We start from the raw sequence: 576,716 nt of genomic DNA on the forward strand, positions 1-576,716 counted from the left end.
CCCTAAACAAGCGTTACATATATTTGAATTGCAAAAACTTTAAAGCTCGAGCGAAGAAGGTTATTCAAGAATCACATGCTGTGCTCCCTCGTGATCGTAAACTGTATTTACACTTTTTTTATTTGATGCGATGATGTTTTTTTTCTCAAATAAATACAAAGAATTTTATAATTTTCACCGATATTATTATGCTTTCATCTCGATTTGATTTAAACTGTTTATTATGATGATAGTTATCAACAATTATTTGTATCACTATTAGCATTGTTGTTGTTGTTGTTGTTGTTGTTGTTGTTGGCCCCCACTCACCCACCCCCGGTTTCTAGGGGAATAGAAAAAGGGTCACAAAAGTATATCGCTCTTCTTCCGATAGACAGTAAAACCCTTGCAGGGCGTCCGTTTTGTTATGCTGGATGTAAAAATTCGCGATCACGTCCGGTCAGAATGGGGATGTTTAATCCGATGTCTGATGAGTGCCACGCTCTCTGCAAGTTAAGAACCCTTGCAACAACTATTGATAGGTCTGTAGGTGGCCTGTTCCAATGCTACATTTCTGTTCTTATCCAATTTACCCTCATTTTTCAGTCGCAGTCCAAATTTCCCGCCCTTTATCCCGGTCGACTTCTCTTACAAGACCTACCTTTTGTGTGTATTGTTCATTTCTTCTGGTCCTGAACATCCATGAAATATATTAGCCACATGCCATTAAACAACGAGCAATCAACAATCAATCAATATTGCGAATTAATATATATACTGAATGAAAAGAGCCAAACAAATTATATAGATATAAGAAGATGTGGTATGAGTGCCAATGAGACAACTCTCCATCCAAGTCAAAATTTATAAAAGTAAACCATTATAGGTCAAAGTACGGTCTTCAACACGGAGCCTTGGCTCTTTGAAATGTCCAACAGCTTAAAAAATGAATATTTATTTTGCTATCATGTTAGCCACAATCGGGACCCATCCCTGAATAACACTATTCTGCTTCTCCATGTTAGGCCAAAGTTATATTTTTCTTTGTTTTACTTCTGCTTGCTGAGACGATTTTTCGTCGTCCAGGGTAAACTAAAAGATTAAGAAAATCTTAAATTTTAACATCAAGATATTATTTTTTTAGAAGAAATTTCAACTGAAGTCACATGTTTGTCCTTGATTATCATGTTTTGAGGGGACGCGGTGGCCGAATGGTCTAAGTAGTCGAATTACTGTATCACTAGCCAGTCAACTCTGAGGCTGTGAGTTCGAATCCTGCACGTGGTATAGGTGCACTCAACTCGATTCTTAACTGACTAGGATTATTAGTTTTCCTACCGAAGGTCGGTGCTTCTCTCCGGGCACTCCGGCTTCCTCCACCAATAAAAACCGACCGCCACGAAACAGCACAATAGTGTTGAAAGTGGCGTTAAACACCAATCAATCAATCATCTTTAATTTGGTTTAAAGTAAAACATTCTTTAATAAGTGTAATGTGTTATTTGAATAGATATTGAACAAAACTGGTTTTGATGTTACAAAATGTCCTTCAAACTGTATGACCGTGTTACTTCTTTTCTGTTTGAATTCTAATTGTTGTTTGTGTTGTTTTTTGTTTTTGTTTTTGTTTTTCTTCCTGGTTAGCTTTAAAATGTGACAATACGCAGAACAGATACAAATATGTGACCTATTATTGCTTACCTCCTCTTCATTTGAACTCTGGTGGACATATATAGTTGTCTCATTTGCAATAATATCACATCTCCTTATTTTTAAAGACCTTCAATGACTTTACAGTTCTTAAGATCTTTACATCAAATTATAATTATATATTAAACCGATACTTATTTAAGTTGTATATCACCATGGCTAGAAATCAAGGTTCTGAGATAAAGATTGTGCCCTGTAATTAAGTCATGCTAGATCCTAATTAAGAATCAAATGTATTCTTTTTTAAAAACAAGTACGTGGAATGTATCAATAATCTTTCAGGGCAATCACTAGACAATTAGTATTATTGTTACAGGCATTTCCTTACGTAGAACATGGTGGATTAAACCTGGTTGTAAAGCTAGCTAAACCACATTCTTTTAAAGACATTAATCATCAAAAGAGGAATTGAAAGAAGTTTCTATGTTCATGATGTTCAACCGTCGTCAAGTAACGTCTGAGAGTAATAATTTCATGTATGAAACAGACTTCCTCCCAACTTTAGTGTCCTCAATAACCATCTCAGATAGATTGGAAAATAAATTTAAAAAAATGAAAAACAAAACTACAGAACTCCATGGAAAATTCAAAACGAAATTCCCTTAACAAATGGTAAAATCAAAAGCTCAGACACATTAAACGAATGGAAAACAACTGTCAAAATATATTACTGACTTGGTATAGGCATTTCCTTAATATGTAGAACATGGTGGATTAAACCTGGTTGTATAGCTAGCTAAACCACATTCTTTTAAAGACATTAATCATCAAAAGAGGAATTGAAATTAAAGCCCGATAAATGACTGATCTAACTTCTATTGCTTCTTTACCTTTAACCGTTCAATCCGATATGTCTAATAATACTACAATTTAGTAATAGATATATGAAATCAAAGACTTATGATATGCAAGTTTAAATCAGTATGGCATTTAATTTTCATTAAATCAATTGAGAATAACAAGGTGCTAAAATATAAAGAATAGAGAATAGTCGAGTGCTAAAATATGGAAAAAAAATAGAGAATAAAGAATGAGAATAGGCTACAAAAATAAAGAAATAGAAAAGGAAGACCGCAAACCACCACTCAGATCCACGTGTATACAAAAGAAAATGTCAGAAGGATATCTGTTGTGAAATGGATTCTGTAATTAGAAGGATATGAAAGATACTTATGCACATGTTTATATCAGGCTGGTGACTGACCAAAACAAAACTACTCATATATGTAACAAGCGAAAAAATAATATAAATCTTAAATTTTACACAAAATTTAATGTCTCGAAACAATATGTTAGACCATTCTAATTTTAGAATCTAGAACCACAATTCACGAAATCAGAGGCAGATACAATAGTACATATTTAAGTCAAATACTTTGTAAATACAATACTAGTTCCGATAATAAAATTGAATATGATCAATTTCTATTTATTTATATTGTTACTATATATATATATAAAAATATTAATTTTCGCGAACCATTTAGGTCACGGAAATTCCTTTTTTTTGCCATCAGTAAGGAGAGTTGTACAAATAATGTGAATACACAGAACCCCGATCCAATTCATCTTTTGCTAAAAATATTTATCATTTTCTGTTTTATATCTCCTAACATCATTCCATTTTTCTGTAATTTCGATTAAAATATACCAAAACCTGCAGTAAAAATACCCTTACCGAAAAATAAGCCCTGCGGCAAACATTTGCCGCAATTTTGCAGCAAACATTGCCGCAAGCTTGCAGCAAACATTTGCTGCAAACTTGCCGCAACCATTTTACCATGCAAATGAAGGTTGCGGCAAGCTTGCTGCAAACATAATTATGCAAATTAGATTTGCCGCAAGCTTGCGGCAATTGTTTGCTGCAAGTTTGCGGCAATTGTTTGTTGCAAACTTGCAGCAAACTTGCAGGAACTACACATATACTAATGGCATGTGTGTAGGCACATTCAATTTATCTCTTCAAATTACACAGCAAAATTTTTAAAAAGAATTCCTGCCTGTATACAAACAGTCATTGAAAGAATTCTTGCAAACTTAAAGATTTAAGGAAATACATGTACATGCATTTAAGTTTTGAAAAAGGGGGCAGGGGTCATTCTCAAATGACATTGTATACCTGTATTAAGAAATGAAAAAGGATAAATCTCCAATGTGTATTGGGTATAAAGCTAGGTAATAATTGCATAACAGAATTGAACTTAATTTTAATAAGCATGGTACAGTACATCATGCAGTTACAAAATTCAAACTTATAATAGCTAACGTTTTTTCAAACACACATATATATTATATATATAGTATCTTACTTAATTATGTATGATGGTGACATTAATTATTTTATTTAACATGCAGTTCTATGAATTATTTGTACTTACAAAATAACATATTAAATATCCTATATTATTGAACCAAAATGCCTCTTTGATCTCTTATATTTGAAATGGATTTTCCAAACACAATCAACATGACCTAGCCACAATTTCAAATTGTTAGCTTCCAGGAAGTACCAACTAGGCATGCCCAGTCAATATTGTGTAATTCTTGCAATGTTCTGGCAAACATATAGAACGATCAAAGTTTTTTGCAATCTTGCGGCAAACATTCTTTATTATCTTAACTTTCTGGCAATCTTACGGCAAACATTGATGTTTCTGCAAATTTGCCGCAAGCTTGCAGCAAAAAGCTGCAATGTTTGCCGGAAGTTTGCAGCTAGCGGCCAACATCTGCAAACACTATTTTCTGTGTTCCTGCAAACTTTTTGTTTGCCGCAAGCTTGCAGCAAGTCTGCTGCAAGTTTGCGGCAAACAATTCAGTTCCATAAGGGTAGATGTATATGCCCCAAATAAACATTCCCTGATTGGTTGAACTACTATGGCGTCAATGTAAAGCAACGCAAGCCTCGATGTAAAGCAACGCAAGCCTCGAAGTAAAGCACACGCTTCCCAAGAGTAAGGAGAGTTGTACAAATAATGTGAATTCACAGACCCCCGATCCAATTTGCTTTTCGAGACGCGACGGCCATACTTCCATGACGGCCATGGGATGTGTCGGCCATACCGTCACATCGTCCATGGGACATATCGGCCACACATTGTGAGACGTATCGTCCACACTTTAAAAAAAATATTTTATTGAGGTTATAACATAAAATATAACAATAAAATAAGTATTTATTCATAATAATAACATTAATATGATTTTGTAGTATTTTTTTCTGTACAAGATATCTTATTTATTCTTGTAAAAATTATATTTGCTTGATCATCATCACTCGTGTTTACAACTTGTTGGGGCCATTTTATGTAAGTATATTGATTATTTCTTCATTATCAGTTATAAACAATTTCTGAAGAATCATTTTTGTTGTAATGTGATATAAAGGAATCTTATTTTATATGAAGTTTAAACTGTAGGAATGTTGACTGTCGCTGTCGATGACGATATATAAATACAAGCACATGTTACAGATCTTTTTATTATATCTGTAAAAAAAATATATTATTCTAAACAATAAAAATCTTCTCAATCTCAGTCTTGGTGAAATTTAAAACAGGACTCAGTGTTAAGGTTAACTCTAAGGAAGGCAGTTCATCAAGTTCGAGTTATATTTGTCTAGTCCAAATAATTATGACGTCTTGAAAGGCTATTATATTTTTTTTCTTTGACGCGATACATCGCGTCAAAGAAAAAAAATATAATAGCCTTTCAAGACGTCATAATTATTTGGACTAATATTTGTCATGATCATCAGATACATAGTTTAATAATTCTGTTTTTTTTTCTTTCTTATAGTTTAAAGTCATTCCATTTGCTGAACATATTTCCAAGACGGAGTCTACTGTAGAATTTTCCAATAACATAACAAATTACCCGTAATATCTGACAGAAATGTGCACCCTAATAACATGATAAAAGATGGCCAGTTTCATTTTTATCATACTGAATGTTCTTTTTGCTTAAGTTTGTTCATTGTGTTGAATACTATTTGTTGACAATTTAAATGTTCCCATTTTTGTGCATTTGTTGATGGAGAATTGTATTATGGACAATCATACCAATATACTCTAGTATAAGAAACAAAAAGATGATATTTTTGTTTAATATATTTTATTTATTCATTCAGTCATACAGTTAAAAAAAATATACAACAAACATATAAACCATACATCATACATACACAAGACACTCATATATATTATTCTTTTCGTTCAGGCATGTAGAAAATCAAACACATCGAAATGTAAGAACATACATATATACATATGCCATTGAACATTCATCTTATATACATTTTTTAAATTAACAATCTCATTTTTTTCTCTCATATGCTCATGTCACTCATTCATTTATTCCACTGCATACACATGTTTCATTGACAATCATACCATGTCTTCTTATTTCTATAAACCAAAAAAAATTACATATATATATATATATATATATATATATATACAATAATTTGTGACATGTGTAATAACAGTTTAACAAAATACAAATATATAACTTAAAAATAAACCGACCCATTTGGTCTATAAGTCACTTTCAAAAGCATAAAATCATATATAATACATTTCTTTATATGATATATCTATTATAATTATACCTTAACTGTATACGAAAACCCGTCATGATCGATCACCGCTGACTAGCTTCTTGGCTCTTTTCATCGTACCGTTCTCCACTACCTCGAAGGTTACTGGTCTGTCCTCTACAAATGAGTCTGAAAGCTCTGGATCTTCAATATCACTGAAAATAATGAAAATTACATTTGTAACTTTAACAAAACTTAGTTACAAGTTAGAGATATTATCTTGATGGCTTTAACAGATTCAATATTTTATTATAGTCTCACCACATACAAACATAAAAAGAGATTCACCTAAATAAATTTAAAACATTAAAAAAATTACATTGTATGCACCAATCTTAAAAAGATTTATGAGAGACTTTTAAGATATGACATATACATATAAACATATTTTTACACCTTTATATTTAAAATTTACAATATACACCAGTTTGACTTAAAATTATTAAATACTTCTTTTGCCTGAAAATAACATTATTAACTTTAAAATAATTTATTAATAATTATTACATTAAATTAATTTGAAATAGTAATAAAAAATTAAGAGACTATAATAAAAAATATGATTAATTAAACCAAATACCTCTCAACAAGCTGGTGATGGTGGTGCTTCTAATACTGCTGGAGCCTAAACGAAAAACATATGTATAAAAGTCGTGAAACAAAATATAATTGTGTATTTTTGCACAAAAAAAGTATAAAAAAAACGTCAAATATAATATAATATTATATGTCAAAATATAATTCAAAATATATAAATTCACATTAATATTTGTAACATTGTTTGATAATTGGCAATCACGTAAACTAATTAAAGGATTAACACCTCCGAAATGTGTATACTTTGTATTTAACAGAGACACGCGCCCAATGATTGGATTAATATGATTTATGATGGGTACGACATGATGAACAGCAATTTTCCAAATGAGTGCCACCGATATTTCTGGTGATTTTTATAAAGCAAGGTCAGTACATCAAAAAGACTGCTCAAACAGCTTGTATTTTTACAAGAATTTCACTACCAAATGTATGTTTGCACTCCGCTTGAACTCAGCTTGGGTGTTGTGTTTTTATAGTGATCTTGAATTGTATTTCCATTACAGTTTCTTGACAAAAGCATTATTAATACTTGTGTTCATCAAAGAAGTAATAATAAGCAATCAACAATCTTCTTAAATTTCAAACTTAATCATTACTTGATTACCTTGTTTTATATTTCAAAACTGAACTTATTGTTTTAATTTTGACAGAAATTAGTCTCCCATTCGGATATAGTCATTCATATTTGTTCATTTTGTTCTGTTTGTTATACGCAAGATATCAAAAAATCATTTAGAAAACAATATGATATTTTAATATTTTATTAGATTAAACACATTCATTTATGATATATATAATGAGTAAACAAATGATATAACACAATTAAACATGATAAATAATATAAAAACAGTAAAGTTTATTTAAAAGTTATAATAACCATCTATAAGTATCAAAATAATTCATATATAACATCTATATAAAAAAAAACCATGGAGGATACGTCTTCACAAAGTATGGCCGTTTTTGACATATGGCCGTTTCATCTTTTCGGGGTATGGCCGTTTCATCCTATGGACGTCATGGCAGTATGGCCGTCACGTCCTGCATCGTCCAATTTATCTTTTGCTAAAAGTGTTCATCATTTTCTGTTTTGTATTTACCAACAACATTCCATTTTTCTATAATCCCGATTTGAACATGTCAAAACCTGCAGTAAAATAGATGTATGTCCTAGGTAAACATTCCCCGATTGGTTGAAAAGCTGTAGCCTCGATGTAAAGCAACGCAAGCACACGCAAAAATTTCCGTTGATATGTTGAACTTCGACCCCGGGCCGATTCACAAGGAGACTTTCTTGCGCTCAAATGTAATTCTAAGTGAAGTATACTGGGAAAGTAAAATTATATTCTTTTACAGAAATATTTACACATTTTATCATTAATGTATTAATTGTAATGCTTCTGCATATTTACGCTGAGCTTTAGTAAAATATAATTCTATACAAATTTTGTTACGTCAAGCATTAAGAGTAAGAATATATTTCGCGCCAGAACAAGAAAATAATCTGTGTCACCAAATAAGTTTATCAGCATCTTTCTGAGATTTTCCAACAGAAAATAGCGTTAATTATAGAGAAATTTTGGTGAGTATTACTTATTAATGTTAAGGTTCTCCAGAGGTGGTTCTCTACACCTTCTTGGCGGTCAACTTAATCCCATTTATCAATTATCCCGGATGGCAATGACACCCAGTCAATTTGTGTCATGAGTGAAAATCTTATCTAAATATCTATTTGATGAAATAACTTCTTCATTAACTGTACATGCAATATTTTTGTAGTTTTTGATAACCGTGCACATTCCCATTGCATGTCTGCAAGATAAATGGGTTATGCATTTGTGAATTGTGCAAGTACAGTAATATTGTGTAATAAGAATAAAGGCGGAGGATAAAAATTTGTGACGGTCAGTGCGTGATCACGTGACATTATTATTTGTAAACAAACGGGCTCCCCATGTAACACGTGTTGGAACTATCCATACAAGGTGCAATCAATCTTATATTTCACTATTTGATGATGTTTCTGGAAATTCTGTGTCTGTTTGTAGGTTTTGAAGATCAGATGTCATAGTGTAGTTTCATAGACAAAAAAGTACCATGATTGTTCCTGTTCAGTAGTTGTGATTTTTTTTATAGAATTAGAAGGTAAGTCTACATTAGTCATTATTTAAATTAAGTCTGAAAAAAATGACTCAACGCTCTGTGTAATTTTTCCCCAATTTTTGAAACATGCATAATTAAAAGAGTATTTGCTTCCCTTGAACCCTCCCCCCTACAAATTGCCTAAAACTCATACTCATAGTCCGAGATTACTCTGATGTCCAACATCTGTTTTTGCTATTCCTGCATTTTAATTCTTTATTTTCAAATTGAACACACTTGGCCATTCAGCTTATTTGCATCATAAATGAACGAGGTGTTAGATTATGTTTTCCTATTGAATAAGAGTCATTTTCATAAATCAGCTCTCATAATGTATTGTAAATTATTTTTTCTGTTGGTCATGTCACAATCTTTTAAAGTTAAAGTAAAAATACAAGTATTGATGTGTCAATGTGAAAACTGTCCAAATGTGAGAAAATAGCGGGTGGCAGGTCGATTTAACTTACTTAAATGAAGAGAAAAATGAACTAATTGAGGCTAGATTTATATAGATTGTTTTCCTATTGAATAAGGGTCATTTGCATAAATCAGTTCTCATAATGTTGGTCATGTGACATTCTTATAAAGTGAAAGTTAAAATGAGGGTTGTAATGGGGGTACGTACCTTCATGACGAATAATGGTAAAAAATCTTGCCAAATGACAACGGTAATTTTTGGTGCATGACGATAAAATGAAGACTTTCTTCAAGACGATAAAAAAATCGACAGATTTTGACGAATCACATTAATTTTTTGCCAAAAATAACGGTAACGATAATTATTTGAGACCTCTGATGAATCACAAGGATATGTTGACGAATCACGGTAAAATGTTAACATATTTGACGCTTACGGTAGCCGAAAATGACCGTTAGACGCCTGACGGTAAAGGGCATTCATACCCTCTAAAATGTCAGTATTGATGGCAGAGGCGGATTAAGGGGGGGGGCCGGGCCCCCCCTTTTGTGGGATAAATTTGGTTGATTATATAGGGAATCACTGAAGCATGACTGGAGCGGGCCCCCTCTTAGGCAGTCAGTGGGCCCCCTCTAATGAAAATTTCTGGGTCCGCCACTGGATGGGTCAATGTGAAAACTGTCCAAATATGAGAAGATAACGGGTGGCAGGTTGATCAAACTTAGTTAAATGAAGAGAAAAATGAATAAATTGAGGCTTGATTTATATGGATCCAGTCGACTCCAGAAGCAACGAAGCAGCACATCCACTTTGGACGGGCAAATATCATCTATCTGATATGGGACCAGCTGAAGTCCCACTGCCCTAGCTGGTGTCGCAAAACAGTCGGAGGTTAGAGTAATCTCCGACTACAAAACTCAATTCCAATGACAAAAATGCCCTAATCTTAAATTAAAAGCATTGGAAAAGTAAACTGTAAATTATAATTTTGACAATGACCACAATTTGTTTTAGTTCAATGTACATGTAATAATATGTGGGATAATACATGAACTTAATACTGCTTCAAGGTTATACAGGTTTGTCAATGTAAAAATAAAATAATTTGTTTGCTAACTTAGGGAGCTACCATTTGATTTTTAGGGGGGGGGTCTAGGATGAAATTTGAAAAAAAGGCAGGATGAGACTATGAAAAAAAAGGCAGGATGACAATTATGTAAAAACAAGTGGGGATAAACTAATAGAAAAAAGGCAGGACAGATTACATCTCGAACTAAAAAAAAAATGCAGGACAAAATTTTTCATCCTAGCCCCCCCCCCCTTTTTCCCCCATAAAAATGGAAAGGAAGCTCCCTTATAGTGTTTCCTTCAGAGGGGGTTGGCCTGGAATGGTACCCTGCAGTTTTCATACGCCTGTTCATGAGAAATATTATGGTATGCCTTTGTCCGTCTGTCTGCCCTGATCTGTCTGTTTCTAGCATGTTGTTCACTAACTCACCAATTTGCATGAAACTCTGGTGAATTGATTATATCTACTGACGTGAGCTCCCTTTTAGATTTTTAGGAATTTTATAATATACATTTTCAAAATGTGAGGTTTTATTCATTAAAAAAGGGGGATTTTCATGTTAACGCCCATTAACTCTAAAAATGCTTTGTTCACAAACTCTTCAACGCTTTCACCAATTTGCATGAAACTGTTGTGAATTGATTATTTTATAAATTTTAGGTTTCCCGTTCCAGAGTTATATGGGATTATATTCATGTATTGATGTGAGCTCCCTTTAGATTGTTTAGGAATTTTAGAATTTACATTATCCAGTTTTAATGTAAGGAGTTTTATTCATTCAAAAAGGGGGATTTCCATGTTTTTGGACATTAACTCGAAAATTCTTTAAGCAGTTGTCATTTGTCATGAAACTTTGGTTAATTGTTTATATCTATCTATTGATGCAAGCTCCCTTTCAATTTAATAAATTGTGGAATTTTATTCATAAAAAAAGATGGCTTTCCCAGTTTGCAGATCAAATTCAAAAGTTTGTACATGCACTTCTCTGGCATGTTTCAGTAAATGTGTAAATTATAACTGACATAACTAACTTTGACAATTACTACATATTTTTAAGTTCAATGTACATGAAATATACAAGGTAATGCATGTAGACTCAATACTGCGGCAAGGTTATACAGGGTTGTCAATGAAAAAAAAAAATTTGTTTGCCAACTTTGTGTTTCCTTCAGAAGGTTTTGGTGTGGTATGACACCCTGTCATTTTTATACGCCCGTTTACGGGACGTACTATGGTATACCGTTGTCCGTCTGTCTGTCCGTCGTCAACATGTCGGACATTAACTCAAAACCGCTTTAACTAATTTGCATAAAACTTTGGTGAATTGTTTATATCTATTGACATAGCTCCCTTTCGTTTTTTATAAATTTTAGATTTTATGTTTCTGAGTTATGGGGTTTTATTCATTAAAAAAAGGGGGATTTTCCAGTTTTCGGACAATAAAAGCTTTCACCAACTTGCAAGAAATTGTGGTGAATTGTTTATATCTATTGACATGAGTTCCCTTTTGATTTTTATATATTTTACATTTTACATTTCGGAGTTGCAGGGTTTTATTCATGAAAAAAGGGGGGATTTTCCAGTTTCGGACAAAAATCAAAAATGCTTTCAGCAGTTTGTATGAAACTTTGGTGAATTGTTTATATCTATATTGATGTAAGCTCCGTTTAGAATTTTATAAATTTTACATTTTACATTTCTGAGTGATGGGGTTTTATTCATTAAGAAAGGGGTGATTTTCCAGTTTTCGGACAATAGCTCAAAAATGCTGTCAGCAATTCTCATGCAACTCCCTTTACATTTTCATAAATTTCTAATATGACTGGGAATTAATTGAACTTTATTTGTTTATAGTCTGACGACAGATTTACTAAGTATTGCGCAACAGCACAGTGTATTGCACAACAGCAAGAAATCTTTAATTTCATCACGTTCTAATGAAGTAACAAGCTTATTTTGCCGAAAGTTAGAATGATTTGATCTACGCTTGAGTAACAAGTACCAGAAGTGATAAAAAAGTTTTCTTTATGAAAATAACATGCAACCAACCTTAAAATCAATGCTTTAACCTCCTAAAGAAAATAAATCGTTTATGTCTTTGAATTTCTTTACTTTCAAATGAAAAATTTCTGTTTCATCGACTTGGTAAATGTTGAATATTGCCGATGACGAGAGCGACTGAATTTGAGTATCGTAAACAACAGGGAGACTACATTTCGCTTTTGAAGGTCGGTCAAAGCGAAGTGGCGACCGGGAAAGCGACTTTGTCGCCCCAGTAGCATGGTAACGTGAGCCCTGCACAATGCTCATTACTTTAAAACACAGTCCTGTAATATTTTTTATTCTACTTTGAATATTGCCTGCTTATTTCAGCAACTATTCTAGATCTTACAAAACAATCCTCTATTTATCCTAGGTGTTGCACTCAGTATTGTTGATTATATTTATATGTATATGTAGTAAAGTGAATGCAACCCCCTTTTTGAAGGTAAGTAACAGTTAACAAACTTTATCACTTATCAGTAGTTTAGAATGGTTTAAAAAAAGATCTAATAGATGTTACATGCATTATGCCTTCCTCTCAAAAAGTTTGCATGTGTTTTAATTTAGCAATGTAATTTTTTCCCTCAGTATTAACATTAATTTGGAAGTAAGTTAAAGGATTTCAGTTAACCAAAATTATTTCACGCCTAATTTATATAAACAAATCCCACGTCGATATATAACATGTACAACCATCAAACATCAACCCATGCCAAACTGGATGTAATTGAAAGACATCTAGAGGTCAATATACAGTCTCGAACAAAAGACAAAATACATTGTGTAAGGAAAAATATAGCGAATTTTTGAGAAGAATTATTATTACATGTATATTTGCAATAATTAAAATGCATAGTTTAAAATCTTTTGAGTTTTAGGTTCCACCTACCATTTTAGAAAACTGAGATTTCATTGCGGCTAGTCTATTAGATAACATTTTATAGTTTTGAATGTTTCTTCATCAGTTAACTAAAATTAGGTGGAGGTATGTTCTTATTTCTGACAGAGGGGTACTCAACCTATATCAATTTGTGCATGAAGCGATTGATAGTTGCTAGATACTGAATAATTTTACCACAAATTTGTGAAAGTTTTAAGCGGTGTATATACTTAAAATATGTTAATAAAGTTCATGTCTTTTTCAGGACTTCTGATCCAACCATGTAGTATGGCATGTTTGTGAGATATGGTTTTGGCCAGTAGGATGTTCATGAAGGACCTGTAGTACAAAGTATATCACTGGATTGAGCTCATTGTCTAAGTGTATTATTAAAGTGCTTTGCTTTGAGCTCAGTTCATTGTTATGCAATTCATTCTTTGTGAAATAAAGATTTGACAGACAACTCTCATGTACAAGGAATTGTCAAAGTAGTATCCTTTCTATGTACAATGTAAGTAATAGGGAGATAAAAGCATTTTATTTAGATTTGAACCAAACATTTTTTGTCCATTAGCCAAATTAAAAAAAAAAGCACAAATTCACCAAACAATGCTACTGGCGCTACTAGCAATATGATGCTAAGTTCTTTTGTTACACTTTATTTTTATGCCCCCGCCATAGCGGAGGGGGCATTAAGTTTTACCCTTGTCCGACTGTACGAACGTACGTACGTACGTCCCAAAATTGGTTTCCGTTCTCTAACTTTAGTTTGCCTCAACCAAATGTTATGAAACTTATATGCAATGCTTATTACCACAAAACACAGATCAAGTTTGAATTTTGGTAGCGTCACTTTTACCGTTCTAGAGTTATGCCCCTTTAAAAATGGAAAAATTGTTGAATTTTTCGTTTCCGTTCTCTAATTTTAGTATGCCTCAACCAAATGTTATGAAACTTATACCCAATGCTTATTACCACAAAACACAGATCAAGTTTGAATTTTGGTGAACCGTTCTTGAGTTGTGCCCCTTTATAAATGGAAAAATTGCTAAGTTTTTATTTTCTTCTAAATATCAAGTAATTTTAAAATTGGAGTTATCTTCCTTTGTCCATGATTATAGTTGAATCAACTACAATCAATGCTTTATACAATGCAATGTTTAATTTTGACTTCCACTGATAAAATACAGATCAAGTTGAATTTGGGTAGGGTCACTTTAACCATTATTGAGTTATGCCCCTTTATAAATCGAAAGATTGCAAAATTTTTAGTTTCCATTCTGTAACTTAAGTTTGCCCCAACCAAACATTATGAAACCTATACACAATATTCATTACCACAAAACTAAGATCAAGTACAAATTTTTTGTTTCCGTTTTCTTACTTTAGTTTGCCACTACAAAATGTTATGAAACTTATACACAATGCTTATTACTACATAATACAGATTAAGTACGAAATTTGGTGGCGACACTTTTACCATTCTTGAGTTGTGTCCCTTTATAAACATAAAAATTGCTGAATTTTTCCGTTCTCTAACATTAGTTTGTTTCAGCCAAATGTTATAAAACTTATACACAACCGTTCTAGAGTTACAAATAGAAAAATTGCTGAATTTTGAGTTTCTGTTCTCTACTTAAGTTAGCCTCAACCTAATGTTATGAGACTTACACAGTCACAATGCTTATTACCACAAAACTAAGATCAAGTTCAAATTTGGGTAGCGTCACTTTTACCGTTCTTCAGTTATGTCCCTTTATAACTATATGATATGCAAGCGGGGGCATCATCTGTGTCCACATGTGGACACTATCCACATTTTTTTACATCTGTACTGCCTACTGGCGACTCAGTCCTGAGTGTAAATGGTCATTCAGTATGTTAAGAAAAAGACCAAAATTTATAAGGCCTATCTGGCCTAATTGATTTCTGAAATATATTTCATTGTACATGTTCAACATTTATCATTCATTTGTTTATTTCTTAATTTGTGTGAATTAACAGTAAATGTTAATTACTACACTTTCATACCATAACAAAACTGCCTTACTGTATTGGTATCACTTATATTTGTATCCATATAACAAAAAAAAAATGAAAAGAGAATACTTTTGCAATAGCTTTTTCATATTGAATACTAAAACTTTTTAGATATTTAGACATATTAAGTAGATGTTCATAATATCCACTTGACATTTTATCATATGACTTCTGTAGTTAGTTATGAGTCTTTGAAGCATGCTCACAAAGGTTCTTTTGTTGATATCATTTTCATACTGGTCAAAACTTTTTTTTGCTTTGACCAGCTTTGGAGGAGATATTTTCAAAGAATTAATAAAAAATAACACAGAAATTCACGTTCTAGCTCATCTAGCCCCAATCATCATGTCAGGCATTGTCATTACTAAAAAACATTAAATGTCTTCTAAACTGAGAAACAATTTCCACATTTAACCGAAATCTTTTACTTATGATACTGACAATCCCCAACAAAGTAATATAAATAGAACCATACAAATAGTAAGCAAATACATGTTCTCAGATACCATCTCCCATATAAAAAAATCACATTAAGAAAAAAATGAACCTATTATGTGTTCCTCTCATAGCTTCAAAATGTATCCAAAATCAAAGATGTGGAACATATATATTCTATCATAATCATTTGGTAATTAATGCAATTAGTATCTCTGCCATGCCCGTGTTGAACATAAAAAACTAAATATTACATAAACAACACCCCTAATGTTGGTTGTCATTGTGCAACACAGTTAATACATAGAAAACATAAAACATAGAACTCCTTTTGTCATATAAAACACTGTCAAACATCCAATCATACTATCCACACTGATCTGTGTCCACACTTGTAGTCTTATAAATTGTTATGGTGCTGGTTGTTAACGTTATATTTGTGTAATATTTATGGTTTTAATCAATTTAAATATTTAATGAATTTTACTGAAACTGAAGCCGGACAGATTAAAAATTTTATTTCATACCATAACTGGCCTGAAATTCATTAGTGGGAATAATTAATAGACGTCACTAATTGGTGTGTCTTTCTATTTGTTATGTCTCGATTTGTTATTTTTGAATGTTTATGTGTTTTACAGCTGGGAATAGTATATTAACAATCATTATGTCCCTGGTATTTCAGCGATGATCTTTTTGTATTTGATTTAATTTTGGACAAGTTAAAGTTAGAATACGGTAGGTTATCGCAAGGATTTGTATATATAGAACAGAGATATATAATTATATATGTATCATATGATCGACCATATCAAGGATTTATATAGAAATCATTGATCTTATATATCAGTAAACATGTATATATGTCTCTGGTAAAAATAACTAGAGTCTTACTAGCTTATAGCATACCAATTATTTATACAAATCCTTGCTTTTACATATCCTTGGTTATCGTTACTGACTGATGTTTTGATTTTGGTAAACATGGTTATTTTTTTGTTAAAATTTAACGTTTTAAATAACTTAACTGTACTGGTACAAGTACTCTTATATCAGCACTTTGCATACTTGAGGGTATGGATGGGGTCCTTCATTTCTGTATTCTTTATTTTTTCGCTCATTGTTCTTTATCTTTAGAAATAAGGGCTATTCTGTAATTACTTGATAACTGTTATCTGAACATTGTTCTTTTCTGTAATCAGTATATCTTTTTACCCAATTCTTTAATTTTTGCAGTTATTCTTTATATTTTGGCAACCAATTATTCTCTATTCTCTATTCTTTTTTTCCCATTTTCATCTATTCTTTATTATTATTTTTTTGTCCATTTTTTTCTATTCTCTAAACCCCACCCACATCCTCATATATTTGACTATTCTTTACATTTATATTTAGTACGTTGTAGTGGATTTGGTGCTTTGCTGGCAGTAGTTTTATTATTGGTCTTTGTCATATTTTTTTACCACCAAATTGATGACGTCTACACATCAACACAAGCACATGTTCAGAAAATAAAATGGGACGAAAAAAGAAAATGGTAAAGTCTTCAATCGCAATATTCTGTGCGATGAATAATGATTGTAAAAGATAAATTTGCAACGGAGAATCATATTTATCCGTAACAACACATTTTTGAAAATACCTATTAGTATTACTCAGGACTCATCGCTTTTAATCTCAGAAATAATTTACCGTACTACGAAAATGATAAAATTTACCTCTTTGACCAGCTCATCTGTACTTTAGGGGTTTTTTTTCACTTCCACGAGAAATCTCATAGTATTCCTGGCGCTTGTGGCATGAATCCCATTTTTCTTTTCTTTTATGATATATATAATATTTAAGTAAATATTCTTGGTATAGGGTCTGTTCGCTCCCACAACACATTCGCACCCCACACGTTTGTCCCTGGGTTCGATCACACCCATTTTTAAAGCACAGGTTGAAATATTAAATGTTTTTTAAATGTATATATCAAAATAATATTATTTTCAATGAATAGAAATTCGAGAATTTTTTTAATGAAATAAATTGAGATTAGAGGATTTATTATTAAGAATATTAATTATATGATTAATGTTAATTGGTTTTGCAGAGCTAATTTGGTTTTATTGTTATGTGTTTGAAAATCCTGATTGTTGTTATAACTAGCCTTGGTGTAATTTAACCCAAATTCATATATGTCAACAGTGTTCCCGCCTGCCCTAAATAGAAGGGCGGCCCGCCCTTGGTGCCCTTACCCCCGCCCTTCTGCCCTCCAAAGTAAAAGAATGCACCCCTCTGCCTTTTCAAAAAAATAAAATTTCCAAATTTCATGCCTACCGGCGTTTCCGGTAAAATTGTTACCTGATTGTGTAACACTAATTAACTGACAATGGGATTAAGTTAAATACCAGTGCTTTGGCAGTTTTATCACCTTTGTTAATGATTGTTTACTGCTAATTAGTGGATTTAAGATAATTGAACAAATACTAGATATTTAATACAGAATGAAATGTCCACATGTTATCCATTTGTAATGTTTATGTACAGCATGTACACCTGAAAAAATTTATTTCAGTAGGCATAACATAAAAAATAAAATCTTAAACAATTTTAAAGGCATACATAGTTTTGACTTAATTGGTAAAAATGTTTTGTTTCATAACCATGAGTATGAAATTTGAAGAGGAATCAAAGAAATTTGTACTTTGAACATAACAAGATTTACTTCCTGTTTTTAATACTTCTTGTATTTTATAATCCTCCTGATAGGAGCACTCAACAAATTTATTTTTAACAATGATGGAGAAAAAAGTAACTGTTTATACCTTCTGCAATATATTATTGAATCAATATAAAATATGATCATCTCCTGTCTCACCTGTTATATTTATAAAACTCCTTACTGAGGAGCACTTTGGTGTGCACTTAAAAATACTTTTTTGTAACAATTCAAATGATAATAAATAACTCTCAATAACATATATACTATATGTTTGAACAAGTAATTTAAATGTAGATAATTTAATTACATTCAACATTCAATTTTGCATGTATAACTCCATCTTTCAAAACTTCTTGTTTATTTTGGTATAAGTTATAAAACATTGAAATTTCTGATGATTATTTTCCATACCAAATGTACAAGTTTGTTTAGATTAACATCAAAATGATATGCTTTGCTGCATGTTATGATAATTTGATAAAAAAAATTCTTACTGGAACCAACATCAAGAACACATTAATTTCTAAATATGGTTTAAATACAACTAATGTTCTCCAGCTGAGCCTAGCAATATTTAAGGTAATTTATACACTGTCCAACATTGCCCTTAAAATCTGGGTTACCGTAGAAAGGCTTGTATAGTTCGCAGTGGTACATAGTCCGCACCCCCTTCTCCCCACGAAATTTTAGGAAAAAAAACTTTTTGTAACTGTTAGAAAAGGTCTAATGAAACTCCGGTAATTTCAAATCCTGTGCGGTCGTTTGCGGTATTTTCTTGGAAAAACCTGTTTTCCATCATCAAACAGAAGCTGAAACTGCTTGTTAATGATTCTAGAACGCTTCATGATTGTTAAAATAAGTTTAATTCACTTAAAAAACAATTTAGAAACTTGTGTATGTTTAAACAGGAAGTTTAAAAAGCACGTGTAAAAGAAGAAATTAACCGGTGAGAGTCGAAATCCGTACATAACAGATATCACTATAATACGACTTTGAAAGCAAAACAGTTCCATCCTTTTGTAAAACAGTCTTTAATATATCTATCACATTAATGTTTGAAGGGTCTTAAGCTAATACAAACCATATTAGTCAGTATGAAACACCAAAACGGAACGAACAATAACCGATTTCGTTTTGTAGTTTACAAATTCTAAGCTGGTTTACGGTTGTCTTTTTCACTATGTTTGTATCGTTTCAATCGAGCAGATACCAGTTTATTTCAACCAATGCATTGAAAAGAAACGAGAAATTTGTAATGAAAGGTTTAGTTTTTATATTTATCAGTATTAATTTGATATTGAATAGAAATAACTTATTAATATGGATGAGTTAAAATTATTAGTTTGAAAAATGATAAGAGCGCCCTCTACAATAGAAATAACAAAGATGGTGGAACATAAACAAACCACCTCGACCGCGAAATTGAAATTTTTCTCTTATTTCTTGCTTATTGTACTCTATAGTCCGCACCCCGTCTGGAAGGTCCAATTTTGGAGAATAAAACCGCGGACTATACAAGCCTTTCTACGGTATAGCGCTAAAGTGCCCTTTCAGACAACTAGCACCCTTCTGCCCTGAGATTCAAGCTGGAACACTGGTCAATATTTAAATTAGTCTTTAATCAAGTATTTGTCTTTGTCCTAAAAACTTTAGTGTTCTTTTTTATTTGGAATAGTGCATGATTTGAATGATTGTGTAAGCTTTCGTCAAAGATAATTCACAAAACCTGGGACTATTCCTTAGTATAATAGTCCCAGACAAAACACTAAAGGAAACCTGTTTACGTTTTGATAGATATAAGAAGATGTGGTATGAGTGCCAATGAGACAACTCTCCATCCAAGTCAAAATTTATAAAAGTAAACCATTATAGGTCACAGTACGGTCTTCAACACGGAGCCTTGGCTCACACCGAACAGTAAGCTATAAAGGGCCCCAAAAATTACTAGTGTAAAACCATTCAAACTTTATTTTTAAACAATAAGAAAAACTTATTATCTTTATATTATAGCAATACACTATGTTTTTATTCAACACAAAACCTTGAAAAAGGGGTGCAAATGTGAATGGGAGCGAACATGATTTTGGGTGAAGGGACGTGGATTCCCTATTCTTTAATATTTCAACCTCGTTTGTTTTAAAGTTCTCTTGTTCTTATCCATATCCATATTAAATTATTTGGAATTGACATATATTCATTGATATTTGTAAACCTGCATGGGTTATTACAAAACTTGAACAAAAGCTAATCTTTAAGATAAAAAAAAATAGCATCTGACAATGTCTTAAGAAAAAGTTTGATTTAACCGGTCTCACTTATTAGCGACAATTCAAGTAGAAAAAAAATTAGCGACAAGAAGTAAAAATTAGAGACAAGAAGACAAATTTAGCGGCAAGAGGTATATACCAGGGCTTCCAAAATTATTTTTACCAAGCCGGACATTTTATATATTATCCCAATTTTAATCCCTTAAGACTAAATAAACAAAAGGCAATTATGGTAATCAGTTGCCGAGTTGGCCATCCCAATGATTGACATTAAAAAAAAAACGATATTAAACTTTCTTTGATTCAAATTCGAAGTTCTGACGTAAACTGATAAATTGGCAGTGCATCATTCGAAGTGTGCAACATCAGCGTACTTATATCTGCCTTAGACTCTTTATTTGTGCAAAATAACGTTGTCAAAAACTTTACTTTCGTTTTTAAATCTAATACCGGATGTTATCTTGACAATGGTAAAACATGGACCAGAGACAGATACATAAATTCCGTGTACGTTTGCAAAGCATGAATGAGTGTAAGTAGCTCTTTCTACGTTATTTCTTCAAGAAAATATTCGAAATAAACGTGAAATAAAGGTATCAATGACAATTTAAGCATTTTTTTAAGAAATTAGGATGCATAATTAAATTTCACACATGCGCACACATGTACTAGTTCAAACAGAGACATGTCTCTTGTTCAAACAACGTTGTTATGACGATTTCTCATTTTCACCTTTTTAATTTTTTCATCAAATCATATTTGTAAACGTGTTTCTGATAATTTAAATCTTTTTGACTAAATTAATTAGATGCAAACCGCTGAAATGTCAAATGAATGTAAGAAAATAACTTTGAATAGACCGATCAATGTCCGGTTCAAAATAGTTTACCTGTCACCTGACCAGGTAAATTTCAGCTGTTTGACAACTAATTAGCCTTGATTAAAATGAGAAGGTATTAAATTAGGGGTTATTTTGATAGTACTTAATGATCATGTCACTTTTATGACCGGAAATGTGTGGCTGTTAAAGGCAAAAGGTTGGGTCAAAAAGATCGCGAATTATGTTAAAATGACCGTCTCTTAAGAAAGTCTTGAAAACTAAAAAGTAGATGACCGTTACATGCTTTGCCCAACCGGACTTTTACCCGACATTATACAAATGTCTGGAATATATGACCGTTTTGGAAGCCTTGGTATATGGGCAATAATTTGGTATTGGGACCGTTTCCGATAACGATAGAAAAGTGATAAAATATTGTATTTTGTTGAGAGAAGTTGTTGCTCCACCATCAAATGCTATTATTTCTATTAAAATATAGGTGCTTTCTAATCTCCCATAGAGAGAACTTGAAATAAACAAATATTTAAGATTATTCGGCCACTTTTGTATGTCGTTTCTTAGCGTTATTTTCGCTTCCGAAGTGCGTAACGCTGCCTGATTTAAAGATAATCGTCGCCTGCAAAATCGTAACTTTTGCTTTCAAATAATAAAGAACATCGATCAAAAAGAATAGTCAGAAGAAATTGCTGAGAACTATAACTATTTTTGTAGCAGGTGTAAGAAAAGTAGCGTTACTTTGGTTTCCGATTTCGTAACGCAAATTTTTGATGGTGTAGTCTGCTTTATTGTAAATGAATTCTTCATAACAATATGCAAATATGAACTCTCGCGAGATTTTCAAACAGGTAAATCAGTGATTATTTACATTCTAGTTTTGTTCTTCGTAATAATTAAGTTAGAAAAAGACGTTATCGTTATGCGTTACATTTCACACGAAACAGAAGTCCAGTTATTTACTTTTTATACGACCGCAAAAAAATTTTTGTGGTCGTATATTGGTATGACGTTGGCGTCGTCGTCGTCCGGCGTCGTCGTCGTCCTGCGTCGTCGTCCGAATACACATTGGTTTTCGCACTCTAACTTTAGTTTAAGTGAATTGATCTTTTTGAAATTTTACCATAAGGTTAAATACCACAAAAGGAAGGTTGGGATTGATTTTGGGGGTTATGGTACCAACAGTTAAGGAATTAGGGGCCAAAAAGGGGCCAAAAATAAGCATTTTCTAGTTTCCAGACAATAACTGTGGAACAGTGTATGGATCTCTCTGAAATTATACTACAAGTTTCCATACCACAAAGGGATGGTTAGGATTTGCTTTGGGGGGTTATGGCTCAAACCGTTTAGGAATTAGGGGCAAAAAAGGGGGAAAATCAAGGTTGTCCTGGTTAATGGACAAATACTTTAGTACAAAACATAATTTAAAGCAGTGTAAGGGAGATAAATCAAATACATCATTGAAATTATCTCCCTTACACTGCTTTTAAATTATGTATAAAGTAATGGTTAATGAACAATAAAGATAATTTAAAACAGTGTAAGGGAGGTAATCCAAATACAACGTTTTGGTTACTTCCCTTACACTGCTTTTAAATTATGTTTAAAGAAATGCATATTTATAAAGGAAGACCAGTAAAAATATCTGCAAATGTTGCATCATTTTATTTTACAAAAAAATCTATATGAAAGATTTGACACTATATTTTTAATTCTTTTATAAAATAGATTAAGTTAGCACTATGGTAAAATTAAATGGGTAATTATGGTTGCCAACTCCATTGGAAATTTGAATTGAGATTATGACCATATCTTGAGGGAAAGAATTTTTTGGGGGAAAAAAGGGGGGGGGGGGGGGGATAAAAAGAAATTGTGGGGGGTAAATTTTTTCTCATTTCAGATTTCAGAAATTAAAAAGAATTATTCTTCAAATATTATTTTTTTTTCAAATTTCAAATATTGAAAAATTTCAAGAAGTAATCTTTAATTGCACAGTATGGCACATTAGATTTGTAAAATCTTTGATCACATTTATTTATTTGTTATGCCGAATCTAACAGTGTATTTTGATTTTTAATTTTGGGTCGAGTTTTCAAAATAGTCTACATTAAGGTCCAAAGGGTCCAAAATTAAACTTTGTTTGATTTCATCAAAAATTGAATTATTGGGGTTCTTTGATATGCCAAATCTAACCGTGTTTTTAGATGTTTAATTTGGGTCCCGTTTTTTAAATTGGTCTTCATTGAGGTCCAAAGGGTCCAAAATTAAACTTAGTTTGATTTTAACAAAAATTGAATTCTTGGGGTTCTTTGATATGCTGAATCTAAACATGTGTTTAGATTTTTGATTATGGGCCCAGTTTTCAAGTTGGTCCAAGTTGGGGTCCAAAATTAAACTTTTTTTGATTTCAACAAAAATTGAATATATGGGGTTCTTTGATATGCTGAATCTAACCATGAATTTAGATTTTTTATTTGTGGGCCCCGCTATCAAATTGGTTCATATTGAGGTCAAAAGGGTCCAAAATTAAACTTTGTTTGATTTCATCAAAAATTGAATAATTGGGGTTCTTTGATATTCCAAATCTAACCGTGTATTTAGATTTTTAATTTTAAGTCCTGTTTTTTAAATTGGTCTACATTAAGGTCCAAAGGGTCCAAAATTAAACTTAGTTTGATTTTAGCAAAAATTGATTTCTTGGGGTTCTTTGATATGCTGAATCTAAACATATGTTTAGATTTTTGATTATGGGCCCAGTTTTCAAGTTTGTCCAAGTTGGGGTCCAAAATTAAACTTTGTTTGATTTTAACAAAAATTGAATATATGGGGTTCTTCGATATGCTGAATCTAACCATGTATTTTGATTTTGGACATTGGACCATAATAGGTAAATTAAAAAAATTCAAGTTCTTAGACCACATTCTTTCTGTGTCAGAAACCTATGCTGTGTCAAATATTTAATAACAATCCAAATTCAGAGCTGTATCAAGCTTGAATGTTGTGTCCATACTTGCCCCAACTGTTCAGGGTTCGACCTCTGCGGTCGTATCAAGCTGCGCCCCAGCGAAGCATTTTATTATTTATTAAAATTGTTTTTGTCGTTCAGTCCAAATCATTTACGGTCATACGTGAAACATATGGCGAACATGTGATTAAGCGCTTACGGCCGGGTATATGAAATATTAGGTCTATACATCGTTTTTGTTTCCAACGGGATAGTAGCCAGTACATTCTGTAGACTGTTTTCATATTGTTTAAAAAAGGAAAATACAATTTTCAAAGAGATCGCGACGGGGGTCTATTATTTTTCCTACGTGCATAATGTTACATACTATCTTGAGTGAAAATAAATGCCCGATGGCTTGACAAAATCGATTTCTTATTCGAGGGACGTTACAACACACTTTGTTTCCGGATAACTATGAAAAGATTTCTTGGAGAATTCATTCAACATTACGTCTCTTATCATTCTGCCGATGCTCGTTGAATTGATTTTGCTTTAGCAGTAAATTGTACTTGATATTTCAGGTAAATGAAGATAATTTAAAAAAAAAAACATGTTGATATACCGTTACACTTGGAATGTACAGAGTTGGTATCTTTGTCACAATTTTTTTTTTTTTTAATTTTAATAATAATCAGCAAACACTTTTCAAAAATGCAATAATATTGTCAAAGGAGAAGTAAACTTTTACCATGCATGACTTAAAAGGAAGTACTTTATCGATTTTAGCCCACTAAAGAAGGTTAACATGTGGAAACCATGTAGATGGTGTACAGGTCACAACTATCACATGATGCCTATTATAAGATTTTAGTTCCAAGTTAAAAGTTTTTTTACTTTACTGGATTAATAGGAATTTGACATTGGAATTAATGGTATAAAACTGGAATTTCAAAACCAATAATAACATTTTTTTGGCTAAAACATCAAGATACAACGATTATGGTATCCTGTATCAATTAAGAAAACGTGGAAATTTCTGAATAAATTGCACTATTTTTTTTCAAAACAAACACATATTTAGGAGTTTTATAGTAATACTATTACATTTAAGACAGATTTTAACCAGAGATGCAAATCTAAATGCATAAGTATGCCAGTAGTAAATCAGTACATGGAAACCGCCAATGTTGTATCCAGTTCAGTTGTATGTGTCACAATTTCATAGCTTTTCAAAAGTGTTATTTCCCTTCAGGTAAGTAGTGCCGGTTCACTGCCTGCATGGCCAATATATCAAAACACTTTTCTTTTCATTTTAAAAGTAACATTTTGCTTTGAAAATATGTTCACCTATATCAAATTTGCCATGATAAAACATTGCATGAAATAACATGTCACTTTAATGTTGACATGTAAAATAAGCTTTTTACAGTTGCCCTTGCTGAAAGAAACTAGGGTTCTGTTTAATCTAAGGACTTGTGACTTTGAAGATCGGTCATAACTTGTATTGAATGATAAGAAGTTACAATCAAACTTGTGACCTTTAGAGAAACGAGCCCAATAACAACTTACCAGAATTTTTTTTAATCAGATTTATATATTTGTGGTCACAAATTTTGGAAAGAAATTGAGTGAAATAAACCGGGCTATTCTTTTTGGTATATCAGATTTTTGGTTATATTTCTGTAATCCATGGTACTTAATTGTAATTTTCCAGCAGTTGTAATGAATGGGTGCGAACAATTATAGGATTTCATTGAATTTCTATACACCCGCAAAATAATGTTTTGTATATGGAATCTTGTCTATATAAAAAAGAAGATGTGGTATGATTGCCAATTAGACAACTCTCCACAAGAGACCAAATGACACAGAAATTTACAGCTGAGCTATATGTCACCGTACGGCCTTCAACAATGAGCAAAGCCCATACCACACAGTCAGCTATAAAAGGTCCTGAAATCACAAATGTAAAACAATTCAAACTTTTATTGGATATAAGAAGATGTGGTATGAGTGCCAATGAGACAACTCTCTATCCAAGTCAAAATTTATTAAAGTAAACCAATATAGGTCAAAGTACAGTCTTCAACACAGAGCCTTGGCTCACACCGAACAGCAAGCTATAAAGGGCCCCAAAAATTACTAGTGTTAAACCATTCAAACGGGAAAACAACAGTCTAATCTATATAAAAACATGCAATTTTACAAAAAGCAAGGGACAGGGTGGACGTTACAAGATACTACTTATACTGTGGATAAAATGGACATCAAAATCATTAAGGATGGCATATTTTGGTATTAATATTGATTCAATCATAGGGTCTTTGCATCGGAAATAAACACATTTATTCTAAAACCAGTTGTTGGCATGATACAGGTTATGTTCTTCTCATATATTTTATGATGGTATGATACTAAACCCCTAACGGGAGGGATTGTACTTGATTTTCATATGATGAAGACCTAATCTTTCAGTCAGTTTAATTGAGGTTTGGAGCTGGCATGTCAGTAACTGCTAGTAGTCCTTTGTTCATTTATGTATCATTGTCATTTTGCTTAGTTTCTTTTGTTACCTATTCTGACATCGGACTCGGACTTCTTTTAAACTGAGTTTTACTGTGCGTATTGCTATGTGTTTCTTTTTTTCTACATTGACTTGAGGTATAAGGGGAGGGTTGAGATCTCACAAAACATGTTAAACCCCGCTGCATTTTTGCGCCTGTCCCAAGTCAGGAGCCTCTGGCTTTTGTTAGTCTTGTATGTTTTTTAATTTTAGTTCATTTATATGTTTTGGAGTTTAGTGTGACATCCATTTTCACTGAACTAGCACACAATTTTATTTAGGGGCCAGCTGAGGACCACCTCTGGGTGCGGGATTTTCTCGCTGTATTGAAGACGCATTGGTGGACTTCGGCCGTTGTCTGCTCTTTGGTCGAGTTGTTGTCTCTGACATTTTCCCCATTTCCATTCTCAATTTTATTTTTATCACTAACATATTGGATGTTCCAAACATTAATATGTTTGTTGGAGCACGCTTTTTGTTTTGTGTTCAATAAAATTAAGAAATTAAAAATGTCCTGCATCTTTCCAATTGAATCAAAAGTGAGAGCTGAGAAAGTGCCTCCCAACACCCCCATACATTCAGTTCTGGAACAGCCCTTTATAGAAAAGTACATTATATAAGATAAGTAGCACTAGCTAGATCTCCCAGTTTATACAGTGCTTGAATTTTCTGGTTTGTGACGCATAAGCACAAAGTGTAAACCATGAAATTGTGTTACAGAGCTAGCTAGCACACTGCATTGGGTTTCTAAGGGTTAGTAGGCACATGTGCTACATATAAAAGTGTATAAGAATTATAACAAAAACCAAGAGAAAATACATTGGTAGTCAAAATCAGTTGGCGCCCAAAAAATAATTTATTTTAGTGACACCCTTGTTTCTATATTCTCATAGTTTTTATTGTCTATTGGAAAAAATTTATCAAAAACAGTCCTAAATTTAAAAACCAAAGTTATAAGTAACATTATCAAGAAAACGTTTACTGTTCAGATTATTTTACAATAAAATAAAACTAATAAAAATGCTTTAGGTTTCTTATGGTTTCCTGTCGCATTTAAAAGAAACCTTAATTTAACATTGAAAATAGATTTTAAATATTAACATGAAGCAAGTAATACTAGTAATTGTGTTCATTTATGTCTTTGAAATAAATTGTGGAAAATAAAGAAAATAAAGTTTTGTTTCCTGTTTGGTTTCCTGTCACGAAAACGGTGAATCACAATGGATTAATTTTTCCTCGAAAAACCCACTTGTTCCATTAATACTATTCTCACACCAACACATCCCACAGAATAAAAGTTAAAGTTTTAGAACTTAAAAAAAAAGATACAAAAAGAAACCAAAGGCCGAATACCAAATTATTGCCCATATACATTATCAAAACAATGAATTAATTGAAAAAGTCAATTAACTACAGTTAATTATTTGTTGCTAAATAAAGTTTTAAATTTTGTTTTATTTAGTAGCCCTACAGTTTTGTAATGAATTTTTAGTAAAAAAAAATATTACATTATTTTAAAGTATGTATCGAACAATTTGCAACAATCCCAGAATCATTATAATGACACAACAGGGATGTAATTGGGAACCAAATAATGTAAATAAAAGCACATGGCAATAACTCTAAATATATGACCATAAAGGATGAGCTAATCCATCAATTAACAGATTATACTAAGTGTCCATAAAGAATTGAAAAAAAAATGGCTTAACAAAATTAAAGAATAAAGAAAAAATACCTTTTAATGCATGTATCTATATTTATTTAATTAAAATAATTGATAATAAGGTATCTTAGGGCTAAATTAGTCTTCTTGTCGCTAAATATTATTCTTCTTGACGCTTCTTGTCGCAAATATGAGACTCGATTTAACAAACAGAAAAATCTGTTTTTAACTGATGAGTGGACTTATTTTTTACAGTCAACATTGCATTTGATGATCACAAGATTCTGCGGAATCCTTTAAAAATTAGAGTAAGGTTCATAAGAATAAACAAGAAAAAAACCACACCCACAGAAAATAACACAAGGTCTTGCATCTTAATAAAGAAGAGGCCTAAAATAAAATATTGTTTGTTTCCCCAATCCCGACCGACCCGGAAAAATCGCCGCGACCGGAATAATTTTATTGCTGATTTTGTGTAGAAATTTTTTTTATCGAAATTCATGTGGTGGTACGGTGCTCCTATGAAATGGAGGAGTCAAAGACATAAGAAGGAGACGCTGTTCTTCAAAGCGCCTTTGTAATCGGCATAGTTGAAAACGCCTTGATGACGCGACTTGGCTTTCTTCTTCCACGTGGTCTCGGGTCTTTACGATATTCTCTAGATTGTTCATACATTTAAATGTCAGAACATGGACGCCGTTCAGTCGGTTTCTGTTGCCGTGTTTTAGGCTGGAAACTTTAAGAAAGACTTGGTAACAAATGTGTTGCGCAGATTTTCGAAGAATGAAATATTTGAAGACATATGTGAGGACGTGATAGCTGATTTAGAATTGACCGAAGAGGAGGAGGATGCTCTTGACAAAAAACACATCCGTGTATCCATTTCTGAAAAAAGTGGTTCTACAGAAATATTTAGTCCACACTACGGTGATGACATGAAACTGGCACTAGACTTTAATAAAGACTTTAAGTTTTTGAAATTTTGCATTGACATTGATGGGACCTCTACAAAAAAAAGAAGCCTCCTCCTCAAATATTGTCAATACCTTTGACAAAATGATGGGAGCCAGTCAAGCTGTCAACAAACTTCCTAAGCGAAAAGAAGAAGCTATTATTAACAAGTTTACAGGTATGCATAATAAATGACTGTCCCAACATCTATTTCTTGCAAGCAAAGGTAGACTTTTTTAGGATAAGGAGAGTCTCCCCAACTTTGTTTGCATTCTTTTTCTTGTTTTCTTGCAAATTTTCAAACCCTTAACCTAAATTCCCTAATGATTTCCTTATGTCCTTACTAATTTGCCCCGAGGCCTGAAAGCAATTGATTTAAATTAATCATTTGGTCCCTAATAAAAGCAGACCACTCCACACTAGTCTCGTAAAAGCAGACCACCCATACTTCTTTGAAAAAAGAAGGCTGCCACAATGGTAGCGTGCTCGCCTCGAGTTCGGTGGCTTCGATCCCCGACGGAGTCGCTGAACCAAAGGCTTTAAAATTGGTATTTGCTGCTTTTCCACAAAGCATGCAGTACTAGAGTTAGAGCAAAGACTGGTTTGCCCGGAATCAGAATAATGTGTCAGAGTAGGGCGACACTTCTTCCTGCAGACTGCTATCTTCAATGTGTGCTTGCACGTTAAAGATCCAGCTCCGCGTGTCTGACTAGTAAAAAGCAGGCTTCTTTCCATGGTCATTTCACACATACACTTCATGTCCATCGGCTGAATATATCCATTGAATTTATGCTGCCCGGGCATAAAACAGCAACATTGAATCACTGTATCAATATGAAGGAGGGGGGTCTAATTGGTCAGCCTGATGTTTATAGTCTTGTATATTTGTATGTTCTGCTAAGGGGGTAGCAATATGATTCACCGGTGTGGCTCAGTCCATCCGTGCATACTCCATCTAAATTTTTCTTAGCACTTTTCTAAGTATCTTTAAAGCACATTAATTTGATATTTGGTAATTGTTTTAATTTTTAAACCAAGTACGACTACTGTTGTGGATCTGTTATCACACCTGAAGGTTTGCTTTTATAGTATTCCCAAAAGATTTTCTTATCACTTTTAATATATTATAACATGGTCTTGCATAGCATGATTTTGTGAACCAACATTGAATGAAAGTTCCACATTTAACATACAATAAAATGTTCATACACTCTCAGTTGATTGTATTTTATATGCATGTTCCATTGAGTTATTCAGTGTTTGATATGGTTTCAATGTTTAAATCCTTCTTTCAGTGGAAAATTGCATACTTCATTCTAGGTTGCAATTCTGTAAATATAGACAATGCAATTTCCCATAGGAACTCCCTTTGCGGCTAAAACTGTGACACTTTTACTATGAAGTTTTGTGAAAAATAATATCCTAGAACGGAAAGTTTATATGCACTACTATTTTATTCAAAGGTCAAAATATAGGGCTGTGCGGCATATTTTCAACATTTATATGCCCTGAACTTCTAAGAGTTTAAACTTATACTAAAATTCTATACTACCCTTACCTCCATTTTTGGACCTCCTAAGAATTAAAATTTAGGCGCTACCATGTTTTTCTATACTGGTTACATTCCCAAGTGATGTCTCTATGAGATGAAACACAGAGATCATAAATGGGAACCAGTACGTTAACAAATTAACATATCTATGAATATTATATATCTCCCCAAAAGAGGCGTGGTTTGAGAAACAGCTGTATTTACAAAGTGCAACCTATACAAACATTTATTCAAATAGAAAACTCTCTAAAATCACTTTTTCTCACAACAATACTTATTTATCAGAATTATAGCCTTAAAGAAATCACTGCATATACTCTAAGTTTCCTTTTACAGTACATTTTATACACCTACCCCTGTTTCAATTTTTGAAAGAATTTGAAAACAAGACTTTAATTATTGCCAGCTTACCCTATGTGCATGTTTTCTGACATGAACTGTCTAAAACCTGTTTGAAACTATTTTGATAACAAATTGAAAGCATTTTTAAATACTATAAATGTAATGCTTAGTAGTTAATCATTCCAACATTCAAGATTATACAAAGTATCCAATCCTGCCTGTGTCTCCAGTCCACATCTTACTGTATGCCTATTTGTCAATGAAAGTTCTCAATTTCTGCCTCAAATGGTCAGTTTAGAATTCATGTTACAACAGTATCATCCCTAACCATATATCTAACATAAGTTAGTTAATATATGAACTAGAAGTGTTTAAACAAAGCCATATTTGTAAAAGTTGTATTTATGAAGATATCAGTCTGGTGCATAAATTCACTAAAAGTTTGATAGAAATGACTGCTTACATCTGATTTTTGCATAACTTCCTAGCACAGTTATTGTTTTCTTTACAAAAGACCTTTAAAATAATAAAATCATAGCATTTAGAAGTTAAATTATCTGTTTTATGACCCAGGGGGAGGCATTTTTCTCTGTTTTTTGCCCCTGGGGCCTCACATTTCCTAAATTTTTTCCATGCTTCTAGCAATGTGGAATATTTAGTACATATTTTGGATAGAACACACTCTTGTAAGTTTTATTGAGGTCTTTTGGTAATTCTAGCTTGTACTTTTTATGCCGCGGTCACAAAAAAGCACATTTAGGTGTTACGGCTTACTTTTGGGTTATCGACAGGACAAAAACACCCCACCAAAAATATGTAAGAAGGATCAATGATTTGCAATGACTGCGAAGTGTAAATCTAAGCACTTCTAAACAATTTAAATTTCAAATAGGCATATTTTATGAATTTATTTTTAACTCATGGCTTTAAGTAAACAATGCATACTGTAAACTGTGAATTTATGCTGACTCATCATAGTTAAGGCCCAGGATTTTCTCAATCTTCATGAAATATTTATAAAACTTCATATTTGAGTTAAATTCTCCACAATCTCTGAGATAAACAAGATTTTATGAAATTCTGTATGTTCTAATTTTTAACCCTATATAGGTTGCAATTCTGTAAATATAGACAATGCAATTTCCCATAGGAACTCCCTTTGCGGCTAAAACTGTGACACTTTTACTATGAAGTTTTGTGAAAAATAATATCCTAGAACGGAAAGTTTATATGCACTACTATTTTATTCAAAGGTCAAAATATAGGGCTGTGCGGCATATTTTCAACATTTATATGCCCTGAACTTCTAAGAGTTAAAACTTATACTAAAATTCTATACTACCCTTACCTCCATTTTTGGACCTCCTAAGAATTAAAATTTAGGCGCTACCATGTTTTTCTATACTGGTTACATTCCCAAGTGATGTCTCTATGAGATGAAACACAGAGATCATAAATGGGAACCAGTACGTTAACAAATTAACATATCTATGAATATTATATATCTCCCCAAAAGAGGCGTGGTTTGAGAAACAGCTGTATTTACAAAGTGCAACCTCTAGTAGTACACTCTCTGACATTGAACTTGGACAGATTTCTGACAGATTATACTGCTTAATATAATAAACAGAAGGCTCAGTATTTTAGACATTTTATTCATTGAAAATTCCCAATATATATATACAAAGTACTCTAGGATATTATTTTTTTATTTATTAAAGATCTCTGTTGTTCTTTATTTCAGGTGGTGCTCTTGAAGGCGTGGTGAATGTGCGCCTACAGATAGACTGTAATACACAAGTGGAATTTCCGTATTATGCCTCTACCCTGGCACAGCCCGATATCTGTGCCTTCTGTGCAGCTGTGGGGGCAACAAAGGACCAAGATGCCATTAAAACACATCGTATTGTTCTACCAGTTTGCAGAGACTGTGTCATTATTAGAAAATTACCACCCAAGAGAAACCCGATTAAATAAATTATTTCAAGTTATACATAGAGTTTTATTTAATATATCTGACATGAGGAAACTGATAGCTTGATACACCCTAGAATTTAAAATACTGCCCTATAATGATGGTTTGTAATTTCCTATTTACAAGTACCAAAAAAAACAAATTTACCAAAAAAAAATAAAATAATTTACCTACCTACCTACCCACACCTGACTTGATAGGGTCGGGTTTGGGGAAACACACAATTATTTATTTTTGGCCAGACAAATGGCAGATCATCCAATAGATATAAGAAGATGTGGTATGAGTGCCAATGAGACAACTCTCCATCCAAGTCAAAATTTATAAAAGTAAACCATTATAGGTCAAAGTACGGTCGTCAACAAGGAGCCTTGGCTCACACCGAACAGCAAGCTATAAAGGGCCCCAAAAATTACTAGTGTAAAACCATTCAAACGGGAAAACCAACGGTCTAATCTAAATAAAAAACAAAATACAAGAAACACTTATGAACCACATCAACAAACGACAACTACTGAACATAAGATTCCTGACTTAGGACAGGTGCAAACAATTGCAGCCGGTTTAAATGTTTTAATGGTACCAAACCTTCACCCTTATCTGAAACAATAGTGTAACATCACAACATAGAAAGACACTATAAAATATCAATTGAAATGGCTTTACTCAATCAAAAGACATATTAACACCAGTGAACATACACTGAACAAATAAATTTGATATATGATACAATGTAAATACAAAATAAATAAACTAAGGGAAGAATAATTGAAGTAACATGTTATACCGCTCAGAAATGTTAAACAATTTAAGAAAAACAATATGCTTGAACAAAAATATCAGCCATTTGCAATTACTTTAACATGTTTAACATGTTTAAACACAGGTAAATGGAATGAAAATAATTTTGTTGTTAGGTATACGTGTACAGTTCAAATGGAGAAAGGAAATATTTTTACAAAATAAATAATTTTGATGTACATAGTACGAAGAAGTGAAAATTTACAGTAATACCATGAATACCAAACACTTATCAAAGCTGTTATATAGACCAGATATAAACCTGAATAAGTAAACATTAGATAACAAAAAAGCATTACAATTAGTATCAAGAGGTCAAATAAACAAGAAAGTACGATTTGAGAGTACTCACAGTTACTGACAGCTAGTTAAAAGCCAAAAACATTTAATAATAAAAAATCATGCATCAGAGACTAAAATCAACTAAAACACATCCCAGGGATTTAGTATTTTAACGTCATGGACAAACATACAAATAGAACACCAAACAATTGGGGCGAACTCAATTGTTCTGGATGAGAAAGCAAATTCTGCTTCTTAAGAAATTTGATAAACATGTCCTATGCACATCTATCTGCAATCAATAAGTTTCTTAAAAGGACAAAGCTATACATGCAAACGCGCTGGAGCCATAATGCCAAAAATATGGTCTGATTCCGGCACAACCTTAAATTTCAGGTGTTTTTTTTTCTGATACAGGAATTTGTCCCAACACATCTAACTTAAAATGAAGATGACTGGCTTTACTCTACAAACAAAACTTTACACTAATACATTCATGACTTATAAATGAATTTTTATTGCAATTTTAAGTATTTTATTATGTTTATATATATTTGTATTATTTATTTATTCCTTAACAGGGACGGTCTGCAAAGAAGGCTAGGGCAAGTCAAACAGGGAGTGTAGAAGAAGAATTTAAGAAAGCACCCCATTCCTTTGTTTTCCATCGTGGACATGTGGGAAAGAATATCAAACAGTTAATTACAGATATGAGACATGTCATGGAACCTTATACAGCTTCAAAGTTAAAGGTACTATCACTTGTTATACATTGTAATAGCTTTTGTGCACTCCTCAGAAATTGGTTGAACATATCTTAATTAACAACAAGCAAAGTCATGAAAGTGGCTTAATACTTGAAGTACTGAATTAACAGAAGTGGATAGTTAGGGCTGTCTTTAGCAGTCAGGGGACTTATTGAAATAAGTGATTTTTAAATCACTTATTTAAGTAGTAAATTCGAAGTTTTGTCAAAAATTGTGATTTTGTAGTTTTACCAAAATTTTAAACACATAGGTTTAGATAATATCTTTTGAGTAGTAAAATTGAAAAAAAAAGAACTTTTTGCTTCTTTTAAGCAGCAAGGTTTATGCCTTTGATGCAATCATTTAGCTGCAAATTCTATTTTAGTTGAAAAAATGCTATAAAAATGGCTTTACATAATGAACTGATACTTTCTTAACAGATTTTTCCCAGCAGTGGGAGTATTTTTCCTGTAAAATTCAAGGTTTCATCTTATAGATTATGTAATAAAATTCTACTGTTCGCGATCAAAATTTCACTGTTCGGGAGTGTTGAAATTAGTGGGGGTTATTAAAATAATGATACTTAAAGAAGTGATTTTTTTGGAAGGAAATTGAGGTATGATACTTAAACAAGTGATTTTTATGTCATTATCCTAGATTTAGTGCAAGGTCATCACCTGACATGACCCGGTCATCATATCAACACAAATGCTGGTTCTGATAAATTTAGCAACATAATTAGTCCCTGGATCATTAGTATTCTATATTTAAAGCTACAATAAAATTAAATCACTTAGTCTAGTGATTAATTTGTACTACTTAAATAGGTGATTATTAAAGAAAGACAACTCTTACTTCCAACCTTTATGGACATAATGTTACTTGAATCAGTGATTTAGAAAATCACTCATTTAAGTAAGTCCCCTGACTGTTTAGTGAAACTGTTATATTTTTGGATGCAATTCTCACTACTAAGGATATATTGTTATTTGTGGGAAACTTATCAGTCCTTTCATTAAGAGGCTGCACTCAGTACTTTAACCCTTCTAAACAATTGATCAGTATCGTCTACATTAAGGAATTTTCATATAAGGTATTAAAAAACTAGAATTTAACCTTAGTACCAGTTCACTTAAAAGATAAAGACACCCCATGAATTATACATGTGAATTTTCTGGGTACATATTGTGAAAACCACAAATTCATGTGTCTGTGAAAAGACATTTTATATTCCTTAATCCTTGAAAATTGGTACCCACTAAATATTTTATCTTAGTATAAATAACTATTTTTTATTATACTTCATGTCAAAATGCCAGATTTTTATTGGTTAATACGAGCAGTCAGGGGTACTACTTGTACAAGTAATTTTTATTTACTTGAGGAAGTAATTATAATATACTTATATAAGTAAATTTGTAGGATACTTATACAAGTGTATTTTATTTACTTGTATAAGTAAATTATTTTTTGGCCTAGTTATGTCCCTTAGACATTCAGATTTTTTTACTTATACAAGTAAAAAAGTCATCCTATCTTCTTTTCTTGAATTCTTAGAACTTCTTTGCTCTAACAGAATTTTAAATTGTTTGTCCTTTGCAGATGTCTTTACTATTCATTTAAGTGTAATTTCATGGACAATGAAAATCTCATTTGTCTGTTATCTTTAGAACACTGCTAATTTACAAGTCCCCAAGGAGAAATTTTTGAAGGCCTTGCGCAAATACTTAAGTTCTTTGCTCAATCAGTTTTTTTGTTGAATTAATGAGATGAAACATTGAACTCTTATCAAAAATTATGAGCTAACCTGAGAAAAATTGTTAAAGGCATGATTTTACATCTCAAAACTTGAGAATTTTTGTGGGATTGTAAAAAAAATTTACTTATATAAGTAAATTTTTTCGAAAATTAAGGGGAGATTATTCAAACAATATAATTAACTTGTATAAGTATATTTTATTTACTTCTTCAAGTAAATAAAGATTACTTGTACAAGTAGTACCCCTGACTGACGAGGGAGACAATTTACTCTATCCTATGGCAAATACTCTATTACCCTTCACAGAGAGGCTTGATCAAGTGTGCGCTTTATTAAATACAGATGGTTATTATGTAGACATCATAGTTTATTACTTTGAATTTGAAATTTAATAGACAGTAATAAAAGAACATTCAGTATAATAAATTAGATAACACATATCTGAGAGGGTGATAGAGCAGATTGTTACCCCTTAAAAAGACATTGTCAACCTTGGCTTCGCCTCAGTTGACAATGTTTTCTTGGGGTAACAATCTGCTCTATCACCCTCTCAGCTATGTGTTATTTATATACACTGCTATATTCATTTATTGATAACTTGATTTATAATACATGTATTTGAACTGATTTGATATATTTCCTTCATACAAGTCATATGCCTCTGTAGCCATTTTGTCAATAATCATGCATTTGATTGAATTACAGGTCAGAAGAAAAAATGTACTGAAGGATTATGTGGGTGTGGCTGGACCTCTTAATGTATCACATTTTCTCATGTTCACAAAAACTGAAGTGGCAACAAACTTTAGAGTTATTCGAATACCACGAGGACCTACATTGACTTTCAAGATACAGAACTATTGTTTAGCTAGAGATGTCATTACATCTCTCAAAAGGCCAAACTTGGAACAGAAACAGTTCCAGCACCACCCCCTGCTTGTCATGAATAATTTCAGTAGTGACGATGTGCACCTGAAACTGATGGCCACCATGTTCCAGAATATGTTCCCTTCTATTAATGTCAACAAGGTTTGTATTTTCAGTCTGATCAATTTATTTCAGTTGTTATTATTATAAATAATTAGTTGAATTAAGGAGAAGTGCCTGCAATATTGAATATATTCAAGCTTAACATGCTTAAAATCATTGCAGAAACTGGACAATTTATTTTTCAAATATCTAATATCAAAAGTTAAACATGATCTGTCTTCTTGCACCAATACTAGAATATGTTTATTTTGTGAAGTTGTTTGTTAAGCAGTATGGCTGTAGCATTAACCCAAAAATCCAAATGTTGCTAAGGATGGTTCTGTATTTGTAAAGTTCCTTCCTTGGTTATATACTTGACATGTATGTCTGCATTTATTGAACAATCTTGATCTTACAGCCAATCTATATAAAGTTTCAATTTAAAACTCCCCATCTTGCTTTGTAAGAATACATGAGATATATATAATAGAAATTAAAGTTTCATTAAAATTAAGTGAAAAAGAGGTGAAAGATACATTTTGTACCAAAGAGATGATCAAACTCAAATATCAAAAATGAACTGACAATGCCAAGGCAATAAAGAAAAACCACCAACAAACAATAGTATACAAAACACAAAATAGAAAACTAAAGAATGAGCAACATGAACCCCACTAAAAACCGAGGGTTAAATATATGAGCAGATGTCTCACAATTCTACAAACAATGGTCAAGCTCGATTCTCAACTTTTCATTTATACTTTGAATAAAAACTTTCCATACAGCCATGTACATACTATATACACAAAGATAATCCATTTGAAGTCACTATTGAAGGTGATTTAGCACAGCGAAGGCTTACGTTATTCAGTCTACATTTCTCTGTATATTCTGTAGGTAATATATGACAGGGTCATAAATCAGAGAACATATCACCTACAACCAGCTTTTTTGTCAAAGTGAATGGCTCAACACTTGCAAAAGGTTTTGATTTATTTCACATGTAGACATTGCATGTACATTGACCTAATATTTTTTGAGGGGCGTAAAGGGGGGGTATCTGCACGGAAGAACGCTAAATAAAATTGCCATTTCACGATGAACAAACAATTAAAAATTTCTTGCACGTTGATCTTTTTACCGATTAATAAAAAAATTGAATAACAAACCTTTTTCACGGCTGCACGTGGAATAAAAATGGCAAAACACATTGCATGAAAATAACCCTTTTCCACCTTCTTTTTCAGGTAAAATTAAACCAGATCAGAAGGTGTGTTATGGTGAATTATAATCCAGAAACAAAGACCATAGATTTCAGACATTAGTAAGTTTCCAATTAGATTAACATTTTGTTATATAATCACATACGTAAGATGACTGATATTTGATAGTTTCTGTTACATTCATTCACATTTTTATGCCCCACATAGGGGCATTATGTTTTTTCGGTTTGTGCGTCCCTTTGTCCGTCTGTCTGTCCTGCTTCAGGTTAAAGTTTTTGGTCAAGGTAGTTTTTGATGAAGTTAAAGTCCAATCAACTTGAAACTTAGTACACATGTTCCCTATTATATGATCTTTCTAATTTTAATGCCAAATTAAGAGTTTTGACCCCAATTTCACAGTCCACTGAACATAGAAAATGAAAGTGCGAGTGGGTCATCCGTGTACTATGGACATATTCTTGTTTAGTTGTAATATGAATATAGGATTATTAACTAAAACTTCTTTTTTTCACATTTTTGATTAGTATTAGTATATTTTGTTTAATTTCATTTTTCTTGGGAATAGAAGACAAATTTACAAGTTCCATATTTTTTAAACAAAGCCAACATGAGACTGAAAGGAAAGAATGTATAATTATGAAATGCTTGTTTAAGAGTGATTTTCACCAACAAAATAAAAAATTGCAATACAACTCCAGTTAACTTATAATTGAACCTAAAATTCAAACTTTTAAGTGTCTTCAAAGATGTCAATATATCACATTTTATTCTAGAAACAATTTAAATATGCACAAAACAGGTGTATCATGGGCTCTTGGCACAGCTGCTTATATATAATTTGCATATTGGGAACTTGATTCAGGGGAAATAGTCCACTACAAGCAATAAAATAAAAGGTGTCTAAAGTTAATAATAATATACTAATTGCTTGAAGTCTTTTGATTTTCTTTGTCATATAAAAGTCAATGGAGTGAATGAATTGACTGTGAAAGCAATTGGTTAGGCATGTTAGGGGTTCAATTCATAACTCTAAACAGCAATATTGGTCAAGGGTTTTTCTATTTCTATTTATGTGAATAATGATGTAAAGGTACAATGAATGCCTATTGTGGTTACGTATTACAAACTGTCCCTCCCTATGTATAAGTTGAATTGTGAAATAAATACATACTATAGAGACCTAATGGGGAATTTTTTTATAACAAATTCTGTGTTCATATGATGATTATAAAATATATAGGATATAAATTCTGCTATCACTTAATTATGTCTAAAAAATGAACATGCTTTATAACCATGATTATTGTAATGATTTTATGGTTCTTTTCCTGCCTGGAATAAAATGTACATGATTTATGTAAGACGAAGAAATATATATGTAGATTGGAAACTATATGAACTTTTAATATTTCATTTCAATGTAAAATCATTTTAAAAAATCATAGTGTAATGTTTTGTGTGTATAATAGACATGCTGCCCATCAAGGGCCATTATTTGGAACAATAAATGTTTTGTATTCTGTATGAATCGTATTATTAATTTTTTGTGTTTGAAGATTAATATAACTTAAACGGATTATAGGAGTATATGTATGTCTGTTTGCTTTATTGTTTACTGTAGTTTTACTAATAAATAATGTGCTGATACCTTCCAATCAGAAATGATTACTATATTTGATATTTTTTAGCAATATAAGAGTGGTACCAGTTGGTATGAGTAAAAGTGTGAAGAAACTGATCAAGGCAACAGTACCTGATATGAGTAAATATAGTGATGTCAGTGAATATATTACAAAGTAAGTTCAAAGGTTACCAGTCAGTTCTGTACTGTTAAGTAAATAAAGCAGGGGTTATACAAGTTAACCTCTGTTTATTTGTCTGTGAGACCATCTTTTCCTTGGACATATCTGTTGCATTTTTTCCAGCAACAATAAGTCATATCTTCTTCATATATGGCACCAAGAGTCACCTGGATAAGCCCTTGGAATAATCCTACTGTCAGATGCAACTTTACAAGGAGTTAGTTCTATTTATTTTTTTATTTCCAAGCTATTTTATTTGAATTGGAACATTGTGTTAGTGTGAATATTATAGAAGTTTATTGAAAATCAAAGGAATTCAATCAAAATTAGTCTTTTTGAATGTTCTTTTGTTGTTTTATGTTATTTTGGTAACATATTTTATCATGTTAATCTAAATAAGTCAAGTGAACCAACAGCTTTTGTTGGTACAATCTGGTATAGTAATCAGGAAGGATACCAAAGTATGCTGAAGTGAAAATCTCATAAATCCAAACTGTTAAAAGACAACAACATCCTGGTTACGGCAAGAACATTATTTTATTGTGTTCAACATGTTTCACCACTTAGTGTGGCATCTGTGGGACTTTTTTTTGATAAATCATACTATATTATACATATTTATTTGCAATCCAATCATCACCGTAAGAAAAATTGAAAATAATAGTATCATTTTAGTGTTCTTTTAAGTTTTCTTATTTTTCAGCCCTTTGTATAGAATGATTTTACACTGCAACTGTGCTGTTTGTTTAGTCAAAATGCATTGACCCTATAAATGTTGGCTTTACATAGTCCCTGACCATAAATACCCTTGTTTGTGACATTAATAATGTGTTTCTGAAGAGTCTCGGCTTAAAACAAGATAAAAATGCCTTGATGGTGCAGCCTCACCTTATTCATGTTTGTAAGCCTTGTAAAAATAAATTTTCTACTTTGAGACAAAATAAAAATAAGGAGATGTGGTATGATTGCCAATGATACAACTATCCACCAAAGTTCAAATGAAATGGATGTAAGCAATTATAGGCAACCAAACAGCCTTCAACATTGAGAAAAACCCATACTGTAAAGTCAGCTATAAAAGATCCCAACATGAAAAATATGAAACAATTCAATTGAGAAAACTAATCAGTTGATTTATAACAAAACAAATATGACAGATATGAACCAACAACAAACACTGAACTACAGGTTCCTGGCTTGGGGACAGGTACATAAAGAATGTGGCATGGTTAAACATGTTTGTGAACGCTCAACCCTCCCCCTAACCTAGGACAGTGGTGTTACAGCACAATATAAGAACAAACTATAAAAATCAGTATCAGATCAATACACAGCAGAAAAACAATTAACAAAAACACAGACCAGATGTGGCAGGGTATTTATACATCCCTAACAACAAATACAACACAAGTACAGATCTGAGATCGCCTTTGACATATTTGACTTCTTTTTAATTTATTCATGTTTTCAGAGCTGGTTATTTATCAGATAGTGAGGCAGAGTTAGATGGGGAACACAATGAAGTTGTTTTACCACAACATGTGGGAAGCAGAGGAAATATTCAAGCCACTAAAAGTGCAATTAGGTCAGTAAATCTCCCCTGACCCCCTTTTTTTACCACACCAATTATGTAATAAATATCATTAAGTTAATTGTATCTGAGAAAAGATATTAAACTAGTATAGTTATTTATTTTTTAGTAAATGAAATTTTTCCGAAGTTATGTCGCCATTTAAACCTTGCATGATCAGGTTAAATAAAGCTGAAATATTATCTGGTCTTACCAGAGCAGTGATTGATTAAAGTTTATATTAATGGTAAAAGAATTTTTGTCCCCCACGTAACGCGTTGCGGGGGACATGGAAATACCGGGCATCAGTGTGTCCGTCCGTCAGTCCGGTCTTGTTAGCTCTCTCACAGGTACAATTCTTGCCAGACATTTTTAGTTTCCGTTCTCTAACTTAAGTTTGCCTCAACCAAATGTTATGAAACTTATACACAATGCTTATTACCACTAAATACAGATCAAGTTTGAATTTTGGTAGCATCACTCTAACAATTCTAGAGTTATGCCCTTTATAAATTGAAAAATTGCAAAATATTTAATTCCGTTCTCTAACTTAAGTTTGCCTCAACCAAATATTATGAAACTTATACACAATGCGTATTACCACAAAACACAGATCAAGTTTGAATTTTGGTGGTGTCACTTAAATGGTTCTAGAGTTATGCCCCTTTATAATGGAAAAATTGCAAAATTTTTAGTTTCCATTCTCTAACTTAAGTTTGCCTCAACCAAATATTATGAGACTTACACGCAATGCTTATTGCCATAAAACTCGGATCAAGTTCTAATTTGGGTAGCGTCACTTTTACCGTTCTTAGTTAAGGTAGCACTACAGTCTAACAATGATTTTTTGAAGATATTTTTTTTATCACATAATTTTCAAGTAAGTATTACTCTGCACAGTTTGTAAAAATCCCAAAGTCATTATCATATCACAACAGGGAGTAAATTGATAATGAACTTATGTAAATAAAAGCACATGTAATTAATCTAAATATATAGGCATTTGGGAGGGGCTAATATGTCAATCATCTGTTGATGATGTACCAGTGTCCAGCTGTTAATCCCTGACCACAAGATAAATATCTCATTGCATTGCAACAAAACTAATTTATAAAACATGGAAGTTTAGAACAGAGAAAAAGAAAAAGATATGAATAGGAAAAAATTTAAAGGAAAAAAATCTATGGAAAAGAGTGTGAAAGTATCTTTGAAAGCCTCTGACTGCCTGTATAAATTTCTCGTCTTTGTTCTTCTACATTAAAAAAAATTTTAGGCATTTTAACTAATTTTAAGTGTATGTGAAATTTTTTAATTCCATGAAACTCATAAATCATGTTGGACAGTCTATTTTCAAGAAGGGGATTGTCTTGATCTTTTTATGGACATGTCTTTTAATGCACAATTTTAATATTTAAGCTAATTTCAGTCATCATGGTCATATTATATTTCTTTTTAAAATTCAAATGAAAATTATTCTTTATAGTGAGAATAATGATGTTAAGTATTAATTATGATGCAGCTGGCCAATCCTGTTATTCTCTTATCTTAGACTGTCTGGACAGAGGCGGAGCTTTGTCTTTATTTAATTACTACATTTTGTACATCACAGATGTTGGTCAAATCTGTGACGTCAAACTCCCGCCAAATGCCAAGTTAGTGTTATACAGTGCTTACAAAATGCAAATTTTACAGCATTAGAGCATCAAAGACACAATGTGTGTGGTTCTATTGATAAAGTATTGGTGTTAGAACACTCCTGGGGTGTTCCCAGTGGAATTTTTGTATTTATGTGGCATTTATAGGGGTTCTTAAGAGGAAATTCAGTTTTAAGGTCATTTCTCAGAACAATTTTTCATGAAAATTGTAAGGAAAAAATGAAAATAGAAACTTTACGGGTACCCTATTGGCTTGACTTTGATATATGTGATTGAAGGGAGTATTTTCTACAATACTGTGTCCCAGTTTTTGGATAATTTGTTTCTAAATGAATTTATAGGTCTCTAAAGATGAAAGGTGAAATGAGGTTTGGCATCCAGCAGTAAAAATAATATATCTTATTACTGGAGGCATATATCAAAAATCTGAGACACGGTTTTGTAGATTGTAAATGGTTGATTAAAGGGATGAAAACAAATTTATACTACCATTTGACCTGAATGTGCCATTTTCATCCAAGTTGGAAGACCACTTTTTTGGCAATTAATGAGCTATATTTTGAGATTAATCATACCAAAAATAAATTTATCTATAGATTAAGAAAGAATTATATTTCAGCTTTAAAATGAGTTAAAGATTTTAAAAATCCATTGAGTAGTTTTGGAGAAATTAATCTTTAAAGACTGTTGGTTGGAGTCAGAAAATTCTGACTGTAGTGCTACCTTAAGTCCCTTTATAACTATATAATATGCAAGCAGGGGCATCATCTGTTTCCACGTGTGGACACAATCCACATTTATTTTTATTTTTTTCCTGAAATATGAGGAAATGTAAGTGGCTTGTATTTTGCATGTTTTGCTGTGTAGGAATATAATTTAACTGATTTATTTTCTACAGATTGACAGAACTAGGGCCAAGACTTACCCTACAGTTAGTAAAGATAGAAGAAGGTATCTGTGATGGAGAAGTGATGTTTCATGAATTTATTGAGAAGACTGGGGATGAAGTTAAACAATTGAAAGCTCTGAGAGAAAAGAAAAGGTTTGTTCTTACCCATAAGCCTGTCTAATTCAGAATCATTTTAGACTGAAAATATCACCTGGGTTAGACAGTTGTTTGTTTACACAAGTTAGTGTAAACGTGGAAATTTTTGTGCTGGGATTACTTTCTCTAAATCTCGTAATCATGTAAAATGCATAGAAAATATCACCCATGTGAAAAGTATTTGTATAAAATTCATTTGAAGAATGTCTGTATCAATAATTTTTTGGTAAATTTAGTCTCAACTCAAAAGTAAATGCATTGAAAATATCCATGTTTACTGTATCCATGGTAACTTAACCAAAAAATAAGTATTCTATGTTGTGATAAAAGAGTTCAGTGTAGGAAGATTTTATGTTTATGCAGTCAAAGGCAGGTTTTGGTTCAGACAGAATCGGAAAAACCTTCCATCTACCTCATTAAAGGGTTTCTAGAAAGACATCAGATTGTATAAATATCAGGGGTAGGAAACTTACTATGGTACATGTACTTTTTCTAATATGTCCAAACGAAATGAAGGAATGCCAATAGTGTCATTTGTCTTTAGATTTTGATATGAAAGCTAATGAGATTGATATTGAGAAATGGAATAATTTTGTTGAAATTAATGAACCCATTTTGTTGTTATATCACTGGTGTTACTCATCATGTCAATGATATAGGAAAAATAATGCAAAAATCAAAAGCAACATATTTTGATCTCTGGCAATAACTGTTTGACCATAGGGCTTTTCTAGTAAAATTGAATAGGAGGATTGGATACCGCATGATATCTTTTCCTGTGGGTAATAGGGGTGGAATTTTACACAATTTTGTTGCAATTGAAACTAAGAATTATGGGTGATCACTGGTGGGATATAAAAAAAGTTTTGACTAACACCCCGTCCCCTTCCTACATTTATTCCTCGAATGGCCCTTACTCAAAACTTCATGGACCCATTGAAATTTTACTTGGCAAATATGTATTATTTTCATTCCTTCAGGACAATTTTATATTAAATAACATAACAATGCATCATGTATCTTTCAGAAAGTTGAAAGAAATTAGGAAAAAGAAACAAGAAGAAAATGTGAAAAAGAAACAAGATGAAAAAGAGGCTAATAAGTTAAAATCATTGGAAGGGATGAAGAAAAGTGAGGATGAGGAGGAAAGTACAGATGAGGAGAAGGAGAAGGTTGAAAATGGTATGTATTCTGTATTCTGTATTATGGTATGTATTACATATTATGACTCGGGTGTTTTGTTTCTGACATCTGTGCTGTCAACAATTGTCGGAAATTTGTGATTCCGTCACACAGAAAAGACATTTTACAAAGTTAACTGTAATGTGAAGTAGAAGTACTGGTGAATAGTCATTTTTCAACAAAATGCAAATTCATATTTTTGTATGATTGCCAACAAGACAAACTAAACACCAGAGACCTAAGAAAAAAAAAAAAATAACTAAAGAGCACTGTACAGCTTTCAACAATGAGCAAAACCCATGCTGTATAGTAAGTTGTACGAGAACACTTGCATGACACAATTCAACAGAGAAAATCGACAGCCCTATTTAGTGATGTTAAGTTATTTTATGTACAGGTAATGTTCAACACAATACAAAAAAGATGCTTTGTGTTAAACAACAAAACAAATCTTTAATAGTTGCTTTTTATTATTCAACAAAGTACAAATTTCTTTATGCTAAACATCATGAACATTATTCAACAAAGTACAAATTTATTTATGCTAAACATCATGAACATTATTCAACAAAGTACAAATTTCTTTATGTTAAACATCATGAACATTATTCAACAAAGTACAAATTTCTTTTGCTAAACATCATGAACATTCAACAAAGTACAAATTTCTTTTGCTAAACATCATGAACATTATTCAACAAAGTACAAATTTCTTTTGCTAAACATCATGAACATTCAACAAAGTACAAATTTCTTTTGCTAAACATCATGAACATTATTCAACAAAGTACAAATTTCTTTTGCTAAACATCATGAAGAACATTATTCAACAAAGTACAAATTTCTTTTGCTAAACATCATGAAGAACATTATTCAACAAAGTACAAATTTCTTTTGCTAAACATCATGATCATTATTCAACAAAGTACAAATTTATTTATGCTAAACATCATGAACATTATTCAACAAAGTACAAATTTATTTATGCTAAACATCATGAACATTATTCAACAAAGTACAAATTTATTTATGCTAAACATCATGAACATTATTCAACAAAGTCCAAATTTATTTATGCTAAACATCATGACCATTATTCAACAAAGTACAAATTTCTTTATGCTAAACATCATGAACATTATTCAACAAAGTCCAAATTTATTTATGCTAAACATCATGACCATTATTCAACAAAGTACAGATTTCTTTATGCTAAACATCATGAACATTATTCAACAAAGTACAATTTTCTTTTGCTAAACATCATGAACATTATTCAACAAACATGACAAAGTACAAATTGTTTTTGCTAAACATCATGAAACAAAATACAAACTTCCTTTTTTGTTGCTTTGTATTGTTCAACAAATAGGCATGATAATTTTGTTTGATTTAGCAAAATACAGGATCCAAGTTGCTTCAAAACTACATAACATCCCTTAAACAAACCTTTTTCATTATTGAATTTTAAATTTCATAATAAATGTATGACTGGATAGAAATGGTTTTGGACCATTCTGAATTTTAAGAAGTCGGGGGCATTACTTAAACAAATAACTTTAAAAACTACCTATACAAGTTATTTTGAAAACTAGGCTATATTAAATATTACTTATATAAGTAACTTTTGTAAATATTGTTTTTATAGGTTCCCATTCATACAGATTTTACTACCTTTAACAAATTTTCACAGACATCTGGTTACCTTTCCCATATAATATAAAAACAAATCCTCCTGAAACACTTATTATCTTTCATACGAACTTACATTTCATATCGACGCTTCTGGGTCAACGATTGGTCTCTTGGGACATTGAGTTATCATTTTCCTTGAAAATCTTAAAGGCAGACAGATATAAATAGATGGATACTTGTGATTTAATTAAGACTTGAAGTTATTTATAATTTTTAAATAATTGAAATTACTAATTCTTTTAAAGATGTATTAAATGACTTGTACAAGAGATATTTTTGTTAATATTTTTAAAGTAACTATTTATCTCTATACTCCTCTCAAATTGATGAAACTACATTTAGTCCATGCTTCTATTGAAATTTAAAATAACTCTATTGAGTAATTTGATATTTTTAAAAAAACAAATATTGCCTATATGAGTAACTAAAACTAGAGGCTCTAAAGAGCCTGTGTCGCTCACCTTGATCTATGTGCATATCAAACAAAGGACACTCTCTAACATTGTAGACAAGAATAGACTTCATGACAAAAATCTCTATTTGTTGATCTTGTATTACTGATCTTTTAGTCTGTTTAGTTTCTCTCTATCTTCTTTACTTTTTGCTCAAAAAACAAAAGAGTTCTAACTATATCGGCGAAATTTGACTTTTTAATAGATCTTGCCTTGCTGATCATTTTTGTGATTTAAAGTGTTTAATCATCTATTATAATTTAAATCATATAAGGCATAACGGAAAAAGAATGTTTCTCTCTAAATATCATAGTTTTCATGATAATAAGCAAAAATGAAAAAAATGGTAAAATTTGTCATTTATGGGCAATAACTCCTATAAGAATTTGTCTAACATTTTTGACGTATATGGACAATTGGTAGAGTTCATTATTCTGAACATTTTTGCTCCTTTCAGATTTTCTCTATTTATAACGGTTTAAAAAATAATAGACAAATCTTGCATTTTACCCCTATGTTCTATATTTAAGCCATGTCGGCCATGTTGGTTCGTAGGCGGGGTCATTGGACACATTTTTTTTAAACTACATACCCTAATGATGATTGTGGCCATGTTTGGTTAAATTTGTCTCAGTAGTTTTAGAGGAGAAGATTTTTGTAAAAGATTACAAAAATTTACAAAAAAAATTGTTAAAAATTGACTATAAAGGGCAATAACTCCTTAAGGGGTCAATTGACCATTTTGGTCATATTGATTTATTTGTAGATCTTACTTTGCTGAACATTATTGCTGTTTACAGTTTATCTCTATCTATAATAATATTGACAATAATAACCAAAACCTGCCAAATTTTCTTAAAATTACCAATTCATGGGCAGCAACCCAACAATGGGTTGTCTGATTTGTCTGAAAATTTCAGGGCAGATAGATCTTGACCTGATGAACAATTTTACCTCTTTAAGATTTGCTCTTAATGCTTTGGTTTCAGAGATATAAGCCAAAATCTACATTTTAACCCTATGTTCTATTTTTAGCCATGGCGCCCATCTTGGTTGTCGGGCCGGGTCATCAGACACATTTTTTTAAAATGATACCCCAATAATGATTGTGGCCAAGTTTGGTTAAATTTGGTCCAGTAGTTTCAGAGGAGAAGATTTTTGTAAAAGTTAACGACGACTGAAAAGTGAGCTTTTCTCATCACTTGGCCTTTTAGGCCAGGTGAGCTAAAAATAACTTATTTATTTAACGCCCCTGAGTTTGAAGTAAGAAAGACTTGAACCCATGTAAAAATCTTGCTTTTTTCAACCAACTCTATTCCTACCAGCAATTTGAAAGCCATGGTGTAACATTTAGTTGCACTAGTGTACTGTTTATATATGAATTGTTATATAAGCAGTCTTTGATTTAAAGAGTTGAGTTACATAAACAAATGTGAGAAAATAAATTACTATGAATATCACATATTGAAGGAAAACATGTACATATTAATACAATGCAAATTTAGAAAAAGTTTGTTTAGTAACACTTCTCTTGAATTATTTCTAAAGTAACCATCAGCATTCTTTTGTCCGACATAATCTAATGTTAGGGATCATAGATTTATTCTTACGAGGAAGCTCCGAGCATGCTCGGAGGATGCTCGGAGCTTTTTCAGTAGGCTCTTCTCTGCAGTTTATGTGAAAATAATTATCATGATCCATTAAGATGTCAATCAAATCTACACCACTTCTATAATAAGGAAAGTTGAGCATTATAGAGGAAGCTCAATTAACACCTGTGTAAACAACTGATCTATTCAAATACATTTTGCATGACATTTTACAAATTATAGAAAAGATAAGAAATTCTTCAACAGTACTGTGTAATGCTTGGAAAGAAATCTCAAGTCTCCACAAAAAAGTGAAAGTCATTTAACAAAAAATATACAATTATTATATTTATTAATCATTTCTTTTTTTTAAATAAAAAAAATTCTCAAATCTTATAATTAGATGATATGATTTAAATATAGTTTATATTATATAATATGCTACATAAAAGTTATCAAGACACAAACAACAGTCAGGGGGGCGATACTAAACCAGTTATTTTTTTTAGTTACTTATTATATATTAATAGGTATTTTTTGTTTTTTTAAATTATTTGATATAAACTCAATAGTTATTTTAAATGTCAAAAGTGGACTAAATGTAGTTTTTAAGAATTTTTTTATCATTTCATTAAGTAAAATTAAGTATTTATCCAACTTGAGATGAGTATAGAGAGATTACTTTAAAAATAATGACAAAAATATTACTTTTATAAATTATTTTATACATCTTCGAAAAACTAAGCATACTTACAATTACATGTATTTAAGGAACATATGTAATTGTTTTTGATAAAGATTTCAAATTATAAATAACTTCAAGTCTTAATTAAATCACAAAGTTCCATCCATTTATATTTGTTCATCTATAAGATTTTAAAGGAAAATGTTATTTTAATAGCTCCAAGAGACCAATCTATGACCAAGAAGTGTGGCATCAGAAAGGCAATTAGTGTTTCAGGAGGATTTAAATAGTTTTATACTGCATGGGGAAAATAACCAGATGTGAAAATTTGTTAAAGCTTGTAAAACCTGTATGAATGGACACCTATAGAAATAATATTAACAGAAGTTACTTATTCATGATATATAAGTAATATTTAAAACAACCTTGTTTTCAATATAACTTGTATAGGTTATTTTGAAAATTACTAGTTTAAGTAATGCCCCTGACTATTAAAACAATGATAATTTTTTTTTTTTTTTAAAATAGCAAAGTTAGTTTTTTATAAAAAAAATTATGGCTACTCTAAGAAAGGTTGAGGAGATAATACCACCATTGTTTTCCCTCTAGTACGTCTCACTTTAATTGTCATTTTTTTTTATAATTGTGCAGATTTGGTTTTATTTTAAATAAAGAAGTGAAGTTTTATCCTGACCTGTACTTGAATGAAAACATAATATAAAATTGTTTCCCCCTATCAGTCTTTGTTTAATTGGTATTTTTCCAAAAATATGTGCAGAATTTATCTATGTTTTAAATAAAGAAATACTTGACATGAGTAAAGTTTTTTCTTGTCCTGTACTATAGTAATAAAACAACATAATTTTTCAGTGCATATAAGAAAGAAGACATCACCAGAAATAACCAACCAAATTCTATCCCCCTTTTTTTTCTCTGTTTACAAGCTTTAGTAGCCATGTCCCCTAAAATTGCAAAATATTTTATATAAAAAACTAACTTTGCAATTTTATAAAAAAAAATACCATTGTTTAGTTAAGGGCATTACTTAAACTAGTAATTTTCAAAATAACCTATACAAGTTATATTGAAAACAAGGTTGTTTCAAATATTACTTATATATCATGAATAAGTAACTTCTGTTAATATCATTTCTATAGGTGTCCATTCATACAGGTTTTACAAGCTTTAACAAATTTTCACATCTGGTTATTTTCCCCATGCAGTATAAAACTATTTAAATCCTCCTGAAACACTAATTGCCTTTCTGATGCCACACTTCTTGGTCATAGATTGGTCTCTTGGGGCTATTAAAATAACATTTTCCTTCAAAATCTTAGAGATGAACAAATATAAATGGATGGAACCTTGTGATTTAATTAAGACTTGAAGTTATTTATAATTTGAAATATTTATCAAAAACAATTACATATGTTCCTTAAATAATTGTGCTTAGTTTTTCGCTTAGTTTTTTGAAGATGTATAAAATAATTTATAAAAGTAATATTTTTGTCATTATTTTTAAAGTAATCTCTCTATACTCATCTCAAGTTGGATAAATACTTAATTTTACTTAATGAAATGATATAAAAATTCTTAAAAACTACATTTAGTCCACTTTTGACATTTAAAATAACAATTGAGATTATATCAAATAATTTAAAAAAACAAAAAATACCTATTAATATAAGTAACTAAAAAAAATAACTTGTTTAGTATCGCCACCTGACTGTTGTTTGTGTCTTGATAACTTTTATGTAGCATATTATATAATATAAACTATATTTAAATCATATCATCTAATTATAAAATTTGAGAATTTTTTTTATTATAAAAAAAGAAATGATTATTTTAAAAATATAATAATTGTATATTTTTTGTTAAAGACTTTTACTTTTTGTGGAGACATGAGATTTCTTTCCAAGCATTACACAGTACTGTTGAAGAATTTCTAATCTATTCTATACTTTTGTAAAATTTCAGGCAAAATGTATTTGAATAGATTAGATGTTTACACAGGTGTTAATTGAGCTTCCTCTATAATGCTCTACTTTCCTTATTATAGAAGTGGTGTAGATTTGATTGACATTTTAATGGATCATGATAATTATTTTCACATAAACTGCAGAGAAGAGCCTACTGAAAAAGCTCCGAGCATCCTCCGAGCATGCTCGGAGCTTCCTCATAAGAATAAATCTATGATCCCTTATATTCATCTCAGTATCAACATTTAGATTCCTCCGCCAATAAAAACTGGCCATCATTTAATACCTAAGACCTTTGAAAGTAAACAGCTATAAACCAACATTGTTGACATTCTCATGAGTTTCTTTGTGCAACAACAAACTCTATTGAAGATGTAAACTGCTGAAATTGGAATAGCAGCATTTTCATAGATGACATCTTTTTTAATTATGTACAATACATCTTAAGTATGGAAAAATTAAGATTTTAAGGCTTAAGTGAAATCAAGTTTTAAAACATTGAAATTTTAGAGTGAAAATGTATCTCTGGATCTTTCTTAATAGAATTATGAGAAGAAAAGAATATTAATCTGTGTTGATATAACACAAACTTATAAATATTTGTTCAAAAGTGTATGTTTAGAAAAATAGAAAAATACATAGCCTAGGAAAAAGCCAGAGGAGTTTAGAAAGAAAAATCCATAGCCAATCAGAGCTCAGATATAAATAGTTCTAATTTTACTTTCCACTTGTAGAGATCAAAATTTGCATATTTCATAGGTTCTCTTCCTTATTTTAAAAACAAAAACGACTTCAACAAGTCAATTAATGTTAAGCAAAACATATTTGACCTGCATCAAAATGCTGTGATGAATGACTTCCTCAAGTCAAAAAGTTACCAAGATTGGTTAACTCAAGACCCATGTATAAATATAAAAAGGTCAAGCATCGACATGAAATTGAGACAACATTGTTAGGTAATGCTGAGTCTTCTCAAGAAAAATATGAGTTCGATTCTAAAAAAAAAGTGACAATGTTCATTCACTTTCTGATGCAACCATTTATAACCACTAAAAGTGGGGAAAAAACTTTGATATAAAGAAAAACTGTTCAATCAGATCATTTATACTTGTAGATACCGCATGTCCTTGCAAATTCTCAGAAAAGATTTTATTGTCATAGGTGATGAACTTTGACCACAAAATAATGTGTTTTCATCCTGTTTTATGAAGCATAAATTGAATTAAAGAAGTCTGTCATTTTCTGACTTCGACAAGTCCAAAATTGTAAACACACATTTTTATCAAAATACATGAGTTGACAAATATAAGTCAGAAACCAAAAAAGAGTCTGTCATTTTCTGACTTCGACAAGTCCAAAATTGTAAACACACATTTTTATCAAAATACATGAGTTGACTTATATAAGTCAGAAACAAAAAAAAGACTTGTTTATGTCTGAGCGCTGACTGATAGCAGAGGTAAAAGAGAGTGATTTTAAGTATAAGTAGAAAACATGTTTTGTTTTTAATAAAGTGTTATCAAACTAATCTAGCCACTGGACGTTAAGCAACCAACAATCAATCAATCAATCAAACTAATCTGTAAACCAATTTAATCAGAGAGTTATATATTTTCAGTAATAAGACATAATTTTTTTTTATATTTATAGAACATGAGGATGATAGAGAGTATTACAAACAGGAAGTAGGCGTGGAACCTGATGCAGGTATGATAATTAACAACATGTATATATGTATGATTACGATTCACATTTTGTTTATCAGGTATTTTGCATCATTTTTGGGGGCTTTTTTATCCTTAGGAGAGCACAAATTCCACTATAATGAAACCCAATAGCATAGGTTATCAAAAAGTAAATCAAATTAACCATTTTCCTTTGCAGTTTCAATCTTTTGATAAAAATGTGCAATTTGTAAACATCGAAATCAGAAAATCTGACAGCTTTGAAAATTGCTGGAATTGTTCTGTATCCATGGATAATCTTATCTGTCTTCAAAAATCTTAGAATGATTGGTCTACGTCCAAAGATGATCTGTATGCTTGAATTTTTATTAAATTTGTAGAAAGTACATAAAGGGATTGTGTTTCTATTGGCACTAAGCATATAAGTAAGGAATCCTTGTAATTTTTATAAATATAATGCCTGGACTAGACAGAAGGTATGAATCACTTACTCTATCAGCTCATCTGAGTTTATCTCTGTTTTGAAGGTTTTATTGTTGTACAACATTTAGTTAAGTGATTAATGTTTTTTTGGTGTGTTGTTTGCCTTTTCATCTTTAATTTTGGTTATTCCTTCTTTAAAATAAAATGTATTGCTGTTTTGTATCATCTTATGCTATTAGACTATTCCTAATAATAGGTGAAATTAGTTAAGATATTCTAATTACATTGTATTTATAACCATATTTTCAGAGTTATTTCCAAAAGCAAGAGCCCAGAAGAGAAATAGATCTCATTCTAGACCTAACGAGAAGGCTAAAAGATTCAAGAAAAATACAGAAAAAGATTTTACCAATCGTAAAGAAAGAGATTTTACCAATCGTAAAGAAAAAGATTTTACCAATCGTAAAGACATAAAATCAAATTTCAAAGCAAACAAGTTTTCTAAAGGAAATTCAAAGGACAAATTGAAATCTGGGAAAGTTTATCTGAAGGACAAAATGCAGGGAAAGGACAAGCAATTTAAAAATAAAGGTTCATTTTCAGGGCGGGGCAAAGAGAAAAAGACAGGTTTTCGGAAGAAGAAATAAAGTTTTGTTGATTAATTATTGACTTTTTACTTGTGAAAAATTCTGCATTCAGTCATTGACTAATGCTTCTCATCCAGCTGTAAACATGGCAAGCCAAATTGTATAAAGAACATTCATAGATAAAATTTGTTCTCTCTGTTAGATAACACTGGGCATTGTCACATAATCGTGATGTGACAATAGTGAAATTGATGTAACCAATAAAATTTGATGTCATACATGAATAAAGAACATATAGCAAGGGAAACCATATACATTTTATCAAAACATATAAACCAGTCAGGTTTACTTTAAATCAGCAAAATATTACAGTAGGTAAGTTTCTATTATTTATATGTTTGTATTTATTTCATAAAACTACCCTATGTACACATATGTGTTAGTATTTTGAATTTTGAAAATGAAAAACAGAAATTGATAGGAATCTAAGGAACAATAATGACTTATTAAGAATTTCATATTGAGTTATTTGCTAAGCATAACTTTGGTTTTATGGATTAAAAAAAGTGATAAAAACAAAATGAAAACTAGACAAAGTGATGCCCCTGCACTCCACTCTGAAATAACTGTATTATAACAAAGTCAGTGTAGGACTTTTTTTGAGATATTATTATGTCTAGGAGACACAAATGAGGACCCTGCAGATGCAAAGTGTTACTTTAAAATACACAAATTTGAGCATGGGAGCACATATGTCTTTGGTTCACTGCAAAGTGAAAACTTCCTAGCATTCAAACAGTGGGAGGAATTATCTGACTTGCTTTGCACCTCTTATGCAAGGTTCAACCCTAGACCTGTTGTGTATGACCAATCCATCATTTGTCAATAGAGTCGAAACATTACCACAAATTGGAGCAAGTGATCAGGACATTGTTTCAGTTAAATAAACTAAGCCCTGCTGCATAACAAACAACAGGCTCATAAAGTACTCAACTACAAAAAGGCAAATTGGGACGTTGACCAAATAGAAAAAGACCTCACTGAAACCTACATCCTGTTGGATGTGTACTGATTGATAATTTAGTCTTAGATGCATGATTTTTTATACGACCGCAAAAAAATTTTGTGGTCGTATATTGGTATGACGTTGGCGTCGTCGTCGTCGTCGTCGTCCGGCGTCGTCGTCCGAATACACAATGGTTTTCGCACTCTAACTTTAGTTTAAGTGAATGGATCTCTATGAAATTTTACCATAAGGTTCAATACCACAATAGGAAGGTGGGGATTGATTTTGGGGGTTATGGTACCAACAGTTAAATAATTAGGGGCCAAAAAGGGGCCGAAAATAAGCATTTTTGTAACTTCCAGACATAACTTGTGTGTTATTGTATGGATCTCTTTGACATTGTACTACAAGATTCCATATCACAAAGGGTCGATGATGGGATTGATTTTGGGGTTAATTTCCTCGAAATTTTAGGAATAAGGGGCCAAAAGGGGGCAAAAAACAAGCATTTTTCTAGTTTCATGACAATAACTTGTGTGTAAGTGTATGGATCTTTCTGAAATTTTACTACAAGGTTCCATTTCGCAAAGGGAAAGCTGGAATTGAGTTTTGTGGTAATTGCCCAAAACGTTTAGTAATAAGGGGCCTAAAAAGGGGTGAAAAATAAGCATTTTTTAGTTTCTAGACAATAACTTGTGTTCAAGTGTATGGATCTCTCTAAAATTGTATTACAAGGTACCATACCACAAAGGCAAGGCTGTTATTGAGCTTGGTTTGGGGGGGAAGGAGGGGTGATGAATCATAGGGGGGGGGGGGGTCAAAAAAGGGGAAATTATTTTTTTTCGTTTAAGGAATAAGGGGAAAAAAGGTTAAAAAACTAGGGTTTCCATTTTAATAGACAAATAATTGAGTAAAGAACATTATTTAAAAGCAGTGTAAGGTTGGTAATTCAAACTCATTTAAATATCTCACCTGCACTATGTTTGAATTATGTAAATTGGAAATTTGCCAATTATTTTAGTATAATAAACTTCATTGGAAATTTGCCAATATAAAATTTTGCTGATGAAGGTTTTTTGTTTACCTTTAGTCTGACTATGATGTCATTTTCTATTTTAATAGCCTTATGATGTAGTTAAATTTTTTTTAATACTTTTATGATGTATTTTAATGCGCTTTTATGGTTGCAAATTTATTGTTTTAATATAATAAACTCCATTGGAAATTTACCAATAGTTTGTTTATTTTTAGCTATGACTATGATGTCATTTTCTATTTAATTTTAAGGTTACAAATTAATTTCAGTTTTAAATATTATTGTAAAATGTTTGCCCAAAACATTTATTAATAAGTGGCCAAAAAAGGGGGCAAAAATAAGCATTTTTTTTAGTTTCCAGACATTAACTTGTGTTCAAGTGTATGGATTTCTCTGAAATTGTACTTAAAGGTACCATACCACAAAGGGAAGTGGGTCAAAAAATTTTGGAGGGGGGGGGGATTTTTTTTCCTTTTTTTTTTCTTTAAAATTTTCCATTTTAAGTTGGTTAATTCTGATCACAAAGAGAAAGTTGGAATTGAGTTTGGGGGATAATTGCTCAAATGTTTAGGAATAAGGGGCTAAAAAAGGGGTTAAAAATAAGCATTTTTTTTAGTTTCCAACAATTAAATGTGTTTAAGTAATTGGATCTCTGTGAAATTGTACTGCAAGGTACCATACCACAAACTGAAGGCTGGGATTGAGTTTGGGGGGGCGTGATGTGTGAAAATTTTCCACTTAAAGTTGGTTAATTATTTCTGATTTAGATATAAAAGCAAATAATAATGATGTGGTTTGATTTTATCAAAAACTTAAATTGAAGTTATGTATATTGTAAATTTAGGTTACATTGGAATTTAAGAATTGGCTTTGGGGTAGGGTTATGGCTCAAACCTTTAAATAATAAGGGAAAAAAAGGTGAAAAAACAAGGGTTTCCAGGTTAATAGACAAATAAGTACAAAACATTATTTAAAAGCAGTGTAAGGTTGGTAATTCAAACTCATTTAAATATCTCACTTACACTGCTTTTAAATTATGTAAATTGGAAATTTGCCAATAACTTTATTGTTAATAAATGCATTGGAAATTTGCCAACAATTTTAGTATAATAAACTTCATTGGAAATTTGCCAATATAAAATTTTGCTGATGAAGGTTTTTTGTTTACCTTTAGCCTTGACTATGAAGTCATTTTCTATTTTTATAGCCTTATGATGTAGTTGAATTATTTAATACTTTTATGATGTGTTTAAATGGGGTTTTATGGTTGCAAATTTATTGTTTTAGTTTAATAAACTCCATTTAAAATTTGGTAATAAAAAAAAATTTTGTTTATTTTTAGCTATGATTATGATGTCATTTTCTATTTTACTTTTATGGTTGCAAAGAAATTTTTATTTTTAGATATTACTGTTAAATGATGCTGATTAAGGTTTTTGCTATGTTTAGCCATGACTATGATGTCATTTTCTATTTTAATATCTGTCATGATGTATTTAAATGGGCTTTTATGGTTACAAAGGAATTTTATTTTTAGATATTACTGTAAAATGTTGCTGATTAAGGATTTTGTTTATTTTTAGCCATGACTATGATGTCATTTTCTATTTTGATACCTTTATTATGTAATTTCCATTTTTAGATATTACTGTTAAATGATGCTGATTGAGGGTTTGAATGCTGGGATTGATTTTGGGGGTAATTGCCTCCAAATTTTAGGAATTAGGGGGCAAAAAACAAGCATTTTTCTAGTTTCATGACAATAACTTGTGTGTAAGTGTATGGATATTTATGAAATTGTACTACAAGGTTCCATATCACAAAGGGAAAGCTGGAATTGAGTTTGGGGGTACTTGCCCAAAACGTTTAGGAATAAGGGGCCAAAAATAAGCATTTTTCTAGTTTCCAGACAATAACTTGTGTTCAAGTGTATGGATCTCTCTGAAATTGTACTGCAAGGTACCATACCACAAAGGGAAGGCTGGGATTGTTTTTGGGGGTAATTGTCTCAAAATGTTAGGAATTAGGGGCCATAAAGGAGCAAAAAAACAAGCATTTTTCTAGTTTCATGACAATAACTTGTGTGTAAGTGTATGGATCTTTATGAAATTGTACTGCAAGGTTCCATATCACAAAGGGAAAGCTTGGTTTGAGTTTGGGGGTAATTGCCCTAAACTTTTAGGAATTTGGGGCCAAAAAGGTGCAAAAAACCCAAGCATTTTTCTAGTTTCCAGACAATAATTTGTGTTCAAGTGTATGGATCTCTCTGAAATTGTACTGCAAGGTACCATACCACAAAGGGAAGGCTGGGATTGAGTTTGGGGGTGATGAATCATAAGGGGGTTTCAAAAAATTTGGGGGGGGGATTTTTTTTTCCTTTTTTTTCTTTAAAATTTTCCATTTTAAATTGGTTATTTCTGATTTATATATAAAAGCAAATAATAATGATATGGTTTGAATAGGTGAATTAAAAATTTTTAAGTTCTTAGACTACTTTCATTCTGTGTGAGAAACCTATGCTGTGTCAAATATTTAATTACAATCCAAATTCAGTGCTGTATCAAGCTTGAATGTTGTGTCCATACTTGCCCCAACTGTTCAGGGTTCGACCTCTGCGGTCGTATCAAGCTGCGCCCCAGCGGAGCATTTTATTTTATTAGTTGTTATTGGCTTTGAACTAGCTGTTAGTAACTGCGAGTACTCTCAGATCTGTACTTAGTGTCTTTTTGTTGTTGGGATGTACAAGTACCCATTCATGTCCACTCTGTATTTTTGTTATATGTATTTCTATTTGTATCCATCTGATGAGTTAAGCCTTTTTCAACTGATTTTTATAGTTCTTTTTCTTATGTTGTACTGTTACACCACTGTCCCAGGTGAGGGGGAGGGTTGGGATCCCGCTAACATGTTGAACCCCGCCACATTCTGTATGTATGTGCCTGTCCCAAGTCAGGAGCCTGTAATTTGTCGGTTGTTGCTGTGTTACTTATTTGTTTTTCGTTCATTTTTTTATACATTAATTAGGCCGTTAGTTTTCTCGTTTGAATTGTTTTACACTTGTGATTTCGGGGCATTTATAGCTGACTATGTGATATGGGCTTTTCTCATTGTTGAAGGCCGTATGGTGACATATATCTGTTAATTTCTGTGCCATTCAGTCACTTGTGGAGAGTTGTCTCATTGGCAATCATACCACATCTTTTTTTATATAAACAGCTTAAACAAGATCAAAATAAATTGACTCGATGAACTTTGGAACACCTTCAAAACCAACATCCAAAAATCTATTACTAAGCATATTCCAACAAAAAGCATTGGTAACAAATCAAAACTACCTTAGGTAAATAACCAACTAAAAAAGCTCATCAACAAGAAAAACAAACTATATAAATAGAAAAAGGAAAATCCTAAGTACGAAAAACAATACCAAGAAATTAAAACCAAGCTCCAGAAAGAAATTAGAAATTCGTACTGGCAATATATAGAAAATATGATTTGTGATATTGAAATAAAGGAGCCAGATCAACCATGCTTCAAAAATACACCTAAAAAACTTATTCTTTCATTAAAAGCCAGAAAATTGAAATCACCGGCATAGCTCCTCTGCGAAGTGAAGGTACACTGCATTAAGTCCATCTGAGAAAGCAAATATACTTAACAATTTCAGTTTGCTTTTACATCTGAAGCAAACACTAACATTCCAGATAAAGTTCCTAGTAAACACCCCAAAATTGAACCCATTGCAATATCTAGGGATGGTGTTTACAAACTAATCAAAAACATAAACCCTAATAAAGCTACTGGTCCTGACACCATCGCAGGCAAAGTACTAAAACAAAACATTGAAATATGTACAAACATCCTCACTTTAATATTCACTAGATCATTACAAACAGGCAAAATACCATCTGACTGGAACCATGCAAAAGTCGCACCTGTATTCAAAAAAGGGGATAAACACAACCCAGGCAACTACAGACCTATATCCTTAACATGCATAGCTTGCAAATTACTCTAACATATCTTTGCAAGCAGCATGATGAAACATTTAGAAACCAATAACACACTATATGAATGACAACATGGATTTAGGACAAAACGATCATGTGAGTCCCAAGTTATCTCACTGATACATGAATTATCACAAAACAATGACAAGAACATACAAACAGATCTTATAATCATGGATTTTGCTAAAGCGTTTGACAAGGTACCACACAAAAGATTACTATACAAAATGAAATACTTTGGCATATCAGATCAAATCATGAACTGGTTTGAATCCTTTCTCTCAAACAGTACTTTTAGAAAACATGTCATCTTCAAAAATACCAGTCACATCAGGTGTCCCACAAGGTACAGTGATAGGACCTATACTTTCCTAATTTACATAAATGACCTCCCAGAATACATCCAACATAGCAAAATCAGACTCTTCGCAGATGACAGAATAATCTACCGACAAATAAAATCTTAAAACGACTGCATCAAGCTTCAAGAAGATCTAGAAGCAGACAGACAGGTGTAACATCATGAACATAACAACAAAGAGAAACCCATTCCACTTTTATTACAACATGTATGGACACATTTTAGAATCAGTAAAACATACAAAATACTTAGGTATCACCATCTCTGCAGACCTAAAATGGAACACCCACATCCAACAAACAGCCGCTTAAGCAAATAAATCCTTATGCTTCATCAGAAGAAATCTTAAAGTACAATCACAAACAATTAAAGAAAGAGCATACCAAACACTTATAAGACCAAAGTAAGAATACTGTTGTACTGTATGGGACCCATTTACAAACGAAAATACAAGATCACTTGAAAAAGTACAGAGACGGGCGCCAATGTATGTGTGCAACAGACATCACAACACCAGCAGTGTGTCTGAGATGTTAGACACCATGAATTGGCAAACATTTCAAGAACGCCGACTAAGATCAAGGCTTATAATGTTTCACAAAATTGTAAATGAAAATATTGCCATTCCATCGCAAAATGTATTACAGCAGAGTCAGTCTACTACAAGATTCATCCATACAGAATCCTACAGACAAATTCAATGTAATAAAGACGGCTACAAATTTTCTTTCTTCTGTCAAGCCATTAAAGACTGGAACAAATTATCCTCTGATATTACTAAAAACACCACTACAGAAACCTGCAAGAGTGCACTCACCCGCGATGTGCTCCTTCATACTTACCCACATATGAAATAAACAGACCATCTTCTTTTTATCTTAAACCAAAAAAATAAAAATAAAAAATGTAATATTAAAAAACTAGATAAAAAATGTATAAACTAAAAGCAAAGAAAATTTTTAAAATTGAAAATACGAAAAAACAAAAAGTAATAAAAACAACATTTGAAATGTTTTACATTTGTCATTACAGGGCCTTTTATATCTGACTCTGTCTATGCGGTATGGGCTTTGCCCAATCCAATGTTGATGGCCGTACCGTGACTTATAGTTGTTAATTTCTGTGTCATTTGGTCTATTGTGGAGAGTTGTTTCATTGGCAATCATACCACATCTTCTTTTTATATTGTCAGCATATAAATAAACCTAAAAATCACTTGCTGTGTGAATGTCATTTTCGGCGAGATTTGTGCTCTTTATTATTTCTAAGCAGGTGTGTATCAAACGTTCGCTGTGTTTACAGGGAAGTTCATATTTTTACTGAATTTATTTTCTTGTGTAAGCTTTAATTTATTATACATAAGAAACATTTAAAACTAAAACAACAATGTCTTTTTGACGGAATCATATAATTGTATTCTTCAACTGTTTCTGCTCTTTGGCGAATCACAAGTCCTTCGTGGCTTCAATGAACATTACATTGAACAGCAAATCTGAGGACTTACCTTGTTTGTATTGGGTACCCAAGCTTCACAATATTCCATACAAACAACGGTACAATGCCGGCTCGTCTGCATCTTCTACAAATGAATTGTCCATTATATTGACAAAAATTCTGTTCGCAGTGAAAGAGGGTCTTCAGAAATACTATGAAACTGTTTACCCGCGTAGTGGGATTAACCATATATGGATTCTAAAAAAACTCTAAAGAACTTGAGGATAATTTTAAACCTAAATCTTTCTCAGAAATTATTTCTAAATCGTCTGGAAGAAATAATCCACAATACTTTTCAATATAAATAAAGGCAACAGTAGTATACCGCCGTTCAATAGTCATAATTCGATTAAGCAAAACAATCCAGGTAACAAATTAAAATTGAGGGAAACAACGGAACAACAGAAGCACTGAACTATAACAAAAGAAAACGCCAACAATCATAAAAACGGACCGTAGATAACGACTGCACTATCCATGACTTAGTACAGGACATTTTAAGAAACAATGGTGGGCTGCACCTGGTTTTAAAAATGGTGAGCATACGCTATGAATTAATTACTTTGGGATACCATACGGCATATTTTGTAGATAGTGAACAAAAAGGTAAAACAGGCTTCAGAGGAACAAGTGATCAGTATCCTGGAGTTCCTCATTGACACCAAATTTGTTGAATTTGGAGGTAGACGTTTTCAAAACCTTATCGGAATTCCTATGGGAACGAACTGTGTACCTCTTCTTATTTTCAAAATCAGTCGGAGTTCCTTCAGATACTTGTCAAAAACAAGATCAAAGAAGCTAGATCATTTAATTTCACTTCAAGATATATTGATTTTATATACATAAAAAGGAAAGAGGGGCATGTGTAAGACATGTAATATGTTAATCACGACGACTCCAGATTTCACTAGTATCTTAACAGGAAAAACTTTTTTACAAAATCTTTTGAAACTCCGGACTGTTCCACGGTCAATGTCGTTACGGAATTGAATGTACTTTGTGTGTACTACTTTATGTTGATGAAACTCGACATACTGCGTGAAAGGATGAATCAACACCGGTCTGATAATATAAAGTTCCGCAGTTAAGGGTTCTTTATAACCATTTTAATCAACCGGACCACGACCATTCTTTAGAAAGTGTCTGGATAAAGGAACTAGGTACTACAATGCCATATGTTTGCAATTATAACCTCAAAAGATAAGGAAATTTGTCAAGTCCAGCCTGCAGTGATGTAAATGTAATGAGCTTATTTAATACTACTTTAAGACACCAGCGTAGTCATGGGCAAAAACATTAACATCGGCCCAATATAAAAAAGTCTTCCGAATCTAGATCGACGTCTGGGAGCTTTGGTGACCTTCTTTCAAATCTTCATCATCCACTAGGGTTTTACTACATAAGATAGAAATAAGACGAACTATCCTTTTTCCACTGCCTGTTGATTTTCTAAAATGTTTGAGACATTATGCATTTGACAAGGGATGCATACATTTTCTCCAATATACAGACGGGTCAGTGTAATTTATGATGTAGCTCTTTTCTGTCTTTTTAAACCAGTAAGTTCGGAACCTTAACATGATAAAAAGAGGAAATTCCTTCCTATTCAGTTTTTAAACTAAGGAATTGATGTAATCAACATCAGCAACATTCTACATCACATGGAGGTAACATCTAAAATTCAACATTTTTTTTCAAAAGCAGCTAGTCTGTTCCTATTGTATCCTACAGTTACACCAAAACCATTGCAACTAAAGTATTTAACTAAAAGCGAGCATTAATTGACCTTGATTTAGGAGAATACCTTTAAAAAACTCTGTCATGAACCTGTTCCCGCTCGCCTTATATTTACAGCCCCTCTGACCATGTTATAACTGGGGATCTAAGCATAATTCAACGTGAATATCTCCAAAAGGTAATATTTCATGGTCCTAATTTCAAAGAACCCCCAACACATCAATTCGAACCATAACTTGAGTGACAGTCACTGTGCAGATGCATTATCATATCTTCTACATATTAATTAGTGCCACTGAGGCCCTATTGGTATCCATTGTGGATTAGACTCTAATCTATTTGTGACAAATTGAATATCTAACTGTGCATTTGCCATACTGACTTGCGAATGATGGATTTCCAAATTACAAATTAGCGACACAAAATGTAACCATAAATCTCACAGCTCAGTTTAATACTTGTAAATGAAAACAAACACAGAGTACTTTTTCTGAAGTAAATGCAAGTAAATAAAGAGCGCATTGTCCCACTAAAAGCTGCTGACTTATAAATAAAGAAAAAAAATCATTCTATTTGATATTTATTCTTAATTTCATTTAAGGCATAGGTTGAATATAAATTTATCAAATTTTGGCATAGGTTGAAGACACCCATTGAACAGCAAATCTGAGGGCTTACCTAGTTTGTATTGGACACCTAAGCTTCACAAAATACCGTACAAACAAAGGTACATTGCTGGCTCATCTGCATGTTCTACAAAGGAATTGACAATTAGATTGACAAAAATTATGTCCGCAGTAAAAGAGGGTCTTCAGAAATACTGTGAAACTGTTTACTCGCGTAGTGGCATTAACCATACATGAATTCTAAAAAACTCTAAAGAACTTTATGTAATTTTAAATCTAGATCTTTGTGATTTTTTTATTTTTCAACTCTGCATACCACTATGCCCCATATGAAATTGAAAAATCGTCTAAAAGAAATAATCAACAATGCTTTTCAATATAAAAATGGTTGCATACACTATAAATGTATTACTTTGGGATAGCATACGGCATATTTAGTAAATAGTGAACAAAACAGTAAAACAGGTCACACAGAGGAACAAGTGATCAGTATGCTGGAGTTTCTTATTGACAACATATGTTGAATTTGTTGATTTTATCAACAAATTGTCGGCAATTAAATGGGAACGAACTGTGTGCCTCTCCTTGCTGACCTCTTCTTATTTTCATATGAGTCGGAGTTCCTTCAGATACTTGTAAAAAACGAGAAGATCAAAGAAGCCAGATCATTTAATTTCATATTGATGATGTTCTTTTCATTAAAGGGGCACTAGCTACAAGATATAGACAAAAAAATAAAATATGATTTGTTTTTTGTTCAATCGTTAATGAAAGTGAAATGGTGAAATAAAAAATTCGCTTTTAGCAGGCAGTTTGGTTCAGTTTTGTCAAAATAAGCTAAGAAACATCGCTAATGAATTATTCACTTGCAAGTGAATAATTCGACCTCATTAAATCCGTATTAATGTGAACTTCAATTGAACCTCTTAGCTAGAGATGGGTTACGCATGAACTAGGCGTGTTCAGCTAGTAATAGGAAAAGAAGGTCAATATTGAAAGTGAAACAAGGGTAAACCATTTGGTTGACTGATTCTATCTACAAAAACTCATTCTTATACAGGTAAAAACGATTATTAACATATTGTTTTAACCTATCATATGAAATCAAACAGACCTAGAAAAATCTAATTGCACGAGTTCGCTATCTATTTATATCTATGTTTATGTTTATATCGGGTTATATAACCGTCGTCAGTCTTCGGAAGGTCACTTCAATGGTTATTTAGATGGCGTACGTCTAGACTAAAATACACACGAAATGCTGATACATAATTTCTAGTTTATGCATCGTAAATTGTTTATTTTAGACTTTTTTTCATTTAGATATGCATTATAGTATGTTATACGTCGAATATGAAAGTTTGAGTCAAATCGGTGAATATGAATTTGACAGCTAGTGCCCCTTTAACAATCCAAACTTCTCTGATTGGGTTTCATTAATATATCCACAAGAACTAAAAATTAAAGAAACAACAGACACGACTGCCTCCGCCTTACTTTTTAGACTTATAACTCGAATTTGACATAAGTGGTCATCTCAGGACCAGAATCTATGACAAAAAAGACGATTATAATTTTAAAATTATCAATTTCTCCCACATTAGTACCTGCTACTCAGGCTTTATAAAACGTCACTAGTGTCTTGAGTAGAAAGTTGATGAACCAGTGTTATGTCAAAGTTCGTTTCGTCCTTTTTCTTTAAAAAGTTCTTCAGAAGATACCAAGACCTTATATTTAATTATTGATAGATATTCCGTATCAACTTCACAAATAATACATGATGGTCTTGAAGTATAGATTCTAGTTACTGGCGTTGTTTATCGTCTGAATTACGTGTTATAGTGTTCTCTTATTTGTCTTTGTAAATTATAAACCTTTACCTTTTTTGGTAATATCCTTTTGACGTGGCTCGGTACTTATGCATCCCGCCAATAGGTTGTTGTGCTGTGGTGATTTTTTGTATTCTTGTCTTTCATTTTTGGTTATGTGCTCTGTCTATATGTCTTTTTGTTTTTCTTTGTTGACATATTTGTTTGTTTCTATGGTGATTAAGATTATAACACAATGTTGACTGCTGTATCCCTATTTTTGACATCTTTACCTATTATGTCTGTTTGTTCTGTTCACACATTGTTGTCAATATAATGGAATTATATGCGACTGTCGTACAAGTGAGAGGTTTAGCTAGCAATAAAACCCGGTTTAAATCCACCATTTTCTGTATAAAGAAAATGCATGTACCAAGTCAGGAATATGACAGTTGTTTTCTATTAGTTTGATGTGTTTTATCTTTTGATTTTGCCATTTGATAATGGACTTTAAGATTTGAATTTTCCTTGGATTTCGGTATTTTTATCATTTTACTTTTTCCGTTCATCCTTGGTTTCCAAATATTCCACTTTGTGCGTTCCTGATGAAGGTGGAACAAGATATTTCGAACAGCTATTCGGGTGCATGAAATTTATAAAGTGTTGTTTTCATTATTCATATATAATTCTTCAAATTTAAGCAAATACAAACAATCTTAGGGCCTTCTTTGTCCCAAATAATACAGTCTGACATTGGAATAAATGTTAAATAACTAATAAGTAAACCTAAATCCGTAAAGTAAATCAGAAAAAAATAGTTTGGATAAGAATCTCATTTTCAGGATTATGAGTAAAGAAGGGCTTTTATTTATAAACATAAACACAGATAAAGTTTCAGATAACTGTTTCCTCATGAAAACATCATTAAAAAAATAAACTTCCTTTCACATAGAAATAACAAAAAAAACGTTATGGTTTCAATTTAATTGTCAACACATCAAGCATAACAACATGCACAATTTCCGCCTTGATAAGCCTAATGTAAAATACAGTTGAAACTTTATAGTTGGTAGTTAAATGGTATATATTTTGAAATAGATCAGATATGAATGAATTTACTTTTGGTTGCTCAAAACGCAATATCACGTTTTGAAAATCTGCTGGGTGTGCCGAAGATTATTATCTTTCAGAAGGCGAATATTTGTTAACAAAAAATCTTGCAGGAGCAGTAATTTTCTTGCCGACGATCAATAGTAATTTGCGGAGTCGGGAATATTTATGCCGCCCATTATTTTGTTTTCCATGTATTCTTAATTAGAAAAATAATACTAATCGGCGGGTTCACTGCTGCTTTCCATATTATATACCACACGCAAAAATAAAATTCCATTTGACATGCGTACGCTATAAACCCCAAACTTGAAGCAATGATTCCAAATTCATGAATCAATATCCTTTAACATGGGAATATTACCAGCTTTTCTACTCATTCGACTATGTAATATAAACGTATTAAATATATTTCAGTATGCATGATATGTTTTCTGGAAAATTCTACATCAATTCAGTATGTCGAAGACTTCATTTTATAGTTTTCATTTAAGTTCAAAAACAATGACATAAGGGCATGCAGTTTATTTCACATTACCTGATTAATTATTGTAACATTGTAGGTATATCAGGCAGGTATTATTATCATTATTATTTTGTCTATCAGAGAGGAACTAGATAAAGATATACTTTAAATCATGATTACCGTTTCCAGTTGGTGATCCGGGATTTCTGAAAGATGGGGCTTAATCCAAATAAATGCCGTTGAGCGTAGCGAGTCAGGAATGTTTTACGATTTTAGGTTGATAAATCATTAACAAGAAATTTTTTTTTTTTGGCACTAAAAGGGGTGGCGTACGCATTTTACGTCCTATTCTGGATCCGACACTGTTTTCAGCATCACACGAGCCAAAATACAACTGCAGTAAATCACTTAATTGCAGTATTATATTTCCTTTTTCTTTTTACCTCTGTATATCAATTGAAGGGGAAGTATTCATCAGTGATAAAATATCACAGGAATGAAACTGATATTTTATCACTGATTTACGAAATTCTTAGTAAATCAGTTGATAAATACAAGGTATTTCATACATGTTATTAGTAAATTCATATTAATCGAAATGAAAGGACAACGTGTTATTTCTTTTGCCTTTAGCACGATAATGAACTGTCTGTAAAAGCGCTTCCATATTTCATTACAATCATTCAAGTTGAAAAAATAAAAATGGATAAATAAAGATAAAACATTCCGTGTGACGAGGTTCCTTTCGTCAATATTAATATTTACTCAGATTTATAAAGACCATACAATGAAATAAAACATTCAAACTTGAAAAATATTACAAAAGGAAACCAGAATTGCCTTACTTTTTGTATGTTCGCATACAAAGCGTTATTGTATAGACTGTTTTTGTATAGGAATTGTGCAACGAAAAATGTATCTGAAAACCAGAAACCTAGATGAACTAGGCTTAAAAACAAGCACATAAATCGAACAGATGTTTTCCCATTGACAGATACAATTCTATATTTTTTCATTTGCAAAATGTATACAGTTTGAAAGTAGTATGCAATTATGCGTATTACACCTTTAATGGTCAAAATAATTCGATAACTCGTAATCACTGCGAAAATATTAGCCATTAAATGCATCGCGTAATACCCAAGAGTTGCGAGAAAACTTAATATCAACAAAATATCTCCTACAGAACAAGAATCATCCGAACTTCTGGGCTGACACTGATTTGACATGACATGAAAGCATCTAACTACAACAATGAATAAAAGAGCGTGTTCTGCAATGTTCACGCAAATTGATAAAAGCACGAAATCTAACTTAACGAGACCAATTGTTTCCAGAAATTCTAACACCATTCGAGGAGATATAAACAATGCTCCTAAAACAATTGTACTGTACTTTGTCCTGACACTGAGAACTATATTCCTGGATGCCGCTACCCTTTGATCTTGTTCTCCACGTTGTAATATAGGTGTTAACTCAGTATTAACATAAAGCTCATCATTATCATCGTCATGATTCCTCAATACATTTGATCGCATTTGCGGCCACATTTCCGAAATGAAAATTAACGATAAAAGAGAGTATTCTAAACGCATTGGATCTAAAAACGGATTTGCTAAATCTGGGTAATCTTCAAGTGATGTCACTGTCTTGCTGTGATGGCACCGAGAACTATTGGAATGGTTATGAGAGCTAGAGTTGTTCGATAAAAAGTCGTACCCATGCGCGGAATGATATATCCAATTAGAGAAGTTAGCTACTACAAGCATGATAAGCCCATAAAATGTGAAGAGTGAACGCCTGAATTCTTGCTTCGAAAAAAGATATATAAAAAATAATTGTACTATATAAAATATGACTGATGCGATATCAAATAAAACTGCCTGTCCGACGCTATCATTTGGACGTAAGTATACTTTACATTTGACATGTACTGCTAATTTTATAATTCGATAAACTGCACATCCGAAGCAAAATAAACATAAAAACTTTAGTCGAAGTGATTTTGTAGCATTTTCTAAACTGCTGTTGATATTTTGTCGACATCTTTGTTTCTCTCTACACCCTACTGCAATGCATGAAACAATGCCACAAGAATTCAAAACGATAAGACATGGGCGTGCTACATCTAAAGCCTTTTCGTTATTTTCTTGAATACCGATTGCTGTTAGCATAATCTCCGCTACAATTATAACAGAACTTGATAAAATGGTTAAACCGGAAATCCTGCCGTCATGCATGAGCTTTCCATTTGATCTCCCTGCTATAACGTTTCCTGCCGTAAAAGGTAGCACAAAGGCAGCTCTAAATATGGATTTGATGGTATCCATTTTTCATTTGCTCTCCTTAAAAGAAAATAACAAAATAATTTAACTGATGATTTGTGATATACAGTATGATTTGCATATACCTGTATACTTCAATTAACTAACCTTGTCACGGTGTTACAGGTTAAAAGAGGGCCATTAGTGGGTCTGGACCTGCGTCGCTGCATGCAATTGATAGAATTTACATGTTTATGAAGTATAAATAATCATTCCCTTTCATTGAAGCCAAAACAACTTTGAAGAAAATTTTCCTTATACAATGAGTGAATGAGTAGAACTTCAAAATTTCGGCAAAACAGAAAGTGGCTGCACATAAGATGTTAAATTGCTTACTGTTCAACATTATGAGGCTGCAAACCAAATATAAAATCATTCTCTATAGCAGCAAAAAAACATTTGACGATAATTTTCTACCCAAGGTCTTTCATACAGACGGACAGGCGTAGTCAAGCGTTTACTAGATTTGCTTTCGCTTTTGGTGACGCAGGTAATTATACAAATCCCACCATATCGAAAAAAAACTTTTCTCTAATTGAAGCTAGTATTCAATAATTTCTGTTAAATTTCTGTACTAGATCAAGCGGCTTGCCTGTAGGATTGATATAAAAGTTGCTATGTAGTATTTCGTCAAGCATATATTAAGAAGATATCGAGCTAAACCAAACTCGTCATAGATACCAAACGATTTCATACGCTAGACGCGTGTTTCGTCTACAAAAGACTTATCAGTAATGTCAATGAAAGACAAACCTGATAACTCGAAATTCATAAAAATTTTCACAAATAAGAATACATTGGAAAAAATGTGTAAATCTGGTAAATGCTGAAAAATTTCATAAAAAATATCAGTATATTGATGTTATTTAATTAATTTAATGTGCGATAATTTATGTCGATGATGTAAAATGATCTAAAATAAAAGTTTGAACAAAAAATATAACAATTATAAAAAAAACTTACAATCACTGTTATCTATAGTCAAGTCCAGCGGGTAAGCCAGACCTATATTTATTGCACCTTTTAAAAGAACTAAACACTTTAAATACCATAGTCGTTTATTGTTTCGGTTATATCTTCCTTGTAAAAACCAGAGACATTTATTCACGGATTTGATGTATTAGCTTACACACCCAAAATATAATCGAGTTCATACGAGGAAACAATATAAAACAATATACATGAAAATCTATATAAGGTTTACTTTTCCTTTTCCCTTTTTTCAATAATATTGACTACATAATATCATGAAAAGAAACTGAAAAAAACCATTATGATTCCTTTTAAATGAAAACAAAACTAAATAAATTACGTGGATCCAAATTGCTTTTCTGGATTTGCCTTCATCAGGAACGCCCAAATCTTAAAAAAAGAAGATAAAACCAGCGAGGACAAATACTTAAACACGTCATGAATTATTATATTCTCAAACAAGTTCGACAAAAGAATAGTCGAATCCATCTTCACTGCTGAATGGAGTTCGCATCCTAGTCATAAAAAACATCTATCAATAGAGAATGAAATAATCTAAGAACCCTAGAATGTATCAAACTTAATTGCATGTGAATGAAATTTTGTACGAGTCTATATTTGCAAACCATATAGACATGAATAGAAAGAAAAAAACTAACAAAAGCCGGACTTTTGTTGTCACAACCCCCTCTATGTACATACGAATATCCTATTTTCTGGTGGCATAATTATATCAGTTGTGTTTTTTATAACATATTGTATAGATGATTTCTATGTATCGTCAACCAAAAATGAATAAAAATGAACTCAAATTTTTGAAGATTGTAATTGTATTGTGACATCTAAAAATCTCATCAAAGGTACCAGTCTTATAATTTTGTACGCCAGACTTGCGTTTCGTCTACAATAGTCTTATCAGTGACGCTCGAATTGAAAAGTAAAGGCCAAATAAATTACAAAGTTGAAGAGCATTGAGGACCCAAGATTCCGAAAGATTTTGCCGAATACATCTTTAGATAATCTATTCCTGTGATAGAAAATCCTTAGTATTTCCAAAAATCTAAAATTTTGTAAACAGTAAATTTATAAATATGTAGAAAAAAGAAGATGTGGTATGAGTGCCAATGAGACAACTATCCATCCAAGTCACAATGTGTAAAAAGTAAACAGTTATAGGTTAAAGTACGGCCATACCAATGCTAACTTATGTCAACATAGAAGGAATGACTACTAGGCTGGTGATATCCCCGGGGAATAAACCTCCAACGGCGGTGGCATCGATCCATTAGTTGTTAAAAAAAACATCTAAGATACCAGGCTTATAATTTTGTACACTAGACGCGTGTTTGGTCTACAACAGACTCATCAGTGATGCTCGAATAAAAACTTTAAAAGCCAAATAAAGTACAAAGTTGGGTTTTGCTCATTGTTTACGGCCTTACGGTGACCTATAGTTGCTAACGTCTATGCCATTTGGTCTCTGGTGGGGAGTTGTCTTTGGCAATTATACCACATCTTCTCAATTTTACATTGAAGTGCATTGAGAACCAAAAATTAAAAATGGTTTTGCAAAATAGAGCTACGGTAATCTATTTCTGGGATACAAAATCCTTGTAAATCGATTAATTAAAAGTTTTGTATGAATTTGATTAAACAATGATAATTCATGTCAACACAGAATTGCTGACTGTTGATTTTTTTTTGGAACATATTCGTGGTCATATGAGACACAGATATTCCATAACGGTTAGCAAAACTTTCGATGGGATGACTTCAAACTTTTCCGCTAGGAAACCTTAGTCCAAAAGCTTCCCTGAAAGTAGCAACGCTCTATCAAAGAAATCATCATATGAAAAACAAGCTCTGGAATGTTGTTTTAACTTGGAGATAAACACTCCATATGCAGGCGCTAGTGGGATGCTGATACATAGAAATGAAACACTTGTTCTCAATGCAACTGGCCCTCAGTGTCAATTTCTAATGTAAGTCAAAAAGACACATTCAACTGTATATGTGGTATCCTTTATTTCAAGTTCCATGGGATAGATAATGGGGATCGATGTTTTCAACATAAGTTACCAAACTTTGAATAATGTAGTGACAGGACATCATCTTTATAGCAGAACAAATAGTAATATGATTATGCTAGTTTCTTTTCATTCTTCCCGAGAGACTCTTGAAAGGACTCTTCCTCAAAAGAATAAAGGTACCAGTCGTCAAGTCCTCCAAACTTAACAAATATTTATCAATAAAAACAAACCTTGAAATTTTGACTATGAATCCGAGTGGTGTTTACACATTCTCATATTACATTTTATCACTTTCAAGACAACATCATTAAACCTAACCAGAGTCACTGGAAACAATGAACTTGGTTCAATTATGTAATTTGATGCTGGCTGATTGGCATTTTTTTTTTATATTTTCTTTTAAACTACTAGGGACAACACTTTAAGAAAACTACTAGCTTAGATATAGAATAGAAATTAAAGTGTCTTAAACTTTAAACCTTTGTTATCGCCTAGTTCATAGGATTTTTGTTTCAAGAACTTTCATTCGCCATCCTTTCTATTCAAATTCAAACTTGTGAAAACATTCAAATCTCTTGTTTTTTGGAGGTACACGCCAAAAAAAAAGTACTTATTTTGATGAAAATGAATTCCATAACCTTACCGCTGATAAATTCTGCAAATTTTACAAAAACTAGGATTGAAAAAAGTCAGGCAAAGATGATCTTAGTGTGTCTTTGTAATTTTCGCAAGGTCCAAAGCCTTTCTGGTTATACATTGTACAGCATAATTTCTTCCTACATTGAATGCAGTAAAAACTGTGTTTAGCTTTGATATCCAACTAATCCATGACTGGTGCAAATATGTGCCCCATCGTTTCACCAGAGGGTCTTGTGAGACTGGTTTTATTATTTATTACAAATGATAGAATTTTGGGAGAGAACCTTTACTATAATGACATAAACAAAAGAACAAAAAATCTTTAAAATTCTATTATTACCTCTTTTCAATTATTGGTCATATTGTTCGGAATTATTTGGGTTTTCAAATAAGTCCTGACATTTGTCATTTCAGGGCCTTTTATAGATTGCTGGGTGTATTGGTTTTGCTCATTGTTGAAGGCCTTACAGTGACCTAACCTTCTACATTGATTGGTCTCTGGTGCAGAATTGATTCTCATTGGCAATCATACCACATATTCTTATTTTCATATTGACACACTTTTTGTTGTTCCAGTAATGAATATACAAACAACTAAAACAATCTGTAGGTCTATTTTAATAAGTCAAATGTAAAATAATTTTCAACTCTCATTTATAAATCAAGTATCAATTGAAAAGAACAATCAGTTTTAAAATGAATTAATGTACCCTTCTTCAAATGCAATATTACAAATTCGTCATTCAAAGTATTTACAAAGATTTTAAGTATCAAAAATGTAACGAATGTATTGAATTAATTTAAAAGGTAAACATTCCTCAAGTTAAATCAAAAGTTTAACAAGATCAACCCACAATCTAAATAATGAACCAAACAGTAATTAATTTTCTTAGCAATCACATATTTTGCTGTAATGAAAATTGTCCACCTGCATAAGAAGCTAACTTAGACCTTTAATATAAAGATTCATTTTAACAATTGATATATTTTGTAAATTATTAACACATTTTGTTATCAAACTATTGCTAGTAAAAGTGAGGTGAAACTTTATATAAGATGTTATTCTTCTTTTTCAATTTGATTCATCATAGACCTACATCGATCAGATACAACACAACATGAAATGAGAGTGTAAGTAAAATAAAGTTAAAAAAAATAATGCTACTATTTATATCACAAAAAAGTATCACAGTTAAACATATCCCATTAACGTATCTAAATAAAGAACCTATAATATGAGAAACAGGAAGTACAATATTCCATAGAGGTATAATAAAAAGGTGAGAATTATATGTGTTAAAGGGATATAAATCAATTAAATGCAAAAAAATCATAGTACACATGGACGGAATGTACAATCATATGTATAAATACAGAAAGTATACTGTGTATCCGTAGATTTATTGTCTCTTTTTTTTTATTATAGATGCATATAGGGAATGTTTAAAGATAACAACATGGACGGAATATCAAATAAAAAAGCAAATATAACAGAGAAATAATCTTTTCCATTTTATTGCACAGATATCATTGTACAATGTGACTGAACTAATTTTGTATGCTAGATTTTATTCAATAAGACACTGACATATGAATCTATGCGTATCTGCAATATAAATGAAAGTATCCTAAGTCTACTATACAAAAAAAAATGAATATGCTGTATTTATGCCAAGCAAAACTTGTTAGAACTTAGACTCTAGTAGGCTGGTTTTAAAAATTCACTGCCTTAAAAATATATAGATTTAAAAAAATTATTTACCAGGAAATCAAATTCAATAAAAAAAAAATGTTATATGCAAAAGAGAAGATATATTGTTGGATAATTGCCAAGAAAACAATAAAGAACACAACATAATATGTCTATCAAACTACTAATATTTAGTGTTAATCTTTGCCAACAATAGCCTGCAGTAATTTTTTGTAGTCACCAGAGCAGTCATCCTTCAACCATTCCCATAAAGTCTGCTTGTTATTTTCCAAGAAATGCTTTTTGATCTGAACCATATCAATCTGAAAAGATATTATTTATATAAATGATATTAATAGGATTCAATATTCCTTATTTACATGATAAATTACTTTTCAAATAAACTTACTCTGTACAAAAATTCGTAAGGGTTCAGCGGAACCCAGTGTCTCGCCTACTTTTGCTGTTAATCGCAGGCTCAACAAAAATGAGGAAAAAAATTAATAAAAAAATTCCTCTCTATACTATCTTTTGATTGTAAGTAGCTTCTGTCCAAGTTTGGTAAAAATCCAGGATAGTTTATGAATCTAATAAATGTTTTAAAAACTTAAACTGCAGACTGTATGTAATGTTAACTGGAAGAAAAACTAAGTCCATTTATAAGTAAAATACTGAAAAAATGGTACAAAATTTTAACAAAATTTCCTTCTAGATACTAGCTTTTAATCATAAACAAGCTTCTGTCCAAGTTTGGTACAAATCCAAGATAGCTTAAGAAAGTTGTTAACATGTTAAAAACTTTAACCACAGAGTGAATGTAATGTCAACTGGCAGAAAAACTAAGTCCATTTATAAGTAAAATACGGAAAAAATGGATTTTTTTTTTTACAAAATTTACTTCTGGATACTATCTTCTGATCATAAACAAGCTTCTTTCCAAGTTTGGTAGAAATCTAGGATAGTTTAAGAAAGTTGTTAAAATTTTAAAAACTTTAACCACAGAGTGAATGTAATGTTAACTGGCAGAAAAACTAAGTCCATTTATAAGTAAAATACAGAAAAATGGAATTTTTTTTTTACAAAACTTAATTCTGGATACTATCTAATGATCATAAACAAGCTTCTTTCCAAGTTTGGTAGAAATCCAGGATAGTTTAAGAAAGTTATTAAGATTTCAAAAACTTTAACCACAGAGTGAATGTAATGTTAACTGGCAGAAAAACTAAGTCCATTTATAAGTAAAATACGGAAAAAATGGAATTTTTTTTTTTACAAAATTTACTTTTGAATATTATCTTATGATCATAAACAAGCTTCTGTCCAAGTTTGGTAGAAATCCAGGACAGTTTAAGAAAGTTATTAAAATTTCAAAAACTTTAACCACAGAGTGAATATTTGTGGACGCCGCCGCCGCCGCCGACGACGCCAACGGAATGTAGGATCCCTATGTCTCGCTTTTTCAACAAAAGTCGAAGGCTCGACAAAAATCATAAGAATAAACTACCTCAGTAAAAGTGACATTGTAATCTATTGTATATTGCAAACTTATTTATATTAACAGATCTCAGAAACGCTTGGCACTAGAAAAATGTAACCAAAAGTGTAGACTGCATTGCTAGCAATGCATTTATGTAGCATCATCTTTTTCCAAATTTTACTATTTATCATAATGTTGATCATGTTTGTTGAAGGTAAGGATCCTATTCCTGAGAATATAGAAATAAATGGAGAATTTGTCCATGGGACACAGGTGATGCCCCTTCATGCATGTAACGTTATAAAGGGATATAACTCAAGAATGGTAAAAGTGATGCCACCCAAATTCAAACTTGACCTGAGTTTTGTGGTAATAAGCATTGTGTATAACACTTGGTTGAGGCAAACTTAAGTTAGAGAACAGAAACAAAAAATTCAGCAATTTTTCCATTTGTAAAAGGGCATAACTCTAGAACAGTAAATGTGGGGAGGGGGGCATACAAAAAAAACACTTTCTTTGAAAGTTATGTTATCTCCATATGATCATATAAACTCTGAAGCCACCAAGAAGTAGTAGTTGTTTATTGTTATACTGTGGATTCATTTATTTTTGTGGGAACCAATTTTCATGGATAGAGCAAAAATTCAATTTTCATGGATACTTGATTGTGTGGTTCTGCCTGGCCTATAACTCATTTGTACTTCATTGAAGATTTAAATTCACAGTTTATATATCCACAAACTCAATGGAAATTGGTAACCAACAAAAAAAATATACATCTACAGTATGTCTTTCTCCTTTTGTATTAAATTGACAATTTTATGGTTTGATCAGAGAAAATGTGATAGTATTTTGAAATAAGACACCTTTAGAGTGACTGTGGTCTAATATTTTACTTCATTTCAGAAGATTTTTTTAATGTATTGTCCAAAAAACAGTCCTGTATAAGCATGTTTGATGGTGTCAGCCATTTTGAATTGATGTCTAAATTTGCAAAGGAAATTATCATTTCAGTGTTTTATTTATATATATATTTCATTCTTCTGATCAATGACCATAATGGCTGAAATGTGGTAAATCTTTCGCTGCAATTTTGAAACTTGATGCCCCAAAATCATTGTATCTAAGATTAGTACCTATTGGTTTCATAGAAAAAATCTAAACAATTTTTACAAAAGAACTTACCTCACTTCTGGATACAATAATTCTGATCAGACGATTGTCCTTGGTTCCTAGACCTTTCATTGAAGATGTTAATTCATCTGCAAAGAACCTTGGACGACACTTAATGTTTTTCACTGAAATTAGACAATAAAAGATGAACAATATATTCAACAGGAACAATTAAATCAGTCTAAATTTTACTTGATGCATTTATTGAAAACCTGTCTAAATTTCTCATGCATCAGGCCATGCTTTATTGATCAATTGGTTGATAGATGTTTCCTCCAAAAGGGTACCTATCACCAACCCTGTAGAAAACAATCATATGTTGACAAAAAATATCAAATGACACAGTCATTTTCTGTATATTAACTTTTATAAATGATAAGATCATTGAGAACACTTAGATCATTCTACCCAAGGCATAGAATTCCTTAGCCAGAAATGGCATAACTTTTAATTTCCTGGTTTTTAATGCTATTTCAGCTTTGTTATTGATTTGGCCTTTTAACTGTTCAAACACACTAGCCATTGCTATTTCGAGTGGATGAAATACCCATCTGTTGTGGAAAATAAGCCTGGTGTTTTATAACTTTAAACAATGAATATTCTTTATAACTGAATAAGTCCAAAAATCAGTTGTTCCAAAGGGGTCAATTTAGACTTTTTCGATTGTTTAAAGACAAAGAAAAATAACTTTTTGAAACAAACAACAACATACAAGCAACCTTTAATTTTGAAAAATAGTATATGCAAGCTTAAAACCCATTTTGTGTCATCTAAATATTCAGTTTCTCCATTGTGCAGATCCATTATCTGAACATAATTTATTTTTTGACATCATTCATTTATATTGATAAAATTGAGGAGAATGGTGTATGAATGCTGACAAAGACAACTGTCCATCAAGGACCAAAAGACATGAAGATGAAAGTATTCATTTCAATCAACCATATGGTTGACACCAATGTTATATTGACATAATGTAATTATATTCATCAAGGTCATGCTTTTCTCAAACTGCTTATGATGTGTTAACATTAAATACTTGAGCATGTTGAGTGTGCTGATTTAATTAATCGAGGAAAACATGGTCAATTTTTTAGCTTAAATTGGTCTTTGAACCTGCTTTCAGTAACTGCAGGTACTCTTAGATCTGTACTTTGTATGTTTTGTTATTTTGTTTATGTCAGTCATTGTTTATTATTGCAGGTCTGTAGTCCTAATAGTTGTGGTTGGTTGATGTCTACCATTACTGTTTTTTGTTCCATGGTATTTACTGAAATCAAGCATTTAGTCATGCCTTTTGAATTAATTAGTTTTTTGCTAGTCAGGAGTCATTTAAAGCTTACAATTAGTTAATAGTTTTCTAAGATGACCTGTAGTTTTTATTGTGAATTCAAACATAAATTGACAATGATTTCATGTGTCCTTATTTTTATATATATGATACAAATTCTTTTATTAATCATATATATATATATATATATATATATATATATATATATATATATATATATATATATAAACACCTAAAAAGTGTACACAACAACACCAATAACAAAAAAAAAGGAACTATAAATGTAATTATTTATAAATATTTCGGATAACAGATATCCTTCATCAGTAAATATGATTGTGATGTTGAATGAATCATATATCAGTCTACTTAGATTAAACTATAACAATCTTGAAATTTATACAATAAAAAAGTCCAACCGAACATCAGGTAAGACACTTGCACAATTCTAAATATGTGTTAAACACGACATAGGTTATATGACTAGTTACAACAGAGAGTTCAAATATATGCTTTAAATAAAAATAATAATGTGCGATATGAACTAGCACAATTCTAAAGCTTTAACGGTGACGACAGTTATATATATATAAAATTAAATAGATCATACCAATAGACAGAAGTCCTCTTTCAAAGTCCCCTGATGTTTCACGGCTAACAGAATTTTCAATATCTCTTTGCGTGATCTGAAATATAATGGTATTGATATGAAAGTAAATTTAACTAAACTGACCAGTTTGCAAGAAAATATGGATTAAATACATGCAGTTTAACATTAAATACTGCAGATTCATTCATTTGTAAGGGCTCCAATTTCTGCTGTCAGTGAAATAGTGCAATGTTGACTGCCAATACAAAAGTCCATTTTTTAGTAAAGTAAGGAAAATAGAAAATAAATTATTTCAAAATTTTGCTCTGTTTTGATTGTGAAGAAGCTTCAGTTCAAGTTTTGTAACTTTCCATGACGGATAAATCTGTTGATGTTTAAAATAGATTAAACCAATATTTCAAAGTCCCCTGATGTTTATATATATAAAGTTATATATGTAAACTTTAACTTAAAAAAAAGTAAGTCCATTTATCAATGAAATGTAGAAAATGAAAATATTATTCTCAAAATTTTGTTCTGGATACTATCTTTTGACCATGAAGAAGATTCTGTCCAAGTTCTTTTTTAAATTTCCAAACGTTTGACAAAGTTATTGATGTTTAAATAGTTTATACTGTAGACTGCATCTAAATGTAGGGAATGCTGACACCAATGATAATGGTACTACAACTAAATATTTAAGGTAAAACACAAAAAACAATAGAAGCTAAGACAGAAAATGACAGCTGAATATTTCAACTTAAAAGGTTTTGTCAAAGGTACTTAAAAAATATATAGAAACCTCCAGGTCATAAATAAATGGCAAAGTGACCATTCTAACATTGTAATACAATATAAATGAAAACTTAGAGATGTGGTATGATTGTCATTGTCAATAAGACTATATAATGCCCTAATAGTCAGCAAAACCTTTACCGTATAGGTCAGTCAGTAAATAATAGAACAGAAGAGTGTGGAGTACTCACTCTCAATACTTATTCCAATACTGGACACCCTGAATTGTTATAATCAAATTCATAATAAAGTTCTTTCTGTAAAATATTGCTTTACAAATGTGTGCTTTATTTACTTTTTTTTTTATTTTCCATTGGCAAGTCCTATGTGGAGAAATTCTACTCCTAACTTGAAGTTTGAAAAGTAACCAACTATTAATTATTTTTTTTCAGTTTGAGTCAATCAGAACTTATTATTTTCCAAACAAAAAGAAGACATCTACCTGAAAATATGAGCTGGAGTTGGAAACTGGCACATTTTAGATAGACAGAAGACAAAATAAAACTCTTAAGGTTTCTGCCCCAACACATGAAGTCCATATGTATGTATGACATAAATACCTTCACATATTCATTGTATGTAGCCCTAAGCTGGTAATAATCTCTACAGGCAAAGATTCGAACAAAAGTTTCTTCATCAGTTCCCCATTTGTCTTCTCCTGCTTTGAAGAGATTTTTAGCATCAGCCTTGGCTCTATTGATATCACACAACTTATCAAAGTTGACCTCAAACATTCCTGTTGGATTGCCATCTGACATCAGTTCTTCTACTGCATTCTTTAGTTTCTCTTCTGAAATGTGAGATCTGTTACCCTACAATGGCATTAACAAATAAATTAGATATTTTTTATAGTAGGATACGCCTAAATAAATACTGCTTTTTTCACCTGCCTTTGGATAAGTAAACATCTTATTTTTATCATAAATTTTCTAGATGAGAAAAAGCATTTTCAGTTTTCTTTGCCAATTAGATTCTTTGTCAGGTAGTGTTGTCAATTGGTGCTCATCCAGGCATTTACTGAACTATATGACTGATTGGAAGAGTCTTACAATAAACAAATTATTTAATGCAAAATTATAAGTACTGCTACCAAAGCTTGCAAAATAATACCCCTCACTACCACATAACACATCTGTCTTTTATAGCTTTCACTATAATAGTAATTAACTTAAAAAAATGGTAAAAATCATTATTAAAGGTAGAGAACTTCAATAAGGAGTCATAGACTGAAGATTTCTGCCATGTTGACCTATTGTAGATCATGTCTTGCTGATATTTTTTTGTTATTAAAGTGTCTATCTAGCTTTTATAGTTTTCAAGATAATAGGAAAAAACACTAAAATTGGTAAAAATAGTCATTAAAGAGCTATAACTCTAATAAGGATTCAATTGACGATTTCAGCCATTAGACTGATTTGTAGTTCTCGTCTTGCTGATAATTTTTGCTATAAAAATTATTAAAGTTTTGCTATTAAAGACAACCAGTGACTAGGTTTCTGTTCTGGGACAGGTACATGAACACATGTTTGGATCGATTAGTATGGTAAGCTGACGAAATTGTAAATGAAAATGTACAGTTGATAATTTAGGACAGTAATTCTGAGGCAATAGAGGAGTTTTTATGATGGCATTATCATATATATCTCACATAAGCAGAAGAGGCAAGAAAAATGTTTCCTTACCTGAACAAAAGACACCAGAAGTCTTATGTTCTTAATACCTGAGTATCAGACAAAAGAAGTTTTCCTTACCGTAGAAAGGCTTGTATAGTCCGCGGTTTTATTCTCCAAAATTGGACCTTCCAGACGGGGTGCGGACTATAACGTACAATAAGCAAGAAATAAGAGAAAAATTTCAATTTCGCGGGCGAGGTGGTTTGTTTACGTTCCGCCATCTTTGTTATTTATATTGTAGAGGGCGCTCATCATTTTTCAAACTAATAATTTTAACTCATCCATATTAATAAGTTATTTCTATTCAATATCAAATTAATACTGATAAATATAAAAACTAAACCTTTCATTACAAATTTCTCGTTTCTTTTCAATGCATTGGTTGAAATAAACTGGTATCTGCTTGATTGAAACTATACAAACATAGTCAAAAAGACAACCGTAAACCAGCTTAGAATTTGTAAACTACAAAACGTAATCGGTTATTGTTCGTTCCGTTTTGGTGTTTCATACTGACAAATATGGTTTGTATTAGCTTAAGACCCTTCAAACATTAATGTGATAGATATATTAAAGACTGTTTTACAAAAGGATGGAACTGTTTTACTTTCAAAGTCGTATTATAGTGATATCTGTTATGTACGGATTTCGACTCTCACCGGTTAATTTCTTCTTTTACACGTGCTTTTTAAACTTCCTGTTTAAACATACGCAAGTTTCGAAATTGTTTTTTAAGTGAATTAAACTTATTTTAACAATCATGAAGCGTTCTAGAATCATTTACAAGCAGTTTCAGCTTCTGTTTGATGATGGAAAACAGGTTTTTCCAAGAAAAAAACCGCAAACGACCGCACAGGATTTGAAATTACCGGAGTTTCATTAGACCTTTTCTAACAGTTACAAAAAGTTTTTTTACCTAAAATTTCGTGGGGAGAAGGGGGTGCGGACTATGTACCAGTGCGAACTATACAAGCCTTTCTACGGTACTTAAACAGCAGACACCAGAACTGTTTTCTTACCTGAGCAGCAGAAACCAGAAGTCTTTTGAAGTCCCCACTGCAGTCATCTTTAATATCTTTATCAATCAGACCTTCTTTTTTTTTGGAATTTGGACTGGCAACTATAAAATAACAAACACAGTATATAGTAACTAGAGGCTCTAAAGAGCCTGTGTTGCTCACCAAGGTCTATGTGCATAAAAAGTCATATAAAATGCAAGCAAACATTCTGATGATGTATCCTTTAATGGCACCATAGATTATTTCTTTTGGAAAAGCTCTGAATTTGATACTAATAAACTATCCTTTTGGATATGAAATATTTCAGTATTCAGAGACGTATGATATATAAAATATTTTAAATATACAGTCGAACATCGTTATGTCGAAAGTCGAAGGGAACAGACCAAAGTATTCGAATTATCCAAGGTTCAACTCATCCGAGGTCGAGTGTGTCGTCATAAATTTGGAATGCATGAAATTTGTGTAAACTAGATACCTTGAACAGTGTGCCTTTTTTTTTATATGACATTTTATGATTTTGTATTCATCTCCATATTTTTGGGTCCTTCATAATAATTAAACACACAAGTACAGATACAAATCTTCACAAATAAAATCAATATTATACATTTATATTTACAAAGGTTGGTCACTATAAATTATGAAATCATTCGCAGAACGAAACAAGTTCTGAATGGTCTCTGGTGAGGTCCTCTGCTTTACATTAAATTATAATGAATTTATCATAATAGTCTTAATCCTATTGTAATTAATGAATTTAATTCTAACGATTCATTTAATCTCGGCTTGGGTCAATTAAATTTGTTTCGTTATTATGTCAGGTGAAATGTATTCAAAACATGAACGTTCCGCTTGGACGATCAATAAAGATGTTAATTACTGGTCACCATAAACATGTCATTTTAAATGTTATACAAACAAGTATATTTACTCAGCTTTAATCTCTTTTGAAAATGATTAGGTTACATAAGGAATACATCCTATTTGAATTTTTATCATTAGGGTTACATCTTTCGAAAATTCTTACTTCCAAACTTCTAGACATCGGGGTTAATTTACATTAATTTTACATAGACTTGACTATAACATTTACTCGACTTAACCAAGTATTCGAATCAACCAAGGTGATTATGCATTGATCAAACGGGAATTTTACCGGGACCAGAAAATCACTTCGACTCATCCAAGTTTTTGACCTAACCGAGTTCGACACAACGAGGTTCGACTGTATGAGATTCTATAAACACCTACACAAGCTCAATGGATAAACATAAAATAATTTCTTTACTGAATAAAATTATGGAATTTTTTTATCTCTCACTTGCAAGGGAAATGTTGAAGTTTACACAAATTCTTGCTCCAAACATTAAATTTTTAGTCATCTTCTAAACAAGAAAATGTGACCATAGGTCAACATGCCATGCTCCTTAAAAACTATCACATTTCAATGTTCATTGAACTACAAAATTTGAGTAAAAATCCTAATTTGGGATATATTTTAAAAAGATCCTGTCATAATGAACAAATGTACCAAGTTTCAAGTTGATTTGATTACAACTTCATGGTAATATACCGTCAACCAAATAATGACCTGACTAGGGATGGACGAACAGATAAAAGGACTGACGCAGACCAGAAAACATAATGCCCCTCTATTATCATAGATAGGGCATTGAGGCAGACAATTTATACAAACAATAATAAATTTGAAAAATACTTTTAGCTAATTGAATCTAATCAAAATCAAATCCCGCACTAGGTAACTTTTTTATGCTTGGTCGCTCCTTGCGAGTGCGGAGATTTAATTTTAATTAGATTGAAGTTAATTAGATTTGTTATTTTTTATTCTTAACATTTTTTAAAGTACTCTACCATTATTATAACAATCTCTGATTGCCTGTATCTGTGGGTTGGTTCTAGTAAGAAGTATTTCCATCAAAGCTCTTTCATCTGTACCTGGACCCTGTCAAAATATAAAAAAAATTGCACATATTCACAGAAAGAAACCACGAGTAACAAAGTGGGTGTCACAAGAAACAGTGGAACAGGAACTGCTTATCATTCTATAGCACCTGAGATCATTGTGAGTTTTTGGCTGCTCAATTTTAGCTTCCGACACATCCTATATATTTTTTTGGGTGAGAGGGGTATTTTTTTCTTGATCTAGTCATTGTCTGTTATTCTTTGAATGATGACTTTGCTTTTAAATCAAAATTGCAATTGAATTTCAAATATCAAATGTGTATGTTTCATTAAAAAATATGCTGCTTCCATTCTACATACTTTATGGTTTATTGTCTGCAGGTGGTACAAATTAATTTTCATTTCATAATATTTGACCAATTAAACATATCTGGAAAAGCCCTGATACATCTTTAATACAATGCCAACCAGAAATTTTTGTCTATGCATTTATCAAAAAGTTACCAATGTATGCAAAAATCAAGTGTATTGACTTGTGACTCCTATCTCACACAATATGAATAAAGCAGAACCTTACATAAATAGCTTCCTTAATGGCCCAAGCATCATACTCTGCAGGCGGAACAAACAAGGCTAACACTGCCGTCTCAAAGTTAAATGATAGATCTCCTTTCAAATCTTTGATCAAATCCTAAAAAATATAAAACATAATGAAAAGCTGCTTATCTGACAAAAATACTGGTTCAAGACACAAAGGAAATGTTCTTTTTGTACTATTAAGAATTTTCTTAAATTCCTCTTTAATAAATCAATAATTACATTACATAGATATAAGAAGATGTGGTATGAGTGCCAATGAGACAACTCTCCATCCAAGTCAAAATTTATAAAAGTAAACCATTATAGGTCAAAGTACGGTCTTCAACACAGAGCCTTGGCTCACACCGAACAGCAAGCTATAAAGGGCCCCAAAAATAACTAGTGTAAAACCATTCAAACGGGAAAACCAACGATCTAATCTATATAAAAAACGAGAAACGAGAAACACTTATGAATCAACAAACGACAACTACTGAACATCAAATTCCTGACTGTATGATTCATTAGAATCCATGATTTTGATTGGCTGACAACAATAGCGAGACACTTCAATATTATATTTTATTTCCGTATAAAATACAACAGCTATGACTGCACATGCTATCCCTGACTGTGACAAGAGTGCATATAGCAAAACAAACAAGAAGCTTGATATCACTCTTGATTTCACAGTTGTAGCATAAAAATGTAATTATAAGAATTGAATGTTTTTTTATAATTTTATATTGTTGTTAAAGTGTTGATCAAGGTGCACATTTTTAGTATGAAACACTTCTGCGCTTCAGTCAATGCTTTAACTTTAACACCCACAATAAAATTATAAAAAGAAGCATTCATTTCTTAAATAAATTATAAAGAAACTTAGATTTCAACTCAACTAGCTAGGCAAAGTTGACCTCTGATGAATTTGGCTATTCTTTTCAGAGAGTGGTAAAGGGTTATTTTCGTGCAACGTGTTTTGCCATTTTTATTTCACGTGCAGCTGTGAAAAAGGTTCGTTATTCACCGTGTTTCGTGAAATCGGTAAAAAGATCAACGTGCAAGAAATTTTTAATTGTTCGTTCATCGTGAAATGGAAATTTTATTTCGCGTTCTTCCGTGCAGATACCCCACCTTTACATGGTCCATTTCTATGTATTTATACATCCCTAGCTTTCAGATGTTTGGGTTTCAGTGTTCCTGAAGGTAAATCCAGAAAAGCACTTCTGCCACACAAAATTTATAAAGTGTTTCATTGATCATATTATTTTCTGTTGATGGCATATCTTTAAAGTCTCCGTTAAATGTTTTCACAACTATATTAGACTCTTGCTGTGACTTAAATCTAATTTTACAAAAACTGTGTAACAATGACATTTTAGGAAAAATATGACAATTTCAACATGCATAATTTCATTTTGCATCTATCTGCCTATTCATTTATAAAGAACAAACAATGAAAGAGAAGATATTTTTTTTTTCATAACTTCTCCTCTGAAATTATTTCAGGCATATGTATTATCTGGTTTGTTAATAAACCATTTGAATGCAGTAAAACCTGTAAATAAAGCTCAACCTCCAGGCCAGAGAAAATTGACTGTATAAGAGAGCTTGAGGTGACCTTTGAACTGAGGTTCAAAATGCATAGGTATTTCTACTTCCGGACAAAAACATGGTGACCTGACAAGACAGATTTTCACTTGATAGAGCTGAATTTATATTATTTGTATAAAAAGGGAATACAAATCATTACTTTTCACAATGTCCTGTCTTACCCTTCCGTACGATGTTTTGAATGCTTTCTTCAGTTCTTGTCTCTGAGCATTACATCTGGTTGTAATAACATGGATGATGGCATCTTCATTTGTACCTGTAATACACATGTGCAGAGCTCCAGATAACAGCAGACCAACAAATTAAAATGAAAATTGTAAACCAACAAATTGAAATACACTTGCATAACAAATTGAAAAATGCTTGCCTAACAAATTGAAAATCCTTTGCATAATTGTGATAATATAAATCTTTGAAAACAGAAACCTGACCAAACTACCATTAAAATAAATGCGAGGCAAACTCATAATGTTTGCAATACGAACAATACCATTATAAAGTGAAAGTAGACGACCTGCTATTCCTATTATCAGAAAAAAGTAAAATAATTGCATTTTGAGTTTTTCCCAAATGCCCACTAACAAATTTCATTAGTCCTTATAACTATATATTTAAAATATCTGCATAGAAGCATTAACCTTCAAATCAAGTTTTTTTATACATTAACAGAAACAATTACACTTTGTCTGCTGTGTTGGTGTTTGAAAAAAAATCTTAAAAATAGATGGCAGCTGATTGGGAATTGTATATTTACAGTTTATGAATGTCTACAAATGTACAATGAAAAAAGTATACACTTCTGTATAGGGATTAAATCCCCTCCAAGTGTTTGAAAAAACACATGACATATTGATAACCTAAATGAGTCCCAGGAGGATCTCTATATATTCTCATTGAATATTAAAAGTCCTACCCCATCCTTTGAGGGCTTCTCTCAAATATTCACAATCAAGCTCTGGGTCCCATTTTAGTGGTTTATCTGGATCAAATTCATATCCATTTTTCTTTGTGTTAAATTCTAACACAGGATCATCCTTTGTATAGTAGGGGTATCCTACTATTGTTCCACTTGTGACATCTAATGTACCAGATCTATCGATACGTCTCAATAACTCGGCTATATAAAATGCCTTAACTCTCTCCTTAATGTCCTCTTCTCTGGGTCCCTATAACAATAATGACTATGATTAATAAAACTTAAAAAACTCTTCAAAATGTTCTTGTTTTATGCTCAGATTTCTTTACCTATAAAAATGGCTGTATTCTGCTTGGAAAATATAAAATATATACCTTTTCTGTTTTTATTCATAACCTGTCTAGACTCACTCTATGTGATTTTGAGCTTGACTAGTCCAAGATGGCTTTGACATCTGATGCACTTTTTTAGGACTTGTTGGGGATGAAGGACGTCAGAGTGCAGTCCATATTGAAAATATGGGAATTGAAACCAAGTCTTCAGATGGCAAGTTTCTATCTTGAAATTGTGTACTTACCCACTTTAGCACAAATGAAAATTAATTTCTATTAATATTCAGTCTATTCTGAGAAGTAGGGATGTTGGAAAAGGTCACTATTTCAAGTTTCTAACTAATAGTATTTGATAATGACGAGAAATTTAGATTTGACAGTTGACTTTGAAGTATGTATGAGCCAATGTTACAAAAAACAATCAAATTCAATTACCATAAATTCATAATACATCATAATTTAACTTAACATTCAATTAACTCAAGAATTTTTATGTATAACAATTAAACAAAACAGCAACAAATTCATGAATTGTTATGTATAACAATTATTTTAAACTAAACATTCAACAAAGTCATAAATTTATAAATACCATGGTTTTAGCTATGTGCCTGGCATAAAACTTAAATACAAACACAATAATATTTATTTACATTAAAAACTTGACACCAAATATAACAGAAAAGGGAAATTTTAAATAATTCATTAATAAAAGCAATGCTTAGTAAAAGAAAAAAACTAAAAATTACAATACAATATTAATGATATACAGCTCAGTAAAAATGCAACCTTTAAAACAAGCTGTGTTGTTTGAAATATTTTAAGATCAGGTTAAAGATGTTCAACAGCATTTAGGAACCAATTGCTTAGTTAAGGTATTTCCTTCATTGTACAATTATGAATGATAATGATATTTGATCATAAAAGCAACAGCCAGGCGCATATATGCCTGTCAAATTCAACCAAAATATTGAAATCAACTAAGTTTAATCAAATTATCAGGAAAATCCTTGATTTCTGAAATCCATTTAAAAACAAATTCCAAAACAAATAAAAAAAATTTTAAAATGTCCTGTAAAAATTTGATGAATTGTTTCCATGCAGGAATAAACAACTAATATGACACCGAATCTTAACTCTTAGCTACCGTAAATTAGAACAGCTACATATATATATAGACAGGGTTTAAGCTAGGATTTTGAGGGCTTTAGTCACTTTTGCACGGGATGAAAATCAACCTTATTTTGGGTAGCAGCAAGGGACCTAGGATGTATATTACTATCTATACATCTTTGTCAGACTTTGAAGGACTTAGGCATACTAGGCAGTTCCTGCATGATTTGACTGATGTGGCACTTTAATACGAAGATTAGGATATAAGATCTAGAAATCTAGTTCACAATTTCACCTTAGTTAGTTTCAGGGTACATTCCTAATCAGCAAAAGTTGGGATCCATTTTTTTTAAACCAGGAATCACAGCATAAATGAACTTGTAATGACTATTTCACTGCATTATTCATACTCATTATCCTTAAAAACGTTTTAAATCGATATTTAGAATTAATTCTATAAAGTTGGAATCAAGGATTTGTACAAATCCTTATTGGAACAATTCTAATGACTTTAAATTGTAAATTTATCATGAATTAGATCATGTTTACTTTCGATTTCCAAATGAAATGAAAACGGGAAGTGACTAGTGGATAATAAATTCAGAATGAATCCGGATTCATCTACGGATTGGTTCGTGTTTAAAAAAGGCAGGAAATTATCAGTTTTTAAATTGAATTTGCTAGATAAGAACTATATTTGTCTCTCTCGTTTAGTTTGATACTTAATTATTTCGTATTCTACGTTTTACTGTCTTTAAATTCATAAGAATACTTTCGCGCATGCGCAGTTCATCGTAAAGGAAGCACCTGTTTGAATGGTGAAAACATTTCTGAATGTAATGAATAAAGTTCTATCTTTTTAATTGAAATTGTCGAAAGTTTTGAATTAAAAGTTATATCAAATATGGCGAAATATTGAAATTAAAATGCGAACTTTCCAAGGGAAAACTCAAATGACGAAACTACGACAAACGAACTGCAAATTGTGCTCGTTTGATAAATATTGAAATTGAAATGCCGACTGACTGATTTTACTGGGGAAAATATTTATGAGGTTGATAAATAATTAACGGATTAGTGACCCATCCGATGGCGATAATCACAACTTATAACACCTGTTGTATATGTTAATTAGCTGAGGGTTATAAACTTGTCAGAAACAATAAGACAGGTAGAATTATAGTATTTTCATGGGAAAACATTTTTACTCTTTCCAAATTTAAGTGACGAAATTGATTTGGAATACTTTCGTCATTTTGAAAACCGTTTCGTAATTGACGAAAATGACGAGCGCTAACAAATTCACTGTATATAGACATACATTCAGCTAGAAGATTATCTTCATACTTTTCGTTCTACTATATCAATGGTAAATTAAACATATATACATAAAGAAGTAGTCATATATCTTACAATGAAGTAATAGAAGTTGCAAAAAGCAGTATCTTGTTTTTTAAAATAGGGTTTCTTGCCAAAGAATTATAGGATCAGAAGGTCTAAATTTTTTGAGACCCTAAAATATTGCATATTTTGATATAATGAATAAGTGGTTACAACAACTCATATGTTGGTGAAAAGTTTATGGTGATGAAATCCTAACAAGTGAATCTGTGAGCTACTGCTGCACTAATGATACCCCCACCCGCTAAAAAAATAAAGTAAACAGGAAGTTGTTGAGTGATGAATCTGAAAACGCATCACATGGTATAGCTGACTCATATAAACCCTGAAACCAAATTTCAGAAATCCTTGTAATGTAGTTCCTGAGAAAGATGCGACGAAAAATATTCATGGGACAGACGGACTGACGGATGGACAGACAGAGGCAAAACAGTATACCCCACTTTTTTAAAGCGGGGTATAATAAAAACATAAGAGCTCAAAATTAGGGTTGATCATGCAGGAAACCTATATATACATTTGTTTTGTCTTGTGGAAAAGAAGGTTTAACATTTAACATTAGAAGCTACTTGTTTTAAACTCAAATTCTAAAATCTGTGTGTGTACAAATCTTCCAGAAGAGAAAAGAAATTATTTTTTCTTATAGATAAAAATTTTAGTATAAATGTTTTCTGTAAGTATTAAATAAATTTGAGAATGGAAACCAGGGCATCCAAAAAATATTTGAGCCACCCAGACATTTTTTTTCAATCCTGTTTTTTATCCCTTTAGATTATAAAGGTTACCCCATAACAAAAGATGAACATCACCATATGATAAAGCCATTAAACTATTAAAGGAAGATAAACTTCATAGACTTCATACTTTTTCAGTTTTTATATGAATTTCATTTTTGACATTAACAATTTCATTGATAGTGCATGGTTGGAATTGGCATATATCCACATGGTTCGAATTGGCATATATCAACAGACTTAACAAAGTGTATTAATCAGTCGAGGACCAGCTTAGTTATTTGATAAACACGTTTTCCAATACCGGATATTTACTAGACAACGATATAACGCGGAACGGAGACTGTTGTGCAAAATCTGTGTATTTTAATCTAGCATTATTGAGTTTAAGCAGTTCTTTCCACGTTATTTCTCAGGGAAAATACTTGAAATGAACGTAAGATAATGGTATAAATGACATTTTTATTGTTTTGGATGAATTCGGACGCATTACTAAATAATAAATATCACACTTGTGCACATACGCACACTTCTAATATTTCAATCGATGTGGTTCTGTCTGTTAAACTTTTTTACCACCTTTGTAAATTATGATCCTATCGTTTTAAATACGTTTTTCTGATTGTCTGAATCTGGTTTGCTATAAAGTGGTTAGAATTAAACGAGGAATGTTTTTAATTTTAATAAAAAAAAATAACTTCCAAAAAGATCGATTGATGTCCAGTACAAATAGTTTACCTGACACAGGTGATCACAGGTAAATCTCAGCTGTTAGACACTTAATTAACCTTGATTGTAATGAGAGGGGATTATAGTTGGGCTTGTTTATAGAGTACTGTCCCTTTTATAAACGGTAAAGTGTGGATGTTTAAGGCACAAGGTCAAGTCACAATGGTTGATTTTTTTTAATAACATGAACGTTGAAATGGCAATCCCACGTAAGATGTCCGTTTAATGCTTGGCCCAGTCGGACAATGTCCGATAAATTTATATTTGTCCAGCTAATATGACAGTTTTGGAAGCCTTGATGGAAACGGGGACTGTGTCAAAGAGACAACAACCCGACCAAAGTGCAGAAAACAGCCTAAGGCCACCAATGGGTCTTCAACACAGCGAGAAAATCCCGAACCCAGAGGCAGGCTTCAGTTGACCCCTAAACATAAATGTATACTAGTTCAGCAAAAATGGACGTCACACTAAACTCAGAAACATATATAACTTTTTTTTATGCAGGTATCAGTGCGTTTGGTACTCAATTTTACATTGAGTATTTGGATATGCACGACTTTTTTGTGTCTTCCTTTCATTGTGGGGAAAACAATGGGAAGGATAATCTGCTAGCTGAATAGTTCAATTCATGCTATACTCACTGATTTTCCCTGGAAACCAATTGATAAATAATTAAATATTGTATTTAATACAACAACAGTTACTGCAAGCAAAAGCAATAAATACAATTTAAATTCAGGAGATATCTGTATATTTGGATTTTGGTCTAAATTATGGTCAAATGAAGTGGTCTAAGTTATATCATATACAGTTCTAGAATTATCTTAATATGATTTGAAGTTTCCTAAGTTTTTCTAATTTCCCAGGACCAAATTAAATTTGTGCAAAACTCATGCTTAAGAAGAATATCAGACATTAATATCATTCACAGATTTGACTTACACTATCTTCTTCTTCATCTTCTTTATCCTCTTCTTCATCCTCCTCTTCCTCATCATCATCATCTCTCCCTTTCTTCCTCCTTCTCCTTCTTCCCTATTAAATACAGTAAAAATATAAATTTATGATACAGACAATACAATCTTCATTTTTTTTAGAAAATTACCATAACCTATTTAACTGTTCTTGAGGTGTAATACCACTAAATCATAGTACGTCACATCCGGTTGCATACGAAAATAGGTGGAAAAAAAATATTCCTTTGAATTTGACAGTTGTAGGTAATTGATCCTACATTTCATTGCAGTAAAACATTTCTGAGTCATAAACATATATCTTGGGTATTTCAAAGCACCATTATTTCTTTATTTGGGGTTTCTATAGAATATTTTGGAAACTTGAGGTTACATGCATATGGTTACTAAAGCTTGTACACAGGTTAAAAAAGGGGGAAAATTTGATTGGTTAACTTCCAGTGATGGTTATTTTCTTATATGCAATGAAATGTTATGTGAAATTTTTTCTATAGTACTGGACAGAATAAAACTTTACTCATGCCAAGTATTTCTTTATTTGAAACAAAGATAAATTCTGCATAATTTTTTGAAAAGTGCAAATTTAACAAAGACTAATAGGGGAAAATCAATGGTGGTATTACACCTTGATAGCTTAAATCAATTGTCCATTCTTTTTATTTCAAGATTAACAATGCAAGAACTCACTACCTTTTCCTTTAATTTTTTTTTCTTTTTCAATTTTTATCAGGATACTTATTAGCTAATAAGAAATCATATCCATAATTAACAAAGATTACAATTACTAAGCTATTAAAGCCAGACCTAGAGTTTTAACAAACCCAAAACCAGTATTAACCTCAGCCTTTGCCCTATGTCAATACTAATTGGTACTGTTGTACATCAACCAGACAGTAACCGGGCCAGGGGTCACCACACTTCAGAATTATAGGGAGAAGTGACTTCTCCCTGGCAGCGAAACAGGGAGAGGTGAAGACCCAACAGGGAGACTTCAAGGAGAAGTGAAGCCCCACCAGGGAGACTTCAGGAAAAATTGAAGGATCGCATTAATACATTTTAAGAATTAAATTTTTCAAGCATCTTTACCTTTTTGTTATTTTTCAAAGCATTTTACATGACAACTGTTAAGGTGGTATTTACTTGACTTGCCATGCTTGTGGTGTGAATTACCTTTGTACCTACGGATGCAAATTGTCAAAAATTATCATAAGGACTGTAAGTGCTACGGTTGTGCAGTTAGGTCTGAATGAATTGAAGATTTTATATTGGTCAAATTTTGCTGCATCTCAAAGATTTTTCAAACAAAAGTCTGTTTTGAATTGCTCACAGTTGTGTTTAATACAGTAAATAAAGCAAGAACCCTTTAAAAAAATAATAACTAATTCGGATAAGTAAGTTTAAATATCTTTTAATACAGTTTCACTGTCTTTCATTGCCAAGATCATAATAGATATATATTTGTTCTTTAAATTATTTTTAATAGGAATTCAGAAAAAAAAAAGTTTTTGTCATTTGTTGAAAACTCTGATTGTTTGAGGTATTTTCATGGAAAAGGCAATTTTCAATCATCAAGTAGACGTTGAAAATGCATGTAAATGATTCTAGAACGCTTTACAAGTATTAAAATATGACAAAATAACAAAAAGTAACATTGGAAAAGTTGTATTTATCATTACCGGAAATTGAAAAAGGTATCGTGTAAATCGAGAACAAATACAGTGTGAGATGTGACGGAAAATTCGTACTTAATAGTTTACAAAAATATAAGACTTTGAAAGTAAAATAGTGCCGTCCTTTAGTAAATTAATACTAAATGTATTCATCACAATATTGTTTAAAGACCTTTAGCTAAAACAAAGCACATGCAGCAGTCTGTAACACCAAATCCTTAACGAAAAACCGACTACATTTTGTAGTTTATACATCGTTGTGCTGGTTCCCGGCTCACTACTTAACCGTGTACATAGTTTAAATACAAGTGGATTCCAGTTTACATTATGCAACATTTGAAAAGAAATGAGAAATTTTTAATGAAGCATCAAATTTTGATATCTATCAGTAAATGTGAGATATCAAAATTAAAATTGCATTATTAATATGGATTAGGTAAATGATAAGAGTTTTGAAAAGAAAAAGGGCGCCCTCTACAATTTCAATAACAAAGATGGCGAAACATTTAAACAAACATCGCAAAATGAAGTTTTTTTATTGTTTATTGCCTATAGTACACCCTGTCTAGCAATTTCAATGTTGGTGTAAAAGATTGCGGACAATTCAATTCTGAATTCGAAGATAACATATTTTTTATTTCTTTGAATATCAGATCGTTTGCATTTGGATGCGGAATTTTTCAAAAATCATGAAGCGACATTGGGGAATTTTACTGAAAATCGAGGGCAACATAAACTTCTCCCTGGAGCTTCTCTAGTGTGGTGACCCCTGAACCCATGGATGTTTAGTAACTAAAGTTGATTTTTGTATCTCCCAATTTATATTTCATTTTGATATTCTAATGAATTTTATATGATTATTTCCCTAGTAACAAGATTAAGATATGAAATTTAAAAGTTTTTTTGTAGAAAAGAAAATACTCTTAACTCAATTTGTTGTAGATTTGCACATTCATTTAATTCTTTTTCTCTTTTTTCCAAAGAAGGGGGTAAACCACTGTTTACTTGTTGTAGGCAGACTTGATATTTACTTTAACAAAGTAATATCTCAAGCTTTTTATTTTCATTTTTATGAGGCACTGCATTTATACTACTTTTAATATTCTAAATTCATGTCAATGTAGAGAGTAAAATAACAAAAATACTGAACTCCAAGGAAAATTGAAAATGGAAAGTCTCAAGATTATCAAACGGCAAAATCAAAAGCTCAAACATATCAAAGGAATTGAAAACAACTGTCTGGTACAGGCAGAAGATGGTGGATTAAACCTGGTTTTATAGCTAGCTAAACCTCTCACTTATATGACAGTCTCATAAAATTCCAATATATTGACAACAATGTGTGAGCAAATGTTGATTAGCATATTTTTTTTTCTTTTTTATCTAAACCTATTTTCCCTAAGTAGGATGGTTTTTATTTTACTCACCCTATTTTCCTTCTCTTGGACACGGAACTCCATTTCAGCTTGCTAAAATGGGAAATTATATTGAATAAATATTTATTTCTTATATTTTTTCTTTAAATACTAAACTGAATCATATTTCCCACTTTTGGCAACATTATCATTAAATTTAATTTTGTCAGAGATCGAAAATTTAAAGAATAGATGGCCTGTATTTAACATGGCAAAATAAATGCAAATTAATGGCTTAAAATCACATATCTCAATTTTCTGGGCAATACTGCAGTCAAATGAACAAGTTTTGTAAAAAAAAAGAATAGGTGACCAAAAAAATTTCAATACTCAAACACTTATCAAATTATGGTTTTGTTCCTTAATGAAAATTGAATAGCTGTTTCACCATTCAGTGGCAAATTAAATGCATACTAAGGGCGATAAACATGATAACGTGATATGAATATAAACCCTGATTTATACTCGACTGACAGACTGAGTTGAATTTTTAACATTCCAGTACACATAATAAGTCCACAGGAAGATGTGTAACCTCACTAGGACACATTATTCTGACGACAGGCCAACCAGTCTTTGCTACTACTCCTAAATGCAGCCTTCTTAGTGGAGAAAAATGCAAAAAGCATTTTTACCTAGCCAGGGATCAAACCACTGACATCCTGCACATGAGGAAAACATGCAACCAAAAGACCACAGAGGTCATAGCATAAGGAAGATTCAATAGCAACAATTTAAGATGATAACGCTACAGCATTATCATCTTCATTATTCATTGTTTACACCATAATTTCCTTTTTACCATTAAGAAATTTGTGACCGAATACAATGTAGGTATCACAAAAATAAAAATTTAAAAATTGTTGCATTTTATATTTTATAGCATTATTTGCATGCAGAATTTATCTCACATTTTTATCCATACTTCATAAATCGCAAAAATTAAAGCACTAAAAAATTTCTGAATTTACAGTAAAACTTACTTGTCTCATCAACTGCTGCATCTCTTGGTACATTAATGCCATTTGTTGGTCAATCCCATTTTGGTACACACTGGGAGGGGCTGGAGATGGAGCTATCTATTTAATGGAAAAAGCATCATCAGTTTTTGTTTTTTTTTTTGGTTTACAATGGGCCTTGTAAGGCATGTAAGACAAACCATTCCACTTTATTTCTTATTGACAATATAAATTTAATCTGTCTTTAAATTTCTTCACATCAAAATGGAAATTTGCCTTAACATCAAAACTGAAAACCATTGATGATATCCAGGTCCAAATGAAATTGCTTTTGATGCCTGCTAGAGTGATCGCCCTTGGATGAATTTCCATTTTTTGGGAAGTTGTCAACATATAACATTTGGAATTATGCTTTTGAAAATATTACCCATAATGCTTCTCAGAGTTCCTAGTAGGAAATATGTACCTGTTGATGACCAATATACGTTTGCTGACAACCCATGGCAGCCGCGAAATTACCATATCCATTGCTATTGGTATAACCACCTGTAATATACATAAGTATTCAAATGAGTAGTTTCAGCTTTGAGCAGAAAAAGGTTCAAAAGGATTCTGATAGTTATTTGTTTCAGTGACTACAAAGTTTTTCCAAAGGATACAGATTGTTATTAGGCCCTAATCACAACCTGTAATAAAGGCTGTATCCTTCAGAAACATTTTTATTCTTTCAATATGGCTGACATGAATGGCATTAGTTTGCCTAATTTTCCCCTGAAATGCTCTTTGGGTCTGCTACATTCTTTCAAAATTTGGACACTGCTGTCCTTGAATTCTTACCTGTATAACCATGTTGTCCTCCAGGGGGTGGAGCAGATCCAGTTAGGTACCCTCCTACTCCAAATCCTCCATATGGAGAAGCATTGACATTATAGGCCCCTCCATACCCCCCACCATATCCTCCTCCTCCTGGGTATGCTGCATTACCATATCCTCCTCCTGGTGGTGGTGGGGGTCCTCCCCCATAGCCACCCCCACCATAACCACCATAACCTCCATAACCTCCACCTCCTCCTGGGTAATTACTCTAAAATTCACAAGGAATTATTACTGATAATTGTTGATTCAATATTATTCATGGGATACCAATTATTGTGGATATAGTGGTTCAGGTGAACCAAGAATTTAAATGTTCAACGTTATCATTTGTCAAATTTTCTAAATGCTTATATGCAGAATTTTGCAAAATCACAAAAAAAATATCCACCAAATGTAAATTATTCTCAATCCACAGAAATTGGTACATTACCCATGAAAATAAATGTTAGAAAAATGTTTGGAGGAACAGCATTTGGGACTCGGACAACCATTGTTAATAATTTTTTCACTGCAGTACTATTAATACTATTAGAGACAGGGAACCAGTTTACTGTATCCTATATTGCTGTGTTGTACAGGTATTTTTTGTACCTGCTACTGGATCCTTGCTGTGTTAATCTATTATTAAAGTTAAATTCATTGGGTGTCTTAATTATATTGATATCTTACACATTTCTCTATGTTCTATGTAATACAGGACATATTTGAAAAACTTTATATTTTGGAGGAAAATTAAGCCACAATTACACAAAATATTTTGGCCAAATTATCCAAATTAAAAAAAAATCAATGTTGTTTTCACTACTTTATCTTTAAAATATATACATTGTAACTTACCTGATATGCCATTCTGAAAAGAACAATAAATATATTTATTATAATGAAAGAACCTTAGTGAGTGCGCTCACATACCCCACGTCCCCACATTGTCATTGGAGAAATAAAATAAGTGTAAGAAAAAAAAATTGTATCAGAAAAAAAAATTGAATCATAATTTCCTGTCAAGATGCACATCTACATAGTATGTCCTTATTATCTACAATTTCATGAAATTCTGTTGACTGTGTGGTTTGAGAGGAGTTGCGATGACAAAAGGTTGCAGTAGTATATTGGGCAGATAAGTTCAAAGGGGCGTAACTCCTGGAAAAAAATTTGAATCGTAATTTCCTGTCGATATGCACATCTACGTAGTATGTCCTTATTTTTTGAAAAGGTTTCATGAAATTCTGTTGTGTGGTTTGAGAGGAGTTACGATGACAAAAGGTTGCAGTTGTAAAATAAGTTCAAAGGGGCGTAACTCCTGGAAAAAAAATTGAATCGTAATTTCCTGTCAATATGCACATCTACATAGTATATCCTTATTATCTGAAAAGGTTTCATGAAATTCTGTTTTGTGGTTTGAGAGGAGTTGCGATGACAAAAGGTTGCAGTAGTACATTAAAGTAAATAAGTTCAAAGGGGCGTAACTCCTGGAAAAAAATTGAATCGTAATTTCCTGTCAATATGCACATCTACATAGTATATCCTTATTATCTGAAAAGGTTTCATGAAATTCTGTTGTGTGGTTTGAGAGGAGTTGCGATGACAAACTGTTGCAGTAGTACATTAAAGTAAATAAGTTCAAAGGGGCGTAACTCCTAGAAAAAAAACTGAATCGCAATTTCCTGTTGATATGCACAACTACATAGTATGTCCTTATTATCTAAAAAGGTTTCGTGAAATTCTGTTGGGTGGTTTGAGAGGAGTTGCAATGACAAGAAACAGGACTGACGGACGGACAGACTGACGGACGAGTCAAAAACATTATACCCTCCGCAACCCGTTGCGTGGGGTATAATAAGTCTAAAGCATGATCTACAGACATGATAAATATCTTATGTAACCAGTGGATGTCTTAATTCCAAATGCAAATAAAATATATACATTTTGTAAAAATTTCAAACTTTTTGTGGAAAAAATACAAAAAAGCCCCTCACAAACCCACTTTTTCTTTTAGAAAGTTGAAACGTATGGATAACAATGGATAAAGAAAAGCAATAGAGTGTTGTTCCTTTTTTTTTGCAATTGATTTATTGAACTGACATGAGTGTGGGGACTATGTGCAATTTATCTATTACAATATCCCTTCATTTCCTTTACACTCCCAAAATGTGAAATGTTCAATATTTACAGACTGGCAATCATGGAGTTTCTTTGCCTAGTTGCTATGGTAGTAGCATGATAAAAAGACACCTGTGATAGATCTTCATTTTTTATTTTTATTTGTTTTAAATGTGCACATGTGGATTGTCATAGCTTTCAAATTAGGTTAAAGGTGACCTGGTGACCTGAGACTACTTTTAAACATGACCTTGTGATCTAAGGGGGTACCCTACAGGAGCCCAATATAGTGTTTCTAAAAATGTAACTCAAGTAAAGGTTTTTCCAAAAAGATGCTTTTCAACTGAATTATGTTTCATACATTTTTTTATTTAAGTGATGTTTAATGCAGGGTTGGCAAAGTGTTCAGCAGATGACAAAACCAGGGGTGGGGTGATACATACATGTATATCTGTGTTTTAATCTGAAATACTTATCAACTAGGGGTCTATATTTTGAACAATGTACAAAATTGTCAAATACCCATTTTCGTTATATATGATCTAATATATTTTTGATCAGTTATAATTTATTTTTTGGTTATCATACAGGAAACAATGACAATTTTAGCTAATACAAGTCCAAATTGTCTCCTTTTGGAGTAATGTAGGCTTATGTTTAGTAACTATAGACAATGGTATCGGGTCCGTTCGCCCTAATTACATGTTCGCCCTCGGTCCGTTTGCCCATAGAGTCCGTTCGCCCTATTTTTTATAAAAAAAAATAATATTAATGGTTTAATTAAAGTTTTGTAATCTTATTCAGATATTTAAATGGTAAATATTAAAATGTATAACCCCAAATTCATGAATAAACATTGAAATTAAAAAAAAAAGTTTTTGTTTTGGAGCATTAATCAGGCAAATTGGCTTCATTGTTACATTTGTTTTTATTCAGAATTACTTTTAATGACTGTTGATTGTAAATAAACTCATCATAGATACCAAGATTGAAATTTTGTATGCCAGACACACGTTTCGTCTACAAAAGACTCATCAGTGATGCTCGAATAAAAAAAGTTATTAAGGCCAAATAAAGTATGAAGTTGAAGAGCATTGAGGACCCAAAATTCCTAAAAGTTTTGCCAAATACAGCTAAGATAATATATTTCTGAGGTGGAAAAGCCTTAGTATTCCGAAAATTCAAAGTTTTGTAATTTAGAATGCTGATTAGATATGATTACAATATCTTTGATCTCACTGATTGTTGTAGTTATTGTTTTTGATGGATTAATAATGAAATTGTTTTTTTAAATAAACAAGTCAGCTTGGAATGAGTTAGAACAATGATGTAAGAATTGTAAGACATTAAAGGGAAATTGTTTTCGCCGCTTGGCTTCTTTGATCTCAAGGTGTTGAGTGAGTTTGAGCTTGTTATACCTGTTTGGATTGGTTTGAAATCGTTACAAGGTTTCAAAAAAGATAAATTCATACAGATAACTTGGCCTCCAGTTCCTGAACACTTCTTCTTCTTCAAAATACTGTCCACATTCAACATGATGAATATTCTGGCAAGAATAGTCAATGCAAATCAAAAGAAAAATAATTATCTGGTAGCATCAATACAACATAAATATTTCGGCGGAATTTTCAACAAACTTTAACATAATTAATTCAAATAATTTATATTATACAAGACAACAAAATAAAGTAGAAATCAGGGCAAACGGACTCAGTGCGAACAGGAATTAGGGCGAACGGACCCAGAGCGAACAGGTACTAGGGCGAACGCGAATCTGGGCGAACGGACCCGGTGACTACTTTTAAGACCTTACATGTGTTGCTAAATGTATTTGGGAATCTGGGATAGTTCATTGCAAGATGTTTCCTCCATACTGCCATACAACAATCTCAAATTGTTTTTAAATGAATGAATTACACCGATTAATCTTAGTTCAATCGGCAAAAACCACATCACAAATAAACGTTCCTACTGTGACGTAATAACAACAAGGTTGGTCGGTATTTACCGCCCCTGGTATTTACCGGCGGTATTTACCGGTATTTACCGCCCCGGACAATACTCCTCAAGTGGTCAATACTGGCAAATACTGGTCGATTGAAATTTTCATGGTGGTTTTTACTCTTTATTGAAGTAAAAAAATGATAAAAAGTAAAATATATTTAAACTTTTATCTTTTGGTATGTTTCAGCTGATATAAATGAATGAATATGATATGTTTTATTCATTTGTAACACTCATACCTACTAATTTAGTCCTTATAAGTTATGATGTTGCATATTTTAAATATATATAAAGAATTGACAAATTACTTATTACACACAATCAAGATAATTTTTATTGAAAATGCATAATTTTTACAGGTACATAAAACTACAGGTAAATGAACTTTACGGGTATCTTATTACCTATCACCTGGCATTGTGTGAAAATTTAATTACTATAAAAACAACAGCCCCAATAAATGATGACAAAACATGGTTGAAAGTAATAAAAGTGATATTTGAAGACTCACTTAAACAATAAAATATTTCCTGTCTATTAAATGTGAGACAAAAATCATCTTTATGCAGGAAATGGAAGGTATGAAGGACCTTCACTCTTATGGCTGAACTGTCATTTATGTTTTAAACCAAAAAATATATTATGTTGTATAAATCTTACCTTTACATAATCAATATTTACATACACAGTTTATATCTATCTATAGTAATATTCAAGATAATAACAAAAAACTGCAAAATTTTTTAAAACTACAAATTTGGTGGCAGAAACCCAACAATGGGTTGTTCAATTCGTCTGATAATTTCAGGGCCGATAGATCTTCACCAATTGAACAATTTCACCCCATGTCAGATTTGCTCTAAAAGCTTTAGTTTTTGAGATATAAGCCAAAAACTGCATTTGACCCTTATGTTCTACTTTTAGCCATTGCGGCCATGTTTGTCAATGAATCAAAACTTCGGATACATACATGTATTATAAACAAGATACCCTAAGGAACATTTAGTTAAAGTTTGAAGGTAATTGGCCCAGTAGTTTCAGAGGAGAAGATTTTTAAATGTTACCAAACTTGATGAACAAATTGTGTAAAATTGTCTTTAAAGGGCAATAACTCCTTAAAGAGTCAATTGACAATTATGGTCTTATTAACTTTTTTGTAGATCTTACTTTGCTGAACATTATTGCTGTTTACAGTTTATGTCTATCTATAGTAATATACAAGATAACAAAAAACTGCAAAATTTCCTTAAAACTACCAATTTAGTGGCAGCAACCCAACAATGGGTTGTTCGATTTGTCTGAAATTTTCAGGGCTGATACAGATCTTGACCAATTGAACAATTTTACCCCATGTCAGATTTGCTCTAAAAGCTTTAGTTTTTAAGATATACAGTCAGAGATATAACTCTATAGGGTTATTACAGAAAATAACTTGCATGTGTTATTACAGATACTTTCATGAGTTGTCTACTCTTTATTCCTTAAATTTTCTAAATCTGCAATAACATGTGTTTGTTATTTGTAAAATAAATCAAAAATATTTTAATTTATAATGGGCTCTAGGGAACTCTTGAGACTTTGCGCAGAAACTAAATGCATAGCTTAATACATTTTTGATTAACCATGGTAAATCAATGAGACGAGGCTTTTAAGGGGTAAAATTAGCTGTAATAACATAGCTTAGTTATTTAAGGAAAGTAACCTATTATATGAGACACTTGGGAATTACTGGGAAGCTTGCGCAAAACCTCATTACATGCTCTGGTCATTATTTCTTACAATAAATTAAAATACATTGTAATTAAGCATGATGTATGTCTGAGAAAATGCTTTGGAGTGATATAGAGAAGCTGTGATAACACCTTTTAATTATTACAGGCATGTTTTTTCTGTAATAACATATAGGTGTACTATGCAAAATTGGCAAACTATGAACTGTTATATCTTTCTATAGTTAAGTATACATAAAGACAATAGTAATATCAATAGAACTTGTATGCATTTTAACTAAACTAGTGATGTATATTGTCACTTTGAAACATGTAACATACATATGTTATCACAGTTCTTTGATTTTTTAGTCCACAATAACAAATGTATGTTATTTTTCTGTAATAACCCTATAGAGTTACATGTATATCCCTGACTGATATAGCCAAAAACTGCATTTGACCCCTATGTTCTATTTTTAGCCATGGTGGCCATGTTTGTCGATGGATCAAAACTTCGGATATAACTTATAAACTAGATACCCTAAAGAACATTTAGTTAAAGTTTGAAGGTATTTGGCCCAGTAGTTTCAGAGGAGAAGATTTTAGAAATAGTTTATGACGACGGACACCAAGTGATGGCATAAGCTCACATGGGGCCCTTTGGGCCCTGGTGAGCTAAAACGGGAGGGACATTTAATTTCTACACACAAAAGTGAAAAAAAAAACAAATTAAAAAAACACATTTAGTTCACACAATCATATTCAATTTAAAATTTGGATCAATAGGAATGCAAAAAGTGCTGTGCAAAATCATTTTTCAATTCACTAAAACATAAAATGCATTTGAACTTTAAATATAAGGCATGCTATGCCTTGAGGTTCATCATAACAAATGGACAAAAATGGCTGTATTTACAACTCAAAAACTACTCTGTGTACAGACTAACCTGTGCAGTTTGGAAAGTTTCAACGAAAAAAAATGCCCATCAAAATCCAAAAAAGAATTTATCTTTTTGAAACACAAAATGCATTTAACTTTTATACATCTAGTGGATGCCAGACCTTAAAAGTTTCAAAACTGTACAGGTAAGTCTGTACACAGAGTAGTTTTTGAGGTGTAAATACAGACATATTTGTCCATTTGGTATGATGAATCTTAAAGTAATTTTAAGCTGAAACGCATCTATTTTAGCCAAATGAACCTTTCAGTACATATTTGAAGTCTGACTAAAGCAAGCATCGTAAAAATAAAGATACGAATAAAAATGAAGTTATTTGTGACAAAGTTATATGAGAATGTTACATAAATGTCAGCTTACATAGGATTTGGCCAGTCTGCAACAGGTGCTAGTGTTTTGGAAACCAGTAAACACAGGAAGTGACGTTAGAAAATCTTAATCTTTTATGCGCTTAAATTGAAACATTCTTAAAAAAAAAGTCGTTTCTTTTGAGAATTCAAATTCGGACTGTCATTCGATAATCAATGACGATTTTTTTACATAAATGTTCAATCAATATATACATTTTGTGCAATCTTTATGCACAGAAGTAGGACATGTTAAGACTTGTTTATTTCAAGAATAAATGACTACAAAGTGAAACATACAAAACATTTTAAATGAATAAAATAAAAGTTCAATATCATGTTCAAGTCAAGTGTTCAGAGCCTGACATGCATGTGCAGTATATGCGTCTCTGTCGGATGTGTTGTAGTCTAAGGTATAGTTGTAAATATGGTACACATCTTTTCTTTTTTCTCGTCTACTGTCGTTTTGCTTGGCAAATGTTACATATTTTCCCATGTTTTCTTTCTTTTTTTATTTTTGTTAATTTTTTTTTTTGTATGTATGTATCACATATAACTCAATAATAATCATTAATGTAATCCATAAAAATGCACTACTTTCTTGATTTTTTTCATGCCGCATCCGAGACACAGGCATGTCTCTGGCATTTTTTTTCTTAATAAAACAGATCATCAAAAGGATTTTACATTACATGAACTAGGTGACTATTAAAGAAGAAGGATTTTGTTCCTGTCCCTTGCGAGCCTTGGAGACCCTTTTAACAAGGATAAGGTAGTATTTTATATAAATAACTAGAAAATATGTTATTTTGAAATATTCCGATGGTTGGACATGGGTGGCTCTTCAGATATTTTTTGTAACTTTTCGGCCTGCAAATAGATACTTTTACTGAGAGAAAAAATACTGTACAAGAGGTCCAGTACGTATTCAAATAAATATTGAACCGGTAGTGGCAAGAAACTCATGATGATATAAACACTAATGACACGGGACAAATGCACTGGGCAGCATACTTAACAAATTGGAAGGGGGCTATTTTCAATATCTATATGCACATATATGACGTAGAAATTAAATTTCATTGCGGAAAAAATCTTAGGATTGATTCTGATAGAAAAAATCGTTAAGGACACAAAGGCTTTCGACCATTTGTTTGTTTAGGTATTAACGAGTTAACAAATTAACTTTGTATTTATTTTTTCCGTTTAGTTTCACCGAAAATAAAAAGAAATAAGCATGATAAGAGAAACCATGATAAAAAAATCTGCTTACATGTCTGCTGTGCAAGACTGCCAAACTTCTCTCCAGGAATTTTAACACAACAATTAATGCAGCTCATTTAAATAACTTTAGTACAAATGACCCTGTTCTTGGACGATTACAGACATGTCATTACAATAATAGATTTAAATGACCCAGTCGAACACAAACTTGTCTCATTATCATTTCGAAATAAACCTAGTTTTGTTTTGCGTCAATTTACTTATGTTTGTGTTACGTCACGTCGCAACAAGAATGGCTCTAGATCTTTATAACGTATTGAATTCTTTAAATAAACAGTCTTATTGTTAAAAAAGTTTTTAATCAAAGAGTGTATTAGGGGAAGTTATTACTTTAAATTGGGGCTCAAAAGAAGGATTTTAATTGAATAATTCGATCACAATTAATTTAAAAGTTGGACCAAGAAGGCTTAACTCAAACGATTTTCTAACAGGCACTTGTCTCTATTTAGAGATAAGCTTATGCCTGTAGATTTTCCCCTCAGTATTGACATTTATTTAGTTTTGTAACTTTCTATTTAAGACCTAGAAGTATATTTTATTATTTTTACTTACGGTTCATATTAATGATACTAACCGAATTCAAGATTAAACAATGCATGTTCCATACACAGGCACTGGTCTCTGATCTTTTTTTTTACCTATATACTGTTATTTAAAGTATAAAGGTTATTTTTAAGTGACAAGTGCATGTGGTTCCATATGGTAATTTTATGTCATCTCTGCATGGTGTTAAAAGTTTTACGGACACCATCATGATTTGGTTGACCGTAGATGACCACTGATATGCGTCACTTGTTGGTCCTTAACCCCGTCATCTTTCCATTTCTGTGTTGACATGAATTATCATTGATATGGTTTTTACCAAAACTATGATTTTTTTTCGAAATACCGAGTAAGGATTTTTATCCCATGCAGGAATAGATTACCTTATAGCTGTGTTTGGCAAAACCTTCCGGAATTTTGGGTCGTCGATGCTCTACAGCTTCGTATTGTATTTGGTATTTTAACTCTTGTACTGGAACGTCACTGATGAGTCTTTTGTCCGTTTTTAAATTTTTAAACTATTAAGAAACTGAGGTTTCAACTCCCTCAGGCAAAGTTGACTTTAGATGAATTTGGCTATTTGTTTTAGGTATTTTTGTCATATAGCTCTTCAACGGTTTCGGTACCTATACATCCTCGGATTTCAAATGTTTGGTTTTGAGCGTTCCTGATGAAGGTGAATCCAGAATATCGCTTCGGACGCATGAAATTATTAAACGTGTTGTTTTCAATTTTTTTTAAGACGAAACGCTCGTCATTTTCCTCTTTTCTTCTGTTTATAGTTTCTAATTGCTCACTTGGTATATGCTATCCCTGTTTTACTTTCCTCTATCCATGCAAGCAAAAAACTGTGTGTAACTGTTGAAAGTTTTTTTAAGAAAAATAAATTGTGTGTGGCATGGGTACTTGAACTGGTCTCTAGGTTTTATATGAAAGGAGATGTTGGTATACAAAAATGAGAAGGCAAACCCAACAACTGACAAGAACAAGTCATCTAGTGGTCAGCATTTGGTCTTCGAAAATGGACGCTGGTCAACTTCTAAACCACCGAAGTCTAGAAAAGTAATGGATACATTTAACCAAGGAATTGTAAATTTAAATATACAATTCATTGATTTAACAGAGACCATGAACACCAAGTCCCAAAAATAGCGATATGGAACAGGCACATCATCACGTGCGGGTTCAGACTAGTTTTTTATTTAGATTTAGCCCTCCCACAGAGCCGTGTTCATGGGCTGTCCACAGGGAGTTGGCGCCCTCCTACTCAAAGTAACATTCAGGGCGGGAAATTACGACTCGGATTTTTCACTAAAATGCCCTCTGGGTCTCTCTTTTCGAAAATCATCTGCAACTACTCCACATTAATTTTCAATCCTCTTACAAAAAAATCACAACACGTATGGTCCGGGCACATTTTTCTTATTCGTCTAATTTACTCTTACACTCAACTTCTTCTCCGCGGTTACAAAGCTCGATGTCGAAATCAACCTTATTTTGAATCAGTAGTCTACATCTCCGACAATAAAGTACATTACTCTTTGATGTTAATACAGATACATTTACAGATAACTTTATTGCAAAACATGAAACACTGGCGGGTTAAAATGCAAACAGTGTCCTAAAACTATATAACAACAGTGTCCTAAAACTATATGACAATGTCATTATATAAATTACATTGTTTCAAGCCGCCATCACCGTACGTCAATCTATGTGAGATATAGAACAGTTGATAGGATACTAGCAAAAGTCCAACTTCTGACAATAGTGACAGTTTGACATGCCTTCATAAAATGATGAGTTATCATGCAGCGGCATGTCAAAGTACTCTAAATATGCTTATTGTAATATATTGTAATATAGGTCTTTCTTTGAAAAAAAAAACTAAATTTCAAATGATTTCGTAAAAATATTATTAAAAAGCAGTTCACTGTGTGTGTAAATAAAGCCTATTGAACTACGTATTTTCACGTAAGACAAACTTCTTCGTACATGTATTTTATTTTCGATTTAGTATTTTTCAAAAGGGAGTGGAATGCCCATCGATATATAATTAAGGGAGACAGTAAAAAGTGATAAAATTAGTCCATTACATAATGCGATCTCGGATGCAATTATATTTCTCTATATATGATCAATGTATGTAGGATATATGTAAATGAGGCAGTGGACCATCAATACAAATTAAAAGACTATTTAATGAATTACACAATTTTCTTTCAAAATTTAATCAAAGTTTCCTTAAAAATCATGATAAATGTCTGTTTCAGTATTAAATTCTCTATTGATGAAAATAAAACAACGACTAGAAAAATTACCACAAGTAAAAATAGCTTGCGCTGAAAAAAAAAACCCACAGTCACTAAAGTGTTTTGTTTTAGGGTCTTGGAATCTTTATTTTTTCTTTCTTTTCTTTGGACTAAAAGGTTAACAAAATTAATTATGTTACGCCAAATTTGATTAATTTTGAAAATTGTGTTCTATGGACGACAGAAAGAAAGTACGAGCAAGAGAACCCTTAATTTTCTTTCTGAAGATAATTTCGATTGGAAGGAATTATTCTATTTACCAGTAAAACAACTTATCCAAATACAGACACCATGTCTATTCTTCTTGGAATCATAGCATGAAACAATTACCATATTTTATTCTACTTCTCGGGTCGGTGTACCATGAAATAATGTATTACAGTTTTAACAAAGAAGAAATTCGGGATAAGACATTTCTAAATGTAAAATTTTACCAGAGACATATAAATAGTATATGTCTCTAGTTTTACATTGCATTTAAATCCATTGCAAAACTATAATATGATTAGATATCATCGCTAGGTTTTGGTAGTTCAGTTTCGCCACTTTTTGTTCTGGTCGTAACACTTTTTGTTCTGGTCATGAGACGATATTTAGGGGGTTTCTTTTGTTTAACAAACAAAATCAAACAACGGTTATATTCCATTTTCTTCTAACAATATTTATCTTTTGTCAGATGTTGTACTTTCAATGGTATTTATAAACGCAGAGTAAACTTTTAAATGTTTGGTATATAAATTTGTTAAATCATTCATCTTCAAAGCAAAATTTCAGAAGATAATGTGAAATATCAGAGAATACTGATATAACGTTAAAAAAAAAGAGAAGAAACCCAACATATTTTGGATTGCATGAAATTGAACTGATTATAAGTCAAATTGACCTAAAATCCTTTACACATAGAACATCACTGAAACATCTCAAAATATTCGAATAGAGCCTGTTTTTAAACGCGCACTGGACATAATTTTTATATTTCTTTTTATACTTCCGACAATTTATCAACCGTAGTGAACCATTTTTTAAATGTTATGAATTCGTGGATTCATTACATGTTCAATGCAAAAATAAATTGTATAAATATTTTTGTTTTGTTAAGAAAAATAGTTACTTGTGTGTGAAATAATTCTAATGAAGCTTACCGAAGGTCGTTCACGAGGGCGTAACAAATTGTCACTAATGTCCAATCAGCTTTTCTGTTGTACAAAGTTTGACGTGCGGTGATGCTTAAACAGTGTAAATTACATTGTCATAGTTTTATGACATTGTCTTATGACATCAACAGACTATTGTGACATCCCGATTCAAAACTAAATTGATTTACAAAAGTGCTTTGCAACCGCTGAGAAAAAGTTGAGTGTATCAGTATATGTATCTATCGTACCAACCTGATAAAAAAACTCAGATCCTGTGTCATGTACTTATGTACAAATATAATGCGGCTTTTATTGCCGCTAATGCATGTTCGTGTTCTTTGATCATGCAGATAATGGACTTTCAATTGTTTTTGTAAACGCAGTGTATGTCTCCAACTTCTTATGCTCATGATAAAAGCCTTTTGCTACACTTTCATCAACAAAGTTTTAAAATACATTATATAATATTTGAAACATGAAATGCATGTAAATAGCACCCTGTATATAAGTAAATGAGGACCAGCATTTCTTAAGTTCAAAATAGTCTCCGCATAACCCGTGCAGATAATGTGGCGTTCACACAGTGCCGATTATGGCTCCCGTTTGAGATCAGACAGCGCTCAGACACGAAAAGTGAAAAAGTCGGATTATTATCCTTAATGATCTGGAATGTCCTATCATTGTCTGACCGCAGTAGTATATTTTCTTAACAGATTCCTACGGATCGGGAATGGTCCCGAGGGTTCGGCCAAGAACCCACGATAGTTAGGTGCGTCCCGGTCACGACATTCTGGGAAACTCAGCCAATGTTGTCTAGTCGGATTACAACCGTGAATATGTCGAGACAGATTCTGCTATATCGGATCAAAATCGTAACAATGTTCTGTGTTTTCTGGACGGTGTCCTGTGGAACGGACATGATCTGGAGATACTTTTCATTGCTGATTTTTTCCGATTGAGTCCAGGTTGCATCCAGATCTTGTCGAGTGCGAACCGTCTTTGCCGAAATTATTCCGTCAATAATACCCACGTCAGAGTCCCGACAATTACAGAACACGATACGACTTAGTCCAGACAAAGCCGTTTGCAATGCGGTACAGCAGACTGTGAAAGGATTGCGTCCCGACAGAACCTGATTATCCCGAATATGGCGACAGTTTATCTTCCGTCAGCGTCGGTTCACTGTCTGATATCTGTCGGATCGCATTCGGTAGAATCGGGACGCTGTCGGGACAGATTCGGTCGTTTTTTACATGAAAAAGATACAAATCGGATTAGAATCGGATTGAGAACGGGATAATCGGGACAAATTGGGATGGAAACAGCTGAATTTGGACGCTTCCTGAACAATATCTGATTGTTGTCGTGATTAAGTAAATGATTTTACAAATTTTTATTAAAGTTTGAGTTTCCAGTCACGATTCACAGGATCTTGGTCAAACAAATTCTAATCGGGAATGGTCCTATCAAGGACGGTAGTAAAAATCGTGAATGTGTGACCCCGGCTTTAAAAGGCAATATTAAAGTAACAACACCAAAATTGTAGTTCACGGAAATGGTTTTTTATACTACTTTCAATCATATATCATAGTCGATATTTATCACAAGAATAATTTACAACCGAGCCTGAATTTATTTGCTAATAGTTTTTGTCACTATGCTTTTTTTGCAAATACTGATACAATTAATGGTACCAATTTTACTGCACCAGATGCACCTTTCGACAATTAATGTGCATGTATTTAGGAATGGTCGAGGCCAAAATATTTAAAAATCTAAATCCTAATACAAACGGTGATAAACTTATCAATCAAACCAAAAAGGACCAAAATATGTATTCCCTTTTGGAAATTTTACTAAGGTCACATGTCTGTGAAATAGCTTTTTGTCAAGTTTAAGTGAGGTAATCCAGTCTACAACTTTTGCCTTTGATCATGTACCAGTTTGGATATTACAGTTATAGATGCATAATGTTTAAAGTGTTCTGGTACTGAAATGTTTTTATTTATTTATTTATTTATTTATTTATTTATTTATTTATTTATTTATTTATTTATTTATTTATTTATTTATTTATTTATTCATTCATTTAACATGTTTACTTATTTGATTGATTATTAGATTTTCTATTATTATTATTATTATTATCATTATCATCATCACCATTATATTTTTTTTATCATTACAGTACTCTCCTTACTATTTTTATCATCATTCACTTTTAATTATTTCTATCATCATTCACTTTTTATTATTTTTATCATGATCATTCACATTTTATTTTTTTTTATCAACATTCACTTTTTATTATTTTTATCAACATCCACTTTTTATTATTTTTATCATGATCATTCACTTTTTATGATTTTTATCAACATTCACTTTTTATTATTTTTATCATCATTAACTTTTATTATTTTTATCATCATTCATTTTTTATTACTTTATTCATTCATTATTTTCTTGTACAATTAACAGTTTGAATGTCCCTCTGATATCTTTCGCCTTTTTTTTACGGCAGTAATATAGGGTCTATTTTAATATGAATCAGTTTTACGTATTTTCCTAGGATACAAATCCTTGTATTTACCAAGGTAGTATTTTTCTACATAAAAATATGATTTCTATCAAAATACTTTTAATAGCGCCCCTCAAAAGACATCGTAGGTTTTGAGTCAGTCCTTAAGCAGCTGTTGACCCTCAATCCGGGTCACTTAGACGCTTCAAATTAGACCGAACACTGTGTGGCATAGCAGCATTTTCCAACAAAAGGTAAATTTCACAAATCGCAGTAAATCCAAAATAATTTCTGACGTGTCTTGTCAACTGTAATTAATTCTTTTGTTATTGCACTTTAAAGGCACTATAAAAGAGCCTGATGCCTTCGTCTACCGTTTTAACTTGCAGCGTGTTGCTAAGGACTCGACACTGAACTTCTGACGACAAGTGCTTCCAACTTATTTTTGTTAACATTGTATTATTGTGTCAGATGTATAGCCCATTAATTGTTTAGGTGCATTAAATTTAAAACAAACTCCCCACCCAGACCAATTAATTATGATATCTTGAAATGAAAGGGTATTTTATTTTTTTCTGTGACACTTCCATGGAGGCCTCACATAAAAAAATAAACTAGCCTTTCAAGAAGTTATTATCATTTGGACTGACTACACCCCTACTATCCAAAACAGATTGTGGATAGAAGGACCAGGGGTATACATTTTTTTTTAAATGTTATATATAAACTATTAAATGGGCTAAATCTGACCTAGGATTGCCGATTTTTTGTAAGCGTGACATGTGAAAGTCAAATTATTGTGCCGTGAAAACGGGAAATGAAGTCTTGCAGGACATGGGAAATTACAAAAAAATGAGAATTGCTTACGAACATAGTGTAAGCGGGATACAGGCATCTGACAAAACAGTAAGCAGGATCCGGGACCAGAACCACCACCCCCCCCCCCCCCCCCCCAATGAGACCCCCTCTGAAATCACCCAAATTTTTGGTGGTGCTCATGACCATGTTTCACAGTTTTTATGTTTTGTTGTGTAGTAATTTGTTTGTCTTTTTGTTTTTTATGGCCCCATCACTTTAATTCACCTTATCGCTATTTATTCCAATCCGGAAAAGTTCTAAAATTACATAACTCAAGCAAGCTATCCAGGGGCCATGTTTAACATGTTTAAACAAACAATATGGGAATGGGCCATTTAACCCGTTTTAGCTTGGAAACCGCAAGAGCTAAGTCATTGATTGGAAACGCAGGCAGGGTATTTTACAAGCAATTTTATGCAAAAAATAAAATATCAAAATCCAACTTAATATTAAAATTCACTTTTTAGTGCGTTGCCCCTATTTTCAATTTGTTCCACTTTTATCTCGGAAACTGTAAAATGTTGGCATTAACATGACTGTAGTTAATTAAGGAATAAATATTAAAACAAGATCAAATTCAGCTGAAAGATAAATTTTCAATGCAAAATAACCAAAAAAACACAATTGTTGTCCCCTTTCGGCCGATTATTTAGAAACAATTATGTGCATAACCTCCATTTTCAGTCCCAGACTTCCTTTAGTTGCAAGGATTGATGTGCTAAATGTTTCTAAAGGATCCAACAACTAAAACAAATCTTAGAGTCCAGAAATCATTCTGTCAAAAGACGCCGACCCCGACGTCGACAACAATAACACCATAACACAACATGCCCGAAAAAGTATTCGATCGTATAAAACTGACTACATTTTACATGTATAAGTAGTCTATAGCTACTGACTTTGATAGATTTGCGTCAAAGTCTGTTTTTCAATCACTTTAAGAGGTTGGTTAACTATATTTGGTCTGAAAATACATACTAGTAGTTACATGTACATTTGTAGGTGTACATGTCAGCCTGCTATATGTCACCTGTACTTGACCTAGTTTTTATGCTCCATTGATCAATGTCCAGTTTGATAACCCGAACAGTTTCTCAATTATTTCAGGTCATAGGTCAAATTTATTAGGCCTGTGCATACATTGAAAGGTGTACATGTCTGTTTGCCATATGTCAGTTGTCCTTTGCCTTGTTTTTTGCCTCGGTGAACAATGTCCAGTTTTTAGACCAGGTCCGTTTCTCAACAGCTAAAGATGGTAGTTTAACTATTTTTGGTCTATGAATTTACATGTCTTTCTGCGACCAGGTGTATCCTAGTCCTATCATTGACCTTTATTTCCATGCTCTAGATAGCAATTTCACTGCAACAGCATTTGAAATTAGGCAAGATTACCACTTTCGATGCGTATGGCGCGTTTTTGGAAAAATATTCACCAGGAAAGTTGGGTTTGGCATTTACAGGACCGAATTGATGATTCTTCAAATTTTTCTTAGGAATGTATTACAAAATTAACAAAAATCAACAGGACTGAATATATGTTTTACAGGGCATGTCCTGTCGGTCCTGCGCTAATTTCGAGGACTACTATATTGCCCGAGGGAGATGCCCCTTATTTTTTTAGTATTTAATAATTGTTTAATTTATCAACTGAAAATTCAAATAAATAATATAATACATAATTTAAATTATGTCAGTGCCGAAACACTGAATACTGGTCGGATGGCCATGCAACGAAAAAGCTAGACCGAATAATCTCTCTTGTGTGGTTACATTTGTGATTTTATATTTTCTTTTTATCATTTGGCCATGTTGGCTATTCATTATTTTTTTATTTATTTTTGTGTCCGCATGTCATGCATATGTGAAAACAAACAAAAAATGAATAGCCAAATGATAAAAAGAAAATATAAAATGACAGATGTAACCACACAAGAGACAGATTATTCAGTCTATGAAAAAGCGTACTACTATAAGGATACATGTAGTGACTTACACGCCGTTTGTAACAACGATTTGGCCATAGACCCGGCGCTGTTTACTATCCCAGCTGCAAAAGATCTTCACAACGAAATGGAAGATAAACACACCTGTTAACCGCTGTAGGGGATACATTGCTTTCCAGATTACAATGTACGGCTTTTAATAAAAAAAAAATAGATTTTATCGCTTCCGGTTCAATATATTCTAAATAATTCATGATCATTCATTTGTACATCGTCAATTGTCAGACAGCTAAATGACAATGACTCAAATTTTGTATAGCGTTCAACATTTCATTTTAAGAGCATGACGTATGGTGTGATAGCCTTTGCGAAAACGTCGTATACATCCAAATATCAGAATATATATTCAATTTTGATATCTCAGGTTGGTGGAATACTGTTAACCTCAAACATGTCAAATTAAATTAACAAGTTAGTACAGTGGTTAAATAATTCTGCCGTATAGGTGTTATCTTTCCATTAATTATCTCCACTGGGTCAAATACACTGTACTGCTATCTTGATTAAAATTGATTACATGTATAAAAATCCAGTGCACCTTATTCATAAAAAGATAAAATATAAATATCAAAGTAAGAATTTTTTTTAAATATCTGAACAGAACTTTATTTCGTTATTACAAATCCCGTCGTATTCTGTTGATTTCCCTTTTTACTTTGTAATACTCATACTATTGTTGTTCGAGAAAGTTTAAGTTGTTCTGGTATTTTTTTATCAGTTGTTGTTATTTATCAATAGCGTCTTGGAATATTCATGGTCTTGGTGATAAATACATGGACCCTAGTTTCATTGAAAATATTAAATCTGATATTAATGTAATTCTTGAAACATGGAAAGGAGAAAGTGCAGATACACAAATAAATGGATTTGTAACAATCTCAAAATCTAGAAAAAAAAATAAAAGTTCTAAGAGACACAGCGGGGGAATTATAGTTTATATAAAAAAAAACAGTTATATTCGGGAATAGAATATCTAAAGGATGGCTCTCAGTCACCAAATAGAATGTGGCTAAAACTAAATAAAACCTTTTTTGGGACGGGAAAAGATATATCTCTGTGCTGTGTACATTCCTCCATTAACATCAACAAACACTGCAGATGATTCACTTAATCTAGAGGCTGAGATAGCCAATTATTCACAACATGGGGATATAGACCTAATTGGAGACTTTAATGCCAGAACTGGGGAAGAAGCTAACTACTTGAAAATGAAAATAATACTATCCAATTTTTACAGGATATGTTACCCCAAGACTATGATCTAGATTCTCCTATTAAAAGAAATAATTTTGATATTTTAAACCAACAAGGTAAAAATTTACTCAACATGTGTTTATCCTCAAGACTAAGGATCTTAAATGGTAGATATTTAGGAGATTCATTGGGTTATCACACATATTTTTCTAAAAATGGTTGTAGCACAGTTAACTATGCAATATTGAGCAAGGATCTCCTGCCCTCAGTAGAATATTCTTGTACCTCTGATCTACATTTTTTATCAGACCATGTACAGATTTCCTTTAAATTGAAATGTGATATAAAACAATATCTAAATAAAAAGGACTTTGATAATAAACTTATGAAAAAAATACATAACGTATAGATGGACTGATGTGTCACATAGTAAGAAATATGAAACATTAAACTCTGACGAAGTGAAAAATAAGATTTTAAATTTTGAAATCACCCACTTTGTAAAGAATGAAAAAGGCATAAATGAAGCTTCAAAATCATTAACAGAAATTCTAGATAATGTAGCCTCTAAAACATGTATAATAAAAATTCCAATAAAGCATAAGAAACTCATGGTCAGACAATGAATTAAGAGATTTAAAACGTAAGATCAATAATTTAGGTAAAAAGCTAAAACAGCATTTTTTTGAAACTGCAAAATATTTTTAAAAAAAAGCAAGTAAAAAGAAAAAAATCCAATATCAACAACAAATTATTGAAAAATTATCAAATCTTCAAACTAAAGACCCTCAACAATTTTGGAAACTACTTAAATCTATAAGAAATAATATAAATACCTCAGAAATTGATATGAAATCAGATAACCTAACAAACCATTTTCAAAAGCAAGGTCTTTGGAACAAACCTTGCGATAAAGCAGAAGATGAGATAAACAACCAGTTTTTGAAAAACAAAGAGAGTGAAAATAGATATAATGAAATAACTGATAGACCAATAACAGTGTCAGAAGTAAATAAAGTTATAAAATCCCTTAAAATGAAAAAATCAGCAGGTCCAGACTCCATTGTAAATGAGGTGATTAAATATTGTAGTCCAGTAACAATTAAATGTTACACAAAATTATATAACCTTGTTCTTGATTCAGGGTATTCCCCTGAAACATGGCAATATTCTCTATTAGTGCCAATATTTAAGTCTGGAGATTCCGAAGAACCAAATAATTACAGACGAATATCTCTTTTAAATGGAATTGCCAAAATATTTAGTTCAATTTTAATTTCAATTTTTAAATAAAAGAATAATTACACATATGGAAAACAAATTTAGTAGGAACAATTTGGATTTCTTCCTAACTTAAGAACTACAGATAGTCTATTTATATTTAAAACTTTGATTAATAAATATTTAAATTCAAAAAAGAAACCATTATATATTTGCTTTGTTGACTTACGTAAAGCATTTGACTCCTTTTGGAGAACTGCTTTATTATATAAAATATTATTGCAGGGTATTGGCAGTAAAATGTATCAAGTAATGAAAAATATGTATTTAACCACAAAATCTTCAATTAAGATTAATGATAAACTCACCAACTGGTTTGAAGTAACTAGAGGGGTAAGACAAGGGGATTCTTTAAGTCCCACCCTATTCAATAATTTCATAAATGATCTACCTCAAATTTTTAAACAGGTTGACTGTGATCCCTTGAAAATAGAACACACACATATTGGAAGCCTCCTATTTGCCGATGATATATTGATAATGTCTGAAAATAAAGAGGGTCTTCAGTCAAGTTTAAACCATTTGTCCCAATACTGTGATAAATGGAAGTTCACTGTAAATTGTAAAAAAACTAAAACTATGATTTGAAGCACAAGTAACAATAGGAAAAATCTTAACCATTCTTTTGATTATAATGATGATAAATTAGAGCAAATGCAAAAGTTTAAATTTCTTGGGAACATCATTAGTCAGAATGGAAATCTTATTCATTCAGCACAAGAATTAGCAAACAAATCTATGAAAGTAATGTATTCTAAAAAAACATATTGTAATTCAATTCATCAGACACCTGTGACTTTGTCAAACCATTTATTTAACTCAGTCGTTAGACCAATATTAAGTTATAACAGTGAAATATGGTATATAGATAAATACTCATCCTTTTATAAAGCTTCAATTAAAGGAGATAAAAATAATAAGAAAGTAGATACTCTTAATTTCATTGACAAAAGTCCGCCTGATAAAGTACTAAATAAATTTAATAAGTTAACTTTAGGAGTAAAAAAATGCTCTTATCATATAGCAGTTCGATCTGAATTAGGCAGCTACCTGATTGATTGCTTTATAAAAAGACAAACTCTTCTTTTTCATGAAAGACTTTTAAGGGAAGAAACTAGCCCCCTACTAAAAGAAACACTAAATTTGGCAAAAACTTTACATAATTCAGGCATTTATTCTTGGTACTCCTATGTTAATCATGTCAGAAATCAAAACGATTTAGAAATTGGTAACCAAAATAAGGATAAAAATAATAAGCTAATATACAAACAAAATTTGGAAAACTCCTATGAAAATTTATATAATGATAAAATATCAAATTAACAAGAGAATTGTAAACTCCAACTTTTTAAAAAAATTTAAAAAAGCTATAACTTTGAACCATACCTACTTTCCCAAAACTTTGAACATAGACAATTAATTTGTAAATTTCGAATAAGTGACCACTGTTTATTAATAGAACCTGGTAGATACAGGAAAATTCCCAGATTTAAGACTATGTACACATTGTGATGTACTAGATGATGAGTTCCATTTCTTTTTTAAATATAAAATAGATGAACAATTAAGAAAAGAATTTTTATTGCAAATAAATATAATAGCTTAAACGATATAGATAAATTAAAACATATCCTCAATCCTGAAACAAAACAGGACACTAACAAATTAATTAGGCTCCTTTTTAAAAAAAAAGTCACTAAGACTGAGGGCAGGGAGTCCTTGATATTATTTGAATCTCTTATATATATATATATATATGGATTTAAAGAAAGGATTAAATTAGAAAGTGTCTGTATTGTTTATTTTCATTGATTTACTGTATTATATGTATATCATGTATAATGTTTGTAAGCCATTGGCCCATATGGGCGTAAAGTGCTTTTTCAATAAAGAAAAGTATTAAATCAGTTTTTCTTGTGTGTTCTGCATGTCAAGGCTGTTCCCCAAGTGAAGTTTGTAATCCCAGATATCTGAAGGGTAATGGTTCAATAAATATTCAGATTGCTTGTGTGCAGGGGTTAGCTGATAAATAGTGATTTTTGCCAGGGAACTTTATTCTTCGACATATAGAAGTGATATATTTCTTGTTTATTTCTTTTATGTTTGTGTCAAGAAATGAATAATTCCAACACAGATGAAGACCCTCCTTTATTGTGTAGCTATAGCGTTGACAGTGAATCAAAAAAATATTCGCCGATCGTAGAGAGTAAAAAATTTGAGGAATATTTCATTGGTTGTTATTTTTTTTTTCAATACAAGTTTAACGTTTTGCAAGTTTCATCTTACCCTATTTTTAACACGAAGAAGTAAATACCACCCTATTTTTAACACACAGAAGTATAATACTACTCCCCTCCCTCTTTCTCAATTATATTTTAGGGGGAAGCGATTTAAAAGAATCATTTTGATGAACATCATTTCTTTTAAGTTCAGTGGCGGATCAAGAGAGGGGCGAAGAGGGCGTACGCCCCACCCCCCTTTTACTTGCACTTTTTTTTTAAATTAAGACTGTAAAATGATTAATCAAACTAGATTTCGTTAACGTTGCCATTTCCCGTATATTTTATGCGACAATTCGCTACTTATAAAGATATTATTCGCTCGTATTTACGTGTAATATATCATTGATTATGATAAAGTCACGTGATTCGCAACTGTTGAGTTGACCAGTACGCCGAAAAAACGTCACTCAGACATTTTGAAATTCAAATTACAGTAACACATTGCTAAGGCTAAGGATGACAAGCATGACGCCTTCAAAGCGACGAAGGATGGAGCAAGGATGTATTGGCTCCTATTTCACAATTCCACCCAACAGAAGGTAATACTCTATTACACTCACATGATAAAAAAAAGTTTCACAGCTTTAATATTTACCTACGAAAACATGTTTAACCCCACACGCCCCAGCCCATTAATAACACTGCTGAATAATGATCCCAGTCAGTAATCGCTAGATAGATAATTCAGATGATAATATCGAAGACATCGTCGGTTACTACGAAGTTGACATGCCATATCCTGACTCTTTTAGACAGGAGTTTTGACTATGGAACGAGTTATGGCGAGACCAGACCGACAAACCGTCTGTCTACCGTAACAGACACAAGAGTGTGTAGCACGATTTTTCCAAAAATCGTTAAAGTTCTGAGCTTACTTTCATTGACCAGCGTAACATCTAGTTCCACAGAAAGAGCAAACTCGTCGTTAAAGTATATTAAAGCCTTAATATTATAAAAAAAAGGGGGGCAGGAAACAGATGGAAAAGTTTATCAGTAACAGCAAGACTGTATGGAATTCCTAAGACAACACCATATGACCACACAAAATGACGTCTTACATGGAGCACAGCTAGACTTGGGGGAAAGTTGTCGTTAACCATACATATTATATAGGAAGAACAAGCCCTGGTCAATTATATCAAGTTTATGGCTTAAAGAGGAAGACCCTTAACTAACCACATGCTAAAACATTTGCAACTGCAATCTTGCGCAGAAAGAACAGTGACACACAGAAATCTGAAGCAAAGTGTGTGTTTGTTAAATGTTGTTCGGGTCGGGTATATTCGAATCATTTGATAAAAAATGAAGTAAATAAAAACAATATTATAAATAAAAGCTTTCGCAATTTCGTAGTTTAAGATCTTACGCTTCTCAACTGTGGATTGGTGTGTAAATTTGTGTTGCAGCGACTTCCATAGAAAATTGATGTAAAATAGTTCCACAGTATCATAAGAACATTACTCATATTTTAAGATTATATTACTAGTAACTAAAATGCATAGCACTAGTCAATTGAAAGCTATAAAAGACCCTAAGACACCGCAAAAACGTCCTGCAATAAAGGAACTATATTCGACAACGACTTTACGAACTGCGAAAAGGTCCATTTACAAATGTAAACTAAAGACTAAACAGTGCTTTAAACAATCACGTGGGATATGGGTGTATTTCTCTTTCCTGCCCCAATCCCTTTTGTTTTGTTTCAGATAACCCCCATCGATCAATCGAACGAGGGCTCCCACTATCCGCCAACAGGGGACGCACCAGATTGTCCTATGGGCTCAAGGAGAGGGGGCACTTCAACCTAATTGTGGTTGGGGTGAGCCGCTGAGTCTTTCATACCCCATCCTTATCATATACCTCAAAAATATATTCCTTTTCATATTCTTTTCGACGAATAAAAACTTACCTACATGTAGCACATAATAAGCTACTTTCTTTTGTTTTTTCTTGCTTTTGTTTTACATATATGGGTCATTTCAAAAAATGTCGAATTTTCAGTACACCTATGCTAATATTTTTTATTTCTAATGGAAAATACAGTTGCAAGTGTTTAAATGAAAGTGTGTGGAATTTAGGAGTCAGAACATTAATAATAAACACGATTTAGATCTATTTTAATAAGATTAAAATATATTTAAATCCGATTTTTGCGTAATCTATGTGCGTACAGTGTCAAGGTAACACATATCAAATTATTTTTTTTCCTATTTTCCGATAACCTTGATATCTGCGAAAGGGACTTTTTTATAGTGTTTATTATAACTCGAACGGAAAATTGCAGCTTCTTTATTATCATATGCAACATTTTTTCTACAAACTAAATTCAATCAGCGTACATGAAGTTAGTGTCCATCTTGTTACCGCTACTTAAATCAACTATTAAATTGTTCTCCCTATAACTATTGAACTATTCAGTGTTGATTTCAAAAGCGCCATGCAACCTAAACATTTAACACAGCACGTTTCTTGTATAACAGTGTAGAGAAACGAAATTTTAAGACATTTAGTGAAAGAATAATAGTGGGTACCCTTTTGTCATGCTATGCTGTTAACATATTTATTAATTACACCAATATTATAGTTGTAAAAAGTGCAATAACGTGTTGGAAACCAAAATCACAACAGAAAAACATTATCACTGCATCAAAGGGAGTAGTTATTGCACAACAGCATTCAAAAACTAAGAAATGTGTCGATCCTGTTTCTGTGGTTGCTATGGTTACAGTAACAGGATAGACAATAGTAGGCAGAAACGTCTTTGAATTTTTATAATTACATATTGTTGTACACATAATGAAATGTTTCGTTGTTTGACCTCATCTAAACGTTATAACGTCTTAATCTTCGCAATTTAGCATTTACATGCAATACTGCTAAAATTAACGGTATCTGGATAGACAAAAAGGTAACAGGATAGAACTTAATATGGTGATATATCATTTAATTTAACGTACGTTCCTGTTACCAATAAAATAAAAACAAAAGTAAACCAACATGCGAGGGAATTACTTGGTGTTGGGTTTATTAGAAAGAGAGAAAAAATGCCGAACCTTATTAATTGCTATCTTAGACTTGTATTACAGGTGGCTGTTTTTATAACCTTTGAAAACGAATTTTTATAGTCATCTTTCAGTACAACATGGAAAATTGACAAATAATCTATCATTTCACAGAAGGAATATACATAGAAGTTTTTACTCTTAAAAACCATCTTATTTGCTACGAAAAACAAGCTTAAAATTTCATCGAAACCTTTTCTAAATATCCCGAAATTTCTTTGAACATGGTAACAGGATAGACAAAATGTTGCACCACCTCGCAAGACAACCGTTCTCATAATCCTTGGCTAGTACTATGGCATTTGTTTTTCACTTGTTCTGTTGATTGATAGCGTTTGATTTTGTCAGTTTCATGGACTCCCCCTTTTTGAATTTGTCTTTGAGGTCTGTATTTTTTATATTTATGTTTTGCTTAATATTTAAGATGGATCGCTTTGAGTATTCAAAAGCACCCTTGATCAGCCTCTTATTTTAAGAAAAATGTCATGCGCTATCTTCTTGTCTTGATGTTTAATAAAAAGATCGAAGCAGGATATCCATAAGGACATTAGAAACAAATCTAGTATATAGTTTTAAAAGGAAAGCAAATTTATCGCTATTTTCATTTTCATGAATCGTTTCCTCTAGGTAATAGGGGTTTTCCAGATTAGTGAAATGATTGTAGACCTCTTTTTTGGACATTGGAAAATTTGAGTCCGTGCCAAAATAATCAATGGCGTGCTAGAATATTTTATCTGTATTCAATATCACACTATTTCTTTAAAAACAAAGACAAAAAGTTTTACAGTTTAGTAATGCACTATGAAATAACACGTTTCTGCAATTCAACGGAACATAGCTACATAAATCAATATAGTGACAAATTGTTTACTCGAATGATCCAATTGAAAGTTCTAATTGCTGGCGATATTACTGATAAATATATTGATCTCTCCATAGATAGTTAGTCGTACACTTTTTAACGCCAATTGTTTTCTTATGCTCTTTGGTTTTTATTACACATAGTGTAAAATATTTAATTTACATTTAGAAAAAAATAACAGCCTATTATTGACCAAGTTCAATTTAACTGTCTCCACCTAGAGTTAACAACGACACCTACAGGTAAAATGTTTGGGGACATCTCAAAAATAGTAGTTGTATATTCATATTACTATTCGTTTACTGGCTTAGTTTAAACAGAATTTATTATTGAAAAATATAACAATATAATTTTACAATTTAACATAGAAGTCAAATATTGGATTCGGAAAAAAGTTTTGAAAAACTTTTATAAATCATTCTCCCGGTTAGCTTACTTAAATATACGTTCCATTACTATATTCTTCTCAAACATGTTTTGATTATAAAGCATTTGTTACTTAAAAATCACTTCTATTTATGAATTTAGTATGAAGAAAATGAAGGGGTTCGACATTTTATATAATCTTTTTAGTCGACTGGCTTCTAGTTTCATTGATAAAATTGGGAAAATGAAGAAAAAACAACATGTTTTATAGCAGTCAATGTTTAATTACACAATGAATGTACGTCCATTGACTAGGGGCGGCAAATGTCTTTACAAGGTTTGTAAACTTGACTTCCGTTATCATGGTACCCGGTGATGTATGCATTTCTTTATAGTTTGTTTTTTAATTCACCAATTTGATGTTCATGTTAATTCTGTATTGTACTCAACAACAATGCTATCTAATTTTTCGACACTTTCGCTTCAATTTTGTTCCTTGTAGTTGATCTGATGCGTCGTCAATGTTGTTACATAAGAACGGCAATATGACTTTATATAGGACACAGTTTTCTTGGAAATACAACGGACAATATTAACATTTCTGCTGCATCAATGTGTGTTTTTCTGTATCATTCTGATAAACGGTCAATCAGTTCGTGATGACGTCCTTAAAACTTACGAAAGGGTAAATGTTGGGACAACAAACAGCTGCTTGAGTTAGCAGTTCGGCCCAGTCTAAAAAAACTCTGTTATGAAAACAAGCTATTTAGTAACGTATGAGTTGAGAGATATAAACTCTACGCGCAGTTCCTGTTGGAATATTGCTATAAAGGAGCGGGAATTTGATTCAAAATTGTTTTAGTACAACCAGATGTACCTTAACATAAACAAGAAGGCAATGGAAGTAAATAAATCCCTCACAACTAAACTAAAGATATTTTTTATTTGGCCTTTGCTCATCCAACCTGGTAGATAAGTCAGGGTCAGTAGAATCTTAACCTTTTTGTGCTGACAAAAGTCGCAGAATGTGAGACATATATAGAGATGACAATACGAAGGTAGTGGCGTAAATTATTTGTTTATAAATCTTTATATTATAAAGAATATAAGACTTTAAAATTTTTGAAATTTCTGTATGTAAAATTTTCATTGTCCTTGAACTCATTTTCATAGTTCATCGACTGCTTAAAAATGTATAGATTTTGTAATGAGAATTTCTCACTTTTTATGTTTTATAGGATAACTACATGTTCATCAGAAAGGGTTTAACTGACCTAGTCCTTCTTTCATTGATCAGCGATCAAGTCTAAAAGTATAAGTATGAACATATGGAGAAGTGGAATGATTGTCAATGAGACTCCTATCGTAACTAATGCTCTTCTGACTTATAGTATCAATTTTAAATTCTAGATTTTTTTTTAATTTCAGAAACATGATTGAAATTCATTCGGGTGATTAAATAAAGAAGATTTCTAGAGTATCGCACAAATGCATACTACGTGTCTTTTCTATCAATTTCATAAATGTTCTGCATCATAGATCTTGAATATTTGCCACTTTTTAACCAAAACCAAAAAATAAGATCACAGAACTAAGACATAGGGTGCACAGAACCAGGATATAATTTCTCATCATCACCAAAATATCTGAACAATTTCGATTTGTGAATTTGCTCTACTTTTGTTATAAGAAATCGTTGCAGTATACCTCGCGGGTTAAGTCACGTTTACGGGGAAATTTAGCAACAGGGTGGTTGATCTATTGGCGTTCTGATACAAATAGCCAAACCCACCCGCACTGAATCAGGACCTACCAGCACCGATCAGCAACAAGTTACCAACACAGAATATTCTTTCGCAGGACAACCGTTGACTACGGGGGGATTCACTGTACGGGGATGTGCCAACAATATGGGTTATAATTTTGCGAGGTTTTATAAAAAACGACCCTCCTTTTTATAACATCCTATATTAAAATGCATTTACGTTTGAAAACTGTATATTGATTTGGGTATATGTATGATCTACATATCAATGTCCTATATAAATATGCTATTGATAATCTTACATTATCAATGTTCAATTATTATATTCAGTTAAATCCATTCATTTAAAAGTTCACCTTTCAAGTAAGTTCCAAAAATTAACCCCGGAAATTTGTCTTCTAATTTGTATATAAGTATAGGTCATTCTTTCTTAAATTTTAATATAACTTTAGGCACTGAACTTCAGTGAATGTTTTATTAAAATGGATACATTTTTTGATGCAACAATGGCACACCCTTACCAAAAAAACTCCATGGTAATGAGATGTGTCAATGCTAATACAACTGCATACCAAATATCATTGACCTTCCACTAGAGGTTCACCATAAACTAGACCTAATCACATACTAATACATTGTTGACGCCGCCGCCGTCGCCGCCGACGCCGGAAACAGCATACCTATGTCTCGCTTTTTGACTTCGTCAAGGCGAGACAAAAACTAGCAATTTAGTAACGTATGAGTTGAGAGATATAAACTCAACGCGCAGTTCCTGTTGGAATATTGCTACAAAGGAGCGGGAATTTGATTCAAAATTGTTTTATTACAACCAGATGTACCTTAACATAAACAAGTAGGCTATGGAAGCAAATAAATCGCTCACAACTAAACTAAAGATATTGTTTTTATTTGGCCTTTAAAATCAATAGGCTCTTTATTTTTAATTTTGAGAAACAAAAGCTCTACAGTGTTCACATGTATGCTATGGACTGATGGACAGTCCCATTACAATATACCCTGAGCAACTTTATTTTGAGTTGATATTTTAATGTGGACATAAAAATTCCACAACGAATGAATCGCTTTTGAAATCCGGCGCCATGTAAAATTCATAATCTTTGTGGTGACACAAAAGACTTCAAACTGCTTTATTCAACAGGACAAATAATTGATCTATTTAAAAGATTATTTTGATGTATGTACTGGTTTTTTTTTCGCTGAATAATAATGTCTGAATAAAAGGTTAAAGAATTGTCAAATGTTTAAGAGATTTAAAGCGTTTACACATATATCTACATATATTTTAGGTGTAAAAAGCCAATTTTTATTTTATGTGTTAAAGAAACATTTTATCCTAGTGTAATTACTATACGATTATAACAAATATATCTACAAGACGAGGAGACGGGGGGAAAAGACAACTGATTTAAGGGTCTATATGATAAACTTCAGGGTAACTATTATTTAAATTCGGAAACATTAGCATGTTATCTGGAAGACTAAAATAATTGAATACAGGAAATATTTAGGAATAAAACGTTTATATGTCCAAAAAATATCAAAAATCAAGGGTTTTCGAATTTATCTTGCTTAATTGTTTAATTGAGACAAACCCTAAGCAAATTTATGATTTACTATAGGGGAGAGGTCTCCAAATTAGGTACAGATACCTGATTTTTGTATAGGAAGACTCTGTCGGAAGTATTTACAACACATGGCAGCCAGTATGAATATCAAATTGTAATCTTGAGTCAGAATATTTAGTCATATAGCCTTAAAATCTAACCTTCTAAACGCAATTTCAGGAATATAGTTATGCATATGTCCCATCTCCTTGCCCTTATCATCCAACCTGGTAGATAAGTCAGGGTCAGTAGAATCTCAGCCTTTTTGTGCTGACAAAAGTCGCAGAATGTGAGACATATATAGAGATGACAATACGAAGGTAGTGGCGTAAATTATTTGTTTATAAATCTTTATATTATAAAGAATATAAGACTTTAAAATTTTTGAAATTTCTGTATGTAAAATGTTCATTGTCCTTGACCCCATTTTCATAGTTCATCGACTGCTTAAAAATGTATAGATTTTGTAATGAGAATTTCTCACTTTTTATGTTTTATAGGATAACTACATGTTCATCAGAAAGGGTTTAACTGACCTAGTCCTTCTTTCATTGATCAGCGATCAAGTCTAAAAGTATAAGTATGAATATATGGAGAAGTGGAATGATTGTCAATGAGACTCCTACCGTAACTAATGCTCTTCTGACTTATAGTATCAATTTTAAATTCTAGATTTTTTTTTAATTTCACCTAACTTTATCATTAAGAACTACACTAAAAAAGAATTGTGATTTTAACTGCGGAGGACACGTGTTACTTATGAACAGAAACATGATTGAAATTCATTCGGATGATTAAATAAAAAAGATTTCTAGAGTATCGCACAAATGCATACTACGTGTCTTTTCTATCAATTTCATAAATGTTCTGCATCATAGATCTTGAATATTTGCCACTTTTTAACCAAAACTAAAAAGTAAGATCACAGAACTAAGACATAGGGTGCACAGAACCAGGATATAATTTCTCATCATCACCAAACTATCTGAACTATTTCGTTTTGCGAATTTGCTCTACTTTTGTTATAAGAAATCGTTGCAGTATACCTCTCGAGTTAAGTCACGTTTACGGGGAAATTTAGCAACAGAGTGGTTGATCTATTGGCGTTCTGATACAAATAGCCAAACCCGGCCTCACTGAATCAGGACCCACCAGCACCGATCAGCACTAAGTTACCAACACAGAATATTCTTTCGCAGGACAACCTTTGACCAAGGGGGGGGGGGATTCACTGTACGGGGATGTGCCAACAATATGGGTTATAATTTTGCGAGGTTTTATAAAAAACGACCCTCCTCTTTATAACATCCTATATTAAAATGCATTTACGTTTGAAAACTGTATATTGATTTGGGTATATGTATGATCTACATATCAATGTCCTATATAAATATGCTATTGATAATCTTACATTATCAATGTTCAATTATTATATTCAGTTAAATCCATTCATTTAAAAGTTCACCTTTCAAGTAAGTTCCAAAAATTAACCCCGGAAATTTGTCTTCTGATTTGTATATAAGTATAGGTCATTCTTTCTTAAATTTTAATATAACTTTAGGCACTGAACTTCAGTGAATGTTTTATTAAAATGGATACATTTTTTGATGCAACAATGGCACACCCTTACCAAAAAAACTCCATGGTAATGAGATGTGTCAATGCTAATACAACTGCATACCAAATATCATTGACCTTCCACTAGAGGTTCACCATAAACTAGACCTAATCACATACTAATACATTGTTGACGCCGCCGCCGTCGCCGCCGACGCCGGAAACAGCATACCTATGTCTCGCTTTTTGACTTCGTCAAGGCGAGACAAAAACTAGCAATTTAGTAACGTATGAGTTGAGAGATATAAACTCAACGCGCAGTTCCTGTTGGAATATTGCTACAAAGGAGCGGGAATTTGATTCAAAATTGTTTTATTACAACCAGATGTACCTTAACATAAACAAGTAGGCTATGGAAGCAAATAAATCGCTCACAACTAAACTAAAGATATTGTTTTTATTTGGCCTTTAAAATCAATAGGCTCTTTATTTTTAATTTTGAGAAACAAAAGCTCTACAGTGTTCACATGTATGCTATGGACTGATGGACAGTCCCATTACAATATACCCTGAGCAACTTTATTTTGAGTTGATATTTTAATGTGGACATAAAAATTCCACAACGAATGAATCGCTTTTGAAATCCGGCGCCATGTAAAATTCATAATCTTTGTGGTGACACAAAAGACTTCAAACTGCTTTATTCAACAGGACAAATAATTGATCTATTTAAAAGATTATTTTGATGTATGTACTGGGTTTTTTTTTCGCTGAATAATAATGTCTGAATAAAAGGTTAAAGAATTGTCAAATGTTTAAGAGATTTAAAGCGTTTACACATATATCTACATATATTTTAGGTGTAAAAAGCCAATTTTTATTTTATGTGTTAAAGAAACATTTTATCCTAGTGTAATTACTATACGATTATAACAAATATATCTACAAGACGAGGAGACGGGGGGAAAAGACAACTGATTTAAGGGTCTATATGATAAACTTCAGGGTAACTATTATTTAAATTCGGAAACATTAGCATGTTATCTGGAAGACTAAAATAATTGAATACAGGAAATATTTAGGAATAAAACGTTTATATGTCCAAAAAATATCAAAAATCAAGGGTTTTCGAATTTATCTTGCTTAATTGTTTAATTGAGACAAACCCTAAGCAAATTTATGATTTACTATAGGGGAGAGGTCTCCAAATTAGGTACAGATACCTGATTTTTGTATAGGAAGACTCTGTCGGAAGTATTTACAACACATGGCAGCCAGTATGAATATCAAATTGTAATCTTGAGTCAGAATATTTAGTCATATAGCCTTAAAATCTAACCTTCTAAACGCAATTTCAGGAATATAGTTATGCATATGTCCCATCTCCTTGCCCCTATCATCCAACCTGGTAGATAAGTCAGGGTCAGTAGAATCTCAGCCTTTTTGTGCTGACAAAAGTCGCAGAATGTGAGACATATATAGAGATGACAATACGAAGGTAGTGGCGTAAATTATTTGTTTATAAATCTTTATATTATAAAGAATATAAGACTTTAAAATTTTTGAAATTTCTGTATGTAAAATGTTCATTGTCCTTGACCCCATTTTCATAGTTCATCGACTGCTTAAAAATGTATAGATTTTGTAATGAGAATTTCTCACTTTTTATGTTTTATAGGATAACTACATGTTCATCAGAAAGGGTTTAACTGACCTAGTCCTTCTTTCATTGATCAGCGATCAAGTCTAAAAGTATAAGTATGAACATATGGAGAAGTGGAATGATTGTCAATGAGACTCCTACCGTAACTAATGCTCTTCTGACTTATAGTATCAATTTTAAATTCTAGATTTTTTTTTAATTTCACCTAACTTTATCATTAAGAACTACACTAAAAAAGAATTGTGATTTTAACTGCGGAGGACACGTGTTACTTATGAACAGAAACATGATTGAAATTCATTCGGATGATTAAATAAAAAAGATTTCTAGAGTATCGCACAAATGCATACTACGTGTCTTTTCTATCAATTTCATAAATGTTCTGCATCATAGATCTTGAATATTTGCCACTTTTTAACCAAAACTAAAAAGTAAGATCACAGAACTAAGACATAGGGTGCACAGAACCAGGATATAATTTCTCATCATCACCAAACTATCTGAACTATTTCGTTTTGCGAATTTGCTCTACTTTTGTTATAAGAAATCGTTGCAGTATACCTCGCGAGTTAAGTCACGTTTACGGGGAAATTTAGCAACAGAGTGGTTGATCTATTGGCGTTCTGATACAAATAGCCAAACCCGGCCTCACTGAATCAGGACCCACCAGCACCGATCAGCACTAAGTTACCAACACAGAATATTCTTTCGCAGGACAACCTTTGACCAAGGGGGGGGGGGGGGGGGGATTCACTGTACGGGGATGTGCCAACAATATGGGTTATAATTTTGCGAGGTTTTATAAAAAACGACCCTCCTTTTTATAACATCCTATATTAAAATGCATTTACGTTTGAAAACTGTATATTGATTTGGTGTATGTATGATCTGCATATCAATGTCCTATATAAATATGCTATTGATAATCTTACATTATCAATGTTCAATTATTATATTCAGTTAAATCCATTCATTTAAAAGTTCACCTTTCAAGTAAGTTCCAAAAATTAACCCCGGAAATTTGTCTTCTGATTTGTATATAAGTATAGGTCATTCTTTCTTAAATTTTAATATAACTTTAGGCACTGAACTTCAGTGAATGTTTTATTAAAATGGATACATTTTTTGATGCAACAATGGCACACCCTTACCAAAAAAACTCCATGGTAATGAGATGTGTCAATGCTAATACAACTGCATACCAAATATCATTGACCTTCCACTAGAGGTTCACCATAAACTAGACCTAATCACATACTAATACATTGTTGACGCCGCCGCCGTCGCCGCCGACGCCGGAAACAGCATACCTATGTCTCGCTTTTTGACTTCGTCAAGGCGAGACAAAAACTAGCAATTTAGTAACGTATGAGTTGAGAGATATAAACTCAACGCGCAGTTCCTGTTGGAATATTGCTACAAAGGAGCGGGAATTTGATTCAAAATTGTTTTATTACAACCAGATGTACCTTAACATAAACAAGTAGGCTATGGAAGCAAATAAATCGCTCACAACTAAACTAAAGATATTGTTTTTATTTGGCCTTTAAAATCAATAGGCTCTTTATTTTTAATTTTGAGAAACAAAAGCTCTACAGTGTTCACATGTATGCTATGGACTGATGGACAGTCCCATTACAATATACCCTGAGCAACTTTATTTTGAGTTGATATTTTAATGTGGACATAAAAATTCCACAACGAATGAATCGCTTTTGAAATCCGGCGCCATGTAAAATTCATAATCTTTGTGGTGACACAAAAGACTTCAAACTGCTTTATTCAACAGGACAAATAATTGATCTATTTAAAAGATTATTTTGATGTATGTACTGGTTTTTTTTTCGCTGAATAATAATGTCTGAATAAAAGGTTAAAGAATTGTCAAATGTTTAAGAGATTTAAAGCGTTTACACATATATCTACATATATTTTAGGTGTAAAAAGCCAATTTTTATTTTATGTGTTAAAGAAACATTTTATCCTAGTGTAATTACTATACGATTATAACAAATATATCTACAAGACGAGGAGACGGGGGGAAAAGACAACTGATTTAAGGATCTATATGATAAACTTCAGGGTAACTTTTATTTAAATTCGGAAACATTAGCATGTTATCTGGAAGACTAAAATAATTGAATACAGGAAATATTTAGGAATAAAACGTTTATATGTCCAAAAAATATCAAAAATCAAGGGTTTTCGAATTTATCTTGCTTAATTGTTTAATTGAGACAAACCCTAAGCAAATTTATGATTTACTATAGGGGAGAGGTCTCCAAATTAGGTACAGATACCTGATTTTTGTATAGGAAGACTCTGTCGGAAGTATTTACAACACATGGCAGCCAGTATGAATATCAAATTGTAATCTTGAGTCAGAATATTTAGTCATATAGCCTTAAAATCTAACCTTCTAAACGCAATTTCAGGAATATAGTTATGCATATGTCCCATCTCCTTGCCCCTATCATCCAACCTGGTAGATAAGTCAGGGTCAGTAGAATCTCAGCCTTTTTGTGCTGACAAAAGTCGCAGAATGTGAGACATATATAGAGATGACAATACGAACGTAGTGGCGTAAATTATTTGTTTATAAATCTTTATATTATAAAGAATATAAGACTTTAAAATTTTTGAAATTTCTGTATGTAAAATGTTCATTGTCCTTGACCCCATTTTCATAGTTCATCGACTGCTTAAAAATGTATAGATTTTGTAATGAGAATTTCTCACTTTTTATGTTTTATAGGATAACTACATGTTCATCAGAAAGGGTTTAACTGACCTAGTCCTTCTTTCATTGATCAGCGATCAAGTCTAAAAGTATAAGTATGAACATATGGAGAAGTGGAATGATTGTCAATGAGACTCCTACCGTAACTAATGCTCTTCTGACTTATAGTATCAATTTTAAATTCTAGATTTTTTTTTAATTTCACCTAACTTTATCATTAAGAACTACACTAAAAAAGAATTGTGATTTTAACTGCGGAGGACACGTGTTACTTATGAACAGAAACATGATTGAAATTCATTCGGATGATTAAATAAAAAAGATTTCTAGAGTATCGCACAAATGCATACTACGTGTCTTTTCTATCAATTTCATAAATGTTCTGCATCATAGATCTTGAATATTTGCCACTTTTTAACCAAAACTAAAAAGTAAGATCACAGAACTAAGACATAGGGTGCACAGAACCAGGATATAATTTCTCATCATCACCAAACTATCTGAACTATTTCGTTTTGCGAATTTGCTCTACTTTTGTTATAAGAAATCGTTGCAGTATACCTCACGAGTTAAGTCACGTTTACGGGGAAATTTAGCAACAGAGTGGTTGATCTATTGGCGTTCTGATACAAATAGCCAAACCCGGCCTCACTGAATCAGGACCCACCAGCACCGATCAGCACTAAGTTACCAACACAGAATATTCTTTCGCAGGACAACCTTTGACCAAGGGGGGGGGGATTCACTGTACGGGGATGTGCCAACAATATGGGTTATAATTTTGCGAGGTTTTATAAAAAACGACCCTCCTTTTTATAACATCCTATATTAAAATGCATTTACGTTTGAAAACTGTATATTGATTTGGGGTATGTATGATCTACATATCAATGTCCTATATAAATATGCTATTGATAATCTTACATTATCAATGTTCAATTATTATATTCAGTTAAATCAATTCATTTAAAAGTTCACCTTTCAAGTAAGTTCCAAAAATTAACCCCGGAAATTTGTCTTCTGACTTGTATATAAGTATAGGTCATTCTTTCTTAAATTTTAATATAACTTTAGGCACTGAACTTCAGTGAATGTTTTATTAAAATGGATACATTTTTTGATGCAACAATGGCACACCCTTACCAAAAAAACTCCATGGTAATGAGATGTGTCAATGCTAATACAACTGCATACCAAATATCATTGACCTTCCACTAGAGGTTCACCATAAACTAGACCTAATCACATACTAATACATTGTTGACGCCGCCGCCGTCGCCGCCGACGCCGGAAACAGCATACCTATGTCTCGCTTTTTGACTTCGTCAAGGCGAGACAAAAACTAGCAATTTAGTAACGTATGAGTTGAGAGATATAAACTCAACGCGCAGTTCCTGTTGGAATATTGCTACAAAGGAGCGGGAATTTGATTCAAAATTGTTTTATTACAACCAGATGTACCTTAACATAAACAAGTAGGCTATGGAAGCAAATAAATCGCTCACAACTAAACTAAAGATATTGTTTTTATTTGGCCTTTAAAATCAATAGGCTCTTTATTTTTAATTTTGAGAAACAAAAGCTCTACAGTGTTCACATGTATGCTATGGACTGATGGACAGTCCCATTACAATATACCCTGAGCAACTTTATTTTGAGTTGATATTTTAATGTGGACATAAAAATTCCACAACGAATGAATCGCTTTTGAAATCCGGCGCCATGTAAAATTCATAATCTTTGTGGTGACACAAAAGACTTCAAACTGCTTTATTCAACAGGACAAATAATTGATCTATTTAAAAGATTATTTTGATGTATGTACTGGTTTTTTTTTTCGTTGAATAATAATGTCTGAATAAAAGGTTAAAGAATTGTCAAATGTTTAAGAGATTTAAAGCGTTTACACATATATCTACATATATTTTAGGTGTAAAAAGCCAATTTTTATTTTATGTGTTAAAGAAACATTTTATCCTAGTGTAATTACTATACGATTATAACAAATATATCTACAAGACGAGGAGACGGGGGGAAAAGACAACTGATTTAAGGGTCTATATGATAAACTTCAGGGTAACTATTATTTAAATTCGGAAACATTAGCATGTTATCTGGAAGACTAAAATAATTGAATACAGGAAATATTTAGGAATAAAACGTTTATATGTCCAAAAAATATCAAAAATCAAGGGTTTTCGAATTTATCTTGCTTAATTGTTTAATTGAGACAAACCCTAAGCAAATTTATGATTTACTATAGGGGAGAGGTCTCCAAATTAGGTACAGATACCTGATTTTTGTATAGGAAGACTCTGTCGGAAGTATTTACAACACATGGCAGCCAGTATGAATATCAAATTGTAATCTTGAGTCAGAATATTTAGTCATATAGCCTTAAAATCTAACCTTCTAAACGCAATTTCAGGAATATAGTTATGCATATGTCCCATCTCCTTGCCCCTATCATCCAACCTGGTAGATAAGTCAGGGTCAGTAGAATCTCAGCCTTTTTGTGCTGACAAAAGTCGCAGAATGTGAGACATATATAGAGATGACAATACGAAGGTAGTGGCGTAAATTATTTGTTTATAAATCTTTATATTATAAAGAATATAAGACTTTAAAATTTTTGAAATTTCTGTATGTAAAATGTTCATTGTCCTTGACCCCATTTTCATAGTTCATCGACTGCTTAAAAATGTATAGATTTTGTAATGAGAATTTCTCACTTTTTATGTTTTATAGGATAACTACATGTTCATCAGAAAGGGTTTAACTGACCTAGTCCTTCTTTCATTGATCAGCGATCAAGTCTAAAAGTATAAGTATGAACATATGGAGAAGTGGAATGATTGTCAATGAGACTCCTACCGTAACTAATGCTCTTCTGACTTATAGTATCAATTTTAAATTCTAGATTTTTTTTTAATTTCACCTAACTTTATCATTAAGAACTACACTAAAAAAGAATTGTGATTTTAACTGCGGAGGACACGTGTTACTTATGAACAGAAACATGATTGAAATTCATTCGGATGATTAAATAAAAAAGATTTCTAGAGTATTGCACAAATGCATACTACGTGTCTTTTCTATCAATTTCATAAATGTTCTGCATCATAGATCTTGAATATTTGCCACTTTTTAACCAAAACTAAAAAGTAAGATCACAGAACTAAGACATAGGGTGCACAGAACCAGGATATAATTTCTCATCATCACCAAACTATCTGAACTATTTCGTTTTGCGAATTTGCTCTACTTTTGTTATAAGAAATCGTTGCAGTATACCTCGCGAGTTAAGTCACGTTTACGGGGAAATTTAGCAACAGAGTGGTTGATCTATTGGCGTTCTGATACAAATAGCCAAACCCGGCCTCACTGAATCAGGACCCACCAGCACCGATCAGCACTAAGTTACCAACACAGAATATTCTTTCGCAGGACAACCTTTGACCAAGGGGGGGGGGGGGGGGGGGGGGGGGGGGGATTCACTGTACGGGGATGTGCCAACAATATGGGTTATAATTTTGCGAGGTTTTATAAAAAACGACCCTCCTTTTTATAACATCCTATATTAAAATGCATTTACGTTTGAAAACTGTATATTGATTTGGGGTATGTATGATCTACATATCAATATCCTATATAAATATGCTATTGAGAATCTTACATTATCAATGTTCAATTATTATATTCAGTTAAATCAATTCATATGAAAGTTCACCTTTCAAGTAAGTTCCAAAAATTAACCCCGGAAAGTTGTCTCCTGATTTGTATATAAATATAGGTCATTCTTTCTTAAATATTAATATAATTTAGGCACTGAACTTCAGTGAATGTTTTATTAAAATGAATACATTTTTTGATGCAACAATGGCACACCCTTACCAAAAAAATACCGGAGTAACACCCCCCTCCCCCAACCCCCCGTGTGCCGTTGTCATAATCCTTTGCCAGGAATATGGCAGTGATTTTCCGCACTCCATGTCGAGTTAGAGCATAATTCGGAGTTTGAGTTTGTGTTTGCATCGAAACAGATACTTTAAAAAATTTAGTTTTTTAAAGTAAAGATTTAATTGTTTCCGTCCTATTTAATTTTTGTTTTATTAACGTAAATCAAGCCTTTAGTTCTTCTCATTCAAGTTGTTTGACATTGGACTTCGGTACTGGCATGAAAATACGGATTTTGTGTTATTAAAATTTGCTGTTACAAAATTTTGGAAATTATTTAAAATTAAGGAATGCATCTCCCTCATGCAAAGCTCTGATTCCTTGCCCGGCTTTGGCTATACTTTTTTGTCCTTTTTATACGACCGCAAAAAAATTTTTGTGGTCGTTTATTTGTATGACGTTGGCGTCGTCGTCGTCGTCGTCGTCGTCGTCGTCCAAAGACACATTAGTTTTCGCACTCTAACTTTAGTTTAAGTGAATGGATCTCTATGAAATTTTACCATAAGGTTCAATACCACAAAAGGAAGGTGGGGGTTGATTTTGGGGGTTATAATACTAACAGTTAAGGAATTAGGGGCCAAATATAAACATTTTTGTAACTTCCAGACATAACTTGTGTGTAAGTGAATGGATCTCTCTGACATTGTACCACAAGGTTCCATATTACAAAGGAAATGCTGGGATTGATTTTGGGGGTAATTGCCTCTAAATTTTAGGAATTAGGGGCCAAAAAGGGGCAAAAAACAAGCATTTTTCTAGTTTCATGACAACAACTTGTGTGAAAGTGTATGGATCTCTCTGATATTGTATCACAAGGTTCCATATCACAAAGGAAATGCTTGGATTGATTTTGGGGGTAATTGCCTCCAAATTTAAGGAATTAGGGGCCAAAAAGGGGAAAAAACATGCATTTTTCTAGTTTCATGACAATAACTTGTGTGTAAGTGTATGGATCTTTATGAAATTGTACTACAAGGTTCCATATCACAAAGGGAAAGCTGGAATTGAGTTTGGGGGTAATTGCCCAAACAGTTTAGGAATTAGGGGCAAAAAAGGGGCCAAAAATAAGCATTTTTCTAGTTTCCAGACAATAACTTGTGTTCAAGTGTATGGATCTCTCTGAAATTGTACTGCAAGGTACCATACCACAAAGAGAAGGATGGGATTGATTTTGGGGGTATTTCCATTAAATTATTAGTAATAAGGGGCCATAAAAGGGCAAAAAAACAATCATTTTTCTAGTTTCAGGACAATAACTTGTGTGTAAGTGTATGGATCTTTATGAAATTGTATTGCAAGGTTCCATATCACAACGGAAAAGCTGGGTTTGAGTTTGGGGGTAATTGCCCTAAACGTTTAGGAATTTGGGGCCAAAAAGAGGCCAAAAAACAAGCATGTTTTTAGTTTCCAGACAATAACTTGTGTTGAAGTGTATGGATCTCTATGAAATTGTACTGCAAGGTACCATACCACAAAGGGAAAGCTGGGATTGAGTTTGGATGTGATGAATCATAAGGGGGTTCAAAAAATTTGGGGGGGATTTTTCAATTTTAAATTGGTTATTTCTGATTTATATATGAAAGCAAATAATAATGATATGGTTTGAATAGGTAAATTAAAAAATTTTAAGTTCTTAGACCACTTTCATTCTGTGTCAGAAACCTATGCTGTGTCAAATATTCAATTACAATCCAAATTCAGTGCTGTATCAAGCTTGAATGTTGTGTCCAAACTTGCCCCAACTGTTCAGGGTTCGACCTCTGCGGTCGTATCAAGCTGCGCCCCAGCGGAACATTTTATTGGTTAATAGCTCTTCATCTTTTGAATAAGCTTTGGATTTTCAAATATTTTGGCCTCGAGCATCACTGAAGAGACATTGATTGTCGAAATGCGCATCTGGTGCAGACAAATTGGTACTGTTTATGTTATTACTACCTCTGGGGTGATGCCTCTGCTGGTGGACTGATAGTCCCCGAGGGTATCACCATCCCAGTAGCCAGTACTTCGGTACTGGCATGAAAATACGGATTTTGTGTTATTAAAATTTGCTGTTACAAAATTTTGGAAAGTATTTAAAATTAAGGAATGTATCTCCATCATGCAAAGCTCTGATTCCTTGCCCAGATTTGGCTACACTTTTTAGTCCTTTTTGGTTAATAGCTCTTCGTCTTTTTAATAACCTTTGGATTTTCAAATATTTTGGCCTCGAGCATCACTGACGAGACATTGATTGTCGAAATGCGCATCTGGAGCAGAAAAATTGGTACCGTTTATGTTATTGACATTGTGTGCGTCAGGACGTTATAAAGCTTACTTTTATGTATAAGGTTTTCTTATTTTCTGAAATGCCGCTCAATGACCTTTAGTTGCATACATTAAAGTCATTTGGTCATTGGTAGGTTATTTGTCTCATTTGGAAATTAAACCACATCTTCCACATTTTATATCAGTATATGTATGCTAGGTTTTCGCTTCAAAAACATATGTGTCATGTTTCAAGCAATTTCGACCCATTCATATAGAAACCAACTGTGTCCACATCTCGCCTATTTGTTTTCACTAGCAAACTTACTTTGATATTAAGTCATTCTCAATCTTTTCGTTTATTTCTAAACTCATCCACTCTGGTAAATTTCGTACTTTCGTTCATTGTTAGACTCATTCACTGCGGTAAATTCCGTACTTCCATTCATTTTTAGACTCATCCACTGCTGAAAATTCTGTACATGTTAGACAATTCGCATTCAATAAATTAAGATCTGTTTAATATATGTTCAGTCGTCGTTATTTACCTGTACTCATCAACATAAACTGAAATGACTAAATAGCTACTGAATAGTTACTGATTATGAGCAGCGTACTTAATCATGTTAATGGAGGTAAATCTAATAAAAAGCGCATTTACGAATCAATTTTAGGTAGATGGAGTGTTTAAATTATAATCCATAGAATTTTTTAATAATTTGCCAAAACGTAGTTTATATCATGCTTTTTAAAAAAAAATAATAAAAAAGAATGGGTCACGGGGCTTATTTTCACGCTACAGGTTGTGCAAAATTGACAGATTTTGTATAGATTATGTATGGAAAACCCAATTTTCTGCTATAAAACGAAAACTACACCATAGAATTTTGAGATAAAATATGAGAAGATAGCTCTAATATTATGCTCTCAGATAAGAAAAAGAAAAAATTGGGTCACGGGACCCGTTTTATTGCTACATAAAAAAATAGGTAAATTCCTTACACATTCTATTGTAAAAGTAACTTTATCTGACTTATCTGCCCTTACATTTAAGTTGCCTCCCCTTATGTGGCAAAGTTGGAAAAAATTGAATCAAACAAAAGTATTCTGTTTTTTTGTAAAATACAACCATAAATATGATAAAACATGTCATTTTCTATCTTGAAATGAAAATTCTTACACATGAATTACCTACTACTCTCAAAATGTGCACATTTTATTAAAGATCTAAACCGATTGTTTTCTGGTATTTCAAAATCCAAGATGGAGGAAGACACCCTATCTACCTTAAAAAAGGGTTATTTTCAATTTGAATTTTATATATCAATCAAAGATCCAGCATTTTACGCACAATTTTTTCCCCTTTCATATCTTTGAATTATAAAGATTTAGGATTTCAGCGCTAATGAACGTTTTATTAATTAAGTGCAATCGAGTATGATAATTCCGAATATAATCGGATATATAACTTATCTCAAATTTAAAGTGCTGAAAATGCAGCGATGAAAGCGTATCTTAGCAAAGAGGCTACATTATAATTAGTTTATGACCGCAATGATACTTTTGGCAATATTTCTATTAAAAAAAAAATTATATATTCACTTGTGTTTTAAATTAACTCATGTTACTGTAAAATAATGCTTCCACTTATACATTATAAGTGGAAGCCATGAGTTTTTTGAGGTGAAGAATGTGTATTGATTGTTGAGTCATTTTGCTCAACCTTATATCAGTTTGTTCGTCACTATCTTTATTTGTTCTTTCATCCCTATTTATTTTACGTACTCATTCGTAAGTCCGTTTGTGCGTCGTCGTCTTTAAAATTTGTATTCAATGTTTCTATTTTTACAAATCTGATTTTAATAAAACGGTAAAACAAATCTAGCATATAGTGTTAAAAGGAAAGCATATGTTTCACTATTTTCATTTAATAATTCTTTTCCTCTAGGTAATATGGACTTTTAGATTTGAGTCAGTGCCAAAATGATTAATGGCGGGCTAGAATTTTTTTATCTGTATTCAAAATCACATTATTTCTGTAAAAACAAAGAAATAAAAAGGTTTACAGTTTAAAAATGCACTATGAAATAACCCGTTTCTGCAAAGCAACGGAACATAGCTACATAAATCAATATACTGACGAATTATTAACTCGAATGATCCAAAGTTCTAATTGCTGGCGAATTATTGATAAATATATCTATCCCTCCATAGATAGATGGTAGTGCATTTTTTAATCCCAATTGTTTTCTTATGTCCTGTGGTTTTCTTACACCAAGTGTAAAATATTTCATTTACATTTCGAAAAAATTAACAGTCAAAGCTTACCTAGTATTGAACACGCTCAATTTAACTGTCTCCACCTAGAGTTGACAACGACACCTACAGGTAAAATGTTTGGGGTCATCTCAAAAACAGTATTTGTATATTCATAATAATTGTCGTTTACTTGCTTATTTTAAACAGAATGTATTATTGAAAATTATATCAAAATAATTGTACAATTTTACATAGTAGTCAAATATTGGATTAAGAAAAATGTTTGGAAAAACGTTTAAAGAAATGTGTTCAAGTATACTTTCCTTTACTATATTCTTCTATAACTTGTCTTGATTATAAAGCATTTGTTACTTAAACTTAACTTTTATTGATGAATTTAGTATGAAGAAAATGGAGGACTTCGACATTTTATTCAATCTTTTTAGACGACTGGCTTCTAGTTTCATTGAAAAAATTGGGAAAAATGAAGAAAACAACATGTAATATAGTATAAATGAATGTACGTCTATTGACTAGGGCTGCAGATGTCTTTACAAGGTCTGTAAACTTGACTTCCGTAATCATGGTTATGTATGCATTTGATGTTCATGTTAATTCTGTCTTGTATTCAACAACAATACGATTTAATTTTCGACACTTTCGCATCAAATTTGTTCCTTGTAGTTAATCTAAGGCGACGTAAATGTTGGTATATAAGAACGGCGATATGAGTTTATTTCACCTCCAAAAAGGACAGTTTTCATAAACATACGACGGACAATTTCAACCATTTTGCTTCATCAATGTGTGTTGTTCGGTATCATTCTGATAAATGATAAATCGGTTCGTGATGACGTCCATAAAACATACGAGTAGGGTTAATATTGGGACAACAAACAGCTGCTTGAGTTAGCAGTTCGGCCCCGTCCTAAAAAGATTCGTTAATGAAAACAAGTTATTTAGTAACGTATGAGATGAGAGAAATTAACTCCACTCGCAGTTGCTATTGGAATATTGCTAAAAAGGTGCGGGAATTTTATTCACAATTGTTTTAGTACAATAAAATTTACCTTAACATAATCAAGAAGGCTAGCTATGGAAGCAAATATATCTCTCGCAACTGACGAAATGGATTTTTTTTTTATTTGGCCTTTAAAATCAATAGACTCTTTATTTTGAATTTTGAGAAACAGAAGCTCTACAGCTTTCACATATATGCTATGGACTGACGGACAGTCCCATTACAATATCCCCTCAGTAACTTTGTTTTGATGTGATATTTTAATGTGGAGACATACAAATTCCACAACGAATGAACCGCTTTTGACAGGCAGTGGCAATATAAACATATAACCATATATCTGTAGAGTTAACGGTTTGAAAATGAAGTATTCAAGTATTTTTATTTGAAGGTTTTTACATGTACAATTTCAATGTGAAATTGTCGTATGAATACATGTATTATTTGAGAGAGAGAAAAAAACAACAATAATTCCCAAACGGTCATTTGCTCGATATCCATTCAATTAAAAATATTCTTATATCGTTTAATCTAATATGTATACGCAATGTTATTCCTGAATGTTTTTTTCTTTGATACGACCCTTCCTATTCATATGTAAACTGTAGGTGTTATTACTCAGTGTCTTCAGTTTATCGAATAAAGAGTATTCAATCAACGGAACCTGAATGTATCATAACAATGTAAAGTTTATAATCTTTTTTGGTGACAATAAAGACTACAAAATAATTTATTCAACGGGACAATTAATTTATCCATTTAAAAGATTATTTTGATGTATGTACTGTTTTTGCCGCTGAATAATAATGTCTGAATAAAAGGCTAAAGAATTATCAAATTTTCAAGAGATTTAAATCTAAAGGCTAAAGAATTATCAAATTTTCCAGAGATTTAAAGCATTTACACAAATATATACATATATGTTATGTGTTAAAAGCCAGTTTTTATTTAATGTGTTTTATCCAAGTGTAATTGCGATACGATTAAAACAAATATAGCTGCAAGACAATGAAACGGGGAAACAGATAATGCGCAGGGTAAATAAAGGCAACAGTAGTATACCGCAATCCAAAAGTCATAAATCGGTTTAAGAGAAAGCAAATCCGGGTTACAAACTAAAACCGAGAGAAACACATCAACTATCATAGGAAAACAACGGAACAACAGAAACACTGAACTACAACAAAAACAAATACCAACATACATAGAAACGGACTATTTGATAACAACTGCCGTATTCCGGACTTAGTACAGGACGTTTAAAGAAAAAATGGTGGGTTTAACCTGGTTTTATAGCAAGCCAAACCTCCTGATTATATGGCAATGTAAAACAAAATAGCTAAAATGACAACACTACGTGCCAGGAATACAGTACAAAACAAATGCAAGAACAATAAGCTCATAGAAATACTTAAATAAATAAGATAATAGTACATTACAATAGCAACTGTTATTTAAAATCGGAAACGATAGCCTGTTAAAAGGAAGACTACGGTAGTTGTTTATAGGAAATATTTAGTAATAAAACGTTTATATGCCAAAAAAACAAAATCGAAAATGAATGGTTTTCGGATTTCTCTTGCTTAATTGAGTCAAAACCTAAACAGATTTATGATCTAAAATAGGGAAGAGGTCTCCAAATTAGGTACAGATATGGGAATTCTGTATAGGAAGACTCTGTTGGAAGTATGTACAACATATAGCAGCCAGTATAAATATAAAATTGTAATCTTGAATCAGAATATTTAGTCATATAGCCTTAAAATCTAACCTTCTAAATGCAATTTCAGGAATATAGTTAGGCATATGTCCCATGCCCCTGCTCCTATCATTTCAAAGAAAGATAAGTCAAAGTGAGGAGAGTGTTCCCAATGTCGTAACTACAATCCCGTCCCCTTTTCACGAATGTGACCTACCGAATTAGATTTATTACCGGGTTTGTACTAACATGAGCAACACGACGGATGCCACATGTGGAGCAGGATCACATTACCCTTCCGGAGCACCTAAGATCACCCCCAGTTTTTGGTGGGGTTCATGTTGCTTAGTCTTTAGTTTTCTATGTTATGTTTTGTGTTTTGTGTACTATTGTTTGTCTTTTTCTTTTTTAGCCATGGCGTTGACAGTTTATATTCGACTTATGAGTTTGAATGTCCTCTGATATCTTTTGCCCCTCTTTAATAGGATAATTACATGTCCATCAGACAGGGTTTAGCCGACCTAGACCTCCTTTCATTGATCAGCGATCAAGTCTTAAAGTATAAGTATGAACATATGGAGAAGTGGTATTATTGTCAATGGGACAGTTATCCACTAGATTTCAAATGAAGTGAAAAATAGGCTCTTGACTTGGGAGAGGAACAAATACTAATGTGGTGGAGTTCATATAAAACAGAAGATGTGGTATGAATGCCAATGAGACAAATCTTCACAAGAGACCAAATGACACAGAAATTAACAACTATAGGTCACCGTACGGCCTTCAACAACGAGCAAAGCCCATACCGCATAGTCAGCGGTTTTACATAGTTCAAACAGGAAAACTAAAGTTAATGAAACCATAAATGAAACGCAAATATGACAGACATGAACCAATGACAATCACTGAAAAACAGGCTCCTGACTTGGGAGAGGAGCAAATACTAATGTGGCGGGGTTCATATAAAACAGAAGATGTGGTATGATTGCCAATGAGACAAATCTTCACACGAGACCAAATGACACAGAAATTAACAACTATAGGTCACCGTACGGCCTTCAACAACGAGCAAAGCCCATACCGCATAGTCAGCGGTTTTACATAGTTCAAACAGGAAAACTAAAGTTATGAAACCATAAATGAAAAGCAAATATGACAGACATGAACCAATGATAATCACTGAAAAATAGGCTCCTGACTTGGGAGAGGAGCAAATACTAATGTGGCGGGGTTCATATAAAACAGAAGATGTGGTATGATTGCCAATGAGACAAATCTTCACACGAGACCAAATGACACAGAAATTAACAACTTTAGGTCACCGTACGGCCTTCAACAATGAGCAAAGTCCATACCGCATAGTCAGCGGTTTTACATAGCCTGTTAAACAGTTTGTATTAGCAAGCTCTGTTTCGCAGTTATTATATGTTTAGGTCAATTTTAGGTCAACTATTTGTGGTGTATGGTATGATTATAGGTGTACATGTTTGTCTGGCGGGTATCATCTTTCCTTTACATTATTTTATGGTTCATTGGTCAATGTTAAGATTCATAGTTTGATCCTCTTTTCAGATAATGAATTTGATTGTAAGACTTACATGTTTGTCTGGGATGTATCATCTGACCTTGGCTTCCTGTTCATCGTTCATTGGTTATGTTTTCATGGATTGGTCTTTTTTTGGCTACTATAATCAAAAGGTCAACAATATGTGGTATAAAGAATTATTGTCCGTCTGGCAGGGTTAATTGACCTTGACTTCATTGTCATGAATCAATGATAATGTTAGGTTTATGTGTAGTAAAACCTTCATCTTTAAGACTTTCAACTTAAAATTATTCAAGGTCAGAAATGCAGGAGAAACTTTCAGCTTCAATGCCGTAGTGAAATGTTCCCCGTGCTGTCTAAATGAGGAATTGAATCGTGTGCCACAATTAGCCACATATAGTCGAAATATGGTAAAAGTCCCATAACTCCGGTTAAAATGGTCACATCAAAATGACGGTATAATATTGTGTACTATATATAGATATGATGGCAAACAATCCGGCCAAATATCAGAGATTTCTGTAAAATGTTTTCAGAGAAGTTGCATTCATAATGTGTCAATGTTACAATAGTAAAATTGTTGTTACAGTTTCATACATGTAACTCATGAAAACATTGACAAATATAACTGACGATATAGCAGGTCCAGAAGTTACTATAGTATGGCAAAAATAACTTTACCAAGTATGAAAGCTTGATGTCAAACATAACGGAGACCATAACAATATCCTCCGCTTCAAAAGTCTAATTTGGTGACGTCAAAAATTGATAAAAAGAAGACGATAATGTGGCAATGACACTTGAGACATATCCGTGATCATCAGTGACACAGATATTTCAAAACGTTTGACCAAGTCGTTATGGTGCTTACTCAAAATGCAAACCTTGAAATTTTGTTTTTATAGAAATGGAAAATTACATGGAAGATAAATCCAGAAAAGCGCTTGGACCCATAAAATGTACTTTTTTCAGTTTATTTAAATTGAAAAGCCGTCATCAATCCTTTTGTTATAAACGTTTTCTTAACCAACTTGCATCGTCAGTCATAGATGTAAGATAGATTTAACTGTATCTGGTGTATCCTTTCAAGTTCGATTGAATAGTTGCATTTAACATAGTCACCAAACTTCGATTTATTTATTGAAGGACATCATCCAAAAAGAGGAACGTGAATTTAAAATATAATATGTATATTATATCAATCTTCCTGTGAAGGTCCTTTATAAATTCTGCTTACTATGAATAGAGAAACAAGTCGAGGAGAACAGCTGGTTCCCATGAAAATGCCTTTTTAACATTTACGAATCGAGCGTTACTGATGATTCTTTTGTAGATAAAATGCGCGTCTAGCGAACAAAATTCTAAGCCTGGTATTTATGATGATTTTATTTACAACCACTGGTTCGATACCACTGCTGGTGTACTTTTTCTCTTCGAGGGTATTACAAACCCAGTAGTCAGCACTTCTGTGTTGACATGAATTACCATTGATATGGTCATAATTATCAATTAACTGTATTTGGCAAAACCTTTCGGAATTGCTAGTCCTCGATCAATACTCTTCAACTTCGTAATTTATTTGACCTTTTAAATATATTTGATTTTAGCGTCACTGGTGTGTCTTTTGTGTACGAAACGCGCATCTGATGTACAAAATTGTAAGCCTATAAATAAGAAGATGTGGTATGAGTGCCAATGAGACAATTCTCTATCCAAGTCACAATGTATAAAAAGATAACAATTATAGGTCAGAGTACGGCCTTCAACACGAAGCCTTGGCTCATACCCAACAGTAAGCTATAAACGTGATAAAGGGCCCCAAAATAACTAGTGTAAAACAATTCAAACAGGAAAACCAACGGTCTAATTTATATAAAAAAACGAGAAACACCTATGGACCAAACAAACAAACGACAACCACTGCACAACAGGCTCCTGACTTAGGACAGGTGCATAAAAATGCAGTGATTTTAATCTATGTATCTATGATGAGTGTATTTGATATATTATTTTGTTTGTATCAGAGTGGATTTTTGAAATATGGTCACAGGCACTATAAGTTCTATCAATAATAATAAAATATGGGCAATGTGATAGACCGTCTAGTGCCTGTGGTATGGTTTATCCCGTCCTAAAAAATATATGTGTATCTTTGTAAGCTAGTCTTTTGAGAAAAAAAATATATAAATGTAAATAAAGATTTTGTTCGAAATGTTATATGTGAATATCCAAAATTATTCATAAGGAACACACATACTATAATATAATGTATAAATACACATGGAGCAAAATAATTTAAAGGAGCCTATACTCTTTTACTTTGCTAGAGAGTGTTTGTTCAAAGTGAAAACAACACAAACACGATGTTGCTAAGAGCTTTGACTCTGGCTCAACAACATATATGTCATTGGGGTAGGACATGTGCTTACTTTAAGTTTATTTTTTATCTTTGAAAGGGGCGTATTACTAACCTTTTTATCAATTTATTTATTAAATTCGAAATTTGATATGCGAATATCCACATTTTTTCATAAGGAACACACAGATAATAGAATATAGTGTATAAATACAAATGGAGCAAACTATTTAAAAAAGAGCCCATACTCTTTAACTTTGCTATAGAATGTTTGCTGAAAACGAAAACAACGCTTGATACATTTGGTGCATCTGTAGTCCGTTTTTATTCACCTTCATTGGGAATTTAAACTCTTTCAAATGAAATTAAAATACATTGTATACATAGCACATTATTATTTGCTAAAATATTCGACTAAAATGTTTACAATTTGTGTGACATAGCTCTCCTGTGTTTTTTAATCATAGTGAATGACGCCCATAACTAAATAAAAGTATATGAATATATATTGTTTAATGGTCCTATAGTCAGATAAAGGTCAATTTGGTTCACCGGTTATGGCAGACTACCGTCCCAGCGGTAACGTCCGATATCTCAAAATGGATTAATTTAAGAAACATTTCAGATTAAATTCAATTCCTGTGTAAATGTTATTTTCGCCGAGGGTTTTGATCTTTATTATTTGAATTTTATTATTTCTAAGCATTCGTACGTCCAATTTTCAATGTTGTCATTAAAGTTCATATTTTTAATGAATTATTGTCTTTTGAAGGCCTCATTATACACAGGATACACAAGAATCATTTTAAACAAAAATAAAAATTGAATATCTTATTGACGGAATTCATATATTTATTTTATATTCAATTCTTCAAATTTGAGAAAATCTTTAAAACACATTATTGTAGGGCCTTCTTGGTCCCGATATACACCGTCTCTGTTGTTTCAATAAACTAATACATTTCTTAGATTATTTTTCAAAATTAAAAAAATGTATGGATTAGAAACTCTTTATTACGGAAGAAGAGCGTATATTTATAGATTTATAAAAGAATAAAGTTTCAGATAACTGTTTCCTCATAAAAATATTTGTGAACGGAAAACTTCCTTTCACATAGAAATAACAAAAATCGTTATGGTTTCAATTTATTTGTCAAAACATCAAGCATATCAATAACTGCCTTGAGGTGTAATACCACCAAATCATAGTACGTCACATCCGGTTGCATACGAAAATAGGTCGAAAAAAAATATTCCCTTGAATTTGACAGTTGTAGGTAATTGATCCTACATTTCATTGCAGTAAAACATTTCTGGGTCATAAACATATATCTTGGGTATTTCAAAGCACCATTATTTTTTTATTTGGGGTTTCTATAGAATATTTTGGAAACTTGAGGTTACATGGTTACTAAAGCTTGTACACAGGTTAAAAAAGGGGGAAAATTTGATTGGTTAACTTCCAGTGATGGTTATTTTCTTATATGCAATGAAATGTTATGTGAAATTTTTTCTATAGTACTGGACAGGATCAAACTTTACTCATGCCAAGTATTTCTTTATTTGAAACAAAGATAAATCCTGCACAATTTTTTGAAAAGTGCAAATTTAACAAAGACTAATAGGGGAAAATCAATGGTGGTATTACACCTAATATGGGAAGCTGTACATGCACCTTTGACCTTGTGAGTACTCTCATGTGTTAAAATTTCTTGCTATTTAAGTGAAATATTACTAATAATGAAATATTCTGAGTAGATTGAGTCTCCAAAACACATTTTATGAGAAAATTTCCTTGAAATAGGACTTTACCATGAATATTAGTTGACCGAATAAGCCATACTTAGAGTTTTGGGGTGCTTTTTCTCCTTTTTTCTTATATTCTGCTATACTAGAAAATTTTTCCTAAGAAATACTTTAATAAATATATAGTTTTAAGTAAATGAAATTATTTTGAAAGCAGTAACAACAAATTATTCACCAAAAGAGAAGCTTTTTATGTCCCTCTCTGGAACGCGGCGTAAATTTAAGTTTTACGTAAGGACTTATTGAAACCTCCTTGGAGACAGTAAACTTTTATACGGATAGTTCATTCAGCTCGAATACTTCATTTAATCATTTATTATAACATTTCTATCATAAATGAGTGAAAGTTACCCCAAAATTTTTATTTATTGGCCTATAAAGTAGAAATTCTGAGGAAATGAGAGGTATAAATGGACCAAAAGAGACCTTATAAGGAAGACAAAGAGGTCCATTAGTAGTATTTATCATCCTAAAGTCATCTTTTGTATCATATTCAACTGTTTGTAGGCAGATGAGATAAATATTTGATCATTTATTGGTCCACACTATATTCTATCATGATGCGGCTTGGTTTGGATTTTTCGAAGAAATTTAGCTCGAATCGCTGTAGATGTTGTCTTACATTATACTAGATTTTTCTCAAACTATTGAACTGATTATGACAAAACTTGACAGGAATGCTAGAAATAACCATTATTACAAAGGAAAAAAGTCCCATTCAGTTTATTTAACAAAAAAGTCTTCTTTAGGTGTAATACCACCAAATCATAGTACGTCACATCCGGTTGCATACGAAAATAGGTCGAAAAAAAATATTCCCTTGAATTTGACAGTTGTAGGTAATTGATCCTACATTTCATTGCAGTAAAACATTTCTGGGTCATAAACATATATCTTGGGTATTTCAAAGCACCATTATTTTTTTATTTGGGGTTTCTATAGAATATTTTGGAAACTTGAGGTTACATGGTTACTAAAGCTTGTACACAGGTTAAAAAAGGGGGAAAATTTGATTGGTTAACTTCCAGTGATGGTTATTTTCTTATATGCAATGAAATGTTATGTGAAATTTTTTCTATAGTACTGGACAGGATCAAACTTTACTCATGCCAAGTATTTCTTTATTTGAAACAAAGATAAATCCTGCACAATTTTTTGAAAAGTGCAAATTTAACAAAGACTAATAGGGGAAAATCAATGGTGGTATTACACCTTGATAGGCTTATTGTAAAATGCAATTGAAACTTAACAGTGATACAGTCAATATTCATTTAGTGGGTCTATATACTGAAATAGATGAAATATGCATGAATTGACTATTCTTTGCTTTTGACGCAACATCATACAAGATATGCAAGCATAAAATTAAATTAGGCATACATAAGCTATAAACCCGAAACATAATGAAATGTTTCCAAATTAATAAATAAACTTTATTTTAGAATACGAATATTACCATATTTTCTTCTCATTCGACTTTGTAATGTAAACGTTTCATACAGATTTCAGTTTTTCTAAAATATTCCACATCAAGTATGACGAATAAGACTTCATTTTAGTTTTTAGTCCAAAAACAGTGACATAAGTGCATGCACTTTATTTCAATTTAACTGATTACTATTATTAATAGTGTATAATTATATCAGGCAAGTATTATCACTATTATATATATATATATATAAGATAATGATATACTTTAAATCATTATTACCTTTTGCAGTGGGTGATCCAGGATTTTTTAAAAGTTGGGCATAATTCCCCCCCAAAAAGAACGGAATAAATACCACCAAGCGTAGAGAGTCCAGAATTTTTTTTAGACGATTTTAGGGTAAACTATCATGAGAAACATGATATATTTTGTTAAATTTAAGTCGATCATAGTGGCGGCGTACGCCTTTTTCGCCCTATCCTGGATCCGCCACGTTTTTTATCAACACCTGAGCCAAAAGATAACTGCAGTATATCTCTCAATTGTATTATCATATTTACTTTTTTTTACCTTTAAATAGCAATTGGACGGGAAGAACTTAGCAGTGACAATTGATCTAAAAATGAAACTACTAAATTCTTAGTAAATCAGTTGATAAAAACAAGGTATTTCGCACATGTTATCAATTTATATTTTTCGCAACTAAAGGATAATGTGTTATTCTTTTTGTCTTTTTAACGATAATGATCTGTCTGTAAAAGCGCTTTCATATATCATTACAATTATTGATAAATACAGATAATACATTCCGTGTGACGAAATTCCTTTCGTCAATATTAATATTTATTGAGATTTATAGAGACCATACAAAGAAATAAAACATTCAAATTTGAAAAATATTACAAAAGGAAACCAGAATTGCCTTACTTTTTGTATATTCGCATACAAAACGTTATTGTAAATACTGTTTTTGTATAGGAACTGTGCAACGAAAAATGTATCTGAAAACCAGAAACCTAGATGAACTAGGCTTAAAAACAGACACATAAAACGAACAGATGTTTTCCCATTGACAGATACAATTCTATATTTTTTCATTTGCAAAATGTATACAGTTTGAAAATAGTATGCAATTATGCGTATTAAACCTTTAATGGTCAAAATAATTCGATAACTCGTAACCACTGCGAAAATATGAGCCATTAAATGCATCGCGTAATACCCAAGAGTTGCGAGAAAACTTAATAGCAACAAAATATCTCCGACAGAATAAGAATCATCCGAACTTCTGGGCTGACACTGATTTGACATGACATGAAAGCATCTAACTACAACAATGAATAAAAGAGCGTGTTCTGCAATGTTCACGCAAATTGATAAAAGCACGAAATCTAACTTAACGAGACCAATTGTTTCCAGAAATTCTAACACCATTCGCGGAGATATAAACAATGCTCCTAAAGCAATTGTACTGTACTTTGTCTTGACACTGAGAATTAACTATATTCCTGGATGCCGCTACCTTTTGATCTTGTTCTCCACGTTGTAATATAGGTGTTAACTCAGTATTAACATAAAGCTCATCATTATCATCGTCATGATTTCTCCATACATATGATCGCATTTGCGGCCACATTTCCGAAATGAAAATTAACGATAAAAGAGAGTATTCTAAACGCATTGGATCTAAAAACGGATTTGCTAAATCTGGGTAATCTTCAAGTGATGTCACTGTCTTGCTGTGATGGCACCGAGAACTATTGGAATGGTTATGAGAGCTAGAGTTGTTCGATAAAAAGTCGTACCCATGCGCGGAATGATATATCCAATTAGAGAAGTTAGCTACTACAAGCATGATAAGCCCATAAAATGTGAAGAGTGAACGCCTGAATTCTTGCTTCGAAAAAAGATATATAAAAAATAATTGTACTATATAAAATATGACTGATGCGATATCAAATAAAACTGCCTGTCCGACACTATCATTTGGACGTAAGTATACTTTACATTTGACATGTACTGCTAATTTTATGATTCGATAAATTGCACATCCGAAGCAAAATAAACATAAAAACTTCAGTCTAAGTGATTTTGTAGCATTTGCTAAACTGCTGTTGATATTTTGTCGACTTCTTTGTTTCTCTCTACATCCTACTGCAATGCATGAAACAATGCCACAAGAATTCAAAACGATAAGACATGGGCGTGCTACATCTAAAGCCTTTTCTTTATTTTGTTGAATACCGATTGCTGTTAGCATAATCTCCGCTACAATTATAACAGAACTTGATAAAATGGTTAAACCGGAAATCCTGCCGTCATGCATGAGTTTTCCATTCGATCTCCCTGCTACAACGTTTCCTGCCGTAAAAGGTAGCACAAAGGCAGCTCTAAATATGGATTTGATGGTATTCATTTTTCATTTGCTCTCCTTAAAAGAAAATAACAATATAATTCAACTGATGATTTGTTGTAGTCCTGTCATGTAATGTTGTCATTTTAATGTTTTATTTAACATTGCCATTAAAGCGGGAGGTTTGGCAAGCCACAAAACCAGGTTCAACCCACCATTTTTTTCTTAAAATGTCTTGTACCAAGTCCGGAAAATGGCCATTGTCATATTATAGTTCGTTTCTGTGTGTGTTACATTTCAATGTTGTGTTTCTGTGGTGTCGTAGTTTTCCTCTTATATTTGATGTGTTTCACTCAGTTTTAGTTTGAAACCCGGATTTGTTTTTTTCTCAATCGATTTATGAGTTTCGTACAGCGGTATACTAATGTTGCCTTTATTTATATACAGTATGATTTGCATATTCCTTTATACTGCAATTAACTTATCTTGTCACGGTGCTACAGGTTAAAAAGAGGGCGGATCTGGACCTGCGTCGCTGCAGGCAATTGATAGAAGTTACATAGATATAGGAAGATGTGGTATGAGTGCCAATGAGACATCTCTCCATCCAAGTTACAATTTATAAAAGTAAACCATTATAGGTCAAGGTACGGCCTTCAACACGGAGCATTGGCTCACACCGAACAGCAAGCTATAAAGGGCCCCAAAAATTACTAGTGTAAAACCATTCAAACGGAAAAACCAACGGTCTAATCTATATAAAAACGAGAAACGAGAAACACGTATGAACTACATAAACAGACGACAATAACTGTAATCAGATTCCTGACTTAGGACAGGTGCAAACATTTGCAGCGGGATTAAACGTTTTAATGGTACCAAACCTTCTCCCTTTTCTGAAACAATAGTATAACATCACAACATAGAATAACACACTATAAAATATCAATTGGAAGGCTTAACTCAATCAAAAAACGTAAATTAACACACAATGACACCTGAATGCAAATATACACAGTTAATAAAAAATTACAAGGGATAAGTAATTAAAGTCAAAAGTAAATAAACAGGTGTAAAAAAAGTTAAAGTATGATATCACTGTGAAATTTCAAACAATTTATAGAAAATAATCACTTTTAAATAAACCTGCGACATATTATACACAGGTAAATGAAAATAATTTTGTTGTTAAGTATACTTCTTCTTCTGTGTGTATAAAATCTTCCGTTTAGGAATACCAAGAAATTTCTTTAATATCAATAAAACTTATCTAACACTTGGTACATATGGGGTGAATATCAACAATAAAAATATACAATTAGTGCTAGATAAAACTTCCTGTACAGGTCCAAGAACAGCATCTAAGGAAAAATGAAATAATTTTGATGTTCATAGTACGAAGAAGTGAAAAATTGTACTAATTAAATACCAAATAATCAAAGCTGGTATATATGTTAATGAAGTGTAAATGATCATTCCCTTTTATTGAAGCCAAAACAACTTTGAAAAAATTTTCCTTGTACAATGAGTGAATGAGTAGAACTTCAAAATTTCGGCAAAACAGAAAGTGACTGCACATAAGATGTTAAATTGCTTACTGCTCAACATTATGAGGCTGCAAACAAAATATAAAATCATTCTCTATAGCAGCAAAGAAACATTTGACGATAGTTTTCTACCCAAGGTCTTTCATACAGACGGATGGGCGTAGTCAAGCGTTAATTTACTTTCGCTTTTGGTGACGCAGATAATATTATACAAATCCCTCCATATTGAAAAAAAAACCGTTTCTCTAATTGAAGCTAGTATTCAATAATTTCAATAATTTCTGTTAAATTTCTGTACTAGATCAAGCGGCTTGCCTGTAACATTGATATAAAAGTTGCTATGTAGTATTTCGTCAAGCATATATTAAGAAGATATCTACCAAAGCCCAGAAGTATCATTCGAGATTCGATATTCGAAATTCTAGATTCAATATCCGAAGTTCGAAATTCGGAATTCGAGTTTGGAGATTCAATATCTTTATTTCGAGATTCGAGATTCGGAATTCTATATCCAGCATCACCAATCAGAAGAGAGTTTCTAAGCTTTAAAATCTTTAAGACCAATGAAATGAAACATCTTATCACAGGAAAAGATAACAAAATGCAGCGACTGAATAGAAATCTCGCGTACTAGTATATCAAAACTAATCAAACAAGACGGAAGCAACAAATGAAATGGCGGCGGTCACTGTTACGGATAAGTACAAAATAATAGTTCGTGGTAAGGATTGAAAATATTCCTTCGTCATTGAGAAAGATTTCACTTACGACGAACAAGGTAAGATTTTTTTCTTATATACTTGGAATTTGGGGGGGGGGGGGGGGGGGTGCAAACTTTAGATTGTGTTTACTCGTATTTTACTGTAACTGTATATGAACGAAGCCTAAATATTGATAAAAATTGTTTATGTTTATTTGTATTATGCTTATTATTTACTGTTGTTTGTTGAAATTCGTGTAATTTGTTTATGAAGCAAGCGATATTTAGAATATTAAACAATCTTGGGCTAAAAAATGCTCAACAGCGAGGCGGAGGGCCTTTATTTTATTTTATTTTAATTTTTATTAAAAATATTTTAGGGCAAGCAAATCCGAAGAACATTACTTTAATCTAGCATAACTTACAACTTTGAAAAAAATAAGTTAGTTTAGGTCAATATAGGGGTAAACCAGCATTTTTAGATAACAATTTTTAAATGATTTGGTTTTGTTTATCTATAAAATATACAAATATTTTATTTTCGAAGAAATTGTACTTATCGGGCTAAACAAAACTCGTCATAGATACCAGTCTTCAAATTTCATACGCTAGACGCGTGTTTCGTCTACAAAAGACTTATCAGTAATGTCAATGAAAGACAAACCTAACAACTCGAAATTAATGAAAATGTTCACAAATAAGAATACATTGGAAAAAATGTGTAAATCTGGTAAATGTTGAAAAAACTTCATAAATATATCCGTATATTGATGTTATTTAATTAATTTAATGTCGACAATTTATGTCGATGATGTAAGATGATCTAAAATAAAAATTTGAACAAAAATAATAACAATAATTACGAAAACACTTACAATCACTGTTATCTATAGTCAAATGCAGCGGGTAAGCCAGACCTATATCTCTTGCACCTTAAGAACAAAACACGTTAAATACCGAAGTCGTTTATCGTTTCGGTTATGTCTTCCTTGTAAAAACCAGAGACATTTATTCACGATTTTGATGTATTAGCTTACATACCAAAATATAATCGACTTCATACGAGGAAACAATATAAAACAATATACATGAAAATCTTCTCATGTGTCAAAGGTATCTAAGGTTTACTTTTCCTTTTCCCTTTTTCAATAATATTGACTGCATAATATCAAGAATAGAAATTAAAAACCATTATGATTCCCTTAAAATGAAAATAAAACTAAATAAATTTCGTGGTTCCGAATCGCTTTTCTGGATTTGCATTCATCAGGAACGCTAAAATAATAGTGAGGATAAATAATTTAACAAGTCAGGAGTTATAATATTACAAAACAAGTTCGATAATGAATAGCCAAATCAATCTACACAGCTTGATGGTGTTGGAATCGTAGTTATTCAAATGATGCAAACATAATATTTATCAGAACAGAATTTGATAATCTAAGAACCGCATATCACGAATGTATCAAACTTCACTCCATGTGTATGATATTTTGTATAAGTCTATATTTGCAAATTATATAGACACGAATAAAAAGCAAAAAAAAAATATAGCAAAAACCGGACTTTTTTGTCGCAATCCCTTAATTCTATGTATATACGAATATACTATTTGCTGGTGGCATATTTATATCAAATTTATTTTTTTGTTACATATTGTAACAGATTATTTCTATGTACTAGTATCGTCAACCAAAAATTAAAAAAAAATGAACTCCTGTTATTGAAGATTGCAATTGTATTTTGAACTATAATAAAAAAAACTCATCAAAGATACCAGGCTTATAATTATGTTCGCCAAACCCGCGTTTCGTCTACAAAAGTCTTAACATTGGCGCTCGAACAAAAATAAAGTAAAGGCCAAATAAAGCAAAAATTTGAAGAGCTTTGAGAACCCAATGTTCCGAAAGATTTTGACAAATACAGTTTAAAATAATCTATTCCTGTGGTAAAACAACCTAATTATGTCGAACAATTTGAAGTCTTGTAAACAGTTAATTTATAAATATGTTCATATCAATGATTACCTACGTCAACGTCAACATAGAAGTGATGACTATACTTGGCTGGTAATACCCTGGATTAGAAAACCTCCAAAGGCAGTGGCATCGACCCATTGGTGGCTAAAAAACTGATCAAAGATATCAGGCTTATAATTGAAGAGCACTGTGTACCAAAAATTATCAATGGTTTTGCAAAATAGAGCTAAAGTAATCTATTCCTGGGGTACAAAATACTTAGTATTTCGAATAATTCATGTCAACATAGAATAACTGACTTCTGAAAAAAAAATTTTGTTTCTTTTTTTTCTTTTTTTTTTTTGTCTTTTGGTTGCTGTGTAATTGACGTTTACTCCATGAAGTTTATAAAGATTTTCTTATCTGAAAAATCAGTCAAATGATTAAATCCCATATTGTAAGAACATTAGTCGCACATTAAAACTTTAAAAATTAGGCATAACTGGTGTTGTAAATTAAGGTCACTGGTGGACATCTAGTAGAAAGTTGATTGATGCTTAGTCTGTCTTAGATACAAAATGGGTGATTTCTCAGTCAAGTAAAAGAGGACGGGATGATAGTTACTACAATTGGAACATATTCGTGTCATTTGAGACACAGATATTCCATGACGGTTAGTAAAATTTTCGAAGGGATGACTTTCTAATTTGGAAACCATAGTTCAAAAACTTACCTGTAAGTAAATGTAGCATGATAAGAAAAACAAGCTTTTGAATCTTGTTTTAGCGGGGAGATATACACACCATATGTAGGCGCTACTGGGATGTTGCTACATAGAAATGGAACATTTGTTCTCAATGCAACTGACCTTCATTGTCAATTTCTAGATGTAAGTCAATATAAATAAGTCAATACTCAACTGAATATTTGGTATTCTTTATTTCAAATTTCATGGGATGGAAAATGGGGGTCGATGCGTTCAACATAGTAACCGAACTTTGAATAATGTAGTGACAGGACATCATCTTTATAACAGAACGAATACTAATAGGATTATGCTAGTTTCTTTTAATTCTTTCTGAGAGACTCCTGAAAGGACCCTTCTTCATAAGAATAAAGGAACTAGTCGTTAAGTCCTCCAAACTTAGCAAATATTTATCAATAAAAAACAAAAACTCTTGATAATCTGTTTTGTAGAATGTTTTGTATGAATCCGAGTGGTGTTTACACATTCTCATATTACATTTTATCACTTTCAAGAGAACATCATTAAACCAGAGTTACTGGAAACAATGAACTTGGTTCAGTTATGTAATTTGATGCTGGCTGATTGGCATTTCTTTTTTATATTTTCTTTTATTTTAACTACTAGTGACAAAACTTTTAGAAAGCTATTAGATTAGATATAGAATAGAAATAACAGTTTTTTAAACTTTAAACCTTTGTTATCACCTAGTTCATAGGATTTTTGTTTCAAGAAATTCATTCCCCATTCCTTTCTATTCAAATTCAAACTTGTGAAAACATTCAAAGCCCTTGTTTTTCAGAGGTACAAGCCAAAGTATAAATTTCCATGGATTTCTTATCATTTAAAATTGGACCACTTTACAAGTGCTTATTTTGATGAAAATAAATTCCATAACCATACCACCGATAAACTTTTTTTACACAAGAGTGCACACGCTAAAATGTCTCGCCTTCTTTACTAAACACTGATATTATATTGATAGTCCTAAATATAAAGCTTTATTACAACTGTCACATATACTTAACATTAACCAAGAAAACTAAATATTGACCAATGAACCATGAAAATGAGGTCAAAGTCAGATGAACCATGCCAGGCAGGCATAACAATTCTTCCATACAACAAATATAGTTGACCTATTGCTTATAGTTTAAGAAAAACAGACCAAAACACAAAAACTCAACACTGAGCAATGAACTGTGAAAATGAGGTCAAGGTCAAATAAAACCTGCGTGACTGACATATAGATCATAAAATATTACCATACACCAATTAAGTTGACCTATTGCATATAGTATTAGAAAAAAAGACCAAAACTCAAAATCTTAACTTTAACCACTGAACCATGAAAATGAGGTCAAGGTCAAATGACACCTGCCAGCTAGACATGTACACCTTACAATCATTCCATACACAAAATATAGTAGACATATTGCATACAGTATAAGAAAAACATACCAAAACTCAAAATCTTAACTTTAACCACTGAACCATGAAAATGAGGTCAAGGTCAGATGACTCCTGCCAGTTGGACATGTTCACCTTACAGTCCTTCCATACACCGAATATACTTGACCTATTGCTAATAGTATCTGAGATATGGACTGAAAACTGTCTGACGGGCATGAGGACCTTGCAAGGTACGCACATACCAAATATAGTTATCATACTACTTATAAAAATTCGTAAGGGTTCCGCGGAACCCAGTGTCTCGTCTACTTTTTCTGTTAATCGCTGGCTCAACAAAAATGAGGAAGTAAATCAATAAAAATATTCCTCTTGATACTATCTTTTGATTGTAAGAAGCTTCTGTCCAAGTTTGGTAAAATTCCAGGATAGTTTATGAATCTAATAAATGTTTAAAAACTTTAACTGCAGACTGAATGTAATGTTAACTGGAAGAAAACAAAATTTCCTTATAGATACTAGCATTTGATCATAAACAAGCTTCTGTCCAAGTTTGGTACAAATCCAAAATAGTATAAGAAAGTTATTAAAATTTTAAAAACTTTAACCACAGAGTAAATATGTTGTTTCCTGGCAGAAAATTTAAGTCCATTTAAAAGTAAAATACGGAAAAAATGGATTTATTTTTTTACAAAATTTCCTTCTAGATACTAGCTTTTGATCATAAACAAGCTTCTGTCCAAGTTTGGTACAAATCCAAAATAGCATAAGAAAGTTATTAAAATTTTAAAAACTTTAACCACAGAGTGAATGTGTTGTTTCCTGGCAGAAAATCTAAGTCCATTTAAAAGTAAAATAAGGAAAAAATGGATTTATTTTTTTACAAAATTTCCTTCTAGATACTATCTTATGATCATAAACAAGCTTCTGTCCAAGTTTGGTACAAACCCAGGATAGTTTAAGAAAGTTATTAAAATTTTAAAAACTTTAACCACAGAGTGAATGTAATATTTCCCGGCAGAAAAACTAAGTCCATTTATAAGTAAAATACGGAAAAAATGGAATTTCATTTTTACAAAATTTACTTCTGAATATTATCTTATGATCATAAACAAGCTTCAGTCCAAGTTTGGTAGAAATCCAGGATAGTTTAAGAAAGTTATTAAAATTTCAAAAACTTTAACCACAGAGTGAATATTTGTGGACGCCGCCGACGACGCCGCCGCCGACGACGACGCCCACGGAATGTAGGATCGCTATGTCTGGCTTTTTCGACTAAAGTCGAAGGCTCGACAATAAGAGGAAATTTAACATTACAAAAAATGTTAACTTTTTCTTCAAGTAGTCACTGAACCATGAAAATGAGGTCAAGGACATTGGACATGTGAATGACGGAAACTTCGTAACATGAGGCAGCCATATACAAAGTATGAAGCATCCAGGTCTTCCACCTTCTATAATATAAAGCTTTTATTAAGTTAGCTAATGCAGCCGCCGGATCACTATCCCTATGTTGAGCTTTCTGCGACAAAAGTCACAGGCTCAACAAAAAACTAGGATTGAAAAAATTCAAACAAAGATGATCTTACTGGGTCTTTGCAATTTTTGCAAGGTCCAAAGCCTTTCTGGTTATACATTGTACAGCATAATTTCCTCCTACATTGAATGCAGTAAAAACTGTGTTTAGCTTTGATATCCAACTAATCCATGACTGGTGCAAATATGTGCCCAATCGTTTCACCAGAGGGTCTTGTGAGATTGGTTTTGTTATTTATTACAAATGGTAGAATTTTGGGAGAGAACCTTTACTATAATGACATACACAAAGTACAAAAAATATTTAAAATTCTATTATTACCTCTTTTCAATTATTGGTCATATTGTTCAAAATTATTTGGGTTTTCAAATAAGTCCTGACATTTGTCATTTCAGGGCCTTTTATAGATTGCTGTGTGTATTGATTTTGCTCATTGTTGAAGTCATTACATTTTTGCGGTCGTATATTGGTATGACGTTGGCGTCCTCGTCCGAAGACACATTGGTTTTCGCACTCTATCTTTAGTTAAAGTGAACGGATCTCTATGAAATTTTACCATAAGGTTCAATACCACAAAAGGAAGGTTATGGTACCAACAGTTAAGGAATTAGGGTCCAAAAAAGGGGCCAAAAATAAGCATTTATGTAACTTCCAGACATAACTTGTGTGTTAGTGTAAGGATCTCTCTGACATTGTATCATAAGGTTCCATATCACACAGGGAATGCTGGGATTGATTTTGGGGGTAATTGCCTCAAAATATTAGGAATAAGGGGCCAAATTCAGTGCTGTATCAAGCTTGAATGTTGTGTCCATACTTGCCCCAACTGTTCAGGGTTCAACCTCTGTGGTCGTATCAAGCTGCGCCCAGCGGAGCATTTTATTTTTATATTGACACACTTTTTGTCGTTCCAGCAATGAATATACAAACAACTAAAACAATGTGTAGATCTATTTTAATATGTCAAATGTAAAATAATTTTCAACTCTCATTTATAAATCAAGTATTAATTGTAAAGAACAATCAGTTTTAAAATGAATTAATGTACCCTTCTTCAAATGCAATATTACAAATTCGTCATTCAAAGTATTTACAAAGATTTTAAGTATCGAAAATGTAGCGAGTGTATTGAATTAATTTAAAAGGCAAAGATTCCTCAAGTTAAATCAAAAGTTTAACAAGATCAACCCACAATCTAAATCATGAACCAAACAGTAATTAATTTTCTTAGCAATCACATATTTTGCTGAAATGAAAATTGTCCACCTGCATAAGAAGCTAACTTAGACCTTTAATATAAAGATTCATTTTAACAATTGATATATTTTGTAAATTATTAACACATTTTGTTATCAAACTATTGCTAGTAAACGTGAGGTGAAACTTTATATAAAATGTTATTCTTCTTTTTTAATTTGATTCATCATAGACCTACATCGATCAGATACAACACAACATGAAATGAGAGTGTTAGTAAAATAAAGTTAAAAAAAATAATGCTACTATTTATATCACAAAAAAGTATCACAGTTAAACATATCACATTAACGTATCTAAATAAAGAACCTATAATATGAGAAACAGGAAGTACAATATTCCATAGAGGTATAATAAAAAGGTGAGAATTATATATGTTAAAGGGAGATAAATCAATTAAATGCAATAAAATTATAGTACACATGGACGGAATGTACAATCATATGTATAAATACAGAAAGTATACTGTGTATCCGTAGATTTATTGTCTCTTTTTTTTTATTATAGATGCATGGAGGGAATGTTTAAAGATAACAACATGGACGGAATATCAAATAAAAAAGCAAATATAACAGAGAAATAATCTTTTCCATTTTATTGCACAGATATCATTGTACAATGTGACTGAACTAATTTTGTATGCTAGATTTTATTCAATAAGACACTGACATATGAATCTATGCGTATCTGCAATATAAATGAAAGTATCCTAAGTCTACTATACAAAAAAAAAATGAATATGCTGTATTTATGCCAAGCAAAACTTGTTAGAACTTAGACTCTAGTAGGCTGGTTTTAAAAATTCACTGCCTTAAAAATATATAGATTTTAAAAATTATTTATCAGGAAATCAAATTCAATAAAAAAAAAATGTTATATGCAAAAGAGAAGATATATTGTTGGATAATTGCCAAGAAAACAATAAAGAACACAACATAATATGTCTATCAAACTACTAATATTTAGTGTTAATCTTTGCCAACAATAGCCTGCAGTAATTTTTTGTAGTCACCAGAGCAGTCATCCTTCAACCATTTCCATAAAGTCTGCTTGTTATTTTCCAAGAAATGCTTTTTGATCTGAACCATATCAATCTGAAAAGATATTATTTATATAAATGATAATAATAGGATTCAATACTTGTTATTTACATGAAAAATTACTTTTCAAATAAACTTACTCTGTACAAAAATTCGTAAGGGTTCCGCGGAACCCAGTGTCTCGCCTACTTTTGCTGTTAATCGCAGGCTCAACAAAAATGAGGAAAAAAATTAATAAAAAAATTCCTCTCTATACTATCTTTTGATTGTAAGTAGCTTCTGTCCAAGTTTGGTAAAAATCCAGGATAGTTTATGAATCTAATAAATGTTTTAAAAACTTAAACTGCAGACTGTATGTAATGTTAACTGGAAGAAAAACTAAGTCCATTTATAAGTAAAATACGGAAAAAATGGTACAAAATTTTAACAAAATTTCCTTCTAGATACTAGCTTTTAATCATAAACAAGCTTCTGTCCAAGTTTGGTACAAATCCAAGATAGCTTAAGAAAGTTGTTAAAATGTTAAAAACTTTAACCACAGAGTGAATGTAATGTCAACTGGCAGAAAAACTAAGTCCATTTATAAGTAAAATACGGAAAAAATGGATTTTTTTTTTACAAAATTTAATTCTGGATACTATCTTCTGATCATAAACAAGCTTCTTTCCAAGTTTGGTAGAAATCCAGGATAGTTTAAGAAAGTTATTAAGATTTCAAAAACTTTAACCACAGAGTGAATGTAATGTTAACTGGCAGAAAAACTAAGTCCATTTATAAGTAAAATACGGAAAAAATGGAATTTTTTTTTTACAAAATTTACTTTTGAATATTATCTTATGATCATAAACAAGCTTCTGTCCAAGTTTGGTAGAAATCCAGGACAGTTTAAGAAAGTTATTAAAATTTCAAAAACTTTAACCACAGAGTGAATATTTGTGGACGCCGCCGCCGCCAACGGAATGTAGGATCCCTATGTCTCGCTTTTTCAACAAAAGTCGAAGGCTCGACAAAAATCATAAGAATAAACTACCTCAGTAAAAGTGGTCATTGTAATCTATTGTCTATTGCAAACTTATTTATATTAACAGATCTCAGAAACTCTTGGCACTAGAAAAATGTAACCAAAAGTGTAGACTGCATTGCTAGCAATGCATTTATGTAGCATCATCTTTTTCCAAATTTTACTATTTATCATAATGTTGATCATGTTTGTTGAAGGTAAGGATCATATTCCTGAGAATATAGAAATAAATGGAGAATTTGTCCATGGGACACAGGTGATGCCCCTGCATGCATGTAACGTTATAAAGGGATATAACTCAAGAATGGTAAAAGTGATGCCACCCAAATTCAAACTTGACCTGAGTTTTGTGGTAATAAGCATTGTGTATAACACTTGGTTGAGGCAAACTTAAGTTAGAGAATGGAAATGAAAAATTCAGCAATTTTTCCATTAATTAAAGGGCATAACTCTAGAACAGTAAATGTGGGGAGGGGGGCATAAAAAAAAAACACTTTCTTTGAAAGTTATATTATCTCCATTTTGGAATTCATTCTGAAAGGGAATTATTCCTACATTTGGTCATATAAATTCTGAAGCCATTGAGAAGTAGTAATTGTTTATTGTTATACTGTGGATTCATTTATTTTTGTGGGAACTAATTTTCATGGATACTTGATTGCGTGGTTCTGCGAGTCTTCAAACAGGCCTATAACTAATTTGTACTTCATTGAACATTTAAATTCACGGTTTTTATATCTACAAACTCAATGGAAATTGATAACCCATAAATATAATATACATCTACAGTATGTCTTTCTCCTTTTTATTAAATTGACAGTTTTATGATTTGATCAGAGAAAATGTGATAGTATTTCGAAAAAAGACACCTTAAAAGTGACTGTGGTCTAATATTTTACTTCATTTCAGAAGATTTTTTAAATGTATTGTCCAAAAAACAGTCCTGTATAAGCATGTTTGATGGTGTCAGCCATTTTGAATTGATGTCTAAATTTGCAAAGGAAATTATCATTTTAGCATTTTATCTATATATATATTTCATTCTTCTGATCAATGACCATAATGGCTGAAATGTGGTAAATCTTTCGCTGCAATTTTGAAACTTGATGCCCCAAGATCATTGTATCTAAGATTAGTACCTATTGGTTTCATAGAAGAAATCTAAACAATTTTTACAAAAGAACTTACCTCACTTCTGGATACAATAATTCTGATCAGACGATTGTCCTTGGTTCCTAGACCTTTCATTGAAGATGTTAATTCATCTGCAAAGAACCTTGGACGACACTTAATATTTTTCACTGAAATTAGACAATAAAAGATGAACAATATATTCAACAGGAACAATTAAACCAGTCTAAATTAGACTCATTGCATTAATTCAAAACCTGTTTCAGCTTTATTATTGATTTGGCCTTTTAACTGTTTTTTTCAAACACACTAGCGATTGCTATTTCTAGTGGATGAAATACCCATCTGTTGTGGAAAATAAGCCTGGTGTTTTATAACTTTAATCAATGAATATTCTTTACAACTGAATAAGTCTAAAAATCAGCTGTTCCAAAGGGGTCAATTTAGACTTTTTTGCTTGTTTAAAGATAAAGAAAAATAACTTTTTGAAACGAACAATAACATACAAGCAACCTTTAATTTTGAAAAATGGTATATGTAAGCTTAAAACCCATTTTGTGTCATCTAAATATTCAGTTTCTCCATTGTGCAGATCCATTATCTCAACATAATTTATTTTTTGACATCATTCATTTATATCGATAAAATTGAGGAGAATGTTGTATGAATGCTGACAAAGACAACTGTCCATCAAGGATCAAAAGACATGAAGATGAGAGTATTCATTCCAATCAACCATATGGTTGACACCAATGTTATATTGACATAATATAATTATATTCATTAAGGTCATGCTTTTCTCGAAACTACTTATGATGTGTTAACATTAAATACTTGAGTGTGCTGATTTAGTTAATCTAGGAAAACATGGTTAATTTATTAGCTGGAATTGGTCTTTGAACCTGCTTTCAGTAACTGCAGGTACTCTTAGATCTGTACTTTGTATGTTTTGTTATTTTGTTTATGTCAGTCATTTTTTATTATTGCAGATCTCATGAGTCAAGCCAATTAATATTGATTTTTTCAGTTTGTTCTAATATTGTACTGTTACACCACTGTTCCAATTTAGGGGTTTGTCCTAAGCCAGGAGCCTGTTGTCCTAATAGTTGTGGTTGGTTGCTGTCTACCATTACTGATTTTTGTTCCATGGTATTTACTGAAATCAAGCATTTAGTCATGCCTTTTGAATTAATTAGTTTTTTGCTAGTCAGGAGTCACTTAAAGCTTACAATTAGTTAACAGTTTTCTAAGATGACCTGTAGTTTTTATTGTGAATTCAATATATATTATATATAAATTATATGAATTATATATATGACACAAATTCTTTTATTAATCATATATATATATATATAAAATTAAATAGATCATACCAATAGATAGAAGTCCTCTTTCAAAGTCCCCTGATGTTTCACGGCTAACAGAATTTTCAATATCTCTTTGAGTGATCTGAAATATAATGGTATTGATATAAAAGTAAATTTAACTAAACTGACCAGTTTGCAAGAAAATATGGATTAATTACAGGCAGTTTAACATCAAATACTGTAGATTCATTCATTTGTAAGGGCTCAAATTTCTGCTGTCAGTGTAATAGTGCAATGTTGACTGCCAATAACAAAGTCCATTTTTTAGTAAAGTAAGGAAAATAAAAAATAAATTATTTCAAAATTTTGCTCGGTTTTGATTGTGAAGAAGCTTCAGTTCAAGTTTTGTAACTTTCCATGAAGGATAAATCTCTTGATGTTTAAAATAGATTAAACCCAGATTGTATGTAAACTTTAACTTCAAAAAAAGTAAGTCCATTTATCAATGAAATGTAGAAAATGAAAATATTATTTTCAAAATTTTGTTCTGGATACTATCTTTTGACCACGAAGAAGAATCTGTCCAATTTTTTTCAAATTTCCCAACGTTTGACAAAGTTATTGATGTTAAAATAGTTTATACTGTAGACTGCATCTAAATGTTGGGAATGCTGATACCAATGATAATGGTACATACTACAACTAAATATTTAAGGTAAAAAACAAAAAACAATAGAAGGTAAGACAGAAAATGACAGCTGAATATTTCAACTCAAAAGGTTTTGTCAAAGGTACTTAAAAAATATATAGAAACCTCCAGGTCATACATAAATGGCAAAGTGACCATTCTAACATTGTAATACAATATAAATGAAAACTTAGAGATGTGGTATGATTGTCATTGTCAATAAGACTATATAATGCCCTAATAGTCAGCAAAACCTTTACCGTATAGGTCAGTCAGTAAATAATAGAACAGAAGAGTGTGGAGTACTCACTCTCAATACTTATTCCAAAACTGGACACCCTGAATTGTTATAATCAAATTCATAATAAAGTTCTTTCTGTAAAATATTGCTTTACAAATGTGTGCTTTATTTACTTTTTTTTTTATTTTCCATTGGCAAGTCCTATGTGGAGAAATTCTACTCCTAACTTGAAGTTTGAAAAGTAACCAACTATTAATTAATTTTTTTCAGTTTGAGTCAATCAGAACTTATTATTTTCCAAACAAAAAGAAGACATCTACCTGAAAATTTGAGCTGGAGTTGGAAACTGGCACATTTTAGATAGACAGAAGACAAAATAAAACTCTTAAGGTTTCTGCCCCAACACATGAAGTCAATATGTATGTATGACATAAATACCTTCACATATTCATTGTATGTAGCCCTAAGCTGGTAATAATCTCTACAGGCAAAGATTCGAACAAAAGTTTCTTCATCAGTTCCCCATTTGTCTTCTCCTGCTTTGAAGAGATTTTTAGCATCAGCCTTGGCTCTATTGATATCACACAACTTATCAAAATTGACCTCAAACATTCCTGTTGGATTGCCATCTGACATCAGTTCTTCTACTGCATTCTTTAGTTTCTCTTCTGAAATGTGAGATCTGTTACCCTACAATGGCATTAACAAATAAATTAGATATTTTTTATAGTAGGATATGCCTAAATTAATACTGCTTTTTTCACCTGCCTTTGGATAAGTAAACATCTTATTTTTATCATAAATTTTCTAGATGAGAAAAAGCATTTTCAGTTTTCTTTGCCAATTAGATTCTTTGTCAGGTAGTGTTGTCAATTGGTGCTCATCCAGGCATTTACTGAACTATATGACTGATTGGAAGAGTCTAACAATAAACAAATTATTCAATGCAAAATTATAAGTACTGCTACCAAAGCTTGCAAAATAATACCCCTCACTACCACATAACACATCTGTCTTTTATAGTTTTCACTATAATAGTAATTAACTTAAAAAATTGGTAAAAATCGTTATTAAAGGTAGAGAACTTCAATAAGGAGTCATAGACTGAAGATTTCTGCCATGTTGACCTATTGTAGATCATGTCTTGCTGATATTTTTTTGTTATTAAAGTGTCTATCTAGCTTTTATAGTTTTCAAGATAATAGGAAAAAACACTAAAATTGGTAAAAATAGTCATTTATGAGCTATAACTCTAATAAGGATTCAATTGACGATTTCAGCCATTAGACTGATTTGTAGTTCTCGTCTTGCTGATAATTTTTGCTATAAAAATTATTAAAGTTTTGCTATTAAAGACAACCAGTGACTAGGTTTCTGTTCTGGGACAGGTACATGAACACATGTTTGGATCGATTAGTATGGTAAGCTGACGAAATTGTAAATGAAAATGTACAGTTGATAATTTAGGACAGTAATTCTGAGGCAATAGAGGAGTTTTTATGATGGCATTAGCATATATATCTCACATAAGCAGAAGAGGCAAGAAAAATGTTTCCTTACCTGAACAAAAGACACCAGAAGTCTTATGTTCTTAATACCTGAGTATCAGACAAAAGAAGTTTTCCTTACCGTAGAAAGGCTTGTATATGTATAGTCCGCGGTTTTATTCTCCAAAATTGGACCTTCCAGACGGGGTGCGGACTATAACGTACAATAAGCAAGAAATAAGAGAAAAATTTCAATTTCGCGGGCGAGGTGGTTTGTTTACGTTCCGCCATCTTTGTTATTTATATTGTAGAGGGCGCTCATCATTTTTCAAACTAATAATTTTAACTCATCCATATTAATAAGTTATTTCTATTCAATATCAAATTAATACTGATAAATATAAAAACTAAACCTTTCATTACAAATTTCTCGTTTCTTTTCAATGCATTGGTTGAAATAAACTGGTATCTGCTTGATTGAAACTATACAAACATAGTCAAAAAGACAACCGTAAACCAGCTTAGAATTTGTAAACTACAAAACGTAATCGGTTATTGTTCGTTCCGTTTTGGTGTTTCATACTGACAAATATGGTTTGTATTAGCTTAAGACCCTTCAAACATTAATGTGATAGATATATTAAAGACTGTTTTACAAAAGAATGGAACTGTTTTACTTTCAAAGTCGTATTATAGTGATATCTGTTATGTACGGATTTCGACTCTCACCGGTTAATTTCTTCTTTTACACGTGCTTTTTAAACTTCCTGTTTAAACATACGCAAGTTTCGAAATTGTTTTTTAAGTGAATTAAACTTATTTTAACAATCATGAAGCGTTCTAGAATCATTTACAAGCAGTTTCAGCTTCTGTTTGATGATGGAAAACAGGTTTTTCCAAGAAAAAACCGCAAACGACCCCATAGGATTTGAAATTACCGGAGTTTCATTAGACCTTTTCTAACAGTTACAAAAAGTTTTTTTACCTAAAATTTCGTGGGGAGAAGGGGGTGCGGACTATGTACCAGTGCGAACTATACAAGCCTTTCTACGGTACTTAAACAGCAGACACCAGAACTGTTTTCTTACCTGAGCAGCAGAAACCAGAAGTCTTTTGAAGTCCCCACTGCAGTCATCTTCAATATCTTTATCAATCAGACCTTCTTTTTTTTTGGAATTTGGACTGGCAACTATAAAATAACAAACACAGTATATAGTAACTAGAGGCTCTAAAGAGCCTGTGTTGCTCACCAAGGTCTATGTGCATAAAAAGTCATATAAAATGCAAGCAAACATTCTGATGATGTATCCTTTAATGGCACCATAGATTATTTCTTTTGGAAAAGCTCTGAATTTGATACTAATAAACTATCCTTTTGGATATGAAATATTTCAGTATTCAGAGACGTATGATATATAAAATATTTTAAATATACAGTCGAACATCGTTATGTCGAAAGTCGAAGGGAACAGACCAAAGTATTCGAATTATCCAAGGTTCAACTCATCCGAGGTCGAGTGTGTCGTCATAAATTTGGAATGCATGAAATTTGTGTAAACTAGATACCTTGAACAGTGTGCCTTTTTTTTCAATATGACATTTTATGATTTTGTATTCATCTCCATATTTTTGGGTCCTTCATAATAATTAAACACACAAGTACAGATACAAATCTTCACAAATAAAATCAATATTATACATTTATATTTACAAAGGTTGGTCACTATAAATTATGAAATCATTCGCAGAACGAAACAAGTTCTGAATGGTCTCTGGTGAGGTCCTCTGCTTTACATTAAATTATAATGAATTTATCATAATAGTCTTAATCCTATTGTAATTAATGAATTTAATTCTAACGATTCATTTAATCTCGGCTTGGGTCAATTAAATTTGTTTCGTTATTATGTCAGGTGAAATGTGTTCAAAACATGAACGTTCCGCTTGGACGATCAATAAAGATGTTAATTACTGGTCACCATAAACATGTCATTTTAAATGTTATACAAACAAGTATATTTACTCAGCTTTAATCTCTTTTGAAAATGATTAGGTTACACAAGGAATACATCCTATTTGAATTTTTATCATTAGGGTTACATCTTTCGAAAATTCTTACTTCCAAACTTCTAGACATCGGGGTTAATTTACATTAATTTTACATAGACTTGACTATAACATTTACTCGACTTAACCAAGTATTCGAATCAACCAAGGTGATTATGCATTGATCAAACAGGAATTTTACCGGGACCAGAAAATCACTTCGACTCATCCAAGTTTTTGACCCAACCGAGTTCGACACAACGAGGTTCGACTGTATGAGATTCTATAAACACCTACACAAGCTCAATGGATAAACATAAAATAATTTCTTAACTGAATAAAATTATGGAATTTTTTTATCTCTCACTTGCAAGGGAAATGTTGAAGTTTACACAAATTCTTGCTCCAAACATTAAATTTTTAGTCATCTTCTAAACAAGAAAATGTGACCATAGGTCAACATGCCATGCTCCTTAAAAACTATCACATTTCAATGTTCATTGAACTACAAAATTTGAGTAAAAATCCTAATTTTGGATATATTTTAAAAAGATCCTGTCATAATGAACAAATGTACCAAGTTTCAAGTTGATTTGATTACAACTTCATGGTAATATACCGTCAACCAAATAATGACCTGACTAGGGATGGACGAACAGATAAAGGACTGACGCAGACCAGAAAACATAATGCCCCTCTATTATCATAGATAGGGCATTGAGGCAGACAATTTATACAAACAATAATAAATTTGAAAAATACTTTTAGCTAATTGAATCTGATCAAAATTAAATCCCGTACTAGGTAACTTTTTTATGCTTGGTCGCTCCTTGCGAGTGCGGAGAATTAATTTTAATTAGATTGAAGTTAATAAGATTTGTTATTTTTTATTCTTAACATTTTTTAAAGTATTCTACCATTATTATAACAATCTCTGATTGCCTGTATCTGTGGGTTGGTTCTAGTAAGAAGTATTTCCATCAAAGCTCTTTCATCTGTACCTGGACCCTGTCAAAATATAAAAAAAATTGCACATATTCACAGAAAGAAACTACGAGTAACAAAGTGGGTGTCACAAAAAACAGTGGAACAGGAACTGCTTATCATTCTAAAGCACCTGAGATCATTGTGAGTTTTTGGCTGCTCAATTTTAGCTTCCGACACATCCTAATTTATTTTCTATTTATTTGGGTGGGAGGGGTATTTTTTTCTTGTTCTAGTCATTGTCTGTTATTCTTTGAATGATGACTTTGCTTTTAAATCAAAATTGCAATTGAATTTCAAATGTCAAATGTGTATGTTTCATTAAAAAATATGCTGCTTCCATTCTACATACTTTATGGTTTATTGTCTGCAGGTGGTACAAATTAATTTTCATTTCATAATATTTGACCAATTAAACATATCTGGAAAAGCCCTGATACATCTTTAATACAATGCCAACCAGAAATTTTTGTCTATGCATTTATCAAAACGTTACCAATGTATGCAAAAATCAAGTGTATTGACTTTGACTCCTATCTCACACAATATGAATAAAGCAGAACCTTACATAAATAGCTTCCTTAATGGCCCAAGCATCATACTCTGCAGGTGGAACAAATAAGGCTAACACTGCTGTCTCAAAGTTAAATGATAGATCTCCTTTCAAATCTTTGATCAAATCCTATAAAAATATAAAACATAATGAAAAGCTGCTTATCTGACAAAAATACTGGTTCAAGACACAAAGGAAATGTTCTTTTTGTACTATTAAGAATTTTCTTAAATTCCTCTTTAATAAATCAATAATTACATTACATGTATGATTCATTAGAATCCATAATTTTGATTTGACAACAATAGTGAGACACTTCAATATTATATTTCATTTCAGCTATTTCAGCTATGACTGCACATGCTATCCCTGACTGTGAAAAGAGTGCATATAGCAAAACAATAACAATTAATTATAAGAATTGAATGCTTTTTTATAATTTTATAAGGCTGTAAAAGTGTTGATCGAGGTGCACATTTTTAGTATGAAGCACTTCCGCTCTTCATACAAAAGGTGCTTCGGTCAATGCTTTAATAAAAAGAAGCATTCATTTCTTAAATAAACAAGTATTTCGGTAAACAGGAAGTTGTTGAGTGATGAATCTGAAAACCCATCACACGGTATAGCCGTCTTATATAAACCCTGAAACCAAATTTCAGAAATCCTTGTATTGTAGTTCCTGAGAAAACCGTGCCGAAAATTTTCAACTTGGCTATCATGTGTAAAATGATACAAATGTTCTGTAAACATGAAGTTGTTGAGTGATGAATCTGAAAACGCATCACACGGTATAGCTGACTTATAAAAACCCTGAAACCAAATTTCAGAAATCCTTGTATTGTAGTTCCTGAGAAAAATGCAACGACAAATTTTCATGGGACGGATGGACTGACTGACAGACTGACGGATGGATGGACGGACAGACAGAGGTAAAACAGTATACCCCCACTTTTTTAAAGCGGGGGTATAATAAAACAGTATACCCCCACTTTTTTAAAGCGTGGGTATAATTATAAAGAAACTTAGATTTCAACTCAACTAGGCAAAATTGACCTCTGATGAATTTGGCTATTCTTTTCATGGTCCATTTCTATGTATTTATACATCCCTAGCTTTCAGATGTTTGGGTTTCAGTGTTCCTGAAGGTAAATCCAGAAAACACTTCTGCCACACAAAATTTATAAAGTGTTTCATTGATCATATCTGTTGATGGCATATCTTTGAAGTCTCCGTTAAATGTTTTTACAACTATATTAGACTCTTGCTGTGACTCAAATCTAATTTTACAAAAACTGTGTAATAATGATATTTTAGGAAAAATATGACAATTTCAAAATGCATAATTTCAATCTGCATCTATCTGCCTATTCATTTATAAAGAACAAACAATGAAAGAGAAGATATATTTTTTTTCATAACTTCTCCTCTGAAATTATTTCAGGCATATGTATTATCTGGTTTGTTAATAAACCATTTGAATGCAGTAAAACCTGTAAATAAAGCTCAACCTCCAGGCCAGAGAAAATTGACTGTATAAGAGAGCTTGAGGTGACCTTTGAACTGAGGTTCAAAATGCATAGGTATTTCTACTTCCGGACAAAAACAGGGTGACCTGACAAGACAGATTTTCACTTAATAGAGCTGAATTTATATTATTTGTATAAAAAGGGAATACAAATCATTACTTTTCACAATGTCCTGTCTTACCCTTCCGTACGATGTTTTGAATGCTTTCTTCAGTTCTTGTCTCTGAGCATTACATCTGGTTGTAATAACATGGATGATGGCATCTTCATTTGTACCTGTAATACACATGTGCAGAGCTCCAGATAACAGCAGACCAACAAATTAAAATGAAAATTGTAAACCAACAAATTGAAATACACTTGCATAACAAATTGAACAAGAAATGATTGTAACAGGATGCTGTTACGAAGTCTCCCAAACGAAGCTCCCATAATTCGTAATTCCCAGGGTCGCCTGACATTGGGCAAAGTCTAGTGAAAATTGGTTTGGTCCAGCAAAGTTATATGCATTAGTGATGCCTGGGGACTAACCCTGTATATCATTCAAATCATATTGGCATGACAAACCAGAATATATATGGTTTAGGGGTGGGGATCTCGACCATTTACAAGATATTACAACTTTCTCAAATGGCAGGGGGTCGGGATGATCCCTGGGGACTAACCCTGTATATCATTCAAACCATCTTAGCATGACAAACCAGAATATATATGGTTTAGGGGTGGGGATCTTGACCACTTACAAGATATTAGAACTTTCTTAAATGGCATAGGGTGGGGGTGACCCCTGGGGACTAACCCTGTATTTCATTTGATTTGCTTTATCATGACAAACAAGAATATATATGGTTTAGGGGTGGGGATCTCGACCATTTACAAGATATTACAACTTTCTCAAATGGCAGGGGGTCGGGATGACCCCTGGGGACTAACCCTGTATATCATTCAAACCATCTTAGCATGACAAACCAGAATATATATGGTTTAGGGGTGGGGATCTTGACCACTTACAAGATATTAGAACTTTCTTAAATGGCATAGGGTGGGGTGACCCCTGGGGACTCACCCTGTATTTCATTTTATTTGCTTTATCATGACAAACCAGAATATATATGGTTTAGGGGTGGGGATCTCGACCATTTACAAGATATTAGAACTTTCTCAAATGGCAGGGGGTTGGGATGACCCCGAGGGACTAACCCTGTATATCATTCAAACCATCTTAGCATGACAAACCAGAATATATATGGTTTAGGGGTGGGGATCTTACCACTTACAAGATATTAGAACTTTCTTAAATGGCATGGGGTGGGGGTGACCCCTGGCGACTAACCCTGTATTTCATTTCATGTGCTTTATCATGACAAACCAGAATATATATGGTTTAGGGGTGGGGATCTCGACCATTTACAAGATATTACAACTTTTTCAAATGGCAGGGGGTCGGGATGACCCCTGGGGACTAACCCTGTATATCATTCAAACCATCTTAGCATGACAAGCCAGAATATATATGGTTTAGGGGTGGGGATCTTGACCACTTACAAGATATTAGAACTTTCTTAAATGGCATGGGGTGGGGGTGACCCCTGGGGACTAACCCTGTATTTCATTTCATGTACTTTATCATGACAAACCAGAATATATATGGTTTAGGGGTGGGGATCTCGACCATTTACAAGATATTACAACTTTCTCAAATGGCAGGGGGTCGGGATGACCCCTGGGGACTCACCCTGTATATCATTCAAACCATCTTAGCATGACAAACCAGAATATATATGGTTTAGGGGTGGGGATCTCGACCATTTACAAGATATTAGAACTTTCTCAAATGGCAGGGGGTCGGGATGACCCCTGGGGACTAACCCTGTATATCATTCAAACCATCTTAGCATGACAAACCAGAATATATATGGTTTAGGGGTGGGGATCTTGACCACTTACAAGGTATTAGAACTTTCTTAAATGGCAGGGGGTGGGGGTGACCCCTGGGGACTAACTCTGTATTTCATTTAATGGGTTTTATCATTTAGAACATTTTCAATTAAAAAGATTGTGTCTATTACAAATGGTTTTCAATTTATAATCATTTGAAAATTTAAAAAAATAAAATCCCATAGGGTTCTATAGTAAAACCCTCTTTTCTTTTTGCCCCTCAAAGTACCCCTTTATAAACCCCATTGCACAAACAAAACCCTGATTGCACCACTAGACATGTTAGTCTAACATATTGTGAAACCCTAAGTTTATCTGACAAGTGGTTTTGGAGAACGGGTGCGGACAAGTTCAAATTTAAAAGTGGCGGAAAAGGAAGAGGAAGAGGAAGAAGAATAATAATAATAATAAGAACTGAGCAAAAACAATAAGTCTTCCCAAACTTCGTTTGGGAGACTTAAAAATGCTTGCCTAACAAATTGAAAATCCTTTGCATAATTGTGATAATATAAATCTTTGAAAACAGAAACCTGACCAAACTACCATTAAAATAAATGCGAGGCAAACTCATAATGTTTGCAATACGAACAATACCATTATAAAGTGAAAGTAGACGACCTGCTATTCCTATTATCAGAAAAAAGTAAAATAATTGCATTTTGAGTTTTTCCCAAATGCCCACTAACAAATTTCATTAGTCCTTATAACTATATATTTAAAATATCTGCATAGAAGCATTAACCTTCAAATCAAGTTTTTTTTTATACATTAACAGAAACAATTACACTTTGTCTGCTGTGTTGGTGTTTGAAAAAAAAATCTTAAAAATAGATGGCAGCTGATTGGGAATTGTATATTTACAGTTTATGAATGTCTACAAATGTACAATGAAAAAAGTATACACTTCTGTATAGGGATTAAATCCCCTCCAAGTGTTTGAAAAAAACATGACATATTGATAACCTAAATGAGTCCCAGGAGGATCTCTATATATTCTAATTGAATATTAAAAGTCCTACCCCATCCTTTGAGGGCTTCTCTCAAATATTCACAATCAAGCTCTGGGTCCCATTTTAGTGGTTTATCTGGATCAAATTCATATCCATTTTTCTTTGTGTTGAATTCTAACACAGGATCATCCTTTGTATAGTAGGGGTATCCTACTATTGTTCCACTTGTGACATCTAATGTACCAGATCTATCGATACGTCTCAATAACTCGGCTATATAAAATGCCTTTACTCTCTCCTTAATGTCCTCTTCTCTGGGTCCCTATAACAAAAATGACTATGATTAATAAAACTTAAAACTCTTCAAAATGTTCTTGTTTTATGCTCAGATTTCTGCTTGGAAAATATAAAATATATACCTTTTCTGTTTTTATTCATAACCTGTCTAGACTCACTCTATGTGATTTTGAGCTTGACTAGTCCAAGATTGCTTTGACATCTGATGCACTTTTTTAGGACTTGTTGGGATGAAGGACGTCAGAGTGCAGTCCATATTGAAAATATGGGAATTGAAACCAAGTCTTCAGATGGCAAGTTTCTATCTTGAAATTATGTACTTACCCACTTTAGCACAAATGAAAATTAATTTCTATTAATATTCAGTCTATTCTGAGAAGTAGGGATGTTGGAAAAGGTCACTATTTCAAGTTTCTAACTAATAGTATTTGATAATGACGAGAAATTTAGATTTGACAGTTGACTTTGAAGTATGTATGAAATGAATGTTACAAAAAAACAATCAAATTCAATTACCATAAATTCATAATACATCATAATTTAACTTAACATTCAATTAACTCAAGAATTTTTATGCATAACAATTAAACAAAACAGCAACAAATTCATGAATTGTTATGTATAACAATTATTTTAAACTAAACATTCAACAAAGTCATAAATTTATAAATACCATGGTTTTAGCTATGTGCCTGGCATAAAACTTAAATACAAACACAATAATATTTATTTACATTAAAAACTTGACACCAAATATAACAGAAAAGGGAAATTTTAAATATTTCATTAATAAAAGCAATGCTTAGTAAAAGAAAAAAACTAAAAATTACAATACAATATTAATGATATACAGCTCAGTAAAAATGCAACCTTTAAAACAAGCTGTGTTGTTTGAAATATTTTAAGATCAGGTTAAAGATGTTCAACAGCATTTAGGAACCAATTGCTTAGTTAAGGTATTTCCTTCATTGAACAATTATGAATGATAATGATATTTGATCATAAAAACAACAGCCAGGCGCATATATGCCTGTCAAATTCAACCAAAATATTGAAATCAACTAAGTTTAATCAAATTATCAGGAAAATCCTTGATTTCTGAAATCCATTTAAAAACAAATTCCAAAACAAATAAAAAATTTTTTAAAATGTCCTGTAAAATTTGATGAATTGTTTCCATGCAGGAATAAACAACTAATATGACACCGAATCTTAACTCTTAGCTACCGTAAATTAGAACAGCTACATATATATATAGACAGGGTTTAAGCTAGGATGTCACTTTTGCACGGGATGAAAATCAACCTTATTTTGGGTAGCAGCAAGGGACCTAGGATGTATATTACTATCTATACATCTTTGTCAGACTTTGAAGGACTTAGGCATACTAGGCAGTTCCTGCATGATTTGACTGATGTGGCACTTTAGTACGAAGATTAGGATATAAGATCTAGAAATCTAGTTCACAATTTCACATTAGTTAGTTTCAGGGTACATTCCTAATCAGCAAAATTTGGGATCCATTTTTTTTCAAACCAGGAATCACAGCATAAATGAACTTGTAATGACTATTTCACTGCATTATTCATACTCATTATCCTTAAAAACGTTTTAAATCGATATTTAGAATTAATTCTATAAAGTTGGAATCAAGGATTTGTACAAATCCTTATTGGAACAATTCTAATGACTTTAAATTGTAAATTTATCATGAATTAGATCACGTTTACTTTCGATTTCCAAATGAAATGAAAACGGGAAGTGACTAGTGAATAATAAATTCAGAATGAATCCGGATTCATCTACAGATTGGTTCGTGTTTAAAAAAGGCAGGAAATTATCAGTTTTTAAATTGAATTTGCTAGATAAGAACTATATTTGTCTCTCTCGTTTAGTTTGATACTTAATTATTTCGTATTCTACGTTTTAGTGTCTTTAAATTCATAAGAATACTTTCGCGCATGCCCAGTTCATCGTAAAGGAAGCACCTGTTTGAATGGTGAAAACATTTCTGAATGTTATGAATAAAGTTCTATCTTTTTAATCGAAATTGTCGAAAGTTTTGGATTAAAAGTTATATCAAATATGACGAAATATTGAAATTAAAATGCGAACTTTCCAAGGGAAAACTCAAATGACGAAACTACGACAAATGAACTGCAAATTGTGCTCGTTTGATAAATATTGAAATTGAAATGCCGACTGACTGATTTTACTGGGGAAAATATTTATGAGGTTGATAAATAATTAACGGATTAGTGACCCATCCGATGGCGATAATCACAACTTATAACACCTGTTGTATATGTTAATTAGCTGAGGGTCATAAACTTGTCAGAAACAATAAGACAGGTAGAATTATAGTATTTTCATGGGAAAACATTTTTACTCTTTCCAAATTTAAGTGACGAAATTGATTTGAAATACTTTCGTCATTTTGAAAACCGTTTCGTAATTGACGAAAATGACGAGCGCTAGCAAATTCACTGTATATAGACACATTCAGCTAGAAGATTATCTTCATACTTTTCGTTCTACTATTTCAATGGTAAATTAAACATATATACATAAAGAAGTAGTCATATATCTTACAATGAAGTAGTAGAAGTTGCAAAAAGCAGTATCTTGTTTTTTAAAATAGGGTTTCTTGCCAAAGAATTATAGGATCAGAAGGTCTAAATTTTTTGAGACCCTAAAATATTGCATATTTTGATATTATGAATAAGTGGTTACAACAACTCATATGTTGGTGAAAAGTTTATGGTGATGAAATCCTAACAAGTGAATCTGTGAGCTACTGCTCACTAATGATACCCCCACCCGCTAAAAAACTTAAGTAAACAGGAAGTTGTTGAGTGATGAATCTGAAAACGCATCACATGGTATAGCCGACTCATATAAACCCTGAAACCAAATTTCAGAAATCCTTGTTATGTAGTTCCTGAGAAAGATGCAATGAAAAATATTCATGGGACAGACGGACTGACGGATGGACAGACAGAGGCAAAACAGTATACCCCCACTTTTTTAAAGCGGGGTATAATAAAAACATAAGAGCTCAAAATTAGGGTTGATCATGCAGGAAACCTATATATACATTTGTTTTGTCTTGTGGAAAAGAAGATTTAACATTTAACATTAGAAGCTACTTGTTTTAAACTCAAATTCTAAAATCTGTGTGTGTACAAATCTTCTAGAAGAGAAAAGAAATTATTTTTTCTTAAAGATAAAAATTTTAGTATAAATGTTTTCTGTAAGTATTAAATAAATTTGAGAATGGAAACCAGGGCATCCAAAAAATATTTGAGCCACCCGGACATTTTTTTTCAATCCTGTTTTTTATCCCTTTAGATTATAAAGGTTACCCCATAACAAAAGATGAACATCACCATATGATAAAGCCATTAAACTATTAAAGGAAGATAAACTTCATAGACTTCATACTTTTTCAATTTTATATGAATTTCATTCTTGACATTAACAATTTCATTAATAGTGCATGGTTCGAATTGGCATATATCAACAGACCTAACAAAGTGTATTAATCAGTCGAGGACCAGCTTAGTTATTTGATAAACACGTTTTCCAATACCGGATATTTACTAGACAACAATACTTGAAATGAACGTAAGATAATGGTATAAATGACATTTTTATCATTTTGGATGAATTCGGACGCATTATTAAATAATAAATATCACACTTGTGCACATACGCACACTTCTAATATTTCAATCGATGTGGTTCTGTCTGTTAAACTTTTTTACCACCTTTGTAAATTATGATCTTATCGTTTTAAATACGTTTTTCTGATAGTCTAAATCTGGTTTGCTATAAAGTAGTTAGAATTAAACGAGGAATGTTTTTAATTTTAATAAAAAAAATAACTTCCAAAAAGAACGATTGATGTCCAGTACAAATAGTTTACCTGACACAGGTGATCACAGGTAAATCTCAGCTGTTAGACACTTAATTAACCTTGATTGTAATGAGAGGGGATTAAAGTTGGGCTTGTTTATAGAGTACTGTCACTTTTATAAACGGTAAAGTGTGGATGTTTAAGGCACAAGGTCAAGTCACAATGGTTGATTTTTTTTAATAACATGAATGTTGAAATGGCAATCCCATGTAAGATGTCCGTTTAATGCTTGGCCCAGTCGGACAATGTCCGATAAATTTATATTTGTCCAGCTAATATGACAGTTTTGGAAGCCTTGATGGAAATGGGGACTGTTTCAAAGAGACAACAACCCGACCAAAGCGCAGAAAACAGTCTAAGGCCACCAATGGGTCTTAAACACAGCGAGAAAATCCCGAACCCAGAGGCAGGCTTCAGTTGACCCCTAAACATAAATGTATACTAGTTCAGCAAAAATGGACGTCACACTAAACTCAGATACATATATAACTTTTTTTTATGCAGGTATCAGTGCGTTTGGTACTCAATTTTACATTGAGTATTTGGATATGCACGACTTTTTTGTGTCTTCCTTTCATTGTGGGGAAAACAATGGGAAGGATAATCTGCTAGCTGAATAGTTCAATTCATGCTATACTCACTGATTTTCCCTGGAAACCAATTGATAAATAATTAAATATTGTATCTAATACAACAACAGTTACTGCAAGCAAAAGCAATAAATACAATTTAAATTCAGGAGATATCTGTATATTTGGATTTTGGTCCAAATTATGGTCAAATGAAGTGGTCTAAGTTATATCATATACTGTTCTAGAATTATCTTAATATGATTTGAAGTTTCCTAAGTTTTTCTAATTTCCCAGGACCAAATTAAATTTGTGCAAAACTCATGCTTAAGAAGAATATCAGACATTAATATCATTCACAGATTTGACTTACACTATCTTCTTCTTCATCTTCTTCATCCTCTTCTTCATCCTCCTCTTCCTCATCGTCTCTCCTTTTCTTCCTCCTTCTCCTTCTTCCCTATTAAATACAGTAATAATATAAATTTATGATACAGACATACAATCTTCATTTTTTTTAGAAAATTACCATAACCTATTTAACTGTTCTTGAGGTGTAATACCACTAAATCATAGTACGTCACATCCGGTTGCATACGAAAATAGGTCGAAAAAAAATATTCCCTTGAATTTGACAGTTGTAGGTAATTGATCCTACATTTCATTGCAGTAAAACATTTCTGAGTCATTAACATATATCTTGGGTATTTCAAAGCACCATTATTTCTTTATTTGGGGTTTCTATAGAATATTTTGGAAACTTGAGGTTACATGGTTACTAAAAGCTTGTACACAGGTTAAAAAAGGGGGAAAATTTGATTGGTTAACTTCCAGTGATGGTTATTTTCTTATATGCAATGAAATGTTAGGTGAAATTTTTTTTATAGTACTGGACAGAATAAAACTTTACTCATGCCAAGTATTTCTTTACTTGAAACAAAGATAAATTCTGCATAATTTTTTGAAAAGTACAAATTTAACAAAGACTAATAGGGGAAAATCAATGGTGGTATTACACCTTGATAGCTTAAATCAATTGTCCATTCTTTTTATTTCAAGATTAACAATGCAAGAACTCACTACCTTTTCCTTTAATTTTTTTTTCTTTTTCATTTTTTTTCAGGATACTAATTAGCTAATAAGAAATCATATCCATAATTAACAAAGATTACAATTACTAAGCTATTAAAGCCAGACCTAGAGTTTTAACAAACCCAAAACCAGTATTAACCTCAGCCTTTGCCCTATGTCAATACTAATTGGTACTGTTGTACATCAACCAGACAGTAACCCCAGGGGTCACCACACTTCAGAATTATAGGGAGAAATGACTTCTCCCTGGCAGCGAAACAGGGAGAGGTGAAGACCCAACAGGGAGACTTCAAGGAGAAGTGAAGCCCCACCAGGGAGACTTCAGGAAAAATTGAAGGATCGCATTAATACATTTTAAGAATTAAATTTTTCAAGCATCTATACCTTTTTGTTATTTTTCAAAGCATTTTACATGACAACTGTTAAGGTGGTATTTACTTGACTTGCCATGCTTGTGGTGTGAATTACCTTTGTACCTACGGATGCAAATTGTCAAAAATTATCATAAGGACCGTAAGTGCTACGGTTGTGCAGTTACATGTAGGTCTGAATGAATTGAAGATTTGATATTGGTCAAATTTTGCTGCATCTCAAAGATTTTTCAAACAAAACTCTGTTTTGAATTGCTCACAGTTGTATTTAATACATTAAATAAAGCAAGAACCCTTTAAAACAAGAAATGATTGTAACAGGATGCTGTTACTAAGTCTCCCAAACGAAGCTACCATAATTCGTAATTCAAAAGGGTCGCCTGACATTGGGCAAAGTCCAGTGAAAATTGGTTTGGTCCAGTAAAGTTATATGCATAAGGGACGCCTGGGGACTAACCCTGTATATCATTCAAATCATCTTGGCATGACAAACCAGAATATATATGGTTTAGGGGTGGGGATCTCGACCATTTACAAGATATTAGAACTTTCTCAAATGGCAGGGGGTCGGGATGACCCCTGGGGACTAACCCTGTATATCATTCAAACCATCTTAGCATGACAAACCAGAATATATATGGTTTAGGGGTGGTGATCTTGACCACTTCCAAGATATTAGAACTTTCTTAAATGGCAGGGGGTGGGGGTGACCCCTGGGGACTAACCCTGTATTTCATTTGATGTGCTTTATCATGACAAACCAGAATATATATGGTTTATGGGTGGGGATCTCGACCATTTACAAGATATTAGAACTTTCCCAAATGGCAGGGGGTCGGGATGACCCCTGGGGACTAACCCTGTATATCATTCAAACCACCTTAGCATGACAAACCAGAATATATATGGTTTAGGGGTGGGGATCTCGACATATTAGAACTTTCTTAAATGGCATGGGGTGGGGGTGACCCCTGGGGACTTACCCTGTATTACATTTGATGTGCTTTATCATGACAAACCAGAATATATATAGTTTAGGGGTGGGGATCTCGACCATTCACAAGATATTAGCACTTTCTCAAATGGCAGGGGGTCGGGATGACCCCTGGGGACTAACCCTGTATATCATTCAAACCATCTTAGCATGACAAACCAGAATATATATGGTTTAGGGGTGGGGATCTTGACCACTTACAAGATATTAGAACCTTCTTAAATGGCATGGGGTGGGGTGACCCCAGGGGACTAACCCTGTATTACATTTGATGTGCTTTATCATGACAAACCAGAATATATAAGGTTTAGGGGTGTGGATCTCGACCATTCACAAGATATTAGAAATTTCTCAAATGGCAGGGGGTCGGGATGACCCCTGGGGACTAACCCTGTATATCATTCAAACCATCTTAGCATGACATACCAGAATATATATGGTTTAGGGGTGGGGATCTTGACCACTTACAAGATATTAGAACTTTCTCAAATGGCAGGGGGTCGGGATGACCCCTGGGGACTAACCCTGTATATCATTCAAACCATCTTAGCATGACAAACCAAAATATAATTGGTTTAGGGGTGGGGATCTTGACCACTTACAAGATATTAGGACTTTCTTAAATGGCATGGGGTGGGGGTGACCCCTGGGGACTAACCCTGTATTACATTTGATGTGCTTTATCATGACAAACCAGAATATATATGGTTTAGGGGTGGGGATCTCGACCATTTACAAGATATTAAAACTTTCTCAAATGGCAGGGGGTCGGGATGACCCCTGTGGACCAACCCTGTATATCATTCAAACCATCTTAGTATGACAAACCAGAATATATATGGTTTAGGGGTGGGGATCTTGACCACTTACAAGGTATTAGAACTTTTTTAAATGGCAGGGGGTGGGGGTGACCCCTGGGGACTAAACCTGTATTAAATGGGCTTTATCATTTAGAACATTTTCAATTAAAAAGATTGTGTCTATCACAAACGGTTTTCAATTTATACTCATTTGTAAATTTTTAAAAATAAAATCCCATAGGGTTCTATAGTAAAACCCTCTTTTCTTTTTGCCCCTCAAAGTACCCCTTTATAAAACCCATTGCACAAACAAAACCCTGATTGCACCACTAGACATGTTAGTCTAACATATTGTGAAACCCTAAGTTAATCTGACAAGCGGTTTTGGAGAACGGGTGTGGACAAGTTCAAATTTAAAAGCGGCGGAAGAAGAAGAAGAAGAATAATAAGAAGAACTGAGCAAAAACAATAAGTCTTCCCAAACTTCGTTTGGGAGACTTAAAAATAATAACTAATTGATAAGTAAGTTTAAATATCTTTTAATACAGTTTCACTGTCTTTCATTGCCAAGATCATAATAGATATATATTTGTTCTTTAAATTATTTTTAATAGGAATTCAGAAAAAAAAAAGTTTTTGTCATTTGTTGAAAACTCTGTGTTGCGATTGTTTGAGGTATTTTCATGGAAAAGGCCATTTTCAATCATCAAGTAGACGTTGAAAATGCATGCAAATGATTCTAGAATGCTTTACAAGTATTAATATATGACAAAATAACAAAAAGTAACATTGGAAAAGTTGTATTTATCATTACGGAAATTGAAAAAGTATCGTGTAAATCGAGAACAAATACAGTGTGAGATGTGACAGAAAATTCGTACTTAATAGTTTACAAAAATATAAGACTTTGAAAGTAAAATAGTGCCGTCCTTTAGTAAATTAATACTAAATGTATTCATCACAATATTGTTTAAAGACCTTTAGCTAAAACAAAGCACATGCAGCAGTCTGTTACACCAAATCCTTAACGAAAAACTGACTACGTTTTGTAGTTTATACATCGTTGTGCTGGTTCCCGGCTCACTACTTAACCGTGTACATAGTTTAAATACAAGTGGATTCCAGTTTACATTATGCAACATTTGAAAAGAAATGAGAAATTTTTAATGAAGCATCAAATTTTGATATCTATCAGTAAATGTGAGATATCAAAATTAAAATTGCATTATTAATATGGATTAGGTAAATGATAAGAGTTTTGAAAAGAAAAAAGGGCGCCCTCTACAATTTCAATAACAAAGATGGCGAAACATTTAAACAAACATTGCAAAATCAAGTTTTTTTATTGTTTATTGCGTATAGTACACCCTGTCTTGCAATTTCAATGTTGGGGTAAATGATTGCGGACAATTCAATTCTGAATTCAGAGATAAAATATTTTTTATTTCTTTGAATATCAGATCGTTTGCATTTGGATGCAGAATTTTTCAAAAATCATGAAGCGACATTGGGGAATTTTACTGAAAATCGAGGGCAACATAAACTTCTCCCTGGAGCTTCTCTAGTGTGGTGACCCCTGAACCCATGGATGTTTAGCAACTAAAGTTGATTTTTGTATCTCCCCATTTATATTTCATTTTGATATTCTAATGAATTTTATATGATTATTTCCCTAGTAACAAGATTAAGATATGAAATTTAAATGTTTTTTTGTAGAAAAGAAAATACTCTTAACTCAATTTGTTGTAGATTTGCACATTCATTTAATTCTTTTTTCTCTTTTTTCCAAAGAAGGGGGTAAACCACTGTTTACTTGTTGTAGGCAGACTTGATATTTACTTTAACAAAGTAATATCTCATGCTTTTTATTTTTGAAATTGAATTGAATTGAATTGAAAACAACTGTCATATTCCTGACTTGGTACAGGCAGAAGATGGTGGATTAAACCTGGTTTTATAGCTAGCTAAACCTCTCACTTGTATGACAGTCTCATAAAATTCCAATATATTGACAACAATGTGTGAGCAAATGTTGATTAGCATATTTTTTTTTTCTTTTTTACCTAAACCTATTTTCCCTAAGTAGGATGGTTTTTTATTTTACTCACCCTATTTTCCTTCTCTTGGGCACGGAACTCCATTTCAGCTTGCTAAAATGGGAAATTATATTGAATAAATATTTACTTCTTATATTTTTTCTTTAAATACTAAACTGAACCATATTTCCCACTTATGGCAACATTGTCATTAAATTTAATTTTGTCAGAGATCGAAAATTTAAAGAATAGATGACCTGTATTTAACATGGCAAAATAAATGCAAATTAATGGCTTAAAATCACAAATCTCAATTTTCTGGGCAATACTGCAGTCAAATGAACAAGTTTTGTAAAAAAAAGAATAGGTGACAAAAAAATTTCAATACTCAAACACTTATCAAATTATGATTTTGTTCCTTATTGAAAATTGGATAGCTGTTTTACCATTCAGTGGCAAATTAAATGCATACTAAGGACGATAAACATGATAACGTGATATGAATATAAACCCTGACTTATACTCGACTGACAGACTGAGTTGACTTTTTAACATTCCAGTACACATAATAAGTCCACAGGAAGATGTGTAACCTCACTAGGACACATTATTCTGACGACAGGCCAACCAGTCTTTGCTACTACTCCTAAATGCAGCCTTCTTAGTGGAGAAAAATGCAAAAAGCAGTTTTCAAGTCTGATATTTTTACCTAGCCAGGGATCAAACCACTGACATCCTGCACATGAGGAAAACATGCAACCAAAAGACCACAGAGGCCATAGCATAAGGAAGATTCAATAGCAACAATTTAAGATGATAACGCTACAGCATTATTCATTGTTTACACCATAATTTCCTTTTTACCATTAAGAAATTTGTGACCGAATACAATGTAGGTATCACAAAAATAAAAATTTAAAAATTGTTGCATTTTATATTTTATAGCATTATTTGCATGCAGAATTTATCTCACATTTTTATCCATACTTCATAAATCGCAAAAATTAAAGCACTAAAAAATTTCTGAATTTACAGTAAAACTTACTTGTCTCATCAACTGCTGCATCCCTTGGTGCATTGATGCCATTTGTTGGTCAATCCCATTTTGGTAAACACTGGGAGGGGCTGGAGGTGGAGCTACCTATTTAATGGAAAAAGCATCATCAGTTTGTTTTTATTGGTTTACAATGGGCCTTGTAAGGCATGTAAGACAAACCATTCCACTTTATTTCTTATTGACAATATAAATTTAATCTGTCTTTAAATTTCTTCACATCAAAATGGAAATTTGCCTTAACATCAAAACTGAAAACTATTGATGATATCCAGGTCCAAATGAAATTGCTTTTGATGCCTGCTAGAGTGATCGCCCTTGGATGAATTTTCCATTTTTTGGGAAGTTGTCAACTTATAACATTTGGAATTATGCTTTTGAAAATATTACCCAGAATGCTTCTTAGAGTTCCTAGTAGGAAATATGTACCTGTTGATGACCAGCATACGTTTGCTGACAACCCATGGCAGCCGTGAAATTACCATATCCATTGCTATTGGTATAACCACCTGTAATATACATAAGTATTCAAATGAGTAGTTTCAGCTTTGAGCAGAAAAAGGTTCAAAAGGATTCTGATAGTAATTTGTTTCAGTGACTACAAAGTTTTTCCAAAGGATACAGATTGTTATTAGGCCCTAATCACAACCTGTAATAAAGGCTGTATCCTTCAGAAACATTTTCATTCTTTAAATATGGCTGACATGAATGGCATTAGTTTGCCTAATTTTCCCCTGAAATGCTCTTTTGGTCTGCTACATTCTTTCAAAATTTGGACACTGCTGTCCTGGAATTCTTACCTGTATAACCATGTTGTCCTCCAGGGGGTGGAGCAGATCCAGTTAGGTATCCTCCTACTCCAAATCCTCCATATGGAGAAGCATTGACATTATAGGCCCCTCCATACCCCCCACCATATCCTCCTCCTGGGTATGCTGCATTACCATATCCTCCTCCTGGTGGTGGTGGGGGTCCTCCTCCATAGCCACCCCCACCATAACCACCATAACCTCCACCTCCTCCTGGGTAATTACTCTAAAATTCACAAGGAATTATTACTGATAATTGTTGATTCAATATTATTCATGGGATACCAATTATTGTGGATATAGTGGTTCAGGTGAACCAAGAATTTAAATGTTCAACGTTATATTTTGTCAAATTTTCTAAATGCTTATATGCAGAATTTTGCAAAATCACAAAAAAAATATCCACCAAAATGCAAATTATACTCAATCCACAGAAATTGGTACATTACCCATGAAAATAAATGATAGAAAAATGTTTGGAGGAACAGCTTTTGGGACATGGACAACCATTGTTAATAATTTTTTCACTGCAGTACTATTAATACTATTAGAGACAGGGAACCAGTTTACTGTATCCTATATTGCTGTGTTGTACAGGTATTTTTTGTACCTGCTACTGGATCCTTGCTGTGTAAATCTATTATTAAAGTTAAATTCATTGGGTGTCTTAATTATATTGATATCTTACACATTTCTCTATGTTCTATGTAATACAGGACATATTTGAAAAACTTTTTATTTTGGAGGAAAATTAAGCCATAATTACACAAAATATTTTGGCCAAATTATCCAAATTAAAAAAAAATCAATGTTGTTTTCACTACTTTATCTTTAAAATATATACATTGTAACTTACCTGATAAAATGCCATTCTGAAAAGAACAATAAATATATTTATTATAATGAAAGAACCTTAGTGAGCGCGCTCACATACTGCACGTCCTCACATTGTCATTGGAGAAAAAAAATAAGTGTAAGAAAAAAAAATTGTATCAGAAAAAATAAAATGCTCCGCTGGGGCGCAGCTTGATACGACCGCAGAGGTCGAACCCTGAACAGTTGGGGCAAGTATGGACACAACATTCAAGCTTGATACAGCACTGAATTTGGATTGTAATTACATATTTGACACAGCATAGGTTTCTCACACAGAATGAAAGTGGTCTAAGAATTTAAAAGTTTTTAATTTACCTATTCAAACCATATCATTATTATTTGCTTTTATATATAAATCAGAAATAACCAATTTAAAATGGAAAATTTTAAAGAAAAAAAAGGAAACCCCCCCCCCCCCCCCCCCCAATTTTTTGAACCCCCTTATGATTCATCATCCCCAAACTCAATCCCAGCTTTCACTTTGAGGTATGGTACCTTGCAATACAATTTCAGAGAGATCCATACACTTGAACACAAGTTATTGTCTGGAAACTAGAAAAATGCTTGTTTTTGGCCCCTTTTTGGCCCCAAATTCCTAAACGTTTAGGGTAATTACCCCCAAACTCAAACCCAGCTTTCCCTTTGTGATATGGAACCTTGCAGTACAATTTCATAAAGATCCATACACTTACACACAAGTTATTGTCCTGAAACCAGAAAAATTCTTGTTTTTTTGCCCTTTTATGGCCCCTAATTACTAAAATTTTGAGGAAATTACCCCCAAAATCAATCCCAGCCTTCCCTTTGTGGTATGGTACCTTGCAGTACAATTTCAGAGAGATTCATACACTTGAGCACAAGTTATTGTCTGGAAACTAGAACAAGAGTGCACACGCTGAAATGTCTCGCCTTCTTTACTAATCATTGATATTATGTTGCTAGTCGTAAATATAAAGCTTTATTACAACTGTCACATAAACATAACATTAACCAAGAAAACTAAACATTGACAAATGAACCATGAAAATGAGGTCAAGGTCAGATGAACCATGCCAGGCAGACATGTACAGTTTAACAATTCTTCCATATAACAAATATAGTTGACCTATTGCTTATAGTTTAAGAAAAACAGACCAAAACACAAAAACTTAACACTGAGCAATGAACCTTGAAAATGAGGTCAAGGTCATATAAAACCTGCACGACTGACATATAGATCATAAAATATTTCCATACACCAAATATAGTTGACCTATTGCATATAGTATTAGAAAAAAAGGCCAAAACTCAAAAACTTAACTTTGACCACTGAACCATGAAAACGAGGTCAAGGTCAGATGACACCTGCCAGCTAGACATGTACACCTTACAATCATTCCATACACCAAATAAAGTAGACCTATTGCATACAGTATAAGAAAAACAGACCAAAACACAAAAACTTAACTATAACCACTGAACCATGAAAATGAGGTCAAGGTCAAATGACACCTGCCAGTTGGACATGTACACCTTACAGTCCTTCCATACACCGAATATACTAGACCTATTGCTTATAGTATCTGAGATATGGACTTGACCACCAAAACTTAACCTTGTTCACTGATCCATGAAATGAGGTCGAGGTCAAGTGAAAACTGTCTGACGGGCATGAGGACCTTGCAAGGTACGCACATACCAAATATAGTTATCCTGCTACTTGTAATAAGAGAGAATTTAACATTACAAAAAATGTTAACTTTTTTTTCAAGTAGTCACTGAACCATGAAAATGAGGTCAAGGACATTGGACATGTGACTGACGGAAACTTTGTAACATGAGGCATCCATTTACAAAGTATGAAGCATCCAGGTCTTCCACCTTCTAAAATATAAAGCTTTTAAGAAGTTAGCTAACGCCGCGGCCATCGCCCCCACCGGATCACTATCCCTATGTCGAGCTTTCTGCGACAAAAGTTGCAGGCTCGACAAAAATGCTTATTTTTGGCCCCTTTTTGGCCCCTTATTCCTAAACTTTTTGGGCAATTACCCCCAAACTCAATTCCAGCTTTCCCTTTGTGATATGGAACCTTGTAGTACAATTTCATAAAGATCCATACACTTACACACAAGTTATTGTCATGAAACTAGAAAAATGCTTGTTTTTTCCACCTTTTTGGCCCCTAATTCCTAAAATTTGGAGGCAATTACCCCCAAAATCAATCCCAGCATTCCCTTTGTGATATGGAACCTTGTGATATAATGTCAGAGAGATCCATACACTTACACACAAGTTATTGTCATGAAACTAGAAAAATGCTTGTTTTTTGCCCCTTTTTGGTCCCTAATTCCTAAAATTTGGAGGCAATTACCCCCAAAATCAATCCCAGCATTCCCTTTGTGATATGGAACCTTGTGGTACAATGTCAGAGAGATTTATACACTTATACACAAGTTATGTCTGGAAGTTACAAAAATGCTTATGTTTGGCCCCTTTTTGGCCCCTAATTCCTTAACTGTTGGTACCATAACCCCCAAAATCAATCCCCACCTTCCTTTTGTGGTATTGAACCTTATGGTAAAATTTCATTGAGATCCATTCACTTAAACTAAAGTTAGAGTGCGAAAACTACTGTGTCTTCGGACGACGACGACGACAACGTCATACCAATATACGACCACAAAAATTTTTTTGCGGTCGTATAAAAATTGAATCATAATTTCCTGTCAATATGCACATCTACATAGTATGTCCTTATTATCTACAGTTTCATGAACTTCTGTTGTGTGGTTTGAGAGGAGTTGCGATGACAAAAGGTTGCAGTAGTATATTGGGCAAATAAATTCAAAGGGGCGTAACTCCTGGAAAAAAAATTGTATCATAATTTCCTGTCGATATGCACATCTACGTAGTATGTCCTTATTATCTGAAAAGGTTTCATGAAATTCTGTTGTGTGGTTTGAGAGGAGTTGCGATGACAAAAGGTTGCAGTAGTAAAATAAGTTCAAAGGGGCGTAACTCCTGGAAAAAAAATTGAATCGTAATTTCCTGTCAATATGCACATCTACATAGTATATCCTTATTATCTGAAAAGATTTCATGAAATTCTGTTGTGTGGTTTGAGAGGAGCTGCGATGACAAAAGGTTGCAGTAGTATATTGGGCAAATAAGTTCAAAGGGGTGTAACTCCTGGGAAAAAAATTGAATCGTAATTTCGTGTCGATATGCACATCTACGTAGTATGTCCTTATTATCTGAAAAGGTTTCATGAAATTCTGTTGTATGGTTTGAGAGGAGTTGCGATGACAAAAGGTTGCAGTAGTAAAATAAGTTCAAAGGGGCGAAACTCCTGGAAAAAAAATTGAATCGTAATTTCCTGTCAATATGCACATCTACATAGTATATCCTTATTATCTGAAAAGGTTTCATGAAATTCTGTTGTGTGGTTTGAGAGGAGTTGTGATGACAAACTGTTGCAGTAATACATTAAAGTAAATAAGTTCAAAGGGGCGTAACTCCTAGAAAAAAAATTGAATCGCAATTTCCTGTCGATATGCACAACTACATAGTATGTCCTTATTATCTAAAAAGGTTTCGTGAAATTCTGTTGGGTGGTTTGAGAGGAGTTGCGATGACAAAAAACAGGACTGACGGACGGTAGTATATTGGGCAAATAAGTTCAAAGGGGCGTAACTCCTGGAAAAAAAATTGAATCGTAATTTCCTGTTGATATGCACATCTACGTAGTATGTCCTTATTATCTGAAAAGGTTTCATGAAATTCTGTTGTGTGGTTTGAGAGTAGTTGCGATGACAAAAGGTTGCAGTAGTAAAATAAGTTCAAAAGGGCGTAACTCCTGGAAAAAAAATTGAATGGTAATTTCCTGTCAATATGCACATCTACATAGTATATCCTTATTATCTGAAAAGGGTTTCATGAAATTCTGTTGTGTGGTTTGAGAGGAGTTGCGATGACAAACTGTTGCAGTAGTACATTTAAGTAAATAAGTTCAAAGGGGCGTAACTCCTAGAAAAAAAAATTGAATCGCAATTTCCTGTCGATATGCACAACAACATAGTATGTCCTTATTATCTAAAAAGGTTTCGTGAAATTGTGTTCGGTGGTTGGAGAGGAGTTGCGATTACAAAAAACAGGACTGATGGACAGTAGTATATTGGGCAAACAAGTTCAAAGGGGCGTAACTCCTGGAAAAATAATTGAATCGTAATTTCCTGTCGATATGCACATCTACATAGTATGTCCTTATTATCTGAAAAGGTTTCATGAAATTCTGTTGTGTGGTTTGAGAGGAGTTGCGATGACAAACTGTTGCAGTAGTACATTAAAGTAAATAAGTTCAAAGGGGCGTAACTCCTAGAAAAAAAATTGAATCGCAATTTACTGTCAATATGCACAACTACATAGTATGTCCTTATTATCTAAAAAGGTTTCGTGAAATTCTGTTGGGTGGTTTGAGAGGAGTTGCGATGACAAGAAACAGGACTGACGGACAGACAGACTGACGGACAAGTCAAAAACATTATACCCTCCGCAACCCGTTGTGTGGGGTATAATAAGTCTAAAGCATGATCTACAGACATGATAAATATCTAATGTAACCAGTGGATGTCTTAATTCCAAATGCTAATAAAATATATACATTTTGTAAAAATTTCAAACTTTTTGTGGAAAAAATGCAAGAAAGCCCCTCACAAACATGACAAACCCACTTTTTCTTAAATTAGAAAGTTGAAACGTATGGATAACAATATTAATGGATAAAGAAAAGCAATAGAGTGTTGTTCCTTTTTTTTTGCAATTGATTTACTGAACTGACATGAGTGTGGGGACTATGTGCCATTTATCTATTACGATATCCCTTCATTTCCTTTACACTCCCAAAATGTGAAATGTTCAATATTTACAGACTGGCAATCATGGAGTTTTTTTGCCTAGTTGCTATGGTAGTAGCATGATAAAAAGACACCTGTGATAGATCTTCATTTTTATTTTTATTTGTTTTAAATGTGCACATGTGGATTGTTATAGCTTTCAAATTAGGTTAAAGGTGACCTGGTGACCTGAGACTACTTTTAAACATGACCTTGTGATGGAAGGGGGTACCCTACAGGAGCCCAATATAGTGTTTCTAAAAATGTAACTCAGGTAAAGGTTTTTCCAAAAAGATGCTTTTCAACTGAATTATGTTTCATACATTTTTTTATTTAAGTGATGTTTAATGCAGGGTTGGCAAAGTGTTCAGCAGATGACAAAACCAGGGGTGGGGTGATACATACATGTATATCTGTGTTTTAATCTGAAATACTTATCAACTAGGGATCTATATTTTGAACAATGTACAAAATTGTCAAATACCCATTTTCGTTACATATGATCTAATACATTTTTTATCAGTTATAATTTATCTTTTGGTTATCAGACAGGAAACAATGACAATTTTAGCTAATACAAGTCCAAATTGTCTCCTTTTGGAGTAATGTAGGCTTATGTTTAGTAACTATAGACAATGGTAACGGGTCCGTTCGCCCATAGAGTCTGTTCGCCCTATTTTTTATAAAAAAAAAATAATATTAATGGTTTAATTAAAGTTTTGTAATCTTATTCAGATATTTAAATGGTAAATATTAAAATGTATATCTCCAAATTCTTGAATAAACATTGAAATTAAAAAAAAAAAAATTTGTTTTGGAGCATTAATCAGGCTAATTGGCTTCATTGTTACATTTGTTTTTATTCAGAATTACTTTTAATGACTGTTGATTGTAAATAAACTCATCATAGATACCAAGATTGAAATTTTGTATGCCAGACACACGTTTCGTCTACAAAAGACTCATCAGTGATGCTCGAATAAAAAAAGTTATTAAGGCCAAATAAAGTATGAAGTTGAAGAGCATTGAGGACCCAAAATTCCTAAAAGTTTTGACAAATACAGCTAAGATAATATATTTCTGAGGTGGAAAAGCCTTAGTATTACGAAAATTCAAAGTTTTGTAATTTAGAATGCTGATTAGATATGATTACGATGTCTTTGATCTCACTGATTGTTGTAGTTATTGTTTTTGATGGATTAATAATGAAATTGTTTTTTTTTAAAACAAGTCAGCTTGGAATGAGTTAAAACAATGATGTAAGAATTGTAAGACATTAAAGGGAAATTGTTTTCGCCGCTTGGCTTCTTTGATCTCAAGGTGTTGAATGAGTTGGATCTTGTTATACCTGTTTGGATTGGTTTGAAATTGTTACAAGGTTTCAAAAAAGATAAATTCATACAGATAACTTGGTGACCAGTTCCTGAACACTTCTTCTTCTTCAAAATACTGTCCACATTCAATATGATGAATATTCTGGCAAGAATAGTCAATGCAAATCAAAAGAAAAATAATTATCTGGTAGCATCAATACAACATAAATATTTCGGCGGAATTTTCAACAAACTTTAACATAATTAATTCAAATAATTTATATTATACAAGACAACAAAATAAAATAGAAATCAGGGCGAACGGACTCAGTGCGAACAGGAATTAGGGCGAACGGACCCGGTGACTACTTTTAAGACCTTACATGTGTTGCTAAATGTATTTGGGAATCTGGGATAGTTCATTGCAAGATGTTTCCGCCATACTGCCATACAACAATCTCAAATTGTTTTTAATGAATGAATTACACCGGTTAATCTTAGTTCAATCAGCGTAAACCACATCACACAGGGTTCGACATTAACTTTTATACCAACTTGTCCAGTTGGGCAAGTGCCCTATTACTTTTACTTGTCCGAAAGTGAAATCTACATGCCCAAACTTGTACATGTATGCTATTTTTGTGGTTGTAATGTAGTACATGCAGATAAAATATAGTTATCATGTATATGGGGTGTAAATTGATTATGGAGTATGAAAATATACTATGAGGCATATATGAGCCGAGGAGGGAGGGAAAAGATCGATGAATATACGGGAATTGGATTATTTACATAGAGATACTTATTTCATAATAATTTATCTAAGAAATGCCATTTCAAATAACCCTTCTTGATAAACTGACAACAACTGACAAATTTGTTAAAGTTTAATTTCATTTTCTCTTTCAAGCTTTTACGTTTTTCCATCTTAGGGAAATACACATCCGATGTCAAATTATAAAGTTAGAACAACGAAAATAGACCTCCGCTTTCCATTGGTCGGTGGGAATAACACGTGCGTCGGAAACGCCCGAGTGGTGTCCCAATGGATAACGATAATGGCGAAGCAACGCCTGATTGGCCAATATTTTTAAACGTGATCTATTTTTGGTAAAATGGGGAATTCAGTGCGAACAATTGACGAAATATACGCATTGAAGGGGGGTAAAGACCACTTTACTCGACCGTGCGGTGTTATCACTGAGTAATCTATGGACAAAACAACAGACACTATTGATTTTGTGAAATTTTAATCATATAACACTTTTTTTCACTTGCCCGATCGGACAACCAAGATGATGTTTTTACTTGTCCGAATACGGCATTAGCTTGCCCCGGGCAATCGGACAACCGTAAGTGTCGGACCCTGTCACAAATAAACGGTTCATACTGTGACGTAATAACAAAGGCATTGCAACATGAATTTTACCATTTTACAGGAAAGTACATGAATTTGAAATTTGTCTATACTGCCAGTTTGGCCATACTTTCTAAAGTTTTTCAGTCATGGTATTTTTTGTTAAAAAATAAATGTTAGCAAACTTGATGAACAAATTGTGTAAAATTGTCCTTAAAGGGCAATAACTCCTTAAGGGGTCAATTGACAATTTTGGGCAGATTAACTTTTTTGTAGATCTTACTTTGCTGAACATTATTGCAGCTTACAGTTTATATCTATCTATAATAATATTCAAGATAATAACAAAAAACTGCAAAATTTTGTTAAAACTACCAATTTGGTGGCAGAAACCCAACAATGGGTTGTTTGATTCGTCTGATAATTTCAGGGCCGATAGATCTTGGCCAATTGAACAATTTTACCTCATGTCAGATTGTATAAAAGCTTTAGTTTTTGAGATATAAGCCAAAAACTGCATTTGACCCTTATGTTCTATTTTTAGCCATGGCGGCCATGTTTGTCAATGGATCAAAACTTTGGATATATATTATAAACAAGATACCCTAAGGAACATTTAGTTAAAGTTTGAAGGTAATTGGCCCAGTAGTTTCAGAGGAGAAGATTTTTAAATGTTAGCAAACTTGATGAACAAATTGTGTAAAATTGTCTTTAAAGGGCAATAACTCCTTAAGGAGTCAATTGACAATTATGGTCTTATTAACTTTTTTGTAGATCTTACTTTGCTGAACATTATTGCTGTTTACAGTTTATATCTATCTATAATAATATTCAAGATAACAAAAAACTGCAAAATTTCCTTAAAACTACCAAATTAGTGGCAGCAACCCAACAATGGGTTGTTCGATTCGTCTGAAAATTTCAGGGCTGATAGATCTTGACCAATTGAACAATTTTCCCCCTTGTCAGATTTGCTCTAAAAGCTTTAGTTTTTAAGATATAAGCCAAAAACTGCATTAGACCCCTATGTTCTATTTTTAGCCATGGTAGCCATGTTTGTCAATGGATCAAAACTTCGGATACAATTTATAAACTAGATACCCTAAGGAACATTTAGTTAAAGTTTGAAGGTATTTGGCCCAGTAGTTTCAGTGGAGAAGATTTTAGAAATAGTTTACGACGACAGACGACGACGGACGCCAAGTGATGGCATAAGCTCACACCGGTGAGCTAAAAAGGGAGGGAATTTAATTTCTACAAACAAAAGTGAAAAAAAAAACAAATTAAAAAAACACATTTTGTTCACACAATCATATTCAATTTAAAATTTGGATTAATAGGAATGCAAAAAGTGCAGTGCAAAATCATTTTTCAATTCACTAAAATATAAAATGCATTTGAACTTTAAATATAAGGCATGCTATGCCTTAAGGTTCATCATAACAAATGGACAAAAATGGCTGTATTTACACCTCAAAAACTACTCTGTGTACAGACTAACCTGTGCAGTTTGGAAAGTTTTAGGGCCTGGCATCCACTAGATATATAAAATTTAAATGCATTTTGTGTTTCAGAAAGATAAAATCTTTTTTGGATTTTGATGGGCATTTTTTTTCCTTCCTGCTGTTGGTGTAAAAATAAACAAACATCTAATTTACATTTGATACTGTCCGCTCAGTTACACCCTTTAACTCACCTAATGTTGTGTAGATATCTATTGTCCTTCTATTGTCCATGCCAATTAAGGACAATCAATTCAATGCAGTACAGTTGTTACCTGAGAGGGAGCATCTCAAAGATTTACCCAACTTAGTTTATGTTTACACCTTCTGCAGGAACGAAAAAAAATGCCCATCAAAATCCAAAAAAGAATTTATCTTTTTGAAACACAAAATGCATTTAACTTTTATACATCTAGTGGATGCCAGGCCTTAAAAGTTTCAAAACTGTACAGGTAAGTCTGTACACAGAGTAGTTTTTGAGGTGTAAATACAGCCATATTTGTCCATTTGTTATGATGAACCTTAAATTATTGGCTTAACGTAATTTTAAGCTGAAAACGCATCTATTTTAGCCAAATCAACCTTTCAGTATTTGAAGTCTGACTAAAGCAAGCATCGTAAAAATAAAGATACGAATAAAAATGAAGCTAATTTGTGTTAAAGTTATATGAGAATGTTACATAAATGTCAGCTTACAAAGGATTTGGCCAGTCTGCAACAGGTGCGAGTGTTTTGGAAACCAGTAAACACAGGAAGTGACGTTAGAAAATCTTAATCTTTTATGCGCTTAAATTTAAACATTCTTAAAAAAAAAGTCGTTTCCTTTGAGAATTCAAATTCGGACTGTCATTCGATAAAATCAATGACGATTTTTTTACATAAATGTTCAATCAATACCTTTTGTGCAATCTTTATGCACAGAAGTAGGACATGTTAAGACTGGTTTATTTCAAGAATAAATGACTACAAAGTGAAACATACAAAATTAATGGCCTTAAAACATTCTAAATGAATAAAATAAAAGTTCAATATCATGTTCAAGTCAAGTGTTCAGAGCCTGACATGCATGTGCAGTATATGCGTCTCTGTCGGATGTGTTGTAGTCTAAAGTATAGTTGTAAATATGGTACACAGCTTTTCTTTTTTCTCGTCTACTGTCGTTTTGCTTGGCAAATGTTACATATTTTTCCATGTTTTCTTTCTTTTTTTAATATTTTTTTTTTGTATGTATCACATAACGCATTAATAATCATTAATGTAATCCATAAAAATGCACTACTTTCTTCATTTTTTTCATGCCGCATCCGAGACACAGGCATGTCTCTGGCATTTTTTTTTATTAATAAAATAGATCATCAAAAGGATTCAGTCACATTACATGAGGTGACTAAGAAGAAGGATTTTGTTCCTGTCCCTTGCGAGCCTTGAAGACCCTTTTAACAAGGATAAGGTAGTATTTTATATGAATAACTAGAAAATATGTTATTTTGAAATATTCCGATGGTTGGACATGGGTGGCTCTTCAGATATTTTTTGTAACGTTTCGGCCTGCAAATAGATATTTTCACTGAGAGAATAAAACTGTACAAGAGGTCCAGTACGTATTCAAATAAATATTGAACCGGTAGTGCCAAGAAACTCATGATGATATATACACTAATGACACGGGACAAATGCACTGGGCAGCATACTTAACAAATTGGAAGGGGGCTATTTTCAATATCTATATGCACATATATGACGCAGAAATTAAATTTCATTGCGGAAAAAATCTTAGGATTGATTCTGATAGAAAAAATCGTTATGGACACAAAGGCTTCCGACCATTTGTTTGTTTAGGTATTAACGAGTTAACAAATTAACTTTGTATTAATTTTTTCCGTTTAGTTTCACCGAAAATAAAAAGAAATAAGCATGTAAAGAGAAAACCATGATAAAAAAAATCTGCTTACATGTCTGCTGTGCAAGACTGCCAAACTTCTCTCCAGGAATTTTAACACAACAATTAATGCAGCTAATTTAAATAACTTTAGTACAAATGACCCTGTTCTTGGACGATTACAGACATGTCATTACAATAATAGATTTAAATGACCCAGTCGAACACAAACTTGTCTCATTATCATTTCGAAATAAACCTAGTTTTGTTTTGCGTCAATTTACTTATGTTTGTGTTACGTCACGTCGCAACAAGAATGGCTCTAGATCTATATGACGTATTGAATTCTTTAAATAAACAGTCTTATTGTTAAAAAAGAAGTTTTTAATCAAAGAGTGTATTAGGGGAAGTTATAACTTTAAATTGGGGCTCAAAAGAAGGATTTTAATTGAATTATTCGATCACAATTAATTTAAAAGTTGGACCAAGAAGGCTTAACTCAAACGATTTTCTAACAGGCACTTTCCTCTATTTAGAGATAAGCTTATGCCTGTAGATTTTCCCCTCAGTATTGACATTTATTTAGTTTTGTAACTTTCCATTTAAGACCTAGAAGTATATTTTATCATTTTTAATTACGGTTCATATTAATGATACTAACCGAATTCAAGATTAAACAATGCATGTTCTATACACAGGCACTGGTCTCTGATCTTTTTTTTTTACCTATATACTGTTATTTAAAGTATAAAGGTTATTTTTAAGTGACAAGTGCATGTGGTTCCATATGGTAATTTTATGTCATCTCTGCATGGTGTTAAAAGTTTTACGGACACCATCATGATTTGGTTGACCGTAGATGACCACTGATATGCGTCACTTGTTGGTCCTTAACCCCGTCATCTTTCCATTTCTGTGTTGACATGAATTATCATTGATATGGTATTTACCAAAACTATGATTTTTTTCGAAATACCGAGTAAGGATTTTTATCCCATGCAGGAATAGATTACCTTATAGCTGTGTTTGGCAAAACCTTCCGGAATTTTGGGTCGTCGATGCTCTACAGCTTCGTACTGTATTTGGTATTTTAACTCTTGTACTGGAACGTCACTGATGAGTCTTTTGTCCGTTTTTAAATTTTTAAACTATTAAGAAACTAAGGTTTCAACTCCCTCAGGCAAAGTTGACTTTAGATGAATTTGGCTATTTATTTTAGGTATTTTTGTCATATAGCTCTTCAACGGTTTCCGTACTTATACATCTTCGGATTTCAAATGTTTGGCTTTGAGCGTTCCTGATGAAGGTAAATCCAGAAAAGCGCTTCGGACGCATGAAATTATTAAACGTGTTTTTTTCAAGTTTTTTGAAGACGAAACGCTCGTCATTTTCCTCTTTTCTTCTGTTTATAGTTTCTAATTGCTCACTTGGTATATGCTCTCTCTTTTTGACTTTCCTCTATCCATGCAAGCAAAAAACTGTGTGTAACTGTTGAAAGTTTTTTTAAGAAAAATAAATTGTGTGTGGCATGGGTACTTGAACTGGTCTCTAGGTTTTATATGAAAGGAGATGTTGGTATACAAAAATGAGAAGGCAAACCCAACAACTGACAAGAACAAGTCATCTAGTGGTCAGCATTCGGTCTTCGAAAATGGAAGCTGGTCAACTTCTAAAACACCGAAGTCTAGAAAAGTAATGGATACATTAATATTTAACCAAGGAATTGAAAATTTAAATATACAATTCATTGATTTAACATCGACCATGAACACCAAGTCCCAAAAATAGCGATATAGGACAGGCACATCATCACGTGCGGGTTCAGACTAGTTTTTTATTTAGATTTAGCCCTCCCATGGAGCCGTGTTCATGGGCTGTCCACAGGGAGTTGGCGCCCTCCTACTCAAAGTACCATTCAGGGCGGGAAATTACGACTCGGATTTTTCACTAAAATGTCCTCTGGGCCTCTCTTTTCGAAAATCATCTGCAACTAATCCACATTAATTTTCAACCTCGATCAATGGTCTTACAAAAAAATCACAACACGTATGGTCCGGGCACATTTTCCTTATTCGTCTAATTTACTCTTACACTCAACTTCTTCTCCGCGGTTACAAAGCTCGATGTCGAAATCAACCTTATTTTGAATCAGTAGTCTACAACTCTGACAATGAAGTACATTACTCTTTGATGTTGATACAGATACATTTACAGATAACAACAGTGTCCTAAAACTATATGACAATGTCATTATATAAATTACGTTGTTTCAAGCCGCCATCACCGTACGTCAATCTATGTGAGATATAGAACAGTTGATAGGATACTAGCAAAAGTCCAACTTCTGACAATAGTGACAGTTTGACATGCCTTCATAAAATGATGAGTTATCATGCAGCGGCATGTCAAAGTACTCTAAATATGCTTATTGTAATATAGGTCTTTCTTTGAAAAAAAAAACTAAATTTCAAATGATTTCGTAAAAATATTATTAAAAAGCAGTTCACTGTGTGTGTAAATAAAGCCTATTGAACTACGTATTTTCACGTCAGACAAACTTCTTCGTACATGTATTTTTTTTCGATTTAGTATTTTCAAAAGGGATCGACTGGAATGCCCATCGATATATAATTAAGGGAGACAGTAAAAAGTGATAAAATTAGTCCATTACATAATGCGATCTCGGATGCAATTATATTTCTCTATATATGATCAATGTATGTAGGCTATATGTAAATGAGACAGTGGACCATCAATACAAATTAAAAGACTATTTTCTTTTAAAATTTCATCAAAGTGTCCTTAAAAATCATGATAAATGTCTGTTTCAGTATTAAATTCTCTATTGATGAAAATAAAACAACGACTAGAAAAATTACCATGCACAAGTAAAAATAGCTTGCGCTGAAAAAAAAAACCCACAGTCACTGAAGTGTTTTGTTATAGGGTCTTGGAATCTTTATTTTTTCTTTCTTTTCTTTGGACTTAAAGGTTATCAAAATTAATTATGTTACGCCAAATTTGATTAATTTTGAAAATTGTGTTCTATGGACGACAGAAAGAAAGTACGAGCAAACGAACCATTAATTTTCTTTCTGAAGATAATTTCTATTGGAAGGAATTATTTTTATTTAGCAGTAAAACAACTTATCCAAATACAGACCTCATGTCTATTCTTCTTGGAATCATAACATGAAACAATTACCATATTTTATTCTACTTCTCGGGTCGGTGTACCATGAAATAATGTATTACAGTTTTAACAAAGAAGAAATTCGGGATAAGACATTTCTAAATGTAAAGTTTTACCAGAGACATATAAATAGTACATGTCTCTAGTTTTACATTGCATTTAAAAATCCATTGCAAAAGTATATGATTAGATATCATCGCTAGCTGTTGGTAGTTCAGTTTCGCCACTTTTTGTTCTGGTCGTAACACTTTTTGTTCTGGTCATGAGACGATATTTAGGGGGTTTCTTTTGTTTAACAAACAAAATCAAACAACGGTTATATTCCATCTCAACCCGAATTCGAGTGGTTCATTTTCTTCTAACAATATTTATCTTTTGTCAGATGTTGTACTTTCAATGGTATTTATAAACGCAGATTAAATTTTAAATGTTTGGTATATAAATTTGTTAAATCATTCATCTTCAAAGCAAAATTTCAGAAGATAATGTGAAATATCAGAGAATACTGATATGACGTTAAAAAAAAGAGAAGAAACCCAACACATTTTGGATTGCATGAAATTGAACTGATTAAAAGTCAAATTGACCTAAAATCCTTTACACACAAAACATCACTGAACATCTCAAAATATTCGAATAGAGCCTGTTTTTAAACGCGCACTGGACATAATTTTTATATTTCTTTTTATACTTTCGACAATTTATCAACCGTAGTGAACCATTTTTTAAATGTTATGAATTCGTGGCTTCATTACATGTTCAATGCAAAAATAAATTGTATAAATATTTTTGTTTTGTTAAGAAAAAATAGTTACTTGTGTGTGAAATAATTTTAATGAAGCTTACCGAAGGTCGTTCATAGGACGCCCATTCACGAGGGCGTAACAAATTGTCACTAATGTCCTATCAGCTTTTCTGTTGTACAAAGTTTGACGTGCGGTGATGCTTAAACAGTGTAAATTACATTGTCATAGTTTTATGACATTGTCTTATGACATCAACAGACTATTGTGACATCCCGATTCAAAACTAAATTGATTTAGAAAAAGTGCTTTGCAACCGCTGAGAAAGAGTTGAGTGTATCAGTATATGTATCTATCGTACCAACCTGACAAAAAAACTCAGATCCTGTGTCATGTACTTATGTACAAAAATAACGCGGCTATTATTGCCGCTAATGCATGTTCGTGTTCTTTGATCATGCAGATAATGGACTTTCAATTGTTTTTGTAAACGCAGTGTATGTCTCCAACTTCTTATGCTCATGATAAAAGCCTTTTGCTACACTTTCATCAACAAACTTTTAAAATACATTATATAATATTTGAAACATGAAATGCATGTAAATAGCACCCTGTATATAAGTAAATGAGGACCAGCATTTCTTAAGTTCAAAATAGTCTCCGCATAAACAGATAATGTGGCGTTCACACAGTGCCGATTATGGCTCCCGTTTGAGATCAGACAGCGCTCAGACACGAAAAGTGAAAAAAGTCGAATTATTATCCTTAATGATCTGGAATGTCCTATCATTGTCTGACCGCAGTAGTATATTTTCGTAACAGATTCCTACGGATCGGGAATGGTCCCGAGAGGTCGGCCAAGAACCCACGATAGTTAGGTGCGTCCCGGTCACGACATTCGGGGAAACTCAGCCAATGTTGTCTAGTCGGATTACAATCGTGAATATGTCGAGACAGATTCTGCTGTATCGGATCAAAATCGTAACAATGTTCTGTGTTTTCTGGACGGTGTCCTGTGGAACGGACATGATCTGGAGATACTTTTCATTGCTGATTTTTTACGATTGAGTCCAGGTTGCATCCAGATCTTGCCGAGTGCAAACCGTCTTTGCCGAAATCGTTCCGGAACAGTCCCGTTATTAATACGAAATTCGTCAATAATACCCACTTCAGAGTCCCGACAATTACAGAACACGATACGACTTAGTCTAGACAAAGCCGTTTGCAATGTGGTACAGCAGACTGTGAAAGGATTGCGTCCCGACAGAACCTGATTATCCCGAATATGGCGACAGTTTATCTTCCGTGATCGGTTCACTGTTTGATATCTGTCGGATCGCACTCGGCAGAATCGGGACGCTGTCGGGACAGATTCGGTCGTTTTTTACATGAAAAAGATACAAATCGGATTAGAATCGGATTGAGAACGGGATAATCGGGACAAATTGGGATGGAAACGGCTGAATTTGGACGCTTCCTAAACAATATCTGATTGTTGTCGTGATTAGGTAAATGATTTTACAAATTTTGATTTAAAGTTTGAATTTCCAGTCACGATTCACTGACAGGATCTTGGTCAAAAAAATTCTAATCGGGAATGGTCCTATCAAGGACGGTAGTAAAAATCGTGAATGTGTGATCCCGGCTTTAAAAGGCAATATTAAAGTAACAACACCAAAATTGTAGATCACGGAAATGTTTTTTTTATACTACTTTCAATCATATATCATAGTCGATATTTATCACAAGAATAATTTACAACCGAGCCTGAATTTATTTGCTAATAGTTTTTGTCACTATGCTTTTTTTTCAAATACTGATAAAATTAATGGTGCCAATTTTACTGCACCAGATGCACCTTTCGACAATGTGCATGTATTTAGGAATGGTCGAGGCCAAAATATTTAAAAATCTAAATCCTAATACAAACGGTGATAAACTTATTAATCAAACCAAAAAGGACCAAAATATGTATTTCCTTTTGGAGATTTTACTAAGGTCACATGTCTGTGAAATAGCTTTTTTTCAAGTTTAAGTGAGGTAATCCAGTCTACAACTTTTGCCTTTGATCATGTACCAGTTTGGATATTACAGTTATAGATGCATAATGTTTAAAGTGTTCTGGTACTGAAATGTTTTTATTTATTTATTTATTTATTTATTTATTTATTTATTTATTTATTTATTTATTTATTTATTTATTTATTTATTTATTTATTTATTTATTTATTTATAAAATTGAGAATGGAAATGGGGAATGTGTCAAAGAGACAACAACCCGACCATAGAACAGACAACAGCAGAAGGTCACTAACAGGTCTTCAATGCAGCGAGAAATTCCCGCACCCGGAGGCGTCCTTCAGCTGGCCCCTAAACAAATATATATACTAGTTCAGTGATAATGAACGCCATACTAAACTCCAAATTGTACACAAGAAACTAAAATTAAAAATAATACAAGACTAACAAAGGCTAGAGGCTCCTGACTTGGGACAGGCGCAAAAATGCGGCGGGGGTTAAACATGTTTATGAGATCTCAACCCTCCCCCTATACCTCTAGCCAATGTAGAAAAGTAAACGCATAACAATACGCACATTAAAATTCAGTTCAAGAGAAGTCCGAGTCCGATGTCAGAAGATGTAACCAAAGAAAATAAACAAAATGACAATAATACATAAATAACAACAGACTACTAGCAGTTAACTGACATGCCAGCTCCAGACTTCAATTAAACTGATTGAAAGATTATGTCTTCATCATATGAATATCAGGCACAATCCTTCCCGTTAGGGGTTTAGTATCATACCATCATAACATATATGAGAAGAACATAACCCGTGTCATGCCAACAACTGGTTTTTAAATAAATGTGTTTAGTGCCGATGCAAAGACCCTATTTATAAGTGAATCAATATTAACGCCAAAATATGCAATCTTTCATGACCTGACAACAGTATCGTAACTATATCCCTTCTTAATAAGTCTATTTAAAGGTTTTGTTAGCTTATTCGATTGATTATTAGATTTTCTATTATTATTATTATCATTATCATCATCACCATTATATTTTTTTTATCATTACAGTACTCTCCTTACTATTTTTATCATCATTCACTTTTAAATTATTTCTATCATAATTCACTTTTTATTATTTTTATCATGATCATTCACATTTTATTATTTTTATCAACATTCACTTTTTATTATTTTTATCAACATCAACTTTTTATTATTTTTATCATGATCATTCACTTTTTATGATTTTTATCAACATTCACTTTTTATTATTTTTATTATCATTAACTTTTATTATTTTTATCATCATTCGTTTTTTATTACTTTTGCTATCAATAGACCACTTGCACATTAAATGGCGTTTCGCTTTCAAATCTGCAAAATATATCGACCGTAAATAGGTGGGGCAAAATACGTCACAGTTTTTGCTTGTTTACCATAGCGATTCCGCAAAACAAATTGTTTCATTCTACTATTCTATTACAATCACGATGTTATCTTTTAAATCATTGACAATTTCAAAGATTCAGCTGTATTTACGAGATAGAGGAATAGTGGCAAATGGTTATAAACAGAGAGATTTGGCCAGTTTAGCTGAGGCGGTGGAAAAATTGAAGATTCCGTATGATCCCAATTTTCTAGCAGACGACGTCGACTCTACCCTACAAGATCGCCTGAGAAGAGCCGGTTGTAGTTTTTCAGACCCGCTTACCTTAGAAGGGTAATTAAGATAATTTTCCATTCATTTCTATGGCTTTTACCCTCCTCTGCATACTTATTTAAACCGGTTTTTGACCGTTTTTTACTAAGGGGGTCCCAACGCGTGGCTATCCACGTAGAATATGTATGCCCATACTAAACTTGCCATAAAATTAACCAAAATTCGTACCTTTACCTAACTTAAATTTTTTATTAGATCCCTTGTCGTTTGAATGAGTTATACAGTCAAAATAAGTCAGAAAGTCATATTTTCGGCCTTCTTTTAATTTACGGGCTCCCAACCTATATAAAAATATGCTCAACTAAACTTTACCCAAACCCATACCTTACCCTGACAGTAGCCCTAAATATAAAACCTTACTTTAACCTAGAACATCACATATATGCTAACAATATTGACCATAAATGAACCCTAAACCGTAAGTTTTTTTTCATGATTTACCTAACCCATAACCTGAACATAACACTGTCTTCCCTAGAAGCTAACCCTTAGAACCTATTTTCAAACCCAACCCAAAAGTTAAAAGTACCAATAACCACTGAAAATAGGTTAAACCTAATCCTTACACACAGGGCCATGTACCCCAACCATATATAGCATAGCACTAGTCCAAATAATTATGACGTCTTGGAAGGCTATTTTAGTTTTTTTCTGTGACACCTTCCTACGACAGAAAAAAATTAAAATAGACTTTCAAGACGTCATAATTATTTGGACTAACAGAGCACCAGTCCAGTCTTTAAACCCTTATATTAGGGAGCTACCATTTGATTTTTTTTTTTTTGGGGGGGGGGGGGGGGGGGGGCCTAGGATGAAATTTGAAAAAAATAGGCAGGACAGGAGTTTTGAGTAAAAAAAAAAGGCAGGATGAGATTATTTGCAAAAAAAAAGGCAGGATGACAATTTATGTAAAAAAAAGTCAGGATTAACTAAAAAAAAAAGGCAGGGCTGAATAGAGTGAAAAATCAAAAAGCAGGACCGAATAGAGGGAAAAATAAAAAAGCAGGACAACATTTTTCATCCTAGCCCCCCCCATAAAAATCAAATGGTAGCTCCCTTACCAAACCATACATAGCACATGTTGGTCACATCCCTTAAACTTAACCCTTACCTAACCCAACCATAGCACAACTTGTGCCACAAGTCCAACTCTACCATACATGCCATATCACTAGTCCCATCCATAAAACCAACCTCTGTCTTAACCTTAAAACCTAGTTGTAACCCTAACCATAAATAAACCATATATAACCCTTAAGTACTGGGATCCCTAAAGTAAAAGAAGGGTCATTCTTCCTTACCTGTGTGTCTGAAGCCAATTACTAAAATATATTTTTCTAGCAGTATAATTAATGAAATCATTTTTAAAACTCATATTATTTCAGCATTTTTTCAAAAATATGATTATTCATGTCAGTCCAAAACAATTTTATTAAGGGAGCTACATTTCACTTTGGGTGGGGGGGCTAGGCTAGGATGAAATTTGAAAAAAAATAGGCATGACAGAAGTTTTGAGTAAAAAAAGGCGGGTTGAGGCACTTTGCAAAAAAAAAAAAGGCAGGATATGACAATTCATGTAAAAAAAAAAGGGCAGTACCGTATAGAGTGAAAAATAAAAAAGCAGGACAGAGATTACAATTTAAAAAAAATGCAGGACAAAATTTTTCACCCCACCCCCTTAACTATCAAATGGTAGCTCCCTAAGAAGATACATCCCTACATGTATGCCAACTTCTAAATATTGAAAACTTTTAAGACTTTAAACTTTTTAAAAAATAATAATATGACAATAACTGTTCAATTTTCTATAAACTTTTTCCATTAGAAGTAAATAGACTCAGTTCAAAAGAATATCCATTTATAGCAATTTTACATTATAATTAAAGGGATAGCCCATGGCCCCTAAAATTTAGTCATTCAAAACATGTAGCTATTAACTTTTTTTTATACAATTTTACTTGATCAATAATATACCAAGTATGCTTTAATATAAATATTAACTGCCAAAAACTTAAGAGTTTTAGGGTTTAATGAAATAAAGTCATTGTATGAGTAAACTTTTGAATTGCAAGAATTAAGCGGATATTATCACAATTATCATAATTTTTCCACATTGATTTTCTTTTTATTTCAAGTCCAACAAATTTATGTAAGTATATAGATTAAGATCTACTTAACATTTTGTTGTACATGTACTATAATATATCTTAGAAAATACTTTATGCATTTTCATATGTATAAGTATATATAACTTTCAACTGTCTGAACTGCATGTACTGGCAAGGGCTCATATTCCCAATCAGTATTTTTCACCTTACTATTATACATGTCTTACTAGAATAATCTGTTAATTTCATACCAGCAATGTATTCTGTAGTGTTAATTTGAAAACCTTTTATTTTTTCAGATATGTTGAAGATTTTTCTGGTGTACCTGACTTTTCCTTGTATGACATTTTCAATTATTTGTTGTTGCACCGTTCGGATTACGATAAAAAGAAGTTGAAAGCTTATAAGAGTGCAGAGGACTACCGCTTGTTTTACGATGGACATGTCCAGGAAATGAAAGTCAACTACTTAAAAGATGACAGCTCAGTTTGTGTTTTTATTGGAAAGGTGAGGCCAACACAGAGGGCAAAGACGTTGACTGGGAAGATGACCTACCAGTGCTGGTTTGTTGTTGAGAAGACTCTAGGTGATGTTAAAGCAGCTTACTGTGAATGTCCAGGAGGGTAAATATAAAAATATTATATTTGACAAATTCTAGACCCACTATAGTTTCTATTGTAATATGAAAATAAGAAGATGTGGTATGATTTCCAATGAAACAACTCTCCACAAGTGACAAAATGACAGGGAAATTAACATCTGTAGATAACCGTACAATCTTCAACAATGAGAAAAACCCATAGGGAATAGTCAGCTATAAAAATTTTGAAATGACAAATGTAAAACAATCCAAAAAAAAAGCTAATGGTCTGATTTATGTACAAAATAATGAAAGAAAAACAAATATGAAATATTTCAACAAACAATGACCCTTTTATTACAGATTCCTGACTTGGGACATGCACATACACAATGTGGTGGGATGAAACTAGTTTGTAAGTACATTTGCATGACAGCCTCAAGTGCAGGGTGATGAGGTAATAATTCATTGCTATTAAAGTCAAAACTCAAGGTTGGTTTTCTAGCTTCTGTGTCCAGTATTTGGCAGGTCGAAGTTAACAATTCTGCTGATGTAATTTGATGACTTGCAATCTAAAACACTCATGTTTAGTAAACCGTAAAAATCTATAAAGATATTAGTATTATACAGATCATTTCACAAATGAACATGTATGCATGTACTTACTTTCTCTAAATACAATTTTATTACAGTGCTGATGGAGCTTGTCGTCATGTTGCAGCATGCTTATACGAGTTGGAGGCATTTGAGAAGAAGTCTGTTACTGACAGTCCTTGCCAGTGGAAGAAACGAAAGAGGGAACACGATGAGCCAGTAGAGGTGGAACGAATGAAGATTATCAAGCCAAGGTTTTAACTTAATCATTTTTATCTTTAGCACTGGTAAAATGCAAAAATTAATAAAAATATTCTAGATTTCCCTCATATATTACAGTATTTAGTATATATAGAATAATACATGGCAAAATCCGTATCGCATGCTGTATCACCACCAGAAACCAATATCAGTCCTGATGGCCGAAGGTCCCGAGGGCTGATATTGGTCAAGTGGTGATACAGCATGCGATACGGATTTTGTCATGTATTATTCTGTTTATCATATATTTAAATAGAATCAGATTAATGTCATATACGTTTTTTTTTTTAAATCGTCCGAAAATATAACAAACAAAAGAACATAAGGATTTTCCTGTATTTTTCCAGGTGACTAAGTTTTTGACTTCCTTATTTGCTTAATATCCACATCGTAATGTCCCCTACAACCTTACTACATGCTCAATATAGAGCTATGAAACTGGCAATAATATACTTTAAGACCATTTATTTAAAAGCATTCACTAACAACAGTGTCAACTGTTCCCTCCTGTAGAATACAACCCACCTTCCCAATATTTGTTGTGAATTTATTCATTATACTACAATCTGAACTCATTTGTATACATAAATATGGACAACAATGTTGCCACGTATCATCTACTCAAAGATTATTAACAGACAAACAGGGGATTCCAATATACACAGTCATTGGACAAAAGTGAGTTCCCACTAAAAAAACTTATTGTATCTATTTTATAAAAATCGCTTATAAAGTTCTACTGGGTAATATTTTTTTTGAAAAATATAGATTTTAGTTGAAATGATATGACATTTCTTGAGTGGGAACTCACTTTTTTCCTATGCCAGGAAATACAGCAACTGGACGTCATAGGTCAAACGTTGACGTCATTTGATTCATGATGTCACGCCAGGTATGTGATACGGATTTAGCTATGCGATACAGGTTTAGCTATGCGATACAGACTGGAAAAAAGAACCTTTATTAGATATACAAAATTGCTGTATTTTGTACTAAATATATGATAAATACATGTATATCATATATATATATGTTACACACAGATCGACATCTGGCCTCGAATCTAAAAAAACAACATTTCAATGCATATTTTTTTTATATATTTATTAGGAATAAGTTATTTTAATAAGAACTTTGTTTTCATTTTTCTTGTCGCTAAATAGTCTTCTTGTCGCTAAAATATTCTTCTTGTCGCTTCTTGAAGTTTCTTGTCACTACTGAAAACCTTGAAATCCTAAATACATACAATGCCAACATTTAATGCTTTACCAATAAATACATTTAAATATTGTAATATCCCAAAATAGGAGGATGGAAGCATGTGTATCATCAGCAGACCATGTAGTATCCAGTTTTGATCCTAGACAGATGGTTGACAGAGCTGCAGAAGACGAGAAGATAAAACAGTTTGCAAGTAAATTAGCTCAGGTATAACAACAAATAATTTAACAACACGCCCACCGGTTTTATTGGTAGATACACTATACATTCAAGTACAGCGCCCTCTAGCGACTCCTCTTGAGGTTTGAAATCATATTGTAGTACCAGATATCTTTATTATATTTAATTTTTAAACCTCAAAATGAAGTCTTGAGCAGAACTCGTGTCCATTACAAATAGGTATCATGGTGCTTACACATGGTGCATAGTTATAACATACACCAACTATTCTTGAAAAGTTAAAGGACTGACAAAATTGGACAGTAACATTTACAAATTCAAAAATATTAACAGCAAAAAATTAATCAAAATAATTATTTCTGTGCAAGACATTTTTGAAACAATATAACACACTTTAATACTTAAATACTACTCATATTATAATTAATTTTTATTAACAGTGAAAGCTTTATTTAATACTGCATTAGTGTTCTTAAATATTCAATGCAATATCAGTATTTTTTAAAATTTTTGCACTGCAGTACATATATATATATATGCACCATGTGTAACCTTTTTAATTAACGACTTTAAACAACATTAATTCTTATTTCTAAAAAAATTAGTATAGAAAAGGTAACAATTTAGTTTGTGAAATTTATGCTTTGAATTTTTTTCAAGTTTATCATTGATAGGATTTTGCAATCAATTCACCAATTTCAAAACTAATTTAAAAGGTTTTTAAGACAGTTTATAAAAAAATGAAGTTCTGCTCCTGGCTTTAACAAAACACCACAAAGCCAGTAAAGGTAAAAGTTAAAATTATAAACAAAAAACAAAAAATATCAACAAATCCATTTTTTATTACTTACCAACTCTGAAAAAAATAGCATTAGTAAGAACACACCCTTAAACATTGTGTAAATTTTTCATATTTAATTATCTTTTTCAAATTTTTCACAACTTACTTTTAAGAAAATTCATCATATATAGAAATCATTAAAATGCCAAATTCACATAAAAATTATACATTATATCTTGTACCATTGTCCAGCAGATTCTCAGTTAATATTTTTCTTCAAATTCTTAAATCAACGATGTTATTTTTTTCCTGTAAAATATATATATAATTAATGCTTTGGTTAATTCAAGTGATTTTTTAAATAGATAAATCCTGAGGCCAGAGCACTAGAATTTCTACCCCATGAACCAGTAGATGTGGTACAGATGGACTATTCAGAGGCAATACAGGACTTGACAATTCCTACCAAGGCTAAGTATTTTAAAGATAAGTATGTATGTTTAATTGATAATGAAGAGGACATAGTTGAAAAATTTATGGCTACCTTATCATTCAGTTCAGAAGATGTGATGCTTATATCAAAGGCAACTCAGGGCCAGAGTAGCAACAATTTATGGTTCACTATGAGGAAAGGTTTAATTACTGCTTCTAACTTTCAGGCTATAATGAATAATGAGGACCCAGATCTTATTTGCAGCCGAATTATAGGTAGTGAATCACTTTCTGTAAAGAATAAATTCCAAGAAATGGCCTTAGACTGGGGTAGACGCAAGGAATCAAAAGCCAGGAACCTATACCAAACAGCTCATGGATTGAAAAGGAATAAATGTATAACTGAAACTGGTTTGGTGGTAAATCCGAAGTATCCATGTATAGGTTGCAGTCCAGATGGAGTGATCACTTGTAAATGCCATGAGAGTAAGATTATTGAAATTAAGTGTCCGTTTTCACTAAGAAACAAATCTGCTAAATCTGTATTACACATGAAAACTAATTCTGATGGTCAAATTGATTTTTCTTCACAGTATTATTGTCAAGTGCAAGGACAAATGGGAATTATGGAGATGAGAAAGTGTGATTTGGTATTCTACACCAAACATGGAATAGAACATGTAGAAGTCAGCTTTGATGAAGATTTTTTTAACAGAATGCTGGTGAAACTGCAAAACTTCTTTACAGATTATATTGCACCATTTCTTCTAGAAATAGTGAGTAAAGACAACTAATAAAAATAAGTCTTCTAAAAATTGGTCAATGGGTACTTTAAACATTCTCTTATATATTTGAATCTATAAGTCATTACTAAATATTAGTTTGATATCTATTAAATTTTTTTCATTCCAAAATACTATACAACTCAAAATAATGGTTATTGGTACTTAAACAATTAATTTCAAGCAAAAGATTAATTTTCTTCTGGGTGGTGGGTTCACTTAGCTAGATGTATGAATTTATGTATTTTAGTATATTTTTAACAATTTTCAATAGATTTCTTCCAAATTTTTGAAAGCACTGACCAGTTTTCAGACTATGTGTGATTTCTACCTTGCCTAATTAAGAGTAATTCCTGCTTTTATAACAGTCTAGTATGTTAAATTTTCAATGGTAATTGTTTCATGCATATTCAGGAAGAACCATGTGCTTGTCCTGGCTTTGTCATCAACATCAAAAATTTCAAACTATATAAAACAAACAAATAGAACTGGAGAAATTTTCACTCACCAAAGGCTTTTTATTATAACCTATTACAACTGATATTCTACAATGATATTTTTAAAACCTTGTAAAAGATTGTAATTTTTAATACACCCATGTCTACTGATGATACTGCATACTGACATGAAGGGCATATGATACAGTTACAGGGGAGGTAATGACTTTGCTAACGTAAAATGTTATTTTTGTGACGTTAAACTGTGACATATCGGGAAAAGATGCAGATTCAACTGTTTTTTTTATGATTTAAACTGACTTAAGGTAGCTAGGGTTTCTTCCTCCATCTTGTATTTTGAAATAGCAGATAACAATCGGTCTAGATCTTTAAAGAAATGTGCAAATTTCGAGAGTAGTATGTAATTCATGTGTAAGACTTTTCACGTTAATATAAAATATTATGTGTTTTATCATATTTACGGCTGTATTTTACAAAAAACAGAATATTTTTGTTTGATTCATTTTTTTTTCAACTTTGCCATATAAGGGGAGATAACTCAGATAAAGTAACTTTTATAATAGAATGTGTTGTGAATTTACCTATTTTATTATGTAGCAAGAAAACGAGTCCGGTGACCTCATTTTTTCTTTTTCTTATCTGAAAGCATATTATTAGAGCTATCTTCTCATATTTTATCTTAAAATTCTATGGTGTAGTTTTCTTTTTATCACACAAAATTGGGTTTTCCATGCATAATCTTTACAAAATCTGAAAATTTTGCACTACCTGTAGCGTGAAAAAAAGCCCGGTGACCCATACTTTTTATTATATTTTTGGAAAAAGCATGATATGAACTGCCTTTTGACAAATTATCAAAAAATTCTATGGATTTTAATTTAGACCCCCTATCTACCTTAACTTGGAAATGAGTAGAAAGGCCCCTCTTTTTTACAATGGCATATTCATTCGGTTTGATTACGTATGAAGATTATATGTACCAATTTAAATGAAAAGTCAACATTCATTTTTTTTAGATTTGATAAATATACTGCAAAAAAATCCATTTTTTCCCTAAAATCTGAATTAATTATTTCCAAGGAACTGTTGTACTTATTAAGAGCATATTTATTTAAAGATTTTCGTAATGTTTTACAAAAAGCTGGTATTGTTTATCTGGTTTTTGAGAAAATGTCTAAATTTTTACCCCTTTTGTCTCTTAAAGTAGCACATGAAGGTATATTTTTTTCTGACATATTTAAATTGCTTAGGTGAAAAATAGCTTGTATCCAAATTTTCATAAAACATTCATCATGGAATCAAAACTGTATCATATGCCCTTCAAACTAAGTTGTATTAATTTTGTTGTCGGTTTGATGCCTCATTGAGGTTTAACATGTGTCCCTTTTCATTCATGTTTATCTAATTATGTTTGTTGGGTTGATGCTTCATTTATGTTTACCCTGTTACATCCTTTAATTTACTGTCAAGCTTGTTCGGTTGGTGCCTTTTTTAATTAGCTAAGAATGTACCAAATTTACTTTTTGAATTAATCCTAATTTTTTTAAATCCAAGTAGATAAATCATAACGATTCAGATATACACACTTGACCCACTTAAATTAATATTGTTTAACCCTTTTGCCGACGAATGAAGGTTTAATAGTAAATATGAAATTTAACAAAATTAGTACACATACCGACATATATTGAAAATTCAGCACATTTTTAATGATACCTATGCATTGTTCTATAAAACTGGATGTTAACTTTATTGTTTTCATTGGTTGCTTTCACTCATAATTGTGTAATGTCCGGATCTGATAATTTTTTTCCTAAATCTTGTTTTTGGTAAATCAACAACTATACAGTGCCATACATGTATAGTTGGTTATATTTACTTCATTTGAATTTGTATTAACAACTGACTCATTGACAAATATAACACAGCTCATTAACTTCATATGCAATACTTTGTACTTATTCTAAAATACTGGTTTTTGTAAGTTTTGAGACAGTAAACCTCAAGTTTTGGTATGACTTAGGTGATTTAAGGTAGTTCAGGGTTATACCACCATCTTGAATAGTACAATCACAGTAAATAATCGGTTTTTTTTTTTGTTGCCCAAATTTGCAATTTATTGGTTACACTGTTTTTTTTATATTAAGAAAACTTAGTTATGCATTTCATTAGCGAAAATATTTTAACAAATACCAAATGTTTGTGCTTTTAGAACTAATTATTCAAATAAGCCATTTAAGGGGAGATAACTCTTTTAGTACATAATTTATACTGGACATATAGAGAAATTTCATTTTTTTACCCGTCAAAATTTTGACTGGGCGTATTATGGTATACAAATGTGCGGCTGTCTGGGGTAAACATGTCGCACCGTAACTTGAGAACGACTTATCCAAATTTCATGAAACTTAACAAAGTTGTTTCTTATGATGGTCAAACGATCTGTATACTTTTTGGTGAAAATCAGATTAAAACTGTTTATTTACTTGTAGCAAGAAAACAAGGTGACCCATACTTTTTATAATTTTTTTGAAAAGAGCATAGTAAAATCTTCATTTTGGCAAAGTATAAGAAAATTCTGTCATTTTTTTTCTATACCCCTGAACTACCTTAAAGTGTTTATTTGTACTGATATCACTTTCCACTAGTAATCTTATCAGAAAAAGGTTAGCTGGAGATTAAAGCAGAAATATTTACCATCTAAGAGCACCTTTCTGATAGTGTTGAGGGTGTATTCTTAATAATGCTATTGTTTTTCAGGATAGGTAAGTATTTAAAAAAAATGTTCTTGTTCTTTATTTGTTTAATTTTGTTTTAAACAAAGTGTTGTCTGTCCCCTCTGAACATGCAAATTTATTTGTCCATTGTGTCTTCAACTTGCAGAAATAGTGATAATCTTAACTGTTTTATTTAAGTGAGAGCTGTTTTTGGCCATGAAATACCTAAATTATATTTAAAGATGGTAAAAATGAAGAGTTCTTACTTCACAAGTTTAGACCGCAAGTTACACAAAGCACCACAAACAAAAATAATATCATCAAGGATGGGTTTAAGAGTAAGAGGCAATGTGCCCTGTAGTAGCTGAAAAGATTTGATATCTCCTATAGCTCGTTCTACATGGATTCGTGCATTTGCAATACGCCTTGTCCTTGTAACTGCTCTACTGCTCAGCTGTCTGCCATTTGCAAAAGGTGGAATTGCAAGAGTTGCACCCTTTAAAGCCAAGAGATCACTTATGGTGAATCCACGGTCAGCCATAACCTCATCGCCAAACTCCAACATTTCCAAGAACCCAGATGCTTGTGTAATCCTGCGGTCTGAAACTGCCCCTGACCACAACTTTGACAAGAAACAGAATGAACCACTTGGTGTTATACCTACCAGAAGTTTTAATGTATTATTATGCTTATAACTTGACCAAGTGATTCTCTGGGCAGAAGGTAATGAGGGTTTTTGAACAAAAAATTCAGTACAATCTATAACTACTCTGGTTTTAGGGAAATACTTAAAAGATTTTGGCATATTTTCCTTTATTTGTTCTTTAGTGGGCCACTTGATAAGAAAATCCAGTTCCTTCCGCAAAAACACAATCCATGTGGTAAAGATCCTGGAAACAGTTGAAGAACTTATACACAACATATCTGCTAAAACATCTGTGTCCAATCCCTTCCTCAGTCGTACAAGGCTCATCAGGTACTCTTCCCAAAGTTTTAACTCCCTTAATGCTCCCCTTTTCTGTTAAAAAAAAATCCAAGAAAAGACTTTATACATCAATTGTCCAATAATGAGATTTGTTAATTTTGTATTGTTTATTACTTATTTTTGTTGATTTTCATCATTTTTCTGGCTTATGAGATTTAACATGTTAAAGCCAGGGGCAAAATATCTAATAAACATATGGAATATGGCATTCTAAATAATATTATTAAAAGCCCAACTGACATGTTTAAGATTACATGTACTATTTTCTGGAACTATTTCACACGGAATGTTAATTTAATCATAACATATGAGATGAATTTTTGTTTGTTTCCACAGAAAATTTCTGTAAATGCATATAATATGGCTATTTTTCATAATTTTAATCTTTGCTTTTATCTGCCTTTCTAATTTAAAACAACCAGTTGACATGGTCCTTAGTCTTATATGTAATAATAGTAGGGTATGTTTACACGAGTTCTGCTCATGACTTGGCATAAAGATACACGTGATATTTTTTCAAATAAATTGTAATGTTCAGTAAACCCTGAAAACTGTTACTTTTCATCATTGGTAATTTATTTTAAAAAGTTATATAATGAATACCATTGTAAAAAATATTCAGTTGATTTGATCACAATTTCATGGTACCATCAGTAAGAACAAAAATCAGTTTTTACAAAATCATTATGCCAAGTCGCTAGGGGGCGCTGTTCCAACAGTGTATCCACTAATAAAACCAGTGGACGTTGTAAACAATGCCTGATATATAAAACTTTGATGCAAAACAAAAAATATTTATTGTTACATTTTTCATGTTTTTACAGGTAATAATGAAAACCTTGTAGGGGGATGTGAATCAATGAAGAGACACGTTTTTGAGAAATGACCATGTGTTGATTTTTCATATAAAGTATTAACACTGGCCATTGCTTGAATAAGTGCTCAAAATCCATCAAAAAGAACAGATCTGTCTGAGGAAATCTTTCTATTGATGTCGAGGATTTGAATAAAATATAGGTAAGGTTTAAACTAAAGTGAATTATGAGACAGATAACTCACTTGTCCACTGACATCATTCTCTGTATCGTCGAAGCTGTCATCAACCCTAGATGACCCATACCAATACTTCATCCTAGAAGCCTTCAACTCTACATGACTAAAAACAAGTTTCAAGACATCCAGTGTCATTCCTGTAAATTTACAACAATGAGGCTGTAAAAAATGATAATGTGTTAATGCAACAATTTCAATTGATCTTAATTTTACATGTAAATTTGATTATAGTTAATCCTTTTTTTTTTAAATCTCTAAAAAATATTCGAAAAGTCTACATATATTAAATAGACCAATCTTTTTAAATTAAGAATAATACACCATGCTTTCATTCCAATCTTATATTTATAATACGGAGACCTTTTAAATACCTGTATAGGCTTTAGGCTTCTTTTCCACATCTAAAACAAATAACTGTCTTCTCATGGTCTTCAAGTTGACATTTGTACTGCTGTCAGAATAAGTTGGATGGTAAGTCTGAGATCCTGAATCTGCAATTTCAGTTCAAATATAAATACACGTATAAATAACACTTCTTTCCTCTATCCAACCCTATATTTAAATTTTGAAAGGAATTTATTTGTTTTTTTCATGTTCTTGTCCAAAACCAATGAACCAAGAAAATGAGGTCATGGTCAGATGAACGCTGCCAATTGAAACATTGATTATTGGATTAAAAATAATTTTTCCAAATTTTATGCCCCCGCTGTAGCATATGGGGGCATTAAGTTTTACCCTTGTCCGTCAGTTTGTCCCCAAGTTGTTTTCCGTTAGAGCTCTAACTTTAGTTTGCCTCAACCAAACATTATGAAACTTATACAAAATGCTTTTTACCACAAAACAAAGATCAAGTTTGAATTTTGGTGGTGTCACTTAAACTATTCTAGAGTTCTAAAAAATCTCAAAATAACAATATAAAGTGATTGTTATTTTACTAGTTAAAAAACTAAAAAATCTCAAAATAAAACATTTGTTTCAAAGTACATTTTTGTACATTGTGGCTATACAAATTCACTGCAACAAGCATTCTGTGAGTATTGCATGGCAATACATAGTCCCCTACCGGTTAAAAATTCATTGTATTGGAACAAAATTCTAACCTGATCTATAACTTGTCATGGTGTAACCTATATAACAAATTTCAAGTCAATATCTTCAAGCATGAGGAAAAAAGTGTTGAAAACTGATTATTTAAGTGAATTTATTAAGTCCAAGGACCATAACTCTGCACAAAATCATTCGACCGGAACAAAATTCCAACTTGATCTGTAACTTGTCATGATAAAACTATATACCAATTTTCAAATCAATATCTTAAAGCATGACGGAAAAATGTGCATTTATAAACATACAGCTCCTATGTCCAGTCATAAATATATTAATTTACCTGTTGTTTCCACAGGTAGAGGAGTAGCAGTAAAGATAGTGGTGTCAATGTCATCTTGTACCTTCCCTTCGTCTCCAGGCCCTAGTTCAATCTCTGCTTCAAAATCTAAAATTATTTAATGAAATCCATTATCTATCATAAATTAATAAAATTATCTTCCCTTCATATTTAAAATGATTTTATTTTTAGAATCACACACTTAATGCTTTTTTTATACTTTCATCTATAAATTTAAAGTTTTAGATGATTTTGTTGTATATTGCAAGATATTTCATGTACTTGGTAAACTATTTTCTACATGTATTTAGCAAAAAAAAATATATTTTTGCAACTTGCCCAACACAGATGCTCAGAAAAAAAATCTACATTAAATTATAATTTCAGCCAGATAAATAATCTAAAGAAAACTTGTCAACAAAAAGAAAAAAGACACTTTTAATTATATTTGTTTATCTGGAGTTCACCTACCTATATACTAAATAAATTTACAGATTTTTACCAATTTGATTTGTCCAGGAATAGTCACATTCAAAACTAAATTTTACAAGGTGGATCCTAAATGGCGGGTAAAAAATGATAGTACTGACCGTTATTTTTACTTTGTGTGATGTTATAGGATTAAACGCCTTTTTAAAGGAATTTATTGGTGTATAAACTTGACCAATTCACTCACAAACAATTAAAAGTCTGAAGGACTGTTATGATATGTTTGTGAGTGACTTGGTCCAGTTTATACACCAATAAATTCCTTTAAAAAGGCGTTTAATCCTTATAATTCTTTAAAATTGGAGATAAGGAATATATTTTTCCACACTCGTAACCTTTATCACACGTAAATTGTATATTTGTGTCCTTGAATAGGCCTGGCGTATGAATATATTTGTTGGTTAACGCAAAAATATGTACTCCACGAAATTTGCTATCTGAGTAAAAATAAACTACAAAAACTCTTATTATCATTCCAACGAATGATTTTGTGTTTATTATATTTAATTTAACGATTAACGTGCAGTGAAAATAATTTTGTTAATATCGGTGTTATTATAGCCGCCATCTTGTTTACATTGGTTACGAAAAGAAGTTTGGTCAACGTCGTCTATCGAAAAATAAACAACGTCAAGATCAGCTACCGGAAGTCCTCTCGACCAATTATATCAATGTATTCCGTAATATGCAAATCATATAAGAATTATCAACTTATGAACTTCATGATATGGTTAAAAGATTTTCGATATTGTACTTTTTCATGATCAATTAATTTAAAAAAAATAATCTGGAAAATTTCAAATACATACATGTAAGCAATAACAAAAAAAAAAACATTCAAAATAATTGAAATAACAACCAATATGTTGTTGTTCAAAATAAAATATGAAATCTATAAAAATGAAGTTATTCCAACAAAATTATATGATTTTAAAAAGAGACTGTAATGTGCTGACAATTTTGATAGAAATATGTTCGGAAATTGATAATATATCAATTGTAGCCTTTGTATGAGGTGTTTAATTTACATTTTAAGATATATTGACTGAGGATGACGTTTTTCTAAATATACATGTTTTAAAAGATTTTACCTGGAACATGAACTATACAATAAGAGTGATCTAGGTCTACTGTTCTCTGATCAGCTGATTTTCCTGAAATTATGAAATGCTTTATTGTATCAAACATTACACATGCAAAAAATAGACAGTTTATCATGTTGATAGACATTTTTCTTTTAACTGCACGCCACATCTACATGTAATATTTGACATGAATATAGGGAAATGTTGTGGATTTAAATATGTGCTTTTCACAACAGTCTGTACTGTTAACGACTAGTCTGATGCCCCAGACTAGTAATTAAGTTGTTGTTAAAGTTTGTTTAGACACATAGGGAAAATGTGGGAATATTGGTCTTTGAACTAGTAATCAGATAACATTTTGATGCAGACTGCACAACATGCTTAAGATATTTCTAACATATATGTACATACATTGTATCATGCATATATTTTCTGTTCGTGAATACTATATTTGGACAAACTGGTAGGTCTATATAAATGTACATAGAGTGAGATATACAATTTCTGTTTTATTTGTGTATGTCTTTGGGCGGGTTGAATTGCCTTTTTCATCAGTAAAGCAAATTTTTTGTGATTGGGCATTGTGGCAAGTCGTCATGGATTTTATTCTGCAACTACATGTATGCTATTTGGGCAGTCAATATTCATTGGCCTTATAGCCTTGTTCATACAAATTGACGTTTCTATAAGATTGTAAGTTGAACAGTAAAATGTATAAAATATGAAACTGTTTTTTGACAGCGCCTGCATTATTTCACACAGCATTTCCTAGTACCATGAGTACATAAACATGTATAAATGCAGCACCTGAATGTTCAAGTTAAAAGTGTCATTGGTAGATATGTCAAGCATGTCAAATTTGAAACAAGGTAATATGTAAACATTATGAACCTTTATAAAGAAAATACAAGCATTATATTAAATTATATATACATTTCGTACCTGTTTTTTTCACCTTCCTACACACAAGGCTGGGACGGTCTATTGGTGCCCTTCTTTTCCGGTTCTGCAGCATGAAATTCTCCTTTTCAGCTTCACAGGCTCCTGCAGGAATAGGATCCGGATATTCCTCAGTCGGACCGTTTCCCCTTACAAAGTGAAGTGAACATATATAGCTGTATTTTGTCACTTTTTCCACGTTCAAGTCATGTCGTCCGCAAGCTCGTATCCATCTTTCACACTTCACTCTATTCCGTAATGGTTTTGGGAACGGAATAAAGTACACATCCTTCTCCGCGAGTCTCTCTGGGTACCTACTGTCACTCTTACAAACCCCGTACATGCAATTCTTGTTCACCATCGTCAATCTAAAATGCGTTTATTTACCCTGGTTACAATGGCGGATTTGGAAATTCTGCCCGCCTTTTGGTTCAGTCAATATAGATTTCGAAATTCCGAAGTTACGTACTTCCGGTATGACTAATCACCAAACAATGTGCAAGTGGTCTAATGTCCCTCTGATATCTTTCGCCTCTTTTTTACGGCAGTAATATAGGGTCTATTTTAATATGAATCAGTTTTATGTATTTTCCTAGGATTTGTATCACTATACAAATCCTTGTATTTACCAAGGTAGTATTTTTCTACATAAAAATATGATTTTCTATCAAAATACTTTTGATAGCTCCCCTCAAAAGACACCGTAGGTTTTGAGTCTGTCCTTAAGCAGCTGTTGACCCTCAATCCGGGTCACTTAGACGCTTCAAATTAGACCGAACAGAACTGTGTGGCATAGCAGCATTTTCCAACAAAAGGTAAATTTCACAAATCGCAGTAAATCCAAAATTATTTCTGACGTGTCTTGTCATCTGTAATTAATTCTTTTGTCATTGCACTTTAAAGGCACTACAAAAGAGCCTGATGTCTTCGTCTACCGTTTTAACTTGCAGCGTGTTGCTAAGGACTCGACACTGAACTTCTGACGACAAGTGCTTCCAACTTATTTTTGTTAACATTGTATTACCAAAATATACACAAATAACTTTTTGAAAAAAAGGTAAAATATCAAAGAGACTTAACTACATGTCAGATGTATAGCCCATTAATTGTTTAGGTGCATTAAATTTAAAACAAATTCCCCACCCAGACCAAATAATTATGATATCTTGAAATGAAAGGGTATTTTATTTATTTATGTGACACTTCCATGGAGGCCTCACATAAAAAATAAACTAGCCTTTCAAGAAGTTATTATCATTTGGACTGACTACACCCCTACTATCCAAAACAGATTGTGGATAGAAGGGCCAGGGGTATAATTTTTTTTAAAAAAATGTTATATATAAACTATTTATAATAAATGGGCTAAATCTGAAGCGGGTCTCATTGGGGTCTAAGGTGACCTAGGATTGCCGATTTTTTGTAAGCGTGACATGTGAAAGTCAAATTATTGTGCCGTGAAAACGGGAAATGAAGTCTAGCGGGACACAGGAAATTACCAAAAAATGAGAATTGCTTACGTACATAGTGTAAGCGGGATACAGGCATCTGACAAAACAGTAAGCAGGATCCGGGATCAGAACCCCCCCAATGAGACCCCCTCTGAAATCACCCAAATTTTTGGTGGTGCTCATGACCATGTTACACAGTTTTTATGTTTTGTTGTGTAGTAATTTGTTTGTCTTTTTGTTTTTTATGGCCCCATCACTTTAATTCACCTTATCGCTATATATTCCAATCCGGAAAAGTTCTAAAATTACATAACTCAAGCAAGCTATCCAGGGGCCCTGTTTAAACAAATTACTGTGCATAAAAAATTTGAAAGAGTTATGTTTAAATCATTGTAAACACTTAAAACAAAGCATTTTTCTCACCTAAATTTGCCTTTTAAAAGTTGGATCCTTAACTGTACAAAGTTCAAAATGTTTACTTTCTACACATTTTCCGCCCTCAACTCATTACTGATGATCTTTGTTCTTGCGTCACTTGACCTCAACAGGAAGTTGTCTTAGTGACTATTTCATCCAAATTGGACTAAATAGTGATAAGGTGTATAATAAGTGGTCGAGACATATAGTTTTACCCTTGTCCGTCATTCCACAACGAACTACATGTATCACATGGACTTTTTTTCTAAACGCCTTCACATATTGGGCTAATTTTTAGTATGAGAGTCTTCTATGATGAGTTACAGATCAAGTTTATGTTTAAATCCGCTTTGCTAAGTTTTCCCGAAATTACAGACATCGACTTTGAAAATTTCGTGAAAATAATTAACAGTTTTAGGGACTTTTGTTCTTACAACTTTCACATATTGAGCTGATTTTTAGTACTTGAGTCTACTATGACAAGTAACCGATCAAGTTCACGTTTGGTTCTGTTCTGCTAATATTTGTGGAAATAACAGGCTTTGGACTTTGAAAATTTCTATTTTTGCGAGCGGGCCATTTGTGTTGTTCCAACACATCTAGGTTTTAAATGATTTCGGTTTGTCTGTCTCTCTTTTATGACTTTTGATTTTTCCTCAGGGAATCTTCTGCTTCTTTTTTTACCCCAACTATCAAGAAGTCAGCTAGACATGGAGACACTTGTCAATGAAAAAGTATACATTTACTCTTATATTGGTATGTTTTTTAAAGAGATAATGAAGTGTTTGTGGTTGTAGCTTTATTCAATACCTTTTTAAAGTATTAAACAGGTTGGGTACAACCCACCAAATAGGGAACTATTCCCCAAATGAGTAACAATCCTTCATTTGAGTAATCATTTGATAATGCTAAAAATGAAATTTTCTTAACTGGGTCTTTTTACTTAAAAAGTTACAAATTTATAGAAAATGAAACAACTTCTTCCAAAGAACCATTTTTAATTTTGAGTTTTTAAAAAGTTAGTACTACTAGTCTTTGAAATTAATAGTCAATTTTTCAAAGTCTTTATAGGCTTGTAACTTCTCAGTAAATCAGGTTAGGGCTATTCATTCATTGGGAAATTTGCTGCATTTTTTGTCTCACCTTAACGGAGTCAAAAAGGGAGACATAGGTATGCTGTTTCAGGCGGCGGCGTCAACAATGTATTAGTTTGTGATTAAGTCTAGTTTATGGTGAACCACTAGTGGTAGGTCAATGATATTTGGTATGCAGTTGTATTAGCATTGGCACATCTCATTACCATTGAGATTATTTGGCCCTGCCCCCTCAGTCATGGTCTGTTGACTTTGAAACTTTTGCTTAGTTTACATGTATTAGTTTGTGATTGGGTCAGTTTAAGATGAACTGCTAATGTTAAGTCAATGATATTTGGTTTGCAAATTTATTGGCATTTGCAAGTCTCGTTTCCATGGAGATTATATAGCCCCACCCCCTTATCATGGTTCATTGACTCTGAAACTTTTACAAAGTTTACAAGTTAATGTTTGTGTTTAGGTTTGTTTAAAGGGAACCACTTATGGTAAGTCAATGGTATTTGGTATGCAGTTGTATTAGCATTGGCACATCTCATTTCCATGGAGATTGTTCAGATATGTACCTTCAGTCATGGTTCATTGACTTTGAATATTTGCATTACTTTCATGTTAATGTATTGCTATTTTAATTTCAACATTTGCATTAATATCAAAATTACAAAAAGGCGAGACATATCTCTGTGTTAACAGTTTATTATGAATATATATATATATGCCATTTAAGTAAAAAAACTCAGTCAAGAAAATTTTGTTTTTAACACTACCAAATGATTACTCAAATAAGGGATTGTTACTCATTTTCGGAATAGTTCCCTATTTGGCATATTGTACCAGTATCAACCCGTTAATGTTTTTTTTTTCTGACCAGTATTTTGGTATGCAGGCAAAATTTTGAACTCAGTTCCTGGGTTTTATCAATTATTTTGTAATCACTAATGGTGTTTACCTTTTATTGATAGACAAATTATCATTTTTACAGAGGATGACCTTGAGGTCACTCCGATGTATTGCTATCGCCTAAATTTCCATTATGCAAATTAGTTTTGGGATTTCAACCGATCTATAAAAATTATAGATCCGCGGTCATTACAAGGGAAAAAAGTGCATTTTTATACCTGCGATTCCGTTCTCCGTTCGTACGATGTTTCATCAAAAAATGGAATCATTTCAGTTGTTGATTTAGTACTGAAAATTTGACTGAATTATCTCCTTATTAAATACGGTTTTATATGTTTAATAGGTGTTTAAGAAAGAGGGCAGGTGCTCATGTTCATTCATAAAATTATCGTTCATTCATGAATTTATCGTAAAATCAAAACCACTACACAGGTCACACAGGTTGTCAAAAGATTACCTGTATAGTATCTAAAAATAGACAAACTTAACTGACTCCCCTTACTGTAGTGTGTGATAACATTTTGTGAGGGAATTCGATGTTTGCTATACCACTGTTCATTTCAACGCACTTTATGACGATACCACTTTATCAATATGAATGAAATTTTTTGCAGTGTTTTAAGAAATAATTTTACTTTAAAATCGCGTATATTTGTGAACTATTAAATGTTTTACAAGGACGAATTTTCTGTATAAAGTCAATAATTGTGTGAACTTTTGAAGCCCAAACTTTTTATAGCCTTAAATACGCTAATGAAAGATACGAAAACTATACCCATACAGAACGACATGTTTTTGAAATTGTAGCAAAACTTTTGGTTGACAAATTTTAATTCGTTATTGCATAAATATTAACTTGAAATATCTGTCATTTTCTCCCTACCCAGTTTACCTCTATTACTCATTATGATGTGGACTTGACATTGTTATTGAATCTTATGCAATTTGATTGGATTAAGTTATTATTAGATTATTCAAACTGTTCATGCTTTTTCGTACGAGTATATTGATTAAATCAGAGCGTGCATGAATGTGTACAGAAAATTAAATGACCTGCAAACTGGACACTGGACCAGTCCATATTACGTTTTATCAATGAATAGATTTTTTTTTTATTTCCCAAATTACAGGGCCCATAAAGGGCATAAAATCAGATACAATTGATTTACATAATTGGTAACAACAACAATAATAGCGGCATATAAATAGATATTTAGTATATAAGCATTGGTCAGAATCAGATGAACGAAACTTAAGGTATGAAAGGTAACAATTGCCACTTTTTATCTTTTCACATAATTTTCCACATACACATTAGATAAATTATTTTTGATAGCCTATTGCGGAGAAAAAAGAGAAAGTTTACTGTATTAACGTTCTATTCCATTAAATACGCCATTTTTCGAAGATAAATGCAGAAAAACATTTATGAACGGCTACGCCAGGTAAAATTGTTGTTTATCCTAAAAAAAAATACAATTTTCAGTTTCATTAGAATATTATAATAATGATAAATCCCAAATTTATGTAGTCATTAGATAAAGTCCTTATATGTCCGATCTGCCTATTTTTGGACATCAAAAGACAATACGATCGTTTTAAGGTCAATTTCGTCTACCTCACGCAATCTTGTTAGGCACTATAATGAAATGGACCTGAAATTTATTTCACATGTTTCCTGAAAATTGATAAATATCAAAGCAACATAGAGCTGTTTGTTCTAGTTCGTATAATGACAATTTAATGTCATGTTTGTTTGTGATGACCCCCCTTTTCGGGATTGCATGAGAATTATAGTTATCTCGTATCGCATGAGGATGACACATGTCAACTGAGCAATTATGTTTGGGACTTAGTTTTAAAGAATAATGTCAAAGTAACATTATGAAAATATTTTTAGTAAGCTGAAATATATATTTATTTTTTACATGTTTATGTCTTGTAAGATATTTTATTTCTGTCCCGTTTTTCAACATTTGCGTCTGGAAAGTTGAAATGTTTTAACTGAATGGTTAATTTAAATTAATTATGAAAATGTTTAAAATTAAATCAATAAAGGAAATAATTGCCCAGTTACAAACACTACCAGGGGATAGTCCATAATGATTTTTTTTTTCAGTTATATGTTTCAGCACATGTATAATTAACCCCAACTTTAGCCTGGTAAACTTGTTGTCTCCTTGTAAAATATAAAACATATTTAAAATGATTTCCTGCTAAAGTCTTATATTGATATAAAGTTAAAACCGTCTTGCTTCTCACTAGTCAACACTCCTGTCCTGTCAGGTTTAATTCTTATATATATGGATGAAAAATAAAAGTCCACAAAACATTAACATGGCAGCAATTGCTTTTACAGCCTTTAAGACTTTGATTTTTTTATTACAGAAGAGTGTCCACCATGCACTTGCATTACACTATACTAATAGTAGAATAGTATGATATACATATAGATGAAAATTATATATACATGCAACCGTAATATTAATATAATATATAACAACAAACCAGTGTATTCTCTGGAACTATTATTATATTAGTATAATAGTCTAAGGTATACTGATTTGTATCACTACAATATAATAGTTATTACGGTGAGGTTGAATTTCCTGTCATTTATTCATCATCCAAGCACGAACTTGTATAAGAAAAAAAATCTCTGTAAATTAACCTCAGTTTCAGGTATAGAGATGTGATCTGTTTCTGTGACATGTGCTTTTGACCATCCACAAGAACCTGCGGTCATCCGATGTTCAGTACTTCAGTACTTTGATTGGTTTTGTTACCAAAGTTCGCCAAATCATGATTTATGACCTTCATAAACAATCAACAGAAGCATGGAGCTCTTCAGAAGTAACCTTCAGAGATAATAAAGTGATGATTTTTTGCTAACCTGGTCATAATGGTTTATATCGTCTGATGACCCCTTATTGGAGTTGTTCCCTTTAATAACGATTTTTATCATTTTTTTTTGCGTTGTTGCCTACTATCTGGAAAAAATATATTAGATAGATAGAAACTTAAATAAGCAAAAATGATCAGCAAGATTAGATCAACAAAGAAGAGATTTTTGTCATGAATTCTATTCTAGTCCACAAAGATGGAGAGTATCCATTGTTGAAGATTCACATAGACTCACATAGCTTACACTGCATGTGAAAAAGCTGTCAGTGAATTAGATTACATGAAGACAATATAATCAGTAGCAATACATTTCTGAAGATTTGTTTACAATAAAGGATTTTGTTTTCAAATTGGGAGAAAGTTTTTATACACATGTATTATAGGAAAACTTAATTATTATTCAAATGTATAAAACATATTCCTCTTTTTTTGTTTAATTTAAAGGATCAAATGACTGTAGACCAAGGATTTGTTTAATATACAATTAATGTGTGTATAATAAAATCATTGCTTATAAACATCCCTTAGACTATTGAAATTGTCATAATTGAGCATTTATTTAAATATAAAGTGTTTATTTGGTGGACCAAAACATTTTAAAACATGTTTAAGTAATTGATGCTAAAATATGTTGGTTTTTTTTAAAGAAAACTTTATGTTTGTACACGTTTCTTGTAAAGTTTTAAATCAACTTTTGATTAATTAATTTTTATCTACATGTATGCTGTGACCAGTACCTGAAATGTCACAGTTTGCTCAACTTAAAAAGACTTTGAAATGTAACACTTATTAAATATTTTTTTATTTTGCTATTGATAATTGAGAGTACATGTTGTGTCATGTTGATTAGTTTTTGGTTTTAGTATATATACATGTAGACAAGACAAGACAAATAATTTACTGATGTACATATATATAAAAAAAATAGACATATAAATAAATATATGTGTCCAATATACAGAAGCCACTTTAAAAAGAGTAATGAGAGACTGATTAAAATACATAAAACTTATGGAAATAACTTTCTTTTTTATAATATTATATTGTGGCAGATTTTGGCAGTATCAAATTGCACATATCATCATTATTAAACATAAATATAAGTTTTTCTTCATCATACATGATTAATGTCTAATGCTACTTTCAGCACTATTGTGCTTTTTTGAGGTGGGAAGTTTTTATTGTTGGATTAAGCCTGAGTGCCCAGAGAGAACCGCGACCTTTGTAGGAAAACTGATGATCTTAGTCAATTAAGATTGAAGTCAAGCGCATCTGCGCATTTGAACTCACGGACGGACAAGGGTAACACTTAATCAGTCAGGGATATAACTCTATTGGGTTATTACAGAAAATATCTTGCATGTGTTATTACAGATACTTTCATGAGTTGTCTACTGTTTAATCCTTAAATTTTCTAAATCTGTAGTAACCAAGGCCTAATCTAGGATTTTGAAGAGGGAGAAGTGACTTCTCCTTCCATGAGAGAGAAGGGAGAAGTGGTCAATTTCTTGGAGAAGTGAGATTCCATTACCGTTTCGGTTGCATCGTGTTTTCATGCTTATCACTAAGGAAATTGTTTTATATTCAATAAAAGATACTTGCAGTTTTTTCATGTTATTGTACACAATGTATATATAGAAAGTTCTTAATAAAAATGTTTAGACAATATATAGTTGTTATTTATTTATTGATACCATTGTGTTCTTAGACTAATAAAAATTTGTAGATTGGGACATGAGGGAGTAGCCTAGTAATATTATCAAGATTATGATGCATTAAATTCATGTGCATCTGCCTCAATTTTTTGTCGAGCCTTCGACTTTAGTCGAAAAAGCGAGACATAGCGATCCTACATTCCGTCGGCGGCGTCGTCGTCGTCGTCGGCGGCGTCCACAAATATTCACTCTGTGGTTAAAGTTTTTGAAATTTTAATAACTTTCTTAAACTATCCTGGATTTCTACCAAACTTGGACAGAAGCTTGTTTATGATCATAAGATAGTATCCAGAAGTAAATTTTGTAAAAATAAAATTCCATTTTTTCCGTATTTTACTTATAAATGGACTTAGTTTTTCTGCCGGGAAATATTACATTCACTCTGTGGTTAAAGTTTTTAAAATTTTAATAACTTTCTTAAACTATCCTGGGTTTCTACCAAACTTGGACAGAAGCTTGTTTATGATCATAAGATAGTATCCAGAAGTAAATTTTGTAAAAATAAAATTCCATTTTTTCCGTATTTTACTTATAAATGGACTTAGTTTTTCTGCCGGGAAATATTACATTCACTCTGTGGTTAAAGTTTTTAAAATTGTAATAACTTTCTTAAACTATCCTGGGTTTCTACAAAACTTGGACAGAAGCTTGTTTATGATCATAAGATAGTATCTAGAAGGAATTTTTGTAAAAAAAAAAATCCATTTTTTCCTTATTTTACGTTTAAATGGACTTAGATTTTCTGCTAGGAAACAACACATTCACTCTGTGGTTAAAGTTTTTAAAATTTTAATAACTTTCTAATACTATTTTGGATTTGTAACAAACTTGGACAGAAGCTTGTTTATGATCAAAAGCTAGTATCTAGAAGGAAATTTTGTAAAAAAATAAATCCATTTTTTCCGTATTTTACTTTTAAATGGACTTAGATTTTCTTCCAGTTAACATTACATACAGTCTGCAGTTTAAGTTTTTAAAACATTTATTAGATTCATAAACTATCCTGGATTTTTACCAAACTTGGACAGAAGCTCGTTTATGATCAAATGCTTGTATTTTGAAGGAAATTTTGTTTTCTTCCAGTTAACATTACATTCAGTCTGCAGTTAAAGTTTTTAAACATTTATTAGATTCATAAACTATGCTGCATTTTTACCAAACTTGGACAGAAGCTTCTTACAATCAAAAGATAGTATCAAGAGGAATATTTTTATTGATTTACTTCCTCATTTTTGTTGAGCCTGCGGTTAACAGAAAAAGTAGGCGAGACACTGGGTTCCGCGGAACCCTTACGAATTTTTTTTTAAAGTACAGAAAAAATATGACTCCCAGTTTACCTGATGAATTTCACATGACTAGGAATTTAATTTATATCACCACTTGTCATTATTTTGTAAAACATTATTGAATGTCCAGGACATTATGTTAGTTGTAAATTGAGATTATCGTTAAAAATTGCAAGTCTATAAATGAAAATATCTTTCAATCGCATATTATTTATCCGATAAAGAGCTAATTTCTATCATTTTTGTCGAGCCTTCGACTTTTGTCGAAAAAGCGAGACATAGCGATCCTACATTCCGTCGGCGTCGTCGTCGGCGGCGGCGGCCACAAATATTCACTCTGTGGTTAAAGTTTTTGAAATTTTAATAACTTTCTTAAACTATCCTGGATTTCTACCAAACTTGGACAGAAGCTTGTTTATGATCATAAGATAATATTCAAAAGTAAATTTTGTAAAAAAAAATTCCATTTTTTCCGTATTTTACTTATAAATGGACTTAGTTTTTCTGCCAGGAAACATTACATTCACTCTGTGGTTAAAGTTTTTGAAATTTTAATAACTTTCTTAAACTATCCTGGATTTCTACCAAACTTGGAAAGAAGCTTGTTTATGATCATAAGATAGTATCCAGAAGTAAATTTTGTAAAAAAAATTCCATTTTTTCCGTATTTTACTTATAAATGGACTTAGTTTTTCTGCCAGTTAACATTACATTCACTCTGTGGTTAAAGATTTTAAAATTTTAACAACTTTCTTAAACTATCCTGGATTTGTACCAAACTTGGACAGAAGCTTGTTTATGATTAAAAGCTAGTATCCAGAAGTAAATTTTGTAAAAAAAAAAATCCATTTTTTCCGTATTTTACTTATAAATGGACTTAGTTTTTCTGCCAGTTAACATTACATTCACTCTGTGGTTAAAGTTTTTAAAATTTGAACAACTTTCTTAAACTATCCTGGATTTGTACCAAACTTAGACAGAAGCTTGTTTATGATTAAAAGCTAGTATCTAGAAGGAAATTTTGTTCCATTTTTTCCGTATTTTACTTATAAATGGACTTAGTTTTTCTTCCAGTTAACATTACATACAGTCTGCAGTTTAAGTTTTTAAAACATTTATTAGATTCATAAACTATCCTGGATTTTTACCAAACTTGGACAGAAGCTACTTACAATCAAAAGATAGTATAGAGAGGAGTATTTTTATTAATTTTTTTCCTCATTTTTGCTGAGCCTGTGATTAACAGCAAAAAGTAGGCAAGACACTGGGTTCCGCGGAACCCTTACAAATTTTTTAAAAATATCATCCATATCAACGAAATGGTCGTGAGAAAAAATCCACTGCTGATCACAATCTGGTCGAGTGTCGTACGTTTGCAATCACATTATCCATCAGCTGTCTTTTTACCTTTTATATTTCAATTTAATAAATCTACCGTTAATTCCCACTCTTTACCTACCGAATAGTAAAATTGATCGACTCGTGTAAGTAATAAAAATAAAACAAATCAGCTGAGTGATTATGCAACATCCTCAGATGAAAATCATCGTACGATGATAAGGGAGCTACCATTTGATTTTTATGGGGTGCTAGGATGAAATATTTGGTCCTGCCTTTTTATTTTTCCCTCTATTCGGTCCTGCCTTTTTATTTTTCACTCTATTAGGTCCTGCCTTTTTTTTTTTTTTAGCTTATCCTGACTTTTTTTTTACATAAATTGTCATCCTGCCTTTTTTTTTTGCAAATAATCTCATCCTGCCTTTTTTTTTACTCAAAACTCCTGTCTTGCCTATTTTTTTCAAATTTCATCCTAGCCCCCCCCCCCCCCCCCCCCCCCCCCCCCCCCATCAAAATCAAATGGAAGCTCCCTAACTTAACCAGACGGTCAGTTTTCCGTTTGAATAGTTTTGAATGTTATATCCGAGGATGTTCAAAGTCACCGTTGTATTTATTTAATTTGATCGCTGACAGTATTAGTCCTGGGTCGTTTCGAAAATCTCGATTTTTCCTTGTCAGGCACCATTTTTTTACCTGTGAGATTTGTCAATCACAAGTTGTCTCCCTTTTACCTATTTTGATAGCCATTTGACTTCGCTATAAAGTCAGTCGGCCGGCGAGATTTAGCGATTTTCAAAATTCTTTGGCGACTTAAATCGTCATTTCGCCGGCAAGATTATGGCCTGAGTAACATGTGTTTGTTATTTGTAAAATAAATCATAAATATTTAAATTTTTAGTGGACTCTAAGGAACTCTTGAAACTTTGCGCAGAAACTAAATGCATAGCCTTGATAACTAATTTTCAAATTAAATGAATACATTTTTCATTAACCATGGTAATTCAATGAGACAAGGCTTTTAAGGGATAAACTTAGCTGTAATAACAAGGCTAAGTTATTAAAGGCATGTAACTTATTATATGAGACACACGGGAATTACTGGGAAGCTTGCACAGAACCTCATTACATGCTCTGATCATTATTTCTTACAATAAATTAAAATACATTGTAATTAAGCATGATGTATGTCTGAGCAAATGCTTTGGAGTGATGTAGAGAAGCTGTAATAACACCCTTCAGTTATTGCAGGCATATTTTTTCTGTAATAACATAGGTGTACTATGCATGATTGGCAAACTATGAATTGTTATATTATTAATCAAATATTTTTAAGGATTTGTGATTCGTTAAAACTTGATCACATGTACATTTTGTATTTGCTCAGTTTGCACGCCAATACTGTTGTGTTTAGCTTTTTGTAGGTCAAAAACAGCATATTGCACAGGGCATACAGCATGTTACTAAAAATAGATTCTAGAAATCCCCAATTTTACATTGTTCATGCAATAGTTGTTGATTAATAATATAACAATTGTAGTCTTTGGTTGAGGTCAATACGAGGTTATATCGACCCAGAGAAGCATATCGACCTCGGACTTCGTCCTCAGTCAATATGCTTCTCTTAGGTCGATATAACCTCGTATCGACCTCATACAAAGGCTATAATTGTATAATATCTTTCTATAGTTAAGTATACATAAAGACAATAGTAATATCAATAGAACTTGTATACATTTTAACAAAACTAATGATGTATATTGTCCCTTTGAAACATGTAACATACATATGTTATCACAGTTCTTTGATTTTTAGTCCACAATAACAAATGTATGTTATGTTTCTCTAATAACCCTATAGAGTTATATCCTTGACTGTTAATGCCCCCTCCAATGAAGGCTGGGGCATAAAAACTAGCATGATTAAAAAAGCATCACATAAATCTGTGTATATATTAGACATTACAATAATACATGTTTTTCATTTTCAATTGCAATACAATTAAAACACAACCTTTTATCTAAACATATATTTTTATATCTTTCTGTTTCAACATGTATTCTTACCACCATATGTAAATTAAAATTTTCTGTTAGTTTGTAATTTACTGGTTATTATCTTACATGTCTTAAGACACCAGTTTTCTAAACCAGTCCTACTTAAATATTATGAGTCTCTCTCTGCTACACCTCGCCTTTCATACATTGTCATATGAATTTCCATAAATGAACATTAAACAATTTTTTAATTTATGACTATTATAAGAATCAATTACGTCTGCATGTGTGGGAACTCGTGTTGAAATGATACATCAAGTTTATGTATCATGCCTATATTTGAATGGAATGGTTACTGTGCTTTGTGTCTTTTTTTGTTGTTAGGGATGAGGGATGGATATATACCCTGCCATGTCCTGTCTGTGTTTTTGTTGATGTTTTTCTTTGTATCCATCTGATGAGTTCAGCCTTTTTCAACTGATTTTTATACGCCCGTTTACGGGACGTATTATGGTATACTGTTGTCCATCTGTCCGTCCGTCCTTCCGTCTGTCCGTCAGTCTGTCCGTCGTCAACATGTCGGACATTAACTCAAAAATGCTGTAACCAATTTGCATAAAACTTTGGTGAATTGTTAATATCTATTGACGTGAGCTCCCTTTCGTTTTATATAAATTTTAGATTTTACGTTTCCGAGTTATGGGGTTTTATTCATTAAAAAAAGGGGGATTTTCCAGTTTTCGGACAATAAGTCAAGAATACTTTCACCAACTTGCAAGAATTTGTGGTGAATTGTTTATATCTATTGACATGAGCTCCCTTTCGATTTTTATAAATTTTAGATTTTACGTTTCCGAGTTACAGGGTTTTATTCATAAAAAAAGGGGGGATTTTCCAGTTTTCGGACAAAAACTCAAAACTGCTTTCAGCAATTCTTATGAAACTTTGGTGAATTGTTTGTATGTATTGATGTAAGCTCCCTTTAGAATTTTATAAATTTTACATTTTACATTTATGAGTTATATAAATGGGGTTTTATTCATTAAAAAAAGGGGTAATTTTCCAGTTTTCGGACAATAACTCAAAAATGCTATCACCAATTCTCATGAAACTTTGGTGAATTGTTTATATCTATTGATGTAAGCTCCCTTTTTATTTTCATAAATTTCTAATATGACATTGAGAATTAATTGAACTTTATTTGTTTATAGTCTGACAACAGATTTACTAAGTATTGCACAACAGCAAGAAATCTTTAATTGAATATAAATTCAATTCATATAACCAATTTCAAGTTCTTTGACTACATTTATTCAGAAACCTATAATATGTCAAATATTTAATTACAATCCAAATTCAAGCTTGAATATTGTGTCCATTTTTGCCCCAACTGTTCAGGGTTGGATCTCTGCGGGCGTATCTAGCTGCGCTCAGCGAAGCAGTTTATTATAGTTTGTTCCTATGTTGTGCTGTTACACCACTGTCCCAGGTTAGGGGAGGGTTGATTGCACACAAACATGTTTAGCCCGGCCACATTCTTTAAGTGTCTGTCCCAAGTGAGGAGCCTGTAGTTCAGTGGTTGTTGTTGGTTGACGTCTGTCATATTTGTTATTCGTAAATTGTTTTGTTATAAATTAGGCCGTTAGTTTTCTCAATTGAATTGTTTCATATTTATATGCAGGGGCCTTTTATAGCAGACTATACAGTATGGTTTTTTCTCATTGTTGACGGCCGTATGTTGCCTGTAATTGCTTACATCCACTTTATATGAACTTTGGTGAATAATGGTCTTGTTGGCAATCATACATGTACCACATCTCCTTATTCTTATAAACATTGATACTTTAACCAGGCTAACCATTGCACACACATTGTTTAATAACATTTGAAATTGTAATTGTTAATTGTTCAACATTAGTTTTAATTGTGTGTCAGGAATGATTCAGTGTGATTTAACATTTTAGTTGATCATGTTGTACATGTAAGTTATCATTAAGCATTGAATAATTGAATAATTGAATATTTGAATAATTGATTTTTTTTTTAGAACTAGCAAGATGATGGCTTATCCCCCTCCAGGTGGTGGTGTAAGTATTCATGTTCAGAATGAAGGACACTATATTTGTTAATTGTAACCTATACCCTTACTGTGCATTTATTAAATTTACTAAAAAATTATATTTTCTTTGAATTTATTTGATTGCATGGTTTTGAGAACTATACATCACAATGATAGCCTCACTGGAAATATGTATGGTTTGTTAAACACTTGAAATAACTGTTACCCTCAAGGGTATTAGAACTTTATGTCAGAAAAACCTATTTTTTTCATGCTTAAAACTTTAAAGCAAGGGGATCAAATTGTTTATCTTTGATACACTCAACATTAGCCTGAGAGCATATATAAGCTTGTTGAAAAATTTGAAAATAAATGAAACATTTTATAATTTAACAACAAAAAGCAAATAATTCAACATTTTTTATCAATCAAAACACTCAATATAGAATTTTTAATTTTTTATGACACCCACTCTCATTTTGTCTGTATGGTTCTCTATGTGTAACATTCTGCACATTGGGCATACACTTAAACTATTGAGCCACCTTTAACTTTTGATTTACTTACTCCAATGAATCTATGAAAATGATATGATTAAAATACGGACATATTTTCCAAGGTTTGCTTACATCAATGTGACAGCTGAAAGTTTTACTTTATGATTTATAGACATTTTGGGATATATATCCTCTTGTTGTATTGATTGCAATGATTAACACTTTCGAAAAATTGTAGACAGGAATTTTATTGGCTGATGTTATAAATTATATAACTGAAAAAAAAAGTAGAATGAAGCCTTGTCTGTTTTTTGTAAGTAAAGTGTATTTTATTTGGATTAGATTTCCTGATATATTTTGAATATTTCAGGGTTATGGGTATGGAAATCAGTATCAACAGCCCTATGGTGGTGGTTATACTTACAATAACTCAGCTTACAATGTCAATGGTAAGATTTTATAAGCTATTCATACACAAATACCACATCCTGGAAGTGTGAATGATCACATCCTAATTTTTCTAGTTGATCACATGATTTTGAGAAAAAAAACAACGCTCTTGAGCTGTGACATCAAATGATATATACTGTTCAAATGATAATAGATATAAGAAGATGTGGTATGAGTGCCAATGAGACAACTCTCCATCCAAGTCACAATTTGTAAAAAGTAAACTATTAAAGGTCAAAGTATGGCCTTCAACAGGGAGCCTTGGCTCACACCGAACAGCAAGCTATAAAGGGGCCAAAATTACTAACTAGTGTTAAACCGTTTAAACAGGAAAACCAACGGTTTAATCTATATAAAAAACGAGAAACACTTATGAACCAAATCAACAAACGACAACCCTGAACAACAGGTTCCTGACTTAGGACAGGTGCAAACAAATGCAGTGGGTTTAAATGTTTTAACAGGCGCCAACCTTCACCCTAACCTGAAATACTTGTGTAACATCACAACATAGAAAGACACACTATAAAATATCAATTGAAATGGCTTAACTCAATCAAAAGACATATTAACAAAAACAAGTAAACATGTTTACAAACAAGTAAAAATGTTTTATTTTTAGAAAAAATGTTAGCTGTATGTACATCTTTTTTTTTCGTTACAGGATTTTTTATTTCATTGTATGCAATATGTCTCATTCATGTATTATTCTCTGCGTTTCCTTTTATTTTAAAAGGCCAAGGAACAGTAAATGGGCTATGTCTCAGATTTTGGTAAAATTGTTCATACAACTTTATCACCTTGTGAACATGTTGAACTCTTACTAAAAATCATTAAAACAATTATTTTAACTTTTGTACTTGATAAAATGTTATTGAAAGGAAATCCCTTAAAAAGTTCAACATTTGTATAGAATATACGAAAAATCTATCCAAAAGCATATCATTAAAATTTTCTTTAAAAAGTCCATTGTTGACACCTGCAAATACATGCAGATTTACTTTAAACATGTTAAACCGATATGCTGTTGTCTGATATATTTCAGTTTTTATGGTGTAAATTTAAAAAAGGTTTGCAGACTTGGTTATTTGATAGACATCAGTCAAAGTAGACATGGTAGAGTTCTAAGTGAAAATACCACGAAATGTTGAAATAACTTTTACATTGTCACAATGTAAAGCCTTAAGGCTTTGTTTTCTACCATTTTCATTAAAAATAGGTAAAAGATTGGTCAGTATATGAAAATGAAGTTGATGAATGATTACTTTATATCAATGAAACGAAAATTTATGTATCAACAACAACATATCAATTTTTTAGAAAAATCTATGCACTGGTTTTGGAAAATTTCATGATTTTAAAACCGTTTTCAAAACGTTTTTCAGCAATTTAAAGTGCTTTCTAAAATAACTTCTATACAAATATCAATAATTTTTTAAGAATAAAAAATCTATAATATTTTAGTAAATATAGAAGATATAGGTGTAATACCACCATTGATTTTCCCCTATTAGTCTTTGTTAAATTTGCACTTTTCAAAAAATTGTGCAGAATTTATCTTTGTTTCAAATAAAGAAATACTTGGCATGAGTAAAGTTTTATCCTGTCCAGTACTATAGAAAAAATTTCACATAACATTTCATTGCATATAAGAAAATAACCATCACTGGAAGTTAACCAATCAAATTTTCCCCCTTTTTTAACCTGTGTACAAGATTTAGTAACCATGTAACCTCAAGTTTCCAAAATATTCTATAGAAACCCCAAATAAAGAAATAATGGTGCTTTGAAATACCCAAGATATATGTTTATGACTCAGAAATGTTTTACTGCAATGAAATGTAGGATCAATTACCTACAACTGTCAAATTCAAGGGAATATTTTTTTTCGACCTATTTTTGTATGCAACCGGATGTGACGTACTATGATTTGGTGGTATTACACCTAAAGAAGACTTTTTTGTTGAATGAACTGAATGTGACTTTTTTCCTTTGTAATACTGGTTATTTCAAGCATTCCTGTCAAGTTTTGTCATAATCAGTTCAATAGTTTGAGAAAAATCTAGTATAATGTAAGACGACATCTACAGCAATTCGAGCAAAATTTCTTCGAAAAATTCAAACCAAGCCGCATCATGATAGAATATAGTGTGGACCAATAAATGATCAAATATTTATCTCATCTGCCTACAAACAGTTGAATATGATACAAAAGATGACTTTAGGATGATAAATACTACTAATGGACCTCTTATTCTTCCTTATAAAGTCTCTTTTGGTCCATTTATACCTCTCATTTCCTCAAAATTTCTACTTTTTAGGCCAATAAATAAAAATTTTGGGGTAACTTTCACTCATTTATGATAGGAATGTTATTATAAATGATTAATTGAAGTATTCAAGCTGCTTGAACTATCCGTATAAAAGTTTACTGTCTCCAAGGAGGTTTCAATAAGTCCTTGCGTAAAACTTAAATTTACGCCGCGTTCCAGAGAGGGACATAAAAAACTTCTCTTTTGGTGAATAATTTGTTGTTACTGCTTTAAAAATAATTTCATTTACTTAAAACTATATATTTATTAAAGTATTTCTTAGGAAAAATTTTCTAGTATAGCAGAATATAAGAAATAAGGAGAAAAAGCTCCCCAAGACTCTAAGTATGGCTTGTTCTGTCAACTAATATTCATGGTAAAGTCCTATTTCAAGGAAATTTTCTCATAAAATGTATTTTGGAGACTCAATCCACTCAGAATATTTCATTATTTGTAATATTTCACTTAAATAGCAAGAAATTTTAACACATGAGAGTACTCACAAGGTCAAAGGTGCATGTACAGCTTCCCATAAAGAAGACTTTTTTGTTGAATGAACTGAATGTGACTTTTTTCCTTTGTAATACTGGTTATTTCAAGCATTCCTGTCAAGTTTTGTCATAATCAGTTCAATAGTTTGAGAAAAATCTAGTATAATGTAAGACGACATCTACAGCAATTCGAGCAAAATTTCTTCGAAAAATTCAAACCAAGCCGCATCATGATAGAATATAGTGTGGACCAATAAATGATCAAATATTTATCTCATCTGCCTACAAACAGTTGAATATGATACAAAAGATGACTTTAGGATGATAAATACTACTAATGGACCTCTTATTCTTCCTTATAAAGTCTCTTTTGGTCCATTTATACCTCTCATTTCCTCAAAATTTCTACTTTTTAGGCCAATAAATAAAAATTTTGGGGTAACTTTCACTCATTTATGATAGGAATGTTATTATAAATGATTAATTGAAGTATTCAAGCTGCTTGAACTATCCGTATAAAAGTTTACTGTCTCCAAGGAGGTTTCAATAAGTCCTTGCGTAAAACTTAAATTTACGCCGCGTTCCAGAGAGGGACATAAAAAACTTCTCTTTTGGTGAATAATTTGTTGTTACTGCTTTAAAAATAATTTCATTTACTTAAAACTATATATTTATTAAAGTATTTCTTAGGAAAAATTTTCTAGTATAGCAGAATATAAGAAATAAGGAGAAAAAGCTCCCCAAGACTCTAAGTATGGCTTGTTCTGTCAACTAATATTCATGGTAAAGTCCTATTTCAAGGAAATTTTCTCATAAAATGTATTTTGGAGACTCAATCCACTCAGAATATTTCATTATTTGTAATATTTCACTTAAATAGCAAGAAATTTTAACACATGAGAGTACTCACAAGGTCAAAGGTGCATGTACAGCTTCCCATATTAAATAGGTGTAATACCACCATTGATTTTCCCCTATTAGTCTTTGTTAAATTTGCACTTTTCAAAAAATTGTGCAGAATTTATCTTTGTTTCAAATAAAGAAATACTTGGCATGAGTAAAGTTTTATCCTGTCCAGTACTTTAGAAAAAATTTCACATAACATTTCATTGCATTTAAGAAAATAACCATCACTGGAAGTTAACCAATCAAATTTTCCCCCTTTTTTAACCTGTGTACAAGATTTAGTAACCATGTAACCTCAAGTTTCCAAAATATTCTATAGAAACCCCAAATAAAGAAATAATGGTGCTTTGAAATACCCAAGATATATGTTTATGACTCAGAAATGTTTTACTGCAATGAAATGTAGGATCAATTACCTACAACTGTCAAATTCAAGGGAATATTTTTTTTCGACCTATTTTCGTATGCAACTGGATGTGACGTACTATGATTTGGTGGTATTACACCTAAAGAAGACTTTTTTGTTGAATGAACTGAATGTGACTTTTTTCCTTTGTAATACTGGTTATTTCAAGCATTCCTGTCAAGTTTTGTCATAATCAGTTCAATAGTTTGAGAAAAATCTAGTATAATGTAAGACGACATCTACAGCAATTCGAGCAAAATTTCTTCGAAAAATTCAAACCAAGCCGCATCATGATAGAATATAGTGTGGACCAATAAATGATCAAATATTTATCTCATCTGCCTACAAACAGTTGAATATGATACAAAAGATGACTTTAGGATGATAAATACTACTAATGGACCTCTTATTCTTCCTTATAAAGTCTCTTTTGGTCCATTTATACCTCTCATTTCCTCAAAATTTCTACTTTTTAGGCCAATAAATAAAAATTTTGGGGTAACTTTCACTCATTTATGATAGGAATGTTATTATAAATGATTAATTGAAGTATTCAAGCTGCTTGAACTATCCGTATAAAAGTTTACTGTCTCCAAGGAGGTTTCAATAAGTCCTTGCGTAAAACTTAAATTTACGCCGCGTTCCAGAGAGGGACATAAAAAACTTCTCTTTTGGTGAATAATTTGTTGTTACTGCTTTAAAAATAATTTCATTTACTTAAAACTATATATTTATTAAAGTATTTCTTAGGAAAAATTTTCTAGTATAGCAGAATATAAGAAATAAGGAGAAAAAGCTCCCCAAGACTCTAAGTATGGCTTGTTCTGTCAACTAATATTCATGGTAAAGTCCTATTTCAAGGAAATTTTCTCATAAAATGTATTTTGGAGACTCAATCCACTCAGAATATTTCATTATTTGTAATATTTCACTTAAATAGCAAGAAATTTTAACACATGAGAGTACTCACAAGGTCAAAGGTGCATGTACAGCTTCCCATATTAGGTGTAATACCACCATTGATTTTCCCCTATTAGTCTTTGTTAAATTTGCACTTTTCAAAAAATTGTGCAGAATTTATCTTTGTTTCAAATAAAGAAATACTTGGCATGAGTAAAGTTTTATCCTGTCCAGTACTATAGAAAAAATTTCACATAACATTTCATTGCATATAAGAAAATAACCATCACTGGAAGTTAACCAATCAAATTTTCCCCCTTTTTTAACCTGTGTACAAGATTTAGTAACCATGTAACCTCAAGTTTCCAAAATATTCTATAGAAACCCCAAATAAAGAAATAATGGTGCTTTGAAATACCCAAGATATATGTTTATGACTCAGAAATGTTTTACTGCAATGAAATGTAGGATCAATTACCTACAACTGTCAAATTCAAGGGAATATTTTTTTTCGACCTATTTTCGTATGCAACCGGATGTGACGTACTATGATTTGGTGGTATTACACCTATACACATTTTTTTTTTTTATTAATTTTAGTTCAAATCTGTGACATTACCAATTTTCAAGCAAATGCATGTGTTAATCTAAAGGAATGATTGTTGATAATATATATAAATTTTTTATCGTAATATATTTATATATATATATAATATTCAAATCCAAATACAAAACTAATGTGAGTACTGATAAAAATTTGTATATATCTTTTGTAGCTCAGCCTATGATGGGACTTCCAATGATGGGACTTCCAATGATGCCTATGATGGGTGTAAGTTTTTTTTAATTAAAGGAGAAGTATGATAAGACCACTTTTTTTAACCTTTGGTTTAAGAGTTAGACCACAGTACCCAACCGTATATTGTTAACTGGCATTATGATCAACAGTGGCAGTATTTCCTTCAATTTCTAGATCAATGCTACGTATATATTACCCTTTAAGCCACACATGGGAAAATATTAGGAACACTTCACTGTTTACAATTATTCACGTTTCAGAAGAACTATTTTCAGTTTGCTGTAAAACAATTAAATTACCCTCAATCCCTAATATTTTTAATCAGTGATTTGTAAAATAATCATCTCACAAGTTTCATAACATATTACCTTTACAGAAAACTTTGACTTAGTCACATGGTTTTAATTTTGTATTTCAGATGATGATGCAACAAGCTCCACCATCTCAACAGACAAATATTACATATAATATGATGTTCAGTAGTGATGCTGCCTTCCAGGATTCTGCTGTAAGTATTGCAACTATTCATTTCGTCTTGAATTACCTTCCTTGCTGTACAAAATCGTTCATATCTTAGTTGTCTCCCCTGATGTAAGTGATCGTAATGAATTGCCTCCCTTACTGTTGCTTTTATAGCTGTTAATTATACTCTTCTGGTTTGAGCTTTCCATCTTAATTTGATAATTTCTATCTTTTCTGTCTTATTCAGTTATCTCCCCTTTGATAAATACAAAAATAAAGAGAGGTAATTCCAATGTGACAACTCTCCACAATAGACCAAAGAACAAGAATATGAATATAAGTGTTCTTTCTTCATATATGATGAATAACCTTACCTGCCCTAACCTGAATAATTCAGAGTTATATTCCGCTGCTCTTTGATGGTAACATTAACGCCTGAAGGCTTGGTCAATCGAAAATCGGCAATCATTTAGAATTAGCTCTGGATTCACCTATCTCGATAACATTAAGCTTTTAGCTGATTGGCTCTGTCACCCAGAGAGCACCAATCAAAACCTTTGATTCAGGACATGTTTTTTTTTCATATTAAGAGTCCAGGTCCTCGAGAGTTAAGAGAGTCGATCATGGGGAGGGACTCGTGAATTATTCTGGTTATACATGTACCTGCTTTCTTGTAAGAATTCCATTTTAATTCTATGCTGGCTATGCGGTAGGTGATGAATTTGAATTGAAGGGCTGGCTTAAACCATATTTTACGGTATGTCAAATCTCAGGAATTTAGTTTATTATTTGAACAGTTTCCATTCCTAGCTTTCAGTAATTTGATTATAAAGAGTTTTGTCTACGATTTTTTTAGGCTTCAGCTTTAGGAATGGAGGCTGATGATGTAGAGGTGTCTGATGATGAATATGAAGATGAGGAGGAGGAGGAGGAAGAGGAAGAGGTCAGGGAAAAAAAGAAGAAGTTCAAGAAGAAATGCAAGAGGCGTCAGGTATTTTTTTTTTGTCTTGCATGTACATGTATCAAACCAAATTTAATATTTTTTTTTGAAAACATGGGCAAACAGAAAGTGTTTACTTTCAAGTTAATTAATCGTTGATTATGAAAAGGTAAATTTGAAAAAGCTTTCTTCTTTATCATTATTTCATGACAATTGATTACATGGACAAATTTGTGTAATTTCAAGTTTTTATTATGAATAAACAAATTAGAAAAAGGGGTGCAGGTCGTTTCGTAACCTTGTCGTTTCGTAACTAGTCACTTCGTAACTAACTAGTTTATTTTGTAACTGAAAAGTTTCTTAACCTTATAACGATATTTAATAATATGAGTTGTAGGTTATGGAAATAATGTTAAATAAATATTTCGATTAAAATAATAAATAGACTTATTGATGTATATATCCAAAGGTAAACTAAAACGGTATCAGCGTGTTAGGTCCCGCTTCATACAAGTACGCATATTCTCATTCTGGGATAAATATACTCAAAACCAGATGTCATGTAGTTCATTGTTAAGGAGATGTGCTTTTGTTTACGGACCATGCAACTGCTGTTTCTGCTGCTCCGGCCAACTAAAACTTTGTTACCTGTTTATACCAGGTTTTTTTCAGATGAAAAATCAGGCTTTATGCCAGCACAAACATGCAAAGTTGAAACAAAGGACAACATAGTGAAGTTAATGTTCTAAAGGAAGACGATTAACAAAAAAAAAAAACGGCCGGTCCCCAGCCCGCGTGAAAAGGAGGAATGTTATTCAATAATTGCATGTAATAAGAAAAAAAAGTAGAAAAAATTTTTTTTCAGATGATAAGCCATTTTTTTAATCCTCTTCTTAATCACTTTACACCTAATTACTTTTTATCACCTGTCAATAGCTGTCATATAACCATTAAGCATAATCACTAATTAGCCAAGAATTTAAAATTTTAGAAACTATAACAATATTATTATTATTAGATGCACAGTTTGATAATTTTTAAATATAAATAACAAGAACAAAACTCAAGAAATTTATTTTGGCTTCAATATATAGACAATTTTGAGAGATAAACACTTCCAGAGACAAAACTAATATAGACACTTTATAACCATATATAATTACACGAGGTACGAAACGTCTTAGTTACAAATCAATCTAGTTACGAATCGACCAGGTACGAAACGACCAGGTTACGAAACGACTAGCATTCTAGAAAATGTTTTTTTTCCTTAACAGAACTTTATTACAATTTAATTATATCTTAATGTGAATATCAAAATTTTAATTTGATTGTTTATTTAAAACATAGAAACTGGCACAAAAAGTTGCTGAGAAATGTCAAGAAGATGATAATTTCTTAGAACAAGTACGCCAAAACTACATTGCTCGTCTTAGAACACATTTGTTGAAGGATGGAACAATTGATCCTACTGAAGGCACCATTAAATATTATGCTAAATACAAAGCTGATGATCCACTGGTACCATTCATGGCTGAATATGATGGAACTGAGTTAGTGGGCGAAAAATGGGATGCAGAATGGGACTGTATGTATCTGAAAGAGGCATGTGATGGCGCAGGTGGGTTTTCTATTATATTGCCTTTTGTCTTGTAAGATATCTGCAAGGAATACAAATGTTTTATGCAATCTCATTTGAATACAGATCCTGTTTCCAAGCTTTGCTAACACGGATCTGACAAAATTCTGTTCTACTGTCTGTTCTGGTAATTATTACATCAGCAAATAAAATTCCTAGACTTATATTTGAAGGTGTGTATCATTAGGACTTAACCAGAGTATCCCAAAATTTTTAAAAACCAAAATTAAATGGCCCCTTGTTAAATCCTTGTAAGGGAAGTGTGGATACAGGATCTATCTTTTATTCAGATTGATTTTCTATGTTGATATTGTAATGGAAATGATATTACAAAAGGGACTGTAAGGTCATATGACAATGTTTCACAGATATGGATGTCACAGTAATAAAAAAAAGGGATTTTTTTTTACTCCTGTCTGTCCATCCCTACATGTTTCTCTCTGTGCCAGTCAAAGAATACATGCTTTATCAATTGTATTTCAGCTAGAGAAAATTTCTAAGATGACTAAAACTTAATATCTATGCTATTGTTTACAGCTGGAATGCAGAATAGATATTGATGGGATATTTATTTTCAATATTTGGTTTTAAAAAACACCTTGTATAATTTTCATTGCAATGAATATATTTATATTATCAAAAAAGTAATTATAAAGAATAGCTACATTTATGAATGCATGCTTGTGTTTTCTCCATACGAGTACATCAACAACTGATTTATAGAGATCACCACTAAATTTTCAAGAATTGAGATCCATCTTTTATTTGAAACACCCTTGAATTTTAAGTCATAAACAAAAAGAACTGTGTATTACATGTAGTTCAATAAAAACATACAAAGTTTATCAGACTGCAATATTGATTTTTTAGGCAGATGAACAGCAAGACAGGTAGTTAATTTTGGGGATTTTTTTCAGTGGAGTAGTGCACAGCAATGAATAACAAGCTTCTATGGCAACAGCTAAATTGCATTGCTTTTATTATTACCTAATATTGCTTTTTTTGTATATTTTGCTTGAAATCTTATGCTAAAAAAAATGTCAATTAGAGTTAAAGATTTTTGGTGCAGTAAGCTTTTTTCATGTGATAAACTTTCTTCCTTTCTCAAAAGAAAGTTTTATTTAGCATTTTATAGCATAGTTTGCCTACCTGATTATACCAACATATGTACGTTAGAAGTTATTCAATGTCCCCTTACTTACTGGGAAAAAATACTCAGTTTCTTGTCGTAGAAATTGATTTTCTGGAACTATTCTAAATAAAATAAAAAAACATACACATTTGTTTTATGCCATTCTACCTACCCTAGAATATTTTGCCTACTTTCCTTCCATTTCTTTTTTACCAGGAGGCAGGAAAGTATATTTTTGTTTGGCCTAATGTTACAAAAATGACATATCTTATTTAAATGAAAACAGCACAGTCAGCTACATGTTTGGTATATGTATGATGAAAATGACCACTAACCACTTTTGTACATAATTTTTATTTGATTCTTATGGTAGCTTTTTTATATGTTCGGCTGTCAGTTGTTCATGAAAAATGTGCTTGTTTTTTTTCTTTGTCTTTTCAAGACTTGGTTTGTTGAGTGGTTAGGCTACAGCCAACACTTGAATAGTATCCATCTGTTTTCATACAAATAACCAATTGACTTGGCTTGCTTAACTAAATCAGTCATATCTGCTTATTCATGCTTGAAATTTTTTGGTTTTTTTTAGTGCATTGCTATTATTTTATTTTTGTGCTATATACATGTGAATGTCATGAATGTTATAGACCAATTTAGAAATTGTGTTGCATTGTGTTGAAACTGCTGTTTTGGACATTCTTATTGGACAAAATATGACTTAAGATGCTGAGACTCTGCAACATAATTTTAGACATGTTCAATTTCTGGGTTGGTTATTAAAAAAAAATGAAACAGTAAATCTTGCAACAGTTACATTGTACTTTAGTGTTGAACATAGTTACGAACTATTGACCTTTAAAGTGTAACAGAAAAAAATATGACTACTCAGTTCTTATGAAAACTTGCTCTTTTGCTTGACTGTACTGTATAATTTATGCACAAAGTGATTCTGTTATTAAGGATGTTTGCTACTCTGTTTCAAAATAACAAGTTTTTTGAAAGACTGTTATGAATTGATAGTATATAAATAAAGGAACTAAAAAAGCCGAAAAAAATGATGGGTTCGTGTGCTTATTTTCGAGATATAAGCCATTGAAAATCTGGCGGGAAATGATTCTCTCTAGATTTTTCTTACATTTAACATTGGCACCTTTTGTCTTTCAAAAACAATGAAAAAATAACAAGGATTTTATAAGATTTTCAAATATGGCTCCTTAAACTATATGTAATAAAATGATGAAAAGAAAAGTAGGGGTTAGTGGGCAAATTTTTTTAATGGCACTAAATGGATAAAACCAGAGGATTCCGAAAATCTGGCAAAAATTCAAAAACAAGAGGAGCGAACATCCTTAAACACACTAGCTGGTGATGATTTCCTGAGTGAATAATGGTGATTTAAGGTCATGCATTCACCCTGAAATAACCATGTGTATATTCAATCGATATTATACGACAAGATTGTAATCAGAGTGTTTTCACTCTTAATCACCAGCATTCACCCGATTTCACTGTGATTCACTCAACACCAGCAAGAGTGATTTTTAACAGAATAACCTTGTGTGTATTTTATTTTACCTTTAATGACACTTGTGAATTTTTGTTAGAATATGAACAAAAATTTAATTAATATTAAAGAACTTAGTTTATCTAACATCCAAAATCATGTCAATGTTGCAGGATTTACTAATTTGCTTTTGTGAGGAAGTTAATTTAGATTAGTGTATTTTTAAGATGTTTTTTTCTCACTCAGTAGGAATGAACATGTGATATTTGCACCTTTTGATTTGACATATATGTGTTCTTGGAAAATGGATATAGGACATATGTATGCAATTAGAAAAGAAAATCAACCAGATATCAAGGGACAGCGTTAATGCTGTTCCGGATTCTTTATAAAAATGAAAGCATGAACTAATGGGTTTTTGCACTAAAAATTATTTGTTGTGTACATACTATTTGTTGCATTAAAAAGTATAATGATTAATGTTGTAACTATTTAAGGAATGACTGTAATATTTTTTCTGTCTATGAAGAAATAACTTCAAAAATGTGGTGCACACTGAATAACTCGCGTAGCGGGTTGTTTTAAAGTGTGCATCACATTTTTTATGTTATTTCGAATAGACAGAAAAAATATTACAGTCATTTCTTATAATTTAATTCTAAATTCCATTTTAAACCGGAGTAAACCATGAAAAAACGTTGATGACGTCACGGTCACATGACAAAATTATGTCTATGAGCTGATAAACAAAACAACATCAGCCAATCAGATGACGCGTTACATCCAAAATTAAATTATATATAAATAATAAAAGACATGTGGTAATTTGTATGTCATTGTATCAGCAGCAGTTATAACTTATCAGAAATAAAGTATATATCTATAGCAAATACACATGTTTCTGAAACCGCTCTCTAAGACCAAAAGATTGGAAAGCCAAAAATGTCTGAGTGCATAGAAACAAAAAGGGTCTAACAAAACAGCCAAAACATGGCAAAAATTGTGAAAGATTTGAATGAATAAAGGTAATTATTTTTTAATCAGTATAAATAAGATATAATAGTTTCCATCTTTTGTGGAATTTAAATTAATGTTTGCACAACAACCATAGGAGTTACTAGTTTGAGTATTTCATCGTAATTATTACATTAACTGTGGTAGAGTTGGTATATATTATTATTTTTTGTGGGAATAGAGGTTATTTCTTTTTTGAAGTGGAAGGGATATAAACTGAATGAAAAATTATGTTTCTTGTTCTTTTAATAAAACAAGACTGTATAACCTAGAGCTACACTGTACATGGTCTTCTCAGCATCTGTTTTACATTTATCCTACAAACAATTCTAAAATAAGTTTTTTGATTGTTGTTAGGATGGGAAGATTTAGGTAGATTTTTTGATTTCACCTCTCATCCAATTGTTTTAGGAACCAATGAAGAAGCCATTATCTACATCTGTACTACAAGAAATAACGAACAAAGACAGATTCTGAAAAAGCAGTTTAAGACAAATTATGGAGAGGTAAAACTGTTTACCCATAAAAATTCATGTTTTAACCTACAGTATACAAGTTGAATTTGTAATGGTCCAGTGGATGGACATATTTATTTGTCAATTGAGACTTTTCACTATGTATATATTTCATTTAAAACTACATTTTTTCGAAAAATTATAGCGTGGTCGTTTCTGATTAGAATTTAATCAACTTGGTACCACTTTTAAAAAGGAGAATTGTCTCATGTTGAATTATTTATTTCATTAAAATTTTGTTATTAAACATTGTTTTTTTTTTTCTGATGTTTTAATCACTAGTTTAATTTTACATCAAGAAATTTTTTATTTATTTCAGTTTAAACAAAATCATAAATAATTATCATAGTGTTTACATAAAAAAACACAAAAAAATGAGTGAAGACACAACTTTCAAAAAAGAAAAAAATGAGAATTCAGTCATTTCTGCCTTTTTCATAAAATTGAGAATGGAAACGGGGAATGTGTCAAAGAGACAACAACCCGACCAAAGAGCAGAAAACAGCCCAAGGACACCGATGGGTCTTTAACACAGCAAGAAAATCACGCACCCGGAGGCAGGCTTCAGCTGGCCCCTAAATAAAAAGGTTCCTGACTTGGGACAGGCACAAAAATGCGGCTGGATTAAACATGTTTTGTGAGATCTCAACCCTCCTCCTATACCTCTAGCCAATGTAGAATAAATAAACACATAGCAATACACATAGTAAAACTCAGTTTAAAAGAAGTCCGAGTCCGATGTTAGAATAGGTAACAGAAGAAACTAAGCAAAATGACTATGATAACATATGTTAACAAAGGACTACTAGCAGTTACTGACATTCCAGCTCATTACCTAGTTTGTTAAAATCCAAACACATATGTCTTGGAAAAAATGAGATTTTATATGAAATATATAGGAAAATAATGAAGATGATGTATACTTATGTCCGTACACGATACTTAGTTTAAAAAGCTGCATTCTACTTACTTTTTCTGAGGGTAATTTTCCTACAAACATCTATTATAAATAAATTAAATTTTTTTGTTATTATTAATTATCAACTAACATTAACTGATAACAGAATGTTCTATCTTACATTTCAGGACCTGATGGAGACCTTGGACAGTGAGACAAGTTTTAAATTTAAAGAGGTGATCTTGGCATTGTTTGTACCACCACCTCTGTTTGATGCTTTGAATATTAAAAAAGCAATCCAGGTAATTATACACAGTCTGATTTAAGGGATTTTATCTTTATATCATACTTACATGATAAATATATTCTGTATAATATAATCACATCTTTTATAGAAAAATTACAAGTTTGTAGCGTACACTCCAATATTCTTTTTAATGGAATAGACTAGATCAAATTTGAGTGAGGAACATTAACCTAAGTACTTTATCTTGAAATGCTGGTTTTCAATGTCTCAGTATTTGTTCAATTTATGAGATATGTGGATTTCATGGATTATAAATCGTAAATATGCCTGCATTTATATAATATTTGACAACTCATGATTGACTGATGTACAATTTTATTTGCAAATATTGAAATTTGAGATTCTATTCCGTCAAATTTTTGCAATAATAAAAATATTGAATGAATTTCTCAATTAACAGTTTAAAATAAATGTAAATATTTAATCTAGTATACACATGTATAACATTACAAATTCAAAACCTATGTAAGAGGATGTTTTACTGTATTTTCCGACATGGGTCTTTTGTAATTTTGGTTGAACTGTATGTATACAAAATTACTCGTCGAAAGCATTTTGGTTGTGGGAGAACTTTGGAAGTCACTTCCTACCCTCCTACTTCCATTTTAATGACAAAACAGACCAGTTTGTACTTTAAATTGCTTGTTATTTTTGTATAGCCACAGAGTCTCACATACAGTGTCTGTCCTAAAATAGAAGAAAAAATCTAATTCTATCATTGTCTAACAGATACAAAATAAAAAGATCTTCATACCAAACCAGACAAAGTCATTTATAAACTAGAGGTATTGTTTTCATTTTATACCCTCTATATATCTCTGAAAAAGTGCAAACATATTTTTAAAATGTTTGAACAGTATCAAAAACTCTTACAGTACTTTGTGAATTTTAATTATGTAGCATGTATATAAATAATACTTTATTTGTTTTACAGGGACTTGGAACTGATGAGTCTGTATTGATTGAGATTTTACTGTCCAGAACAAATGCACAGATTGAGGAAATGAAAGCTGTCTATGGAGGTAGTTCTGTTTTCTTACTATACTCAATACTTTCTTACTATACTCCATTCTTTCTTACTATACTCAATGCTATCTTACTATACTCAATGCTTTCTTACTATACTCAATGCTTTCTTACTATACTCAACGCTTTCTTACTATACTCAATGCTTTCTTACTATACTCAATACTTTCACTCTGTTTAGACTGATCTGTGATTCAGATATAAATAAAAAAGTAGCCAAAAAAAATAATTGTAGAAATTGTATAAAAAATTTCCAGACCCTAAAATAAGTGTGAACAGCAAATGCCAAAACTCTTTGTATCCTCTCTAAATTTCAGTCTAAATTAGTCTTAAATTTCGGTCTAAAATAAAATTCTACAGCAAGTTGATAAATTTTGTCAAATGGAAGGTAAAAAACTCCATAAACATGATTATAAGATGCCAAATTTTTAGTTTCTGTATTTACTGTAGGTAATATTTCACGGGTTTATTACTTTTGATCACCATGAAATTCATCCCCCAAATTTGTTGGAAATCTTTAATGAACAAAATACTGACAAGAAATTTGTATCGAACACAGGGTTTTATCGCTGTTAGTATTCCTTTTCTTTCTATTTGAAAGTGCTACTAATATTTCACTTTTTATATGAAAATTACTAGGTTGTTTTTTGTTATAAAAACAAATGTAAACAGGTGTTGTATTTGGTTTGATTTACTTTTGAAGCGATGGCCTATATATTTCTTTCTAGATGTTTCTGTCAGTTGAAGTTATTCCAAAGACCACTGACTTCATTCAAGCCGTTCCGAAAAGTAAATTCCAACCAATCAGCGGAATTTTAATTTTGACCATAACTATTTTTGATGCAGATATTCAATGTGTTCCGAAAAGTAAATTTCAACCAATCAAGGGAATGACCATCTATTTTTGATGCAGATATTTGCAGACTAAAATGGAAATTATAGTAAAATAGAATGCTTTTAGTAGATATAAAACAGGGAATAATGAACTCTTTTAGCAAAAGAAGATTGGATCAGGGTTCTGTGTATTCACATTATTTGTATTTCTCTCCTTACTCTTGAATTTTGTGGAAGTATTTTCCGACCCAAGTGGTTCACCACATCATTTATTTTTATATATAGTATAGTAATCAGTTGAACCTGTATGCGGGAAAGCACCCAAAGTGTTCATTATTTTAATATTTGACAATTTTTTTTTAATAATAAGATATTAACCCAGATGATTGTGCTACTGACAAGGACTTGGAGTGTAACATTGAGGATGATACCAGTGGGGATCTTAAAAGAATTCTCATATCTGCAGCGCAGGTAGGAATCATTCATTTTTGTTTTAAGACAATTTTTATGGTTTCTTAGATAAGGGTAGTAAAAAATGACTTTTAATTCAGAAAAAAATGAGGTTTTTATTAATGGGAATAATGCAACTGGATGCAATATCACAATAACATGAGTAAGATCTCTCATTCTGAAATCTGATACACATAGCTGTTTGCTTATTTTCCTGAAATCACACTAAATATAATTTTGCATTTTTGTCCATTCTTCAAAAATTGGAATAATAAATGTATTCAATAATTTCTGAATTTACAGATATCATTAATTAAACTTAGGATTTCAGGAAAGAGGGATGTAATTGTCAGTAATGGTAAAATTGTGCATAGACTAGGGAGGAAAACAATTTTATGCCAAAGAATTATATATTTCAATCAAAGGGGGCGTTAGCCCTCTACTTTCTGCCTGCTTTTGAACTTCTACTGTCACCACTGAAAAGTGCTGAAAGAAGACTCATACAATTTTTTTTTCTTTGTTAACTATCAAAATTAAGTAAACTATGTCAGGTGTAAAGTGCAAACTTATATTTAAATTTGCATATGAAAAAAAACTTTGATACCATTAATATTTGTGTAGGGTGGTCGAGGAGAGTTGGACCCAGAAAAGATTGATGAAGCTGTGGTACCAGTTATGTTTCATGATGAGGAAACAGATGAAGATAAACCAACTGGTTCCTTCACCATTGACATGGAAAAACTTGTTGACATGAACAGAGCTAAGAAGGATGCCAACAATTTGTTTGAAGCAGGAGAGGATTGTTTTGGAACTGATGAAGACACTTTCATCAGGATCTTTGCATGCAGGGAGACTTACCAGCTTAGAGCAATTTATGGTGAATATGTGAAGGTATGTCTAGAATAGGAAACAAGAGAAGATAACAAAGGTGCAGTTAAAAACCTTAAAGTCAAAGAAAAACAGATAACACCATGGCCAAAATATATAAAGAGTTCATGATTAAACAACAGTCCTCATTATACAGATAACTTAAGATTGAGCAATCCTACCAAAAACGGGTGTCATCATTAAGCAGTTCCTGATCCACTATTCAGGTATCAGTTGTATTTGTCCATGGCAAGTTACAATTTGGTGATAAGTCTTCTTTATTGAAAGTTTTTCAACCAATGATCTTCATGCTATTAAAACATAAAAAATTTGAATTCAACTGTTTGATATTATATGGACATTTTAAGATTATTTTTAAATTTCAAAAGATTTCAAAAAATTACAAGTTGGTAACCACTTAAACTTATTAAAATTATGTGTTTACTGCTACAAACAATAATGTGATAGCAGTTATAACAACAAAACTTACGGAATTGCTGCAGTACTTTAATAAGATTAACATGTTTCGATGCCTACGGCTTTTACATTTTGTGTTTTTATTGTAACAAACCTGCATATTCAAGGCATCAACTTTAGGGATTTTATCGTATTGAAGATTCACTAGGCGTTGGTTCAGTCATTTGTAATAGAACATACAATAATGTTTCAATATTTTGTTTTGCAGTTGACACAAAGAGATGTTGAAAACACTATTGACAGAGAATTCTCCAGTGATTCAGAGAAAGCCTTGCTTACATTGGGTATGTGTCATATTCTAAATACTGTGCATTCAGTTATTTTTAGGGGTACAAATATTCGTGGATTTAGGAAAAAATTTGTATTTTCATGGATAAATACTTATAAATTTTGGGTAGTGGTACAAGTCAATAGGAAATCTGTATTTGGATGATTCTTTAAACTAAAATTGATATCCACAAATAGAAATGAATCCACATTAACTGTATTGAAAGCAGATGTTCATTAATAAAATTGAGAATGGAAATGGGGAATATGTCAAAGAGACAACAACCCGACCAAAGAGCAGACAACAGCTGAAGGCCACCAATGGCTCTTCAACGCAGCAAGAAAATCCGCACCCGGAGGTGGTCCTCAGCAGGCCCCTAAATAAAATTGTGTACTAGTTCAGTGAAAAGTATATTTTTCTTTTGTTTCTTTTTTTTTTGGCCTTTTCCTAAAAAAAAAATGAGTCGTATATTTTGTGAAATATTATGTTCTTTCTTTAGATACCTGATATTTAGTTACAGCAGACTAAAGATAGCTTAAAATCTTGATTCCCTGTCTTCTTAATAGGAATCTTTCTTATTCTATAGGGGTTATAAGAGAACAAAAATGACTGTGTAACAGGGAAACCATGTTAAAAATCTCTTTAAGTCAGTACAGACGGAGACAAACAAAAAATTAAAAAAACAGCATAAAATTACAAAGACATATGCACATGCATTTTTAGAACAAAGACAATGTTGTATGGTGCAAGGAGTGTACCCTTCTGTCTATGTGCAGTGTGTGAATTAATCAGTATTGTAGAAAATATTGATAAATCAGAGGAAAGGATGGCGAGTTTTTAGAAAAACATATTATTAGATAGCCTTACCATGATTTCAGAATGTTTAAATTTATTTAATTTAATTTTCAGTCATGTCTATTAAATGTAGACCAAAGTACTTTGCTGAGAGATTGACATGGACAATGAAGGGACTTGGTACAAAGGACAGTGACTTGATTAGAGTTATTGTCAGCAGAGCTGAGGTATATATAGTTATATCTTACATGTATATGTTATAGCCAAACCAGTCCTTACAATATCCACAGCTGAAAAATAACTTTCCTTAACCAGACTAACTGAGGTCCAACCAAGCAAAATAAAATATAAATTTCAATAAATTGGTCATCTTCAAAACTAATATATATAAAAAAAGTAGATGTGGTATAATTGCTATCGAGACAACTCTCCACAAGAGACCAAATGACACAGAAATTACCAACTATAGTTCACCGTATGGCCTTCAAGAATGAGCAAAACCCATACCCCACAGTCAGCTATAAAAGGCCCCGAAATGACAAATGTAAAACAATTCAAACGAGAAAACTGGTTCCTTTCTCAGAACATTTTCATATTAATCAGATTTTGACCTACCACTTTTTCCATTTTTTATTATTTACATAGGCATCAGGCTATTCTAATGACCAAAATTTTGATTTATACAATATAATATGAGAAAAAGGATTTCTAAATGATTATTATAAATAAACTAAAGTAAATTCAGAAATTAATGCATGCTTTTATTATTGCAAATAGCTGATTACTGGTAAAAAGGCAAGATTTAATTAATGTGACTGCAAACATTTTGTGAAGGAGAGTCACTATTGAAATTATGAATCAAGTTTTTATTATTGCGAACCTAATACTGTCGTTTTTTGGGTTTTTTTTTTGCATTAATAAAAACATCGCAATACTTTTTAAAATTACAGTAATTTGAAGAAAATGAGTTTTATTGTGTGTATTGCTGTGTGTTTGTTTATTCTACATTGGCTAAAGGTATAGGGGGAGGGTTGAGATCTCACAAAACATGTTTAACCCCGCCGCATTTATGCGCCTGTCCCAAGTGAGGAGCCTCTGGCCTTTGTTAGTCTTGTATGTTTTTTTAATTTTAGTTCATTTATATGTTTCGGAGTTTAGTGATGTCCATTTTCACTGAAATAGTACACATTTTTGTTTAGGGGCCAGCTGAAGCCCGTCTCTGGGAGGGGGAGTTTCCTGCTGTGTTGAAGACTCATTGGCGGCCTTGGGCTGTTTTCTGCTCTTTGGTCGAGTTGTTGTCTCTTTGACACATTCCCCATTTCCTTTATCAATTTTATTGTTATTCTTTTTTTTATCATCTAATATTATGTGATATTTTCCAGATTGACATGGTACAAATCAAAGAAATTTTCCTAGCACAGAATAAAAAAACGTTATGGAAATGGATTGAAGAAGATTGCTCAGGGGATTATAGAGAGATGTTGCAAAGGATTGTGGGAAGAGATTAAAGCTTTTTAAAGAGTCCATAGAGATTGAAGCTTCTTAATGACATTGATTTCTCATAATAACTTTTTCTATACTTTTCTGATTAGTAGAGTGTTTTGCATAATTACAAAAATGTGCAATTTATAGCAGGTCTATTTTCTTTAAAAAATTGATATAACTTCTGATTTGAGTACTTCAGATCGTAATTCATTTTCTTATTGGTCCTCTTATGTGGCATCTTGTTATCTCAATAACACAATGTGTACTTATATAATTTATTTATATATGTTTTACATTTCTGTATTTTGTTTATGAATTAACTGTGATGTTTTTTTAGATTGTGTATTATTTTACTACTTCCAACTGTGATATAAATATTTTACATGAACAATCTGTATTTTACCAGTTTAATTTGATTATTTCCCATAAGATAGACTATTTCTCATGGGATTTGACTAATTCTCATGAGATTAACTATTTCTCTTGAAATTTGACTAATTCTCATGAGATTGACTATTTCTCTTGAAATTTGACTAATTCTCATGAGATGGACTATTTTTCATTATGTCACAAGAGATTGACTAAATTTTACAAGATGAACTCTACTAACAGATGATCAGATCTCAGGTTGTCTTATGACCGTACTATTGACTTAAAGCTCACACAACAATGATTATACCACATGCAGTATTGTCTTGTCAATGTAGACTGACTATGGTATACCTCATATAATTGACTACCTCATGTAATATTGGCAATTATTTGCAATAGAATTTTTTTCTATGGCTATTAATATTTGGCATTTTGTAGCAAAATTTAAGAATTGATAGGCTCGGCCCTTACACATAGAGTAAAGTTTTATCACTGCTCAAATACTGGACCATTCCATTTTGATTTAATACTGCAAAATCAGACTATATAATGTTTGAACTTCATCAAAAGAAATATGGATTCATATGTATCAGTCATAAGAAAGCAAAATAATTCACAGCATTCCAGTTTTATAGTTAGTTTTGTTATTTCTTCAAGCATAAATGATAAATTGAAAGGGGAGATAATCCTTATTATCATGATATGAAAAGTTTTGATGACTTCATGATTATGTAAAGGGTTTTTAACTTGACCAACACTAATAGTAAGAGCTTTACATAAATAATAAAGTGTAACAAAAATCACTGCAGCTTATCGTGGTAATAAAATTGAATTGAAACAATTTAAAGTGATAATTATATAAGGTATATGTACTATTGATTTAACTTTATTCTCCAGTATTGATACTTTAATATTTAATTTATGTTTATTCTAATAAATTGAATGCTGTAATTTGTGTGTTTAATGGTGAATTAGAGAATCAAACTGCTCAACAAACAGAAAAAAAAAATCTTGCATAAACACGAAAAATACATAACATTATAAAAGCCTTCCTCACTCACAACAGATTAAACTACATTCCCCATAATGACAAAGAAAGTTACATCATCACACACAAACATCAACATCTACATTTTTAAAATGCTTCATAAAGTTATCAACAGTTAAACTTAAAGAAGACAGTGCTTTGGAATTGGCATGAGGTTGGGGGACACAGTTATCCTCCTTTGATTTTCGTTCTATAATATAATATAGACCCTAGCGTCAACAGTGTATAACTTGCAACTTTTTTCTTACACCTCCTAAATTAATATTTTTTTTAAAATTTTATGCATAAAATAGAATGTAGAGGAATCAATTTACATGTAAAAAATAATTAGGTCATGAATTTTTAAGTAAAGTAGTGATTTGGTCCAGTTGAAAAAGGTCAAAAATTATTATGTCTGAAGCTGTCAAGCTGAATTATAGACCCCTTTAACATAAAATTGTCCATATTTTGAGTTAGAGCTGAGACTTTTCTATAATTATATATAATTTGTCTCAAAAGTAGAACACTACACTACTTTTTATACGACCGCAAAAAAATTTTGTGGTCGTATATTGGTATGACATTGGCGTCGTCGTCGTCGTCGTCGTCGTCCGGCGTCGTCGTCGTCCGGCGTCGTCGTCCGAATACACATTGGTTTTCGCACTCTAACTTTAGTTTAAGTGAATGGATCTTTTTGAAATTTGACCATAAGGTTAAATACCACAAAAGGAAGGTTGGGATTGATTTTGGGGGTTATGGTACCAACAGTTAAGGAATAAGGGGCCCAAAAGGGGCCAAAAATAAGCATTTTCTAGTTTCCAGACAATAACTGTGGAACGGTGTATGGATCTCTCTGAAATTATACTACAAGTTTCCATACCACAAAGGGATGGTTAGGATTTGCTTTGGGGGGTTATGGCTCAAACCGTTTAGGAATTAGGGGCAAAAAAGGGGGAAAAACAAGGTTGTCCTGGTTAATGGACAAATACTTTAGTACAAAACATAATTTAAAGCAGTGTAAGGGAGATAAATCAAATACATCATTGAAATTATCTCCCTTACACTGCTTTTAAATTATGTATAAAGTAATGGTTAATGAACAATAAAGATAATTTAAAACAGTGTAAGGGAGGTAATCCAAATACAACGTTTTGGTTACTTCCCTTACACTGCTTTTAAATTATGTTTAAAGAAATACATATTTATAAAGGAAGACCAGTAAAAATATCTGCAAATGTTGCATCTTTTTTTTTTACAAAAAAATCCATATGAAAGATTTGACACTATATTTTTAATTCTATTATAAAATAGATTAAGTTAGCACTATGGTAAATTTAAATGGGTAATTATGGTTGCCAACTCCATTGGAAATTTGAATTGAGATTATGACCATATCTTGAGGGAAAGAATTTTTTTGGGGGAAAAAGGGGGGGGGGGATAAAAAGAAATTGTGGGGGGTCAATTTTTTCTCATTTCAGATTTCAGAAATTAAAAAGAATTATTCTTCAAATATTATTTTTTTTTCAAATTTCAAATATTGAAAAATTTCAAGAAGTAATATTTAATTGCACAGTATGGCGCATTAGATTTGTAAAATCTTTGATCACATTTATTTATTTGTTATGCCGAATCTAACAGTGTATTTAGATTTTTAATTTTGGGTCCAGTTTTCAAATTGGTCTACATTAAGGTCCAAAGGGTCCAAAATTAAACTTTGTTTGATTTTAGCAAAAATTGAATATATGAGGTTCTTTGATATGCTGAATCTAAACATGTATTTAGATTTTTGATTTTTGGCCCAGTTTACAAGTTGGTCCAAATTGGGGTCCAAAATTAAACTTTGTTTAATTTCAACAAAAATTGAATATATGGGGTTCTTTGATATGCTGAATCTAACCATGAATTTAGATTTTTTATTTGTGGGCCCTGCTATCAAATTGGTTCATATTGAGGTCAAAAGGGTCCAAAATTAAACTTTGTTTGATTTCATCAAACATTGAATTATTGGGGTTCTTTGATATTCTAAATCTAACCGTGTATTTAGATTTTTAATTTTAAGTCCTGTTTTTTAAATTGGTCTACATTAAGGTCCAAAGGGTCCAAAATTAAACTTAGTTTGATTTTAGCAAAAATTGAATTATTGGGGTTCTTTGATATGCTGAATCTAAACATGTGTTTAGATTTTTGATTATGGGCCCAGTTTTCAAGTTTGTCCAAGTTGGGGTCCAAAATTAAACTTTGTTTGATTTCAACAAAAATTGAAAATATGGGGTTCTTTGATATGCTGAATCTAACCATGTATTTTGATTTTGGACATTGGACCATAATAGGTAAATTAAAAAAATTCAAGTTCTTAGACCACATTCTTTCTGTGTCAGAAACCTATGCTGTGTCAAATATTTAATAACAATCCAAATTCAGAGCTGTATCAAGCTTGAATGTTGTGTCCATACTTGCCCCAACTGTTCAGGGTTCGACCTCTGCGGTCGTATCAAGCTGCGCCCCAGCGAAGCATTTTATTTTAATTTGCACTTATTTTCTAAAAAAAATGGACTACGAAATAGCTGTGTGCTTGGGCCATGATTGAAATGATACATTTTGATTAAATGTTCACCTTCATGAAGAAATCTGTATGGCAACAGTCATTTGCTTTTGAATCTTGACTGTTCAAGTACAAAGACATATAGATTTAGGCCTTTATTAGTTTCAAAATTTTATGTTCACTCTTAAAGATAAATACATGTATTAGGAACAACAAAAATAAGTAGGGCAGTGTAGATATCTTCATGCTCTTCTTTATAATAATATTTTGTCCATTCTATATCTGAGCATGACTTAGAGCGTAATGTTTAAAAATATACAAGACTTATAAGATTCTATCATTTCTTTAAAAATCTTTTCAAAGTTTTACCACTTTGCTAAGAGATGTAAAACATAGAACAGAAAAGACTTAATACAAAGCAGAGGACCATGTAAGCAGAATCTTTAAGATATGATCTCCATCTCAACATTTCTAGCTGGGATAAGATTATACATCTAAAAAGTAAAGCAGTTTTCTTTGGTAGAAATAACAGTATCATAAAAATTATTGCTCATATAGCCTCAAAAACAACACCAAACTTTGTCTCTTACACAATAGATATAACAAATATTTCTTCCACAAAAAAAAGAGAATTAAAAGTGTCTAAACATAAACAGTAGTAGCAATGATGTCCACCTTGGCCACATTTTATTTGGATACAACTATTTTTACATTATAAGAAATTGATGCATTGCTATTTTGGTTGACCATGTTTTGTGTGTTTTTGTGCTAAAATACGATTACCCATTAGTTTTATGTGATATAAGTGGAAAAATACCTTTCAATTAAGCCTGACTTTTATTATGTCTTACATAATTTGTGAAATTATGAAACATTCTGTGCATATAATTATTTCTTTTGACAATCTCATAAAATATTCCCTCTTATTATTTTCTGGGTTGACATTTCCAAAAAGACTATATGAATTTTTTACATTTTATTGTTTCAAAATTCCATTCAACTGCCAAATTCATAACTCACAATATTTAGATGTCTTTTATGGATAACCTTTTCTCCACTGTATATCTTTTAATTACCTTAGCTATTAGAAAATAAATTTATTTTTCAAAATTTATGACAGCACCAAAATACAAGATTTCCTCTACATTATGTAAAGCACTGTATTGTCTATTTAAATCTTATCTGTTAAGTAAACTTGATATATTAACAACAAAAAATTAAAAGCATACTAAATTTTCACATGATTAATTAGAAATAATGTTAACATCTGTAAGTATTGATGAAAATTATTTCATTTACCAAGTTTTTTCAGAGTTATCTCCCATATGATATTTTCATAAAGCTTAAACACAATTTAAAAAAATTTCTATTATAGTTTTTAAAATTGTGTTTAAGCTTACATGTAACCCATTCGCAAAGAAATTTACGATGCTAACTACTAATGAGAATCCCACTTTTATTCATCTGATAAAATTACTTTTAATATAAAGATATGGAGAAGTTGTAAGATTGCCAATGTGATATCTATCTACCATAGTTCAACTGACATCGATTTAAGCAATAACATGTCACAGTACAACCTTCAACAATGATCAAAACCCATACCGTACAGCCAGCTACAAATGCCCCAGAAATTTATCCAATGGAAAAAAACAGCCTGATTTATGACAAAACAATCAACTGAAAAAAAAATTCCAGTTCTCTATATTCTTTAAAATTTCTCACAGTTTTATGTTCATTTCACTCTTTACATTACATGTCATAAATCCTGAGACCTAACTTACCTATAAAAAATCTTCAAATGCTTTACTCTAAAAATTAAGTGGAAGGAACAATGTGTCTTCGGTTTATTTAGTTCCATGTTGTATACAACCACACCTGTAAATCCATTAATACTAGCAATGTCTTATATCATATCCATAGCCTCTCAATCATAAATGCATGAATTTGGCGCAACAAGGATTAACAGTTATACCACTGAAGGTCGTTGGTTCTCTACATGTACTTGGGCTTCCTCAACCACTACAAACTGGCTGCTTGATATAGCCAAAATTGCTAAAAGTGTCTTAAACACCAACAAACAAACAGTAATTATACTAACCAATATAAGTACATCAGAGTATTGTATTTATTACTGAAAATCTATTACTGTAATTTATGTGGATTTTTTTTTTGTCCACTAAAATCAGAAAATTTATATTTGAAACTTTTTGTTGATTTGTTTAATTTGTAGTCTTGAACTTTGAACTAGGGCTATGATTAAGCCGTAAGAGTTCTTTCATAAATGAGGCTGTTTGTTTTTTCATTTGAATTGTTTTACATTTGTCTTGGTATTTTATAGCTGACTATACAGTATCTATTTTGCTGGTTGTTGAAGTGTTAATCTGACCTATAATTGCTTGAATCCACACGAATCAAAAATTGGGACACTTGTTTTAAAACATAAAATAGTTTAGAAAAAACTTTAGACTGGAACCCCATATTTTCTCCCAAAAGACCTGTTCAAAGTTTTCTTTTTTTTTGCTGTTAGAAATAATGTCAGCACTTTCAATTATAGAAAAATACCAGCCATACATTAATATTCAATAGACTCTTAAATTAGAATTCCAATTTTCATGTTTGTCAAAAAGTTGTCTCTCTCTTAAAAAAAGAGTCAGTATGGAGATATATATCCAAATTTGTGTATTTTTTTTTGGAAAACAGCAGTTTTACAGCCAGAAAATTATCAATTATACCCTATATATAGCTTATATTTTTCATTTAGATATTTATTATATCCCCCCCCCCCCACCCCCTGCTTTAAAAAAGTGGGGGTATACTGTTTTTACCTTTGTCTGTCCATCCATCCATCCATCAGTCCATCCGTCAGTCCGTCCTTCCGTCCCATGAATATTTTTCGTCGCATCTTTCTCAGGAACTGCAATACAAGGATTTCTGAAATTTGATGCGTTTTCGGATTCATCACTCAACAACTACCTGTTTACCAAAATATTTGGGCGGGGGTATCATCAGTGAGCAGTATCTCGCAGTTTCACTTGTTTAACCTTTAGTTTAAGTAGAAAAGTGAATGTTAAGTGAAATTAATTATAAAAGAAGGAAATATTTCATGTGTTAATGAATTTAAAGCATTATACTTGAAAAAATAAATATCTGTATTAATTGCAATTTAAGCACAGGAACAACAGTGGTTCATAACGAAGGAAAGTAACCTTTGATGGACTTTCATTTCAGAATGGAGGGATTCTATGGATCATACCTATGCAATGTTTATTTAATAATTTAAAGGATTAAAAAGGATTTTATAAGAGGTAATTTGAAAACTGAAGGATGTTATTGACTACAACAGTGGGATGATCTAAATTAATAATTTTATTATTTCATAGTGTAGCTAGACTATACAAGACTAAAGAATACACAATAAAACAAACAAAATGAAAACTATTCTAACCTTGCAAAAAATCAGGTGATCTCAATTAAGTGTTCAGTAAGGATACCTACCATCTTGCTCATGGTATTAAAAATATATTGATAAATTCCTTTTGGTCAGAAGAGCTTGGTATATTGTATATGGTCTACCTCTCATCTTCTTTTTAACAAATTTAGTTTTGAATATTTAAAGACAAATTATAGAATAACCTAGAATGACCTTTCTTTGTACATTGATGATTTAAATCGATCATTTTTTTTCCGTTTTCTTCCTTTTTAACTGGATATTGGAAAAACATTGAGAAGGAAAAACATAAAATCTTTGTGATTTAAAGAGCTTTTATTGATTGATAAAGTCACTGAGTGCAGCTTGTGTATTTAAACATCTTGAGATATACCCTTTTTATTTATTTTATACCTGGAGGCATTCCCCTTGAATGAACAAGAAAAATCTGGGTTGTTTACAAGCTTGCATAACCACCTATCTCTTTTTCATCTGGTTTCCAGTGTAAGCAAGGACTAACAGGTAATTATCTTAAAACAGTGACATTAATTATATGAATTACTGACAGCTGATGATGTGAGATATTTGTTGGTAAATAAAGTAATTTGTCAATACAAAGAATTTGCTAAATAGTAGAAATAATGATATCTTCATCATTTATGAGGGTTGCTAAGGACTCAGGTTGAAGATACAGACTGGTGTAAGCTTACCTAATTTATTTCTGTGTATTTTAAATTAAGAAAACTTAATTTTGAACTATCCCAACCAATTGAATGCCCAATTATTATTAAATGAATGCTAACAAAGAGAATGATTTCATTCAATAAAGTTAAATTGGTATTGTACCGTCAATTGCCATAGTGATGTTTACAAATATTTAAGTTAAAGAATTAAAAAGTGATAAAGATATTTGAAAAGTAGGTGATTTTCTTTGCATGTAGACTTGAAATGAATTTTAATTTTCTTTTGTTTTTAATTTAATGGGGTAGGGTTTTCAAAAGACTAATTAATCCACAATACAAAACATTGTTTGAATATTATACAAAATTTAATGGTTGAATTAAAGTGGATTAACTTGGAAGTTCACCATAACATCAGGTTAAAACCCAAAATTACTTGAGTTAACCCAAAATGCCTTTAATCATAAACTGGGTTAATTCACAATGTGAAAAATTAATCTGTCTTAACTTTGATAAAACTTGGGTTTAACTAAATTGATTCATCTAATAAGGTTTTAGTAAATCCAATGTTTAATTTTTAATCTTTGGATTTTTATAGTTAAATTACTCCTTTATCAAAATATTAATATGAGTTTAACATTTTTCTTAATCTGGATTATCATTAAACTAATAATCTTGTTTCAATCTGGATAAATTAAAATCCAGCCTTACTCTGAAATTAAACTTGAACTACAATTTTCTGAACAGTATATCGTACATTTGTAAACCAAAGAACATTGAAGAATAAAAAAATGCTTTTTATTATGTATAGCTCAATTCGAACATAACATTTCATTTTCATTTGCTTGATTATTTCTATGCAGCTCCCACATGCTTTAAGTTGATTTTTTGTGATATTGGCTGTTCTGTTGGGCTCTCAATATTATGTCTTTTTTAAAAAAAATTTCTAGCTGAATATGAGTAGAAAATTAGTTGTGTGCTAACGTATTTTATGGTGCAGACTGTATTGCATATCAATTTGTATTTAATATGGATTGTGTTTTTATATTTTATTTCTACCTTTCAGAAACAAATTCAAAATGATGGCCTATCCTCCACCAGGGGTAAGTTCTTATTGATGAATTAGAATTTTTGTATAGTTGAAAAAGTGACAAAAATAAACATGGTGTCAGTCAAATGTAAATCAAGATCCAATTTTTATTATCATATTGATAATTTCGAGTAAAAATATGTACCCTGCATTTGAGAATAATTTTGCTGACATCATTTTATTCTCATACACTTCTTTAATGATGAGGTAAGGTGTCAATGTCAATGAGACATAAATTAACCCAACAATAAATGTATGACAAAGACAAAATACAGTAATAATTTTTTAAAATATTTTGTTATAATTTCCAAAATAACGTATAGAGATAATAATTGTTTTTATTCTTTTACTTAAGGAAGTTCGCTACTCAGTTTCAAAATAACAAGCTTTGCATAACACTAGTACATATTGATAGGGGATTAATAAAGGAAAAAAAAGAGCAAAAATAAAATATAGGTCAATGTGCTTGTTTCAAGATATAGCCATTGAAATTTTGGTGGGAAAATATCCCCTCTTGATTTTTCATAGCTTTATCATTGACAAGTTAAAAGTCCTCAAAAACTATTAAAAAATAATTAAGATTTTATAAGACTTTTACAGATGGCTTATAATTATACATGTAAAAGATTTTTAAAAAGAAAATGGGGGTCAATGGGCAAAATTTTTTAAGGCATTCAAATAGATGAAACCAGAGGATTCCGAAAATCTGACAAAAATTCCAAAACATGACAAGCGAACTTCCTTAAATCAGTAATGTAAATTGTTGGATTATTTAAGTGTTACAAGCTCTATGATTTCCAAAATCGACTGAATCAATATTGAATTCTAATGTACATGTACCATTAATTTTAAACATTCTATTTTATTTTTTAGGGTTACAATCCCTATGCTTACCAGAATCCTTACCAACAGAACCCATATAGTGGAGGTTATACATATTCAAACTCTGCCTACAATGTTAATTATGGTATGTTCTTTTATGTATGATTTGTTTTTTGTATATTAGCCACTAGAAGCCTAGATGTCTTTTTTGGTTATTTTTATGCCCCACTTAGGGGCATTATGTTTTCCAGTCTGTGTGTCCGTTCTTCCGTCCATCTGTCCGTCCGTCCTGCTTCAGGTTAAAGTTTTTGGTCAAGGTAGTTTTTGATGAAGTTGAAGTCCAATCAACTTAAAACTTAGTACACATGTTCCCTATGATATGATCTTTCTAATTTTAATGCCAAATTAGAGTTTTGACCCCAATTTCACGGTCCACTGAACATAGAAAATGATAGTGCCAGTGAGGCATCCATGTACTATGGACACATTCTTGTTAACATTGGGTTGCTGTCTATTCAATGGATACACATCATCTTCTTTTTAGCTCACCTGGCCTGAAGGTTCCAGTCCGTCTTCTGTCTTCCATCGTGCACAAAATTTTCTTTAAAAATTTTCTGCTCTGACACTGATCAATGGATTGACTACTTCATCTGTAGGATTTGAACTATACATTTTGAGTTTTTGTTCCAGGTTGATCAACCAACATGCATGTTGGCCTCCATGTTTAAAAATAGATAGGGGGTCAGACTACAGTTTTGGCTTATACATTGTATATCTAAAACTGAAATAATGAGAGAAAAAACTGACAGATTAAAAATGGTCAGTGCATGTGTCACATTAGTTCTATTTACCCTGAAAATTTTGGAACAATCTGTCGATATGTTATTTAGTTATTGCCCCTGAATTACTGATTTTTTGTTACTTATTTAGCATTTCCTTACCATTGTTTCAAAAAATAAAAGAGGCTAGAAGAAAGTTAGAAATTGAAAAAAATTACCAGCATGACAAGATTTGTCCACCCTGATAATTGGAGAAAATTCTAAGCACTCATTTTGGAGTTATTTCCCCTGAAATTTCAGTTTCTGTGTTAAATACAGGAGCTTGGTTTAAAGTGTGAATTTCAAAAATGATCAGCATGACAAGATCTATATTAACCTTAAAAATTCAGAAAAATCTATTGACCTGTTTTTCCATTTTTATCCCAGTAATATACATGTTTTCCAAATTTTTCACATTTGTTTGCTGTTATTTAGAAAATTATAGGAGATAGATTTTTAAAGTAAACTGCAAAAAATATCTACTCTGAAAATTCAATTTGACAACCTTTTTTGGAGTTATTACCCCTGAAATGTTGATTTTTACAATTTTTTGCAGTTTTGGCTGTTATTTAAAAACAAATTGAGCTAGGTGAAACATGTAAATTGCATAAATGATCAACAACACAAAGAGTTTCTATAGTATGTCTATATAAAAGTCGAATTAATGACCTGGCGATATTTTTTCTGTAGCAGATAAGTGATACAGACCCCCCCCCCTTGTGTGCCCCACTTAGAGAAATAAAAGGAAAAACAAATAAGCAACATCACAATGAAATAATAATGAATCAAATTTTAAGTTGAATAGAGGCAAAATGTATAATCTGAAAACTTTTTTTTTATAAATTGTTTTCTTTTATTTTTCAGGTCAGCAACAACAAGCATACAACCAATATTATTCTCAAGTAAGTGTTAAAATTAAGAAGAGTAAATTCAATTTCAAAATGATTGGTGGAGTTGTGAGATTTATGATCAGTCCTCTCTGTTATTTTTAATTCACAACCTATATGCAAGCCCTTTTGGTGAAAAGTAATAAAAATACTGAACTCCGAGGAAAAATTCAAAACAGAAAGTCCCTAATTTAGAATTTGGTTGCTCTGTCATATTTGACATTAACTTCATTTTTTATTTTGAAATCAAATAGAATCCAACACCAACAAATTTTAAGAGTTATCTGATTATTCACTAAGTTGAAGATTTTACAATTGGTTTATGAACAAATTGTTATGATCGATGTCATCATGGCATAGATGTATTCAATCACTGATTTATAGAATTTCTATGAAAGTGACAAACAACAAGGAAACAGCAACATAATGACATAATGACATAATGACATAGTGAATTAAAACAAAGTATCAAGAAGTACTTAACATAGTCCTGATAAGATTCTGTTTTTTGTCGAGCCTGCGACTTTTGGTCGCAGAAAGCTCGATATAGGGATAGTGATCCGGCAGCGGCTACGGCGGCGGTGGCGGCGGCGGCGGCGTTAGCTAACTTCTTAAAAGCTTTATATTTCAGAAGGTGGAAGACCTGGATGCTTCATACTTTGTATATGGATGCCTCATGTTACGAAGTTTCCGTCAGTCACATGTCCAATGTCCTTGACCTCATTTTCATGGTTCAGTGACTACTTGAAAAAAAAGTTAGCATTTTTTGTAATGTTAAATTCTCTCTTATTATAAGTAGTAGGATAACTATATTTGGTATGTGCGTACCTTGCAAGGTCCTCATGCCCGTCAGACAGTTTTCACTTGACCTCGACCTCATTTCATGGATCAGTGAACAAGGTTAAGTTTTGGTGGTCAAGTCCATATCTCAGATACTATAAGCAATAGGTCTAGTATATTCGGTGTATGGAAGGACTGTAAGGTGTACATGTCCAACTGGCAGGTGTCATCTGACCTTGACCTCATTTTCATGGTTCAGTGGTTATAGTTAAGTTTTTGTGTTTTGGTCTGTTTTTCTTATACTGTATGCAATAGGTCTACTATATTTGGTGTATGGAATGATTGTAAGGTGTACATGTCTAGCTGGCAGGTGTCATCTGACCTTGACCTTGTTTTCATGGTTCAGTGGTCAAAGTTAAGTTTTTGAGTTTTGGTCTTTTTTTCTAATACTATATGCCATAGGTCAACTATATTTGGTGTATGGAAATATTTTATGATCTATATGTCAGTCACGCAGGTTTTATATGACCTTGACCTCATTTTCACGGTTCATTGATCAGTGTTAAGTTTTTGTGTTTTGGTCTGTTTTTCTTAAACTATAAGCAATAGGTCAACTATATTTGTTATATGGAAGAATTGTTAACTGTACATGTCTGCCTGGCACGGTTCATCTGACCTTGACCTCATTTTCATGGTTCATTGGTCAATGTTTAGTTTTCTTGGTTAATGTTAAGTTTATGTGACAGTTGTAATAAAGCTTTATATTTAGAACTATCAACATAATATCAATGATTAGTAAAGAAGGCGAGACATTTCAGTGTGTGCACTCTTGTCTACAATGTATTTGTATATTTTTTATTTTTATTTTTCATTTTATTTTTTTATTTTTTACTACATGTCTTGAACAGCTTTATATCTTATCATGCTAAAAATAATACATTGAACTACTTGACTGTAAATTAATTATGTGTAAATATCTGTTTTTGATTGTATTGTAATATTTGTATGTGAGGGCCTCAGGGAAGATTAGTTTATTGTAACTAAACTGTGTTAAAAATACCCTCTTTAAATAAAGAATTTATTATTATTATTATTATATTATTATATTATTATACAATGAACCCTAGTATAACTTTACAAAAACACCTGTCTTTATTTGAACTTGACGACTGGTAGCAAGTTCTTATGATGTAGATATAGGAAGATGTGGTATGAGTGCCAATGAGACAACTCTCTATACAAGTAACAATTTATAAAAGTAAACCATTATAGGTCAAGGTACAGCCTTCAACATGGAGCATTGGCTCACACCGAACAGCAAGCTATAAAGGGCCCCAAAAAATTACTAGTATAAAACCATTCAAACAGGAAAACCAACTTTTCATTTAGAACAAAACATGACTATGTGTTTGTTTTCTCATTTAATTTTAGCCACAGATGCAGCAAGCACCACCATCACAGCAAACAAATATTGTGTACAACATGATGTTTAACAGTGATGCAGCTTTTCAGCTAGCTGGTGTAAGTTTTATTATTTGAAATATTTATGTTACTGTCATTGATTTTCAATGATATGCCTTTATTTTGATTAGCAGTCAACATTCTTATGGGATATGCAAATGTATTACACATGTTTATCAAATAAGATGAAACATCAATTATATGACTGCACATGACAACACATTAAACAACAAGGCAAAGGAAAAGAAACAATTAGCTTTTTTCTGTCATTTTTTGGTTAAAAGTCGTAATAAAATGAAAGAAAATAGAAAGAATTAAATAAATATATTTTGATGGCTCTGAAAATTATAGCAAGTGTTTTGTTTTTTTTTATAAATTTTATGACCTTAAAATATTAATTTCCTGGAAAATATGTCCTTTTAAAGGGGCATTAGCTGCCAAATTCGTGATCATTGATTTGACCCAAATTCTCATATTTTATTTATAACATACTAAAACATGTATCCAAATTACTAAAAATGTTCAAAAGAAACAATTAACAAAGCATGTATAAGCATTTTGTGTGTACTTAGACTATATGCCAACTAATTATGGATCAAGATAACCTCTGAAGACTGCCAATGGTCATATAACCTGATATAAACATAAATATAAATAAAGATAATAGATAGTCAGCATGTGCAATTGGATTTTTCTTGGTCTGTTGGATTTCATTTTATAGGTTATAAATAGATGTAAGTCATCATTTTACCTGTATAAGAATAATTTTTGTGGGCGGAATCAGTCAAACAAAATGGTGGCTCCCTTGTTTCATTTTTCAATGTTAACATTTTTTTTTTAAACGCATGAGTCACATGATGAAAAAATGCACACCTATCTCCACTACAGGTCAAATTAAAAGGGTGCATGAATACAGATAGATTCAATTGAGCTTAATTTATTTACTTGGAAGTCAAAAATTATACACCAGTGATGTTTTTTAGCTTATTTTGACGAAATTAAACCAAACTGACTGCTAATAGCAAAATCTTAGTTCTTTATTCCGCTTTTTTTTTATGTTGGAAACAAAAAAAATCATGTTTTATTTTTTGGTTGAATTTGTAACCCCTTTAAGGATTTTAAAAAGATGTCTGAACTTTTAAAATGTTGTACGATTAAGTTGGTTTTCTTCAAAAACCTATAGGCTAATGCCTTGTAAATACCAAGAACATCATAAAACAATAATGTTACACCATCATGTTACAGAGTCTTTTGAGAAGATAAGGTATTATTGTATATGTAAGTCATATGAGGACTGTTTATAGAGAGTTTCTGTAGAAGAAATGAATTATAAGGTGTAAGTTGATCTTCAGGCGAAAAGAAAAGGGGTTATGGACAAAGAATTGAGTTTTATCATATTCTCCTAATGGGCAAAATGTCTACAGATTGACATAAAAGAAATCAATATAAAAATAAGATGTGGTATGACTGCCAATGAGACAACTCTCCACCAGAGACCAAATGACATAGAAGTAAACAACTATTGGTCACCATATGACCTTCAATAATGAGCAAAATCCATACCTCTTAAAGGATGAGTCTATCTGTAGATCAGGTGTACAGGGGTTTGTGATCACTGTTGACAAGGTTAGTTCTATGGATTTCTATTTTCTTTAGGCTGAATGTTTAGGAATGGATTTAGATGATGTTGAGGTCTCTGATGTAGAGGATGAAGAAGATGAAGGAGATGAGGAGGAAGAGGTTAAGGAAACTAGGAAGAAGTTCAAGAAGAAGTGCAAAAAAAGACAGGTACTGTAAATTTAGAAATTGTTGCGAGGATTTTATTAATGCAAATAATATGACTTAGTCTCAGTATTGCAATAATAAAACTTGCATTCAGATATCTAATGCATGTACATATATCTGTATGAATCGTGTCCTTGAATCGCTAAAATTTAACGTGCATTTTAGTTTCAGTCTTCAAAAATCGCAATAATAAATACATGCAATAATTTCTGAATTTACTGTAAATAAAATGTTGATCAAGGTCACTGCTATTTATAATTAGCACCTATTCAATAACAACATTACTAGTAATTGTAAGGAGAAAGTGAAAAGAATTATATTTTTTTTTTTAAGTTTGGATCTTTAAATTTTAGGGTAGGCACTAAAATTTGAGTAAGTAATACTTAGGTTAGCAGAAATATAGCTAGGTTATTTTTTTAGGCCTGATTTATTGAAATGAACTGGATGCATCAGATCAGTTGTAAAAGCTGAAAATCTGAAGAAAAAACTATATGAAGTACTAAACTTTATAAGACTGATCAAAACTATACTCATAGTTAATGAAAGCTAAGATAGTTGAGAGTCCAAGTTCAACTGAAACATATAGAGCATATTATCTTAACAATAGTCAATAAAATGCTCCGCTGGGGCGCAGCTTGATACGACCGCAGAGGTCGAACCCTGAACAGTTGGGGCAAGTATGGACACAACATTCAAGCTTGATACAGCACTGAATTTGGATTGTAATTAAATATTTGACACAGCATAGGTTTCTCACACAGAATGAAAGTAGTCTAAGAACTTAAAAATTTTTAATTCACCTATTCAAACCATATCATTATTATTTGCTTTTATATATAAATCAGAAATAACCAATTTAAAATGGAAAATTTTAAAGAAAAAAAAGGAAAAAAAAATCCCCCCCCCCCAAATTTTTTGAAACCCCCTTATGATTCATCACCCCCAAACTCAATCCCAGCCTTCCCTTTGTGGTATGGTACCTTGCAGTACAATTTCAGAGAGATCCATACACTTGAACACAAATTATTGTCTGGAAACTAGAAAAATGCTTGGGTTTTTTGCACCTTTTTGGCCCCAAATTCCTAAAAGTTTAGGGCAATTACCCCCAAACTCAAACCAAGCTTTCCATTTGTGATATGGAACCTTGCAGTACAATGTCATAAAGATCCATACACTTACACACAAGTTATTGTCATGAAACTAGAAAAATGCTTTTTTTTTTGCCCCTTTATGGCCCCTAATTCCTAACATTTTGAGACAATTACCCCCAAAAACAATCCCAGCCTTCCCTTAGTGGTATGGTACCTTGCAGTACAATTTCAGAGAGATCCATACACTTGAACACAAGTTATTGTCTGGAAACTAGAAAAATGCTTATTTTTGGCCCCTTATTCCTAAACGTTTTGGGCAAGTACCCCCAAACTCAATTCCAGCTTTCCCTTTGTGATATGGAACCTTGTAGTACAATTTCATAAATATCCATACACTTACACACAAGTTATTGTCATGAAACTAGAAAAATGCTTGTTTTTTGCCCCCTAATTCCTAAAATTTGGAGGCAATTACCCCCAAAATCAATCCCAGCATTCAAACCCTCAATCAGCATCATTTAACAGTAATATCTAAAAATGGAAATTACATAATAAAGGTATTAAAATAGAAAATGACATCATAGTCATGGCTAAAAATAAACAAAATCCTTAATCAGCAACATTTTACAGTAATATCTAAAAATAAAATTCCTTTGTAACCATAAAAGCCCATTTAAATACATCATGACAGATATTAAAATAGAAAATGACATCATAGTCATGGCTAAACATAGCAAAAACCTTAATCAGCATCATTTAACAGTAATATCTAAAAATAAAAATTTCTTTGCAACCATAAAAGTAAAATAGAAAATGACATCATAATCATAGCTAAAAATAAACAAAAATTTTTTTTATTACCAAATTTTAAATGGAGTTTATTAAACTAAAACAATAAATTTGCAACCATAAAACCCCATTTAAACACATCATAAAAGTATTAAATAATTCAACTACATCATAAGGCTATAAAAATAGAAAATGACTTCATAGTCAAGGCTAAAGGTAAACAAAAAACCTTCATCAGCAAAATTTTATATTGGCAAATTTCCAATGAAGTTTATTATACTAAAATTGTTGGCAAATTTCCAATGCATTTATTAACAATAAAGTTATTGGCAAATTTCCAATTTACATAATTTAAAAGCAGTGTAAGTGAGATATTTAAATGAGTTTGAATTACCAACCTTACACTGCTTTTAAATAATGTTTTGTACTTATTTGTCTATTAACCTGGAAACCCTTGTTTTTTCACCTTTTTTTCCCTTATTATTTAAAGGTTTGAGCCATAACCCTACCCCAAAGCCAATTCTTAAATTCCAATGTAACCTAAATTTACAATATACATAACTTCAATTTAAGTTTTTGATAAAATCAAACCACATCATTATTATTTGCTTTTATATCTAAATCAGAAATAATTAACCAACTTTAAGTGGAAAATTTTCACACATCACACCCCCCCCCCCCCCCCCCCTCCCCCCCCCCCCCCACTCAATCCCAGCCTTCAGTTTGTGGTATGGTACCTCGCAGTACAATTTCACAGAGATCCAATTACTTAAACACAATTAATTGTTGGAAACTAAAAAAAAATGCTTATTTTTAACCCCTTTTTTAGCCCCTTATTCCTAAACATTTGAGCAATTATCCCCCAAACTCAATTCCAACTTTCTCTTTGTGATCAGAATTAACCAACTTAAAATGGAAAATTTTAAAGAAAAAAAAAAGGAAAAAAAATCCCCCCCCCCCCAAAAATTTTTTGACCCACTTCCCTTTGTGGTATGGTACCTTTAAGTACAATTTCAGAGAAATCCATACACTTGAACACAAGTTAATGTCTGGAAACTAAAAAAATGCTTATTTTTGCCCCCTTTTTTGGCCACTTATTAATAAATGTTTTGGGCAAACATTTTACAATAATATTTAAAACTGAAATTAATTTGTAACCTTAAAATTAAATAGAAAATGACATCATAGTCATAGCTAAAAATAAACAAACTATTGGTAAATTTCCAATGGAGTTTATTATATTAAAACAATAAATTTGCAACCATAAAAGCGCATTAAAATACATCATAAAAGTATTAAAAAAAATTTAACTACATCATAAGGCTATTAAAATAGAAAATGACATCATAGTCAGACTAAAGGTAAACAAAAAACCTTCATCAGCCAAATTTTATATTGGCTAATTTCCAATGAAGTTTATTATACTAAAATAATTGGCAAATTTCCAATTTACATAATTCAAACATAGTGCAGGTGAGATATTTAAATGAGTTTAAATTACCAACCTTACACTGCTTTTAAATAATGTTCTTTACTCAATTATTTGTCTATTAAAATGGAAACCCTAGTTTTTTAACCTTTTTTCCCCTTATTCCTTAAACGAAAAAAAATAATTACCCCTTTTTTGACCCCCCCCCCCCCTATAATTCATCACCCCCCCCTTCCCCCCAAACCAAGCTCAATAACAGCCTTGCCTTTGTGGTATGGTACCTTGTAATACAATTTTAGAGAGATCCATACACTTGAACACAAGTTATTGTCTAGAAACTAAAAAATGCTTATTTTTCACCCCTTTTTAGGCCCCTTATTACTAAACGTTTTGGGCAATTACCACAAAACTCAATTCCAGCTATCCCTTTGCGAAATGGAACCTTGTAGTAAAATTTCAGAAAGATCCATACACTTACACACAAGTTATTGTTATGAAACTAGAAAAATGCTTGTTTTTTGCCCCCTTTTGGCCCCTTATTCCTAAAATTTCGAGGAAATTAACCCCAAAATCAATCCCATCATCGACCCTTTGTGATATGGAATCTTGTAGTACAATGTCAAAGAGATCCATACAATAACCCACAAGTTATGTCTGGAAGTTACAAAAATGCTTATTTTCGGCCCCTTTTTGGCCCCTAATTATTTAACTGTTGGTACCATAACCCCCAAAATCAATCCCCACCTTCCTATTGTGGTATTGAACCTTATGGTAAAATTTCATAGAGATCCATTCACTTAAACTAAAGTTAGAGTGCGAAAACCATTGTGTATTCGGACGACGACGACGACGCCAACGTCATACCAATATACGACCACAAAATTTTTTTGCGGTCGTATAAAAAGGGCATTTAAGAAAAATTGACACTTTTTTAAATATTTTTATTAATTTTGACAGAAAATTGCACAGAAAGTAGCAGAAAAATGTGCAGAAGAAGATGATTTTCTAGAAAAAGTTCGCTCAGCATACATAGCCCGCTTGGCTAGTCATTTAGCTAAGGATGGTACTATTGACCCTACAGAAGGAACTGTTAAGCCGTATAAGACATACACTGCAGAAGACCCAGTTGTACCATTCATTAAAGAAAAAGAACCAGATACAGATTTAACAGGCCAGGATTGGGATGCTGAAAGAGATTGCATGTATTTTGATGAAGCTATGCAAGGATTAGGTAAAGTTTAGAAATTTTATATATTGGTTGGTTTCATGTGCAAATATAGTTATTTTGCTGATTATTAACACATTTAATGATTTTGCCTTTTCATTTATTTAATTTTACTGTGAAAGATTGATACCTATTTCAATATATTCTAAATCAACTGTTTTTTATTTTTCGTCCCCCCCCCCCCCCCCCCCCCCCCCCCCCCTTGTTTTTCTGGGATGGAGGTAGGGGAAGTTTGCGGAGGAAATTTTTATTTTTAAAACACTGTATGGACTCTGGAGGATTGACATATTGTCAGTTTTCTACATCAGCCACAAGTTTACTTTTTCATTGCCATGTTTAGTGAATCGTTGTTGAAAATCTGTGTTTTGCATTTGCACCAATCTGACTTCATTTACACTCATTTACACACTTTTTTTTTTTTTTTGAGACATAAGCATGTGCATTGAATTCTTTTAAACCTTTTATATATGAGTTGCGTCGGATAGAAATCGACCTTATGCAAATAGATATCAATACATCTGTTAACTTATTTTGGGTTGACAAATTCTCTTTGTATAGTCTGTTACTGTTTGAAAATTGAGCAGTTATAAGAGAATCCACAAAATGACCAAAATTTGCTCTTATTTCGTATTTGAATGTTCCAAAATCAATCAAATTCTTATACACGTATATATATTCGTGCACTTGCATAAGGTTGATTTCTATCCAACGCAGCTCATATCATGTTTTTACAGAAGACTGATGCATTATATTTTTGTTTTATTTTTTTTACCTTACTTATAGATTTAAACATGTTGACCTAAGTCTAGACATAACAAATTTTAAGAATAATCACAGAAAAACTAAGGGAAAATAGGAGTGAAAAAGGGAAGGCCAAGCTCATGCAATTATTCTTGGGTAAATAGAAATGGGGAAACAATTTTTCAATGTTTTAAAGTTATTTCCCCATTATTGTAAACCTATCACGCTAGGCCTTTTGAAAACTAATTCATAAAATATCCAACTAGTCTGTATATAAAGATATTAAAATGTTGTGCATCTCAAACATTTAAGAAATCCGGATGTCAAAGATGAAATAAGCGATGTTAAAAATATCAACAACTTTCATTTTTTCCATGTACAGGTACCTTTAAATTCCCTTGATGTTTCTGAGTTTCTGAATATGTATGTCTTTGAGTTTATGAGGGGCATCATATATATAAAATTATGTTATTGTGGATAAGAGCAAAAACACATTAAATTATGAAAACAAGTTGAGATATTAAAGAATATTTATTAAAAAGAAAGAAAGAAAAAAAAAAAAAAGAGAGGTCCAGCAACCAAGGGTTTGGATAGTATCTATAAAAATATTTTTGTGTTCTGAAATTTTTTGGTATGTTCACTTAAGACTCAAGGCCTAAACAAAAAATTGTACATTTATATTAAGGTGGTACCCAACACCTTGACTAATATTAATTTGGCTCGTTTAATTTTCATAAAATTTTGACAAAATGTTTACTTTGACCCTTTGACAAAAATATAAAAATTTCAAAAAATTTGAACCAACCACTTTATCAGAAAAATTTCATTGGTTATATAGCAGTTTGACAAACACTAATTTTGATCATTGAGAAGCTTAATATTTCCTTAACAATACAACGTAATTAAAACGTTTAGCTGATTTTTACAGAGTTATCTCCCTGTAGTGTTAGGTACCACCTTAAAGTGCAGAAGAGTAAGATGAAGATATTTTCTACTTAGACAAATATACTTATATTTCTAGGAACAAATGAGGAAGCTATTATACATATCTGTGCAACAAGATGTAACAGTCAACGTCAAGAGTTAAAGAAAATGTTTAAAACAGCATTTGGAAAGGTATATCTAACACCCATTTCTTAAGTTTCATATCCTGAAGCAGCAATTTACCCTAAGAGGAGTACTGTCGGTATTAATCATTCCTCTTCCTGGATTAATTTTATAGTTCGCAGTGGTAAAGGAGACTTATGGTCATGATATGATGTGATCTCAACAGCAACAGTGAAAGAGATACATATCATAACAAACACAGGTCTCATGAAATAAAATTACAAGTATGCAATTTTGAATTTTCAGAGGAGTTGTATTTTTAAACAGGATAATTTGACATTTTGTTTGGACTTTTTTGATAAATGAGAAAATCCTTGAGTTAGCTGCTGCAAAACAGACAAAAACTGTACTTTTTTTTAACAGAAATGGTTCAAATTGAAAACAAAATGAGGGGATATATCTTATCAACTAAAGTGTAAAAAATTAGATAGTCAACAGTAAAAACTAAAAATATCCCTGATCATACTGCTGAATAGTCTTAAATTATTAGTGGCTAGCTTCAAAATTTGTCATTTGCCACTGGTTGTTAGGCAACCAACAAACAATCAATCAAAATTTGTCTTAAAAAAGGGAGTGGCATAAATACAAAAAAGGTGGATGTCAATACCAAAATAACTGTTGCTTCAAAGTTCAAATTTAAGGAAAATCAAATATATTGAAATGAGATGTGGGGTCATATGTCCATGATACAGCAACTCAATGACAAAAAAATAATAAAAACATTTAAAAAGGTTTTTTGTCGAGCCTGCGACTTTTGTCCCAGAAAGCTCGACATAGGGATAGTGATCCGGCGGCGGCGGCGGCGTTAGCTCACTTCTTAAAAGCTTTATATTTTAGAAGGTGGAAGACTTGGATGCTTCATACTTTGTATATGGATGCCTCATGTTACGAAGTTTCCGTCAGTCACATGTCCAATGTCCTTGACCTCATTTTCATGGTTCAGTGACTACTTGAAAAAAAAGTTAACATTTTTTGTAATGTTAAATTCTCTCTTATTATAAGTAGTAGGATAACTATATTTGGTATGTGCGTACCTTGCAAGGTCCTCATGCCTGTCAGACAGTTTTCACTTGACCTCGACCTCATTTCATGGATCAGTGGACAAGGTTAAGTTTTGGTGGTCAAGTCCATATCTCAGATACTATAAGCAATAGGTCTAGTATATTCGGTGTATGGAAGGACTGTAAGGTGTACATGTCCAACTGGCAGGTGTCATCTGACCTTGACCTCATTTTCATGGTTCAGTGGTTATAGTTAAGTTTTTGTGTTTTGGTCTATTTTTCTTATACTGTATGCAATAAGTCTACTATATTTGGTGTATGGAATGATTGTAAGGTGTACATGTCTAGCTGGCAGGTGTCATCTGACCTTGACCTTGTTTTCATGGTTCAGTGGTTATAGTTAAGTTTTTGTGTTTTGGTCTGTTTTTCTTATACTGTATGCAATAGGTCTACTATATTTGGTGTATGGAATGATTGTAAGGTGTACATGTCTAGCTGGCAGGTGTCATCTGACCTTGACCTCGTTTTCATGGTTCAGTGGTTATAGTTAAGTTTTTGTGTTTTGGTCAGTTTTTCTTATACTGTATGCAATAGGTCTACTATATTTGGTGTATGGAATGATTGTAAGGTGTACATGTCTAGCTGGCAGGTGTCATCTGACCTTGACCTCATTTTCATGGTTCAGTGGTTATAGTTAAGTTTTTGTGTTTTGGTCTGTTTTTCTTATACTGTATGCAATAGGTCTACTATATTTGGTGTATGGAATGATTGTAAGGTGTACATGTCTAGCTGGCAGGTGTCATCTGACCTTGACCTCGTTTTCATGGTTCAGTGGTTATAGTTAAGTTTTTGTGTTTTGGTCTGTTTTTCTTATACTGTATGCAATAGGTCTACTATATTTGGTGTATGGAATGATTGTAAGGTGTACATGTCTAGCTGGCAGGTGTCATCTGACCTTGACCTCGTTTTCATGGTTCAGTGGTTATAGTTAAGTTTTTGTGTTTTGGTCTGTTTTTCTTATACTGTATGCAATAGGTCTACTATATTTGGTGTATGGAATGATTGTAAGGTGTACATGTCTAGCTGGCAGGTGTCATCTGACCTTGACCTCATTTTCATGGTTCAGTGGTTATAGTTAAGTTTTTGTGTTTTGGTCTGTTTTTCTTATACTGAATGCAATAGGTCTACTATATTTGGTGTATGGAATGATTGTAAGGTGTACATGTCTAGCTGGCAGGTGTCATCTGACCTTGACCTCATTTTCATGGTTCAGTGGTTATAGTTAAGTTTTTGTGTTTTGGTCTGTTTTTCTTATACTGTATGCAATAGGTCTACTATATTTGGTGTATGGAATGATTGTAAGGTGTACATGTCTAGCTGGCAGGTGTCATCTGACCTTGACCTCATTTTCATGGTTCAGTGGTTATAGTTAAGTTTTTGTGTTTTGGTCAGTTTTTCTTATACTGTATGCAATAGGTCTACTATATTTGGTGTATGGAATGATTGTAAGGTGTACATGTCTAGCTGGCAGGTGTCATCTGACCTTGACCTTGTTTTCATGGTTCAGTGGTTATAGTTAAGTTTTTGTGTTTTGGTCTGTTTTTCTTATACTGTATGCAATAGTTCTACTATATTTGGTGTATGGAATGATTGTAAGGTGTACATGTCTAGCTGGCAGGTGTCATCTGACCTTGACCTCATTTTCATGGTTCAGTGGTTATAGTTAAGTTTTTGTGTTTTGGTCTGTTTTTTTATACTGTATGCAATAGGTCTACTATATTTGGTGTATGGAATGATTGTAAGGTGTACATGTCTAGCTGGCAGGTGTCATCTGACCTTGACCTTGTTTTCATGGTTCAGTTGTCAAAGGTAAGTTTTTGAGTTTTGGTCTTTTTTTCTAATACTATATGCAATAGGTCAACTATATTTGGTGTATGGAAATATTTTATGATCTTTATGTCAGTCGCGCAGGTTTTATATGACCTTGACCTCATTTTCACGGTTCATTGCTCAGTGTTAAGTTTTTGTGTTTTGGTCTTAAACTATAAGCAATAGGTCAACTATATTTGTTATATGGAAGAATTGTTAACTGTACATGTCTGCCTGGCATGGTTCATCTGACCTTCGACCTCATTTTCATGGTTCATTGGTCAATGTTTAGTTTTCTTGGTTAATGTTAAGTTTATGTGACAGTTGTAATAAAGCTTTATATTTAGGACTATCAACATAATATCAATGATTAGTAAAAAAGGCGAGACATTTCAGTGTGTGCACTCTTGTTATATAAATGAATTGAAATTTGTATGTTTTTCATACGAAGCTTCTTTTCCTTTAATTTGTGTGTTTATTTAAATAAGATGAATTGTTGATACAGGGGAACTTGCTTTTTTGCAATTTGCTTACAATTACCTAATTACCATCTCCAGGAAGTTTCATTTAACCAATCAATGTTGGATATCATTTATTTTGCAACCCTGTTTTTTAATTAATTATTATGATTGGTATCTAGGATGCTAACCAATCATTGTACTTGATTAGTTATAACTATCCAATCAGATGGTTAATTGCCGTCTTTGCTTTATATCACAAGCGTGTTTGATCACTTTTGAATTTGCACAAAGCGTGTGCAAGGGTTTATTCTATTCAAATCACATTTTAAAATTTATCATAAAGGTATATTTTTGGTATCACATTACAAACAATATTTGAATATCTTATGTTTTATTGCTATGTCTCTAGCTAGTGTTTGTATTTGTAGGATTTAATTGAAACTTTGAATGGGGAAGTAAGTGGTGATTTCAGTGAAGTTTTAATTGCCCTGTTTGAACCACCAGCTTTGTATGATGCCCTGAACATTAAGAAGGCAATACAGGTAAAGTATTACGTTCCTGTTTTGTATTTAAGACGTACCTTACAACAAATCTCAATTTTCAAATAAAAGCTGACTGATCGAATGATAAACAACTGTCAGATCTAGAGTTCCTACAATACACCAGTTAATTCCGGGATACGGTAGTTAATTGAATCTGTTATGTTACTTCCATCACGTGACCAAAATGTAGGCATCGTCACTTCCAACACATGTTGGACGAATGAGTGAAAAAGTTTGATCTTATACTGCACAAAATATTTGAGAAATTAAAATCTAATACTTTGAACACCCTCCCTTCAGTCTTATGTGAATTAAGATTACGTACCTACAGAACATAGACTATTTCTATACTACCTAGCAGAATGATGATTCTAAAAGTCCTTGAAACTTTAATAGTGCAGGGATACACATGCACCTTCTATCTAGTAAATGATGTATGATAAAGGCGTGAGAAATTGATGATTTTTTTCTGGTGAAAGACATGATACAAGGAATAGCCTATTTGTTCCGGTGTTTCCTTAGTCACCATAAATAATGCTGTAATAGTGACAATATCTAACATATCTACTGCAATTGTTTGCACCTGTCCTAGTCAGGAATCTGATGTTCAGTAGTTGTCCGTTGTTGATGTGGTTCATAAGTGTTTCTTGTTTTTTATATAGGTTAGACTGTTGGTTTTCCTGTTTGAATGGTTTTACACTAGTAATTTTTGAGGCCCTTTATAGCTTGCTGTTCGGTGTGAGCCAAGGCTCCGTGTTGAAGACCGTACTTTGACCTATAATGGTTTACTTTTATAAATTTTGACTTGGATGGAGAGTTGTCTCATTGGCACTCATACCACATCTTCTTATATCTAATATATTCTTAGCTTAGAAAGGAAGGATTCTTATCACAATACAAATAAACATTTGTTTCCTGTCTCTGGTATTGTAAGAAATAATTTGGGTAACTTTATACAGATTGGTTAGAGAGAAGGACTTGTAGCAAGTCTAAATACTCATAAAATCAACTTATTTTCACAGATGTTTAGCCCTTTCTAGCTAACTTTGAAGCAATTTATTTCCATGAGATCCTTATATACTTTATTAATGTATTCATATATGGATAGATTCATTTAAGACAATCTATATTTACATTATTATTAAAAATCATTAAAATGTACATAGATTGCTTGCAAAAATATTAGTTATTGTTTAGAGTGTATTGTACCTATTGAGTAGCATGAAATTATTTCAATCTATTCCCAATTTCAGAATCAAAAGAACTATATGGGTAATTTCTTTGTCAATCAAATCATTGGTAGAAGTTCTATTTTTAGGATGTTGTTGGCCAATCACGATGTTTTGGTGTGACTGTGACTTTTGAAAATATTACTCAGAATTAATTAGATTTTGAAACAGCCAATTACAGACAATAGATGTTTGTGTATTTTTTAAGTATACAAGTTAAGAAACCAGTAGAATAAAAATATAACAACTGATAATAAAATTTCTCTAATTCTTGCACGATTTATCCTTTTTCTGACCTGTTGATTATTTTTATTTAATCTGAACAGGTGGTTTGATCTCATGCAGTTCTTCATTGGTCAAAATTCGATTATGACGTCAAATTTTCTAATGCTTTCCTCTGAATTTCTTATTGTGACGCCATGAAAAAACACGACCATGCCTGATGACCTCACATAGAAAGAACATATCTTTTTGCTGATCATTCGAAAAGAAGGATTGAGTTTGTCTGCACATGGTTTAAAAATCATTAAGAGAAATAGATTCCAACACCAAATCTAATGCAATAGGATGTTTATCCACTCACGACTGTTAATTTTAAATATTAAAATATCTAAATTTAAAAATCTGACTATCTTGAGTGGATAGATATCGTATCACACTCGATACAGTGGTAGAAACTATCTGTAACAGTCCTGCTGAGTTATGATTAATTGCATTATTCTTCCAGGCTCATTTTGCCTATTAATTGAAATATTCCATTATCTGTTCATTCAGAAGGAAGGAAAATATACCAAGACAACACCACCAAAAACCATTAATCCAGTTAAAACAGACAAGATGGCCAACAAGAAAACAACAGAAGACAAAACTCCATTAAAAATACTCTTAACAGAAAACTATACTAATTCTAAGGATATAATCTCTTACGCCACCAAAATTTATTACTGTATTATTGATGCTTTTTTAGATGTATATACTTTTTTGTTTTATCAGGGACTAGGTACTGATGAATCTGTATTGATTGAGATTTTAATGACCAGGACAAATGCACAAATTGAGGAAATGAAATCTGTTTATGGAAGTAAGTCAGACTTTTTTTAGCTCACCTGGCCCAATGGGCCTAGTGAGCTTTTCTCATCACTTGGCGTCCATTAACTTTTACAAAAATCTTCTCCTCTGAAACTACTGGGCCAAATTTAACCAAGCTTGGCCACAATCAGCATTAGGGTATCTTGTTTAAAAAATGTGTCTGATGACCCCGCCTGTTAACCAACATGGCCGACATTGCTAAAAATAGAACATAGGGGTAAAATGCAGTTTTTGGCTTATATCTATCCGCCCTGAAATTTTCAGACGAATCAGACAACCCGTTGTTGGGTTGCTGCCCCTGAATTGGTAATTTTAAGGAAATTTTCAAGTTTTTGGTTATCATCTTAAATATTATTATAGCTAGAGATAAACTGTAAACAGCAATAATGTTCGGCAAAGTGAGATCTACAAATAAGTCAAACATGACCAAAATTGTCAATTGACCCCTTAAGGAGTTATTGCCCTTTATAGTAAATTTTTAACAATTTTTCGTAAATTTTTGTAATCTTTTACAAAAATCTTCTCCTCTGAAACTACTAAGACAAATTTAACCAAACTTGGCCACAATCATCATTAGGGTATCTAGTTTAAATAAAGTGTCCAATGACCCTGCCTGCCAACCAACATGGCCGAAATGGCTAAAAATAGAACATAGGGGTAAAATGCAGTTTTAGGCTTATATCTCTGAAACTAAAGCAAAAGTATAATGGTTGCATTATTTCATGCATCAATTGTAAACAAAAATATCAGGTGAGCAATGCAGGCTCCTTGGAGCCTCTAGTTTCCAGGAATTACCAAAAAATATTGGATAGTAAGATAAACCACAACAACCACTGACACAAAACTAAAGAAAAGACATATTAAACAACAACAAAAAAATGACTAAAGGTTAAACACACTATTAGGGGTCATCCATAATTGTCAACCATTTTCCAAAGTGTACAAAACGTACACTTGGAGGGAGGGGGTTAAAAAATCAACATTTTTACCGTACGCTTTTTATTTATTTCCGGAATGCTTGATTGCTTGCTTTCAGTGTAATTTCTTGGTATACAATCTGCGTGTAAATGCATCTATTCCCTTCATTAAAACCAACAAAACAACAAAATGGTATCTTTATATTCTTTATTCTGACAAAACACAAGCATCATAGATAGATGTCATCAAATAAAACAGTCAGATATGTTTCAGTTTATTTTCAATGCAAATTTCTATATTAAACTAAACTATAATAGACAGGATCTTCTTTTTATCAAGAATGATTGATTCTTGTCTTGAAATCTGAAAATGGTAGATGTACACTTTTTGAGGGAGGGTGGGGGGGGGGGGTCTGAAAACGTGTATGTTTTGTACACTTTGGAAAATGGTTGACAATTATGGATGACCCCTTAGAAAACCTGCATTTGCCTTGTTTAAAGAAAGCCATGTCTATAAAAGTTGTAAATGAATTCACCACTCTATTCTATTGAAATTTTTCTAATAAGATAGTTTAAAAATGTGTATTGCAGATATTAACCCTGATGACTGTGCCACAGATAAAGATTTAGATTGCAACATAGAGGATGATACCAGTGGAGACCTAAAAAGAATTCTCATTTCTGCTGCACAGGTAATCACAAGTTATCTCCCCTTTAACAAGTAAAACAAGAATATGAATATCCTTTTTATACGACCGCAAAAATTAAAAATTTTTGGTCGTATATTGGTATCACGTTGTCATCGTCGTCGTCAGCGTCGTCCGAAAACAGATGGTTTCCGGATAATAACTTTAGTATAAGTAAATAGAAATCAATAAAATTTTAACAAAAGGTTTATAACCACTAAAGGAAGGTTGGGATTGATTTTGGGGGTTATGGTCCCAACTGTTTAGGAATTAAGGGCCAAAAAGGGGTCCAAATAAGCATTTTTGTAGTTTCCAGACAATAACTTGTGTTAAAGCGTATAAATCTCTTTGAAATTACACCACAAGTTTCCATACTACAAAGGGATGGTTAGGATTGACTTTGGGGGTTATAGCTCAAACCAATTAGTAATTAGGGGCAAAAAAAGAGGAATAATAAGGGTTTTTCTGGTTAAAGGACAAGTTAAAAGCAGTGTAAAGGAGGTAATCCAAATCAATTAAAAGAACACTGTTTTACCTCCTTTACACTGCTTGTAAATTATGTATTAAGAAATGATGATTGTCTCGAGGTGATTGGCTGTCAATTTATTTTTAGCAGTTACTATTAATTAATATTAATTTTAGCCATGACTATGTATGTCATTTTATATTTTAAAACTTTTATGATGTATTTAAATGGGTAAATATGGTTGCAAACTCCATTAGAAATTTGAATTGAGATACTGACCATATCTTGAGGGAAAGATTTTTTTGGGGGGAATAAAGAAAAGGGGGGAGGTGAAAAAAATTGGAGGGGGGAACAATTTTTCTCATTTCAGATTTCAGAAATGAAAAGAAAATTTCTTCAAATATTTTTTTTTTGGGGGTTAATATTCAACAGCATAGTGTATTGCACAAAAGCAAAAAACCGGGGTAAAATTATTTTTTTGGGGGGTTCAAATCATATAACCAATTTGAAGTTCTTTGACTACAGTTATTCTGTGTCAGAAACCTATGTGTCAAAAATTTAGTTACAATCCAAATTCAGACCTGTATCAAGCGTGAATATTGTGTCCATTTTGGCCCCAACTTTTCAGGGTTGGACATCTGCGGTCGTATCCAGCTCATTGCTTCCAAAACGGTCATATATTCCGGACTTGACCAAAATTTATTTACCTCAGACGGTCATATATCATAAGGTTTGCCACTATTTGTTATTCAAGGCATTTCATAAAACGGTCATATCACTTTTTTTACCAACTATTGATTGGTAAAAATGTCCGTTTGGGCATTATAGTTTATAATTGTGGCAATCTATTTCACAAAGATATTTCGGTCATATTTGGGTTTAATTAAACAAATGCAGCATATTTCATACTTTGAAGTGTCTCAGTTAGTCTAATCCTTTTGGTACATAAATGCACGGCTTGGTACATCAATAAAACGTAGAAAAAAACATTTGATCTTTTATTTAAAAAACAACAAGCTGTCAAACAATTATCACTTCAATAAGTAATATTGGAGCCATAAATCATTCACTGATTACAGGCCATTATATTTGATGAGAGACCTTAGCTTGTCTTAATCAATAGAATTGATGATGCATAACAATGGACATAAAGGTGATCAGGTAAACGAGGTCAAACATGTAAGCGTGTATGGAACATCCCATTTAATTACGCTTTGTAGATATTATTGTAAATGAGTATTCAGTTTTAAAAAAGTATCCTTAGATTTTAAAATAATTCTTCAAATAAGAACATTTATAAATGAATTCAAATTTGCATGATATTCATTATTATATTTAAAAACCCTGTACAACGTGTTAAATACTGGGGTACGCTAAAGGGTATTCATAGTTATTTTCTTACATTTCAGCGGGTTGCATCTAATTAATTTAGTCTAAAAGATTGAAATTATAAGAAATACATTAATAAATATGATTTGATGAAAAATTTGAAAAGGTTTTAAACGAATAATCGTCAGAACCATGTTGTTTGAACTAGTACACATATGTGCATGTGTCTTTTGTCTATTGTGCACTGGTGGGAAATTTAATAATGCATCCTAAGTCTTCAATAATGCTAAAATTATCATTGATACCTTTATCTAACGTTCATTTCGAGTATTTTCTTGAAGAAATAACTTGAAAAGGCTACTTAACTCAATCGTAAAAGTACACAGATATTACGTTTCCGTCTCTGATCCGTGATTTACCATTGTCAAGTCAACATCCGGCATTAGGAAAATGTGATTTTTAAAAACGAAAGTAAAGTTTTTGACAACGTTATTTTGCACAAATAAAGAGTCTAAAGCAGAATTAAGCAGAATTAGTACGCTGATGTTGCACACTTCGAATGCTGCACTTTCAATTTAACCATTTACGTCAGAACATCGAGTTTATATCAAAGTAAAGTTTAATATCATTTTAATGTCAATCATTGGTTATATGATGGCCAACTGATTATCATAATTGCCTAATTTACTAAGTCTAAAGGGATTTAAAATCGGGATAAGATATGAAATGTCCGGCTGGCTCAAAAAAATTTTGGAAGCCCTGATCCATCTGCGCTCAGCGAAGCAATTTATTGATACTTAAGATTTAACTATAATTAGTCAACAACAGTATAAATGAATATGACTGTTTGGACAAAATAGATATAAGCCAAGGTTTTACATAAAAAGATATTTTACACACTATAACAGATTCTTTGTAAAATAAATATTGTAACAAAATAGCTTTTAGGGTAAAGCCTTGGCTCATATATACATTTTGATGATATTATCTCAGTTTTTGTCTCGCCTGCGACAAAAGTCTCAGTATGCGAGACATAGGTATTACTATCCGGCGGCGGCATAAACTATTTGTATAAAGCTTTATATTTCAGAAGGTATAAGACCTGGATGCTTCATATCTTGTATGCAGATACCTTATGTGACAAAGTTTCCGTCTGTCTTATGTCTAATGTCCTTGACCTCATTTTCATGGTTCAACGACTGCCTGAAAAAAAGTTTTTTGTCATGTCAATTTCTGACTTATCTTTAGTAATAGGATAACCATATTAGATATATGGGTTCCTTGCAATGTCTACAGACGTCTGTCAGACAGGGTTCACCTGACCTCGACCTCATTTCATGGATCAGTGATTAATGTTAAAGTTACTTGATTAGGTCTGTTTCTGAAATACTATAAGCAGCAGGTCAACTATATGTGGTGTATGGAATGATTGTAATGGGTACATGTCAGTCTGGCAGGTTTCATCTGACCTTTAACTCATTTTCATGGTTCATTGATCAATGTTAAGTTTTTGTGTCTTGGTCTGTTTTTTCAAGAGACATTTCAGTGTGTGCACTTTTGTTGCAGTTTTGTACAAAATTCAAGAATTTTAAAAACTTTGGTCCCTATATTTTATATTATATTGGATTATCATTAAAAACATACCTAATACCATGAAAAAATATGAATAAGAGAAGATATGAAGTACATATGTCATTGAGATCACATCCTGATGACACAAAAAACCAAAAGACATTTAGAGGTCAATATAAAGTCTTCAATGGCATCCTACTGTGTTTTTGGTAAAGCTGTTTGCTATGTATAAACATTAGTTCCAAATGAAATTTTCAGTAAGAAGGTATGCACATTTTTTGTAAGGATTTTTTGTGTAAGGATTATATTAGCAGTAACCTATTCAAGGGGTTCGATGACTCAAGGCATCTGTGACCTGGTAACTGCCGTATGATGCCTGAAAGCATTATCTGGTAATGGCAATGTGATGCCTCAAAGCATCATGGAAAATGAAAAATGCAATATGCCTATGTACTTTCAGTTTTAAAATCAGATTAATTACTTAAAGCTGTTAAAAGCGTCCGTTACCATAGTGTGTAAACAGGTTTCAGATTTTTATATAATGTATAAATTTTGGCAATAAAAGTAATAGTTGTGTCATTTAATGGTACTTTCAATTCGCATTTCTGTGCTACCATTTATCAAACTTGTCAGACATGTGCTCTCAACGTGATTGCTTTGAAAATTGAAAGTTTATTACCTAACACGTGAAATCTTTCAACCATTTACATATCGCTGTTTTTAAAAGTTATACTCTGTACTTGAGAGTGATTAATAAAAAGAAAAGCCGATAATTTCAGCCTCTTTTCGTTTGATCTTTCCATGTTTTTCATTTACACACTGTTGACGATCGGAAGTTTACAGTTTTCACCTTCAGGTTATCTCTTAAATTAGGAAATCTTTATTTTTGGTCAGCCAATCAAAATATTCAAGGCTAAAAGGTGGTCCCATAGCAAAATTATAGTATACATATAGTATTGTAGTCTGGCTGAAAGTTACAAAATGTCGGAGTCTTCGGATGAAGAGTTTGAAGGATTTTTTTAAAATGATGTTGATGCTACTGCATAGCTTTACAATCAGAGGCTTGAACAAATTGGAATAGGTGAATTAGATGTTAATGAAAGTGAAAATGAATTTTCTGATGAAAATGATGACCCCCCTTGTTGACGAGGCTGGTGACCGTCTTACTGAAGCTGATAGGTGGCATGATAATTTTATCTATTACAAAAGGGGTTAACCACACTTGTTTCTGCCACGTTGTTCACAAATGAAATCTTGCAATTCATTATACAGGAGACAGACAGATATGCTAATAAACAAATTCTTGAGCATCCTGATAAAAATAAATCCACATGGGTTACACCAACTACTGAAGAAATGAGAGCATTTCTAGGATTATGTTTTCTAATGTGTATTAATGTCAAATCAGATAAAAAAAATCCTACTGAACCACTGATGTTATCCTGGAGACCCCTTACTTTGGAAAAGTAATGAAAAGGATCGCTTCATGCAAATCATATGAGATACATTCATTTCTTCAACAGTGAGCAATCCCCACGGCCAGGTGAAAAGGGGTGGGAGGGTAAACTAGGCAATTTTGAGTGAACCATATAAACAGTCTATGCATTGACAATATATGCAGTTCCATGAAGGGGAGCTTTGGTCTCCTTCACATTTAAAATAATACAAATTTTGGAGAGGCGGCAAAAGCCTCAAGACACAATGTTAAGGAGTATTACCTAACACTTAAGGCAACAAATGAATTTTTCTCTCAGATTTAATCTGTTGTTCAATTTCCTAAAAAGTTGTGAGGGGGATAAATTTCAGAAAATGGCCTTGGTATAACATCAGACCATTCAAATGAGTAATAAGGGTATTTAAGCTCATACAAACTCATTCAAGCAATATAGTAGTAGACTAAAAACACTTATGACAATATAAGAGGAGCATTAGGTCATCTGGTTCTTAAAATCCACCATGGAGATAAAAAGTTGGCAGGTATGTAACACCAAAATGAACATGTTGTACCATAGCTAAGCTCCACCTACTTTCCTCTCAGATTCTAGTTGGGTTTCATTTTAGTTATCAAAATATGGTACAACATCAAATTGCAGATAATAGACCATGGTTTTCCTTCAGCACACTTTTAAGCAAATTATTTCATTAAAAGATCCAAAGGAGAAATTCAATTTATTTTACAATGGCTATTGCAAGCTGAACATTTGCGTGATGGCTATCAAGTTTCCAAGATAACAAGGGAGTAATTTGAAACACATGAGTTTTTAACCATAGATTTTCTACTTTTCTGAGTGTTTATATTGGACAATCTATTATTGTAGGGGAACAGAGCTGAAGTTAAAGAAGAGAAGTTAAATGATGCTGTGGTACCAGTCATGTTTCATGATGAGGAAACAGATGAAGATTTACCTACTGGTGCCTTTACGATTGATATGGAAAAACTGATTAATCCTGAAAGAGCTCAGGCTGATGCTGAAGTCCTGTTTAATGCTGGTGTTGATAGTTTTGGTACAGATGAGGATGATTTTATCAGAATATTTGCTCTTAGGGATACCTATCAGCTGAGGGAAACTTACAATAGATATGTTAAGGTAATTACCAATAGATATGTTAAGGTATTTACCAATAGTCTAGATATGTTAAGGTATTTACCAATAGATATGTTAAGGTATTTACCAAAAGATATGTTATGGTATTTACCAATAGATATATTAAGGTATTTATCAATAGATATGTTAAGGTATTTACCAAAAGATATGTTAAGGTATTTACCAATAGATATGTTAAGGTATTTACCAATAGATATCATGGATATGTTAAGCTATTTTTCATAAGTGTTATCAATTATTAGTCCCCTACTGACGAAGTCGAAGGGGACTTTAGGTTTGCACTCCGTCTGTCTGTCTGTCTGTCTGTCTGTCTGACAAATCAGTTTTCCACACTTTTTTTCTTTGGTTGGTTGTGATTGTCATGACAAGTTACATATCAAGTTCGAATTTTATTCTGGTCTTATTATTTTGTGCAGAGTTATGGTCCTTGGACTTCGAAAATTCACTCAAATAAACAGTTTTACGCACTTTTTTTCATCATGCTTGAAGATATTGATTTGGTAATTGGTATATAGTTTTATCATGACAAGTTACAGATCAAGCTTGAATTTTGTTCCAGTCTGATAATTTTATGCAGAGTTATGGTCCTTGGACTTGGAAAATTCACTCAAATAATCAGTTTTTCTCACTTTTTTTCGTAATGTTTGAAGATATTGATTTAATAATTGGTATATAGTTTTATCATGACAACTAACAGATCAAGTTTGAAATTTGTTCTGGTCGGATGATTCTGTGCAGAGTTATGGTCCTTGGACGTAGAAAATTCACTGAAATAATCAGTTTTCCGCACTTTTTTTCGTCATGCTTGAAGATATTGATTTAATAATTAGTATATTGTTTTATCATGACAAGTTACAGATCAAGTTCTATTTTTGTTCTGGTCTGATGATTTTGTGCAGAGTTATGGTCCTTGGACTTAGAAATTTCACTCATATGATCAGTTTTCCTCACTTTTATTTGTAATGTTTGAAGATATTGACTTGATATTTGTTATGTAGTTTACATCATGACAAGTTATAGATCAAGTTAGCATTTTGTTCCCGTACAATGAATTTTTAACCGTTAGGGGACTATGTATTGGCATGCAATACTCTTGGAATGCTTGTTAGTTCTATATTTTTTTTTCAAATACATTTTTATGGGAGGTTTGGCTTCAATCATACACCTGAAAGCAGTCATATATTTTTAATTTAATGTTTATGTGAGTTAACCTCACACTAAAAATTTATTTGTATTACATTGGTCATTCACAATTGATGAAGAAACCCTTTTCTTTTTCAAATAATTGGAAATTTCTGTTAATATTTATAAATATTTTTTGGCAAGATTTTTCAAAATGTGACCCCTCCCCTACTCAAAGTTTGAAAGGGCATTTTTGTCTCCCTTGCAACGAAAGTTGCAGTATGCGAGACATAGGTATTACTATCCGGTGGCAGCAGCGTAAAACTAAAGCTTTAAATTTCAGAAGGAATTACTGTAATGGGTACATGTCAGTCTGGCAGGTTTCATTGACCTTGACCTCATTTTCATGGTTCATCAGTCAATGTTAAGTTTTTGTGGTTTAGTCTGTTTTTCAAGTACTATAAGCAATAGGTCAACTATATTTGGTGTATGGAATGATTGTAAGGTGTATATGTCTGTCTGGCAGGTATCATCTGACCTTGACTTCATTTTCATGGTTCATTAGTCAATGTTAAGTTTTAGTGTTTTGGTATGGTTTTAAGGTGTATATGTCTGTCTGGCAGGTATCATCTGACCTTGACCTCATTTTCATGGTTTATTGGTCAATGTTAAGTTTTTTTTGTTTTGGTCTGTTTTTTCAATTATCATAAGCAATAGATTAATTATATTTTGTGTAAAAAAAATTGTAAGGTATATATGTCTGTCTGACAGCATTTATCTGACCTGAGTTGCTGTGATGTTTTTAGTTAAACCTTTATCTTTAATACTTTCAACATAAAATCAATGGTCAGTAAAGAAGGCGAGACATTTCAGCATGTGCACTTTTATTGTCACCCGCATAACGCGTTGCGGGGGACATGGAAATACCGGGCGTCTGTCTGTCTGTCCATCCATGTGTCTAACCGTCCGTCTGTCCGGTCTTATTAGCACTATCACAGGTACAATTCTTGCCAGATTTTTATAAAACTTAAACTATAGGTTAATATTAGCAATAACTCTAACATGTTTTAAAATGGTGGAGGATCGATTTTTTTTAAAAGAGTTATACTCCTTGGAAGTATTAAAATTGTGGAAAATGGCCTTGTAGCGCTCTCACAAGTACAATTCTTGCCAGATTTTTATAAAACTTATTCTATAGGTAAATATCAGCAATATCTCTGACAAGTTCTAAAATGGTGGACGATATACTTTTTTCAAAGAGTTATGCTCCTTGGATATATTAAATTTATGGAAAATGGCCTCGTTAGTGCTCTCACGGGTACAATTCTTGCCAGATTTTTATAAAACTTATACTATAGGTTAATATCAGCAATATCTCGAACAAGTTCTAAAATGGTGGACGATCGACTTTTTAAAAAAGAGTTACGCCCCTTGGAAATATAAAATAAGTGCAATGCAGGGGACATCAGAACTCTGTTCTTTTATTTATTTTTACTTTACTCTCAAATTTTCAATTTTAATTTTTATTTAATATCATTGAGGCAATGCACCATTTTTCAAATTCTTGCATTTCCTTTTACATTTCCAATGTCACAATACCTACATGTATGTCATAATGTCACATCAAGAGTCGGATTTAATGATTTTGTTTATGCCAATTTACCATTTAAAAAAAAAAATGAAACAAAACAGTTATAAAAAAAACATTTATAGCATGTATAACATATAGTATGTCTTGATTTCAGCTGACGCAATGTGACATTGAAAATTCCGTGGAGGGGGAATTTTCTAGCCACACACAGATGGCGCTGATAACTTTAAGTAAGTTTACAAGAATAAAATTTCTAGTCAAGTAAATCATATGCATGTTATGGATGCAAATATCAGTATCTTCTTTTAAAACATGACAACAAACGAAATTGTTGAAAAAAATGTCAGTATATTCTTTTTAAACATGACAACAAACGAAATTGTTGAAAACAAATGTCAGTATCCTCTTTTAAAACATGACAACAAATGAACATGTTGAAAACAAATGTCAGTATATTCTTTTAAAACATGACAACAAATGAAATGCTGAAAACAAATGTCAGTATATTCTTTTAAAACATGACAACAAACGAAATTGTTGAAAAAATTGTCAGTATATTCTTTTTAAACATGACAACAAACGAAATTGTTGAAAACAAATGTCAGTATTTTCTTTTAAAACATGACAACAAATGAACATGTTGAAAACAAATGTCAGTATATTCTTTTAAAACATGACAGCAAACGAACATGTTGAAAACAAATGTCAGTATCTTCTTTTGAAACATGACAACAAACGAACATGTTGAAAACAAATGTCAGTATATTCTTTTAAAACATGACAACAAACGAACATGTTGAAAACAAATGTCAGTATATTCTTTTAAAACATGACAACAAACGAACATGTTGAAAACAAATGTTAGTATATTCTTTTAAAACATGACAGCAAACGAACATGTTGAAAACAAATGTCAGTATCTTCTTTTGAAACATGACAACAAACAAAATTGTTGAAAAAAATGTCAGTATATTCTTTTTAAACATGACAACAAATGAAATTGTTGAAAACAAATGTCAGTATCTTCTTTTAAAACATGACAACAAACGAAATTGTTGAAAAAAAATGTCAGTATCTTCTTTTTAAACATGACAACAAACGAAAGTGTTGAAAACAAATGTCAGTATCTTTTTTTAAAACATGACAACAAACAAATTTGTTGAAAACAAATGTCAGTATCTTCTTTTGAAACATGACAACAAACAAACTTGTGGAAAACAAATGCCAGTTTCTTCTTTTAAAACATGACATCAAACGAAATTGTTGAAAATGTCATTTTCTTTCATTCTTTGCTATTTACCACCTGAATAAAGGATATTGTCTACTTTATTGACCACTTTTTTGTGCCTCTTTGAAGCCAGGAAAGAAAATTTGTAAGTTTTTGTTTTCTTTATTCTTACTTCAGATGTGGTGTATTCGATTTAGTGTTTAGTTTTGAATAGGATGGTTGTAACTGTCTCTATTCTATCTGCTTTGATTATTGAACGCCTTCCAGGCTTTATGGCCGTAAGATGACTTATAGTTTTTAACGTCTATGTTTTTTGGTCTCTGGTAGAGAGTTGTTTCATTGACAATTATACCACATCTTATTTTTATATTAGGTACCATTTTATTGACAATTTGAGAGCTTATGACTGATCGTCAGTCAGGCCTGGGGTAATGGTAATTTGTAATTGTAATGCATTGTAATATTACATTTTTTTGATGTAATGCAAAGTAATTTGTAATGCACATTTTCTGCATTACAATTACATGTAATGTAATGATTACTTTAGTTAAAAATCAATGTAATGCCTCCATTACTGTACATTACTTTTCATTACAAATTGGTAAAATACATAAAATTAGAGAATATAGTAAAATAAAAATAAAATATTAAGAAAAAAAAAAGAAAGTATTGAATAAAATTATTGTCACAGTTAATTACTGTATTATATCATTATAGATAGTTTGCCCTTAAAACATCTTCTAAAAATAATTATTAAACAAAACTATATAGATGAATGGAAAAAATATGAAGATGAAATTTTCATAATTCTATACACACCTTACATGTATTTCAATGAAAGAATGAATATGTCAATCAACATTTTTTACACCAAACTGTGGTTGTTATTTCACCTAATTATATAATTGATATCAAAATGATTTTATTGCAATCAAATCTTCTCAACTTATGTTTGTCCTCACAGAGCCCTTAGGCATATAACAAGATAATCCTTTAATGGCACATTTATTATATCCCTTTGAAATCCCTTTATGATGTCTTAATGATTAAGTGATCAATGTTAGAATCAAAATTATATGATAATTTATTTATTTTTCAAGTATTTGAAGTCTATGTCACTAACACTGTATATATATGTACATATACCCCGATAATATTTATCAATTTCTTATAAAAATCTGTTTTTTAAATGTTTATATTTTTATATTGAAAAAGTAATGTGTAATATAATGCATTACACAGGCAAAGTAATTGTAATGTAATGCATTACATGTGAGAAAAAATGTAATTGTAATTGTAATTGTAATGGAAGAATCACAAAGTAATTGTAATGTAATGGCCCCAGGCCTGTCGTCAGTAACAAATCTACATATGTTACTGAAATTTCATGATAAAAGACTTTACTCTTTTTAAGAAAAAGTTTCATTGTACTTGCGAATAGTTAGTTCATTACCAAAAGCATTTCAAATATATTTCTTGAAGTATTCATTGATTAGAGGTAAGATGAATATAATTTTCCTTGAAATAAAGAAATCTTGAATCTCTTTAAGTTTTTTTATGACTATTTTGCAAATATGTATACAAAGCTGTTAAGTATTATTGGAATCTGTATATTGCCAAAAATAAACAATTCACATTCAGTAGATTTTACTTATTATTTATTTAAGTTTTGTCTGAATGATTTTATTTAAGTATCAACAAAAATCAAAATGATATAATTGAAAAATTGATCGAGTTTGTTAACACTTGCAAGAGAGGAAGTTAACAAATGAATTATGTTAGTCATACATATTTTATGTTTCTGTGTGTATAATTTTAGTTAAGAGCATAAAATGCAGGCCAAAATACTTTGCTGAGAGACTAACATGGACCATGGAAGGGTTAGGTACCAAGGACAAAGATCTTATCAGGATTATTGTGGGCAGATCTGAGGTAATCGTTTTCGTTTTCTTATTGATTTTTATGCCCCATTTATGGGCATTATGTTTTTTGGTCTGTGCGTCCGTTTGTTCGTTCGTTCGTTTGTCCTTCCGTCCGTCCGTCTGTCCTGCTTCATGTTAAAGTTTTTGGTTAAAGTTTTTGGTCAAGGTAGTTTTTGATGAAGTTGAAGTCCAATCAACTTGAAACTTAGTACACATGTTCCCTATGATATGATCTTTCTAATTTTAATGCCAAATTAGAGTTTTTACCCCAATTTCATGGTCCACTGAACATAGAAAATTCGTAAGGGTTCCGCGGAACCCAGTGTCTCGCCTACTTTTGCTGTTAATCTCAGGCTCAACAAAAATGAGGAAAAAAATCAATAAAAATATTTCTTTAGAAACTATCTTTTGATTGTAAGAAGCTTCTGTCAAAGTTTGGTATAAATCCAGGATAGTTTATGAATCTAATAAATGTTTTAAAAACTTTAACTGCAGACTGTATTTAATGTTAACTGGAAGAAAAACTAAGTCCATTTATAAGTAAAATACAGATAAACAGGTACAAGTTTTAACAAAATTTCCTTCTAGATACTAGCTTTTGATCATAAACAAGCTTCTGTCCAAATTTGCTACAAATCCAGGATAGTTTAAGAAAGTTATTAAAATTTTAAAAACTTTAACCACAGAGTGAATGTATTGTTTCCTGGCAGAAAAACTAAGTCCATTTATAAGTAAAATACGGAAAAAATGAAATTTTTTTTTTTTTAAATTTACTTCTGGATACTATCTTATGATCATAAACAAGCTTCTGTCCAAGTTTGGTACAAATCCAGGATAGTTTAAGAAAGTTATTAAAATTTTAAAAACTTTAACCACAGAGTGAATGTATTGTTTCCTGGCAGAAAAACTAAGTCCATTTATAAGTAAAATACGGAAAAAATGAAATTTTTTTTTTAACAAATTTACTTCTGGATACTATCTTATGATCATAAACAAGCTTCTGTCCAAGTTTGGTAGAAATCCAGGATAGTTTAAGAAAGTTATTAAAATTTTAAAAACTTTATCCACAGAGTGAATGTAATGTTTCCTGGCAGAAAAACTAAGTCCATTTACAAGTAAAATACTGAAAAACAGGAATTTTATTTTTACAAAATTTACTTCTGGATACTATCTTATGATCATAAACAAGCTTCTGTCCAAGTTTGGTAGAAATCCAGGATAGTTTAAGAAAGTTATTAAAATTTCAAAAACTTTAACCACAGAGTGAATATTTGTGGACGCCGCCAACGACGACGACGACGACCCCAGATGGAATGTAGGATCGCTATGTCTCGCTTTTTCGACTAAAGTCGAAGGCTCGACAAAAATGATAGTGTGAGTGGGGCATCCATGTACTATGGACACATTCTTGTTTTTTCTTTCTTTAACAACATTGACATTGAGTTTTGCATGATAAACAGGATGAGTAATGGATTTTATATGAATTTGGTTAAATATACTTACCATGAAATTACATTTATATTATATAGAATATGTTAAAATTTGCTTTCAGAACATGTTCTCATCGCAATTAACTAGGTGATTAAAATTTACATCCATAAGATGTACTCACCTACGTCATAATTTACCTGTGTAACACACAATATCTTCAGTTTTAATTTTTGCGTTCAAGTGATCCCATGTTTCTCGTCGACAAGGATTTTTAACAGTCTACTGTTGAAAATCCTTATGTTTTATAAAAAAACATTATTTGTTTTTGGAATATCGTTTTACAATTATTTCTATGTTTATACAGCGCTTTTGTCAAGTTTCTGATATACACGTCAACATTACGAGTCTGTAACAACGACGACCTAGAAATTAACCTTTGTTAAGTCGCCATTTTCAAAATTTTAGTCCGGTGCGAGGAAAGGCAGAACTTTTCTGTCAAAATCGGACATGTTACATGAGTACTCCGTTTATAAAAATAAATGTATGTTTAAATTCTTCTTCCATGCTGACCGAATTTTAGCTGTTTTGAGCAATCTACGAAACGGGTCAAGTGGAAAGTTCGGATGAGTTGATTGTTTACAGTCTTTACACGAGACGGAGTAAACACATCACTAAATTACAATCAGAATAGGTATTATGACCAGATCTGATTATTTTAATGTGGATAACGTCCTTATGAGAGCGTAGACCACTATTGTCACTAAGTTCGGATGAGTTGATTGTTTACAGTCTTTACACGAGACGGAGTAAACACATCACTATTTTACAATCAGAATAGGTATTTTGACCAGATCTGATTATTTTAATGTGGATAACGTCCTTATGGGAGCGTAGACCACTAATGTCAGTAGAACCTTAAGTGATTCAATAAATTCAAATTAAAATTTAAAATAAACACAAATAAAATTAAAATTAGAATAGGGATTTTGCCCAAGTCTATCTGATTAATGTTGACATCGTTTCATCCAGGGAACGTAGGAACTAGAACAACATGCATGATTTTGGATCTGTATGTTGCATGCATTGTACAGATTTGATCTTTCCTAAAAAATCATAATTATTAATTGATCGCACATTGATATTTAAGGAGCATAGATCATTCTTGGAAATACAATTTTTAGTATTTGACGTACTGAAATAAAATTAAATCGAATCAGAATAGTGAATTTTAGTCCAGGTCTATCTGATTGTTGTAGAAATTGTTCCATCTAGATAACGTAGGTCTACCTGTATTGTATTTAATACAACTTGCAAGCACAAGCAGGTTGCATGTTTAGTACAACACACATTTTGATCTTAGCTAATTTTTGGTTGCACATTGATTTTTGTGATGAACTAACAGTTCAGATAATATATTGAAAGAGTGTCTGCAAAAGGTCAAGACAGATAAAAAACACTGAAATAGTACAGAGTTATTTAGTACTTACAAATGTGTATGTAGTTTAAACATGTCAATACACAAAATTTATAATTATGTCCAGATTTAAACAGGACAGTAAATTCTTAGAAGCCTGAAATATTTTCTCGGAGCAGGAACCTGCTGTAAATTTTTCTTTACTGATAAATTATTCTCTTACAGATGTTAAGAAACTACTAATATGTTGAGTCAGTAAGAATGGAACACCGTTCTAAAACCTATAGCTTGTGACAACTCATATTATAATTTTTTTATTTTCAAGGTCAGTTTATTACTGACAAGAAGAACATTAATATTATCAGTATGTAATGCTATGACCAATTGGTTGTTTGTGTGCATTAATGAAACACAGATTTTGATATGTTTTTAAGTAAACATTAGGTTGTCTCTTGGGTTCAGAAGAGTTTAGGGGATAATTGCCATTATGGTGCATTTCACAAAGACTTGATTCACGGAAATGGCTTATATTTTGATTACATAAATAAGAGTGTACATTGCCAATGCATATGACATATAATATGTACTTGTGCTATTTCGCCTTAAGTACACAAAAAGGTGATATCATAAGACTTAAGGGTATATTTTACCCTCACCATATGAGAATCACTTAGACAAATAATACATGTATCTTCCAATCATGAAAGGAAGAGATTTTTGGGAAGCTCTTTAAAAGATAGAAAATAGCCTTTACGTCTTGTTTTCAAAGCAATGACAACAAGTTTGAAAAGATTCTGCTATCTTCATTGGGTCTGTTTTCAATCTTAATGTGAGATTGCTAGTTAAAACAGCTAATCAAACTGCTACATGTTTTTCCTCGAGTTTATATTGAATTAGAAAGCTGAACTATAGAGGACTCAAAGATACTGATACATGTATATAAAAAAAACAAAACTAGATTATCATTAGGATTTGTTTTTTGAGAATTTAGATTAAGAATAAAGGCATATCATATAGATTTTGCACAAATTAGATATAACTAGTAAAATATTACTAAATAAATACAGAAAATATAAAGCATTGTTGATGCAAGATTCATTAAAAATACTAGACATTGACGTGGACATTAGAGTAGTTTACAAGATTGAGCAATGAACTATCTAATACATCTCTTTATATAAATCTTCTTTTTAGCCAGTCTTTACAAGATGCAGGAAAAAGAAGAGGTCTTTTGGGCTACATTGTACCAATAAACATATATATATATATATTTCAATTGCTTCTCATATTTTAGCACCTGTAGAAACAGTTAATCTAAAAGCAAAATACATGAAAAGCAGTTTATTTAAAAGACTGATTATTAGTTAAATAACATTAAATAGTCTGTTAGTAAGTGGAAGTAAAATGCAATACGATAATTCCATGATTATAAGTGCAAGACATTTGTAAATATCTAAATTTAAAATGTCACTGTTTATTTTTATTTTTGTTCATTATTACACAAAGAGTACAAAAATTCTAGTCTTGTCAAAGTCAAGTTGTGACTCATCTACATGTAGGAAGGTTTCCAAATAGATTGGGTGTGATTTAATCCCCAAATTGAGGGTATTCACTATTCAATTTTCATAATGACCAGACAATTATCTAACAACTTTTGCAGTTGCAGAAATAATATTAAATATCTGGCATATAGTTAGTATTTAATGCAAGAATATACTAGACAAAATTGAAATGTGTTTATTAACAGTTAGTTTAAATTTTTATTCAATATTGTTTTGAAAGATGTGATTATACAAATCCCATTCATTTTGTTTTGTCAAATCTGTGGACAAATGCAAAATTTTTCTGAGTGACTTTTAGTTTAACCAAATGACTGGGTTGAAGTCACAAAAATAATACCAAAAGTGTTTTGGTTAGTTTATATTGAACCATATCAGAATGTATAGAATTCAGATAAGGTGAACTAAGAGAGAAATGAAATGAGCATTTCTGATTGTGAAACCATTTCTTAAACAACTAAGAACACTTATCAAAAACAAGCTAGTACAAGTGTTTTCCATATTGTCAAACATGTGTTTTCTTTAAATACATGTATAGAACTAAATTTGACATGTTGCATGTTAGTATTTCTGATTGCGAAATATTTTCTGAAACAAATAAAAACAATTGTCAAGAGCAACAGTTTAAGAGTTGTTCAATATGTCAAACTTTTATTTCTTTAAATTTGGATCTGTGCATGGCAATTTATAATTTAAAAACAATCGTGGCTTAAGGTTCACATTTTAGACAGTATACCATTGTGAGATATTAATTAGAAATGTCAGAACAACATTGACAGACAGATTTTCATAGTTTGAGAAACTCATCTGTCGGCATTCTTTTTGGCTTATTAGGACAACAGTTTTGGCTTACTCAACATCCAAATGCTCTGTAGAAGCATTATGATACCATTGAAAAACATGTATACTAAAATTTTTCCACTGATTTGTCCATTTTATTTATTTTTACACTTAAGTAGTCTAATACGAAACACAAAGATAATGTTTGTTCATTGTTGGACTGGTAGACATTGTATTCAAAGGTTCTACTACTCATAGAAATTTCTATCAGACTTTAAAATTTAGTTGGTTAACTTAGGAAAATTATCATGTCATTCCTATAATGCAGGACTTCTCTTGACAAAAAATATTTTCTTTCTAAATCTATTAGATATTAACAAGAGTAGTATATCTAGAAGAATATGTACTCAAGGAGACTATAACTTCAAAAAAGTTTATAGATTGATCCAGATTTAGCATAATCATGAAACAACTTTCGTTTGAGTCTTTATTATATTTGTTGGTAAGGACACTTATTTACAAAGTATATTTTAATTGATTATAATTCTTTGACAATTAAGCAGAAAAGAATTTATTTTGAAAGACATTGATAATGATCAGCAGTCATATATTCTCTGTTGTTATATAAAACTATAGAGAAAACAATGGAAAATTAGATAGAAGCTAATTGTTTTTAAATAAATTAAAGTTTTGAAAACTAATATTTCAAAGTTGAAAAGTAAATGATACTAAGGTTGGATTACTTCTTGTCGATTTGTACAAGCAATAAGAACAACCTATTCACATGACAAATTAAAAAATAAATAAAATAAATGCTTATTTACTGTTGCAATAATATTACAACACATTTAACTCATAATGTAGGAGCTTTAATGAAATAATTTCTATACTGGCCTGCAGATTATTTATTCAAGTCTATTTTTGCAAGTTTTATTTATGCAATCTGCAGAGTTTTGCCATTGATACATATAGTTATACAGCATAGCTTTATTGTGTAATAAATTTAAATTTTGTAATTTCGGTTTTGACTAATTTCAGTATTTACAAAATTTAATGGGGTTATTTTTTAACAATTTTGAAATAGTTTTTTATATGTTGGAAATTGTATATGTGAGAGAATTTATCCTCCACCAAAATAAAACACTGCTTGTTAATCAGTGAATATTCTATATAATATAAATGTAATTTCATGGTATATTTAACCAAATTCATATAAAATGGTTATTTTTGAAATCTCAAGAAGAGATTTTATATGAATTTATAGGGTTAAATATACTTACCACAATCCACCACCACCCCTAGTATAAATTCAGTTTTTTGTTTCACACAATTGTAATTATTCAATTAAACGACAAATTAAAACTGAAGATATTGTGTGTTACACAAGTAAATTATGACGTAGGTGAGTAGGTGAGTACATCTTATGGATGTAATTTTTAATCACCTAGTTAATTGCGATGAGAACATGTTCTGAAAGCAAATTTTAACATATTCTATATAATATAAATGTAATTTCATGGTAAGTATATTTAACCCTATAAATTCATATAAAATCTCTTCTTGAGATTTCAAAAATAACCATTTTTTGTTTGTTTCAATGCTCTTCAACTTTATAATTGATTTGGTTCTAGTACTATTCATAAACCTTGTGTGGATAAAAGGTATGTTTGGCATCCTAGTAAGTTATCAAGAATGGTATCTTTGATAAGGTTATGTTTTAACAGACTTAATTGTAAACTTAAAACGGTATTAGGAAAAAATTTACGAAGTGAAATATATTAAACATATTTTTGTTTTTCAGATTGATATGGTGCAGATAAAAGAAATTTTCTTAGAAAAGAACGGGCAAACTTTATGGAACTGGATTAAGGATGACTGTTCAGGCGATTATAAGGCCTTGTTGCAAAGAATTGTGGGAAAAGATTAATAGAAAGAACCAATAGCATACTAGTTTGCAATGGGACATTATTTTTGTTTGTATTATCGATATTTAATGATTTGTAACACATGTATTTTACAAAGTGCAACTCCATGTAATTTAAGGGGGTAGACAGGGTACCTATTTGGAGACTTGGAGAATAAAGATGACAGAAATAGGAGGGGAAGAAAAATAAAAGTAATGGTATCAAAAATGAAAGGTTGGGAAAATTGTATTCCCTGTCCATCCTCTGTAAAATACTGTTTCCATGTTGACGCATCACTTTTTTTTTTGCTGAAAGTGTTAAGAAATTTGGGGTTTATTTTGATATTTACTCCACTTTGCTAATAATTCATAGAAATATTGATGTTTTCTGTGAAATGTCCTAACTCTTTTATTTATGGATTTCGCTGAAAAAAACAACAAATCAAAAATCACTGTAATATTCAAGAGTTTCATTGGGTAATATTTCCTCAAGCCAACAATGGCTAGTGTCATCAGTTAAAGAATCTTACAAATACTTTTTAGCAAGTCAGAAAAAAACCAATGTCCAGAAATAAAGTGAATTGCACAGTAAATGAGTTATGATAATCATGTGTAGTGTAGTATTATCAGAAGATATTTTTAGATGTGTTTTTTTTTGTCTGTGATATTGTATGTTTTTACAGTGCCATATTTTTCAGAATTTTATTTCTATGTTTTACTATAGGGTCATTTTGTTCAAAAAGATATAAAGTATTCATGAAAGGCACTTTTTATTCTTAAGTCATGAAAGTTGTAACTTACTTTTATTACCATTTTTGAGTATAGTTTAGATTTAGGAAAAAAAAATTACCGGTATGTAGTTTTAATGAAAGAAAATATATAATAAATTTCTGGTTAATGATCAAAATACTATTGACAGCTGATTCTTAGGTTGATGAATTAAAAACATAACTGAGATTTGAGAATCATGAAAAGATATTATAATATATAAATCATGAAAATGGTAAAAACATACAGAACTTAAAAATACAATCCCAGATGGGAGATAACTCAGTTATTACCAAATGTTCAAGATTAGAGAAGCAAATAACAATGAGCATGATGAGTGCATTTAATAAAGAAAATTCATTAGATGTATCCAAATTGATTCTCAAAATATAAAAGCACTCAGGCCTTTCCTTGCATCACCCCAAAAAATGTGTCACTTTCAAGAACATTTATCATATTTTTGACTCGTGAGCCTGTAATACCTTTTTTTTTCTGTGGCCTACTATGAGTTCCCTTTTTTTTTAAAAAAACCCTGGATCAACCACTGATAATTATGAATTTCAAAGTGCCTTTCATGTGTGCCACTTTTTTTTTAAGAGCTTTGATTCGTTATCTAAACAATCTTCATGAATGGCAACATTTTCAGCTATGATTTTGATGATATTTGGAAACTTATTATTTTTATATAAATGTTTATATATTAGTCTGTGCCATATTTTACATACTGTTTTTATTATTTACTTCGGTTGTCATAGATATTGTATTCACAGTGCCATTAGGTGTTTTTATGATTGCAATAAACTTGTGTTTGCAACTGTACATTTGTACATGTATTTAACCTTGTAAAAGAAAGGTTTTCTTACCAACATTTAATTAATTTGCAATGGACTTATCAGAAAAAGGCATATGGTTGCAGTTATACTGATCTAGAGATCTGGCAAGAAAAAAGTGATTGGTTCTCTATGAAGAAATATTTTTTGTTGTTTGCAATATCTGCCCATGTTTCCAGGCTTTTTTCAAGAGTACTTTGTAATTTTATCTCTTTGATAAATTTTGAACGTAAAAAATGTATGGAGGAAGGTAAATGTAAGATAAACAACTACTTCTTGGTGTTATTTTTTTGTCTCAATTATATATAGTACATCTTCAATCCCAGAATTTGAATTTTGAATATATTGAAGTGGGAGGGGGTGCAATAAAACATGAATTCATGAATGTGCAGAGCACATGAGTTAAATTTCATGTTTTGTCAAAAGTTGAAATTTTTGCAATATGTGCACTCTGATTAGTTATTTTATTTATTAGATATAAGAAGATGTGGTATGAGTGCCAATGAGACGACTCTCCATCCAAGTCAAAATTTATAAAAGTAAATTTTATTTATTGCATGCATTTGGCTAATGATGTTAATAAAGTAGAAAATGCAAGGAACTATTAATTTTTTTGTATGTGTTCTCTCTTCATTTTGATGCAACATTGTTGAAATCTATTGTTGAATGATGTAAGAGGGGTGAAATACAAGATTTTTTTTTTTTCACATATGAAATATTGGATTTTTGTTTGACGGGAAAATCAAATTTCATTGCAACAAAAGTGGTTAGTTTAAAGTTCACACTCTGAGTTATCCATTTGAATTTATACTCATTTTAATGAGAAACTGTGTAATTGTTATGGTTCTTGAGTAAAGTAATTTTGAATGATATATTTTGAAAGCACCAAAAGGACAGTGCAAAGTATTGTGATAGCATTTTTCCCTAATCCATTTTCATAATGTTATTTTGAATTAATTTCATGATTATGATCTTCTCAACAAATTTTAATCAATTTACCTTGAATCTCATTTAACCAGTAAATACCTTTTTAAATGTCTTGATATTTTATTCTTTTAAATCAATAGCTTGAATCTCAGATTTGTTGATAATGTATATTTAAAGCACTTTGATTTTCTAAAGATGTTAAAGGCTAAACAATGGCAGTTATCAGACTTTATACTTTTATTCAGCAATGTTTTGTACAATGAAACCTTGCATTCTGGGACTTCTTTTTCTACTTGTTTTGGTTCACATTATGAGTATAGTGATTGAATTTTTCAAGAACCATGCATCCTGGTGTATTTGTATTCCAACTTCTCTTGGTGATTTATTCATTTTCACTGGATTCTTGTAGGGATCAAAATGTTGAGGAAATAAAAGTGCGTGTAAATGCATGTACAATCCAATTCATGAAAATATTCACATGCCAAAATTTAGATCAAATTATGAAATGTACAATATGCATAGCAATATTCATCTTTAAAGAATTTTATGGTATTTCTATAGAACACAATATAGATAAACATGTTAAATGTAATTTGTTTTTTGTTTCTTCATCAAGCCTCTAAATGATTAAAGTACAGCTATCACTGAGTTCATTGTTTTTAATTATTCTAAATGACTTGTGGCTAAAGTTCTAATGACTTGGTGTGTAAGTACATTGTTTATTGTAAGTACAATGTAGTAAGGAAATGGATGGTAAATTAAGGTTCTTAACTTAGAAAAGACAAATGGGGTGAAAATGCAAAGGGGGGAATGAAAAACCATAAGCAGAAGAAAGACAACACAAGACTATGACCAAAAGAAAATGACATTCAGACACACAACACTGCAAAGCTTATATAAACCACACAAAAATCAGACAGTAAACACAGGTGCTTTGGAAGGGTAAGCTTCACTCTTCCAGAGTAAGTCGAACAGTGAATAAGTCACATTCAGTGATGTCAACAAAACAAGTCATGGAGGACTGGATTGTGTTTATGACAAATGAAACATATTGGTGGTCATATGTGGTACCAATATTTAATAATGGTCAACCAAATTTTGATGATGTCAGTAAAACTTTCTAAGAAAATACTTCAACTTCACCATTTCAATATTTCCGTTTTTAGCAACAAGCTTCTCTGAAACACAATTAAATTGAACTCTTTTGTACATGTATGTCCTGTGTTAAAATCAAACCTGATTGTGATTCCTTCTAATGATCGAACACAACTATATATGAGTCAAAGATTGGCTAGAAAATGTGTTATCATCTCTGCTTAAATCAAAAGGTATATTGGATTATCATTTCTGATATTGTTAGCAAGATGTCCTTTCTGAGTTACACTAGACAAGTTTATCTTTTATCCAGTATGGCTACCATAGCCTTGATGATTGACAAGTATGGTTAGCTTAGCACCCTTCCACTATTCTCTAAAAGTTAGTGAAATTTGATATTAAACTGATAGCAAATCAAATATCATCTGTTCTAATGAGGTATTGTCATCATTTTGCAGTTCATCATTCATTCAGGGGCGGATCCAGCCATTTATAAAAGGGGGGTTCCTAACCCAGGATAAAGGGAGGGTTCCAACTATATGTCCCCATTCAAATGCATTGGATCCGCCACTGTTCATTATAAGTCTTCTGCTGTCCATTGTCAGTAAGCTTTTAAATTACCAAAGTATGATACTGCCAGGTCAACTACAACCAGATTTGTCACTATAACCTTTACATATAAAAATAAGACGATGTGGTATGATTGCCAATGAGTCAACTCTCCACCAGAGAACAAATGACATAGAAGTTTACAACTTTAGGTCACCATACGGCCTTCAACATGATGAGCAAAACCTATGCTGCATAGTCTGTAGCTGTAAAAGGCTCTGAAATGACAACTGTAATACAATTCAAACGAGAAATCTAATGTCCTTATTTATGTACAAAACAATGAACGAAAAACAAATATGATATACAGCAACAAACGACAACCACTGAACTACAGGCTCCTGACTTGGGACATGCACATACAGAATGTGGTGGGTTTAAACAAGTTTGCTGGAGCCAGATGGTTTACATCAGAACATAAAACTTAAATCAAAAGTCAAGTTTTATATTGTTTTTTTTTATATCAATCATTTTTTGTATGATGTCCTTCTGATTACCATGAGTGCCTTTTGATCCTTACTCTTAAGGGATTAAAATCGGGTTAAAACAAAAAATATCCGGCTGGCTCAAATATTTTTTGGAAACTCTGACCAAACCATCCCCCTAACCTGGGACAGTTGTGTAACAATGGAACATAAGAACAAGCTATAAAAATCAGTTGAAAAGGGCTTTACAGTATACTATAAGTTAACACAAACATGGACAACATAGCTAAAAATAGAATATAGGGTTAAAATGCAAAGTTTGTCTTATATCTTAAAAGGTGTTATGGACAGAAAAAAATATTAGAATGTCAAGATCTGCCTGCTATCCGATATGAACTAAACTGTCGCACGACTCCTTATTGGAGTTATTGCCTTTTAAAACTGAAGATTTTACACTTTTTGATGTTGTGCTTTGGGTTATTTTCTTGAAACTATAAAAAAATTACTAAAAATGAATAACGAAAATGATAAACATATTGAGAACAAATATGGTCAGTAGACTCCTATGAGTTATTGCCCTTGGAAGACAATTTCTACTGCTTATTCGTGTTTTGGGCAATTATCTTGAAAACCACTATAGATAGAAACTGTTAAATACAAAATCAATAAATGTCTCCTTATTGGAGTAATTCAGTGTCATTAACTGGTGATTTTTTACCAAAAGTTTGAACTTTTAGCAGTTATCTTACATACTATAATCAGAGACATATAATAATGTATTATATGTCTCTGCTATAATAAACAGAGAAAAATCGTGAACACGAAAATGGTCAGCAAAATAAGATTTACAGCTCAGTAAAATTGATTGAACGTGTCAATCAATTGCTTCTTAACAATTTTACTCGCCATTTTTTTCTGGTTAAATATTTATTTAAATATGAAAAATATGCAAGTGTAAATTTTAATTGAAGGACAAATAAAATGTCAAAAGTTGACAGTATAGTACAAAGCGTTGGAGTAAAGCAAATGCTACAATTCTTATAGATGTAGCATATGCAGTGAAAATTATCGCATTTGCAACAATACATATAGCATTTGCAGTAATAATTTAAGCTGCATTTGCTACAATTAATAAAACATTTGTATAGTCGTAATGTTTTTGTATTATTTAAATACTTCTTACCCTTATCATACACCATACACGAGAGTATCATCGTCCTGAATATGCATATTGATGTAATATTTTCCGCCGGACTTTAAATATCTATCAATCAATCAATTCATCAAAACCGAGAGTTTTTCCGAAATGTTTAATTTTATAAGCATATAAATATCTCCCGAAAACATCAAGTTATCAGCATATAAATATCTCCCGAAAACATCAAGTTATCAGCATATAAATATCTCCCGAAAACATCTTATCATCATATCATTATCTCCAGAAAACATCTTATTAGCATATCATTATCTCCCGAAAACATCAATGCAAGTTATCAGCATATCAATATCTCCCGAAAAAAGAACAGCATGCATGCAGTACATATTTAAAACAAAACAGTTCATACACATAGGTGTAACTTTCAAATCTGTCGAACATTTTGGTAATGTTGGTATCAAATGAAAGCAGAAAGACTTGATCATCGTAGAGAACATTTGTTTACTAACTTGAAATTTTAAAGAATAAAAAAAAACCCCATTAAATTTGAAAAGGGGAGTATACTTAACCTGTTTCTCGTATCTGATATACCAAGGATGAATACGAATACTTTATTTAATCCAATTAAAGGGCCCGTTTACGAACCAATATATCTTATAAATCATATACCTGATTTGGTACTCCCGAAGTTCCAGGAACCAGCACTCTCTCTCTCTCTTACATGCAATTAAAGGTGTGTTGATTTTTTCCCCAGCACAATATTAATACTACGAAAATTAAAGGACTTTCTGAAAAAGGCTCTGCTATGAAATAAATTCATAGTAAATTGGCCCTACCCCTTTTTTCTTTTTGATTCAGACAAGTTTGATTATATTAGTTTATTTCATTATTTAGAAAAACAAATTAAATATTTTTTTTATCTTGTCTTTTTATTATTATTATTTACCTGGTACAATCAGGATCCTCCTAGTACACATCTGTATATCTCAATTTCTACTTGTAGATATTGTAATCCCTATATTTGTACTATAAGAGGATTCTGGATCCTACTGGATAGTGGATTCCAATTTGTACTGTAAAATATACATGTATGTTTAAGTGATGCGGGAAGACCAGCATTGCCAACCATTCCTAATTACATTCTTTGACTGTGACTTTACTTAAAACACACTGAAAAGTCAAGTATGAATAAAATGAATTGTACTATCTGAGAAAACAAATACGCATAAGAATACGAAAGTTTTATTTTGATTCGGTTCAAATATATAACAATTCAAACGTAACGACTTGAGAACGTTTTCATTTTGTATTTAATACCAAAATATAATGAAGATTATACATACAAAATATCATAAAGAAGTTCTTTCAGTAGTTAAACTTCCATTCAAAGATTTATCAAAGTTATTTTTGGGTCGAAAATATTTCATGATTATCAGACGTATGACGATAAATGCAGTAGTAGTATATCGGATCTCATTATAACTTGAATGTAGGAAACAAAGTCACAGGAAAAAAAATCACGGAAAAAAGTCATAAATAAAAAGTCACAGGAAAAAAAGGTCACAGGGTGAAACATGTGAAATAAAGTCACAATAATAATAAAAAAGAGTGAATATAGTGTATTAAATTTGTGAAAATAAATATTTTTAATATGTTTTTATTAAGATGTAGGCAGAAACTGATGTTCAGTAGTTGTCGTTTGTTGATGTGGTTCATAAGTGTTTCTCATTTTTTATATAGATTAGACCGTTGGTTTTCCCGTTTGAATGGTTTTACACTAGTAATTTTTGGGTACCTTTATAGCTTACTGTTCGGTGTGAGCCAAGGCTCCGTGTTGAAGACACGATACTGTGACCTATAATGGTTTACTTTTATAAATTTTGACTTGGATGGAGAGTTGTCTCATTGGCACTCATACCACATCTTCTTATATCTATTTACTGCAGGGTTTGTTGCTCGTGCTGTGTGGATGCAGTAGAATGTGTCCCCGTGCTTGTGGTGTATGCCCTTATATTTTTCAACTATGGGTTGTTTGCTTGTGAGAGAGCTTTCACATGTTTATTATATCTTAATTTGTTCTTAATTGTCAATTATATATTATGGTGTTTGGATGTATAAATACTCATCCACGCCTGCTATTTTTATTATTGCCCCCTGCTATGGTTTTACTAAGATTTCTTACAATCTCTGTTTTTGCCCTGTGTTTGTTATATGTCAGTATTGTAATACTTAAGTCCCAACGTCGGGCCTTTTATACCAGTTTTTGTTAGATTTCTTTTACTGCTTTGGCTATTTTTTCCTATTCCGTAATCGTGATCCTTATTCATTGTTACAACCTCCGGTCTTTTTTATTTTTCCTATATCCCTATTTAATTATCATGATTTTACGTAATGGAAAGAAAATTATTAACAACACAACTTCTAGGATATCCACGTGCTTAAACAAACAGCCAGATTGTTTAACAAAAATGCGCGTGGATATCCACAAATGTTACCGTGCAATGCCAAAAAGTGACTAACCTGTTTTAGATTAACTTCACAAAATACTGTACAGTATTCAATATGTGGGACAGATGGGACGAGCGTATTACAAAAGAAATCAAGAACACCTTTACCGCTTTCGTAAACCTAAAAAATTCAAAAGTTTGATATATCAACATTTAGATAAGCATAATCACAATCTAAAATTCATTAAATTCCAACCACTTGAAACCGTTCAGAAACAACCAGGTGAATCACACAAGCAATTTGAAAAATCACGTGAAGTTCGCGACTTATTTTGGATAAAAAGACTTCAAACAGCTTATCCTCTCGGTCTGATAGACAAAATATTAGGACAGAGGAACATAACTAAAACTTCAATCGATGTCATTAATATTGTCGATAAACGACTTAGAAATAAAAGGTCTCATGGCAAACGCAAAAACCGTAATCAACGTATTAAACATCGTATAAATTATACACTTGCTGATCTGTTATCTATAATAAAAAATAATGGCAGACATCAAGTATTATGCAAACTGGGTCAGATACCAATAAGTAAATTATATGCTATTTTTCTGGAGTGTGATACAATTTCTTTTTTTTTAGCCCAATGTATGAATACACCCGTATTATTACAGCCTTTTGTCATCATAGGCTATTTCCTAGTATCGATAAACCTGTAAATCATAAACGGCATTTTCTTAAATTAAAATATATAAATAGAGGTATTGATTTTTTTAACTTATCTAGTATATTCAATGACTCTACCATCCAAAGCCAAATACCTCCATATTTTGATAATATAGAACCACCCATTATTTCGTATTCTTATAAAAAAAAACCAGCAGAAGTTTGATTTTTAATTATACGTCAGTTACATCAGACGTCAATATAGAAAATAATGTTCCTTCCACTTGAGATTGTGAAACATAGTTTTAGATATGTTCCCTATGATCATGTCCTTACAGGAGACCTCGACATCGTCAAAGACCGTGAGGTCATAACTTTTCTTAAGAAAGGACCGAAATATCGTCCTTCATCTAAAATAGATTGGAAACAGTGTCGTCATGTCATTAAAGACGCTCTAAAAATATCTAGACAGTTATTTGAATAAAATTATGAATACTGTTAATATTCGTATATCTCATTTTGAAAACAATTCTGAAATTAGTAATAGGGTCCATGATATTCCCATTTCCAGAATAAAAAATAAACTCCAAGTACTCGCAAAGCGGTTTGTGTTCGTACCGGCAGACAAAGCAGCAAATAATGTAGTGGTGGTGTGACACATATACTACACGGAAGTTCTCCAAAACGAAATTACAAATTCATCTACATTCAGGTCCGTACGCTCCATAGAGAGAGTCAAATTGTTAACAAGCATAATTTATCACTGCCACTACCCAGCTTAAAGCCTCTTCCGAACATTTGAAAGTCCCTACTATGTACTGGTTACCTAAATTGCACAAAAAACCATTTAAATTCCGTTTCATCTCCGCATCTAGTAAGTGTTCTACTACCAATCTATCAGTGCTTCTAACTACCTCCCTTACTACTATCAAAGAACTTGTTATTAAATTTTGTAATAAAGCTTATGAAAATAATGGTATTAATTATTTTTGGAGTGTTAAAAATTCTTTAGAGGTTTTAGATAAAATACATGCTTTTGATGGTCCTTTTAATTCTGTTGACAGTTATGATTTTCCTACTCTCTATACTACACTTCCACACACTCTTATCAAGAAAAAGTTTTCATATTTAATTAAATGGTCTTTTGAAAAATCTCATTACAAATTTATTTGCTGTAACTCGTTTAAAGCCTTTTTCTGTAACGAAAAAGGAAAGTATGCTAGATACACTTACTGGAAATGTGAAGATATGATTGAAGCTTTAAATTTTCTCCTGGACAACATGTATGTACGTTTCGGCGATAAAGTGTATCGACAAGTAGTAGGTATTCCTATGGGCACTAACTGCGCCCCTTTCATAGCAGATTTATTCCTGTATTGCTATGAATCTCAGTTTATGACCAAACTCAGTAAAGACACGTCATTGTTACATTTGGTTGATACATTCAACACTGAATACCTTCCGTTATCTAGATGATATTTTTTCGTTAAATAATCCAGAGTTCTCTAAATATACTACCAAAATTTACCCAATAGAACTTACTTTAACTAAATCTAACATAAACAGCTGTAGTTGTCCTTTTCTGGATTTGGACATTTCAATCTCTAAAGGGGTATGGTATATTAATGTTTGTGTTTATTGTAATTTGACAAGTTTTCTAAGATTAAAACAATATACATGAGACCTCATTTAATATCGTGTTTGGAAAAAAGACATTTTACACCATTTTTTCATAATACAACATCAAGTACAGACTTTGTTAGAATTCTTGCCAGAACAATCGAGTGTAGTTGTCAGTGTGATCCGGATGTTTTTGAGAACATGATAGGATGTGAAGCGGAACCGGAGGAAGGACCAGCTGCACTAAGTGGGTTCATCCTGGTTGGTACTGTGATGAACCTCGCAACTCTTGAACATTGTATTGTATTGTGCATTTTATGTAATTTGTATTGTGTATTGTATTATGTGTTCAAAGTGTAGTTATTTTATTTCTATGTGATTCCAAAAATAATTTTACTTTGTATGTTTGTATCAACATCATTTTGAAATCAAACGAAGTCCATTTCCAGCCCATAATCATGTCATTTGACATGTATAATCACAATTGAGTGAAATAAGTTAAAGGATAGGTTAGTAAACACTCCAATTTGTGATAACAGTAATTGATATAGGTATGATTAAATTTTAATTGTTCATGTCATTTTCTTTTGCCTTTAAATTATTCTGTACATCTTTTTCGTTTTAATTTTTTTTTTTTGCAGTTTAGGGAGCTACCATTTGATTTTGTATTGGGGCTAGGATGAAAAATTTTGTCCTGCCTTTTTTTTTTAGTTGTAATCTCTGTCCTGCCTTTTTTTTTATTAGTTTATCCTGACTTTTTTTACATAAATTGTCATCCTGCCTTTTTTTTTGCCAAGTTGCCCATCCTGCCTTTTTTTTTTACTCAAAGCTCCTGTCCTTCCTTTTTTTTCCAAATTTCATCCTAGCCCTCCCCCCTCCCCCCCCCCATAAAAATCAAATGGTAGCTCCCTAAAGGTGGTCAGGTCAAAATTCATGTAGCTTAAAATAAAAAGTGCACCTTCCTTTCTTAACTCCATTTAACAAAAAATGATATTTTAATATTGTTAAAAAAGTTAATTTAATCTTTTGAGAAAAAAAACCACAGTTATTTGTCATTATTTCATCGGTAAGGAAATTTAGTGGTAAGGACATTGATGAACACAAGGTATACATCGGTCAGGTCAAGTTTTTTTTACCTTTAAAATATTCTTTTTCACCTTTTTTTCTTATATTCTTATATTAAATATTATAATCTTCCTTGATACCAAACTTGATGATATTCCTTTCAACAACAAAACATTAATTGACATTTGTATATCGGTCAGGACATTCGTCACGGCAAAGTTGAAGTTGATCAGGTCAAATTTTCTAACAGATTCCCTGTTTTTTTTTCATTTTTCTTCTTAAATTCTTATATTGAATGTTATACTCTTCCTTGGTACTAAATTTGAAGTCAATTCTTTCCAATAATAAAAAAGTTATTAGCATTTTTATATCGGTAGGGACATTAGTCGGGGCAAAATCGATGTTCGGGTCAAGTTTTCTAACTCTCTTAATTATTTTTTACGCTTTTTTGCTTATTTTTTCATATCTGATGTTATAATCTTCCTTGATGTCAAATTTGAAGTCGATCCTTCCAAGAACAAAAATGTTATTATCATTTTTCATCTCGGTCAGGACAATCGTCAGGTCATTGGTCAGGACATTAGTGTAACCCCGGTAGGTCTTTTCACCACCGAACACCACCGTACACCGCCGAACACCACCGAACACCACAAAAATTAATATTTTTGAACTTTTATTGTTATAAATGTGACCTAAATATGATATTTAATTTATTAATTCAACAAATAATAAGGTTAAGAGAACAAATATCTACATCGAACAAAAAAGGAGAGTTTATAACACTACAACTCTGCAAACCACCACTGGACACCTCAAGTATTTTTTTTTTCTTCTTAAATAAAAAAGTTGTACCAATTACAAGAAAAAAGACATGAACAAATGTTAAATATTTCGGGACACTAATATCCTTCATCAGTAATTGATTTCAAATGATTCTTGTACACACACAATGTAATCCGGAAAAAATAGTGATGAATCCGGAGACGTTTTTCTTTATATGGATTATATTGATAATCGACTTTAACAGAAAAATGATGCATATAAACATCTAAAAAATTGTTAAATTAGACGTAATTAAATTGATTTTACCGTTTTATTGTATAAAATCACTGATTTTCTCAGTCGTTGATGGTTTTTTGGGTGTTCGGCGGTGTTCGGTGGTGTGCGGTGGTGTTCGGCGGTGAAAAGACCCACCCGTGTAACCCTCACATATATGTGACTTTTTTTCCTACAAAATTTGTGACTTTTTTTCCGTTTACCTATTACTTAAAGCAACTGATTAACGCCAAAAATATTCAATTTTCCCTATACACTTAAATCTATTCGCCGCATTATATTTTATTTTTTTTTAGTTTCGTTTTTTTACATGAAGTTCGCTAACGTCCCAAGTCCAAGATTCCGCATTTTAAGGTTAATCCTGATTTGTACTAACTTTTACAACCTATTTTCCCTTTGTTTTTTCTGAGAAAATAACTGGTCATTCTTGGTTTGATATTTTAATATTGCTTTTATATAATTACACATAAACTAATAAACATGTACACGTCACTTGTAACTTGATCATGTTGATGATCCAGTCACCTGTAAAAGTCATGTGACATTTGTAATTCTAATAAGAATAAGAATATTTTATTCCCAATTAAAGGGCTCTATAAAGAGCTTTTATCTCATTACATACAAATACATAAGATTAGACATAATAACTATAACTGTTGTCTGTAACAGCCTGGAAGCTGGAACATGTTAGGACCATATCAAGTGAGGGATATTAGGATGTCAGTTTCTATTATATAGGCACTGGCTACGGTTACCATGGTTACATTGAAATGTAACAATAATAAAAAAGATATTGTTACATTGGAGACTAATTGCTGGAATGCAGGGTTGGGTAGGGAACTGATTAATTACAATTGTAACAATAATATTCGTGTCTACGGAATTACATTGTGTTATTGCTACGTTATATTTATTCAACTTTAACCTTCTATAGTTTTGTTGCTTAATTCTCCATAATGTACTTAATAATATTATTATTATTATTATTATTATTATTATTAAGTACATAATGAAGAATTAAGCAACAAAACTATAGAAGGTTAAAGTTGAATAAATATAACGTAGCAATAACACAATGTAACCGTAGCACGAATATTATTGTTACATTTGTAATTAATCGGTTCCTTACCCAGCCCTCCAATCCAGCAATTTGTCTCCAATGTAATAACAACAATACTTTATTTTAAGAGGGTTACACAGTTAGCTATATAACTAATCTTCCCTGAGGCCCTTATCATTGAAAAGCATAAACAAAATGCAAACATATACATGGCATACATTAGTATAAAAGTCAAGTATGATGATAATGTTCAATACAACCTGATAAAATGTTATGAAAAACCACTCATGTCTGTTTAAGTGTTTTATTTACAAATTCAATAATATGAACTTTTCCTGTATTTCAAGATTACAGGTACAATGTACATGTATGTTAAAGCTGTAGTAATCAAATACTTTGTCTTTTCTCATATATAGGAATGGAAGGTAGCTATGATTTCAATCAGAAGGAGAGAGGAATTGCTTTACTGATCCATAATGAATATTTCTTGAAGTCCTCTGGATATCAGAATAGACCTGGTGATGATAGGGATTATAAAAGGATGAAGAAAATCTTTAAGACAATGGGCTTCAAAGTGTGCTCCTTCAGAGATAAAACTAAAAGAGAAATATTGGAAATAGCAGATGAAGGTTTGTAAGGCTATCTAGAGTAAAAAATCAAAGTCAAACAACAGAATCACAGTATATCAACTACCTTGGTCGTGTTGGTGGTCTCATGAAGGTAGTGGGTTGAATCCCTAATTGGGTCAAACCAAAGACTGCCTGGAAAATTGCTATTTGCTACTTCTCTGCTAAGCATGCAGTCTTAATAAATATGAACAGAGACTGGTCAGCTTGATGGCAGAATAATGTGCAATGGAGGATGACATTTCTTACTGCAAATTGTTTCCTTGTGAACTAGAACATTAAAAATCCAGCTCAGTCAGTCTAGTACAAAGCAGGGTTCCATTCATGTCCCATCACTATGTTCTCGTTAGGATATGAACGTTTTTTTTTGTGCCACTGGACTTAAAACACCAATCCACCCATCAATCACAGTATATAAAATCAGAAAATAAAAAAAAATGGGAGAAGATACTAAGGGGTCAATCAAACTACAGAGGTCAAATAAACAATATCATGGCCAAAAGGAAAAAAGCTGTAGATAGGTTTTTATTGACACAATTTGATCAAGAGTTACTTCTCTTTTATCGCCATGCTGGAGGTCTAAGTGTGCAAATTCCTTCATAAATCAGACAAACTCCATTAGTTATACTGATGGCTAGACTATAGAAATAGAGTTTTTCTGAACAATTTTTATTGCTTTTAACCTTGCTTAATTCATTCCTACGATCTAGTAAGGATCTCTTACCAGCCTCTGGGTGTGGGATTTTCTCGTTGTGTTGAAGACCCAATGGGGGGCCTTTGGCTGTTCTTTGCTATTTGGTCGGGTTGTTGTCTCTTTGACACATTCCCCATTTCCATTCTCAATTTTATTATTTGTACATCATGTTTCAACTTGGTTAGTCAAACAAGAAAATCAACCGTGTATCCCTCCAAAATGGTGGGCAAGGGAACTATCTCAGCTTTAATAAGTTCATTTGAAACCTATGTATTCATGATCTGTCATCATCATCAAACTCTTTGAATGACAAAAAACAAACCCTGATGAGGTTTTATTTATTTTTATGACCCCGCGTCACAGGAGGGGCATTTAGTGTTACCCTTGTCCGTCCCTATGTCCCAAAATTGGTTTCCGTTCTCTTAATTTAGTTTGCCGCAACCAAATGTTATGAAACTGATACACAATGCTTATTACCACATAACACAGCTCAAGTTTGAATTTGGGTGGCATCCCTTTTAACATTCTAGAGTTATGTCCCTTCATAACGTTATATGCTGGGGTATCATCTATGTCCCATGGACACATTCTTCATTTATTTGATATGATCAAGAAATGTCTAAAATATGCAAATGATGTCTATATTTTAAAAGAATTTACTAAAATGGAATATGTTCATAGTATTTGGAAAAATTTATAAAAATATTATTTTTCAGTGGCTGGAATGGAGGAAAAGCACAGAGGATCTGATTGCTTTGTTTGTGTTGTGGCATCACATGGCTTGGAATCACAGAAGGACACTGACGTCCACAGTCGATCACATGAGAGGGAACATGTGATTGTGGGGGTTGATGGGAAGGAAATGAGTACAAGTGATTTTGTGGAAAAGTTTGATGGAGAAAACTGTGAAGGTTTACAAGGCAAACCCAAATTTTTCTTTATTCAGGTTTTTCACATTTATTAAAGAAATTTTATACTAAAATCACTATAATGAAATCTAATTACTGTTGATGCATTTACTTTTGTTGGTACCAAATTTTCATGCATATTTGATGTCGTTTTTAAAACATTCTTCATTCAAGCCAGGGACTTTCTATAGAAAAGTCCCTGTTCAAGCCTGTAGAAAATTTGAAATTTGTTAAACACTAAACTTTGAAGTTTACCAATACCAACAAAATGTATGCAAATTAGTAACATGATTAATAATGAATCATAGTATTCATTGTACATAATATATTTTATCGTAATTAATGATTTTATGTTATCAATATGAAACAAAACGTATTAAGGTAGCTGGGGTGTCTTCCTTCATCTTGCATTTTGAAATAGCAGATAACAATCGGTCTAGATCTTTAATGAAATGTTCAAATTTCGAGAGTTGTATGTAATTCATGTGTAAGACTTTTCGTGGAACTATAGATAATTATGTGTTTTATCATATTTATGGTTGTATTATACAAAACCAGAATATATTTTTGTTTGATTCACTTTTTTCAACTTTGCCACATAAGGGGAGATAACTCATATAGAAGGGGAGATAACTCTGATAAAGTAACTCTGATAAAGTAACTTTTATAATAGAATGTGTTGTGAAATTACCTATTTTATTATGTAGCAAGAAAATGAGTCCGGTGACCCCATTTTTTCTTTTTCTTATCTGAAAGCATATTATTAGAGCTATCTTCTCATATTTTATCTTACAATTCTATGGTGTAGTTTTGTTTTAATCACACAAAAACCCAGTGTCTCATATTTTATCTTACAATTCTATGGTGTAGTTTTGTTTTAATCACACAAAAACCCAGTGACCCATACTTTTTATTATATTTTTGAAAAAAGCATGATATAAACTACATTTTGACAAATTATTAAAAAATTCTATGGATATTAATGAAGACCCCCTATCCACCTTAAGTATGAATTAAATGAGATGTTTGGTTGAACTCAAAGAGACTTCAACCAAAAGACACAAAAAAAACAAAAGACATTGTGACCTCATCATATGGTCTTCAACAGTGGCAAAATGTTAATATGAAGGGAACATTAGTATGGTTTCTTATTTTAAAAAGGGATTAATTGATCATTTCTATAGATAAAAAATTGAAATTGAAACAATAGCTTTTTCCAGAAGTTGAAATGAGTATTTTGCATTGAAAAGTGTTAATTTCCTGCAGACAAAAAAAATGCATAGGGTAGTACTATAAAGGCAGGGGGTGCACAAAACTATAGGGAGCAAAGAAAGGGTAGAGGGGAGCTACACTCCTCTTCTTTGGGATAACTAGGATACTGGAATATACAGTTTATAAACTTCATCTTTATCATTAAAATCATGTAAATCTTATATGCATGTAAATTCAATTAATGTTCAATAGTAATAAAAGTCAAAACATTAACATTATCGTATTTGGGTGTGTATTATATGCACTTTTTTTAGCAAAGACATATAGTTGGTAAAGGGGATAGGTATTATACACAGCTTCAAACGGTTTTTTTTTGCATTTTTTTTTTAATTATATTTTTTTATTAATAATAACCTTTTCTCTTCATTATTGTATATGTTGTGTACAAGTTATCATTTTGTACAAATTATAATTTGTATTTTGACTTTGTACAAATTACAATTTGTACAAAATTTGACTAAAATTCACTTATAACTTGTACAAAAATTTATAGTATGGATTTTGTTAGAAAAAAAAGCATTGATACACACTATAGAATTTTTATTCAATGACCACACAATAAACCTGATTTACAAAAATACCCAGATGAAGACAGGAAATGTAATTGATACATGCATGTCAGTTAATTCTGATAGTACAATAGAAATTGGGCCCAGTGACAATTCTGATAGAATAATAAAATTGGCCCCAGTGACAATTCTGATAGTATAATAGAAATTGGCCCCAGTGACAATTCTGATAGTATAATAGAAATTGGACCCAGTGAGAATTCTGATAGTATAATAGAAATTGGCCCCAGTGAGAATTCTGATAGTATAATAGAAATTGGCCCAAGTGAGAATTCTGATAGTATAATAGAAATTGGCCCCAGTGAGAATTCTGATAGTATAATAGAAATTGGCCCAAGTGAGAATTCTGATAGTATAATAGAAATTGGCCCCAGTGACAATTCTGATAGTATAATAGAAATTGGCCCAAGTGAGAATTCTGATAGTATAATAGAAATTGGCCCCAGTGACAACCAGGATGACACTGACGTTGAAACACCAATCATATGTGCCAGAAAGTGTGTGCTGTCTGGCCGACAGATCCAAGCCGAATATCTAACCAAGAAAACGAAATGGAAATTATCAGAACTTGCTGTGGGGGATAATGTCATTATACCAATTCCTCAGTATGATCCTGCCCCAACTAATCTTGAAATATCTTAGGTGTAATTATTAAATCTGGAGAATTTGAGTACCACATTAGAACAGCTATAGGAATTTTAACAGGATATTTGTTGAGAAATCAAATTAAAGCTGTTAAAGACACATCTTTATTCGCCGCAACGGTTCCTGAGCTTTAACTTTCGCTACGTGAATCAGTTAAAAAGCTTTCACGAACTAGTGGTCAGGGTCTGTCAGGGGTTTCTTTCATGTAAATGAAAAGGGGGTGCAGCATTTATAAATGTAAATGTAAAAAGCAAAAGATGGTTGTGCAATTCCCGATGCCATAATTCACTCACATGCTCAAACAAATGATACACTATAACTATTTTTGTATTTTGTAAATAAGGTTTGATGTGTGGTCATTGAATAAAAATTCTATAGTGTGTATCAATGCTTTTTTTTTATAACAAAATCCATACTAAATTATTGTACAAGTTATAAGTCAATTTAAGTCAAATTTTGTACAAATTACAATTTGTACAAAGTCAAAATACACAAAATGATAACTTGTACACAACATATATTTAAGATGGAGTTTAAAACAAAAAATGATGTAAATGATAATATTTTTATTTATTCATTATTGCATATTCAAAGTACAGGTTTGACCTCTTGCATGAGTTTAAGGTGCATATAAGTGTGTGTGTAGCAATTAAACAACCATGTCAACAAGAGTTCAATATAATAACCTCATGTTATTCTCTGTTATAGGCATGCAGAATAGGAAGATATAGAGGCGGTGATGAAGGAATGGATAAAGGACTGGAGATTGGAATCACTAAGGAGGAAAACATGAAGAAAAAGAAGAAAACAAAGAAAAAAGGCAAACATATGGTAGATGGTTCAGTTCAGGGTAAATAATAAAGAAAAATGTTCTATTAGTCACAGCATTAAAATATACGCATTTTACCATTGCCTTAGTTTAAATTCTCTTGAATGTTTTTGGCACACCAATCATCCTAGATAAGAACACATACACACTACTTTTCCAGCCAATCTTAAGGCTTTTTGTCCCCTGTGTGTTGCGCAAAAGGGGACATGGTTATGTTCCGTCCTTTCCTATCGACAGTTTGGTTTGACAATTTTATGCAATTTTTGTTTTAAGACAGGTACTACGGTAGCAGAAGCAAATAGGACGATAGATTTTCTAATCTCAGTCCTTGAAACATAAAGCATTCCATCATTAATATTGTACTAGCTAGAAAATATATTCTATGAAATGTTGAAATAAACGGTGACAACAAAAAAACTAGAGGCTCTCAAGAGCCTGTGTCGCTCACCTGATTCTACTTTGGTTTTGGAAATCATGTAAAAATAGATTAAAATCATAACAGATACCCTAATAATGAGTGAGGCCAAATTTGGTTTAATATTGGTCCTGTAATTTAATAAAAAATCCTGGTGGCCATCTTGAACAATAAATCGGCAACAAAGTAGCAACACTTCATCAGCACCTCATAAGAAACATTTATGCCATGTTTTGGTTTCATTCCATTCAGTGCACCTCTAGAAGAAGCATTTGTATGTATTTCCCATAGGGTCTTATGTTAAAGGAAGTCCCCCCATTGGCGGCCATCATGGATGAAGGATCAGCTTCAAAGTAACAAAACTTTGTCAGCACCTCATAAGGAACATTCTTGCCATGTTTGGTTTCAATCCATTCAGTATGTGGTTCTCTAAAAAAGACATTTGTATGTATATCCCATAGGGTCCTTTGTTAAACATTGTCCCCATCTGGCGGCCATCATGGATGAAGGATCAGCTTCAAAGTAACAGCACTTGGTCAGCACCTCAAAAAGAACATGCATGCCATGTTTGGTTTCATTCCATTCAATGGTTCTCTAAAAGAAAACATTTGTATGTATTTCTCATAAGGTCCTATGTTAAACTAAGTCCTCCGCTGGCGGCCATCTTAGATTATGGATTGGCTTCATAGTAACAACACTTGGTCAACACCTCATAAGGAACATTCATGCCATGTTTGGTTTCATTCCATTCAGTGGTTCTCTAAAAGAAATCATTTGTATGTATTTCCCATAGGCTCCTATGTTAAACTAAGTCTCCCGCTGGCGGCCATCTTGGATGATGGATCAGCTTCAAAGTAACAACACTTGGTCAGCACCTCATAAGGAACATTGATGCCATGTTTGGTTTCATTCCATTCAGTGGTTCTCTAAAAGAAGACGTTTGAATGTATTTCCCATAGGGTCCCATGTTAAACTAAGTCCCCCGCTGGCGTCCATTTTGGATTATGGATCGGCTTCAAAGTAACAGCACTCGGTCAGCACCTCATAAGGAACATTCATGCCATGTTTGGTTTCATTCCATTCAGTGGTTCTCTTAAAGAAGACATTTGTATGTATTTCCCATAGGGTCCCATGTTAAACTAAGTCCCCTGCTGGCGGCCATCTTGGATTATGGATCGGCTTCAAAGTAACAACACTCGGTCAGCACCTCATAAGAAACATTCATGCCATGTTTGGTTTCATTCCATTCAGCGGTTCTCTAAAAGAAGACATTTGTATGTATTTCCCATAGGGTCCAATGTTAAACTAAGTCCCCTGCTGGCGGCCATCTTGGATTATGGATCAGCTTCATAGTAACAACACTTGGTCAGCACCTCATAAGAAACATTCATGCCATGTTTGGTTTCATTCCATTCAGTGGTTCTCTAAAAGAAGATATTTGTATGTATTTCCCATAGGGTCCCATGTTAAACTAAGTCCCCCGCTGGCGGCCATCTTGGATTATGGATCGGCTTCAAAGTAACAACACTTGGTCAGTACCTCATAAGGAACATTCATACCATGTTTGGTTTCATTCAATTCACTGGTTCTCTAAAAGAAATCATTTGTATGTATTTCCCATAGGGTCCCATGTTAAACTAAGTCCCCTGCTGGCGGCCATCTTGGATTATGGATCGGCTTCAAAGTAACAACACTCGGTCAGCACCTCATAAGAAACATTCATGCCATGTTTGGTTTCATTCCATTCAGCGGTTCTCTAAAAGAAGACATTTGTATGTATTTCCCATAGGGTCCAATGTTAAACTAAGTCCCCTGCTGGCGGCCATCTTGGATTATGGATCAGCTTCATAGTAACAACACTTGGTCAGCACCTCATAAGAAACATTCATGCCATGTTTGGTTTCATTCCATTCAGTGGTTCTCTAAAAGAAGATATTTGTATGTATTTCCCATAGGGTCCCATGTTAAACTAAGTCCCACGCTGGCGGCCATCTTGGATTATGGATCGGCTTCAAAGTAACAACACTTGGTCAGTACCTCATAAGGAACATTCATACCATGTTTGGTTTCATTCAATTCACTGGTTCTCTAAAAGAAATCATTTGTATGTATTTCCCATAGGGTCCTATGTTAAACTAAGTCCCCCGCTGGCGGCCATCTTGGATAATGGATCAGCTTCAAAGTAACAACACTTGGTCAGCACCTCATAAGGAACATTCATGCCATGTTTGCTTTCATTCCATTCAGTGGTTCTCTAGAAGAAGTTTAAAATGTAAAAAGTTAACGATGACGATGGACAACGACGGACTAAAGCTAGTGAAGAACTCTGTAGAAAATTTGTTGATGAATTTTGATGACAAAAGCTTCTAATGTGATTGGTGTTTTGATCCCTAAGAGATAGCTTCAAAAACTCAGACAATATCGAACTGATCAATAGTCTATTTGTCAATTACCAATTTGATTATGTCATTACAAACTTTTAACACAGGTTGTTTCCTATGCCAGCAATTGCAAACTGGTTTAAACTGGACAAAATTGGCTGCTGTTTTTTTTCAATTTTTAATGAAAAATAACAACTGATAACAAAATAGTTGAGATAAAAAAATAATTAATATAATAATTGTAATTCAAAGACTTAAAACTTAAAGATTACACTCATTACACTGATGAATTTATTCTTTCTGTTAGCTGTTTATTGTCAATGAAAATTTGTTGTCCTTTACAATGTAAATTACTCAGTCTTTAGTTTTCTATGTTGTGTTTTGTGTACTGTTGTTTGTCTGTTTGTCTTTTTTCTATTTTAGCCATTGTGTTGTCAGTTTATGTTCGACTTATGAGTTTGAATGTCCCTTTGGTATTTTTCACGTCTCTTTAACACATCTGTCATCTACTTTTTGTTTAGAACCAGATACAAGTGAGAAGCAAGATTCTAAAGATGAAACATTTGATGAATCGGATGACAGTGTGGATGATGAAGAAGATGTAGTGACATCAGATACAGATGATGATGAAGACTTTGCAGAGTTTAGAGCTAAGTTTCAAGGTATGAATAAGACAATTTTTATCTCACCTGTGTCGAAATTCATAGCAGGGAGACTTGGATGTGCTGTTTCTGGCAGTGATGGCATAAAAAATTGTCACCACTGGATTTGGTCACAAAAGATGGGACATTTCTTGTTATTATACTTCATGTCAAAATGCCAGATTTTGATTGGTTAATAGGAGGGAGACAATTTACTCTATCCCATGGCAAATACTCTATTACCCTTCACGGAGACGCTTGCTCAAGTGTGCGCTTTAATAAATACAGATGATTGTTATGTACAAGACGACATAGTTTATTACTTTGAATTTGAAATTTAATTGACAGTAATAATAGAACATTCAGTATAATAAATTAAATAAAACATATCTGAGAGGGTGATAGAGTAAATTCTTACCTCTCAAAAAGACATTGTCAACCTTGGCTTCGCCTCAGTTGACAATGTTTTCTCAGGGTAACAATCTGCTCTATCACCCTCTCAGCTATGTGTTATCTATATAGTGTTAACAGTTGATTCTTCTGAAAGCTGTTTACCAATTTTTAGTTCCATATGTCAACAACTTTTTATTTAAAAAAAACATAGATGAGGACCATTATGACTTTTCTGTAATTGCTACAAATATCAGGCTAAGATAATGTTATTACAGCCCACAATCTGCTTGGATGGATTTCCATTTATTTCTGCTCAGAACTGTTCCCTGTTTAGATATCTTTTTTATCATATTTATCCAGCATTTTTGTTTATTATCGGGTAATGCTTGAGTGATTTGGACTAATAAATTCTTTTGGCATTCTTGGGACTTTCTATACATTTTGTGTTTCTCTTTGGAAAAATTAATAAACTTAAAAATTCTTGTTTTTAATTTCCCAATGTCTAATTGTACAATTGAAGTTTTGCACTAAAAAGAATTAAACTCTGACAAAGAAATCATTATTTCTACTTTTATTGGCCACCATTATCCAAACCCTAGTATACTATTTTCTAACACATAAAAAAAATAAATTCCATAGCTATGAAAAACAGTCTATCAATAAAGAAGCTGAATTATACAATGTTATTCCATATTTAAATGATGTCATGTTTTCACAAAACAATCTCCTTTATGAACTGAATCTAAAGTTTAACCATCCAATACAAAATTTGCATAGTTCAAACCTCTTGTTTTCTTGAATTATATTTCATCAAGAAGTTTTGGCGGCAAGTGTTCTAGAAGCTAAAGAGACTATTATACGAGGGTGTTAAAGGGTTATTTTCGTGCAACGTGTTTTGCCATTTTTATTTCACCGGCAGCTGTGAAAAAGGTTCGTTATTCACTGTGTTTCGTGAAATCGGAAAAAAGATCAACGTGCAAGAAATTTTTAATTGTTTGTTCATCGTGAAATGGCAATTTTATTTGGTGTTCTTCCGTGCAGATACCCCCCTTTACGCCCCTCTTATACAGTTGGAGAAGTATGATTAAATGGTGTCATATCATTTGAGATTAACTTTGTCTAGAGTTTTTTTTATGAAACTTTGTTGACAGAAGCTTTTATATGATTACGAGATAACATCTCAAGTAAAAATTTGAAAATATATTTCCCTCCTTTTCTGTATGTTATTGATAAATGGACTTAGTGTTTGGCAGTCAAAATTAAATATTACAGATAAGACACAGAGTTTCCAAGAATCCTTTTCACATTTTTAGTACATTTTTGTAATTGTGTTCTTTTGATATTAAATAGAAATTGATGCAGATTTGTCAAAAGAAAGTCATCCCAAACAGAGATTAGAATTGGAAAAGAGATTACGGAGAAAAAAAATAGAGGAGCTGGATGCTAAAGGACTGATGCCAGATGAGGACAGTGTTAAAGTCAGTGTAGGCAGTGGTTTTTCCAAGATAGATGTGCCTGCAAATGCCAAAACAGATGAGCAAATTGTTTCTGTAGATAAAACAAAACCCTCAGCATACGAAGAGTCTTCGTTACAATTAGACGATAAAAAGTTGGTAAGAAAAAATGACAGTAAACTATCCACTGAAGAAGTAGATGCCAAAGGTTATAAACCATCTGAGAGGAGAGTTGAATATGTTGTTCCCATGGTTACAGTAGTACCCTGTCCAGACGATACACTCATTATGTTTGCTTCAACATCAGGTTTGTACTGTTTTACACTTATTTTGAAGTTATAGATCTTTCTACAGGACAAAGAATTGTGCACCTGCTGTTTTGATTTTTTAATTGACTTGATTCTTATGATTTCTGTTGCGAATACAAAAACATGAACATTTTTGTTTATATGAAATAACACAGCTCAGATGTATTTTATTCTGTATATTTTAATAAAAGGTTGTATCAATAAGTCAGCAATATACTTTAAATAATGGATGCATTTATTTTCAAGGTTGAGTAGTCATCAATAACAAAATATGTTAAAAAGAACTTCAAATTTATTTCTTGAAAGTTGGCTTATTTCATATTTACAAAAGTCTGTAGTTGAAATTGACCCTCGAATTCCTCAAATTCAGAATAATAAAGAAAATTTGAAAACATTTCTTGGCCTGAACAGGGACAAATTGTCCAATATATAGAATTAATCTCAATGTTAAGACTGAAGGTAGAATTCATTAAAAATTTGTGTATTTACTGGAAAGCTCTTTAATTTGAAGCTTGAACTTAAGATATTTGGCATGTCACTCTCTCACCACAACACAATTTTCATGTCTCATTTTGATCCACATGTAACTTTGACCTTTGCCTTCAAAATAAACTTTTGGCCTCATAGGCATAGTGGTCTAAGTAGTTTGTCAAAACTGAGCTTGTGAGTTTAAACCTAGCTCATGGCAGGTGTGTTTTAATCTGGAATTTAAATGACTAGAATTGCCAAATTTCCTACAGAAAGGTAGTAGTTCTCTCAAGCCACGTCAGCTTCCTCTACCAAATAAAACTGGCGTCAATGATATTGGCAATAGTACTGAAAGTGAAATTAAACACCAACAATCAATCAATCAAAGTCAAGTTATTAGTTTCATAGATAGTGTTTATGTTTTCCTCATACAATCATATATCCACGACTTGGACTTGAGGTAGAGACATTCTCACTTGACATTCACAAAACACTAAAAAAGTTATGGTGGAATGAAATTGTTTCATGGTTTTTGATGTGTTAGAATTTATGATAAACATTCAAATCAGAGTATGTAGTATGATTGTCATTTAGACAACTTTGCACCAGAGACCAAATGACATGGATGTAAGCAACTACATGTCACTGTAAGATCTTCAACAATGAGCAAAATCAAGATGAATGTGAGAGATATCCATGTGACACATCCATTTTAAAATTTAATTAGACCACACATTAAAAAAAAATGATAAAATGGAAGGACTGTATAAGCAGCTGGTGATCAAAACTTCTTTCAGCAATGTGTCAGCATCAACAAGCTTATTTAAACCTGCTTATTTTTACTTTGTCTAAAATTTATTATTTCAGGGAATTTTGCTGTACGAAGCCCTGCAGCTGGTAGTTGGTTACTTAACAAGCTTTACCAGCAGCTTAAGGTTTATACAAAAGATCCTGGTAGTTTTCAGAACATTAACTTCCTGAATATTTTGACAGAGGTTTTAACCTGTATGAGTTTGGAAACATATAGTCCTGGAGAAAAGAGTCATACAAAATATTTAGAAGGACGGTTTTCTCCTGGTTGCATCACTCATTGCCTAACAGAACAAGTATTTTTTACAGAAAAGCCATCAAAAAGAAAATTTTCATTTTTAAAACTGTTTAAAAGATAAATCAGAATAGTGATATTTATTTTTGTTATATATGTTTTTTTTAGTTAGTTATTATACTCACTGGAATAACTAGGTTTTATTTTAAAGGGTGGGGTCACAAAAAATATCTGCTTGAAAATGGTGAAAACATTTTGGTGAGTAGATTTTTAGGAACTGTAAATAAAATCTTCCTGGGATTATCATTTCCATTCAAATATTGTATCCAATGAGTCAACAAATTAGGTGACTTGTTTTAATTAAAATCCTTTAAACAAACAAATGTCATATTAACGTTCACCATTGGGTAAACCTATTTTATAAAAGGCATTTTATAACCTATCAGATGATCAAATCATCAAAGAATTAAATTAAGGGGATATCAGGCTTCAATTATTTTGTTAACAGGAAGTTCCAACAAAAAAAAAACCTTGAAATTAAAAACTGCTTGTTCTCCTTTAAGGATGTACTAAGGTGAAGTTAAAAAAATCTAGAATTTAAAATTGATACTATAAGTCGGAAGAGCATTAGTTAAGGAACAAAATAAGCTAAAAATATTGATAGGTTATGGAGCTCCTTTTTGAGATATTTGATTTTTGTCGAGCCAGCGACTTTTGTTGCAGAAAGCTCGACATAGGGATAGTGATCCGGTGGTGGCGGCAACGGCGTTAGCTAACTTCTTAAAAGCTTTACATTTTAGAAGGTGGAAGACCTGGATGCTTCATACTTTGTATATGGATGCCTCATGTTACAAAGTTTCCGTCAGTCACATGTCCAATGTCCTTGACCTCATTTTCATGGTTCAGTGACTACTTGAAAAAAAAGTTAAGATTTTTTGTAATGTTAAATTCTCTCTTATTATAAGTAATAGGGTAACTATATTTGGTATGTGTGTACCTTGCAAGGTCCTCATGCCTGTCAGACAGTTTTCACTTGACCTCGACCTCATTTCATGGATCAGTGAACAAGGTTAGGTTTTGGTGGTCAAGTCCATATCTCAGATACTATAAGCAATAGGTCTAGTATATTCGGTGTATGGAAGGACTGTATGGTGTACATGTCCAACTGGCAGGTGTCATCTGACCTTCACCTCATTTTCATGGTTCAGTGGTTATAGTAAAGTTTTTATGTTTTGGTCTGTTTTTCTTATACTGTATGCAATAGGTCTACTATATTTGGTGTATGGAATGATTGTAAGGTGTACATGTTTAGCTGGCAGGTGTCATCTGACCTTGACCTCATTTTCATGGTTCAGTGGTCAAAGTTAAGTTTTTGAGTTTTGGTCTATTTTCATGGGTCAGTGGTCAATGTTAAGTTTTTGAGTTTTGGTCTATTTTTCTAATACTATATGCAATAGTTCAACTATATTTGGTGTATGGAAATATTTTATGATCTATATGTCAGTCAGGTTTTATTTGACCTTGACCTCATTTTCAAGGTTCATTGCTCAGTGTTAAGTTTTTGTGTTTTGGTCTGTTTTTCTTAAACTATAAACAATAGCAATAGGTCAACTATATTTGTTGTATGGAAGAATTGTTAGCTGTACATGCCTGCCTAGCATGGTTCATCTGACCTTGACCTCATTTTCATGATTCATTGGTCAATGTTTAGTTTACTTGGTTAATGTTAAGTTTATGTGACAGTTGTAATAAAGCTTTATATTTAGGACTATCAACATAATATCAATGATTAGTAAAGAAGGCGTGTGCAGTCTTGTTTAAAAATGGTGGGAAAAGACTGACTCCGACTTTTACCTTATATTTGCATTGGTATTATTTGGGTCTCAAATCGAAAGAAATGAAATCTAGAATCTGCTTAAATTTTGGTAAATGACCTTTTATGAGCTATTGAAGTCTTATATGAAAAGAAAAATGGGTGTTATGGAGCAAAATATTTTACCCTGTATTGTAGGAAAAAAACCCAAGGAGTCCGAACATCTGACACAAATTTCTAAACCTCACCTAAGTACATCCTTAAGTAAAATGAAAAAAACATTTCAGTCAATCATATCTTTTAAAGTTTTAGGATTTTATAGAAAATTCTACATCTGCATTAAAAGCTCTTGATTCTCCTTGAAGTGAAATCTTTTACATTTGTGTGTTTGTGAATTTTTTACTTCCTGATCTGCAAAGGCAAAGGCAGGTGTAAACAATTGATGAGCCCTTTTAATCAGAATCAATATCATTTTTTTGGCATAAAAATGTAAAAAATATTTCTTCTTCCTTTACTTGCCACAACACGTCAGTAAGGGCACGACCCCTAGGGATATCAGGATAAAGTTCCATAACATTATAAAAAAATCCCCACTTGAAGCCCTGTATCTGTATCTGCTTCTGGTACTTTATCTTTATTTTGTTTAACCATTCTTATATTCTATATTAGGGGTGGGCTTAAAGGTTTATCAAATGTTTATCAAATATGATCAGAATTTGTGCCATTTTTCATATTCAGGTTAATTTACAGGGCCAAATAAGTTAAAAAATGTACCTTATCAAATAGTGTCTGTGATTGCTTAGACATACCTGCCAACATAACAATTCTAGAAAGGAGACTTCCTTTTTTTACTGAAAAAAAATGAAATCTTCCCATTTGTTAAAAAATCATCAAGTTTTTCTAGTATTTTCTGTGACTGATTTTCGCAATATCACAAGTATTATTCTTATTGGCATAGTAGAATAAAGAATGTTGTTTTAGCTAATTAAATCCATGAATAGACAATTCATCCTTTTGTGCTTTTAACGATATGAAAATACATTGTATCTTGATACAAAATTGTGAATGGAAAAATGTCGTCACACATCATCTCCCCCTTAGTAAAGATCAAAAAGGAGATTACCCACTTTGTAGCTCCAAAAGGTTGGCAGGTATGTTGAAAATTAAACAGTACATTTGAACTGGATTTTTCATGTTGGTTTTAAGATATATATCAATAAATTGTGAGTACTGACATTAATTTAATATAAAAAAAAAGTGAAATTTAGTTAATTTTTATGAAGTGAGCATTATTTTTTGTTGTTGTTGTTTTTAACATTTCACATTTATTTATACTCTTAAAAGAATAGAGAACATACTCTTGAAATATTAAAGTTAATACTCTTGAAATAATAAAAGTTAATACTCTTGAAATAATAAAATTTAATACTCTTGAAATAATAAAAGTTAATACTCTTGAAATGATAAAAGTTAATACTCTTGAAATAATAAAATTTAATACTCTTGAAATAATAAAAGTTAATACTCTTGAAATAATAAAAGTTAATACGCTTGAAATAATAAAAGAAATACTCTTGAAATAATAAAGGAAATATCTTGAAATAATAAAAGAAATGAAGAGTGTGAATCAATATAAAATTGTATTGTATCTTGATTCTTGCTCTTAAAAAAGAAAGTAACCTTATTTATGAGTTAGTTTAAACAACATTTATTCAGATAAATCATCACATAAGAATATAATACAATTAAAATAAATATGAGTTCATGTGACAATGGTCTATCTTCATCTTTCATTGTGGCAATATTTTATCTTGCTAATTGTTTTTATTTGAGATTTTCATATTTTTAACAGTTTCACCAAAATCTGACTGTTTTCATTTACAAACTGTAAACCAACTAATGTTTTGCAAGCTGTTGATTTTCCCCATTTATGCAAGTAGAAATATCAATCAACACAAATCTGTAAAAATATGATCTTCCCCATTAATATATAAACATCTCAAGAATATGAAGGAAATATTGAAAAAAAAAATCATTGCCACAAAGTCAGCAAGAAATGTCTAAATATAATTTATGTGAAATAAGTTGGTTTACAGTATAACAAACAGAGAATAGACATTAGATATAAATATATTTAAAGTGATCATACATGAATATCTATTACATTTCAGTATTACAATTGTTAAATGTAAATGGTTATGATTCAAAGTATTTTTTATAATGTTAGCTTTGTATTTATATGTATATTTTTTTTACATAATTCAATTTTGTGGATTGAATAGCTTAAGAACTATTTGATATGTGAACGAAGAAAAAAAGCTATCCTGATATCAAATTTATACATCTATCTCAACTTTGTTTTTTTTTCAAAAAGAAATGATTCCAAAAATATAATCTTTTTCTACAGATTGGTTACATTATACACAAATATTTCAAAAAGCAATTCCTGAAACATATTTTATCCAAATGCTTGGTAGCACTGAAGGGTATAAAGGTTGCATTCATTTTGAATTTTAATCACTGAATTGCAATTGAACATCTTTAGAACATTTTTTGAATTTGAGTTATCTTCCTTTGCCCTTAATTGTAGTTGAACATCATTTGTTAATTTTTAATAAAATGGTATTCTTAACAAAGTATGATTATACACAAACACGTCAATGTATTATCAATCAAATGCTTGACATTGGTATGGACATGATCTAATGAAAATTTACCTCACTGCACTTAGTTGTTTTTTAACTCTCAAATGTTCAAAAGCAGTGTTGGTAGAGTAAGAAATGAGTGAATTGCAACTTTATTTGGTTTACAAAACCATAGATGTTGAGTTTGTCTAATTATAAATCAGAAAAGTCTTCATATTTAATTGGCTAGATGGGGGTCAGGATGGTAGCACAGTAATACATAAATATACATACATTTTTCCTCATGGAAGGGGAAGCTAAGTATGTTTGATAGTATGTTTAAATATTTAATTCAACAAAGCTTTGACTGATAAAACAATATATATAGAGCTCATTTGATTGTAGATTGAGTGGTGTCATGTTGTATTGTACCTAAGTCATGTATTATAAAAACAAAATCTTTATTTAATGATAATTAATGTATGTTAAATTACATGTTTTATGTTGATTATTTATACAAAATCAGCCGCGTTACATAAATAAAATTTAATGAAAAATATACATTTTTTAAATGATATTTTTTTTAAGTTTCATTGCCTTACAATTAATAGAAAAAAAGGATATGCAGGGTTTGATATGCTTGAGACATAAAATACTTATGACCAAATCTGTGTATTAAAGAAACAGAGCTTTCACTGAAGTTCTTATTTGGAAAATTTGCTGAAAGTAAGGTCTTGGCAACAATTACAGACGTCAAACTTATAGCTAACACTAGGAAAACTGATTTTTGATTTACCTGCAGTGCAGAATGGTTTAAAGCTTTATATTTCAGAAGATAAAAGAATACGTCATACCTTGTATACAGATGTTTCATGTTTGAAATTGCAACCTGGTTTATGTCTGTTGTTCTTGACCTCATTTTTATGGTTCAGTGACTGCTTTTTTATGAAGAGATTTTTCAGTTGACCTTGACATTATTTTACAGATTTGTTATCAGTGTTAGTTTTAAAGGTCAAGTCTGTATTTTTATATGCTATAAGCAATAAGTCAACTACCAGTATATTTTGTGAAGAGAATAATTGTAAGGTGTACATATCCGATTGTCATGGTTCATCTGACCTTGACCTCATTTTCATGGATTATTTTTCAAGGTAGTCGAATATTTTCTGCATATCCAATGGTAATATTTCGTTCTTATGTAGGATAAGAAATCAAGAAGGCCTGTAGCATTGACTTTATTTGAATAATTTGAATTGTTTAGTCTAATTGAGACAGCAACTTAGAGAAAAAAAAACCCACACCATCTTTAACAGTACAAATGCCTAGACAGTAAGTCAGTACTTAATCATCCTGAGTTGACTATAGACAAGTACTTGATGAATTAAACAGAGAAAATTAACCGCAACACCAACAATTATTTGTTTCATAAACATCATAAAAACAGTACACATGTAGATTTATTAGTGAAAAATCACTCATACTGGTGTTGAGTGATTCACTGTGAAATGGGATGACTACAGGTGATTGAAGGTCATAAGTAGTGCTCTGATTTAACTCTACCATCTAATAAGTATGTCTTAAATTGATTGACTAATGTTCAATCAGATCGCCCTGCTAAAGTCACTCATTAGATTGTGCAAGAAGTATCAATATGCAGCTGAAGGATTGGATAACAGCAATCTAATGTCTCATGTACTGTGAGTGCCACAATCTGCATGTTATAGAAGCCTTGTCAGTTGCATTCTTAATGTTACACCTTTTATGTGCTCATCGTTGAAGGTCGTAATTTTACTGTTAACATCCTAGTCATTTATTGTTCTCATTGGCAATCATAACTGCCTATGTTTATGCTTACATGTCAAATAAATGAGTCTGATGTACTACAGCTATTAATTTATAATACCATTGTAAAATTTCTAATTTGATAAGAAATAAATGAAATGAATGAAAGACAACCTATAAGCAAAGTCTTCATATTAATTCTGCTTCATTTTCATAGATTGAGATAATAAAGGCTTAAATACATTGGACTCAATGGAGTAGTCGAACACCTCATTAAATGTTAACTTACCTATCCAAACTCATACTCTAACTCCTTTTCGGATGTTGTCTTTAATAATTTCTTTTTATGTTTCTTACTTCAACGAATTTTTGGTTGATGACAGATATATCTTTGGAAGGTTTTTGTCTCGCCTTGACAGAGTCAAAAAGCGAGACATAGGTATGCTGTTTCCGGCGTCGGCGGCGGTGGCGGCGTCAACAATATATTAGTTTGTGACTAGGTCTAGTTCATGATGAACCACTAGTGGTAGGTCAATGATATTTGGTATGCAGTTGTATTAGCATTGGCACATCTCATTACCATGGAGATTATTTGGCCCCTCTCCCTCAGTCAAGGTCTATTGACTATGAAACTTTTCATAGTTTATATGTATTAGTTTGTGATGAAGTCAGTTTATGGGGAACCACTAGTGGTAGGTCAATGATATTTGGTATGCAGTTGTATAAGCATTGGCATATCTCATTTCCATGGAGATTATTTGACCCCGTCCCCTCATTCATGGTCTATTGACTGAAACTTTTGCTTAGTTTTCATGTATTAGTTTGTGATTAGGTCAATTTAAGGGGAACCGTTAGCGAATTGGTATGCAGTTGTATAAGCATTAGCACATCTCATTTCCATGGAGAATATTTGGTCCTTAACCCCTCAGTCATGGTCTATTGACTTTGAAACTTTTGCTTAGTTTACATGTATTAGTTTGTGATTAGGTCAGTTTTAGATGAACCACTAATGTTAAGTCAATGATATTCGGTATGCAAATGTATTGGCGTTTGCAAGTTTCATTTCCATGGAGATTATATAATCCCACCCCCTAATTATGGTTCATTGACTTTGAAACTTTTACATAGTTTACAAGTTAATGTTTGTGTTTAGGTTTGTTTAAAGGGAACGACTTATGAAAAGTCAATGGTATTTGGTTTGCAGTTGTATTAGCATTGACACATCTCATTTCCATGAAGATTGTTTAGCCCTGTACCTTCAGTCATGGTTCATTGACTTTGAATATTTGCATAACTTACATGTTAAAGCATTAATATTTTAATTTCAACATTTGCATTATCAAAATAACAAATAGGCGAGACATATCTCTGTGTTAACAGTTTATTTCATATTTTGTCTACACAATCTAATCTTGTTATCAGTTTGTTATATGATAAAGACATTTCATGTCTATTGTTGAAGACGCTATTTTGACCTATAGATGTCTATTCATGTTTTATTGTGCTATATGGTTGTTGTCACACTCGTGCATATTCTATTATTTTTATTATTATATATACAGAAGACAATCTAAGAGAATGAAAACCAAACGTTTCTGTTTCATCCAGTACGTTCTTCTTTTTTTTATTTATAGGAATAACCTATCGTGACATCGTCTCTTTTTAACTATATATGGACTACCCAATACCATTCCAAGAATTAAATGAGATATAGATTAGTATATTTACGAATTTATAACAAGGAATATGTATTGTATTCAAGGTGGATCCCGTCTTATTTCACTTTACACCGTAAGATTGATATTTGTTTTATATTGAAGCTAGTAAAGGAGCATCACTCTTACATAAAATATATTGGTTTGATATAATAACAGTATGTATAGTTATTGATTATATATGTGTATATTTTCGATTTCAACACCAGGTACATCGGTCCATTTGCTGATTTTATGCTATCCGGTGTCATTCAATTAAATATGAAATGATTAAGGAGTAATTGCCTTTCCTTCTACTTGCCCAATATTCTTAACATGATAGTTTGTTACTGTAATATCTTTTTCTTTTTAAACAATACATTCGGTCACATGTTTAAATTTTACCGAAATAACTCCGAAGTCAACTGGTCAATGATCTTCAATCAGGTAAGAGGTATATATTGGTACTATATATATTTACATACAAAATGTATTATTTCCCACGTTTGAATGGACTATCTTTTATAGATGATAACGGCATTTAATTCGATCTTTACAACATAATGCTTTACATTAATAGTGTTTTTTTTAAATTAAAGAGTAATTATAATTTAGGTATATAACTGGTAAAACAGTGGTCGAAGTGAAGCAAGGCGTAGAACTATTCCACGTCTGTTAAAACCGTGATCACCATAAAAAGAAAAGACAATTTAGCACCTGTTTTTACACTTACAGTTTCACAGTACTTTTTTTGTAATGGTCTGATCAGAAAATTAGAAATTAAATGTACATGTTTTCAAAATATTTTTAATCACTTGAAAGGTTATATCGTTCAAAATATGTAAACATTGTCATTCTTTCGACTTACTTGATAAACTGGTTTAATATAATACGTTTTAACTATTTAGAACAAAACAGGTATACAATTGAATTCATTATCACCCTTTTCAATTCAATCAGGTTATTTTCTTATCTGAACGTAATGTCAATTTCTTTAGGTTAATCAATTTTAAAATCTGTTGCGTAAATAGAGGCGAACGATACTAAAGGGATATTCAAACCCGTACGTCGACAACATACTCCCAAGTCAATGGCTAAAAAATTAAAACGACCAAAAGACAAATAGAAAAATAAAGACTGAGCAACGCAAACTCCACCAAAAACCGAGGTTATCGCATATGCTCCACAATGGGAATCGTATTCTGCTCCAACTGTGGCACACGTAGTTTTGCTCTTGGTTTAATAGTTGTGCACCACTGCAACCCTCTTTCGAGGAAATCATGATAGAAAATGCAAGCTCTGGAATATTGCATCAACTTAGAGATATATACTCCATATGCAGGCGCTGCTGGAATCTTGCCACAAAGAAATGGAAGTTCACAATTGTTCGAATGATTGTTAAAACATTGAGTCGCTGTACATATTGAAAGAATGTATAATAAGGCATATGCAGAAAATCGCATGGGACGCACCAAATTCATTAGTGTTAATTACATTTTCGGATCTTGCCATCTTGAAATTCAGACTTCGAAACAATATTTTGTTTTAGCTAGGATTCTAAATAAAAGACGCAGATCATCTGACAAATCATTTTGTCCAAATGTAATTGAGATAAGCAGGCTTCGTTATAAAATTAAAAGCCTTTCCTAAAAATAAAGGAGGATATATGATAAGAGCTTTTATTTTACCCCTATAATTGCAAATAGCCTGTCAAATTGTATTTGTTTTATTGATAAATAGACAGGTTGATATAATCTGGACACTTTAGATTATAGAGGTCACGTGTGCTGTCACTCTGATGACACATGCTGAAATTATTATATTTGAGCCAAAACTACCATTTAACACAACCGTTTTGAAAAAATATTAAGGCGACAGTAGTTCAAATTTCGTAAATCGATTAAGAAGAGACTGATCAAGGTAACAAACAAAAACTGAGGGGATGACATGAACTCCAAAAGTAGAGAGACCTGATGCGGCGGCAGGGTAAACATTTCCTATTTATGTACCACCCGCTATGATGGTGACTGTAAAACCTAGGTAGTGCCGAATTTAGTAGCTCTTTCTCATAACTCTTTTGGAGCAGTTAAGTGTCAGAAGCACACCACTGTAAACGAAGTTCACTCCGTGTGAACATTCATGAACCTAACGTATGAAATGGGATGTGTAAACGCAATATGCTGTAGCATAAAGTATGTTACTTTATAATAGTATAATCGATTTATTCATTTTCATAGATTCAAAAGACCTTCGGTATTATCCTTAATATCACGTTCAATGGTGTATATGAGTTGTAAGTTATAGAAATGTGGGTAATTGAGTTACTGCACCGTCCATATAATGAAATTAAAGAACATTGCAAGATGCTTTTTGTTTTGTGTTGGAAAATGTTCTGTATGAATTCTGCTTCATATGAGTTCAAAAATATAGACTGCCAAAAAATGCATTTTCGAATCTTGTCATTGAAATTGACAAATAAGCAACGGCCTTACCTAAGAAAGATATTTTCATCATTGTAAATATATCTTGTAGCAAATATGTTTCAGGTAAAGCTGTTTTGACTGAATTGTCAGAAGTTTGAAGTCCGAATGCAAATATGCAAGACAAACTTAAAAAAATATCAATACTGATTTCTGACATCTGGAGTATGTTATTTTGTAGAATTATGATACATTCTAAAGGGGTCAAACAAATGGCCTGGTCATAATCATCTCTTTTAGCGTCTGTAGCTCCAAAATGCATTTTCTTCTTACTCCTGCTGAAAAATGTTAAATTGATTAAGTTATGAGAAGAGATAATTCATTTATATATTAATATTGTAACGCGATGTGCAACCAGTTAAGTTGTAACAATTTCAAAGGACCGATTTTTAATTTCTGATTTAGTAGTCTTTGACTTATGTGTTTTTACACCACAAGAGATGTCTAGATTTGAATTTGAAATTGAGATATTACAGCCGGCACATACTGTTATAAAAAATCTCATCAACGATACCAGGCTTATAATTTTGTAATCCAGACGCGCTATGTAACGTATTGTCAATGATCCCCAGGTAGGAGCTTGAATTGCTTAATTTATCAATAAAATTAGGTTTCATTATCAACTTACTCGTTTAAAATATCAAACTGTGTGTAACCAACTCACATACCGTCGAAATAAGAATTGCTTTTAATACAATCAACTTACCGTTACTTTAAAATCACGTTTGTCATTAACAAATGTTATTTTTGAAATTGAAATCGGACTTCTAGTTAATTCTATCTTGAATTTTGTTCGAAATTCTCGCCAATCTACTCATTAAGCCAATCTTCACACTTACTGAGCTCCAATCTCTAATATGTACTGTGCGCTTATTACACACATTTTTTGCTGTTTCTATTCTTACATACCTTGGTCTTATCAGAAGGCAGTTCTAACAACTTTTACCGCAACGACAGGGGCATTCTTTTATTTGTTATATATTTGTTATGTTTGGAGGACATAATTTAAAAAAAAAAACAATCGGAATTCCCATGGGAATCAACTGTGCCCTTCTTCTGGCCGACTTGTTCCTTTGTTCATATGAGGCTGACTTCATACAGGAACTTCTTAGGAAGAAAGAAAAGAAGGTAGCAATATCATTTAACTTCACTTTCCGCTATATAAATGATGTTCTCTCACAAGATAATTCAAAATTTGGTGACTATGTTGAACGCATCTATCCCATCGAGCTTGAGATAAAGGATTCAACAGATACAGTTAAGTCTGCCTCATATCTTGACTTACATCTAGAAATTGACAATGAGGGTCGGTTGAAAACACATTTTTACGATAGAAAGTAAAATCACAAAAATACTGAACTCCGAGGAAAATTCAATCGGAAAGTCCCTAATCACATGGCAAAATCAAATGACAAAACACATCAAACGATAAAAGAGATGATTTCAGCTTCCCAATTGTGAATTTTTCCATTTTTATGTAGCAACATTCCAGCAGTGCCTGCATACGGAGTATATATATCCCAGTTGATACGATATTCCAGGGCTTGTTTTTCCTATCATGATATCCTTGATAGGGGGTTGCGGCTCACAAGGAAGCTATTAAATCAATAGCTCCAAGTAGTGAAGTCTAAAGCATCCCTTCGTTAATTTTACGGGAGCCATCATGAGTTGGTTGACCGTTATGGAATATCCGTTTCACAGGTGATAGCAGATATGTTCTAAATGTCGTAACTACAATCCGGTCCCTTTTCCCCCGAATGTGACCTACCGAATTAGACTTATGGCCGGGTTTGTACTAACATGAGCAACACGACGGGTGCCACATGTGGAGCATGATCTGCTTACCCTTCCGGAGCACCTGAGATCACCCCCCATTTTTGGTGGGGTTCGTGTTGCTCAGTCTTTAGTTTTCTATGTTATGTTTTGTGTACTATTGTTTGTCGGTTGGTCTTTCACTTTTTTAGCTACGGCATTGTCAGTTTATTTTCGACTTATGAGTTTGAAAGTCCATTTGGCATCTCTCTTTTATTGACACACAATTAAAACTTTCAAAATGGAGACACGAGGAAGGATGCTGGCTATGTCCGCAGACAATTGAACATTGCATTCAATTGTTTAGGATTTGATATTTGTCATTAAATAAAACAGCCACAAAAAGTAAGCAACATTTCTAGACAATAAAGCTCTTGGCTCCGTCGGAGAGATTTTGCCATTATTTTGTGTCTTTAGTCTCCTGTTGTAAACTTTATTTTTAACATTTTTGTCGGGTTTGTATCATAAAAGAATAGAGCTTCGTAGACAGCAATTTCTAAATGTTAATGATTTACAATGATTTATATTAACAGTAATTTTTCTGATATTGCCCGTTGATGACATTACAAGTGATTTAAATTTTTTTAATTTTTATTCCATTAGAGAATCCGTATTTATTAACTGATATCGTAGTTATAACATAATGAGACTATGGACGATTAAACGTCTAACATTTGTCTGTTTTGTGAGACCGTATGTTATTGCTTTTTTGTGTGTGTTTATTTTTGCTGCTTTTGGCCAGCATGTTCTATAGCTGTAAAGTGCTCCAAAAATGCCAAAATAAGGCTGAAATCTCAAGGAGTGCTAATCCTGACGACGATTTTTAACCAAATAATATATATGTTTTGTTTTTTGTTTTTTTTTTAGATTTTTATTAGACCGATCTGTCTAAAGATTGACATATGGTGAAGGTTGCCTGGTGTATAGTTGAAGATCCTATTTTGACATATCTATGCGTGCTTTATTGCATGTTGTATTTGGTTGCTAATACATTGGTTAATATCCAACCAATTTTCATTTATAAAAGACACTCCCATTGAACGAAAATAAATTTGTCTGTTACACCCCATGTTATCTATTTGTAGTAGCGCACATCATACAGTAACATAATTCCTTCTTAACATTGCAATATCTGAGGGTGTGGATGAGGGTTCTTCATTTCTGCTTCTATAATTTTTAGGTCTTTTTCTTTATTCTTTATATGTGTTCCCATTATTCTCTTTTCTTTATATTTCAGCACCCCATTATTCTCTATTATTTACCACTTTGGCCTATTTTATTATATTTGGTTTTTGTATTGGCCAATTTTTCACTATTCTGTTAACCCCATTCTGACCCTCATATCTCAAGGGGTTGATAACAATGTTTTCGTACTCATCGTTTGCGATCACTACGTATTTAGAATTACCTAATTCAGCGTCAAATACATTTGATATATCAAGTTTTGTGCATTATCGCAACTGTCAACCATACACGGTCTTGTGATATGCAGATATGAATGGTTTCACATGAAATATTCGTTAAAATTGATATGAAACTTTGATAAATATTACCCTTTGAAATGCAGTTACTAGTGATTTAAATGTAGTTTATTTTTGTATTATGAATCAGATATCAGTTCTGAGAGCGGACCAATGCATGATTGCAGAGTATAAGGCGGTTGTAGTAGAAAACAATATTTTTTTTAAAATTTCATACTGATAATTGGAATAAAATGCATTTGGAAAAAAAAGATTCTCTCGATTTCAGACCTATTATACTTGATGTTTGAAATTAATAAAAATTGAATAATATCAACTTTAAAATTGAAAGCCCAAATGAGACACCATGAAATAAAGTCACTTTAGATTCCATCATATGATCCTTTAAAATATTCAAAGCGACAACCAATTGGCTTATTTTCCAATATCTGGTTTACGTAATATCTTTTTCCAAGAATTGAATTACTATACCTAAGAATAACTGAGAAGGAATACTTTCTGTGTTGGATTTATGACGGGTCCTTTCTTTTTTTCCGCTCACATAGTAAGATTATTATTTTGTTTTTTTAGATATGATATTTGGTAGGAATATTATTTCCTAATTGTTCATTTATGTATCCTAATACATTGTCTTATTATTAAAACAATAAGTAAAATTGTTAATTATAAATGTGTGTGATTTGTAAGTACATATTTTCCTTTGTTATTTTGTCAATTTCACACTACCTAGTATCTTTCCACTTTTTCTGAAGTAAAGGATTTTTCTTGTTCTACATGATCAACATTCAATTGAAGATCGTTATTTACATTATCGTAACTGACATACTTGATGAAAATAACTTCAGTTTAAATATTCGTGTGTATATACTACCGAAATAACTTCCTGGCAAATGTTCCCCGGTCTTGTTTAAGGTATACAGCGTACATATTTATATGCAATGTCTGAAATATGTTTTTGTTTTTTTTGAAATATAATTTAGTTATTTTGGTGTATAGATGAAATAACAAAATAATAGATTACCTATCAATTTGAATATCTTTATGCAACCTGTTTAGTGTGATTAGACGAAACAAAATATTATTAAAGAGAGGGAAAAGATACCAAAGTGACAATCAAACTTTATCTAATAATACTCTGTTACATTCACATGTGAAACAAGCGGTAAACATATACAAAATACAAACAACAGTCTACAAAACATAATAAAGGAAACTAAAGACAGAGGAACACGAACCCCACGAAAAATCGGGGTTGATATCAGATGATTATTTACTTTACTAGTATGAAAATTATATTATATGACGGAAATGGCAACATTAATGATAAAGTATTTTCGAATCTATAGTGACTATCATTGATACCTGTATTTAAGAAAAGAGAACTCACCGTATAGGCATGGTGAAGACATAAGAGAAGATTTTGCGACACCAAAATTATTCCATCCCTGCCACATTCTGTAAGTGCCTGCTTCCAATCGGAAGCTAGTAATTTAGTGGTTGTCGTTTGTTGCTGTATATCATATTTGTTTTTCGTTTATTGTTTCGTACATACCATGCATACATAAGGCCATTGGTTTTTCTCGTTTGAATTGCTTAACAATTGTCATATCTGTGCTTATTATAGCTTACTATATTACTAGCTTGTTATGCTGCATAATTTTTGCTCGTTGTTGAATGGCGTACCGTGACTAATAGTTTTAAGCATCGTCGTCATCATGTCTCTGGGGGAGAGTTGTCTCATTGCCAATTATACCACATCTTCTTATTTTTCTATTTATGACACCTGTTATGAGTGATTTTTCTTATTTAAAGTTCTCTTATGTGGTAGTATACAACAAAGAGCTGTAGCTACTAAGTACATAAACTAGCATCTTGTAGTAGCGATCACATTTTGACTCTGATTTTACATATCATTTGCATTACCCATACGAAATTATAAGGCGTATTACGCCTGGAAATCTGGCGTAAACCAGGCGTAAGTGGTAGCTACGTGCCTAGATCCAGGCGTAATGGAGCAGGAAACGTAAATTTGTAGTTCTTACGGGCGTAGAAAATAGTGGTAAATCTGGCGTAAATTGAAATAAGCAAGACGTACATTTTCCTACGGGCGTAAAACTGTTGGTAAGGCGTAAAACATAATACCCATAATGCTTTGTTCAAAGGATTATGGTAATTTTTTTCAAAATTTGGCTCTTTGGTATTAGTTTATAAGAGTTGGACATATGGCAGCTTTATATATTCGCGGATAATTAGCTTTTTTTGTGTCTTTGGAAGAATTTGAAATTGGAATTATGGAATCAAAATGATAAATGAAAATTGTGAAATAAAAGGAAAGTAGTATATTAGCATTTTGTGTCTTTGGAAGAATTTGAAATTGGAATTATGGAATCAAAATGTATACATGGTAATGATAATTATGTGAGTAACTAAGTTATTAAGTTTTTATTTTTTAACAGTTAAATTTTGAATTCTGGAAACCTTCATCCTTGGATTATAACATTAAAATCTTTCACATTAAGCTAAATTGCACTATTATCATTGATATTTTAGTTCAAGTGACATTAATTTTCAAAACATTAACTTAGACAAAATGCTTGTATCATTTCAAGAAAAGATAATTGTCATAATTCTTATTTAAACTGGAGCTAGTGTTTGTCTAATATTTTTTTTATCTATATAAGCTTCTTCAATGGTAAATATTTCAAGTTTTGTGTCAAACAATAAGAAATTTAAGCAACAGTACAAGTTTGTTTCAAATACACAAAGTACACAGCTAGGGTAATACACTGATTTAAATTAAGTGTAGTATTACTTAGTATGTAAGGATATTACGCCTGGTTTATTTTATTGACCAGGCATACTCATTTGCATATTACGCCTGGTTTTCTGTGGACCAGGCGTACTCATTTAAATATTACGCCTAATTTAACGCCTGGTGTCCGCCTCTGTTACGCTTGATTTCCGCCTGGATTACGCCTGGTTGACGCCTGGAAATGCATTCCTCAAACACTGCAATGACGCCCGGATAAAGTATGATTTGTACGCCTGGTTTCCGTGTCATTTCCAGGCGTCACATTTCGTACAGGTACCATCACTCGGCTTTTGACGTCTCTCATCGACCGTTGTCATTCGTCTTCCGTTAACTGTTACAAAAAACTTCTCTGAAACTGCTTAACCAAATGGAACAAAACTCGGAACACAATTACTTTTTGGGTATTAAGTTTATAAAATGAGTCCTACGATTCTGTTCGTCAATAAAACAATTGCTTAAAATCCCCTAAAGATAAAATACAAATAATCACAACTATCTTGAAAATCATTATAGATATACCAGCAACAAATGACCAATAAATAAGTCAAATGGCCTAAGTTGTTTTTTGACTATAACATGTATAACCTTTAAACTATTATGTATAAAGTGAACACTACAAATCAGTTACATGACAAGAATTGCCAGTCAACTCCTTATATGAGTTTTTTCATTTCAATGGCACTGTTTACCCATATTTGACGTTTTGGAAGTTATGATCTTGAACACTAAGATAGAAAGAAATAAATGTTTCATAGCAAAAATAATAAAGAAGACAGAATCTACAAAATAGATAATGGCCGAAATCATCAGTCAACTCCTTCAAAGTGTTTCTGCCCTGTAATAACGACTTGATCCTTTTGAACCTAAACTACAAACCATAAAAAGTCTGAAATGAACAGCATTTGCACACGACTGTAATGATCCCTACTCGACCATTCTGAATAAGTCTTTTACTTGATCCAAATCTTAACAATACTCGACTATACTGATTTGTGATTTTTTTGGCAATTCCACATATGACCAACATGGCACACCTCGCTAGGCCTTATTAGACCCTGGAAATGGTTTTATTCATAATAATCGGTTAATATCTACTAAGGAATAGCTTAATTATCCTTATATTACTTTCATGTAAAATGTGACTAGTTCGACCCAACGAAATAAGGATCTTTGAAAAACGACATCCTATACATATTCATGAAAAGTTTCAAAACATTTTGCATTATAATTTCTGAGGTATGAAATTGTCTTATATAGATATAGGAAGAAGTGGTATGAGTGCCAATGAGACAACTCTCCATCCGTTTGACCAGCCTTTCAAAGAGTCAGAAAAGTACTCCCTGTCATATACCCTACATATTCCTACACATTTCTCTTTGAAGTTTCTGTTCATGCTGCGAGTGCTAAAATGAACTCTTAGATACCGATTCTTTGTCAAATCTATGCACTGAATACCTTTTATTTGACGATAGAAAATTGGCGACAACTACGTGGAAGGTGGCATAAAATGCCCACAGCGTTAGCGGCAATTGACAGCAATTTTCGTGTCATGTACAGACCAAACATGGAGCCTCGGGCACAATTTTACGCTACATACCGGTATTCCATATCATAAGCAGGGTTTTGTGTACAATCGGAATCATATAAAATTCACCCGCAGTAGTTTCCTAGGACAATAGGATGATGGTCAACAGTTTAATTTTCTGCCTTTAATTAGCCAGGTATGGAATTTGATTTCCCCCAAGATTTTGTCATTTTAGGTAAAAAAAATATAAATCGCATTTCGTTCTCCGTTCGTTACCCTCTATAGGCGCTTTCAAAATTAATGGAAGCGTATCGAGACATTCGAAAAAAAATCAACCAGATTGTAGAGCTTTGTGCGGGTTTAGTAGAGATTGCTTGATTGTTTTGTGTTTTTCGTCCAGTGACAAACATTTCATGCATTTTCAGGTTTTCATGTTGAGGTTCAGTAGTGGAGTGACAATTGATATGTTCGAAGAACAGTAATTAATATAAAAAATCAAAGTGGCTTACTATGTGTTTTTTTTTATAAAATCTAGAAGTGCATAATTGAAAAGCTATCACCCCCACAAGTATGAATAAAATGAATTGTACTATCTGAGAAAACAAATACGCATAAGAATACGAAAGTTTTATTTTGATTCGGTTCAAATATATAACAAAACAAACATAACGACTTGAGAACGTTTTCATTTTGTATTATATATACAAAATACCATAAAATTATACATACAAAATATCATAAAGAAGTTCTATCGGTAGTTAAACTTCCATTCAAATTTTTTGTGGCTCGAAAATATTTCATGATTATCAGACGTATGAAGATAAATGCATAAGTAGTATATCGGATCTCATTATAACTTGAATGTAGGAAACAAAGTCACGGAAAAAAGTCATAAATAAAAAGTCACAGGAAAAAAAGTCACCGGAAATAAGGTCACTGGAAATAAAAAAAAGAGTAAATAAAGTGTATTAAATTTTTGAAAATAAATATTTTTAATATATTTTTATTAAGATGTAGGCAGAAACATATATTTGTATTATATGTCACTATCGTATGGAAAAAGTCACAGGAAAATTATTTGACCTGAATTTGTATGTAGTAAATTGTATCATAGATGTATATACATCTATGATTAGATCAACTGAATAGTGTTTCCGGATATTTCAGGATCCTTTAATGTGAGAATTCAGGGGTATGGTATATTAATGTTTGTGTTTATTGTAATTTGACAAATTTTCTAAGATTAAAACAATATACATGAGACCTCATTTAATATTGTTTTTGGAAAAAGGACATTTTACACCATTTTTTCAAAATACAACATCAAGTACAGATTATGTTAGAATTTTTGCCAGAAGAATCGAGTGTAGTTGTCAGTGTGAACTGGATGTTTTTGAGAACATGATGGGATGCGAAGCGAAACGAGGAAGAATCAGCTGCACCAAGGACGTATAACTAACAACTCTGTCCTTGGCTGCACTAAGTGGGTTCATCCTGATTGGTACTGTAATGAACCTCTCGACTCTTGAACATTGTTTTGTATTGTGCATTTTATGTATTTGTATTGTGTATTGTATTATAATGTGATATAGTTATTTTATTTCTATATGATTCCAAAAATAATTTTACTTTGTATGCTTGTATAAACATCATTTTGAAATCAAACGAAGTCCATTTCTCGCCTGTCATTTGACATGTATAATCACACATTAACTGGATAAACAAAAATTGAGTGAAAGAAGTAAAAGGATAGGTTAGTAAACACTCTAGTTTGTGATAACAGTAATTGATATGGTTTATTCCCGATTGTCCCACTTTTTAAAATTTTAGAGTTCTGATTGTCCCACATGAAAAGTTCTGATTGTCCCACATTATTTTATTTGTAAAATGTTCTTAAATAGACAAGGTAGTTATTGTTTGTTTTACTAAATAAACAAGAATTAAAATATGATTTTTTAAATCATCACATTAAAGCACTTTTGATGAAATAATATAAAATTTCTGAGTTATAAAATATCATGTTACTCTTATTTGTAAAACAAATATCAGTATTGTATTTTTGATTACATTTTTTTATTAAAGTTTTTAAATAAATTTAAAAATAATACATGCAATGATTCTAAATGCTCCTGTGGTTCTCCTGTTGAAGATGTCATCCATTACTTTCTAGAATGCCAATTATATTATACCCAAAGAATATCTCTGATTAATGATCTTATAAATATGAACATACACATTGATATTGAAACGCTCTTGTTTGGAAAAGATGCATATAATTACGAAACTAACTCTAAAATTTTTGATAAAGTTCGTTATTTCATTAAACAGTCAAAAAGATTTTAACGTTCTAAGTCAGCAGCTTTCTTTTTTCTCTCTGTCCTATTTGCTTTTTTTGTTGCCATGCCAATGTGTGACTCTTTCCTCTATAACTGTCGCTATACTATGTATGTGTTTGCTGTCGTCATATATGTGTATTGTATATGTAAGGAGAGGACTTAATATAAGTTGTAATAACTTGTGTCCAATCCTATTGCTTGATTAATACAATAAAATATTATTAAATTAAATTAAATTAAAACGTCAGATTAACCTGAACCCAACAACTTTCTTCATTGATTACGAAGCTGCTGTTCAGAATTCTGCTGGAGCATCCTTTCCAGGAAAAACTATTGAAGGACATTTTGTTTCACTACACTCAGTGTATTTGGCGAAAAGTGCAGTAAACAAGACTCGTCTCCTAACTACAAAGGAGAACCAGACATTCATCAACTTATACGGTCGGCAGCAGTTCTTCCTCTGGTACCACCTACAGAAAAAGACGACGTCTTGTTCTATACACTTGAAGACCTGGAAAATTCGAACTCAACAGCAAATATCACTTCGTTTACGGATAACGTCACAACATACTGGGTTGAAAGCAACAGGAAGCTATGGAACCATTACCAAACCGAAGGACCAAGGACGACAAACCACCTCGATGGATGTCACAGTAGCTTGAAGAAGATGATCTAAGTACCACACCCAAACATAGTATAAAAGCTACTGAACTATCTTAAAGAAGAACAGGCAGCAAACGAAATGACTATCATTCAGTACCAAGATTGGGGAGTAGGACCAACATATAGAACAAAATACAAAAAAGTCAACCAAGCCTACAGGAACTCAGACCATCTTCAGAATAGCGAAGTTATTGTGTTTCAGTATGCTGACATTGCTTCTGACTTATTTGTTGCATTTTGACTAAGTTTGTTGCAATTTTATGATGTGTTGTGATGTTTAAGTTATGAATCATGTGTGCTTTATTGTCGTACCTTATGCATTGTGCGTGCTTAATAGTATCTGCTCTTAGTGTCATATGTCATGTGTGTTTGATGATACTTTGTTGCTAATTTATGCAAAAAAGAAATATGTAAATATTATTATTTGTTCATGTTTATTTCTTATTTTATAAGTAACATTGGTTAGTTACCTTAATTACCTGCTACACACTATAAAAACAATTTAATTACTATCAAAATGATCCCCAATTGTCCCACATTTAAACTTCCCAATTGTCCCACAAACATCTTCCCGATTGTCCCACAATATTTCATTACTTTTTTACCTGTAATTTCAAAAAGTGGGACAATCGGGAAGACACCATTGATATAGGTATGATTAAATTTTAATTGTTCATGTCATTTTCTTTTGCATTTAAATTATTCTGTTCATCTTTTTCGTTTTTATTTTTGAATATAGCAAAGTGCATTTACTTAGTTATCGAAATCATCATTCATAAAGGTATCTGATATATCATTTTTATAATTATTTAAGTGGGTTTAATAAGTCTGTAATTAGTTTAATTATTTACACTTAAATCAAATAGAATTATGAAAGTAGGGGTAAACAGTACTCACCGTCAGCAACCAGTACTAATATTTCCCACATCTTTTCATTTTTACAAAAAAAATATGCTTTGAGTGTTGTGTTTCTTGTTGGATAAATATTTTTTCTTGATTATACAAGGTCAGAATTAAAACCGTTTTTGTTTAGTTTGTGTGAAAGTTTGATTGGGGTTAATAAAGGTGGTCAGGTCAAAATTCATGTTGCTTAAAAATAAAAAAGTACACTTTCTTTCTTAACTCCATTTAACAAAAAATGATATCTTAATATAGTTAAAAAAGTTAATTTAATCTTTTTAGAGAGAAAAAAAAACAACAGTTATTTGTCTTTATTTCTTCGGTAAGGACATTGATGAGGAAAAGGTTTACGTTGCATGGTCAGGTCAAGTTTTTTTTACCTTTAAAATATTCTTTTTCAATTTTTTTTTATATTCTTATATTTAATATTATAATCTTCCTAGATACCAAACTTGATGATATTCCTTTCAACAACAAAAAAGTAATTTGCATTTTTATATCGGTCAGTACATTCGTCACGGCAAAGTTGAAGTTGGTCAGGTCAAGTTTTCTAACATTTTCCAATTTTTTTTTCATTTTTGTTTCTTAAATTCCTATATCAAATGTTATAATCTTCCTTGGTACTAGATTTAAAGTCAATTCTTTCAATAATAAAAAAGTTATTAACATTTTAATATCGGTCAGGACATTAGTCAGAGCAAAGTCGATGTTGGTCAGGTCAAGTTTTCTAACTCTTTAAATAATTTTTTAATTATTTTTTGCTTATTTTTTATATCTTATGTTATAATCTTCCTTGATGTCAAATTTGAAGTCGATCCTTCCAAGAACAAAAACGCTATTATCATTTTTCATATCGATCAGAACAATCGTCAGGACATTGGTCAGGACATTAGTGTAACCCTCAAATATGGGGTTACACTAATGGCTGGACCAATTGACAGGACAATTACAGGACCAAAATGAAAATGTTAATTACTTTTTTATTTCTCAAAGGATTTATCTCAAATTCGAAATATAATAAGATTTCATCATTTAATACATAAATATACGAATAAATACAGGAAAAGATACCTAAAGCTTGCGAAAACGTGACCCGACTAACGTTGACAATGACCTGACCAACATGACAATACTAATAACTTTTTTATTTCTCAAAGGATTTATCTCAAATTTTAAATATAATAAGATTTCATCACTTAATACATGAATATGAGAAAAAAAAAACGATTTTTTTTTAAAAGCTTGCGAAAACGTGACCTGACCAACATCGACAATGACCAGACCGATGATAACGTCTTTGTTATTTTACTTACAAAATTTTAAAATTGTTTAAAAATGTTGATCCATATTTAATAAGATAAAATTAAAAAAAATTGGGAAAAATATATTTTTGGGGGTAAAAAAATGACCTGACCAACGTCGACTGTGTCCTGATCGTTGTACTAATCGGGGGAAATTACTTTATACTTATTTGTATGTTATAGGATTTGCTTCAAATTTATAAAAACATTAAGATTGAATAGTTAAGTTTTTATCAAATAAAAAAATAAATGGGGAAAAAACAGTTTAGGGGTAAAAAACGTGACCTGACCAATGCATACCTTGTCCAAACTAATCTAATTATCAGCTTATTGTGATTAGATTACTGGCTTGTTAACATTCAATGTAATCAGCTACTGATTAGAAGGATAATTGGTGATTTTGTGAGAATATATGCAAGAAGGACTGAATGTAACTGTCAATGTGGAAAACTAGATGGTTTTGTGAACATGATAGGATGTGAGGCAAAACGTGGAAGAAACAATTGTGCAAAGTGGGTTCATCAGACATGTTCAGGAGTATTAGAAGATTGGTACTGTGACGAGTACCGCGTTATTTGAATTTTTTATTGTATTTAGTAGTACATTTTTTTTGTATTTATATGTGTTGTAAATTATGTTGTATATTACCATGATTTTACACGTTTGATCACAATTATATCTTGGTAGTTTTAAATATTTTCATAAAAAATAAATAATTATTTCCGCGGACTACTCGAGGTATGCCCCAGCCTTGTGCAGGATATCTTGGTAGTTTTAAAAATTTTCATAAAACAAAATTGTTGCCGCGGACTACTTAAGGTATGCCCGAGCCTTGTGCAGGATATCTTGGTAGTTTTAGATATTTTCATAAAAAATAAATAATTATTTCCGCGGACTACTTAAGGTATGCCCGAGCCTTGTGCAGGATATCTTGGTAGTTTTAAATATTTTCATAAAATATAAATAAACATTTTCGCAGACTACTTGAGTTATGCCCGAGCCTTGTGCTTGTGATGTTCTTTGATTATAATTGGATTGATGAAGCCCGTATTCTAATTACAATAAGCTGATAATTAGATTAGTCAGGCTGAGTATTTTTTTATAGCTTTTTTATTTGATAAAATGAATGATTCAATTTTAATGTTTCTATAAATTTGAAGCAAATCCTATTACACATATAAATTGGTATATAGTCAATTTTCCTGGTCATGATAACGGTCAGGACACAGTCAATGTACGTTGGTCAGGTCAAGTTTTTTACCCCCATAAATATATTTTTCCTGATTCCTTAGTAATATCTTATTAATTATGGATCAAAATTTAACAATTTAAAAATTTGGTAAGTAAAATAACAAAGGCATAAGGACATTTCATCGGTCAGGTCATTGCCGAAGTTGGTCAGGTCATTGTCAACGTTGGTCAGGTCACATTTTCGCAAGCTTTTAATATTTTGTTTCTATATTTTATCTTATATTCATGTATTAAATGATGAAATCTTATTATATTTCAAATTTGAGATAAATCCTTTGAAAAAATTAAAAAGTTATAAGCATTTTCTGTTGGTCCGGTCATTGCCGTTGTTGGTCAGGTCAATGTCAACGTTGGTCAGGTCACGTTTTCGCAATCTTTATATATTTTTTCTGTATTTTTTCTTATATTTATGTATTAAATCTTATTACATTTCAAATTTGACATAAATCCTTTGAGAAATAATAAAGTTATTAGCATTTTTATTTTGTCATGTCATTGTCGATGTGGGTCCTGTCATTGTCGATGTTAGTCCTGTCAATGTTAACGTTGGTTAGGTCACGTTTTCGGAAGCTTTTAATTTTATATATATATGTTTTCTTAAAAAAATGTATTAAATGATGAAATCTTTTTATATTTCAAATTTGAAATAAATCCTACGATAAATAAAAAAGTTATTAACATTTTCATCTTGGTCCTGTCATTGTCCTGTCATAGTCCTGTCAATCGGTCCAGTCATTAGCTGATTAGTGTAAAAGAAAATTTAATAGTGTTTCCAAGAATTGAATTACTATACTTAAGAATTTCTGAAAAGGAACAATTTCAATTTGCTATATATCCGAAAGTACAAATAAAATTGAGAATGGAAATGGGAATGTGTCAAAGAGACAACAATCCGACCATAGAGCAGACAACAGCCGAAGGCCACCAATGGGTCTTCAATGCAGCGAGAAACTCCCGTTCCCGGAGGCGTCCTTCAGCTGGCCCCTAAACAAATATGTATACTAGTTCAGTGATAATGGACGTCATAATTAACTCCAAATTATACACAAGAAACTAAAATTAAAAATGATACAAGACTAACAAAGGCCAGAGGCTCCTGACTTGGGACTGGCTCAAAAATGCGGCGGGGTTAAACATGTTTTTTGAGATCTCAACCCTCCCCCTATACCTCTAGCCAATGTAGAAGAAACAAATGTACAACAGTACGCACAGTAAAACTCAGTTTAAGAGAAGTCCGAGTCCGATGTCAGAATAGGAAACAAAAGAAAATAAACAAAATGACAATAATACATAAATAACAACAGACTACTAGCAGTTACTGACATGCCAGCTCCAGACCTCAATTAAACTGATTGAAAGATTATAAAAGCTACTTATGTAATTTTTCGATATTCATATGGAGTTCCACATGCTCAAATTGCTTGCAAAATTTCCAAAAAATCCATGAGATTGCCCATTCACGTACCTGTTACCTTAATCTGTTCGAAACCTGTTTACAACGTCTGAACTGAACTCGGCCAATTCTTAATCATATTTAAACTACACAGTATATCGTTTTAATGGCAATAACATATGCTCGTTTTATTTATGTAAAAACATCATGTACAATTTTATTTCAGTTTTAAGATCTTAATGTAATAGTGCATATTTTTTGTATTCATCATCAATATAACTCATGCAAGTCTTAATTTCATCTTGTTTAAAACTGATAAGAAAACATATAGAAGTATTGTATAGTTTTAGATAATAGTAAGTCACAAAATAAAGATTGATAAAATAGCAATAAACTGGTTGAGTATTATTAAGCATTGCTCGGGTACAGTTCAGATCTTTGGTCAAATATGATTCAGATAGTGAAAACAGGCTTAGAACAGGTTAAGTACAGGTCGAAAATGGGTTCTGTATCAACTTTACAAATAATACATGATGGACTTGAAGTATAGATTATATGTACTGTCGTTTTTTTATCATCGTAATTACGTGTTATTCTTTTCTTTTATTTGTCTTTGTAAATTATTACCTTCACTGTTTAGTCCATTTTTGGTAATATAATTTTGGCATGGCTCGGTTATCCATTGTGTTATTGTGTTATGGTCATTTGTTTGTATTTTTGTCTTTCATTTTTGCTTATGTGCTTTGTCTATATGCCATTTTGTTTTTCTTTGTTGACATATTTGTTTGTTTTATAGTGATTATGATTATAACACAATGTTAATTGCTGTACCACTATTTTTGACATTTTTACCTATTATGTCTGTTTGTTTTGTTCACACATTGTTGTCAATATAATGGAATTTTATGCGACTGTCATACAAGTGAGAGGTACAGCGAGTTATAAAACCAGGTTTAATTCACCATTTGCTACATAAGGAAATGCCTGTACCAAGTCAGGAATATGACAGTTGTTTTCCATTCGTTTGAAGTGTTTCAACTTTTGATTTTGCCATTTGATAAGGGACTTTTCGTTTTGAAATTTCCTTGGAGTTCGGTATTTTTGTTATTTTACTTTTTACACTAATACAATGTATGATTTTCTATTCTTTTAGAGATTATGGACTTTTTAGATGCCAGCTCTTATAATTTCGACCAAAAAGAAAGAGGCATTGCTTTACTGATAAACAATAGAAACTTTAAAACCACAAAGGACAGAAAAGGAGACGAAATTGATCAACAAAATATGCAAAAAGTCTTCGAAGACTTAGGATTTAGGACTTGTTCATACGTAGATCAAACAGCAGACGATATGCGTAAAATAGCAACTGAAAGTAAGGCACATTAATTTCTAGACTAACAAGCCTTGAGCTTGTTTTGTCTGGAGAAAAAGTGACGAAACATTCTGATAAAGGTCAGTTGGTAAACAAATCACTTGCAGACTCTACTATCATATTAATAATTTATATATGACAGTCTCTCTAAGTCGTCATTCTCACATCGGGCACATTTAAAGATATTTGATCTAACATGATTGTAAATTGAACTAAAATCTAGCAGCATACGGAGACGGCTGACAAATATTTTGTTTGTTTTATTACTGAATGGGTCTTATACATGCTATGCAAGTTATGACTTAATGAAAATTTTCAGTCTGTCGTCAATTTGTCTTTAAATTAACCCTTTATAATTCTTATGAAATAATTTCATTTGGTACATAATGTGACAAAACAGAAAAGCCCGGAGACACATTCCCTTAGAACTCTGTTTTTTTAAATCATGAAAATACCTTTAGATCCTGTGGTTTGCTTAAAAGGATCTGACAACACCCCGTTTTACTTTCTGTTTTAAACACTTTTCGTAATCCTGTGATTTTGTCGTTATGATCCAACCATTCAAAAATTTAGAGGCAGAAATTGCAATTGCATTGGCTGATGTAGTAACTAGCAGAACAGAAAGAAGAACGTAGTGTTTTTAGATCCTTGTAGGCAAAGGATCTATATTTAATCAGAATGTAAAATGATAGGAACTATATTTTCACTGGCTTTAAAACAATTTTAAGAGAGCATTTCCCCTCATCTACCTTAAATACTAAAAACAAAGCTTCATTAAAGGAATGTCATCCAACTTGGCAACACGGGTCTTCGGCTTCGGATCTAAATAATCTTTTTCGCTTTTTTACAGTATAGTTGGATAACAATGTTTGTTTTCTTACAGTCGCTCAGGAAAGTATTCACGAAAATTCGGACTGTTTTGTTTGTGTAGTAGCCTCTCATGGTGGTGAGAAGCAAACTATTACAGACACCCATCGTCCCTATCTTGAAAGAGAACATGAAATAATGGGTGTGGATGGTGGTGAAATAAGGACCAGTGATTTAGTTGACATCTTTAGTGATGATAATTGTAAAGGTCTGCGTGGAAAACCAAAATTCTTTTTCATTCAGGTAAATACTACAATCTGGATTTTAAGTTTTATAAAATATACTACTGATATTTTTTGGTTGTTTGATTTTTATGTGGTAAGTTAATTTTTCATTCTTTCTAATCTTCCAATCTACTAACCAAAATGTCCAGTGTCGAAATATTCAACATATAACTTTCATTACGAAAATATTTCTCACATGCAGCAAATTCAATAACACTGTAATGTAACTGCGTATATATGGTTGAGGATGATGCGTTTTAAACTTACAAAATCAGAATAACATCGAACTGAGTTTTGATATAGAAACAGTCATATACGAACACAAAAACGTTCCCAATATCAGTGGTCTATCATCAGAAATTGTTCATATACATTCATATTATAAATAATTGAAACGTTGCACAGGTATAGGATTCTCATATTTTGCAATAACTCAGAAGCACGAATGCTTATGCGACGACAAAGGAAATAACCTAAATAGTAAAATGTGATATAAACACCTTATCAGTAAACCTTAGATATACAAATGTAGAAAACAAAAGTCAATTAAGCATGACTAAAAGCAGGTGTTGAAAATTAAGCTATACATAAAAAAACAAAATCAGTACCAATAGTGATTCAGTGTCATAACGTTTGAAGCAAGCAAGCAAGAAACCAATTCATACTTATAATATGATTGTTGAGATTATAAATAGGTAATTTTTTTTTATACTTTTCAACAATTATAGACTAAAGGACTAAACGTTAAGACAGTTTCTAGCAAGGTAGTAATATAAGCTTGTTTTGTCCTTTTGTGGGTCTTTAGTAATATGCTCAACAACTTCCTCATATTTTCCTCCGTTTCTATATACATGTATTACATTTCAATTTTGCCTCAGTTATTTGAAATCTGCTAACCTTGTATATATAAAAAGAGACAAAGATACACAAACTTGTTGAATGTTAGTTGGTGTAGCATGTTATCTTTTTTCCAATGAACTATGTAAACAAAAATATTAATTATTTCACAAATTCTCTGAATTAAATCCGTGAATCAGTAAAAATAATCTTAATTGTTTCAGTGATTTTTTAAAATCCCTAGTCAAATAAGGAATTTTATAAAATCACTTTTCAGTGCAGTGATTTTACAAATCCACTGTAACAAATATACCCAATTGCATAAGAATAGACTATTCCACTTCAAAGGTTGATAAATCGAAATACAATTTGCTGCAAATCTTTGCAGGAAATAATATTTTTTGACAGTATATAAGCAGATAATGCATATTATAAAGTTTTTTCTGTCGTATAACACACCTTGTTAAACTACAAAAAGAAAAACAATTTTAGAATATACATTACCTGTAACATAAATGCACTTCGTCCGAAGCGCTATTGTAGATTTATATTCATCAGAAAAAGCCAAACTTAAAATTTGATTGATAGTCAATCATGTATAAGTACCTGAACACACAGAAAGCTATATAAAAAATAGCCAAATCCACCTAAGGGGTATTATTTTCACTCAGATTTAAAAATAAAATGACCTCTTTTTAAATATACATTCGGATATGTGTTTCTTATTTGAAGTTAATTTCTTCGTAATATAGCCTTTTGCGCTGATGCAGCGTAAAGCAAACATCAATCAATAATATTAGAAGTTAGTTTAAATAAACGACTTCATTAAGATCCATTTTTGGCCTAGTAAAATCAAGTTTCTCAGACCTACTTGAAATTTCTCGTAGTTTATGGAAATGCATCGGATCAAGTTATATACATGAATTACATAAGGTTCGAGTTGTTATGAAGTCATAATTTGCGCCTGTTTCATGAAAATAGCTGACATTGTGCAGTGCGTCGTCTATATTTCTTTTGTGCAAACAGTGCGCATTAAAAAAACAACGAAATAATTTTAGAATTGTTTTATTCTCAACAGGTGTAAATTTGTTTATTGGGCGCTCACAATCCTTTATATACGTAAAATTTAGTGTAAAACAAGGAAAAACAAAGATTTTTTGACAAAATGTTTTGGCATGGTAACTCGTCAAATGGGAAAAAAGTTTTTTTTTTTTTTTAAACATTTTTACATTAATTAAGTATTGTTACATGTAGGAAAAATTCAGGATCACGCATGGTAACTCTTAAATTTGCACAAGTATTTGGAACAAATTGCCCCTACTCCTTTGTACAAAAGTCATGTACAGAGTACTGTTATGTCGCATTTTACGTGTTTACATCAACTATAATAACCTTATTGGAGGAAGTTCAGTTATGGAACATCTTTGATATTAATTCCAAGAAAACTGGTTTCTAGACATCAGCTTACTTTTTTTTATGAAAACATAGAAATATATTGTTTATTCTGTGTCTAGTAATCTGATTATTTCAAGAAGATATTTACGTGTTAATTGTGATGGTATCAGGTGTTAGAGTGAGTCTTTAACTTTTTAAAGAGTTAACTAAAATGACTTGGAAGACGTCGGTAACGGGAGTATATGAATTATGACTACTTTCAAGGAAAACAATTTCAGTTTGTATTTTTCGTAAAATATGTATGTATTTAAATTATTCATGTCATTGAAATTGGAATGAGGTTCATAAAAGCAAGGATCTGGCAACATGGTACTTTGTCGCTAATACCGAATTATTAAACTTTATCGTGTGTGTCATTGTCTGTCGACAATAAAGATTTAACTCAATTACACTATGCCACAGCCATTCAAAGGGGATGTACATCATTACTACCTTTACACATTACAATTCATAATATAAAAGTGTATTGCTGAAATGTTTATGAGATTGTTTTTTAAATAAGATTTTAAATAATCACACAATAAAGTTTCTTTTGAAAGAATATTGATGTTCATATGTAATACCATCAAATACTCAAATAATTGAGAGAAAAGAATACGTTTCATTTCGTTTTTTGAACAAAACTAATTGTGGCTCATTAAACAAATTGGAGAGAACTATTTGTATGAGTTAAATACATTATAGTAATATACGATTTATTTTCATCCTAAAACGTTTTTCGTGAAAAACTAGGACTAGAATATCTATTGCACAGAACATTCTTGAAGTCACATTGCAGAATCCAACTATCGGATTTTCTTGAACATTCAAGTATCATGCTGACAAGATCTATATTGTGAAAGTATCATTCAAGAAGAATCCGGTCGCTAAGTTGCAATTTACTTAAATGTGTTGTGTGAACACAAATGGCGGCACGGTTTATGTCAATGAGATAGCGTTTCTGCAACAAAAATAATCAAGAGTCATTGAATCACAATCCCATGTAAAAAATATCGAGAAAATTGCTATACCATTGGTTTTAAATAAGAATGGAACAGATATCACCAGCTCAGTGGTCAGCATTTCTGTGTTGGCATGAATTATCATTTATATGTTCATAATTATAAATGAACTGTTTAATAAACTTTGAATTTTTCGAAAAACTAAGGATTTTCAACCCCAGGAATAGATTTCATTAGCTGTATTTGGCAAAACCAATCGGAATATTGGGTCACCAGTGCTCTTCAACTTCGTACTTTATTTGGCCCTTTTAACTTTTTTCGATTTTTTTAATCGAGCGTCACTGATTGTCTTTTGTAGGCAAAACGCGCGTCTGCTGTTCATATTTTTAAGCCTGGTATCTATGATGAGTTTAATTGATATCATGTTAGAAATATAAACTTTGAGTCTTTCGTCAGGTACTTTTCGATTGGATAGGCTTTTCATTTTTTGGGGTTCATTTGCATTTCTCTTGTGGAAAATGAATTCAATTTTCACTTAGTGAACTTTTATGCTTTTATTTTTAATTTATTATTACCTGTAAAAGTATAACACAAAATACGGGATATTTTTTCTTTTATTATTATTTATAATTGTACTTCCTTTTTTTCGGTATTTTAATATATATTCATGAATTAGATAAAATGTTCACATTGCATCTGTATTACAATAATAAATCGAGAGCACTTAATACTAGTTGTCCAGATACATGCCGTTATGAAACTCACGCTTATGAATTTATCAATGTACATAATCACTGTGTCTAAACTACCCCGGCGAAAAATGTTTGGACTGAATAGTATCTAATGTCCGGTACGGTGACGGACAATCAACAGACAGAGAAAGGTAGAAATTCTGTTTTATATTTATATGTTGTTTTAATGATATTGAAGAATATACATACACATATAACTATTTTCGATAGTGTGATGTAATATTTTCTACCACCGTTCTAGATTTATGGAGAAATAAGTAAAAAGGCACATCAAAATGGTGAATTGAGTGAACCCTGCCTCGAATTTTTTAATTTCTCTTTAAATTGAGCACATTGTACGGAAAGAAAGGTACGGAAAGAAAGATATTAACTCGGTGATTTTAAGACTTGTCACTATGAACACCTCAATATTTGCATGTCTGTGCTTGGAATAAAAGAAGTCGGTCATGTCAAAATTGAAGCACCCGGTTTTGTCAATGTGTACGACCCGGTTTTGTCCTTAAATTTCACAAAGCAGACCCGGTTTTGTCATAGAAAAAAATGCATAATCGCATGACGAAAATTAAAATATGGCGTTCAACAGCAGTTTGAGGGATCGTTGAAAAACATTTTCTTTCAGAGGATAACTTATAACTTTTTTGAATCCGTAAACACTTGAATTCTTGCTATATTAGAACAAAGCAAATTTCAATTTTGTTTTGTATATAAAAAAGGAAAAATTAAAAAGAAATGAAGGTTTTGTAACGCAATTAGATTTTTTTTATATCAACTATGTAAATTTAAGTGTTCAAACTTAAATAGTGTACGGCCTTGAAAACTTAAGGACGCACATTTGATATGTGATTTTCTGGGACAACAAGGTGGTTTTCTTAATGTTCTCTACTTAAAGGGAGAGACAGTATGATCGTTTGAAAATAAATATTCTGAAACTAAACGTTCATTATAAAGCAAGAGAATAAGAAAAATGTATTTGCATGCAGAATCGCCCAAGAAAAGAAATTTCCATGCGGCGCAAAGGATCACAATTATAGTGCGTTACAAATCTGTTTAACCCTCCTTGTTAACATAATACTAAGTATAAGTTAGTATAATAGTCTTAGGTCATCCGGAAATTGCAATGATGATTATTTGATTAGTAATTTTATAAATAAACGTTGTTTTATCTCTATTTTTTTTCTTCTTTTTTTTTTTTAACATTAACAAATTCCTTAATGCACTAGTATCGATTTCTTAACAACTGCCCTATATAGTACAACTATTATATATAGGTTTATCTCTTCATTGTATAATGACAAATGTTCTACAATTTAAGCACGTTGGGCAAGTTTAAAATTGTCAATATGCAACGGCGGACCGAGGCCATGATTTTTGAAAGGGGCGTATTCATAAACGGATTTTATACCGCCGAGCGTAGCAAGGGGAACTTTTTTTTAACGATTTTATGGTAAAAAAAAATCATATATAAATCTTAAAAAACATGATAAAATAATTATTTCTAGCCACCAAAAAGGGGGGGGGGGGGGGGGGGGGGGGGGGTCGGCGTACTCCCTCTACCCCCTGGATCCGCCACTGATATAATGTAACTATATCGTATACCATCATAAAATTTAATAAAAGACGAAAAAACAGAGACAGCCGCCAATCGCATATTTACTATAGGGGCTCTGTAATCAAATGAGTTAAGCCTTTTTCAACTAACTGAATTTTTTTTTCATATGTTGTGCTGTTATACCAGTTTTTTTCTTGTTTGTGTTTTTTTTGGGGGGGAGGGGGCGCTTACACGTTCAACCCCGCAATTCTGCATGTGCCAGTACCAAATCCAGGAGCCTGTAAATCGGTGGTTGTCTTTTATTGCTGTTTATCATACATGTATTTGTTTTTCGTTTTTTATTTTGTACATAAATCAGGTCGTTAGTTTTCACATTAGTTTTTTTTCACAGTTTTCATTTCGGGGTCTTTTTTTTAGCTTGCTATGCCGTATGGGTGTTTCTCATTGTTGGATGCCATACGGAGTTCTATATTTGTTAACTTTTACGTCATTTGGTCTCTGATGGAAAGCTGTCTAATTGTCATTTTTCACGGGCTAAATTGCCACTTAGGTTGTTCTACGAAGACAAAGACGAAGACGAAGATATTGGACGTTATAATGTTGCAAACCAACTTTATTTTATAAAAAGAAATAACTCTTTCATGCCATGCTCAATGCTCATTTTAACATACTTAGGTAGGCATTATATTTGTTAAAAATTTTAACCAAGCGTTAGCAAGGTATAAAATATTGACAAATATAATGCCTACCTACCCATGTTAAAATGAGCGTAGAGCATGGCATGATATAATTATTTCGTTTCTAATAGTGAAGTTTAGAACTTGTGTATTTTGAAGCTGACATAAAATACACGTTCGAAAGGCAATCATTTTGATTTGAGATAATCAAAACGTTCTAATAGATATAAGAAGATGTGGTATGAGTTCCAATGAGACAACTCTCCATCCAAGTCACAATTTGTAAAAGTAAACCATTGAATGCTATATACGTATACCTTATTGAAATTATCTTCGAACTAAATTTAAATGGAAATAAATAAAAATGTCAAAGTACGGCCTTCAAAACGGAGCTTTTTATCTCACTGTCCGTAAATGGATAAACGAATGAGTAAATATATTGTAAACATAGCGTATAGTATAGTAAATAGATATAGGAAGATGTGGTATGAGTGCCAATGAGACAACTCTCCATCCAAGTTACAATTTATAAAAGTAAACCATTATAGGTCAAGGTACGGCCTTCAACACGGAGCATTGGCTCACACCGAACAGCAATCTATAAAGGGCCCCAAAAAATTACTAGTGTAAAACCATTCAAACGGAAAAACCAACGGTCTAATCTATATAAAAACGAGAAACACGTATGAACTACATAAAAGGACGACAACTACTGTAATCAGATTCCTAAAGCATACTATCCTTACTCTTTTGATAAATTGATATGGTAACACAATCATTACACATCTTCTTATTTTTACATCATTACAGTAGTATAGAAAATAAACAAACATTTGTGAGATGTATTTCTATTTGTATCCATCTGATGAGTTAAGCCTTTTTCAACTGATTTTTATAGTTCGATCGTTCTTATGTTGTACTGTTACACCAATTTCCCAGGTAAGGGGGAGGTTGGGATCCCGCTAACATGTTTAACCCCGCCATATTCCGTATATATGTACCTGTCCTAAGTCAGGAGCCAGTAATTCAGTGGTTGTCGTTTGTTGCTGTGTTACATATTTGTTTTTCTTTCATTTTTTTTGTACATAATTTAAACCGTTAGTTTCCTCGTTTGAATTGTTTTACAAATGTCAATTCGGGGCCTTTTATAGCTGACTATGCGGTATGGGCTTTGCTCATTGTTGAAGGCCGTACGGTGACCTATAATTGTTAATTTCTATGTCATTTGGTCTAATGTGAAGAGCTGTCTCATTAGCAATCACATCACATCTTCTTTTTTATATCATAAGGAATTAATGTAAGTACATACTATAAAAGTATTTATTTCCATTTAAATTTAGTTCGAAGATAAGTTCAATAAGGTATACGTATAGCATTCAAAAATGTCAACTCTCTATTTCGAAAAGTTCCCGTTTGAAATATATTTTAACACGACATGTTTGTATTGCAATAAAATCTTTATAACATCTTTTTGACTCACATATTTAATTTCTTCCGATGGGCAATGTTCAGATCCGTGTAAATGTAGCTTTTCATAAATTTGTGGTTTCAAAACAAAACAAAACCGGGTCCTATACTGAGACAAAACCGAGTCCTTAAGTAATAAACAACATTGACGAAACAGGGTCCTTCCATTTTGACATGACCCATTTCTTTCGTTCCATGCACAGAAATGCAAATATTGAGGTGCTCATAGTGACTAGCCATGCAATCTCTGTGTTAATATCTTTCTTTCCGTACTTTCTTTCCGTACAATGTGCACAATTTAAAAAGATATTAAACAAATTCGTAGCAAGGTTCACTCAATTCACCATTTTCATGTGCCTTTTTACTTATTTCTCCATTAATCTAGATCGGTTGTAGAAAATATTACATCACACAATCGAAAATAGTTATATGTGTATGTTTATTCTTCAATGTCATAAAAAAAACCAAATAAATAAACAGAAATTCTACCTTTTCTTTGTGTGTTGATTGTCCGTCACCGTGCCGGATATTAGATACTATCGAGTCCAAACATTGTTTGCCGGGGTAGTTTAGACACAGTGATAATGGTTCACCAGTAAATAAAGATAAATCATTTCATGTGTTTGAGTTATGTTAAAAATAGTACCAAATATAATGAATGCTGATGATTGTTTTAATACTACAGGCTTGCAGGATAGCAGGAGTTTTGAAAATGGACAAAGGCTGTACTCTACGTCCTTTAGAATCTTTGAAGCTTATTCAAGATACGCATGGTAATAAGTTGACGGCTTCAGCTGAAGGTGAATTACTTCTTGAAATTAATAACAATGTGTTATAGTCAATACTGTGTGTTTCAAACGCTATTAATTCTATATTGAACAGCGAATACTTCAGGTTTTAACTGCTAATTATTTGTTGTAAAGCAACAAAAATCAACACCTCTCGCCAGTGCTAAGTGATTTTTCAAACCTTAAAATAAATAATATCATAACAACTTATAAAAGGGAGACGGAAAGTACTAATGGGATAGTCAAAACATATTCGAAAACGAACTAACAATGCGTGGCAAAACACGAAAAACAACAAACAACAGACTACAAAACACAACATAGAAAAATAAAGACTGAGCAACACGAACCCTACCAACAACCGGGGGTAATCTCAGGTGCTCCGGAAAGATACGAATGACAAATGAACTATCCATTTTTAATGAGAAAATTTACGCAACAGCTGTTATTAGCTGTGTTTATCTCATAAATCGATTGAGAGGATACAAATCAAGGTAGCAAACAAAAAAATTAGGGAATCAAACATGTTTGTTTTGATAGGTAGATATCAAATATAAGATGTTGTATGGTTTTTACTTAATCAAACATCTTGTCTTCCTTTTAAATAACACTTGGTATTGTTCAATCTTATACTGTCATACAAGAGGGAGGTTTAGCTAGCCATAAAACCAGGTTTAACCCACCATTTTCTTTGGAATCTTTTGTGGAATCGGCAGCAGAGATACAAAAAACACTATCTGTATTTGAATAAAACATTCCCTTCGACGGAAACTGAACATAAATTTATTAAAATATGAACTGCATTTGCGACACTCAATTTATATATTTATATATACTTCAAATGTTTATGTTTGAGTGTTCTGATGAAGGTAAATGTAAAAAAAAAGCGTTTCGAACACATATAATTTTAACAATGCTATTTTTATAAACAGAAGTTCCTATGGTAACACTAGCTCCTTGTCCAGAGGACACTTTAATCATGTTTGCGTCAGTATCTGGTAAGTTGAAGGAGAAACATCGATAAACAGTATAACAGACAATAAATGTCTCTTCAGAGATGCTCTAGGCCAAACTATTTGAAAGTCCAAAACCGAATAAAAACATTGAAAGCCAATTCTGTACAAGGAATCAGAACTATGCATTAGGGAGATAACATGCAACATCTCCTCATCCTTATCAAAGTTTCCAATGTTAAGACAGGAAGTTTGTGAACACTTGGAGTTCGGTATTTTTGTTATTTTACTTCTTTCTTCTTCATATATAGAAATGATAACGTTTATCTTTTTCCATTGTGAAGCCTAAAGTTATTCGATGGGAAAACATAAATTAATTATAAAATGAAATGAAATAAATGACGTACAGACATTTTTAAAATCTTGCTGTAATTGGTATTCCAAAAGAGAGGCGAACGATACCAAAGGGACATTCAAACTCATAAGTCGAAAATAAACTGACAAAGCCATGGCTAAAAAAGAAAAAGACAAAAAGATAAACAACAGTACACAAAACACAACATAGAAAACTAAAGACTTAGCAACACGAAAGTCATATCGAAATAATTCAATATAAAATATGGCTAGCTAGAATAACATTCTACAAAACTTAATTTTCGTGTATCTCTGAGATAGATGTCTTTTGCAATAAATCTTGCTGTGCGAAACATGAGGGATGGATCATGGATGTTACAGGAATTATACAAATGTTTGGTTAAAAACCGAAAACAAGTCGAGAGAATGAACTTTTTGGATATTTTAACAGATGTGTTAGCAAAGATGAGTAAAAAAGAAACGTCAGCTAAACGATTTAAAAAACAATTCTCCCCTGGTTGCTATATTCATTGTCTAACAAAGGACGTTTTCATGAAGGAGAAAATATTGAAGGTTTAAACGTAAGGTTCCCGAGTGTTAAGCTATATTTTATTACCTTGCAGATTCAACTAATGACATGCACTCTATTCTCGATACCTATTGATCCATAACTTTGTTTCTGCAGTGGATCAGGCGAGTTGTTCTATATACTACATTATAATATAGTTTTGTGTCATTCCTGTAATGATTTGTATGCTATGTTCTTGAATACCAGTAGTTTTTGTTAGCCCACTAATAAACATAAACAAGCAGCATTAAGACTCGAAACTAGTTTAATTTCGTCCCATATATGTTTATGTGCGTGTCCTATGTAAGAAACCTCATTATAGGTTATCTTTTGTAACATCTTTATCTATTTTGCCTTTTTAAAAATTAGTGGCTTGTCTTTGCAATTGATCATTCCTGTTGATAATCGTAACAACATTTTAGTCTCGAAATGATTTACAGTTCAACATATTACATAAAAAACCGTCCGATTTTAGGACAGTTTTTCTTCTATATTTAGTTTGGTTGCAATGTCTTTGGTTGGATTGCTGTCTCATTGACGTAAACCGTACATGTCCTTTTGTTCACTCCGTAGCGGCATTCGTGTATTGCCTTTTTCGGGTAAATGACAGTTAACGTAACTAAGTAACGAAATCTTAACTATTTTATTCTGATGATGTCCAAAATGTTCCAGGTTTAGTAAACGTTGTATAATACATGTGTGTGTATGTCATGTATGTAGTGTGCATGTAGTAAATTCTGAAACTAAATGAACATACAATACAAAAATTACTTATGTTTTCGAAGAATCAAAAGTGTAAAATTTAGCGTTCTATAGAAAAAAAAGAATTTATGTTTCAATGTACTAAAAAATCCATACGATGAATATAACTACATTTGTAGAAAAAAGTATGAATTGTGTCCTTTTATTTCATACAATTGTCGATAAACAATAACAGGTAGGTCATATATGACTTTTCATAGTTTTTACTAGAACACATCCGCGACATCGCGGGTCCGTGACAGAATTAAAGTACCAATACCTTATTTTTAGCCTGGATTTTTAGTATTCTTATTGTCATCTGTTACAGTCATGCTGATTGTAAGGTGCACAGTTTTCTCTACTTTCAAAATCATTCTGTTTGAACCCGTCCTGGTGTTCTTACTACAATAAAACTAAATCTGATTTTTAAAATAATTTACCAAAATTAATAATGGTATTGAGGTGGAAGGAAACAGACTTGTTAAATAGTGTACTATAGTGTTACTGTGGTACATAGATATAAAAACAACTACTGGAAAATTCAAGGTTCTCCTGATAGAGGAGGGATTTACAGGTAGCTTGTTGTTCTATATACTACATTATAATATAGTTTTGTGTCATTCCTGTAATGATTTGTATGCTATGTTCTTGAATACCAGTAGTTTTTGTTAGCCCACTAATAAACATAAACAAGCAGCATTAAGACTCGAAACTAGTTTAATTTCGTCCCATATATGTTTATGTGCGTGTCCTATGTAAGAAACCTCATTATAGGTTATCTTTTGTAACATCTTTATCTATTTTGCCTTTTTAAAAATTAGTGGCTTGTCTTTGCAATTGATCATTCCTGTTGATAATCGTAACAACATTTTAGTCTCGAAATGATTTACAGTTCAACATATTACATAAAAAACCGTCCGATTTTAGGACAGTTTTTCTTCTATATTTAGTTTGGTTGCAATGTCTTTGGTTGGATTGCTGTCTCATTGACGTAAACCGTACATGTCCTTTTGTTCACTCCGTAGCGGCATTCGTGTATTGCCTTTTTCGGGTAAATGACAGTTAACGTAACTAAGTAACGAAATCTTAACTATTTTATTCTGATGATGTCCAAAATGTTCCAGGTTTAGTAAACGTTGTATAATACATGTGTGTGTATGTCATGTATGTAGTGTGCATGTAGTAAATTCTGAAACTAAATGAACATACAATACAAAAATTACTTATGTTTTCGAAGAATCAAAAGTGTAAAATTTAGCGTTCTATAGAAAAAAAAAGAATTTATGTTTCAATGTACTAAAAAATCCATACGATGAATATAACTACATTTGTAGAAAAAAGTATGAATTGTGTCCTTTTATTTCATACAATTGTCGATAAACAATAACAGGTAGGTCATATATGACTTTTCATAGTTTTTACTAGAACACATCCGCGACATCGCGGGTCCGTGACAGAATTAAAGTACCAATACCTTATTTTTAGCCTGGATTTTTAGTATTCTTATTGTCATCTGTTACAGTCATGCTGATTGTAAGGTGCACAGTTTTCTCTACTTTCAAAATCATTCTGTTTGAACCCGTCCTGGTGTTCTTACTACAATAAAACTAAATCTGATTTTTAAAATAATTTACCAAAATTAATAATGGTATTGAGGTGGAAGGAAACAGACTTGTTAAATAGTGTACTATAGTGTTACTGTGGTACATAGATATAAAAACAACTACTGGAAAATTCAAGGTTCTCCTGATAGAGGAGGGATTTACAGGTAGCTTGTTGTTCTATATACTACATTATAATATAGTTTTGTGTCATTCCTGTAATGATTTGTATGCTATGTTCTTGAATACCAGTAGTTTTTGTTAGCCCACTAATAAACATAAACAAGCAGCATTAAGACTCGAAACTAGTTTAATTTCGTCCCATATATGTTTATGTGCGTGTCCTATGTAAGAAACCTCATTATAGGTTATCTTTTGTAACATCTTTATCTATTTTGCCTTTTTAAAAATTAGTGGCTTGTCTTTGCAATTGATCATTCCTGTTGATAATCGTAACAACATTTTAGTCTCGAAATGATTTACAGTTCAACATATTACATAAAAAACCGTCCGATTTTAGGACAGTTTTTCTTCTATATTTAGTTTGGTTGCAATGTCTTTGGTTGGATTGCTGTCTCATTGACGTAAACCGTACATGTCCTTTTGTTCACTCCGTAGCGGCATTCGTGTATTGCCTTTTTCGGGTAAATGACAGTTAACGTAACTAAGTAACGAAATCTTAACTATTTTATTCTGATGATGTCCAAAATGTTCCAGGTTTAGTAAACGTTGTATAATACATGTGTGTGTATGTCATGTATGTAGTGTGCATGTAGTAAATTCTGAAACTAAATGAACATACAATACAAAAATTACTTATGTTTTCGAAGAATCAAAAGTGTAAAATTTAGCGTTCTATAGAAAAAAAAGAATTTATGTTTCAATGTACTAAAAAATCCATACGATGAATATAACTACATTTGTAGAAAAAAGTATGAATTGTGTCCTTTTATTTCATACAATTGTCGATAAACAATAACAGGTAGGTCATATATGACTTTTCATAGTTTTTACTAGAACACATCCGCGACATCGCGGGTCCGTGACAGAATTAAAGTACCAATACCTTATTTTTAGCCTGGATTTTTAGTATTCTTATTGTCATCTGTTACAGTCATGCTGATTGTAAGGTGCACAGTTTTCTCTACTTTCAAAATCATTCTGTTTGAACCCGTCCTGGTGTTCTTACTACAATAAAACTAAATCTGATTTTTAAAATAATTTACCAAAATTAATAATGGTATTGAGGTGGAAGGAAACAGACTTGTTAAATAGTGTACTATAGTGTTACTGTGGTACATAGATATAAAAACAACTACTGGAAAATTCAAGGTTCTCCTGATAGAGGAGGGATTTACAGGTAGCTTGTTGTTCTATATACTACATTATAATATAGTTTTGTGTCATTCCTGTAATGATTTGTATGCTATGTTCTTGAATACCAGTAGTTTTTGTTAGCCCACTAATAAACATAAACAAGCAGCATTAAGACTCGAAACTAGTTTAATTTCGTCCCATATATGTTTATGTGCGTGTCCTATGTAAGAAACCTCATTATAGGTTATCTTTTGTAACATCTTTATCTATTTTGCCTTTTTAAAAATTAGTGGCTTGTCTTTGCAATTGATCATTCCTGTTGATAATCGTAACAACATTTTAGTCTCGAAATGATTTACAGTTCAACATATTACATAAAAAACCGTCCGATTTTAGGACAGTTTTTCTTCTATATTTAGTTTGGTTGCAATGTCTTTGGTTGGATTGCTGTCTCATTGACGTAAACCGTACATGTCCTTTTGTTCACTCCGTAGCGGCATTCGTGTATTGCCTTTTTCGGGTAAATGACAGTTAACGTAACTAAGTAACGAAATCTTAACTATTTTATTCTGATGATGTCCAAAATGTTCCAGGTTTAGTAAACGTTGTATAATACATGTGTGTGTATGTCATGTATGTAGTGTGCATGTAGTAAATTCTGAAACTAAATGAACATACAATACAAAAATTACTTATGTTTTCGAAGAATCAAAAGTGTAAAATTTAGCGTTCTATAGAAAAAAAAGAATTTATGTTTCAATGTACTAAAAAATCCATACGATGAATATAACTACATTTGTAGAAAAAAGTATGAATTGTGTCCTTTTATTTCATACAATTGTCGATAAACAATAACAGGTAGGTCATATATGACTTTTCATAGTTTTTACTAGAACACATCCGCGACATCGCGGGTCCGTGACAGAATTAAAGTACCAATACCTTATTTTTAGCCTGGATTTTTAGTATTCTTATTGTCATCTGTTACAGTCATGCTGATTGTAAGGTGCACAGTTTTCTCTACTTTCAAAATCATTCTGTTTGAACCCGTCCTGGTGTTCTTACTACAATAAAACTAAATCTGATTTTTAAAATAATTTACCAAAATTAATAATGGTATTGAGGTGGAAGGAAACAGACTTGTTAAATAGTGTACTATAGTGTTACTGTGGTACATAGATATAAAAACAACTACTGGAAAATTCAAGGTTCTCCTGATAGAGGAGGGATTTACAGGTAGCTTCAACCGGAAACTACATGTGACATATACTATTGGTATCAGTAGCGGATTCGACCCGGAACTTATTAATTTTTGGTAATATTTATTATGGAGAAAACAAAAGGGCCTGGAATGGTGTAGTTTTTAAACAACACCATTGTCCTACATTAGTTATATATAAAGTTGAATTCTTTGATTCGTTGTTTTTACGTCAAGCTGGCTAATGTAAAACAAATGATGAAAGATTGTAAATTGTGGCACCTAAAATATAAAAAAAGAACGAAAAAAACAAATATTCGAATGATCAAAAGTTCTAATGTTCCAATGTTCACAATGGTCACACTTGTCTGTGATCATACAGATTTTAACGTTAATTTTTAAAAAAATAAACGGTTAAATATTGTGTTCACAAAGCAAACAGATCCTGTTGGAATGCCATTATTCCCTCAACCATGTCTCCGAGGAGACTGATATAGTTTTATTTACATTGTTCTATAAAGTATGTTATCTGCAAGCTACATGTATCAGCTAAATTCGAGTAATAGTCACTTTTAAAAATATTTGCAAATGATCACTTATGAGACATAAATTTCCGTTTTAATGATTTCAAATATTAAGAGGGTCACTAATTTCGTTTTTACGGTATATATCATTCAAAGTGGTATTCTACGAGAGAAAAAAAAACGTCGAAGTTAGCGTAACGTCATCACGTTGTAGGCCGTAAAACATCGATATTATTTACGTTTGCCACTAATAACTAGGTAACAGATTGGTTAATAGACCAAAAACGAAGTAGGCGACCATATGATTATTTCATAGCATGAAAACTAAAAATTTCAACAACATATATTATTTTTTTAAGAAATAGATATAGATTTGATGATTTTTTAGACAAATATAAGATCGTTTTTCTTCGATTTTGTGTGCTATCTATACTAATGTTTACCTATTGTTGAAAGAATTCAATCAGATATATTTCAGAAAATAAAAGAGATAAATGCATTTTTTTTTAACTTCAGTTATAGTTCAACGAGCCAAATTGTAGGCAAAATGTTACCAAAATCTGTGACATAGCCCATTTACTGTTCCTTGACATTGAAGGGCACAGGATTTTGAGAATCGCACAAAATCTAATTTTTGTAAGAAAGAAATTACTAGTCATGTAAGGTGTACATTTTAAAGACTAACCACTTGAAATCATACCTTCAAATTTCTACATAAATAAAGGCAACAGTAGTATACCGCTGTTCAAAAGTCATAAATCAATTGAGAGAAAACAAATCCGGGCTACAAACTAAAACCGAGGGAAACACACCAACTATAAGAGAACAACAACGGAACAACAGAAACACTGAAGTAAAACAAAAACCAACGCCAACATACATAGAAACGAACTATTTGATAACAACTGCCATATTCCTGACTTCGTACAGGACATTTTTAAGAAAAAATGGTGGGTTGAACCTGGTTTTATGGCTAGCCAAACCTCCCGCTTATATGTCAATGTTAAAAAATATCGCTAAAATGACAACACTACGTGACAGAAATACAGTACAAACAAACGCAAGAACACTCAGCACAGAGAAACGCACAAATAAATAATATAATAGCCGTTACAACATGTAAACAACGAATAACAACGAACATCTTCCATTAACGACAGCACAGGACATCACAAACAGTGACGTATTTTTGTAACGAATATAAAAACTCTTGACAAATTCATTCATGCACAACATGCTTTATGAACAATTATGTCTTGCTACACTATTTAGAGAGCAATTATTTGAAATCAACATACAGACTCTCGGACGGTGTGATTTGATATCAGCGGAATAAGTACTTTGAACTTGCCTTTATTTACAGCGAGTTAGTTCGATACTGTATTGTTTACTATTTTACCCCACTGTGCTCTGATGTTTTTTTATGCCGGTATATTGTTATTAAACAAGATTCAAATTAAAGGTACATAAAATGTCGATTACATTAATATTTGCATTGACAATATGGATTCTGAAAGGAAGTATAAATCACCCATCGAAAGGAATATTATTCTTGACTAAGTAAATAAAGCATTAAGTCTTGTTTATATCAATATTTCATAAAAAAGAAAGGAAAAAAAAAAACGTTATGAATTCCATGCGTTCGAAACACTTTTCTGGATTTATCTTCATCAGGAACGCTCAAATCCGAATATTTGATAGCCAAGGATGTATAAGAACCGAAACAAGTTGAGGAGCTAAAAAAACAAAAAGGTTTTTAAAATATGATAAAGGTTAATATATCATAACGGTGAAATATTTTTTTAAACAATGGTTTAAGAAAAAAAATAATTTGGTTCCAAATGTCTCGCTAACGTCAAATTGAAACACAAAAGTCTTAGGATTTTTCATTTAATTAATATAAACCATGTAACATAGCATTAAGATCCGTAAAACACATTTACACCATAAAAAACACACACAAACAAAAGACAATAATAAAACACAAAAACAAATAATAAAAAAACCCGCAAAGTTGTTAAATATAGCTAATATTTTATACAGTAATGAAACAACGACTTGTTGAAATTGGGTTGTACATTTTTGACTGATTTATGTGCAATCAGATCGTCGGAACATTTTGAAAGCCAGTTGAATATGAGGTCATTAGGTAGAGTAAGAATTGTAACAAGTCAGGAGCTTGTTATTCAGTGGTTGTTGTTTGTTGCTGTTTATCATATTTGTTTTTCGTTTATTTTTTTTTTACATAGATCATTTCGTTAGATTTCTCGTTTGAATTGTTTAACATTTTTGATTTCGGAACCTCTTATAGCGTGCTATGTGGTTTGGGTTTTGCTCCACAGTGACATATAGTTGCTAACCTTTAGCCTCATTTGGTCTCAGACTTTTCATATAAGCAATCATACCACATCTTCTACTTTTATATTTGCCTCTCAAAAAGCCGCCTTAAATTGCCTGAAAAATATTGAAAGATTTTCCATACTATTTGTTACACAGTGTGCTTGTGACCTAATACGATATATATGGGGTCAGTAAATTCATATGGAAGAAATTACTGACCCCATACATATCGTATTAGGTCACTAGCACACTGTGTAACAAATTTATCTTACCGACTATCATAACATGTGGCATTTAGACTAGTGGTCTATCAACGTGATCAAGTCTTCGATATAAAGAACCTACTCCCATTGGTCCATACAAAAACAAATGCCAACAATGAAAACTTGTTAGCTTTTAAAGTGTTTTCTGGATTTATTTCAATCGTTCATCATCAATTTCTTCGTCTGTTGTCCTGGCGAAACGTTTCATATTTTTCCTCAACGTCGTGTTGTTTTTATGAAGGGACGTAACACCACTACTAACCGTGTATTAAAAAAAAAAAACACGCCTACTAACCCAATATCAAAAATACACGGTCTCCACGCGGTCGCTTTTAGCCAATGATATTCATAGAAATGTATAGGAGGTAAGATAAGTAATTAGATCGTGTTACGCTTTAAACTATAGAATAACGCAAGCATTTTTGTATAATGAGACTATATAAACGTGACTTAAAATGTTTATAATAGTTCCGCAAAGATTACTGACTTTAAACTTTTTTGCAGTGTAGTACATCTGTTTTTAGCATGATTTTTGGTTTTTTTTTTATTTCTTTTTTTCGTATTTTGGGCTGAGGTATTCCTATTTCGTTTTAAAGATATGACATACATGTACATGTGACCACAACTCTTGCTTTTGTTTATCAAAATACATTCATAACGTGTTTATTTACTATGTGCGTTTTTATTCAGCAAATTTGAAAGAGCTTATGAAATAAACACTTTCGTGTATAATGAAACAATTCAGTTATGATCTTTACAATCTTTTTAAGATATTTAAATTTAAATGAATTATACAAAACACTAGGATTTCGTCCTCTTCCATGTAAATATAAAATAATGGCATCATTCTACTATAAATTCCAGATTTATTACTATTTACTATTCTTTTTTTTAATTCTACTTTCCCTCAGTTGATCACTTTATTTTTTATAAAATTATCTTACGATTTACTGCATCTTCTTGTATACTTAAACGTGGATAGAATTTCCCTGTTTTATGTAACTTAATCTTAATTATAGAAGAACCATATTAACCTCCAACAGCAAATTTACCAAATACTATATCACTATAAACATGCTTGACTTTTTGATCGACAGTTTGTCGAATTTGGTAGATTGATATTTCAACACTAGTCCCAATAGATTGGGTACATGTACTAAGTATGCACAATTATTGGCTGACTTGCTTTTGTATGCATATTAGGAATTATTCAAACAAAACCTTCTCAAATACAATAAAGAGCTGCGCCATGAGTGCATGATTCGCTTAAAAAAACAAAAGGGAGCTTATTTATTTATAGATATATACAAGTCACCAAATTTTCATGATAACTGGTAAAAACGTTTTTGATTTATTGTCGGAAATACTGGAAAATCCCCCCTTTTTTATGAATAAAGTGCCAATACTCAAAAACGTAAAATCAGAAATTTCTAAAAATTGAAAGGGAACTTATGTCAATATATATAAACAATTCACAAAAGTTTCATGAAAATTGTGCAAACCATTTTTCAGTTATAGTCCGAAAACTAGAAAAATCCCGCATTTTTTATTAATAAAATGCCATAGCTCGGAAACTTAAAATGTAAAATTTATAAAAATCTAAAGTGAGCTTACTTCAATAGATATAAACAATCCACCAAAGCTTCATGAAAATCGGCGAAAGTGTTTTTTAGTTAATGTCCGACATGTTGACGACAGACGGACGGATGGACGGACTGACATCGGTATACCATAAACGGGTGTATAAAAACGAAAAATATCTTACTAACTTATTCAATACATGTTATATAATATTGTTTCCGTTCAGCGTACATGCCATATATCCCCAGTGAATTCGATATTGTGGATAATATCAAAACTAGAAGGTCTTCTTCATATCTACATGCTTTTTTCTTGAAATTGACACAATGGGTACATGGCACACATTCACCATTTTCAACTCTCCATTTTCAAGTACATATACCCCTGCCTGTTTAGAGGTCGTTTATAAAATCTCTATTTAAGGGCGGATCAGAAATATTTCAGGGGGATGTCAACAATACGAACTTTCAAACCGTTTCATTTTTTAGCGATAATTGATGTCGCGAAGGTAGCTAAAAAGCAAATGGTATCATTTTTGTTTTGCTAACATTCGCAACAGGTTACACTTATCGTGCAGACAATTTTAAGAATGTAGACTTATCTTGCAGACAATTCTAAGAATGACAAAGATATCAGTGGCGTAGGAGCACACTAAAACGTCGAAAGAGGGGGGATTTCTGATAGCAAAAAGCCAAAAAAATAAAAGATAGTCGTTAGCAGTCTTATAGTCTAGAATTAAGTAATAATCAGTGTCCTCTTTTTAATTGCTTCGTATCGCAGTGCGAGGAAATTAGTTTCAATCCAGATACACACCATCCTGAAATGAATACTAAACAACAGTTAGTTCTGAATGCTTGATTATTGGCGTGGCTAAGATACTATTGGCGTTAATGATCAGTTATAAAATTGGAAACACGTCAGGAAGGAGAGTAGAATTTATATACGGATGGGTATTCGAGACCCGACGTTAGTCGATGCTATAAGTTAACATATTGTTGGATAAGTCTCAGTCTCCACACGTAGTTGGTAGTGAAAAAAAGTAAAACAAAACGACATGTTATTCACTAGTGTTAAACTGATAATCGTAACTGGAATTACGACGATCCCAATATGGCGACGGCAGAAATAGGTTAAATCTTTTCAGTCCTTTTTCTCAAATATAGCCCGTTAATTTGTTGTCAGAGTTACTCAGCTGCAAGGTTTTTCTGTACCATTACATCATATTTGAATCGTAACGGTGCACTATAATTGTCTAAGCGATTAGAAAATTGCCGTCGAAAAAAATCGGGATGATAATCGTAACTCGCAAAAATGATAATCGTAATTTCGGTATTAATAAATAAGAAGATAATCGTAACTGGATAGTGTTTGATTGGTATTGACACGAAAAACGTCTATCTAATAGCATATGATGAAAATATGGTGATGAATTAATCACGAAAACGTTCCCACATCTTATGTGCATATATGATTAACAGTTCTAATGTTAACAGCTACATACTAGTATATATCATAAAATTGGAAGGGGGACCAGCTTCAATAAATTTGTAAATGGGGATACACGAACTATGTTAAAATACTGAAAACTCCAGGAACTAGGACCGTCACAAAATATGGGAGAAAATTTTTGAAAATGTCATCATGATCTCTTCATGTTTAGAGTTAAAAAGAAATATTGTTTGGTATTCATTTTAAATACGGACTTGAAAACAAATGTCACACCTTTTTGAATGTGTAAAAAGTTGTATAGCCCATAAATACTATAAAAATGCTTAGCTACTTCATGACCGTCACTGACATTTCGATATCTCAGAAAATAACTATAAATTTTAACAACACCAATTTAGTTTGGCATTCTAATAATATGACATCCTTAAAACGTTTAATGATAATATAAGAGTAGAGAAAAGTTGGAATGCTTGTGTGTTATGGAGTTAAGCACATGGTGGCGTGTGGAGTTCATTGGCAAACATGGATTTGTGTTCTTGAATAGTTTGGCCAAAAAGCCCGAAGATCAAAAACTCAAATTGATGTGGCCTTAAATTACCTAACAAGCTATATTTATTCAAAGAATGACTGCAACTTTAAGAAATCATAGCGCATATTCCGCCATATCAGAAACAAACTGATTCAAGAAATCATAAATACTTAGTATATGAAAAATATGCTGCATACATATGCATGGAAGTTATTGTAGAGAACAAAATATTGAAGGTAGCAAAGAACATTTTTGTATTTGCATAATTACCATATACTTAGTACTTTTCTATCAAATGAAAACAAAAATTAGCCTTTCATAATTGTCATGCATTTTTCTGAAGCACAAAATATTTGTTTGATTATCTATTAAAGTCTTTGTAATTAAACCAGTTCCGCCGTGATGATCTACATATTATGCCTTCTGAGGACCAATACACATATATATATAATATATATTTGTGTTTTTGTTCAGTCCTTCAAATGCTTCGCAAGACTATACGCGCCATTTAGTTAAGGCTAATAAAAACAATAAACACAAGTAACAATAAACACAAGTAACAATAAACACATGGAACAATAAACACAAGGAACAATACACAATAGTAACAATAAACAATAGTAACAATAAACACAAGTAACAATAAACAATAGTAACAATAAACACAAGTAACAATAATACACAATAGTAACAATAAACAATAGTAACAATAAACACAAGTAACAATAAACAATAGTAACAATAAACAATAGTAACAATAAACTGGTAAATATTCTAGATCCTTTACCATCCACCCTGTTTAAAGAAACGTCCTAAAATACATGGGTATTTAATCAAAATATTTCAATTTAATTTTTAAAATCATATAAAATATCAGTGTAAAACAGAACAAAAGTGAATTCACTTGAAAAATATGAACGGCTATTTTAACCGGGATACATTTCACTCCAAAATTAAACTATATGTATTTCTATTGAAATATCAGGAAAAGGGCAAAATGAAAACTCATATCCACCAATCAAAGTATCAACTGTTAAATCCAATAATGCAGTTAAGTAACTGATGGGAAATTTTGTTCATTTTTCGCAGAAATTTAGTATAAACGTTCAGTTTATAGCACCCCCCCCCCCCCACCATTTCCCTTTCACATAATTTGTGGACCCATCCCCGAATATAAACAACAGGGAACTCAAAACTGACAGCGATCTTATGATAAATGAGGTCTGTATAAGGCACGGGGAAAGGGGTGGTGTCACTTCTGGCGTGCTGCTGAAATTAAAAAAAATAATATCCCCTTTCATATATTGCCGAAGACCAAAAATCTGGTCCATGTTATAACTTATATGTTTATATAGGAAGTAACCCACAGCCATCCCCGTGGTATAGGGAATATTGAGATAGGGGAGGTTAACTTGCCCTTTTTATTGATTTAAAAGTCGATTGGATATATGCAATATTTGAGGCAAAACATATGGCATATTGAAATGTGGTATACGGGACTTTCATTTGAAAGGATTGCACTTTTGGGATATGGGATACTGCTAATACCCCCTCCCCCTCCTTCCCCACTTCCAAAAAAAAAAACCTAAATGCGAAAACAACATTGAAACTTTGAAAGATTTTAAATTATCTATTTACCACAAGAACTGACTCGACAGCTGCTTCATTTTTCATATCTTTAACAGGTACATGTATATATTAAAAGGTTATGCATATTGTTGTCAGTTATAAATCGAGATATATATACATGTAAGTAAATTTGTCCTAAATATTAACCTGTAAGTTGCTTCATTGTTTTTTATTTTGCGCGTTAATGTCATCGTTTAACTGGACATTGCCGTTTTTACACACAAAATACCATTGACAAGCTGGAAGACACCTTTATTATTTTTCAGTTACTATTATCCCATAAAGAAATTACGATTATCAAACAAGAAAAATGCCATCGAATTACGATTATCATCCCGAATTTTTCGACGGCAATTTTCTAATCGCTTAGACAATTATAGTGCACCGTTACGATTCAAATATGATGTAATGGTATAGAAAAACCTTGCAGCTGAGTAACTCTTGACAACAACGGACTACATTTGAGAAAAATGACTGAAAAGATTTTACCTATTTCTGCCGTCGCCATATTGGGATCGTCGTAATTCCAGTTACGATTATCAGTTTAACACCAGTGTTATTGCTTAAAACGCGATGACGTTATGCTCAATTATATAATTATCCGTATTGTGGTATTTTTTTCTCCTAGAATACCACTTTGAATGATATTTACTGTAAAAAATTAAGTCAGTGACCCTATTATTATTTTAGATCATTAAGGCCGAGATTTATGTATCACCAACATATCTTAAGATACTTAAGAAACCTATGTATTGGTAATTGGAGATTTGATGATTTGCATCAATTTTGAAAGAAATTATTTAGAAATAAATCAGAAAATAAAAAGAGATAAATGCATTATTTTTTCTTCCTTTGACTATTTGATGTTCTTTACGGATAGCTTAATAATGCCTACAGTCTGAACCAAAAGGGTATCTAATAAGAATAAAATACTCAATAACTTTCAATTTGAACATGCGAAGATTAATATTTTAGGACATGTTCTATTCGTTATTTTGAAGTCTTTAGAAAAGATAATTGCAATAATGAAATAAATAATAATAATAATAATAATGATGATTACAACCATAATAATATAATTGGAAGTTTTTTACTGATAGCTTAATAATTCCTACGATCTGAACCGAAATAATATATATTATTTAAACGTGCAAATATTAACATTGAGGACATGTACTACAAATTATCTTGAAGCATTCTGCAAAGGATAATCGCAATACTGAAATGAATAACAATTATGATGATACATGTAATAACAATAATGATAATAACAATAACAATATTGATAATAGGGTTAAAAATATGAGTTAAGCGTTTCTTGCTAAGTAATTTTAGTGTCGGTTTTATCTTTATGTTTAGATATGCGATTGAAAATATCGTATCATGAACGAATTCGATTGAATGTAAATTCTCTGATTAAAGACGAAAAGAATTGCGTGATTTTGTTCAATCTTGTCGCGTCACTTTGATAGAGTAAGGGAACGACCATCCTGTTAAAATTAGGGGATAGGAGGACTTTGAAACCTTTGAAAGAGTTCAGCATAAAAAAGTGAGACAAAAATTCATGCAGCACCTTCTCAAATGGGCGTCTTCAGTTTACGTTATAAGACCAAATGGAATCACCTCCTGCATGTTTATATTTGTACTAACATGAGCAACACGACGGGTGTCACACGTGGAGCAGGATCTGCTTACCCTTCCGAAGCACCTGTGATCACCTCCAGTTTTTGATGGGGTTCTTGTTGTTCAGTCTTTAGTTTTCTATGTCGTGTTTTGTGTACTATAGTTTATCTGTTTGTCTTTTTCATTTTTAGCCATGGTGTTATCAGTTTATTTTCGACTTATGAGTTTGAATGTCCCTCTGGTATCTGTTGCCTCTCTTTTAATAAATTAATATTTGTTCAACGTTTTCAGATAAAAATAAATGTCAAATAACTATGAATATTTCAACTAAAGTTACTCTGAAATAATTTATATTTTTTCACCAAGTTATTTTGTCATGAGAAAAAATGCATTTAAACCAAAAAAAGAAGAAAAACTTCAGGCAAACCCAGCCGATAAGAATTTAACGAAGACACTGTATATGTATGGTGCGTTTACATCTGACCTTATATGATATCCAACTCGATTGTTGTAATCCGACCAATTCAAAATTTAAACCAACGGGAAATTTGCATAATTATGTATATAGCAAAAAACCTTCTTTTTGTCTCATTTTAGATTTCCATTTCCTGTAATGTTTTCGTCATTGAATTTTAATTAGATGTCATTATTACTTGTGTCGCTGGGATGCTGTCTCAATGATATATACCTTTTCGATCATTTACCAATACTATACATCAATCAAATTCTTAGTTACTTTCCATAAATTGTACAGTTATTTCTACCACGAAACACATTACAAATTACGTTTCGCGATCACAAAAAAAAAACCATCGTAAATTTTGCACCAAACGACAGGATTTATATGAAATTGAATGCATGATATTTCCAGGAGTTAAATTTTATTGTATAATATTTGAATGTTCAAGCAAATCTGGTCGTTGGAGTTTTCAATATGACTTCATTAAAGTGTATGCAAAGAATTATCAAGTTCAAAGGACTAAAATGATTTTTATTGATTAAGGGCTGGTGTAGTCGTATAACATACAATCGCGGGGAGATATTCTCTTTTTTCGTTTGCTTTCTAATATTTTCTTTCTTTTTAATTATGTTGCTATTTTCTAATTATGTTTTTTATTTCTTATATTTGCTCTCAATGTTCCGCTCTAGAAAGCACAAAAAATTAAATGTCAGCACGAAAACAATTCAAATGGAAGGATAATGCCATGCTATAGGACTGTCCAGGATTTTATTTACAACATATAATTAGAAGAGAGGCGTAGGATACCTAAGGGACATTCAAACTAACAAGTCGACTGACGACGCCATGGCTAAAAAAGAAAAAGACAAACAGAAAAACAACACTACACAAAACAACATAGAAAATCAAAGACTGAGCAACACGAACCCCACCAAAAACTGGGGGTCATCTCAGGTGTCCCGGAAGGGTAAGGTGATTTCTCTAAACTGTTCATATCGTACGGTTATTTTTCTCGTATTTTTTAATGTGCTAAAGAACGTAAGTTTTTTACATAGAAAAAATATAACGTATTTTTTCTCGATTAATTTATGATATTGCCTGAACATTTATGATTCTTTCAAACGAAAGTTTTTGATGTGATGGTGCAAAATGGTACTTTAATTTCTAAATGCAAATGTGAATATATAGTTATTATGTACATCCCCATTTAGAGGCCCGACATACTGTAATTACGTAACGCTCACGAACATTGTTATTGGTTCGGTAATAATGACAATAAACATGGATGCCAATTTCAAAGCGGTTATAGACCTGATTTTAACCTTAAATAAAATGTATGTTTCGGTTAACTCTGAAATGATTTTTTTCAGAATATCTTAATTTGCGACTACCCAACGTTTGATGATGGATGTTACCGGCGTCGTCCAAGATTTTAAATAAACATAAAAGAACTCGAGTGAAACACTTTTCAGACATTTTAACACATATTTTAGCATGGATTAGTAGTAAAAAAACTTTAAGTAGCGATTTTCTGGGACAGTTCTCTCTAGGCATTTTTATTCATTGTCTAACAAAGGAAGTTTACTTTAAAGAATAAAGTTCATGATACAAGCTAAATGTGTACGAGACTATGTAAACATTAAAAGAAGTACACCTTGACTTTAGTGAAATGTCATGCATTGGAACATTTATTGATCCACTTACTTTATCAAGAATGGATCTCGGGAGTTTGTTCTTCATAAACTTTATGCCTATGAACCACCTTTATATCAGAGTTAGGTGTTTTTAATCCTGGTATCTTTGATAAGTTTATTTTCATCTTATAAGTGTTATGCCATTTTCTTAATGTCAGAACCTTTTATTATACCCCGGATCAAATATAAAAGGGAAGATGTATGCCAATCTTATGTAGTAACCTGATCAGAAGTTGTTTTTTGTACCAACTTTATTTATTTTATTTTATTTATATTTATTTTGTAGAAATTTGGATTTAATGGAAAACCTTTCATATTCGGATAAATCTGTTGTGACTGTCATGCAAGTGAGAGGTTTAGTTAGCTATTAAACCTAATTCACTATTTTCTACATAAGGAAATGTCTGTACCAAGTTAGGAATATGACAGTTGTTTTCCATTCGTTTGATGTGTTCAGCTTTTGATTTTGCCATTTGTTAAGGGAAATTCCGTTTGAATTTTGTTTTGTAATTTTGTTATTTTACATTTCAAACAATTTGATTGGAGACCAAATGATGATGATGTGAGCAACTACATGTAAGTTCATTCATATTTGATGTAAGAGCCTAAGATGCTAGCTTTTGAAAAGTTTAATTATATAAGATTAATAATTGGTTCATCTCGATTTACAGTAAAAACAAGTAATATATGTATACAGGAGAAGTATACTACTTTTGTATATTATTACAAGATAAATCCCAGCCTTCATGATAATAAATATGAGTGTAATTTAATTACCCACCCAGTGGTCATAAATAATATTACCTTTAGTTATGGATAAGCATCTTAACTATATTTCAAACTATAAACATAATAAATCTCTCCCAATAATATTTAGTGCTGCATATTGCAAAGTCTAAATCATCCGTAGACATTCACCATATGAAGGCACTAGTGTCTTATAATGAGTGAAACAAAAATTAAAAAAGCGGATAAGATCTGTTATTTGAGATAGATACATAAAGAATTTTGGTTCAACTAGTTTTGATTGATTAATAGGTGTTTATTGTCCAACGATTAATAGTACATGCACATTAAGGAAGATAAGTCCGTTTGAATTTTCCCTGCTATTGTTTTTGACTCACAGAAAGACATATATGAAAAACAGCACTGTCTAAATCCAGTATACGTTTTCTGATGAGACCATGCTTTATTTCTGATAAAAAATGGATGGACTGCTGAGAACCTTGTCAAATTGAACATAGGACAGTACTGATGCTTCCTTCTCACGCCAAATCATATCCCAAGTGTGGGTATTTAAGTGGTGGTTATTTAGTAAATAAGTTAATTAATATTTTGAGCCGGCATATGTATACAGTTTTACAGTAAAACCAGAAGCTCTGAAAAGATGTTAAACGGTATGTAGACACAAGAAAATGGCATCTCATCGTACGAAAAGTTTTCTCAAATTCAGTTCAGCACTTAGTTTATGTTACTCAGTTTAGAAAATACAGCAACAGCCTTTGAAGACTTTAAAAAAAAATCGCACACTTCCCAATAGCGATAACATTAATACTATTTGATTCTCCGTGTCTATTCACTTGGATCGAGGCAACAAAATATATATAGCCCTGAAAAAAGGCATTAGCCTGAAAGAAATGTCAACCGATTTGACACAAATTTTCATTTTCATAAATCTGTTGCAGGTCTTTTCATGATTCACCTTTCAGGTCCGAGTTTTATCTTCCATAAAATATTTTTCATTATTTGTTTTTAAATTTTGAAAAAGAATTAATTATACTGTTAATTTAACAACATCTTAACTTGAACGAAATCCTTCGAAAATAGGAAAAAGAAATTAAAGTTTGAATAAGTCTGACCGTAGAATTTCAGGACAGGTCTTTTCGTTTCCCCGTGCAGGTCTGATTTTGGCAAATAGAAAATTTTTATCAATATTTTGTTCGTTTTTCATAAAATATTCAACTTTACTTATATAAACATTGTATATATATTAAAATAAAAATTAAAAAAAAACTTGAAGAAAATATGTAGAAATTAATTCGTATATTTTCAGGTCAATTCAGGTCTTTTTAGGGTCCTTAGTATAACTTACAAAATAGTAGTTCCAACCACAAGAGTACTTTCCTTTTAAAAGATTGTCTGTTACAACAGAAACTGACAGTTTCTAATCGTGACGTCACAGTACCATAGAGCAAGTCGCCATAAAATGATAAGTGACGTCGAGAAAAAAAAACTGGTGACATCAAGGATTGATTGCATATATCTTTATTATTTTTACATAAAAATCACTGTAAATGGTTTCCTTTTTTGATTTAATTGACAAAATTATCTGAGCGCTTTTGATGAAAACTGAATCCACTCATCCGTTTCATACAATTACAATGTGGAAAACTGTTTTGCTACGGTCATCTCCTCATCATTGCTCTCAACACATAAAAGTTACTTATTGGTGTATCTGACTTTTCACGGTCTTCGCTCAATTCTTTTCGTCCATGCGCATAAGTGTTCTTATGTATCTTAACCATTAGATGAATGTCACGTAAAACCACATCATGTTCGGTTTTAAGATGACATACAAAAATAAGAAGATTTGGTATGATTGCCAATGAGACAACTCTCCACCAGAGACCAAATGACATAAAAGTGTACAACTATAGATCACCGTACGGCCTTCAACAATGAGCAATACCCATACCGCATAGTCAGCAATAAAAGGCTCCAGATACTTCCCATACCCGGTACAGTGGTGTCATAGTACAACATAAAAACAAACTATAAAATCAGTTAAAAAGGGCTCAACTAATCAGATCGATACAAAGCAGAAGAAAATCTAACAAAAACACAGACCGGACGTGGTAAGGTATTTATACATCCCCACAACAAAAAAGACACTAAGTACAGATCTGAGAGTACATGCAGTTAATGACAGCTAGTTCAAAGCCACTAACAACTAATAGAAAAATCATGCATCGAAGACTAAAATATCAATCTGTACATATCCAACATCCAATGGATTTAGTGTAAGGACGTAATTAACAGTCAGAGAAAAAAAACATGACTTTGTACAATGCCAAGATACAGGTATCGGTAGATGGTAGAGTCCATAAATATGCATACTACCCAGCTTTAAGCCTCTTCCGAACATTTGAAAGTCCCTTCTATGTACTGGTTACCTAAATTGCACAAAAAACCATTTAAATTCCGTTTCATCTCCGCATCTAGTAAGTGTTCTACTACCAATCTATCAGTGCTTCTAACTACCTCCCTTACTACTATCAAAGAACTTGTTATTAACTTTTGTAATAAAGCTTATGAAAATAATGGTGTTAATTATTTTTGGAGTGTTAAAAATTCTTTAGAGGTTTTAGATAAAATACATGCTTTTGGTGGTCCTTTTAATTCTGTTGACAGTTATGATTTTTCTACTCTCTATACTACACTTCCACACAATCTTATCAAGAAAAAATTTTCATATTTAAGTAAATGGTCTTTTGAAAAATCTCATTACAAATTTATTTGCTGTAACTCGTTTACAGCCTTTTTCTGTAACGAAAAAGGAAAGTATGCTAGATACACTTACTGGAAATGTGAAGATATGATTGAAGCTTTAAATTTTCTCCTGGACAACATATTTGTACGTTTCGGCGATAAAGTGAATCGACAAGTAGTAGGTATTCATATGGGCACTAACTGCGCTCCTTTAATAGCAGATTTATTCCTGTATTGCTATGAATCTCAATTTATGACCAAACTCAGTAAAGACACGTCATTGTTACATTTGGTTGATACATTCAACAATACCTTCCGTTATCTAGATGATATTTTTTCGTTAAATAATCCAGAGTTCTCTAAATATACTACCGAAATTTACCCATAAGAACTTACTTTAACTAAATCTAACATAAACAGCAGTAGTTGTCCTTTTCTAGATTTGGACATTTCAATCTCTAAAGGAAAACTCAATACTAAAATTTACGACAAAAGTGACGACTTTTCATTCCCTATTGTTAATTTTCCTTTTTTAGACGGCGATGTTCCTTTGGCTCCGTCATACGGTATTTATATATCCCAACTCGTTCGTTATGCCCGTGTGTGTAGTGATGTCATAGATTTTAACGAACGTAATCAATGCATCACTGGTAAATTATTAAGTCAGGGGTTTCGTTACCATAAATTACGTAAAACTTTTACTAAAATCTTTCATAGATACAAAGATTTGATAAGTAAATTTGGCTGTACCTGTAGAAAACTGATTAAAAACGGTATTTCACATCCTAAATTTTACGGTAATATTGTACTTATAGCGCGGAAATCACTATGTGATCCGTGTAAACTCATCGAACCTTTAAACAAACTTATTAGTAAAGGTTATCTTACCAATGTTGTAATAAGATCTTTGTATATAGTTTACATTGGCACTAATATCGACTTTGTCATCGGCAAATTAAAACATAACTAAATTTGTATTCTTTTCAAACGGGATGTATAAAGACACACCCACGTTCATTTTGATCTATAAAGAGGTTAACTCCTAACTAGCCTACTGCCTGTCGATACATTTATTTTTATTTACCTGTGTTTAAAGTAATTGCAAATGGCTGATATTTTTGTTCAAGTACATTGTTTTTCTTAAATTATTTAACATTTCACAGCGGTATAAAATGTTACTTTAATAATTCTTTCCTTAGTTTATTTATTTTGTATTTGCATTGTATCATAGATCAAATTTATTTGTTCGGTGTATGTTCACTGGTGTTAATATGTCTTTTGATTGAGTTAAGCCATTTCAATTGATATTTTATAGTGCGTTTTTCTATGTTGTGATGTTACACTGTTGTTTCAGATAAGGGTGAAGGTTTGGTACCATTAAAACGTTTAAACCGGCTGCAATCGTTTGCACCTGTCCTAAGTCAGGAATCTGATGTTCAGTATCTGTCGTTTGTTGATGTGGTTCATAAGTGTTTCTCGTTTTTCGTTTTTTATATAGATTAGACCATTGGTTTTCCCGTTTGAATGGTTTTACACTAGTCATTTTTGGGGCCCTTTATAGCTTGCTGTTCGGTGTGAGCCAAGGCTCCGTGTTGAAGACCGTACTTTGACCTATAATGGTGTACTTTTATAAATTTTGACTTGGATGGAGAGTTGTCTCATTGGCACTCATACCACATCTTCTTATATCTATATGTACATAAAAATAATGTTATTATGCCTTATTAACTGACCTTAATTTAGAGAAGCAAAATTGCAGATCTTAATTCCTTTATAGAAAAATTTCAACTTTCTTGTGCTGGATTGTGAAACATTTTCTATCGGGAAGTCCAGCATCAATTAACAGTCAGAGAAAAACATGACCTTGTGCAATGCAAAGATACAGGTATCGACAGATTGTAGAGACATGAATGTGCATAATTATGTACATAAAAATGATATTTAGTTTGATTTTAATTTACTAATAACAAAATCAATACTTTAACCAAAAAAAACAAAACTCAATAATCTAATTACAGTGTTGAATTGGTAACCTTTTATAATAAGTTTATTTAAATGATCGATAAATTTACCCGGGTCGTATCTTAATTTCGGAGCTCGGTAAACAATATCTCCGTAAAAAGTAGAATTTGCTATCCCGTTTGAAATAAGTTTTTTACAGGTAAAGCCACACTTCCAAACCAAATCTCCGTATCTATGAAAGAATTTAGTAAAGGTTTTAGCTAATTTGTGGTAACGAAATTCCCGACTTAATAATTTACCAGTAAACATAGATTACGTCAATTGAAATCCTAAACGTCACAACAGACACGGGCATAGCGAACGAGTTGTGATATATAAACACCGTAAGATGGTGCCAAAAAACATCACCGTCCAAAAAAGGAAAATTAACAATAGGGAACGAAAAATTGTCCCTTTTGTCTAAAATTTTTGTGTAGAATTTCCCGTGTAAAACTGAAAAATCTAAATCTAGAAAATGAGAGTTATTACCGTTTAAATTTGAATTATCAAAGTTCCTTTTGCAAAAATTTGGCCGTATATTTAGAAAATTCTTGATTATTTAACGAAACTTTATCATCAAGATAACGGTAAGTGTAGTTTAATTTATCAATTAAATGCAATTTAGACGGGTCTTTGCTGAGTTTGGTCATTAACTTTGATTCATAACAGTACAAGAACAAGTCTGCTATTAAAGGGGCGCAATTGGTTCCCATAGGAATACCTACAACTTGTCGATAAACTGTATTGCCAAACGTACATAAATGATATCAAGCAGAAAATTAACAGCTTCAATCATCTCATCACACCGCCAGTAAGTATATCTAGTATATTATCATTTCTCATTAGAGAAGAAGGCTTTAAATGAGTTGTAGCCACTATATTTGCTAGGATTGTGTGGAAATGTAGTGTAAAGAGTCGAAAAGTCACACTGGCAACAGAAACAAAAGGACCATCTAAAGCGCGTACTTTTTCTAAAATATCCAAAGAATATTATACACCCCAAAAATAGTTTATTCCACTAGTTTCATATTTTTTATTACAAAAGTTAATGATAGGTTCTTTAATTGATAGTAGTTAAAAGCACTGAAAGAGTAATTGTATAACACTTACTAGAGGCCGAGATGAAACGATATTTTACTGGTTTAATGTGTAGTTTAGGTAACCAATACATAGTAATGACCTTCAAATGTTCAAAAGAGGCCTTATGATGTGATGTGGTTATGGTATGATTGTTTACTATAGGACTCTCAGTGGAGCGCAAGGACTTGAATATAGAAGAATTTAAAATTTCGTTCTTCAGAACTTCCGTGTATTACTTACGGCATACCACCACCACAGTGTCGGCTGCTTTGTAGGCCGGTACAAACACAAACCGCTTTGCGAGTACTTGAAGTTTGTTTCTTATTCTAAAAATTGGTGTATTATGTATTCTTTTATTTCTTTCTAACTTATTCTAAAAGGTGATATTCGAATAACCACAACATTCATACATTTATTTAGATAAGAATCAAGAGATTTTTATCAGATTTTTTCCCGTCTACAACAATTTTTACAATACAATGAAAGAGCGTCTTTTATGACCCGACGACACTGTTTCCAATCTATTTTAGATGGAGGACGATATTTTGATCCTTTTTTTTCAAAAATTTGCCTGAGGATTGTCGGTGCGATATATAATGATCTACTTTATCATTTTTTCGTGCAGGTTTTATTATTAAGCATATTAAGGGTGTGCAATGCAATACATTTGCTCTTTAAGGAGCACCACTCCTAATATATTTTACCTTTCACTTATTCTAATAAAAGAAATGATTAAATATAAAGAAAAAATTAAAGCTAAAATGAAATCTATATATATATATATAAATCAAATCTTTTTATATATGTGTGGATTAAATACCCATTTCTAAAAACTGAATAAGCATTCTTATTTTAAACTGACCAGGAACAAAACATGAACTAATGGCGGATCCTGTCGTATATGACTTTACACCGTAGGATAAGTATGTGTTTTATTATGAATAACTAATTGAAATGAGCATTAATTCTTACATAAACTATGTCTGTTGGCATCGGTATATATTGGTCTAATAATGTAACAATATGTAAATGATTAAAATGTGTTTATATATTTCAGTCTGTCAACCAGACGATTAATTTTCCTTTGTTTTGTTATCAGGTTATTTCGTTCTTTTGTTGATCTAACGCTCATCCTTTAAAGATCATCAATATGGATATATGATATTCTTTTTTCTTCTTCTATATGATCAATATGAAATATAAATTTTGATTGACATGAATGGTGTTAATAACATTAATTAATTCATTTTCAAGGTTATATCAAGAAAATAACACCACTCACGTAAAAGGTGTACACTAAATGCATTATGTGTATTTTAAAGTATTTATGCAGATATACGCAATTTGCCTGGCTAGATTGACGAACAAATTGTTTATGAAAACATATTTGATTCCAAAACACAGTGTAAACGTGTTATTGTAAAAAAGAAAGAAATGAATAGCTTATGATTAAACACAATCTTCCTGTCATACATACAACATATCTTACAAGAACAATTTAATCGTCATGTCTCCCGTTTCCTTTGTTCCGTTGACTATTTCAAAGGGGGAACATTGACTTATCTACGTGTTTATAGCCAATAAAAATGTGTTGCATTAAGAATAAATTGTGGTGAATCTCAATATATTGACACATTTCAATTTGTTAAACGTTATTAGAAATGTCAAACAGATACATGTCTATTTTCCTTTTTGTTCGTTATATGTATAGGATCGTTCATCTTGACAATTTGCTTTACTAGACTTGAGAACTGAAACTGCAATATCTTATCATGTTGAATGACAAACTTATGACACATGATACCCCGGAATTCGATTGACATTTTCGTCGCTAGTCCACGGTGAAGTCATGACATTTTCAGTCAAGATCATCGTAATTTATAATAAATTTGTGTTGCTGCAATATTTTATTGATACGGAGTTAATAATAATTAATCTTATATCATTTATTTTACGTATAAAACTCCGTTGAGTATACATTAATTAAAGATTTAGATACTTCAAGAAATACTGTGTGGCCGCATGTGGTATTGGTCTTGCTCATTATTGAAGGTTGTACGGTCACCTTTGGGTGCCTACACCCAAGTTGTTTATACAGTTGAATTGTCTCATAGGCAATCTATCCACATCTCCTATATTCTGATCAAAGATTTAAATAATTCAAGAAATACTATGTGGAATAATATCGGCCGTAGGAAAAAAACAGTACACGAGGTCAGGCAAGACGATACAAACCGCCGGCATTTGTAATATTGGCAAGTAGGTGCTCCTCTGGTAACAGAAGTAACAAAAGTTCCTCTAATGGAATTAGAGTGAATGAGGAGCACGACCCCACACTTACGCTAGGACATAACCTGAATAACGCTTCCCCGGTACTCGGATGATAAAATAATCCAAAACTGGTACCAGTAATGAACCGGCCGCTCCGGTAAACAAGAGAAAACTATTTATAAAAAAACACAAATTCGCTGTGGTACCACAGGAAAATATTGTAGCATATGGTCTAACATAGAATTATAGTGTCATGACCCCCCTGTCATCTTGCCAGATTCCGCCAAAATGAGTAGGTCTATACACACTCATCCCCAACAAAACGAGTTTACTACATGGTAGATGGTATTGACTTATAATAATGCTGAGCAATTAAAAAATAATCGACGAACAGAGTTTGCAAACTCTGAACTCAGACTCAAGCTCCTTGTACATTGTTCAAGAAAGCATCATTACCTTTGACTCAGTGACAAGTGCACTCCCTCATTCCTGACCCGCTGAACAAATCTCTTTCTTGAGCTGTTAGAATGGCAAATGACAAGGCCATGATTTATTTCATCTTTAATAATAATACGATCAACTAGATTAATTCTTTAGAGTTGAATTGATAGCCACCTGATTATCTGCCAAGTGCGAATAGCTACGGGGCAATGTCACTCCAAACCAAGGAGAAATTTGGCATTAACACGTGTAAACGAATAATATCTTACCTTATATTTGCTCCATCAGCGCCTTCCTTTTGATAAGACCTTAATCACGTGAACCCAAATGATTTGAGGAGGCGAATAGTTTAAGATTGGCTTCGACTGAAAGTACCAAAAAATTTCCAATTTCATCCCTCGCTGGTAATACAAATGAAAAACCTAACTTTTCGACTGTATTCCAAGTTTTGAACCCCTAAATCTTCTCTAAACATTTCTGGCCGTCCGATAAACAATATATGATCTCATGACCTAAATACGACAGTGTTCAGTTCTACAATGACACCAAATGTAAACAAATGTCTCACCTGCTTTACCCGCTACCACTGATATTATGTTAATAGTTTTAAATTTAAGCTTTGCTACAACTATCACAACAATTTAACATGATCCAAGAAAATGAAGTCGAGGTCAAATAAGCCGAATGGAAATATATGTACACCTTTCAACCATTCCATACACCAAATATGCATTAAATATAATTGACCTATAGTGCCTGGAAGAAACAAAGTTAACCAGGAAAATTTAACATTGATCAATGAACCCTGAAAATGAGGCCAAGGTCAGGTGAACCCTGCCAGACTGACATGTACACCTTACAATCATAACATGCTTTAAATAAAGTTGACATTTTACATAAAGTATCCAAGAGAAACACTAGACAAGAAAAACTTAAGATTGACCAATGAACCATGAAAATGAGGTCATGGTCAGATGATAATTTCCAGACAGACATATACACCTTACAATCAATCCATACACCAAATATAGTTGACTGTTTGCTAATAATATAAGAAAAACAGACCAAAAAACTAAAATTAACATTTAGCAATGAACCATCAAAATGAGGTCAGGGTCAAATAAAACATGCCCGACTGACATGTAAATCGAAAAATGATTTCATACAAGAAATATAGTTGATCTATTGCATACAGTATAAGAACAGAAAAAAACTTAACTTTAACCACTGAACCATGAAAATGAGGTTAAGGTCAGCTGACACCTGCCAGATGAACATGTACATCTTACAATCATTCCATACACCAAATATAGTAGATCTATTGCTTCTACTATATGAGATATGGACTTAACCACGAAAACTGACGGGCATGAGGACCTTGCAAGGTACGCACATACCTAATAAGAGAAATATTAAGAATACTAAAAATGTTAACTTTTTTTTTATCAAGAAGTCACTGAACCATGAAAATGAGGTCAAGGACAATGAACACATGACAGACGGAAACTTCATAACATAAGGCATCTATATACAAAGTATGAAGGATCCAGGTCTTCTACCTTCCGAAATATTAAGCTCTTAAGATGTAAGCTAAAACCGCAGCTGCCGTCGGATCACTATCCCTATGTCAAGCTTTCTGCGACAAAAGTCGCAGACTCGACAAAAATGTAGTTTTGCTCAAAGTTGATACAAAACATATATAATATATTTTTCATGCTCTTCGTATCTATTATGATTTACCAAATACGAATGTAGCTCGTGTATGACCAGACACCCAACTTTAATTTCTGTATCCGACACCCCATTCTGCTCAAATGCGATACTCCATCTATAATTCTTAACGAATGTGCAAGTGTTTGGTCTTTAACGCCACAAAAAGGAGAGGGGATACGTGACGTATGATTGTGACGTCACACCGTGAAAAGGTCACAGGCACGGACAAGGTTCAGAATACGGAAAGAGAGGGGCTCAAGAACAAATACGGAATTAAATTTTTATTAAACCTGTATTATCAGTAAACTGATAAACATTATTATAATCTCACGTAACTTATCCCTTTTAAACTCAATTATACGTACCAATTATGCTTTTCAACCGCCATTGCATATCTGAAATATGACCAATACGAAATTATTGGGTATGATCTCGGAGTAACTTTCTTATTTTTCAAACAAATCTATGTGTACCTTTTTTCAGGCAATATTCAATGTTGCAATTTTTAACATATCATATCAACTTATAAAATTTCATGATTCTAATATGAGCAAGCTGACCATATAAAAAATTGCAACCTTAAACCTGTACTATCTTTTTGCCTGGATAAGGTGTAATTCCCGTCACTTCAAGGTCAAAGATTGACAGCTGACATTAATGTTTCTAACCGCCAATGAATTGAATGTGATCTAAAATAGTAATGGCGTATGCAAAATACAATTTCAGAAAATCGGGTAAATTCGTAACACTTGATTGAATAAAATTGAGAATGGAAACGGGGAATGGGTCAAAGAGACAACAACCCGACCAAAGAGCAGAAAACAGCCCAAGGCCACAAATGGGTCTTTAACACAGCGAGTAAAATCGCGTACCCGGAGGAGGGCTTCAGCTGGCACCTAAACAAACATGAGTACTAGTTCAGTGAAAATGGACGTCACATTAAACTCCGAAACATATAATTTCTGTGTCATTTGGTCTCTTGTGAAGAGTTGTCTCATTGGCAATCATACCACATCTTCTTTTTTATATATATAAAATTGAGAATGGAAATGGGGAATGTGTCAAAGAGACAACAACCCGACCAAAGAGCAGAAAACAGCCGAAGGCCACCAATGGGTCTTCAATACAGCGAGAAAATCCCGCACCCGGAGGCGTGCTTCAGCTGGCCCCTAAACAAAAATATGTACTAGTTCAGTGATAATGGACGTCATACTAAACTCCGAAATATATAAAAGAAACTAAAATTAAAAATCATACAAGACTAACAAAGGCCAGAGGTTCCTGACTTGGGAAGGGCGTAAAAATCCGGCGGGGTTAAACATGTTTTGTGAGATCTCAACCCTCTCCCTATACCTCTAGCCAATTTGGAATAAACAAACACACGCACAGTAAAACTCAGTTTAAAATAAGTCCGAGTCCGATGTCAGAATAGGTAACAGAAGAAACTAAGCAAAATAACAATAACACACAAATTAACAAAGGACTACAAGCAGTTACTGACATGTCAGCACTCCAGACCCCAATTAAACTGATTGAAAGATTATGTCTTCATCATATGAAAATCAAGCACAGTCCCACCCGTTAGGGGTTTAGTATCCTAACATCGATTGAATGTTTAATTGTAAAATATAATCATTACTAACTTATCTTGCTTGTGGTATGTAAGCAGTGTTAGTGAAATGTTTATATATACAAATTATTATTCTAATATTGTGGAGTAAATATCATAGCAATAATCTATTAATAAAATAAAATAAATATACTTTTCATTTCAAATTTTATATAAATGTTTAATGGCACTTTTTTTAACTTTGATATCAGTGACCAAATTAATGTACAACTGTTTTAACGCATACTATGATATAATTGTTTAAAACGGAATATGCTTAGATACTTTATTGTTTAATGCAGGGCTATTGGTTTCCTAGAAACAAGGGTGTTTATAGTATTTATGTTTGACAGTGGTCATCCCCGTAACATATAGTCGCATATATGATTGCTTAAATGGTAATGATGTTATCGGCAAAATGTACAAAGAATTCAGCAATCCTTGGAAAACTTCGGAACCACTTTCAAATTTTTGTGAAGCATCTTCAATATGATACGGATATGTCTATTCATTGATTTTAACTATTTTCTTCATCAAAGATAATAAATTCATTGCTTTGAAATTAAGATCAAGGCAAAAAACCAACAATTTGTATTTCTGGCATTTTGTTCTATAATTTCCTTTTCTTTTAGAGACCATGGACTCATCAGATAGCATAATCTATAACTTTGACAAAGCGGAAAGAGGCATTGCTTTATTGATACACAATAAAAACTTTGAAAGTGAAGAGCTTGGTACGAGAAATGGAGATGAACTTGATCGCAGACATTTGAAAAAAATCTTCAAGGACTTAGGATTTAAGATCTTATCATTCGAGGATCAAAAGGCAGACAAGATGCTCAAAATAGCAGCAGATAGTAAGGAACATTAATTTCAAGATTATCAAACTTGTGATTATGATAATAAGAAACGTACATATCCAATGACTAATAAAATAAATCTGGATGAACTTTTTTCAATATCTTCATTTTTATGTATATACTACTGTTCATAAATACTCCGTTTTGTGAGCAGACAAGCTTGTTAAAATTCTGCCCGCAGAATATTTGTTACAACACGAGGAAAATGAACGGAAAACCATTACAAAATTAAATGCAATTGTTTAGAAGTTTAGACTATAAAGATTTATTTCAATACTTTAGGTGTATTTCAAGTTAACGAAATTCCAGATAACTGTCCATTCCTTGGAAATGATGACCGTCGGCCCTATAAATCTCCGCTCCATTATTGACCAGGAATGGACAGTTATTTAGATAACTCTATAACGTATGAATGATATTATTTACTGTTAGCAAATTCGTTAAAAAATATTGACTCTCATGGGAAAGTCCTTAGTGCTTGAAATGATCATGCATTGTACATGGTAGTGTCTTTCTGTAATGTTGATGACTTTTCTATACGTTAAACAATTCTTTTTATTGTTTTGTTTGGAAATTAGTTTTTTTTGCCATCTATTTTACTATTATGTATTATTCAAGCACTTAATCTATATCAAATTTGTATTGTAAGTTTTATATGCTTTTCATGTATTTTTGTAAGTGTGTACGCAACCTGCAACGTAATCGTGTGCCGATTATAAGACACCAACCTTGATGTTGTGTTATGTCAACCCTAAATGTTTTGTTATTTCGAGAATTTGGTATTGATTGCAAATCTGTCATTGTGTTTTCACCTAGATATTCTTTTTGATATATGGTAATTTCGTACTATCTTACTGATCAAGATGAAAAGGGTACATGATTAAGATCTATACAAAACTTAGTTTAATAATGTAGAAATTGATATATTGTATACACATCCGTCTATGTATATAGACTTTTTTCATGTATTGTTTTGTAAGTTTGTACGCAACCTGCAAAGTAATCGTGCACCGATTAAGAGACAGGAACCTTGATGTTGTGTTTTGTCAACCCTAAATTTATTGTTATTTCGAGAATTTGGTATTGATTGCAAATCTTTATGTTACCCTTTAGTTGTCTGCACTTATTCGTAGATTTCTTTCTTTCAGTCGCAAAAGAAGGCGTTCACGAAAAATCTGACTGCTTTGTGTGTGTTGTATCCTCTCATGGTAATGAAGAGCAAACTAAGTCAGACACCCACCAATCATCACTTGAGAGAGAACAAGAAATCATGGGTGTGGATGGAAAAGGAATTAAGACCAGTGATTTAGTTGAAATCTTCAGTGACGATAATTGTAAAGGTCTAAGAGGAAAACCAAAATTTTTTTTCATCCAGGTAATAATTACCATTTATGCATTGGATTTTGTCTAAACATTATACCAGTACAGGTTTTGACTGTTAAATTTGTATGGGTTTGTCAAAAAGACGCCACACGCGAAGCAATGCCACTCCCTTACGCCAGCTGCATCAAAATTAAAAATGTAATGTATTATACTACGAATCGAATATTTCATTGTGGATACCCCTTCTCAATTACGTCTTACTCTTATATGATCAGAATTACGTCATATAATCAACGATTAGAAGATAAGAAGATGTGGTATGGTTGCCTTTGATTCAACTTTCCACCAGAGTCCAAATGACGTAGAAGTTAGCGATTGTAGGTCACCATAAGGCCTTCAACAGTAAACAAAACTTGTAGATATAACGTTGCCTGACGTACTGCATTAATAAATGCGCCTGTTTTTACTCTTATAATGACATTTAAAACCGGGATTATCAAATGTATCAAATCTAAATTATGAAGTATTCATTGTTAGAAACACAAGTCTTCATTCTGATATAAATGTAAACTGTTCTTTTCATTTCACAGCCAATCAAGTACATTTTCAACATCTCTGAACAAACCATCGACCTCTTTTTCATGTTTTTTTACAATGATATTTTTAAAATCTTTTAAAATCTTGATTATCAACTGCCTGTGATGATATTGTTTTATAAGCACATAAAAAAGCACATTTCAAGTCTAGTGAAACATTACAGAGTTAATAGAAGTGGTATGGTCATATATACTTGTTAATAAATGTAACTACTAGAGATTTTTACATTCTGCATGCTAATGCATAAGTATAGCAAGTATTATAAATAGTCTATTGTGAAATAAACATACCTTATCATTAAATTTAGCATATGAAAAATGTTAAAGTTCATAGTCACATGGGCTCTCATTATGCATTTAACTGAAATGCAAGTAAACAACTGTATTCAAATGTTAACGGTCGTAAACAAATTATACTTTTCTAGTATGATCTTATTCATATAGCAACATTATACATCTTTTCTTAAATAATTTATTCTTCCACGCACCTCTAGTCCTTATGCTAGTATCTTTTCTGAATTCCAACGTCTATTCTTTCCAATCGGTCTGAAACTAGATTTTTATATCATTCTCAATATGTCTTATTGAATTCTGATGATCGTATATCTGTTGAGTGTCGTATTAGTTTGCTTTAAAATGTCATCTTATTTGTTCATTGTATTACTAGTATATTTATATCAGAGTTTTAATACATTTCCGGATGTAGAATATACGTGTCCACTGTATACATATTCAGGATTTGTCGCCTCACTGTTTTTATCAGGGTTGCAAAATTATATACATAGATTTAAGAAGATGTGGTATGAGTGCCAATGAGACAACTCTCCATCCAAGTCAACATTTTTAAAATAAACCATTATAGGTCAAAGAACGGTCTTCAACACGGAGCCTCGGCTCACACCGAACAGCAAGCTATAAAGGGCCCCAAAAATTACTAGTGTAAAACCATTCAAACGGGAAAACCAACGGTCTAATCTATATAAAAAGCGAGAAACGAGAAACACTTATGAACCACATCAACACACGTCTTGAATTGTCCAAACACTATTTCTCTTCTCTCTTTCCCAGTTGAAGCATCGTTTTATTGGGTGTTTACACCATTGAGGAGCTGTATACAGTAAACTAAACAAAAATGTGATATACATATCATTTTCACATCACGACTCTTAAAATTCAATAAATGTACAGAAATGCCCAATTTTGTTTTACAAAAAAGGAGTGAAATGAAGAGATGCATGTTATTAAAAGCAACGACGACAAAGCCGACTTTGGTTCAATCAATTGCAGTCGACACGAAATTGTGTTATATTATAATTTCCCATGTCTATTTTCACTCGTTGGTCCTCGAGGGTATCATCAGCTCAGTAGTCAATATTTCGATATTGACATGATTAGTTAACATACCTTTCTTAAACTACGAGCACTGAGGTTACAACTCCCTTAGGCAGAGTAGACCGTAGGTTGAGTTTGATAGTCTGTTAATGCCATTTTTAGTCAGAAAGATCCTCAAGTATTGAAATATGTATACGTCCTTGTTTAAAAAAAATTGTAGGTGCTCCTGATAAAGGCATCCAATTACGGACGCAACAAATTATTCAAACGAGTTATTTTCATTTTATAATGCTATCATTGATATATTTGCTTTAATGAAACATTTTGGTATAAAAAAAGAGCCAAACACGACTTTATTAACAAATTGTCGAAAACGGTACTACGTGTAAAAGTAAAATAATAAAAATACTGAACTCCAAGGAAAATTCAAATCGGAAAGTTTCTTTTCAAATGGCAAAATCAAAAGCTCAATCATGAATCATGTTTAAAATAACTATTATAATAGGAATGTATGTTATGCACTTGTTTGTAAAATATTTACTCATTTCAATTTTGCAAAGACATAGCATTTTTGTTTTAAAAACACTGAACAGATTAAATAAAACACAAATGTAGGTTATGCTCAACAATACCAATAAATCCTAATAATAGGCGAGAGACATTTTTCAAAAACATTTAAATGCACCCACCTAACATTCGACTATATTTTATTTAATTCGAAAGCTTATTATCTGTACTTTCTGTTTTGTCCGGTTGTTAATAATTCGTATGGTGCAATTTCCGTTAAATTAAGATCAAAGGTCAAGATCGAACATTCCTAAATTAAACCAAATAGCCTTTTTTAGTTCTATTTTTTTCTTTCAAATATCATATGAACCTTATAGAACAGAATACAGAAATTCCATAACATTTGCAAAGTAAATTGTTAAATTTTGCATTATTTCAGATTAACATTGCAATTCTAAACAAAACCTCCAAAATAATACGATTGCTCTTAAAGCAAAATATTTCTTGAGGTATCAATATTTATGTGTCAAAAATAAAAATGAATTTATCTTTTATAGGTTTAGGAATTTTTGTCATTATTTATTAATACGATTAATATACAATGGCCAGGAATCAGCGGTCTAATGAATCTTTTACAGTTGCCCAAAATTCCGTCATCTGTAAATAGAGATTATTTGGCTTTTTTATGTTTACATAACATATCGATTGTGGTCAATTAATTATGAAATACTTTGCCATAACTAAATATAGAGTAACAAAAATGTGTAAAGGAATATACGAGCTATTTGCTGTAAAATTATTATTTTTTGAAGTCGAATTTTTTCATCTTAGGAGTCAAGATGAAATGCCAACAAGACTGTGCTCCGAAATCGGTGGCATAATTTAAATTAATAAGTTAAGATTGGTAGAATATTGACCATTTTTTGCATTACACCAATGGATTAGAAATTATGATACTACCGTTTTTACTTTAAAAAGTGGTAGACATGTTTAAAAGTATATTCTTGTTCAATATTCAAATAAATACTGTTTTAACCATCGGCCTATTTTGTTATGTTAGCACATTACTACGTAGTTGTTTTAATTATATGACTGAAAATTGATATTGAGAAAGATTGGTGCCTTTCATGAACACGTGAGATCACCGCCGCTTTTAGGTAGTCTTTGCTTTTACATTTATGAGGACTCTTAATATTAAATATTATTTTAATATGAGAATTTTTTGAAATTTAACTTTTCATTTCTTAATTTACTGTGTAATTATCTATTTATTTTTTAAGGTTCATTTGTTTGGCCGACTTTAGAGTTTTTATACGCTGGCAATAACAATATATATTGAAATATCCAAGTTTCGTTCCATACATTCCTACTAAAAGCTTCTATCTCGTTTGTATTAATTCCTTTTAACTTTTTCTCATTTTTAAGAACTATTTCTTTCAACTTAAATTGACTCGATATATTTTTTTTTAGTTGACCATCCAAAAACGTCTTGCAGTTGGCGGTATTTTAGGCAACTTTAAGAATTCGTATGATTGGCAGTTACATTAGTAATCAGCGTGATTGTAGTCATTTATTATGTCAAAAACTTTCATAGCACTATACAAAATATTTTATTTGGTTTTATTGTGATAAATCAGTTGAATCACAAAATGATATTTTGGTTTACTCTCATTTTTTCATTTTCGTTTGAATTTCTGGAAAGGCGCTACTTTTTTTTTAAATACGTTTGATTAGTGACTGTCAACCTCTGTTCAAATTTGTCCTTATTTCCATACATTATTTATTAAATTAGAAGACATTGTATACAAAAAAATATTAACAACTTTATGACTGAAATTGCACCGTACGAATAATTGAAGACCGAAAATATACTCTTGTTTCAAAATATTCAAGGCGACTGTATCGTAAAAATGTGTGCGGTATACAAATAACAAATTCAACTTCAACTGGTTTCAGATTCGGAAATATTTTTTTTTTCGTTTTTCACAATTTGAAGTAAAATAAAATAATAAGTAAATAGAAAAGACATATATACAACCAATTATTCATATTAAACCTTACAAACATGTATTACTGCGCCACATTCTTTATGGGTCTGTCCGAAGTCTGAAAACTGTATTCTACTTGTGGTCGATGGTTGCTGTTTGTTATAAGTGTTTTTCATTTGTTATTTTATCATTTATCTGGCCGTTGATTTTCTCTATTAGTTATTTTAATTTGGTATCCTGGGGTCTATTATGGCTCACTTAACGGAATAGATTGTAGGAGGAGGGACGATAAACTGTAGATATTCACATCCTTGTTCTTTTGTCTTAAATAGTTGACAAATTGACATTTATACCACAACTCCTTCTTCTAAACATAACGTATTTGTTTTTTAAGGTGTATAAATTGGTCCCACTGTTTAAAACCCTAATATATTTATTTCATTCAGTTAAGTAAATGACCAAGTTGACTGCTGAAATTCAAAATAACATTTTCATAAATGACATATTCATCAATAGATAATGTATAGAAAAATCATAGAAAAACAAGGAGGCGTATGAAAGAATTTTGTGCGGGACAAAGACATCTCTGGATTTTAGAAATAGATGGCATTTTCAAAATATTTTGCAAAAAGAGTATCTTTTATATACAAAACTTGAATGAAATATAAGTGATGGCCTGAAATAATACAAATAACTTTCTATATGTTTAGGCTTGTAGGATCTCAGGAGACAGGAAAATGGATGAAGGCTATCCAGAACAAAATATGATGCTAAAGACAGAAATACACAAACAAGACAAAACGGATGCTACAGTCATAGGTGATTTTCACAAGCTATCTACTTTAAAACCTAAATATTAACTTTTCAAATTTTACCTAATATGGAGATTAATTGGTTTCACTTTGGATGCCATGTGCTACCCAATTTCTGTTAAAACATTTTACTTTCAGATTGAAAATTTTAATAAAATATATATAATTAATATCAAAGATAATTAAATAAAAAAATCGGATTTTTTTTTTTGTAAAATTTATTCAAATTAAAGCAAATTACGATCACACTTTTAGCAAGAAGCGCTTCACGGTTTATTCAAAATGAATCTTCACTTTGTTTCATTTTAAATGAATAAAAAAAAAAAGCAGCCTGCAATTTATAATGTAATGAGAAAAAGGAAGGATTTAATTCTCGTAATTACTTGCTTTTTTAATGTTTCTTCGAATTGTTGCAATGTGGCCATATAGAACAGTCGTCTTGAATGTTGCGCTGTATTTGGCAATAAAACCGATTTAAAATACTAAGTACATGTGGTGTTGTTTGCCATTAATAATAATGGAATGTAATTATTTTGTTGTGAAACAGCAAAACAGCAAAACTAACACCTTACATGCAGTGTAATTACATTGCAATACTCGATCTTCTTAGACGCTAATGGAATACATACGCTTGTTTTATCATATCTATTTCAGTTCCGTTATTTTATTAGTCCCCTACCGATGAAGTCGAAGGGGACTTTAGGTTTGCACTCCGTCCGTCCGTCTGTCTGTCTGTCTGTCTGTCTGTCTGTCTGTCCGTCTGTCTGTCTGTCTGTCCATCTGTCAGTCCGGCAAATCAGATTTCCAGACTTTTTTTCTTCATGCTTGAAGATATTGATTTGATATTTGGTTTATTAATTTATCATGACAAGTTACAGGTCAAGTTAAATTTTCACGATTTTAGCCTTTCTCTTTGTTCAGTTAAAGCCCTTTCCCTAGATTTATATTTTGTATGAAATACTTATTAATTAGTAGATTTCTGTTCAAAGGGAAATAACTAATTTTTTAAAAGAATTTTAAAAGACAAAATGATATTTTGGATTTTTTTCCTTTTCTTTGGTAAATTGTTTGAAGAATTTAGTGGTAGGTTTGTTTGTCATTCTTTAAGATATTGATTTGATAATTAGTATATAGTTTTATCATGACAAGATACAGATCAAGTTGGAATTTTGTTCCAGTCTGATAATTTTGTGCAGAGTTATGGTCTTTGGACATATAGAAAATTCACTTAAATAATCAGTTTTCAACAGTTTTTTCGTCATGCTTGAAGATTTTGACTTGATATTTTTATGTAGTTTACATCATGACAAGTTATAGATTAAGTTAGAATTTCGTTCCATTGCAATGAATTTGTAACCGGTAGGGGACTATGTATTGCCATGCAATACTCACAGAATGCTTGTTTCAGATTTTCTGTAGCTGTATTGTGTGTTTCTTTAGTTTAAAGCATACTGTTAAAGGCCCATGTGTTGACTTGAATATGTAGTTTTATTCCTAACGTGTTGTTTATGTCTGATTAAGTACAGCATACAATATTTTTTTTTCATTATTAATGTATGGAATATAATCCGACGTCTAATGTAAGAGTTGTGTTGGAAATAACTACAAATGGTAAGAAAAAATATACCATATTAATAAACGTTTATAGTGTTCTATGGAACGCCACAGCTGTCTTATGTGGAACTCTGATATTACTTTATGTTGTTTTATTATTACTTGATGATATTTTGTCTTTACTTAATATGGTTTTGACATTACGTAATGATGTTTTGATATAACTCAATATGGAATAGTCATTACTTAATGATATTTCGATATTACACGATATGGTTTCGTATTGATTTGATGTAGTTTTGTCATTACTCAATATGGTTTTGTCATTACTCGATGTGGTTTCACCATTATTTAATGTGGTTGTGTCATTAGTCAATGTGGTTTTAACATTACTTGATGTGAATGTGACTTAACGTTATGTAGTTGTCTCATTACATGATGTGGTTTTGTTATTTTGTAATGATGATTTGCCTATTCTTTATATGGTTTTAACATTACGTAATGATGTTTCAAAATTTGACGATTTTACACTACATGATGTGTTTGTTTCATTATTTGATGTGGTCCTGTCATTCTTTGATGTGGTTATCCCATTACTTGATGAGGTAAAATCACGTGACCAATTCGGAAAAACCTGTTCTATTTTAAGATAGATTTCCATGTTGTATATGTGCCTTGGATGAGTGTGGCCATCCATCGAATTAGAGTTCAAATTAAAGTTCGGGTTACTGTTTGAGTTATACTTTGAGTTAGTCTTCGATTTCGAATTCAAGTCATTATTAGAATTAAAGTTTTAGTAAGCATTGAGTTTCGAGTTGAACTTCGAGTTTGAGTCACATTTAAAGGTATAGTTCTAGTTACAACATTAAATTTGAGTCACTTTTTGAGTTTGAGTAAGATTCGAATTTAAGTCTCATTCAGATTAATTAAGATTTTGAGTTGAAATTCGAGCTATCTTATATGAGTTCGTAATTAAATTTTCTATCGCGGAACAAGGACTTTTGCTCGGGCTTCCAAAAAAAGGGCTCCTGGGTATGCGTACAAAAGATAAACAATGTTACAGTATACAAAACGCAACATACATGTAGAAGTTGAAATAAAGTTAGATGTGGTGTGATTGACAATGAGACAACTATCCACCAGAGTTTAAATGCAGTGGGTGTAAGAAATCATATATAGGCAACCGTACAGCCTTCAACACACCGTATAGTCAGGTCAGCTACAAAAGGCCACCATGCACCATGTGAAAAAATTCAAACGACAAAACAAACGGTCTTATTTATATTTAAACAATCTACAAAAAAAAAAAAATGACACACATTTATACAACGACAACAATTGAATTTCATGCTCCTGACTTGGGCAGGTACATAAAGAGAGTGCACGTGGCGGAGTTTAAGTTCAATTATCTCCCAAAAGAGCAAATGATAATAAAAATAAAAACCCTGACCACATGTACACCTTCAATAATTGTACAAACAGCCAGTAAAGAGAAAACTTCCTAGGATTCAAACTGTAGGAGGAGTTATGCGGAATAACTATATATCTATAACGGGACGGACAGACGGACGGACAGGGGTAAAACAATATGACCCCAACTTCCAGTTGCGGCGGCATACAAAACAGTTTCATTTGGCTGACTCAATAGATCGGTATGACTGGGTAATATAAATCCATCGGGGTGATCTCAGATGCTCCAGAAAGGCACCCGTCGTGTTATTCGAGAAAGTACAAACCCAGTGATTTGGTTTTATTTGGTAGTTCACATTCAAGGAAAAGATGACGGTATTATGGTTACGACCACTGGAACATGTCCGTCGTCACATGTGAAACAGATATTCCAAAAAGTTTATTTTTCAATTAGTGCGAGGTAGATCAGGGAATTCATTTGATTTCAATTGATTACAAATAAAAGATTGATATTCATATCAGTTCGCTAAAAAAAAAATCGGAGAATTCTTATTTTATAGTATTTATGCTTTGTCGCTAAGTCCGAGCCCCCCCCCCCTCTCCCCCCGTTTCCCTGTAACTTTAGTGTGAGTTGATTTGAAGTGTTTCATTTGTTAACAATAAAGTTCAAGTCTGTTGATTTGTGTCGAGCCTGCGACACCAATGTAGCGGCAGTGAGACACAACAAACCTATAGTTCTTCGTCGGTAGTGGCGTCGGCGTCTCCATGTCCATTTAAAAAAAATTCTATTGAGTTAAACCTTTCATTATACATGTCACTAAACATGTATGCCATCATAATTTTGTACTTTTAGAATATCATACTGTATTTGTTTACCTCAACTATTGTATCTGTATTTGTATTGTATGTTTCTCTGTAAACTTGTAATTAGTTTTTAGAGAATAAAGTATCTATCTATCTATCTATCTATAGATCGTTAGGTTTCTAGTTTTTTTACATTTTTCATTTCGGGATCTTTTATAGCTTACTATAGGGTATAGGTTTTGCTTATTGTTGAAAACCATACAGTTTTGTTTTACTTTAATAAAACCGAATTAAACTGTTTTGACATGATAAATTTGTAAACCTCCATGAAGTGTTTTGAAACTTGTATAGGAGTTATTCCTCAATTTCAAGAAAAAGCATCTACAGAAAAACATTTTTTTTTAATTTTGTTTTTACCGATAAATGTATAGATAAATGTACAGCCGATCGACATGACGCTTTTACACTTACAGCAGCAATATCAGGCGAGACACAGGGTTCCGTGGAATATTTTACAAATTTATTACAGAAATACTGCTTCCGTTTGAGAACTTAGGATAAAAACAACAAGACCAAGTGGTTAGGGGATATCCCAATTATGTCCGAATAATTGTAAACTTTTTTAATACTTTTTTTCTTATTATTATCCGCCGTTCCCCTTTTTCATACCAAATAACTCTGAACAACCACTCGAACTTTAATTTGAACTTTAACTCAATGGATGATATATTGAAATCTGTTTAAAAATAGAACATATTTTTTTCCGAATTGGTCACGTGATTTTACCTCATCAAGTAATGGGATAACCACATCAAAGAATGACAGGACCACATCAAATAATGAAACAAACACATCATGTAGTGTAAAATCGTCAAATTTTGAAACATCATTACGTAATGTTAAAACCATATAAAGAATAGGCAAATCATCATTACAAAATAACAAAACCACATCATGCACTGAAACAACTACATAACGTTAAGTCACATTCACATCAAGTAATGTTAAAACCACATTGACTAATGACACAACCACATTAAATAATGGTGAAACCACATCGAGTAATGACAAAACCATATTGAGTAATGACAAAACTACATCAAGTCAATACGAAACCATATCGTGTAATATCGAAATATCATTAAGTAATGACTATTCCATATTGAGTTATATCAAAACATCATTACGTAATGTCAAAACCATATTAAGTAAAGACAAAATATCATCAAGTAATAATAAAACAACATAAAGTAATATCAGAGTTCCACATAAGACAGCTGTGGCGTTCCATAGTGTTCAGTGATTGAATGAAGCTTATGTAAAGTTTGTGAGAAAAATGGTCACATCAAACATCAATAAACATAAAAAACGACTGATAGATACAAATAGAACATATAACTTATTAATAACAAAAATTTAAGAATCATCAGAGGTATCGAAAGAATGGAAGAATCTTGTCTATGAAATGTTCCTTCACTTTCGACATTCCATTTTCCCTTGATTGAAAAAGGTAGAGTGGATTCTAGACAGGACGTGTATATGTATATATTTCAATTTAAGTTTAAATGAAAGCAGTATAAACTAGTTTTGAGTAGGGTAGGGAACCAGAAATAGTCTTTAGACAATAATTTTTGTGTTTATCAAAATCTGTTTGAGGAGCAAGTAGATTAATATTCTCACTCAATATTTTAGGGGTTTTGGCAAAAATATAGTATTTCGAGTCTCTTAACAACAATTAAAATGAGAGAGGCACATAACCACCGAGAAGGAGGACAATTACCTCCCGCTGCACCAACTATTTGTTCTATTAACACATAGGTTTTGGATAATAGCTATGCTGCAGACATAATTCATGAGGGTAAACTATTTTAACCTGTAGTCTTACCCACTTCTTGGCAATGAAACGGAAAAGAGATTAGGCCAGGATAATTGGAATAATTTTAAAAAATGAAATCATAGTAGATAGAATTCCTTCATAAAGAGAGTACTAAAAATTCAGACCAACACATTGGGTGCCTTTTTCAATTCAGGATATAATAACCATATGTTGTTCGTTGTTGTTCGTCTATTTGTCGGAGGAGTGGGGTGTTGGTGGTTGGTTTGATCTGTTGTACTATTACCTATGTTTGGTAATTCCTGTTATCCTTTATATATGTTATTGAATTGTTGACAAACGTAATAATCAAACCAATACTTATGTTTATAAAATTTCGTCCACCATAGGATTATATTTAAGTGCAATATACATGATAAAATATAAGAGTAAGATGCATAATTAACTAAATAGTTATTTTTTTAATTATAGACGACCCTGTCAATCATGAAAAAGAATCAGCTGATGAAATCTACGAGGAGATTGATACTTCAGATACAGACGATGATGATGAATTAACATACTTAAAAGACAAATATCAAAGTAAGTCTAAAAAGTTGTCACATTGATATCTGTACTGAAAGTAATACACAAGACGAATGGGGCATATATTTTATCCCCAAAACAAATACAAAAAAGTCTGCCGAAATTTGACTTTGTATTATCCAATTAAGAATATTCATATGAATCTGAACATATTTTTTTAAAATGTGTGCTTTTCAATTATTCATCGATACTAGATTGGTAAAACTATTTATTAAATTGTTGTGTACCTAATCATTTAGATAAAAAACATGTTCTCCTTTAAATAGTTTTTTTAAAGCATCTAAGCAGAGTTTGGTGTTACAGAAAATTAATATTTGAATGATTTACGTTACAGAAAAGGAAAAGCAAATACATACCGCTTCATCTTTAACCAATCCCACAGTACTCCAATCAGAAGGCACACACAGAGAAGAAATAGACGCCAAAGGGTCTAAACCTGACGAAGATGTTCCTATGATAACAATGGTTCCTTGTCCAGAAAACACTTTAATCATGTTTGCAGCGCTTTCCGGTAAGTTTATAGAAAACGATCAATAAATTAAGGCAACAATAGTTTACCGATCTTCAAATCCCGTAATGGATTAACTAGGAAGAGACAAATCAAGGTGACAAACAGAACCCGAGGGAATCGCATGAACTCTAAAAATAGGAAGACCGGGAGCGTCGATTCATGCATCACCTGCCATGCGAGTTCACACTCAGTCAAAATGTCACAATCAGGAATAGGACACACTAGGAAAAATTACAAATCAGAAGACTATATCGGTATCTAAAAATCTAAGATCACGAAAAGATGTCGGTAGTGAGTTTAGACAACGGCACATCGTATCGGTCAACCAATTCGTAATGCTAACAGTAAAACTTATGTAGTGTCAAACAAAAACTGAGGGAATCGCGTGAACATCAAAATGTGCGAGACCGAGTTAATCGACAAGGTAAGCGTCTACTGATTTGCATGCATCACCCGCCTGAGGTTACGGTTTATATATACAATGCGAGTTTTCTAGGTGTAATTTCACGTAAGCAAAACACATGTTACAGTTTGTTTTGATTAAGAACATATATATTATCTCCTCCGTTCCAAAATTTTGAGTTATATAAACCTTAACGAATAATTTGTTAAAATCAAAGTTTCATATGAGGTAGCTGGTTTTATTACCAATCTTTATTTTCCCTGTTGAACGAGCTCAACTAATATTTTCTATAATTTCTAATTAATAACTGAAAACGTCGTCATATTGGTCTCTAATGTACAGGTGTATTGTACAAACAGTCCTGTACAGAGGGAGTTTAACTTTTTTTAATCAGAATAGTCATTCAACTGTCACCTACAATATTGTTGAAATGCATTGACTCAAATATCTATTACTTTAAGACATCTTGTGCAACGTTTTTTCTATTAATTGAACAAAGCGTATAATTTAATTGTCTGCGTTCTTATTCAGTTATTAAAAAAGTCAGTATTTAAAAAACAATTTGGTGACAGTGTTTTACCGATGTTAAAATCTCGTAAATCGATTAGGAATAGACAAGTCTAAACAAGGAATTTGTATTAACGATTAACATGTTTGTAGAAAGGGCTCTGTTTAATGAGATGAGGTCGTCGATCTTTCATTTGAGTATGAGGAATAGAAGTGTACAGCGTAGGAAAATCAAAGTTTTGGGTATATGCTGCAAAAGTGTAAAGATTGTGTTTGAATATTTTGATGTAGATCTTTTTATTCGCTGTCAATTTTAAATTGTTAGGTTAGACGTTCCAAATAATAATTTGTTCATGTTTGCTAGAATAAAAACATTATTTCGTGAAAGGGATGATAAATCATCGGAAACGTAAGGCATAAATCCTTGAAAGGGTATGAAGCCCGTGTGCTCAATGTACATCTTTGATTGTGAATGCGCTTCTGAATGCATGACCGAACAGTTTTGATCCATTCAGATAAAGTGGCTAGTTTTGGTTCATCTGGATTGCGAGTTACCCATTGTCTGGCATGGTCCTCATCGGCTTTCGTCAGTTGATAGGTTGGGAAATTCGATATTTCGGGCCTATGGCTAACAACTCTCTAAGTTGTTCATTGTTTATGATGACTAGGTCTCCAGTTATAACACGACTAAATTTGTTTTGCGAAGATGAACAAACATTTGTTTTAAATTTTTGAACTATAATAAACAAAATGAACAAAATATTAAAGTTGAAGAGAAAATTGTTTGCCCCGAGAAAAAAATCCCATAACCCGGCAAACATGCGAAAATGTGAATGATATAACATTACACTGGAACAAAACTCAGAATAACGTACTATAATAGTCCATTTGAGTTCTACAAATTTTAAATCAAGTAATTATCATGCTTTCCTCGATAGAGGTTTGATTCTTACGGGTGCCACGTGTGGAGCAGGATTTGCTTACCTTTCCGGAGCACCTGAGATCACCCCCAGTTTTTGGTGGGGTTCGTGTTGCTTAGTCTTTAGTTTTCTAAGTTGTGTCTTGTGTTCTATTATTTGTCTGTTTGTCTTTTTCTTTGTAAGCCATGGCGTTGTCAGTTTATTTTCGATCTATGAATTTGACTGTTCCTCTGGTATCTTTCGCCCCTCTTTTACAAATAAGCTGTTAAAGAAAGAGTTCCAATCGGTGAAGTTGAAATCATTCCTTCCTTAATTTTACGGACGCCATCACGAGTTAGTTGACCTTTATGGAATATCTGTTTCACAGATGACGACGGATATGTTCCAATAGTCGTTACCACAATCCCGTCCTCTTTTCCTCGAATGTGACCTACCGAATAAGACTTATCACCGGATTTGTACTTCTATGAGCAAGACGACATGATTAGCATGTTTTGCTAACCCTTCCGGAGCACCTGAGATTACCCCCAGTTTTTGGTGGGGTTCGTTTTGTTCAGTCTTTAGTTTTTTTGTTGTGTTGTGTTTTGTTTACTGTTTGTCTTTTCGTCGTTTTCGTTTTTTTTTTCTGCCATGGCATTGTCAGTTTGTTTTCGACTGGTGAGTTTGAATATCACTTTGGTATCTTTCGCCTCTTTTTTGTGAAAAGTCAGATTATCACAGGAACAAAATGTTTTTATAAATCAATATTGCTTTTGATTTCTTACTAATATTCATTTAAATCGAATAGGTTGTTTTTGTCATTCCCCTTTTAAAAACAAACATCAAAATTAATCCATTCATAAAATAAATAAAAATTTCGGATGCAGATTGCAAATTTAGACTTTTTCGAAAACATTTTCTTCACAACTCAAACTCCCTATTAATCTGGAATTTTTTATTGCGTCCCATTTCATTTTTTTAAATAGTGGGATGTATTGTAATGTAGGAAATACGAATATGTATGTAGTTTAAATCCTTTAAAAACATAAAATGATACTACAGAAAAAATAAATAACTTAAAGATGTTGCACCGAGAAAGAAAAAAAAAAAAAAACAAACGATAGCGTAGATGTATTGGTAATTTATATGCTCATATCTTATTATTTGTAACCATATTTTTCATCTTTTGAAAATAAATCTATAAAATTTCTGAAAGCAGAAAGGTTTGCTGGTGTTCGGATTGTTAATTAATATTCTGATCCCATTCTTTTCAACAAACAGATAGGATTTCAAAACCTTTTTATCTCTATATAAATAAAAGGAAAATCGGCAGAACATAATCTAATGTCAATTTCCTGCTATTTATGTACATTAAAAGGGTATGTAGGTTGTGATGCAGCAACACAGTGACACAAAAAACCAAAGGACATCGGCATTCTTCTTTGATGTAAATATGTATCACTTTATTCGGAAATAGTTTTAAATTTGTCTTTTTCAGGAAATTATGCGGTGCGATCATCAGTAAAAGGAGGATGGATGCTAAATGAGTTGTACAAGTGTTTAGCAAAATATGCAAAAGATGGAAACAAGCTGGAGAGAATAAATTTTTTGGAGATTTTAACAGAAGTTTTAGCAGGCATTAGTGAACACACATTTAACCCTCCTGAAGATAGTCACGAGTATTTTTTAAAGGGTCACTTCTCACCTGGTTGCTTTACTCATTGTCTAAATAAAGAAGTTTACTTTAAGAAGAAAAGTTCGTTACGTAAAATTAAACAAGTCATATTCGACGCATTGAATAAAGTCACAGAAATGTTTTTTTAAGATATAAACAATATATTGAGTTTCATTTGGCGGCATGTCTAAATATTTATGCATACTATATATATATTGGTCAATAAATTCTACTCAAATCTTTATATCAGTCCTGACGAGTTGAACATTGCTAGTAAACAGAATATATGGCATATTAGAATCAAGACGATATAGATCTACAAATAAATGATGAATATTGAGAAAATAGTCAAATAGGAGTTCTAACTCGCTAAGGCAAAGTTGACTTACATGGATTTGGCTATTATTGTTGGTCCCTTTTGGTCATATAGCTTTTCATATGTTTCGGATTTTATACATACTTAGCTTTCACATATATGGTTTGAGCGTATCTGTTAAGGATAAATCCAGAAAAGCGCTTCTGACGCATAACATTTATAAAGCTTTATTTGAATTTTTTTTCATGACTTCATGGTTATTTGGGGATCCAGACAAGTTCTGTCTTAAAGCACCTGTTGCATGTTCAATACTCTGTTCAACCAATATACTATCTTTATTTTAGAGTTAATTTCTTTTCCTATATACTGAATATGTACCTTTTGTTATTGCAATGACCGATATAAGAAATGTGAAGTTTGAGGTTTAACCCAACATATGTTCATGTGGCTTTGTAAAGTTAGGACTCACGTCACTAGTTGTTTGTTAATTCTAAAATAAAAATTGTCATTGTGAGGACTTGGTATTGGTGGCAGATATTTCATAGTCCCGATAAATTTATGAACAATTTTGATTACTCTTGGAGAACTTGAGATTTACATGCTGTGTAGACATCTATCTTTCAAGACAACACGTTCTCCTCTTCTCTCTCATGTGACATGTGGTTTGTGTCTTTTTGACTTATACCACATATCTCTAATTGTTTACCCCCGCAAGGGACATCCAGTCTGATTGAGAACGTTATATACGCTGTCACACGACGGAAAAGCTGAAAGCCATTTGTACGCTTATGGACCCTTGTAAAAACGATTTGAAGGGTCCGTATGTGATTTGAGGCAAACGTTCTGCTTTCATTCAATTGCTTTGCAATGCCTACCTATTTGTTTTATTGTAAATTGTTCTCGTCCTGAGTATGCTTTCAATATTTTTCAATGACCTTTAAACAAATAACAACAAATAACAACAACAATCTTACTGTTCATACACCATCAACCATCAACCCTCTGAGCAACCGTAATTTACATGAAGAGTCATCAGCGTGTTCAAAAGGTAGGTAATTATAAAAAATATACTTGTATGCAAAGATCGTATGTTGACGTCTATAAATTAAATGTCTTTAGGATTTTTGGGTCGTTGGTTACGATTGGTATCTTCTTTCTATTAACAGATAAGCCATACGGCAACTATAACTATTTGCTTGGCTAAAAGTGAACAAATATTTTCTGCCAAATATAATTTACTGGTAGCTATAATTGAATCTATGAACACATCAGTTTTTTTCTAACCCCGACTCTCTTTTAACTGCTTTACATGTTTTTGTGATTGATGTCTGACTCTGATTTGACATTAACGTTTCAATAAAGAAAGGTTTAATAAATGTTTCGTGAACTAAAGGCATTGGTGAGTAAGGTCACGGAATGATATCCCCATACCTTGCAAAGTCCATCCGTTGGTTATTTAATTCCCACATAGATATGTAATAGAAATCAAAAACAAAATAAAAGATGCACAATGGCATGAAATTGCGAAGAATCTGTGAAAATTTCATCAACTTCCAATTAGTGTCTTAGCAGATGAAAGGAATATACATGTGTACTTAAGTGTAAATATTATTATTTTTAAAGGAAACCGTAAAATGATTTTGATCAAACACAAAATAGTAGGTTAACAATGGCATTATATTGTTGAGGTTGTGATAAAGTTTCAACACATTATAATAAGGAGTAAACAAGGAGTTCCGGATACAAACTGCCCCCACTAAAGTAATAGCAAGGACCGTGGTTTGGTAAGGGAACCCTAAAAACAAATCAGACCAAGACACAATAAGTGGTGCACAAGTGCTTTTCTTATATGGTAAAGATTATCTTTGTAGTCTCGTACTTAAACAATATTGCCACGTTTATTACTATTATACATGAAGGGCATTTAATGTTCAAAATATCAACTATAGAACTGTAAAAATGTCTTCCTATAGTCGGTTATTCGTGAATGGAACAGGCTTCCACCAGAACCTTTTAGAAAAAAGTGTATTCAAATGTCGATAAGTTTACCGTGGTCGTATCTACATTCACGGGCTCGGTATAGTAGGTACTTTAATCATATAATCCAATGTCAACATATATCGTTCCAGGATGTAGCTGTTTGATATAAAACACGATAAAAGAACAACATGAACCAAAGTGTATTTATCACTGAAATTTTATTATCCCCAAAACGTTGAAAATTCTTTATTTGCATTCTTTCGCGAAGAGGGCCAAAGTTAAATAATTTCGTGTCGTGTATCATGATGTTGGAAGATCTTTATTTTTTGGCTGGGATAAACAAATACAGGAAATGTGTCATTTTTTTGTTGGGAAATCGATTAATTTGTAATTGTTAGGAGACGCAAGCTTTTTCTTACTACTCATGTCATAAATCTCATTCGGCTAAAAAAAATATATACTTGCATAACACTGATGTGTAGTTTGTTATATAAGTTTATTAAAAAACCAAGAATGAATATGATGTTTAAAAATGGCAGATGACCAAAAAGGAATTGTGTGGTGACAAAGTGATCAATTCGAACCAGTAACACAGCAACACAACATAACCAAAAGACATCAAGTGGGAAAAATGCAGTCGTCAACAATATACAGGTGCCAAGCTTCAATTGTTCCGAGTCTCTGAAAGTAGTAAATAAATTCACCAAAAACAATAACAGATCGTTCACTTAAACAGTGAACGTGTTTTTCTTTCTTGAAAGCTGTTACGTTTTGCAAGACTTCACGCAAAACAAAAATAAAAAAAACTCATTTCAGATACCAGGCTTATAATTTTGTACACCAGAGGCTCGTTTCGTCTGCAAAAGAATAAAAAAAACATGGTCAAATAAAGAACGAATAACAGACATGGCCTACATAAACGGATAATTTTTACATACTTTCTAATTGTCATTGAAAATACATTTGAGCTTTTTCACATAGGCGTAAAGTCTGAAATTTAATAGATGCGGTTTAACAATAATTTTTAAACAGTCATTTTTTTTTAATGTAATGCAACTAACTTCCTTAGTTTGAATTTTGAAAAAAGTAACGCAATTGAAAAAAAAATATCGATAATATGTTTTCTGGCCAATAGTTTATACTTAATTGTATGTCAAAACACGTAAAAAGTAATAATATTTTACTGCACCAAGTCAGGAATATAATAGTTGTTTTCCATTCGTTCGGTTGGTAGATATAGTCGAGCTTTACATTTTGTGCAGTTTTATGGTCTTCCATCTTTTTGAATTTTCCTTAGAGTTCGGTATTTTTGTTAATTGTTTTTATAGTACAAGAGAAAGAAGTAGGACTAGAAGTCTCATTTGTCGGCCAAATTAGGGTCTGATTTTAAAGTATTCTTGAATAATGTAACTTTGCACTAACATGATAAAGGATAAACAAATGATAAAGTAGTCAAAAAACAAAATTTCTAAATTCTAATTTGACAATATACCATAGCAACAAACAATGAGTCTAAAATGTTTGTATCGACGTCTTTGGTCCTTTAGATTGAAAGTATTGGCACCAAAAATTAACATCTTAATTTTTGGATAGAATATGTAAATAGCTATAGTAAAGTTTCTCCAAAATTTCGTTAATATTTTGAAATAGGTCGAAGCCTTCCTGTAAAAATCAAATAAGAGTCAAATAGAACTGAATTAGTTATGAATATATATTCATATACAAAAACGAACGAGCGTAAGACAAATGTCTGATGATAATAAACATATTTAACAACTTGCATACCCATTAAAAATAAATAAGTAAGCCATAATATAAGACTCGTTTGTGCTGTATAAAATAGGGAGATTTTCTAGCAGAAAAATTACCAATGAAACACCATTCCAACATACCCATAGAACAAAGACAAATGTTTTAAACAAAAAAAGTCAGCGGTGACTTTATCATATTTATCCTTATTACTACTTGAGTGTTTTCTTCCTTTAAATATTGGTTGTTCCTTACTGATAGTTTGATAATTCTTGCAATCTGAACCTAGAAATAAAGTACATTCAAATTGACATTTAAGGACATGTACTACTCATTTACTTGAAGCATTTGCAATAATGAAATAAATAATAACAATAATGATAATAACAATGATAATACTATTATTGGGTAATCTTTACTGATACCTTAATAATTCCTACAATCTGAACGAAAATATTAGATAATAAGAATAAAATACATTCAGTTTGAAGATGCATTAATTACCAATAATGATAATAATAATTATATTGCTTATTATTATCATTTTTGTTAATTTATGCATCTTCAAACTGAATGTATTTTATTCTTATTAAAAAAATAAAAGTAAAATGTATGTGTTTAGCGTTTCTTGCCAAGTAATTCTAGTATCGGTAGATCGTTTTTTTTTTATCTGTCTGTTTAGTCACACTCTTGAAAATATCGTTGGATTCTTCCATGCGGCTTCATTTTAGTATGTGCAAACAATTATCAAGTTCAAAGAACTAAAATGATTTTTATCGATTAAAGTCTAGTGTAGTCGTATAACATGTATAAGATACAATCTCGGGGGTGATATTTTCTTTTTCCGTTTGCTTTCTCATATTTACTTTTTACTTATTTTGCTATTTTTATATTATGTTTTTTTATTTGCTATTTTTGCTCTCAATGTTCCGCTCTAGAAAGCCCAAAAAATTAGAATATTAGCAAGAGAACGTTTAAAATGGAATAATAATGCCATGCTATATAGAACTGTTCGGGATTCTTTACACAAAAGAATATATATCAAGATGATAATTGTTCGTATTAGATTTCTCCAAACTGTTCATATCTTAAGGTATTTTTCTCGTATTTTTTAATGTGCCTTAGAACATAAATTGTTTACATGAAAAAAATACAACGTTGTTTTTTCTAGATAACTCAATGTTATTGCATGAACATTTATAATTCTTTCAAACGGAACTTTTTTATATGATTATTAAGATCGCATTTAAAAAGAATGATGTTAAACTTGTATGCAAAATATTTCTTTAATTTCTAAATGCAAATGTGTATATAAAGTTGTTATGTATAACCCTATTAAGATGCCCTGACATATTTTATTTGTGTGACGCTCATGATAATGGTTATTGGTTCGGTAATAACAACAACAAACATGGAAGCCCATATCGAAGCGGTTATGAACTGATTATAACAATGCAGAGTTTATCTCTAGTTTAGTTCTGATATGATAAGATTTCTAGAAATCTTGCTGTGTAACACCTAAACAATGGATAATGTTTACAAGTTACAAGTGTTTAACAAATATCAAAGGACTCGAGAGAAAACACTGTTTGTACATTTTAACACATATTTTGGCACAAATGAGTAAAACAGATCTTCATGTGGTGGTTTTGAAGGAACTGACTGTTTAACTCAATATCTAACCAAAGAAACTTACTTGAGGGAAAACTTTTTAAGACGCAAGCTAAATGTGTCCGAGACTACGTGGACATTGAAAGAAGATATAAACACTTAAAGTTTCATTCAGTGGAATGTTCTTAATTTGAACATTCCTTGATCCAGTAACTTTGTTCAGCAATGGATCTGGCGAGTTTGATCAGTAAACTTTACGCATATAAACCACCTGTATATGAAAGTTAGGTGTTTTTCATCTTGTAATAGTTCTGCTATCTTCTTAGTATCAGTACCTGTTATTATTACAGAGATCAACTATAAAAGAGGAGATGTATATCAGTTTTATGTAGGAACCTGAACACTGTTGTTTTTGTACAATTTTAATTTATTTTATTATTTTGTGAAAATTTGGAATTGATTGCATATCTTTTATAATCGAATAAATCTTTTCACAACTATGAAATCGTGAAGCAGTTTAGAGTAAGGCATCCCGTTAAAACACCTATCAATTGTTGAATGTTTATCTCTATCATGTCTATGTGTATTTTGATTGCTGTCTCATTGACGTATATCCTACATATATGACTGGTCGTGTTCGTGATGTATAAGACCGAAGTCGCCTCCGGTCGGAATTGAGATGTTGAAATTTATGTCTCGATTATAAGTTGTGACAGGCTCATGCCATGGTACAAAATCACAGCATCAACTCTTTGCAGCTTAATACGAGTCTACATTAATTTTATTCCTCTATCGAACATTCAATGGCAACAATGAAAAAGTTTTCCAACCTATACCAGTCGACCCAATTAATTGTTACTGCCTATCTAGTTGTTCTCATAGTTAATAAGCAACATATATAGAATAATGGCATTTTTGTTTTAATATTGTAAGTGTGAGTTGATATTCGAGCTAATGAAGTCAGTATTTATGTTGTCAAAAAACAATTAGTGAACTAACTACTAATATTTAAGGTCAAATTTGTCTATTTCGACAATTGAGTAAGGCTACTATTTTTATACCGTCTACTTTTTATTACCATACACTGCCTGGTGATGAAATAAACTTTTCGGGGCCTTTTATAGCCGACCACACGGTATAGGTTTTTCTCATTGTTGAAGGTTACCTATAATTGCTCACATTCACTTCATTTGAACTTTGGTGGATAGTTGTCTCATTGGCAATCATACCACTTCTCCTTATTTTTATGTTGCTGTTAATCATTTTTCACCAATGAGATAGACAAACCCATAGTTATGATAAACGGAAGAATATATTTAGGCTATGTCAGTTAAGTAAAAGACTAGTCAGAGTTTTTAACATCATCATTCTAAATCTACGTCTGGACTCAATACAAAATGAAATATAATGTGACACATTAGCTTTTCCAAGTTTAAATTAGGCTTTGGATTTTTCAATATTTCATACCCCGAGGATCACTAAAGAGACAATACTTGTCGATAAGCGCAACTCGTGCAGTAAATTTGGTACCGTTAATGTTCTTATTGCGGCTTTCTAGATGATTCATAATATTTTGTTGTGTTGTGTAGAAAGCGTCGCATTGAACAAAACCCCATATTTCCTGTCATTCTTTGCTATATTGATTGGACGACTTTATGCAACATGCTTAACGTCTATTTACTTTTACCTTATCATTGAATCGTGTGTGCGTTTATCATAAACAAAAACGCGCGGTAACACGTCCTATAAACATTTTACTCTAAGGAGACAGCATTTTCGTTCAAAATGCTGCGTTAATAAATCGAACGCATTCGTTTGGGACACGTTGAAAAGACGATCTAAACGGTTATGAAAGAAAAACGACATTTTTGACATACCTGAACAATATTTTAAACAATACATGGAATTGAATTGTTTCATATTTTTCATGTCTGGGCCTTATACAGCCGACTATACGGTATGGATTTTTATCATTGTTGAAGGCCGTACGGTTGCCTATGATTGCTTACATCAACTTAATTTGAACTTTGGTGGAAAGTTGGCTCATTGGCAATCATACCTCATCTCCTTATTTTTATATATATTCAAAATTTTCAAGAAAAGTGAATTTTCAATACAAGAAAAATAATATTATTAGTAATAATACGATATATATGGGGTTAGTAGATACCATAAGAGGGGAGAGCGAGCGAAGCTGACGATAGCGATAACTTTATTTACTAACTCAGGCACTTTGAGGTGCAATAAGACCAATAGTTTACACAATGCATATACACTATATTTAGCAAACAGAATAAAAGAAATTATGAAAACACATAAATTAAATGAGAATGACATAAACTTACTAGTACAATATTTAAAGAAATGCTACCTATTCCAGCATTTGCCTCTGAATGACTGCGAAAATTACAGAATCTAAACATTATTGCTTGATATAATTCATATTTTTTTATGAAACTTCTCAGTTTGGCAATTTGTTTTATTATATATACAATGAGATAAAGCTCGAGTCCCATATGGAATTAACTGAGTTTGTATATATCGTATTAGGTCACAAGCAAACTGTAACCAATTTATCTTTAGTAACTGACTATCTTAATATGGGTAATTTAGATGTACATGTAGCTGTAACCTTGATATCACAATTTTAACAAACATTAAACAGAAAATTTATTTACAGTGCGAAAGTCAGTGTCTCTTAAACATAGTCTGTCTGCAAGCATGAATAAATGATAATAATGTATGTTAATATGAAAGCAAAACTCATCAAAGGTACCTGGCTTATCATTTTGTACGCCAGACGATTCTTGATTTACCTTCATCAGGAACTCTCAAAGCCAAACATTGGAAATCCGAGGAAGTATAAGTACCGAAACCGTTGAAGAGCTATATGACAAAAATACCTAAAATTGATAGCCAAATAGGGTACTTTACGACACGATCGGGTTGTGACGGACAACCATCGGATTATTACTCCAGTTTTCAATAAACATTCCTTATCTGGGTTGTAAACTTGATTTTTTTTCCTTACTTATTTAAGAAATGATGTAACACGTGTCAATACGTTTAAATGATTTTTTTCATTTACATTTTCTAATTTTACGTCAGTATTAATAAAAAGAGTTACGTGTCGAACCTCAAAAAGTCTATAATCATTGTTAGTGTAATTCTATTATTTGAAACCACTCATATACTAAAATATATATACATCGTCGAAGTTTACATTGGTAAAAAAAGACAGATTCATATACATAACATTGCGCACTGTCTCTTTGGTATAGTTTCCAATGCTATTTACACACATATCATATTCGGACATTGTACTTGTTCTCCAGTTTAGTTGTCACATTGGATGAGCGAGACTGTGTTTCGATCCTTCATGCCATTTAGAGATTTCCATCTTGTCACCGTATCAGTCTTGTTGTCCTCATGTTCAGTAAAAACTGTAAACAAAAGGTTTCCCGTGATAATTACAATTGTAACTATTTGAAAAGGTCAGTACATCTTTCATATGTCGACACGGTGAATAAATACAGAACTATGGCGTACTCTTCAATAGACATACTTTCAATGATCGATAAACCGTACAATTACCAATATGAAAAGGCTACTATTGTTTAATAAGCCTCATTTTTAGATGCATGGCAAATAGTACACAAACAGGAACAAGATACTTTTTAGTAGATTTGTTAAAATGATAAATTTCTGTGGAGACTTTAAACGTTATTCTTATTCCTCAGCTGACCATGTGGAAAATAGTCAGCCTTTACATTATCCTGTCCTTTCTATTTTGTTGATATCAAAAATGTGTATTTATCCAAAGTGTAAATTAATGACCGATACTGATTGTTTTAATTTCCTTATCAGCCTCCAATTGAATATATGTAAAAGCCATTCATCAGTCATAAGTGTTTCATAGTTCAATACAATTTTCGTCTGGTACCCCCTACTCCCTACCCTACCCCACCCCACCCCCCATAAAAATCAACCACAAAAAAAACCCCACCAAAAACGTAATCAATTTCCAATCGAAAACAAAATGAGAAATATGATCATTAAAAAAGGTATAAGGTGTGCATGTAAATTATCATTTATGAAGGACAGAAACCAACAAAACAATACCAAACCATATCAATACTTACCCTTTTCACATGCATCTGAATCTGAATTCTGCATTCTTTCGAGGTGTTGTTGACGCCTACATAAAATACACGAGCATAACAGTAGTCCGTCTACGGAACATTCTGCCAAAAGACCTCTTGCATCTATATACAAACACATTGTACTGATATGAATTGAAATTAATAGTATTATTTGACAATCAAAGATTTAAAAAAGAGCATCGCATCAAGAATTCATTAAACTGTTAAAAATACAAATATTATTTCATAGGTTAACTTCAGTTGTAAAGTGATTGTATAAGCGCATGTACACGTGTGTTAATATCTAAAAGATCTTTATACAATGCTCAATTTTTTGAATGAAGTCTTACTGGTACTGTTATTTCCTCTAAATTTACTGTTGATGAGTTGTCAAATAATTCATTTCTCCAGTTATTGATTGCATTAGACATATTAGGTACATGTTACTGGATATTTTGTTTTGTTTTTCGGTACTCTACAACTTCCTATACGTGTTGATTGTTCGACTGTTATGAATGGAGGGCCACCGATGAGTCATTTGTAGACGAAAAGTGAATCTGTCGTTTTATTTTGGTAAGCTTGATGTATTTTTCACTATATGTTGAATTTTCTCATGTCATGACAATTTGGCATACATGCATAATATAGAGGACACTTTTAGTTACTAGTTAATAACAATTTATTTTCAATAAAAGTGCTAATTCACCATTATTTACTCTGCAGATTAACCTACACATAAGTTCTTAATCTAACATAGATAAGCTTACTTATGTTTCTTGTTCTGTTAGTTAGACATGTGAAACAGTATCTTCCGGTTTTTCGTTTTCTCATACGACAACAAATGCACAAATAAATTGTCAATCCACATAGAACCAAGAAACCAGTAATTCCCCCTGATATTCGACCAATGACATCATTTGATTTAATATGATAAAAGTTAGAACTTTTTGTACAATCTTAAATTCATGAAAGAAAGCATATGATTCCATCAACATCACACTATTATCAAAATACATTTTGTACGTTAAACGGTTTTTCTTACATGTCATTGTACATAACTCGTTACTAAAATATTGTCAATTTTTTAACCATTACAAAAGTTATGTAACATGAACAACACGAGAAGTGCCAGGATGTGGATCAGGAACTGCATACCATTACTGGGCACCTGCTATCATCCCTAGTTTTTGGTTGGGGTTCGTGTTGCTAAGTCTTCAATTTGTTTTGCATGTTGTGTTCTGAAGAATGTTAATAGTCTTTTGTTTGTTTTTCGGTTTTTGCAATGGCATGTTTATGTCGTTTTTTACTTATCAGTTTGAATATCTCTTAACATCTTCCGCCTATCGGATAAGAAACAATAAACTCTTCCAACTGATCGTATTTGTTCATTTCCTAATCAGAATTTCCAGGCCCATATCAATCGCATTTTCGTTTCATAGGAATATATTTTACACCTTTCTTAATTCAAATAGAAGCGTCTTGTGGTTGTCGATTTCAGACCTATGTATCTGTAGTTTAGCTTTAATCCAAGACTACTTTTTCTTATGTATCTTTTCAAAAAGTATTTGGTGTGCAATGACAATAACGCTTTCATGATATTTTGTGTCTGGTTATGATTTATAGCCTGACCGGTTTTAATCCTTCACAGATCGTCTTCAGAGACAGAATTGAAAACCCATTGAAGCAATTGTATTAGAGAAATCTTTATATATATATATATATATATATATATTTATCATGTTTGTACTAAGATAGTAAAGAGTAGACAGTTGTCTCATTGGCAATCATACCGCATCTTATTTTTTATATTTGGAATATTTGCGTCTATGTAAGAATCAAATACATTACAATTAAAAATTCCAGGGGACTTGTTACCGTTACATCTTAACGGAAACATAAACTAATATGCTATGCTTACAATTGTATTCCAATTCTCCGTCAATTTGAAACTTAAAAGTGTCATTTAGTGTGTCAGGTGCTTTTGCTATTTCCACTGGTGCTATTTTGCCGTGTCTGTTGATTCCATCGTTACTTATGTTAGATTTTTTTATCTGGAAGGAAACTAAATCGAGATTGTAAAGCCACTCCGAAAGACCACTGTTCGAGTACGAGCACCCTTTGCAACTTTCACCTGTAATCTTGAAACAAACAAAAAAAGAAGCAATATATAAATTACTTGTAAACAAGAGTTCACACTCTTAAATGTCTCATCTGCTTTACTGACCATTGATTTAATGTTGAATGTCTTAAATATAAAGGTTTTACTACAAGTATCACATAAACTTAACAATTTTGAAGATCCATGAAAACGAGGTCAAGGTCAGATAAATCCTGTCAGACAGACATGAACATCTTACAATTATTCCATACACCAAATATAGTTGACCAATTTCTTATGGTAAATTTGGCTCTCCATGTTTTATTTCAAGAGCGCATCTTATGAACAGCATGTCTATCTCACGTGTTCAATATTTTGAATTCATGGAATTTAAGTTATTTCCTAATGAGATTTCTTCTTGTAAATTCGATATACTAGTAATATAATTTGATCCATCTCCAATGCCCATGACAAATGTATAATACGTGCGAAATCCGGACGTCGCAACTATGCATTTCTATGTTGGTTTAAATTGCACATTATTTTATTTTCGAAAAAAGGGTAAAGAGAAAAAAAATTGCTTTTCAACAATGCGTATTCCGAAAAGACTTCAAGTAGCAAAACGTAGATCAGTTTTGGACTAGCAGATTGCAAGCGCCTGTTCAACAAATGCTGTGGTATCAGTTATTTTCGTGGTTTCCAATTTTGTTATCTTTGTGTGGATATTTGCCCCATACAAGTCTATAGAAAAGTTATGATGTGAAGAACATTTAAATTCGAGGGACACCGCTACCCACAGATTCCAAGAAAATTGGCAGTAGCTTTTACATAAAAAAAAACATATTCGAAAATGAGTAACAACTAGCTATGTGTTGGTAGAGACAAAACATAACAACAATAACAACAATAAAAACCATTAAATATACTGTAAATTCAGGCATTTATGAGTGTATTTATAATTGCAATTGGTGAAAACCATCGACTAAAATACTAAATTAATTATTACGATTAAGGAAATTATGGTATCAAAAGTTATATTGCAAGTATATATATTTTCAAAACATATCTTACCGTAATTTTCGTGATAATAAAAACATCGTAAAAATATCTGTATATACAATACCTTATTAATGCCAATTCAATTAGACAAGAAGCTTTCCATGTCAATATTTATTATTAATTGTTCTTTGAGTGGTTTTATTTTACCATCGATATCCAATCCGATATTGCATAATGCCTTATTACTTCACATAGCCTATTAGCATATTTCATAGGAGTAACACGACGGGTGTCGCATGAGCAGCAGGATCTACTAACCCTTCTGGAGCACCCGAGATCACCCCAAGTTTTTGGTTGTGTTCGTGTTGCTCAGTCTTTAGTTTGTTTGTCTGTTTGTCTTTTTTTTTTAACCATGGTGTTGTCAGTTTATTTTAGACTTATGAGTTAGAGTCTCCCTTTGGTATCTTTCCCCTCTCTTTTAAAAAGAAGTGCACCAAATAGTAATTCGAAAACGAAAAGGCGACAAATTAATGCAACAGATAAGCATGTTTCAAATTACCTCGTCACCATTGTTAAAATTATATACAAAATTTGTACCACTGTATATCTTATAGTGTACCCTACTCTGACAATTAGGGCTGTCAAAATAAAGTTGTTTTACGAATATACGGTAACTGTAGAAAATCGATTTGGGTGTCGTAAACGACATTTGTCGACAATCCAGGTTCCGTAAATACCCATCAAACGTCATCAACAGTATACGTTGGTGCATTACATGCATCAGTTGAAAAGGAATCTAACAAAGATAAAATACCAATATCAAGCATACTGTAAGCAATGTATATGTACAAAACAAAATAGTTATGGAACTTTTTAAATATTTTGTTAGCTATTAAGAGATATAATTTAGATGTTCTGATTTCATTAATAAATTTGCAAAATGCCAACCAAATTTATTTTCCATAATAAGTAACATCTATCTTATCAAAACCGGACTTTGTAGTTACAGTTAGTCTTTTTACTTTGTGAATAGAACATAAAGCCCTAATAAATTTTAAACTATAAACATAGCTCATCTCTTTGCTTAATAGTGAAAAATAGGTCGGTCTTTACCAGGTAACCACGCGTACTCCTAACTCAGATATATCAACAAAATAGTTATTCTGTTTATTCGAATATCTTATATTGTTATCAGACAGTCCGTTTCTATATATGTTGCCGTTTGCTTTTGTTGTAGTTCAGTGTTTCTGTTGTTCTGTTGTTTTCCTCTTATAGTTGATGTGTTTCCCTCGGTTTTTGTTTGTTACTCGGATTTGTTTTTGCTTAATCGAATTATGACTGTTGAACAGCAGTATACTACTGTTGCCTTCGTTTATACATATATAAAAGAGGTAACCTTATACCTTGCAAACGAAAACACTCGGAATCGCCTAGAAATTCCCTTACATCACACTTTACTTGGTTTATAATTGAAAATATATTTGTTACATTTGTTTATGTGTTATGCATTGGCATCTATAGAAAAATAGAAATACTGGGCATTATCTTTTGTCTCCTCGATCCGCTAAACGGATGATTTCCTTTCTCTGAAATGATTGCATAAATCCATTTAAACTTGATAAAGGATCCTACATTTTCAAATAGATCTGTCTGATATGGTTAATTTAAAAAAAACAACATTTTAACACTTTGGAGAAAGATGTTAATAATTTAGAAAGAGGTTTCGTGGAGCACTTGGATGACCCAGCAGTATACCATTGTTTGTAAGGACACTTATGTAGTTTAGGTATCCAATACAGTGATGGAAGATCCAGTTCTTCATCTTTGGTTGAAATTCCAAAGGAACATAGAACAGACCTATGATCATCCAGGATTTCCTCTTTGGTAAGTGTCGTGAGGGTATAAGTTGAGTTTCAAAGTGAATTGTCAATACCTAATTCATTTATCAAGCAGTCTATGTGATGATATTTACACACAAAAACGATGTTGTTTGGGGCTTTATCTGCGGGGACAACAACATATTTGTCATGGAGGTAGGACAAGTGTTTTGCAACATTTGGGTCTTTAAAAACTGACGTAGCGTGGGTATTGATATGCCCATTCAGTTTCTTAATTCGGATTTGTATCAACGACCTCACAGCCTTAATCCATTCGGAAAGAGTATCTACGTCTTCTGTCTCGCGTTTAGCCCATTGCCTGGCATAATCCTCGACTGAATCCATCAGTATTTTGAGGTTGTATTTCCAATTGATGGATTTAGGCTCACGATATTTCGGACCTTTGGATAACAAATTTTGCAGGGAAGTGTTATTGACAATGTTAAGGTCTCCGGTAGTAACGTGGCCAGCCGGATTATATGTGAATTGGGAACTAGTACAGGTGCAATCAGGAGGTTTAGACTTGAAGTCGTCAATGTTGAGATCCTGCAAAACGTGTTTGTAATTGAAAATTTTAGTTGTAATTGGTTTGGTATAGGTATAAGAAATTATTGGTACAGACTGATCTTTAAAATAAGGTGGTATTTTCGACTGAACTAATTTATGATGAAGGATATTGCCTAAGTTGACGCCATCGAGACCTTTGTTGGCAAAGGAAAGTTTAAGAAAAAATCTTTTCTCTTTTTCATCTTTTCCAATGCGAACTGGTTTGAAAAGTCTGTGACTTGCAATATCCGAAATGATAGCTGTAAGTTTGTATTGGTTTGAATGAGGGTTTGTAACAGTGGTTAAATCATGCTTTTTATAACAATTATCAGTGACGGAGATTTTTTCGAGCTACAGATTGTGCAATTTTGTCAAATTTTAAATAGATTATACATGGAAAACATAACTTTGTGTTATACAATGAAAACTGAACAATAGAATTTTTAGATTAATTATGAGAAAATAGCTTTTTTAACGTCTTTTCAGAAGAAGAAAAAATTGGTCAAGTGGATATGTTCTTTCTAAGTATATTAAAGCAAACAGGTAAACTCACTATTAATTCCTTTCTGATAATCATATTTTCTGAGTTATATCCCCTAATATGGCTAAGTTGTAAAGAGATGGACCAAACAAAAACTATACTGCATTTTAAATTCAATACAATGAAGCACTATCGAGGCCTATATATTGTGTATACCATAAGTTATTTAATAAAAGGAGTTTGAATGGTAACTAAACAACCAATAATACACGTAGATTAGGAATTAGGTAATAACTTTAAAAATTTTTTTGAAATTATAAGTTATCTATTTATTACTTATACTTAAACTAAGCGTGCAATTCGCTCGTTGCTAAGTTGACCGTCAACATATCTCTGCTTCATTAATATTTCCTACAGCGCCGTCATTACAGTTTTATTTGGGTTTTTATATGGTTTTAACTGTTTTGTTTTTACATTTAATCTATTGATTTTGAACTTAGCTGGTGAGGTTATTAAAGTGTCACCATAAAGAAATCAATATCGTATGTTCATTTTATTAAATTTTTTACCACTTGGTCAGTGCTTCTGCTGGAGGACTCTCTTGTCCAGAAGGTACTTTTAAACTGGGAGATAACCAGCTGTACATGTTCATGTTGAAATTTACTGTACTTTAAATTCCCCCAGCAAAGTAGACTTAAAGAAAAACAATGTACTTAACTGGGCAATATGTGTACGTAACTAGGCGATATCTAGGATTTTTTATATGACATTTTTATTATTCAGACTATATTCAAAAACATTTGACAATACAAAATGGATATAATATGTACATTTATACACAATCAATTACAATCAATAAACAACTGCTATTACATGTATAACAATGCAATGTACAAACCGACAAAAGGCTGTGATAGTCAATAGAAGTTGTTTTCACGGCAACTTTAATGGCAGAATAAAAGATGTAATAACACGTCAGAACACCAATAAAAATCATTATTTGAAGAAATACATTTCTGAAAGAATAATGCGAACAAAAGACAAAATTTCCCCCCAAAAAAGTTGAATAGCATTTCTGAAAGAAGAAGGCGGAAATACAATTAACAGTCAATGAAACGCTGCACAGATTGACAAAATAATAAAATAAGAGGAGACAACATACCAAGAAGCAATGTTGTACTCTGAAATGTTGACGAGTTAGCAGTTGAAACAGAGGTATCTATTGTGAATCTGTTGGGTGACGTAAATCCAGATTCAAAGGAAGCTTAATGTTAAAATAATATGAAATATTTACCTTATTTCAACTTCAACAATCTCTTCGTTAATAATTATATCCAAGTTATAATGTTAAAACATGCGTATATTCAACGCGGTGTCTTTCTGTATTAAAAACGCAATATAGAAATATTAACCAATCAGTCCACTGCAGGAAGAAAACAAACTAAGGAATAAACAAAGACATTCTTTATTAATTTTTTTTTTGGTTATATAATCTTCAACATGACAGGCATAAATTAAACTAAAGTATTTTACATTCATTTACGACTTGGAGATAAATAATACGGGTATTATTCGTGAATACAATTAAATTGATCGATTACAATATTTAATGGGGAAAGTGTCATAGCTTGAAATTAACTAACTAGTATTTATCAATGCTTGATATTATGGGATAATCTATAAGCGATACATTCATTTTAGTTTAAAAGTTCTTGATTGATAACAAGTGTATACAGTTAAAAGACAAACTGTATTGGAGCAATACATGGCAACTCATATTCAATATAAGATTAGTAGATGTGGTATGATTGGCAACGAGACAACTATCCACCAGATACCAAACTGACGTAGATGTAAACAACTATTGGTTACCGTATTTCCTCCAGCAATGAGCACAACCGATATCGCATAGCCAACTATATAAGACACCGACATGACAAAATGTAAAATAATTTAAATGAGAAAAAACAGTCATATATAACATTTGTGAGGACGCCCATCTCTCTTCCTAACATGGTACAGTAGTGTATCTGCACAACATAATAACAACCTATAAACATTAATGGAAAATAGCTTGACTCATCAGACCGATATAAAGCATTATAACAAAAAACAAAAACACTAAAGAAACAAAATACCGCCCTGAGGGTACTCGCTTTTACTGAAATCAAAATAATACTATTAATAATGTGTATTCGAAACGCTATCTGTATTAACCTTCACAAAAGAACGTTCAAACACAATTATTTAAATACCAAAGATGTACAACACCGACATTGTACACACTTAAAGAGCCATCAAACAAAAAGGGACCAAAAATGGCGTAATTCATATGAGGTGAATTTTGTTAAAGGGAGTTGAAACCTTAGTTTATAAATTATTCATAAATTTATAAACGGACAATTTAAGAAAGGTTTGTAATGAATCATGTCAATCCAAACGTACTGACTACTGACCTGATGATATCCTTATTGCCTGATTGTCCACCAGCAGAGATTAGACACATTGCTGTAAAAAAAGGAAGAAAAAAACCACTAATTTCTTCATACCTTGTTGGTTGTAAAAATTAATCATCCCCCCTCCCCAAACTATAATTTCTTAACTATTTTTGTTTTCATATAAATAGTTATATTGTAAACGTCTGACTGCTCAGCTAATGACTTACTGTCTATCAGCAGGGGTATCGGCTTATTGCTTGTCAACGAAAAAAACACTATTAATTGTGTGCGTCCGATGCGATTTTCTGGATTTACCTTCAACACTGACGACCAAACCCAGTCATTTTGAATCCATAAATGTTTAAGACCTAAACATGTGGTGAGCTATATGACCAAAGTTACTTTGAAAAAACAACCAATTCGCCTAAATCAATGAGGGAGTTGGAATCTTAGTTTCTTAATAATATCTTCATGAAATTTAAATTCATAAAAAAATATGAAAAATTATGAAAATTTATTCAAATACAATAATAATTTATAAGGAAATATGTATCGGAGACAAAATATGATTCAGTACACATCCATTGGATTTATTCGTAAAGACGTCATACACAGTTCAAAAAAAAAACATTACCTTTTGTTATTGACAGGATACAGAACCGTTAGTATTGATCACTGTATATGAATAATATTTAATTATGTTTTAATTTTTATTGATAACAAAATCAATGTTGGTACCTATAAAACCAATATTCAAAGATCTAGTTACAAAGCTTAATTGATAACTTTTTGAAATAATTTTTTTTAAAGGATCGATAAGTTTTTATGTATCGTATCTAAATTTACGACCCTAAACATCATCAACATAAACTTTGAATGTGGTATCCGGTTTGCAATATTATTCTAAAGGTACAAGTATATCAATCATGCTATACTGAAATATCCAGACGAGTTAAATATTGTGAAATCAATATCATTTAAGTTCGTTCGTTTTATTCAACTTCATATAAGTCTTTGTACAGCAAAATTCCTTTCTGGCGCTTCCAGTTGTAATAAAAGTAGTGAAACTGAATATAATTAATTAAATGTTGGTCGAGTTGTAATCTGTCTGGCATCTAATGACATCAGTAATCTTAAGGAGGTTAGTGATTTCATAAATTTGTTATGCAGAAATCAATATTCAGGTTAATATGTCTATCAATGGTCTCATATTTTTCTCTTGGACATACTCTCACATAAAGGTTACATCAATTTGCAAAAATAATTATGATCAAGTTCATCCAGTAATTGTTCGCTGAAAGTGACGATTTAGATTTTATTGCTTTTGGGAAAAGAATTTTGCAGACATGTCACAATTGCCGGATCTATTTTTCACAAATCTGACAATAGTGTTATGCTTATCCGACCTGACGGTGATCTAAACTTTAACTGTCAATTGTAAGGTAATAGACGCGACACAACAACGATTCTTTCTTAATACTGAGCCAAACATATGGTAACTTAAACTTTTCAAATTTCAAACTATTAAGTTAGAAATACTTGATTAAAACAGAAATGTATACACACATTCACTGCTTTCTAATATTTATACTTGCACATTGCTGCTATTGGTTGTAGATTGTATATGTGTTTCATAAATCATTTAAATCAAAGACCAATCGTAGGAAAGTAGTAATAACCATGTGAATTTCCACTGAGTGTTTAGTCAATGTCAATGGTAGACTCTAAATGAAACAAAAGGCAGAAGATAACGAGCAGACAAAAAAAGATCATAAGTAGATGAAAAACTACAATACCATCATCAGAAAGAAAAAAGACGAAAATACAAACAATAATCTACCAAACAATCATAGAAAACTAAAGACTGAACGACACCCACTTAAAAATAAAAACTGGGTACTAGCATGCGCTCTGGGAAGATAAGCAGATTCTGTTAGAATTCAATGGAATTTTCATTTATACCAATCGAAATTAAATACACATCAGATCTTAGATTATCTACGTAGACATTTTAAAATTTCGTACCAACAATACAAATATTTCAGACCTAATTACTATTTAAAAAAACAACGGCTGTTAACCAAGTTCTGTTCTTTACCTGTTAATAAATTACATAAAATTTTAGAGGATTGCAACACAATTCCATAATGCAGTCCTAAGTATGAAATCGTCCAAATTATAATTGCATATTGTTATTCTAAACTGTTTCCCAAAATTGACCATACAAAACATTTAATTAAATCAGATATGTCAATAAAGGTTTTGATTTTGTAAATTATGCCGGTATTCTTAATGATAATTCCGTAAAAGAACACATTCCTGGTTATTTTGATAACACTGCAGTGACAATACACCTGCGTCATAAAATTGCAGTAATTCCAAATACCTTTATGGTCCCAGTTCCCATGTTATAACATGATACCTTAACATCGTCCATGACCGAGAGTTGAAATCATTCCTCAGAATAAGACCTAAATATCGTCCCCAGTCAATTATTAATTGGAATGAGTGTCGTAACATCATCCACGACTCACTCCATACTTACTGCACAAAATGGATAAAACGAGAAAAAGCTGACAAAAAATCCTTAAATTCTTTTTTTTAATTCATTAATGAACATAGTTGGTATTCGTATTAAACATTTAAAAGAACATTTTACTCCTAACAACAACCATAATAGCTCTATTCCTCGTATCAAACATAAGCTAAAAGAACTGGCCATGGAATTTGTTTTTGTCCTGGCTGATAAGGCTGCCAATAGTATCATTATTGTTTGACGTAAATTTTACATTGAAGTTCTGCAAAAGGAAATCAAGAATTCACCAATATTCAAACTGACTCCATTTTTGGAAAGCGACATCTGTAACAAACATAAATGTTTAGCTACCTCTCTACAAGCAGCACCGAATAACATGAAAGTTCCAACTATGTACTGGTTCCACAGCTAGCTGCACAAAACACCTTACAAATATAGATTTATGTCGTCTTCAAGCCGTTGTTCCACTACTAAACTGTCTATTCTACTTACTAGTATACTTGGTACAATAAAAAAACTGGTAATAAATTGTTCAAAGAAGGCCTTTGAAAATTATTGTGGAATTAATTACTTTTGGAGTGTCAAAAATTCGTTGCAAGTACATTGCATGCTCATATTGGTGATTTTGAATCTGTTCAAAATTTTGATTTTCCACCCTATATACCACTTTGCTTCATAATCTCAAACTCAAATTTCAAAAATAAAACACCTAAATAAATGCGAATATATATGTTCAAACTCTTTTAGGTCACTTTTTAGTAACAACAAACAAAAGAACTATGTAAATTGGACCTGCTTTGATACGATAACTGCACTTGATTTTTTACTAGATAACATTTTTATTCACAATGGAGATTCCGTATATCGTCAATTATCGTAATTCCAATGGGAAGTAACTGTGCACCACTTATTGCGGACCTGTTTCTGTATTGTTACGAGTTACAATTTATGACTAAAACCAGCAAAGACCTATCGAAACAACATCTGATACAAAAATTTAATAACACTTTTAGATATTTAGATGATATATTGTCTCTCAATAATGACTTCAGTATGTACACTAAAGAGATTTATCCTGCTGAACTGACTTTAAATAAAGCTAATGCTAACAATGAAACTGCCCTTTCCTGGATCTTTAACGGGAAGATTAATACCAAAATTTACGATGAAAGAGATGATTTTTCATTTCCTATTGTTAATTATCAATTTTTAGATAGTGACGTTCCCTTGTCCCAATCTTATGGTGTTTATATATCTCAACTTGTTCGATTCGCTCGTGTATGTAACAACGTATTTGATTTTAACGAAAGAAATCGCTGTATTATGGAAAAAAATTTAAACCAGGGTTTTCGATATCTCAAATTTGTCAAAACATTTACTAAATTTTATCATCGGTACAAGGACATCATTCGTAAATATAAACAACTTGCAGACATCTTATACGTTCAGGTATTTCACATCCAATCTTTTATGGTAATATTCTATACAAAGCACAAAAATATCGTCATTCACCTCAAAAGATAACCAAACCTTAAAACAGACTTATTCAGAAGGGATATAGTTACGATACTGTTGTCAGCTCATTAAATATGGCATGTTTGGGAGTAAATGTTGATTCACTCATAGGGTCTTTGCATCGGAAATAAACACATTTGTTCTAAATGATACGGGTTATGTTCTTCTCGTATATTTTATGATGGTATGATACTAAACCCCTAACGGGAGGGATTGTGCTTGGTTTTCATATGATGAAGACATAATCTTTCAATCAGTTTAATTGAGATCTGAAACTGACATGTCAGTAACTGCAAGTAGTTCTTTGTTAATTTATTTTGATCATTGTCATTTTGTTTAGTTTCTTCTGTTACCTATTCAAATATCGGACTCGGACTTCTTTTGAACTGAGTTTTACTGTGCGTATTGCTGTGTGTTTGTTTATTCTACATTGGCAAGAGGTATAGACGGAGGGTTGAGATCTCACAAAACATGTATAACCCCGCCGCATTTTTGCGCCTGTCCTAAGTCAGAAACCTCTGGTCTTTGTTAATCTTGTATGTTTTTTTTCAAATTTTGGTTCATTTATATGTATCGGAGTTTAGTGTGACTTCCATTTTCTCTGAACGTACAAATATTTGTTTAAGGGCCAGCTGAAGCCCGCCTCCGGGTGCGAGATTTTCTCGCTGTGTTGAAGACCCATTGATGGCCTTGGGCTTTTCTGCTCTTTGGTCGGGTTGTCTCTTTGACACATTCCTCGTTTCCACTCTCAATTTTACTGTGTGTGAAATTTTAAAATTGAAACGTATTTCATGGCAAAGGATAGACTATGTAGTTATCGGTATTAACAATTCAGATATTGAAAAATTTAAAAAGCACAAAGGACAACGCTTAAAACTAAAACAAGAGCAACATGAATCCCTTGAAAACAAAATTATGGGTGATCCTGAAGGGTAATCAGATCCTGCTGCATAGGGGGCAACTGTTGTATTGCTCATTAAAGTGTAAACCCGTTGATAAGTCTAATTCGGTATGACACATTTGAGGAAAAGATGATGGGATTGTGGTTACGACAATTGAAACATATCCATCGTTTTTTGTGTAACTGATATTCCATAACGGAAAACCAACTCGTGATGGCGTTCGTAAAATTTTCGAAGAGATAATTTTAACTTAACCACTTGAAACTCTTAGTTTAATAGCTTCCGTGTAAGCATTAACCTTCTATCATAGAAATGATGATAGAAAAGTAGAAAATTCAAGTGGGAGATATATTCTCCATATGAAGGCGCTGCAAGAATGTTGCTATATAAAAATGGAAGTTTCACAATTCGGAAGCTGAAATAATCTCTTTTGTTGTAAAGTTTTGTTCTCAACCGACCCTCATTGTCAATTTCAAGATGTAATTCATAAAATTCATAAAGTGTTAGTTTCATTTCTTACAGGAGGATCCTTGATTGTGAGTGATTTATACTGAAAAAGACACAAAACATAATACAACTATTTTGATATATTTCAACATCCTAGAACTAACGAAATAACCCTTTAGTAGAAACTTGTCGTAATAAAAAAGAGAAGTTCTTGTTGCATTTCATCCATTAAGTCATAATAGGCACGGAAGTCCTCATGATGTTTTAATCATTTTCATTGAGTAAAAAATAGAAGAGCTTACTGACGTTTTATTCGAAATTGTCATAAAACTTTGCAGCTGAAAATGGGAAAAATGTAAACAATCTTTCTAAATTAGAAGCTGTCCAAACTGTAACATCTTGATAGAAGCACAAAATAAATTATAGTAGCTACATGAATTTTTATAAAAGGAAAGAGTAGGGGCAATTTTTGGCTAAAAATATAGAACAAATCAAAAAATTATAGAATGTCTTTAAATTTGCCATAACACGATTAAAGTAAAAGTATATCAGAAAAAATCACAGTGACGCGTTACCATGGAAACCCACCTATGAAGAATGAGTTTTTTATATTATATTTGTAACACTTGATATTCAGTGTCATTTATCTGAATTTATATTGACATATAATACCTTTTTGTCAGAGCCAGGAGTTTATCGTGTATAATTTTTTCACCAATACACCACAGTTATTATAAAGATAAGTACATTTGTACTTAGGCTTTTCCTTAACTCATTTTTTTTTGTAGTTTATCATGTATCAATTACTCATTGTATTGCTCTGTTCTATATTAAAGGGTGGATATGTTAGGGAAAAAAACAGTTTAAAGACGACACATTTTCAATCAGTGCTTTTCCTGAGTCAGGAATCCTGCTCTTTTTTATCGTATTTGTTTTTTTGGGGCATTTCTTGATGATGACAGAACAGAAATATCCATGGTTTTGTTTCTTCCCAGCCATCTAAGACTCTTGGTGATATACAGCTTTACATACTGTGTAAAATCTGTTGAAGACTGTATTTTGACTTCTAGATGTCTTTTATAGATTTTGTGTTGAAGAGTTTCTGTCTTATTGCCATTTACTCCATATCTCCTTTTGTTCGTGACCCCACTCGTTTGTCTTTGTCGTATGTATGAATACACAGACAACGCCCGGTCGGAAAAAGGGACGTTAAATTGGATGCCTAGTGTAGGGAAATACCACACTTTCTGTTCGTTGAAAATCCTTTGCAACAACTGTTTCATTAGGTTGGAGGCAAACTTTCTACCTCTTTCCAACATGCCTTCATTTTTTTAGTGGCAGTACGTATTTTCTGTTCTTCAATTCAAGATTCCTTTTGGTCCACTATATTATTTGCTCTTTTGTTAATTTGTTTTCATCCTTTATATGAATAACATATTTGCTATCATACTTGTGAATATATCAACAACAACAATCCGTTTGTCATTGATAATCAGTAAGACTGTAATTATCACATGATCATCTTTGCTTATGTAGGTCTGAAAAAATAAAATGATTGTTGAATGATTTGTAATTCATAAAATGCTAGACTGTATATTGACCTTTAGGTCATGAAAAAATTGTGTTTAATGTTTTACATTTATGATCATTCAGATGGTGAGATATATAGTTATTATAAGTGGAGATTTTGATTACACTCTTTTGAAATAGTATTTAAGTTAATTCATAACTTGTCAGTTCTTTATTCATGTATGCTTAGAAATAAGAAGATGTGGTATGAGTGCCAATGGTACAACTCTCCATCCAAGTCACAATGTTTAAAAAGTAAACAATTATAGGTCAAAGTACGGCCTACAACACGGAGCCTTGGCTTACACCGAACAGCAAGCTATAAAGGGCCACTAAATGACTAGCGTAAAATAATTCAAACAGGAACACCAACGGTCTAATCTATATAAAAACGAGAATCGAGAAACACTAAAGAACCACATCAACAAATGACAACCACTGAAACAGGTTCCTGACTTAGGGCAGATGAAAAACAAATGTAGCGGGTTTAAATGTTCTAACAGGCGCCAACCTTCACACTAACCTGAAATAGTAGTGTAACATTACAACATAGAAAGGCACACTATAAAATATCAATTGAAATGGCTTAACTCAATCAAATAGTCACATTAACAAAAACAAGTAAACATACACTGAACGAATAAATTTGATCTATGACACAATAAAAAAACAATATGAAATAAAAATGGGGGGATGTAAAACAATGTCAAAAAAACAACTATAACCTTGGACAAAATGGCGTTAAATAAAATAACGTACACAGGTAAATTTAAATATATATATATTAGTACACTTAACTATAGGACATTGCATTGACACTTGTTGTCCTATATTTATTCTCTTAGGTTTATACCCTTAGGGTTACTAAGGAAAAGAAATATGGTAACTTTGATTCCCTTCCTGTAAAAATCTCGCCAAAATGGGGCGTCCGTTTGGCTGTACGATATTTATCAAGTACGGAGCCACGTCCAGTCGAAATAGAACCGTTAAATTCGATGCCTCGTGTAGAAAGAGTTCCACGCTTCTTCCACGTTAAGAAACCTTGCAACCACTCTTTTAGGGGTCCATAGGTGGCCTGTAATAAGGCCATATTTCTGTCCCTATCCAATATACCCTCATTTTCTAGTTGCAGTCGCAATTTCCCCGACCTTTGTCCCGGACGGCCTCTATTACAGGACCGACCTATTATATTTATTGTTAATTTGTTCTCGTCCTGAACATGCATGGAAAATTTGCCACTGGACGTTAAGCAACCAAAAATCAATCAATCAATTAATCAATTTTAGGTTTATTGTATTATGGCGACATCCTATCCTTCATACTTGCTTATTGTGTGATATATTTACCGTACTCTTGATACTTCACCTGCTTGCCTGACCCGAAGGATTATGTGAGGACTTTTTCTAATTTGTTTCAATTAGTATTTGCAAATTCTTCAATTTGCTTTACTCCCAAAACTGCTTTGTATGCAAAAACACAGCAAGAACAATTTTATAATCTATGATTTGACTCAGTTAGGAATAGAACGCATTCGGTGTGTCATCCGACAATTTAGACTATTTCAATAAAGAAGTAAACCGCTTTATCAGACGCAATAATTTATCATTCTATTGTGTTGTTCCGTTTGAGGTGTAATTCTCTCATGCATATCTACCTATTATATATAATTCTATTACAGGTCACACACGCCAAGTAAGCCGGTTTAAATTGTAAATATGTCAGACTATAAATATGTCCTTAAGAGTACTATCATCAGCCCAGTAGTCAGTGCTTCGGTACTTACATGATTTATAACATATACCTTTTTCCAATTTCTGTAGATCAATTTACAAACTACTGTTCCAACTCATTCAAGCAAAGTTGAATTTGGCAATGATTTTCATGTCCTTTTTGGTCGTAATGCTCTTCATGTGTTTTGTTACTTCTACAATATTATCATTTAGCGTTCTGGATGGCTGTAAATCCAGAAAAATACTTCAGACGCACACAATTCATAAAGTGTTATTCTCATTTCAATACATTGAATGACCCATAATTTTCTAAATTATGTTAATTTCGCACATAATCTCAGAGTATGGTGAATAAAAAGTGTTAACGCATAACATGAGGAATATTTTTTTTCAACTTGTCTAAAGTAATTATTATTCTAGTCTATTCTGCTTCTACATCTAACTCAATTGCAGATAATAGAATCTTTGTTGGATTTGTATATTATGTACTGTGAAGCAAACATGATTTGCATTTGCTGTGTAATTGGTGCATTCCTAAGATCTCGTTTAAGTCATTTTACCAAATAATAGCTCCGTCAAATCCTAGACAAAAAATTCAAGTACACATGTTCAATACCATAATAAAACCATATGGTCCCTGACAATCAGGACACTTTTCAGTGATTGTCTTAAACCCTAATGTTTTTATACATTTGTAAATTTTAGGGGTAATTACAGGTCTTGATACAAATAAAGAGATGTGGTATGATTGCCAATGAGACATTTATCCACCAAAATTCAAATGAATTAGATGTTAGCAATTATAGGCAACCGTACGGCCTTCAACAATGAGAAAAAACCCATATAGTATAGTCAGCTATAAAAGGCCCTGACATGAAAAATGTAAAACAATTTAATTGAAAAAACTAAAGGCCCAATTAATTACAAAACAAATTACCAAAAACAAGTATGACACACATGAACCAACAACAACCACTGAACTACAGGCTCCTGACTTGAGACAGGCACATGAAGAATGTTGCGGCGATAAACATATTTGAAGGCGCCCAGCCTCCCTTTAGCCTGGGACATGGTGTAAAGGCACAGCATGAAAACAAACTATAAAAATCAGTTGAAAAGGGCTAAACTCATCATATTGATATTATGCAGAAAAACATCTAACAAAAAAACAAAAACAAAACACAGACCGGACATTGCAGGGAATTTTTACATCTCTCACAACACAATAGACAAAAAGTACTGATCTGAGAGTTTTCGCAGTTACTGACAGCTAGTTCAAAGCTTATAATAACAATTTAAAAAATGCATGTCGTTTTGGGTGCTGTCCCATAGATGTTTACCTCCCATCACTATTATCTATATTACATGGTTCGGATTATGCCGAAAAACAGGACTGCTTTTGAAAGTGTTAAAATGAAGTTTTTTTACCAAATCTATCAATAATAAACATAATTGACTCTTAAAATATATTCAGTTTCGTTTTTTGTATAATTAATTTGCGTTTGGTGTCAATGTACCATATTCAAAATTATATTTTTTTGATTGCCTTTAAATCTACAACAATGTATTTTATTTAGGTTATTTTGTATACTAATAATTCTAACAGAAAAAAAAAATGTGTTTTGATGTTAATGTAAATATGTTGTACAAATTGTATTAGATCGGCGCAGTCTATTAAATGTCTATCCATTTGTTGACGACACTAGAGCAAGATAAAAATTTAATTTGCAGTAATGTACTTTAGTGCTATATTTAAAGGCTGGGCATAGATAAACGACCCTTTCTAAGGTCTTGGTACATAAGTGTCACGAGTAAAATATCTTGTATGATTTCTGAACTCAAATTGATATCTTTATTTGATATTTTCTTGAAATTGCGACAACAAAGGATGTCCTTTATATAAAACTATTTGCATGTTTGAATGTCTTTTTGGTTAAGAGCTACATTTTCAAAAATATTCGTTTAAAGAGTATGGCGCCTTTCAAACTTTAAAACAAATAAGAAGAAAATTGAAAAAAATGTATTCAGTAAAAATGAAAGTACTTTCCCTTTCCAGTTAAGCCAAAAAGCTATAAAAAACGAAGGTATCAATTGCTTAATATATAACATATACTTCTCATTTTCGATTTTAACAATTATCATGAGCATATATTTAATTGCAAATTTTGAATTGCGATAATATGTGTAAATCACGATTCAGTAACTTTACCACTTTGCGACATACTATTTAAAACAATATCGCAATTATCGAATAAATTTTATGAGTAAGGTGTGTTCCCCTATATTGGTGTATTAAGTGTTATTTAGCACAATGCTATGTATATAGGTATATATAGTGCAATAGTTCTTATAAAGGTAATTTCGAGGTAATTCTGGTATCCATGATGAGTTTATTTACAACCAGTGCGTCGATGCCACTGCTGGTGGAGGTTTTCACCCCGATGGTATCACCAGCACAGTAGTCAACACTTCTGTGTTGACCTGGATTGTCATTGATATGGTCTGAATTATAAAATAACTGGTAACAAATAAAAATCAAAATAATATGGATTGTCTACCCTAGGAATAGATTACCTTAGCTGTATTTGTCAAACTCTTTTTGGAATTTTGGGTTCTCAATGCTCTTCATGTTCATATTATGACGTCGTGATATGTGCCTATTTCATGAAATTGGCTGAAATTGTGCAGTTTTCCATCTACCTTTTCTTTGTGCAAACATAGTGCGCATCAAAAAACAACAAAATAATTGTCATTTGATCAGGGACTTTCCGTTTTGAATTTGCCTTGGAGTTCGTTATGATTTATGATATTTTACTTTTTACAAACTATACAAAAATCGTCATGATTTGTTGCCATGGTAACTCGTCATATGTGAAGTTACTTTTTATTTTTAAAACATTTTTTTATATTTTTATTGTTACATGTAGGACAAATTCAAGATCATGCATGGTAACTTTTAAATTAGCACAAGTAATTGGGCCAAGTTGCCCTTACTCCTTCGTACAAAAGTCATGTACATAATATAGTAATGTCGCATTTCACGTTTTTTTATATCAAGTATAACATTATAATAAGCTTATTGTAGTTAGTTAAGTTATGGAAAATCTGTAGTTTTGATTTAAAGAAAACTGGTTCTTAGACATCACTTCTAGCTTACTATTTTTGAAAATAGAGAGACATATTGTTCATTCTGTTGACAAGTAATTCAATTACTTCAAAATAAGTAAGTATGTAACGATCGTGGGAAAGAGTGAAACTTTTTTTAAAGAGTAAACTAAAAACAATAACGTGGAAGACGTCGGTAACGGAAGTGTACATAATATGACCTCTTTCAAGGAAAATGAATATATAGATAATTCTGGTTTGTATTTTTCGTAAAATATTTACGAATTTGAATTATTGATTTGTCATTGAAATTAAAAGGAAGTTCATAAGAGCAGGGATCTGGACACCTGGTACTTTTTTGCTAATGCCTAACTATTAAACTTTATCGTGTGTGTCAGTGTTTGTCGACAACAAAGATTTACGATATTACACTACGTCAGAACAATTCAGAGGGGATGTACATAATACTATCTTTACACATTGCAACCCATAAAATAAATTTTTTTTGAGTAAAACTTTATAAGAATTTGTTTTAGGCAAAACCATCAAATAATTGAGAGAAAAAATACGTTATATTTTGTTTTTTGCACAAAACTTATTAGTTCTGTGGCTTATTCAACGAATTCGAAAAACATATTCGTACGGGTTAAATATCTTAGAGTAATCTACGATTAATTTTTATCCCAAGATGTTTTCGTGAACAAAATGTTGTCCTCTGTACTACTATATTTCTTGTACGGGACAATTTTGAAATCACATTGCAGAATCCAACTATCAGATTTCTTAAACTTTCAAATATCATGCTAACAAGATTTATCTCGTGGAAATATCACCCAAGAAGCATATGAATCCAGTCGTTAAGGCGAAATTTACTTTAATGTGTTGTGTGAACATAAATCGCGGCTCAGTTTATGTCAATGAGACAGCATCCCTGCAACCTGAATAACTATAAGACATCTAATTATAATTCCTTGTCAAAAATATACACGAGAAAAAGATGTAAAAAATTGTCAAATTGAAAATGTTTGCTTTGAACATCTTAAAGCAGCTACACCGTTTTAATGATAATTTGTGTCGTGAAGGTAGCTAAAAAGCAAATGATAGCATTTCTTTGTTCTGTCCGCGACTATAAGAGCAAAATCTGTGCTAACCCATTTAGTCGTTTCAACCCCATTATTCAGGTAAAAAATTGTCAGGAACACTGAGGGCATTATCTGAAATCGCAACTGTTAACACTTATCGTGCAGACAATTTTAAGAATGTACACTTATCTTGCAGAAAATTCAAAGAATGACAAGCAGAGGCGTAGCTTTTCTTTTGGCAATGAGGCAACGACCTAACCATGATTTATCAATAAATATAGAGAAGATAAAGATAGATAAAGCATGTATAGTGTATTCCGGAGTAAAGAGTTGAGAATGAAGATGATTCATATCATTTGACTTCTCTATCCTTTAAGCGAGCATTCCTCAATCAAGTTTAAATTTAATAATTAATCATATTTCCTGAAATAGCCCAGGTAAATACATATTTCTTGTTTTAGAAACGGACAATGTAAACCTTGTAGCAAAAGTGGTTCAAACAAGAAGTCAGAACTGTGAAACTTACATGATGCTTGATTTTTTGTTTACGTTTAATAGATGTGGTTTTCAACAGACATTTGGCATTCCCATGGGAACCAACTGTTCTACCTTTTCAACGACATGTTCCTTGATTCATACGAACCAGGCTTCAACGTTCAACCAGTTATATTATATCCCTCCATCCATCTCGCAAACTTATAACGTTACAAGACCAGAGTTGATCTTATGTATCACCGAAACTGTACAAAAGCAATTTATGGGTTAACAAACCGCTATTCCTCCCCGCCCACAAAAGAGTGGAACAATCCTATTTCTCAAATAAGATCATAAAATAATTTTGTAAGACTACCAAAAAGTAATTCGTAATGTTCATGAAAATCTTGTGTTCTTATATTTATCATCGTAATGACAGTATGTACACAAATAGCAATATAAATTTCTCACAGAGAAGCCCTTGTTTGACTGTTGAAGGGGTGGGAGTTATACCAGACCCTATAAAACAGTATAGAGAGTGTAATGCTCATTATGCGTTGCAGAAACTATACTATTGAATATGGTTATTTTTTTCTTGTCTTGAATATGCAAAAAATGTGTCCCTTGATGTTAGGCAAACAACAATCAAACCTGTATAAAAATCTACTTTTTACAATTTTTTTGTGACGTCGATTTGCCATAACCGTCCATTTTCCATCCACATCGCAGTATTTGGACTATGTCAGGTTTTGACTCCAAATCATCAAATAGTTTGTCTCACTAGAAATAAGCAGGGTCAAGCTACGCCACTGCAAATATATCAGTAGCGTAGGAGCAGACTAAAAGGTGGAAGAGGGAAAGGGGGGGTGGGGGGGGGGGGGGGCAAATTGCTGAAAGTGAAAAGCAAAAAAAAAAAAAGGCTTTTCGCTTGTCTTTTTAATGTTATAGTCTAGAAGTACATAATAAACTTTGTCCTTTTCAATTGCGTCGTATGGCGTTACAAAGATATTAGTTTCAGTGGAGATGCACACCATCTTGAAATGATTACTAAACAACAACTTGGTCTGAATACTTGCTAATTGGTGTGATTAACATTCTATTTGTGTATCAACAATAGATCAATTTTTTCGAAAAAAATATGCATTGTTAGTTAAGATTTGATGATTTGCATCAATTTTGAAAGAATTAATTCAGTAATAAATCAGACAATAAAAAAAGAGATAAATGCATTATTTTTTAGTTTCATACATAATAACAACAAACACATAAGTATATAACGACAACATTGTAAGTGTAACCCCGCGGGACATATTACTACTTTAGCGTTTTCTTTCTTTAACTATTTGATGTTCTTTGCTGATAGCTTAAAAATTCATACAACCTGAACCAAAATATTATATAATAGACATAGAATACATATTATTTGAACATGCGCAGATTAACATTTTAGGACATGTACTAAACATTATCTAAAAGCATTTAGAAAAGACAATTGCAATAATGAAATGAATAATAATAATGATGATAACAACAATATAATAATATTATTGGAGGTTCTATACTGGTTGTTTGATAATTCTTACAACCCGAACCACACTATTATATAATAGAAATAGAATACATCCAATTCAAACATGCAAACATTAACATTTTAGGACATATCCTACTCATTATCTTGAAGCATTTAAAAACGATAATCGCAATAATGAAATAAATAATGATAATAATGGTAATAACAAAAATAATAATTATAATGATAATACTGCTGATAAGGTCAAAATATGCAACTAGCATTTCTTGCCAAGTAATCTAAGTGCTAATAGATCGGGATTTTGTATCTTTCTTTTTAGTTACACGCTTGATAATATCGTATCCCAAAGGAATTTCGATTGAATGTAAATTCTGTGATTAAAGACAACAAAAATAGCGTGGTTTTTGTTCAATTGTCGCGTCTTATTGATAGATTAAAAAAGTGTAAGGGAACGATCATCCAGTTAGAATAAGAGGACAAGAGGACTATGAAATGTTAGAAAGAGTTCAGCATAACAAAAGGAGATAAAAATTCATGCAGCACTGTTTTCAAATAAAAATGTTCAGTTTAAGTGATAAGACCAAATGGAATTATCTCCTTTATGCTTAATAAAAGAATATTAGCTCAACGTTTTCAGATAATAACAAATGCAATATAACTTTGAATGTTTCAACTAAAGTTAAAATAACTTATGAAGTTATTTTCTCACTAATTTTTTTCATGAGAAAAATGCAATTAAACGAAAGAAGAAGAAAAACTTTATGCTAACCCAGTCGATAAGAACTTAACGAAAGACACGGTATCTGTATGGTGCGTTTGACATCTGACCTTATTTGGTAACCAAATCGATTGTTGTAATCTAACCAATTCAAATTTCAAACCGGGACGGTTGTATTTAGAACAAAAACTTCTGATTTTGACTAATTTTAGATTTTCTTTTACTGTAATTTTTTCGTCATTAAATTTTGTAAAGATGTCTTTTGATTATTTGTGTCGCTGGGATACTGTCTCAATGATATGTACCTTAGTTATTTTCCATAAGTTATACAGTTATTTCTACCACGAAACACAGTAAAATTTACAATCTGCGATCACATTGACTTTAACGTATTAAACGACCTGATTCATATGCTTCTTGAATGATATTTCCAGGAGTTAATTTTATTGTATGACATTTTAATGTCAAGCAAATCTGGTCGTTAAAGTCTTCAATATGACCTCATTTAAGTGTGTGCAAACAATTATCAAGTTCAAAGGACTAAAAAGATTTTTATTGATTAAGGTCTGGTGTAGTCCTATAACATACAATACTTGTCTTTTTCCGTTTCCTTTCTAATATTTTCTTTTTACTTATTTTGCTATGTTTTAATTATTTTTTTATTTGCTATATTTGCTCTCAATGTTCCGTTCTAGAAAGCCAAAAAATTAAAACATCAACACAAAAACGTCTAAAGTGGAATAATAATGCCATGCTATAGGACTGTCTATGATTCTTTTCACAAAAAAATTATGAAGGTGATAATTGATCGTAATAGATTTCTCTAAAATGTTCATATCGTACGGTTATTTTTCTCGTATTCTTTTACAACACAACGTTTTTTTACAAAGAACAAATATCACGTATTTTTTCTCGATACCTTTATGATATTGCCTGAACATTTATAAGTCTTTCAAACGAAACTTTTTGTGTGTTTATTAAAATCGTATTGAAAAAAAAAAGTTAAACTTGTATGCAAAATAGTACTTTAATTTCTAAATGCAAATGTGTATATATAGTTGTTATGTACAACCCTACATTGAGAGGCCCTGACATACTGTTATTACGTGAAAATCATGATAATGATTATTGATTCGGTAATAACAACAACAAACATGGTTCGGTAATAACAACAACAAACATGGTGGCCAAATCGAAGCGGTTATGAACTGATTATAACATTATGCAGAATTTATTTCTCGTTTAACTCAGAGATGCTTTTTATCATAAAATCTTGCTGTGCGCCACCCAAACTATGGAGAATGGATATTACAAGAGTTGTCCAATTGTTTAAGAAAAACATCACAGAAAACACTTTTTGGACACTTAAACACATATTTGAGCACAGCTGATTGTAAAAAGATCTTCAGAAGGAGGTTTTCATGAAAAATTCTCACCTGGCTTACTAAAGACGTTTACTTCAAGGAAAAAAGTTCAAGACGCATGTTTAATGTACCCGATCCTACTTACACATTGAACGAAGATATACACACTTAAGAGTTTTATTCAGTGGAATATAACTAATTTGAACATTTATTGATCCATTAACTTTGTTCAGCAATGGACCTGGCGAGTTTGTTCCATAAAAATACGCATATAAACCATTATTATATATGAGTGTTAAGTCCTTTTCGCCTAATATGTGTTATGCCTTTTTCTACAATGTCAGTACCTTTTATCATTTCACTGATCAAATATAAAAGGGAAGATTTGTGCCAATCATATGTAGGAACCTGAGCATTTGTTGGTTTTTGTACCATCTTATTTTATTTTATCATTTTGTGGAAATTTGAAATAAATGGAATATCTTTTATAGTTGCATAAATCTTTTCACAACTTTGAAATCTTGAAGCAGTTTAGAGTTAGACATTCTGTTAAAACAACTATCAATTTTTAAATGTTTTTCTCTATGTGTATTTTGGTTGCTGTCTCATTGATGTGTATCCTATATATGTAATTATCCGTTTGATTTTGCGTGATGTACAAGGCTAAAGTCGCATTAGGTCGGAATTGGCATTTTTTGTTTTTGATATTGTGAATGCGAGCTGATATTTGAGCTGATACAGTCAGTGTAAAAAATCCAATGTCATTATTCTTTTAATCGACAATTTCTCTTTACAATATGTTGTTCGTGATTGAGAACATGCAATCATACGAAGTAGTAAGTAAAACTAGTTTTACGCGTACAAAACGTTGTAATAGTTGTTCGGTTGTATGAATGAAGCCGTATGTAAAGGTAGACGGAGGAAAGGAGAATGAATAATTTGACCACCTTTTTGGTCCTTGGCATTTTAAAATTCCAAAAGTAATTTAAATCTAGCAAATATTATAATAAGATGATCATTAAACATTATTCCGCCCTACATGTATACAAGTCATTATATTTTTCAAATTTCATCTAGGACACAGTTAAACAAAACACAAAATCGTTAAACAAACTATTTTAAGATCTTGCTCTTATTTATGTTGTCAAAAACAATTAGTAAACTAACTACTAGTATTCAAGGTCAAACTTTGATAATTGTGTAAGTCTTGAGGAACCCTACTTTATCACTTTTCACCAATGAGATAGTCAGACACATAGTTATGATTTACCGACGAATATATTTTAGGCCACGTTAGTTTAGTAAAAGACTTGTCAGGGTTTTAAACATCATCTTTCTAAATCTACGTCTGGACTCCATGCAAAAACAAAATATGATCTGACTCATCAGTTTTTCCAAGTTTGAATAAGGCTTTAGATTTTGCAATATTTCATGCCTCGAGGATCACTAGAGAGACAATACTAGTGGAAATGAGCGTCTAGTGCAGTTAAATTGGTATCGTCAATGTTCTTATTGCTGCTTTCTAGATGACTCATACCGGCCGACAAAGCAGCCAACAATATGGTGGTGGTATGCCATAAATACTACACGGACGTTCTTATGAATGAAATTCTAAATTATTCTACCTTCAAGTCCGCGCGCTCCACAGAGAGTAAAATAGTTAACAAACATATTATAACCACATCACAGCTTAAGGCTCTGAACATTTGAAGGTACCTACTATGTATTGGTTACCGAAACTAAACAAAAAACCAGTAAAATATCGTTTCATCTCGGCCTCTATTGAGTGACCTACAACTTATATTTCATTTTGTTTTAACTAGTCCACTAACTACTATCAAAGAACTTATCATTAACTTTTGTAATAAAATATATGAAAATAGTGGAATTAACTATTTTTTGGAGTGTAAAAAATTCTTTGAATGTTTGAGATAAATTACCTGCTTTTGATGGTCCTTTTGATTCTGTTGACAGTTTTGACTTTTCAACTCTTTACACTGCACGTCCACACAATCTTATCAAACAATTTTTTTCCTATTTAATTAAAGGGTCGTTTGTTAAATCTGAATGCAAATATATTTGCTGCAACTCATTTAAAGCCTTCTTGTCTAATGAGAAAGGTAAATATGCTAGATATATTTACTGGAGGTGTGAAGAGATGATTGAAGCTGTTAATTTTCTCCTTGATGATATTTATGAACGTTTCGGCAATAAAGTTTATCGACAAGTTGTAGGTATTGCTATGGGCACCAATTGTGCCCCTTTAATAGCAGACTTGTTAATGTACTGTTATGAATCACAGTTTATGACCAAACTCAGTAAAGACCCGTCTAAATTTCATTTAATTGATAAATTCAACAACACTTACCGTTATCTTGATAATATTTTATCGTTAGATAATTAAGAACTTTCTAAATATACAGCCGAAATTTACCCAAAGGAACTTACATTACATCAAATATAAACGGTAATAACTGTCCTTTCCTAGATTTAGACATTTCAGTTTTACACGGGAAACTCTACACTAAAATTTACGACGAAAGGGACAATTTTTCGTTCCCTATTGTTAATTTTCCTTTTTTGGACGGTGGTGTACCTTTGGCACCATCTTACGTTGTTTATATATCACAACTCGTTCGCTATGCCTGTGTCTGTTTTGACGTTTTGGATTTCAATGAACGTATTCTATGTATTACTGGTAAATTATCATGTCAGGGATTTCGTTAACAAGAATTACTTGAAACCTTTACTGAATTCTTCCATAGGTTTGGTTTTGAAGTTTTGTTGTACCTGCAGAAAACTTATTTCAAACGGGACAGCTTATCCTCATTTTTACGGAGATATTGTCTACCGAGCTTGAAATAAAGAAACCATTCGGGTAAATTTATCGATCCTTTAAAAAAACTTACTCTAAAAGGCTACCTATTCAACACTGTAATTAGATCTTTGAATATTGTTTTATTGGTATTAATATTGATTTTGATATCAGTAAATTATAATCAAACTAAATATTATCTTTATATACATATGCACATCCATGGCTCTACAATCTGTCGATACGTGTATCTTGTCATTGCACAAGGTCATTTTTTCTCTGACTGTTAATGACGTCTTTACACTAAATCCATTGGTTGTTGGGTGTGTACTGATTGATATTTTGGTCTTAGATGCATGATTTATTTTATTAGTTGTTATTGGCTTTGAACTAGCTGTCAGTAACTGCGAGTACTTTCAGATCTGTATTTGGTGTCTTTTTGTTATGGGGATGTATAAGTACCCGTCCACGTCTACTCAGTGTTTTTGTTAGATGTATTTCTATTTGTATGCATCTGATGAGTTATGCCTTTTTCAACAAATTTTAAAGTTTGTTCCTATGTTGTACTGTTACACCACTGTCCCAGGTTCAATCAAGTTTAACCCCACCACATTATGTATGTGCCTGTCCAAAGTCAGTAGCCTGTAATTCAGTGGTTGTCGTTTGTTGCTGTGTAATATATTTGTTTTTCGTTCATAATTTTGTACATAAATTGTTCGGTAGTTTTTTCGTTTGACTGTTTTACATTTTTCCTTTCGGGTCCTTTTATAGCTGACTATGCGGTATGGGCTTTGCACATTGTTAATGGCCGTACGCTGACCTATAGTTGTTAATTTCTGTGTCATTTGATCTCTTGTGAAGAGTTGTCTCATTGGCAATCATACCACGTCTTCTTTTTATATCATAATATTTTGTTCCGTTGTTTAGAAAGTGTCGCATTGAACAAAACTTCATATTTCCTGTCATTCCTTGCTATATGGATTGGACGACTTTATGTGGCATGCTTAACGTCTGTCTACTTTTACTTTATCATTAAATCGTTTGTGCGTTTATCATAAACATAAACACGCGGTAACACGTCCTATATTTTACTCTAAGGAGACCAAAATTTCGTTCAGATCGAACGCATTTGTTTGGGACATGTTGTAAAGAGACGATCTAAACGGTTAAGAAAGAAAAACGACTTTAACATTTTCAAACCACGCTTTTGTCTGTATCGCTTGTATGGTTTCAGTCATTTAGTTTATCACTAAAGAACTTCCTGCATCAGCCGTAATGATGAGCAGTATCTTAAGCTGTGCTGCTGTGATCAGTAGTTTACCGCATAATATTCTAATAATGTTCTTGTTGCTGCTTTCTAGATGACCCATACTAGTTTGTTGTGTTGTTTAGGAAGTGTCAGAATGAACAATACCCCAAATCTCATGTCATTATTTGTTATATGGATTCGAAGACTTTATACAGACCGCTAAACATTTTATTACTATTTTTCCTATTACTTAAACAATGGATAATGTGTGCGTTTAAAATAATTTGACACCTGGTAATATGACCTAGACACATTTTAATCCAGGATTACCACCAATTGTGTACACCCCAAAATGATATATACTTTCATAAATCGAAAGCATTCGTTAGTAACACGCTGTAAAGAGACGATTTAGACGGTAATGAAAGAACAACGACTGTGACTTGTTTAACCAACGTTACGTATCGTCTTTTTCGCTTGCATGTGTCATTTAGCTTATTATTAAAGAACTTCCTGTATCGGCCGTAACCAGGAGCAGTTGCTTAAGCTGTGCTGTTGTGATTACTAGTTTTCCTCTTTATAGTCTTCAAATGTTGTCTCATACAGTATACTACATCCGTCAGTCTAGGAAGTCGTTTTAAATTATAAAATACAATTAATTAGGATGGTACAGCAGTTTGTTAATATTTTTATTTGAAACAAATATATGTTAGTTTTATGCACATCGTATAATGAGTAAATATTGCATTGACAAATTTACGTTTACAATGTAAACTGAAAAACCTATCAGTGTTTAAAATCTAAATAGCATGGTTTGTTTGTCAATACTATTGGTAAAAGATGAAACAAAGATTAAAATCTGTATACATAATAAGAATTGCTAACATGGCTAAAGTAAAAATCAAGAAACAAATTATGTTCAGCTCTACAACATTGTCATTTTGGACACACATGAACCTTTACAGTATTTTAAACAACACATATTCAACATTTTTCGAGAATAGTCGTCAGATATATAGGACAAGATATAGTAATATTAGTAGTCACACAGTTAGCTAGTGACCTTAAAATGATATAAACGGGGTAAAAATAATGAATATGGGGCAAGAACAAGAAAAGTTCGAGCCCCATATGAAATTTACTGACCCCGTATATATAGTATTAGGTCACATTGTGTAACGAATATATCTTACCGACTATCTTAAGACAGGGAATTTAGACGCATGTAAAACTTGATATTACAATTTAACACAACATTCAACCGAACTTTTAATTATTTACAGTACGAACATATCAGCGTCTCTAAGACATGATTCTGTCTAAAAGAATGAAACAATTATAATTATGTTGGTTCACAATGTATGTTACTATAAAAACAACACCATTCTGATTTTTTAAAAGGAACGTAACACTACTTTTAATCGTGTATTCAAAACAAACCACGCCCCTGATCGTGTACTTAAAATAAAACACGCTAACTGACCTAATATTCAATATACACGGTTTCCACGTGTTCGCTTTTAACCAATGACATTTCTAAAAGTGTATGATAGGTAAGATAATAAGTTATATATCCCTAATATATAATGATTCGAAAAAAATAAAACTCATCAAAAATAGCAGACTTATAATTTTTTACGCCAGACGCGCGTTTCGTCTATAGTGACACTCGAATGATAAAGGCTAAAATGCCAAACACATTACGTTATTTTGTTTTATTGCGGAAAAGAGTAAACATATATCTTATTATCTTTTTTTATTCTTTTAAGGATACTTTACATATCTAATTGGGTTTTGACGAATAACCATTGGGTTATTTCGCCAGTTTTTAATTAACTGTCTTTGTCTGGGTTGTAAAATTGTAGTGTTTATCTCACTAAACTTATTCATTGAAGAAATGTCATTGACTTTTAATAAATGTTTTCATCTATGTTTTCGTCATTTTGCATATGTAAACAATAGTGTAGGAAACAGTTTTAATGCATGATAAATATATATATATAGTTTGAAACCACTTATATTAAAATATATATACACCATCGATAATTGGTTGGTAAAAAAAGACAGATACATGTACGTAAAATTGCACCGTTTTTTTTGGCAAAGTTGCCGATGCTTTTTACACATATTTCATTAGGAAATTGAGGATATTCTCCAAGGCCAGTTTAGATGTCATATTGAATGAGCGGGACTGTGTTTTGATCCTTCAGCGCATTAGGAGGTTCCAAACTCGTCATCATGTTAGTCTTGCTGTCATCAGGTTCAGTAGAAACTGTAAACCAAAAACGCATTGCAAAAGATTTCCCGTGACATATTATAATTGTAACCACTTTAAAAGGTCAATACATCTTTTACATGTCGACCCGGTGCATAGATATAGATCAATGGCGTATTCTGCAATAGGCGTACTTTTTATAAACTGTGCATTTACCAATAAAAAAGGCTACTATTTTTTAATCATAGAATCAACATTACAGTCAGTTACCTACCTTTCAATATGACCATTCAATATATACTTTAAATATGTTAATTTTTTTTTCTCTTTTGCTGGTGTATTAAATTTTTACTACTTCCCAAGTCAGCCTTTTGTGCCTCTTTTTTTAATTTATGTCAAATAGTACACAAACAGAAACAAAATACTTTTTCATAGAAGAGGGACGAAAGATACCAGAGGGACAGTCAAACTCATAGATCGAAAACAAACTGAAAACGCCATGGCCAAAAATAAAAAGACAAACAGACAGGTAATAGAACAGATGACACAACATAGAAAACTAAAGACTAAGCAACACGAACCCCACCAAAAACTGGGGGTGATCTCAGGTGCTCCGGAAGGGTAAGCAGATACTGCTCCACATGTGGCACCCGTCGTGTTGCTTATGTTATTACAAATCCGGTAAATTACTCTAATTCGGTAGGTCACATTCGTGAAAAGGGAAGGGTATTGTAGTTACGACATTAGGAACATATCCGATATCATCTGTGAAACGGTTATTCCATAACGGTCAACCAACTCGTGATGGCGTCCGTAAAATTTACGAAGGGATGATTTCAACTTCACCATTTGGAACTCTTGGTTTAATAGCTTCCTTTTGAGCAGCAATCCTCTATCAAGGAAATCATGATAGGAAATACAAGCCCGGGAATATCATATCAATTGGGAGATATATAGTCCGTATGCAGGCGCTGCTGGAATGTTGCTACATAGAAATGGAAAGTTCACAATTGGGAAGCTGAAATCATCTCTTTTGTCGTAAAGTGTTGTATTCAACCGACCCTCATTGTCAATTTCTAGATGTAAGTCAAGATATGAGGCAGACTTAACTGTATCTGTAGTATCCTTTATCTCTAGTTCGATGGGATAGATTCGTTCAGCATAGTCGATAGATTTGTTAAAATGATAAAATCGTGTGGAGACTTCAGACTTTATTTTTTTTCCTCTTTGACCATAGTGGAAAATAATCAGCCATCACATTATCCTGTCCTTTCTATTTTTGTTGATATAAAAAAACTTTTAGTTAACCGAAGTGCAAATTAAAATCCGATTCTGATTGGTTTGATTTTCTTATCAGTCTCCAATTATATACATGTACAACCTAATCTGTTTTTATAGTGATTAATATAATAACACAATGTTGACTGCTGTACCACAATTTTTGACATTTTTCCTTACTGTGTCTTTGTTTTATTTACAAATTGTTGACAATATAATGAAATTTTATGCGACTGTCATACAAATGAGATGTTTAGCTAGCTAATAAACCAGGTTTAATCCACCATTTTCTACATAAGGAAATGCCTGTAACAAGTCATGAATATGAAAGTTGTTTTCTATTCATTTGATGTGTTTGAGCTTTTGATTTTGCTATTTGATATTTCCTTGGAGTTCAGTAATTTTGTTATTTTACTTTTCACTAGTCATTGCTGTATTATAATCTCCTTTTATGTATTATATTTAATACGATTTCTGTCTGAAATCCCCCCTCCCTCAAAAGCAGCAAAAAAAAAAAAAAAAAAATCCCAAACAAATCAAAACAGACCAAAAACCTAATGCAACTCCCAATCGAAAACAAAAACGAGATATGATGATCATTTAAAAAGGTATAAGTTTTCCATGTAAATGCAGAGAGACAACCATCAAAGCAATACAAAACCATAGTAGTATTTACCATTTTCACATGAATCTGAACTCTGCATTCTTTTGTAGTTTTGTTGAGTCTACATAAAATACACGAGCATAACAGTAGTCCGTCTACGGAACATTCTCTCAAAAGACCTCCTGCATCTATAATCAACCAAATTGTACTGATATAATTCAAATTGATAGTATGAGGTATCATTTGACTATATGAGCTTAAAAAGGCAACGCATCGAGAAGTCATTGAACTGTTATGTCAAATTAATTCTTACTTCGAATAAGAAGCGTCTTGTGGTAATCGATCAAAGACTTTGTATCTGGGATTAAGATTTTAATCCAAGACGGAATTTTCTTATGTAACCTTTCAAAAAGTATCCAGTGTGTAATGGCATTTAACGATTTCATGTTGTTTCTTTATCGGATAGATTATTGGTTTCAAATACAAAGCCCATATACCTCTTCTTAAAAGTTGTTGATGTCAAAAATCCTTCTCTGACCTTCTTCAGAGGCAGAATAAAAAGCCTATTGGAGCTAATATTTTGGAGAAAACTTTATGTCAGTTATCACTCTTTTTTCTCTTAAACATGTTAAATAAACCTTGAATTTTTTTAATTGATATATATTAATGGCAGTCGGGTGAAGGTAACATGGTTTAAATTTCTAAGCCTAATCTGTAGTCCTTTTTTAGTTTTGTTGTTTGTTTTTATTATTTTTGTTGGTTCAATCTCAACAGTATTTATTTTACATTCTTAACTAAAATTACCAATTAAAATAAGAAGATGTGGTATGAATGCCAATTAGACAACTATCCATCCAAGTCACAATGAGTAAAAAGTAAACAATTATAGGTAAAAGTACGGCCTTTAACACGGAGCCTTGGTTGACACCGAACAGCAAGCTATAAAGGGCCCAAAAATTACTAGTGTAAAACAATACAAACAGGAAATCAAACGGTCTAATCTATATGAAAAAATATACACTTATGAACCACACCAACAAACAATAACCACTGAACAAAAGGCTCCTGACTTAGGACAGGTGCATAAAAATGCAGCGGGTTTAAACGTTTCAACAGGCGCCAACCTTCATCCTAACCTGAAACAGTGGTGTAATATTACAAAATAAAAATACACACAATAAAATTTTAATTGAAATGGATTAACCATTAACATAATGCTCACAATTGAATTCCAATTCTGGGTCAATTTGAAACTTAAAAGTGTCATTTGGTTTGTCAGGTTCTATTGCTATTTCCACTGGTATTATGCCATCGTGTCTTTTGGTTCTATCGTTACTTGTGTAAGATTTCTTTATTTCGAAGGAAACTGAATCGGAACTGTAAAACCATTCCGAAAGATCACTGTTTGAGTACGAGACCCCTTCGCAACCTTCACCTGTAACCTTGAAAAAAAAACAGAGAAACAATATGAAGATTTTTTGTAAATAAAATCCAAATTAAGCATTTAATGTGGATACCTGTATTACCGAAGACAACTACAAAGTAGAACAATACTCCACAAATTTATTTTTACATTTTTATAGATAATACATTATACCACGTTGACGGAAGCCAGTAATTCGGTATTAACCTGATTAAAATGATGAATTACTTTTTTTGTAATAGTAAAAGTTCAATGATAACTTATCATTAGACTTTTACTGACTTACAAACCGTCAAAAATTCAAGAAAATGTACAGAAAAGCCACTTGCATATCCTTATTCCCCTAGCGTGGACGAGTCTAACTCGAATTCAACTTTAATGATAGATAAACGGTACTCAGAATGATATATACAAATAACAGTTAGTTAATTGTATCAAAAACTGACCGATTAAATAACAATTACATTATTTAATGTTAAATTATTTAAAATTATAAGCTCCAAATAAACATCGTAAGGTTCATTGATAAAGCTAAGGAGTAAATTTATATTTTTTAAACTTCAAATTTTCAAAATAGATTTTTTTATGTCATAAATGAACCCTATACAGACCTCATGCATTTACAACTGACCAATGAATGTCTTGTACAAGAACGTTTTGGTATATATATATATTTGGAGTCTTTTATCTGTTAGTAACCAAGAAATAGATTCTTAAAAGACCAGACCATAAGAAAACAGTAAGTACATCTTTTTAAACATCGTGTTTATACACAATTTCCTCTCAAACAGACCCTGATGCATAAGGTTCTTTAGTATATCAATACAAATATCCTTTTTTTGTATTGCTATGAGTTACAATTTATGACAAAAATCAGCAAAGACCCATCGAAACAACATCTGATACACAAATTTAATAATACTTTTAGATATTTGGATGATATTTTGGCTCTCAATAATGACGACCTCAGTATGTATACTAAAGAAATTTATCCTGTTGAACTTACTTTAAATAAAGCTAATACTAACAATGACCACTGCCCTTTCCTCGATCTTGATATCTATATCATTAACGGAAAGCTTAATATTAAAATATATGATAAAAGAGATGATTTTTCATTTCCTATCGTTAATTATCCATTTTTAGATGGTGACGTTCCCTTGTCACCATCTTACGGTGTTTATATATCTCAACTTGTACGATTCGCTCGTGTATGTAACAATGTTTTAGATTTTAACGAGAGAAATTTATGTATTACTGAAAAATTATTACACCAGGGTTTTCGATATCACAAACTAGTCAAAACATTTACTAAATTTTATCATCGGTATAAGGACATCATTAGTAAATATAGCTCAACATGCAAACTTCTTATACGTTCAGGTATTTTACATCCAATTTTTTATGGAAATATTCTTTATAAAGCACAAAAATGTCAGTATTCACCTCTGAAGCTAACAAAACCTTTAAATAGACTTATTAAGAAGGGATATAGTTACGATACTGTTGTCAGGTCATTAAAGATTGCATATTTTGGCGTTAATATTGATTCACTTATAGGGTCTTTGCATCGGCACTAAACACATTTATTTAAAAACCAGTTGTTGGCATGACACGGGTTATGTTCTTCTCATATATGTTATGATGGTATGATACTAAACCCCTAACGGGAAGGATTGTGCCTGATATTCATATGATGAAGACAATAATCTTTCAATCAATTTAATTGAAGTCTGGAGCTGGCATGTCAGTTAACTGCTAGTAGTCTGTTGTTATTTATGTATTATTGTCATTTTGTTTATTTTCTTTGGTTACATCTTTTCTACATTGGCTAGAGGTATAGGGGGAGGGTTGAGATCTCATAAACATGTTTAACCCCGCCGCATTTTTGCGCCTGTCCCAAGTCATGAGCCTCTAGCCTTTGTTAGTCTTGTATTATTTTTAATTTTAGTTTCTTGTGTACAATTTAGAGTTTAGTATGGCGTTCATTATCACTGAACTAGTATATATATTTGTTTAGGGGCCAGCTGAAGGACACCTCCGGGTGCGGGAATTTCTCGCTGCATTGAAGACCTGTTGGTGACCTTCTGCTGTTGTCTGTTCTATGGTCGAGTTGTTGTCTCTTTGACACATTCCCCATTTCCATTCTCAATTTTATTTAGGTTTTAATTATGTACTTTGCCTACGCTACGTGACATGCAAATGCGAAATAATTAAAATGCTCTCTGTCCAGTCCCAATGATTTAGAAATTCTTTTTTCTTTTGATTTAAAGAAATAAGAAAAAAATGCCTGTAAACTTCAATAGAATAAAATCATACTTAAACAGTCTAAATGCAATATTTTCAGGATCAAGTAATGTAGGTTTGACTCGGGGCCACTTCCTATGTAAAGAGTGGTAGCGATGAAACAAAGGAGTAGGGCTATTTTTCGAGCTTAAAAATATATAGCAAGGTTGAGAAATAATGATGAAATATATCATAATGTTGTTGAGTAAATTAAAAGTTTCTGAAACTAATCTGATTCCGATAATTGTCACGGATGCAATTAAAAACACAGTCGGAAATAAATAACATATTTGTCAAATTTATTTATTTCTCCGTGAAATAGTGTAATCATGATAGCTACAGGTGTATTTTATTGTAAAAAAAAAGGAAATTGGTATGTTTTTCTGTTATTCCAAATAAATAGAAAAGGTGGGGTACTTGATGTCTCAGCTGCTCATTCCTACCAAAAATGATTGAAGTAACTCTCCAAGCTAACATGTCTACCCCTTCCCAATATACTATCTTTTCAATCATTGTCAATGACAGTCATGCAAATGTACTGCCCTTCATACTTGTCCCATTTTACAGAACCTACATTTCATATTGATTAATAACATAATAGTGTCTGTGCCTGAATATATATAAAATAATTGCCATGGAACTTATGATAAGAAAAGTCAATCAATTCTGGTCGATCTTTCATTTGTATTAATTGTTGATTTGTTTTGGTCCTTAATATGCATGTGACATTTGTCACTGGACTTGACGTTTATCAATCAAATAATCTTTTTATTTTACATCAGATTGTGCTTAACACACCCATTACTGCAATATACAGGTCAAAGTGTATAATGTTTGCGTGGTGTGAATGAGGATGTTTTTCATCAACTTTTAAGCAATCTTTTTTTTTTGCGCTTTGCTTTTTCGTCTCTACACTTATTCATCATTTTTCTTTTAATGAAATTTTGGTATCATCAGTACTTTGGGATGAGCTCGCCTATAAAAAAAATCCCATCGCGAACCAATTTTTTATAAAAGGTCTGTTCCAAAGGGGATGGGTAGTCGATCGACTCCTTTTAGTAGTTATAGTTATTTAGCCACGATTTTTTAACCTAGTTTTGCGTTGATAGAGCAAAACCACCAACGACAAAATAAGATCTACACACAAGTTTAATGATCTAAATCAGTAGTTGAATCCTGATAGGTGTTATTGCCATTTAATGACGATTTAAGTCATCATAGTTTTTGTGATTCTAGCAAAAAACATAGTAGACAAAGATAAACTGAAATCACCAATTGAAAGATAATCTGCAAATAAGTCAATATGACCGAAATCGTAAGTCGACTACACAATAGGAGTTATTGTCCTTCAATAGCAAATGAACCCATTTTGCTTTTTTGGCAACAATGATAGTCATAGAAATGATTGTTTTTGCTTAACCTGTAAACGATAGAGATTAAAAAAAAGTCTACATATTAGTCACAAGGCTAAAATTATCAGTTGCCTTCAATGACGATTTTTTCCCATTTCTTTTGTTTTCGCCTATAACAATTGAAGATAGTAAGAAACTTGAAACAGAAAAACAGCCAGTAAGACAAGATTTACAAAAAGGCAAAACGGACGAAGTCGTCAGTTGATTTATTTATAGAAATTATTGCCCTTAAGGATTTTTTTATCTGTTTTTGCCTTTTCAAAAACTGTAATAAATAAAGATAATCTGGAACTAGATCTGCAAATGAGTCAATATGCATGACTGTGGTCGCAATTTGGTTTAATATAAAATCCATTGCCCTTCATTTCCAACCGGTTTTATACCCTTTTCGCTGGATAGGATACAGTTGCGACAACACTGTTAACAGATATTTAGGTCAATAAACGGGCTTCGTTGAGAGTAAAGGGTCAATATGAATATTTCAAATGAGTACATAGACTCCTTTTAACTAAATTTAACAGGGACTGTTGTTTAAAAACTTTTTAGATATAGCTTATTGAGTCATATATAAGAGTGTAGACCACGTTATCTAAACAAATTATAAATGGAAAAGACAAATGAGGAAGGAAAAGCTGAAGTTTACGTTTAACTAACGAAATGAAATGAAACACCTGGTATATCTTCTTGTTTAGCGATTTAAATATGACTTCAAACACTTGATATAATAAATCAGCCTCATTTTTGTCACTGGGCGCTACTAAACCCTTCCACATTTGTCAGCCGATGACTTCTCTCGAACAACAGTAAACCCCTGCTTAAGTGGGGCATCTGTTTGTCTGTGCGAAACGTATAAATACGCAGTCACATTCTGTCAAAAATAAAGGCAACAGTAGTATACCGCTATTCGAAATTCATAAATCGATTGAGAAATAAACAAATCCAGGTTACAAACTAAAACTGAGGGAGAGACATCAAATATAAGAGGAGAACAATGACACAACAGAAACTCAACATTAAAATGCAACACACACAGAAACGAACTATAATATAACAATGGCCATTTTAAGAAAAAATGGTGGGTTGAACCTGATTTTGTGGCTAGCCAAACCTTGCACTTTTATGGCAATGTTAAATATAACACTAAAATGACACCATTACATGACATGAATACAGTACAACATTACGGACAGATAATTACGCAAATAAACAATACAATATAGTACATTTGGACAACGAAACAACAGCAACACTGAAGTGAACAAACAACAAACGACAATGCAAAACACACAGAAACAAACTATACCATAACAATTGCCATTTTCCTGACTTAGTACAGGACATTTTTAAGAAACAAATGGTGGGTTGAACCTGGTTTTGTGGCTAGCCAAACCTCCCGCTTTTATGGCAATGTTAAATATAACATTAAAATGACAAGATTACATGATAGAACTGCAATACAAATAAATGGGAGAACAAACAGGACAGAGACACACACAAATAATAGCTATCAAAACGTACCAGGCTTATAATTTAATACGCCAGAAGCGCGTTTCGTCTACATAAGACCCATCAGTGACGCTCAGTTCAAAAAAGTACGAAAGCCAAAACAAGTTCAAAGAGCAATGAGGACCAAAAGTTCCAAAAAGTTGTGCCAAACACGGCCAAGGTTATATGCCTGGGATAAGAAAATCCTTAGTATTTAGAACAATTCATACTTTTACAAACAGTAAATTTACAAAAAATGACTATATAATAGATATACATGTTAACACCGATGTGGTGACTAACTACAGAATAAAAACGATTACATAAAACAACCTAAATCGGCACATAAAAAAAGCACAGCCGATCAACGTATTATATGTTAGCCGCAGAAATCGACGCACAATGTGACGTCCCATTTAAATTTCTATAAATTTTCAAAAAATAAGATAGAGTTCAAGATTAGGTTTGTAATACTGATATAACATGTATTAATAACAATGAAAATTACAATACTTATTAGTTAATATGAAATTGTGGTAGTAATTAGATAATTAATTGTATTATCAAGCAATGTCGGTATTTCTTCTAAATCAAAACTGTAAACCAAATACATCGTATAAATTTAGTTGACCCAAACTAAAATCTTATAAATGAACTGGGTGATTAATTATCTTTACCGTAACACACGAATAGAACAGAAAAAAAAGATTTACAACTACAAACGATTAGACATTTGACAAAATCCGATGAGAATAACAAATATAACAAATTTAACATCAAAACTAAATACATGGATTTTGGATAGAAAAATACTGTGACACGTCTTACAATGCGAATTCACACTCAGCAAAACAGTCACAATCGGGAATAAGTCACGTTCGGTACTTAAAAGATCAGACGACGTAATGGCAAACCACAATCTAACACGTGGTAAAAATGTCCTTTGTTAGTTTGGACAAAGACACATCGTAGGAATCAACCAATTCGTGATGGTGTCCATAAAATTTACGGAGTGTCATTTTTAATCTGTCCTCCTCATAACTTTGTTGGAGCAGTTTCTGCGTTAGGAGCACACTCCTGTATATGAAGTCCGTATAGTGTGAACATACGCGAGCATAACGTATCAACTGAGATATGTAAACACCATAAGAAGGGGCTACGGGTATGTTACTGCTGAGAAATGGGAAATTGATAATTGGGAAGTTGAAATCGTCCCGTTTATCATAGATTTTCGTGTGCAGTCGTCCATTCGTCGAGACGTTAAATTAATTTAACGTCTCGTTAAAAATCGAGACGTTAAATCCGATGCCTCTGAATGATTGACTTTTCCCTAAACGTCGAGTTGCAAATATGTCATGCATATTTAGGACAAGATGCTATGCAGGTCGACTGAAAACAAACGTTAAAAACCTTACATAGACACTAGTCACTTGAATCATATAATCATACGTTGGAAAGAGGTATAAACTATGTCTGACAAGATTAAGGGCAAGCCTAGACCTATGTCGTAAGGTCATAGTTATCCCCCCTCCCCTTTTCATTTTTTTTCACTTCACGATAGACTAATGCAAAAAATAAACAGAAAACGAATTTGAAGGCAATGAAGGCCATCTAAAGATGTAAGTAAATAAGATTTGTACTTGTAGTGTATATCAATTCCCATTGCAGGCATTTTTTTTATAGGTTTCGGACAGATTTGAACTGGTGATTTTCAAATGCACTTTTATTCTTTGAAATTTTATATAAATGATAGTATTTTTCTTGATTGTTTTATTTACAATCCTATCTTGGACCCCCTGATTCCAAGCAGTCGTGTCTAATTAATCACGTCCGATAAACTTTTAGTAAATAAAACATCAACTTAAAGACCTACACCGGGTTAATAAGTTCGGGGTACAAAAAGTAAACAAAAGAGGTTCTTTGTGAAATGAGATCGTCCTAGGTATCTTAGAGAATTATTTTGCGTTGAATAACAATGAAAACTTCACAGAAAGGTTTGTAAGATGACAAAATATGTAATTATGTTAAAACTAAGGTTTCAAATCCATAAGATATGGCTGACGTTGGAATGTTTCACTAAATTTATGTAGAACCTTCAGTATTTAGTATTTTCTTTGTTTTATACCTTTGACTCATTTGGTGAATCGCATGTCTATCACATGTGTTTATAAATAAATTTTGGAATTTAAGTTATTTTCTTATAAGTTTTCTTTTTGATAAATTCGAGATACTAGTAATATAATTTGAACTATATCGAATGTCCCATAACCAATGCATAAGTCCGATATCTACTACAAGAAAAATAACAATTATCTGGACGTCGCTATTATGCATTTTAAATGTTAATTTTCGAAATTGCACATTATTCTATTTTAGAAAAAAACTAAAACATTTGAGGTTTCAAAAGTGAAGGTGAAAAACCTAGCTTTTCAACAAAGCGTGTTCCGAAAAAAACCGCCAAAAAAAACATAGAACAGTTTTAGACTAGCATATTACAAGTGCCTGTTCACCAAATACTTTAGTATCGTGGGTTTCAATAATTTTAGATCAAAGAAAGCTTACATTTTTGTGGACATTTGCCAAAGTTTACATAAAAGCCTATACAAAAATAAGATTTTCGATATAATGTCATGCTTGCTTAGTAAAATGCAATAACAACAATAAAAACAATGAAATATACTGTATATTCAAATGTTTCCTTGCATTGATTATTGTGATTGTTAAAAACAATGGACCAACATGCTAAATCAATCATTGCGATTAAGGAAATGATGCACACAAATTATGATATCAAAACTTAAACTGCGAGTTTGTCTTTTTGCAAAGCTATCCCGTGGTAATTTGTGCAATTTTGAAAAGGTCGTAAAAATATTTGAATATACGGTACCTTATTTATGCCAACCCAATATTAGACCAGAAGCTGTCCATATCAGTATTGATTGTTCTTTGAGTGGTTTAATTGCACCATTAAAAAGAAGTGCATCAAACAGTAAATCGTAAACGAAATGATTACAAATTAATGCAACAAATAAGTATTTTTAAAATTGCCTCGCTTTCATTGTTATGATAATATTCATTTTCATATTCTGTATCTCTGTATATCTTGTACTGTAGCATAGTTTGACATTTAGGGCTGTCAAAGTAATGTTGTCTTACGAACATGCAGTATCTATAGAACATCGATTTGGGAATTGAAAACGACATTTGTCTAAAATCACGGTTCCGTAAATCCCCATCAAACGTCAAAAAGGTTGTAGTGTCTTCATCAACAATATACGTCGGTGCATTACATGAAGTTGAAAAGGAATCTAAAAAAAAATATATCATACTGTCATGACTGTAAGCAAATCGAATGTTTAAAAAAAATAATAGTTATGGAACGTTTTAAATATTTGGTCTTCTATTTAAGGTAAATAATTTAGATGTTCTGATTTCACTAATACATTTGCAAAATGCCAACTGAATCTATTTTCCAAAAAAGTAACATCGATTTCATTAAAAACAGCTTATAGTTACTAGATTTATCAAAACTGTAGTCCACTGTTAATTCGAAAATCTTATATATATATATATATATATATATATATATATATATATATTTAAGAGGAGTTAAATTATACTTTGTCAAGGAAAACACTGAATCGCTCAAGAGATTCCCTTACCTGACTCCATCAAGGTAAACATTGCTTTGTTTATAATTTACAATATATTTGTTACATTTGGTTGATGTGTTATGCATTTGCTTCTTAAGAAAATTCAGACTGAACATTGGTCTCCTAGATCTGCTAAATAGATGATTCCCTTTCTTTGAGATGATTACATTTATCCAATTGAGCTTGATAAAGGACCCAACGTATACAAATAGATCAGCTTAATATCGTTAACAAAAAAAAAAAACATTATATTTTGATTGATGGGATTGGTTAGGAACCAAATATTTTCTCAACATAAGAAAGAACGTCAATCCTTTTATTTCTATATTTTCCGTTCTCTTATAGGTGTCAGACCACCAATTCAAAATCTCCATCTATTTAACCATTTTTAAAAATTTCCACAGCTTCCTTAATATTTTACCTAAAGTTTAACTGCATAGAAAACAGGTATATCCTGAATTGACATGTATCACCTTTCTACATGTCAATTTTCAACTAATGTTTGGTACCGTTTATGTTATTAATACCACTAAGTCGATGCCTCTGCTGGTGGACTGATAGTCCCCGAGGGCATCACCAGCCCAGTAGCCAGAACTTCGTTACTGGCATGAAAATACGGATTTTGTGTTATTAGAATTTGCTGTTACAAAATTTTGGAAGTTATTCAAAATTAAGGAATGTATCTCCACCATGCAAAGCTCTGATTCCTTGTCCGGCTTTGGTTATTCTTTTTTGTCCGTTTTGGTTTATAGCTCTTCATCTTTTTAATAAACTTTGGATTTTCAAATATTTTGGCCTCGAGCATCACATTGATTGTCGAAATGCGCATCTGGTGCAGAAAAATTGGTACTGTTTATGTTATTAAAGTCTTGTAGTGAAAAGCGACAGTTGAGAAGGCAACTGCTACTAAAAATAACCCCTAGTTTTCTGGAAAATTTAATATAGTATGGAGCGCATTAATCCTGCAAGCTCATGGACAAGTGAATTTTAACTCAAAATGGTCTAGATATATTTCTCTTTCACCAAAAATTTCATTTCTGGAAATTTCTTGGTTAGTTTAAGTAAACAATGACATCAAAAGCACTATTTTTTGTCAGGGAAAGGCTACTTTTACATACGTTCTAAATTGGATTGGGTGAATTGGTAGTCTGATATATATAACAGAATGCTAGCAACCCTTACATACGGAGTATAGCTTAAAGATGAACAAGTATGCCTGCGTTTGCTTTCTTACCATTTTCCCCGTAAGATGGTTGGTAGACATTAAATCAAGGCTTTCTAATAGTGTGATTGTGGTTTCTAGAACTGCTTATCCTTTTGCGTGTAATTAGTGATGAGATTTACAAAATCCCCATATGAAAGGGGCAGATGTATCTTGTTAAACTATTTATCGCATAAAGCAGTTGTGATTTAAATTACCAAAGGATATCAAAAATCTGCCATCGACGCCAAATCCCTAAATAAAGATAACCTTAAAATATAAAAGATTGAGGAAAGCAAATGAACATGGAGCTGTGTGTTTAAATTGGTTTTTTTTTCTCAATCGATTTATGAATTTCGAATAGCGGTATAGTACTGTTGCCTTATTTAAGAATTAAATTCTTATATATACATGTACATTTATGCAATATATTAAATATTTTGAGTGTATTTTAACAGTTTCAGGGAACTGTCATTGTGGAAATGACTGTGTAAGTATACGATATGTATACATAGAAACCTTAATAACATTAAAAGTGTTATGCTCATTGTACTTAAAAATACATAAAGCATAACCATGATAACGTCATACCTGTAACATACCTGAATAAACATTCACTTATTGCAAACAAAGTTAATTATTGGAAAAGAAAATGCTGCTGGATTGAGGTGGTAGTCTTTGTCTAAAACTATATATTTCTAAAAACAAACAACATACATGTCACGGACGTTTTGCTATGGCAGATATCTAGAAAGACTATCAGTTGTGCTGTGAAAACTGTCACATACATCAGTTGAAATGCCATTATGTCTAAAATAAGATAAAAACACAATCAAGTTTATTTTCATGGTATCGATCATCAGTATAGTATGTGTTGTCTGCTGCTAGACTAAAATTTCACCTTGCCCTGCTCGTCCGAATTTAAAGTATGTTTTAATACTCATTCTCTGTAACCACTTAAACTTTTTCGGCACACATAGTCACCGATCTTTCTGAAAATGAGCTGATATGTAGATCCTATTAGACTAGTCAGAAAAATAATGTCAACCGATATATATATTGGTTGGTTACCATGGTAACAGCAGAGAAAGTTGGGATTTTTGAGAAAAATACAATATTTGGTGTAGTGTTGTGAAATAATGCGGCTACATCTATTAAAAAGAAACAAAAACAATTAATTTCATTCTTGATATAGTCAAAATTCAAAAAAAGTTATGGGGAATCTACCTAGAAACATGCGAAATTAATTTCTAAAAAATGATCATTGTGCAATTTTCCTCACAATACGAATTATCTCCCTTTGATGGGTTACACTAATGACTGGACCAAAACGAAAACGCTAATAACTTTTTTATTTCTCAAAGGATTTATGTTAAATTTGAATTGTTATAAATTTAGACCATTCAATACATAAATATAAGAAAAAAAATATAGAAAACTTTCCTAAATCTTCATTAAACGTGACCTGACCAACGCTGACAATGCCAGGACCAAATGAAAATGCTAATAACTTTTTTATTTCTTAAAGGGTTTATGTTAAATTTGAAATATAATGAAGTTAGTTTAATCATTTAATATATAAATTAATAAAAATATAGAAAAAAATATAAAATATTTAGATAACGTGACCTTTCTAACGTTGACAATAACCTGACCAACAATAGCAATGACCTGACCGATGAAAATTTCTGTTTTATTTTATATTATTAAAAAAAAACTGGTAAAATATATGTTTTTGGTAAAAAAAAACTTGACCTGACCAACGTTGACTGTGTCCTGGTCGTTGTACTACCTAATACTTATTTATATATTATGGGATTTTCTTTAAATTTATAAAAAAAATAGAATTAAGATTGAATGGTAAAAAACTGGGAAAAACAGTTTAGGGTACTATGACGAGCACCGAATTATTTAAACTTTTTATGGTATTAAGTAGTATATTGTATTTAACTGTGTTGTAAATTATGTTGTATATTACCGGTTATAATTTGACACGTTTGATCACAAATATAAAGTAACTAAAAAGGTGTGTTTGAAGTAGTCCATACATACATGTAAGTTAATAAATCCAATATAGTTTGTTTTTTAATATTTTCTAACAGTAAATAGTTATTTCCACGTACTACATAAGGCATGCGCGAGCCTTGTGCAGGATATCTTGGCAGTTTTTAATATTTTCATAAAAACTAATACACATTTCGCAGACTACTTGAGGTATGCCCGAGCCCCTGCATGCACGATATCTTTGTAGTTTAAAATATTTTCATAAAATATAAGTAAACATATTCGCGGACTTAACTTGAGGGTTACCAGAGCTTTGTCTTAGTCTATGTTCCTGAAAGTTTGTAAAGCATTTTATATTTTCTTATTTGATAAAATTAATGGTTCAATCTAAGTAGGATTTAAATAGGTATTAAGTCATTTTTCCTGGTCATGATAACGGTCAGAATGTAGGACAGAAAGTCACAGACAAAAAGTCACAGACAAAAAGTCGCGGACAAAAAGTCACATGTATAATATGTTATAAACATAGACTTCTGCTTCAAAGTAAAATCTAAATTTTTTTTGTTTAAAGAAAGACAATTATATACTAATTTTGAGAAACATCTTTTTGTAATGGGCTTTCAGTGGAAATCAAAGTATATGTACATGCATATAATTCTTTTAAAGTTACCATGTGTAAAGAGTTATCATGTTGTCAATATTTTTTAATTTGCTGCTAAAAATCCATTAAGATTGCTGTTATTTTCTCAAATTTCAATAATCCAATGCCTTTTACTAATGTAAATATAGTGCTACCAAAGGCGGATCCAGGGGGCCATGAGGGCCCGCCCCCTCCTTTCATTGGAAACATTTGGTTGATTACATATGGAATCACTGAATCATGAATGTAGCGGGCATCTCTTAAGGCAGTCAGTGGTACCCCTGATATGACAATTGTCTAGATGGTATATTTTCCCCCTGCTGTTCGTTGTAAGACCAGCAGTCACCCGCTGACTGATTTTCCGTGGGTCCTCTTAGGGACACGGAACTTTTTGGAAAATCTCGAAAATTCCTCCCCGGCCAGAATGTCAAACAAGAAATGTGTCGGAAGAATAGCAGGAACTATCAGGTCGACGGCCGACCGTACCCACCCTTGCTTGTTATGCCCTTTTTTTTAGGGGCTCCCTAGTTGATCTATTGAAATTTCTGTCCTTGATCTCGATTTCTAGTGATATTTCAAATTGTCTGCCTTCATCCCAGCTTACACCTATTGAAGGACCTTTTTGATTTTTTTTATTTTTTATAACTTTTATAAAAATGATCTTCATGTAGATACTCAACATCCAATAATACAATATTATTCAAAACGTATAGCTACATGTATACATGCTTTGCCATTTCAACATTGAGTTTAAGAATGAATAAGAAAAATAAACAGCTCATAATAAAGGTATTTTTTCCTTTATAGAAAGGTTAGATGGTCAATTATCATTTTTTTAGAGGATCAACGTCTGACTCTTTTGGTTCTAATTTTTATTGTGTTGAATTGTTTCAAATTATTGACTTTTTTGGTCAGTAGACTAGCACAGGACCTACAATGTTCCTATTAAATTCATTGGTTTTTTTCTCTTCTGAAATATGCATGAGATGTTTGACACTGGACATAAAGCAAACCACAACTAATCGATCATTTCTTTTTTACAAAATTGTATACACTCTTTGCTATATGTTTCTAAGTTCATTAAACGAATTTGTAAAAATTAGCACTTATCAGTATTTTTGAAAATGGACTGCTTGTTTCCATGGCAACACATTCAATGGCAAATATTGCATAATTGAATATAGAATTTTTTAAATGATTTTATTTGTTTTTTTCTAGATTCAGTCATTGTTTTTCTTGTACATTTTTCATGATCATGAAAACAGACTGAAATTTCTTCATAATCAGCACTTTTATCCAGATTAGAGAAATTGTATTTGTTTCATTCAAGTGGTAATACCATTATCGATATACTATACCAGCAAAATTATTTATATATACACATGTGTGTATACAGTGAAACTTAATAAGTGTTTTCGTTTTCCTGCTTTTGTGCACATTTAAGAAACTAACTGAAACTTTTTCAAAATTGTTTTAAACTTGTGTATCATCATGAAATTGTTTCCATAACAACACAGTTAAAACTATAATACCGTTATGTATGAATATGTTTCAAATTTTGATGATTACAATCATTTCTACAAATTGTATATTTATTTATTTTTTTCTGACTGCAGAATTAGGTTTAAAAGCATTTTTTTTCAAAAATTTTCAAAATTTTTTTTTTCTGAAAAAATAAAAACTAAGCATTTTGTATCCATGGTAACAACAAAATGAGATATACTTCCCAATTACTTTTTCGCATCATTGATAAGATACGACTGTGGTATTTATGAATTGATGGTTGACTTTAACTCAGGTGTCCGCAAAAAATTATGGTGAGCATTCAAAAATGACCTCAAAAGGATATTTTTTACCTAATGCAAACCACATAAAAAGGGGGGTATATGTGATTATGATTGAAAATGAATATGAAAATATCAGTTATTAAATTACATTAATAAAATGCATATATTTAATAAAATCATAAAAAAATATTCTTTCTTTTAATCATTTATTATGAAAAAATATGTTGAAAATAGCCATTTTCAGCTTAAAATCATAGATCTCCAGAAGAGGTCAAACTGGTCATCGGTTGCTATGGCAACTGATATGCTTAGCAACCAAAATTTTGCCATTTTTTGTTTGTTTCATCAAGACTAGTAAGTGTGTGAAGTTTGAAGAAAATCCATGACCATGCGTGCCACACTCCCTATATAAAAGTTTAAATAGTTACAGAGAACCAGTATTAATCTGTCTGGCATCTAATGACATCAGTAATCTTAAGGAGGTTAGTGATTTCATAAATTTGTTATGCAGAAATCAATATCCAGGTTAATATGTCTATCAATGGTCTAATATTTTTCTCTTGGACATACTCCCATATAAAAGTTACATCAATTTGCAACAATAATTATGATAAAGTTCATCCAGTAATTGTTCGCTGAAAGTGACGATTAAGATTTTGTTGCTTTTGTGAAAAAAATTTTGCAGACATGTCACAATCGCCGGATCTAATTTTCACAAATCTGACAATAGTGTTATGCTTATCCGACCTGACGGTGATCTAAACATTAACTGTCAATTGTAAGGTAATAGACGCGACAGAACAACGATTCTTTCTAAATACTGAGCCAAACATATGGTAACTCAAACTTTTCAAATTTCAAACTATTAAGTTAGAAATACTTGATTAAAAATAGAAATGTATACACACATCCACTGCTTTCTCATATTTATACTTGCACATTGCTGCTATTGGTTGTAGATTGTATATGTGTTTCATAAATCATTTGAATCAAAGAACAATCGTAGGAAAGATGTCATAACCATTTGAATTTCCACTGAGTGTTCAGTCAATGTCAATGATAGACTTTAAATGAAAAAAAAGGCAAAAGATAACGAGCTGACAAAAAAAAAAGAGCATAAGTAGATGAAAAACTACAATACCATCATCAGAAAGAAAAAAAGACAAAAATACAAACAATAATCTACCAAACAATCATAGAAAACTAAAGACTGAACGACACCAATTTAAATATAAAACCAGGGTACTCGCATGTGCTCTGGGAAGATAAGCAGATTCTTCTCTTGAACTGAATTTTAATGTGCGTATTGTTATGCGTTTACTTTTCTACATTGGCTAGAGGTATAGGGGGAGGGTTGAGATCTCATAAACATGTTTAACCCCGCCGCATTTTTGCGCCTGTCCCATGTCAGGAGCCTCTAGCCTTTGTTAGTCTTGTATTATTTTTAATTTTAGTTTCTTGTGTACAATTTGGAGTTTAGTATGGCGTTCATTATCACTGACCTAGTATATATATTTGTTTAGGGGCCAGCTGAAGGACGCCTCCGGGTGCGGGAATTTCTCGCTGCATTGAAGACCTGTTGGTGACCTTCTGCTGTTGTCTGTTCTATGGTTGGGTTGTTGTCTCTTTGACACATTCCCCATTTCCATTCTCAATTATATCTGTTAGAATTCAATGGAATTTTGATTTATACCAATTGAAATTAAATACACATCAGATCTTAGATTATCTACGTAGACATTTTAAAATTTCGTATCAACAATACAAATATTTCAGAACTAATTACTATTTAAAAAAACAACGGCTGTTAACCAAGTTCTGTTCTTTACCTGTTAACAAATTACATAAAATCTTAGAGGATTGCGACACAATTCCATAATGCAGTCCTAAGTATGAAATCGTCATAATTATAATTGCATATTGTTATTCTAAACTGTTTCCCAAAATTGACAATACAAAACATTTCATTAAATCAAATATGTCAATAAAGGTTTTGATTTTGTAAATTATGCCGATATTCTTAATAATAATTCCGTAAAAGAACACATTCTTGGTTATATTGATAACACTGCAGTGACAATACACCTGCGTCATGAACTTGCAGTAATTTCAAATACATTTATGGCCCCAGTTCCATATATTTCATTTCGTTTGAAAATGGGTTTTCCCGTTTGGTATTTGTATTAATTATATATAGATGGGAACTAGTGTAACTAGTTCTGAAACTAGTTCTGCAAGAGTATGTACTATTTATAAAGTTTGATGGTACGTGCACAAGGCACGAGAAAAGTTTTGGCGGTTTCTACGGGTGGGGTTTTATGGTACTATATAAAGTTTGGCATTTAAATGTATTAGTATCGAAGGTGCTCGCAGTTACGTCGAATCGTCACGAAGTAAGTCACATTAGTATATAAACAGTGGCTGCTATGTTTATTACATGTATTTATATATGTTGGTTGTATAAAAGAAACCTGTATTATAAAGTTTAATAAAATAATGTATCGCAAGAGAAGATAATATGTTACTGCGAGCAACTAATCCTATTTCTGTGTTTGTTTTGTTTAAAGCCTATTGAATTTAGAGTAGAAATACTTTAAATTCGGACGAGCAGGGCGAGGGAGAATTTAACATGTTATAACATGATACCTTAACATCGTCCATGACCGAGAGTTGAAATCATTCCTAAATATAAGACCTAAATACCGTCCCCAGTCAATTATTAATTGGAATGAGTGTTGTAACATCATCCACGACTCATTCCATACTTACTGCACAAAAAGGATAAAACGAGAAAAAGCTTACAAAATATTTTTAAATTCTTTTTTTAATTCATTAATGAACATAGTTGATATTCGTATTAAACATTTTAAAGAACATTTTACTCCTAACAACAACCATAATAGCTCTATTCCTCGTATCAAACATAAGCTAAAAGAACTCGCCAAGGAATTTGTTTTTGTCCCGGATGATAAGCCTGCCAATAATATCATTATTATTTGACGTGAATTTTACATTGAGGTTCTGCAAAAGGAAATCACGAATTCACCAACACTCCAACTGACTCCATTTTCGGAAAGCGACATCTGTAACAAACATTAATGTTTAGCTACCTCTTTACAAGCAGCACCGAATAACATGAAAGTTCCAACTATGTACTGACTTCCACAGCTGAACAAAACATCTTACAAATATAGGATTATTTCGTCTTCAATCCGTTGTTCCACTACTAAACTGTCTATGCTACTTACTAGTATACTTGGTACTAAATTGTTCAAAGAAGGCCTTTCAAAATAGTGGAATTAATTACTTTTGGAGTGTCAAAAATTCGTTGCAAGTGCATTGCATCCTCATATTGGTGATTTCAAATCTGTTCGAAATTTTGATTTTCCACCCTATATACCACTTTGCTTCATAATCTCATTAAGAAAAAAATCAAACACCTAATTAAATTGGCATTTAAAAGGTCAGAAGCGAATATATATGTTGAAACTCTTTTAGGTCACTTTTTAGCAACAACAAACAAAAGAACTATGTTAATTGGACCTGCTTTGATACGATAACTGCACTTGATTTTTTACTAGATAACATTTTTATTCACAATGGAGATTCCGTATATCGTCAATTTATCGTAATTTCAATGGGGACTTACTGTGCACCATTTATTGCGGTCCTGTTTCTTTATTGCTACGAGTTACAATATATGACTAAAATCAGCTAAGACCTATCCAAACAACATCTGATACAAAAATTTAATAACACTTTAGATATTAAGATGATATATTGTCTCTCAATAATGACTTCAGTATGTACACTAAAGAGATTTATCCTGCTGAACTGACTTTAAATAAAGCAAATGCTAACAATGAAACTGCCCTTTCCTTGATCTTTAACGGGGAGCGATAAAAGACATCACAAACTTGTCAAAACATTTACTAAATTTTATCATCGGTACAAGGACATCATTCGTACATATAAATCAACTTACAGACATCTTATACGTTCAGGTATTTCACATCCAATCTTTTATGGTAATATTCTATACAAAGCACAAACATGTCGTCGTCCACCTCAAAATATAACCAAACCTTTAAACAGACTTATTCAGAAGGGATATAGTTACGATACTGTTGTCAGCTAATTAAATATGGCATTTTTGGGAATAAATGTTGATTCACTCATAGGGTATTTGCATCGGAAATAAACACATTTGTTCTAAAACCAGTTGTTGAAATGATACGGGTTATGTACTTCTCGTATGTTTTATGATGGTAGGATACTAAACCCCTAACGGGAGGGATTGTGCTTGATTTTCATATGATGTAGACATAATCTTTCAATCAGTTTAATTGAGGTCTGACGTTGGCATGTCAGTAACTGCAAGTAGTCCTTTGTTAATTTATTTTGATCATTGTCATTTTGTTTAGTTTCTTCTGTTACCTATTCAAATATCGGACTCGGACTCCTTTTGAACTGAATTTTACTGTGCGTATTGCTGTGTGTTTGTTTATTCTACATTGGCAAAAGGTATAGACGGAGGGTTGAGATCTCACAAAACATGTTTAACCCGCCGCATTTTGCGCCTGTCCCAAGTCAGAAACCTCTGGTTTTTGTTAGTCTTGTATGTTTTTTTTTAATTTTGGTTCATTTATATGTATCGGAGTTTAGTGTGACTTCCATTTTCTCTGAACTAGTACAAATACTTGTTTAGGGGCCAGCTGAAGGCCGCCTCCGGGTGCGAGATTGTCTCGCTGTGTTGAAGACCCATTGATGGCCTTGGGCTGTTTTCTGCTCTTTGGTCGGATTGTCTCTTTGACACATTCTTCGTTTCCATTCTCAATTTTATTGTTATATCCTTATCCCTTTTGTCACATATGTCTTTACGTGTTTCGGAACTTCTATATCCTGATTTGGCATTGAGCTTTCCGGATGGAGGTAAATTCAGAAAAGTGTTTCGGACCCATAGGAGAGAGCCAAAATATATCAAAGGGATATTCAAACTCATAAGTCGATAATAAACTGACAACACCATGGCGAAAAACGAAAATAACAAAAAAGACACAGTATACAAAACACATTATAGAAAACTAAGGACTGAGCAACACGATCCCCCATCAAAAACCTTGCCGTAATCTCAGGTGGTCCGGAAGGGTTAACAGATCCTGCTCGACATGTGACACCCATCGTGTAACTCCTATAAAATTACGTTGATAAGTGATAAGGCATCACATAACAGCGGATAGATAATCGACTCTTATATTACCTTAAGACAACACCATCTATATTTGTACGTAAACCATCGGTCATGTAAATTTTCTAAATCTGAAACTTCACCTTGTGTGAAATTTTGAAATTAAAACGTATTTCATGACAAAGGATAGACTATGCTGTTATCGGTATTAACAATTTAGATATTGAAAACTTTAAAAAGCACAAAGGACAACGCTTAGAACTTAAACAAGTGCAACATGAATCCCTTGCAAACAAAATAAAGGGTGATCCGGAAGAGTGAACATATCCTGCTGCATAGGGGGCAACTATTGTACTGCTCATTTAAGTGTAAACCCGTTGATAAGTCTAATTCGCTATGACACATACGAGGAAAAGAGGATAGGATTGTGGTTACGACAAGGGAAACATCGTTTTTTGTGTATCTGATATTCCATAACGGAAAACCAACTCGTGAGAGGAGTAAGAGATAATTTTTAACTTAACCACTTGAAACTCTTGGTTTAATAGCTTCCGTGTAAGCATTAACCTTCTATCATAGAAATGATGATAGAAAAGTAGGAAATTCAAGTGGGAGATATATTCTCCATATGCAGGCGCTGCAAGAATGTTGCTATATAAAAATGGAAATTTCACAATTCGGAAGCTGAAATAATCTCTTTTGTTATAAAGTTTTGTTCTCAACCGACCCTCATTGTCAATTTCAAGATGTAATTCATAAAATTCATAAAGTTTTAGTTTCATTTCTTACAGGATGATCCTTGATTGTGTTAGATTTATACATAAAAAGACACAATACATAATACAACTATTTTGATATATTTCAACATCGTACAACTAACAAAATAACCCTTTAGTAGAAACTTGCCGTCATAAAAAAGAGAAGTTCTTGTTGCATTTCATCCATTAAGTCATAATAGGCACAGAAGTCCTCATGATGTTTTAATCATTTTCAATGAGTAAAAAATGGAGTAGGTTACTGACGTTTTATTCGAAATTGTCATAAAACTTTGCAGCTAAAAATGGGAAAAATGTAAACATTACCTTTCTACACATCAAGCTATCTAAACTGTTACATCTTGATAGAAGCACAAAATAAAACATAGAAGCCACATGAATTTTATAATAGTAAAGAACAGGGGCAATTTCCGGCTAAAAATATAAAACAAATTAAAAAGTAATAGAATGTCTTCAAATTTGCAATAACACGATTAAAGTAAAAGTACATCAGAAAAGAATCACAGTGACGCGTTACCATGGAAACCCACCTATAAAGAAGGAGTTTTTTTTATATTATATTTGTAACACTTGATATTCAGTGTCATTTATCTAAATTTATATTGACATATAATACCTTTTTGTCAGTGCCAAGAGTTTATCGTGTATAATTTTATATAGATATAAAGATAAGTACATTTGTACTTAGTCTTTTCCTTAACTTATTTTTTTTTATAGTTTATCATGAATCATTTACTCATTTTATTGCTCTGTTCTATATTAAATGATGGATATGTTAGGCATAACAAAAAAAAAAAAAACAGTTTAAGGACGACACATTTTCAATCAAATGTCCTTCCTGAGTCAGAATTCCTAGTCTTTTTCTAAATTTTATCGTATTTGTTTTTTGGGGGAATTTCTTGATGATGACAGAACAGATATATCCTTTGTTTTGTTTATTCGCAGCCATCTAAGACTCTTGGTGATATACAGCTTTACATACTGTGTAAAGTCTATTGAAGACCGTATTTGACATCTAGATGTCTTTTATAGATTTTGTATTGTATAGTATCTGTCATTGCCATTTACTCCATATGTCCTTTTGTTCGTACCCCCGCCGACATATGACTATGCCATATGTATGAATACACAGACCCGCCCGGTCGGAAAATGGGACGTTAACTTCGACGCCAAGTGTAGAAAAAATCTCACACTTTCTGCTCGTTGAAAATCCCTTGCAGCAACTGTTTCATGAGTGTGGAGGCATACTTTCTACCTCTTTCCAACATGCCTTAATTTTTTGGTGGCAGTAAGTATTTACCGTTCTTCAATTGCAGTTTCCGTTCTATCCACTATGTTATTTGCTCTTTTGTTAATTTGTTTTCAGCCTTTATATGCATAACATATTTGCTATCATATTTTTGAATATATCATCAACAATCCGTTTGTCATTGACAATCAGTAAGACTGTAATTATCACATGATCGTCTTTGCTTATGTAGGGCTAAAAACAAAATAATTGTTGAATTAACTGTGATTTATAAAATGCTAGACTGTAGATCAAGAAAACATTGTTTTTAATGTTTTACATTTATGATCAATCAAATGGTAAGTTGTATAATTAATATAAGTGGAAGTATTGATGACACTCTTTTGAAGTCGTATTTAAATTCATTCATAACTTGTCTGTTCTTTATTTATGTATGCTTAGTTCACTTAACTATACGACGATCTAAGATATGGTAGTCCATTGTATTGACACTTGTTGTCCTATATTTATTCTCTTTGGTTTATATCCCAAGGGTGACTGGGGAATAGAAATATGGTAACGTTGATCTCCTTCTGCCCGGCTGTAAAAATCTCGCCAATGTGGGACGTCCGTTTGGCCGTAAGGGATTTATCAAGAACGCAGCCATGTTCAGTCGAAATGGAACCGTTAAATTTGATGCCTCGTGTAGAGAGAGTTGCACGCTTCTTCCACGTTAAGAACCCTTGCAACCAATCTTTCAGGGGTCCATAGGTGGCCTGTAGTAAGGCCATATTTCTGTCCTCATCCAATATACCCTCATTTTCCAGTGGCAGTCGAAATTTCCGCGACCTTTGTCCCGGACGGTCTGGACGTTAAGCAACACAAAAAAAATCAACTAATCAATCAATCAATCTTAGGTTTATTGTGTTTTGATGACATCCTATCCTTCATACTTGTTTATTGACTGATATATTTACCGTACTCTTGATACGCAACCTACTTGCCTAACCCGATGGATTATGTGAGGGGTTTTTTTTCTAATCAGTTTCAATTAGTACTTGCAAATTCTTCAATTTGCTTTACTCCAAAAACTGCTTTGTATTCAAAGAAACAGCAAGATCAGTTTTATAATCTATGCTTTGACTCAGTTAGGAATAAACTCATTGTCATCCGTAAAATCTAGACTATTTCAATCAAGAAGTAAACCGCTTGAGCAGACGCCATAATTTATTATTCTATTTTGTTGTGCCGTTTGAGATGTAATTCTCTCATGCATAGCTACCTATTATATATCATTGTATTGCATGCTACCACAAGCCACGGAAGCCGGTTTAAATTATAAATATATCAGACTATAATATGTCATCAAGGGTACTATCATCAGCCCATTAGTCAATGCTTTGGTACTTACATGATTTATAACATATACCTTTTTCAAATACTTCGTAGATTAATTTTCAAACTTTTTAAACTCACACAAGCAAAGTTGACTTTGGATTTGTCCTTTTTGGTCATAATGCTCTGCATGTGTTTTGTTACTTCAACAACATCGTCATTTATAGTTCTTGATGAATGTAAATCCAGAAAAGCACTTCAGTCGCACACAATTGATAAAGTGTTATTCTCATTTCAATGCATTAAATGACCCATCATTCACTGGATTATGTTAATTTCGCACATAATTTCAGAGTATGGTAAATAAAAAGTGTTAACGAATAACATAAGGAATACTTTTTTTCTTCACAAATCAACTTGTCTAAAGTCATTATTATTCTAGTCTATTCTGCTGTAACATCTAACTCCATTACAGATAATGAAATAATACAATATTTGTTGGATTCGTATATTATGTACTGTGAAACAAACATGATTTGCATTCGCTGTGTAATTGGTGTATACATAACATCTCGTTTAAGTCATTTTACCAAATAATAGCTCCGTTATATCCTAGACAAAAAATTCAAGTACACATGCTCCGTACCATAATAAAACCATATCGTCCCTGCCAATTAGTCCACTTTTCAGTGATTGTTTTTATACATTTGTAATTTTTTGGGGTAATTACAGGTCTTTATGAAAAAATGAGATGTGGTATGATTGCCAATGAGACAACTATCCACCAAATTTCAAATGAATTGGATGTTAGCAATTATAGGCAAACGTATGAATAGAAAAAAACCCATATCATTTAGTCAGCTATAAAAAGCCCTGAATTTTTCTGATAGCCAATGTATTAATTTAGGTTAGTATGTATTATAACTCTAACAGAAAAAAACATTTAAAAATGTGTTTTGATGTTAATGTAAAAATGTTGTACAAATTGTATTAGATCGGCGCAGTCTATTAAATGTATATCCACTTGGTGACCGACACTAGAGCAAGATAAAATTAAATTTGCAATAACGTACTTAATTGTTATATTTAAAGGCTTGGCATAGATAAACGAATCTTTCTCATGTCTTGGTAAATAAGCGTCAGTGAATTATCTTGTAATATTTCTGAACTCAAATAAATATCTTTATTTAATATTTTCTTGAAATTGCGACAACAAAGGATGTCCGTCATATAAGACTATTTACATGTTTGAATGTCTTATTGGTTCAGATCTACATTTTCAAAAATGTACGCTTATAGAGAATGGCGCCTTTCAAACTTTAAAACAAAGTAACAAGAAAAATTGAAAAAAATGTATTCAGTCAAAATGAAAGTACTTTTTCATTCCAGTTAAGCAAAAAAGCTATAAAAAAACGAAGGTATCAATTGCTTAATATACAACATTTACTTCTCATTTTCGCTTTTAACAATTGTCATCTGCATATATTTAATTGCAAAAATTGAATTGCGATAATATGTGTAAATCAAGATTCAGTAACTTTACCACTTTGCGACATACTATTTAAAACATTATCACAATTATCGATTTTATTTCATGAGTAAGGTGTTTTCCCTTATATGGGTGTATTTAGTGTAATTTAGCACTATGTGTGATACTTATACTATGTATACAGAGCAATAGTTCTTTTAAGGTAATTTTGAGGTGATTCTGGTATCCATGATGAGTTTATTAATAACCAGTGGGTCGATACCACTACTGGTGGAGGTTTTCACCCCGAGGGTATCAGTATCACCAGCCCAGTAGTCAACATTTCTGTGTTGACCTCAATTGTCATTGATATGGTCTTAACTATAAAATAACTGTGAACAAAAGAATTCAAAATAATATGGATTGTCTACCCTCGGAATAGATTACCTTAACTGTATTTAGAAATCTTTTTGGAATTTTGGGTCCTCAGTGCTCTTCCTGTACATGTTATGACGTCGTGATATGTACCTATTTCATGAAATTGGCTGAAATTGTACAGTTTTTCATCTACATTTTCTTCGTGAAAACATAGCGCGCATAAAAAAAAACAATAAAATAATTAAAGAGATTTTTTATTCTCAACATTTGTAAACAATTTGTTTATTGGGTGCTCACACTCCTGTATGTACTTCAAAGTTAGTGTAAAACAAGCCAAATCAAAGATTTGTTTACACATTGTTGTCAATATAATGGAATGCTATATGACTGTCGTACAAGTGAGGGGTTTAGCTAGCTAGAAAACCAGGTTTAAATCACCATTTCCTACATAAGGAAATGCATGTACCAAGTCAGGAATATGACAGATGTTTTCCATTCGTTTGATGTGTTTGAGCTTTTGATTTTGTCATTTGATAAGGGACTTTTTGTTTTGAATATGGAGTTCGGTATTTTTGATATTTTACTTTTTACAAACTGTACAAAAATCATCATGATAATAATAATTATGATAATAACAAAATAAAGTTTTCTTTGAAAGACTAATTAATGTTCATATGTAATACCATCAAATAATCAAATATTTGAGGGAACAAAATACGTTTCATTTTGTTTTTTTGCACTAAACTTATTAGCTCTGTGGATTATTCAACGAATTCGAAAAAAATATTCGTTCGACTTAAATATTTTAGAGTAATCTACGATTAATTTTCATCCTAAGATGAAAAAATATGTTGCCCTCTGTACTACATTATTTCTTGCACGGGACAATTTTGAAATCACATTGCAGAATCCATCTTTCATATTTTTTAAACAATCAAATATCATGCTGACAAGATTTATCTCGCGGAAATATCACTCAAGAAGCATATGAATCCAGTCGTTAAGATGCAATTTACTTTGATGTGTTGTGAGAACATAAATCGCGGCTCGGTTTATGTCACTGAGACAGCATCCCTGCAGCCTGAATAACTATAAGACATCTAATTATAATTCCATGTCAAAAATATACATGAGAAAAAGATGTAAAAATCGTCAAATTGAAAATATTTGCTCTAAATATCTTAAATGCAGCTATACCATGTTAATAATAATTGATGTCGTGAAGGTAGCTAAAAAGCAAATAGTTACATTTTTTTTTATGTCTGCGACTCTCAGAGCAAAATCTGCGCTAACCTATTTAGTCGTTTCAACCCCATTATTCAAGCAAAAAATTGTCAGGAACCCTGAGGGCATTATTTGAAATCTTACACAAATGTTTACACTTATCGTGCTGACAATTTTAAGAATGCACACTTATCTTGCTGACAATTCAAAGAATGACAAAGCAGAGGCGTAGCTTTCCTTGGGGAAATGGGGCAACTACATAACCATTTTTTATCAATAAAAATAGAGAAGATAAAGATAGATAAAACATGTATAGTGTATTCCGGAGTAAAGAGTTGAGAGTGTAGATGATTCAAATCATTTGACTTCTGTATCCTGTAAGCGAGCATTCCTCAAAAGAGTGGAGAGAGGGATGGAAAAAGCACGTTAAATTTTAATATGTAAATCATGAATTCTAATCATAATGCAAGGAGATAGAAATTTATGTAAAGGTATGAAAAATCCTTTTTGTCAAATAAGATCAAATAATAATTTTATAAGACTACCAAAACGTAATTCATCATGTTCATGTAAATCTAGTTTTCTTATTTTTATCCTCGTAAAGACAGGATTAGGATATACAAAAATAGCAATCTAAATTTCTCACAGAAAATACCTTTTTGACTGTTGAAGGGGTGGGAGTTATACCAGACAATATACAACACTATAGAGAGTGTATTGCTCACTATGCGTTCCAGATCCCTTTGAACAAATATGTCGGAGGTCCATAGGAGGCCTTTTGGAAGAAAACATCTTGAATTGAATGGGTAGTTTTTCTAGTTCTAGACACGACGTAATCAATGCTATGAGTTCACATTTTGTTGGATAAGACTGTTACTCCAAATGCTTAGATTTTTCTCAAAATTAATATGTTGTTGATGTAATAATTTCCGTTTGATTGATATAGAATAATCATGGACTTCATATTTGATGTATTAACCAATATGTTAACTTCAAGTAGTTGGAAGTTAGAAATGTAAAACAAAGCAACATGTTATTACTTACAACGCAATATCTGTACGCTTACTTCTCCGTATTGTTTTTTTTTTCACCTGGAACACCACTTTGAATGATGTTTGCTATAAAAAACGAAGTCAATCACCCTATCATTATTTTATATTATTAACGTACAATTTGTGTGTTTCAACAACAGATCTTTTTTTTTTGGAAAATACTATGCATTGTTAGTTAAGATTTGATGATTTGCATCAATTTTGAAAGAATTAATTCAGTAATAAATCAGAAAATATAAAAGAGATAAATGCATATTCTTTTAGTTTCATACAACAAAACAACAAACACATAAGTATATAACGACAACATTGTAGGTGAAACCCCGCGGGACATATTACTACTTTAGCGTTTTCTTTCTTTAACTATTTGATGTTCTTTGCTGATAGCTTAAAAATTCATACAATCTGAACCAAAATATTATATAATAGAAATAGAATACATTTTATTTGAACATGCGCAGATTAACATTTAAGGACATGTACTAAACATTATCTGAAAGCATTTAGAAAAGATAATTGCAATAATGAAGTGAATAATATTAATGATGATAATAACAATTATAATGATATTATAGGAGGTTCTTTACTGATTGCTTAATAATTTATACAACCCCAACCACAATATTATATTAAAGAAATAGAATACATTCAATTCAAACATGCAAAATTTAACATTTTAGGACATGTACTACTCATTATATTGAAGCATTTAGAAACAATAACCGCAATAATGAAATAAATAATAATAATTATGGTAATAACAAAAATAATAATTAAAATGATAATACTGCTGATAAGGTCAAAATATGTGTCTAGCCTTTCTTACCAAGTAATTTAAGTGCTGGTAGATCGGGATTTTGTATCTTTCTTTTTAGTTACACGCTTGATAATATCGTATCACGAACGAATTCCGATTGAATACAAATCCTGTGATTTAAGACAACAAAAATAATGTGGCCTTTTTCAAACTTGTCGCGTCTTTTTGATATATTAAAATAGTGTAAGGGAACTATCATCCAGTTAGAATAAGAGGAGAAGAGGACTATGAAATGTTAGAAAGAGTTCAGCATAACAAAACGAGATAAAAATGCATGCAGCACTATCTTAGATAGGTGTCTTCAAATAAAAATGCTCAGTTTAAGTGATAAGATCAAATGGAATTATCTACTTTATTTTTAATAAAAGAATATTAGCTCACCGTTTTCAGATGATGACAAATACGAAATAACTTTGAATGTTTCAACTAAAGTTACACTGAAAAAATAAGAAATGAAATTATTTTTTCATCATTTTTTTCATGAGAAAAATGCAATTAAACGAAATAAGAAGAAACACTTTAGGCTAACCCAGTCGATAAGAACTTAACGAAAGACACGGTATCTGTATGGTGCGTTTGACATCTGACCTTATATAGTAACCAAATCGATTATTGTAATTTAACCAATTTATATTTCAAACCGGGACGGTGGTATTTAGAACAAAAAGTTCTCATTTTGACTAATTTTAGATTTCCTTTTTTACTGCAATGTTTTCGTCATTGAATTTTGTTAAGATGTCTCTTGATTATTTGTGTCGCTGGGATACTGTCCCAATGGTATGTACCCGGTAAATCCTTTATTTATACTGTACATCAACCAAAACCTCAGTTATTTTCTACAAATTGTACAGTTATTTCTACCACGAAACACAGTAAAAATTACAATCTGCGATCACACAAAACATTAACGTAAATTTTGTATTAAACGACCGGATTCATATGGTACTTGAATGACATTTCCAGGAGTTAAATTTTATTTGCATGATATTTGAATGTTCAAGCAAGTCTGGTCGTTAAAGTATTAAATAGACCTCATTTAAGTGTATGCAAACAATTATCAAGTTCAAAGGTCTGGTGTAGTCCTATAACATACAATATTTTCTTTTTCCGTTTTCTTTCTAATATTTTCTTTTTACTTATTTTGCTATGTTTTAATTTTGTTTTTATTTGCTATATTTGCTCTCAATGTTCCGTTCTAGAAAGCCCCAAAAAATTAAAACATCAGCACGGAAACGTTTAAAGTTGAATAATAGTGCCATGCTTTAGGACTGTCCGGGATTCTTTTCACAAAAAAATTATGAAGGTGATAATTGATCGTATTAGATTTCTCTTAACTGTTCATATCGTACGGTTATTTCTCTCGTATTTTTTTTATAGTGTACTACACAAAGTTTTTTACATAGAACAAACATAACGCATTTTGTCTCGATAACTTTATGATATTGCCTGAACATTTATAATTCATTCAAACGAAACTTTTCGATGTGATTGTTAAAATCGTATTGAAAAACAAATGTTGTTAAACTTGTATACAAAATAGTACTTTAATTTCTAAATGCAAATGTGTATACATAGTTGTTATGTACAACCCTATTGTGAGGCCCTGACATATTTTAATTGTGTGACGCTCATGATAATGTAATAACAACAACAAACATAGATACCCATATCGAAGCGGTTATGAACTGATTATAACATTTTGCAGAATTTATTTCTCGCTTAACTCAAAGATGACTTTTATCAGGAAATCTTGCTGTGCGCAACCCAAAATATGGAGAATGGATGTTACAAACGTTGTCCAATTGTTTAAGAAATTCATCAAAGAAAACACTTTTTGGACACTTAAACACATATTTGAGCACAAATGATTGTAAAAAGATCTTCATGGTTTTCATGAAAAATTCTCACCTGGCTTACCAAAGACGTTTACTTCAAGGAAAAAAGTTCAAGACGCATGCTTAATGTACCCGATCCTACGTATACATTAAAAGAAGATATAAACACTTAAGAGTTTTATTCAGTAGTATATAATTAATTTGAACATTTATTGATTCATTAACTTTGTTCAGCAATGGATCTGGTGAGTTTGTTCTATAAACTTTACGCATATAAACCTCCTTTATATGAGTGTTAAGTCCTTTTCGCCTAATATGTGTTATGTCTTTTACTACAATGTCAGTACCTCTTATCATTCCACTTATCAAATATAAAAGGGAAGATTTATGACAATCGTATGTTGGAACCTGAGCATCTGTTGTGTTTTGTACCATCTTATGTTATTTTATCAATTTGTGGAAATTTGAAATTAATGGCATATCTTTTATAGTCGCATAAATCTCTTCCCAACTTTGAAATCTTGAAGCAGTTTAGAGTTAGACATTCTGTTAATACTCTTATCAATGTTTAAATGTTTATCTCTATGTGTGTTTTGGTTGCTGTCTCATTGACGTATATCCTACATAGATAAATGTCCGTTTGATTGTGCGTGATGTACAAGACCGAAGTCGCCTCAGGTCGGAATTGGGATGTTGAATCCAATGTCTCGACCATAGGTTGTGACAGGCTCGTGCCATGGTACAAAATCAAAGCAACAACTCTTTGCAGCGTATTGCGAGTCAACATGTATTCCTCTATCGAACATTCAATGGCAACAATGAAAAAGTTTTCCAACCTATACCACTCGACCCGATTTTCAGTGCCTATCTATACTTTTAGGAATTTTGATCCTCAATGCTCTTCAACTTCGTACTTTATTTGGCCTTTTTAACTTTTTTGGATTCGAGCGTCACTGATGAGTCTTTTGTAGATGAAACGCGCGTCTGGCGTAAATATAAAATTTAATCCTAGTATCTATGATGAGTTTATTTGTTCTCATCATTAACAGGCAATACATATAGAACAATGGCATTTTTGTTTTTGATGCTGTTAGCGCGAGCTGATATTCGTGCTGAAGTTATTATAAAAAATAAAATGCCATTATTCGTTTTATCGGCAGTTTGTCTTTACAATATACTGTTCTTTGTTGAGAACATCCAATAAAACGAATTAGTTAGTAAAACTTATTTTACGAGTACAAAATGTTGTAATAGTTGTTCATTGTATGAATGAAGACATATGTAAAGGTCGACTGAGGATAGGAGAATGAATAATTTGACCAACTTTTTGGTCCTTGGTATTTAAAAAATCTAAAAGTATTATGAATCTAGCAAATAATATCATGAGATGACCATTGAACATTATTCTGCCCTATATAAGTCATTATATTTTTGAATTTTATGCAGGACACAGCTAAACAAAACAAAAAATCGTAAAAAAAGCATTTTAAGATCTTGCTGATATTTATGTTGTCAAAAAACAATGAGTAAACTAACTACTAGTATTTGAGGTCAAATTTTGACAATTGTGTAAGGCTTGATGAACTCTACTTTATCACGTTTCACCAATGAGATAGGCCAACACATAGTTATGATAAACCGAAAAATATATTTAAGGCCATGTTAGTTTAGTAAAAGACTAGTCAGGGTTTTAAACATCATCATTCTAAATCTACTTCTGGACTCAATGCAAAATGAAATATGATCTGACTCATCAGCTTTTCCAAGTTTGAATTAGGCTTTGGATTTTTCAATATTTCATGCCTCGAGGATCACTGAAGAGACAATACTAGTCGAAATGAGCATCTGGTGCAGTAAAATTGGTACCTTTAATGTTCTTATTGCTGCTTCCTAGATGACCCATAAGATTTTGTTGTGTTGTTTAGGTAGTGTAAGAATGAACTATACCCCAAATTTCATGTCATTCTTTGTTATATGGAGTGGAAGACTTTATGCAGACGGATAAATATTTTTTGTACTATTTTTACTATTACGTAATCACTGGATCATGTTTGCTTTAATAATAAAATAACAACTGGTAATACGATCTAGACACATTTTACTTCAGGGGGACCACCAATTCTGTTCACTCCAAATGCTGCTATCATAAATCGAACACATTCGTTAGGAACACGCTGTAGAGAGACGATTTAGACGGTATTGAAAGAAAACGACTGTAACATGTTTAACAAACGCTAAGTATTGTCTTTATCGCTTTTATGTGTTCAGTCATTTAGCCTTATTACTAAAGAACTTCCTGTATTAGTCGTAATGAGGAGTAGTAACTTAAGCTGTGCTGCTGAGATCACTAGTTTTCCTCTTTATATTCTTCAAATGTTGTCTCGTGCAGTATACTACATCCGTCAGGATAGTAAGTCGTTTCAAGTTATAGAATACAATAATTTAGATGATACAGCATTTTGTTAATATTTTATTTGAAACAAATATATGTTAATTCTATACACATAATATAACGAGTTAATATTGCATTGACAAATCTACGTTTACAATGTAAACTCAATAACATATCTGTGTTTAAAATCTAGATATCATGGCTGACCAGATTATGTCTGGTGGTTTTTCTGTCAATACTATTGTAAACAGATGGGAAAAAATTAAAAGCTGTATACAGAAATAATAATTTCTAAAGCTACAATCTAGAAACAAATTATGTTCAGCTCTACTGCATTGTCATTTATTGACATACATGAATCTGTACAGTATTTTAAACAACACATATTCAAAAGTTTTCAACAATAGTGTATCATCAGATAGGTCAAAATATAAAAATATGTATAAGTCATACAGTGTGCTAGTGACCTTAAAACGATATAAACGGGGTCAGAAAATTCCATATGGAACAAGAACGAGCGAAGCTCGATCTACATATGAAATTTACTGACCCCGTATATATAGTATTAGGTCACGAGCTCACTGTGTAACGAATATATCTTACCGACTATCTTAAGACAGGGAATTTAGACGTAGTTGTAAAACTTGATATTACAATTTAACACAACATTCAACCGAACTTTTAATTATGTATAGTAAGAATATATCAGCGTCTCTAAGACATATTTCTGTCTAAAAGAATGAAACAATTATAATTATGTGGGTTCACAATGTATGTTACTATAAAAACAACACCATTTTGTTTTTTAAAAGGAACGTAACACTACTTTTAATCATGTATTCAAAAAACCGTGTACTTAAAATAAAACGCGCTCACTGACCTTATATTAAATATGTCCACGTGTTCGCTTTCAAATATATAACCAATGACATTTCTAGAAAGGTATGATAAGTAAGATAATAAGTTATATACCCCTAATATATAATAATGTGAAAAAAAACTCGTTTCGTCTAAATGACACTTGAATGATAAAAGCTAAAAGTCCAAATAAAGTACGTTATTGTGTTTTATTGTGGAAAAGATAAACACGTATCTTATCATCTTTTTTTTATTCTTGTACGAATACTTTACAAATCTAATCGGGTTTTGACGGATAACCATCGGATTAATTCGCCAGTTTTTAATTAAAGCTTTAAATGAATTTTTCATTTACATTTCCTCATTTTACATAAATAAGAAGAAGTGTACGAAACGGTTTTAGTGCATGATTTATAACCACTAATATTAAAATATATATACACCATCGATTATTTTGTTGGTAAAAAAGTACAGATACATATACATAAAATTGCACCGTTTCTCTTTGGTAAAGGTTCCGATGCTATTTACACATATTTCATTCGGACATTTTGCGTATTCTCAAGTTTAATTGTCACATTGAATGAGTGGGACTGTGTTTTGATCCTTCTGGCCATTAAGAGATTCCCACCTCGTCACCATATCAGTCTTGTTGTCATCAGGTTCAGTAGACACTGTAAACCAAAAAAGCAATTCTAAAGGTTTCCCGTGATATATTACAATTGTAACCATCTGAAAAGGTCAATTCATCTTTCACATATCGAACTGGTATATAAAATTATAGAACAATGGTGTATTCTGCAATAGACATACTTTAAATGTTCCATAAACCGGAATTTACCAATATGAAAAGGCTACTTTTGTTTAATCATAGAATAAACATTACAGTCAGTCACCTACCCTTCAATATGATAGTTCATTGTGTACTTCGATAATGTTTATTTTATTCTCCTCTGCTCACCCAATGTATTTAATTTTGATTACTACCCAAGTCAGTCTTTTTGTGCCTCATTTTTTAATTTATGTCAAGTAGTACACAAACAGAAACAAGATACTTTTTGATAGATTTTGATAAAATTGTGCCTTCAAACATTATTCTAATTCATCTTTGACCATATTGGAAAAAATTCACATTATCCTGTTCTTTCTATTTTGTTGATATCAAAAACTTGTAATTAACCAAAATGCAAATTAATACATGATACTGATTGTTTCCTTTTCATCCTCCAATTAAATATAATATGTACAAGCCATTCATTAGTTATAAGTGTATTATAGTTCAATATAATTTTGTCTGGCAACCCTATCCCCCCCTTTTTCCACACACCAAAAAAAAAAAAAAAAAGATCAAAAATGCAATTCAATTCCCGATCGAAAACAAAATAAGATATGATGATCATAAAAAAGGTATATGTGTGCATGTAAATTATCATTTATGAAGGAAAAAACAAAAAATACCACACTATATCAATGCTTACTCTTTTCACAAGAATCTGAATATGAACTCTGCATTCTTTTGTAGTGTTGTTGGTGTCTACATAAAATACACGAGCATAATAATAGTCCACCTACGGAACATTCTGTCAAAAGACCTCCTGCATCTATATACAAACAAATTGAACTGACATGAGTTGAAATTAATAGTATGAGGTATCATTTGGCTATCTAAGATTTAAAAGGGCATTACATCGAGAATTCATTGAACTGTTGGTCATTGTCATTCAAAATCTTTTATTTACTATTAAAAATACAAATGTTATTTCGTTGGTTTCCTTCAGATGTATAGTGGTTGTACAAGTACATGTACATATTTGTTAATTTCTTAAAGATCTTTTTACAATGCTCCACTTTTACATGAACTCTTACTGATACGTTCATTTCCTCTAAATTTTTCACACTGTTATGATAATTTACCATACACGCATAATAAAAATGAAATTTTCAGTGACTAGTTGGTAAAGATTTTTTTTTCACAAGCCAAGTCTTAACCATGCAGATTAACCTACTAATGAATTTTCAAACTAAAGTAGATAAACATACTAATGTTTCCTGTTCTGTTATATACACATGTGCAACAGTATCTTCCGGTTTTTCGTTTTCTCCTACGACAACAGATGCACAAATAAATAGTCAATCCACAGAGAATCAAGAAACCAGCTATTCCCCCTGATATTCCACCAATTACATCATCTGGTTTAATATAATTTAGAATTATGAAAGAAAGTATATGATACCATTTTCATCACACAATATTACTGGAATGTATTTTGTACGTGTAACTGTTTTTACTTGCATATGTACACTTGTTAGTTTACACAATTTGCTTTTTAAAGCTAAACATGTTTTAAATTTCCTTACTGCAATCTGCAGGTCTATATCAATTGCATTTTCGTTGCAAAGTACTATATTTTAAAACTTAATTATCTCAAATAGTAAAAGTGTTTTGGTCGTCGATTCTAGAACTTGTATCTGTAATAAAGCTTAAACCCAAAACTGAATTTTCTTAGGTAGCTTTTCAAAAAGTATCCAGGGTGCAATGGCATTACATGCTTTAATGATATTTCTTTATATGATTGATTATTGGTTTAAAAACAGAGCAAATGTGCCTCTATTCAAAAGTTGGTAATGTAAACAAACACTCTACTAATAGCGTCTGGTGATGATTCACTGCTTGACAGGTTGCGACAAAGAATAAATTTTTAAGCCTAATATGTAGTCTTTTTTTGTAGTTTGGTTGTTTGTTTTTATCATTTTTGATGGTACAGACAACAGCAGACTTTTTACAACCACTATACTACATTTTTTCTTAAACTGTTCACCATCTTGCAGGTCTTTTTGTTTTTTGCTTTTGTTTTGTAATTTTACTGATTCTCTTGAATAGTAAGGCTTTGTCTAAAAACAAAAAGAGAATGAATGTTTGTTACAATATTCCTCTCATGTATTACAATTTCGAGGTTCATGTTCGTACTCAAACAGGAAAAAGTAGATCTGGGTGTATAATCGTCTGAAATATAATTGTTACATTTATCATAAGAAGAATCAAAAGCAGGCCACTTTAAATGCTATTTTAAACCGTTACATCATAACGTAAACATAAATTAATATACTCACAATTGTATTCCAATTCTGCGTCAATTTGAAACTTAAAAGTGTCATTTAGTTTGTCAGGTGCTATTGCTATTTCCTCTGGTATTATGTCGCCGTGTATGCTGATTTCATTATTACTTATATGAGATTTCTTTACTTGGAAGGAAACTGAATCGAAATTGTAAAGCCCATCCAAAAGATAGCTGTTTGAGTCCCCTTTGCAACCTTCACCTTTTATCTTGAAACAAAATAGAGAAGCAATATTTTGATTATTTGTAAATAATAAACCAAATTAAGCATTTAATGTTGATACCTGTATTACAGAAGACAAGCATGGAGGGGAACACTATCCCAGCTATTTTTTTTTCATAAATAATACAGTTTACCGCTGTTGATAGAAACCAGTATTTCAATATTAACAAATGATGTTTTTTTTTGTAATTTCCAATTAAAAAAATGTGCAATTGTGTCAAAGCTTAGGTTTCAAAATCTTCAGACACGGTTGACGTTTGATTGACTGTTTTATGTAGAGCCTTTATTATTTAAGGTTTTATACCTTTGGTTCTCCATATTTTATATCAAGGGTGAATCTGATGAACCACATGTCTATCACACGTGTTTTAAATATATAATTCATGGAATTTAAGCTATATTCTATTTAGATTTTGTCTAATAAATTCGAGATACTAGCAATAAAATTTGAACCATATCCAATGTACCATGACAAATGCATAATATGTCCAATATTAACTGCAAGAATAAATTAAGTATCCGGACGTCGCTATTATGCGTTTACATATTAATTTTTTAAATTGCGCATTATTTTATTTAAAAAAAAACAAATATTTAAAGTTTCAAACGGTAACGGTAAAAACTAGCTCTTCAAAAAAAAGTTTTCAAAAAGACACCAAAATGAAAAACCAGTTATAGACTAGTACACTTTGCAAGCGCCTGTTCAAGAAATACTATGGATTCATTTATTTTTGTGGGTTAGATTTTTCTTTCGTCGATGGAAGCTTGCATATTTGTGGACATTTGCCAAAGTCTGCATTCAGATCTATCGACGATATGTTATGTTGTGAACATTTGAATTCATGGTTCAGCTGTTCCTGCGAGTTCCACGAAAATTAGCATCCTACGAATATTAATGAATCGAAAGTAGTTTTTACATAACACAAAATATTTGAAAATGACTAAGAACCGGCTATTTATTGGTAAACATGCATTATCAACTCTTGTAGTTAATGGTTAATTTTCGATATGCTTGCATTGTATAGTGCAATAACAACATTAAATACATTAAATGTACTGTGAATTTAGACATGTTTGTGTGCATTAATTATTGCGATTGTTGAAAACAAAAGGACTTAAATATTAGATTAATTGTTACGATTTAAGAAATATCGCACACAAATTTATATGCTATTAAAACTAGTATGGCGAGAATATATTTTTGCAAAAACTATTTTGTCGTTATTTTTGAGAAATTAATACCATAGCAAAATATCTGAATGTACAAGACATTAATTATGCCAAGCCGACTAGACTAGAAGCTTTCCGTTTCGATATAAATTGTTCTTTGAGTGGCTTTTGAGCACCATTAAAAAAAAGTGCATCAAACAGAAAATTGAAAACGAAAAGACTACAAATTAATGCAACAAATAATCATATTTCAAATTACCTCGCCATCATAGTCATAATAATATTCATATTCTGGTTCTATATCTCTGTATATCTTGAACTGTACCATAGTCTGACATTTAGGGCTGTCAAAGTAATGTTGTTTAACGAACATGCGGTAATAATAGAAAATCGATTTGGGAATTGAAAACGACATTTGTCTACAGTCATGGTTCCGTAAATCCCCATCAAATGTCATGAAGGTTGTGGTGTGTTCATCAACAACATACGTTGGTGCATTACACGAATCAGTTGAAAAGGAATCTAACAAAAATAAAATATCATTTAAACTGTTCGCAAATCGAATATTTGAAAAACAACAAAATTAGTTATGGCACTTTTTAAATATGTAGTCATCTATTTAAGAGATATAATTAAGCTTTTCTTATTTCAATAATAAATTTGAAAAATGTTAAAGTATAAGCAAATTAAGTTCCTCTCTTTGATCAATAGTGAAAAATATGCCGGCCTTTACCAGGTTAGCACTCCTAACTCAGATTTATCAACCGAATAGTCCACTGTTAAATCGAATGTCTTATATATATACGTAAGAGGGGTTTAATCATTCTTTGCAAAAGAAACACTCGGAATCGCTCTAGAACTTCCCTTAAGTGCCTACATCATTATGTACTTTGCTTGGTTTATAATTGACATTATAATATTTTACATTTGATTGATGTGTTATGCATTGGCTTCTCAATGCAATGGAAAGACTGGTATAATCCTCTGTCTCCTCAATCCGTTAAATTGATGTTTTTCTTATTTTTGAGATGATAGCATCAATCCAATTGAAATTGATGAAGGATCCCTCATAAACAAATAGATCTGCTTAATATTGTTAATAAAAAATACTCTCTTTTTGGCAGATAGGTTCGGTTAAGAACCAAATAATTTCTCAACGTCTTTCCTTATCTTTTGATTTTCTGTTCTTATATAGCAGATTGCTGGCATCTGTTACAAACGGAGTATACCTAAAAGATGAACAAGCATGCCGGCCTTGGCTTTCTTATTATCATTCCTGTTAGATGGTTGATAGACATTAAACCAAGACTTTTTACTACGGTGATTGTGGTTTCTAGAACTGCTTATCTTTTACAAGTGTTTAGTGGCGAGATTAACAAATCCATATGAAAGGTACAGAAAATCTGACATCGACTGCCAAATCCCGAAATAAAGAAAATCTTTTATTATAAAAGATTGGGAGGGCAAATGAAGGAGCTGTGTTTTACACTTTGTTTACAGGTTTTTGAGATTTCAATTCTCAAATATACCTGTACATTTATATAACATATTAAATAATTTGAGTGTATTTTAACAGTTTCGGAGAACTTTTATGTGGAAGCGATCGCGCAAGAGTACGTTGTGTATAGATTTTATAACAAATAAAAAGCGTTATGCTTAGAAAACTTCAAAATAAACAAATAAAACATAACGGCATACTTATTATTGAATAAACATTTGCTTATCGAAAAAAAAAAATGATTAATGAAATGACAAAAATACTGAATTCAAATGGTAGTCTTTGTCTAAGACGTTTTGCTTTCTAAAAATGATTAACATACATGTCACGGACGTTTTGCTGTGGCAGACATCTAAACAGACCATCAGAAGCGTTGTGAGAACTGTCACATACATCAGTTGAAATGCCATGATGTCTAAAAATAATATAAAATCATCGTAAATTGTTCATTTTCATTATATGAAACTTGACTTACAGAAACATAAGTGATTGGATTCAGAAATTAAGCCGGCGTGAACAAGCAAGATATGGTGGTTTATTCCAGCATACAAAGCCTATGACAAATTTGTATATGCAAAAATCTGTATTTGAAATGACAAACTAGAGCAAAACTGGGAATCCCACATATAGCCCTACATCCTTTACGAAGGCACATATTGTGGAAACATAACGAATCAAAAAGACAATTAAAATCTCCCGTGTTTATACTGGATACCTAAACTTAACAAAAAATCCGTATAAAGAACGATATATAGATGGGTCGTCAATATGTTTGATTAAACAGCTTTTTAAAGTTCTTACTACATTTCATTTTGCAGTTAAAATGCGATCAAAATAGTGTGAGGATTTATATTCATCCTGATATGTCAATCAGATTTGGATTCTTATTATTTTTAAATATCTACTGCAAAATATAAAATCAAAATCTTTACAATTTTGCAATAATTCTAAAACTTTTGATTTTTCTATACTTTACACTACTATTTCGTTAGTTCAATTGAAAGATTGAATACCATGTTTTATTAAACAGAGCTTTTGCTACAAAAATGAGGTTTGTAAGCACACATATATTGTCTTATTACTGGAAATGCAAACAATGAGTGATATCATCAATATAGTGGATTATTTTTCGATCAGATATCTGTTGGATTGGTGGATTGATAATTCAACAGAAAGTTGGTATTCAAATGGTTAATTAATCTAATAGATATTCACTTTGAGACTTATTGAGACTGGGTGTTTTTACAACATTGCATTTGCAAAATAAAAACATGAAATAGACACTTTAACAAATAAGGTTAATGAACTTTTTGAAACAGGAAATGTCGCCAAGAAAATGGTTCGTTCGCCTTTTTTTCACAAGTACTTTGTGTCAAAATAACTTTAATACTGAGTTTATCAAAAGTTTTTAGAATTTATACTGCGATTCATCATCAAGATAGCATGTTTTGTTTTCTGAATAAATCAACCTCAGTAAAGATTTGGTATTTCGTCACGATAAGTAATCAACATGTTTCCTTGTAAAAAAACGTATCATTGTGTTGCATGTATACCATTTGTTTCAAACGTTTGTTTAGTTTCAAGTACCATTTCAAAAAAATAAAATTCAATATTAAGCTTACTAAGCATGTCAGTTTTAACATAGATGTACATTCTTCTTCAATACAAAACAAAACGTTCATTTTTTAATTCTTTGTAGAATATCAATTATGAAAAAGCAAGTAATATATATATATTTATATAAAGCATGAGAAACGAATATTAATGCCGTTTTAGTTGTGTCTATATTCCAGCGACTCAAATGATTTTCAAACATTACGTAATATGCTCGCCTCGAGGGTGGTAGATTGAGAGTTCGATACCCGTCAAAGTGGAACCAAATAAATGACAATCAATTGCTGAATTTTCTTCGCTCAACGCATAGTCTGTATTTGACATAAATTTTCGCAAATTTTGGCTTGAAATGATCTTTAACTTTGTATTTAATTTGACCTTATGAACATTAAAAGCGCGTCTGACGTAACAAATCATTACCCTGATATTTCTGGTGATTTTTATGAACTATTTTGCGAACATTTAAATGTTGTGTATTGAAATGCATATTAAAAATTGAATGATAATCAACTTTGTACAATGGCAATCCATCTATTTTATATCGGATTTTTTTTGTGTACCAAACTGTTAACCTTTGGTGTTGTTTTTCTGTTTATTTCAATATATCAAAGGGTGTGAGAAAAAGCTGAATATCGAAATCTAAAAAAAATAATATGTCTGAATGACTTAGCAAATACGGACTTTGAACTGCTGAAAATTAAAAATCAAATGAAAATTGAATTATACAAGAGGATGTATCGAATACCGGACCTTGTTATTTTCGAACATTGAATAGCGATTATCAGAATCAAACAATCATTTTTTTAATTATTAAAAATGGACACAATAAATAGAAAACTGAAATAATCAACACATATACCATTATTAAAATCTAAAGTGATGTTAACCATAACTTTTAACATATCTGTGTATACGTCAGACATATAGGAAAGGGGATGTAAATAATACCGTATACCACATATTTAAATATCACATCACGGAACATGAGAGTGTTTGTGAGGAAGGTAAATCCAGACGCACGAAATTAATAAAGTACTTTTTTTTTGTTTACTACTACTTGGTCGTAACCACTGCTGGTAGACTGTTAGTCCCCGAGGGTAGCATCAACTTAGTAGTCAGTGTTTCGGTGTTGACATCATTTTTAACAAACATTTTTTTTAAATTATCCGTCGATAACTCAAAAATTTATCAATAAAGTGGTATTAACATATACATTGTAATGCCGTATCTTATTTGTTTGGTAGAAGCGGTCTCCCTCAAAATCGATAGATTTTTAAAATAATTTTCCAAATGAAGTTTAGATCTTGCTTTTATATCAAATAAAAGCTTTTTTCTAAATTTTGTATAGATTATACATGGAAAACCTTATTTTGTGTTAAAGAAAAAAAACTGAACCATAGAATTTTAAGATAAAATATGAGAAAATAGCTTAATCGGTTCTAGAAAAAATGGGGTACTCTAGATCTGTTCTTGCTACAAAACAAAATAGGCGAATTCACTACTAATTCTTTTAAAAAAAATATTATCTGAGTTATCTCCACTTATATGACAAATTTGCATCTGTAAAAACAGTCGAAAAATACAATAACGAAGTAACACATAATTTTCATTATAGATCTAGACCGATTGTTTTCTGCAATTAAGCAGCCTATGTTGACAGCAGACACCCGATCTACCGTAACAATATTTTCATATACACATTTACATCCTGAATAAAAATATCAATGATTCATTGCACAAATGTGTCTTTGGCGTTATTGCTTAAATTTAACAACCACTTATCTTATCATAAAAGGGGTATTTATACTCGTCTTCAACGGTGAGCAAATTTGACATAGAAGCAATTCAATCTCATTGCCATTTCGACAAATCGTTGGTAATTTAAAGTATATATGCTGATGGATTTACACATTTCTTCAAATTCTATATATGCATATTTTGTATAATGTATCCCGCAATGGTGGTAAGTCGTGCACTTAAGGCCATTTTTTATTTTATTTTTCTTTAGACTTAGTTTTGTTTTTTTATTACTGTGTATTGTCAAGCTTGGTTACTCATAATTGTTTCTCAGTCACTGAATGTACGATGTTGTTCCATACTGTAGCAGCTGACCCGGTTTGTTTACATTCAAATTATAATGGCTTCAAAACCACGTGGCACATTGAATCGTTATATCCAATCAAATTGCTCTACTGTCAATTAGGTGATTTTTTAGTACAAGGCAATTATATTATTTGTTTGTATGATATTGCTTTGAAATAGTTTGCAATACATTGGGAGTTTATTCAATAGGAAACCTCATTATTAGCCATGAAATTTCACATCGATGGAATTTTATATGAATATTTACTTATGGTCAGAATATCGATCTCTTTATATTGAACCAAATTTTTTTTTTATGAAAAATATATGTATATTGTTTTTTATTAACCTACTCTATATTCCTGAACAAAAATATGGCATGATTATCGTTTGTTTCCTTAAGTTTTTCTTTCGATTTGGATGTTTTTTTTCTCGGGAAAATCGCGCAAGACGTAAGGTGCTTGCCATTTTGAAATTTTTAAAAATACAATTTGCTTGGCCTGTTTGGTCTGCCATTAAGATTGATGACGCTCAATGGAATGTAAACAAAGCAATGGAGGCCGGAAGAGGGGTTTTCTTAAGTTCTGAATTGTTTTTAGGCATTCGGAAGTCAGGTTTGAAATGGCCATTAGAAAATCTGCATTTTTGTACAATACTTAAGAATAATAATGAAAACATATCTTTAGAAATATCATTTTATTTAGAAGTGTAGAAAAAATGTATTCTGCACTAATTTTATACGCTGGTATTAGCGTAGTGACGTCAATGCGGAGTTTTCCCGTATGATAAGTACAATAACAAAATCCGAACGAACCAACGTTATGACCGATTATAGACTACGGTAGGATATAATAAGTTATCAAGAAAACGGAGTGGCAACTTAACCACGAATCACACCAGTAGATTATGAATAAGCAAATTAGCATAGAACGTAAAAACTAAATTTTGAATTGATACGGTAACTATTTATTACTTATACTAAAACTAGAAAAAAAATCAACTCTTTAAAAATTTCATGCGTCCGAAGCGCTTTTCAAGATTTATTTTCATCAGCAACATTCAAAGCCGAATATTTGAAAACCAAGGATGTATAAGCACCGAAACAGTCGAAGAGCTATATGACCAAAGAAAACCTTAAAACAATAGCCAAGTTCATCTAAGGTCAACATTGCCTGAGGGAGTTGAAACCTTAGTTTCTTTATAATGTATAACATAAAAGCAGACAACTTTAGAAGTTTTGCTATAAACCAGGTCTTGACTACTGGCTGATGGTATTCTCGGGGACTGATAGCGCACAACTCTCTTGTTGCTAAGTTGACCTTCAACAGTTGTTCGGCTTTATTAATAGATTTCTTACATCACCGCCATAACATTTTTAATTAGGGTTTTAATTCTATTAAATGTTTTTATGTTTGTTTTACACCCAATCTGTGATTTTGTACTTAACTCGTGACGATTGTTCAAGTGTCGCTATACTGAAATTATTAGCATATATTCATATATTCATATCATTCAATTGTGTACCATTTGGTCGGTGCTTTTGCTGGCGGACTCTCATGTCACGTGGGTACCTCAGAACTAAGATGACCAAATTGTTCATGTTGAATTTTATTGTGCTTCAACTCCCCCGACAAAAAAATTATCATGCAAAAGGATAAATATACACAAACAGCTATAAACATTTAGCAACTGTTATATTCAAACAAATAAAAGTCTGCGATACTCAATAGAAGTTGTTTTTACATCGACTTCAATGGCAAAATTAAAAATGTAATAACACAAAAAATAAAAAAAACACTAAAAAGCATAAATTGAAGAAAGACTAAAACATTTCTGAAAGGAAAATGCGAAAACACAACACTTGCAAAGAAAATGCAACAAGGCAACAGCCTTTCTGAAAGAAGACGACGAAAACACAATTAACCATCCACGAAACACAGATTGACAGATTAATGAAATTAAAACAGAAACAAAACTACGAAGCAATGTCGTACTCGGACATCTTGAAGGGTTTGTAGTTCAACTAGATGTATCCATTGTGGTAGTAATGATAAATCACCTTTGATGACTTACTTTATTTTCAAATTAATTATGGTTACCACAAATAAAACAAGTTGTGGACATTTCTGACTGAGATCAATCAATATCATGATTGTCTCCGTACAATTTTTTAACAGATTGTTGAGGAGATAGCGTTTTGTCTGAAAACAAATATTATCTTTATTAAGACTTAATACATTATACAAATTTCACCTTTTATTATTAAGACATTTTCTGTTAATTATGCGAACCTATTGGACGAATTAAATGTAAATACGGATTAAAATGAAACTAGATGTTAAAATAATATGAAGCGTTTACCTTCATTAATCTTTAACAATCTCTTCTTTCAAAGTTATATCTAAGCGCTAAAATAAAAACCTGTGTATATTCCAAGCGGTGTTTTTCTGTACCTAAAACACAATTTAGAAATATTAACCAATCAGACCAAATCAGGAAGAAAACAAACTAAAGAATAAACTAGGGCATGCTTTGTTCATTTTGTTTTGAGTAACAAGATCTTCAAAATGACAGGCATGAATAAACTAAAGTATTTTACATTCATTTACGCCTTAGAGATAAGTAATAAGGGTATTATTCGCTAATACAATTAAATTAATCGGTTACAATGGGGAAATTGTCACAGCTTGAAATTAACTTACTAATATTTAACATTTTTTTTTTATTTTATGGGATAAATAAGGGATACATTCATTTTAGTTTACAAGTTCTTAATATATAAAAAGTATATACAGTTAAAAGAAATAATGTATTGCTTGAATACATGACAACTCATATTCAATATAAAATAAGTAGATGTGGTATGATTGGCAATGAGACAAATATCCACCAGATACCAGACTGACGAAGATGTAAGCAACTATTGGTCTCCGTACAGCCTTCAAAAAGGAGCACAACCCGTACATCATAGCAAACTATAAAATACTCCGACATGACTAAATGTAAAACAATTCAAATGAAAAAAAACAAACGTCCGGATTAATGTACAAAACAAGAAACAAAATTGAAATCTGATATACAGCAACAAGTGACAACCACTGAATTACAGGCTCCCGACTTGGGACAGTCAAATACAAAATTTAGCGGGGTTAAACATGTTTGCAGGCGCCAAACTCTATCTCTAACCAGGTACAATAGTGTAGCAGCACAACATAATAAAAAAACTATAAAATGTTGAAAACGGAGTTACTCATCAGATCGATACAAATCATAATTACAACAAACAAAAACCCTAATGAAATAAAATACCGATTTGAGAGTACTAGCAGTTACTGAAATAAAAATAACACTATTTTCAAGTCTCAGAGGTGCTGCCCTGGATTAACCTTAACCGGGAACGCTTAAACACAAACATTTATAAGCAAAATACCTACATTGTATACTCTTTAAGAGCTATACGACCAAAAGGGATCCAAAACATAGCCTAATTCATATGAAGTCAACACAATTGAGGGAGTTGGAACCTTCTTTTCTTAATTTCTAAATTGCAATGTATTTTTTTTATTAATTTTAAATACTAAATCATTATTCCATAATTTCTTTATTTATCAACGAAAAATATGGTATTAACCATGTCAGTACGAAAGCACTGACTACTGAGATAATGACACCCTCGGGGGACTAACTGTTCACCAGCAATGGTATCTGGTTAGTGCTTCTAAATTTAAAAACAACTACTAATTTCGTGATAAATTAAGCTCTTTTCTGGATATATCGTCATCAATGACGATTACATCCAAACATTTGGAAGCTATGAATGTATAAGACATAAATATGTGATGAGCTATATAACCAAAAGGAACATAAAAAACAGAGCCAATTCGTCTAAATAAATGAAGGAGTTTGAATCTTAGTTTCTTAATAATGTCTTCATGATTTTTCAACCATGTATACCACCATTCCCCATTTGAAATTGAAAAATCGTCTAAAAGAAATAATCCACAATGCTTTTCAACATAAAAATGGTAGCATACGCTATAAATTTATTACTTGTGGATACCATACGGCATATTTTGTTAATAGTGAACAAAAAGGTAAAACATGCTACACAGAGGAACAAGTGATCAGAATGCTGGAGTTTCTTATTGACAACATATTTGTTGAATTTGGAGGTAGACTTTTTCAACAAATTTTAGGTACTGACGTTGTTTATCATCTTAATTACGTGTTATAGTGTTCTTTTATTTGTCTTTGTTTATTATTTACCTTTACTGTGGTAATATCCTTTTGGCGTGGCTCGGTACTTATACATCCCGCCATTGTGTTATTATGCTATGGTCATTTTTTGTATTCCTTTCTTTCATTTTGCTTATGGGTTTTGTCTATATGCTATTTTGTTTTCTTTGTTAACATATTTGTTTGTTTTTATTGTGATTAAGATTATAACACAATGTTGGCTGCTGTCCCTCTATTTTTGACATTGTTACCTATTAAGTTTTCATATTTTTTCCTTTATAAATTTAGATATTATGAAAAAAGTAAAATAACAAAAATACCTAACTCCAAGGAAAATTCAAAATGGAAAGTCCTTTTCAAATGGCAAAATCATAGTTCGTTTTACTCAATCTTTAGTTTTGGTACAGCAAAAGTCTTTTTTGGCGCTTCCAGTTGTTATAAACTTGGTGAAATTGAATACAACAGTTTAAGTGTTGGTAGAGTTGTAATCTGTCTGAGATCTTATAACACTAGTAATCATAAGGAGGTAAGTGGACGCATAAATTTGCTTATGCCAAAATCAATAGTCCAGGTATAGTCTGTCTATCAATGGTTTTATATTTGTTTCTTGGACATATTCCCACATAAAGGTTACATCAATTGGCAACAATGTGATCATGTTCGTCCAGTAATTGTTCGCTGGAAGTGACGATGTATTTTTTGCAGCTTTTGTTGGGAAAAGAATTTTGCAGACATTTCATAATCGCCCGGTCTATTTTTCACAATGCTGACAATAACGTTATATTTATCAGACCTGACGGTGATTTAAACATAAGCAGTCAATTGAGAGATAAGAGACGCGACATAACAACGATTCTTTCTTAATACTGAGCAAAACATAGGGTAACTCAACATATGCTTATTTCACACTATTTAGTTACAAATACATAAAAAAAGAAATACATAAACATTTACACTACTTTTTCACACTTATACTTGTTTTATACATTGTTGCTATTGGTTGTACATTGTATATGTGTTTTCATAAATCATTTAAATCAAAGAACAAGATGTGCTTAGCATGTGAATTTCCAGTATTCAGTCAATGTCAATGATAGACTTTTCATTGTAATCCTTTACATGTCTACATAACAAACTACAAAACAATCATACAAACTAAAGACTGAACGACACGAACCTAAAAAAAAACATTTGGTGATCTAATGTGCGCTGGGAGGGAAAGAAGTTTTTGTTAGAATTCAACATCTAATAGAATAAAATTGGAATTCTGATTTATACCAATCGAAATTCAGTACAAATCAGTACCAGTAGACATTGTGATACCCATACTCCTTTTTATCATAATGCTCTTTACGTGTTTCGGCACTTATATATCCTTTCCTTGAAATATTTGGCATTGATCTTTCCTGGTGAAAGTAAACAAGGAAAAGTGCTACGGACGCAAAAGAGAGAGGCAAAAGATACCAAGGAAATATTCAATTTCATAAGTCGTAAACAAACTGACAACGCCATGGTGAAAAACGAAAAATAATCTAGAAGTCAAACGACAATTTGCAAAACACAATACATATAAAGACTGAGCAACAAGAACCCAGCCAAAAAGACCGGGGATGATCTTATGTGCTCCGAAAGGGTTAACATATCCTGCTCCACATGTGACAAACGTCGTGTATGAAATACTTTGATAAGTTATATCAAGTGATAAGGCATCACACAATAGCGGGTTAATAATAGACTCTTAAATAACCCTAAGACATCACAAAATACGTAAACCATCATGCATGTAAATTTTCTAACCCTGATACTTCATCGAGTGTGAAATTTTGAAATTGAAACGTGTTTGATGACAAAGAAAAGACAAGACTGTTACCGGATTTACATTTAATAAGACAGATATTAAAAAATTTAAAAAGCACATGTACAAAGAACAACGCTAAAAAGTAAAGCAAGTGCAACATCTTTTTCTTTCCTCTATATCTACTCCCAATAGTGGAGCGGTGAATATTGAAAAAGACGCTTAGTTAACGAGTTTAAATTTCCTAGATACCTCATGGAATATTAATGTTTTAAAATGTCTATCGATTATTCAACTTCGAAAAAATATTTGTCGTAAATGTCAAATGTGGTGCAAATAACGTTAAAAACGACCTTAACTGACGTTACCCAACTGTCATCGAAGACCCCACTGCTGTTTCGATAGACTAATCTCATAATTAACCCTTTTCTAAACATGATTTGTGAACTTACTTGGTTACATGTAGTATGGTTATTCTTGAACTTCATACATTATAAGGGCATCTTCAATAAGTGCTATATTTAAAGCACAGAGCATCTAAAAATTGTGGAAAAAAACTAAAAAAAAACAGTTTTTCAGAAAAGGTGCTATGAAGTTGGAGTTGGACAAATACATTACCTGCAATTTCGTATTTGCTTTAATTTTAAGAATAGCAACATAATCGAGAAAAAAAGTCTGATAAATGATGCAGCAGTGAGACATGAGGATTTATTTATTTATTTCAATGAACTATGTAAAGATACGTAAACTTATTCAACCATTTTTATTTGTTTTAAAAGCTACAAAAGTAAACAGAATTTGAAATCAGTAGCACGGCTGAGAAGGAAGCACCAGATATGAAGCCAGATTTATCCAATTCTTTTTTGGTTGAAAGTAATGTTGACCCGGCCTTTCGAAACATTAAAGTGTATAATTTGCAAGAAAATAGAAAGTGAAAACCATGCTGGAAGATTAGCAAATCTAAATGATTGTGCTGTTAGAGCAGGCGTCGCTGATATGATATACTGAATAAAGCATGAGAATTTGCTTAATAAAGCAATTTATCATGCTGAATGTTTGACCACATACTTGGCATAAAGACCAAATTACACAGAGAGTAGTTAAAATTATAGACAAAGACCTAGTTCGAGACAAAAAGATCCTTGTTATTTTATCAACGTTGATAATGTACCAGTCTTTCTTACCAAATAGCATTAGTAAGACCTACTGCAATTACTCTAAACTCAAGGCTCGCCATGTGAGTTTGGTTGGAAATTTGTCAAAATGACAAGTAAGAGCCAGTTTTCTTTGAAGGACAAACGACATCAGAATCTCTAAAAGACCTTGTTTGTTCGTATAACGAGGAAAGAATGTGAAAGTAGCATGCGTTATCAAGGAGCAGCTACTCATTTCTTAAACAATATTACGAGAAAAAATGTCATGAACATTTCAGAATAACTTACGATCAATTTTAGTCGTATAATTTCATGGTAAAAGAGTCGTAAGTGGCCTGTTGCAATTAGGCATTTTTTGTCCCTAACCAATATACCCTCATATGCCAGTGTCAGTCCAAATTTCCCCTTAATCCAGTACATCCTCTGTTACATTACCTACCAATTGTATTTATTTTTAATGTTTTCTCGTCCAGAACATGCGTGAAATATTTGCCACTGGACGTTAAGCAACCAACAAGCAATCAATCAATCTTTCTTGCACGTATTTGTTTTTTTGTCAAAATGTAGGTAATTATAACAATGTCCAGGCCGTCTCATCCGACATAGCTGATGACACAGATGACATATCATGAACATTATTTATTGGAAATATTTTCTAACTAAATTTGGGTGTTCATCGTTCATGTCGTATGTGAATTTTAACTTTCTATAATGTTTTCGACGTTTCATGTTGTATATGAAAACGGTCATGTCTTACTTATTGAATTTGTCATAAAACCCGCTTGCATTCATTACAGTACCGTCGAATGAAAGTTAATCGTAGTTGTCACTTCAATATCTCATGTTTCTTGTATCATCTGAAAAAGTATCGTGTATTGATACTAACAGTGGGAATTGTTTTCAAGAAAACTCAGTGACATGTCGAATCCTTGAAATCTGAGACGAAATCTAACCTACAAATGTTGTTGGATTTTATTAACAATGTATTTCGGATACTCTATTAATACCTATTATTCTCAAATGTATGTAAATCTTGTCTAGAGACGCTATTTATCGAGGGTCGAAGATCAAGGTCATTCTGTTGCAGTTATCTATTAGGCTTTGAAATTTCCACCAAACGTGTTACCTTCGAAAAAGTTAAATAATACGTTATTCTAACGTCATGTCTTAATATGAAACACATCTTAGTCGGAACTTAAGCATTGATAAATAATATTACTTGTATAATTTATTGAATGGATTAGAATGAATTCCATAACAGTGTGGACATGGACACCTGATATTTAAATGATATCGTGTCGGTCACTGGCTGTCGACAACAAAGACTTCGCGCAATTACAGTATGTCAGGGGCCTCTCAATGGGGATAAACATAATTACTATTTTACACATGTCCATTTATAGAATAATTTTGTTTGCATGAAAGTTTATAGGAATTTGTTTTGAATATATTTATAAACTCACAGCAAAAAGTTTCTTTTTGAAAGAATGAGTATATTCAGAGGTGATATCACCAAGTAATCGAGAGAAAAAAAGGAATAAAAATTCTTTACTGGCAATAAGTGAAAAAATAAGTAGTGTGTCAGTTATAGACAAGTAGTCAATCATGCATTGCAAATCATTCAGTGGATTGGTCAATCGCCAAAATAAAAATAAAATGCTTTATTTGTAAACAAATACTAATACATGCATTGACGGGGGCATAAGTATGCTAAATAATACACGTCCGTATAAGGAAATGTGCCCGATCTGTTAAATGCAGCTGTTCTGTTGATTTGAAAAACGAATGGACTGATCACAGCGATTTAATTTAGAATTGTACTTAATCATTTTTTTAATTTGTGTTTCAGTATCTATCCATGAATTAAATATGTTCACAATACCTTTTATACTAGAATAATTATACGAGTGCACCCAGTTTAAAGGTTATTATTACACTGTTACTGTTATGTTGACATAATAAATAACCTGGGCCTACTTCGATTCGTCCAACTCGGTTGACTAGAGTTATAAAATCAGTGTTAATGCGCATGTGCGCACCCTTCCCGAATCGAAGAGAAAACTCTTCTAGAGTTGACTCTCAAAATGGTGATATAAATATAGCATCAGTAGTTAATTTTCTTTTTATAGACGTCGATAATAAACAACATTTTCAAATTTGTAACATTATTAAATTAAAGAAATTTTATCATTTAATCATTTCCAGTTCTTCCCAGGTCGTTACATTCATTTTAAACTCGTGTTGTAAGTAAAGAGAATGGATTGTCGTAATTGTCTTAGCAACTCAAATTCACGAAAATATCTTTTTTCTCTGCTCTATTAATAAACATCACCGACAGTATTTACACACGAAAAATATTTATTTCATTCCCAAAAAACAAACAAAAAATAATTTCACTATAACAGCCCTTTTCTCTGGCTGTATTTTGTAAAATTTTGGTTATTTGTATCATACTTTTCTTTGCTGGAGCTGCCTGGCGCCATTTTGAAACTCTACTAAACCTGCCCCAACCAAGGATTGATGTCGAGTTAACTCGGGTAGGTTCAAAAGGTCAAACTCGGGGGGTTCGATTGTCAGTCGAGTAAACTCGTCAGACTCTCTAACCCGAGTTCTATTGATTTTGAAAAAATCTGCAGTTTGTTTCTCTAGATGAAAATAGGAATTTTTTAAGTGATGACCTTTGACCTTGATTTAAGGCATGATAGCACCAGCTTTCATATTTACAACACATATTTTTAAGAAGTACACGATTTAAGCTTTCCAATGAGCTATTATAATGCCATGAGATATGTAGGTATTTTAAATTTCTAAGATTGCCCTCTCCGCCGCTCCACTGCAATAGATGAACTACACCAAGCGTTTCTCAATAGGGCGGATCAACCACACTGACCTGATATTTTAATTTGTTGTTTTATATTTCAAAGACTTTCCCAAAATTTAATTCTGTGTTAAGGATTTGATAACAGGATTTATCGCGGAACACCCGCACTGACCTAGTAGTTGTCAGTACATTAATGATGGCATTAAATTGAAAGACAATATACATAATTGGGTAAGTTGCATCAAGATTATTATTTGAAAAACAAGAATTTTGTGATCGAAATATATATAATCCATTACATAGCCTTGCTTTTATTGTTGCTTGCCTGAGTTCACCAATATTGGCTGGTAGGCTGATGCAGATAGTATGAGATTTACCAATAAAATTGAGAATGGAAATGGGGAATGTGTCAAAGAGACAACAACCCGACCATAGAGCAGACAACAGCCGAAGGCCACCAATGGGTCTTCAATGCAGAGAGAAACTCCCGCACCCGGTGGCGTCCTTCAGCTGGTCCCTAAACAAATATGTATATCAGGCACAATCCCTTCTGTTAGGGGTTAATATTATACCATCATAAAATATATAAGAAGAACATAACCCGTGTCATGCCAACAACTGGTTTTAGAATAAATAATGTTTAATTCCGATGCAAAGACCCTATAAGTGAATCAATATAAAAGCCCCAAAATATGCAATCTTTAATGACCTGACAACAGTATCGTAACTATATCCCTTCTTAATAAGTCTGTTTAAAGGTTTTGTTAGCTTTTGAGGTGAATACTGACACTTTTGTGCTTTGTAAAGAATATTACCATAAAAGATTGTTTGTGAAATGTATAGATTGGGGATACAAAGAAATTTCAGTGTTGATTTGTTAGTGTCGTCACTTTGGAGATTAATTTTCCAATAGTTGTTTATTACTTCTCTAGCCTTGCATTTCCATGATAATTTTAATGGCAGTTGATCGTTCAGTTCAGTCAAAGAAGGAAGATTATACATGTATAGTATATATGCTACTCGGTTAGAGAAAGTTAAGGTGGTACATAACACTACAGAGAGATAACTCTGTATAAATCAGCTGAACGTTTTAATCACATTCTATTGTTTAGGAAATATTAAGCTTCTCAATGATCAAAATTAGGGTTTGTCAAACTACATATCCAATGAATTTTTTCCGATAAAGTGTGTTGTTCAAGTTTTTTGAAATTTTTATATTGTTGTCAAAGGGTCAAAGTAAAATTTTGTCAAAATTTTATGAAAATTAATCGAGCCAAATTAATTTTAGTCAAGGTGTTTGGTACCACCTTAATTCATGAGTTTGTAGAACATATTGTCTTTCTAGAGCCTTTTTTAGATTGTCGTTTTTTATAAAAAGATGGAGTGAAACAAGCTAAGGACTCTTTTGTGAATTTCTGTCTCTATGGAGGGAGCACCCAAGAGTAAATACATGTATATTACTGAAATCGCTGCCATTGAGGGTAAAGCTTAAATTTGTTCAGAAAATATACATGGTAATCTCTAAGCAATTTAATGTCTCCATCAGTTTTGGGTAATACTTCTAAACTGTATAACAACCTGTGGAGAACATATTCTCTGTATATCATTTATGATAATTTAGGGTTTTATCCGTTTGTACATGTACCATGTACTCCAACGTTCATAAGGGAGTAGGCTGTTCTTCTGGCTAAGCTGATTCTGTCTTGGATTCTTGTTTTATTTTGGTCCTTTTATTGCTCTTTTAATACCCAAATGTTTACCTTGGTTAGCTGTTGGCATTGTTATATCATTCAGTTTGAATTGACCTTCAGTTTTTCATGGTTTTTGCTTAGCTATATTAATTTATTGTAAGACTTTTGGTTGGATGGATTTTATATATATACTCATCAGAATATCTGTTTGATGTGTAGAGCATAGCTGGCAGTTCTTCCTCGGTTGATGATAATAATATCATATCATCTGTACAGCAGGTTGGACATCCAATATATTTTGTGTCGATGTATCCGCCCATACCATTCTCTTCCAGTTCTTTAATTAGGTCGTTAATGTTCAGCCTGACCTAAGGGGAAGCCGTTACTAAATTCGTTTTTTCCATTTAACTTTAGAGGTAAGGTTATTATACATATATTTGGGACAAAATAATTTGTCGAGAAGAATATCATGATGAACAAATGCTTTTTGAAAGTCTAGTAGTAAAAGAATTTACTTAGATTTTTTATTCTTTGATATAAGTTTTGATAGAACTTAGGAGTGCTGCCATTATTGGTGAGAGGCCACTTGACTGTTCGTCTAATTTTCAAACTATATTAAGCATAACATGTTCGAAAATGTTTCCTATAATTGATGAGACGGTGATGCCTCTGTAGTTATCTGGTATATTTTCATCTTTATTTTTCTTACATACTGCATTTAGAATACCAGTTTTAAATTAGATATGTACCTTCTTTCTCAGCCAATATTTGATTAAATAGAGTAACAAGCTACGGAACAACGACTTCTTCAGCATATTTTAAATGTTCGGCAGAAAGCCATTATTCGTCACATGTCTTTCCATCATTCAGACTTGATATTACATCCGAAATTTCCGAGGGGTTTTGGAAATAGTCTGCCATTGTCTGCCTTTGTTCTTCAGGACAGGTAATTTTATGATAATATGATATGGTGAGAGCAGCTTCTTTAATGCTATTTGTATTTTTACCTTAATCAACCCGGTGAAAAGTCTAATTCGGTATGTCAAATTCGTGGAAAGGAGGACGGGATTGTGGTTAGTATACTTGGAACATATCCGTCATTTGTGTAACGGATATTCCATAACGGTTAATCAACTGGTGATGGGTCCGTAAAATGTTCGAAAGAATGATTTCACGTAACCACTTGGAACTCTTGTTTTAATAGCTCAACCCTCTTTCAAGGAAATAATGATAGAAAATTAGGAAATGCAAGGTCTGGAATATATCAACTGGGAAATATATACATTTTGTTCTTCATATGCAAGCGCTGATAGCATGTTGCTATATAGTATGGAAAAGTTCACAATTGGGATGCTGAAATCATCTCTTTTGTCGTAAAGTTTTGTTCTCAGCCGACCCTCATTGTCAATTTCTAGATGTGATTCATAAAATTTATAAAGTGCTATTTTCAAAAATGCAACAATAAAAGCCATGTATATTTGTATAATAGTTCAGTAAAGTGTAGAAACAATAAGGCCTATATCCGGCAAAAAAATTTAGAAAAGATTTTAGAGTTTTTTATATTTTAATGTATTTGTCATTTGGGGAATGTCATGTTGATGACAGAACAGGGGTAGCCTTTGTTTAGTTTATTCCTAATCTTTTTAGACTCTTGTTGATATAAACTTTACATATTGTGTAGAAACGCTCTATTGTTGAAGACCGTATGTTGACTTCTAAATGTCTTTCATAGATTTTGTGTTGTAGAGTTTCCGTCTCCTCGACATTTACCCCATATCTCCTTTAAGATTTGTTCACTCCCGCATTCGTTTGACTATGCAGTATGTATAAATAGACATATCAGCCCTGGCGGAAAAGGGACGTTTAATTAGATGCATAGTGTAGGGAAGTACCACACTTTCTGTCCGTTATAAATCGTTTGCAGCAACTGTTTCATGAGTTTTTCTGTAGCTTTTTGCAAGGCAAACTTTCTGCCTCCTTCCAACATGCCTTAATTTTTCAGTGGCAGTACGAATTTTTCGTTCTTCATTTCCAGATTCCGTTCGATTCACTATGATATTTGCTTTTTTATTAATTTGTTTTCATCCTTTATATGCATACAACATTGCCATCATACTTTTAAAAATATCAACAACAACAATCCATTTGTCCTTGGCAATCAGTAAGACTGTGATTATCACATGATCGTCCTTGTTTATGTAGGTCCGGAAAAACAAAACAATTGTTTAATCAATTGTGATTCATAAAATACTAGACTGTATATTGACCTCTAGGTCCAGGAAAAATTTTGCTTTATGTTTTACATTTTCGATCCATGGTCAGATATATAGTTATCATAAATGTAGGTATTGATGAAACTCTTTTGAAGTTGTGTTAAAACTCATTCACAACTTGTCTGTGGTTTATTTATCAATGCCAGGCCCTACACTTAACTGTACAACGATCTAAGATATGGTAGGATATTGTATTGACACTTGCTGTCCTATATTTGCTTCGCATCACGGTGCGGAGCTATTAGTTTCAGTCGATATACACGCCATCTTGAAATAATTACTATTCACATATAGATTCTGATTGGTTGCTTTATGATGCGGCTGAGATACAGCAACAGCTATTGGCTTAAATGAGATAAAGAATTACAGACTTTTCTCGTCACAGGATAAGACATCAAATGCCGGCAAATTAACTATGTGTATTTCAGTTCCGATATACTGTCATTAATTCATGTACGTTTTATTATGCATATATTGCACACTGAAATTCAATATTGAAATATCAATTATTAATACGTGTTTCTTTGCTTTGTTAATCTGCAATATGCACGATTTGTTTTGCTAAACAATGTTCCTATACAACGTTTACAAAATTGCATTATCTGTATTTTATAACTTCTGCCAATCTAGGCACACCTTCAGAAAGGCACACCTCAAGAATACTAATTCAACAACCACATGCACACATATTACCTTACATTAGGGTAGAGCGAAGCAGTCCACAGCTTTTGAGAAAGCTCAAACTTGTTATTCTCTTAGCTTTATTGTGTTTTGGTGACTGTCTCATTGACGTATACCCTATCATTCATACATACTTATTGTGTGATATATTTGACGAACTCTTGACCCTTTTCCTGCTTGCCTGACCCCAATGTTTTATATGAGGTTTTTCGCATCAGTATAGTACTTGCAAATCCCACCTAGTTTATTTAACAATTGCTTCACCCCTAAAACTGCATTGTAAACAGAGAAACAGCAAGAACCACTTTATAAGCTTTGATTTGACTCAGTAATTAATCGAACGCACTCGGTGTTATCAGACAATCTAAACTAAGTAAACCGCTTTAGCCGACGTAATAATTTATTATCATATTGTGTTGTGCCGTTTGATGTGTAATTCTCTCGTGCATATCCATCTATCCAATTTTAATTCATGTTACCACAATGCAAGTAAGCCGGTTTAAATTGAAAAATAGCGCTTAGTATTATTAAGTATGTCGATACCGCTGCTGGCAGACTATAATATGTCCCCGAGGTTATCATCAGCCCATATATCAGTGCTTCTGTACTTACATGATTTATAACGTATACCTTTCTGAAATTCTCCGTAGATCAATTTAGAAACAAAGGTTCCAACTCCCTCAGAAAAGGTTAACCTTAGTTGGATTTGGCAATTATTTTTATATCCCTTTTTGTCATCAAGCTCTGTATGTGTTTCGTTATTTGTACAACATTGGCATTTAGCGTTCCTGGTGGATGTAAATCCGGAAAAGCGCTTCGGACGCACACAACTTAAAAAGTGTTATTTTCATTTAAAGGCATTGAATGACCCATCATTTTTGAATTATGTTAATTACGTACACAATCACAGAGTATGGTAAATTAAAAGTTTTGACGCATAACATAAGGAATATTTTTTTTTAAACAGGATGTGCATTTGCTGTCTAACTGGTGTATACCCCACATCTCGTTTTATTCATTTTACAAAATAATAGCTCCGTCATATCCTAGACCAAAAATTGAAGTACACGTGTTCGGTGATCTTGATAAATCCATATGGTCTCTGCAAATCAGGAACCTTTTCAGTGGTTGTCTTAAACCCTAATGTTTTTAATATAAAAATAAGGAGATGTGGTATGATGCTAATGATTCACAAAAGTTCAAATGAAGTGGGTGTAAGCAATTATAGGCAACCGTACGACTTTCAACAATGAGAAAACCACATACCGTATAGTCGGCTATAAAAGGCCCCTACATGAAAAATATGAATCAATTCAATTGAGAAAACTAACAGCCTAATTTATAAGAAAACAATTTTTGTACATTTGTAAATTGATGGGGTAATTACAGGTCTTTGATTATTTCTTTTAAATGGGGTTACAATCTTTCTAGATTCTGGGAGATTTTGATCTTGACACTATTTTTGAGACAGTGTTTTTTAACTCTAGAATCCTTGGCATAAATGTCATATGGGGTGCTGTGCCATAGATGTTTACCTCCCATCTTCATTATTTATTTTACATGGTTAGGATTATGTCGAAACACAGGGCTACCTTTGTAAGTGTGTTTGATAAAATGATGTTTGTTACCAAGTCTATTAATAATAAACATAAGAATAAGAATAAGAATATTTATTGAATCCAATTAAAGGGCCCGTTTCCGAGCATATACTTATATATATATATAGTATTAATTATACAGTAATTTTTAAGATATATTACATTAAAAATAAATGATTAAATAACTATACTCCATACCAGATGGTGTTTGAAAATAAATAAAATAGAATATTAACCCTCTCTAATACATAAAAATAAATAAACTACATCACTACTACATGTATATTTAGTTAGTTACTGGAATGCAAATTTTCTCTTATTTCAAAACAAGAACTTATAAATCTTGATACTGACATATTAACATTTTCAGACTCGCATGAGATTAACCAAATAAATTGTTCAAACTTTGAAATATAAGGGAAGTTTTTATATTTAATACATGCTTAATTAAGAATAAAATTCCGTTCCTTTTCATATGTACTACATTCCATTAAAAAATGAAATTCGTCTTCAACCTGCATATTTTTACACTGCCCAAAAAATCTTTTATCTTTATCGATTTTTTTATATCTACCTTTCTCAATAGCTAACTGATGAGCACTGATTCTAAATTGAGTAAAGCTTTTTCGATAATGAAATTTATTAACTTGTCATAGATATGCTTCCCTTTTGAAGATGTTTTTAAATTCAAAATAAGTACGCAATTTTCCTTTTTTTAACATTTGCATTAGCTTCTATAGTATTTTTCCAGTAAATCCTATATCTACTAATGATTTACATTATACACTTGAAATATTAAGTTTCGTTTTTGGTTTAATTAATGCGCGTTCAGTGTCAAGGTACCATATTTAAAACTTAGTCTAAATTTTTCATTTTTCTGATTGCCTTTAAATCTACTATTATTTTTTATTTAGTATGTATTATAACTCTAACAGAAAAACACATTGTTTTTTTTTTCTTTTAAAGGGAAAAGTGATCTCCAAATTATATTAAATCGGATTAGTCAATTAAATGTCTATCCATCTTGTGACTGGCATTAGAGCAAGAAAAAAAATTGCAAGAACGTACTGAATTATTTTTAAAGGCTGGGCATTGATAAACGATACTTTCTCATGTCTTGTTATATAAGTGTCATTAAATTATCTTGGGGCATTTTGAAGTCAAATTAATATCTGTATATTTTATATATTCTTGACGTTTCGACAACAAAGGATGCCATATAAGACTATTGACAGGATTGAATGTCTTTTTGGTTAAAATCTACATTTCTAAAAATGCACGTTTAAATCTTAAAGAGTATGGCGCCTACTTTTCAAACTTTAAGAAAAAGTAAGAAGAAAAATTTAAAAAAAAAAGTAGATCGTCGAAATAGAAGTACTTTTCGTTTCCAGTTTAACTAAAAACAAAACGAAGGTATACAACATTTGCTTGTCATTTTCGTTTATAACAATTATCATATACATGTATTTAATTGTAAATATTGAATAGCGATAATGTATGTAAATCACGATTCAGTAACTTTACCAGTTTGCGACATACAGTTGGAATTATTATCGCAATTATCGAATTAATTCATGAGTAAAGTGTGTTCCCTTATATGGGTGTATATTATTAATAGTGTAAAGCACTATATCCCTTATATAGGTGTATATAGATTAATAGTGCTTATAAGGTAATTTAAAATGTCAATGCTTACTCTTCAATCTCATAGAACAAACAAACTTCAATACCAAAATTTATTACGAACAAATAATTATGAAAAATTGAAGATGTGGTATACGTCAAGGACCAAACAACCAAATAACAAAAAGTCATTTAGAGGGCAAAATACACTCTTCAAATCGAAAGGTGCCAATACAAAATACTAAAATGAAAACTCGGAATCGAAAAGAGACTATAAAAGATGTGATTACATTTAAAAGACACAAACAATGAAATCTGCCGTTTACACTGTGACCCAATTTCCAAAATAACGAAAAATATGTAGATATAACATACAACAAGATTTGTCTCGTTGGCAATCATACCTCATCTCCTTATTTTTATAACAACTTCAGACGAGGTTCTTGACTTCGGACAGGAATGGAAATGTGGCAGGTTAACTAATTTTTTATAGCTTCTTTTTTTTATCCTCGTCCGTCGATTAACAAAACGTATTTAAAAGAACATAAACCAGTACAGGGAAAGCACCTGACTCTAACAAAACGGCACATACTACCTATACGAAATAACAAGGGGAACCATTTTAGTGTTGCTATGAAATATAACTCCGTAAATTGTTATTATCCAGAAAATTCAAGACGTAGCTATTGAAAAACCACAGTATAGTTTTAGTATATAAAGCCATAGACCTAGAATTGAAGTACAATTCCTAAATTTTTACACTTTATACACAATATTGCCCTAACAAGCTGGATGCAAAGTATGACTTAAATTTTATTAAATTCTTGTACATAGACATCATACTTCCACAATAAATTTCTATGTTTTGATAAAATTTAGTAAACACTTTGACTAATTTATATCATTTATAACCCTACTGAAAAAGACTTTAGTGCACGAAAGGTACGACGAAAATATGGTTTTAATATGTAATTTTTTTATGATATGGGACTTAGTCTTATATGGAACGTACTATTAGGTGTAACTATTATTGGGTTGAAGAGTATTTATAAGTTAGTTAAACAGCGATCAACAGATCAGTACTATCAGCACTGGTTCTCACAGATAAATGACTCATCCAGGGCTGAATATTTTCCTTAGTTCAAACTAGAGGTTCCTAACTGTACTTATTACGATTATTACACAGAGACAGATATTATTTTTCAAACTTCGATGTTCGAACTTCAAATTACCCATTGGGACATCAAAAACAAATATTATGTACTTTATGAAATGAGGGGATAGATGATGAGTTTCGTGCATAGTTAACGTGTAAAAATGCTGGTATTTCTGTCGTAGATCAAATTACTGCTGATCGAGCCTGTAGTTCAGTGGTTGTCGTTGGTTCATGTCTGGTCATATTTGTTTTTCGGAAATTGTTTTGTTATGAATTAAGCCGTTAGTTTTCTCAATTGAATTGTTTCAAATTTTTTTTTATGTCGGCGCCTTTTATAGCCGACCATACGGTATGGGTTTTTCTCATTGTTGAAGGCCGTACAGTTGCCTATAATTGCGTACATCCACTTCATTTGAACTTTGGTGGATAGTTGTCTCATTGGCAATCATACCTTATCTCCTTATTTTTATATATATCATTTTATTATGTAAAAGAGAAGCGAAAGATACAAAATGGATATTCAAACTCATAAGATCCTGCTCCACAAGTGGCACCCGTCGTGTTGCTCATGTAAGCACAAATCCGGTAGGTCACATTCGAGGAAAAGAGGACGGGATTGTGGTTACGACAATTGAAACATATCCGTCGTCATCTGTGAAACAGATATTCCATAACGGTTGACCAACTCGTAATGGCGTCCGTAAAATTTGCGAAGGGATCATTTTAACTTCACAACTTGGAACACTTGGTTTAATAGCTTCTTTGTAAGCAGCAACCCTCTATCAAGAAATTAATTCAAGTATTAATACATTTACTGGTCTGCTTTCTTTATGTAAGTAATCTTTCAGAGCTTTTAACTAGTTCCGTAACTTCTATCAAAGAACATATTACTATTTTTTTTGTAAACAAGCATATGAAAATAGTGCAATTAAATATGTATGAGTGTAAAAAGTTTTTTGGGTATTTCCGATAAATGACGTGCTTTTGATGGTTCTTTTAATTTGGTTGACAGTTTTGCCTTTTTCAACTCTTTACACTACACTTCAACACATTCTTGTCAAATAAAAGTTTTACTATTTGATTAAATGGTCGTTTAAAGAAGCTGATCGCAAATTTAGTTGCTGCAACTCATATAAAGCCGTCTTCTCTAATGACAAAGGAAAATATGCATATACTTACTGGACGTGTGGTGAGATGATTTAAGCTTTAAATTTTCTCCTTGACAACATTTATGTACGTTTCGGCCATAAAGTTTATCGTTCCTGTACTTCTATGAATCACAGTTTATGGCCAAACTCAGTAAAGACCCGTCTAAATTCCATTTAATTTATAAAGTCAACACCATTTACCGTTATCTTGATGACATTTTGCGTTTAACTATCACAAATTCTCTAAATATACTACCGAAATATACCTAAAGGAACTTACTTTGATTAAATCAAATAAAAACAGCAAACACAGTCCTTCCTAGATTTAGAAATTTCTGTTTAACACGGGAAAACTCTACACTGAAATTTGCAACAAAAAGGACGATTTTTCGTTCCTTATTGTTAAATTTTCCTTTTTTTGGAAACTGATGTTCCTTTGGCACCATCTTACGGTGTTTATATATCTGAACTCGTTCGCTATGCCCATGTCTGTACTGACGTTTTGGATTTAAATGAACGTGATCTATTTATCACTGGTGAATTATTAAATTTCTGATTGATATTTGAGTCTTAGATACATGATTTTTTTATTAGTTTTTATTGGCTTTGAACGAGTAACTACGAGTACTCTCTAATCTGTACTTTGTGTCTTTTGTGTTTTTGTTAGTTTTTTTTTGTGCTTTTTATATTCATGTAGCCTTTTCAACTGATTTTTACATCCTTTTTTATTTTGTTGTACTGTTACACCATTGTCCCAGGTTACTATGCGGAACGGGTTTTGCTCATTGTTGAAGGCCGTACGGTAACCTATAGTTGTTAACTTCTACGTAATTTGGTCTCTAGTGGAGAGTTGTCTCATTTGCAAAATTACCATACTTTCTTATCTTTATAATGTCCAAGATCAAAAAGAAATATCAATTTTCGTAAAGAAAATTGTGAAATTCTTCAATTGCTACGAAATATCTTTTATATCACACACTTTTTTGTGTTTTCCATGTCCTATCTCACCATGTATTATCTTATGTTTGTAATTATATTTTTCCTTTGGGGGTTGTACACCTTTAGGTTTCTAATGTTATGAATAAAAACCTTGAAAAAATATGCATGAAATATTTGCAACTGGATACTACTCATCTTTTATAGACATAGATTGATTGAGACATGGATTGAGCTTCCGGTGAAAACATCGGCACCACGTTATTTATGCAAGCAGAAACTTTACATATAATAATGCTTTATTAAGCAAACATTACAAGAGATAATCAACAGAAACAAACTTCATGCAATTTAATTTTAAAATATCACAAGATTCCGACATCACTAATCAGTAGATAACAAGCTATTTATATATATTTCAATTTGTAAACAAAGAAAATGGCGGTGAATTATGAAAACCGGTACCAATTATCTGAATTGAAAAACATATATACCTTATAATCAGCACCTTATAAGAAGGCGCAAAAGACAAACAATAAAATGCTCATACCATTCGAAAGAATAGACCTTATATTATGTAGGAAAGCCGCATATTGCACAGTATTTATAACATCTCGTGAAAGAATGCATTTTTGGCTGCACGCATTAGGACAGTTGCTTATAATAGGTAACAAGAATAATCCCTCAGTGAAAGTAGAATGGCATGACTCCACTACACAAGGTACAAACGAAAGAACGGAGTTTGAAGTACACTCTTCGGAAAGTGTTGGGTATTATGAAGGGGATACATTTATGTATAAAGTTATTGTGTACCTGACCACAGGTAAAATAATGATTCAAGGGAAATCCTTCAAACAGTGGTGCTCAAACGAATTTCAAAAAACCTTACAAATAGTTGAAAACTTATCGTCTAGTTCTGAAATGACCACCCCAAAAAGTCTTGAATTTGAAAACGGAGAAGATAATATTAAGTCTTGCACAAATAATTATACCATTCCAAAAAAGTGCACATGTCAATGAAATCAATCAAATCCTATCTACAAATTCAGAAATCCTATCTACAAATTCAGAAATCCTATCTACAAATTCAGAAATTCTACAACAACAAGATCAGATCAAACTTAAAACTCCAGAAAATGTTCCAATCACATTGTTGCAGTCAAAGAATGAAAATACCACAATCAATACAGACTCAATCAATTGTGTATCAAATGAACCACACTCAATTTCAGAATCATCTCAGATTCAGCAATGGTTATCAATCTTAGAAGAAAGCACGATAAATATGTCATCGGAAATTCTAAATGCACATTCGTCTATAAAAAACTTTGAAACGTTACTCAGTATGAATCTTCAAGGGTTAAGAAATGATATCGTGCAAGATGTAATAAAATTATTGAATAAAGTTGAAACATCTCCCGAGTCTATAGAAACACCAAAACAAGTTCATGCAAGAGAGCTTAAAATGCTACGTGAAAAAATGCAAGAATCAGATATTGATAAGAAGAAGATAATTGAAAACTTTGAAATAGAAAAATGTCAACTCATGAGTAAAGCAAAGGAATTGGAGAGGAACAGTTATCAAACAAAACAAGTGTTTCAGGCAGTGGAGGAAAAGCTACAGAATAAGATAATAGTTCTCATTGAAAAACAAACTGAACTAGAAATTCTTCTCCATGAAAAACATGCTAAACTACAGGAAAAAAATGCCAACATTGAAAAATTACAAGACAGGCTTCTAACAGTAAAGGAAGATATATTAGGAGGTCAATGGTCAGCAGAGAAGGGAGAACAACCCAAAAATGAGTCATGCTCAAAAACGTCTGGACCCCAACACCAGTCAAATGTGCATCATAATACAAAGAGTTCAGCTGCAAAGGATACAGTGATTCAGGAGAAAGAAGTCTCATTCGCTCAATATCACACATTCAAGCAAAACCCTGTTAAAAAAAGGGTCATCTTTCATCATAGTTCCATTCCAAAGTTCATTGATGTCAAGCGGCTGACAGCATCTTTTCAGTTGGAGGGTCTGGCTAAAAGAACCGCCACATTAGCAGACCTTGAAGAATATATTCAACAGTATGAAGATCTGACTGACAGTATCGTAATTTGTCATGTAGGAACAAATGATCTACGACGGTCACCTGATGTGGTGTATTCCGCTGTGGATAAATATGTTGAAATCATTGAAAATCTTGAAAGACTTGGCGCAAGAATAATCATCTCATCACTTAGATCAACTAGGCTTGTTAGGAATATTTGCCAGTTCATTGAAACATTGTACTCAAAAATAAGAGACAACAAAAATGTTACATGGTGTGACAACTCTTACTTTTTTCTTGATGGCACATCATATAATGTCAAGTTGAATCTGTATGACAAAGATGGTCTTCACATTAACATTAACGAGGGAACAAGAGTCTTGGCAGGAAATTTGAAAAAGACCTTAAATTTTGTGCTAAATGGAAAGTGGCCTTCATACAAAAAGAACAACAAAGTACCAACAAATAATACAATTAGTGGCAAAAACTACCAAAACCATCCATGGTTTCTATGATGGCTATGCTAAAGATCAAATGAACAAGCACGACATGAGAAATAACAATGTTAATCACAGATTTGTAGATAACAAGGATATGAAAATGATTGAAATGGTTGTAAACACTGTTGCAGCCCTTCAAATGTTCAAGAATTAACTAGTCCCACCATATTTATGTATACCTGACATATATAATGACTCCAATGTATTGTTTATTATATCTAAGATATATTTTATTTTATTTTTTTCATTTTTATCTAGTCAATTGTCTTAAATCTTTCTAGTCATAACTTGTTTTCTCTTACTTTTTTTTTTTTTTTTTTTCAAAATTCGAAGGATACACATTAAAAAAGATAAAATAAATCCTACAGTTAAGTAACTTTTCCACTTGGTCAAGTTATTTTTCAAAAAATTTTGTTTCAACTCTGAAGGTTTCTGTTGAATCCCTTATAATTCAAAGAATGTTAAAAAAACAAATTAACAATTAGTTCTTGGAATGTTCATGGTTTGTTTTACAGGGAAGATGGAAATAGATATTGTATACTTAATGACCCTGATTTTTGTGAAAATATAAATTCTGATATTATATGCCTATTAGAAACGAAGGCTGACAAGGAAGATAATATATGCCTGAAAGGTTATACCTTATTGAAAAAGGTCGCTCGCCCCAGGAAAGGTAAAGCTATTCATGGAGGCATTGCTTTATATGCCAGACCTAATGTTAGTAAAGGAATTACATTTATAAAAAGTAATTGCTCTGAATTTTTGTGGGCAAAACTAAGTAAAACTTTTTTTTCATATTCATCTGATATATTTGTTTGTTTTGCTTACAACTCACCAATACAGTCTAGCTACTCTAAATCTCTAAAAAGTGAGTTATCAACACTAGAGAAGACAGAACAAGACATGAGTAAGTTTTCAAATTTAAGGGAGACTATTATTATGGGGGACCTAAATGCCCATGTTAATGAAAATGATTTGGATTTTATTTCATCTGATCATGTTAAAAGTTTACAAGATATACTTCCTAATTCATATTTGGCAGATAATGTACATTATAGGAGATATTGTACTAAAAAGAATACTAAGACTGATGAATACGGAAAACATCCTATTAGAGCTTTGCATATCATCTAGAAGCCGAATTCTAAATGGAAGAACTTTAGGTGATACATTAGGTAAACCCACTTCCCATCAATATAATGGTAGTGCTGTTGTTGATTATAATATGTTAGTAATAATATGCTAAAAAATGTATGTTTTTTTACCGTAAAGGATTTCACCGTCCACTCTGATCACTGTCCTATAAATGTAAGTTTATCTTTAAATTATTCTCAAGTTGGGCGACCAATACCTAAGGGTTTACAATGGAACAATGCGGTTCAAAAATGTTATACAGATATGATGTTATCAAAGGAAGTTGAATCTAATGTACAACTATTCTTAGGTAAAGACAGAGTATTACAAAGAAACGGGGTGGATCAAGCCACTGAGGATTTAACAGATATTTTTCACAACATTCTCGATAAGATAAGAAGTCATTTAAATCTTCCCAAGGGTAACAGGTTTAAATCTAAAAAACGTAAACGAAAGAAATCTAGTTTAGGGTTTGACAGTGAGTGCGAATCAATGTATCGTAATTTAATCCAATCTTCTCGTTCACTCTCTAAGGGTTCTGTAAATGAAGAAAAGTTACTATGGACTAAAAAAGCCGTTTCAAAAATTAGTACGAAAAAAACACGACAGTATAAAGCAAAGATGCTCGATTCCTTACTGGAATTAGAAGACAAAAATCCCAAGGCTTATTGGGATATTATTAATAAATTTAAATATTCTGACAAGGACATCAGTGATCAGAGCTTCAATATTCCCTCTGATGAATGGTATAATTATTTTGATAAACTTTTAAATGTAGATTGTAGTAATGAACAGGATGATTTTCCTTCAAGGTATAATGTTTTACTTGATTATGATATAAATATGCAGGAAGTGTTGAAAGCTATAAAAAGTTTAAAGAATAACACAAGTGTAGGTTTTGACTGTATAAGTAATGAGATGCTTAAACATTCTAGTGTGAATATGTTGAATTGTATTTGCAAACTTTTCAATATCATTTTGAAATCAACTTTATTTCCTAGTAGTTGGACAGAAAGTATGATTAAACCTCTTTTTAAAACAGGAGACGTTAGAGATCCAAGTAACTACAGAGGTATAGCAATATCTAGTTGTTTAAGTAAGTTGTTTGTAAAGATCTTATGCAACAGATTAGATTTATTTGTAACTGAGAACAACATACTATGTAAAAATCAAATAGGCTTTAGAAAAGCTAACAGAACAATTGATCATGTTTATACATTAAAATCTATTGTGGATAAGATGTTTAGGGCAAAAAAATATCTATATTGTTGTTTTGTTGATTTTAGAAAAGCCTTTGACACAGTTCGGAGGAATTTTCTCTTTTCTAAACTTTTTGAGCAAGGTATTAGTGGCAAGATTTTCCATTTAATCAAAGATATGTATACATGTGTTAAATATTCAATTAAACTAGACTCCGGACTAACTGATTCCATACTCTCAAATGTTGGTGTAAAACAAGGGTGTATACTGAGTCCCCTTCTTTTCAATTTATTTATGAATGACTTTCCAGGATATCTTGATAAGAAATGTGATCCAGTAGATATAGGGATACAAGCTTAAATTGTTTAATGTATGCAGATGACATAATTTTGATGTCTCAAACCAAAGAAGGGCTACAAAACTTTTTATCCTCATTGGAACTTTATTGTCAAAAATGGCAATTATCACTGAATATAGAAAAAAACTCAAATGATAGTATTTAATAAATCAGGTAAATTATTGAAAGACTGTAATTTTTATTTTGAGCAAAATCTTATTAAAAGTGTTCAAGAGTATAAATACCTAGGTATTGTAATGAGAGCATCAGGTTCTTTCAGTACTGCAGTTGAAGATCTCAGTAAGAAAGCTCTTAAAGTAATTTTCATGATTAAACGTAAATTTCATTGTACACATAATAATACACCTTTGCTCTTAAAACTTTTTGACTCCTGTGTTAAACCAGTCCTTCTTTATGGAAGTGAATTGTGGGGTCCGTACATTCTTAACCTGGACAAAAGATTAACACCAGGTTCAAATGATGATTTAGAAAAAACTTTTTTAAATTTTGCACCTGAAAAGGTTCACATTCGATATTGTAAATTTGTACTTGGTGCAACTAAATATGCTTCTAATATTGCCAGTATGGCAGAACTTTGTCTTTATCCAATCTCTATATTTGTTATTCTGCAATCTCTTAAATATTGGATATATTTGTATAAAGACCCTCTTTTGAATTTTTCAAAATTAGCATATAAGTCAATCGAAGATGTTGATTGTACCTTTCCATGTACCTTCAATTAACACATTTTTCAGTTTCTAAAATTCATTGGTTTTGACCATGTCTGGAATAATAAAGGAACTCTGTCAGAAGGAAAACTCATATCTGCAGTGAAAAAGATATTACAAGAAAGATATGGAAAATACTTTTTCTCACGTTTGTCAGGCGAAAACCAAAACAAATTACGCACATATTACAAGACTTTTTTTTAGTTAAAAAAGGAATATAAACCTGAGACTTAAACAAATTTGAATATCTCAAAACAATATATTAGACAGTTATGTAAATTAAGATGAGTTTCATTTTATATGTGAATGTAACCTCTATCAAGACGAGAGGAAAAAGTTTAATGATGACATTGTTAATATTATACCGTGTTTTTGTAATTTAGATAATTTTGATAAATTTAGATATGATGAACTGTTCGGAGACTGATGTTCTCAACAGATTTCTTTTATATATAGACAAATGTATTTTGATTAGAAATTCATCAGTGGGAATAATTGCATAATATTGAAGGGTTGTTTTGTCTATTGTTTGTTATAAGTGTCACAATTGTTGTCTCTTTATGTTTTATTTTTGTTTTGTTTTTCTATGTTTTCATGTATTTCAGCGATGATCCTTTTGTACTGGATTTTATACTGAATAAAATTAGTTAGTTTCTTAGTTAGAAAAAGTAAGTGTTTTAGATCCTAATAAAGTTCCGACTTATTAGATACATTTATAGACTAAGTTTGGTATAGTCTGACCAGTTGGCGATGTGAAAGAATAACAATTACCAATCCAGTTTAAAGACATAATAATACAACATTAACTGCTCATTTCCAATTTGACAATTATCATTCATTCGCATATTGTATGGCAATAGTACATCACGATTACGACATTCAATAATATAGCAATTATCGAATTTTTATTGATGTTATATTTATTAGGAATTTTCAAATGTAAATAGAAAAAAATTGAATCATAAAAATATATATCCATTATTGCATATTAATAAAACATACGACATTAAATAGTCAAAACGCGTATATATGAAGGCGAAAGTGTTCGTCGTTTTACGGAAGTACTTGTTTCCGTAAATAGTTTCTCTTTTTTGTTTGTGACTACTTTTTATTTATTTGCGTTGTGAATATAAAAACAAGAAGATGTGGTTTGATTGCCAATGAGTTAAGTCTCAATAAGAGATCAAATGACGTAGAAGTAAGCAACTATAGGTCCCCGTACAGCCTTCAACAATGAGCAAAACCCACACCTCATAGCAAGCTATAAAAGGCTACGAAATGGCCGTCATATCGAGGAGCGTTTAGTACAGTGGTTTTGTCATAGTTTGTTAAGTTGGACATGATTGTGTTAAGTGTTTTTTGATGAAAAACAATGCATTCTGATTTTTTGCTAAAGGAAAGTCTGAACATGAATTCAAGCTGGTAAATAACTTTGTTTATAGCTGATATGTTAGTAAATTCAAATTTGTATTATATATTTCATTATTTGACACAGAATAATGCTTGCGTATGTCAAAATTTAAAAAAGTTGCTTACTCGTTTACCAACCATAAAAAAAGATTTATGTACTGTCTGCTACATCACATATTTCGTTACAATATACAGTTGCGGTCAATTTTTCCGAAAAAATAGCTTCTTTTGCACACAATTACAGATTACTGACAATTCAGGGTCATGGTTTGGTTAAGAAGTGTCATGGTTTGGTTCATGTTCGACATGGTTCAGTTATGTGATGATTCTTGTCGTTATGAAGGAAAAGTAACGATGAAAGTAAACATATAATATACAACTATTGAAAAACTGAGAAAAACAAATATTTCTCGACTACTTTTTTTTCGCGTTTAACCTTTTTCTACCCTATTTCACGACAATATATGATGTCGCCATTTTCTAATGTTCTTGTTCTTTTAAAATTGTTTCATTTGGAATTAAAAACTAGAGGCTCTAAAGAGCCTGTGTCGATCACCGTGGTCTACGTGGATATTCAACAAAGGACACTCTCCAACATTGTAGACGAGAGTAGAATTCTTGACAAAAATCTGTTTTGTTGAGCTTGTATTGCTGATCATTTATTCTGTTTAGTTTCTCTCTATCTTCTTTAGTTTTTGCTCAAAACTCAAAAGAGGGTAAAAAAATCCTCATTTAAAGGCAATCACTCCTATAAAGAGTGACAGAGCTAAAAAGGGACGTTAGAAATTACATAGTAATATATAATAAGTAGATACAGTATGATTTCCAATGAGACAGCTATCCACGTGGCCGAGACCAAATGACACAGATGTAAGCAACTATATTTAGTCGTATGGCTTTCGAGAATGAGTAAAACCCATACCCCCATAGTAAGCTATAAAAGGCGTCAACAAAATTAAATGTAAAACCATTCAAATGAGAAAACCAAATGCCTGATTTATGTAAAAAAAAAAAAAACGAAAAACAATAATATACAGTAACAAATGATAGGCACTCAAACATTACAGGTTATCTTTATAAAACGTGTATCTTGGAATGAAAATTATTTTTTCAATCATATTTCGTATTTACATTTTTTCTCATACTAAAAACTAGATTGACTGAGCTTTTTCTTATTCTCGTATCTTTATTGCATAAATGAAAAAAGCCCAACGGATTAAGTGGTACTACACCATACAATAAATACAATATGAGAACAACATAATACCGAGTAATCCATTTATTCATTCTTAAATATAATTGATAAAAATTGACATTGTATCGACCTTATTCTACTTCTAAATAGTGATCTTTCATATATTTTAATTAGGAACACTTTGGTCGGGTTGTTGTCTCTTTGACACATTCCCCATTTCCGTTCTCAATTTTATTTGTAAATACATGAAATTGACAATTTATTAAGTTCTTCGAAAATCTTAGTAACTCTTTCAACTTAATTTCATTTATAGATTATTAAAAAAAAGTTGTCCATGTTAAAATTTTGTCCCGTGCAGGAACGTTTTAAAAATAATTTTAATTTCATGACTTCTATTAACGTCACATCAGGTCAAAGCAATGGCTTTGTTTTGTGTCCGCTGGTTCAAAGGTTTTTGCTGACTGAAGTTTCGTCACGAGGTATTACGAGCCCAGTAGTCAAAACTCCTGCACTAACATTAAATATCATTTATGTTCTGTACATTTATCTTTTTAAAAAAAGGTTTTTTTTCTGCCCCCATGCACAACTTTATGGAATATTTGGTTTCCATTGCTCTTCATCTTAATCATTCATTAGACTTCTAAATGTTTAGATGCGGGCACCACAGACGAGTCCCAAAAATACTTCAATTTTGTTTTAGGTATTCACGAAATTAGTACTTTCAGGGATACTTTACCTTAGTCTTATGTTTGTCCTAAACCATTTTCATTGAGATTATACTGCAAGTTCAGGTGACTACTTACATTAAAATTCGCGGTAGTAATCACCAAGCTCTTGTAAAGCGCACAGACAATGAGAAAATCCAGTTATCCGTTAAACAATTTTTGAAATTTCAAGCTGGGGAAATTTCCCGCCAATGTTATCTGAAATCGCTAGGGTACAAGTACCAGGTAAGGTATATTTTGTATACTTTGAATGTTCCTTTCCATGATATTCACTGTATTTCATTCAAAACTTTTGGATGTTTATATAATCGAATAAAGACTTCTCTAATATATATATAACAATATAATACATTAGAATATGTGTTATGATTGTCAATTTACGTTCCAAACAATAAACGAAAAACCAATATGATAGACATCAACCAACGAGATTTTCCTAATAAAAAAACACTTGAGAATCAGGTTATTCTCAAAATTAAAAAAAATTAAATCACAGGTAAAAAAAAATTCACGCAAACGTAATACCATTTCTTTGCGCAAATTTAATGCTTGTCATATTCAAATTCGCGCAAATTTATGTCGTCAATTTTGATTGTATGTGTTTAATTTATTCTAGACTTTGGGCGATTAAGAGATTGACATGTAGTGTAGACAACTGTCTTTTGTTGAAGACTGTATGGTGGCATTTCGATATCGTTTGTTTAGTTGTTGTTGGGTTTCTGTATCATTGGCGTATTACCCCAACATCTCTTTTTATTCATCATGGAGATAATCTGGTTCAAAATAAAAACAACAGATGTATAATTTCAATAGAATCAAAATGTTAAAAAGCATTAGCTGCTACATGTACGTTTTGCAGCTTTAAATAGAATTATTTAACTATTTGACGAGTGATGCCGCTCACGATATCTGTAACTCCCCGACAGATTCCATCATTGACTTACGGAGAAAAGGTTCTAGGTGATAAACAACATTTTCTGTTTTTGTAATTTATTTTACCGACTGCCAATCAAAAGAGCTATAACTATATAAATTCAATCTTAGGAAATCCACGAAAAGTAAAAATGTCTAATGTGCAGTTTGCATATTACGCCCACCAAATTTGGTTAAAAAAGCTTTTTTTCTTTTTATTCAATTAATAAATTGTGTATCTTCGTTTTTTCAAAAGCGGCTTCAAACAAACTAACAATATAAAGCTGAAACAAATATGTATTAATTGGATCTGAACTATGACAAATTTGATCAAAACCATGACGAATTTCTAGAAACTTAACTTAACCATGTCAATCGCTTAACCAAACCATATAAATTTCGATATTTTGGTTACACTGCGTTAATTTCTTAAAAATAACAATTCCAATGTAGATCGCTTGACTTACAATATAGATTCAAACATCTTATTTGCTTTTCATTTGCTCATTTGAAAAGAACTGAGGTAATCGTTCTGGGAAGAAACATAACTAAACCATGACCAACTTAACCATACTATGACAAAATCACTGAACTAAACTCTCCTCGATATGACGACGTTACTACCCGTGATAATATTAAGCTGGGTTTTAATTTAATATTGATAACAAAATCAATTTTTATACCGATAAAAAAAATAATCAAAGATCTACTAGTAATTACAGTTTTAAATTGGCAAACTATTAAAAAAATTATCCAAAGGATCGATAAGTTTACCCGGGTCGTATCTAAATTTACGAGCTATGTAAACAACATCACCGTATAAATTATAATGTGCTATCTCGTTTGTCATAAGATTTCTAAGGGTACAGCCAACTTCCATACCAAATATTTGTATCTATTAAAATATTCTGTAAAGGTTTTAAGTAATTTGTTGTAACGAATCCTTACCTTAATAATTTACCAGTCATACATAGATTACGTTCATTGAAATCCAATATGTCACTACACACACGGGCATAGCGAACGAGTTGGAATATATAAACACCGTAAGATGGTGCCAAAGGGACGTCAAAATCCAAAAAAAGGAAAATTAACAATACGGAAAGGAAAATCGTCCCTTTTGTCGGAAATTATTGTGTAGAGTTTCCGGTGTAAAACTGAAATATCTAAATCTAGGAAAAGACATTTATAGCTGTTTATATTTGATTTATTCAAAAAAGTTCCTTTAGATATATTTTAAGAACTTTTTTTATTTAACGAATACATATCATCAAGATAACGGTAGTAGTTGTTGTATTTATCAATTAAACGAAATTTTAAAGGGGTCTTTAATGAGTATGCCCATAAACTGTGATTCATAACTATACAGGAATAAGTTTAATACAACCGCCTTGTTCTAACTATTAAAACCTACCTGTCAGGAACACAAGCAAGCACAAAAACAAATAAGCACCAATAAGAAACTGAAAGTGCATACAGTTAGATGACATTGTTTCACATGAAAATCATTGTGTTTGCTGATTTTATCTAGAAAACTACAAGGCTGTGAATAATGTTTTTGATTTGAACCAAATAGTTAATTCAATAACTCCAGAGATCATTTTTGTGATATTGGGATGTTTTCAACTTGCAGTCTCATTGACATATACCAACAGTGACATCACTTTTCATTGTTCATTAGGTTAACAATAAAGGCCCAATTGAAACTAACAATCCTAGCTGCAGTGGTTAGCACAGAGCGATTGGAGGAGAAGATATAGATCCTTGTAATATCGGTTGGCTGATTTTAAATAAAAAACGGAGGTTCAGACTAAAAAGCAACACGCTCCACTAAGACTCATTCAATTATACGTTGTAACAGCAAGACTAATTGTGATACTCGTCGTTGTAATTGTAGAAAACATGGTTTCAAATGTGAACAGATATTTGATATAGTTGTCAGATATATTTTCTATACTTCAAGGAGGCAACTACCTAAATATTCCTTTTATTTACCTAATTTTAAGATGTGATATTGTTTCTTTGACATAAGCTCCATCTTTTTCTGACTATTGAATTACTTAATATTTACTTTAAAATAATAGCATGTTCTAAAAATAGTACATTTTAAAAAGATATCTCTTTTTCAGTTTTCCTCAATTTTTCATTAAAAAGTAACTATTTACCCCAAAGGACAAGGTACAATAAGCCCCCGTTTTGGCCCCCCTATTTTCTCATTTTTTCAAATTTTGTTTTGGAAAGCTACTTATTATGTTGAAATATTCCCCTAGGTTTGAAGTTTGTTTGGATGAACTTCAAAACCATTAATTTCAGCAACTAGGTGAGGTGAGGGGGTGAAAGGGCATCAAAAACGCCAAAAGTAGGAAAAATTACGATTTTTGGCCTGTGTTTCTTAAAATTTAATAGCGTGCGCCTACGTTACCCGGAGAAAGTTATGACGATCTAGACAGAAAAACAGTGATGATGACATTGTAAAAAAAAAATTCATGGGTCACGTTGGCACAGGCACTTAAAAACTAAAAAGTCGTTGTTACGTTGCGCACGATGTTGGTACTACTTAGCGTTACACGACGTTCCTCATAATGAAGCGATTTCGACGATTGCAAAGAACGTTTCAAGCGTTCAAGCTTATAATTGATGAGGTCAATTTACTGTTATGAATTTGGTAACCGATTGCGGTTTGTCTGAAAATGCATAGTTTAACAAATAAAACTCAAAGTGGTCGTACACATAGTTTTTTAATGAATATTTATTAAAAGTTGTCAGTCTTTCCATGCCAAAATTGATAATTTTACTTTTGGCAGCAGTTCGCATTAATGAATCATACATTAATTTCCAAATTTATACAGATTTCTTTTTAATATAAATTAGATTTTGAATTTATTTTCCCTTTTTATTGCATGTTTATACATACTCCTTTTGTTGCATTTCTTTCCGTTTCTGTTTCCTTTCTATATTTTATCAATTCCCGATGCTTTCTTTGTCGCAAAATTTCAAGGTAGTTAAACATTTTGGATTCATGTTTTTCTCATTTCCGTATTTTTGTGGCATTATGCATATCCGTTGTTTTGTTATAATTGCCAGCTATGGTTTTTCTCTTATTTTATTTTATTGACAAAAAAATTATGCATGTTACTTTTGATGATTTAAAACTTGCAGATAGACGTTCCTTGAATAAATAAATGTCATGAATGTGCTGAAAAAAACTAAAATCCCGATATTTTTTATATCAGTCTCATTTGGTCAACATTAGAATTTAAACTTAAACTTTTCCTTTATCATAAATTAGTTATATTATAACTTATATTTTTATTTTCATTCGAATTAAACTGGAAACAAATAATTATGATATAAAATTAAAAACCCGAGCATGACATCAATTACGTTTTGCGAACGTTGGGATAAAACGGCTATACTTTTTGAAACGATCAAAAAATCTTGTTGCCTATCGAAAAAATGTTAAACACTATATTGTTTAAAAAGAAAAAGAAAAAAACTTTTACCGCCAAGTTTTATTTTCTATGATCTAACTGTGCCTATTTAATATACAGCCGGTTAAAACCTCAATTGTAAAGAAAATACAGCGTTTTTTTTTGTTGGGACAAGATGGCTTTACTTTTTGAAGTCATTGCAATAAAAACTATACGCATGGTTTCCGGCAAAAAAATATCATGAACCAGGAGAAAAGTAAAAAAACTTTCAAAATATCATAAATATTTTTCCTCTCAGCTTTTCCAATTTCACGGTATAAATGCGCAAACCCGATATATGCTTACCTTGCATATCCTTGGACATTTTTCAGATCGTTTTCAAAAATAACATTTTCCGGTTTACGGTTTCAGTGATATTGATTTTGCTTTAACACGCGAATAACAATAACAATAGCAATACTCTTGTGAAGTTTTACGATGATCAGAAAAAAAAATACCGTAGGAAAGTAACGGAACTCCGATCTTTTGCACACAAAATGTAACGTTGGACATTACGTTTTTGCGTAAAAAAGGGATAATTCAGTGTTATAATTCTTGATATTTTAAATTTCGAGTCCTTTTTTTCTTTATTTTCAAGTCTAATGTAATAAATTCAACCAGAAATCACTATATTTTTATCGAACTGACCAGTCTACGTATTTATTTTCATGCTAATCTATAGCAAAATGGAATTCGTACCAACATCGTGCGCAACGTCATTACGGAACACCTCCAAAGTGAATAATAATAACAATATCTGAATAATAACGGAAAGTTTACCCCCTTCACCTCACCCAGTTGCTGAAATTAATGGTTTTGAAGTTCATCCAAACAAACTTCGAACCTCAGGAAATTTTAACATGATAAGAAGCTTTCCAAAACAAAATTTGAAAAGTAAGAAAATAGGGGGACCAAAACGGGGGCTTATCGTACCTTGTCCTTTGGGCATGTTTAATAAAAAAAAATAGGATATTATCGTATTATGATATAATAATTATATAGTCTAAAAAAGTGAAAAATCGATTTGTTTATACTTTTACTATCAATAATGATAGATTTCCACAAAAATGCAGTTTTTATATACATATTTGTTTAGGGGCCAGCTGAAGGACGCCTTCGGGTGCGGGAGTTTCTCGCTGCATTGAAGACCCATTGGTGGCCTTCGGCTGTTGTCTGCTCTATGGTCGGGTTGTTGTCTCTTTGACACATTCCCCATTTCCATTCTCAATTTTATTTATCCTAATGTTTCCCTTTTTGATTTTTTTTTTAAATACTGTCTCCTTTATAGGAAGTTTGCATAACTGTAATTATATATTTGAATTCTTATACTTTTATAATAATAAAAAAGTACAAGAAATTTTTCAGTTTCCACCGATTTTTGTGCAAAACCCCTTATTTTGACCCCAAAATTCACGGAATTAGCCCATTGATTTCTGCCGATTTTTGATATGATCAATAGGATGTGTCAGTAAATCGAACTATACCAAGAAACCTTTTGTTGCAATTATTTAGAGGATGGGTGGTTTTTTTTAAGCTAGATTGATTGTACTATATATGATAGTTGTAACAAGCAAAATTTAGCAGCAAACCAAAATCTATGAATAAATCAGCATCAAAAAAAATAATCAATTAACCACAAATGTATATTTACTTATATAAAGTTGATGCTCTAAGATGAATGTTTTCACCCATTGTGTTGCCTTTTTTTTGGAGGAGGGGCTATCTTCTCGATATTAAAATAGTAGCTTGAAAGTGAATAAGATCTACAAATGTGTCAACAAAACTGAAATTGTCACTAGTCTCCTTTTATGAGGTATTGGCCTTAAATGATTGTTATCGTTCTTGCGTTTTTGGTTATTATCCTGAAAACTCTACTGGATAGATAGAAACTTTATACAGCAAAATGGTCAACAACACGGGGTCTAGAAAAAAATCAGATGATGAAAATCGTCAATTAACCCCTTTTAGGGGATGCTGTTCTCTGAGTGGATTTTGATAAAACCTGGTCACATGTCAATATTACTCAGAGTGTGAATGATGGCGGCCACTATAGCTAATGATTAATGCTGTATATTTTCCTAAGGTGGGCGAATCGGGTCACAATGTAGGTGTTTTTCACTCCTGGCTATCATTAATGAACCGATGGACAACAACCAATTGGGTATTACCATAATTGTTTGTATTAAATCTGTATCAAACCACACAATACACGAACATTGCAAACAATTTACAAATTGTACCCTTACAATTGACACGAATTTTGTCAAAGACGATAATTGCGTTCAATTCGTAAACAATTTTCATCTGATAAAAATGAATGAAATCTGCTTGACCTTTCAGGGATTGTAACATAGTACATTAAATTGATACCAATTACCACAATTGTTGGCAAATTTTAGGATGCGTAAAACAAGGCAACTAATAACACGCCACAAGTATTTAGCACTTATTTACAACTCCTCGTCCAATCAAATTGCTTGAATTTCCCTTCTAAGTTTCATTGTACTTAGTAATTATGCATGAATTACCACAAGGGTATTAAGTTTTTATTGTATTGTAATCAAGATATTAAGAACAACCGGCTATTTTCGAATACATTTTGTGTATCAAATTTAATCAGTGTATACAATTAGCTTTCACAATGATTTTTATATATCTTACTATTGAACTCCTCTAGACAAGATACAAGACACAAATACGTTGAAACAAGTAGTCAGAAAACATCAACTACCAATAGATCAATTATAAGATTATTCGAGTTGTGAATATGTGCTAAATTGGATAGTCAATGGAAAGTCATATACTATGAAATTATGGGCTCGGGGCACAAACCCTCGCACTAAAGTTCATTGTATTTACCTTTCCATTGACCAACCGTTACTGTACGAATACTGTGAGTGTCACGACATTGAAAACAATCATTTTCTGGCAAATTGTCAGGATACTAAAGATGTCTTTTCAGATAAGAAAACAAAAAAGTTAATACAAGTTTGTCTGATTATGGTATAATAATAATAAGTAATCGGCGCTTTTCATTTGCGCCAATAAGCATTTCATTTGCGCCAACAAAAAGCTTTCATTTGCGCCAAAATAAATATTTCTAAGCGCCAATGATACATGTGAGTACTTATCGTATAACAAATAGTAGTATTTCTTTTTACTATTCAGTCTTTATCATAACTTGTATTAATATTCTACAGTGATTCTTCTTTACATCTACAATGCAGTGGATAATTTGTATGCATGTGTTGTCATACTTTCTTTCTGTTTTTTGTCTTATTTGAATTATGTTCATCTTGTCACCTCGAACATGTTAACACTATACAATATTATATGAGAAATGGTTATGATCTGATATATATTTTAAGGGTTACTCTGCAGTGTTCGTATACGAGCCTCGTATTTGGGATGCAACTTCTATAGAAACTTTCATTTATATTTATGTAAATTAAGGATCGGAGTAATCGAGTGATTCTTTATTAAGAAGTGTCTAGTAGTTTCAGATAAGAAAATTATCGATTGTGTATGGTATACTGGTGGTCAATCTGATTAAAATACGAATCCTGTGTCCTTGCTATGCTTACAAGGCTTGTAAGCAAAGCTTGGACACAATATCTGTATTTTGATCAGATTGACAAGGGTAGGAAGTATACACAGTTCTAGAGTACATGTAGTTAAGCTCAATTCTTAATTTTGATGTCCCTTCTTAACCAATGAGCGTTTATCAATTTACTCTTACATTGTAGTATAACTGGACGATTAAAATTGATTGGAGGAAATCATGTATTTTAAACAGAACCGGTTTTTTCTGACAATTCTGTAAAAACATAGATTGACTGTTTATAAATTACTGAAATGAGGACATCAAAAAGAGGGACTATTAAACAAATTCTGCGGTACTATATCACTGCTCTGTTTCTTTAATAACATGGATGTGTGAAAACTATATGACAACGGTTTGTTTAAATCATAAATTTGAGCAATAAATCTATTCAGTTCTATTCATGCTGGATCTAAAGTAGCCGAGATTACTCTGGTGTCTTCCGGTCTTTTTGAGAAATGATTGGACACGTTTCCAATGTCCCAGTAAGTTCTCAAAAAGACCGTCAGACGTCAGCGCAATCTCGGGATAGATCTAAAAGTGTTACCCATTAGGTTCATCGAGGCATACAAATATGGTCATCCATTGGCCTCCCATCCATTGATAAGCCAAATCCATGCTATAAAATAGGGGCGTCTGTTTGGCTATCCTCGATATATAAGGACGCAGCCACGTCCGGTCGGAATAGGTACGTTAAACATGTATGCTAACCCTATGCCTATATTATCCGTCTGTTATCTTGTTTTCTTCAATTAAACAACATTTGCCGTCTGTAATTTCCCACAATCATCCAAAGATCCAAACCGACTTATCCCAATCAATAGCTGGTTACTATTATAATAGTTAATTTCAAAAACAACAGAAGAAAAGCCCCAAAATTCCAACTGAAGCCTAGTTGTCACTATCAAAATTTTCGAAGGATTTTTTACGGTGATAACGGTAAAAGAAACCTTGGTCTAAAACTTTAATGGACGTTGATGGAAAAGAATCTCAACCTATCTTTCTTGAAACTTGAATGGACTTTGACGGACGTTGATGGAAAAGAATCTCAACCTTTCTTTCTTGAAACTTGAATGGACTTTGACGGACGTTGATATAAAAGAATCTCAACCTATCTTTCTTGAAACTTGAATGGACTTTGACGGACGTTGATGGAAAAGAATCTCAACCTTTCTTTCTTGAAACTTGAATGGACTTTGACGGATGTTGATGGAAAAGAATCTCAACCTATCTTTCTTGAAACTTGAATGGACTTTGACTGAAATTAGCCAATCTATTGCAGTTTAGGAATAATCAAATAAAACAAAAGTACATGCAAAGTTGGCGGGAAAAGAAGGATGAGTTCTATAGTAGGAGTACAAAAGTACATGCAAAGTTGGCGGGAAAAGAAGGATGAGTTCTATAGTAAGAGTAATTGAAAATTGCTCTTGATTAATGAAATGATAGATGCATTTATTGAATTAGATGAGATAATCACAACAATGAACAGGGCTTGACGTCAACGGATATGGCTAATTTTCACTGAATTAATTTCACACAATGGCTTTATCCTTTAGGTCCTTAATTCCATGCACACCTTCAGGTTTAACAACACGTTGGCGTATTTCATTCATAAAAACAATGGGCAAACTTTATCTATTGTCAAGGTCGCAAATTTATATCAAATTTTAAAACTACATTGAAAAACAGCTAATGAAACTCATCCTTTAGAAAATATCAAAATATCAAGATTGAAAAAAAATCCATACAGGAATGATCGCAATAGTTCAGAAGGGGATATTTATATATACTTGTTAACTTGTTCAAGATGAAACGTGACCTGATTAAGATTTTAAATAATGATGCGTCACGACTTAATTTCCCTTCATATAAACTTCTCTTCTGTGTTGTATATCGCATCCTCGAAAGAATATATGCCCTTTAGGCATAAAGAGGTAGGACCAATTCCCACTTGTTTCACAAACCGGGTCAAAATCGTAAGATCATTATAGTTACACAGTGTGCTAGTGACTTAATACATTTTGTTAATTTGAAAACAACACCGTGTTGTTTTAAGCTTCAGTCACACCAAACTAGTTCTCAAACGTCCGAACCAGACGAGTCCTTAACAAAACGTAAAACTGGTTTTGATCCGGCTAGAACGTATAGCTTTGGCCAGGCAACCAATGCGACCCCAGTTAGTTCTTAACCAATTCTCGATAAATACATCCCGTCTTTATCCCGTCTGTGGTCCGTTTATATCCAGTTCATATCGGATAAACCTACCCGACCACCTCATTGGGACACCGTTTCCAAGCAGCCCAAGCCCGTCTGTTGTCCGTTTAAACCGGTTCGTAACTAGTTCTACTTCGTTCCTTATACTTCGAAAGCCGTTGTCACTAGTTTCTAACTCGATTACTTCGTTCACAGACAGTTAAACTTGTTCTGACCACGTCCTCATCTCGTTCGCCGCTTTTTATATATTTTTCATTTTTGCTGATTATTTTTTTTAAATGATACTGCATATGGTGACGACCTGCTTTATGATTGTCTGGTATTCAATTTGATACCTATGATATTAGGTTGATATTCATCTTTATTGTTAAAAGCTGAAGCACAGCATGAGAATAATTTGTTAATATAATATGTATTTTATTTCCCCTCTATACATGTTCTGACCACGTCCTCATCTCGTTCGCCGCTTTTTATATATTTTTCATTTGTGCTGATTATTTTTTTTAAATGATACTGCATATGGTGACGACCTGCTTTACGATTGTCTGGTATTCCATTTGATACCTATGATAGTACACACTCATTGAAGATAAACCCAGTTCCCCAGAGCTGTAAGGTTATCCATATTTCTGGGCATATAACTAACCAAATTATGAACCAGTGAGGAAACGGCCTGTTTTAATACCAAACCTTGCCTGATTGTACTGGTCGTACCTTTTTAGAACGCAATAAACGTATACTCAAAACGAAAAGAGCTTACTACGAACCTATGACATTCATCGAATTTAATACGAGGTAAGATAATAAAGAGTCTATATGTCATTATACTTATTTATACTTAATACAATATTTTAAAACATTTACATATTTGCATTAAATCTAAATGCTATTCAGTTGTAGGCACTTTGATTCACATTTGCAAATTTTACATGCTTTTGTCAAATTTTGCATCGAGAGACATCGCTAACCAAAAAGAGTTACTTTGTATCCTAAAGACAATACCTAGTTTTACAACCAACATACTTTTAGTTTTGGTTAACGATGTCCTTCTTATATACTTTTGGGATAAATACTAAACATTTTCCCTGCCGTGAAACAAATTCAGTGAAAACTGGTCCAACTCCTTTCAAGAATCCATAGAAAATGCATTGAAGTTCTCTTCTTGTGTTGTAATAAATGAAGATTTAAATGTAAATCTTCTTACAGAATGTTCATATAGAATATTCAATATTATGATTGATTCATTGCTTGACGTTTCCTAAAATACGTTCAATGGCAAATTTTCAATTCATGTTCAGGACCATAACAAATTAACTATAAGTACAATAAGTATGTCCTGTATTAGGGTTCGACCCCAATAAAGCCGGGAAATTTGAACTGCGACTGGAAAATTAGAGTAAAATCACTATATTCAATTTGGATTGGGACAGAAATTTCAGGAAAAGCCTTGAAACATTTCACTTACGAACTTCTCAGATTCAACATAGGAGACCGAATGGTCTCAGAAATGTAATGAAAAAATAACCATATTTTATGCCACGCAAGTCTTTGTTGGATCCTATTTTAGTATCTGATTCCTGTGGTGTCTATGATTCCTGTGGTGTCTATGATTCCTGTGGTGTCTATGATTCCCATGTAACGCAAATAAACTGTGATATGTAAAGTGTTCATGACGGAACTATCATATTCTTGAAAATAGTACAAAATAAAGTTATAATAATACTTATCAAAGAATAATATTGGACTATCGTACTGCAGATATGGACAAATGTAACGAGCTTATTTCTACTTTTGATTGGTAATCTATAAATATAGCTGAAATTAGTATGGACCAAAATTGCCATCAATCTATGATAAATAAATTTCTCGCGTTTGTTAATGCATGTATCCCTCAAAAAGAAGTTACAATAAGACCAAACGATAAAACCTGGTTGACTTTTTTGATTTACGAAGAGAATTAAACAAATGAGCTTTAAGATCTAAAGACATTTCTAATTACAACAAGTGTAAAAAGCATAAACAAAAGACCAGTTTTGTTTAAACGCTAACAGTATGTTGGATGAGTTCTAATGTGAAAATTCTATAAATGGAATCCTGTTAATCAATTCGCCTCTTTAGAATCTAAAGGACTATGGGTAATTTCATTGTTCGTACACCAAAATAAAAATAACGTTGAGTCATTGGTTGAATTTCCATGTACTATAGATGATAGTAATGTCAGGCCACCAGTATTATATTCTTGGCTAGAACAAATACAACTATTGATATTTGTGTATGTAATCCAAGATCACATTAGTGATGTATTTCACATTTTAAACTGAGAAAAAGCTTCAGGTATTGACACGATAAGTCATAAAATCTTGAAAAAAAACATGTAATACTGTAAAATTATATCTGTATCATTAGTATGTTATTTGTCAATAATAAGTTTCCTATGTAGCGGAAAACAGCATTTGGCATGTCCCTTTTCAAACATGGAGACACATCGCTGTAAATCATATGAATTATCTTTAATATCATATTTTCTAATGTTACCTGTTAAACGAAAACGCGCAAATGTTATAAAATATTGCGCGAAATCGAAAATAAATAAATCCCAAAATGAACGTAAAAGTTGTACATAATAATAAATAAATTTTATTTTATTATTGTGTCACATACTGATTGAACATTATACAATGACATAATAAAAATATACATTAAAACAATCAGTACCCAGCCATAAGATTGCCTTATGAGACACATATCTACAAAACATTTCACATTTGAATATATGTAAATATAACATTTCCTAAAATTTGATTTTTGTACAATTTCAAAAAGATTTATCATTTAAATAATTACAAATTCAATTAAAAATTCATTTAATAAATTAAATTATAAATTATATAGATAAAAATTATTATTTATTTCATTTAAATATCACATGACTTTAAAAGTAGTAAAACTTAAAGGTTACTAAAACTATAAAAATAAGTATCTCAAACTAAAAATAACTTTCGTCTCATAAAAAAGTTATAAATACTCTTGCTTAAAAATGCTTGAATTTCAGGACAATTCATCATTTCAACTAATTTCTGATCATCGTCTAAAATAGCAAAATTTTCAATATCATTTGAACATTCAGAAAATGAAAGCCATCTCAAGTCATCATGAATTGAACACTTTAAAAGGAAGTGTTTTTCAGTTTCAACACAATTGTTCGTACAAAGCACACAAAGTCTGTTATGAACTGGAATTGGCGGCCTGTCATACCTTCCGGTTTCGATGGCTAGCGGTAGCGATCCGGCGCGGAACAGAGCCATAACGCGTTTATGTTGTCTAGGTATTAACATTGCAACATATAGTTAAGTATTTCGTTCCTGTTTAAATTGTCTATAAGTACGTAGTTTATTACCGTTTTGGTGTCCACGGTCATTAAAAAGTATGTATGTGAAGTTAGCAGCCGGTTCGTTATTCGATATTCGATATTCAATATCCAACCGGCTGCTATCAGTCGGTTGGATATTCAAAATTTAGTTGAAATCATAAAAAAAAAATTAAATACTTGATAACATTAATAGTTAAGAGGACTGATAACATACGTAGGAAATCGTTTAATGACCTCTTCAAGCTGTCGTAAATTCAAATATAAACCCTTTTCTAAGTTGCATATTTGTCTTTATGTAATATAGATTTTTATCAATAAAACAACTTCAAATATGTACTTTTATATATGATATTTCTTAACACAAAAGGAAAAACCTATAACTCTAGAAACATTTAGAAATATAAATAGAAATATTTATGGAAAGCCCAAAAAAGAAATATATAGTGAAAACCTACCTGAGAACGCTTAAATGAGGGTGAGACCCCCCTGGTCTTTCAATGTCCATAAAATTCAACTTAATCATAGACTCTGTATATGTAAAGGTTGTATTAGAAGGATTTCCCAGAATAATGTCATCTTCGATATCTACGGAGGGCTTAGATTGTCACTTTTCAGCAAAAAATTGTCAAAATTTTAGGACAAAGGGCACAGGGCAATGGCGAGAGCCCCTGATCTCTCAATCTTTCTAATATAATGCAGACATTTAGTTAATATGTAAATACAAACGTGACTAAAAGGAATTTGGGTACACTTCCTGTCTTCCATGTTTACGGAGCGCCCAAAGTGCCAGTTGGATATTCAAAATATATAGTGAAAACCTACCTGAGACCGCTTAAATGAGGGTGAGACCCCCCTGGTCTTTCAATGACCATAAAATTCAACTTAATCATAGACTCTGTATATGTTAAGGTTGTATTAGAAGGATTTCCCAGAATAATGTCATCTTCGATATCTACGGAGGGCTTAGATTGTCACTTTTCAGCAAAAAATTGTCAAAATTTTAGGACAAAGGGCACAGGGCAATGGTGAGAGCCCCTGATCTTTCTAATATTATGCAGACATTTAGTTAATATGTAGATACAAACGTGACTAAAAGGAATTTGGGTACACTTCCTGTCTTCCATGTTTACGGAGCGCCCAAAGTGCCAGTTGGATATTCAAAATATATAGTGAAAACCTACCTGAGAACGCTTAAATGAGGGTGAGACCCCCCTGGTCTTTCAATGTCCATAAAATTCAACTTAATCATAGACTCTGTATATGTTAAGGTTGTATTAGAAGGATTTCCCAGAATAATGTCATCTTCGATATCTACGGAGGGCTTAGATTGTCACTTTTCAGCAAAAAATTGTCAAAATTTTAGGACAAAGGGCACAGGGCAATGGTGAGAGCCCCCTGATCTTTCTAATATTATGCAGACATTTAGTTAATATGTAGATACAAACGTGACTAAAAGGAATTTGGGTACACTTCCTGTCTTCTATGTTTACGGAGCGCCCAAAGTGCCAGTTGGATATTCTAAATATATAGTGAAAACCTACCTGAGACCGCTTAAATGAGGGTGAGACCCCCCTGGTCTTTCAATGTCCATAAAATTCAACTTAATCATAGACTCTGTATATGTAAAGGTTGTATAAGAAGGATTTCCCAGAATAATGTCATCTTCGATATCTACGGAGGGCTTAGATTGTCACTTTTCAGCAAAAAATTGTCAAAATTTTAGGACAAAGGGCACAGGGCAATGGTGAGAGCCCCTGATCTCTCAATCTTTCTAATATTATGCAGACATTTAGTTAATATGTAGATACAAACGTGACTAAAAGGAATTTGGGTACACTTCCTGTCTTCCATGTTTACGGAGCGCCCAAAGTGCCAGTTGGATATTCAAAATATATAGCGAAAACCTACCGGAGACCGCTTAAATGAGGGTGAGACCCCCTGTTCTTTCAATGTCCATAAAATTCATAGACTCATAGAATGTATAAATAAAGATTGTATCAAAAGGATTTTCCAGAATAATGTCATCAGTCATCTTCGATATCTACGGAAGGCTTAGATTGTCACTTTTCAGCTAAAATTGACAATCTAAGCCCTCCGTAGATATCGAAGATGACATTTTCTGAGAAATCCTTTTGATACAATCTTTATTTATACAGAGTCTATGAATTCTTCGAATTTTATGGACATTGAAAGAACAGGAGGGTCTCACCGTCATTTAAGCGGTCTAAGGTAGATCTTTGCTATATATTTTGAATATCCAACTGGCACTTTTGGCCCTCCGTAAACATAGAAGACAAAAAGTGTACCCAAATTCCTTTTAGTCACGTTTGTATCTACCTATTAACTAACTGTCTGCTTAATATTAGGCAGATTGAGAGATCAGGGGGCTCTCACCATTGCCCTGTGCCCTTTGTCCTAAAATTTTGACAATTTTTAGCAGAAAAGTGACAATCTAAGCCTTCCGTAGATATCGAAGATGACTGATGACATTATTCTGGAAAATCCTTTTGATACAATCTTTATTTATACATTCTATTAGTCTATGAATTTTATGGACATTGAAAGAACAGGGGGTTCTCACCGTCATTTAAGCGATCTCAGGTAGGTTTTCACTATGTATTTCTTTTTTGGGGCTTTCCATATATATTTCTATTTAAATTTCTAATTTTTTTCTAGAGTGATCGGTTTTTGTTTTTGTTTTAAGAAATATTAGATATAAGATTACAGTTTTGATGTCGTTTTATTTACAACTTGAAGGGGTCATAACACGATTTCCTACGTATCTTTTCACTCCTTTCAACTATAAAAATCATGCTTTTAATGTTATCAAATATTATATTTTTTATGATTTTCAACTATACTTATGAATTTTATGGACATTGAAAGAACAGGTGGTCTCACCGTCATTTAAGCGGTCTAAGGTAGATTTTCGCCATATATTTTGAATATCCAACTGGCACTTTGGGCCCTCCGTAAACATAGAAGACAAGAAGTGTACCCAAATTCATTTTAGTCAAGTTTGTATCTACATATTAACTAACTGTCTGCTTAATATTAGGCAGATTGAGAGATCAGGGGGCTCTCACCATTGCCCTGTGCCCTTTGTCCTGAAATTTTGACAATTTTTAACTGAAAATTGACAATCTAAGCCCTCCGTAGATATCGAAGATGACATTTTCTGAGAAATCCTTTTGATACAACCTTTATTTATACAGAGTCTATGAATTCGTGGAATTTTATGGACATTGAAAGAACAGGGGGGTCTCACCGTCATTTAAGCGATCTCAGGTAGGTTTTCACTATGTATTTCTTTTTTGGGGGCTTTCCATATATATTTCTATTTAAATTTCTAATTTTTTTCTAGAGTGATCGGTTTTTGTTTTTGTTTTAAGAAATATTAGATATAAGATTACAGTTTTGATGTCGTTTTATTTATAAAAATCTATATTACATAAAGACAAATATGCAAATTACATAATAGATACAAGAAGATGTGGTATGAGTGCCAATGAGACAACTCTCCATCCAAGTCAAAATTTATAAAAGTAAACCATTATAGGTCACAGTACGGTCTTCAACACGGAGCCTTGGCTCACACCGAACAGTAAGCTATAAAGGGCCCCAAAATATTACTAGTGTAAAACCATTCAAACGAGAAGCATTGATAAGGGTTTATATTTGAGGACAACGAGAGTTTAAGACAACTTGAAGGGGTCATAACACGATTTCCTACGTATCTTTTCACTCCTTTCAACTATAAAAATCATGCTTTTAATGTTATCAAATATTATATTTTTTATGATTTTCAACTATACTTATGAATTTTATGGACATTGAAAGAACAGGTGGTCTCACCGTCATTTAAGCGGTCTAAGGTAGATTTTCGCCATATATTTTGAATATCCAACTGGCACTTTGGGCCCTCCGTAAACATAGAAGACAAGAAGTGTACCCAAATTCATTTTAGTCAAGTTTGTATCTACATATTAACTAACTGTCTGCTTAATATTAGGCAGATTGAGAGATCAGGGGGCTCTCACCATTGCCCTGTGCCCTTTGTCCTGAAATTTTGACAATTTTTAACTGAAAATTGACAATCTAAGCCCTCCGTAGATATCGAAGATGACATTTTCTGAGAAATCCTTTTGATACAACCTTTATTTATACAGAGTCTATGAATTCGTGGAATTTTATGGACATTGAAAGAACAGGGGGGTCTCACCGTCATTTAAGCGATCTCAGGTAGGTTTTCACTATGTATTTCTTTTTTGGGGGCTTTCCATATATATTTCTATTTAAATTTCTAATTTTTTTCTAGAGTGATCGGTTTTTGTTTTTGTTTTAAGAAATATTAGATATAAGATTACAGTTTTGATGTCGTTTTATTTATAAAAATCTATATTACATAAAGACAAATATGCAAATTACATAATAGATACAAGAAGATGTGGTATGAGTGCCAATGAGACAACTCTCCATCCAAGTCAAAATTTATAAAAGTAAACCATTATAGGTCACAGTACGGTCTTCAACACGGAGCCTTGGCTCACACCGAACAGTAAGCTATAAAGGGCCCCAAAATATTACTAGTGTAAAACCATTCAAACGAGAAGCATTGATAAGGGTTTATATTTGAGGACAACGAGAGTTTAAGACAACTTGAAGGGGTCATAACACGATTTCCTACGTATCTTTTCACTCCTTTCAACTATAAAAATCATGCTTTTAATGTTATCAAATATTATATTTTTTATGATTTTCAACTATACTTATGAATTTTATGGACATTGAAAGAACAGGTGGTCTCACCGTCATTTAAGCGGTCTAAGGTAGATTTTCGCCATATATTTTGAATATCCAACTGGCACTTTGGGCCCTCCGTAAACATAGAAGACAAGAAGTGTACCCAAATTCATTTTAGTCAAGTTTGTATCTACATATTAACTAACTGTCTGCTTAATATTAGGCAGATTGAGAGATCAGGGGGCTCTCACCATTGCCCTGTGCCCTTTGTCCTGAAATTTTGACAATTTTTAACTGAAAATTGACAATCTAAGCCCTCCGTAGATATCGAAGATGACATTTTCTGAGAAATCCTTTTGATACAACCTTTATTTATACAGAGTCTATGAATTCGTGGAATTTTATGGACATTGAAAGAACAGGGGGGTCTCACCGTCATTTAAGCGATCTCAGGTAGGTTTTCACTATGTATTTCTTTTTTGGGGGCTTTCCATATATATTTCTATTTAAATTTCTAATTTTTTTCTAGAGTGATCGGTTTTTGTTTTTGTTTTAAGAAATATTAGATATAAGATTACAGTTTTGATGTCGTTTTATTTATAAAAATCTATATTACATAAAGACAAATATGCAAATTACATAATAGATACAAGAAGATGTGGTATGAGTGCCAATGAGACAACTCTCCATCCAAGTCAAAATTTATAAAAGTAAACCATTATAGGTCACAGTACGGTCTTCAACACGGAGCCTTGGCTCACACCGAACAGTAAGCTATAAAGGGCCCCAAAATATTACTAGTGTAAAACCATTCAAACGAGAAGCATTGATAAGGGTTTATATTTGAGGACAACGAGAGTTTAAGACAACTTGAAGGGGTCATAACACGATTTCCTACGTATCTTTTCACTCCTTTCAACTATAAAAATCATGCTTTTAATGTTATCAAATATTATATTTTTTATGATTTTCAACTAAATTTGAATATCGAACCGACTGCTAGCAGCCGGTTGGATATTGAATATCGAATATCGAATAACGAACCGGCTGCTAACTTCACATCCATTTAAAAAGTTCGTTATACCATTCATCATTGTCAAGAAGGTTGATCTTCTCGGTTACAGTTTTCATAACGTATTTAGTATTCAAAGTAACATTACTCACTTCATTGTTTATACTTAATAAATTTACAGTTTTATTCACTTCAAAATTCCATCCTTTTTTCCGTCTCGATGCCCAACGCCAAACCTTAAATATTTTCCTGTTTTGGTCTATCCGTGTTAATTTACATAAAAGTCTTATACAAGAAATGCGTTGCTTACTGAGACAAGAAAGCCATCCCATATCACCACGTTTCGAAATGTTTGACGTATTTTTACCAACGGACAAAAAGTATTTACATGCCTTATTTTGGACAGTGTTTATAACGGTATATGATTTTTTTCCCCATATGGCACTCCCGTACATCAATACTGGCTCCACCATTGAATTATAAAGTTTTGTAAATACTTTGTACGACATATCGCCTGATCAAATAAATTTTGCGAAAACCGCACCGAGAGCTCTACTAGCCGACTTTGGTAGTTCTTTCGTGGTTTTATCAAACGTTAAGTGATCGTCCAACCATATTCCTAAATATTTATACGAATCAGTAATAAAAATGTCGTTGCTTGAGCATTTGAGTTGGAATGACGTCAAGTTAAACGATTGAGGTCTAAAATGTACCACTTTAGTCTTTTCTGGATTCACGGACAATTTCTAAGACGAGCACCAGTCCGTTAAAGTGTCAAGCATTCGTTGCAGGCTCTGTTCGTCGGGCGCTATAAGTGCAATATCGTCCGCATAAAGTAGAATGTTTATGTTTTCTTCGTTAAATTTAACACCACAATGTAATGCAATGTGTTGGTTAGCTATCTGATTACTGTTTGCGAAATAGAAATAATTAAGTGGCAAACCCAATAAAGAATCGCATAAACTCCGACATTCAGATGTCTTAAAATAAAAATATATTCAAGCGAAGATGAATACTAACTTAATGCAACCTACTTCAATTATCCTGATAGAAAAAGAAATATTTTTCATACACGATTGAGAAATATGTGCAGTTCTCTTCATGCATATCTGCACCGGGATAATATCAAACCTAATCCGCATCTAGCTGTGGCCATCCCATTGAAGATTGTACAAAGTTTGTTTTTTCGAGTGCCCTTTCCACGATGAAGCAAGATATATACTGTTTTTAAACTTATAAAAAATGAGCTTCTTTTGGCTGGTGAAGGAGAATAATATAGAATATATTTGATTTTATACTCTTTAATCAGATGAACACAAAGATTCAGAACATACAGCTAACACTTGTAATAGACTCTCTTCACAACTAACACTTGAATTTCACTTTCTCCAGCTATGTCTAGTATCTTCTTTTGTTGTTGTAGATATATCCTTTTCATGTTTTCGTCATTATCAACTGTGATTATATTTCTATCTGGAGATGATAACTTGTGTATAATCCCTTTTGATAATTTAAAAATAAAATATGGGTATACCCAACTAACTTAAAGCATTTGTGATCATGGATTAGAAAAGGATAATATATCCATGTTACCAAATCTCCCAACAGGCAAAATATATTCCCTTATGTATTTTAAATAACAGGGTCTCCTTTAATACTAAAATTAGTTAAAATTCATGATTATTAAAATGTCCTTTCTAATCATCCTATTTAAGTAAAGGTAATAAAATTTAACGGAAAATTTATATCAAATAATATATTCGCGTGATGATGAAATGTTTTGTCTAGATAAATTTCTTTGATCCGCTTTGATTTGCGGGTTTGCTGTATTTCATTATTTTTTGTTGCTGTTAAATATATTTGTGTTTTCTTTTTAAATGTTAGTTGTTTGTGTTTCTTTTTAAATGTAAGTTATTTTTTTTTTTAAATGTTAGGTTAGGGGATATTTAACGGTTCTAATTCAACAACAGCTTCTTGAAAACTTTTATTCTAATTGGATTTTTTTCAATTAAGTCAATTATAAAGGGAAAGAATTTTTCATCTGAAACTATCATATCTACTATAACATTAAAAAGATAATATCCTGAAAACTTTTACACATTTATACGTATTTATCATTTCCATCAAAGATTATAACTCATAGTTTCTTCGTATGATTTTTTACACCTGCATTAGATGAACCTAATTAAAAATAATCAAAGCAAGAAATATGAACTCAGAGATCTAAAAAGATAACTTACTAAGGACATTTTTTTTATAAAAATATCTTGATTTGATATGTTTTTTCCGTATATATTATTATTAATTTGAATGTATTTCATATTTTTTGTTTGTAATTTTCTTTATTTGCATAATTTTTACACCATTTTTGCAATAGAAAGATATAATATATTATGTTTTACACAACTTTAATTTATCGTATAAAGATTCAAAACAGATGGTCTCATTCTGAGTTGATGCATAACATTGTCATCACGTTTCTTTGATATATTTGTATACCTATAATCGTTTTTTACAAGTTAAAAAAAAATAACAAAAGCTTTTCAATATTTTCTAATTTCCTGCTTAAATATTTTCCCACGTATTTTATTAGAACTTTTGTTCGAGTTGTCTGGCGGTTCGCAGATTAAAAATTTGTCGCCGGACTAATTAAAGACCGCTCATCAATTTGTAAAAAGAAATGATAAATGTATAGTAGTGGGAGTGATAGAGGATTGAAGAAGAAATAGGATTAATACTAATCCGTATCTTATATACACACCTTTTTAAGAAAACATTTTATTGTAATTCTAAGTACTTAAAGTGTTTCAAGTAATACAATTAATACTAATGTATAGTAGATTGATTGCAATATGAATTATTTTCGTAAGTAAGTATCGATTTGATTGAATTTATGTTTTATTCTGAAAATACATAAAAAGGATAATTTATTATTTATTATTTAAAAATAATTTATTTTGTTAAAATGTCAACCATTTATAGCTTGCTGTTCGGTGTGAGCCAAGGCTCCGTGTTGAAGGCCGTACTTTGACCTATAATTATATGGTTTACTTTTACAAATTGTGACTTGGATGGAGAGTTGTCTCATTGGCACTCATACCACAGCTTCTTATATCTATTTGTCTGCAAAGATATAAACAAATCATATAATATACAAAGTACAGTAATAAAATAAGACAAAATACCCAGCTAACGTTGACTTATGAGACACTATATATATATATTTTATAAACTATTTTTAAACAAACTAAAATACAAGTTGTGTAACTTAGTAAAATGCCAATAATGTTAATTAACACAAACTTGTCACATAAAAAAAGTAAGAAATGAAATAACAATATATATTATTATATATATTTCCTTTTAAAGAAAAAAGTGAAATGCATAGTCTACGGATAGTATTTTTCACTCAGCTTGTACATAATGATTGTATTATGAGTTATCTTACTTTGTACACTAAATAAATAGAAAATCGAGCACTTTACGTTTTACTTTTACAAAGCACGTTTTAATGTTTCAATTCATTCACTTTGATATTTCGAAACAGGTCACCATCCTTCAAGATAAAGACGTATGGTTTACTTCCCCAGATCTAAATCCCTCAAAAGGACAACATTCACAAAGTTCAGGAAAGCTATGGTGGAACTTTGTACCGGGAAATGATGAAAGAACCTAAACAATATACCTAAGGGATATATTTACAATTATCAATAAACCAATGAAATCAAAATTTTATACAGCGCTAAGAATTATCGTTGAAGGCAATTTTAATAAAATATTGAACATTTTAGAGGTTTTTGTAATATTTTGTTTATCTTGAATCGAAGGACAACAATAACCAAAACGAATTAATTTGCAATGTGTGTCTGAAAGACATAACTTAATTTTACTTCAGAAGGAATGTAGTTTCTTGTTCATTGTTTAGATATAATCTCGAAACTTGCCGAAATCTCTCAAAGTTGAAGTTTGCCATCTGTTAGGGTACGTGTTTAAAATCAAGACCTTAAAGTACTGTAAATTTAAATAAAAGATCGAATGACATTTTGAAAATGGTCCTTGTATGAAATAAATCGAGGGCTCTCCTTTTTGTACTTCTATTATACTTTCCACTTGATTTTTTGCATCCATTTAAAACTTATAAGTACAATAGTAACTCATCTTTTACATTGTAATCAGAGCTTTTCGTTATAAACAAAAGCGAAAGCAATGCTATGCAAATCATTAAAAGATCATGAATTGCATTGTTCAAACCATATTTCGTAATAAAATACATGAATTGTTATAGGTGGAAAGTGAATATTATCGGCCGAATTAAAAACAAATACCCCCCCCCCCCAAAAAAAAAATATTGAAAAAAAAAATTCAACAGTTAAAGCAGAATGGTAAAACACAGTAGCTGTTCTTTTTGTCAATAGTAAAAACTTTAGAAACGGTCCTTAACGTGCAATCAAAATGAACATAGAACCCAGGAGGAGGAATTTTTTTAATCCTATTTTAAGTTTGATAGACTTTTAGATTTTGAAATGGTTATGAATATCCCCACATTTATTTCTGAGAGAAAAACTGGATGCGAAAAGATTTGTCAATTTTTAGGTATAAGTCAAATTTGATTTAATGTTCAGAAATATAACATAATGTGGCGGAACACATGCAGCCAGTTTAAGCCAGTTTAAGTAAAGAATCGATTTTCGTGACCTTCCTGGTAAAATAAAAACGGGAAAATGAGGTAGAATCTCTTAACATTTTCACACTCTATTGTGGCTATCGATCGGTACTGCAAATGCAGCAGGTAACATTGCACCAATCAAAATCTGCTGTACACGATTGAAAAAATGCATTGTATTAAAAATTAATGGCAATAATTCCGGTTGTCAAAAATCTGCTGTACGCCATAGCAAAACAATTGTTTTAAATGTGTTTTTAAACACACAACTCCGGCTAATACATTTACAGATAATATTTTATTACTTTGGAATTTATTGATTGAATTACTGACTTTGTTCGCATAACTTCCAGCGGCACATACTTCAAGAACATTATAGACCATCTTCTCATTTTAAAAGAAATTCAACTTGTAATTAAAAAATCACTTTTTAAAATTTTAATTTTTTTTAAAATTATTATTCTCAAAATACGTTTTTTTTTTCTTAAATGTTTTCTTTCTTTCAATAATTAACTTTAACTATATTCTAAAATTTGATACATGTACAATAGATCATCAGATATCAAAATTACCTACACTCATATTTTCCCACACCTATCATTCATACGGATGGTTGTCTGCAATTTGATAAAAGTCATAATGCATTCTAAAAACACGAAGATAAGTACTAAAAACAGAATATAACGAGATAGGATTAGCTACGTAGATAATACGATCTGAGATCAATAGGTCAAATGATAACGCTTATTAGTGGCGGTATATTTTAATCTTTTCACTTTTCTTCTCCGATTAAGCGACTGACATTGAGCCATCACCGATCAATTTGCCGTACAATTAATTCTATAGAATTAGATTCAGACCTACATGTATTTAAAAACTAACACATATTTCTTATCAGATTCAGTTGTCTGAAAGTAATGCTAGAGCCAACATGTGGACTGTCAATATACAAGCAGCACATTTTTTATCGTTATTTATTTTCCGATCTGTAGTTTGTTTCAGTGACTTTTTAGACTTATCGAAAAATTATCGAACACCATCAACTGATAGAAACAATTTTTTGTCCGAAACTGAGGCTGTAAAACTTACACACATTACTCCTGAAAGATCAGACCAAGTTATGTCTGCCGAATACATGTTTGATTTGTTAAATAAATTAGAAAATGGAAATGACGTCTTAAAAGCTTCTGGGATGCTGGACAGAAGTGGTGATTTGGATACTGCAGACACAGTAAGAAGTTTTTCATCCAGTAAGTATTATTTTTATGAATTATTGCTTAGCAATTATTAACTATTTATTTAAATCATTGCTTTAAAATAATTACCGGATTTGTATGACAGTTTAGCATATTTCAATAACAAACATAGCGACATATGCGGAACATTGCACTTGTAGTCCTTTTTCCCCGACAATAGTCCGTCATAAGCATGATTTTACTAGCTTTGTACAATTGCGGTTCGTTACTGAATTTCTCCCATACATTTAAATTCTTAATTCAAATTGCATTTTTACTTATTCATTAGAATAAAAAAATAATATTAGACCAAAGCACATTTATTGTGTAAATTCAAAAAGTCGTCCTTTGCACAATGACCAAAAACGTCGTATATATTAAATTAAAAACAGTTTTACAGAGCATGCATTAGCGTTTATTCTTTTTACCGTATTAGAGCGATAAATTTGCATATCATAGTAATCAGACACTTATAAATTGTGTTAAAACAAATTGTCTTGTGAAATTTTTAAATTGTGTACTTTTGAGTAGCCTTTGAATCGGCCATCATAATCATCATTTTACCAGCTTTGTTCAATAACTAAATTTCTCTCATACATTTAGAATAAAATTGCTTATTCAAAAAATCAGGTTGTCGGGGAAAAGGACTACAATACCATGTCCCGCATATGTAGCAATGTTTGTTATTGAAATATGTTATACTGTCGTACAAAGCCGGTATTAACTTTAATAGAAATGTCACTTATTTGTATATCCCTATGTATTGAATCTTTATGTTGCATTTAAATGAAAAGAATGTTTTCCTATGGTCATAATTATAAATTAACTGTGAATATTTCGCAATACTAAGGATTTTCTACCACTGGAATAGATTATATATTAGCTGTATTTGGCAAAACCTTTCGGAATTCTGGGTCTTCAATGCTCCTCAACCTTGTACTTTATTTGGCCTTTTTTACTTTTTTTATACGAGCGTCACTGATGAGTCTTTTGTAGACGAAACACGCGTCTGGCGTACAAAATTTTAACCCTGGTATTTATGATGAGTTTCTTTTCGTCCCGAAGTCACAGTAAGGCCTTCAACACGAGGCAATGAATCACAAATCACTGCAAGCTCAACACGGCCACTAGCACTGGTGCGAGCTCTGGATGCGAGCGTGATTCTTTGCTACTTTTTTGTTGATTCCGATTATACTACATATAAGCCTCTTTTCTAATATCAATCAAATGGTTGTGTTTTCAAAAAAGTGTCCTTAGTTGATAAAATTTGCCCACTCTTATTTTTTGACTTTTATTGATATTATTTGATTACCATAAATTTACCTTTTATAATAACTCAAATCTAGGATCATCGCTTGGTATTTTTTTTAACTTCAGTATGGTATTTTAAATATCCGATCAGAATTCCGCTGTACATTCTTATCATGCATTTTTCATTAACTGCGGGGGAGTTTTTTTTCAACAAAATTGGATTAGGCCTACGTAAGATATACAAATAGGTAAATATCTGATCCAAATTATAGTACAATTAGGATTGAGAGTGTCTATAACAACGATTTAAGTAATCAAACCGGTATCAAAAAGTTATTACACTGTTTGCATATTTAAGCCATCTAGATTTCCCTATCAAGTTGACACCTTTGTGCGACTTTTATCACTTATTTGAAATGGATCATATTTTAATTCCACAGCTAAACATGTTTGTGTATCGAGGTTTATGGAATTTCATTTCACCATTTGGTAATTTGATAGTTCGCATTGTACGTTGTGTTATTCAAATTAGGGCGTTAGTTTTCTCGTTTGAATTGTTTCCCATTTTGTATGTGGGGGCCTTTTATAGCTGACAATACGGTATGAGTTTTTCTCATTGTTGAAGTCTGTATAGTGACCTATAATTGCTTTTATCTTCGTCATTTGAACTCTAGTGGATAATTGTCTCATTGGCAATCATACCACATGCTTTTTTCATATTAAGTAGAGTACACGAAAGAGCAACCTAGTTACCGGAAAGTAAATACTACTTGTTATTATATTGATGTTATCAGTACATTACATGTATATAAATACTAAAAAGCTGAGATAGCCACTGCGTCCTGTCGTAATATTTACCTTTAATCGTATGCCCAATGTTGAGAGAATGCTACGCTCTCTGCACGTCCAGGATCTAAATAACTCGAAGGAGACTTTAAAGTTACCTATAGCGTAAAACATTCATAAGCTAATCAACATAGTAAAAAAGAGTTATTCAATGTCTATACTAGACCATGTCTTGTGACAAGCACAATGTATTTCTTTTTTCTTTCAATACAAATATGATTGCAATTGGAAACGGGGAAATTGGTTTGTATTTACACGATACGTGGTTAATTTATATTCTTAGCAGTCCAAAACAGGTTTTTTGTGCTTAAGTTTTTTTCAAACTTTTCTGCTTTTTCTAATATGCATTTTTTCTTCTTTTTTCAGAGCTTAAACAATTTAATAGAATGTATGACGTATACAAGTTTAAGGTTCATGCATTATCTGTGGAGGAACAAATTAAAAGAGTGGAACTGAGACTTCATCAGAACAAAGAATCGATAAGTCGCAAAACAAAAGTTAAATACGTAATCAAACAAAACGGGCATTCAATTTTAAAGTACCATTCAAAGGAAAATGTTGAAGTGGACGGGAAATATTCCGTTGTAAATTTATCAACGACTATTAAGTCACTGATTAACCAGGTTCATGGTAACATTACTATAAAAGTATCTATCAAGAAAAATATAAAATTTGAACCGTCAAATAAAAGTCGCAAACTGAGGCGAGAAGAAAGCGAAACTAAAAATGACGCTTTATTAATTATTTTTTCTGAAGATAAGGGATTTCTTCACCAAATGTACGAAAAAATTATGCAAATGAACCCTGCAGAACAATTATCGCGATCCAAACGTGCAATACAGAAAAGAGAGAAAAAGAAAAATAGAACGAAAGGAAAAAGAAAACGAAAAATGTGCCAATTACAAGATTTTGACGTTGATTTTAATCATTTAGGATGGGGACAATGGATTGTATACCCTAAAGTATTCAATGCAAAAATATGTACAGGTGTTTGTAAATCCCCAGTGGATGAAAAGTTTACACCAACGAATCATGCCATGCTGCAAAGTTTAATGAGACTTGGTCAACCGAAGGCCGCACCTATGCCATGCTGTGTACCAACCAAATTAAAGCCCCTTAAACTGTTATATTATGAACAAGACGAAATAGTCGTTCGTTTACATGATGATATGGTTGCGGATTCTTGTGGATGTCGATGAGGACGCTGATGAACATTTTGCCATTGTGCTTTCAGATTTGCTTTCCATTAACTGTTAAACTTTTATATTTATTTACCTGCTTTACTTTTTGCTTAGTATGAATGAATTGTTTATATTTAATTATATTATCTTTTTGTTATTATTTGAATCAATAAATGCTTTCAATCATTGATAAACTTAAATGTGATAAACAAATTTAGTTGTTACAAGAACAAATGAAATCTAATATATACATAAGCAATATGGATTCATTGCACAATTTCTGTTGAAACGTCAACTGAAATACTGAAACATTCTCAATGTTAATCATGCTGTATTATGCAACTTATATATGACGTCGATAGAGATATCAACACAGTCTGAGGAACATCATAAATATTAACATGGTTTATTCATTAGTTTAAATTGACTTTGAACTAGCTTTCAGTAAACTGCGAGTACTCTTATATTGGTAGCTTGTAGATTTTTTTAATCGTTTTGTTAGAACATTTATTTGCTTCGCGCCAATCAGACGAGTCAAATCTTTTCCGATTGATTTTTACAGTTTATTCTGATGCTATTATGTTGCACCACTATTCCAGGCGGCTAGGTTAAGTGATAAACATATTGTATTCCACCACTTTGTTTATGTGCCGCGCTGTTCCAAGAAATTCCTATGCCTGTAATTGAGTGGTTGTTATTGGTTGCCTCTTTGCAATATTTGTTTTTGTTCATTGGTGTTTCACGTTTTGTCATACCGGGGACTTTTAAATCTTTCTATACGGAACGGATTTTGCTCATTGTTGATGACCAAACGCGGTGACCTGTAGTTGTTAACATCCTCGTACTTTGGTCTCTGTTGGATAGTTGGCTCACTGGCCATCGTACCACATCTCCTAATATTTATATTGGTTTCAATGTCTTCTAGCATTTATAACGGGCAATGTGTATGTCGATTAAAACAAACCCATCTTGATTACTATACGGGTTATGTTTTTCACGCCTTATTCAATAGTACATATCAGTAAATGATACTTTCATGGACATACAAAAAAATCAACAATGACGTCAAACGTAAGTCTCTGAATTTCTGTACGTATATCAGAATGCAATAAAATTTGACACAAAAATATTTGCAGGTTTATAATGACACGATTAAATCAAATTACATAATTTTATTCGGACACTCAAATATCTACACCTGTACATAATCTAATAACTATATTCAAGTATATAGATATTTGATTTATATCATAAACAATAAAAATTGATAAAAAAAGAGACGTACTGATGGAAGTATAAAACAAACACACACAACACATTTTTAAATAGATTTTGGAGAACGAAGCAGATCGTCATTTGTTAGAATTCGCTTCAGACTGTTGACACAATAAGTGCTTGTACTAAAAACAATTCCAGTGATTAGCCTTCCTAAAACACAAGTATCCTTGGTACTAAAAGCAAGTCTGGATTGGTTTACAGAATTCTAGATCCACATGTTAAACAAATACAAACAGAAAACAAAATTGTGTAATCACATGGCAAGACTTATGGAAAAGATAGTTCATGACACAAAAACACTACGCGCAAATAAAAAAATCCAACAGCAAAGGAACAGCGCTCTTATTGCCGTTCTTCATCTCAAAATTACAGTGAGGCTTGCAACATGGAGCAAAATATATCACATCACTGCATGTCTAAGACGGCAACAAACACCGGTTTGAGCAACATTATTTTCTAGATATGGATCTAGCTACATCTGTAATCTAACAAATGCTGTCATAAATTGTCCGACAAAATATAAAATAATACAAACATGAAGACAACTACCGGGCACATAAACATATACTAGTGTGATAGATAATTTGGTAGAGAATTGCGTATGAATAGAGCAACTAATTCGAGTTGACTGCAAAACAATTATCAATAAAAAAACTGACCAAAATCGAGAAAATTAGTTAGCACTTATATTGGAGATGATCTTAAAAATAAATAGGTCAAAACTGAAAAAGATAAGAACATACACGTACATCTCAAACGCAGGAACTTTTACGGCCTCCAAACAATGCGAGTAACAATTTCTGTTGATAAAAGAGAGACAAAATGTGTCAAAGGGACAGTCAAGCTTGTAAGTCGAAAATTAACTAACAACGCCCTGGCAAAAAACGAAAAGAAACCAAAAGACAAACAATAATATAAAAAACACTAGATAAAAAACTAAAGACTGAGCAACACGAACCCCGCCAAAAACCAGGGGTGATCCTGCTCCATATATGACACCCGTCGTGTTAAAATATATTGATAAGTTATATCAAGAGATTAGGCATCACGCAATAGCGGATTGGTAATTGACTCTTATCTGACCCTAAGACATCACCGTTTTTATGCTTCGTGTCGACATGAGGAGTCAGGCCATTTCCAACTGATTTTACAGTTTGTTCTTGTGTTGGAATGTTGCGCCATTGTCCCAGATTAGGGGAGGATTGAGCCCTCACAAACATTTAAAACCCCACCACATTCTATGTGTGGCTATCCAAGGTCAAACAACTCACCATATGAATTCAGTGTCACTGTATCTTTTCTGGTAGGAATATATATATAAATAAGAAAATTAAAAGGTTGGAACAAAATGATATAGTTTCACAGCAGACATTTTTTTGGTCAGAGGTTTAATTTTCTGATAAAAATGGTGCTTACTTCATATTGAGCACACACACATACGAATAGGACCAGTTGGCATATTTCTTCAAATTACAATGCATATGAAAGAATGAAAAAATTTCCCTGCTCTAAACACTGATTGTTTTTTATGGGGTTCGTTGTTGCTCAGTCATTGTTGTTTGTCTTTTCGTCGGTTTTCGGTTTTTTGCCATGGCATTGTCAGTTTATTTTCGACTTCAGTTTGAATATCCCTTTGGAATCTTTCGTCTCTTTCTTATGTAACAGTTTACGCGATTGTGTAATATAAATCACACGTCTTTCAACGTGAGGAGAGTTGTGTAATCGATATAGAGAATTGTTACTCTCTAATTACAATCAATTATCAACAAGAGGAACCAAGGTAATCGAGATTCTGGAAAGGAAATATGTTATTAATAATTGCAATGTGTTCCTTTCTTTTCTTTGCAAAACTGACAGGTAAAAAACTCATCATAGATACCAGGATTAAAAATTTGTACCCAGACACGCGTTTCGTCTACAATAGACTCATCAGTGACGCTCGAATCAAAAATGGTAAAAAAAAAAGGTAAATGGTAAAAATTCTTTGACCATTTTCTGTTTTACACCTGTTTTACAAAACCTTGAATTACAACTGCTTTATAGACTTCTGAAACGCAGTATATTTGTACTCATTTTGATATGAGAAAGCATGAATTTCTTTACATTTACAAACTTAAGAATGATGATCAGTTGATGCAGATAAATTGACCTAGAAAGGGAGAGAAGTGGAGAGAAATTTAGTTGAGTTGTAGAAGACCAAATTGTGAACTTTTCTTAGATGTTCTGTTAAGTTTTGTTTTGTCATTTTTCAACTAAAACTTCATAGAATCTTTTAAAACCACTGGCATTGCTCATCTCCTTATCACTTAAATTTCCATTGAAATGATTTTGGTATTTTTGAAAGCAGAGCACTGACTTTGCAATATTTATAAAAGGGGATTTGCATCTTGATTCCGGAACTAAACCATTGCCTTGATTTCAATTCAACACAATATCAAAGCATTGACTGCGCCATATGTATAAATATGGAGGGAAATCTTCCTGCTCAAGTTAAGTTAAGGTGGTAAAAAAATGTTTCGGTTCAGTTTTTTTTCTATTTTAATGTCAATGTATCTTAGCATTGCAGTAAAATTAAAGCAATTCAAAATTAATGAGGAATTACAGATTTTGCGGAATGTTCTTTTTGGAGGCGAACATTTGCAACTCAGTTTTCACAATCTATTAAGAAAAAAAACCTGCCAATAACATCACTGATCTTCTCATTTTGGAAACATATATAATGAATTCCGTGAATAAAAGATATT

The 576,716-nt window shown here is 32.0% G+C and overlaps 12 protein-coding genes and 2 long non-coding RNA genes across 25 annotated transcripts; 8 read left to right on the forward strand and 6 right to left on the reverse strand.

The window, feature by feature from the left end:
• The first annotated feature begins 17,373 nt into the window (after positions 1-17,373).
• LOC127709496 (suppressor of SWI4 1 homolog) lies at positions 17,374-55,922 on the forward strand. Its single transcript, XM_052215099.1, has 10 exons — positions 17,374-17,447; positions 35,380-35,550; positions 38,009-38,332; positions 39,520-39,596; positions 41,184-41,291; positions 42,769-42,882; positions 45,421-45,564; positions 46,595-46,749; positions 54,803-54,859; positions 55,570-55,922. Exons 1-10 carry the CDS (start codon positions 17,427-17,429, stop codon positions 55,905-55,907), a joined length of 1,509 nt encoding a protein of 502 aa, XP_052071059.1. The 5' UTR covers positions 17,374-17,426; the 3' UTR covers positions 55,908-55,922.
• A 13,875-nt stretch (positions 55,923-69,797) lies between these two features.
• Positions 69,798-160,473, reverse strand: LOC127707916 (uncharacterized). Of its 3 annotated transcripts, XM_052212679.1 has the most exons (3): positions 160,377-160,473; positions 154,685-157,332; positions 152,800-152,847 (listed from the first exon to the last, which is right to left on the reverse strand). In XM_052212679.1, exon 2 carries the CDS (start codon positions 157,315-157,317, stop codon positions 156,298-156,300), a length of 1,020 nt encoding a protein of 339 aa, XP_052068639.1. In that variant the 5' UTR covers positions 157,318-157,332; positions 160,377-160,473; the 3' UTR covers positions 152,800-152,847; positions 154,685-156,297. The 3 variants fall into 3 exon arrangements, with proteins under 3 accessions (XP_052068638.1, XP_052068637.1, XP_052068639.1); XM_052212678.1 differs by lacking the exons at positions 152,800-152,847; positions 154,685-157,332 and adding an exon at positions 69,798-71,846; XM_052212677.1 differs by lacking the exons at positions 152,800-152,847; positions 154,685-157,332; positions 160,377-160,473 and adding exons at positions 69,798-71,846; positions 72,789-72,849.
• LOC127707911 (annexin A7-like) lies at positions 76,069-101,261 on the reverse strand. The gene is made up of 15 exons (XM_052212672.1): positions 101,249-101,261; positions 100,373-100,619; positions 100,002-100,081; positions 99,560-99,655; positions 98,589-98,630; positions 95,460-95,552; positions 90,206-90,458; positions 89,454-89,548; positions 87,677-87,790; positions 87,049-87,139; positions 85,174-85,274; positions 83,042-83,293; positions 81,708-81,783; positions 79,819-79,931; positions 76,069-77,479 (listed from the first exon to the last, which is right to left on the reverse strand). The coding sequence occupies exons 1-15, from the start codon at positions 101,258-101,260 to the stop codon at positions 77,354-77,356; spliced, it is 1,791 nt and encodes a 596-aa protein (XP_052068632.1). The 5' UTR covers position 101,261; the 3' UTR covers positions 76,069-77,353.
• On the forward strand, positions 113,671-266,630 carry LOC127707914 (annexin A5-like). 2 transcript variants are annotated; one of them, XM_052212675.1, is made up of 15 exons: positions 113,671-115,580; positions 243,925-243,964; positions 244,804-244,882; positions 250,675-250,730; positions 251,116-251,205; positions 252,016-252,150; positions 253,450-253,720; positions 257,797-257,891; positions 258,987-259,100; positions 260,040-260,127; positions 261,336-261,436; positions 262,037-262,306; positions 262,968-263,043; positions 263,937-264,049; positions 265,205-266,630. In XM_052212675.1, the coding sequence occupies exons 2-15, from the start codon at positions 243,935-243,937 to the stop codon at positions 265,328-265,330; spliced, it is 1,644 nt and encodes a 547-aa protein (XP_052068635.1). In that variant the 5' UTR covers positions 113,671-115,580; positions 243,925-243,934; the 3' UTR covers positions 265,331-266,630. The 2 variants fall into 2 exon arrangements, with proteins under 2 accessions (XP_052068635.1, XP_052068634.1); XM_052212674.1 differs by lacking the exon at positions 113,671-115,580 and adding an exon at positions 229,539-229,596.
• On the reverse strand, positions 166,092-203,935 carry LOC127707913 (annexin A7-like). The gene is made up of 16 exons (XM_052212673.1): positions 203,877-203,935; positions 194,118-194,133; positions 193,253-193,487; positions 192,882-192,961; positions 192,444-192,539; positions 191,471-191,512; positions 186,479-186,565; positions 181,390-181,642; positions 178,614-178,708; positions 176,922-177,035; positions 176,287-176,377; positions 174,412-174,512; positions 172,275-172,526; positions 170,974-171,049; positions 169,658-169,770; positions 166,092-167,502 (listed from the first exon to the last, which is right to left on the reverse strand). Exons 2-16 carry the CDS (start codon positions 194,130-194,132, stop codon positions 167,377-167,379), a joined length of 1,776 nt encoding a protein of 591 aa, XP_052068633.1. The 5' UTR covers position 194,133; positions 203,877-203,935; the 3' UTR covers positions 166,092-167,376.
• On the reverse strand, positions 217,359-229,242 carry LOC127707918 (uncharacterized). 3 transcript variants are annotated; one of them, XR_007985088.1, is made up of 7 exons: positions 228,785-229,242; positions 227,849-227,911; positions 226,272-226,376; positions 225,256-225,375; positions 224,891-225,021; positions 220,003-223,864; positions 217,359-217,656 (listed from the first exon to the last, which is right to left on the reverse strand). XR_007985088.1 is itself a non-coding variant. In XM_052212680.1 (6 exons), exons 1-6 carry the CDS (start codon positions 229,140-229,142, stop codon positions 223,109-223,111), a joined length of 1,533 nt encoding a protein of 510 aa, XP_052068640.1. In that variant the 5' UTR covers positions 229,143-229,242; the 3' UTR covers positions 217,359-223,108. The 3 variants fall into 3 exon arrangements, 2 of the variants coding, with proteins under 2 accessions (XP_052068640.1, XP_052068641.1); XM_052212680.1 differs by having other exon boundaries at positions 217,359-223,864; XM_052212681.1 differs by lacking the exon at positions 220,003-223,864 and having other exon boundaries at positions 228,785-229,235.
• A 6,511-nt stretch (positions 266,631-273,141) lies between the features above and the next one.
• On the forward strand, positions 273,142-317,273 carry LOC127707915 (annexin-B12-like). The gene is made up of 15 exons (XM_052212676.1): positions 273,142-273,200; positions 274,425-274,461; positions 275,322-275,415; positions 276,953-276,990; positions 279,187-279,276; positions 280,873-281,004; positions 285,268-285,541; positions 287,298-287,392; positions 291,143-291,256; positions 293,479-293,566; positions 295,083-295,183; positions 300,863-301,132; positions 304,018-304,093; positions 306,911-307,023; positions 313,999-317,273. The coding sequence occupies exons 2-15, from the start codon at positions 274,438-274,440 to the stop codon at positions 314,122-314,124; spliced, it is 1,635 nt and encodes a 544-aa protein (XP_052068636.1). The 5' UTR covers positions 273,142-273,200; positions 274,425-274,437; the 3' UTR covers positions 314,125-317,273.
• On the forward strand, positions 288,114-290,662 carry LOC127707923 (uncharacterized). 2 transcript variants are annotated; one of them, XR_007985092.1, is made up of 3 exons: positions 288,114-289,419; positions 289,567-289,713; positions 290,154-290,662. It is a non-coding gene; the product is annotated as an uncharacterized LOC127707923 (long non-coding RNA). The 2 variants fall into 2 exon arrangements; XR_007985091.1 differs by lacking the exon at positions 290,154-290,662 and adding an exon at positions 289,861-290,147.
• A 9,865-nt stretch (positions 317,274-327,138) lies between the features above and the next one.
• On the forward strand, positions 327,139-345,293 carry LOC127707919 (uncharacterized). 3 transcript variants are annotated; one of them, XR_007985090.1, is made up of 8 exons: positions 327,139-327,195; positions 328,242-328,454; positions 329,862-330,091; positions 333,248-333,389; positions 336,686-336,826; positions 338,549-338,959; positions 340,296-341,645; positions 341,793-345,293. XR_007985090.1 is itself a non-coding variant. In XM_052212682.1 (7 exons), exons 2-7 carry the CDS (start codon positions 328,244-328,246, stop codon positions 340,595-340,597), a joined length of 1,437 nt encoding a protein of 478 aa, XP_052068642.1. In that variant the 5' UTR covers positions 327,139-327,195; positions 328,242-328,243; the 3' UTR covers positions 340,598-345,293. The 3 variants fall into 3 exon arrangements, 2 of the variants coding, with proteins under 2 accessions (XP_052068642.1, XP_052068643.1); XM_052212682.1 differs by having other exon boundaries at positions 340,296-345,293; XM_052212683.1 differs by having other exon boundaries at positions 327,155-327,185; positions 340,296-345,293.
• A 23,317-nt stretch (positions 345,294-368,610) lies between these two features.
• On the forward strand, positions 368,611-378,293 carry LOC127708366 (caspase-14-like). The gene is made up of 3 exons (XM_052213216.1): positions 368,611-368,822; positions 377,167-377,281; positions 378,202-378,293. Exons 1-3 carry the CDS (start codon positions 368,718-368,720, stop codon positions 378,291-378,293), a joined length of 312 nt encoding a protein of 103 aa, XP_052069176.1. The 5' UTR covers positions 368,611-368,717.
• A 25,225-nt stretch (positions 378,294-403,518) lies between these two features.
• Positions 403,519-426,541, forward strand: LOC127707920 (caspase-6-like). Of its 2 annotated transcripts, none has more exons than XM_052212686.1 (7): positions 403,519-403,577; positions 409,330-409,554; positions 410,706-410,932; positions 416,014-416,122; positions 422,189-422,299; positions 422,637-422,813; positions 426,121-426,541. In XM_052212686.1, exons 1-7 carry the CDS (start codon positions 403,565-403,567, stop codon positions 426,444-426,446), a joined length of 1,188 nt encoding a protein of 395 aa, XP_052068646.1. In that variant the 5' UTR covers positions 403,519-403,564; the 3' UTR covers positions 426,447-426,541. The 2 variants fall into 2 exon arrangements, with proteins under 2 accessions (XP_052068646.1, XP_052068645.1); XM_052212685.1 differs by having other exon boundaries at positions 403,524-403,586.
• Positions 426,542-434,148: 7,607 nt separating this feature from the next.
• Positions 434,149-443,505, reverse strand: LOC127707924 (uncharacterized). 3 transcript variants are annotated; one of them, XR_007985093.1, is made up of 6 exons: positions 443,391-443,505; positions 439,752-439,988; positions 438,014-438,233; positions 436,863-436,988; positions 436,096-436,218; positions 434,149-435,396 (listed from the first exon to the last, which is right to left on the reverse strand). It is a non-coding gene; the product is annotated as an uncharacterized LOC127707924 (long non-coding RNA). The 3 variants fall into 3 exon arrangements; XR_007985095.1 differs by lacking the exon at positions 436,863-436,988; XR_007985094.1 differs by lacking the exon at positions 439,752-439,988 and having other exon boundaries at positions 443,391-443,502.
• Positions 443,506-503,312: 59,807 nt separating this feature from the next.
• On the reverse strand, positions 503,313-516,280 carry LOC127707921 (uncharacterized). The gene is made up of 7 exons (XM_052212687.1): positions 516,175-516,280; positions 510,440-510,532; positions 508,879-509,141; positions 507,222-507,435; positions 506,151-506,300; positions 505,589-505,711; positions 503,313-504,784 (listed from the first exon to the last, which is right to left on the reverse strand). The coding sequence occupies exons 2-7, from the start codon at positions 510,525-510,527 to the stop codon at positions 504,678-504,680; spliced, it is 945 nt and encodes a 314-aa protein (XP_052068647.1). The 5' UTR covers positions 510,528-510,532; positions 516,175-516,280; the 3' UTR covers positions 503,313-504,677.
• A 55,619-nt stretch (positions 516,281-571,899) lies between these two features.
• Positions 571,900-572,712, forward strand: LOC127708367 (nodal homolog). Its single transcript, XM_052213217.1, has one exon. It carries the CDS (start codon positions 571,900-571,902, stop codon positions 572,710-572,712), a length of 813 nt encoding a protein of 270 aa, XP_052069177.1.
• Positions 572,713-576,716: the final 4,004 nt, after the last annotated feature.

The sequence above is a fragment of the Mytilus californianus genome, unplaced genomic scaffold, assembly GCF_021869535.1.
Source record: "Mytilus californianus isolate M0D057914Y unplaced genomic scaffold, xbMytCali1.0.p SCAF_7, whole genome shotgun sequence".
Classification (NCBI taxonomy): domain Eukaryota; kingdom Metazoa; phylum Mollusca; class Bivalvia; order Mytilida; family Mytilidae; genus Mytilus; species Mytilus californianus.

What these genes read in the sequence shown, in the direction of transcription:
- LOC127709496 (XM_052215099.1), top strand. Translation starts at nt 17,427, where the DNA reads ATGGGACGAAAAAAGAAAATG. An exon ending in GTCAGTGAATATATTACAAA is followed by an intron (nt 41,292 to 42,768) that starts GTAAGTTCAAAG and finishes TCATGTTTTCAG; the next exon opens with AGCTGGTTATTTATCAGATA. An exon ending in AGGCGTGGAACCTGATGCAG is followed by an intron (nt 54,860 to 55,569) that starts GTATGATAATTA and finishes CCATATTTTCAG; the next exon opens with AGTTATTTCCAAAAGCAAGA.
- LOC127707916 (XM_052212678.1), bottom strand. Translation starts at nt 71,831, where the DNA reads ATGGATACCATCAAATCCATATTTAGAGCTGCCTTTGTGCTACCTTTT.
- LOC127707911 (XM_052212672.1), bottom strand. An exon ending in TGCAGCAGTTGATGAGACAA is followed by an intron (nt 98,631 to 99,559) that starts GTAAGTTTTACT and finishes TTCCCATTTTAG; the next exon opens with CAAGCTGAAATGGAGTTCCG. An exon ending in CCATTAAGGAAGCTATTTAT is followed by an intron (nt 87,140 to 87,676) that starts GTAAGGTTCTGC and finishes ATATTTTGACAG; the next exon opens with GGTCCAGGTACAGATGAAAG.
- LOC127707913 (XM_052212673.1), bottom strand. An exon ending in CCATTAAGGAAGCTATTTAT is followed by an intron (nt 176,378 to 176,921) that starts GTAAGGTTCTGC and finishes ATATTTTGACAG; the next exon opens with GGTCCAGGTACAGATGAAAG. An exon ending in TTATTGTATCCAGAAGTGAG is followed by an intron (nt 167,503 to 169,657) that starts GTAAGTTCTTTT and finishes ATATCTTTTCAG; the next exon opens with ATTGATATGGTTCAGATCAA.
- LOC127707918 (XM_052212680.1), bottom strand. Translation starts at nt 229,142, where the DNA reads ATGGTGAACAAGAATTGCATGTACGGGGTTTGTAAGAGTGACAGTAGG. An exon ending in TAGGAAGGTGAAAAAAACAG is followed by an intron (nt 227,912 to 228,784) that starts GTACGAAATGTA and finishes TCATAATTTCAG; the next exon opens with GAAAATCAGCTGATCAGAGA. An exon ending in TCTACCTGTGGAAACAACAG is followed by an intron (nt 225,376 to 226,271) that starts GTAAATTAATAT and finishes CTGAAATTGCAG; the next exon opens with ATTCAGGATCTCAGACTTAC.
- LOC127707914 (XM_052212675.1), top strand. Translation starts at nt 243,935, where the DNA reads ATGATGGCTTATCCCCCTCCAGGTGGTGGT. An exon ending in CTGCCTTCCAGGATTCTGCT is followed by an intron (nt 251,206 to 252,015) that starts GTAAGTATTGCA and finishes CGATTTTTTTAG; the next exon opens with GCTTCAGCTTTAGGAATGGA. An exon ending in ATATTAAAAAAGCAATCCAG is followed by an intron (nt 259,101 to 260,039) that starts GTAATTATACAC and finishes TTTGTTTTACAG; the next exon opens with GGACTTGGAACTGATGAGTC.
- LOC127707915 (XM_052212676.1), top strand. Translation starts at nt 274,438, where the DNA reads ATGATGGCCTATCCTCCACCAGGG. An exon ending in TGAAGCTATGCAAGGATTAG is followed by an intron (nt 285,542 to 287,297) that starts GTAAAGTTTAGA and finishes TTATATTTCTAG; the next exon opens with GAACAAATGAGGAAGCTATT. An exon ending in TTAAAACAGCATTTGGAAAG is followed by an intron (nt 287,393 to 291,142) that starts GTATATCTAACA and finishes TTGTATTTGTAG; the next exon opens with GATTTAATTGAAACTTTGAA.
- LOC127707919 (XM_052212682.1), top strand. Translation starts at nt 328,244, where the DNA reads ATGGAAGGTAGCTATGATTTCAATCAGAAGGAGAGAGGAATTGCTTTA. An exon ending in ATTGGAAATAGCAGATGAAG is followed by an intron (nt 328,455 to 329,861) that starts GTTTGTAAGGCT and finishes ATTATTTTTCAG; the next exon opens with TGGCTGGAATGGAGGAAAAG. An exon ending in GTTTAGAGCTAAGTTTCAAG is followed by an intron (nt 336,827 to 338,548) that starts GTATGAATAAGA and finishes GATATTAAATAG; the next exon opens with AAATTGATGCAGATTTGTCA.
- LOC127708366 (XM_052213216.1), top strand. Translation starts at nt 368,718, where the DNA reads ATGGGTGTGGATGGTGGTGAAATAAGGACCAGTGATTTAGTTGACATC. An exon ending in CAAAATTCTTTTTCATTCAG is followed by an intron (nt 368,823 to 377,166) that starts GTAAATACTACA and finishes TTAATACTACAG; the next exon opens with GCTTGCAGGATAGCAGGAGT. An exon ending in GTTGACGGCTTCAGCTGAAG is followed by an intron (nt 377,282 to 378,201) that starts GTGAATTACTTC and finishes TTTTATAAACAG; the next exon opens with AAGTTCCTATGGTAACACTA.
- LOC127707920 (XM_052212685.1), top strand. Translation starts at nt 403,565, where the DNA reads ATGACTTTACACCGTAGGATAA. An exon ending in GACTTTACACCGTAGGATAA is followed by an intron (nt 403,587 to 409,329) that starts GTATGTGTTTTA and finishes CTTTTCTTTTAG; the next exon opens with AGACCATGGACTCATCAGAT. An exon ending in AACGGATGCTACAGTCATAG is followed by an intron (nt 416,123 to 422,188) that starts GTGATTTTCACA and finishes TTTTAATTATAG; the next exon opens with ACGACCCTGTCAATCATGAA.
- LOC127707921 (XM_052212687.1), bottom strand. Translation starts at nt 510,527, where the DNA reads ATGGCATTTCAACTGATGTATGTGACAGTTCTCACAACGCTTCTGATG. An exon ending in ATTATGACTATGATGGCGAG is followed by an intron (nt 507,436 to 508,878) that starts GTAATTTGAAAT and finishes TTTTGTTTCAAG; the next exon opens with ATAAAAGGTGAAGGTTGCAA. An exon ending in TTCAGATTCTTGTGAAAAGA is followed by an intron (nt 504,785 to 505,588) that starts GTAAGCATTGAT and finishes TTTGGTTTACAG; the next exon opens with TGTCTACTGAACCTGATGAC.
- LOC127708367 (XM_052213217.1), top strand. Translation starts at nt 571,900, where the DNA reads ATGTATGACGTATACAAGTTTAAGGTTCATGCATTATCTGTGGAGGAA.